Source organism: Lemur catta, chromosome 11 (assembly GCF_020740605.2).
Source record: "Lemur catta isolate mLemCat1 chromosome 11, mLemCat1.pri, whole genome shotgun sequence".
Lineage (NCBI taxonomy): Eukaryota > Metazoa > Chordata > Mammalia > Primates > Lemuridae > Lemur > Lemur catta.
The window spans coordinates 68,699,732-69,276,447 of NC_059138.1; the positions used below are offsets into that span (position 1 = coordinate 68,699,732).

At 38.6% G+C, this 576,716-nt stretch overlaps 4 protein-coding genes across 5 annotated transcripts; 2 read left to right on the forward strand and 2 right to left on the reverse strand.

The window, feature by feature from the left end:
• Positions 1 to 20,498: 20,498 nt before the first annotated feature.
• SP4 (Sp4 transcription factor) lies at positions 20,499 to 95,530 on the forward strand. The gene is made up of 6 exons (XM_045564449.1): positions 20,499 to 20,723; positions 21,143 to 21,258; positions 21,766 to 23,320; positions 65,462 to 65,690; positions 70,030 to 70,229; positions 92,083 to 95,530. Exons 1-6 carry the CDS (start codon positions 20,717 to 20,719, stop codon positions 92,328 to 92,330), a joined length of 2,355 nt encoding a protein of 784 aa, XP_045420405.1. The 5' UTR covers positions 20,499 to 20,716; the 3' UTR covers positions 92,331 to 95,530.
• Positions 95,531 to 116,590: 21,060 nt separating this feature from the next.
• DNAH11 (dynein axonemal heavy chain 11) lies at positions 116,591 to 418,495 on the forward strand. The gene is made up of 83 exons (XM_045564154.1): positions 116,591 to 117,040; positions 119,080 to 119,223; positions 123,968 to 124,164; positions 124,626 to 124,815; positions 125,579 to 125,678; positions 129,465 to 129,676; positions 134,667 to 134,900; positions 136,036 to 136,203; positions 145,976 to 146,092; positions 151,075 to 151,212; positions 151,508 to 151,632; positions 153,460 to 153,655; positions 156,983 to 157,087; positions 157,231 to 157,623; positions 165,294 to 165,626; positions 165,851 to 166,105; positions 166,188 to 166,357; positions 166,569 to 166,791; positions 170,413 to 170,529; positions 170,641 to 170,727; positions 177,196 to 177,354; positions 178,294 to 178,377; positions 179,829 to 179,987; positions 182,595 to 182,717; positions 183,438 to 183,560; positions 189,558 to 189,782; positions 190,957 to 191,048; positions 192,263 to 192,389; positions 206,718 to 206,867; positions 209,798 to 210,031; positions 224,286 to 224,424; positions 225,002 to 225,156; positions 226,250 to 226,410; positions 229,484 to 229,640; positions 229,742 to 229,887; positions 232,713 to 232,829; positions 239,113 to 239,251; positions 242,223 to 242,315; positions 244,102 to 244,296; positions 245,135 to 245,212; positions 247,382 to 247,514; positions 249,504 to 249,631; positions 250,660 to 250,808; positions 260,711 to 260,861; positions 263,692 to 263,823; positions 269,652 to 269,825; positions 279,064 to 279,268; positions 281,988 to 282,153; positions 282,842 to 282,944; positions 285,315 to 285,554; positions 287,380 to 287,541; positions 287,745 to 287,938; positions 291,196 to 291,358; positions 292,309 to 292,432; positions 292,854 to 292,996; positions 306,869 to 307,030; positions 314,065 to 314,298; positions 318,944 to 319,090; positions 324,362 to 324,475; positions 326,529 to 326,672; positions 327,300 to 327,482; positions 328,748 to 328,849; positions 331,947 to 332,081; positions 338,016 to 338,186; positions 346,266 to 346,501; positions 347,716 to 347,838; positions 366,670 to 366,874; positions 372,353 to 372,517; positions 374,166 to 374,306; positions 378,908 to 379,078; positions 381,407 to 381,529; positions 382,764 to 382,957; positions 384,139 to 384,287; positions 385,145 to 385,272; positions 388,895 to 389,122; positions 394,900 to 395,091; positions 398,320 to 398,439; positions 409,714 to 409,956; positions 412,254 to 412,436; positions 412,513 to 412,628; positions 416,469 to 416,581; positions 417,017 to 417,157; positions 418,165 to 418,495. Exons 1-83 carry the CDS (start codon positions 116,678 to 116,680, stop codon positions 418,410 to 418,412), a joined length of 13,701 nt encoding a protein of 4,566 aa, XP_045420110.1. The 5' UTR covers positions 116,591 to 116,677; the 3' UTR covers positions 418,413 to 418,495.
• LOC123647638 (ubiquitin-conjugating enzyme E2 N-like) lies at positions 152,232 to 153,248 on the reverse strand. The gene has a single exon (XM_045565252.1). It carries the CDS (start codon positions 153,217 to 153,219, stop codon positions 152,761 to 152,763), a length of 459 nt encoding a protein of 152 aa, XP_045421208.1. The 5' UTR covers positions 153,220 to 153,248; the 3' UTR covers positions 152,232 to 152,760.
• Positions 418,088 to 461,510, reverse strand: CDCA7L (cell division cycle associated 7 like). 2 transcript variants are annotated; one of them, XM_045565250.1, is made up of 10 exons: positions 461,369 to 461,510; positions 432,786 to 432,926; positions 428,448 to 428,585; positions 425,301 to 425,672; positions 423,437 to 423,508; positions 423,153 to 423,323; positions 422,290 to 422,415; positions 421,186 to 421,335; positions 419,968 to 420,104; positions 418,088 to 419,423 (listed from the first exon to the last, which is right to left on the reverse strand). In XM_045565250.1, exons 1-10 carry the CDS (start codon positions 461,390 to 461,392, stop codon positions 419,393 to 419,395), a joined length of 1,362 nt encoding a protein of 453 aa, XP_045421206.1. In that variant the 5' UTR covers positions 461,393 to 461,510; the 3' UTR covers positions 418,088 to 419,392. The 2 variants fall into 2 exon arrangements, with proteins under 2 accessions (XP_045421206.1, XP_045421207.1); XM_045565251.1 differs by having other exon boundaries at positions 428,448 to 428,582; positions 461,369 to 461,500.
• Positions 461,511 to 576,716: the final 115,206 nt, after the last annotated feature.

Sequence of the window (576,716 nt, forward strand, 5' to 3'; positions counted from 1 at the left end):
CAAGAGTTGACAAGGATGTGGAGAAATTGGAACCCACTGCTGGTGGGAACTTAAGATGGGAACTTCAGACTATTTGGAAAATAGACCGGCAGTTCGTTCTTCAAACTATTAAACATAGAGTTACCATATGACTGAGCAATCCCACTCCTAGGTCTAAACCTAAAAGAAAGAAAACATACATCCTTGTAAACACTGACACACAAATGTTCACAATACATTATTCATAATAGTCGAAAGATGGAAAAACCCAAATGTTTATAAATTGATGAATGGATAAACAAAATGTGCTATATCCATACAATGGGATGTTATTCAGATAAATTTCTTCATAAAGAGGAATGAAGTTCTGTTACACGCTTGTAAAGCAAATAACCAAACTGTTTTTTATCTCTATTCACACGCTTAACCTAGAACACTTCTGTGACCAGCTGTGAGGGTATCCCTCAATTCAAGTCAATTCAATTCTGACTACCTGGAGATAGTGTCAGATCCCACAGATTGAGGGCTTTGTCCCACAAGACTGCCCCCATTTCAGAGGCCAGTCACAAATAGTAGATCGTCACCTACGTTTCTGACTAATAGGCTATAAATCAGGGTTCTTACTGCCACTTCCTTGGGTTAGATTAATTTGCTAGTGCAGTTCACAGAACTCAGGGATACACGTTTACTGATTATAAAGGATATTATGAAGATGAATAGCCAGATGAGAGATGGACAGGGCAAGGTGTGAGGTGGCAGGCCATGGACCAAACATATTTCATATTATACTGCAATACTACAGCATGCATAAACCTTGAAAACATTACGGTAAATGAAAGAAATCAGGCACACAAGACCGCATATTTTATGATCCTCTTTACAAGAAACACCTAGAATAGACAAGTCTATAGAGATAGAAAGTAGATTACTGGTTGCCTAGGGCTAGGGTGATGCCTAAAGGGTACAGGGTTTCTTTTGGGGCTGATGAAAATGTCCTAAAATTGGCTATAGTGGTGGTTGCACAACTCTGTGAGTATACTAAGAACCACTGAATTTTAAAATTATTAAATTTTTAAATTTTTACATTCTAAAACTTTAAATGAGTAAATCATATATTAGTTATATCTCAATAAAGCTGTTACAAAAAAGATAGAGAGAGAGAGGGAGAGTAGAGAACGATTAGAATGCTTGGGAGAGTAGAGATTTAGGATAACTATCGGGGTTAATGTGATAGGAATTGGTGAAAGATAAACTAATTCTGTCCAGTGCTGTGAAACCAATTGAAATTAAATGGCATGCTCGTGCAGAGTGTTAATCCAGCGGCAGCAGCGGAGTTCTGTAGCCTTCAGCTCAGGCTCTGGAGGGCAGGGAGAGTGAACAGGCTGGAGGGCTGCGTGAGAGAGAGCTGAATTTAGGTCAGGGTGCAGCCTTGGTCACCATATGCCTTCCCTGGGTTCTTGCCCTCTTCTCTGACCATTCCTTCATGTTTTTCTTTCTCCTGTCAATCTTTCTCTGTCCATCCTCCAAATGTCTGTGTCCTTAAGGGCTCCACATGCCAGTCCTCTCCTCCTCTCCCTCTATCCTCTCCTCCCTTGGTGAGCACACACACATTCTCATGCTTCAACTACTATGTCTAAAATATGTCCCTACCTCAGACCTCTCCTGAGCATCAAATACAGTTATTGAGCTGCTCACTGGGCATGTCCACCTATTTGTCCCACACACGTTCCAAACTCAAATGCCCAACTTTGCTCCTTCTCCATCTAGCATGTCTTCCTCTACTCCCTGTCTTGGAAAATAGAAAGAAAGACTTTGAGAGTGAACACAGTTTTGCACACAGTAGAACAGGAGTTTCATAGAACCCTGCCAAATAAAAATTATAGGAGGCCATTGTTTCAGACTGTGAGACCCTGATCTCTAAATAAATAGCCCGAAGTAAGCTGATGTTAACTAATCAGTTATTTTTCTATTGTTCTAAGAGTAGCTAATGCATCTTTGTTCTTTGCTCCTGCTTTCTTCAGCCCTTCTCTATCTGTAAAGCCAAACTCTTCTGCTCAGTTCCTTGGAATACTAATTCTATTTTATGGAATGAAGTGGTGTCCTATTTTAGGATCACAGCTAAAGCCAAGGGAGATCTTTAAACTCAATTTGTTGTAATTTTGTCCTTTGACAGCCCCACAAAATGAGATGGTTTATAGAGGCAAACTGAACCAAGAAGTGATAGAGATTATTACAAAATTATCCTTTTGATCAAATCACTCCTTTGGTGGAAAACTTTCAATTATTCTTTAATGTCAGAGATGAAAACCCAAATTACATATGCTGTTACTCAGAATTCAGCTTTAGCTGTATATTCAATTTAAAGGGGCATGTATCAAACATAAATAATCTAGGCATATATTTTGATCTATTAATAGACCTTGACCCCAAGTAGCTTATGGTCTAGGAAGGGAGGTTCATGAGTAAAGAAGTGTCCATCCAATGTGATAACTGTAAATAAGGACTAAGCCCCGATGCTATGACAGCACATAGGGCATCTTACCCTGTAATTTGGAGGGTAGTATGTCTTAGAAATGGCTTCCCTGGGGCCATGAGAGTTCCTGAAACCAAAAAGATAAACAACAGTTAGTCTCCTGCAGTGGAGGGAAGAGTATCCAGGCATGAATTTGGACTATCTTGAGGCCTCTTCAGTAATGTTGAGTGCAGACCCATTGACACGTGGAAGGGGAAACTGGTGAGTGTCCAGAGTAGTTTCAGTGAATAAAATGGGAGCACAATTGAATGAGATACGAGAAAATGGACACAAAAGGAGATATAACATTTTTCCAACAACCTTGGCTGTGAAAAGGGAGCAAAAGATAAGGCAAGAGGTAGAAGGGGGTGTGGTTTGGGCTTCTTTACACATGTGCTTTTCTAAGATAAGAGAGATGTGAGCAAGTCTAAATGTTGAAAGGAAGAAGCCACAGTCACAAGACTGGGGACAGCAGTGGAGCAAAATGCCTAAAGTGGGAGAAGCTGAGCAGGGTGAAGGCGTCAGCCTCATTCTGTGGGATTAGAGAGGGGGGATGAATGTGGTGGATAGGGTGACAGGAATTTGGTGGATTTCATTTTCAAAGTCAGTGAGGGGACAAGTAGCGCAGATGGTTTGCAAAGTGCGAAGAATGTTTGAAACAGCCATAATGACTGTAGAAGAATTGGGTAGGAAGGATTGAGTTATTATAGTGAGGAAATGAACTGGTATTTTTCATGAAGTTAGGGAATAGCTAAAGGAGTAGTAAATAAGTAGAAAAATTGCAAAGATAGGAGATGGAAATTTGAAAATTGAATGTTTATTTAATGATTTCAGAGGTAGATCAAATCCCAGGCGAAGATAAAGTTTTGACCTAGCCATTGGGCTGAATGGCTAACTGTTAAAAAAGATATGAAAGTAACTGGAATAAAGAAAGTCAAGGGGCTGAGACTCCAACAAGTTGAATGGAGCATCCAAGGGTGCACTAAATTCTCCTGGCTGATGGCAAGCCCTGGAGAAGAAGGCTATGGCCTTCAGGGAATGAGGAAGAGGGAGTAAGGAGATGAAGGTGAGGGTCCAGTGGAGAGAATGCTACCACTGGATGGCATGCCCCTTCCTTGCAGATGCAGACTTTCTATAAAATAATGTAAAAATGATTCTGAAGCTTCCTCCCTACTTCCAATGTATTTCTGATCATATTACTCCCTGTAAAGGAAAAAACAAACAGTTTTTTTCTCTATACTCTCACGCTCAACACAGAACATTTCTGTGACCAGATGTGCAGGGGGTTTCCCCTAGTCACCAAGCAATTCTCCAGAGGATGCCAACTGGCTGTCCTATCATTCAATTAAATTCTAACACTATCTACCTGGAGATGGTCTCAGATCCCACAGGTTGAAGGCTCAGGCCTACAAGACTGCCCCCTACTTCAGACATCAATCCCAAGTAGTAGGTCATCACCTATACTTCTGACAGACTGGCCACAAGCTAGGGTTTCCAAGACCTTGAGTTCAATTAATTTGCTATGACAGTTCACAGCACTCCGGGAAGCACTTACTTACATTTGCAGGTTTATGATAAAGGGTATAATGAACGATGCAGATGAGCAGCCAAATGAAGAGACAGATAGGGCAAGGAATGGGGGGTGGAGCGTGGAGCTTCCACACCCTCACCGGGTACTCCACCCTCCCAGCACCTCCAGACACTTAGGAGTTTTTATAGAGCTTAATCTCCAGCACCCCACTCCCTTGTGCCTGGAGGTGGGCGTGGGGAGGGATGGTGGGTGGAAAGTTCCATCTTCTAGTCCTCTGATCACTTGGTTTGTCTGGTGACTGGCCCCACCCTGAGGTTATATGAGGGCTTCACCTTAAGTCACCTCATTAGAGTAAACTCAGGTGTTAGAGGCTCATTATGAAAAACAAAAGACATTCCTATCACTCAGGAAATTTCAAGGGTTTTAGGAGCTCTGTGACCGAAACTGGGGACAAAGATCAAATATATTTGACATTATCCCACACTGCTCTACTCAAAACTTCCCACCTCCTCCCCATGTCTTCTCCTTGCCTTCCCTGCCCAGCCGGTCCACCTTTCTGACTTCATCATTTGCCACTTTGCCACTTGCCTGTCCTCCTCCAGCCACACTGGCTCCCTTCCTATCCCCACACCCAACGAAGCTTGTCCCCACCTCAAGGCCTTTGCACTTGCTCTTCCCTCTGCCTGGGAAGCTCTTCCTCCAGCTCAGAGCTGCTCTCAGCTGTCACATGCCCAGCCTTCCCGGTCTCCTCCTGTGCCTGCCCCCAAAGTACTTCCAGCCTACATCCCTGCTTAATCTCCTCCATGGCACCCACCACCAGCAAACTGTATATGTACATTTCCTTTGTTGTTTTTCCTAGTATACTTCTCCCAAGGATATAAGCTACAGGCGGGCAGAATGTTTGATCATTCTGCTCACTGCTGTATACACAGAAGGCATAAATACATATATATTTTTTAATGATGGCAGTGGCAATAGGTGGTGACAAGGACCCTGACCCTATCTATGTGCAGTATGTGAAGGAACTTAGGGACATGTTTCTGTTGAGGGAAGACGTAGGGAGGGAAGAGCGTGAGCATGCCACCTTCCCACACACAGTGGCGTTCCAGTGGGCACCCTGGGCAGTGTTGGTGGACCCATGGGAGGTCACTGATAGGAAGCCCATTGATGGGACACAAAGGCAGGGAGGGTGCACGACCAGAGGAACTGACTTTTCAGAAAGTCTCCAAGGACAAAGACAGGGATGGGAAATGTGTTCAGATTTGCTGGCTTTCCAAAAGACGTATTCTCAATAGCCCGTCTGGATTGACTGCACTTCTGAAGGAACCCACGTGAGAAATAGCAGCAGACACCAACGCATGGGAGGAACACAAACATTTTGGAAGGATTTGCCCATCTTGTGGATGCATGCGTACCGAGGGCTCCCTGGCCTAGAAGTAGGAAGGCGGGCAGGGCGAGGGTAGGTAGAGATTGGCTAGCACCAGGGCACCTCACCAGTGTCCACAGCTGCAGCTCTGAGGAGTGAAGGGTGGCACTGGAATAACGTCAGGTCCAGTCAGGCTTCCCGTTCACTCTCCCCATCAAATGTGCATTCCCAGCATTTTCTTCCCTCCACACCTACACTCACCTACACAGTTCTCCCTGTCTGGAATGCCCTTCCCCTCTCTGCAGCTCAGCAACTGTTCACATTTTGGGCATCCTTCAAGATCCAATTCAAACTCTATCCCCCCGACAAAGTTTTCCTTCACAACCCCAGCCTGGAGGGATGGCCCTTTGCCTTGCATTCCTATTGTAGTTATTGACTGTAGAATTCATTTAGCAATGAATCACCCACTGTCTTATGACACCTCTTGAATTATTGCATTGAACTCTTATTTCTGCCTTCTGGGTTGTGTAACTTTTCTTGTGACAATGCCTTGTCACTGCAGGTTCCCTGTTGGCTTCTTGAAGAGAGGGGCAGGTTTTGTTTGTCCTGGGAGCCCCTATGTCACCCGACATAGCCCCTTACACATGGAAGGTATCCAGATCATGTAAGTTGATGTGCTGTATTAATCACTAATATTCCATGCTGACACCCAGCTGATGGTCCTGTTTAACTTCAAATGATTTTTTTTTTTTTTTTTTTGAGATAGGGTCTTGCTCTGTCACCCAGGCTAGAGTGCAGTAGCATCATCATAGCTCACTGCAGCCTTGAACTCCTGGGCTCAAGTGATCCTCCTGCCTCAGTCTCCTGGGTAGCTGGGACTACAGGTGCACGCCACCACACTGCACTAACTTTTTAAAACAAAATCTTGCAGAGACAGTGTCTGGTTATGTTGCCCAGGCTGGTCTTAAACTCCTGGCTTCCCGCCTCAGCCTCCCAAAGTATTGAGATTACAGGCATGAGCCACGGTGCCCAGCCTCAAATAATTATTTAACATGAGAGTACTGTAATAATATTTGTTCTTGCCACAAACATGTTGTGCACTCTCCCTTTTGCATCACAGATGCTTCCAAGGACTGATACTGTTAAGGTCTCTGTCAAACAATTTGATCTTAATTTTTCAGCAGAGGCAGAAGAGCTTGGTAGATACGAGGACAGCTCTGGAACCAGATGTCCTGGTTTGAGTCCAAACTCTACCACTTGCTTGGAAGGGTGAGTCTGGTCAAATTATTTAATTTTTCCCTACCTCAGTTTCTTCATCTGAAAAATGGGGATTATAACACATTTCTCATTGATTTGTTGTGAGGGTTAAATTACACAATGTGGCATTCTTAGATCAGCATCTGGTGCATGGTAAAGCCCTCGATACTTGCTAGCTGTTATTTCTGTGTGACTAGAAATTTCCAGATTTAAAGTCTGAGTTTTTTGTATGTCTTTCCACCCTACTTTTATCACTAAGGTGAAGCTAGACTGTTACGGTCTCTACCTTAGAAGACTAGGCTGCAGTTTGAACTCTGCCACTTAGTTTGTGTGTTATTTTAGGCAAGATACTCAATGTCTTTGGGGTTCTGTAAAGATCAGGGTGCAAACATCTGTGAAAGTACTTTGTAAACAGCATGCTTGCTTTACCCAAAGCAAGGAACTGTGGTTCAGAACAGGAAACAAATGTAATTGGTTCCGTTTTGAAAATCTTACCCTTAGAAAATTTGCTTCAGGAAAAGAGTAACTCTCTGTCTCGCACTGGTTGGATTACTCCGCTTATGTTATGTGGCCCTCATATTTTTGTTTTATGTATTATTGTTTTTAAAACCACTTATGCGGGGGGGGGCAGTCTTTTTGAGCCTATGATAGGCTTCCTTTTCTCGTTTGCAAATCTAGTTGGTCTACTAAACAAACAACCTCATTCACCGAAGTCATACACATCTTTCATGACTTAAAATCTGTTGCTGTGCTTTGACAAAGGAGCTCTGTGGGGAATGGTAATGCGATTACGACGGTAACTGGCTGGAGGAGCAGGAACACCCAAATCAGACAGCCTTCCTTGCAGAGTTCCTGAGAGAGAAGTGTCAGAGGCAGGTTAGGAGCAAGGTCTCTGGCACAAGGCATCTGGGTTCAAATCCCAGCTCTCCCACTTCTTTCCTGGGGGACCTTGCAAAGTACTGAAACACCTCTGTGTGTCTCTGATTTCATGTCTGTAAAATGGGAACAACTATAATACCTAGTTTACAGGGCTAATGGGGGATTATGTGAGTTAAATATGTAAAATGCTTATGTATAGCATAGTAAGTGCTAAATATGTATTTGTTCTTAATAAATATATGCACAGCAAGTGGCAGCAAAGGCATGTCCTTCTGTACTAAATGAGGCTTGACAAATGCCAATGCATCCCTGGGAAGCTGTGCTGGGACAGACAGAGGACTCATTTTGTTTAGGCTAGAGGTTTAAAAGTAATACAGGCCTAACAGGTTTCTCCTTTTGTTTTTTATTTTCCCCAAGGCCACAGCCAAGGTTAAGAAAAGCGGATCCAGAACACACCAATTAGCTAGAAAAAGATAAGAGAGTGAGTGAGCCCCAGCTCTGGTCGGGCCTGCTGCCTAGTTCTTTCTAGCGCAGTAGGAATCATTCCCAGTGAATTAGCTCCCTGACTTATTTTGCCCAGCTGATAGTAAGAGAGAGGAAGAGAAAAGGGATGGGATGGGGAGAGGAGGGAAGAGAGAGAAGAAGAGAGAGAGAAGTGGTTTAGGGAATCTGGGCCTCTCTCTGGAGTAGGAGCCAACCCTCAGCCCCATCATTCCTCTTCCACTTCTTATAAGGCAATGTGGTCTCCAGACAGAGATGGCTGGACCTTCTGCCAAGTGTAACTTGCACCTCAAGTTTAAGCTGTCCTAGCTCATGAGTTGCGTGACAGGAAGAGAACCCACAGAATGAAAGGTCAATGAAAATCAGGTGGACTGGACTTTCTCTCTAGGAACCGCAGGCCAGCCCCTGGCTCCCTGTCACCTCTGTAAGCTCCTAAAAGGAAATGCATTCCAAGAACCCCACGGAGGGTTTCTCAGAACTGCACAGCAGGAGCAGGAAGGTCATTTACATTGTCATCTAGATTGGCATGTCTCAAACTTTGCAAATTGAATCACCTGGAGATCTTGTTAAAATACATGGGTGGGCCTGAGATTGTGTATTTCTAACAAGCTCAAGTGATGCCATCCTTGCCGGACTGAGAACCTCACTTTGGGTAGCAAGAGTCTTCTAGATGAATGGTGTACAAGAGCTATGCAGTAGTGTACAGGGATTTCTGCTACTACCCCTTGATAATGTGGCCCATCAGTGTATACTTGAACTTGGCCACCTGCTTCTTGGGAATAGAATGAGTCCCAGTCTTTGATTCTGACCCTGAACTTTGGAAGAGTAAAGAGGGGACAAGGAGGACAAAGGTGCTTATCTTCACCAACCAGTTCTGTGAGTGATTTTTCCAGTCTGTTCACAAGCTAGAGGGGGATGAAGCAAGTGGAATGTGAACATTGCAGCTTGGTGGCATTTCATTAACTCTTGTTTTATGCCTTAACTTGGAAGATGTGGAACAAAGTTATTCATTATCTTCATGGTGACAGATGATGACTCTAAGAGGCACTTTTAAAAACCCTCTCCTTATGACTACCCACGTCTTATTAGTTCTTTAATTTAGCAATCCCTATATATCAGTGCTTTACCTATGAAATTTTATTTCATTTTGCCCCAAATATTAATATTTCAAGATAGAGATCATCCCTTCCATTTTACAGTTGAGGGAACTGAGGCTCAGAGAGGTTAAGCAATTTGCCCAAGGTTCCCCGGCTATGCAAAGACAGAGGCAGGAGAGGAACCCAGATGGGTTTTACTTCATTGCCTGCTTCTTTCCACTACCACCATGCTGTCTCATAGATAACAGAATACTTATTTTAAGATTAAGGAGAATTATTCATTATTTAAAAACAAATTCGAATCTCCCATTTGTTTGATATCAACTGACTTCCTTGATGTGAATTTACTGTGAAGCTAATGAAGCTTAAGTTTCAAGGATCGCTCACTTCTAAAAGTGCCTTCCAAACCTCTGTATCTAATTTTTATTCATAATCTTGTGTTCTTTGTTCTTAAAATGTTCTCCCCAAATTTAAAGACTTCGGTCTCCACAAAAATCTGGATCTGCCCCTGGGGTATCAGACACATAAACCCTCTGCTCCAGCATTCCCAAGAAGTGGCTGTTCAGCCAGTGCTTGAGCACCTCCAATTAAGAGGCATTCAACACCCTAAGGGAATTTGTTTCATTTCAGACAGTTCTAATTCTTCAGGAGTTTTTTTTTTTTATATATATTTATCATTTGACCAACATCTCCTCAGTCCAGAATTCTTTTTACGTTGTGCTGACATCTACCTCTTGACCACATTCATTTGCTGATCTTCAGTCTTCGAAACTACAATAAGTCCTCACTTAATGTTGTCAGTAGGTTCTTGGAAACTAAGAGAAGGGACGTATAATGAAACCCATTTTACCATAGGCTAACAAATATAAACAAGAGTTAAATTCCTACTATGTATCTCTAGTCACAAAAACATCACCAAATTTCTAGATAAAGACCCAAAACACTTCTAACATTAGACATTGAAATAAATGTGAGTTATATATACTTTAAGAAAGGTTAATAAAAACAAGTCAGATAATTGTTTACTGGGCTTATCCCAGTTCAAGGTCGGGGGTAGCCAGCTCAGGGTCAAGGTGGGAACCAGCTGTGGACAGGAGGCCATCCCATCGCAGGGCTCACTCACACCCACACCCACACTCACTCACTCTGGGACCATGTAGACATCCTGCTTCACCTAAACATGCACGGTTTTGGCTGTGGGAGACCAGAGTAGCTGGAGAAAACCACACAGACATGGGGGGAACAAGCAAACTCCACACAGACAGCGAGAGCCCCGGTGGAAATCCAATTTTTTTCCTCATCGACATTGAAAGGAAAGGATCTTGAACAGGCCCACATTATTCAAGGACCTGATATACCTAAAGTAAACCTAATCCCTCTTCCTAGAATTGGCCCAAAAATATTTGAAGACTGTTACCGTACCCTTTCTCAAATCAAGCTCCATGCATACAACCATTCCTCAATTCTTGACATCCTGGCTCATCTTTTCTTCCAGTTGTTGATGTTCTTAAACAGCAGTCCAGATTTGGCTTGATGGACAGCAAACAAAGCAACTCTGCTGCTATACTTATTGGTTGAAGATTTTGCATTTATTACTATGGAAATTTATCATTGCTATTACATTTGACCTCCTCTTGTAACTTGCCCCATCATGTTGTGCCCTAATTTTGTTTCCTACCCTAGACTTTATAGTACTGAGAAATGCTTCCTTATTTTCTTTTGGTGATGTTGTTTATATCCACACGATCTGTCAGGAGCTGGCCAAGGATTTGGCAGGACTTAACAAGCAGGCTTCTTGGCATATGAAGACAGCACACCTACACCTGCCCTTGCATATAATACCACTGTCTAGACCCCTTGGCAGGCATGACCCTCTTCATAAGCACACTCCTAATCCAGATTTTCTCAAACCACTTACCACATTTGGAAAAAACCTCTGTGGACAGAGCTTATGGAACAGGATACTTAGGATTTTTTTTTCTTTTTTGTCACATTTGACGTTTATATCCTTTTCTACATGGATTTCTCTCAACCCTTTTGCCTTCTAGTGGTGTTGTGTTTTTTTTTTTCTTTTCAATATCTGTCTGTCTTGTCTAGAATCTCATCACCTTCTCTGTGATACAAGGAGAGCGAAGCACCCCAAGCCCTGCATCTCATACACTGAGTGAGCACATCACACTCAGGTGACAGGCTCCTTTGGAGGGAAGCCAAACGCTATCCGCTGGAGGTTTCAGCCTTGCTACTCTCCTTACCACACTCCTCTTGTATCCCAGCCCTTTCTCTCCTCCCACTTTTCTTCTACATTGCCTTAAAGAGCCCTCCCATCTCCCTAACACCTTTTCCTTTCGTTGGACAAAGTCCTCAGTCTTTTAGAGTGCCAAGTTGGTAAACTTCTTTCTTTTCCTTCTTTTTTATGTTTTAGAGATGGGGTCTTGCTCTGCCACCCAGGCTGGAGTGCAGTGGCACAATCATAGCTCACTGTAACCTCAAATGCCTGGATTCAAGCGATCTTCCTACCTCAGCAGGGTTGAGTAGCTAGAACTACAAGCACACACCACCATACCCTGCAAATTTATTATTATTTGTAGAGATGAGGTCTCACTATGTTGCCCAGGCTAGTGTTGAATTCCTGGTCTCACTCGGGCCCCCCCACCTCAGCCTCCCAAAGTGCTGGGATTATAGGTGTGAGTCACTGCACCCAGCCTCAAATGATTATTTACCATGAGAGTACTGTAATAATATTCAGAGTTCAGATTCTTTTGAAAATAAGAGGAGACTTTTCCCCCTCTGTTAAATGTTAAATGAATTGTTTTCTGTAAGTTTTATAGTAAATTGCTTTGAAACTTTAAATGCATGTAGACTGTGAAACCCTAAAAGGCCACTGATGACCCCAGAAGCCATTGTTTGTTCATGGAAAACCTTTCACCCACTTAGATTGCTCACTACATTTGAGAACTAGGAGAATAGCAAAATTAAGGCTCAATTTTCATGAAAGATGATATAAACACTGTGAACCAGAAAAAAAGAAATCCAAACAAATTCAGTGCCCACCATAGAGGTTACCTTATTTAATCTTCCTAATAACTTTATATGGTAGAAATTATTATGAAGATTTTACATACAGATGAGGAAACTCAGAGAGGTTAAGTAACTTGTTTGCCTGCTTCCAAAGCCATCTAATGTTCACCCTTCTTGACCTCACTCACTTTGGAATGGCTATTAGCCAAGCGGCATGAACTTTATTAATGACGTTTTCAACAAATGTGCACTTTCAGGGCCCTGCAAGAATCTGAGCAGGCATGAAGAGTAGTGGTTTGACAAACCAGAAAGCAATCCTGAGCAATTAAAAATAAATGGTGGGTTTCACATCGTTCCCCTCCTCTTTATATTTTATTTTTAAATTTTAAATTCACCTGTAGTTGAACTGGATATTTGTTTCCCTGAGCCCTGTTGGGCTAATATACTTAGACTAAGGATTTGGTGTTATTAAAAAACAGAGTAGCCTCAGTAGATAACTGCTCTTGATATTAGAATGAAGAATTAAAACTAAAATCTAAAGAGTAAAGTCTCTGGCATTGGCAGAAATTCTTAGATATCTAGTTTGGAATTGATTCATTTAGTTATTTTAAAGGTGTCAGTGTGAATTTTTTATATGTCCAAGGGATCCTTTTGGGCAATTTGGAACAACAAACTTATAGATTCTTGGGTTTGAGATTAACATTCAATTTATTACAGTCACAATTTTTTTTCTCAAGCTTTTAAGCCCAATTGTCACATCTTATGGGTCAATTTTTAAGTTTGTAAGTATTTGAATAAAATAATAAAATTATTTTTATTGGTATTTGATTCATGCATCATTAATCTCAAAATAAACACAAAAGTTTTAAAAATTAATCCCACATAGGAAATTAATTAAATTTCATTAAAAATTTTAAGCCACATTCCTAAATTTAATATAATTAATTCTTCCAAGCATTTTAAATGCCTGAAATGGCAAATTCAGAGTTAGGGCCAGTGGCATTCATGAAATAGCTATCAATCTTTGGAGCTAGGAAAAGCTTTGCTTTTCTGAGAAACTGGTATTTTGTTTTTTTCTTTCTGATAATGAGACTATACAACCAATCATGTTTCTCTACTTTCTCTGGCTGCTAGGAATCTCAGAGTCAAAATTAAAGCTCAGATAAATCATATACATTGACATTATTTGTGGTCATATTTGTTTTCTATTTTTCATTGAACCTGATTTTCTATTTTAATCCACATTTTACTATTCTACTATGTACAACTCAAGTCCTTATGAGAAAAAAAAAGTTATCAATGAAAACAAATAAGGAAATAGAACCTGAATATTATTACTACTATCTGCCCTTGGAGTCCATAACCATTATTAAAAATCAATGCCCAAAATTGCCAGGGAGAATAATTGTTTATAACATTGGGGGTGCTCCTTCTGGGATACATACCTCTAGCCACCCCCACCCTCCTCAGTAAATTTCATAGTCTATGTTTCAGTTCAGGCCATTCCAAGTATCTTCCAAATTTGATAAAAATAATTTCACTCATTTTGCTGTGATGGGGTAACTTTATTTTATTTATATAGATCTACTAAAACTTTAAAATTCATCAACTCAATAAATATGTATTGAATGCTTACAATGGGCCAGGCATTCTTCCAGGCATTTAGGATTTAGTTGTATATGTCAGGGGCAGTGGAGGGGTTGTGGTGGAGGGGAGAGGGGTGGGGGAGCAGAAAATAATCCATTCCTACTATAGTGGAGAAAATAATTCTACCTAAATAATACAAAAGGTATCTTATTCCTATGTATATAAACATATTTTAATGAATTATGAAAAGCATTCATTTAGGTTAATACTATCCTTTCTAAAATAGGGTTCAAGGTATATTACATAGAAAATATGGCAAAAGATAATGGATAATAAATTAGGAAAAAATATATCAGTAATACAAATGACAAACAAAGGCTTAATATTACAAGACACATTCAGCCCCTAAAAGTTGATGAGAGAAATACAAACAATACTATAGAAAATAAAAGAGGCAAGGATATGAACAGGCAGTTTGCTGCAGTAGGAAATGCACATGGTTAGCAACCAAATGCAAAAATGTTCAACCTTTCTAGCAGTCAGGTAAATACACTCACCATTCATCAGATTTACAATAGTTTACAAGGTTGGGAATAAGCAGTACTAGTGAAATCATAGGGAAATGAGCACTCTCATACTTACTCGGTGAATATGTGAAATAAAATAACTTTTTTGTGCAGTAATCTTACTGCATATATTAAAATTATAAATATCCACTTTGTGACAGCAATCCCACTGTTGGAAATCTTTTTACTAAAATAAAAGTACCAACACGAAAGGAAATCTTTGGAAGTACCAGTATAAGTAAGTTTATTACAAATTATTTATGGTAGAATGAAAATAGTAGCTATCAGTACGGATATTTCTATTGAATGAAATATATTTATACCATGGGATAGTATGTTATGTTAAAATAGTGATTTTGCTTTATATTTTTTTGACCTGGAGAGATGGCCATAATACATTAAGATAAAAAATGCAAGTTCACATATATATGTTTGTATGTGTGTACACGTGCAATTTTATCTTAAAATCTCATACATACACATATAGAATATGTGTAAGTTAGAAAAAAGTGAGAATGGATAAACTATCAGTTAACGTTCATGAATTCAGTGTTTGGAATAGAGGTAGCTAGAATAGATAGGCTTTTTACTTACATACATCTGTGTTTGGCATGTTGCAACTAGTATATTTTAATAATAATATTAATGATGATAAAAATGATATTCAACATTTAATGAGTATTTACCAGAAACTATTTTAAGAACTTTTAATCTCATTCAATTCTAGAAACAATTCCATGAGATGGTAATATTATTTTCTTCCCTGTTTTATAGATGAAGGAATGAGGCTCAGAGGGGTTAAAGTCACTTGCCCAAGGCTACACTTTTAGTAAGAGGCAGACCAGAATATAAATGTAAGTAGTTTGATTTCAATGCTTATATTCTTTACACAAAAATAAAGGAAAGATTCCTTTATTAATAAAAAATATAATAATTGAGCATATGGAATTGGCATGCTTTGGAAAGTTACACTTGCAAACACACTGGGCAATTGTGCTCTACATTTTCAAGATGTTTAATCAACAATCTTATGTAGAGTCTTAAGAAAATTAATTTATCTATGCCTCAACTTCTACATTGACCAAATATCTTGTGTTTTATGGTAATAATAATAAGCTACATTATACTCCTTTGCACATATAAATTGACATAAAATATTGAACAGGTATTGTTTATGCTATGTTCCAATAACTGCCAATAGCTATTGTGTTCTAATATGAGTTAATAATAAATGTAACTGGGTCAAAATCATAAACTTTACACATTTAAAAATTGTAAATTAAATCTGAAGTTGTACATTAACATACCATGAAAGAGTTAAGTGCACATGAGGAACAGCAATGCCATCGACTCTTGGTGGAGAAACACAGGCAGTCTGAGGGCTTATCTTTATTTGTTATTTGACAGTGTCAGTTACATGTGATAGTGCCAGTTAAAAACATTATTCATAACTCTTAAAAGGCCTACATATATACAATCACTTCTTTTACCTACTTCCATATAAATGTTCTATATTCAGGTCCCAATTACATTACACTTAAACTTTCTAAACCTTTCCTGCTTCTTGAAAACAATTAATGTTGATTAAGGAATTTATTTTGTTAATGTAATTTTATACACTACCAGGGATTTATTATGGTAGCAACTATGCATGGTCTCTTAGATGTACTAATGAGGCTACTTGTTCTAAATGAAATAGGTTCACTGAGCCTGTGTCTAATTACTGGTTGGCTACGCTCTCAGTCAGTGCACTTTGGAGCAAAGGTGGATGTTAAACTTTGACCTTTCTCGGGTTTGTGATCTCTCCAAACCTTTTGCTATCTGCTTCCCCAAAACAAAATAAAGCAGCTTAATAGTTTTTTCAATAAGTAGCTTCCTGAAGGAGACATTCCAAAATGGTCCTTTTATCTTATTCATGTCATGTCTGGGCCTAAATTTCTTCTCACGAGATATTAAATTAAGCAACCTCTGGACCTGCTACTATCCTATTCATCCCGAAATATTAAATTAAGCAAGCTCTGGAGCTGCTACTATCATATTCATCCAGGTATCCTCAGCACTGTGGGGCATTAAAAGCCCTGGCCTTTGCTCTCTAGGAGCTTGCACTAGGGGACAAGGAGTTATGGTTTCATGCATGACTTGTTGATTGAATGAACGATCAATTGAGAAATGCTAGGTTCTGGGAAGTGGGGACTAGCAGATATTTTATATCTGAAAGAGACCTGTGAAAAATTTCAACAGCATTTTTACAAATGAGTTGATTTAGGTGCATAGAGCAATGCATAGGAGACTTGACTGGATTCTCGTTTCTGCAGTGTAATTAAAAATATGACCTTTTTGTACCACAAAGCAGGATTGGTGGGAGAGGAGAAAAAGTCCACTGGCCACTGCTTATTTAAACTCTTGGGTTGCTACTAGAAATTTTTTTTTTAAGGCAGTGGGGGATGAGGATGGAGGAGGGGAGGAAGTAGAAAGCACACCACATGTAGGAAGGCTATTTTTTCTCGAGGCTTTGGTCCGTTAATACAATTGGTTGACAATCAACTGATACACATTGATAGGACTCTAAAAGCTGTTACTCCCTGGACAAATAACTAGTCTCTAAGTCATCTCCTTGTCTCCAACGTTGTTTCCTCACTCTCTGGAGCTTTCTCTCTACCTACGACAAAAGCAATGAATGGCAGGGGGCCCCTAGGATACTACTTGCACATTATGGTAGTGTTTGACCAATGTTGTTAAATGTTTTGGATAAAAATGCCAATTTCCTCTGTGTGTATATGTACTGGGTCATGAGATAAAATATATTTATTCCTGTGGGTCATCATAAAAAGAAAGTTTGAAAGCCACTGTTCTATGGGCAATAATGAATGTAGGAAGAAACCTTTTTAGACCAAATGCTTCCGGGGGTGGGGGTGGGGATGGTGGGGAGGTGGATGGGGTGGTGGGGGGTTGGGGAGGGGGAAGACCACCCTGGTAGTCCTAAGGCTAAGAATTTTGTTGAATATATATCTATACTGTTAAAGAAAAAAAAAATCAATGATACTTGTTAAAGACAGTAAGGAAGACTTTATTCAAGGGAAGACTATGGAGATAGGTATATTGACCACTGCAATGGGGTCTTGCAGTGGGGAAGATTGGGTTCAGTCACAAATACAAGGACAAGCGGAGATCTGTAGCAAGGAGTAGGGTGGGTCAGTCGATGGAAAATTACTAAACGAAACATCCTGGATAAAGGCAGGTGGGTGGGGAGGATTCTGACTAAACCAATTTGACAGGATTATTGCTGAAGGCAGGCCAGGTTTATAAGGAATTTGATCAGATATCATGAATGGTCAGATACTAAGGGTGAGGGATTTTTGCCAAACTGACCCAACAGGAGTCTTGCTAAAACTGAATGGGCAAAGCCAATAGACAATAGACAAAGCCCAAGGTCAGGACCGAATTAGAAAGAGGACTCAAATTTGGGCAAAGAAGAGAGTCAAAAATGACCTCTATAGCAAAACTGGCAGTAGTGACATAAGCTTCTCCTCTTTAATTGTGTTAGAAGTAAAAGCAAATTGGTTTAACTAAAAACATTAAGTAAACCATAGTATAGGTAGTACACAGCTTAAACTAGGAAGAAAGTGTGGAAATATCTTATCTAGCTAAAACTTCTGTTATACAGATAACAAAATGATGGTGCCTAAGAAGTGATTAATTTGTCCCCTGCTCTAGGTCTCATGGCTCAGCCAGTGTCCGGCTGCTATAATAGAATAGCATAGACTGGGTGGGTTATAAACAGCAGAAATTTATTTCTCAAAGTTCCAGAGACTGGAGTCTGAGATCAGGGTGCCAGCACAGTCAGCTTCTGGTGAGTGCCCGCTTCTGGGTTGCAGATCGCCTATTTCTGGTTGTATCTTCAAGTGGAGGAGAGCAGAGGGAGTAGAAGCAAGCTCTCCCTTGACTCTTCCAAGGTCACTGTCCCACTCATGAGAGCTCCACATGCATGACCTCATTTAATCCTAATTATCTCCCAAAGACTCTATCTCCTTATAACTTCACCCTGAGGGTGGGAGGTAGAGTTTCAACCTGTGGATTGGAGGTGGTGGGGAGCACAAACATTCAGTCCATGATAGCCAGGGACTAGAAGCTTTTGATCCACCATGAAAAGCCGGGCTCCTAGTAATGCTAGTATTACCACTTATCTACAGGGTGCAGAATATTTAGGACTTTGTAGACCCAACTGAATGGATAAGCATTATTTTTAATCTATAGCTCAGAGTCAGTGACATTGCCTCTCTGAAACAGGTTTTCTAAGGTAAGAAAACGACAAGGAATGTCCCAATTCATAAGAATGCAAAATGTCTTCCTTCATTCATTATGGTGCCTGGGGGCGGGGAGGAGAACCTGAGGATAGACAGTATATCTGTAAACGTAAGCAGCACTTTTGAGCTTTCTATACTGTACGTGATGGGGGGAAAGCAGGTTATTTAAAGATTTTCGGCTAATTTTATAAGATGGAGTAGACAATACTATGCAATTTTTTATTCGAATTGCTTTGTCTTGCCGCACAAAGCTTTGTCATCGGCTGATGTTGCAATTACTTTAACAAGCAAAGGAAATGCCAGTCAAGTTCAGCAGCTGGGACCTCTTCACCCTTGCAACGTGTCAGGCCTCAGGCTGGAGACAAAAATGCCCAAGGCTGCGTGTGGAGCCCAGGTAAAAAGGGAGTGGATGCCTTTGAGCCTCAGTGTGTAACGGTGCCTTGTCCCTAAGACCAATATTTACATTAGTGATCACTTCTACCTTTGGTACACTTAATCAGGCGCTGATTATATTCCATGGCATTACACTGACTTCAGGACTTTGGAGGAAAGCTGGGGGTAGGAGCCTGCTCAAGTGCATTTGACAATAAAATGCTTTGTGCAGCCAGCTGTGAATTCCACCGGCCCATAAGCTTATGCTAAACCGTGAGCAGGCTGACCCACATGGACCTGGGTTTTCTTCTCCCGGGGAATCTTGTGAGACCGTTAAGAGTGAGAAGTCAGGCAGGCTATTCGGCAAAACACGATGCAAACCTAGAAGACGGGTCATTGCTCTGCACCAGCAGCCAGCCATAGAGACAACAAATAACAATGGAAGATCCTTCTCTGTGAGAAAACAGGCCTCGGACTAGAAGCAGGGGTCCCAAGCCGGGAAGGAGAGCAAAGAAAGGAAAGACGAAGGCGCTGCTCCAAGAAGCCGGGTTCATTCAAACCCCGAGGACAGCAAACCCCGCCTCCCCACGCCGCCACCCGCTCAATCGCCGAGCGCTCCGGGTGTGAGCTCGCCCCGCGGGGAGCGGCTTGCAGACGAGGAGGCGGCGGCAGAGGCGATTTGGGCAGCCCCGCGCGGCGGATAGGCCCAGGCAACCGACACCCATTCCCCCTCCCCCTCGCTCAGTTCGACTCCCACTCGGCCCCGGCCACGCCCTGCCGCCACCGCCCCCTCGGGCAGCTTTCAGCGAGGTAGTCAGGCCTCGGCCGGGGGCGGGAGGAAGGCGGCGCCTCAGAGAGGCCGCCGCGGCCGCCGGAAACTACAGGCGCCGACAGCCTTTGCGGCCGCGCCCCGCCCCCTTGCTTCCACCACTCAGCGCGCGTCACCAGGGGCTCGGCCAATGGGGGCCGAGCCAGGGAAAAAGGGCGCCCGGGTCCGGATGCGCCTCAGGAAAGCCATGCTCCCTGCGCGGGGGCAGCGGGCACTTCACCCGGCGCGGCGAGCCGTCCGTGGTCCGCGCGTCCCCACCGCCGCCCCTCTCGCTCGCCTTGAGCGATGGCCCTATTTTTTTCTTCAGTGGCAATGCGAAGGGATGCTGGAGCGGGTTTTTGAGTGGAGGGCGCTGGGAAATGAGTAGGGGGCGGGATATCCTGAGACAACAAGTTTGGCTGTATGGAGGGCCTACCGGCAGCGCGCCTAGGCTAGAACGCCGAGAGAAAGAGCTCGAGAGGAGCCAAGGGAGGCAAAGACAAGCTGCCAAAAGCATAACCCCGAGAAAGGGGGTGGAGAGGAGGCGGCCCCAGCGCCCCGGCCCCCGGCAGGTCGGCGGCCAATCCGCTGGGGGAAGGGGTGGAGAGTCGGTGGCTCCGGCGGAGAGAGGCCGAGGGGGGTGGGGAGTCGGCCGGGCTCGCGCCGCCCTGGCCCCGCCCCCGGCCCGCGCCGCCGCCCGCGCCGCGCGCCGCCGCTGTCAATCAAGGGCGAGTCAGCCGGGCTCGGGCGGAGAGAGGAGCTGCTACGCCACAGCCCAGCGGCGGCCATTCGCGGAAAAAGAGGCAGAGCCTGTGCCAGCTACAGCCTCCTCCGAGCCACCGCGGGCGGGCGGGACCGGCCTCTCCTCCTGCCTCGCCCCCACCCCCACCCACCTCTATCCCAGTGTCTCCGTCTGAGGGTTTGTCCTGTTAATGCGGGATGAGCGGTACGTATTCTCCACCCCCCTCGGTCTCCTTCACCGCCTCCCTCTCTCCCTCCCTCCCTCCCCAGACCCTGCTCGGTTCTCCCCCTCCCCCGGGGCCGCTGAGATGCTTTAAGGGGAGGAGGAGAGGGAGGGAGGGAATCGGGGAGGGAAGGAGGGTTGTGTTTTGTCTTAATGTCTGAGAGAGAACAACCTCCTTCTGGGTGTTGCTCTGAAGCCGATGGGTCGGGTTTCAAACCACGTTTTGTGGTATCCCCCTCCTCCCTTCCCTCCTTCTCCCCCACCCCCTGCCGGTGTGCGTGGATCGCGGGTTTATGGAGATTAATGTTCGGGGGGAGGGGGAAGAAGAGGAGAGGGGGAGGACGAATAATAATAATCCTAATAACCTGTTGTCGTGTGTGTATGGGGGGGGTTTGTTGCAGATCAGAAGAAGGAGGAGGAGGAGGAGGCGGCAGCGGCAGCCGCGATGGCTACAGAAGGAGGGAAAACCTCTGAGCCAGAGAATAACAATAAAAAACCCAAAACCTCAGGCTCCCAGGTAAAAGCAAACATATAAGAGAATTCATCACGACACATTAGAAGAGAGAGGGAGTTATGCCCTTTAAATGCCCAGAAGTAAAGAACAGAATAAAAATGTTTATGCACTCAAAGCATCTTTCTGAGAGTGAGGAACTTAAATTGTAAATTCATGAAGATTTCACATATTTGAGTGTATAATATTGTTTAAAATTACATCAGGAACTCAGACCATAAGAAAACGGTGTGTGTTTTCCCCAGGGCATTTTGAGTTTAGGAAAATAGCACTTTAAAAAGTTTGTAAGAAATTTCCTTTTATTTAAACTTTATATTACAGGATCTGCTTCCTTATTCATATAGCTTTTACCTGCATTTGTTCATATTTCTTTTTAATTTCTGCCGCTTCCTAAGTTCTGATATGTAGAGCTGTCAAAATAAATAAATAAATAACCCCTTCCAACTGCTGGCCTCCACTAAATCCACCCGCTTTTTTTTTCCCCCCTCTCCTTTACCATCCCATTTTGGGTAGGATTCTCAGCCCTCTCCTCTGGCTTTACTGGCAGCTACTTGCAGCAAAATAGGGACTCCTGGTGAGAATCAAGCAACTGGACAACAACAAATTATTATAGATCCAAGCCAAGGATTGGTGCAACTTCAAAATCAACCACAACAGCTAGAACTGGTAACAACGCAACTTGCTGGAAATGCTTGGCAACTTGTTGCCTCCACTCCTCCTGCTTCAAAAGAAAATAACGTTTCTCAACCAGCTTCTAGTTCGTCTAGTTCTTCCAGCAGTAATAACGGGAGTGCATCTCCTACAAAAACTAAATCAGGTAACCCTTCCACCCCTGGTCAATTTCAAGTCATACAAGTACAAAATCCAAGTGGTAGTGTACAATACCAAGTGATTCCACAACTTCAGACAGTGGAAGGTCAGCAAATTCAAATCAATCCAACTAGTAATTCATCTCTACAGGATTTGCAGGGTCAAATTCAGCTCATTTCTGCAGGTAATAACCAAGCTATACTCACAGCTGCTAACAGGACAGCTTCTGGAAATATTCTTGCTCAAAACCTGGCAAATCAGACAGTTCCAGTCCAAATTAGACCTGGTGTTTCAATACCACTGCAATTACAGACCCTTCCTGGTACTCAGGCTCAAGTTGTAACAACCCTACCAATTAATATTGGAGGAGTGACTTTAGCTTTGCCAGTGATAAACAACGTGGCTGCTGGAGGAGGGACTGGACAGGTTGGCCAGCCTGCTACTACTGCTGATAGTGGGACTTCCAATGGGAATCAGTTAGTTTCCACACCCACCACCACCACTGCTTCTGCCAGTACTATGCCGGAATCTCCCTCCTCCTCCACCACCTGCACAACCACTGCTTCAACATCTCTGACAAGCAGTGACACATTAGTGAGCTCAGCAGATACGGGCCAGTATGCAAGCACATCAGCCAGTAGTTCTGAACGCACCATTGAAGAATCTCAAACACCTGCTGCTACTGAGTCTGAAGCCCAGAGTTCCAGTCAGCTTCAGCCTAATGGAATACAGAATGCACAGGATCAATCAAATTCTCTTCAGCAGGTGCAAATTGTAGGCCAGCCTATCTTACAACAGATCCAGATCCAACAGCCTCAGCAACAGATTATTCAGGCTATTCCACCACAGTCATTTCAACTCCAGTCAGGGCAGACAATTCAGACCATCCAGCAGCAGCCTTTGCAGAATGTTCAACTTCAAGCAGTAAATCCGACTCAGGTGCTTATCAGGGCTCCAACTTTAACACCTTCAGGGCAAATCAGCTGGCAAACTGTACAGGTACAGAATATTCAGAGTCTTTCAAATTTGCAAGTTCAGAATGCTGGGTTATCCCAACAATTAACCATCACCCCAGTGTCTTCAAGTGGTGGCACAACTCTTGCTCAGATTGCTCCTGTGGCTGTTGCTGGTACCCCAATAACTTTGAATACTGCCCAGCTTGCATCAGTGCCTAACCTTCAGACAGTGAGCGTCGCCAACCTGGGTGCTGCAGGCGTTCAAGTGCAGGGAGTTCCAGTTACAATCACTAGTGTTGCAGGTAAGTTACAGCATCTTTTCTCTTTACCTCTTAAATAGTTTGTAATAACGATCAGTTATTGCTTTTCTTTGCCAATTCTTAGATTGACACAGAACTCTGAAGTAAACAAACTATCATAAGGAATCAAAAATAAACAGGAATCCTAATAACTATCACTCTAATAATCAGTGAGACATGTTCACTTTTGTAGATTTTAGTGTTAGGTTTTATGTGTCACATTTGTTAGACTATTTTTAAAATGTATGCTTTCATGGAACAAAACTTTTTGATTAGAATCATAATTGCCTTTTGTAATTTAGAGATCATATTTGAGTACACTTGAACTCTTGAGAAGGAACCCTAGTCGAAATGATATCTATCTCTTCTTTGAAGGAAAGTAGGTTTCTACTGAATTGGTATATAGTTGTGAGTCTGTTGAAGTTTTAATTCTGTTAATAAGGCTAACTTTTTTAAAATTGGAAGTTATATCTCAAGCTTCAGCATTTTGTCACCCATGCTTTTTTGTGTTTTATTACACTGGGTTTCTTTAAACTAGATACTGATGCAGCTGAGAGATAGAATTTTAAGTTGTAAAATGTTTGATTAACTTTTATGTCTACTGTTGTGTTAAAATCAAGATTTGGTCAGCATTTTGAATTTATAGTCCTTTATTTGTAAAATTATATTTAAGTAAATCTTATGGTCATGTTATTTATAGATGTTTAGTATGAGGTTCATGGAAAGCAATTAAAAATGTAGACAGTAAAATGTCAGTAATTTGAATTAATTGCTGTAATAATTTAAACCAATTGTAAAAGCAGTTGTTATGCATATAAATAGATACTTGTAAAGTACTTAGAAAACTAGTCTTACAGTTTGATCTTTTTCAGACCAGTACCTAATATCTTCATTTTCTAGTAATTAAATATTTTTCATTGATTCTGATTTGGTGAAAGCTTTGTTATGGTTTTAGCGACTTTGATACTTTTAGACCTTGTTAGTTAAATATTTCTATTTTGATTATCAAAGATAAATAAGTTTCTCACTTCTGAATGCCATTTCTTGAAATAAGTTGCAGAAAAATTATGCTAGGGTTCTTCTTTTACAGTTAATACTTAATATATGTATGTAAAATTGGAAATTGCCAGGTAGAGCCTTCTGATTCAGGAGAACCGAGATTACATTTTTTATCTAGATACTCACTACCTCTAGACCAGCGCTATCCAGCAGAACTTTCTGTGATGTTAAAAATGTTCTCTATCTGTCCTAGCGGGTATGTTAGGCACAACCTACATGTGGCTGTTGAGCAATTAAAATGTGGTTAATGTAACTGAGGAACTGAATTTTTAATATTAATTTAAGTAGCTACGTGTGGCTAGTAGCTCTCATATTGACAGCACAGTAATCTAGTCAGTATTTTGAGTGTGGCATTCTTTTTTCCCCTAAAACTATTACAACACAATTATATAAATATTTATCTGAACTAAAATCTTTAACTTGCTTTGTTTCTACTCGTTTTCTAAAAACATTGACAATGACCGGACTATTTCAGAAAAGTGTTTTTGGTGGGTTGAATAATAGTTTGCGTTGTCAAAGCGCAAGTTGTTTCACTTGCATTTCATCTTGACTATTAAGCATTAGTTAGTAAATTGTGATTAAGAGAATTGAGTAACTTAAATTTAGGTTAGAAATAGTCAATTCTGCTCTCTAATTGATATCTGTTATTAATAGAATCCAGAGAGGTTTTCCCTTACCCATTGTGAGGGTAAGGGAAATGTTCTGACCATCCAACTCAGATTCTCTTGAATGGTGCATAGTAAATGCTGGGTCCAGCTTCTGGAACTGTAAGTTTTGAGGTGTGGGGTCCAGGAATTTGCCTTTCAGACAAACTTTCCATGTGATTCTAAAACTCACTGAAGTTTGAAAAATGCGGGATCTAGTCATCAGCAATGAACCAGAAGACAGAGTATGGAAGCAGGTGGGTGTCGAGCCTTAAGTGCCTTAGAGAATGGATTTTGGTGGCAAGTGCAGCTTTTTAGTTTTTATTCCACAGATATGTATTGAGTGGCTACTATGTGCTGAGCACTCCCAAGAGGTGTGATTATTACGTCATTTTCAGGGATAATTTTTTTCACTTAAAGTGATTTTGGGAAGCTTAAGTGTACAAGGAAATTTGAACTTTACATAGTTGGATTTTTTTCCTAAAACCAAAGATTTTAAATTTTGTTGATGTTAAAGAATTAATGTTCTAATAGATGTGTTCAACCATTTTTAAAAGACTAGAAATGTACCCTGATTTCTACAAGTCAATGTAGCTATCTAATGTAGTTGGCAGATTTTACTGCTTTGCCTAGGATAGTAGCTGCTGCTTGAGAAATCCTTTTTGAATGAAGGTATAGAAGGTAATGGAGAAATAGCAGTTTGGAATTGGGACCCATGCGTTGGAGTGGTTTTTAATGAAGCTAATGAAATAGTTCTGTTTTCATTAATTTCTTTTGGCTTTGTGTTTTTAAGACCAGAGTGGGATACCAGGTACTTCACTGTCTTGAGAAGGGGGAGAATGAGCAATAAATGCCTATATATCCCCTTTTATAAACATCACTTTTATATTCCTGGAAGTTCAGATATTTTACTTTGTGTCCCCATTCACTTTTAAGTGCTTCCTTGGTTATTTCATGTTCCCACCCAGGAGAATGGTATTGTTTCATTTGTGGAAAAATTTTTGCTCTAAATATTCACCATAAGTATTACCAAGGCTTGAAAAAAATTATTAGTCTCAACAGAATGTAATGACTTACTCAAGGACAAGGGGAACTCTCTATCATCCATCCTCGTTGTACTCTTCAAGAGGTAGAGGAATCTGGATGATGTGGACAGAAAAGCAAAAAAAAAAAAATCATACCAGGCAAATCAAATGAAATCACTTCTTGAAGCTGGGGAGTTTCATACTTAGTTTCATAAAATGAGAATGTTAGTGACAACTTATGGGGAGCCTCCTTCCTTGATAATGTATTCAGCAGAATGTGTTTTTGTGCTTTGGTCTCACCTGAAAATCCTGAGTTCCAGGCTGAGCATTAGTTAGAATGTAGTAGAAACTAAATACATGTATCCTTTGCAGAAACCTTGTTTTTAAAAATTATTTAGAGACAGGGTTTCGCTATGTTGCCCAGCCTGATTTCGAACTCCTGGGCTCAAGCAATCCTCCTGCCTCAGCTTCCCGAATAGCTACAGTTACAGGCTGGGATTACAAACATGCCACTGCACCCAGTGCAAAGATAACAATTAATTGTACTTACTTCTGGCTTAAGAACTTTTCTGTTTTAACTAAGTGAGGAGAGTGGAAGGTGTTTTGCTGAAAAAGAACTACCTGTTTTCACAATGTCCTCTGGTAGCCCTAAATAAAGTGAATTTCAGGAGTTACGTTTTCTTAATTAAAGAATTTAGAGCTTGTAGGGAGCATTGGTATCTAAATCTGTAATTAACTTGCACTGGCCAGCATTTTGACTTACTTTTGGCCATAATTATTATATCACACATAGTAACAGGTCATGCTGTAGGCCTTTTGATTGATGAATGGATATTTCTTTGTCAATTTTAATAGAAATTAACATTTTTATGCTAGTTCTCCCACAAAGGAAGTTCAGACTTGGTAAGATGTTGCTGGCCCTGTAAGAACTTGACTTTCTTACCTAATTTCTTCCCTTCTCCAGGGAATTAAAGTATAAGAACTAGAGATGTAGTATGAAACCAGGAATGGGAAGGCCAGTTCTTTATTATTGATAAAAATGAGGACCAAAGAAAATAATTGAAGTTTATATTTAATTTAAAAACCTAATTTAATCCAGTAGAGTCAACCTCTTACACCTTTTTTCTAGAGCTAGTAAAGGTAGAAAATTCGTTTGAGGTGTAATACAAATATGGTTTTCCTTTGCTATATATGTTGTATTAATTTGGATTTCCCTAAGTAGGCACGTTAAAGTAACATTTCTGTGTATACACATGTGTACACACTCCTGGTTTGGTTATTTCATTTTTCAGAGAAGTCAGGTTTACTCTGTAATTTTATTTCTCTAAAATCTTATAATGCTATTTGTTATGAGGAACTTATGTCTTGTACCCTATACAAATGATTTAAGTTCTGAACTACTGAGTTGGTTTTACCCATTAGATGGTTTTTTTCATGGAAGATGAAAAGTTCTCAATGTAGAGCTACATTAATGTTTTTAAAGTGCATTTTTTTGAAAAGAATTTCAAGATAGAGAAGCAAGGGAAAAGTTTTAATCACCTGCTTTTCAAATTCTTAATCAGGGAATATATAATAAGTAATACTTCTGGAATATTGGGCCAGGTCGAAGAGAAAAGAGAAAAAGAAGCTTGATCAAGAATGGCCGGGCGCGGTGGCTCACGCCTGTAATCCTAGCCCTCTGGGAGGCCGAGGCGGGTGGATCGCTCGAGGTCAGGAGTTCGAGACCAGCCTGAGCGAGACCCCGTCTCTACTAAAAATAGAAATAAATTATCTGGACACCTAAAAATATATATAGAAAAAATTAGCCGGGCATGGTGGCACATGCCTGTAGTCCCAGCTACTCGGGAGGCTGAGGCAGTAGGATCGCTTAAGCCCAGGAGTTTGAGGTTGCTGTGAGCTAGGCTGACGCCAGGGCACTCACTCTAGCCTGGGTAACAAAGCGAGACTCTGTCTCAAAAAAAAAAAAAAAAAAAAAAAAAAAAAAAGAAGCTTGATCAAGAATGAAGATAGGGAACAGTGCTACGCATAGATCTTGTAGAAATACCGGATTTTATAAAATAATAGAATCTTAGTTGAAAGGATCTTGGAGATTATGGCTTGCCAGTTGTAACCTTTTGATATTGCTGCTAAAGTCTATTTATAAAGGCATTTTGTGTTTTTACAGTTTTAAGTGAAAACAGAAATGTGGGTTAGAGGTTCTGCATGTTATATTAAGTACTTGGGGATGACACATTAAGGATTGACAGTAAAAGGAGGAACCTAGCCTGATACCAGACCTTGCACATGTATGTGCTCTTCTTTCTGTACTCTTCTGATCTAGGTATGAGATAAGATTGTATGTTCATAATGCTTGTCATTTTGCTACCTAGCGAATGAGCAAATTGTGGCAAAGGAAACCTGTTGAACCACAATTGCTTATGTACATACACAGTGAGATGAAGACTTAATGAAATTGTAGTTACTAAGGCAACTTAAAAATAATTGAGCCTATTTCCTCCCACCTTCTGTTTAGCCCTGTTTTAGAAATGAAGAAATTGAAGCCCAGAAAGGTTGAATGGCTTTCTTATATTTTGTGTCAAAGTAAGGGCTAGAATCTTGATTTCTGCTCCAGTTGTCTTTCTACTGTATTTCTGGTTTTTTTATCCAAATCTCTTACTAGTAAATAAGTAAATGTAGCTGAAGTATGGGAATCAGGGAGGGAGAATATCCTGCTTAGTTTGTCTCCTTGCAGATAAGCTGTCCCTATCGTCACTGGATATTTAGCACTGTATATTAAATATGATATTGGTAAAAAATACAATTCTCTAGGTCTCTTTATTACTGAATTTAATGGTGGAACCTACGTGGTATTTTTTTCTTTCTTAAAAGAGCAAGTTTAGAACTAAAGAGATTAGTAAATTCCATATGTAGGTAGGGAAGTCCTCAGGCCATTGAGATATTGTAGTACCTTTCTCTTCAAATTGTATAAATATTTTACCTTTTCCCAAATTTTTGTTAGAAATGGATTTTTTTTTTCCTTAGACTTGTGTGAGAAAGAAATGGATTTTTCTAAAAATGAAACTTGTGGAGGAAGGAAACAAACATTTATGATTTACTTAATATATGTCAGGTGCTGGGCTAGGTATGTGTGTGTGTATTTATTAGAGACATGGTCTTGCTCTGTTGCTCAGGCTTGAGTGCAGGGGCATGGTCATAGCTCACTGCAGACTCGAACTCCCGGGCTCAAGCAATCCTCTTGCCTCAGCCTCCCAAGTAATTGGGACTACAGGCACACACCACCATGCCTGGCTAAAGTTTCTGTTCTTTGTAGGGATAGGATCTCATGATATAGCCAAGGGTAGTCTTGAACTGGCCTCCAGCAACGCTCTCTCTCTCTTCAATCCTGGTATTACAGGGATAAGCCACCATACCTGGTCTAGGTATTTACATTATCTCATTAAACCCCATAATATCCTTGTCAGATAGGTATTATGTCCATTTTACAGACCACCTTACTGAGCTTTAATTTCTTGAGGAAAATTGGCCCTCTAGTGAGTGGGAGAGCCATGATTCAAAGTTATCTGTTATCCCATCTCTTATGTTCATGCAACATAAGCAGCTATAAGGATATGTCTGTAGATAAAGGACTACTTTTTTTCTGAATGGCATTTTTGTTAGATAAAATGACCAAAAAAGGGGGCTGTTTTTCACCCTTTTGTGTCTGATTTGCGTACTTAAATCCTTTAAAGGGTAGACAGTTTGGAAATTGAAATATTGTTCAGTTAAGGTCTCTTCTAGCTCTAACATGTGCTAAGAGATGATTATGACCAAAAGTAATAAAAGAAGTGGTAGATAAAAACTGGTGTGGCTTCATGGAGACATCCACGTAAAGCTCAGATTTTAAAATACTGTTTTGTGGAAGATAGAAGGAGGGGCATATGATTAAGAATAAAAGCAAAAAGCAGCATGACACTTTAAGAATAATGTCAGGAAAGCAGAAACTATTATAACGTCAGGCTTTTAAAATTATTTTAAACAACTTGTATGACTTTAAATCAAAGCAAGAGAGACACATTGCTTGAGCAAAATTGTGTAATACTATATTAAAAGAGAACAGAGAAAAGACAGGGCTTCTCCACACTGCTTCTGTTAACCAGCAAGGAAAATGCAGTTGTGGCAGAAATGACTAGCAGTGTAACTCTCTGAGATATTTGTTCAAGGTAAGTGAGGAGATAGAGGACATTAGTTGCTTTTTGGAAGTCAGGATGATGCAGGTGAATGCTATCCTAGGATCAGAAGGAACTTTCAGATTTAGTTTCAGGCTAGTGTCAGTAACTTAAAAGTCAGGCAACATGGAAAAGTACCAAAACATATGGTATGAACAAACACCTCATTTTTTCAAAACATTCTAAACTTCAGACAAATGAGCTTGATAAGCATCCTTAACAGAGTCCTTGAATGAATTATTGAGTGGTTGGCCCCTGAACATTTAAGAAAGAATTCAGGAATCATTAGGAGCCACTGTAGGTTCACTAAGAAAATAGGTTTGTATCTTCTTTCTTTAGGGTTTCCAGATGCAAATACAAAAGTAATGTCAACACAGTGTATCTTGATTTTAGTATTGATAGTCCTGATTTCTTTAAAGGTTCATAGCTGGTTGCACGATTATGTGAAAAATAGTAAATGATTGTCAACCTCAGAGGTTTCTGGTATTATGGCATGGGATTCTGTCCTTGATATAGCCTTGCTTAACTTTTTTTGTTTCAAAAACCAGGCCAAAGGATGGCCTTGTTTACTGAATTTATAGATGAGACAAAGCCAAAAGGCAGTGCTAATATGATAGGATATAGAATTGATGTTCAGAGTGATCTTAATAGGCTGGAATGCTGGGCCATAGTTAGCAAGATGAATATAACAGGTAAGATCCTCTACTTAAAGTGGGGGGAATTATATCCCTACAAAATAAAAAACCTGGCCTGGCAGCAGGCCTTGTGAAAATGATTTGGGATTTATTGGCTTAATATGAACTGAGAGTAGAGTAAAGCTACTTCTGTACTTTGTGCTTATCAGTCTATTTCTGCAATATTGTGCACAGTACTGGGTGGCACATTTTAAATGGGACATTGACAAACTGGCAAACAGGATTCTCAGAATGAAGAAAGTAGAAACCCTTTCATACTAGCGATAATCAAAGAGCAGGGAGTTTTATTGTTAAAAGAAAACAAAAGAAATTTTGGCAGATGTATTTAGATATATCGAAACTGAAATAGTTTTGTTTGGCTTTGGGAAAACATAGAATATTGTGTATGTACACACGTAAGCACAGACTAGAGCTGTACGATAATGGAATGGTTTGTTCTGTTAGGTGGTGATCTTCCTATCGTTAAAGGTTGGATATCCATCTGTAGACTTTAGAAGAATTTCTTATACTGCATTAAAAGTTTAATTAGATAAACTATAAACTTAGAGTTATCTTCTAATTCTAAAATTTAAGGTTCTATAAATATTTAAGCATGTGGTCTCATTCTGGGTACTCTCAGCCAGTATATAGTCAGAGATCTCTGTAAGTCTTACTTGAGCTTGAATGATTGAATAAGTATTAATATTTAGGGATTTGGGGTGATGGTGTTGATGGTGACATTTACCATTTTTCTTATAGAGACAGTATAATTAAGGTGAATTCTATTAAGCAATAAATGTAACACTTTAATTCATAAATATATTCATTATTTTTAGACTCTGAGCTTAGGTATTGTTTTTCTATGTCATTTGATCTTTCATTTGGTAAATGACAAATCATTAGTCTTTTAAGCACACATTTCAATGCCTAACACTGAATTGGGAGTTAAGATATTTAATGTTTTATCTCAGCACAGGAGTTCCCCCTTCATGGTTTCAGTTATCTGTGGTCAACTGTGGTCTGAAAATATCAAATGGAAAATTCTAGAAAACAATTCATAAGTTTTAAATTGTGTGCCATTCTGAGTAAGGTGATGAAATCTCACTGTTCTGCCTGGGGTGGGAATTCTCCCTTTGTCCAACGTATCCACTCTGTCTCAGCTCCCCTCTCACTAGTCACTTGGCAGCCCTCTCGGTTATCAGATTGATTGTCATGGTATCGCAGTGCTTGTGTTCAAGTAACCCTTCTTTTACTTAATCATGGCTCCAAAGTATAAGAAAGGCGATGCTGACAATTCAGATATGCCAAAGAGAAAGAAAATATATGCCAAAGAGAAGTTGTTAATCTTCCACTGTGCCTAATTTATGAATTAAACTTTATCATAAGTATGTATGTATATGAAAAAACGTCATATATACAGGGTGGAGTACTATCCATGGTTTTAGGCATCCACTGGGGATCTTGGAACATATTACATATTCCCCTTGAATAAATTAGGGGACTACTTGCAGCTCTTTAACTGTAGTTGTGTTTCTGATACTGTCATTTTAATATGAACAATGTGATAACTTTTTCTTGAGTGGAATCAGAGAATGGTTGGAAAAATCTAGGAAGTACTCACAGGTTTAAATTTGTTAATTTACCTTATGGAGTTAAGCAAATCCAGTATGCCTATCTTTTTGGCTCAAAATACTTAGCAGGGATGTTTTTAAAAAATCTTTGAGACCCAAGAACCTATTGAATAGAAGTGATAATTCACATATGTGAAGGTTCTTTTTTCCTCAGAGATGGTAATAAAGTTAGGGAGGTAGGAAATATCTGTGTTTGACCAGAGGTGTGGGTCAAGTAGTAGGTTTATTATTACTGCAGACACGTGTACTGAGAAGCTTCATAGAGCATAGGACTAAGAATTAAAATTCCTATTTTTGCTTGGGTGCTGCCCCCCGTTAACTGTTTCCCCCTGGGCAAACATCATAGTTGTAACTTCATTCCTTTTTTCACTTGTTAGTGATATTAATTCCTTCCCTCTTTACCTCATAGAGTTGCAAAGTTCAAATAATATATTTAAAAAGGCTTTGAATATTGTAAAGAAAACTGTATGCAGAAGGTAGAATCTGTATATAGTGACACCCACTAGAAGAGAATGAAGTAGTAAAGTGGGAGAATGAGTTATTTTAGGTTATGGATATTAGCTTGAGTAATATGTCAGAAGTAAACGAGAGAGTTGAGTAAGAGGAATATCAGAAAGCTTTGGTGAAGTGCAACCAAGGATATGGGGAGGTGCATCTACAGGTGGGAAAGAAGCAGTGTATTTCCGTGTAGTAAGAACTAAATGTCCGCTGTGTGCTCGGCCTTTGCTGGGTTCGGAAAGTACTAACCTGTCTTAAAAGGATACTTACGTTGAGGGGATAAGGCTTACATACAGCAAACTATATGGCAGCTGCATAGGAGAATTTATATAATACTTAAGTACAGGATTTTGAGATATGGAAAACAAGAGAGCTCAACGAAGTGAGATTAATGGATTGAGTAAACAAGGAAAGCTTTCTGTTGTGGAGATAGGACTTGAAATATTCCTGAAAAATTGGTTTGGAAAGTGAACATTTGAGACTTTGCAGGTGGAGAGGTGAAGAGAGAAGATATCTTGAGTCAAGCTGCTGAACTCGGAGAAGAATTGGAAAAGTGTAGCCCTCACGTGGAAGCTTATAGCTAACACAGGGAATGGTGGTCTCTCTTCTGTGTGCTCTGTGGAGGCACAGGGTTCTCCCAGAATAGCTCAGGTTTGCCAACTGAACAGCCTGCCACCCCTGCTTCAGCCAGAGAAGTTGCTGTTTATTGAGCTATTTTCTAACATTTTGTTTGAAGAAGAGATTCTGCCAAAATCATAATAAAAATAAGTTTGAAAAACCTGAATCTAGTGGATATAAGGAATTGAGTGGAAATAGTTGCAGTGCAAATGATATTTATTGGCATGTTTCTCTGTAGATCAAAGTGTGGAAAAGTTAGAAATCAGGAGCCCAGTTAAAGGGATGTTGTTAAAGTAACTTAGTCATGAATTCACCGTGGTCTTTAGAAAGGCTATGGCAGTGAAGTAGATGGTTGCTAAATATGAAAAACAGGTTGTTGAACTTCTCTTAGCAGCCAGAATGGTAACATGAAAGAAATAGTAAGGGATTAGGTAAAAACATCAGGTTGGTTGGTTCTTTTCCCCTACTCTGTATCAAGCATGGTAATAGGCATTGAGAAACTAAAGATGAAGTGAGACATGTTCTTCACCCTCATAAGGGTATGTTATCTGTTGTGGGAGACATACGGTATTTCTTTACTTCTAGGACATACTTTTTACATTTTAACATCTTTGAAATTGAAATACACCTTAGTGTCAAAGGCATGTCGTAGTTTAATTAGCAGAATTTTTTTCTTTCTTACAGTTACTTGCATCTTAGACTCAATGGAATATGAAGTGTGTATAGTTAATTAAATTACTATGTGGTGTTCAGTTTATAAAAGCTATGAGTGAAGTGTTACAGAAGCCCAGAGGAAAGAGGAAGTAGTTCTACTTGGTGTAGGGTTCTGGGAATGTTTTTATGGAGAGAGTAGTACAGAGATGAGACTTAAAAGAATGACTAAAAGTTTGCCAGATCAGAAGGAGGAGGAGGACCATTTTAGGTTATGTTGGATTCCACATGCAGGTTGGAAATTCAATTGGTATTCTGCAAACATTACAAAATTCAGACTTACATGAAGGAATATTAGTATGTATTAAAGTTGAATTATAAACCTCATGTAGGTGGCGTCTGTGTCATATATATATATGTATATGTATATATATATTTTTTCCCTCATACCGTGATGAAGATTGCGCAGTACATGTAATCCTGATATTGAACTGGAAAACAGACACAAGCTGAAAACTTTGATTTCATAAGGAAATGTGGTGGATAGATCCTTGGAATAGACCTAAGATGCATACTTAAAGAAACGAGAGTTTATGGTCATAAAAGGAAAAGTGATTAGTAAAGTGAAATAAGGGAATTTACATCTGATTGCTTCATATGTTTTGGTAGATAGTTGCAGGTGAGAATCTTAGCAATAAGGGGATTTTTGAGGAGAAATTGAAGATATGTAAAGTTTCCAGATTGTTTCTGTCCCTCCGAAGGTATTATGCAGATACTTTATAATGTGGCCAGTCAGAAGGGGTTTAGACAGTTCTGTAAATAATGAGTCAAGTCACCATAGCTTTTTGTTCACAGAAGCGGAGCTGCTTTTGCACAGGAGTATAGGAACCAGATAGTGATCTGTGCTGTGGTAAGTGGGTACTTGTGCCTCATATTGGGTTGGGGGAGGGGGTGGAAAATCCTTGTTTGGGTGTAGTTGAGTATGTCTGCACCAGGGAGTTGAGGGAGAAGAGAGAAGAGGCAAAGACTAGATGAATTTGATGGCAAGCACTAACTGGAATTAATAGGAGAAATAAATACTTAAAGTGGTTTATAAATCCTACAGGTTTTCCTAAATGTTTAGATCTACATATAAACTAATTTGAGATATAAACATTTGACAGATATTTGCCACAAATACTATGAAGTATGGTAACATGCTAGTTTAAGCAAAATGTGATTATTTGTGATTTTATTAATATAGCTTTATACAGTTAAAGCATACTGTATTATTTTATTTATTTTTTGAGATGAGATTTTGCTGTGTTGCTCAGGCTGGTCTTGAACTCCTGGGCTCAAGTGATCCTCACAAGTAACTGGGATTATAGGTGCACCACCATGCCAGGCCATACTGTATTTTTATTTCTAGAATTTCTCTCACCTTTTGTCCTCATTGGTAGGCTGTCACTGCCTTTACTGATTTTAATGGTAGGGCAGGTAAACTATTGTAATAACCGCTTGGTAGACTTTCCTCCATTTCATGGACTCTACCTACTGGCAGACCACATCCACAAAATCAGTCAGCAAGTAGATACTCAGCATCTATATTGTGCAGCTTGCTATGTTCCTTATAAGGTGGAATAACATGGGACTGCACTCTTGCTTCCATAATGTTATAGTGGGGAAAAAAATTATACAGTTTTCTTTCCTGTATAAAACAAGTAAAAGGGAACTTCTTTGACTCTTATATTTGTTTTATATTTTGGCTGACATTTACTATATCTTTATAGTGCTCAGCACTTGATATAGTAACTCATTTAATCCTCAGAACACATTATAAGGTAAATATGGTTGTCCTCCCTCCTTTCAGATGTGGAAACTGAGGCCTACAGGAGTTCAAGGCCGTATGATAAATGATGGAGCCAGAATCTAAACACATTCTGGCTCCAGAACCAGATAGATACCTTAAACCAGCAGTCCTCAGCCTTTTTGGCACCAGGGACCAGTTCCATGGAATACAGTATTTCCACGGGTGGTGGGGGTGGTTTTAGGATGATTCAAACACATTACATTTATTGTGCAGTCAGATCTCGCTGCTAATGATAATCTGTATTTGTAGCTGTTCCCCAGAGCCAGCATCACTGCCTCAACCCTACCTCAGATCATCAGGCATTAGATTCTCATGAAGAGCGTACAACCTAGATCCCTCCCATGCTCAGTTTACTGTAGGGTTCATGCTCCTATGAGAATCTAATGCCAGCTGATCTGACAGGAGGTGGAACTTATGTGGTGATGTGAGCTTTGGGGAGTGGTTGTAAATACAGATGGAATTTTGCTAACTTGTCCACTGCTCACCTCCTGCTGTGTGGCCTGGATGGTACCAGTCTGTGGCCCAGGGGTTGGGAACCACAGCCTTAGACCATTACCACTCCCTGCCTCTCACTGTGTACTCCCTGTATATATAACAGAGTTGTTTCCTGTGATCATTTTTGGAAGCAATTCATTGTTTGTCTCTCATATGTCAGATAATGTGTTTAAGCACTTTTTATATATTGTTTATTTTTCACAATCCTATGAAGAAGGTCATGACAGTGACCTCAATTTATAGAATAGTAAACCAAGACTATCAGAAGTTGATTTACTTGCCTAAGGTCATACAGCCAGTAAGTTAGAGAGCTAGTAGGTAAAAATTCTTTATAAGACTAGTCTAGGTGAACAGAACTGTAATCTTCTTTTATATTAATAGCTAAGCACTACTAGTTTAAGTGTCTTATTGTAATTACCATATATATTCCGTAAGGCCTGGATTCCTATATCTTTAGGTGAGTGCTCTACTCCTTGTCTCCCTTTAGGGGCACAGGATACATATGCCACAAAGGAATTAGAATAAAAAATGTTTTTATTTCTTTGGTATCCTGTGTTGATTGGGAATTTGAGGCTAGTAAGAATATTTCCTTAAATATATGTGTACCACAAACTATTTCTGAATAAGTTTTTAAAAACAGGTTTCCAGTGTATATGCCATGTGAGTATTTATGTTTTTGAAGAGAGGGACCCAGAAGAAAGAATTTTATATTGCATTTTAATTAATAGTTATAAGACGCAATAAAGTATATACTTTGTAAGGGTTATATTTCATGACTTCCTTCTTGATCAGGATTTGACATGTTATTAGAAATTTATGCTTATTTTTTGGAGGAACTAGCATTAAGAAGTGACTTTAAGAAAACCCAAAGACCCTAAGAATTTGGATATGGATAGAATTTGTGTTCTTCAGCTAATCCTGCATGTCATTTTTATGTAATATTAGTTCATTTGACAGGGATGGTGCTCTGACTTCATTTTTTTCTAGTGGATAATAATAAATATTTAGTATCTGTCATTATATATAGACATTGTTCTAAGCGCTAGGGAATCAAAACAGACATGTTCTTTATTCTTAGAAACTATTCTTTTTTCTGGGTGAGTTGTGTGTTAGATTGTTTCTATTTTTACAAAATGGGGAAATTAAGACCCAGAAAGTTTAAATAATTTGCCCAGGGTTACAGAAGTAATACATTGGAACATTGGGAAAAGAACCCAGAGTCTATCTGGCTTCAAAACTTTTCCTGTTGCTTTATCATAAATTTTTGAGGCCAAGGAAGTCATACTTTTTCCATGAATTGGTTTAAAAGAGTTTTCTCTCTCTTTTTTTTTTTTTAGTAACATACTACCAAAGAGAATTGAAGGCCAATTTACATTTTAGAAGAGTACATTTATAGTATGCAAGAATGGAATAAAGTTAATTTAGTCCATATTTCCTATTTCCAAAACCATGTGATTGAGTTCATTTTGTATATTTTTACGTTTGTATGTATGTGTGTATATATGTATGTGTATTTGTATGTGTGTACACATTTACATATGTACATTTACTCATTAGAAAAATATTGAGGAAAAATTTAAGGGGATTATATTCTATACCTATTCATCACCTTCCTCATTCTCCTGCCCCTACCCTGTAATTAAGGGTACCAACCCATTTTGGGGTGTTTCTAAGAATTTGCACACCTCTTCACACTCTGTCTCCTAAAGCCACAAAGAAAACCTGACTTTTTTTTTTCTTTTTTATTTCAGCATATTATGGGGGTACAGATGTTTAGGTTACGATATATTGCCCTTGCCCCACCCAATCAGAGCTTCAAGCGTGTCCATCCTCCAGACGGTGCACACCACTCCCATTAGGTGTGTATATACCCATCCCCACCTCCCCCTAGAAAACTTGATTGTTGAAATCAAGGTATTCAGACAGCTTTCAGTTCTTTTGAAAGGTTTTCTCTTTGGCAGCTGTCTGAACTGGTAGTGGTAACTATGTATAATTTTCAGACTGGGAGGCAAACATGTTTCATTACATAAGCAGTTTGTGATGAGCAGAGGTAACTATGATATATTTAAGAAAAAAGCTCGGTGCTGGATAGCAGTTTGCCTCTGCCATTAAACAATTTTATGACCTTTAGGAATGGAGATCTTGGTTTTTTTCTTCTGTACAATGAAATATTTGTGTGTGTGTTTTGTAAAATGAAGCAGTTATTTTCATTTAGTGTTAAAATTCTATAATTTAAAATACAAGTGTGGAAACCAAATTGAGCTTAATTTTATTTCAGTGCGCCAAGTGGAAAATTCAGGAAAAATATTATTTATTAATATTGCTAGTTTTAAAATCAAATTTTTTACTTTTTAGAGTTAAACTGTGAATCAACCATGTTAGTATTTCCAAAATGCAAGGTTTTGTTTTTGTTTGGTCAAATCCTTGAAGCCAGATATAATATTGAGACTAATGCTGTTCTCCTTTAAAGAAGTTCAGTCTCTAGGTTTGAGTCATTTTTAAAGGATTCACAGAATTTTTTAGAAAATGATTTGTTTGCCTGCGTCCTTGTAACTAGGCACACGCCTTGAGCAACAGCAAAGATGGAGGCCAGGCCCCTAAACCCATGGGCATTTAGATTGCCATCTGGGACCTCATCTGACTACTCAAAGTGCCCTTGCCAGTGGATACAGACAGTGAAGATACCTAGTCAGAGACCAGCTGCCCTTTAAAGCCAGGGAGTGTGCTTGCTTAGGCCTGAGCTTCTCTAGCTTATGAGCAGCATAGCCCTGTAACAATAAATGCTGCCACAGTAACTTTGCAGAGAGCTCTCCTGCCCAATATTCTCTCCTAATCTTTCCAAAAGCCAGTACCTCATCTTCAGAACAAAGATTTTACCACAGTCCTTGTTGTCTTCTTGCTAACTTTTAGTAAACATCCTAACCTCCCTAACCATTTTACTATTTGAGCACCTTGTGACTTGTACTTCTAGTCAGCCTGCCCCAGGGGCAGACAATAGTTGTAAAATCTAGAAATTTCAAAGTAGTAGAGTTAGATGGATCTATGTATCTCAGTTCCAAAGGAGAAAACTTTTTAATTCTTATTCTGGAAGGTGAAGAATAGCACAGCTGATTTGTAGTCCAAGAGGTCACATAAAAGCAACAGCAACTTTTTATCTTCTGGACCTGTAGAATTTTCTACTGGAGGTATTAAGATCACAAGAATACCATTTTCATCCTCACAACTGCTAGCACAAATGAAGTTTAATATTGGATTCTTTAATAGCTGGTATTTTGGGAAGAAAAGTTCTTCAAATGCTGGATTGCATGAAAATTAGAGGATGCATTTACAGAGTGACCCCCTGTGAAGAATTTTTTAAATTAAATAATTATAAAATATAAAAATTTTAAATATATTTGCTTTGATTTTACTTTGTAGGTCAATCTAAATTCATAGAAACTTTAAGAAAATATTTAATTACCCATGATTACTGAGAAATGAAAGAGCTGTTTTAGAAATAATGTCTTAGAAAGTTTATGTGAGGTCTGTCTAACACACTACTAATACATAGAAGTTAAAAAAAAAATTGCCTCCAGGTACCACTTACAAGTACTCTTGGTGTAAAGAATTTATGTTTCATTAGTTACTAAGAATCCTACATACTTTTCAGTGTAACATTAGCCCTCTCTTTAGTAAAGTTTGCTGAGCAGTTAGTCCTCAGTGGTTAGGAATCGCTAGCTATTTGTTTCCATGCAATAACCTTATGGATTTAACTTCAGATGAAGGTGACATTGTAGTGTTGGTGAAAATAGCAGTGGACAAGAACCAAGACCTGGGTTCAATTCCCCCTTCCAGTTACTATCTGTGATGAGAGATGTCCTTTAGCTTTCTTGAGTCTCAGTCACAAACACCCGTAAATAAAGACAACAAACTGCCTGCCAGGAAGGGTTTTTCTGAAGATTAAATGGAATAATATGTGTGAAAATATTTGTTTTGTAAATGTCATAGCACTAAATAGTTGTAAACTGTTAATTAATCACTATAAGCTTACCCTACTGTTTTCTTCTAAATTAATATGTGTATGTGTTTACCATTTTGCAGTCTTATTTTCTATTACATGGTCATTTTATATCTGTAACACACAGTTTAGTGCTGATATATAGTGAGTGTTCAATAAATATCCAGTAGAAATGAGACTTTCCTATTACTTACCTCAATTGGGTGTATTAACCCTGACTTTTATTCTTGTATTCTGATACTTTGACATCGGGGATCTTGCTGACCCTGGAAGGACTGCCCCTTCCAGGGTTAGCCAATTCCTAGAGACAGTGAACAGTTAATTCCCCTGCAAATACCTGTTCAGATGCAAACCAACCAATCCAGAGCCTACACCCCAACCACCTTTTTTTTTTTTTTAGGGTTTTTGTACTTAGGCCGTTTGCCCTAATAACCCCAGGGCTGGGTACCAGACAACTAGGGACAGCCCCTACACCCTACAGCCCTCTAAAATGATTCAAATTAGCCCATCCTAAGCTTGTTTACCCTGCCTGCTGCCTGTGCCTGCAGAAACCACAATAAAGGCTCTTGCCCACAGTTTCTCTCCTCCTGCCTCCTGACTGACCCCCGCGCATGTCCATATGCCCCCCCCCATCCACTCTGTGGCATGCTGTGCCCTCTCCTCTTGGGAACTGTAACAAACTGTTTTTTCAATGGCAATCAATTTTCTATTAATACACTATCTTTTAAAACATCGAGCTACTGATTTTTTTAAAACAATTCTTATGCCAAAGAATCTTATCATTATGAAAGTATTAAATATTGTTAGATTTAAAGTTTTATTGGAAGTAACTTGAATAGAGATTCAGAATGGTGTTGAGATATGTGTGTGTAGGTAAGTATGTACATATGTCTATGTATTTGTGTATATATATATATACACACATACATGAACGTGTATAAAAACATTAAAAAAAATCTCATTGGAAGATGACAGAAATTCTGATCTCTAAGCTATGTTTACAGATTGCCTTTGGTTCAGCTCTTTTTGTTTATAAATAAAAAACCTAAGGCCCAGAGTGGATACGTGGTTTACCGAAATCACACCTTTAGTTGTTGGCATAGCCAGAACAACCTAAGTCTAACTTCTTCAGCCTTAAATAGACATTCAAGTGTTGTGAGCTTTCTTTGTTTTTTTTTTTTTTTTTTTTTTTTTTGAGACAGAGCCTCGCTTTGTTGCCCAGGCTAGAGTGAGTGCCGTGGCATCAGCCTAGCTCACAGCAACCTCAGACTCCTGGGCTTAAGCGATCCTCCTGCCTCAGCCTCCCGAGTAGCTGGGACTACAGGCATGCGCCACCATGCCCGGCTAATTTCTTCTATATAGATTTTTAGCTGTCCAAATCATTTCTTTCTAATTTTGGTAGAGACAGGGTCTCACTCTTGCTCAGGCTGGTCTCGAACTCCTGACCTCGAGCAATCCACCCGCCTCGGCCTCCCAGAGTGCTAGGATTACAGGCGTGAGCCACCGCGCCCAGCCTTGAGCTTTCTTATTAGGAAGAAAATTATAGGCAAGTTTTTCTTCTTCCCTTTATCAAGGGACGAAGGTATTAAAGTTAATTTTGTTTTCTCTTATCCCAAGTGGCAGTGGTTTGGTTGCTAAGTAATTGTTCCAATTAGTATAGTGTCTCCATCTAAAATTTAATATAGTTATTTACATTTTATTTCAAAACCTTTTTAAAATAGTAGAACTCAGATATTTTATGTCTGGCATACACTCATTTTGTATCTCAGCTCTTTTTATGTTTTTTTCTTACTTTGTTTTATTTTGCTTTCAGTATTAAATTCACAAACTTAGAAACTTGACAACAGCCTTTAAGCTAAATACTTTATTGTAATCATTTTCCAGTATCTGTACTTTTATAATAAATTTGACTGGATCAAATAATCATATTGTGAACAGAGGTAATAGGAGAAATTGTTGACTAGAGATATCAATGAGTTATAGTGAAACAAAAAATAATTTAGGAAACTTAATGGGTTTTTTTTTAAGTGGTTTTTTTTTTTGTTTTGAGGTTTTTTTTTTTTTGGTGAACATAATATTAAGAGGTAAACATACAAGATTTGGGGTGAAATTGCTTTCTGTTATGCTCTGTATTGCTGGGCCTTTATGTAAATAGTGGATCAAGTTTGGCTTTCCACATTTTAAGGAAGAGAGAAATGAAGCCTGAGAGGTAGCTTAAAAATGATCCTCTATACAGACACTTGTGATGGTTCTCCATTTCCTCAGAAAACTGAACAAGTTGTAATTATGATCAAAGGAGAAACTTAGGTTAAATTAAAGAAATGCATTCTTAATAATGAAAGTGCTTAAACAGGGTATAACTTAATAAGGAAGGGTATTAAGTCTTGTTCTAGAATTGGATGTCATCTGCTTCCCAGGAAGCCTATAATTTCCTAAATAAGAGAAGGTACATTTTTTGATTGTATTGACCAAAGCACGTAGCAACTTCATTTTATAGTACAACCTTAAATCATAGGAGAATGATACAGAATAATCTGGTTCATTTGGGAAGTCATGGATTTTTAAAACAATCTCCCATTCACTACCAGATTCCCATATGGCTCTTTTCTTGCCAATTCATGTACCTGGTCTGAATGAGACCCAAAGATGCTCCTTTTGCCACAGCATTCAGCTTTTGTAATGGAAAACACAAGCGGTAAATGGGAGCTAGGTAATGGTCCATTATACTACTTAAATTACTTCTATAGTGCTTGATCATCTTGGCTTCCTCCAGTGTGTATAGACTGTGTATATGGTTGGTGCTTAATAAATGTTTGATTAAGTAGATACCAGCTCCATGGAATAAATTTTCTTTGTATTTAATTCTTTGATTCGCTTTTCCATAAATATATGGGCATTTTCCAAAACTTGTCAGTTATTTCAAGGACTAATATTTATTTCAGCTATAGTAAGCATATAGAAACTTTGGATTATATCTTTTGAAATGCTTTGCTTTTTTTGTTAATTGCATAAAAGATGATCATTTTATTATTTCCTGGTAGCATGAACATTTCAATATTCTGTATTACTAAAAAATCTTCTGATTTTATTTAAACATGTATTTCTGTTTTATATTGACTTTGTTTTATAAATGCTAATAAAAGTTACATTAAACAATTGAGTTTTTCCTTGTCTTTTAGTATTACAGTTCATTTTTGTACTGACACATTAGATGATCACCTGGACAGTCATAATCTAGATATTGTAAATCTGGCCAAATTTTATTCTTTATTGTTTAGGACTTTAAAATCATTCACAATTCTTTGTTTACTAATTAAAACTGAAATTTTTATGTGAAACAAATCTAGTAACATCCTTTGGAAGTACTTTGTAACTTTTTAGGTTTCCTAAGAAACACAACTAAATGTAGTTTTGGGTTTTTAAAAATCCATTCTCTAAATTTATAATTTTTACTATATTTAGAAATAAGAACAGTTGCATATTCCTTTGCTTTTCAGAATCATCAAGGGTAAGCAAACCAGAAATATTCTTTGATAATGAATAGATCATTATCTGCCTAAGCTGATAAAGTACATTGAGCTTTCCTAAGGGACAACAAGAAATCTAAAATAATAATTAAACCTCTCAGTGTAACAAAGGGAAAAGGGATATGACCTTGATCACTGTTGTTAGTTTTTTTCATTAGTTCTTTTACATCATTGATTTCCCATACATTGCCCTCAAATATCATGTTTAAGTGCACATATGTGGAAATAATCTTGAGCTATCGTAGCTGTGAGCAATTAATGAAATAAATCAGTAATTTTTGAAATAGTAATATTAAGTATTGCAAATTCATAGTCTTTTGGAGATTTATTATGATGAAATTTAAAGGATAAAATAATCTTAAGAGTTCTTATAACGGTTTTGAAGAGGAAATGTAGACATCATTAGTTTAAAAGGATTTGGCTTTGATTATAGTTTTACAGTTAAGTTCATTCCTTGTCTGAACACCTCTTTAAATTATTTAAGTTAGTCTCTTCTATCCAGTGCACAAACGGTTCTCCTTTCTGTCAAGGTATATTTCTATGAGAGTTTCTTTTAAATTGTGAATTTATCTGGTAAGTAAATAAAACCTTTACTTTGCCTATGTTCTCATTTCTTCTCCAGCAATATGCCAAACATTATTTTTGTCCAAAAAAGTTAATATAGTAATTTTTAGAAAAATTCTCCATTCCCCTCAAATACTCATAGTGTTCTCACCTCAATTGGACATAAAAAGAGATGTCTAGAGCTGAATTCCCTGTCACTGAAGATAGATCTGGATTATATAGTGGAATATGCAAGATGGTTCTTATATAGTAAAAATGACCACCTCCCCCTACCTGACCATGTTGTTAGAGAAAATTTGTGGCCAATCCATCTACACTTGAAAGTAGAAATCTAGTATTTCCTGGTTGCTCAATTTGCTGTTTAGAGATGCAGCTTAAAATAGCCATCTATGGCATTAGTCTGATCCATGACAGCTTAACAGTGTTGGACAAGCCTCCCTTGGCCCTAAACTGTGTACCTATTTTAAGCTATGACCCCAAGAACTGACAGGGCATACTATACTCTCTTAGAACTGAGTGCCAGTTCTGTATTTCCAGGGCTGAACAGATCAGCTATACACTTCTTCCATGGAATTAAGGTTATCATTGTAATGTTTTGGTAATTCTTAAACCCACCTGCACAAGCTGCCAGCTTGCCTTGATATATCAAATTTCAGTAAAATATATACCATTACAAGGAAAAAAAGATAATTAAAAACCAAACCCTATGTTTTACCAGGGTAATGTATTTTGAGCATTGCCTGTTTGGGTAAACTGCCTATAAAACAGAAAAGTCCCAAGAGTCATTCAGTGATCACTGTGATAAGATTATGCTGTTTTTAGATGGTTAGTACAGTAATACCTGATTCTGTGATTGCTTTTGCTCATATTCTCAACTCTCACTTCAGATTGCTTTTCCCCCCTTCTTTCATATTTTACCCATTTAATTGTTGGCATGCCTGGTTGCTGATTTTATCTTTTTCTTGTTACTAACCACTTTTCAACTGTATATCTGTTTCCTTGTGATTATTCCCTAAATCCTGACTAGGTGTAGGGATAGGGCTAAGTTCTGAGAACATAAAGGTAGAAGTCTTTGCCTTCTAAAAGCTTATGCTCTAGTTGAGGAGACAGAATATTCATTAAAATAAAAGGTAGTTCATAGAAATAACACACAATGGCATACACTAAAAGTGAAATGAATATTAATACTGAAATTAAGAACAGGATGAGAGCCAGTGCAGAAATGAAAGGCTTCGTGAAGCCTAAGAGGCTTGAACTAATTCTTTAAGAAAAGGAGAGCCTTAACAAATAGGAATAAAGAAGGAAGACATTATAGGATGGGGAAACAACAGATGCAAAAGAAAAAAACCAGGATATGCTCTACATACTTGAAAGAAAGAATGGATAGATTTTGTAAGTTGTAGTAGAGACTGAAGAAAATGATAGAAGCTGAAGTTGGCAAGGTTGGTAGAAGTGTGGTTATAGAATGACAATGTCAGACCAAGGACAGGAGACAAGTCATAGAAGGGTATGTGAATGTGTTGTATTTTTGGAGGGATAGGGAAAAGGAAGTTTTATTTGTAAAGTAGAGTTTTAAGTCTTATTATCCAGCAGACATAGGAGAAACAGGGAAGCCAATTTTGGGACCATAGGGTTAGTCCAGATAATTCAGTGATGGGGAATCTCAACTTGAGTTATACTCAAGTGTGATTTTCAAGAGTCTTACAAAAAGAAAAGACAGAATTTGGTGCATGATTATAGAGAGAAAAATTATTTCAGGGTAATTATTAAGAACTTGAACCTGAGTAATCAGGAGAGTGATTGTACCATTAAAAGAAATTACATTCAGAAAAAGAAGGTGATGAACTTGAGTTTTGATATTTGTTAAGTCTGAGCTAATAGTAACACATTTCAGTGGAAGTGTCTGGTTTGTATTTGGAGATTCGGTCTGCACAGAGGGATCAGGGTTGACAATCTAGACTTGGAAATCTTCTGCATAGAAATAGTGGTTGAAATTATGGCAGTGTGTGAAATTGATGAGGGAGACAGTTCTGAGTTTGAAGCACAGAAAGTTGGGAACTGAATTTAGGATTATACCCAGTCTTTGGGGGCCAAAAGGAGAAAGCTAAGAAAAGTGAGAGCTGTCAAAGAGAGAACAGAGTGGTATGTCGACAGCTATGAGGAATCTCAGTGTTCAATGTTGTAAAGATGACTTGGAGAGTAAGTACTGAGAAAAGTTCAGTGGGTTTTGTATTTGAATCACTTGATAAGACCTAAGAACTGTGCTGTTCAGTGTGAAAGCCACTAGCCACATGTAGCTTTTAAAGGTAAAATTAATCAAAATAAAAAATTCGTTTTCTCAGTTGCATTAACCACATTTCAAATCTAATAGTCACATGTGGCTAGATGCTACCATATTGGATAGAACTGATATAAAACATATTCATTACTACAGAAAGTTCTTTTGAACAGTATTACTTCATAAAATTTAAGGAGGTGGGGAGGAAATAAAACTTAAGGAATATCTATGGCTATAACCTTAAAAGGTAGTCACGTTTAAATGGGGATGGGTGATCTTTCAGAACCACACCAAGGTTGGATTTTGTGTGTGTGTATGTGTGTGTGTGCTGCTGGGATCCAAGACATGTTACTCCAAGATATAGTACCTTGGTATTTGAGAAAATAGCAGGAGCAGGAAGGTCTGTCCTACCTCCCCCTTCCCTTTCTCCCCTGATGCAGGTCATAAGACCCTCATTTGAGAGTTGCCCTCCCTATATCCAGAAAAAGGGAACATCCTTACCTCTGAAGACAGGGACACAGAGGAGAATCTGAATGAATAGACCTTGCTAAGTTCCTCCCAGTTTATTACTATTAGATCATACTTTTTTATCCAATGATACTTCTCCACAACTATTCACTTTTCTGTCAAACCTAGCATAAAGAAATACATAGGTTTCCCTATTTCTTTGGGTTTTCATTTCTTTATGAAGGTTCCCATGTCACATAAAACTCATTAAATAAATTTGTATGCTTAAAAAAATGAACTTAAGGAATGTCAAGCAAAAACTGAAAGCATTTAAGTGGATGTATGAGTGGTGAAAATATTGGCCTAGCAAGTATAGGATACACTTTGGAAAAGTTTGATAAAAACAGGAAGAGGACAATATCTTGGAGGCTGATAAAGAAAGGTTTTTTAAGACTATGATTTTATTCATTAATTTAGTAAATATTTATTGAAAGCCTGTTGTGTGCCAAATACTGTGCTAGGTATGGACACTGCAGTGCTAAAGAAGGATATAAGTATATAATTGGATCAGAGATATTGAGAGACTAAAAATAAGATTAGTTATAGTGTGATAATGCTTTAAACAGAAGGACCCATCTTCTGTGGAAACATAAAAGTGTGGTTTGTTGTCAAATGAGGGAATTTGTGAGGAATGTTTCCTGGAAAGGTGGTACAGGATGGCTCAGGTAGGAAGACTAGAAATTAGTGAGGTTGGCAGAGAAAGAACATTCCAAGCAAAAGGTCAGAGTCTTGTAATAGCATGATGAATCAGAAAATTACAGATGGTTTCATTTGTCCTGGTCAGGAGTATGTGTGCTGTAGTCATGGTGGCAAAGACCAAGTCATGGAGATTCTTCACTTGCCATGATAAGGAACTTAAACTGTATCTTGAAAGTTACGGGGAGCCTTCAAGAGACCTTCAGTGAATATCGTGGATAAATTTATGTTTTAGGTTGTACAGTGTGGACAGTGGATGAGAGGAGAATAATCTAATTTGAAGGAGATTGGTTATATAGGAAGATGGAACTAGTGGAGAAGGAAGGACTTGGAGGAGAATAAGAGGATAACCGAATATGTTTTCTGAAGCTGTAGGTAGTGGGAGATGAAATCGAATGCACAAATGGAAGTGCTTCTAAGACGAGATAAAAAAAAAAAAGATGAGTCAACATTTGGAGAACTAGTCAGATGCTGGTAATAGAAGGGAAATGAAGAGATTTATGGGTGACTTCTCAGTAAATTAGGAGGCAAAATTATCTAGTGATTGTAAAGTAGGAAAAGGGAATGAGGTTTTGAGGACCGAGGGAAGAAATTGGGACAGCCAGTGAAGGGATATGGCATATATACATTGCCAACAGAGGATGAATGAAAGGATACCAAGCAACAGTGATGGTCCAGGAAATGTTCCATTAGAATAAAATTTTAGGGCTTTATTAGCCCGCTTGTGATCTCTTTCCTTTGGTATTTGGCAGCCTAAGAACACCAGAAAGTGGATGGTGAGAATTACTACCAGGTATTGCAGAAGTTCAAGGAGGCAAGGGGCTAGCAAGGATGCCAGGTGAAGCTAGAGGAGGGTTGCTGGATTGAGTGTGTGTGTCCAGTCAAATGACTAGAAAACAAAGTAAGGATGAAGATGAAGTTGAGAAGTGTTGGGAGTGAGAATGGCAGAGATTAAATGACAGTGGTCAGAAAAAAGATAGTGCTGAGCCTGACTTTCTGGGAGGTCGAACAGTTCTAATTGACAGCAAAGTTTGGGATAGGATTCTGTTTGTAGGAGACATCTTGAGCATAGAACTGATTTGCCTTTTCAAACCTGTTTCCCTCCTGGCTTCTTTTGTCTCAGTTAATGGAGTCATCATCCTCCTTGTCACCCAGACTAGTATCCTCATAGACTGATTTCATCATCCTAACGTAATGATTTTAACCAAAGTTTATAGTTTTATGCCTCAACCTTGGAATTAGACCTTGATTCAAGTCCTGGTTTTGCCACTTAAATCTTGATTACATGTTTCTCTGGGTCTGAGTGTCCTCATCTGTAAAATAGCAATAATCACGTTACTTTAGTGGGAGAATGTATGTAAAGTGCTTTGCATAGTGCTTAGGACACAGAAACATTTTCACTAAGTGGTAGCAACTATTTATTATATTAATTATGAATTATTCCTATGTCCGGTTCATTCTTTTTTCAGGGTTCTCTTTCAGGGCCTCATTATCTGAAAGGTAAAATAGCTTCTTTCCTACTTGGTATCTCTGCTGCTAGATTTTTCACATGTCTAGTCTATACTTGAATTTCAGAGTTTTCCTAAAACCCAGATCTGGTGCACTCCTGTTTCCTTCCTCACAACCTTCATAGGCTTCCAATTGCAGACTTTTCATGTTATAAAAACTTTAAAGAGGTGATAGAGCCTAGTGTGGGATAAAAGTTGGTGATAGAGGTTCTATAAATTCATTACTACCTACAGGGACTCATTTTACCTCAAAAGGACCAGAAGGAGCTTTAAAACTTTAAAGACTATTTAAAATCCTATGTAGAAGTAGTCCAGTATTTTTTTATTTATTTTTCACCACCATCTTAAATGACTATGATTCAATGTAGAATGAATAGAATGAGAGAAAATTAGAAATCTTGAGTTTTTGTTTTTTGTAAATACTGCCAATTCTGTTTAAGGAAAATATTCAGATCTTTCTAGGGTTTGTCTGCTGAGAAGGGTTTCTTCAACATAAACTTTTCCCTGTATAAGCAGAGAGGTGAGAATAGTTGACAGTTATCTGGGTAAAAGAGAGAATCAGTAGAAATAACTAGGAGTCAGAGTGGAGTGTATGTCTTTGTTTTGACTGAGCTTTTCTCTCCAACTCCTGCCTTATTCATCTGTGTATTCCCATCATTTTTAATGCCTAGCCCTTGGGAGGCACGCAGTAAATGCTTGTTGCAGCAAATTGGACTGGATGCATAAACAGGAGCCTCTTTTTACATTGGATTTATGTGCCAACCTCCTAATTTTGAGGAAGAAAAGTATATACTAAATGGGTTCTTTTACTTGTGTGCCACTTATTAATTTGTAACCGTGAGAATTGCCTACTAATACTCTACAACCAAATAACTTTGGAGGAAAATGTGAACTTTTATTACTAATACTAACATCAGAGATTTTTTTCATTAATGAATCATTATTCCAGTGATAGATTGTAGGAACAATACTACTGCTAAGTTAAGCATAAGAAAATAAACAAAGTTTTCTGTGGAACATGAGCTCTAGAAAATAAGTGGGGACACACTTAAATAGTTAAACGTAAGGGCCAGTATCATATTTTTTTAAACTAGGCATTTATGGAGATCTATTAATTTCCTCATGACACTAGGGTATTGCCAATCTCTAGGGCATTAATTTGGGGGTTTCTACCACTGTTTTTCCCAAAGTTCTTACTCAGGAACATTTAATCATTATGACTCGCTGTATATTTTGTATGTTTTAGCATAATCTGTAAGCTACTTATATTTGTCCATGTAATCTCTAAAAATTGTTAGCCTGTTTTTAAATTAAATTTCTTATTGCATTGTTGAAATTTGTGTATATTTGTATGATGATTTATATTTAAGATAGGTAATTTTTCTGTTTTAAAGTAGGGCTTAAGGTGTTTATTTGATAAAGTGAAAATAGATCTATGATTTAGTCTCTAGCTTTGCAATTTTAGGAACTGATTTTCTTTCAGTGATTAGATTCTAAAAAATTGGTTTATAAAATCAGGATTCACAAGAGGCTGATTTATAAGTTAGAATACTGTTTTTTTCTTTTTAATATAAGCTCAGAGACAAATCTTTCTAATTACTGAATGCTCTTAATCTTGTATTCCTGGTGCCAATGTACTGAGAAACCAGATAATAATCAAAATCAATTGATAAGCGTGGACTCAGAGCATGGGGAGGTAGGTGGTCTGTTGGAGTAACAATCTGTCAGCAGGTGATGTGTGAAGTATGTGAAAAGGTTTATCTTTGTAATAGCTAGGATATTGTCCTCCAGTTACTGTTGTGTGTGTATGTTTTTTTTTTTTTTACAGAGATGACAGTTTTAGATAAATAGTGATAAATTGTTACTATTCAGTACTTTTTCCCATGTAGGTAGATAGATTGATATGCAAATCAAATTATGACCATTTCAGACCATACCAATATAGTGGGTTTTGAGCAACCTTAGCTGTGGACTTTTAGCAGTTTCCGTGGGCAAACTTTTGCCAGTGTGTCTGGGTGGGTTTATGTTTGTTTTTAATAGTTTATTTAATCTTTATGCCTTGCTCATGATATTCTGAAAGGCAGTCCTCTCTGAATTAGAAAGCAGGCTAGAACTTATTTTTCTAATCAAATCATTTAAATCAGGGGTCCCCAACCTATGAGTTGTGTAATTATTTCATTATATATTACAATGTAATAATAATAGAAATAAAGTGCAGAATAAATGTAATGCATTTGAATTATCCCAAAACCATCTCCCAGTCTCTGTCTGTGGAAAAATTGTCTTCTATGAAAATAGTCCCTGGTGCCAAAAAGGTTGGGGACTGCTTTATGTAAGTTTTATAATGTACATATTGATATGCATTTATTATATGCATACAGGTTATAAATAAATATATCAGGTTATGATGTCAAGATATTTGTAGTGATAGGGTTAAAGAGTAAAAAGCTTTGGATACCACTGGTGTTTGTTTTCTTACAGTCAGTGTTCTTTGTGCTTCTTAATTCTGCTTAGGTGCCCCTCCTCAGTGTACTCATTCTGTAGGAATATGTGAGTTCTTCCTCACACTTTTTTGACTTTGGTAGGTATCAGATCATTAGTGAAGTTTAGGGTTCATTTTTTAAAATGTCTACATCTGCTCTTGATGGTAAGGCATGAATAATGGCAGCCTCCTGGGAATTTAAGTGGGAGGACAAAAGCCTAACTACCACCTACCATGCCCCATCAATAGCAGATTCTAAGTGACTGGAGTTGCCTTTCCTTCCTAGTGCAGGGAGTTTCAAAAGAGCAACATTTTCAGGCATCAGAATTGGTAGACAGATGTTACAATGTGTACCTCTAACTCTCAATTGCCTCAAAAGTCCAAATAATATCCCCAGTTTGCAGGGATAAAGTGTAGCCAACTGGAAAAGAGTGCTGAGCTCTGGATTCAGGCTGACCTAGGTTCACATCTTGAGTTTGCTACTTAATAGCAGCTGTGTAAGCTTGTGAAATTTACAAACCTCCCTGACTCTTAGAGCATTAGGTAACAAAGCATAAGTGTAAAGTATCATAGTTGAGTGAAATTCATGCCATTTCATAAATTTAGTAAACTCTAATGACAGCTATTCTGTGGATTGGGGCTGGGAACGATGGGCATGACACCTTAACAACGACCCCTTCCTTACTGCTGAAACTCACTTTTTTAAACCAGTTTATTAATTAAGGCCCTTCCTGATCTGTCCCTCCAACTCCATCATTAACCCCTCACTTCTTTGAACTTTAATCTCCAGCAGTGTGTTTTCTCAGAGTTAATGCCTTTAAATATGCCCTTTCTGTTGCCTTCCCATTTACCTTTATTCTTTCCATGTCGTGGTTTCTGTCTCCTCCATAAAGCCTTCATTGTTTCTCCTTGAGTAAATCACTGTACTTTGTACTACTTGAGGTTTTATCTTATTCACATTTTTGTTTTTGCACATACTATAATTATTTATTTGAGTTTGTCTCTCCTACAGGTGAAACTTTCAGGTCAGATTTTACTCATCTTTATTTCTCCAGCAGTGTTAAGCACGTAGCAGGTACTCAAGAAATGTTTGTTGAATGAATAGATTTCACTTGTGTATTAGGTTTTCCTCAACAGATCCAGGACTTAGGGAAATGTGAATGGCTGTTACTAAGTATTTGTCTTAATAAATTTTGCAATTTCACTTTTATTGGAATTAACAGTCCTCTTGAGTGTTTATCATTCCAGACATTGTGCTAAGTGTGCTATATACATTATCTGTTAATTCCCACTACCTCCAGGTCCTCAAAGGAAGAAACTGCAGAGAGAATCAGGACTCAAACATAGGTCTGCTTGATCTCAAAGCTCTGTTTAACCTGTAGGCTCTACTAAACTGTCTCTTGTGCCTCCTCAATACCTTAGTATTAATTTACAAAGTTTACATGACCCACAGTATATTAATAGTCCTGGAAGTCATTGGCTAATATGGTTTACCTTCAATTAAGAAGTACAGAGAGCACTCATTCCTTAATATTCTCAGGTTATTGTTCATCTGTAGGAAAATGGATAGTTGCAGTTTTCGCATAAGGCAAAGAAGTATTTTGTAATTAATAAGCATAATTTTCAAAACCTAGGCTATTATTATTTTTATTACCAGTATACCTTGGAATCTCTCCAGTCATATGTCTATCAAAGCTGTCATAGCTTATTCCCAAGCTTATATTACTCTCTTTGCAGAGGCTTTAGTTCAGAGTAATGTAGTTTCTGTTTTTATGGAGACTCATGTAGTTTGTAGTTTTTATAGGTATCACACAAATGTACCATATTTTAATTTTTCATGTATTTGATTTTGGTTATGGTTGTTTATAATGATATGAATGAGAGCTATAAACATTATTTGAGTTATTCTGATTCTGAATTTCAGCAGATTTCTTAACTTCAGCACTACTGACATTTTAGGCCAAGTAATTCTTCATTTTGGGAGTCTATTTTGTGTACTTTAAGATGTTTAGCAGCATCCTTGACCTCTGTTCTCACTATATACCAGTAATCTCTCAAGTTTTGGCAACCAAAAGTGTCTCCAGACATCGCCACATATCTCCTGGGAGACAAAATATACCTTCATTTGAGAACCACTGGTTTAAGGGATTTAGAACCAACAAAAATAAAATTTTTAGGAAGTTTTTGAATCCTGTTACTTTTTTTTTTTTAAAAAAAGCTTTATTGAGATACTCATATACCATATAGTACAACAATTTTAAGTGTGTATTCAGTGGCTCTTTTTACTCACAGAGTTGCACAGCCATTGCCACAATCTAATTTTAGAACCTTTTCATAATCTCATGAAGAAACAAACCCCCATTAGCAGTCACTCCCCACTTCTCCTCTCCATTCTCCCAGCCACATGTTTGGTTATCTTTTTATGTTTACAGCCTCCTCAGTTAAGTCAGATCATAAAGCAAACCAAATCCTATTCAGAGTATGTTTGTTGAATGTTATTTGCAATGTAGGGAAACATATTCTTTCAGAGTCCCTTAGACATTTGTTTGGGCAGACTACAAGTTTAATCTGTAAAGGAAATCAATCTAAATAGATTTGGCTGAGTTAAGGATCATTTTAGTAGTATTCAGAACACTAAAAATTTCCCCTGCCACCTCCGCCTACCCCTGCAAGTTTTATTTCATAGAAATCAACAATTTTTGTTTCTCCTGGTCAATTCTAATAGAAAACCTCACCCCCTAGGCTGTGGACACAAAACACAATTATGAAACACATATACCTAAAATAATATTTGAACCTGCTGTATAACTATTATTAAATAGGTCATTTTCAATGAACTAGTAGTTTGATTAACTTATTTACAGGTAGATAGATAAATAGTTGGTTTTGTTTTGTTTGTTTTTCAAATTTGTGGGTCTATCTTACCTATACAATAATGTTACTTGCTATGTATGCACTGTAAGAAAAAACCTTGCAAATTATTTTTTTCCATAAGAAGAAATAAGGCCTAGTTGAATTATCTTGGGTCTATTTTTTTATCTATAAAATAGAAATTTTAATAACTGTCCTACTTCTTTCAAAGGATTGGTATGAAATACTAAAAGAATCAAATTAGTAGGAGTTGAAGGAAATTGGCAGTAACTTATACCTTCATCTTTTATTATTTTTACTTTCCCCCATGTTCCTGTATGTTTAAATGTTATTAAGGTGTCAGAATTTTTTAAAATGTTTTTTATAGTTAACCAAGCCATGTTTCTTTTGGTTTTAATGTATATAGTTAAAATTTATGCACCATATAAAATATTTTCAACAAATTAGATTAAGGGTCTTTAATAAATAGAGCTACACAAAGAAGACCTGAGTCCTAATGGATAAATGGAAAAGGATATAAACACACAATTCAGAAAGAATATTCAAATGGCCAATAAATATTTGAAAAAGATGTTCAACTCCATTAGGAATCAAATAAATACAGATAAAAGCAGTAAAATGCCATATTGGGTCTATTAATTATTAAAGTTTTTTTTTCCTTTTAAAATTAGTCTTTGATAATGCTGTCATAGTAATACATGGAAACATTTTTCTTGTTAGGAAGAAGAATTGTAACTGTTACAAGTATGGCTAAAGCTCTCATTGACCGTACCCTAATCTCAGATGCCTTTTTAGAGAGAAACATTCTTAATCAGTTTTTTATATATCTTTTCAGACCTTTTCTCATTTATTTACCACATGTGAATGTCATTGTAGGAAATATATAGTACCTGTGAGGGTATACATCATAATGTAAACATTTATCAGCAACTTTGATTGTTTTCACATAACTATTTGTTTTAAAGGATTATCTTATGTTAATACATAATGATTTCTTTCATTCTTTTTGATGGCTACAGATTATCCCACTGCATGTCTGTTCCACAGTTATTTATCTATTCCTCAATCCGTAGTTATATTTAGGCTATTTCTGATTTTTCACTGTTGCCAACACTGTTGCAATGAATATCCTTTTGTGGTCTGTGTTAAAAGAAAAGCAGAGTATGAGTAGAATGGGATTGCTGAGGAGAGGAGGCCATTACAGTTTCAAATAGAGCAGTCAGGATGGGTAGGCCACATTGAGAAGGTGACATTAGACCAAAGACTTATAGGAAGTAAAGAAGTTGAACATACACATATACTGGGGAGAGACCATTCTGGGCAGAGATTGCAAAAGCCCAAATTTGGGACCATGCCAAGTGTGTTCAGGGAACAGAAAAGAGCCCAGCATGGCTGAAGCAGAGTGAGCCAGGGGATGAAATTGGGGAGGTAATGGGTGGCTAGTTTACATGGGACCTTGTAGGCAATTATGAGGCCTTTGGCTTTTACTCTGAGTGAAATGGGACACCATTGCAGGATTTTAACCAGAGAAGTGACATGATCTGACTTTACATTTTATGATGATTTTTCTGGCAATTATAGGACTCGTAGAAGAAAGGAGGGCAGTGGTGGCAGAGAGACCAGTTAAGAAGCAATTGTAATAATCAAGCAAAAGAAAAAAATGCTGCCTTGGACAAAGGTGCAAGCAATAGGGGTGATGCTTGGATCCTGGATGTGTTTTGAAGAAGTCAGTAGAGTTTTGATAACAGAGTGTGAAAGAAAGACAGGAATAAAGAATAAGAATGATGCCACAGACTTTGGTATAAGCAGTCGATAGGATGGAATTGTATACTTGTCTTAAGAAATTAAAATTTTTTTCCTTGGTTTTTTTTTGTTTTTTTTTGAGACAGAGTCTTACTCTGTTGCCCAGGCTAGAGGGCTAGAGTTCAATGACATGATCATAGCTCACTGTAACCTCAAAATCCTGGGCTTAAGTGATCCTCCTGCCTCAGTCTCCCGAGTAGCTGGGACTACAAGCGCATGCCACCATGTCTGGCTAATTTTTCTATTTTTTGCGGAGATAGGGTCTTGCTCTGTTGCTTAGGCTGCTCTCGAACTCCTGGGCCTCAAGTGATCCTTCCACTTCAGCTTCCCAAAGTGCTAGGACTATAGGCATGAGTAAACATGGCTGGCTCAGAAATTTAAATTTTGATATGGTTAAATTTATCAGTATTTTCCTTTGTCTTTTGTTTGTAGATCTTGTATAAGAAGACCGTGCAGTTCTTCTGTATTTTGATCTAGTATTTCTATTTTATGTTTTGTTTTGATTTTTACATTTAAGTTTTAAAAAAACTGTTTGCAATTTACTTTTGTGAATGGTAAGAGATTTAGATCTAAACCTTCTCCTCCACCCTGTGTACACCCAGATGGCTAATAGTCTCAAGCCAAAACACTTGGTTATTTCCTCCTTTCTCTCTGATTTGAGGTGTCATTTTTATTAATACTAAATTTATACACACACACACACACACACACACATACACACACAGTCTGTTTTAGTCTGTGTGTTTAGTTCTGTTATTCTAGTCCTAAGCTGTTACTATAGCTTTATAACATATCTTTATTCTACTCTTCTGCTTTTTCAAAATTGTCTTAGTTAATCTTTCACATGTTGAATCAACTAGAGTTTCATGGAAAATTTTTGAATTTGTGATTGCCATTTACTTCATAGAATAATTTTAGAAAAGTTGACACATTTATAATAATGATTTTTTCCATCCAAGGACATATATTTCTCTCCATTCAGGTCTTGGTTTCTGTCCTTTATTAAATCTTCCTCAAGATCTTGTACATTTCTAATTAGATTTTCTTAGGTATTCATTGTCACTGTTATGATTGGAATATTTTTTTCTTTTTCTTTTTGAGTTGTTTAATGCTGGTGTAGAGGAAAACTGTTGATTTTCTTATGTTGATCTCTTATCTGGCCATCTTGCTGAAATGTCATATTTTAATAATGTATCATTAGTTTGTCTAATAATTTTCCATAGTTTTCCAAATATATAATTATATCTTTTGTAAATCATAACACTTTTGTTACTTCCCTTTAATTCTTTATTTCTTGTATAGCTCTATTATCTAGTTATTTTATTGCATTGATTTAGACCTTCAGGAAATATAAAATATTAGAGGTGAGAATAGGAATTGCTTCTGTTAGAAAGCATAGTAGCTATCAATTTTTTGTTTGCTAAATGCTTTTTAAAATCCTACTGAATTTCTCTTGTGCATGAGATGCATCAGGATTCTCATATACTTCTAGTGGAAATGTAAATGATTGCAACTCTTATATATACCTCTGTAATTTTGTAATCTGTATAAAGTCTTATAAATGTTTCATACCCTTTGACCTAGTAATCTCAATTCTAGGACTCTCTCGCTTGGAAATAAGAAGAAAAAATATTTTTGTTCAAGTTGCTCATTATTTATGTTATTTATGTATTACTCATAATAAGTGGAAATAATTTAAATGTCTACTAGTAGACTAATGGTTTTGTAAATTATGGTATATGTAAATGATGAAATATTGTACCATTATGTTATTTTAAAAGAATTTGTAGTAACTTGGAAGTACATATATTATTAAATAAAAGAGCAGACTACAGAATTGTTATGTAGTAGAATTACATTAGTGTCAAAATGCACTGAGTAAAGATTAGAACAAAGATTAGATCATTACATCAAAATGATATTAGTGGTAATCTATGAGTAATTATATACATTATTTTTTCTCCTTCATATTTTTCTGTGGTGAGTATGCATTGGTCTTAAAATCAGAAGAAAAAGAAAAAGTGTATGTGTTTGTAGTACTAAACAATTTACTTTCCTCAAAATAGTTAGAAAGGGAGAAATCTTAGCGTAGCCTCTAAATGGCAAGCTTAGTTGCAACTTTTCAAAGTAAAAAATTTTTGTAATACTCTTTTCAGAAAAGAATGGGTTGCAAATGTTATGTGATAGATTTGATACCTGAGAGAGAAGTACATGGTTTTGGTGGCAAGATTGTGATTTATACTCTGGAATCTGCTCCTAAATGATCTGAATGCTATATCAGTGAATCAGGAGGGAATTGTGGTAAAATATCTACTTGTTTGGTTTCTCACTGTCTTGCCACTTGTGTTGCATGTGTATTGCAAACTAGCTGTCATCTAGTAGTCCTATGATATACTGCTGGCCTAGTTTTGTAAGAAAGCTTCTATGTTTATATGGATTTTAGGTTATCATTCACTTTATTTAGAAAACATTCATGGAATATTTCCAGTACAACAGGAACTTTCATTAGCTAAGGGACAAATGACAAAAGCTCACAGATGTCCTCTGTTGACCAGCTTTTGTTGGAAATAGTTTATGATTAAAATTATAATGGAATGAGGTATGGTATCTGATTAGCAAAACCAGGAATACTTAAATTCGAATTCTACCAATCCTTGAGGTCCCTTAGGGAGCTAGGTATACTGAAATTCAGGTCAGAATTTATTGGCTTAGGTGCAGGCTCACTGCCTCAAAATCCAGAGAACTGGGCTAATCTATGTGGAATATGCCATTTTCCTTTTCTAGTTAAACTTACTTTTCCTTCTTCCTCTAAACTGAAATTCAGGTCTCAGATCTTTACTACTATATTGAGGCAAAAGACTATTTATGCCAAAGGAAAATGTGTGAGAAACAAAGTTTTTCTCAAACACCCATTCTAGACATTGTTGAGTATCCAGCAATCTAATATCTTGCTACCTACCAACCAACTGCAGTACCCCCCCCCCCCTTCCCCTTAGCTTGGCCCAGTTTCTATATTTGAAAAAAGCAGAATGAAAAAACAAAGAGTAAGAAAGATGGCTCAGCTGCTCCAAGCAGCCTTGGAATGCTTTTACCTCTGGCAGTGTGGAAGAAAGAAAAGAAGGGCCATCCTCAATCTGTTCCACCATGATGTATAGTTACAATACCAAGAAATCCTGAGTTATTTTAAGAATTATTTTATAACACAGTTTTAGTGGTAGGAGAGAAGTTAGAAACTAAAGTTTCAGAGGAGAAATAATAAGTAACTTCTTCCCTTCAGTGATTCCAATATTGATGGTGTTTTATAGATGTAAATATATAGTTTCTATAATGACTTACCTTTTACATTCTCACCAGCACTGTCATTGGCACAGCTTCCTATATATTTTAACATTTTTATCGCCAGTTTTTTCTTGACAAATTGAATACATAGCCATTTCAACAAACCAGCTTCCCCCCATCTAACAGCTTTTCCTATGCTTGTTTTTTATTATAGTCCTAATTTTCCTGATTGACTTATAACTAGTAGTAGTCTTATTAATGCAAATTTCATTCTCTAGTTAGTAAGTCATACTGTATCCAACTCATCCTACTAAAAAAATTATACTTCAAGAGAAATTTTTGTACTCATAATTTTAACATAGTGACAGCATCCACTAGCACATGGGCTGATCATGTGTTCATAAGTCTAGCATACCCAGGCAGTACATTTTTAGGAAGGAAAAATGAAAGGAGGCTTACTTAGCTCCCGAAGACCAATAATTTACAGTCTAGTTGGAAAGACAAAATAAATAATCAGTCATTCATAATATACATTCACTATATAGCTTGTCCATTATTATAATAAAATTATGCACATGATATGGGAAAATAAGGAAGAGATATCTGAGCCAGACTCAGAGAGGAACTTAATCAGAAAGACTTCTCAAAGGGATAACATATGAACTGAATTCTGTAAGAGGAATAGGCTTTTGCTAGATGATGGGAGATGGAGATTTTGGGTGGAAGAATGTGGAATATTCCAGCTATATTACTTAAAGGCCCAGAGCCAATCAAACATGGAATGTTAAAGGAAATAGGAGTTCACTGTAGGTAGTGGTGAGAGTGGGAGTGGAGGAGGAGTGCCAAGAGATGAAGCTATAAAAGTAAGCAAGAGCTAAATTATGAAGAGCTTATCTACTATGCTAGGAAATGTTGACCTTACTGTGAGTGTGTGGAGGGCCCATTGACTTTTGAGGGAACTAAATCTGCAGTATGGAGATTGGAAGGGAGAAAACTGATATAGTGGTGATAAGGCCCTGTACTAATGTACAATCAATGGAGAAAATGGACAAATTTGGGATATTTTGAAGAGATACACTCAACAGGGATTGTTGATCAACAAAAGTAATACATACAGCATAAAAGAGATTAGCCTTTGGAGTTAGCTAGATCCGGGTTCAAATGTCAGCTCTGTCACTCACTCGTTTTGTGACCCTGGATGTTTTACTTACCCCTCAGAACCTTAGTTTCCTTATCTTAAAATTGGAACAGACTATTCAGCCTGTAGGGATGTAAGGAGTAAGTGAAATAATATAACATATGTAAAGCATGCAGTAAAGTGCCGTACCACGTAGTGGATATAAAATGATAGCTGCCCTTGTTGTGAGGGATGAAGGAGATGGAGGGGAGTCAAGAATGACTTCCACATTTTCTATTTGATTAATGAGAAAGAGCTAGATTAGGAAAGTTGGGTAACCTGTCTTGTTCTTAGATTGCTTGTGAGCAATCTGGGATGGTAATGTTCCCTGGCAGATGACAGTAAGAGTATGACACTCCTGAGTAGAAGGTACAAATTTGGGAGACATCAGCTTACACATGGTATTACAAGTTATCAAAGTGGATGAGATCATCCAAGAAGAGAGTTAGATTGAGAAGTCAGAACCCTGGAGAGTAGCCTAGGAAGAATGGAGCAAGGGGAGCCTGACGAGAACATTGAAGTGGGGGTGGTCAGAGGAGTAGGAGGAACACCGGTGTGGAGCAGTATGAGTGAAGCTCAAGGAGGAGAGCAGTTCAAGAAGAGAGTGGGATTAGCAGCTCCAGAGGCTCCAGAGAGCTGGAGTAATAGCGAGGGGAAGAATATCTTTGGGTTTACTAACAAATTATTGGTTAACTTCTGTCATGATTTTTAGCAGAGTGATGGGATATATGCTTAATTTCAGTGGTTTGAGGAGAGAATGAGAGATGCGTAAAGACAACCAGTGTAGGTAAATCTCTTAAGAATGTGACATAAATTTTGATGTAAATGCTGATTTTAAAGAGCTAACAGAGAAGAAGGGGTTTCTGAGAAGGTTGAATGTTAGCTCAGAGAGTCAAGTTTCAAGAAGGATGTAGTGGTCAGTGGTGTCAAATGCAGCAGAGCAATCTTGTCATTGCTCACTGAGAAAATGTGCATTGGATTTGGCCATTAGGAGGAAGTCTGTGAACCAGGAACTAAGATTGTGTGGGGTATACTTTGAATGTTAGGCTTTGTTCAATGGAGAATGAGTGAAAGTTAATGAGCATGGAAGTGAGATGATCAGAACACCACTTTTTGATTTTCTGGCAGAAGTCTGCAGGATGGGATAGGAGGGAAGGGTCCATTTAGGCTAGTAAAGGCACAAAGTAACAAGGGCCTGGATCAGGGTGATGATGCTGGCGAAAGAAAGATAAGTGCAAGAGCTGTTACACAGGAGCACCTTTATAACTTGACAGTGGCTGGATGTAATGGGGAAAGAAGTAGCCTACAAGTTGACATTTTAAGGTTTTGAGTGTGAGTAATGAGAACAGGAGTAGCCAAACAGGGGCATTAGTATTAATAGAAGCAAGATTGGAAGATAAATTCATTTTTCATTTTTAAACTTTCATTTTTTTAAGCATATGTTATTGTATGGCTACTATGTTTTGATCACTGTTCCAGATACTAGAGTTACAGCAGTGAACATAGCAGGCAAGATCCCTGCTTTCACAGCACTTAACATTCAGAAGTGAGATGAAGACAGAAAAAAAATAGAATAAAAAGACAAGATACTTTAAGACAAGACAAAACTAGGTAATGATATAGAGATATATTGAGGGGAACCACTTTTAGATGGTGTGGTCAGGAATGGTATTTCTAAAGAGTAGCGATTGGAACTGAGACCAGAATATTAATAAGGAATCAACTATGCAAAGATCTGGGTGCAAAGGCATCCGTACCCAGACTGGAGAATATGTGCAAAGGCCCTAAAAAGGGAATGAGCTTGATTTGTTTGAGGGCCAAAAGAAAGGTCAGTATATCAGGAGCAGAAGGAGCAAGGGAGAGACTAATACAAGATGAGGTCTGAAAGGTAGATACAATTAAACTTAAGCAGGACCTTGAAGGTCTTGCTGTGGTTTGATGGCTTATTTAGCAGTGGAAATGAAAGAAAATTAGTATGTTGAACTCGAGCTCTCTGTGAGACATCTAGGTGAAGAAGTCAGTTATCAGGCTTAAATATATATAAACTCAAATATGATTTGCCTAGCATTATTCAGTGAAAGAACTTGCCAAGTTGTTTAGGCACTGAATAAGTAAACACTGATAACATGGAGGCTTGAGGAGTGTCTCAAGGAAATGGTCAAGGGATCTGAGGGATCAGAAATCCCTAGCAGTTCTTTAACATAATGAAGGTTATCTTAAATATCATTGCAACCTGAAAGAAACGACCAACTGTTGTATGAATAGTAGCTGGAAAAATTGTGGCCAGAAATATCTTATGACTTCATGGGATGTGAAGATTACTTGCCAACTTAAACTGCCTGCATCTCCATAGGGACCATGCAGTAAAGACTTTGTGTAGTGCTCGTTCAAACAGAACTCCCATTTCCAGAAATGCATTTTTTTTTTTTTTTTTTGCAGTAAACAGGGAGTATGTGTATCACTGTGCTAATAGGCACACAAATAGTTTGAATAGTTTGCTTAGTCAAGGTCATCCTTAAGGGATCTGGTTTTACTGAATATGTGCTCAAAAGATACACTGAGACGTAATAATTTTACTTTACATTTATGTATTGCTTTGCAGTTTTTATAGCCTTTACCCTTGGAAAATCAACTTGATCTTCAGAAACAACTCTTTAAAATAGATAGGGTAGGGGACAAGAATTTAGGGAGGTCAGTGTTAATATTTTAGAGTTGAGGAAACTGAGGGTCTCCGAGTGCACAGTGATAAATTAACAATTTCTGACTTCACTTACACTGCTTTACTTATCACACCATGCAAAGTCAAAGGTGAACAAAATGTAAACTTCAGTGGAGGTTTGTATCCTTAGGAAAACAGTGACAAAATATATTTTGTAATTTGTATTTTAGTTGTAGGTGCTACCAAAAGGATTCAGAGTGCTGTGGATACACAGAGGAGGGTGAGCTTGACTTTGACTGGGAGAGTCAGAGGTTTACTAATAATCTTATATAGAAAATGTGTGCCATTTTCCCACTTGGTAATTTTTATTGGCTTTTCTTGATTGCTCCATAAGTTTAAAGTACCACATGTTTATTTCAGCTAGCATATTTTATTCTTCTATTGCCACCCAGCTCAGTGGAGAGTAATAGTAATAATAGCTAACATGTAATGAACAATTCTGTGCCAGGCACTGTGATAAAGAATTTTTAAAAAATTAACTTCATTTAATCCTTATATCAACTCTCTGAGGTGGGAGCATTCCTTTATAAATTGGTGTTTTCAGTCCATTCACGTACTTGATATTCTCACACCTGATGGAGAGTGTAGAACTCTAAGAATGAAAAGGTAATTATATGGCATTGTACTTCAGGATAAAGTCAAGCCATGCAAATAGATATTTTTTGGTCATATTATGTATTATTTATTATATTTTTCCCTAAGTGAAGAAGCCAAGCTGGTATATGTACTAACCTGACAGATGAAATCTAAGCTATATAGCGTGAGTGAATAAAGTAATAATATGTTAAATGTCTTTTTATGGTTATGGTGACAATATGTAATCATCATAGGTGGTTGTGCATTTAAAAAAACACTTTCTGTGTTACTAAAATATGGCTAATCAGTAAAGACATATATACTTACACTATGTAGAAATGAGAAATGTCCATAAAACTTAATCCTTTGTTTAGTGACTTTTCACTCCTGTATTTTCTCAGCATGAATGAGATACGTTACCTACGTAGAAATGTTAATAATGCTTTGTGTATATATAGCATCTTTCATCTGAGTGCTTTTCAAATGTCTCGTGAATCCTTACAGTACTTCAGTGTGGTAGGTAGGTGTAGGGAGTATTATTATCTTCATTTTTTAGATGGAGAGAGAAATTAAGCCATAAAGAGGGTTAAATGATTTATGTATAGTCCTATCATCTAAAGAGGCAACCTGAGCTCCTAAAGTAAGAATATTATATTAATATTTTAGGAGGATTGACACATTGACCCCTTTACTTTTGTACTTTACACAGATTATTAGAACAAATGTGTTTGCTTTAAAATGTCCACTTGGAATTTTTTATCCCTTCTTTAGAAATAGAAAACATTATAATACTTTTTTTCTTCCTTTTTAGGTCAGCAGCAAGGACAAGATGGAGTAAAAGTCCAGCAAGCTACTATAGCCCCTGTAACTGTAGCAGTTGGAGGAATTGCTAATGCAACGATAGGTGCTGTTAGTCCTGACCAACTCACACAAGTGCATTTGCAGCAAGGCCAGCAAACTTCTGATCAAGAGGTACAACCTGGCAAGAGGCTTCGAAGAGTTGCTTGTTCCTGCCCTAATTGTAGGGAAGGAGAAGGAAGGTAAGTGCTCTATCTTAAACTCTCTCTCTGTGGAAGGCATAAAATAGTAGTTAAAGCTAAGTCATTGGTTAGGTACTTTGGACACTAGAACCTCACTACCTTTGCAGTCCGGAAGTTGAGATATAATATTACGAAGGGAATTAAGTTCATCTATTTTAGGAATGGAATTTGAGTGGCCCTTTGCCTTGTACCTTACACTTTTTAAGGATAGTTTTCTTTTCTCATGTATAATGCAAAATTTTTACAGATTTATTGATATAAAACTTACACAATTCATCCGTTTAAAGTGTACAATTTGGTGGTTTTTAAATATATTCAGAGTTATGTAGCTGTAACCATAATCAATTTTAGAAACTTTTTGTCATCTCCAGAAGAAATTCTATATCCTTTAGACATCACCCTCTCATCTCCTCAGCATTTCCATTCTAGGCAACCACTAAGCTAATTTCTCTTTGTAGATTTGCCTATTCTGGACAATTCATGTAAATGGAGTCATACAATATGTGGTCTTTTGAGACTGGCTTCTTTAATTTAGTATAATGTTTTCAGGGTTCAGGCAATATTATGGTGTTATGAGTACTTCATTCCTTTTTATGGATAAATAATATTCCATTGCATGGATATACAATATTTTGTTTATATTATCACTTGATGGACATTTGAGTTTATTTTCACTCATTGATTGTTATGATCAATGATAAACATTCATGTAAGTGTTTGTGTGGACATATATTTTCATTTCACTTTCATTTATATACCTAGAAATGGTATTGCTGGGTCATACAGCAACTCTGTGTTTAACCATTTGAGGACTGTTTTCCAAAGTGGCTGAACCATTTTATATTTCCACCACCAATGTATGAGGGTTCCAGTTTCTCTACATCATTGTCAGTACTTGTCATTATCTGACTTTTTGATTATAACTATCCTACTGGGTCTGAAATGGTATCTTAACGTGGTTTTGATTTACATTTTCCTGATGACTAATGATGTTGAGCCATCTTTCCATGTGCTTTTGGCTATTTGTATATCTTTGGAGAAATGTTTATTTAGATCCTTTGCCAATTTTTAATTATATTATTTGTCTTTTTATTATTGAATTATATCTTTATATAATCTAGATACAAGACCCTTATCAGATATATGATTTACAATATTGTATCCCATTGTGTGAATTGTCTTTATACTTTCTTGATAGTGTCCTTGAAGCACGAAAGTTTTTAATTTTGAAGTCCAGTTTTTTCTACTTTTTTCTTTGTTGGTTCCACTTTTGGTGTTATATCTAAGAATCCATTGCCAATTCTGAGGTTGTGAAGATTCCTAGGTTTTGGGGGGTTTTTTTTTTTGGTGGGAGGTAGAGTTTTACGGTTTTTGCTCTTACATTTAGGTCTTTAATCAATTTGGGGTTAACTTTTGTATATGGTATTAGGTAAGGGTCCATCTAGCACCATTTGTTGAAAAAACTATCCTTTCCCGCTTTAATTGTGCCACCCATGTTGAAAATCAGTTGACCATAGACAGACACATGGGCTTATTTCTGGACTCTCAATTCTATTCTATTGATCTATATGTCTGTCTTTATGCCAGTACCATACTGATTGATTACTTTGGATTTGTAATAACTTTGAAATTAGGAAATTTGAGCCCTCCATCTTTGTTATTCTTCAAAATTGTCTTGACTATTTAGGAACACTTGCAATTGCATGTGAATTTTAGAATCAGTTTGTCAGTTTCTACAAAGAAGCCAGATGGTATTCTAATGGGAATTGCACTGAATCTGTAGGTCAATTTGGAGACTATTGCCAACTTAAACAATATTATGTGTTTTGATTCATGCACGTGGAATGTTTTCCTATTTATTCAGCTATTCTCCAACTTCTTTCATAAGTGTTTTGTAGTTTTCAGAGTATAAGATTTACACTTTTGTTAAGTTTATTCCACTTTTATTCTTTTTGATACTATTGTAAATGGAACTATTTTATTATTCATTGCAAGTGTATAGAAATACATTGATTTTTGTATATTAATTTTATATCCTGTAACTTTTGCTGAACTCTTTCATTAGTAATAATAGTTTTTAACTGGATTCCTTAGGATTTCTATATGGAAGGTGATGGCATCTGTGAATAGACATAGTTTTACTGTTTCCTTTCCACTCTGGAGGAGTTCTATTTCTTTTTCTTACCTAATTGCCCTCTCTAGAACCTTCAGTACAGTATTGAATAGAATTGGCAAAATTACACATCCTTGTTTTGTTTCTATTAATACTTAAGAGAAAAGCATAACTACGTTGTTAGTTCTGGGGCCCTTAATCAAGTTGAGGAAGCTCCCTCTATTCCTGTTTTGTTGAGTATTTTTATGAAACAATATTGGATTATGTCATGCTTTTGTGCATTTGTTGAGTTGATAATGTGGTTTTTGTTTTTTATTTTATTAATATAGTATATTAATTGATTGTCAGATATTACAGCACTTTTGCATTCCTGAGATGTATCTAACATGGTCATGGTATGTAATTTTTTCTATATGTTTCTGGATTCAGTTTGCTAGTATTTTGTTAAGGATTTTTACATCCATACTCATAAGAGTTATTGGTCTGTGGTTTTCTTTTTTTGTAATGTCTTTTTCTGGTTTTGGAAATGTTAATACTAGCCTTACAGAATGAGTATCCCCTCCAGTTATATTTTGTGGAAGAGTTTGTGAAAAATTGGTATTAGTACTTTAAGTGTTTTGTGGAATTCAACAATGAAGCTGTCTGGTCCTGGGCTTTTCTGGAGAGTAGTATTAATTACTAATTCAGTCTCTTTACTTGTAATAAGTTTATTCTGATTATCTATTTGTTCTTGAGTCAGTTTTATCTTTCTAGGAGTTTGTCCATCTCCTTTGAGTTATCTAAGTAATTGGCATAGAATTGTTCATAGGAATACCTTTGTAATCCTTTTTATTTCTGTAAGGTTAGTAGTGATGTCTCCTCTTTCATTTCTGATTTTATTAATTTGAGTCTTCTCTTTTTTTCTTGGTCAGTATAGCTTAAAGCTTTGTTAATTTTGTTGACCTTTTCTAAGAATCTCAGTGTTTGACATTTATTCTGACCCCAGGAAGGCTCCTCTCAGCTTTATTTACTCGCTTCTCTTTGACAAAATAGCCAGCCTGCAGTTTAGCCTATATCTCCAATGAGTCTATTAATCTCTTCCCATTTGCCTTTTGCTATAATCTGCAGTTTTTTTGAGAGCACCCTTAGACTTGAACTTCACACTCTGTAGCAAATGGAGTCTGTTCCTTTGGGAAGAGATTTGGAACTCTCTGTTTTTTGGTGTGCTTCTCCCTCTGGCTAAAATTTCTGAGTCATGGCTCTCCAGCTGGGGTTTGGAACAATGACACATTTCTCTCTGAGTGATAACCCTGCTTTAGGAGCTGAGCATTTGGTGGCAGGGGCAGAAGTAGCCTCAGGTCTTCTTAGCTTGCCTCTGCAGACTTAGAACCTACACGTGATGAATTATGAATGGGCCGGGTCAAGAGCAGTCTGGACCTCAGCATTTTCATCACACCACATCCAAGGTAGAGCCTCAAGGTTGAGGGCTGGATTTCACCCACACTTGCTTGGAACTGAGCCTCAGCAACAAGTACCTGGGGTTAGGATGAGAAATGCAGATGTCTCCTGGGGGAGCTAGCCCTCTGACTGGGAGGTGGGAAGAGAGGGATCCCTATTCTTGGCTACAATAGTCCATAATGTGCCTGGGTCATGGAGGTGGGAGGGAGAAGGGAAGGAGTGAGTGTTGGGTCACAGGCTCTCACTGTTCTTACCGAGTTCTGTGAGATTTTCTTGAATAAGTGTTTCTTTATTTGCTGTTATTTGCTCGTAGGACCATTTCCAGAGACTTTAAATGGTGTTTTTTATTTTTATTAATTTTCACCAGTTTCAGTGGGAAGCAGGTCCATGGAACTCTTCACACTGTCCTGCTGGAGATAAAACTGCACCTTACACTTCTGACTGAAGTTGGCTATCTTTTTAGTAGTTTAGAGGAGAATTTTGAAGTGCCTTGAAAAGCCTAAAGAGATTTTTTTCCCCAAGGGAAGAGCTGACTAGGAAAAGAACATGAAGTTCATAGTAGAGCATAAACTCTCAGATTAACTCATTTTCATAGCAGTTTTGTGTTTAGTACACAGACTTGTTTTATTTTTCCTTTAGTGGAAATTTTTAGCTACAATTATGGCATCATGGTCAAACAAACCTATTCAGAAAAGCATCATTTAATCACCTTGATTCTTTTTTTTCCATAATTATAAGCCTAGTGTTTGGTAATGTAATTAATGTTTGTTTGGCTTTTGTTTTTGCTAGAGGCAGTAATGAACCAGGAAAAAAGAAACAGCATATTTGTCACATTGAAGGATGTGGAAAAGTTTATGGCAAAACATCTCACCTACGAGCACATCTTCGCTGGCATACTGGAGAAAGACCTTTTATATGCAACTGGATGTTTTGTGGCAAAAGATTCACAAGAAGTGATGAGCTTCAAAGACATAGAAGAACCCATACAGGTTAGTTGGTTTATTTTAGGACCTGTACTTTTTACTTATTTTTTCAGTGTTTAGATAAAAGTTTTAGTGATAATTTAGCTGTCAGATTGGAAACATGCAAATGAAGAGGAAAGCATTCACTTTAGCAGTTATGTGGAAGATGTTTAAGATCGAAATTCTTTACTTCATTTCTAAGATATATTCTACTTTTTGTAAGCTCTATCAGCATATTTATATGACCTGGGATTTATTCCATTTGTTTATCTTGTATTCTTAGCATGTTGAAATCACATACTATTTTTCATAAGTGTTTAAATAGGTGAAAAGAGAGTTCAATTATGATCTTAATGGTGACCTTCATTAGTTTTGTTTTAGTTTTTTTTTTTTTAACAAATCTAGAAAATTCACCAAAGTATCAAGAATAATATAACAAACATCCACCTAATAACCCTCACTCAGAATTGGCTGTTGTTAATATTATATTTTCTGTTTTTTTAATAAAACAAATGATTTATAAAGTCAACATCATCTTTGCCCTTCCACCTCTGAAAGACAGCAGCTACCATGAATTTAACGTGTCTAAGTTTTTTAGTACATTTTTAATACTTTTACATATATTATTGATCTATATATAAAATATTGTTTTGTATATATTATGAAATGTTAAATAATATGTTTTGGAATTATAAATTTTACATATTTTATTTTGAGATCTATTGAAGTTTATATGGATGCATATTTGCATAGATGTATTTCTTTCTATCACATGACTACCACACTGTATTCATCTGCTTCCCAAACTGTTGAGGTTATTGTTAGACTTTTTTTGTTTTTTTGCTATCATAAACTTTGCTGATGTGAACATACAGTTAACATGTATGAGAAGTGGAATTATTGGATCACAGAGAATGTATATGTTTGATTTTGCTAGATAATGGCTAAAGAATCTCTGAGGTGGCTGTTACAATCTCTGCTTCAGTTTTGTCAATCTAAAATGTTTTTTCATTTTTTAAAGTTGCATTTTTTTTGATTATCAGTGAGATTAAGCATCATTTCATGTGCATTGGTCATTTATATTTTCTTCTGTTTATTCTGTTTCTCATTTTCTTTGGAGTTGTTTTCCTTCTTATTCATATGATTTTTATGTTACAGTTTATTCCTGTATTGCTAGTCTTTTATTTTTGTGCTTTTTATCATATGGAAGTTTTACATTTTTAGTTAGTCAAATATAAATCTTTTCTTTTGCTGTTGCTTTTTGTTATGAATGTTTTTTCCTATCCCAAGATCATAACATTTTTAAAAAGATTTTCTTCTATTAGCTTTCAAGTTTTGTTTTCGTAATATTGATCTTTTATCAGCTTGGAATTCTTTGTGATGATGGAATGAATGGGGATATAGTTTTAATTTTCTTCCATACGGAAAAACATTTTTGCTGTAGCCCCTTCTTTCTCTATTGGTTTGCAATGATAATTCCCTTATACAGTTTCTCCTTTAAGTGTGGCTCAGTTTCTGTGTTCTCCGTTTGGATGCTTTTATCTATTTGTCAGTTCCTATGCCAATACAATACTATTTTAACTGCTGTAGGTTTATATTAAGTCTTTTGGTGGTGTTGTTTTGAGACAGAGTCTTGCTCTGTCACCCTGGGTAGAGTGCCATGGCATCAGCCTAGCTCACGGCAACCTCAAACTCCTGGGCTCAAGCAATCCTCCCGCCTCAGCCTCACAAGTAGCTGGGACTGCAGGCACTTGCCACCAGGCCCCACTAATTTTTTCTATTTTTAGTAGAGATGGGGTCTTGTTCTTCCTCAGGCTGGTCTCAAATTCAAGTGATCCTCCCGCCTTGGCCTCCCAGAGTGCTAGGATTACAGGTATGAGCCACCACGCCGGGCCTGTATTAAGTCTTGACATTTGGTAGAGCAGTTTTCATTTTTTTGCTCAGAACACCCACCCTCTCTATTGAGAGCATGCCTGGTACATATCAGGGACTCAATATTTAATTATTAAATGAATTTGAGTAAATTACTGAATTAGACTTTAACTTGTACCAAGGTACACGTGGGACAAAAAGGGAAATAGAACTGACATTTTTGGTCAGCTACCATATCTCAGATGTTTTGAATGTATTACTTCATTTGATACTAACAGCAACACTGTGAGAAATTAGCTCCATTTTAAGATTAGAAAGTAGTGTCAGAAAAGAAAAAAATAAAATCTATTAAAGATGATAAATATAAGTTATCTGATATGTACATAAAGTAGTGACACAAATAAGTGTAGTTTGAGTATCTCTTATCTGAAATGCTTAGGACCAGAAGTGTTTGACATTTTGGATTTTGAAATATTTGCATATATATAATGCAATACCTTGGGGATGGGACACAAGTCTAAACATAAAATTCACTTATGCTTTTTTTTTTCTTTTTTTTTTCGAGACACAGTCTCACTTTGTTGCCCGGGCTAGAGTGAGTGTCATGACATCAGCCTAGCTCACAGCAACCTCAAACTCCTGGGCTTAAGCGATCCTACTGCCTCAGCCTCCTCAGTAGCTAGGACTACAGGCATGCGCCACCATGCCCGGCTGATTTTTTCTATATAGATTTTAGTTGTCCAGATAATTTCTTTCTATTCTTAGTAGAGACAGGGTCTCACTCTTGCTCAGGCTGGTCTCGAACTCCTGACCTCGAGCGATCCACCCGCCTCGGCCTCCCAGAGTACTAGGATTACAGGCGTGAGCCACCTGGCCAGGCCCACTTATGTTTTATATACACCTTATACACATAGCCTGAAGGTAATGTTATACAATACTTTTAATGATTTTATGCAGGAAACAAAATTAAATACTTATATGGAATTTTCCACTTGTGTTGACATTTGGTGCTCAAAAAGTTTTGGATTTTGAAGCATTTTGGGTTTTGGATTTCTGGATTAGGAATACTCAACCTATATAAGTATACTGGCTCAATCCTTGAAAGAGTTAGCATTGCACTAAACCTGTGCATTTTAATTCTAAAAAGAAGCTTCAAAACCTTTCTGTATGGTATTGCATTGAGGCTTGTAAGGCCACCTCACCATTGACATTGGCAAATATGATGTGATTTAAAATTAATCCCGTAACAATGTTGATGTCTGTTTTAGAAAAATGCTCTGTTATTTTTGTCTGTATGAAAGGATGCAGTATTTCCACCCCGGATTAGCAGTGGGATGGGTTAGGGAAGCCAAGAAAAATTGCCACTTTGTTTGATTTGGAACCTCACATTGCGATTGTATCATTTTGTCTGAGAAATGATGAGTTTGTGAAGTCCCCCTCTGTTACACATCCACACTCATGCCTATATACAAAGCAAATTTATTCAAGGGTTTATATTTGCATATACTTCAGAACCAAATATGAATGATTTATGGCACATCTTTTTTAAAAATGATCCACACCATTATCATCATCTACTAGCTTGATGATAGTAGAATTGAATATACTTCATTTTCACTGGTTCAAATGCCTTAAATACATCATACACAGAATTGTTTAATTAAAACATATTAACCCTAAAAATATTAAGCTTGGTATCAGTATAATTATAGTTGTTGCTTTTAAAGATTTAACATAATAACTTTTTATTTCAAAATATTAAGGGAGTACAGACGTTTTTTGTTACATGGGTAGCTTTTATAATGCTTCAGTCACGCATCACCCAAATAGTGTTCATTATACCTGATAGGTAGGTTTTTACCTCTCTCCTCTGCCCCCTTCCCTTAACATAACTTCCGTTATAAGTGTTTATTAAATTTGTTCAAAAGAATATGAAAAATATCTTTTAAAATAAGTATTGATTAAGCAATTAATATAAGTGGGAAGTCTTCATCATTCATGGCAAGAACCAAATGTTATTCAATGTCTAATCACAACTATAAGTAGAAACTCATTGACTTACTATGAATGAAGAAAGAGTTATTTGTATTTACTGCTAGAAATAGTGAAGATATTTTTGCTTTTTAAAAAACTAAATTTTAAAAAGTTTCAAAATGATACATGGATATGGTATTTAAAAATTAAATCATAGAGAAGAGCTCACTATGTTAAGGAGGCTCTGCCCCACTCCCTATTCTGCTTCCCAGAGAAAACCGTATTTACTCTTTTAACTACATTTGCTTATTTGTTCTTCCTAGGATGACTGCCATTTATCTAAACAATATACTTACACGGTTATTTATTGAACTATCAATATTAGACACTATCTGTTGACCTCTTGCATTGAGAGTTAAGGATTCACTTCACTTTGCAACATCTGAAGACAATAAGATTGTTTTTAAAACTGTATGCACCCTAGCACTCTGGGAGGCCAAGGTGGGAGGATCACTTGAGGTCAGGAGTTCGAGACTAGCCTGAGCAAGAACAAGACCCCATCTCTACTAAAAATAAAAAAAAAAATTAGCCAGGCATGGTGGTGCATACCCATAGTCTCTCCTACTCGGGAGGCTGAGCTAGGAGGATCACTTGAGCCCAGGAGTTTGAGGTTGCTGTGAGCCAGGCTGATGCCATGGCTCTCTAGCCTCCACAACAGAGTGAGATTCTTTCTCAAATAAAACAACAACAACAAAAAAAAAAAAACAAAAAAAACCCACAAACAAACAAAAGAAGCTATATGCAGGCCAGATAATATGTTTTGACTCACCACTCTATGATATGGGATAATTACCATGTCTGTTTTTCATTTCCCATCCCTTTTCCCTCTTACCTCACCTAAAAGTTTATTTTCTTCTTTTTCTCATGATTAAAATGCTTACATTCTCTTGCACTCATCTCTTTTTTATAGTTTAAAGTTGAAAATTAGTAAATAATTAAATTATGACTATATAATGTACTTTTGTTACATTTGCTTTCTTATATGGTTTTTGTTTTTTCTTGGAATTTCTAATTGCCTTTTTTTCTTGCATTGTCTAACTTTATCACCACCTTTAGTTAAATTTCAAATTTGCAAGAACAGTAGTCAACTCCTTTCAGTTTTTTCTTATTCTAGAACTTTCCATCTTTCTGATCAATACGGACTGATTTTTCTGTAGGGCACTGCTCCCCAGCTGTAATCTTGAGATTTTTCTTCCCTGCTCCACCATATGGATCTCATAATGGTTCTCAAGATCTCATATTTTTGTTTTTCTTAGTTTACTGGTTCTCAAGATTTCATATTTTTATTTTTCTTAGTCTACTCTCTCGGATGCAGGAAAACATTCTGAAATGCTTCCTAACAAAAAGGATAGGGAAGCAAATTTGTCTGAAAAATTCTTTTTTTCACTTTCCACTTAATTTGATACGTTGGCCAATATAGTATTCTAGATTGAAAACTCTCTTAAAATATAAATGGCATTACTCTATTGTTTTCTTCTATCTGTTTTACCAACAAGAAGTCCTTTCCTTTGTTATCCTTTCTTGACTCTTCCTCTGCAGCTTTATTTATTTTTAAATAATTCCCCGTATACCCTTGACCAAGCTTTCCTTAATGCTAACTTTTCATATAACCACAGTAACTTATAAAAACTAAGAAATTAGTATTATTACAATACTGTTAATTAAACTACAGACTCCCACCAGTATACCTTTTCCGTTCCAGGATTCAATCTAGAATAACACATTGTATTTATTTGTTAAAATTCCTTAGTCTCCTACGATCTGTAACATTTCCTAATTCTTTCCTTGTCTTTTATTACCTTGACACTTTTGAAAAGTACTAGGTTAGGTATTTTGTAGAATACCCCCAATTTAGGTTGGTTCTAATGTTTTCTTATGATTAGTCTGAGGTTGTGAATTCTTGCTGGGAAGACTGTCACAGACATTAGTGCCTTTCTCATCACATCATATGAAGGGGTTACATAATGTGAATATGTCTTATTATTGGTGATGTTAACTCTGATGAGTTGGTTAATGTAATGTGTGCCAGGTTTCTCCACTGTAAAGTTACTATTTTCTCTTTCTATACTCTGTTAGAAGGAAAAGAAGTCACTTAGTTCAATCCACACACAAGGGAAAGAGAGGTTCCCCCCACCAATCCCTCAACCTAGCTTTTCCCAACTCCAGGAAGAGAAGGCCTAGAGACTTTTTTTTCTTTAACTGCCTCTTGTTCTCATTGTATGGATGCAGACACTTGCTGAAAATAATAGAGTTTTTCATTTAGAATTTTGTCTTTCCTTCAGGGTAATTTTTCGTCTGTATCTTGCTTTTGGCAATGTTGTTGGCTTTCCTGACTTATCTAGCCATCCTTGGTTTTTGTTCAAGTTGATATTGCTTGATGATTATGTTCAAGTGAAAGATGTTGAAAACTTCATGAGCAGTTGGGTGGGAAACTGTGTGTTACACTAGAAGATGCCTAATTACCAAAATACAGTAATATACTATGTTTCTTTAGATACAAATTCTCAAATATTTTGCCCAAATTTTTCCATGGTAGAGTTAAGTCCATGTACAGACTTTAATTTTCTGTTTTATGCTCCATGTCTCCCTCCCACCATTTTGAGTCCCAGACTTCTACAGGTTACTACAGAAAACACATTGGCTCTCTTCCAGAATATATCCTCTTCCTTGATAATCTCTATCCTAATTTGCAGAAATTTGATACAATCATTGTTTTGCTGATGGACTTCTTTTCCTATTCTTTTTGTTACCATAGATTTAACCCATTTTTATGCCTTTACTATTATGTTAATGGGTGTCTCAGTGGGAAGAACAGATAAACAGGTGTGATTATCCTACTGTCTTAAACGTTAAAGATTTACATTTAGCCAGAGGTTAGTGGTGCACACCTGTAGTCCCAGCTACTCAGGATGCTAAGGCAGGAGAATTGCTTGAGCCTAGGAGTTCAAGGCTGTAGTATGCTAAGATCATGCCTGTGAATAGCCACATTGCACTCTAGCCTGGGTAAGACCCTGTCTCTTAAAAAAAGATGTATATTTACTTTTTCTGTTAATGCAGAAATATTATAATGATATAACTAATATAACTAAATGAATAATATTTATAATAAAGGTGTTATATAGGTGTACACATTTAATGTGTCACTTGTATTAATTTAGTTTATCTTTGTGAATATTTTATTGTAAATATTTTACCCAGTTACCAGAGTATTTTATTTTATTTTTCCGTCCATAGTCTGCTGAACAATAGGCAATCCTGGGGTGATTTTGGTAACTAGAGTTATAGGGAGATTACATCTTCAACCATACTTCTAATTGTTTTTCACCAGCTAAGACAAAGTCCACAAGAGCCCCTAAAAAGTTTTCTAAAACTGTAAGATGGGTTCTTCTTAATATGTGATGGCTTAAAGTGTTTTATCCAAGATATAATTTCATATAAAGGTACACATGTCAATAATTACACACTTAAATTGAACAGATTCTGTAAATCCATTTGGGAATGAAACTCTAAAATGAGAAATCCTTAATCAAAATAGATCAATCAGGAAACTCCAGCAATTGCATTGAAGTTTTCTCACAGAATTTTTTTATATAGATATTTCAATTAGTGTGAAATGGTCAAAACTGTTGCCTTTGAGTCTACTACTGGCCAAAATGGATTAAACTATCTACAGTTTGTCGCTTTGATTACACCAAAAACTCTGGACAGAGTTTGGTTCTTTTGTTTGTCTTAAGTATCTAAATGAGAGCAGTGAAAAGCAAACAATAGCAGGCAATTGAGAAGTGAAGCCAAAACTTGAATAACAGTGTACAATTTAGGTTAATTTTCACAGAGATTTGTTTCAGGTGTAGGTAGCACTCACTCTAGGGGAAACCTTCTGTATCTAGCCAGAGAAGGAAGAAAAGGGGCCCGTGTGCTCTAAAGCCAGTTTCATTTGCAGATTGCACTGCAGTAGGGGCAGCATAGACACCAAAAAACCCTAGGAAATACCCGTATCTCTGGCCAGAGGAACCAGGAAATGGGACTTTTGTTTTCTAACGAATCTGATAGTAATCACCATTATTTTTTCTTTCTTGCCATTTTCACTCTGAAAGTGGTCCATGGTATAGGTGCAGAACAGTACCAGAACCCTCAGAGAACCCTGGCTTTCTGGCCAGGAGAACTAGAAAAAGGGACACAGCTGGAGGTTGGAATACATGGGGAATATCTTGAAAAGAGATATAAAAGTGTTTCCTAATTCTTTGTATGGATCAAAAGAAGGCCCCGGGCTCAACCATGAGCTGCACATGCACAGGACAGACACAACAAATCATAGCAAAGACCTCATGAACTGAACTATCTTAAAAACCACCATCCATTTCCCAGTATGTGCTGGCTGGACCCAAATAGCCTAACAAAGCCTTTGAAAAATGAATTAATGTTGGAACTACTGCTCAGAGAAAGCAAGGTGGAATTTTAACCTAAATGGGTTGATTGCCTGCTAAAACAAAGACATTCTCTAGAGGATTTTGAACAGAACCCAGAATCTCTACAGTACAGTATCCAAAATGTCCAGGATACACTCCAAAATTACTCAACATTCCATGAACCAAATAATGACTATTTCTCAAGGGAAAAGATAACAGATGTCAAGATGATCCAGATATGGAATTATCATATAAAGATGTTAAAGCAGCTGTTATAACCATGGTCCATGAACTAAAGGTAACCATGATTGAAATGAATGGAAAAGTAGAAGTTTCCAGCAAAGAAATCTGCTATAAAAACTATAGAAAAGAACCAAATGGAAATTTTAGAACTGAAAAAATACAATATTAAAAGTAAAAAAAATTCATTATATGCTCAATAGCTAAATGGAAATAATAGAGGAAAGAGTCAGGGAGATTAAAGATAGATCACTAAGAAACAAAGAGGAAAAAGATTGTAGGGTCAGAAAATAAAGTGGACCTCCAGGATCTGTGGTACAGTAATAAGAGATCTAAAATTTGTGTCATCAGGCTCCTAGAAGGAGAGGTGAAAGAATGATATAGGAGAAGATTTGAAGAATTAATGGCTGAGACTTCACACATTAAGGTGTAAATTATAGATTAAAGAAGTTCATTGAATCACAAACAGGAACTGAAAGAAGACCATGCCCAGACACATCATAATCAGTCTGCTGAAAATCAAAGATAAAAAAATCTTGAAAGAAGTCAGAAGAAAATGACACATTAAATATAGGGGAACAAAATTACCAATGATGGCAGATTTCTTCTCAGAAACTCTGGAGGCCATATAAAGAAAAGAACTGTCAACATTTCTCAGAACAGTACAGTAATAAAGGCAAAATAAAGATATTTTCAGATGAAGGAAACTAAGAGAATTTGTTGTCATCAGATCTACTCTAAGATCTGCTAAGGAAGTTCCTCAGGGTAAAAATAAATGATACCAGAGAGAACCCTGAAATTGAATAATGAAAAAAGGGCAAAAAATAAAAAAATATTCTGCAAATGCTTGGGTAAATACAGCAGATTATTTTTTCTCTGCTTTAAATCTTAAAAATATTTATGACTACTTAACAGTAAAAAAATATAACATTGGTAAATTTTTATTGTATGTTGATCTAATACATATGGCAAACATAAATAAGGAAGTATAAAGAAGCCTATGTAGTTGAAAACTTTGTTTTACTGGTAAAATATAGAAGTTGGTATGTATATTTTGAAGTTATGTATATTATAAACCTTATAAACAAAACTAATGGGATTGTGGAGAAGATATTCTTCTGTATATAGGACTGAGAAATTATTATAGAATTTAATAATTTCATAAATTAAGTCAGAATATTAAGCAGTATTCAAACACAATTTCCCTAATTGGAAATTTAAAGTGCTCCGAAATCTGAAACTTTTTCAGTACCAGCATGATGCTCAAAAGAAATACTCATTGGAACATTAAGGATTTCAGATTTTTAAATTAGGGATGCTCAACCAATGTGTGTTCTGCATATATTCCAAAATCTGGAAAAAATGCAAAATCTGAATCAATTCTGGTCCTAAGCATTTTGAATAAGGGTTACTCATCCTCTAACTGGGAAAAAGGAAAAAAGAAAAAAAAAAGGAGAAAAGAGGAAACTGAAGCATGAAAAACAGAGGCAGAAACCACAGATAATGGAATCATAGATGTAAACCTAATCAAACCTTAAGTGCAAATGGTCTAAGAATACTAATTACAAAGGAAAGATTGTCAGATAGCATTTTTTAAAAAGACCTAACTGTAGGGTCTACATAAAAAACCACTTTAAGGAATATTCCAGCAGAATATATATTTTATTAAAGACCTCACAGAATATTCACAGATGTAGGACATATTCTGGGGCTATGAAATATACCTTAAATTTAAAAGAATAAAAATCATACAAAGTATGTTCTAAGATTCTAATGGAATTAACCTAGAAATCAAGTAGCAAAAATATCTAGGAAATCCCTAAATATCTGGAAATTAAACAACATGAGTCAAGAGGAAGTCTCAAGGCAAATTAGAAAATATTTTCAACTGAGTGAAGATACAACATAATAAAATTTGTTGCAGGGTACGGGTAAAGCAGTGCTTAGAGGAAATTTATAGTGTTAAATGCTTTTATTAGTAAAAAAGAAAGTTTTTTAGTCAATAAGCCAAGTGTGGGAAACCTTTTCATGTTGAAAGTCCGCATTAATTTAGCCATAATCAAATAAGGCTGCGTTCAAGAAACTTCAATTAGATATAAGATCTTAAAAATGTACATTATTTTTTTAAAAATCTACATACTTAATAATTTCAAAAAATGAAAACTATTTGTTAATTTTAAAGTTAACTAACCTTTTATGACTTTGTTTTGTCTTGCTTTTTGTTGAAAAGCATTTGAATATTTGGTTGCACCATGGAGGTCCGCAGTTTCAGTTGATCCTCTAGATGGGTATCAGTCATTTGTGACCTTAAGGGCATCCTGATTTGGGTTAGGGAGGAGAATGTAGATTTGCAGCAATAAGTGGTTGAAAAGCAAGAAAGCATTTCTCGAACATGTTGCTGAAGGCTTGAGTATGCTACTGCATTTTTCAATATTTCAATTGGATCTTTCTTAGCATCAAACAATGACTTTAAAATGTCATCTTCTGAGAGCTCAATCCAGGTGCCTTGGTGACATCAAGTAGGTGAGGCTGAAATGCTAATTTTCGTGTGATATCATGCTTCTTAAAGTCAGTGAACCTTTCATTGTATTCTGCAACTAATAATAGGTCTATAACAGCTGCGTATTCTTCAGATGATTTCCATACATCATCCTGCTCATCAAATTACTACCGTTGCTAACTGGGGAAAATGTTCATTTGAAATTTCCTTTTGAAGAAGTATTTTGAAAAAATACAGCTATTTTTGAAATGCTTGGATTTTTTGCCACATACCGCATTCAGACTTAGTTTTACCTTGCAAAGAAATATTCAAGTCATTTTGTTTTTTATACGATAACATACAAAAATTCTGCATTCCTATAGAAATCTTCCAATAATTCACATTGCTGATTCTGTTCTTTGTAAAGTTCAACTATCTGTTCTTGCAGAGATAAAATTTTGGCTAACACCCGTCCCTATGATAGCCAACGTACTTTATAATGATATGGCAAATCCACACTGAATACCTCTTCATTTAATTTTAGCATGTAATGAAACTGATGATGCCATGTTGCATTTGCATGAATATAGTGAACAATACTTATGACTTGTTGCAAGGTGTCACTAAAAATAGTAGCTTTAGCACAGAGATTTTGCTGATGCAAGATTCAATGAAAAGAAATGAGAGCATTTGGATCTGTTAATAGATTTGTTTTTAATCTGTGCAATAAACCCTTCATGTTTTCCTGTCATGGAAGGTGCACCAACTGTACATATACTCACTAAATTTACCAAATTCAGTCCAACTTCACATTTATCTTTAAAGTTGTTGAAGGTATCTATCTATTCCCCATGTTCTGTTCACTAAGAGTGCCTCAAGTGAGGAACTCTAATAATTCTTCATAGCAAAGAAAATCTTCTGTCATGACACAAATGAACTACAAAACCTGTGCCAAGTCAATAGTATTAGTTGATTCATCCAAAGTGATTGAATAATATATCTTTTCCTTTTGAAGGATTACATGAAGTTGTTCTGTTAAGTTGAAGGCAATTCCTGCTGCTGACCAGTTATGGTTCTCCTTGAAAGGGGCAGTTGTTTGTACTTAGAAACGTTATCAGAGTCAGAGCATCCTACAACTTCAATAATGCATTCTTTCACAATTTCTACATCAATGAATGGCTTCCCTTTTTTCCCGAGTATATAAGCCACTTTATAAGTTGCTTCAGTGGCATTATTTCCAGATCTTATTGCTGCTTGAAAGAATTGTCTTTGCTTTTGCTTTTGATCTTTTAATTTCTGCAGTACAACCTCTCGCACCTCTGCTTCTAATTTAAAATATTTGTGGTCTTTATGAGTGTTACAATGCTGATGAGCATTAAATTTCTTTAATGTTGATATTGTAGTATCACAAAGCAACCAAATCATCTTACCTTTAGCAGAAACAATATTGCAATTCCCAATCCTCATTAAAAAATCTATTTTCTTCCTACAGCATTCTCTTGGTCTTCTTTGACATGATGGGCTGTTAAGCAGAAAGAATTAAAAAATACTGTCAAGCTGTGCAACTATTCACAAATTCCACTTCAAATAGAAACACATGTACCGTAGTGCAAAGTTGATAACAGACTGTCGTACTCAAACCTCATAAGCTCTCACCAACTAGCCTTGTGCGGTAGTGGGTGCCACCCAGGCAGGTAAAGTTAGAACTAAATCATGAGCATCGCAGCGATCAATTTAGCCCTTGTGGCTTACTAATGTTCTAATTGTGGAGGTAAATCTGGGAGGATTATTTCGTTGAAACTTATTCTGTGGTATTTTAAATACATTCATTTTAAAAGTAAAGTAAAAATATAAAAGATAAATATATAGTAATAAAAATAAAAGGATTTGTTCCATAAAATTTGAATTCAGTCAAAAGGCCGCACTTAAGGACATAGAAGGCCACATGTGGCCTTAAGGCTGCAGGTTCCCCACCCCGATCTAAGCCTTCACCTTAGGAAACTAGAAAATAAAGAGCAAATTAAATTTAAAACAAGAAATGAGGAAATAAGAGCAGAAATAAACTGAAAATAGAAAAACAACAGAGAAAATCAATCAAACCAAAGTCTGGTTCTTTGAAAAGATAAAATTGATAAATCTCTAGTCAGACTGGCCAAGAAAATTGATAAATCAGGAGGAGTGAAAGGGGATATAACTAGACCCTTTACAGACATTAAATGGGCAAAAAGGAATACTATGCATAACTTTACACCCAAAGTTTGAGAAATTCTATGAAATGGACCAACTCTTTGAAAGATAGCAACTACCAGTACTTGCTCAAGAAGGTCGTATATGTGTTAAAGAAATTGGATTTGTAGTTTAAAACTTTTGACAAAGAAAACCCTGGACCCTGATGGTTTCATTGTCAAATTCTACCATTTAAGGAAGAAATAATACCAGTTTTACCCAGTCTCTTTCTGAAAATAAAAAAGGAAGGAAAAGTTCACAACTTATTCTATGAGGCCCACATTATCGTGATACTAAAGCCAGACAAAGATACTACTAGGGAAAAAGAAAAAACCTACAGATCAATATCATAAGTATAGATGTCAAAATTTGCAACAAAATATTAGCAAACTAAATCCGGGAATATATAAAAAGGATAATGCATCATAACTATAAGTAGGGTTTATTCCAGGAAAAAAAGCCTATTTGAACATTCAAAAATGAGTCAGTGTAACTTACCACATTAACAACATAAGGAAAAAAAAATCACATGATAACTTAAATAAGTACACAATAAATATTTGGCAAAATTTTGTATCCATTTTTATAAAAATTCTCAGCAAACTAATAGTTGAAGGGAATATCATTAACCTGGTAAAGGGCATTTACGAAAATTCTGCAGTTAACATCATACTTAAAGATGAAAGACCTACTTCTTCCCTGGAGAATCAGAAACAAGGCAGAGATGTCTGATTTTATCCTATGGTCATACCACCCTGAACATGCCTAATCTTTTCTGATTTTTTGAGGAGGGAGTGTAGGGGACAGGGTCTCACTCTGTTACCCAGGCTGGAGTGCAGTGGCACAATCATAGCTCACTGCTGCCTGAAACTTCTGGGCTCAAGTGATCTTCCTGCTTCAGCTTTCTGAGTAGCGAGGAGAATAGGCACATACCATCATGATTGGCTAATTTTTAAAAAAGTTTTTGTAGAAATGGGGTCTCACTATGTTGCCCAGGCTTTGCACTCCTGGCCTCAAGCAATCCTCCCATCTCAGCCTCCCAAAGTGCTGGGATTACAGGCCTGAGCCACCATGCCTGATTTTATCATTCTTATTCACCACAGTACTGGAATTCCTCCTACTCAATGCAATAAAGCAGTAAAAAGTCATAAAAAACATGCAGCAGAAATAAAACTATCTTTGCAGACACCAGGTTGTCTATATAGAAAATCCCATGTTGCCTACTAAAAAGCTCTTAGAACTAATAAGTGAGTTTGGCAGTGTTGCAAGATACAGGTGAGTGTACAACAATGAATTGTGTTTCTACATACCAGCAATGAACAACTGAATACAAGTAGTTTGAAAAACCAGTGCCATTTACAACATGATGAAAAGAGCCTTTGCCATAAATCTAACAAAATATATGCAAGATATGTGTGCCAGAAACTAAAACATTGATGAAAGAAATCAATGAAGTCCTACCTTAATTGAGAGATATGTTCAGTATTCATGGATTAGATGATCCAATATTTTTTAATGTCATTTATCTCCCAAATATATCTACAGATTCAATGTAATCCTTCTTAAAGTTCCAGCAGCGTTTTTGTAGATATGAATAAGCTGATTCTAAAATTTATGTGAAAGGCAATTAGAATAGCCAAAACAATTTGAAAACTAAGAACAAAGTTGGCTGATTGACACTACATGATTTCAGGTATTTTTATAAGGCTACAGTAATCAGCATTGTATGGTTTTGGTGAAAAGAAGACACATGTGACTCAATGACTGAAAAGGGGGAGATAAAAAAAGAGAAGGACTCCTGGATAAATAAGACAGAGTAGTGTCTATAAATCACCCCCCACACACAGTGCAAAAATATTCAGTAGAGAAAGAGTAGTCTTTTTGATAAATGATGTGGAAGAATTAGATAGCCATGTGCAAAAAAAGAACTTTGACCTACATACCTCATATCTTTTACAAAAATTCAAAATGATTCAGAGACTTAAATCTGTAAAGCTTTTTGAATAAAATATAGGACAAAATCTTTGTGACCTTGGGATAGGCTAAGAGTTTTTACTATAATATCAGAAGCATAATCCATAGAAGAATCAATAAATGAGATTTCTTGAAAACTAAAAACTTTTACTCTGTGAAAGATCTTATTAAGAGAATGAAAACACAAGACACAGACCAGGAGAAAGTATTCAAAATCACATACCTGACAAAATACTTTTAACCTGAAAACATAAAGAATTCTTAAATTCAACAATATATAAGCAGACAGCTCAGTTTTTAAAAATAGGCAAAGGATTTGTACAGACACTTCACCAAAGAAGATATACATCATCATCTGTTATTAGGGAAATGAAAATCAAAATTACAACAAAATACCACTGAACACCTATTAGAATGGCTAAAACTAAAAGCAAGAACCCCTAAAACCTGACAGTTGCAAGTACTGATGAGGATGCAGAGCAACTGGAACTCTCATATATTGCTGGTGGGAATGCAAAATGGCACAGCGCCTTTGGAAAACATTTTGGCATTTTCTTATAAAATTAAACATACAATTGGCCATATAATCTAGCCATATACTCCTGAGTATTTATCCAAGAGAAATAAAAACCATGTTCACACAAAAAGTTATGAATATATATGACAGATTTATTTATTATTGCTCAAAATTGGAAATAACCCAAATGTCCATTGCTGGTAAATGGATAAAATATGCATACAATGAAGTACTACTCTCCAACATAAAGGAATGAATTAATAAACACAGCCACATTGATGAAATTCAGGTGCATCATACTAAGAGAAAGATGTCAGAATCAAAAGTCTACATAATTCATGATTTCATTTATATGATATTCTGGAAAAATTAAAACAGAGAGCAGATCTGTATTTTCTAGGGCATGAGCAAGGAAGAGGGACAGTTCTGCTACAGAGAAGCACCACAAAGGAATTTTTGAAAGTGACAGCAATTCTTCTATATTTTTATTTTGGTGACAGTTATGTGAATGAATGCATTTGTCAAAGTGCATAGAACCGTATACCAAAAAAATTACATTTTGCTGTATTAAATTAAAACATGAATTTTTAAAAGTGTCAAATAAACTCGTTTTTGAGAGACTGCAGTGTAAAAAGGGAGAGTGATTTGCTAATTATTTTATAGTTTAAGAATTCAGAACAGTTTGCTGTTCAGCTTCATGCACATGCCTTGGTATCATGAAACACTTATGTTAACTCCAACAAGGATAATAGGATTTAGAGCTGAAGGGCTCCTAAAAATGATTTGTGCAACCCCATCATTTTATAGATGAGGAAACTGAAGTCTTAAGTCTTAAGAAGTCTCAATTGACTTATTTTCCAAGGACCTGAATGTAGTTAGTTTTTCTTGCTGCTTTCTAGATTCTTTGTCTTTGTCTTTGAATAGTTTGATTATAGTGTTTCTCAGTGTACGTCTCTGCATTTAACCTGCTTGGAGTTCATTGAGCTTCTTGGATATGTAGATTAATGTTTTTCATCAAATTTGTGAAGTTTTCACCTATTATTTCTCCAGATATTCTTTCTTTAAACACTTGGAACTAATAAATCTTTCAATCTGTGCTGAGGGCTCTGTGTGCACGTTGAGGCTCACCTTCAGCATTCAGCTAGTCATTTGTCAAATGACATCTCTGCTGTGGCCTACTTTCTCCTTACACAGAGCCTCAGGGTTAGTCACAGGTGAGAATTAGGGCCTTCTGGGGTCTTATAAGTGGGGTCTTTAGGGAACCTCCAGACAGATCAAATAATGATGATTCTTTGGGAATGAGGCTTTGAAAGAGCTCCACTTGTGTTCCACTCCCTCTGGTGGCTACCAACCTGTGCTGAGAATTCAGGCTGTTCTATTTCAAGGCTGCCACAAAGGTGGGGGTGGAAGATGGAACTAGTAAGTTAAAAGACCACAGAGCTTGCTGTTCTTACAGAGATTCAGCCATTTTTCTTGTATAAACACTTTGCAGGCTGCTGCCAGCCTTGATTAATTGCCAGAATCTGAAATGGTTGCTCTGAAATGGTTGCTTTGGACTGTTTTCCCCCAGGTTTTTTGGTGCCTTTATGGAGGACCAAATTTTTAGAGGTTTTTACTTCACCATCTTAACTGACATCACCTCTTTGGTTGTTTTTGCTCTCTGCCCAACCCCTTTCTGAAGTGTAAGGATTAGAAAGAACGTTGATGAGTTCTGTTTGTGACATGTTGAATGATGCTATCTGTGGCACATTTAGGAGATGTCTGAGTCACAGCCAAGTTTAGGAATCTGGATCTTATTGTAGTCATCCATTTATAGATGATAGTTGAAACTATTAGAGTAGGTAAGATTGCCTAAATAAAGCATTTATAATAAAATAATCAAAGAGGTTCTATATTTGAGTTGATAATTGCTACAAGAAAAAACGAAAAATCACTCATTATGCAGTCCCTATAAATTCATGGTCTCTAATCTCAACCATTCTCTCAGAACTGCCTGTCCTATTCTTCTTTGTCAGTTTTCTGATAACTTCAGAAATTATCTCCTTCTTAAGTCTTCATCCCTTGCCACTCCCCTTAACCCTCACCTCACTCTTAGTCTTTTACTTCCAGAAAATTAAAGCCACGTGACTTCTCTCAGATGACCATTCCTCCCACGTCTTTATAGTTGGCCCTTCATATCTTCGGGTTTCACTTCCTCAGATTCAACCAACTGCAGGTAGAAAATATTAAAAACAAAAAAACTCCTAAAAAATAATACAAATAAAAAACAATACAGTCTAACAACTATTTACATATCATTTACATTGTTTTAAATCCGTAAGTAATCTAGAGATGATTTACGGGAGGATTGTGGAAATATACCATTATTCATAAGGGACTTGAGCATCTGAGGATTTTGTTAACCTCAAGGTCCTGAAACCAATCCCCCACGGATACCAAGGGACAACTGTTTACTTTTATTCATAGGTTAATGATACTGGAGAATTGAAGGCACTCATGAAAAAACTTTAGATATTCTAGGCTGTGTAGGTAAGAAAGAGAGTCTAGAAAGGGCTGATACACTGGGAGTGGGGCAGGGATGTTGGTAGGATCTGGGAACTACATCTCTTTCAGTTTGAATAACTTGAGTTCTTAGAGTAAATCTAAAAATGATTACAGCTGACCCTGGAACAACACAGGGGTTAGGGTTGTCAGCCCCCTGAGCAGTGAAAAATCCATGTATAATGTTTGCTAAGGGTAGGAAATTTAGAAATTATCTGACATAGCAGAAAACACGTCTCTGTGTAAAAAGAGAATAAACTGAAATGAGTTATTCCCCTAATGAAAGTATAATTGTACAACATAATTTACTTCTCTGAGATTCTAGCCAGCTTGAAATTAATTGAATATCCACACCACTTATGATTAGACAGACTAGAAAGTCCACACATAAACCTGTAACTATCATTTCCCATTTATCTTAGTTTACCATTAAGTAGCTGGAGACTTGAATTTTTTATTTCTTAATTGGTACCGATAGCTCTACATGGTTGCAAATAACTATCTTAAGAGAATGGAAGCTCCTTGAAGTCAGAGACTTTCACTTATTCATTTTCATATCACCGGTGCCTGTCATATTGCAGATGTTCCACTAATATTTATCAAAAAATGACTTGAGTTCATGAATATCACAATAAATATTATTAAATATTATAAATATTTATTAAATATTTATTAAATAAATATTTATTAAACTGCCACTGTGTACAGGTTGATCAGCTGTGCACTTACTGAATGATCCCATGTCTTCAGGCCATCACCACCTGATTTCTTTCTGATAATTCACAACCCTTGTTGCCATAAAACAGCAGTGTTCTCTAGTTGCACTCTGGTAGTGTAGCATAAAGATCCCAAAGTAGAAATCAGGTGCCTTGAATCCCACTCTGACATTAATAAGCTTGATAATTATTACTCCCAAGAAAATAACTAATTTCTGAGCTTCAATTTGTTCATCTATAAAATCGAAACATAAAATAAGATCTTCAAGATTTCTTTCAGCTTTAAAATTTGTAAACTGAGAATTTTCCTTTTGAAATAAAATAGGAAAGTTGAAAACAATAAAGGAGTTCAGAATTGATCCTCAACTGCATTTAATTCTTTTGCCCATACCTGAGTGTTAGCATTCATAAAATTCAAGTCCCTTTACCTTAAAGTTTAACTGTCTTTATTTGGAATGTCTTGAATGTCTTTGAGAATTTCACTGAAAGCATTTATTTATCTTTCAGTTTTTCAAGACTGTGAAAGAGAAAGAAAAGTTCTATAAGAATACTGCAAATGCAGTTTTTTAAAAAGTAGGCCACTCCTTCCAGCTTGATACGGAGAAGTCTGTGGTTCCTCCTGTCAGAACCTAGCTGGACTCTAGAGCAAGTTGAGGCCAGAATATAGCAACTTGCCTTTCCCAGAACACTACCCTGAAAATGTTTGTCTGTCTAAAGCTAAAGGTGCCTCCAATCCACCCCAGTCCTATTAATTAAAAGCAAAATAAAAAATAAAACAAAAGTGAAAAAAAAAAAAAAAAGTTGAGGCCAGAGACCAAGACCAGGCTTGCAGAGTGTGGCATGATATGGGGTCTGTACCCAACTTGGAGTGGGGCCTTATCTCTATACACATGTGTTTCTTTTTGTATCTTCAGTTCTGTACCATGATCAACCATATTTACTTATAAGGACAAGCCCGCCGGTCTTTGAAACATTATGTCCTTCGCTTCATTCATTTTACTTAAAATATGCTTTAAATGTATTTTTTGCATTTTTGGTTAGTCATTCTTAGATGCTTTATATGTGTATATGTGTTTGTATTACATGTTGATTTATGTAATTGATGGTATTGCTTTTTGATTGATTAGGAATCTAACAACTTGACAAATTTAATAATTCTAATTGTTTTCCTTGGATTTTCTATGTAAATGGTAATGATAATTGTAAATAATCTATTTTAATACATTTTTTTCTTTTTATCCCATAATTATACTTCATTTCATTTTCTTATCTTACAGCCTTGGTCAGAGTTTCCAATATTATATTGAATAATAGTAGTGAGACATATAAAATAGCATTCTTATCTTGTTCCTGATGTTTAAGATAATAGTTCTGAAGTTTCTCCATTAATTACGATATTTGTACTAGTATGGGGGTGTCAGTGACTTTTAACAGATGAAAGAAATTAATTTTCATCTCTGGTTTGCCAAGAGCGTTTATCATCAAAATATGTTGAATTTTATCGTGTGGTTTTTGTGCTTTTGTTAAATTGATTTTTTTTCCTCCTTTAACTTTATGAGATCTTAAGCCATACAAACAAAGTATTTAATTTTTGTGTACTCAGATTTGTCTGTCTTTTCCTTTATGGTTTCTAGAGAATCTTTTGTGCTTTTAAAAGTGTCTCTAAAAATCTGGGTTATAAAAATATTTTTCTTTTAAAAGACTTAATTTTAAATCTTTATAGTTTGTGTTTTGGTATGTGGTGTGACATGGAAGATCCACTTTTTTGTCTTCCTCCAGATAGGTGGCTGATATGTCATTTTGATTTGCAGTGGCTTTGAGTTTTAATATTTGTTTAAACAATAATAGAGAAGACTAATGTTTTTGAGAATTTACTCTATTAAAAAAATAAAAGCAAACACACAAAGAAAAGGGGAAAATACCTCACGTGGAAAAACTTGAGCCTGTAGATTTTCTATTGGTAAGTCAAAAGCAGGGCCAAGAAAAGAAATCAGCCAAACTGAATTTTCTTAGTATCCAAGGTCAACTATCAGACAGAAAAGTATCATTTCATTCCCTTAAGTAGCAATTTTAGAGGGAAGGACTAAAGCTAGTTACCATTTTGAACATGAAGATATACCAGTTAACCAAATTTTCGTGTGCCTCATTCATTATATACAAAAATAAAATGGTTTTGTTTTCTTTTTAGCTAATATTTAGTTAGTTTTTATTCCAAAGCACAGAAAAAGTTCCACTAGAATTAATTGTGTTTTGAAGAGATATTTTAAGGATCGCTTTGTGTAACAGAAACTAACAGTGTTACTCTGTGAAACCTAAAAACCCTAATAAATTTGAAATTTAATAAGTGCCTGCCTCTCATTTTTGCCTTGTAAAGAACTCAGTACACAATTCAGTTTTTAACTTGTTTTATTTGAAATAGTTCTAAGATATTTCACGCCTCTGAGGATTAAAATAAAACTCAAGTAGTGGTTTTAAAGAAGAATAGACATGAGCCTTGAACATTATGTATTTGTTATAACTAGTAGAGATTTTCAAAATCGTCTTTAGAAACTCCCTTGTATTGTAGATGGGGAAACTGAGACTCAGAATGGCTATTTTACTTGCTCTTTTATTTTTATTTAGCTTTTATTTTCAGTTCATAGCAGAGCCAGGACTTTAACCTCAGGTTGTTTATTCTCAATCACGTGGTCCTTCTCCTGTACTGCACTGTTTGATAGCATTTTTAAATAAAACAAAACATATTTTGCAACTAGTCACACTATACAAAATGTCATACTCTATAAAAAGTATAGGATGACCAAAAGATAAATTATTAAAAATTATAATTTCATTTAAGTAAAATGTGTATAACTTCATTTACTATTTTTTTGTATAGGTGAAAAGAGATTTGAATGCCCAGAATGTTCTAAAAGATTTATGCGGAGTGATCATCTCTCCAAACATGTCAAAACGCACCAGAATAAGAAAGGTGGTGGGACAGCTCTTGCCATTGTTACCTCGGGAGAACTGGACTCATCTGTTACAGAGGTGCTTGGCTCCCCAAGAATTGTCACAGTTGCAGCCATTTCTCAAGATTCGAATCCAGCAACTCCCAATGTTTCAACCAACATGGAAGAATTCTGAAAAGTTATTTATAACAGAGACCTCTAGTGCTGCACTTAAGTTTACACACCTTTGAAAATCTGGAAATGGGCTGGTCAAGTGGATTACAGAGTAGAAAATCATGTTTCATTCTTGGCTTCTTTAAGTATTCCAGGGTTTTGGGTCAACACATAAAGTGTTGAATTTTAAAAGATCTAAAAAACAAACTGATGTACTGGAAACAGAAAAGTATTTCCTCCATACTCTAAGTTGTAGTTATTTGGAAATATATTATATGACCTTTAAACAGAATCTTTCCATCTCTTAATATCATGTGTTAACATGTTTAAAAAGACAGACCTCAGTAGTTTGCAGGCTGGACCTTAATTGGACTTATTTTCTTTGAAAGTACTTTGTTATAAATTCAGTCAGTAATAATTTACATGTATTTCTTTTTCTCTATAGCACAGAAAACAGGTAGTTAACTGATGATAGGGATAATACTGTATTTCCTTAGCTTGATTTTTGGAAAATCAACTGAAAATAGTTTTGGCCGTCTTTTCTAAATGTTAGAAATTCAACAGTTGAATTAGGTAAGTTCCAAAACAGTAATCTGAGATGCATCTCAGATCTTTATTACCACTACATTATAGTAGTGTGTATGCAGACAATCAGTGACGTCCAATTACTTTCTCCATTTGGAGACACAGGAGGAACCTAGAGCTAAATCTTAGGTTAAATTTTAGATTGAACCCTTAGGAAAATGCTGGGGGGAAAAATGGTTAAAACAAAACTCATAATAGCTTCAGAAAAATAAAATGAGGCAACTAACATGCAATGTTTTAAAGTTAGGATTGATTATATTCTAACCCTAGGTTGAGCCACAAAAATTCATTTTAAATGTTTATATTGGAAATATTTGCATAGGATGTAAATCATTCTGTAGTTTCATATTCTGTAAATATGAGTTATGTTGACAATGTGCAGAATTCTTTATGCTTTGACTTGGTAGCCAAAGAAAGAATTATCATGCTTTTTTTCAAGGCCAGCAGAAAATTATCTTTTTAAATACATTGTAATTCTTGTTTTCCTATTCTAAAAATTGGCCAGTCCCATTTTATTTCTAGTTCTGTATTAGAAGGTTAATTAGGAATTTATAACACAGTAATGTCTTTGTTATGTTAATAACTGAATTTTCCCTAAAAATTAGCCTAATGAATATATAATAGATATGATATTATGAAGCAAAACTTATTTTTGAAAAATCAGAATAATTTTCAGTCAAATAAGTGACTAAAGAAAAATATATTTCATTGTTTATGTAAGGGTCTTATAGAAAAGGGTCTTATTAGGAAAGATGGCCAAAAGTTTCATATGAAAAAAATTGGGATTATACCAGTAGTTTAAACATTACTAAGATATTTTATGTTTTTAAAAAGTAGTTACACAGAATTATAATCAGCAAAATTGACCATTTGAAAACTAAAGTGTTTACCTGCTCAGTTTATTAACATCATTGATTTGGGGACTGTTTGAATATAAGTACATGTTTTCTTGTGCATTCTCTATTATTTCAGGAAAAGTACTACTCATGCGAATTCTCTTCCAAAATTGTAATGTTTCTTGTATTTTTGATGAAGGAGAAATACTGTAATGATCACTGTTTACACTATGTACACTTTAGGCCAGCCCTTTGTAGCGTTATATAAAACTGAAGGTCTTTTGTGCTTTCAGTTTGTATAAAAAAGCTTTGAGATTAAAGGAAAAAAAATTTTTACACTGTGGTTATAAATTTCAAGTTTCTTAAAGCTTTTGTAGACTTGTAACAGAGTCTTTAAATTTTAGTTGGATTTTGTAAATTGTTTTGTATATTTTATTTAATGTACTCTTAACAACTGATGTATCTGGCTTTAAAACATCAGAATCATTTTGTTGTTTTGTTTGGTACAGAGGAGCATTTGGTAGTGTTAATTTTAATTTTATTATATAGGAGCTGAAACATCAAATATATATTTTATCTATCATTATGCTACACAATCAGTGCTATAAATTTTTTTATGCAAAGAAACTTTCTTAATGTTTTAATCATGTTTCTTCAGAGTGACACTTTTTGTTGTTGTTGTTAATACCAAGTATGAGCACTCTGCATCATTATTCCATGAACTAGTTTTAATGCAAACCTATGTATGTTCATTAGAAATGGGTTATTTTTAATCAACAATGAGGCCTATTATAAATTTATCAAACTAAATCTGGATAGCTTTATAGCATATAAAATATATTAATTTGTGTTAGCAGGTGCACATTTCACCACTGAAATTAGAAATATTTTGACAGTCTGTTCTGCATACCATTCTGAGTCCACTTTTCTGTCTTATAAGAATCGTAAATTTCAGTGTCCTTTATTTGACTCAGTGGGATATAGCTGTTATAAGTAATAGGGCACAGATGTGCAGTAGAGTCTTGTTTAATGGCATTTCACTGTTCATTCCCTTTGCCACCGTTATAAAACTTTTCTTTATTGTAATTATCAGTGCAAAGCTATGTATTTATCATGGTAAAACTCCAGTGTTAGAATAGTTTTTTCTTACAGTATACTTTCTTTGGTTAGGTTTGTGTATGTGTTGCTGATTACATTAGAACTTGATGTTAAGTCATTATTTATCACACTCTCATGAGAGCAGTAATAAAAAGTGTGTAATCTAGGAGAAAAAGTTAATTTGTCAAACTTAGATAAGCATGATGTTTAGGTCCTATTTTTCAATTTTATAACTGTTTTATTGCAACAATATTTGTATTTAAGTCTCCATTTTAATGCCTTGTGGTGTTTTTTTATGCATGTCACTAAGTTGTCATCCCACATAAATTGATGTGCAGCATAGGGTATTAAATCTACATAATGATTTTAAAACAGAAATAGTTGATGGTAAAATGTAAATGTTTTGCAAAAATTCCTTATAAAAAGTTTTGTAGTAACATTTCACTTGTAAATTTTTTTGTAAAAAAAAAAAAAAAGAAAGAAAATGGAAAAAAAAAGATGAATCCAGAAAAAAACCTGTTTCCCATATCCTAGAATTTAGACAATTATTCTGCCAGCAAAGCCTCTGGGGCTGTAATTGACATTTTTACAGTGCTGATTTGTATAAAATTTGTTTTTTGTGGATTTGGAAATAAAATCATGTACAAGTTGTTGCCTGCAATAACAATTGCAAGTAACCTATTAAAAATTCCCTTGAGTTTAACATGTTTCATTTAATTATGTACACTATAAAACAGCAATAAATTGTTTGAACTATCAACCTTCTTATCACGATGAACACTCGAAAGTTAAATGCTTCTCACTAGAAAACATATTGGCAACCCTTCATAATTTGTGGTGTTGAGATCTGGTCACTGCTATTTCTCTGAACATACATTTCTCTGAACATACTGCCAAAGAACACCACTTCAAATTGCATGTTAATTTGTAGCTATTGCTCTAGACATTTATTGAAATTAAAATTTGATTTAGAGACACTTTTTACTTCAATATTTTTAAGCAGAAATGTTAGGGAATCGTAGAAAGATCTAAAAACGAAAAACATAATTAAAATATTATGTAAGCTCACGGAATCACTAAGAAGCAGTGTAGGCCACATAGATGCCACAAAGACTATAACCAAAAACTGTCTTTTCTTCCTGGGAGAGCTCTGCAAATCTCATGAAGAACCTTACTGCCATAATACATTATTGTAACCACTGCAGTTAACACATTTTCAAGCCCACATTAGATTAGATATAAAAATAGCAAAGAGGAGGGGTGTGGGGAAAGGTGTAGGATGTTAAGCCGCAAGGGAAGTGACCAAAGACTCTGTCCAAAGATTCTAAATCTTAGTGTATGGGTAGATAGCCTTATGCAGCGAAGCCCTAAACGCATGCTTATATGACAACTTAGAATAATAATATATACTCATAACTGTGACCCTGAATCAAGGAACAATCAAATTTATGCTACTCTACCAAAAAAGACAGTAAGGAATAAATTTGTCAAAATATCTTTTTTTTTTTATGAAAAGTAAGGATGTATTTCAATTACCTGAAAAATGTACATTTGGAAGCATCAAGATGATGTTGTATAAAAGGGGATAATGCAATCAGAAAAAATTTTAATGTTTAAAGATTTTTAATACAGTAATGGCCTGGTTCTTGAACTTCGAGGAATTTCAGCCACATGAACAACACTGAAGCACAAAGGAAAAAGGATAAATCACTTTATCATAGATTCTTGACATAAAACTGTTGCTGTAATAAATTAGGAAAGTTGAAGCAGTACTATGAGTAACACTAATGTGTGGTTCACAATGCCATTAGTAATCACAACTTCAAGATAACGGAAGAAAATTATATTCAGTATAGCTTGTTATTTTTATTTGAAAGTTCAGGTGCTTAATTAGAGGGGTGCACAGACTTCAAGTGTCTGCAAGAAGGGTGAACTAGTTTATTCCTCCATGAATCTGAATAATGTATTGCTATATTTACTACCCAGACAACGTCTGCTTAATAGACACACAACCAATTTGTGTAGCAGGATTTTTAGGGTATATATTTCTATTATTTTTGTTTTTCCCATTTTTTTAAAGATTTTTCTGATCAGCATAAACATGGGGCTCTGTTCCTCTTAGTAGCAGGTGACAATGAAATGTTAATAATTTATTTTTGGATACCTGAGAGTAATCTCAAGCGGAAATAGTGGAGGGAAGGCAGAGAAGGAGGGAAGGAAAAGGAGCATAAAGGCCTATCGTTATGCAGAGAGTTGATCTCCCTGGTAATGTTATAGCAAAGCACCGTGACAAAAGAAATCATGGTCTAGGAGTCCCAAGAAGTTCAGGCTGGATTCCTGGTTCAGCCACTTACTAGCCACATAACTTAGGGCAAGTTACCGAACCTTTCTGTACCTGTGTTTCGCTCATTTGCAAAATGGGGATGATAATACCTCACACATCTTTTAAGAAGAGCAAATAAGAACTGTATCAAGCACCTGACACAGTAGTGCTCAATAGGTAAAGTTATTGCTATTGATGTAAGTTAACCCAAAAGGTTCGGGGTGTCTTAGTCCATTTGTGCTGCTACAACAAGATACCATAGACTGAGGTAGCTTATAAACACCAAAAACTTATTCTCACAGTTCTGGATACTAGGAAGTCCAAGGTCAAGATGTTGGCAGATTTCAGTGTTTGATGAGGGCCTGTTCTCTGGTTCATAGATGGCGACTTTTAGCTGTGTCCTTACATGGTGAATGGGAATAAGCAGCTTTCTGGGTCTATTTTGTAAGGCACTCAGCACATTCATTAAAGCTCCACTTTCATGATCTAATACACTTCTCAAAAACCACCTCCTAATATCACATTGGTAATTAGGTCTCAACATAGGAATTTTGGAGGGACAAAGCATTCAGACCATAACGGGGTTGTGAAATAGTTCCCGTGGGACCAATGCTGAAATGCTTTGAAAATGAGCAATAATACATTGAAAAATCAATTCTCAAAATCCCACAAAGAAAAAAATTTCAGTGGGAATTCTCCATTTCAAATGTATATTTTTTCTCAAACTACCTATGAGCTAGTTTGTGATACTCTACCTCAAAATTACATGATGTCAGTCTTTTCCCAATTTTAAGGAAAAGCAAAGGTTCAAATCTTAGTTATTTCCTAATTCTTAAATGTTAATTCCAACTACTGCCTGGATAGCAGTAACCAGACTGGTCAACAAGAAGCAAGCCAATTACTGAAAAACAGAAATAGTGGCTCATATGTTGTTTGATAACTTTTTGTGTAGATATATGTGTAGATGATTTTCTATATTTAAAAGCACTCCCTATATTTAGAAATATATTTGTTAAATAAATGAACCCAAGCTTAAGGGCCAAAATACTCCTCTTTTCAGCAACCTACCAAATTGCAGCTGCAAACAGAAAACTTGCAATTTGGTGTTCAAAAGTTTCTTAGACAACAAGGTTGTCAGACTTGGTTCAGAAAAGAACAACAGGATGCTCTCCTTTCACTTAGATCTTCAGATTCTTTGTGGAATGAGATAGGATATAAAATAAATACTCTAAACTGGCTTAATGCCCTGCAAGGCTGAGGCGTCTCCACTGGCCCTAACTGCTGTTTCCTTCTACAGCATCCTTGGCCATTTAACTATCTTTTGCTTCTGATCCGGTTTGTAACTCTGACTTGCCCTCTTCATTCCTGAGCTCACCATCTTTGGAGATGCTTTTTCCAATTAGTACATTTCTCAAGCACCTATTGTGTGGTGCCACATGATAGGTGCACATGGGATGCTGTTCCTCCTTTCCATACTAACTCTGCCTTCTTGCATCCCTACCTCAGCTAGATTTCTGGGGCATCTTGTGATCCACTTGCCCAGTGCCTTGGGATGGGCTGGCCAGCACTGGCGGAGATACTGGAGTGCATTAAGACCACTTCTACAAGGAGGAACCACGGCTCAGGTAATGATGAACCAAGTTAAGAGGAACAGGTTTCAAATCAGGGTCAAATGGTTAAGAAATCAGATGTGGGGGGTAAGGTCAGACAAAAGCTCATTACAAAGAAGAGGAGGAAATTAAACTTGAGCAGTTGTCTCAAACACCCGTTCATCTTTAAGTCATGCCTTCTAGGTGATTGGCTTGGTTCAAATTGTGTTATTTATTATCCTGCTACAAAATATGGTTTATTTCATTTATAATAGTATTATTTTAGAGATGTGGAAGCCATCATAAAGTTATATTTTCTGCTGGTAAAACTGTTCCTTGGTTGTATAATTTTATGCTGGAATTAAATACATCAGTAATCTATGGTGCTATGTAAAAGGCATCATGGCTTCCAAGTATTTGGTCACTGTAACAAGTTTGAAAGACACTGTTGAGGAAAATAACAATGAAAAAAGATTCCAACTCAATTCAGTAATGTAAATGGTTACAACTTTAACACAACTATTTTGTCTTTGTAGCTTTATGTTAGCTTGTTTCAAGTTCATGTATGTATATATGGAACGTATGTGTGTATGTGTTTGGCAGAGCATCATATATATTCCTAATTATAGTTTGAGTCAGAGTTACATTTATAAGTTACTGTGGTTTTGTATTGTAGTTGCTTCCTCTCACTTTCTTTAATTATGAGGAAAGATAACATTGTTAGAAAATTAAGCCCTATTCTGATGATAATATGTAAGTTTATTTAAATTTTCATTTTCATGAAGCAAATCATGACTAGAACAGAGTTTTAGGTCCTATGGAAAGAACCTCAGTTCTTTGTTTGTGTGTGTGCATTTTGCTCTGTTTTTCAAAATTTTGAGGATCCCCTTGTATTAAAAGTCTATTTAGTAGTAATATGTTCACCAACTTCATAAATAGCTGGAAGTAATTTTGCTCTTATGTCCAGTTGTAATTGTAGACTTTGACTTAAAAAAAAGGAATGAATAAAAGGGAAAACTTAGAGAATTTTTTAAAAATTGACCATTTTGCAGATCTAAGTACTATTCTATACTTTTAGGGAAAATGGTACCTTAATATTTATAAAATGTTTTTATTAATTTTAATTCAAACATTATGCTTATTTGAATCCATGATCTTGACAATTCTATAAAGAATTAATGCAATAAGAGGTGATAATCACCAGAAAATATATTCAAATAAAACATTTGTCTTCAGTTTATACATTTTGTTCTAATAGAAATATTGATCAGATTTATGTTTTAAGTAGTATGTCTCTTACTAAGAAAAATATAAGATGTCATTCAGCTCTGGCATTGTTCAAAATATTTTGAAAATAGCTACTAGCTACATTTAAAAAAAAAATAACTCCACTACTTTAATTGTTTTGTAGCTGAGCTATAACTAGGCCTAAAATACATCCAGTTTGTGAATCCAGAGGACATTGCTTTGTTCTCAACAACCAATCAAAATTTAGATATGTTTAGATATCAAAGGAATAGTTACCCTATTCCAAATTCACTTCATTCCCCTTAAACAAAAGAATACACAAGCAATTATTGGTTCTCATTATCATAGATACAAGGGTGCTATGGTCTGAATGTTTGCATCCCCCTCCCCCCAATTTATATGTTGAAGCCTGAAGCCTAATCCCAAATGTGATAGTATTCAGAGGTGGGGTCTCTGGGAGGTGATTAGGTCATTAGGGCAGAGCCCTTGTAAGTGGGATGAGTGCCCTTGTAAAAGAGGCCCCAGAGGGCTAGCTGGCCCTTTCCACCATGTGAAGAAGCAGCAGAGAAAAGTCACTATCTATGAACCAGAGAGTGAACTCTCATGAGATACTGAAATTACTGACACCTTGAGAGACTTCCCAGCCTCCAGAACTGTTAGAAATAAGTTTTTGTTGTTTATAAGGCACCCAGTTTGTGCTATTTTTGTTGCAGCCATCCAGTGAACTAAGACATCAGGTAACCATCAAAATATTTAATAAGGGGCACAGGACAGCATCCGTTGATCAGAAGGGATGCTGAGCACAGCAATGGAGGAAGGTCCCAGAGCAAACCTCCCTCGCCCTCTCCCCTTCCCTTCCCTCCCCTTAGTTGCTGGATCCCAGGGAGGTCATGGGGCAGTAGGGGATCAGGTACTAGAAATAGCTGGTACCTCCTGATATGGAATTATCTGAACATTTTAATAAACCAGTGTGGTTCTACTGATGTCACAGCTGAAACTGAACCCTGGGTAGGTGGGTATATTCTCTGCTTATACTCCAAACTTTCAATATATGGACAAAAAAAAAAAAAAAAACCCAGTCCCAGAATCATACCTTTAATTACTAGATACTTTATATAAAGGCCCATGCAGTTACATAAATTTTTTGCAGAGATGTGAAAATCAAGGGAAAATGCAAATGGAAAAGTCATTTCCCTTCAAGATACTTAGAACTGACTAAAAAAATGCCGTAAAACTTGTGTAAGATATAGCTTTGGCAGATGATGATGCCCCAATCATGAAAGGCAAATCAGAGAAAAGGTTAATGATTACAGCTGGTTTGTTATGTCAACAAATGTGATTGCTTCCTAAACTTTCTTTTCAGTGATTTTTTTAAAAAGCCTGTTAACTGTATTTATTGAATCTAAAACATGATTGATTATTCTATATACCACAAAAAATATCCCGTCAATTACACTACAATCCAAAATTTTAATATCATTTAAAATTTTTCTTTTACACTTATGAACAAGCTGTTAGACTTATTTAGATATTTTATCATATATCACTCTTGTACATACATTAAAAATATAAATGAGCTATTCTACCCAAAATAATCTATAGATTCAATTCAATCCCTATCAAAATACCAATGACATTTTCGACTGAAATAGAATAATCCTAAATTTATGTGGAACCCCAAGTAGCCAAAACAGTCTGAGCAAAAAAGAAGAAAACATCACACTACCTGACTTAAAAATATATTACAAAGCTATAGTAAACAAAATAGTATGGTACTGGCATAAAAACAGACACATAGACCAATGGAACACAATAGAGAACCCAAAAATAAATCCATGTATTTATAGCCAACTGATTTTCAACAAAGGCACCAAGAACATACATGGGGGAAAGGACAGTCTCTTCAATAAGTAGTGCTGGGAAAAGTGGGTATCCGTAAGCAGAAGAATGAAAATAGACCCCTATCTCTCACCATATGCAAAAATCAACTCAAAATAGAGACTTAAATGTAAAACCTGAAACTATGACACTACTAGGAAAAATAAAACAAAACAGAGGGGAAACACTTCAAGACATGGGTCTAGGCAAAAATTTTTGGGATAAGACCTCGAAAGTGCAGGCAACTAAAGCAAAAACAGACAAATGGAACTATATCAAACCAAAAAGCTTCTGCACAGCAAAAGAAACAATCAACAGAGTGAAGAGACAACCCACAGAATGGAAGAAAGTATTTGCATACTATCAATCTGACAAGGGATTAACATCCAGAATATATAATGAATTCAAACATCTCAAGAACAAAACAACTAATTTGATTTAAAAATGGGCAAATGATCTGAATAGACATTTCTTCTGCCTCAGCCTCCCAGAGTGCTAGGATTAAAGGTGTGAGCCACCATGCCCAGCCCCTCCTAAATTCTTTTTTTTTAAATTTCAGAATATAATAAGAATACACACATTTTGGTTACATAATTTGCTCTTGCACAGTTGGAGTCAAAGTTACAAGTGTGTCCTTCACCCAGATAGTGTGCATTGTACCCATTAAGTGTGAATTTACCCATCCCCTCCTCCCCTTTCCTACCTACTTGATTTCCATTGAGTTTTACTTCTATATGTGCACATAAGTGTTGATCAATTAGTTCCAATTTAGTATTGAGTACATGTAGTATTTGTTTTTCCATTCTTGCAATACTTCACTTACAAGAATGGTCTCCAGTTCCATCCAGATTGTTACAAAAGATGCTAGATCACCATCTTTTTTATAGCTGAGTAGTACTTCATGGTACACATATACCACATTTTGTTAGTCCAATCATATATTAATGGGTACTTGGGTTCAGATATCACCTCACTCCAGTGAGAATGGCTCTTATCAAAAAGTCCCAAAACAACAGATGCTGGCATGGATGTGGAGAGAAAGGAACACTTATACACTGTTGGTGGGACTGCAAACTAGCACAACCTCCATGGAAAGTAGTATGGAGATACCTCAAAACTAAAAGTAGACCTACCATTTGATCCAGTATTCCCACTACTACTGGGTATTTACCCAAAGGAAAAACAAGATATTTCATAAAAAAGACATTTGCCCTTGAATGTTTATAGCAGCACAATTCACAATTGCAAAGGTTTGAAAACAACCCAAGTGCCCTCCTAGATTTTTGATCAACAGAAACTGTGTGATCTAATAAATGTTTCAAGCTGCCACATTTTGGGGGTAATTTGTTACATAACAATAGATAACTAATATACCATGAGTCACCAATTTTCAACCAATATCATCTTCTGTGCTATTAAGAACATTAATGATGCAGCATTTTTTTAAAAGGATACTCTGCTATTATCTCCAGGGATTTCTTCTATGCTGATGATATACATTCTACAGGTTTTGCTGCACATGTATGGGCAATAATAATTACAACACACCTGCCTCTTGGCAGACCACAAACATGACACACATCCCAATTTCAAAGATGTTAAAATGTGAAAAAAAAAGTGCATCATAGATTCAATGAAATACATCTTATTATTTTCCCTTGTATGTCCATCAACCCCTTTTATTCTCTAAGATCTTGATTTTGTCCATTTCAGGACAAACCTGAATTTTGCAGGGGGTTGTTGTGTTTGCATTGTCTACTTTACATGGGGAGTGAAGGGCTTGGGTGTGTGGAAAAACAGCTATGGGTGTGAACTGAAAGAATGCTTTGTTAACATTTTCCAAGCACCTCTTGCTGTGAGTGTCACAGAGAGGGCTGCCCTCTTTGTAGGGCCCTGAAATTGCTGGGCAAATGGTGGTGTTGGTGGATGGGGGAGGGTCTTATTGATCCTGGTGGAATGTGGGGCATTAAAGAAGGAATAGTAATCCTCAGAGAGCTGGGAATATTCCACTGACATGTGATAGTCTATATCCTGGGACAATTCATTATCAGAATGTTAGGAATATAAATATATACTTAGGGAAAAATGCAAGAATGCAAATAATGCTTACTGGTTTATAAAGAAACCTTAGCAGTGTCACAATGAGTGCATAGCCAAAGTAAACATAAAAGAAAGAGGGAGATTAACTTGCCCTAACCACACTGATACCCTCCTTTAATCCTTCTCCACTAAACATGACATAGGAAAGGGTTTTGTAAACTGTTGTGCACTAGACTAGTGTAAGGTTTAATTACATAGGTGTGCCGCGTCCGTGCTGGGAGGGATCACAAACCCTCATTTAATTCCCACTCGTGCCTGACTTCGAGTGCTTTCTCTGCGCTTTCTCCCCATTTCTGATTTCAAGGAAAGATACAACAAACAGAAATAGAAATAATATTGTTTAATACGATCTAGGGGGTATTCGGAAATAATTGTGCTTATACCCCTCACAAATTAATTCCCTTTTATATTCTTGGGATAAATTTATTTAATGTTTAAATCTTCTTCCTTCTCTGGATATACTGCTCCTAAAATAAAGCTTCTTTCTTGTTCTGATCACCAGTAATTTAATTAATCTCTTCTTACAGATTAATCCTTCCCCTTCTCCCTTCAGAGGCTCTCTTTCCTTGACTGGAATTTCTTGGGTCACAGAAGTCCTTCCATCCTTAGCAACTTTGTAGAGCCTCTTTCAATTCAGTACGTATTGGAATGATTGTATTGCTAGAGGGTATACGCTAGATGATGCAAAGGATAAAAAAAAAAATAAAAATGGCAGAGTCCCTAACAGTGCCTGCCCCATCAAAGGGCTTAGTTACCAATAAGGAAAAGTAAGAGAGCTATGCAAATAAGGATAATGTAGGGTAGAGTGTGTTAACTGCTACGGGAAGAGATTACTTCCAGCACTAGGTGAAGATTTCCTTTCCTGAGATTCTTGTGGTGGTTGTTGCCTTTCTTGATTGCTTGTGTCAGTTAGTTCCCATACAATGCAGCTTTTTCTCTGCAGATATTCCATTATTCTTTCCTATAAACCCATCAGTTTTTTTACATTTCCTCCTTTAACTCTTAAATGCATGCTCATACTCTACAAAGATGCTTGAGGTTTTGAAAAAAAATTACTCTGTCAACACCAGCAGTGGTAAGAAAATGTAACTTTTGTTTGAATTCTGCTTTGAATGGTCTCTACCTTGTGAGCAACATTCCTGCCTGTAATCTGCACGTGTCTTCACTTGGCAAATAACCCCTCTGCCTCCGCTCTCACCCACATTACACAGCCGATGACCCAACAGCAGCTCCCCGATGTACTTACCCTTCACTCACTTCTTTCTATGTCTTGGTGTCTCTGAACCAAATAATAAAATTCCTCAAGTCACATGGTTTTCTCAGTGCTACAGGTTTTCTTCTTCTCTTTCCAAAATCTGAAGTTGTTCTCAGTCAAGGATTTTTCCAAGAATAAAGTTCCTTTAATGTTTAGCCTCACTTAAAAAAAAAAAGTTCTTAAGTCTTCATTATTTGTGGGAAATCACATCAGTGTAAAGTGATATTACCAATGATGTTATGTGTATTACGGGCATCTGAGACAAAAATACCCTCCTACTTCTCTTGGTTGACTACCAAACGGACACTTCTCCCCTTTTCATCACTGAGACAGCCTGATTTTGCTCAGGCTCCTCCTAGTGGCCATATCCTTAAGAGGTGCATGGAGATGAATCTAGATTAGTTAAGTAACCAAGGAGATCTCACTTCTCTTGAAAAATGCAAGCTTTAGACATGGGCATGAGGTGTAATTCCGGCCAACTAGAGGTAAAAGGAAGTCTTCAGGAAGACTTTGGGAAGTTTTTTTCACTAAAAATGAAGATGTTCCCTTTTCTTGCATCTGGACGTTGCCACCTTCATGGACTGCTATTAATAGTGAATATGCTTGCCACCTAGCAGCCTTGATGGGAGAATCACTGACCCACTGGCGACCTCAGAAAAGACAGATGAACAAGTCTCATCCCTGAGTCATTGAATTAACCAACCCACAACTTCACTACATCCAGACTTTCCTGTGTGAGATTGTAAATGTCCTTATTGTCTATCACTATTAGTTGGGTTTTCTGTTAACTGCAGTTGAAAGCCAAGCATCCTGTCTAACATATCCCCTATGGTGTAGATAGACACAATGTTAAATTGTTTTCCAGTTCTACTTCTGTTGCCCTTTCCTCTTCTCAGGGCACTCTCTTCCCCTTCAGTTATCTGGAACCTGGTACTCCTTTCAAAGTCACTGCTCATCAAACTTGGAAAAAAAAAAAAAAAGTTGTGAAATTGGATTATTTTCCCTTACAGAATAATTGTGTGATTGGTGTCAATGGGTTGGGAGAATTTTAGGCATTGGCAAACAGTAGAGAATAAAATTTTTAGGAGACTGGAATTAATTATATATTGTTACTTATACAGCTGGTCCTGAAGGCTAAGTCTGGCTATGTCTAAATTCATCTTCGGGGTGTTCATCAGGAATCCTACTTTCCCACAGAAGAGACTGCATATTTACCATACTTTGGGTGAGTTATGTAACCTCTCGTAGTGTCGGCTTCCTCATGTGTTAAATGGATAACAATTGTAATATCTCTAGAGGCACTATGAGAATGATGTGCGGTACCTCACATAATCACATAAACTTGTAGTCCTCTTCGGATCTCTGATGGTTCCTATACTGAGGTCTTGGTTCACCATCACTCTGTCCAACACTACTTCTGTAACAATTTTCAGTGCTTTCAGTAGCCATGTCCTTCCAAAGCCTTAGTTCTGTGACTTCTTCTCTTACAGCAATCCTGAATCCACCCTACCTCAGCTACTCACCCCCACAGTGTTACCCTAGACCTATTAATTTCCAATAACTGTAAGTAACTACTGCATTCCTTCACTCTAACCATTGTACTTCCTCACAACAACTCCTATGTTCCTTGCTCACTTACACAACTACTTGGACTTCAAACATCTTTGACCCTCCACTTGATTGAGCAATCCATTGATTCTGTCCCCTTTTCAACTGCCTCTAAATCTCTTCATATCTTCACTTTCCTTCTTACCCAAGTTAGCTATCATAGGAAGATATTAATGACTCACTTTCATATCCCCTCAACTTCCCTGCCCTAATTTCCCTTGATCAAACTGTCCTGGCAAAAACCACCCAATCACGGTTAACTCCAGCCAACACAGCTCCAACAACCAGGCAGTCAAATAAAGCTGCAGACAAACATCCACATCCATGATAATTCAAGTGGGCCTTTCATGCTACTCTGCAAATGTACTATGTTTCCATAGTTCATCCACTTTTCTAGTCTTCCAAACACTGCCTCCCTAAATTGACCTTGCTTTTACTTCATTAGAAAATAGATACAATCAGAAGAGAACCTCCACCAACTACCAACCCCACATATGTCAAGCTACCTGTATCTTACCCTGCCTTTCCTCCTGCTTCTATGAAAGAAATAAAAGGTTAATCCCTATTTAAGGCTAGATTGCATCCTCTCCTTACCTGCTTAAAGACAGCAATTCCTTCCCTTCTGTCCACAATCAGCAGCCTTTCCCTTTATTGAATCATTCTCATCAGAACAAGAGAATGCAGTGATGTATTTAAAAAGACAAGAAAACACCTATAGAAAGAAAACTTGTTTGTCCCACACCTACATTCTACTCTATTTCTCTGCTCCTTCAAGAAAGAGTTTTCCATACTCACTGTGTCCAAATTTTCTTCTTCCATTCTCTTTTAAACTCATTCCAACCAGACTTTTGACGCTACTACTCCTTTGACAAACTTCTTTTCAAGGTCGTAAGTGAACTCTCCGCATGACTAAGTGAAACAGTTGATTCTCAGTCTTCATCTCACATGAAGACTGAGCATTTGGCACAGCTGGCTACCCCTTTTTTCTGGAAGTCCTTTTTTCTCTTGACTTCTAGCACTCTGCTTTCACTTGTTTTTCTTTGTACATTATTGGCTTTTTCTATTCCACCCTACCCCAGCTACTCACTCCCATAGTCTTACCCTAAACTTCTTCATTTCCAATAAGTGTAAGAAACTACTCCATTATTTCACTTCTAACTATTCCATGCTCTCACTACTACCTCCTGTCTTTCTAATTTTTATTTTCAGTCTGCTTTACTGGTTTCTTCTCAGCCTTAATGTTTGGTCTTCATACAACCTTAGGTGATCTCTTCTAGTCTCCTAACTTCAAATATCATCTCTGTGTTGATGATTCCCAAATTTATTTCTGTAGCTTGGACCTCTCCCCTGGACCTACGCTATATATCCCATTGGCATTTCAACATCTCCACCTGAGCGTTTAATAGACATCTCACACTTAACATGTGCAAAGCCAATCTCCTGCTTTCCTTCTTCAAATCTATTTTATTCCACCAGCTCCCTTATCTCAGCATATTTCAAATCCATCCTTCACCTTGTCAGAAAAAATTCTACTAATCCATAATTATTACTTTTTTTATATATCCTACATCCAAACTGTCGGCAACTCCTGTTGGCCTCACTTTTAAAACATATTCAGAATCTAACCCCTTCTCATAACTTCTCACCATGTCTACTACTAAACCTGGTCTAAGCCACCATTATCTCTTACCTGGATTATTGCTATGACCCTTGACTATTGTCTAGTCACAGCAAACAGCTAAAATCATCTTTTTAAAATCCAAGTGAGACCATATCACTCTTTTGTTTAAAACCTCTAATTGTTCCTCATCTATATTAATTAGAATACAGGCTAAGGAGCTTTAACACAGAGACACAAAATATAGTTTAAAAGATAACAGTTATTTCTCTTTTGTGTAACAGTTCAAGAGTATATGGGAAGTACAGGAGGATGAGCATGTGTGTTCCACGAGTCTGTCTTGTGAACCAGGTTTCTGCTGTCTTGCAGTGCTGCTGCCTTCCTGTAGTGCAGGTCTTCTGACAACGAATTCTCTCAGGAGGAAGGAGAAGGAGAAGGAGAAAGCTTGTATTTCTCCTTCACTTTTTTCTTTTAGCACTTTAAAGATGACACTCCATTGTCTTTTGGCTTAAAAGGAATCTAATATCATTCTTTCCTTTATACCACTTCTCCTTTTTTCTGGTTGCTGCCAAGATTTTCTCTTTGTCTTTGTTTTAAGTAGTTTGAATTGAATATGCCTAGGTATGTATATGGGTTTTTGTTTGTTTTGTTTTGCTTTGTTTGGTGTCAGTTCTGTTTGGTGCCCTCTGAATTGCTTTTATCTGTGGCTTGGTATTAATCATTAATTTCAGGAAAAACGCCTCAGCCAATATTTTAAAAATATTTCCTCTGCCCCATTTTCTCTCTCTGTCTTCTCTTTCTGGGATTCCAAGTTTGAATTTAAGACTGTTTGATATGGCCCACAGCTTTTGGATGTTCTGTCCTTTTTATACTCCTTTTTTCTCTTTGTGTTTTGGATTTGGTAATTTCTATTGGCCTATCTTCAAGTTCAATGGTTCTTTGCTCAGATGTCTTGAGACCTTCTGATGACCCTGTCATAAGCATTTTTCATCTCTGTTACTGTGTATGTGCATTTTGTTTTGTTTTCTATTAGCATTTCCTAAGCTTTTCTCTTATAATTTCTATCATTGATAAAATTACCTATCTGATCTCGTATAATGTATTGTCCATCTCTTCTACTAGAGACTTTAACAATTACTCATAGTTATTTAAATTCCCCACCCAAGAATTCTAGTATCTATACTGTATCTGAGTCTGTTTCTGTTGGTTGTTTTGCCTCTTGGCAGTGATTGATTGATGGATTGATTGATTGATTTAGTATGCTTCATAATATTTTGAAAGCCATACATCTTGTTTAGGACAGTGGAGACTGAGATAAATAGTGTTTGCACCTGGGAATGGGAATATCTTTCCTTCTGCTATATCTCTAGTGGAGGAAGCAGGTAATTGAATCAATCTAGTCCGGACTTTACCTAGGTTTGGGATTTATTATTGCTATGGTTCCCATAGGGCACCACAAGCTTCAAATGCCTCTAAGATGAGCTGTGTTTCGGGTGGAGCTTCTCTGCCAGAGAATATTTTTCAGTGTCTGCTCGATTCTTAGCTTTGGGTTTTCCATTGTGCTGTGCCTCAGAGAGAGTGTCTCTTCATGCTCCTGTCCATCTTCCAGAAATAGACCATAGTTACTTGCTATCTGATGCTTGTTAGCCTGGTGGTGATGAGAGGCAGTCTCTGCTGTTTTAATTAAGCCTTGGCATGGTGTTCCTAGGTTCTCAGCATGGAAGCATTACAGTAAGTCTGCTACTCCCCCAGCTATAAATCTGGGCCCAGCATGTATTCTTTCTCTCCCCTGGGGATAGAGGATTTTTTTTTCTGTCCTTGTTCCCCAGTTGCAATTGATTTTCACCAATGGCATAAGGGCAATGGTATTTGTTGTCTTTCTACTGGCAGTTTAAGGCTTTTGTTCCATAGAAGAATCCTGTACATTAATGGGATTCATTCATTAAATAAAAATAGCACCTAAAAAACTCTTCTCTACCTTAGGCTTATGGTGAGGGATCTTTTAGAAATACTTTCTAGAAGGATATTGTTTGATTGAAAGCCTCTATAAGCAACATTGTTAATGTTTTAGAGGGCCTTTGATTTGACTGAGGCACCACCTTTGATCTTTCTGGGGTGTTAACATTGGGTTTCACAGGCATACCTTCAGATCATCCTTAGACATTGCTGCTGGTGCCCTGGATTTGATCCAGTATTATCTACTATCGTATTTATCTTCGGTAAGCATATTCGAATTCTTGTGACTTTCTTATCCTGTTGGCCTTCTCCTTCTGACCCCTGCCCTAACTGCCTGCAGGGTATCTAACTGTTGTCTCAGCAGGGACTGAAGTCATCTGAAGGTTTGGCTGGGGCTGCAGGATTTGCTTCCAAGATGGATCACTCACAAAGCTGTTGGAAGGAGAGCCTCTCCATAGGCTATTCGAGTGTCCTCACAATATGGCAGATACATTCGCCCAGAGTGAGTGACCCAAGAGAAAGAAAAAAAGGAAACTGTAGTACCCTTTATGACCTGGTCACTTGTTATTTCTGCCATACTCTACCTATTAGAAGAGTTGCTAAACCTAGCCTTATACTCACCAGAAAGGGAATTAGACTCCACCTTTTGGAGGGAAGGAGTGTGAATGAATTTGCAGACATTTTTCAAAACTACCACAGGAGGGATAGGGGAGAAGCATCTCCAGGCCTGAGCCCAAATGGAGGCTCTCTCAGCCTCCTAGACCCCTTGTAGCCAATTTTTTTGTGAGAACCTTGTGATGTCTGTGGAGAAGAGCCTGTGAGTGGGTACAAATTCCCTTTTATCTGTGTATTTAGAGACCAACCTCTAAGCACTAGGAATGCTCATTTCAACTGGCTTGTTTTTATTTCAAACCTTTTCAATGAGCAGAGCTAAGTATTGGATATTTTTTAAAGATAGATTACAAATTCATATTGAAACTTTAATTTCAAAAGCAGGTCTAAAGAATTTTTACTTAACCTCATATCTTATATCTGTTTATCCTTTCTACCACACCAAAACTCCTGGTTTCCAATGACAGCAGCATAATTGTTGATTTGCTTTTATAGATACTGCCCAGATCTTCCTCGTCTGGAAAAAAATATTCCCAGGTGCTGCAAATGTTGCCTTCTGATGGCTCATAGCTGAGTCCTTCCCCAGAAATTGCCCTCAGCCAAAAGGTACTGCCTTGGCCAGGATATGCCTCCTCACCAGGTGAAATTCACGTCCAAAGACTGGGTTACATGGGGCTACAAAAGTGTGGTTCCTTTGACTCAGTTTGAGACATTGTTAAAGGGCCATCAGTTTAAGAGCTTCCCCATGGGATCAACCAAGGTCTTTCTTGCCTGACAATTCAATTTCTACCTCTGCCCCACCCTACTTCCTTTAGTACATTATTGGTGTTTTCTTCCGGAGAGCACTCCCTAACAAATCACCTGTATGCAAATCTCACAAGAGTCTCAGAGTATATTTAACAGAGAATTCAACCTATGACAGTTTTATTCTCGCAATACACAGGTTGTCTTCTAATAATACTACCAACACTATCACTAACGACATAATTACTGAAAACTATTTTAAATAATATGTTTATGTTATTTTATGCAGTTCTTTTTGTCCTTAGGCTATATCTCATTAGGGATATCCTGTCTAATTACTGCTTTAAAGTCATAAAGTCACTTGAAATCATTTCTCTCTGTATGGTTATGCTATGAACTCAATATGCAGATAAGTTCATTTGTTTCATTTTGCTTTTGATTTTTAGAGAGTTTAATTATGTAGAAGTATTTACATGGTTCCTAGTTTGGATATAGAAAATGATGCATATTCTTAGAAGTACAGTTTCCATCCATGTTTTTCTTCACCCTCTCCCACGTGAAAAATACATCTTGGAAATCATTTCACTAAAGAATATAGAGCTATTCCTCACTCTTTTTTTATAGCTGCATATTACTCCACTGTTTGGATGTTATACGGTTTATTGAACTAGCTTCCTGTTGCTGTGCATTTGGGTGGTTTCCAGTCCTTTGCTCCTATAACTGGTGCTGTAACGACTGGCCTTGTGTATAGACTCCTAGAAGAAAGATTGCTGGATCAAAGGGCAATAGAATAGGAATTTTTTCTAAAGACCGACAAATTCTATGGGGTTATATCATTTTGAATTCTCAGAGATGAGTATGAGTGCCCATTTCCCCAGCCATGCCAAGAATGTGATGTCAGTCTTAAAGCTAATAAGTAAAAAAAAAAAAGTTTGAATTTGTATTTTTCTTTTGTGAAGGAGGTTGAGCATCTTTTCATATATTTAAGAGTCATTTGCATGATTGCACATGGCTCAGCATTCCACGTTCATATACTAACTAGCCAGCAAGTAGGGAAGAAAGAAGAAATGGAGAGAGGGCAAATTCCTTCTAAGCCCATGACACACACACTCTAGTCCTCATTTACTTTCACTTTCCATTAGTTACAGGGAAACTAGGAAATGAAATTTCCAGTTGGGTGACCGTGAGTCCCATTAAAACTTGAAATGGGGGTGAGTGTTCTATTACCAAAAGGAAGAAAGGATGGGTGGACAGTGGGAACAGTTAGCAGTTTCTGCTACATCATCTTGTTTTAAGAAAAGGCCGGTCTTTACCACAGCCCTATGTGATTTTTCCTCTCGTTTCCTCTTTGTGCTCATCTACTATCCTCCGTCTTCCTGGCCTTCTTGTTATTTCTCCAAAAACCAAGCATCCTCTCTTGTGGGTCTACTTGCTTTTCCCTTTGCCTGGAACATTATTCTTCCAGAATCCATGGCTCACTCTCTCATTTAGATTTTTGCTCAAAAATGAGTCCTTCCTTGAACACTGATGCTAATTAACATCCTCCCAACACCCAACCCTTTACCCCCCTTTGCTTTTCTCCTTAGAACTTATCATTATCTGACATAATTTTAGTTTCTCATGTTTCCTCCTCCCCAACTAATAGTATATCCTTTATAACTGTGGTCCCCAACCCCCGGGTCTTGGACCATTACTGGTGGACCAGCAAGCAAAGCTTCATCTGTATTTACAACCATCCTCATCACTCACATCACTGCCTGAGCTCCACGTCCTGTCAGATCAGCCGCAGCATTAGATTCTCATAGGAGCTCGAACCCTACTGTAAACTGTGCATGTGAGGGATCTAGGTTGCACGCTCCTTTTGAGAATCTAATGCCTGATGATCTGAGGTGGAGCTGAGGTGGTGATGCTAGCCCTGGGGAGCGGCTGCAAATATAGATTATCATTAGCAGAGAGGTTTGACGGCACAATAAATGTAATGCACTTGAATCATTCCAAAACCATCCTCCCCCATGCTATCCATGGAAAAATTGTCTTCCATGAAACCAGACCCTGGTGTCAAAAAGGTTGGGGACCACTGCTTTGTAACATGCCAGGCACTGGCCTAAGCATTTGTGCTTTTTATGTATTTAAGCTGGATTGGGGGGGGGTGTGGAAAAAAAAGAAAAAAATTAATTTAAACTGAATTACTTCTCACAACAACCTTATGATGTGGTATATTATCTACTATTGTCATACGATCACTGCGTAACAGACCTCACAACAACTATGTGGCTTAAAATGATAATCATTTATTTTTGTTCATGTATCTGTGGGCTGACTGAGGGGAAACTGAGCAAGACTAGGCTTAGCTGGACTTGCCTCTGAGCTACTACAAATGGGGTCTAGGTTGGTTCCTTGCACTAGCAAGCTAGCTGAGGATGTTCTTCTCATGAAAATGGCAGAGGCACAAGAGGGCAAGCCTCACCATGCAAAGACATTTCAAGCCTCTACCCATCTGCCAACATCACATTGATTAAAGCAAGTCACGTGGCCAACCATACTACAATAGGATGAAAAAGTATAAGAATACTCTTCTCATGAAGCTGGGAGGTGGGGATATTTGTTAAGCAATAATCTAATCTACCATCTTATTTTTCATTTTTCAGATGAGGAAACTAAGGCAACTAGAAAATAGAAATGGAAAAACCCAGTTGGTATAGCTTTGTCTAGCCAGTATAAGTCTAGCTTGTATTAGTAATACAAGGGCAGGAACTTTGTGTGTTTTGTTTTCTGTAGTATTCCCCAACACCAACAACAGTGTTTGGCGCTTAGGCGGGATTCAATAAATATTTGTTGATCATATAAAGGAACACAGTGCAGTACATGGCACGTAGTTTGCACTTGATAAACATTAGCTATTATTATTGAGAAAAATACTCAAAACTTGGGAATAAGGTAAGCAAAAATGGCAAGTCCTTTCATTGTCATATTGGAATAGCACTTAACTGGCCCACCAAAGGATTAATTATTTAGGAAAAAAACTACCTTTTTTGGACTCATTACCTATGATTAATTAAAGACTCAAAACTCCATGAAGTTATATTTTTATAGATTTGTGTTCATTATAGATGTAAGTTTTTTCTGAATAAATTATTCTTAAAAAAACCACAAAGGATCATATTGCACTGTCTGACATTAATGAGTATTTAGGTAGCCTAGCAATCGGATTCCCACAGTCTTTCACCAATGCCTATAAATCTTTTTCTCTGACTGACCTTGCAACTAAGATAACCATTTTATTGGTTCCCTCATTAACGAGTTAAACAAATCTTTGACATGGCTTCATTCTATATTTTGAGTTACATATTTAACTTTTTGAAAATTGTACTTTAATATTAGCACTATTTAAAATTTCTTTTTTCCTGCTGGATTTGAAAGTGGATTACTCACTTTCAATTTTATGTAACTATTATTTACAGAATTCCTGTTTTTCTGGGGTATGGGGATTCAAAGCTGGAACATAAGGGTGACAGGAGAGGATAGGCACTCCTGATCGCTGGGTTTCTACACCAACTGGGCGCCCCAAAGATTATCATGAACCATACAGAGCAGACTTGACAGCCCTGAAATTAATCATAAAGGCTTGCCCAGAGCCTGTGCTAATTCAAGATTCTGATCACGTAACTAGAAAGCTTATAGATGGTTTTCAGAGACAATTAATACCCTGAGAAGAAAAACCGTTGAAGCCTCAAGTCTTGCTGGGAACATCTATTAATATTTAACAACAATCAGGTGTTATAACGGATTCCTGAGGGCAACATTCCTTAAGTAGCCTCTATAGAAGGGGTGGGGGTTGAAGTCTTTGGTTAGAAATGAACAATTAACAAAGGAGAAGGACTAAAAAAAGTTTAGTTTATGAACTAAACTTTTTAATTCTGGCTGCTTCAGCAACCAGAATTTCCGTAATAGTCTCAACAATAGAGCCACTAATAGACCGCAGTGAAATGCCATTTCGCTATTATGAAGACTGTTTTCAATGGGAAACTTTTCTCCTTTGACCTTTTTACTCTTGAATTGAATGATAGTTCTACAGGTTTTCTGAATGCTTTGGAGTTTCCCAAGAAAGCCATGCGTTCTCTTATTGCACATACTATTTAATAAATTCCAGTGTCAGTTGAGGATGGGCATCGGGACTGCGAATTTGTACCCCTTGGATTTCTACAACTGGGAAAGTTGAACTGCAGGGCTGGCTCTTTTCGGCTAATATTTGGACACCCTCAGGCAAGGTGAACACAAGCTCTCAACTTTGGCCCTGAATCCCGGTTCCACCATTCGTTAATCACTTTGTGACTTAGTCCCTTGCCAATAAAGACTGACCTGTCAGAGCCCTGGCTTTCTAGGGATTCCATGAACTGATCAAGGTAAAGAAAGGGTTTAGCAGCGAGACAGCCAGGACTGGGCTGTTCGTTGTCCTCCCTCACTGGAAGTCCCGCGAAGAGGTCCCGCAGGGGAAGGAGCCCGAGGGCAGTGGAGTTAGCCCACCGGGGGCTTGGCCAGCCCGGGGCACGCCTCTCCCTGGCCGGGGTTGGGACCCAACGCCCAAGGGCCTGGGTGGGCCCCGGCCTCTACCGGGCGGCGGGGCGTGGTGCGCGGTGCGCTCACTCCGCCCCCAGCGGGCCGGGGCGGGGACACCGTCCCCCGGGAAACGGGACGCGCTGCTTGTCCCAGGCCGTCGCCTCGGCCGGCTGGGCTTTCGCTGCGCGCTGTTGCGCGGTCGCCGTGTAGCAGCAGGTGGGGGACTGGGGTCAGCGCTCGCAGCGATCGCGGAGGAGGGTGGGCGCCTCCGGGGGTGGCGGAGGAGTGTCCTCGCCCGCTCGGGGCTGGCGCAGAGGACGCGCGAGGAGCCGGCCGGCCCCGCGTCCCCTGGGACGTGCCCGATGGCAGCCCCGGCGGCAGCTCGAGAAGGGCGAGGCTTCCGGGAAGCCCAGACCCTTCGCCTAAGCCCGGGGGCCTGCCTGGAGGCGGCGGGCACTGTGGAGCACGAGGAGGGGGAGGAGGAGGAAGAGGAAGATGAGGAAGAGGCTGCGGCCAGGAGAGCGCGGGGTTTCGGCCGAGATGCGCGGGTGCGCTTCCTCGGCGGCCGCCTGGAGCAGATGCTGGGGTTCCCGGGGGAGAAGTGGAGCCAGTATTTGGAGAGCGAAGACAACCGGCAGGTTCTGGGGGAGTTTCTGGAAAGCACCAACCCCGCCTATCTTGTGTTCGGCGTCGCCGCCGCGGGGCAGCTCGAGGCCACCCGGGAGGTAAGAGACGACAAGCGGAGGGACCTGCCACGCCGCCCGCCCAGGCGGGGGACAGTGCAGCTTGGCCTCCTGGAGTTCCCCCGGGGACACGCACTCGGGCGCTTTCAACAACTTGCCTTGAAGTCCCTGAGTGAAGTCAGCCCCCACCCCCCGCCCCAGGTGCGCCCGCTCTGCAGCAGCTGGCGGCTGTGGGTTAGTGCCGGGGTCAGCCCCTCGGCTCTGGCCAAACACCCTCTCGGTTCGGGCTGATCCCGCCCGGGGACGCAGGCAAACCAACCATTCCTCCAGCCGCCTGCGTGTTAGGAGCACGGTGAGTTTTCTGTGCCAAGTAACTTCCGTTTCAGTCTCTCTTGGGTCACTCTGGAGTGATAGCCTTTAAAAAATGCGGTGTTTGACAGAGCCCATGTAACTTGTCGTGTATGCAGTTTGACTACCTGTGAACCCCACTTCATCCCAGGGGAAAACACTGAGTGCTTAAAAAGGGGTGCCCAGGCAGTCTGTGCACACATGTTTATCACCCATTTGGGGGAGCAGGTCTTTCATTCCTCTCTCCCTCTTTTTTTTTTTTTTTGAGACAGTCTCACTTTGTTGCCTGGGCTAGAGTGAGTGCCGTGTTGTCAGCCTAGCTCACAGCAACCTCAAACTCCTGGGCTTAAGCGATCCTCCTGCCTCAGCCTCCCGAGTAGCTGGGACTACAGGCATGAGCCACCATGCCTGGCTAATTTTTTCTATATATATTTTAGCTGTCCAGATAATTTCTTTATTTTTAGTAGAGACGGGGTCTCGCTCTTGCTCAGGCTGGTCTCGAACTCCTGAGCTCAAACAATCCGCCCGCCTCGGCCTCCCAAAGTGCTAGGATTACAGGCATGAGCCACCGCGCCCGGCCCCTTTCTCCCTCTTTTTTTTTTTTCTTTTTCCCCCTCTAATTTAGATTGCTTGTCCACGAGGATTTTTACTTAGTATTTTTCAAGTGTGAAGAGCTTGGAGAAAGATTCTTTAGGCAGTGCAGTGCCGCAGTTTGTTGTTGTAAAGTGATATCATTAGATGTGGTCATTGTAATAGCTGGGAAATAGGATCCCAGGGAAGAAACAGAATAACAGGAAGGTTACCTTAGGGTATCGTGAATTTTGAAATTTTTTGTTTTAGTACTCTCCTGATCATAATTTGTTGTTAAAAAGTTTGTTAATAGACAAGGCAATAGAACACTTACTTAAAGTATCATCTAAGTTAAATGGTCATTATAATATCTAAAGGAATGACTCAGGAGTTGCAGAAATGTTAGAATGTTTTGGTTTAACACTTTTATTCTCTGAAAGAAATACAGATTAACCTCTTATGCCTTATCTTTATCTCAGTTTGGTTTATTTCCAAATAAGAGAAGATAAGAAAGAATAACCTTTTAAGATTGAAACATTTGTCTGGGCTCAGTGGCTCAAGTCTATAATCCCAGCACTTTGAAATGCCCAGGTGAGAGCATTGTGCTTAATGTCAGGAGTTTGAGATAAGCCTGGGCACCATAGTGAGACCCCATCTCTACCAAAAAAGTAAAAATAGCCAAGTGTGGTGGTGCACACCTGTAGTCCTAGCTACTCAGGAGGCTGAAGCAGGAGAATTGCTTTGCTTGAACCCTGGCGTTCAACACTGCAGTGACCTATGATTGTGCCACTGCACTCTGGCCTGGGTGGAGTGAGACCCTGTCTCTAAAAAAAGGATTGAAGCATCCCTTTGTGCTCCTTATTTTTTAATTATGAGATTTTATGGTAGATAATGACCTGGTGTAACTGACATGCCTTTAAAAAGGTGACATTTCCTCAGCAGTAATGGTGTGAAATTAGCATTATAAAAGAACAAAGAAAATTGTATACACTCTGCATAATAGGGAAGAGCAGTAGAAAGGACCTTATTTGTAAAGGTAGGCAAGATGCCAAATTTTGTTTCTTCTGCTAGGAATCTAGCTACAAGTTGGATACAGTAAATCCTGCTTGTTAACAAAGAAACTACATAGTGAATTTGAACTAATTATCTTGCTCTCGTTTCAGATTCCAAGAAATGCAAAACATAAACTTGTTTATATTGCCAAGAAGATTACTGAAAGCACTGGAGTAAATGATTTCTCTCAAATGGTTTTATTTGGAGAGTTACCTGCATCATCTCTTGGACATGTATCTGTTTTTCTAGACGAGGTACTATTCTATATTTAATATTTGAACCTTTCATTTATCTCCATGACATTTGGAATTATTTGGGGCAACCCTGGCAATTCAAAAAAGAAAATGTAGAAGCCAGTAGTTCGTTTACCCAAGTGGATGGAGAGTGATTGTTTTTACGCCGTTCCTGAAATAAGCTGATACTGATGCTAATATTCAACAGGTGGTAATGTGGCAGGTGATACCTCCCTTCTTCCCTCCATCTCTTTTGAAATAATGGAAGTAAATTAAAAGCAGCTTGATTTGAATAGGCTTTTATACTTAGCAGTAAGTTTTAAATTTCATGTTCAGAATAGAGACAAACTTATACTTTGAAGTGAAGATTATCAGTTTTTCAGATTCCTGTTAGAAATTGACATTTACAAGCTAAGTTTCATTCATTACAGATAATGGAAAAAGGTGATGGAGACAAAGGGTTAGAGATAGTTGCCTTAAAATTCCTTTTTTGCCCCTTAAATCAGGGATGAGCATCATGTGCCTGAAATTGGGGGAAAAAAAATCGGACAATTGCTCTCTAAGCAAATGTTACTGACAGTTTAATGTGCATAAGAACCACCTGAGGGTATTTTGCTAAGACAGAATGGTTTATGAAATCAGTCTAGGGTGGAGCCCAAGATTCTGCATTTCTAATCTGCTGTTTGTTCATGGGCCAGCTTTGATAGATACCTAATAACCAGGGTCCACAGAACTACAGCAGCTGCTCTCAATCTTTGCTGACCATTAGAATCAGCTGGGGGAACTTTCTAACATATCAATGCCCAGGTTACACCTCATACCACTTAATTCGGAGCATCAGGCAGCAGTTGTTTAAGATTCCCAAGTGATTCTAATATACAGTAATCTTTGGGAACCACTGAGTTAGGTGTCTGTCTACAAGTCAGTTCCTAAATTTGCATTGCTAAATCAGATCTCTGTGATCAATGCAGCCCTGCTAAGGCCACTATTTAAGGTAGGAAAATTGCTAACATACTTATTACTAGTGATTTATACCAATCTTCCTTTATCACACCTCTTCTACTTTCTGAATCTCTTTTGCTGTCTTCTTGAAAGGAGGCATTTGCTTTTTTTTTTTATTTGAGCATATTATGGGGGTACAAATGTTTTGGTTACATATATTGCCTTTGCCCCACCAGAGACAGAGTTTCAAGCGTGTCCATCCCCCAGACAGTGTGTGCCGCGCCCATTAGATGTGAATATACCCATCCCCTCCTCCCCTCCTCACCTGCCCCCTACCCGATGAATGTTACTACCATATGTGCACATAAGTGTTGATCAGTTAATACCAACTCTGCTCAGCCACAGAAAACAATGGTGATCTAGCACCTCTTGTATTATCTTGGTTAGAGCTGGAGCCCATTCTACTAGGTGAGGTATCACAAGAGTGGAAAAACAAGGAGGTATTTTCTTGCTGTCTTTGGGCTAGCGAAAGCCTCTAACCCCCAATTTCAGTACCCTGCCTAGGTTTCCCTCCCCTCCTGTTGAATTTGCTTGGTTTTAGCTGATTTCAGGGACATGCTAAGAAGAAGGTTTTCTATTTTCAGTACCTGGAACAGTTTTTGGTTTGTAGCAGGCATGCAGGAAATTTTTATTGAACTGAATCTGAAGACTTTTGGCCATTATTCAAATCTAGACTGCCATGAGCTGGGGCTTGGAAGGGCAAGGCTACACTCTGATTGGAATTCTTGCCCTACCATTTGTATCTGGCAACAGAAGGTACAAAACTTTTTCAAATTCCTCTAAGCTTTCGATGAGTTTATCTCAGTGCCAGGATCTGTGTAATATTCTAGAAAAAGTTTGCTCGCCCCTCAACATTATCGTGTGTTTCCATACCTTATTATTTGTGACTGTATTGGGTCATGTAATTGTACTTACCAAAAGTATTTAAAATGTCATGGGGTTATTTCTTTATTTACATATTGTATTAGCCCAAATTTCAAAAGAAAGAATAATTGTGAATGGTTACCAAGGCAAAATGGAAGTATCATTTGGTTCTCAGTGTCTGGGCCCTGACCTTGGACATTTCAATTTCAAAAGTCTGGAGGGGCTCAGGCTTCTGTATTTTGAAAGTATTTGCTAGGTAATTATCTAGTGATTTAAAAACTATTGTCAAGAGAAACTGCCCAGTTTAAAAACGGATAAAAAAAAAAAGGAAGGTAAGTTAAGAGTGACACAGCAAAGGCATGATAGCTCTTTTATCTATAGTTTTGTATCAACATAGCAAACAGGTCCAAATTATTTTGGTTCACAGAAAAAGTTTGGGATTTTTCTTACAAGTCATGAAAACTAGGCAAAATTCCCAACTAAATATAAAAACCTCAAATTAATTGAATTTGCATGTAGTTTGATAAAATTTATTGTGATTAGCAAGCATATCCCAGATCTTTTTGTTTTCAATTGTATGTATAGAAATACTTCAGCTGTTTACTTGGCTAATTGCCTACCAAAGCATGCAGCTCAGAATTCCATATTAATAGCAGTTTTACCTGTAGCTCATGATGCAAGCATTAAGTTTTTTTTAACAAGTTGGCCTCATCATGGAATAGTAAATAGACTGAAAGTCTGAAAGAGTATTCTGCAAATTAGAAATGATGAATAACTGGCATTTTCTTTGTGCTCGACTTTTAGAAAAAGCTGTTGATTCTAGGGATTTTAATCTAGAAAGCATGTTCAGCCCAACAAACCTAAACTCTTCTGCCTGGTTTCCAAAGCGCTGCATGAACTGCCCAGCCTTCCTCGCAGCCCCTGGTTGCCATTCCCCTTAGGAGTGCTGGCTCTGGTTCCAGGCAGCTGGCGCTTTCCTGTATGCACTGTTACTGCCTGAGACCCCCGTGATTTCATTTATCAGTATTCCATTTTCTGGAATGCTCACCATCTTACTTTGTTTGGGCTTCTATAATCAAAAAAACATAGGCTGGGTGTCTTATAAACAGTATAAATTTATTTCCCACCGTTCTGAAGGCTGGAAGTTCAAGGCCAGGGCACTAGTAGGTTCAGGTGTCTGGTGAGGACTTCCTGGTTTATAGATAGTGTCTTCACTTGGTGTAAAGGGTGAACAAGCTCCCTTGGGCCTATTTTATAAGGACACTAATCCTATTCATGAGGGCTCTGCCCATATGACCTAATCAGCTCCCAAATACCTTACACCCTAATACCATCACCTTGGGGGTAAGGATTTCAACATATGAATTTTGAGAGGATATAAACATTTAGACCGTAGCACCTGTCTTGCCCTGTTCTTTCATCTGGAAGATTCAAAGTAAGTAACAGCTTATCTGGTAGTGCCATTCCCTCCCAGGGGCAGATATCTCTCTCATGTTTTCATATTCATCCTGAACATACCTGTAATTAGGGCAGTTCTTACATTGAGGGTCATAATTTCTGGGACCTCATCCACTAAGCTTATTGAGGGCAGGGACTATTTCTTATTATTCTCCATATTTCTAGCTTGACATATAGTGGGTGCTGAGTGGAAGATGTAATAATAATATCATTTGGATAGATTTATTACAGCACCATTCAAAAACAAAAGTAAATTTTCAGTTTGTTTTTAGTTAACTAGAAGATTATATCGTCAGAATAAACCTTAAAAAGGTGGAATGACTATTTTCTGAGCATTTTGGCTAATTCAAATTTAATAGTATAATGCTTACAAATTGGGCAGATTGTATAAAAAAATGAAAATGTTTAAAATGAATAGATTATGGAGAGGAGTGGGAAAGCAAGAAGAGACCAACTTCATTAACTCAGCATGCTCTTATTCATTACATTACATCTAGGCTCTGGGAATACAAAATATACTTTTTAAGGGTTTTCACCTAGTTTCATTGATGTTCCTCATTTAATGGTAGAAGGAGCTCTGAAAAAAAAATCCATATGGTTGAATAAACATTGTTCTGACTATCCAAACTTTATTCTACTGGGATGCCACCCAGAGCTTGAGAAGATTACTTTTAGCTTCTATATGATTCAAAAAGATTTTTTTAAATTTCAAAATATTAAGGGAGTATGAATGTTTTTGTTACATGGATATCTTTTGTAATGCTTAAATTGGGGCTTTAGTGTCCCCATTACCTGAACAGTGTTCATTGTACCCAGTAAGTAGGTTTTTACCCTTCTCCTCTTCCTCCCCTCTTCTTGATTTCCATTGACCTTCACATCTCTGTGTCCATCTATTAGCTCCTAATTATTAGAGAGTATATGTGGTGTTTAGTTTTCCATTCCTGGGATACTTCACTTGGGATAACAGTCTGTGGTTCCATCCAAGTTGCTGCAAAAGACATTATTTCATTCCTCTTTATGGCTGAGCAGCACTCCATGGTATATGTATACCGCATTTTCTTATCCACTCATGAATCGATGGGCACTTAGGATGATTCCACATCTTTGCTATTATGAATTGTCAAAAAGATTTTTTTCATTAATATACTCACTCGGTTTGCATTAAGAAATTAGTTTACTTACTTGACGTGACTTCGCTTATTTCATACAGTGTTTGATAAATGGGCAAATGAGTGCACAGGCAGTATAGTATTTCCACTTTGACAGAATTTATGTCTAATTGGGGTCACTGTGTCCTCTCTTTGTAGATTTGGTGTTACTGGAGGATATTTATGAAATCAAGTGGTTTCGTTGCCGGTTTTGTATGACAAGAGAATCTTTGAAGGAACACATTGTCTATGAATTCATTTAACTGCTTTTAAAAATGTTTCTCTTTCTCTAGATTTTAGTGCCAGTTCTTTCTAATAAGAACAACCATACATCCTGGTCCTGTTTTACTTCACAAGATATGGAATGTCATGTAGAAGTTGTGAAAAATAAGATGCATATTTTTAGGGGCAAAATGTCTAGAAGAACTCTTCTCCCAATTCCCACTATTGCAGGAAAGATTGACCTGGATCGGAATTATTCGGAGACCACGTACGTAAACAATACGATATATACGAGATATTAAAATGGAGAGCAATACCTATTTAACAGAACATCTCTAGCAAACTGTTAGCAAATAGAGAATTATAACTACATTGTATTTTAAAAATAAGTGCAGAAGCACCATGTATATTATTTCCAGCTTTTAAAAATCCAACCTCACGAAAAGCAAACTATAACAATTGCCATGATGTCAACAATAGTATTCCTTTAGCACAATGGTTTTTGAGAGGATGACAATTCTTTAACAATGCTTTTTAATGTTAGAGACATCTCAGTGACAGAATAACATAATGTCCCAGTTCAAAGACCATAAAAATAATGGATTTTGAAAAATTTATATTTAGAAAATTAGCTTATACATGCATAAAATAGCTATTAAAATCCAAATCTTTAATTGGAGAAAATGATTTACCTTTGAATTATTTGATTAATCACTTAAATGTTTGTAGGCTACAGTCAAATGAAAGGATAATACTCCATGCAATCGAATCTGTGGTTATTAAATGGTCACATCAAATCCAAGAAATTGTAGAAAAAGATTCAGTGCGGCCTTTGCTGAATGATTTTCACGTGACTCCACAAACTGAGCTAGATTTTTGGACGATGAGGAAGGAGAATCTGTCATACACTTATGATCAAGTAAGTAAATAGCTCTAGAAGCTGTTTGTATATTGAATTAGCAAAGTCAGTTGTGGAATTAGGTCTCCCCAGCAGTAATTTTCAATAATTTTAAAGGTTTTTTAACACACTGTCTTTGTATGATTTAATAGTCTGCTCTTTTTTCTCACTCCAAAGTGCTGTATATATGGTATGCACTTCTGAATTTAATGAGGATCAAAAGTAACTTTGCCTTTATGAGAATATTTTGACAGCATTTGAGATCTTTACTTCCCTCATAAAGGAGTGGTTCCCCAGGGAAACATTGAAGATTGTAAGATTTAATTAATCTAGTTGATTTAATTGGTTCAGGAAGGAATGAAGTCTTGCTTTGTGGAGAGAAACATCTTTGGAAGCGCTAACTTTTAGTTCCTCTGCTTGCCACACAAATTACTTTAATGTTCTAAAAACCAGGGTATGCATTCATGTGTCTCTCAGAGATTATCTGAAACAGACTGAGAAATTTTATATGAAAAAAATCAATATTTTACACATATAATAAAATGTAAATTGACTTTTTAAAAAATCCAAATTTAAAAACCCTAAATGCAAAATAAAATATAAGCCTAAAGGGGGAAAATGTATTTTTAAAGTTATTTTCAACTTGAAACCGGATAGACCTTTGAGTGTTAAATACTGTGGATATTGTGTGTGTGAGTGGAATATAGTTTAAATATTTTGTCACAGAATGCATGTATTTCATAATTTGTTTTATATTAAAGGACTTTTTTTTCTTTTAATTTAGCTTCAGGCTCCTATTGTCCTCAAAATGGTTAAGATCTTGAAAGCTAAAAAGAGCAGCTATTTTCCTACCTTGAAGGACATCTTCCTGGCTGTGGAACATGGTAAGACCCTTGTTTGTCCCTTCTTTCTGGAGTCAGTGTCATGATCTGCTTGTGTCCCAGCCCCTGCCTGCTCAACCTGGGCATCCACCCTTCTACCAGGAGCGTGTTCATGAAGCGATTGCTCTTGGCTCTAATGATAAATTCATCTCACCTTTTGTAATTTATTCTCCAGCTATGCTGAACTGCTTTTGGTGTGTCTGGTATATAGGAGGTGCCTGCCCAAGTGGCTCCAGTGTTAATTAGAATATGTGTGTGGAGGGGGAAGGCCTTTTGTATTGAGCAGAGAGTAAATGAAAACCCTGGGTAGAGATTTTCTAATCAACAAGTTGGGCTATGATGAGTTATTCACCAGTTCAAATCTCTCAGTGTGCTTGATATCTACCCCTTATTTAGCTAACAAGCTAAAGTCACTCAAAGTTATCACTGAAGTTTTGGCGAAGATTAAACATACAAAGCAGAGAGTTTGTTTGTTTGGATTTCGAATAGGTAATGGTATCCAGCGAAAAGTCTCTTCCTCATCCTTGTCTTCTTACTATCTAGTTTCAGTTCTGCCCCAAAATAATAACCTCCCCAGTTTCTTGATTTCTATTCATGTTTTTTTGTGCATGCTTAAGCAAATATGGATATGCTTGATACTGAAGTTTTAAATAATAAAATTAGAGGTAATACAGACAAATAGCTTTTTTCACTCATTTCTAACATTAAAAACATTTCTTTTTATTTTTTTCCTGTGTAACATTTGAAAGGTTAGGAAATACTTAAAATTAATTCACTCTGAGAATGTTTTGATATTTCTTTAGGGTTTTCTCCATGAATTATGTGTGAAAAGAGGGTGTAGGTAAGGGGAGAGTGTTTGGGTTTGTGGATCTGTCAGATCTGAATTCCTGTCCCAACTCTGCTTACTGAGCATCTTAAATTTGCTAAGCCTCTGGTTTTTCATTGGCCAAACTGGCATTTGAACACCTTCCTTGCAGAATTGCTATGTGGATTTAGTATTTCTCAACCTTGTCACTATCAAAATTTTGGACCAGATAATTCTTTGTTGTAAAGGAACCATCTTACACATTATAAGGTATTCAGTAGCATCTGTCCTCTACCTACTAGCTCCATCCAGATTGTGACCATCAAAAATGTTTCCAAACATTACCTGATGTCCCCTGGGGGCAAGATCTCCCCTAGTTGAGAACCACTGAATTAGGGGCATCATAAACACTACACAAGGTATGAGGCACCTAGTAGGTATGTCCTCAATAAGTACAAGTTGTTGGTACTTTTTTTCCTGTGTTAGTATGAGATAAATTCTTTCTTTCTTTTTTTTTTTTTTTTCAAGACAGAGTCTTGCTCTGTCACCCTGGGTAGAGTGCAGGCATCATTGTAGCTCACAGCAACCTCAAATTCCTGGGCTCAAGCAGTCCTCCTGCCATAGCCTCCTGAGTAGCTGGGACTACAGGTGTATGTCATGACACCTGGCTAATTTTTCTACTTTTAGTAGAGATGGGGGTCTCGCTTTTGCTTAGGCTGGTCTTGAACTCCTGAGCTCACGCCATCCTCCCACCTCGGCCTACCAGAGTGCTAAGATTACAGGTATGAGCCACTGCGTCCAGCCAATAAATGTTTTCTATTGACACAGCTTCTACAGGAATGAATCCCAGGGATCGTCAGAACCTTATGAGCATGCAGCCTGGAGATTCAGAAAAAAATACTTTTCAGTAGAACAAGTAGCCCAAACCCATGGTCAGTTAGAGGTAGAAAGCTCTTCCCAAAGACATCCTTGAGGCTCATGAAATCACCAGACATTCTGATTACATTTTAAGGGCACTTACCCATTAGATGCAATTATTTAATTTTGAAATTAACATTGATAAAATACATGAACTTCAAAATGTGAGTGCATCTGGAGGAGAAAATAGTTCCCGAACCCTCTCTTTCTTCTCAGGGCTTTACTGTTAGGTGGACAGATTAATTGGTTACATCTCAAATAGAGCAGCTTGAGTGGGTGCAGTCCTGATTCCTGGTGACAAATTCAGCAGGGGTTTGTTTTTGTCTCTTTTTTTGACATGAATCTTTTGGGATAACATGAAAATAAGAATTTACTTTGTTCCCTGCTTTCATAAATGCAACCTATTCACAGTTAAGGGTATTTTTAAGGCTCAGGAGTGAAGTGAAGTCTGATGGAGGTTATTTAGGGTATGTTAAAAGGACCAGTTTTAATCAGGAAAAAATTTGGATTTGATTAAGTGTTAATTATAGTTAAATATTTAAATTTTTCTTCATATCTATAGCATTTTTAAAAAGTATTCCCTTTACTATGCTTAACACTGTTTTTATTGAAGTAAAATTCATATTGAAGTAAAATTCAAAAAACAGAAAATTAACCATTTTAAAGTATTTATAGTTTCAGTGGCATTTAGAACATCACAGTGTTGTACAACCATTGCCTCTGTCTAGTTACAAAATAATTTCATTACCATACTTAGTGATTTTAAGTTATATCCTTATTAATAATAGAATTTTCCCCAATAATTGCATGAGTTACTCTCATAGGAAACTGGAATGAGGCAATAAATGATTCATTATCAGGGAAATGCAAATTAACACCACAATGAGATACCACTTCATACCAGTCAGAATGGCTATTATCAAAAAGACAAAGGATAACAAATGTTGGCAAAGATGTAGAGCAAAGGGAACCCTTGTACACTCTTGATGGAAATGTAAACAATTATAGCCATTATGGAAGACAGTATGGAGGTTCCTCAAAAAAATAAAAATAGGATTACCATATGATTCAGAACTTCTAGGATATATCCAAATGACTTGAAATCTGTTGTTCAAGAGATATCTGCACTCCTGTGTTCACTGCAGCACTGTTCCCAATAGCCAAGGTATGGAATCAACCTAAGTATCCATCAATGGATGACCAAATAAAGAAAATGTGGTGTATATACACAATGGAATACTATTCAGCCTTTAAAGAGAAGGACATTATGCTAAGCAAGATAAGCGAGGCACAGAAAGCCAAATGCGACATGATCTCATTTATTATGTGGAATCTAAAGCAATCAAACTCATAGAAGCAGAGAGTAGAATGGTGGTTCCCAGAGGCTGGGAAGTTGGGGAATGGAGAGATGTTGGTCAAAGGGTACAAAGTTTCAGTTAGGCAGTAGGAAAAAGTTTTTTGAGATCTATTGCACAGCATGGTGACTATGGTCAATAATAATATATCGTGTATTTCAAAATTGCTAACAGCAAATTTCACATGTTCTCACTACAGAAAATAAGTATTTGAGGTGATGGATATATTAGACTGATTTAATCATTCCATGTTACATACATGTAACATCTTGTACCCAATAAATATATATAATAAAAAATAAACAATTCAGATGTGCTTGTACCAAGTACCTAGGAGGAATTAACATTCTGGTGGTGAAGCTTGTAATCCCAGCCATAAAGCGATGGCATTGCAGAGATGTTTTATTCCCATAGTTTCCGTGGGGTTGAGTAAATTTCTTTAGACTCCAAGGATATTTTCCTGGTGGGTCTTCAGTCAGTTTATTTATGCTATGTGAGTAACTGGACCCGTGATCTTCTGAATGGCTGAGTTACAGACAATAAAACATTCCAAACTGCTCATGTGTAGATTGTATGATAAGTTATATAGAAGGAAATATGACAACATTTAAGTGTGGCCTTGTTGTTTTGCATAGTTCTCCCTCTTCTACTTATGAAGTGAATTTAGAAGGAGGGGCCTGCTTCGCATTAATGATGGTTCTTTCTTTTCAGCTCTCCTCGAAGCCCAAGATGTGGAACTGCACCTGAGACCTCTGAGGAGACACATTCAGCGTCTCCAGGAGACAGAATTTCCACGGACTTGTGTATTCATCGCCCCATTATTTCATACCATCTGTCTGATCTGGAGTCATTCCAAGTTTTATAACACCCCTGCTCGGGTTATAGCTTTATTGAAAGAGTTTTGCAATCTCTTCATTGACCAGGTATGAAGCATATAAAATAGGAATGATAAGAATCATTGCCGTGAGGTAGGTTTTATTAGACTAGTGAAGAATAAATAATTGTAGTATACAGTAAGAACACCATTTTCCTTCCCCCCTCCCACTCCCCGCCCCTGAAAGGACATTTATGGTAACAAAGGCCAGGTGACTTTTTAATCCTAAATGACAAGGGAGTTCAGGAAATAAGTCAGATACAATCAAAGGACAAGTTGTTGCTGGGTTTTGCTTGTTTAATATCCCACATTTCTTCAAAGACATTTACGACAGCTTCCAATAAAAGACAGATCTACAGAGTACCTTCTTTGTAGCCTTCCCTTCTGTTTTCACAGAAACACTGGGTGATAGCAGTCTTTTGGAAAGGTGAAGTAAATTAACAGAATCTGGCAAAAAAAAAAAAAAATCCTGAAAAAATAGTAGGGGAATTGTATTGAAAGAATTTTGATTCATTGTTATCTTTAAAAATCTCTTTTATAATTTTTTCTCTACATTTTGCCCAACTTGTAAAATGTTTTTTTTTTAAAAAAAACAATTAGACCACCTGCCTCTGCTTTCTTACCCTTTCTGTGTGAACTGTGATTCTTCTGTGTCCACAGTACCAGAGAATATTACATAATTTGAGAGCGAAGAAATACTTGGATGCCACATAATCTAGTGGTTCTTAGTTGGGAGTGTGTCTTAGTCTGCTCAGGCTGCCATTATAAAATACCATAGGCTGGGAAGCTTAAACAACAGATATTTATATTCTCATAATTCTAGAAGCTAGGAGTCTGAGATCAAGGTACCAGCATGGTCAGGTTCTGGTGAGGGCCCACTTCCTGGCTTGCAGGCAGCTGGCTGCCTTCTCAGTGTGTCCTCTTATAAGGCCACTGTCCTATCAAATGAAGACCTCATCTTCATAACCTCATTTAACCTTAATTATCTCCTCAAGACCCTATATATGCAGATACAGTCATATTGGGAGTTAAGCCTTCAACATGTCAATTTGGGGGGACACAATTCAGATATTTTTCAGATGAATTAAGACAGACTTGAAAGATGATGATATTTGCTCAATTTTCCCCAAGGACTTAGGAGGAAAAGCCAGACTAGAGGACAGGGCTGCAGACATCAATTTAGGGTTTCTGGAGTATGACATTGAGTTGTTACAGTTTGTTTTCTCTTTCTGTCTGCTTCCGAAGAGATGGAGTGGTGTGTGGGCAGGGCTTTGGACTCAGACCAACCTGGATTCAAATTTATTAATAATTGAACCACTTAGGGGAAGCTAAGTTACTTTTCAGAGCCTCAGTTTCTATATCTGTCAGTGGGCTTAATGCCTAGTCCATGGCTACTGGGAGGATCAAAAGAGAGAACCTAAGTGAAATGTCTAGTGTAGTGCTTGATATTTAATATAGGCTCTGTAAAAGCTAGTTCCTTTTTTGTTCCTTTGCCCAAACTATTGACTTACAAGCTAGTTGCAGCTATTGTTAGGAGATAAAAATAGGTTAGCTTCTTTTTATATTTTATCATCATCTCCTCTGATTTTGCTCTGTTTCTGTTCCTCGGTTGTGCGAACTCAGTTTTGCTCTGTTGTTCGGCAAGTGCCCTGGGCCTAATGGCTTGGATCCCCTGCAAAATACCATGATCCTTGTTGCAGGGTCAACAACTATAACTATCACTTCTCCCAAACCCTTTTTTAGGGACCCTTTTCTTGAGAATAATTAAAACTGTTTCACTGCTGAGCTCTGTTAATGGATAAACCCCAGAGGTGGCCATTCTCTGGTAGAGATGGTTTATAAGAAGCCCTGCTTGCCTTTAAGCCTGTAAACCTGGCCCCTAGCCTGTGTCAACAGCCAGAGTGTGCCAAGCTCCTGAGAAAATAATGTAGCTGCTCTCGTTGCCTACTCTGGCTTCTGTTCAAAGGTTTCATTGACCTGATTTCCTTGATTCTCCATGCGGCAGGTCCCAGACTGTAATAAATCTGCCCTAAGATGTTAGGAATAAAAAAAAATCAGCAATGAGCCAACTTGCATAGCTAGGTTCCCTGAACTTTTCCTCCTCTCCAATTGTTTGCTAATTTTATTCATTTTATATATTTATTTGGCAAACACTGTACAGTACTTATTATTTTGCCAGGAACTTTTATAAGCATGTTACAAAATTCATAAATCCTTATAGCAACACTATGACATAGGTACTATTAGTAGCTTCATTTTATGATGAAAAAAACTGAAGCCCAGAGAAGTAACTCTCCAAAGTTCACTCAGCCAATAAGTGATGGAGTTCTTATCCATTACACTGTGCTTTATATTCTAAAATAAGTTTTTATTTCTAATTACAGCATAATACATGATGTGCTAATGATAATTATGGAATATTCTTTTCATACAACATTTGTAACAATGGAAATAGTCCTGTAGTTCTAGCACCCTAAAATTCGGCATTTTGGATTTTTCCTTTCCCACAATCTTTACATGTATTTATGCATTTTATCATAGTACAGTATTTTTACTAGCTTCTTGAAAAATGATTTTGTTAATGCTAGATGTTTAGGTTCCTTCCAGCCTCCTTCATTGTGAATAATATTCAGAAAAAAACTATACAAAGATCCTTTCCTTGACTTGGATACTTGGTTTAATATAAAGTCCTAATGTTGATCAAAGAGTGCAATCTTTTCATGGCTTTGGAGCAATATTTAATATTTACAAATTATTTTCTAAAAGGTTATATCAATTACATTGCTGTTATCAATGTGTCAAATGTTTTACTATAATCTGCCAGCTTTGAGCATTATCATTTAAAAAAAAAAATGTGGGGTCACTTATTAGGTATGTAGTGGTACCAGGTTGTTTTTTAATTTGTACTTTGTGTGATATGTATGATTACACATTTTATATATTCTTTTTTAAAAAGTTTTTTTAATTTAAATAGACTTGGGGGTACAAATGTTTTTTTGCTGCATGGATAATTGCACAGTAGAGAAGTCTAGGGTTTTAATATACCCATCACCTGAATAGTGTACATTGTACCCAGTAGGTAATTTTTTATCGCACACCTTCTGAGTCTCCAGTGTCTATTGAGTCACTCTGTATGACTATGCACACCCATAGCTTAGCCCCCACTTATAAGTGAGAATATGTGGTATTTGGTTTTTTGTTCTTGGGTTATTTCACTTAGAATAGTGGCATCCAGTTCCACACAAGTTGCTGCAAAATACATTATTTCACTCCTTTTGGTGGCTGAGTAGTATATATGTTCTTCATAATTGTATTGCTTCCTGTAGCCTACATGTCCTTTGCTTTCATGAATTTATAGATCTCAATGTTTTTGTAAAAATTTGAACCCTTTGTATGTTATGTATTAATATTAGAGCTCACAAGCTGGCATTCTATCAGCTACATTTGGTCCACAGATCAATGCAATGTTTTCACTTCTTTTAACTTAAAAAATTATTGCTAATACTTAAATTGGATAGGTTTCATTTAAATTCCAGCATTCCAGCCCCCACGGAAAAGTCAGAGACCTAGTCATGCTAGCTGTGCCATAGCCACTGGCGCAATGACTAGAGCTTCAGGAGCCCCTTTAGATGGATCAGGGGCCGCCCAGGTGACCATGGCCTTCACCATTTGCTGCTGTTTCTGATCTGCTTTGCCCATTTCATTACGTCAGTGGCCCTACGACTGACATCACAGTCATACTTAGAAAACTTTGTTGCTTTAAAAGCAAATGTGTTTCTCTTCACTTGTTTTTGAATAGTGACCATTGACATCATCAATTAGGCCAGACATGTAAAAGGCATCATCTGGCCACCTCGCATGATAGCACACACAAGCTTCGGTAATGGGGTCTTGTCTTCACTCAGCCTTCATGTAGAGGTTAATTTTCTACCCAATCTGAGTGGGAAATAAGAGGATGGGCTGGGAAGCTACAGCTAGAACTTGAAGGATTCTTATCAGTAGGGGTTTCAGACACTGAATGAATGATTTTCTTATTGCTTTACAGATTCATGGCACAGAGTCTATAATTGCAGGGAGAAGTGTTGCTATTGATAGGAGATGGAGGGTCATACGTTTACATTTAGAAACACAGTCCTTCCTTCCATCTGGTGTGTTGAACTCAATGGCTTTCACTGCATTCTCCATGGAGATCTTAAACAACTTTCTAAGCCACCACAAAATTAAAAGCACACAATTTAATCATATAATTTACATGGGGTTAAGATGAATCAGGAAGAAATAGTATATAAAAGAACCTTCAGAATTTATAGGTTCTTGAGTTCCTTGAAGAGGGGAATTCTGAATGTTAATAACAAATATGTGGAGAGAAGAACTGGGAGTGCTGGATGATGGTGCCCTGAGAGTCTGTCCAGCGCCATACAGATCTGCTTGTCTTTTCTTTTTATCTTTCTCCCCTTTCCTTTCCCGCTATTTAAAACTAGTTCATGCGCCATATCTCAGCTAGATTGTGTGTTCTATAATGCTACTTAAGCCCCTAGAAGAGAAGTTTGCTAACCTGAAAGAATTTCCAATGTTATACCCATCTTAATCAGCTCATTCTCATCCTTGCAGGTGACCCTCTACTACCAGGTAAAGTGACCATATTTTAAAAATCCGTGTTCAGACAGATTTCTCCTGATGGTTTTTGTATTTCTTTATATGAAAAAATAATTGCCCAGAATATTTGCTGGTAGGAATAACCATGCAAATTCAGATTACACAATTGTCATGTCTATGAGGGTTAGCAAAAATGTAGTCATTGCTAGAATGTAAAAATCCAGAAATACTAGGATCTCCTGTATATTATTCAAACTTATACAAGTATGTCATTAAAGTCCAAGTGTCTGAATTTCTGGAATTTGTGTTTTCTGTTTCAAGGCATTGCTAGCCTTACTCTTGACATTGGCATTTAAAAATGATCCATTGAAACAGAGATGGTTACAGTAAAAAGAAAATTATTAAGCATGTTTTGACCATTGTTTCCTTTCATTAAATCCTAGGCAGTAGCTTACCTTTCACCTGAGGACCTTCTGAAGGGAGAAATTGAAGACTCGCTGGAAAAGGTGCAGGTGGCTGCTAATATCTTAAAGACTTTCAAGAATTCTTTTTTCAACTATAGAAAAAGATTGGCAAGTTATTTCGTGGGACATAAGGAGCTGAGACCATGGGATTTCCAGTCTCATCTGGTGTTTTGCAGATTTGACAAGTTTCTTGATCGTTTAATGAAAATAGAGGTATTCATTTATCGACTTTGTTTATTCATGCTATAGGTGGGTCCAAAAAGCCACTGGCTTTTCATATGATTCATGGAACAGTTTACTCTCAGTCACAGGAGAGGTCTTTTTTGTAGTGATTCTCATGAGAGCTCACCAGGTCAATGCTATAAGGACAGTTTTGAAAGCTTGAATTTGACTTTTTAAAAATTCATTTGTGATTCTGTTATTACACTGTGTATAAGAAGTAAATCTCTTTACATATCAGTGACCCTTGATTTAGAATTTACTAATCTCCTGGAAGATAGTTGTAGATTGAGAAGCTGGAAACTAATCCCACTTTTCCCTTATGTGTTGAATGCTTGAAATTGAGATCAAAGCCTGTTTGATAATTTAAAATTTCACACTATTTTTTTAGTATACAAATATATACTATGCTATAAAAATAGTAAAACCATAGGTAAAAGTAAAACATGGAAATATGTGCTCTATATAAATATTTTTTAAATACATAAAAACCAAAAATTAAATGAGTGCACACACACTCTCTCCTCTTATATGGACCCTACTGGCTAAGGTTTCTAACAACATTTGAACTGATGACACTGCCTTATTTTCTTTGTAAAGCTCTTTTTAAGAATTTTGGGTTTTGTTGTTGATATAAGACTTGCTGTATTTCATTAGAAATCAGAGCTTTATAGTTTGAAAATTCTCATGACTTCATCAGCCTGAATGCCTCTTAATGTCTCTGAATGCTAAATCCCTGATGAAGAGACTTCCTTAACAGTCTCTTGAGCTCCTTTTCAATAAAGGAGCTGACTCACTGCAAAGTGTAGGTGGCTGAGAATATGAGTTTTGGATATTACCTGGGGATCTGACTTCCAATTAGGAGTATAAAATTAGGGGAGTCATATGTCTAGCTATGGTGAATTAGGAGCTGCCTATACTACTGGATAATTTTTAGTAAATATGAAGATGTGAATGTGATTTTTAAAATTAGCAACTACTTTGTTTAATTAAATCATTAACATTTCTGTCATGTGTCCATTGAAGTCAATTTTGAATGTTTGAAAATGTTCTTGATTTAAAACTTTAAAATATTCTTTTCATACTTAAGATGGTGGAAAGGTCTTTACTGTACTGTGTTTTTACAAAGGATATATTTGTGACCACACTGGAATTCGAAAAGCTGGAAAGACTGGAATTTGGTGGTGCCAAGGGAGCAATTTTAAATGAACAAATCCATGAGATGAGTGAAGAATTTATGGAACTCTGTAAAGTTTTTAAACAGAGCACTTATGACCCATCTGATTGCCAGAACATGGTAATGGTTTACCTTTGCATTTTCATTTCATAGAATCCTATAATTTCAGGGCTGGCAAGGAAGGTAGGTTGCAGTGGAAATAAGGATCATTCAGTCCAGCCTCTGAAGGACCAACAGAGGGTAAATGACTTGCCTGAGGTCTCTTAGGCTACTTAGTGGTACATCAGGGACCAGAAAATGCCTTTGCATTTGCAGCTTAGAACTGTGTCTCTGGACCTCAGTCTGGATTTGTTTCCTGTTTGTGTATATTGAAAAGGAACTTTCCCCAGTAACTCCTTTAGATCTGATTATCTGATGTCCATGTCACTCGTGTGTTTTATTTTGGCCTTTTCCCGAATCATTGGATTATTTTTGGTTCATTTGAACATTTATTAATAGTTTCACCCCATTCATTACATCTATTATTAACATGTCTGTGGTCTCTCACGATTTTTGTTATTCTTTGCAGCTGTTTGTAATTTCATATTTTCAACCTCGGGAAATAGGGGAAAGTTTTCCAATTTGAGCTGCTTCTCTGTCACTTCCAGCAAGTTAGTAGCCAGGATGTTACCTGTGAGCATCCCTGCAGCTCTAGGGTAAAAATAGCTCATTTTAGTGATTTGCCAAGCACAGCAAAGCCCAAGTACAAAATAATGAAGATTTAGCTCATCCTCATTTTTTTATATGGAGTGTGAATTTATTCACTATCGTGTTTATGTTTGGCCAAATAATCGATTCTTTGAAATGTATAATTACAGTATGTTCGCTACATAAGGATATAGTTAGTGAACTTAATTCCTCTAAACTGTGGTTAATTTGAAGACACGGAGTTAACGGTAAGAAGGCACTGCTATGGTGAGTGACTCCCTGCTAAACCAGGGCGCTATAATTTGTGGAAAAATAAGAACAACCTTAAAACCATGGTGATAAGTACTCTGAGCTCCCCCCCCCCGGAGGCTTGTAAGATGTCTGCTCCTTGGAAGGCATTTCCATAAGTGCGTTCAGAATGGGACTCCTAGGGAAGCCAATGACAGTCCACCTGAATGAACTAGTAGAGGAAGAATGTGCGAGTGAGCCTGCTTAAGACCCTCAGGGACATTGAGTAGCCAGAGAGTCTTGATTTCCTCACAGTTATAAAACCTGCCAGGTTCTCAGGGTGTCAGGATTAGAGAACTTGGCCAGGTGTAACTGATGTCACTGCCTTGGCAATGCCAAAGGTCCTGATTTTACTCCCCATCTCTGCCTAAAGCCTGCAGGGTCATGAACACGTAATAGAAAATTCATTTGCTTTTGACATATATAACTGCCGGGTATTTGTATAATATTTTGGAGGCCCATTTCACTTTGCAAATAAGATAGGGAAGGTTTACCTCTGATCTCCCTGTCTGGCTGGAGACATCAATAACCTTCCCTTGAAGTTCTCCTTTATCCTCCTATCTGATAATCTTGCCTTCGAATAGAATCTAGAAGCTCCTTGACTTTGGTCATTCCTTAAAATTAAAACATGCATTAACTAAAAATGCACTTCATCAGTATACTTATGCTGAAGAAGACCTTTGCTTTTTAAAAAAGTGTCTTGATTATCATTGTTGCCTCAAAATATTGCAGTTATATATTTTTGGTTAATCAGCTGTTCTTTTTGGTGGTTTTCAGTTAAGTTCATTGTACTTTGATTTTATGATGAAATCAGTTGGTAATTTTTTATGAGACATTATTTTAGCAAACTACTTCCAGCACAGTACATGCATACATGTGTATGTACTTATGAATACATGCCCACCCCATGTCCTTCTCTTGCTGCTGCATAAGCCCCCAGGTGACCCCCCCACCCCGCTGACTGCACACCGGTGCTTATATAACAGGGAGTGTGCCACGATTGGCCATCCTGCACTTTGATATGGAAATGGTTTAAATATGTTCTAGTAAATTAAATGATTGCTGGTAATTTGCCTTTTGAACTGCTGTTATTTATTTCTCTTTTCATGAATTTCAAGCCTATTTATCAGCTTTTATTGGTAGGGCAAAATTTCTTCCACTGCAGTCCATTTATAGAGTGTGGGGATTTTCTCAAAACATGATTTTGGATTTCTTAATATTGAATGGAAAGGTTACTTTAGGTATTTTCATTGACATCTTCCTAAGGAACTATTTGAGATCTAGACAATTCTGGGAAGAAGACCCTTGCTTTCTTCATTGTTTATGTTAAATGGCTAGTCCAGTGATACTAGATTCACCAGCTTTGCTTTGATCACGTTCTGTGGTGTTTGTTGATGAAATACAATTCCTTAGATACCATTTTCCCCAATCAGTATGACGTTGACTATGGGTTTGTCATGTATGGCCTTTATTATTTTGAGGTATGTTCCTTCTATGCCTAGTTAGTCAAGGGTTTTTATAATCTCAAGAAGGGATACTAGATTTTATCCAATGCTTTTTCTATATCTGTTGAGATGATCATATGGTTTTTGTCCTTTATTCTATTTATGTGATGAATCACACTTATTGATTTATGTATGTTGAATCATCCTTTTACATCCCTGGAACAAAACTCTCTTGATCATGGTGTATTATCTTTTTGATGTGCTGTTGGATTCAGTTTGCTAGTATTTTCTTGAGGACTTTTGCATCTACATCTATCAGGAATATAAGCAAAGATTGCAGCTCTTTTTTTTTTTTTTTTTTTTTTTTGAGGGTAACCCCTTGATTCCATTTAGTTTCTGTTAATCAGAGCCAATTGATATTTACTGAGCAAGTGCTGCATGCCAGGCATTTTGACAGACCCTCACCAAATTCCTCCTTAAATCCTCTCTATGACCCTGAGAGTGGTCTCCCAGGCAAATGACAGATTCAGTAAATTATCTGAGATTACATTTTCCAAGTGGTGGAACCCCAGGCCCTGTATTCTTTTCACTGCCCCCCTGACTCTTTAGTATTCATCTGCTTCATTGCATCTTCATTGAAATGAAGGGAATAAGTTTATCAGGGGGAACTTCCCCTAGCCCCTGTGTCCTGAGATGGAGTGATACAGGCTGCTGTGTCTGTTTTCCTGCTAGTTTTCAGTGGGAAGTTTGATCCAGGTACCTAGCCTGACATTATACCAAAATCTAAGACATATTTTAAAAGTAATTATTTAGTTAATCTGTACTAGCTTATATTACAATTTCTAGAATGAGTCTGTTGCTCTGTTCTTGTCCACTGAACTATTCTTTTGCTATTACTTTCTGTAGTGTTTTCTGCAGTATTTTCTAATTTAACTATATAGATTTCTTCTTTATTAACCATCCAAGGATTTTCATATGTTGTGCCTGCATGTTTTTCAAGATAAAATTTGTTATTTAAAAACCTTTCTTAGTTATTCTTTTGGAAAGGCAACATTTGGAAAAATTTAGTTCCTTTCTTCTTACCCCACCGCCTTTTCCATACTCTTTCATTTTTCCTCCCTAAAGGATCTCTATTATGAGTTTCTTGTATAATCTTCCAGAAATATTTGGTGTACATACTAGCATATACATGTATTTATTCTTTTCTGCTTTTGCACAGGTAGAATCCTCTACACATCATTTATACCTTGCTCTTATCACTTAATGATATATTAATATGTTGGCAGTTATTCTGCATCACTACACTAACATTACTCTTTTTAACTGCATATTATTGAATTGAATGTATGTATTATAGTTTGCATTATTTATTTTTAAGTGTTATTTAGAGTAGTAGATATCATTGTTTAAAAATTTAATTAGAAACTTCTGCTTCTGGAAGATAGAGGTGTACTTTTCCCTCTCCCTCCCATTAAGCCCAAGTGAAACACTGACCATTATATATGAAATATAAGAAGACTCTGAAAGGTGAAAAGAAGGCAGCAGGTTGATTATGGACTTTGAGACCCAAGAAACAACATGGTGATGAGTTCCCTGTGTTATTTCAGGCAACTGGAGCTAAAGACACCGGCAACCTGGAAATGCTAGTGGGTACAGACCAAAAAAAAAAAAAAAAAAAACCCAGCAGAAACCCTCTCTCTCTTTAACCAAAGGACCAAGAAGGGGGCAGCCTAGCAAGAAAAAAATGGTAGTCTTTCCACTGTAGTCAAACATCATAGAAGAAACTGTGCCCCACCACAACCCCTGCCAGGAAAGGCTGAGTGGGGAGCCTAGACTTATGCCCAGTTTGGATCAAGGTACTCCAAGCCCCACCCCTACCAGGTGATTTCAGAGGTAGCCAAGTAGGGAGCCATGATTTTTGTCCCTCCTTGCCAGGAATGAGTCTCACTCTCTGGTGTCTGTGGAGACCATGTGGGAATGCTGGATTTCCTTCCTTACCCACCTTACTCACCTGACTTGGGTGATGTCAGCAGAACCCTGGTGTGGAGAGTCAGGACTTTCACAGTGTCCAAGTGGTAACTAGGCCACCCACACTGTGGCATCAGTAGACACCACATGGGAAACCAGAGCTCCTGCCCCAACCCAGCCATAACAAGGAATACCCTACCCTTGGGCATGAATAGACGTTGAGTGGAGAACCTGGACTACTGCCCACACTTGACAGTAATGAGGCTAGAGCAGTATCAGAGAAAGCCAGCAAAACAAAAGGTTTAAATAATATCCAGAGTCCAACAGCAATATGAAAATATCTAGATTTCAATCAAATATCACTTGTTATACTAAGAACCAGGAAGATCTCGACTGAATGAAAAAAAGATGATCGATAGATGCCAACACCAAGATAATAGAGATGTTGGAATTATCTGACAAAGATTTTAAAGCAGCCATGATAAAAATGCTTCAATAAGCAGTTATAGATTGAGTATTCCTTATCTGAAATACTTGGGACCAGAACAGTTTTGGATTTTTTTTTTATAATTTTATAATATTTGCATATACATAATGAAATATCTTAGGGATGGGATCCAAGACTAAACACAAAATTCATTTATGTTTCATATATACCTTATGTATAGAACCCAAGGTAATCCTATGCAATATTTGTAATAATTTTGTGCATGAAACAAAGTTTGTGTTAAGTATTTATGTGTGGAGTTTTCTACTTACTGACATCATGTCAATGCTCAAAGTTTTGGATTTTGAAGCATTTCAGATTTTCGGATTGTGGATGCTCAACCTGTATGAATGTGTTTGAAACAAATGAAAAAATAGAAGCCTCAGTAAAGAAGTAGAAGTTCTCAGCAAAGAAACTTAAGATACAAAAAAAGAGCCAAATGGGAATTTTAGCACTGAAAAATATAAACATTTTCAGTGATTGGGCTCAGTAGCAAAATGGAAGAATGGAGGAAAGAGTCAGTGACATGCAAGATAGAACAATAGAAACCACCCAGTGTGAGCAACAGAGAGAAAATAGACGGGAATGAGCACTGCCTCAGGGATGTGTCAGACACAGAAGATCTAATCTTGTCATTGGAGTTGCAGAAAGAGAGGAGAAAGAAGGTAGAACTTAAAAGGTCTCAAATAATGGCCCTAAACTTCCAAATTTGGAAAGAAACATAAACCTACAGATTCAAGAATAAATTAGAAATCAATAAAAGAAAGATAAACCCAAGTATAAACTCAGAGAAATTTATGCCAAGACATCATAATTAAACTTCTGAAATCTGAAAATAAATCTTGAAAGCAGTGAGAGAGAAATGACTACTTACCTATAGAGGAAAAGCAATTTGAATGACAGCAGATTTCTCACTGGGAACCATGGAAGCCAGAACAAAATGGCAAAATATTTTTCAGGTGCTAAAAAAAAAAAAAAAAAAAAAGCTGTTAACCCAGAATTCTCTACCCAATGAAAATGTTCTTCAGGAATAAAAGGGGAATGAAGGAATTTTCAAATGAACAAAAACAAAGAGAATTTACTGACAGCAGACTAATCTTTAAAAAACAGCTAAAGGAAATTTTCAATACAGAAAGGAAATGATCAAAGAAGAAACCTTGGAACACCAGGAAGAATATGATAGGAAAAAATATGTGTAATACAGTAGATTTTCCTCTGCAGCATAAGTTCTCTAAATTATGTTTGATGGCGGAAGGAGAAATTATAACACTGATTCTAAGTATTTAAGACCATTATATTATAAATGAAAGAGGGTAAGGGGACCAAATGAGGGAAGTAAGGGTTTTCTTTTTTTTTTTTTTTTGCCTTAAGAAATTGTGACAAAATATATATTATATAAAATCATTTTAAGTTAAGTGGCATTAAGTATATTTACAATATTGTGCAACCATCCCTACTATCTACTTCCAGAACTTTTTCATCATCCCAAATAGAAACTTCCTACTCATTAAACAATGACTCCTCATTTTTCCCTCCCCCCATCTCCTGACAACCTTCATTCTACCTTCTGTGTCTGTGAATTTGACTATTCTAGGTACCTTATATAAATGGAATCATATAGTATTTGTCCTTTTATGACAGGCTGATTTCACTTCACGTAATGTCTTCAGTCTTCATCTGTGTTGTAACGTGTATCTGAATTTCATTCCTTTTTTATTGTAAAATATACATAACATAAAATTTACTATTTTAAGCTTTTTAAAGTATACAGTTCAGTGGCACGAAGTACATTCACATTCTTGTGCAACCATCACCACTGTCCACCTCCAGAACTTTATCATCCTAAACCAAAATGCCTTACCCATTAAGCAATGATCCCTCATTCTCCCTTACCTCACCAGGTCCTGCTAACCACTATTCTACTTTCTGTCTCTATACATTTGACTAGGTACCTCATACAAGTGGAATTATACATATTTTTCCTTTTGAGGCTGTCCTGTTTCACTTAGCATAATGTCTTTAAGGCTTATCCATGTTTTATTTCCTTGTGTGTATATACTGTATTTTGTTTATCTGTTGATGGGTACTTGGATTGCTTCCACCTTTTGGCTATCACAGATACTGCTGCTATGATCCGTAAGTGAAGTAAGTAACTCAGGAACAGAAAAGTAAATGCTGCATTTTCTCACTTATAAATGGGCTGTTTCCATATCTGGGCTGTTGTGAATCTTGCTGCAATGAACATGGGAGTGCAGATATCTTTACGAGGTAGTGATTTCATCTCCTTTAGGGATATACCCAGCAGAGGGATTGCTGGGTCATATGGTAGTTCCATTTTTAATTTCTTTAGGAATCTCCATGTTGTTTTCCATAATGGCTATACCAATCTACATTCCCACCAATATAAAAAGAATTATACGCTACATCCAAGTGTGATTTATTCTAGTGACGCAAGTTTGGTTCAATAATTGAAATCAGTGTAATTCCCCTATTAATGGGCCAAAGAAGAAAAATTCCATGATTATGTTCATTGATACAGAAAATGAATTTGAGTACAGAGTGCTATGAGAACATTTTCACAGGGCCCCTTTTCAGAGGAGGTGAAAAGTAAACTGAGACCTGTCACATAAATAGAAAAGAAGCAGATGAGGAGTGGGTGAGAGAGAGAGAATGTGATAAGGCAGGTTGGCTGGATCCTGGAGTGGGAAACTGGGGGCAGTGGCAGAGTAGAGCCAGTAAGCAGGGTCCAGGCTATATAGGGCTTTGTGGATTATGCTAAAATCTTTGGTCTCTCTCCTAGGAAATTGAAGATTCCGAATTGAGATTATGAATTGGAGGATTATGATAAGAAAGTCACATAAGAACTATTTCAGGAAGATTATTGAGGCTGCAGTTTGGAAGATGAATCAGAGCAAGACAAGAGGCAGAGAGAGTAGTTAGAAAGTGGTTAACAGAAACCTAGATGAACAGTAATGGTGATTTCAACCAGGGTGTGCCTAGAGAAACAGAGCATGGTGGAGTATTCCAGAGATAGTTAGGCGATAAGATCGATTAGCACTTGACAGAGGAGTCAAGGAGGTTGCTGGGTTTATGTTAGGATATGTAGAAAGGGAAGCAGCTTTGTAGAGAAGATGATGACTTCACCCTTGTACAAGATAAGTGTGAATTTTCTGTGGGACATCCTAAGAGAGAGGTTCTATGTGCCGTTCTGGGTTTGGTTTCAGGAAAGAGTGCATGAGGCGGTAGGGGGTGAGGAAGAGTATCAGAACGGAGATTAGCATTTTTCCTCTCCCTGAGATATTCACTTATCTCTAAGCATTCAATGAATGTTTGAAGATCTTAAATGGTATGCTCTTTGTTACCATACAGAAAAGAGGGATAAGTTAGGCTTGTTGAAACTTGTTAAGAAGTTCTGTTTACCTTTAAAAATCAACGATCCTTGAATGAAGAGATTGCTTGGCTCTAATGCAGGAGCAGTGGAGACTTCTTGATGTTAAATATGGCATTGCAGCGTATGACACACAGTGTTCTAGAACTTTGTTGTTATACTTTGTTTTTTGGTGTGTGTTGAATTCAGCATAAGGTGCTGTCTTGGTCTGTTCAGGCTGCTATAACAAAATACCGTAAACTGGGTAGCTTATAAAACAACAGAAATTTATTTTTTTGGAGTTCTGAAGGCTGAGAAGTGCAAGATCAAGGTACCAGCAGACTCAGTGTCTGGAGAGGGCTGCTTTGTGGGACATAGATGATGCCTTGTAGCTGTCCTCACGTGATGGAAGGACGGAGCGGTTTCTCCTAGGCCTCTTTTGCAAGGGGTGCTAATCCCATTCGTGAGGGTTCTGCCCTCCTTACCTAATCGGCTCCCAAAGGCGCCACTTCCTAATACCATCACCTTGAGGATTAGGATCTCAGCATTTGAATTTTGTGAGGACAGAAACATTCAAACCCTAGCAGGCAGGTACATTCCTTCGGAGAAACACAGCGTCGTAGTTGAGAGTGTGGGCTCTCAAACCAGACTGCATGGTTTTGAATTTTCGTGCTGCCGTTTACCAATGGTGTGATCTTTGGCAAATTATTTAACTTCTCTGAGTTTGTGGTCTCCTGCAAACCTATAGCTCATGTTGTTTGAGAATTGAATTAATAATGTAAAGCATTTAGAACAGAACTAAATGTTAGCTGCCAGTATTACTGTTATTATCCTTATTGTTAATAGATGGAGGCTCAGTTTATGGTAGTGGCAAAGGCCTTCCTTATGTTAAATCTGTGGCATGCACTTCAGGGCTCTCTTGACTGCAAAGCACCAAAGTGTTTCTGAATTCCTGGGACTTCGGCACTGAAGACTGTGAACTGCAATAATATGAGAACGATAGTAACTCTTCTACCGCTTCATTCTTTCTAATTATGTGAGTGGGTGGTGATGTGTTAGGAGGAAACTGGGGGCTGTTAACTGCATTTTAATAAGAAACTGGGAAAATGGAAGAGTATTTCTGTTTCCTCTGTGTCTCTAATGATACTTTCTTATAGATCTGTGGATTTTAGTTCTCACCTAAAGAAATAGTGTTTCCATGTAGGTTTTCCACTCCATGAAAAACAAACAAACAAACAAAAACCATTTGTATTTAAAATTACAGATAGACTAAAGTTATAATAAGTTCTTTTTTTTTTTTTTTTGGAAACGATTTACTTTTTCGTTTATAATCAAAATGGATTGGGAGGAGGAGGACAGACTGATGCTTATATGTGAGCATAGGGACCAAAGTACTGACGTTGGGGTCTAGGGTGGTGAGAAGAATTGTGAAAACATGGGGTGACAGTGCTGAGCATTCAGAGTCCCTATAAGGCAGCCACTTGCACAGTCAGGTATAGATCTTTCTTGATCTTCCCTGGGATCCTGCTATGAAAAATAAATTCCTTCAAAGAGGTAGAGAAAGAAAAAGTGAGGTCACACTTACGTGATTGCTATTTTCACTGTTGGATTCTTTCCTATACATTAATATTTTACTTTGAATTTTTACAGGAATTTGAAAGTGATTATGTTGCGTTTAAGTCCAAAATTTTGGATTTTGACAGAAGGCTTGGGACAATCCTTTGTGAAGGTTTCTTTAACTGCAATGGTTTAGAAGCTGTGTTTAAGGTTAGTTCTGAAAAAGTTATCGTAAAAATGTTTTACTAATGAATAATTTAGGATGGTAGATGACAAGGGTGAATACGTTCCTTTTTGATTCAGATAGAGTATTAACTAGATTAACTAGTCACATTCCCTTCAAATTCAGCTCACTGAATAATAAACTGAATAATGCACTAATGAATAATGACATTTACTTTGGACAAGGTCATTTTCAAGACATTTAACTATTGTTCTTTTCTTGCATTCATAATGTTTTACTTATCACTAGTTTTAGAGCAAATTTTGTTCTGGCCAATGAAATATTGATTCAAAATTAAGCCACAGTGAGAAGTGAAAAAATCTGTTAATTCAGGAATTTCTTTTCTCTACCGTTGTTTATATATATTAGGTTCAACTGCCTATTTTATTATTCTGAAACAAGTAGCAATTTATATACTGTTATTAATCAGGTGTAAGATATCATTGATTGTCAGACACATCATTATTTTGTATATAAATAAAAAAATTACCAAATGATTATGATTCCATTGGTTGTAAAATGCATTCCAATTTCAGAGATATTGAAACATGAAAGTAAGTTTGTCATAGAATTAATGAAATATGATATATGTATATTAAGAACTGCATAAAAAGGCTGGGCTCAGTGGCTCACTCCTGTAATCCCAGCACTTTGGGAAGATCACTTGAGGCCAGGAGTTTGAGACAACCCTGGGCAACATAGTGAGACCCCATCTCTACAAAAAAAATAAAAAAATTAGCTGGGCATGGTTGTACACACCTGTAGTCCTAGCTACTTGGGAGTCTGAAGTGAGAGAATCACTTGAACCCAGGAGTTTAAGGTTACAATGAACTATGATGGCACCCCTGTGCTCCAACCTGGGTGACAGAGTGAGACCCTGTCTCCATTAAGGAAAAAAAAGTTGCATAAAAGAAAATCATCTTGATAGTTCCCCCAAATGGAAAGCTTATAATATGGGGAATAGGGATGCCATGTGAAACTTGTCAAAGAAGAGAATTAAGTAATTAGGTGACATCCCAAAAGAAGAATTGAGAGTTTGGTATCAGAAGAAACACAGCAAGAAATCATGGGCACAGTTCATTGAGAATGACAGTGCAAACAAAATAGCAGACACAGACTTTTAAAAGATACTGTTTGATTTTGACCTTCAAATTCAAATGAATTGGCTGGACAATGGTGAAGCCACCAGTATCCTTTGGCCCCAGTTAAGCATTTTAACCTGAAGAATTCATGAGGATGAAATAGTTCTTTGTTTTTTAAGAACTCTTTGATGAGACTGAGATGCTGTTGGTCAAAATATATAGCCTATTATTATAATTGAGCAGTAATCTCATCTCTCAGGTACAATTACTATTTAATACAGCCACTATTTTTTCTTTGACTAGATATGCACACATACTTCTCTTTGACAAAAATGACATTATATTCTGATCCTCTATGGTAACCTTTTCCACTTAGTAAAGAGCCATAAATATTTTTCTTGCCTTTATACCAGAATTCAACAATATTAATTCTTAATGTCTGTATAGCAGTCCATTATATTCTCTGTTGCTGGACTAGTTTTCTTTCATGCTTTGATAAATGACTGTAAAAAAGAATGTAGAGTGAAATCTCAATTACAAAGGCTTTTTCCATGTCAAATTCCAGTCTCTGTTCTAACAACCATTAATATGGATTCCGTTACAGTACATACCAGTTCATTTTTTTCTAAAGCATTTTATCTCTCACTCTCCTATTATGTATTTTTTTCTTTGACTTTCCACACATTTGTACCCGTATACTGAAAAAATATCAGCTGAGAGCCTGCTGTTGTAAGCTATGGGGGGGGGGCATCATCTGTGGCTTTTGTTCTGTTGAGGTCACCTTCTGTGGGGCCCTGTACAAACAGGCACTTCATAACTGCGCGAGCTGAGGTGGACTGACCAGTAGTCTGAGTATTGAAATGACACAATGATGAGGGTGAGTTGCTGGAAAAGCAATGGCAGAAGAAACAACTATGGGCTTGTGTGCTTAGGGAGAGAATGATTTCACCCGTAGGTACAGGATGATGAATATGACCATTGACTGTTGGTCTCTGGGAAGAAATATTTCTGGACTCTTCTCTGAAGATGCTGATTCCATACCTGTTATTGTCAAAGACATGGCCAGGAAGGGCGCTGGAACTAAATACTACTCTTCCATAGCATAAAACTATAGAACTTCAAAGCCTAAGGTGCTGGCACTTATTAGAAACCAAACAAAATACTAAGGAATGGCTCTCTAAAACTTATATGAAGGTAAACTGAAGTAGGTAAGAAAAAAGTGTTCTAGAAAAGACTTCAGGCAATTTAATTGAAAGCTATTAAATTGTGGAGTTGTGTATCATGTGAGTGGCTCCAGATTTTTAAAAATCTTTGAAAGAAGCAAATCTAGGAAAAATATGAATATGTACTACTTAGAGCATGACAGTAGTGTTAGGAAAAGCTGTATTACATAATGAAACTGAGAAGTAGAAGAAAATTAAGGTAAACCTCACAGATCTCAAATGGGATATTTAGAAAAGCAAGCATGTGGTAGAAATCAATCTTTAGCCTTTTGAAGCCGACGTGAAGGAAAACATCTGTACTCTTCGTAAATAACTCTTCTGTGACAAGGAACCAGGAGATTCAAATGACCATTATTCTCATCCTGGAGAGTAACTTGTAAGTATTTGTGATGATGAATAATTACGGCAATGTATACTGCCCAAAAGGTTGAGACTTTTCTTACTACTTTTTGGCTTTAAAACCTCCCCAAAGAATTTTTTTTTGTTCTTTGTTTTGGAGACAGGGTCTCTCGCTCTGTCACCCAGGCTGGAGTGCAGGGGCCCAATCATAGCTCACTGTAACCTTGAACTCCCAGGCTCAAGCAATCCTCCCACCTCAGCCTCCCAAGTAGCTGGACTATAGGTGCACACCATACTCGGATAATTTCTAAAAAAATTTTTTTGTAGAAATATGGTCTCACTATGTTGCCCAGGCTGGTCTTGAACTATTGGCCTCAAACAGTCCTCCTCCCTCAGCCTCCGAAAGTGCTGTGATTGCAGGCGTGGGCCATTGTGCCTGGACCAAAAGAATATTTTCTCTATGTCTTTCCACTTTTACACTTGGAGTTAAGGACCACTAAGCAGGGAAGGCAAGATGTGATAAATTATCTTCTGATGCTTTTTCAGTTGTGGTCAATATGATAAGTGTTTGAAAAATAATGTTGTGAAATAAATGTATTTTTCAATCATTGGAGCACACTTTTTTGTTAAATCTATGAGGCAATATTCACTTTTTAATTTTTACATGAAGCCCAACTCAACAAAACAATGGCTGTGAGAAGAAAGTTAATAATTTACATTTTGCTAAGTAGCAGCAAACCAAGTGGATTTTAAAACACTTAATGGTTTCTACTGTAGTTATAATTGATGTTACCAGAAAAAGCTGGAATGTGTTTGTCTGAATTGGCCTCTAAGGTATAGTTAGAGTTACATTGTAGTTTCTGTAATTTTTTTAATGATTTTCTTTTCAGCGAATGTAGTTTATGAAAATGTTTAAAAATTTTATTATAAAGCTGTTTTTTAAATCAAATTTTGGGGGACACATATTTCCCTGAGGAAAAGAACAAAGCTCTTTTGCTTTGCAGGCCTAATAACTTATCATTATGAAGCCAACACAAGTAATCAAATAATAAAATAACATAACTTTGCATGGCGCCTCAGCTGATAAGAGGCTACACTGAAGCACAGACCAGGTGCCAGACTGCCTGGGTTCAAATCCCAGCTCTGCTGCCATTAGCTGTGTGAATCTGAGCATGTTACTTCCTTCCCAAAACTCAGTTTTCTCACTTGTTATTACCTCAGTGTTGTAATAACAGCATTTTTTAAGGCCCTTAACATAGAGTTCCTGGCATATAGCACTATAGAAACTGGTTCTGTAAAAATATATTTTTTAATTCTATCATTTTGCTTGTGAGGAAAGCTATCTCATGTTAGCACACCAAAGAATCCACGCTGGGCAGTACGCACACGACAGGAGGCTACCAGGCAGCTGAGGGTAGACTTGCTAGACCGCTGAGCTTTGTGGCCACTGGCAGTAAAGGGTAGCTTGAAATCTAGAAAGCTCCACTCACTGAGCCAAGAGGAGTTTGTGGGCTTTCATTCTTCTGCTTCGCTGATAATGGGATCCTCTCCAGTCCATGTGCTGCTTTTTTCTGTCCTCCACTATCAAGCTTCCTCTCCTTGCCGCTGGTTTTTGCTCACTCGTAACTGTCGCCAGCATGGATTGTGCCACCAGCCATTCCCTGACGCTCTGAGAAAGAGAGAATCTGATCAGCTCAAGACACTGGTTTGAGCCAGAGCATTCCTGTCAAAGAAGTTGTCCACCTGTGGAGTGGTAGTCCTTGGGACAGTCACCACTGCTGCCCCAGGCCACTGTTGGGGGTGGCCGGGACACGTGGATGCACCTGGGGCCATGGGAAGGGTATTCACTGTCACTGGTCACCTGTTATAATTATTGATGGTGTGACTTGGAGGTCCTCAGTAGGGATAAGGATATTTATATCTAATAAATACAACTGTAGGAGGGCAAAAAAATAAGTACATGAATCTTTCTTCTATTCTTATACCAGCAAAGCAGCTTCTAAAACGTTTCCTAGCGCACAACGGGAAGTAGTAGTAGCTGGGAACAGAAATTGCTAACAGACAGTGGTTCATTTCTGACTCTTCTTGATTTCCCCTGAGGAGGGAAAATCATTTTACATCTAGATTTTGTTTTATTGGATATATAGAAATTTTAGGGAGACACAAACATATGTTTTACATTTCGAGGCATTGCAGGATACTTTTAGGGTTCTAGACTTTTCTTCTATCTAGTCATGTAAGAGGTTTAATGGGGAAAATTGTGAGCTGAGTATTTGTATTAAAAACTCATCGTTCTTAACCTTTCTTTAACTTTGATTTTTATAGCTTTTGACCATATTTGGAAATTTTCTAGAGAAACCAGTTGTCATGGAAATTTTCAGCCCACATTACAGCGCACTAGTGCATATGTTTAATACAGAGTTGGATACGTGTAAGCAATTGTATAATACACACGTGAAACAGGTAAGTGGTGGGGAAGGTTGAACACATCCACAATGTCATTTTTGCAGATAATGGCCATCAACTAGAACTATATTTGATTGTACCTAACGATTAGATATAGGTGCTAACATTTTTATGCTTTTATTTAATTGGTTTCCTCATGGAGATGGAGAACCTGCTTTAGGACTGTGACTCTTCTACTAACCAAGTTATTAAACACATATACTACTGTAAAAGTACCAGAATGAACAATTGCTTACAAGCAATCTGAATAAATGTTCCCTTTCTTCCTCTTTACCAAAATATCAACTTGCAGATTGAACATGGACATGTGGTTCTTAACAAGAATATGCCGTTTACCTCAGGAAATGTCAAATGGGCCAAAGAGGTCCTTGAACGACTTCAAACGTTTTGGTCAAACTTTGCATCTCTCCATTATCTGTAAGTAGTTAGGCTTGGTGCCTGGAAAATTATCCTAATGTTATGGGGTGATTTTATGTAGGGCAATGAGCTCTTATTATTAGCACTTAGAAAGTCATTGCCTTGTTTCACTTTTTTCACTAGTTGGGTTTGTGAAGAGGGATTTGTCACTGTGGTTTTGGAATAATTTTAATGGGACTCATAATTTCGTATGTTTACATGTTTTCAGATCCTTTTTACTCGTCACTTTTTCTTTTCACCCACATTATGTGTTTGGAGTTTTTTGTTGTTACTGTTTTTCCTTCCTTCAGTAACTAATACTTTTATTATGCTATCCTTTGTGCCTTTTTCTTTCATTTTTAGGAATTGGTAACTTGTTGCTATTGATATTTAGCAAAATCTTTGGCATTCCATTCATTTAATAACTCTACCTTTTATTTTTTTTTATTTATTTTTTTAGAATAACAAAAAATATTTTACTAAAACATAAGGTTTACAAAAGTATCCAGACAAGCCATACAAAACGGTAACAAGCTTTTTTTTTGAAGGGGGGAATCTACAGTCGACAGCAAAGTCACAATGTTATTAGTGAGGGCTGTGATGTTTGTTTAATGTTCCCATTTTGGTTCAAACAATCAAGCTTGTCCATCTACAGCGTCTAAATAAAGTTAGACTTGGCTAGAGAGCATATTCTAAAGAACTGGTTAGCTGCTTTTAACCAATGCAATTTGATCACCATAAAAAGGGGGAAAGGAGCTCATAAAATTAAAATAAAACGACCTCCCCCCTCAAAAAAAAAATAAAATAAAGAAAAACACCCACATCCCTGCAGCTAACCCTGACAACTATCTTCATTCACAGTGCTTTATACTTAAACCATGATGGAGGAAATGAATAAAAGCAGAGAGGGGCCACTGCTTTTAAACGTTTCGCAACATTCCAGATGATACTTCTAGCCTCTGCTCATGCTTTACAACAGTGAATCAGGACAAGACATAAATTTGCTAATGTGCATTTAATCACCAAAGGACTGAAGATGTCTGGGCTTTTATTCTGTAATGTTTCTAAGACTGTGTCCATTAAATGCAAACAAAAAAGGAAGAAGTCTTGGCAGAACGGGAGAAGTGATGCACACTTGATCGGATTGATTTAAATATTATTCATGGAATATAGCCTAGTCCATGCTCTAGCTGTTTCTATGGCTTGGGCTTCATTGGTCTTCCACTGCTCCGCTACATCATTTGCTAATGGATCATCTGGATTGGGAGCACTTAACAAAGCCTGGATTGATAGCAGAACTGTGCAGATCTGCAGTGCTGGGGACCATTTATCTTTCAAAATATCTAAACATATTCTTCCCAACTTGTCTACATTAGGATGATAAATTTTGGTCATGAAACGTACTTTAGGAGCTGCCATTGGGTATTCTTCTGGAAGGAATAGTTCAAGTTTAAAAGTCCCTCCCTCAAAGGGGGAATCCTGGGGGCCAGCAATGACCACATGAAAATAACGGGCGTTGCTCTCATCTGGTTCTGCTTTAATGCCAGAAACTGGTTCCGCCAGCAAATGCTGGGTTTCCTTGATGATCCTTCTGGGGAGCCCGGCCATCTTGTCAGATCCTGAGTTCAGCCTCTGGTCTTGTCCAACTCTACCTTTTAAAACAAAAACAATTTATAAGTATTCTTTATTGTTTCTCTTCCTGATTTCTTATAGTGTATTATCATCATATATTGTATGTTGTATTATGGTAAAATAAGCTAAAATCTCATTCATACACACACACACACACACACACACACACACACACACACACATATATGGACAAATAGTAAAACTTTATTCCTACAGGTTCTTGGGCTGTCATGATGATGCCATAGTTTATCAGAAGTATGTTGAAATGACCACTTTGCTAGACCAATTTGAAAATCATATCTATAATGAATGGAAAAGTAATGTGGATGAAATCTGTGAGTTCAATTTGAATCAACCATTGGTTAAATTCAGTGCCATAAATGGCCTTCTCAGAGTCAACTTTGACCCAAAGGTAGGAATTTGATTTTTAAAATTATTTTATAGATGCCCTTTTTATTATAAATATATTCCTGATCCTTCCAGTCATTTATAATTTATTTTGAGAAAATGTAAGTGCTGTGAGGAATATAACTGTAAACAATTTCTAGTAGGTTTTTGTTTTAGAGATTTGTTGCTCAAATTCTATATTAATTACCATTTATTATTTCATCTCCTAATTATTTCTAGATAATGAGCTACTGTGAATAGGGTCCATTTCATTTCATCTTTGTGTTCTGTGTTTCTGGTGTAGTGTCTGGCACTTGGTAACACTTAGTAAATGTTAGCTCAACTGAATTATTAGCCTTTACCAGATGGTTTCTGGCCTGAATATATTCATAAAACATACAAGTTATTTTACTTAGTTAAAATTTAATCATATGAGATTTGGGAAATCCACAGAATATTTACAATGAAAAATCTGTGATACTTTTGATGAAAGCTGGTAAATTTTGATTTATTGTAATTTCTTTCGAATGACAATAAGTTTATATGTGGTAATTAAATTGATGGTAATTAAAGAAACAATTTTATAAAAAGCTAAAATAACATATTAATACAAAAAGTAATATTAACAGTTAAATAATATCCAGGATGAATATTACCTTTATTGAACAGGTCTTTTGTTATCACATGATAAGTAACAAAGGGAAATTTCATATATTTTTTCAATAAATCTATTTTCTCATAATTTCATTGTGTTATTAACAATGAAATTTTATTACCATTTATGTATGTGTGTATATAAAATTATATAATACAATATACGTGTGTGTGTATATATATATTTAAATGTTCAATCTTATTGCCAAAAAAAATGTGCAAAGCCATGAAAATTACAGCAAGCTTAGCCACTATGGAATAAAAAATGTGCAAGTCTTAGGAAAAGTGCAAGTTAATAAAAACAGGAAATAATTCACCCATCAACACCTTCCTTCTGAAATGTTATCTAATTTGTGATTTTTTTTATGATCTTGATAGCAAATATAGAAATCACATTTAAGACTGAGCTTTTATCACTCTAATTGACCATAGCAGTAACAGAAAACAAATTCAACTCATTACTAACTTTAATATGACATTGTTTTAAATGCTTTTCTAATAAAAGTTAAAATGTAGAAATGGTAAAATTAAAAAATGATCATTTAAGTAGAAAACATATACATATGACACAGCCTAAAAGAACAGAGCACTTTGATCACACATGAAATCACACGTCACACATTTCTTTATAGAAATTTGTGAAACATTATGACATCATTTAACTTTAGGAAGAACAATAGAAGAAACTTTGGGAAGCTAAATAGACTATAGCTATAGTTATCATCATCATCATCATCATTGTCATTATTCCTCAGAAAGTGTTTTAATAGACAGTCTTCTGAAGTCACAGGCAGAACTGTTTTAGAATGACAGCTACCTTTCTTGTCTAGCCCCAAGGGAATTTGCTAGACAATTTGGAGTAAAGGTAATTTATTGCTTATACATCCCTAGGCCGGGGTCAGCAAACTATGGCTCATTGCCATGCTTTTGGGAATAAAGTTTTATTGAAACACAGCCATGCTAATTTGTTTACAAATTCTCTATGGCTGTGTTCACATTACAACAGCAAAGTTGAGAAGCTGCTGCAGAGATGACACAACCCACGAAGCCAAAAAATATTTATTACCCTGCCCTTTATGGAAAAGGTTGGATAGCTTTGTATACTGTATTTTTCACCCTTTATTATAGGTGATTTTATCTTATTCCTTAAAAATCATCATTTTTATGTCTACATAAAACTTCATCTAAAGGTTGTGCAATAATTTAATATTTTCCAATTGCTACTTATTTTTCAATTTGTCACTATTTAAAAAAACACTTCAAAAATACTTTTATTTGTCTCTTTTTTTAATATTTTCAATTATTTCCTTAGAATAGATTACCAGCAGTGAGATTACTTGAATCAAATAATTGGAAAAATTATATAGTTTGATAAACATTACCAATCATGTTTCAAATCATGTACCAATTTACAATGTATCATCTCTAGTTCTGATTCAGTACTCAATATTATCTTTTTCCTCTAATTTAGTAGAGGAATAAAGGCATATCTTTATGTTAACTTTCATTTCCTTGACTTTGAGAGGTCTGAACAATTTTTTTTATTTTTAATTATTATGGGTATATAATAGTTATATATCTTTATAGGACACGTGATGTTTTATACAGGCATACAATGTGAATTAATCAAATAATTCTTTGTTATTTTAAAGTATACCCTAACTTACTGTCGATTATAGTGATTTTTGTTGTGCTATCAAATATTATTCATTCTAACTATATATTTTCAATGTGTGCATATATTTAATAAATGTTAGGAATGTGTATATATGTATGTGTATATGTATTTGTTTATATTTTAAACAACCTATCTCTAAGTCTAGCTAGTAGTTTCCTAGATAAGAGGTACACAATGGGCTTTCTTTTATATTTACCTGCCACGAATATGCTTTACACTAAAGGGCAAGCTTATAAGAATATCTATTTGTAAATTTCCATGACAAAAAACAAAGTAGCTTAAATATCTGGCTGATCTTTTAGGTAGTGGAGCTTATATGTTTACTGTTAGTGACTACCCATAATCTTTCATGACAGTCCAAATGCGTGCCTAGAAAGTGGGAAAGATAGCCTCACTGACTTTGCTAGTCATAATCTATACCCTAATTCTGATCTATTTCCCTAAAATACATACAAAGAATAGCTTTGCTTTATTTTGCTAATAAAACTCAGCACACATACATAAATATAATCTAGAGAACCAAGGATTCTTTCTACCTTCTGATTTCATAAAAACAATTTATAGAAACTAATTTCCTGAGATGCTTTAGGGAGAACTCACATACCTGTATTATATCATGGAGTGTATGATTTTTGCTTTTAAAAAACATCTTTGGGGCAACTATAGTTAATAAAATTTTTTTGTATATTTCAAAATAACTAAAAGAGTTAAATTAGAATGTTCTTAACACAAAGAAATGATAAGTGCTTGAGGTGATGGGTACCCCAGTTACCCTGATTGGATCATTACAGTTGTATGCCTGCATCAGAATATCACATGTATGCCGTAAATGTGTCCAGTTATTATATTTCCACAATAATTAAAAATTAAAAAAAATTTAAAAACCATATAAAACAAAACCTATCTACCTTGATAATTTTGAAGTATAATAATCATTGGATGAAATTTTAAGTGTTTCAACTTAAACTTATATTAAAATAGAATGATATGCCTAAATAATATTTGATTTTCTTTTAATAGCTAGTGGCTGTATTGAGAGAAGTGAAATACCTTCTGATGTTGAAGAAAACAGACATACCGGATTCTGCTTTAGCCATCTTCAACAAAAGAAACACTATTTTAAAGGTTTGTTGGTTTCAGAGGTTAGAATACAATAGAAATATTTTGTATTTTAATTATTAACACATAGACCTATGGCATTTTTATACTTCTAAGAGAAAATAGCTAACATCTCTGGCCCTTTTTGTTTTGGGCTTTTCTTTGCTTAGTACATTGGAAATCTTGACCTTCTTGTGCAAGGATATAATAAGCTGAAACAGACTCTGCTGGGAGTTGAATACCCGCTGATTGAAGAAGAGCTGAGGGCCGTGGACGAGCAGCTGACAGCAGCCACCACGTGGCTGACCTGGCGGGATGACTGCTGGGGCTACATCGAGGGCGTGAGGGCAGCCACCTGGGAGCTGGAGCGCAGGGTGGAGCATGCGCAGCACAACGTGCAGGCCATCCAGCGGACCATGCGGGCCTGGGCTGGGTGTACGCTCCCTCCCAGGAGAGAGCACAGAAGAGAGGCGGCCTTGACTTTGGAGGACAAGGGCGATTTGTTCACTAAAAAGTACAAGTTAATCCAAGAAGATGGCCGCAAGATCCACAATTTGGTGGAGGTATTGGCTTTTGTTTCTAAGTTTGTAGAAGATCTTTTCATTTGGCTTAGAGAAGAGCAAAAATACTTCATAAAGTAGGGCTCTCTTACTGAGCCTGAAAGAGCTTTATGAATGGTTTCGTTAAGTGTTTAAAGTGAGAGAATTTGTGTTACTTGCCTGTAATTTTTGCAGCCCTCGCCACTCTCATTCCTGAGGGGAAGAGATTGGAACATGAGATGTGCTGATTAAATGGAAAGGCTAGAGATGAAAGCTTTATCTCTGTCATAGTTGCATCCTCTTTTGGATGCTATCAGAAGCTACAGCCGTTGATTGAATGCCTAATAGGTGCCAGATACCTCATTTATGTCATCGGAGGGAATCCTCTCAACCATCTCCTAAGGATGGAAGCAATACTTACTCTCTTTTTAACAAAGATTTGAGTTCTTAAAATTGTAGCAGGTAGGTGGGAGGGGGAGGAGGGGGGATGGGTGAAATCACACCCAATGAGTACAACGTACACCATCCGGGAGATGGGCACACTTGTAACCCCGACTCTAGCAGTGTCATTTATATGTTAAAGTTAGTTTTGCTAGGAAAAAAAAATTGTGACTGGCAGTATTCTAGGGTTATCAATTTAAGAGAAAACAGAAAACACAATACTAGAAAGCAAAAAAACAAAAGCAAGCAAATAACCCCCCCACCCCCACAAAAGCCTCTTGTTTCAAGGAGTTTACACTTTAGCCAGGAAAGATAGCAAGAAAAAAATAACAAATAGGTAGTGTATCTGTTGTAATAGAGCAGAGTGAAAAATAGAGGAGAGCGATTAGGATGTCGGCAGGAGTGGTGTTTGATACGGGTGGTTGGGAAGGCCTCATTTCTAGGGTAGCATTTCTGCAGAGAACGGAAAGGGAACGAGGCCTGTGGTGGCAGGAGAAGTGCGTTCTGGATGGTACAGAAACTTTGAGGTGGGGGCAGCCCGGCCCTGGGATCAGGCATTGAGCCAGGTCACCTGAATCAGAGTCTGCCGGTGGGGGCAGTGGTAGTCAGGGGTGACATTTGAAAGTGACTAAAGGCACATCACATGGATCACAGGCTGACATGAGGACTGTGGGTTTTACTCTAGGGGAAAGAGCATCCAAAGACTTTCTCTCCAGTGGCTTTCCCTGCACTGAAATCTTACCTTCTCACTCAGGCCCACCCTGACCATCCTATTTAAAACTGCATCCTCAATCCCACATTCCCAATTCCTGCTCTAATTTTACAGCGTGTGTGTGTGTGTGTGTGTGTTGGGTGGGGGATGGGGGGGATCTGTCTGCCTTGCCCAAACGAGGGTGTCTATGTTTGAGGGAAGCCACAGGCCAGCAAGGAAGTGCTAGGCAGGGAGGCCCTTAGGCAGGGCCTTCTGGGACAATCCAGGTGGGCAGTGATGGCGTCTGGGCTCAGGGCGGTGGTGATAAGGCACTTCATAGTCTGGACATACTCTGAACATAAAGGCAGCAGCATTTGCTGTGGAAGAAGTCAAGGGTGACTTTGAGGTTTTTGGTCTGAGCGACTGGACTGGAGTTTCCTTTTAATGATTTGGGGAAAACTGTAGCAGAGCAGATTTTGCAGGGAAAAAGCAGGATGTGGTTTTGGACACGTTAGTTAGAAATGTTTGCCCAAGGGGAGAGTTTGAGCAGGCTGGCCTTGCAAACATGTCTGGTGTTCAGGGCAAAAGTCCAGGTATCATGGAATTGAGATTCATGCACATGTATACGGTGTTTAAAGTTGTGGGATTAGATGAGAACACAGAGGAATTAATTGTAGATGGAGAAGAGGTCCAAGGACTGGCCTTGAAGTCCTCCCTGAGGTCAGGGGAGAGGAGGATCCAGCACAGGACACAGAAAAAGGGAGAGAGAGATGCCCAGGGCACCAATAAAGAAGGGATTTCAAGGAGGAGGAAGAGTTCAACTCCGTTGCATCCCAGCTTAGGAGCTGAAAGTGAGGATGGAGGTTAACTCTCGATCTGGCAAGGGGGAAGTCGTTGGTGATGACAAGAGGTGCCTTGACAGGGTGGCAGAGTGGAAGCCAGATTGGAGTGGGCTGGCGAGGGAATGGAGCCAGGAGAGTGGAGACAGCCCAGGACCTCCCGAGAAGCCCTGTTGTGGGCAGATGGAACACTGGGCAGTGCCTGGAGCATGTTGGGAGTGGGGGGAGCTTTATTTTTAATATCAGTGGATGTTTTAGGATGTTTGTATGTTAATTGGAATGATCAAGTGAAGAGAAAAAAATTGTTGGAGGAAAGCCGTTGAGGGAATGGGATTTGATGATTGCACATGTAGAAGTTGACTTTAGATAGGAGTGAGAACAGTCACCTGTAGCAACAGGAGTGGGGGAGACCACGGGTAGGAACATGGTGCTCATAGGTGGGCAGTGCTGGTATGGGAACATGGGGAAGTTGACTTCTCATCGTTCCTGTTTCTTAAGGAAAAAGGGAAGGGAATGAAAGAGTGTATTCTGTATTTCCTCTGAGCATCCTTGTTATGTGCAGTCTTCTCTATAGATACGCAATTCCTCAAAGCACGAACACACTCCTTTGGGCGAGGCAGGCAGACCGCATGTGTGCACACACACCTGCACACACGTACACACACTCTCACTGCAGCTGTCATGAAGCACCACAGCCTGGGGGAGGGAAAGTGCCCTTGGTAGAGGCTGGAAACCAATGTCCTCCAGAGCCTGGGCCTACATTTTTTCACGTGTAAAGTGAAGGTCTTTGTTTCTAGGCTAACACTCAGTGGGAGAACGAGCAATGGATTATGGTTTTCCTGCTGGGAACTGTATGTAACCCATTATGTATGGTTACCTTAGCAGCCCATCATCATTCAGTTATTCAAGACATGGTTATTGTGAGCCTCTTGTGTGCCCAGCACCATTCTGGGTTTTTGATATACATCTGGGAACAGGACAGACCAAGATCCTTGTTCCTCATGGAGTGTACAGTGCAGTGAGGGGAGAGAGAATAAGCAGTAGACGCAGTAAGTCATGGCACATTAGAATGGGTAAGCACTGCAGAAAAAAAAGATAAAAATAGAGCAGGGAAAGGGAATTCCAGAGTGGGGGATAGAGGGTGCAGTTTTAAAGGGGATGGTCAGGGTGGGCCTCAACGAGAAGGTAAGATTTGGGCAAAGACTAGACGAAGGTGGTAGAGTTAGCCAAGTGGGCAATTGGGTGAAGAGCGTTCTGGGTAGAGGACGTGGCTGTTAGGCAGAGCACCCACGCTGCATTCATGGAAGAGCAGGTATGTGAGTGTTGTGGGAGCAAAGGGAGAGCAAGCAAGGTAAGGGAAGATGCTAGGGTGTGTGGGGACTGGGTGGGAAACCCGGGTGAGACTTTGTAGGCTTTGTACACACTCTGACTTTGTTCTGAGGTACATGGGGAGGCATTGCAGGATTTTGAGGAGAAGAATAAATATGATCTGACTTTCATTTTAAAAGGATCTCTGCCTGTTGTGTTTATACATCTGTGTATTAGTATGTCCAGGTGGCTACAACAAAATACCTTAAACTGGATAGCTTGGAAACAGCAGAAATTTATTTCTCACCGTTTTGGAGATCCAGGTGCCAGCATGGTCAGGTTCTGGCGACAGCTTTTTCCAGGTTGCAAACTGCCAGCTGCTTGCTGTGCCCTCACCTGGTGGAAGGGGTGACTGAATTCCCTTGGGCCTGTTTTATAAGGGCACTCATCCCACTCATGAAGGCTCTGCTGTCATGATCTAATAATCACACCCCAAAGGCCCCACCTCCTCATGCCATCACCTTGGGGGTTAGGATTTCTTCATATGAATTTGGCAGAGACACAAACATTCAGACCATAGCACTGGGTGGGTAATAGATGGAAGCAGTGGAAGTGATTAGAAGTGGTTGGATTCTGGATGCATTTTGAATTAAGTGGAACAAACAGGATTTCCTAACAGACTGGACATGGGGCATCAAAGAAAGAGGTGTTGGGGATTATTATACAGATTTTGTTGGAATCCATTGGAAAGATGATGTTGCAGTCCATTCAGAAGAGGAAGGCTATGAGAGGAAGAAACTTAAATGTCAGTTTTAGACATTTTGAGTTTAAGGTATCAATTAGTCAAGGAGAGGAGTTGAGTTGGCAATTGGATTTATTTGTCGGGAATTCTGGAGGGGGATCCAAACTGAAAATACAAATTAAAGACAAGTGGATGGCAATGATATTTAAGCCGGGAGGCTGAATGAGAACACGAGTCTAGCTAGAGAATTTATAGGAGACAATCGAGGACTGTTGGCTTCTCCCATAGGAGATTTGGGGGAAGAAGAACCAGCCCAAGGTGCAGAAAAGGAACAACTGGCACAGTAGAAGGAAAACCAGGCCAAGGTGGTGTCCTGGAAGCTAAGTGAAAAAAGTGTTTGAGGAGTAACAGATTTTCTCACCAAAAAGTAAAGTGTGACACACTTGATATGATGTACTGAGTATATGTAGCACAAAGAAAATAAAAAGCAAAAAATTAATATGGGTTTCAAAGTATCTGTTGACTTCCAGGATATCTGAAATTGCTAAGAAAGCTTTAATTTTCCCTATTGATGGCAACAAGCTAGGACAAAGACTTTGATTACTGCCTATATTAGCATCCCAGGGCTGCCATGGCAAAGTACCACAAACGGGGTGTCATAAACAGAAATTTATTCTCTCCTAGTCTTGGAAGTCTGAAATCAAAGTGTGGGCAGGGCCAGGCCCCCTCTGAAGGCCCCGCCAACAGCATGGGTAGCCATGAGAGCACCTCAGAGGTGCTCTGACATGTAAAGAAGGTAGATATCTGGAAATTAATTTGTTTTTCAGCACTAGCTTAACTAAGTCATTCCATTGACTATCCACTGGGATGCTATGAATTATTCTGTGACTTTTAAGAAACTTCTACACCTGTTTATGTGTTAGAATCTGTTTCATGGAGGACAGATGATAGATTACAATTAGTTTTTTCTGTTATATTTTCTCGATAGTAAAAAACAACATGCTGCCCAAACTCTAAGGGTTTTAAGCCATTAAGATTTATGAATCCTGATTAAAATGCATTGAAAGTATGGTCAATACAAGACATGACTAGAAATCGTCATAAAACAAGGTTTTGCAATGTCATCTCAGAGAATGAGGTTGGAATTTTTCTAATATATGGATTCTCTTATTTTTTCCCTTAAGGCAAAAACTTAAGAAGCTTTGAAATCACTGTTCTCAATATGAGAACTGAGGATAACTTGATGGAATATAAGCCAACTTTAAAGCAGCAATTAAATGATTATTTGTTTTCATGAGCTGTATCTTTTACGTGTTTTTTTTCCCCTCTCGACTTAACCAGCACATGATTTTGAACCTAGTTCTCAGGCTTCCGGTGAGAACTGTGGTTTGGGGGAAGGTTATAAAAATACAGCAATGGGTGGAGTCTCTTCTGCCTTTTCATGCTCCATCCTTTGTGGCTTGTGGGATGTCAGTGCGTTGTCTAGAGTCAGAGTTTAAGACAGAGAGGGGAGAGGAGTAGAACCTTGGGAGACGGCGTCTAGAAGGGACCCGAGGGATCATTTAGTGACCCAGACCTCTCCTTTCTCTTCCTTTGTCTCCCTTTACTCTAATGTGTTGAAAATGCATTTTTTATAAATGCTACTGCAGTGATATAAACTGAATCTCTTGATGTGAAAAGGTACATAGAACTGTGATGTGTTGAGAAAGGCCCTACCCTGGGAAGTCAAGAAGGCTGGTTTCTAGTACTCGCTCAGCTATTAACTTCCTATCAGTGTGACGCAGAATGTGTTTTAGGTCTTTGTTTTCATATCTTTAAAATGTGGAGACTGAGACTGAGCAAGATGGTCTTTAAGGATTTTTTTTTTTGAGCTCTAAGGTCTATACTTTTACTTTCTAGTGCTTACAGAGGAGGCAGGGCTGCTGTATACAGTTTCCCAGGATGTGTACTATACAACTTTAGGGGTACAGGTCACATGACTACACAGATATGAGTGGTTCTACCTGGATAGTGGGCAAGAAACAGTATCCCTGAGAAGGAGTAGTTCTTAAATTTTTTTGATGACAAAAACCTCCTAGGATTTGCTCATCTCTTCCCTGCCTTATTAGAAACTAGACTCACCTCTATAGTTCTGATTCTTGCCTAAAGCACACACCTTTGCATCCTGGAACCATCTATTCACGGTAGAGAATAATCAAAGAAAGCAGACAGTATAGTCTGCCTTATAATCAGCTCGCACACCAGCGTCTCCTTTCCTCTGTCCTACAGTTTGGGCTTTGGGCATCTGCTGTCTGGCGGTATAGACTATGCAACCTTTGCTTCCAAGATAATCTCTTTGGAATCAACCTTGCTGCCCACTTGACCTTTTCGAATCTGTGCCATCAGGCCAAACACACAGTTTGCCCCACCTATAGCAGTCCTTAGCCCCATCTCTGTCTTCCAGCCCCATTTTGCCCCACTGACCTGTCCATTATTTCAGCCGCACTCTTGGGAGAGGCTGAGCTAGAAGAAGCTCATATTATTGAAGCACAAAAGGCGCTTAGAATTCACCAGTGCAAAGCTTCCCAAGCTGAGTTATTACTCCATAGGCTGCTCATAGATGGTTTGCAAAAAAAAAAAAAAAATCCTTATGTTTAAATAAGATTTGGAAATAATTGGACTAAACCAAATTTGATGGACTTTAATATAATAGGTACATTGTAAGTCTCCGAGAATGGCATAGAGCAGCAGTCCCCAACCTTTTTGGCACCAGGAACCAGTGTCACGGAAGACAAGTTTTCCATGGACTGGTACGCAGAGGTTAAGGGGGATGGGGAGGATGGTTTCAGGATGATTCAAGCGCATTACATTTATTGTGCAGTCAAACCTCTCTGTTAATGATAATCTGTATTTGTAGCTGCTCCCCAGCGCCAGCATCGCTGCCTCAGCTCCACCTCAGATCATTAGGCATTAGATTCTCATAAGGAGCTGCAACCTAGATCCCTCCCATGTGCTGTTTACAGTAGGGTTCGAGCTCCTATGAGAAGCTAATGCTCCTGCAGATCTGACAGGAGGTGGAGCTTATGCAGCGATGTGAGCGATGGGGAGCAGCTGTAAATACAGATGAAGCTTCACTTGCTTGCCTGCCACTCACTTCCTGCTGTGTGCCCGGGTTCCTAACAGGCCATGGACCAGTACCAGTCTGCGGCTCAGGGATTGGGGACCACAGGCAAAGAGTACATAGTACTTCCCTGACTTGATACTCTTCTGAGATCCTAGAACAGTATTCTTTGAGATTTAGTTTGATAAATCTCTTCATTTACAGCAATATCCTGGAAGGCAAAGTCCAAGGGTACATAGAGTTAGGGACAGAGCAAAAACTAGAGTGTAGGTTCGGTGCCTCTAGAATTTATTGGGAACTAGTATATTTCCTGTCTGTATATGAAGATAGCAATATTCACATTGATCTTTCCTTTAAAGAATGACTTTGGAATATATTGCATGTGTGAACTTAATGTTACAAAATCCTGCTCAGATATTTGCCATCTGGTTTAAGGTTATGCAACCTAGTGTTTCGATATTCCTGTGTTGTACATGAGAGTGCAGTCCCTTTTTAAACAAATCGTTTAAATGGAACGCTTCCATTTTTATACTCATTGCTTATATTCTTCTATTAAAACTTGTCTGTTTTTAGGAAAATAGGAAGCTCTTCAAAGCCGATCCTTCTCTGGATATCTGGAAAATTTATGTAGAATTCATTGATGACATCGTGGTGGAAGGCTTTTTTCAGGCTATAATGCATGACTTAGACTTCTTTCTGATGAATACGGAGAAGCAATTGAAACCTGCACCATTTTTTCAAGCACAGATGATCTTAATGCCGCCTGAGATTGTGTTTAAACCTTCTTTGGACAGAGAGGCTGGGGATGGCTTCTACGACCTGGTAGAAGAAATGCTATGCAATAGTTTTAGAATGTCTGCCCAGATGAAGCGCATAGCAACACATCTGGAAATAGAAAATTATCAGGTATTTTCTTTGTAAATAGGTATTCGCTTTGATATTAATGATTTGAAAATAATTAGGGGGTAAATGGACACAAGGAAAGGAGAAGTTGGAAAAAGCAACATGATTTTTTATTTTGCCAACTACTCTCCCTTTAAAGAATTGCCTTGGTAATGTTCTGTTGCACATAATTATTAGAGAAAGGTTAGTTTGGATAAGAATAAGTCCTTGGTTTTCCTCTCATTTAGAATGATATGGATAACATGTTAGGCCTGGCAGAGGTCAGGCAGGAGATAATGAAGAGAGTGGCAGACGTCATCAACAAAGTCTTGGATTTCAAAAACACCCTGGAGACCTACGCTTACCTCTGGGTGGATGACCGAGCTGAGTTTATGAAGCATTTTCTCTTGTATGGTCATACGGTGTCATCTGAGGAAATGGATGCTCATGCAAACGAAGAAATCCCTGAGCAACCACCAACTCTTAAACAATTCCAAGAACAGGCAAGAAAAACTCTTAGCATTTGATGTAGTGAATTGACTTTTGTTTAAGTTGTTATAGTTGGTTTTTTTTTTCTGATTACAGATTGACATTTATGAGGCTTTGTATGTTCAGATGAGCAAGTTTAATGATTTCAGAGTGTTTGATAGTTGGTTCAAGGTGGACATGAAACCTTTCAAAGTGACCTTGTTAAACATTATTAAGAAGTGGAGCTGGATGTTTCAGGAGCATCTTTTGAGATTTGTCATTGACAGGTAGCCTTTGTACTTTGGTATTATAACTTTTAACACTGACTGCTTTCTAAAATTGAGATACTAATATTGCCAATTTCATAATAGAGATAAGTAATGTTTAATCAGGTACATAAGGAAAATAAGATTGAATCAGAAGTCTTATACTACTAAATGTTTTAATAAACTTGTGTATGTGTATGTATACATGTGTGTGTATATATATATTTAATAGTCTGAATGAGCTACAAGAATTTATAAAGGAGACAGATGCAGGACTTCAGGGAGAATTAAGTGAAGGTGATCACGATGGTTTAGTTGACATCATGGGACATCTCCTGGCTGTAAGAAGCCGACAGAGAGCTACAGATGAACTCTTTGAACCCCTGAAAGAAACCATTACACTCTTGGAAAGCTATGGCCAGAAGATGCCTGAGAAAGTCTATATTCAGCTGGAGGTAAGTGTAGAGGTGAAATCGTCAAAATTCCCATAACGTAAACATCTCCTTTTGCCAAGTACTTTACATGCACTCTTTTAGGACATCCTTATAACAATCTGTACTGTAGACATTAATATTTTCATTTTATAGGTTAGGAAATCTGATATTCAGAGAATTAATAACTTTCTCAAGGTCACCCAAGTAGTAAGGCCAGCCAACATTCTACTCTGGGTGTGTTTCATACAAAATACTCACTCTTAACCCCGCTGGGCTCCAGCGTCTTCTTATTAGAAGGTATTTAGGTTGTAAAGAGCCTCTAAGTTGCTTTTTTGAGTTCCAGTTTTGGCATCACTTTCACGCATGACATATGTCCACACTTTTTGCATTCAAAACTGCCTGTCAGTTGAGAAGTGTTTTAGTTTTAGAAACATATCATGAACATGTTAATAAAGAATAAATAAAGCTCGATTTGGATGGAGAAATCTTTGTGTTTCCTGAACAGATTTCTATGCCACCCTCCTGTTTCTATGCTCTGGAAAGATTTGGTGGCTACTGTGTGCCAAATGACGAACAAAGTAGTTTTATTTATAATTGAAACCATGAATAAAGATCTCACAATTGAGGCTCTGTTCCCATGCCCATGTTGTTATTCTGGATATTTCATATGAATAGAATTATGGAATATGTGACCTATTATGTTTGGCTTCTTTCACTTGGCATAATGTTTTTGAGGTTCATTCACATTGTAGCACGTATCGGTACGTCATTCTTTTTTATGGCTGAATAATATTCCATTGTGTGTACAGACCATGATTTGCTTATCCATTCATCTGTCGATGGCATCTGGGTTGTTTCCATCTCTTGGCTATTGTGAATAGTGCCGCTATGGACATTGGTGTGTTAAGTATTTGTTTGAGTACCTGTTTTCAGTTCCTTTTGGTATACACTTACGAGTGGAATTGCTGGGTCATTTGCTAATTCTACATTTAACTTTTTGAGAAACTGCCAAGCTGTTTCTCACAGTGGCTGGTTTGGTTTATATTCCTTCATTTTGTTCTATGAGGATTAAATGCAGCAATGTATTTACAATTGTTTTCTGGACTATAAAGACTGTCAAGGATTACTATATATGAATCGTTAAATTGTATTTAAGTATAAAACTGTCCTTAGAGCTGACAATGCAGTGAGACATGGAGTGGGATGACAAGCTGTGGACAGATACATGAGAGATGAAATAGTTACAGTAGAACCAACTATAAATATTTTTTGTTTTCAGAAAGATTTAGATATTCTTTGAAGCGTATCTTGGACCTTAAAATCTTTCTCACAGAGAAACCAGTCACAGTACAAGTAATTAACGAGGGGATGTTAGCCATGGCTTCCAGAATTTGTACTGTGCAAATTTGGTTCCCGCCTTCAGGTTATGGTAGTATTGGAAATATCTGGCTTTTCAATATTTCAAAAGCAGGACACACTTTCAGCTATGTGTGTGTCACTATGTCAGTATTTTAGGCAGGTCGGGAGGAAAAATAAGATTCAGAGGCAGTGTATGTTGCTTGTGAAGAGTGACAGAGCCCTGATTTTATTTTAATTAAAGCACCTTGTAGTATTAATAGTTATCCTCAGTTTCTCCTTCATTATCATGAGCAGTCGTAACATCTTTCAAATACTTGTCTGTGCTTAACTCTGTGCTGAAATAACCCCTCAGATGTGGCTGTTCATACTTAGAGTTGAAGTATTATTTCCTGGAAGTCATGGGAATTTGCCCCCAGCGGAATGGTCTTTCTCCTGATGCAGAATTTTTGCAGTCTGTTGCCTCCTTCCATTTGTGTTCCACCCATTTTAATTCAGTTCTTGTCACTTCTTACCTTGGCCACAGCAACAGCTTCTTAAGTCACCTCATTTCCCCTCACACTCCATCTGCAATATACTCTGAAGTGGAATTGAAGTTCTTATCTACTGTTCATATCGGGCTCCTTCCCTGCTCAGAAACCTTCAGGGACTGCCCCGGCCTCCTGAATGCCATCCAGTTTCCATCAGAGTTCACACTCTCCCCCTGGCTGTCTTGGTCCTTGTGCCTCACAGTATCTCAAAGGACCTCACCCTGATCTCTGCCTGTTGAAACCTAATGATTCCTTTCAGCCCCAGATTCAGTGTTACCTCCTTCCATGACTGCATCCTGTCAGTTAGACTTTGGAGATCACCTGATCTTTTGGTTCTCAAGAAAATTTATTTTTATCAAGTGGAAGCTGGTTTGGAATCCCCAAACGAAAACGTGTCTGCTATGTTTGAAGAGGGTTAAGGGGCTTGAGCTAACTGATGTGACTTCTCCCTGGTTCCCCAGCCATGGCCACCAAAAGGGCTCCACATAGTATTTAGATTCCATGGAATGGGATGGAAATGCAAAGCGAGATTCTCTCTGTGCAGATGAGAATACAGAGTTCTGATGAGAGGAAGCATGAGAGGGAAGGACAAGGGGGTTCAGAGGTTGCTGCATTGGTTTGGTATTCCTGTCCTGACACTGTGTTGCCTCCTAACTGTTTTGATTCAATAGCCCTAGACCTTCCTGATGGGAGTCGATGCGTTCTGTCATGTGGAATAGGTACTGTGTGTGTGTCTCGTTCACTCTGACAGATTATAGAACAATTTAAGTTAAAGAATGTGTTTTACCTTTGTAGCATTTGTAGCACCCCCTCCACCACACAAGCAGTATTTGTACTTACCACAGTGCACTCTTCATAATTGGCGGTTACTGAATCATTTATCAAATATTTATCGAGGGTTACAAAATAGTCCTTAGAACTTTGATTTTTGCTCTTCAGCTATGCAAGTAGAGTCCCATCACTATGTGTGGTTTTGTATGACAAAACAATTTCAGTGTCCCAGGAGATGACCCAGAGAAACAAGGCTTTGTTAGTCTGGACACAAGGAATGCTTTCCAAGGGTCATTATGTACCACCAGGGCTCTTCAAAGAAAGTGACTTGTTTTTATCCTATTTGCATTGTAGGCGGAGAGAGCAGAGTTGAGTTGGTACCTGAACTATTTATTGCTTCTTTTGTCCTACATCAAGTAGGAATTAACCTTCCCTTCTCTTTGCCTCTGCTCCCTTCAAAACTCTTAGTCATCTGAAATAAACCCAACCATGGTGCTCAAACTCTTCATCAAGAAAGACAGAGCTTTGGGAGCGAGAGGAAAGGCAGAGGATGAGATTGGTTCCCATTTTCATCTTTGCCCCACCAGAGTCAAAGCATCATTTTTTACTTGCTATGTTGTTAAACATGGCTGATTTCTAGTTGTTAGAGATCAGCAAAGTCATTTCCAGAGCACTTTAATTTTATAGTCATGACAGCAAAACAATTTGGAAATCTGTGTTTATGCTGAAGAAATTTCCATTGGTTCTGAGATGAGAACAAGTCTGAACATGCTTGGAAGATCTGAACCCAGAAGTGCCAGTGGGCTGGCCTGTACTTCAGCCCTGGCTCTTAGCCTTTTAATTACTTTCATCATTTTTTTTTTTAGATAAATTCCTTTTATGAGAATGAAATGATGTCATGGGTTAGTGTGAATTATTTAATCCTATGGGGTTGATTTGTTTTAGGAATTGAAGTAATTTCTCATTTGCACCTTTGCTTTTGTAGGAATTACCTGAAAGGTGGGAAACTACCAAAAAGATTGCAGCAACTGTCAGACATGAAGTTTCACCTCTCCAAAATGCAGAAGTCACTCTTATAAGGAGAAAATGTATTTTGTTTGATGTAAGCTAGTTATTGCATTTTTGTTTGTTTGTTTCCTTCTTTTAAGACAGGTTTTGCAAGGATAACTGAAGCCGTTTGAGATTCACTTTTCTTTTCTTTTCCCCTCATCAGACAAAGCAGGCAGAGTTCAGAGAGAGATTCAGGTGCTATGCCCCTTTTGGATTTAATGCAGAAAATCCCTACACAGTGCTTGATAAGGTAATATGGATCTCAAATATCTTGTGTATGTTACAATAACTATTTTAAAAATGAGTTTAGACACTAAGATACTGCTATATTTTGCCTTCCTTTTGCCATTAATTATAGGAATAGAGAGCTATTTAAAACCCAGTTATGAAGAATTTTCTCCAAGTAAATTGTATTGTGTTTTAAATCATGTCTTCCAAAACCACCATCACCATCAAAGTAATCATGCTAGTGAAAGTAGCAACTACCACTACTATTGGTTTTTGAGCACTTATTGTATATGTCAAGAAGTTTGTTAAGCATATTACTTACATTATTTAAGTTCTCACAATGTTCCTATGGTATGGTTTCTACTCTCCCTATTTCAGATAAAGAAACAAGCTTGTGTAAATAAGTAATATGATGGAGATTACAAAGTTAGTAAGCAACAGAGGTAGGATTAAACTTCAGGCTAAATTTTAAAAAATTAGAAATTTATCTACTGCTTCCCATGTGATACTTTTGCTACTAACTTTTAACCATAGTGAGGAAAGTTCATAACTTCTTAACTTTGGACGTGAATATTATTGAAGCATTCAATCCTGAAGTGGACAGCTATATTTTATTAGAGTTGACTATAAGAATGAATATAGTGGGCAAATATCCAAAATGGTAAGTAATTCATAGAAGACTTGAAAAGATGTTTTGAACTTTTATTAGAAAAATAGTATCTTTCTCTAGGAACTTAATCTAGCAGCTAAAATAAGAAAATAATTTGGTGAAGTTTAGATTCAGGAACTGGGAATCTTTCTGAGTTGTTCATCTGGGCTGCTGTGCTGATTTTACTTCATGCTGGAGATAGTCTTTATTCCTTAGAGTGGGGTAAAACCTGCAGCTGACACACAGCTCTTATCTCTTTTTCCAAATTTTGGATTGAATTTAGGTTTAATTGCTTTAAACTTGTTCACAAAACACCCTTCTGTAGCATCAGGTTGTCTTTTTCACTTGGCGGAAGAAAATTGGTTAATATATTCATTGAAAAGGGAATAGGTTAGAATATGCTAATAGATTCTTTTTTTTTTTTTTTTTAAGATTACATCTAAATTGCAGGTGGTCTGAACAGATTGCGGATGGGGAAAAGTTTTTACTTGACTAACCAACATGCTGTGTGTAAACATTTACTACAGTTATTTATTGAATCTTTCCATTTTCATGCTATCGTGTAGCAGCATATAATCACATATTTAAAAGTCAGAGATGCTTATGCTTGTACCTATAAGGATATTTTTGAAAATGGTAGGGCTGGGTTAACTTTTTCTTGAAGTCATTTTCTTGGTGTGTTTGTTCAGCATGCATATCTAATGTTTATCTAATTAGACTCAACCAAAGACATATGTATTCTTGTTCTGGGCTGGTGTGATAGACCCTAGTACTCAAGGTACCATACTCCACAAGACAGAAACCACTGACCTTCCAGGAGTAAGGGGAGTGGTGTGGTGAATCTCTCCATTTATAATGCGATTCCCTGGTAAAGTGCCACTGTTTCTTCATAGCCAAAGATACAGTTAACGGTTGAATTAACATCACTGGGTATATTTTTTCTAGGAATAATGGAATTAGTATAAGTAATAGGAAAAATGATTAGAAAGCAAAAAAGATGTTGGCTTTGGGGAGCGTGGTGGACTAGGACATTCTGAAAAGCCCTGTTTTGTAAAACAGATGCTGAATACATATTCACAAATGTGCAATTTTAAATCTGTTACTGAGCTCCTCCCAAAATAAGAGAAATCTCTAAAGGGCAGGAAAAAATAACATATTGGAAAGCAGAGGCCAACACAGAAGCTAGAAGCCTGTGCTGTTGCAGGTATGGATAAAAATACTACAAGTCTAGAACTTTGAGATTAACTCTTTCATGGGGAAATAGGAGATGCTCGTAAGAGGTTACACCCTTGGTGAAGGGTGGGCTATGAAAGTCTGCAGCCTGAAAGGAAGTCTCAGAGATTCCCTGTTGGTGCTTCTAAAGCACAGTAGGGTAAACAAAAAGAAAAGAAAAGACTCCTCTGGGAATTTGTAAACAGAGGCCTGTTCCCACAAGGGTCTATAGTTCAATTTTATACTACCTCTATGATTAAGGAATTTCTGGGCCAGGAAATTGAAATGGTCACAAGTAGCTCTTCTTAGCACCTAGTAGAAGCAAACCTAAATCTTTCCTCAAAAAAAATGCTCTCGTTCCAGTCTCCTTAGGGGTTCCACAGATGAAATTCAGTCAACTATGAGTTCACAACAGAATAATGAGTAAACTTACCATCATATGTAAAGTAGAAAGAAACCACAGATATAGATTCATACAAAGCTTTGGATATTAGAAGGAAATAAGATAATATTGAAAAAAATGAGCAAGTTCTCAGTTTTGAGACTATCAAAAATGATAAGTTGAATTTGAAAAAGGGCCAGATACTTATGGAAGTGAAAAATGTAATTGTTTAAAAAGTACAGTTCAGCAGATGGGTTAAAGAGCTAGTTAAAATTGGAAAGGGAATTAGTGAAATGCAAATTACATTGGAATAAATCACTTAAAATGCAGCACATAGGTGTAAGGAGATGGAAAATATAAAACAGATCAAGGGACACAGAAAAATAAGTTAAAATGACATCTAACTCTTTGACTATCAATTCCTGGAAAAGAGAATAAACAGAATAATAGAGGTAATAGTCGGAGAAGTAATGCTGAGACTTTTTTAGCACTGGTTGTGATGGCTAATTTTAGGTGTCAGCTGGATTAAGGGACAGCTAGATAGCCAGTGAAGCATTTTTCTGGATGTGGCTGGGAGGGTGTTTCTGGAGGAGACTGCATGTGAGTTGGTGGGCTGAGTGGGGAAGATCGCCCTCACCCAATGTGGGCAGCACCATCCGATTGGCTGAGGGCTCAGATAGAGCAAGAAGGCAGAGCAAAGGCCAATTTGCTCACTCTTTCTCCTGAAGCTGGAACAAACAGCCTTCTTCTCCTGCTCTTGGACATCAGAACTCAAGGCTTCTTGGCGTTAGAACTCGGGGACTTGTACCACGGGCCCCCCACGGTTCTCAGGCCATCAGCTTCCCTGCTTCTTCTTGGACTGAGCACACTACTGGCATCCCAGGGTTTCCAGCATGCAGAAGGCCTATTATGGGACTTCTTAGCTTCCATAATTGCTCAAGCCAATTCCTGTAATAAATTGTTTCTCATATATCTATATTTATCTATCTATCCACCCATCCATCCATCTATGTATCCTATTGGTTCTGCCTCTGTGAAAAACCTTGATTTATACATTAGTCAAAGAATGAATCAATAGATTCAGGAAATTTACTAAGTCCCCAACCACAATAAATACAAAGTCAGCGTCTGGACACATGACAGTGAACTGCAGAATACCAAAGGCAAAGAAACAATCTTCAAAGCAACTGGACAGAAAAGACTGACCAACCATCTGTTAGAAATAATGTTTAGCCTAAGAGCAGACTTCTCATCAGCAACAACGGAAACCAGAAGGTAAACAGAGCCTGTTCTCCCAAGAGTCTATAGTTCAATTTTGTACTACCTCTATGACTAAGGAATTTCTAGGCCAGGAAGCTGAAATGGTTGCAAGTAGCTCTTCTTAGTACCTAGTAGAAGCAAACCTAAATCCTCCCTGGGAAAAAGTACTCTCATTCCAATCTCCTTGGGGGTCCCACAGATTAGGTTCAGTGCAATATGAGTTCACAATAGAATAATGAGTAAACATACCATCATGCATAAAAGTCAGTAGAAAGAAACCATAGATATAGATTCATATAAAGCTTCAGATATTAGTAGATGATGTTTTCCAAATTTCATTGGGTAAAATTATTTTCCAATAACAAGAGTGAAGTAAAGATATTTCAGATAACAAAAACACAATGTATTTACCATGAACAAATCATCACTAAAATAAGTTCAAGTGCTGTACTTTAAGAAAAAAAAGGATCAACAAAGCCAAATTTGGTTCTCAGAAAAGACTGATTATTAATATATTGACAAACCTCTGGTGGAGTGGTTAAGGGAAAAGAAGAAAGCAAAATTAACAGTTCTTAGGAATAAAATAGGGAATGATCTTACACAGAGCAGAAATTCAAAAGAACATAGAGTATAATTAACAAACTTGAAAACTTAGAAAAAATGGTTAAATTTTTAGAACAATATAATTTACCAAAACTGAAGAAAATAGTAAACCTTAATAGTAATATAAGTATTAAAAATTAACCAGTAGGAAAATAAAAAAAAAAATCTTCCAACAGAGAGACTAATAGGCCCCGAAGGCTTGCTCAATTCCAAGAAGCTTTCAAGAAACAGATCTCATTCATATGATTGCAGGAACCAGAAGAAGAATAAACATTAAAAAATTATTCTATGAATCATGTCTAATTTTTACAAAAGGACAGTAAGAGAAAGGAAAATTATAGGTTAATCTTTCTAAAGTACATGTAGATGCAAATGTACTAAACAAAACAATCAAATTATACCAGTTTATTAATAAGTTGGATTCCTTCCAGGAAAACAAGTTGACTTAACATTAGAAAAATCAGTTAATCTAATTTATCACATTAACAGATTAAGAAGAGAAAATCATACCATCTCAAGAAATGCCAGAAAATCCTCAGATATCATTCAACCTTCATTCATGATAGAAACTCTAAAAAGACATTCTTAACCCATTAAAGGATAACAAAACTCTACATAAAATGTTATATACTAGGAAACCTGGAAATTTAGGAAAAGCCTAAATGACCATCAGAAGTAGAATAAATAAATTGCAATATGTTCATATGATGTAGTACTATATGGTAGTAGAAATGAATGAACTTGACACACATCATCATGTGAATATATAGGTATACTTCAAAAATATTAACTGAAAGATCTTTATATTTAGTATAAAACTGTATACATTTTAAAACAACTTTAAAAATTTTATCACTTAGCAATACATACATAGATAGTGAACATATAAAATTCAGGAGACTATGAAATAAAAATTTAGGTTTGGTGGTTAAATTTGTAGTAGAAAATAGAGGGATAAAATTGAGAGAGGCATTAAAAGTTGTTAATATTTCCTAGGCTGCATGGAGCACACACACATATAGATATCCTTCTGTGTATAAAAATTTTCATAATAAAATTTGTAAAAGTAAGTCAAAGAATTGCAGTTCTTATTTATAAAGATATATCAATAACTTGTAAGAATGAAAGCAGGGTGCTGATATTTTTGTTTACACAGTTGGAGAGTTGGGGTCAGGGAGATGTTGGTCAAAGGATATAAAATTTCACTTAGGAAGAATAAGCTCAAAAGATCTATTGTATAATGTGACTATAGTTAATATGTTGTACAATGTATTGTATTTTGAAAATCACTGCATAGATTTTAAGTGTTCTCACAGCACACAAAAAAATGAGGTAATGAAGTATGTGAGGTGTAGTGCACGTTAATTAACTCAACTGAGCTATTCCACCACGTATACATATTTCAAAACATCATATTGTATACAATAAATGCAATTTTTACTTGTCAGTTTTAAAAAGTTGAAGATTGATGGAACACAAAAGAATTGAGGATTTAAAATTTAAAAGAAAATCAAAGAAACCAAAGTCATATAATTATTGGATTTGGGGAGGAGGATGGGAGAAGACATAAAGTGGAAAAACAAAGTCAAATCCTTCTTTTGCAAAGCCAGTGACTTAGCGTAGTGTCTAAACTTGATCAAGGAAGAGCAGCTTGAGCACAGAATTGACAGTTACAGCACCCAGAAGAACTGGAAAGCGAACCTGAGGGGGTGGCTTTCCTGCCTTACAATCTTTTCTGTATGCCTTGAACTTCTATCATGTATATTAAGTACTACTTTGTTAATAAAAAAGAAAATGACTCAGCTTATATTTGGCATAAAATGGAAGCTATTCTACATAGACAGGATGGCAGGGGAGCCTTGGTAAAGACAATCATGTGAAATTTCATACCAGGAATTGGTATTAGCTCCAGTGTTTTATTTCATGAATTCTCTTGAGTATATTTGGTACTTTTGATAATCTCTGGGGTATTTTTTAATAAAGTTTTTTTTTTAACTAAGTGATTATTAAAAGGGTAGTTTATTCTTAAGTGGAAGTTTCTAGAGCCTCACCTTTTGCTTCTCAGAGTCTCCAGTGGTACAATGAAAATCAAGAGGAAAAATTGTATTCATAGAAATCCGATGGCAAAGGAAATTTTGCTGAAATATGTGCATGGGAGAGTATTGGTACCATTATTGTAATTATTAATAGTCTATTTTCACTTTTTGTGTAGTGAGAGTTTGCTCATCTAAAGCCTTCTACATTTTCCTGTAATTATATTGCAGATTCCTTTTTATTTTCTTTTTAAAATCACAGTTTGCAATGTTGAAATAAGCAGAGCTACAAACTGTGTGGCTTCTGTTTCTCTGGCAGTTTGTATGCAGGTGTGTATGTTTTTTCCTTAGGTAAATCAAGAGCTTGAGGCATTAGAAGAAGAAATGTTGCAAATGCAAGAATCTACTCATCTTTTTGAAGTGGCTCTTCCAGAATACAAACAAATGAAGCAATGTCGCAAAGAAATAAAATTGCTCAAGGGACTCTGGGATGTCATTATTTATGTTAGAGTAAGATGTGCTTTGTGGAAGCATGCTTTTTTCCTTCTTTTAGTAGTTCTTTGGTATGAATAGGTAATTTTTAGAGTCTGTGTCATTTTATTTGTGTTTTATAATGTCTTGAAATATGTGGACGTTATATTCCTTCCCTCCTCCCAGAATTAGAGTTTGTATATATGTTAGTGGAAGATTATTCCCTGAATATCAATTGTTTTTGTTTTTAGTTCAGGATGAAACTGTGTAATGATCTAACTGCTTCAAATCTTTTTGAGGGATTGTATGAATATGAATAAAAATTAATATATAAATATATATCACATATATAGGGTCACCTGTGCATACCAACTCATGTAAACACCCATATTTATACTTACATATGTGTGCATGTGTATCCTCACTGAAAATTAATTCGTATGTGGTTAATTAAGTTAAAAAGTAGAAAAATAAGTTCTAGAGAACTAGGCATATTGCAACATGTATTATATGTAATTTTCTTAAGTTAGTTGGAAGCCATGTAGAAATATATTAACACGATATAAAATATGCTCAAGAAATGGTTAATGAGAGTTTTGTTTACACCAGATGAAGGTTGTCTTGTGAAAGCTCATTTTATGTTATGTGCAGAATTATAAAAATCTGTTTCTTAATAGTAATATACTTATCAGTTTATCCAAAGTACACAGGATTAAGTGATAATGACGGTGTGTGTATGGAATTTATCATTGCTACTAGAAATTAATGTATCACAGTGTTTTAGCCTTAAGCTTGACATGTTCTGACAACTTTTTTGTTTTGGTAATAGGGAAGTTTTGACAAGTGCAGTTAATATTTAAAAAATTGACTTTCCACAGGATGATAGAGTCACTGTGTATCATCAGTTTATATATTTTGCTGCAGAGGCTTGCTTTCACCAAATGTTGTTGACACTTTTATCTGCCTGTGCATTTGCAGAGAAGCACTGATAATTGGACTAAAACCCAGTGGAGACAGATTAATGTGGAACAGATGGATGTAGAACTCAGAAGGTTTGCCAAGGCGAGTTCCATAACTGTCTATTACAGCAATTTATCTCTCTCCGCACCACCTCCTTCCATCTTCCCTAACCTCGTGTCTGCTGTGTAGGACTGTGTGTCCTTATTTACTTCTAACAGAATGCTATCAGACGGTATTTTTTTCACTCTTAGCCAGTTGCACTTCTAATCAAGCCTGCCTTTCTGTGAATGAGTTGATAAAAGCATATTAGGGCTAATGAATTTGTGAGAAGAAACTATAATCATGAGCTTCCTATGGCTGTCTAGAATGGAAGGAAAGATTATCAGGACTTATGAAAGTTTTTTATTTCTTTCCATAGCCACCATAAGCATCTTGTATCTGAAAAGGTACTTTTTGGTTCTGAAATTTGGGACAACTAAGAAGATATGCCACTTGTGGGTTTCTATAGAATATTACCTTTGTTTGGTTATTCTAGTATCCCAAGCAGGCTCAGTATATACAGAACTGAGCTGACTTGACTTCAGTACTTTGATATCTAGTCCCCACATCCATATTTCCTCTGAGGAGTGTAGAACTTCTTTGGATAAAGCCAAGATGCGTAGCAGCGAGAGGCAGTTAAACAGTGGCAGGATCTTCGGCTTTTCTTCCCACCCCAGAAAATCCTTGCCCTGGTCTCAGTTCCCTGCTCAGCTCCTACCAACTCTTCCAAGTATTTTCTGCCATATTATTCCAGTGCCAAAGACCCTACCTAAAATGTCTCTTCATTCTTTTGGGTGTCATGAAGTCACTGAATCTCATTCTATACTCACTCGCTACTTACTTCCTCTGCAGTTCGGTTATCTCATTTCAGAGTAACAACTTAACTCCCACTCTCAACTGAAGTTCTGTTTTATTATTTTTTTTCCTTAAACAATTGGCAGTGTCCTTTACTCTGTGCTAAGATATAGTTGTTTTATTGTGGATTTTTCTCATTCACAATTGCTTATGTTGTTCCATGGGCTAAGAGGGCAGACAAGTCAAGGACCCTATTTGACATTTTAAAATCATGAAATATTTGAGTTCCAAGGCACAGACTCTCAAAGGCAGCCAGTGTTTCCAGGCTACCATGTAAATGAGTCAGAAATTCAAAAGGCATTTTAGTAACAATCTGTTTTCTCTCATTTATGTTTTTAGAGAAAACATTCTTCATTGCACGTGTCCTGTGAACTCTGTTACTTACCTACATTTAATATCCTGTTGGTTTCCTCATGGGACATCCATTTAGATCTAGTGAATAACAAACCAGCGTATCCAAGTGACTTGTACACGGTGGACTCATAGTGTACAAACAAGTGGAGCCCTTTCCATTTCTCTGGTTTTGGTCCTTAGCCTGGGATTTAAATACTTTCAATCTCTTTCTTAATCCAGGAGTGGGAAAATGTGTATTTCTTCCAAAGGAGACAAATTATATCTTATTATATCTAGGGAACTGGGTTTTTCTCACTTCTCTTTAGGAAATCTCGTCCCTAGACAAGGAAGTCCGTGTCTGGGATGCGTACGCAGGCCTGGCAGGCGCAGTGAGGGACATGACAACCTCGCTGAGAGCCGTCGCAGAGTTACAGAACCCCGCCCTCAGGGACAGGCACTGGCGCCAGCTGATGAAGACTGTTGGGGTCAGTATCATGGGTCTCTCTAACTGAATATTTTTGTGACTGTGAAGTGTCATTCATTGGTTCTAATCATCAGGGATGGGGTGGAATTTGCGAAGAGATTTGCCAAATGCGAAGAGATCAAGCTCTTTGAGATAAAACCAGTGGACTGGACACCTGCAGATCCTAGTTCTCACCCCCTTTCATCTCTTACTGCCTGTGTGACCTCAAGCAAGTCACTTAACCTCTCTCGTTTCAGTTTTGCTTTTTGTTAATATAATGAGGGGGATCTTGTAAGGAGCATATGAGATAATATGAAAGCATTTTATACAGCACCAAATGTCTGCAAAGCAGCTTATTGTGGAGAGGATCAGAAGGTATGAAAGTGAATTTGGGGGGAGTAGAATTCTGAAATTGTGATTTTTTCCCCCATAATTTATTTCATAATGGTGTCTTTTTTGATGATCTTTTGATGGTTTCAGTTTTATTGCAAGATGTAAAATGGTTTCTCATGTGTCCATGCCACCCGAGGTTCTATTTTCTTGCCTTTTTATATCTATTGAAAAGCAAATACATCAGCCTTACACTTTATTTTTCAAGGAAAGTGACCTTTATGAGTTTAAAATATGTGAAAGGAAGCTGCGTGTGTGTGTGTGTTTTCTCCTTAGGCAAATCAAGAGCTTGAGGGACACGCTGTGAAGAGAGGCTCACAGATGTGAAGGAGAGTTTGCAGGGAAGGGAGACAGGGGCAAGGGCAGCTTAGAGAAGTGGGAACAGCCTGGGCTTTGTGGTTCCAGCCCTTACAGTAACTGGGATCTTGGGCAAGTTGCCTTCTGTGAAATAAAAATAATGCTTCCCATGCAGACTCGGTGAACAAATTGGAGATTACACACACATATATAGAGTCATGCGCTGCATAATGAGATTTTGGTTGACTGGTTGTGTATATGCCGATGGTCCCATAAGATTATAATATTCATACCATTAAAATGGTAATATCTACTGTACCATTTTTACGTTTCGATATGTTTAGATACACAAATACTTATCACTGTGTTACAGTTGCCTGTGGTGTTCAGTCCAGTAACATGCTGTACAGGTGTGTAGCCTAGGAGCAATAGGCTATACCATATAGCCTAGGAGTGAGGTAGGCCATGCCATCTAGGTTTATATGAGTACATTCTACAATGTTTGAAAAATGATAAAATCCCCTAATACTGTATTTCTCAGAATGTATCTCCATCATTATGTGACATGTGACTGTATACATATAAAGGACCAAGCATGTAGTAATTGCTCGATAAAAGCTCCCTGAAGCTGTCATTATTACAATAATATTTTTCATAGGGTCTTTTAGACATTGTATGTTGAGACTTTGTAATAGATTTTTTCCTTCAGAAAATCTTCATTGAGTCTTTTAATAGGCAGTGAGTGGACTATACACCTGGCTCCCCACCCTCTCCTCATATTTCAAACAATGAGATTTTGCCACACTACAGTCTTGGCTTCCCTGTCATTATGCCTTTCTGCAAGGTGGAACAGTCATGTTCTCTGGCAGACAATGTGGAAAGAGGCACCTTCCTCCAGGCTGTCCCCAGGACAGTAGAGCAGAGGCTGGATTTAGTCTCCATTTGTCACCTAGGCTGGCATCCATGTTCAGTACTCAAATTGCACAGCTAATTAGAACAGCCCTGTTGCACAGTCCTACTGAGTGAGGTCAAAACTGATGCAAAGATAGGCTGACCAACTCAGCTGGTTTGCCCAGGACTTTCCACGTTCAGGTTTTAGCACTGAAAGTCTTATATCCTGAAACCCTCTGTCCTGGGCAAACCGCATGTGTGGTCCCCCTGTGCAGAGGAGCGGATGGTGCTGAGGAGCGTCACAGGGTAGGGAGAGCCAGGGGGCATGCAGCATCCAAGAAGCAGAGACTGGATATTCTTGGCAAAAGCAGGAAAGAAAATGGCTTTCCTGCAAGTGTGTGGCCAGGTCAGCTCTTCATTTATAAGAGCCGAGTGAGTTTGGGCACCGAGGAAGAGCTCAGAGCTTCCTGAGAACTGAATACTGGAGTGGGGTGGGATGAGTCAATAAGATGACGAGGAAATAAATGTGAATTACTTGTCACATGGTAAATATGAATAATGACACTATGAGTAAGAGTATTTTTTGCCAAGGAACTAAGATTGAATTAGTGATAAAACTAGGTTAAATCACGGAAGCAACTGGGAATTATGTTCAGTGAATAGGGTTCTTTAGGAAGAAAAGACAAATGAGCCACTACCTGATTCCTGGGATTTCAACCAAATTATAATAAACAAACAATGAGATTCTCTTTAAAAATGGGTTTTGTGGGCAAAGGAGATAAGAAATGTGCTGACAAGGGAAGGCTATGAAACGAAAGTAGTGTAGCATGAACATGGCTAAACCTTGGCGCTTGCTTACCGCGGATAATGCCTCCGTAACTGTGAGTTAGAAAAGAATGTCTTGGACCGTCCACACCTTTCAGAACTAGAGGTGTACTTGGCACCTAGCTCGAGCATATTTTAGTTATGATTCAATTCTCTGGCCATTAGGCAAAAGGAACCATGAACATATGTGGAATATAAAGTCTACGTTTTTTTTTCTCCTAAGCAGGTCAAGTTTTCAATAAGTGAAGCCACAACTTTGGCAGATTTGTTAGCACTGCAGTTGCACAGAGTGGAAGATGATGTCCGAAAGATTGTGGACAAAGCTGTGAAGGAACTGGGGACTGAGAAGGTAGTGTCCTCAGACTATGTCTTTCCACTAGGCTAATTTTGGGTATTAGTGTAGAAGCTGACTTGGAGAGGGCCTCTCAGTGCTCTGGGGCTTTGGATTCACAAGTCCTAGTTTGTTCTTTGCTGCTCGTTAGGTGTGCGAGTTGGGCAGCAAACAGAATCATTCTATTAATAAGTCACAGTAAATATGTAAAACAAGAAGTTTGGCCCTGTTGATGATGACAACAACAGAAAATGTTATGTATCCTTCACTTTATAGCAAGCACCATTCTAAGCACTTTATTTATATGAACTCATTGAATCCTCTGAGCTAAGTAATATTATTATCCCTATTTTACAGACGGGGAAACTGAGATATAGAGAGGTAATTAACTTAGATTCACACAGGGGACTGAAGTTCACATTCAGGATACTACTCTCTCATGCTAGCTAATTTGTAAATAATATCTACCAAACCTTTATGTAATTGTCCCTTCCTACTCTCAATTTCTGTTTTGGTGAAGGATGTAAAATTCAAATTCAATAGAAGTTTGATATTAGTGTGGTAAAATTCATTCCCCAAACCTCATCGCCATGTATTATTTGGAAGAAAAAAATGAGGCAAATAATACTTGATATCTGGTTTTTTGGAAATTGTAAATATTTTTTAAATTTTGTGTACTAGCCCAGATGTTGATCCTAAATTTGTGCACATAACTTAATTTATACTGTTGATTACTAGGTTATTATTGAAATCAGTCAGACCTGGGCGACCATGGAGTTTTCTTATGAAGTTCACTATCGAACAGGCATTCCATTACTGAAGTCTGATGAACAACTTTTTGAGACTCTAGAGCACAACCAAGTAAGATGGATATTTTTATTCCAGATTTTTAATTTAATTTTATTTTTTTAAATTGACTAATAATTATACATATTTATGGAGTACAATATGACATTTTGACAATATGTCTACAATGTGGAATGATTAAATCAGGCTAATTAACAAATCCATCACCTCATATACTTATTTTTTGTAGTGAAAATGTTTTAAATCTACTCTTTTAGCAATTTTGAAATACACAATGCATTATTATTATTTATTATGGTCACCATTCTGTGCAATAGATCACTAATGCTTATTCCTCCTAACTGCAACTTTGTACCCTTTGATCAACATCTCCTCTTTCCCCACCCACCACACCCTCCACCCCTCAGTCTCTGGTAATCATCATTCTACTCTCTGCTTCTGTGAGTTCAACTTTTTTAGATTTCACATGTAAGTGACATCATGTGGTATTTGTCTTTCTATGCCTGGCTTATTTCACTTAGCATAATGTCCTCCAGGTTCATGCATGTCGTCACAAATGACAAGATTTCCCGCTTTTTAAAAGGGAATAGTGTTCCATTGTGTACATACCACATTTTCTTTTTCCATTCATCTGATGGTGGACACCTAGGTTGCTTCCGTATCTTAGCTACTGTGAATAATGCTGCAATTAACATGGGAGTACAGATATCTCTTCAGCAAACTAATTTCATTTCATTTCAATATATACTTAGAAGTGGGATTGCTGGATCATGTGGTAGTTCTATTTTTAGTTTTCTGAAAAACTTCCATACTGTTTTCCATAATGGCTATATTAATTTACATTCCCACCAACAGCATACAAGGGTTCCTTTTTCTCTACACCCTCTCCAACACTTACTATCCTTTGTCTTTTTGATAATAGCCATTCTAACCAGTGTGAGGTGATAATGTATTGTGGGTTAAATTTGCATTTCCCTGACAATCAGTAATGATGAGCATTTTTTCCCAAACACTTGTTTGCCATTTGTATGTTGTCTTTTGAGAAGTATCTATCAGGTCCTTTGCCCGTTCTTTGATTGGGTGGTTTTCTTGCTATTGAGTTGTTTGAGTTCCTTATATATTTTGGATATTAGCCCCTTATCAAATGTGTGGTTTGTAAATATATTCTCCCAATCTATGCCTTGTCTCCTCACTGTGTTGTTTCCTTTGCTGTATGGAACTTTTTGGTTTGATGCAATCCCATTTATCTATTTTTGCTTTTGTTGCCATGCTTTTGGGGTCATATGCAAAAAATCTGTGCCCAGGCCAATGTCATGATGCTTTCCCCTGTTTTCTTCTAGTAGTTTTATAGTTTCAAGTCTTACATTTAACTTTTTAATCCATTTTAAGTTGATTTTTGTATATAGTGTGAGATGTGAGATAACAGTCCAATTTCATTATTCTCTTTGTGGATATCCAGTCTTGAAAGCACCATTTATTGAAGAGGCTGTCCCTTCTCCATCATGTGTTCTTGGAACCTTTTTGCAAGTCAATTGACCATAATGTATGAGTTTAATTCTGGGTTCTCCATCCTGTTCTATTGGTCAATGTGTCTGTTTTTGTGTCAGTATCATACTGTGTTGATTTCTATAACTTTGTAATAAATTTTGAAGTAAGTTTTGGTTTTTTGCTTAGGATTCCTTTGGCTATTTGACATCTTTTGTGATTACATACAAATTTTAGGATTGTTTTTTCTGTTTTTGTGGAAAATAGAATTTTGAATAGGGATTACATTGAATATGTAGATCACTTTGGGTAGTGTGTCAGTTCATTTTGTGCTACTATAGCATAATATAGCAGACTGGATAATTTATAATGAGCAAGAATTTATTTGGCTCACAGTTCTGGAGGCTGGGAAGTCCAAGATTGAAGGGCCATCTGGGGAGGGACTTTTTGTGGTGTCCTAACATGATGGAAGCCATCATATGGCAAGAGAGAGCAAGAGAGGGTTGAACTTTTGTAACACATCTACTCTTGTGATAATGTGCCTACCTTTTATAATAACAAACATTAATGAGGGCAGAGCCCAAATGACCTAATCACCTCCAAAATGTCCCACCTCAAACACTGTTGTATGAGAGATTAAGTTTCTAACACCTGAACCTTGGGGAACACATTCAAATCATAGCAGGTAGTATGGACATTTTAACAATATTAATTATTCCAGTCTATGAACATGGATATCTTTCCATTTGTGTCATTTATAATTCCTTTCATCAATGTTTCATAGTTTTCAGTATACAGAACTTTCACCTCCTTGGTTAAATTTGCTCCTAAGTTTTTGAAAAATATTTTTTAAATTGTTGCATAATAGATGTACATAGTTTTGGGATACATGTGATAATTTCATGCATTCTCATTATTTTTAAAGATCAAATCATGTACTTAAATCACCTTAAATATTTGTCTTTTCTTTATGCTAGAATTATTTGAATTATTCTCTTCTAGCTACTTTGGAACATACAATAGATTATTGTAAACTATAGTCATCCTATTGATCTAATGCTAAGTCTTATTTCTTCTGTTGAACTGTATTTTCTTACGCTATTGGGAATGGGACTGCTTTATTAATTTCTTTTTCAGATAGTTCATTGTTAGTGTAAAAGAACACTACTGATTTTTGTGTGTTGATTTTTGTCCCCTGCAACCTTACTGAATTTATCAGGTCTAACAGTTTTTGGTGGAATCTTTAGGGTTTTCAGTATATAAGATCATATCTTCAGTAAACAGAGACAATTTCACTTTTTCCGTTTCCTATTTGGATGCCTTTTATTTCTTTTTCTTGTCTAATTGCTCTGGTTAGATCTTCCAGTACTGTGTTGAATAGAAGTGGTTAGAGTGGGCATCCTTGTCTTGTTCCTAATCTTATAGGAAAATCTTTCAGCTTTTCATTGTTGAATACGATGTTAGCTGTTGGCTTTTCTTACGTGGTCTTTATTGTGTTGAAGTACATTCCTTCTGTACCTAATTTATTGACAGTTTTTATCATAAAAGGATGTTAAATTGTATCAAATGCTTTTCCTGCATGTATTCAGATGGTCATATGGTTTTTGTCTTCTATTCTGTTAATATGATGCATCACATTTATTGATTTGTGTATATTGAACCATCCTTGCATCCTAGGGGTAAATCCCACTTGATCTTAGTGAATGAGCCTTTTAATGTGCTGTTGAATTCACTTTGCTAGTATTTTGTTGAGGATTTTTACATCTGTGTTCATCAAGGATATTGGTCCATAATTGTCTTTTCTCATAGTATTGTCTGGCTTTGGTATTAGAGTAGTGCTGGCTGCATAAAATGCATTTGGAAATATTCCTCCTCCCTTAATTTTTTGAATGAGTCTGAGAAGAAGTGGTACTAGTTCTTCCTTAAATGTTTGGTAGAATTCTATGGTGAAGCTATCTGGTCCTGGGTTTTTCTTTAATGGGAGATTTTTTTTTAGTATTGATTCAATCTTGTTACTCCTTACTGGTTTGTTCATATTTTATTTCTTTTTGATTCAGTTCTTGGTAGGTTGTATGTTTTTAGGAATGCATCCATTTATGCTAGGTTAGCTGATTTGTTGGCATGTAATTGTTCATAGTAGTCTCTTATGATCCTTTGTATTTCTGTAATATGAATTGTAATATCTCCTCTTTTGTTTCTAATTTTATTTGAGTCATCTCTCTTTTTTTGGTCTGGCTAAAGGTTTGTCAATTTTGTTTATCTTTTCAAAGAACCAATTCTTAGTTTCATTGATTTTTTTTTTTTCCTATCGTCTTTCTAGACTCTACATATTTCCACTCTGATCATTATTATTTACCTCTTTCTATTGATTTGGGTTTAGTTTGTTTTTCTAGTTCCTTGAGGGATAATGTTAAGTTATTTATTTGAGACCTTCATTTTGATATAGGTATTTATTGCTATAAACTTCCCCTGTAGAGCTACTTTTGCAGCATTTCATAAGTTTTGGTATGTTCCATTTCTGTTTCCATTTGTCTCAAGATATTTTCTAATTTCTGTTTCAGTTTCTTCTTTGACCAATTGGTTGTTCAGGAGCATGTTGTTTAATTTCCATATATCTGTGATTTTCTAAAATTTCTGTTATTAATTTCTAATTTTATTTCATTATGGTCAGAAAAGATACTTGACGTGATTTTGATCTTCTCAAATTTGTTAAGACTTGTTTTGTGGCCTAACATATGATCTATCCTGGAGAATGTTTCATGTGCACTTGAGAAAATGTGTTTGCTGCTGCTGTTGGATGAAATGTTCTGTCCATGTCTGTTAGGTACCTTCGGGCTAAAGTAAACAAGTCCCCTGTTTCCCTATTGATTTTTCACCTGGATAATCTGTTGTTGAAAGTGAAGTATTGTTACATTGCAGTCTATCTTACCCTTTAGATCTATTAATATTTGCTTTACATATTTAGGTGCTCCAATGTTGGATAAATATATATTTAAAATCAGATTTTTTATTTTAAATCATATTAGACTTTTTCCAAGTTCTAATAATCAACATTTATTTATTTATTCATGGAGCATCTATTTGTACCAGGCTCCAGGAGTGATACCATTTGGGATCCAAAGGTATGAACCCTTATTCTCTAGGAACTTGCCATTATTGAGTAGGGAGACAAACAGAAGGACTTCAAGGAGCCTAAGAAGAGACAGAGAGGCTGTTTGATTGGGGAGGGCAAAGGACTCTGGGAGGGCCTTGTAAGGTGATAGTGTTTATGCTGAGACTTGAAGGATGGGCTAGTATTCAACAAAAAATTGCAGTCAGAAAATGATATTTAGGCAATGGGGACAATGTTAGTGGCACCTTGGAATGCCAGAATGAGTCTGCCATTCAGAGATAATTTTAAGAGTTCAGTTTCCTTGGAATATAGATTGTCTTTAAGGGAGTAATGAAAAGTACGGCTGGAGAGATTGGCCTGACCACAGCATATATGGTCTTGAGTTATCAAATTATAGGGGTTAGCGTCTCTTTGGACATGAGAGATAAGAAAGGTGGAAGAGACAAACTATTCAGAGGAAATAATAGCAGTAGTGTTATTAGACACAAGGCACTTAGGAGGAAAAAAACTGGTTTAGAGAGATAGCATTATTATTTTCAGTGTTAGCATGAGGAATATTTATGTAAAGGTAGAAAGTCAGACCAGAGCTTGGCACAGAGGTTCAGTCCAGAGCTGTAGGTTGGAAGGTCATTGTCGATATCTTGAGAATTGATGAGCCAGACAAAGAGAGGTAAATAACATAAGCCAGCTGAGAATACAGCCTTGGAAAAGGCTGCATTTGGTGAACAAGAAGAGAAGACAAAAGGAGGCAGGAAGAGAGTGGTCAGAGAAATAGTAGAATCAGGATACTGCAGTATCGTAGAAAACAACACATGGGTTTTTTCCCCCCAACAAAGAGTCAAGTGTGTTTAAAAGCTAGAGGTGGAGGAGAATGAGCAGAATTCTACTCAGTGACTTTCTGAGATTTCAGTGTCAGAGAATGGTCTGAAGGGCTAACCAGACTACATGGCATTAAAGCAAGCCCCCTGATAAGAGAGCTTAGTATCATAGTAACCTGAAAAGGGTGGAAAATGGAAGCTTGAGGGCCTAGCAGGCTGAAGGGAAGTTTGCTTTACTTTGGGGGGATTAAAAAATACAAACAACCTTGGAATGATTAGTAGACAGGAACCGGGGGGAGAGTGATGAAAGAATACAGCTCAATTCCTAAAACTGCACCCCTATGCACAATATTTTTTCCGGCTTGCAATGAGATGTATGGTCTTCTTGTGGAAGAAATTAAATGCAGCTGCTTATATTTATCTTTTTCCTTTGGGGAAAAATGTTGAAATGAGTATTTACTGCCATTCATTCACTCATTTACTCATTTAGCAAAAAATTTATTGAATACCTGTTCCAGGTATTACATGCTAGCCCCAAGAATCCAGCAAGAAACAGAATAGATGTGGGTCCCTCCTCATAGCACTCACAGTCTACTAAATTTAGCTGCTATTTAGAATTCTTTGCCTTTATTTTAGGTTCAATTGCAGACTCTTCTTCAAAGCAAATATGTGGAATATTTCATGGAACAAGTCTTAAGCTGGCAAAATAAATTAAACATAGCAGACTCAGTCATTTTTACTTGGCTGGAAGTCCAGCGAACTTGGTCTCACCTGGAAAGCATTTTTGTTTGTTCAGAAGATATTCAGATCCAGCTTGTGAAAGATGCTAGAAGATTCGATGGAGTGGATGCTGAATTTAAGGTTTGTCCAAGACAGCCTGTATCCTATGCTAGCAAAGTTTTGTACAGAAACATGATCTGGGGTATCATATTTCTAAAAAGGAATATATTTTTGCATTTCAGTAAGCAGGAGCAAGGGAATTTTTTCTATAAAGGGCCAGGTAGTACATATTAAATATTTTAGATGTTGCAGATTGTGCAGCCTCTGTACCACCTACTCAGTGCTGCCACTGTGGCATGAAAGAAGACACACACAACACATAAATGAATGCTCATGGCTATCCACTAATAAAACTTTATTACTAGACTCCGAAATTTGAATTTCACTTAATTTTCCAGTGTCACAAAATATGTTTCTTTTGACTTTTTTTAACCATTTAAAAATATAAAAACCATTTTTAACTTCTGGGTTTTACAAAATCAGAGAGTGGGCCATATGTGTCCCATGGGCCATAGATTGCTGACCCCTGCAGTAAGAAAAGTAAATAGATTCATCTTCCTAAGGAAAAGACAGTGAAGGAGCAACAGGTAACAAATAGTAAGACTAGTTTGGCTTTTCTTTTCCAGAAGAGCCACAGAAAACACATGGAGCTGTGCACATAGTAACAATAACTGGTAGACTTCTAGTAAAGAGTTATAGTTATACCCTTCTTATAAAAATGGGGATTAAATGTTGTCTTCTTTCTACCTAAAGCAGAACCCCCCGAGGAATTTTGATTCATATAACGTCTGAGGAGGAAAAATAGATTTTTTAGCTCTTTCTAGTTTTTATGTAGATATACTTAAGATTCTGGGGGGAGCATGTGCTCGCTAACTTTCTCTTTCTCTCCCTCCTTTCCTTCCTCCCTCCCTCCCTCCTTCCCTCTCTCCCCCTCCCAGTTCCCTTCCCCCTTCCGTTTCCTTTCTTGATTCCTTTTTTGTTTGATTTAGAAGATAGAACATCCATGTGGGCCTGGAATGGTGGTAATGCCCATCACATTTATTTTGATACAAATTATGTGATTATACATTATTTTCTTAATTTAAAGTCGCAAAGCAAAAGTAAACAGATGTGGTGTCAGGCATTCCTAGAAGTCTCCTTAACCTTGCCTCCTTATTGCTTGTTTGTTCTTCATTTTTTGATCCCCAAAATGGGGATTAGAAATTTAGAAAAGAAATTTCTAATATCAATGGCTCTATGTTGTACGTTCATACAGGAGTTAATGTTCAAGACAGCCAAAGTAAAAAATGTTTTAGAAGCAACGTGCAGACCTAATCTCTATGAAAAACTTAAAGATTTACAGTACAGGTAAGAATAAAGGTATATAAAGTGATCAGTTTGCTATAATTTTATAAAATTTCTTTCACATACCTAATAGTACTTAATACCATGTTATTATATGTGCAGCCTCTACTAAATTATTTTATAATTTTGCTTATAATTGTTTAGTTGCCTTATACACATTACGTGGTACATATATACATATGATTTAATGCAAATAACCACAAATATATTTCTGTTTTCTGAAAAGAGTATTATAATAGTAAAATTAAAATATCTTATTATCAAGAGATTTAACATGATTGATCATTTCTTTCATCAAACTGTCCTTCAAATATTGATTGAACACCCCCTGTAGGGTACGACCTGGGATTGTACTCAGTTATTTTAGTTCTTTAGTTTGTATATAGTTTCATTTTATTAGAAATTATCCTTAGAGAACATATTAGCATTTTTGAAATCCTTGCCCTAAGAGCCATTTGTAAAAATGATTTTCACATTTAATTCTACAACAGTTGGTAGTCATAAGAATATTCTGGCTTTTGATTAATAATGGGCAGATCAGCTACTAAAATGAGAGGTTTGTGTGAAATTGTGCTCACTTTTTATTGCAAGGTAGGAAAAAGAAGGTAAAATGCATATTACATACGTAAACCTGTTTAATAGTCTGGCAGTTTTTTGGTGATAAAAAGAGTGAATTGCTACAGAAGCGAATTATTTCTGTTTGGTCAATGCCCTGGGGCTCTGCCTTTGGGTGGTTTCTGCTCTACTAAGGACAAGAAGGTGGAACTAATTCTGGATCTCATGACTCCTCCGAATACCTGAGAAGGATGTAGACACTTGTGTTTTGTAGACATTCGTGGCCAAGGGAAGACCCTCAGCCAATTACTTCTTACTAATGCATTTTGTGTTCAGGTTGAGCGATAGCAAACCTAGTCTTCTCCAATGCTGATTAGGAGTGTCATTAAGAAAAGTGAGGAGAGATACAAACCTAAGTCTGATCTATATTTAGCCGCAACTAATGGGTGTGTGTGTGTGTGTGTGTATCTGTTTCCTCCTACTTGCCACGACTTGTGTATCAGTCGTAAGCAAGACGGTGGTGTCAGGGAAGGAGCCAGGCTACCTGTTACAGTGAGCTCACTGTGATGCATGGACAGGCGACAGGAGCTGGGTGTTGTTTTGCTGAAGTTTTAATGACCGAATGGACAAAATATGCTTAAAAAGATTTTTCATTCATCTAGGCTTTCTCTTTGTGAAAAAGCTCTCGCTGAATACCTGGAAACCAAGCGTGTAGCTTTTCCTCGCTTCTATTTCATCTCTTCTGCTGATTTACTTGACATTCTCTCAAAGGGAGCTCAGCCTAAGCAGGTAACATTTTTTTGAAAGTCTTACATTATACGATGTTAGCTACGGAATGTCACAGTTTCTCTATCATTGTCAAATGCCACCTGTCACATCACATGTGCCAGGAACTAGAAAATCTGCAGTTCACATTCTTAATGCGGCAACAGAGCGATGTCAGAGGCTGTGCAAATGAAGTAGGAGGAATAACTGCCTGGTGTTCAGTAAAGGGCAAGGATATTAAATGTATAAGGCTTAGGGTCCTGAAAGGACGTCAACGGGAAGAAACACTGGCTCCAGATCCACCAGAATTCTGGGACAAGGCCTGGAGCATCTCTGACCTGGTTAGCAGTTTGCCTAGGAAGGAGCGGGTCACCTGTTGGGAGGAGATCGTGGCTGGTACATTCTTACTACTCCCTTAACTCCAGAGTAACCTTTATAACTATTACATTGGACTACTCTTCAGTGCTGTCTGAGTTTGATTTTAATAATTTGAGGCTCAATCTCTGACCCTTTAACTTCCCCCACCTGTACAAAATTCATGCACTACCTGTTTACTGGTCCCCATGTCAATATTTAAAGCAAATAAAAGCAGATATTATTTTTTGTAATCTCAGAGCTAAGACCAGAGGCAAATTATGTACAATTCCAAAATTGTACTCCTTCCTATAAACTTTTAGAGGATATTGCCTTTCACTTAGACCTACTCAATTATTCACATTCACTTAGATCTTACAGTTGTTGCAGCAGACAGAGGTGGGTACTTCTAGAGTTGATTGCATATTGCAGATTACTTTGAAACTGAAGTTTGTGCTGTATCGTGGTGGAGTTTTCTCCATGGTCTTTTTCTTGGAAAAACATTTTTTCTCTAGATATTTCCATGCCATTTTCTTTATAACATGTGTCTCTTCCCATTGCGGTTCCTAAATTTTGCTGTTCTTTGGACACAGTATTTATCTTTTTCATTATTTAACTGTAAACCTAAATTTATTTCGATGGCTAGTCTTGCTGATAATACAAGTGCAGTCTTGCTATTAATAACAGAATTTTTGGTCAACTTAGGCAACATTTTCAGTGTCACCATTCAGATACTGTTTTGTACGTTCGTGCTACATTCTAGATGGCTTTGTAAATCAACTCCATCTGACTAGATTGACTAGGAACCCGTTATATCCACCTCTTACATATTTATATAATATACAATTAGATGTTTTAAAAAACCCTAAGTTCAAAGATAATGGTAATAACCACACTTAGGCTCCAGTCATCCCCTGGGGATGTCCTCCTGACCGGCACCCGGACCCCTCTGCCCAGGGTGACTATACGAGGTAGAAGGTATCATATTCTGCTGAGGTATGTTTTCCTAAAGACCTTTCCAATCCAAAATGCTTATAATGCAAAATGAATTTTCAATATGTAAATTAGAAGAGAGATGCATAAATCTGTAAGTAGGATAGCATTCTTTTTCTTTTAATCACATTCTTTAAACACAATAAAAATGTGTGTGACTGGTTTATTGAACAATAGTCATTCCATAAAATAACAGTCATTAAACAGTTTTATTTTTCTGCAATTACTAATGCCAAATGTGCTCTGCTGAATCTCTTTACACTGGTGGCAGACCCGTTTATCACATTTTGAGCAGATATAGAAGTTTCCTGGCCCCCTTTTCTTATTAAAAAAAATAAATAGATAAACCAAAACCAACTCAGCAAGGTCTAGTTAGAAATTCCCATCTCACCTCCATGTCAAGGCCAGGCTTTCATATAAGAACTTGAGGTTGGAGAGAGATTCTTTCATTCTCTGTCCTACCCATTTATCACCAGGAAGGGTTTGGGGTGTGATCTGTCCACATTGCCCTTGCTAATGATTGTTCCTGCTTCTCTGGCCAGCAGGGACTGTGGATCTTCACCCTCCACAGTGAGGATCCATGTGTTGGGTCTCTTGTGGAGCACATGTGCAAGTCCTCAGGGGACAAAAGGAATCACCCCAGGGATATGCATGGCAGAGCCAACTCCACCTTAACTCTTCCAGTTCTTGCCCTTGGCAGGGTAACCAGCCCTCTGGTGACATCATCTTCTTCCTGTTCCACCTAGACAGATGTCCAAATGAGGGACACGTCGAAGAGTCACTTCCTGTAGATACCTAGGGTTTCTATGAGCGCTTCTTCAACTCCTCTCACTTAACTTTAGAGTGGAAGCTGTGGGACACATTCCTTTACCTTACCCACAAGGAGAGAGGAAAATGCCACGGCATCCTCCGCTGGGATGATAACTCACAGCTGTGAGGCTGCCCTCCTCTTCTCCCCTCCTCCCTGCAGGACTTTCCATACAAGAGGCGTATGGAGGTAGACTAAGGTAGGGTGTTGACATATGTCTTACCAAACCCTGGAGGGACTAACCTGTCCTAACCCATGTCTGCTTTCTTCAGAATGTACACGTACCCAGTGACTTTTTGTCCTAGGCTGGTGCTGGAGGAACAGATCACTCAATGTATTCTTGTCACCAACTCTCTTCACCCTCCTTTTATTTATTTTTATTTTTCATTTATATGGATACATAATAGTTATACATGTTAATGGAGTATGTGTGATGTTTTTGTATAAGCATACAATGTGTAATGATTAAATCAGGGTAACTGGGATATCTATCACCTCAAGCATTTATCATTTCTTTCTATTAGGAACATTCCAATTCCACTCTTGTAGTCATTTTAAAATATACAATAAATTATTAACTATAATCACTGTACTTTTGTACCCATTAACCATCCCCTCTTTATCTTCCACTTCCCACTACCCTTCCCAGCCTCTGGTAACCATCATTCTAGTCTCTGTCTCCTTGAGTTCAATTTTCTTTTAGCTTCCACATAGAAGTGAAAACATGGCATGTTTGTCTTTATGTGCTTGGTTATTTCATTTAACATTATGTTCTCCACTTCCATCCATGTTATTGCAAATGGCAGGGTTTTATTAATTTTTATGGCTGAATTATATTCTATTGTGTACATGTGCCACATTTTCTTTATCCATTCATCCATTGATGGACACTTAGGTTGATTCCATATCTTGGCTGTTGTGACTAATGTTACAATAAACATGGGAGTGCAATTATCTCTTTGATATACTGATTTTCTTTCTTTTGGATATATACCCAGCATTGGAATTGTTGGATCATATGGTAGTTCTATTTTTAGATCTTTGAGGAACCTCCATACTGTTCTCCATTGTGGCTATACTAATTTACATCCCGATAAACTTTGTCTGAGAGCTCCCCTTTCTCTATGTCCTTGCCAGCATTCATTATTGCCTATCTTTTGGATAAAAGCATTTTAACTGGGATGAGATAGCATCTCATTGTAGTTTTTGATTTGCATTTCTCTAGTGATGTTGAGCATTTTTTCATAGCTTGTTGGCTATTTCTGTGATTTCTTTTGAGAAATGTCTGTTCAGATTTTCTGCCCATTTTTAAAGCAGATTATTGGTTTTTTTCTATCAACTTGTTGGAGCCCCTTATATATTCTAGTTATTAATTACTTGTCAGATGGGTAGCTTTCAAATATTTTCTCCCACTCTGTGAGTCATCTCTTAACTTTGCTAATTTTTCCTTTGCTGTGCAGGAGCTTTTTAGCTTGAAATGATCCCATTTGCTCATTTTGCTTGGGTTGCCTGTGCTTTTGAGGTCTTACTCAAGAAATCTTTGCCCAGACTAATGTCTTAGTGTGTTTCCTCAATGTTTTCTTTCTAGGAGAAGAAAACTTACAGTTTCAGGTCTTTAAGTTTTAATCCATTTTGATTTGATTTTTGTATATGGCAAGAGATAGGGGTCTAGTTTCATTCTTCTGCATATGGATATCCAATTTTCCTAGCACCTTTTATTGAAGGAACTGTCCTTACCCCAGTGTATGTTCTTGGTACCTTTGTCAAAAATCAGTTGACTATAAATGTGTGGATTTATTTCTAGGTTCTCTATTCTGTTCTGTTGCTCTATGTATCTGTTTTTATGCCAATACCATGCTGTTTTGGTTACTGTAGCTTTGTAGTATAATTTGAAGTGAGGTAATGTGATTCCTCTAGCTTTGTTCTTTTTGTGCAGGATGACTTTGGTTATTATGAGTCTTTTGTGGTTCTGTATAAATTTTAGGATTATTCTATTTCTGTGAAGAATGTCATTGATGTTTTCATAGGGATTGCATCGAATCTGTAGATTGGTTTGGGTAGTATGGACATTTGAACAATATTGATTCTTCCTAATCCATGAACATGGATCATCTTTCCATTTTTTTGTGCGGCCTCTTCAATTTCTTCCATCAGTGTTTTGTTGTTTTCATTATAGAGATCTTTTACTTCTTTGGTTAAGTTTATTCTGAGGTATTTTATATACATAATGTATTTTTAACTATTGTAAATAGGATTGTTTTCTTGGTTTCTTTTCCAGATTGTTCACTGTTGGCATATAGAAATGCTACTGGTTTTTGTACATTGATTTTGTATCCTACAACTATACTGAATTTGTTTATCAGTTCCAATAGCTTTTTGGTGGAGACTTTAGGTTTTTCTAAATGTGAGATCATATTGTCTGCAAACAAAAATAATTTGAACTCTTCCTTTCTAATTTGTATGCCTTTATTTCTATCTCTTGTCTAATTACTCTAGCTAGGACTTCTAATACTATGTTGAATGAGAGTGGTGAAAGTGGGCTTCCTTGTCTCATTCCAGATCTTAGAGGAAAGACTTTCAGTTTTTCACTCTCCTTTTAAACCATCAAAAAAATACTTCATACTTTAGCCAAGCAACATGATGATTCACAGTATTTGCATTTCTGATGCTGAGTTACTTTGCAAATGTCAATGGTGTATTTTTTAAATCCTTCTTATTATTTTTATAGCATGACTTTGATATTAATATTTTGCAGATTGCTAGCTTCTCAATTATTAGTGAGACTTATTGTGGTAGTCATCTTGCCTACCTCATTCATGGCACTTTAACCATGCGTTCTAAATCCCTGAATGTCCTGTACGTTCTCAGTACATGTATTAGTACCCTTCGATTAAAAAAGATTTTAAATTATGATGAAACTCAATGTTAAAATCACAAAATGGAACTCTTTAAAATCTCTCACAGCTGTGTTAATGAGTGCTAGCATACTAACAAAATGCCACCATCCTAGCAAAAGGAGGTGGGTATTTCTGCTTACCAGCTAAAGGGGTTGGCCATGTGGCTATAGTGTGAACATGGTTTACAGTTCTGACCCTCAGTTTTGAAATAATTAGATTTTTGATATGGTTTGAAATTTTGAGGAAATTCATATTATTTCAAATCGTGCTCAAAATGTGACTTTTATTGAGTACTTTTTGCTTATACTGTTTAAACTTTGAGCAATTCAAATTCACATAAAATGCTATCACAGTTACTAAAGGTCCATTATTAAAAAGAGCATTTGGCAGCCTTTGTGGTATGAATAACCATCCAAGAGTGACTTGTTGAAGAAGGGGATTGAGAAGGAACTAAGGGCAATCTGAGTCATCTAGAGCCATAGTCAGCTTCTTTCTCTGAAAGAAATGGTTCTGCAAATTCAACTTGCATTCTGAATTCTTGGTTGCTGACTGTCAGAATAGTTAATGCTTTTGGCACTTATGCCAGATAGCATGGCCTTGCTACACTCTCTTACCCTCTTTTCAATATCAGAATCAGTTCCAGACCACCACACAGGGCTTTTCCACCTATGTCTTTTAACATTCCTGAATGTGTTCCCTGCAGTGTGACTGAGATAACATGGCAACTGCAGCTTGTGGAGTAACAATGCAATATCCCCATGAAAGGCACTCTTTGTGAGCAGATAACTCATCTTGACATCTTGTGAATGACTTGAATTCTTCAGGTCCCTCTCCTCCACCCACCCACACTCAATTTAAGAGTGTCGGTCCAAGTGAGAGTTTCTCTAGTTAATTGTGGAATTTAATCAGCCTAAACACATCAGCCAGGGAGGTCTGATATTACTACAACCCCCATTCTGTAAGCAGAAATTCCCAATTTAAGATACTTGAGTCGGAATGTCAGAGTGATAAAACTGGTGCATATAGGATGCCTTCGGTGATTATTAGCTATTAGTAAGCTTGGTTTAAGGTCAAGTTTTAACACATTGATTGCCATGTGAGTTGTATTTAACTCAGGCTAGTTTTGAGCCTGGGGCTGCATGAAGCAAAACCCTGTGGTTGGTTCATGAAAATCTTACTTGTTGATGTTCTTATTGTTACAATTAATATTGGCAGTTCTAAAAATGTGGATTGCATTGCCCGTAACTCACGCACAGAAAACAGTAAAAAATAACAAATTGGAAAGGATCATTTTGGCCCCAAGGGGGAAAAATTTTTTTTTCTAGTGTGGCAGTCAATGTGTTAAAGATTTTCTCTCCCCCAGAATTCAGCTTGGCCTCCACTTCCAAGGGCATAGGTTATCTAAAGGACTGTGGATATAGATGCTGTTTAACTTCAGTGGTAAAACTCTCTGGTAGTTGCTGCAAAAATAACATAAAGGTGTACTTGCAGGATTCACTGTCATGGTGCAATAGTTATGTGCAACTGGTTTCAAGTTCTGACATGATTCACTTTTAACGTTCTTTGATTTTTTTTTCCTCTTAGAAAAACATCCATTTGTGTTTTTCAACTGAATTAGTATAGTTAAGATCAGTTGACCGTTTTGTGTCCTTCCAAGTTGTTAGACAGTAACTTAAAATAGTTGACAACTTTGGGGAGTCAGGATGTCTTTAGCCACTGACACCTATTCATGTGAAAGATCTTTATGTCCTAGAAGAGTTTGTACATTTCCTTTTCCCTCATCCACTATGAGATATTTAACTTCTCCATAAAGATTAGCTTATAAGAAGCTTCTCTATGATGGAGCTGTGCTAAAGAAAGACAGACTTTCAGAGTTTTGATGCAATCAGCTAATCTTATGCTTCTAATGGAGTAGCCATGAGTTTCATGTGGCTATTGAGCACTTCAAATGTGGCAACCCTGGAACTGACTTTTAAATTTCAATAAATTTTTATTGATTTAAATATAAAAACTGATATTTGTTTTAGTTGTTGGAAAATGTGTGTTTGAAACAACTCGAATGTATGAATCTACCTTTGCCTTTGCATATTTTATGAAATCTAAATATAGATCAAGTATTTCTGATGGAAAATCCAAATTAAAATGTGCTGTAAATATAAAATGCACACCTGGTTTCAAAGACTTATTACAAAGAAGAAATAAAATATATCAGTAATTTTTATATTAATCACATGTTGAAATGATAGTATCTTGGATATACTAGGTTAAATAAAATACATTAAAATTAATTTCACCTGTTTTTTTTCATGTTTTAATGTGACTGCCAGAAAGTTACAGCTGTAGAAATTGAGGTCACAATGCGGTCTCTAAAATAATAAGATCAGAAGTACATATATTCAGGAATGCTTAATAATTGCATCAAGAAATGTCCTTCAAGGGCATCCACACCAATCTACGTAACGAAAATATGGCAACTTGTCTTTGGAGAAATCCCTTAAATTTTAGCGATGAGACAGATGGCACTCAACTGACACCTCTAATAGATTGTAAATATTGGCATTCAGAAAAGGTGCTTGTGAGAAACGAGCTTAGTATTAGGTGATAAAAAACACTGCTGTATCTTAAAGGCAGATCTTGAGATCATATAGACCTGAGTTTACTGTCTCTGCTGATGACTATGTTATTGCTTTACCTTTCTGAACCTTAATTTTCTCATATAGCATGTGGGGAAAGTAGAGGGTACTGTCTTTTTGTCTTCTGAGTAACAAGAAAAGTGCATAAAGAACTGAGAAAAGTACTTAACATATAATATTGTGAAAATGGCCGCAAATTCTTTCCCTCCCTGCATCTGTACCCTTTCAATATGATGTTGCAGTTTTCATCAAGCGGGAAAGCCTATTTTGCCAGTTGGGATGCCGTGTGACTTGTTTTGACCACTGTATCATTAGTAAGACCTTGAAAAGCTTTTATGCACTGGGGCTTGTCCTCTTGCTGCTCTTCAGAAACCTGTGACCAGCCTATCATAAATGAATCAGTACTAGCTGCTGTATGATGAGAAACACATGCTCATGTCAAAGCCACCAGCTGGGCAACCGTCACACCTGTGGGAGAATCACCTGATCACTAGCAGACCACAAGTATATGAGAGAGCCCAGTTGGGTCTAGCTGAGTCAACACAAGACCAATACACAGAATTGTGAGCCATGAAATTGTTGCTATTTTAAGCCATTAAATTTTGGGATGGTTTGTTATACTGTAAAAGCTAATAGATATGTGTTAGTTATATGTTCACATATACATACATAAGTACATGAATGCGCATTCAATAATATCAAGGATTTTATGTGCTACTGATTTAAAATAAAAGGTCTTACTTGAAATTTGAAGGAAAAACAAAAAATTAATTAATAAAAAGTACTAATCCATGAAGCTAGACTTCTCCATTTTATTTTTTTTCTTTTTAATTTTTGTTTTATTTTTTCCTTCCTGAAGATACCTTGGTATCAGTGGTTGACATTGTTTTGACATCAGTGACTATGGGGGGACTGGTGAAAACATCATAAGTTGCTGTGTTTCTGACTCTTTATTAGCCTGAAATGCTCTGCCTAGTATTCATTTCCCCCTCTCTTTTTAATTTGTATAGATAATTTCTCAATTTATGATTTAGGATTTAAAAAACCCATATACTTGCTCACACAATGAGATATCAAGATCAAACCCACCAAAAGGCTAGTATTAAAACTCACAATATTAAATAATGGTAAGGATGTAGAGTAATGGGGAATGGTTATATCTAGCCATTGGGATTGTAAATTTGTACAGCCACTCAAAGCACTGTTTAATAGTAACTTCTATATATGAATATAATCATATATTATTATCCAGCAATTCATCTTCTCAGTAGAAATGCATACATATAGGAAGCAAAAAAGGTTTACAAGAATTTTCATAGGCACATTATGTATAATAGCTCCAAACTGGAAACACTCTAAATGTCCTTTAACAGAAGAATGGCTAAATACATTGTGTTATATATAATGCATACAATGTAATGCCATATAGCAATGAAAATGAAAACCAGTGCTATACCTAATAATGTGAATAAACCTCAGTAACATAATATTGAACAACAGAAGGCAGATGCATAGAGTACGTATTGTGTGAATTCACTTTTGTAAAGATAATATCCATATTTTTGACAGATAATGTCCATTTTTAGAGGAGTAGTAACTGGCATGGACCATAAGGAGTCTTCTAGGTGCTGGTATTCTTTAATCTTCTTGGGGGTAACAAGAGTCAGGTTCACTTTGTTAAAATTTATTAAGCTGTACACGCATTTTTTTTTGTATTTTCCTTAATGCGTATTTCAATTTTTGAAAGTTTATTTGGAAAAACCCAGCATTTGTGTTGTAAACACATTGATATAAAATTATACAGTATATGCATGTAAGAGACTTTAAGAAAGCAATACAGAATCAGCCCTGTATGGGCTGATAATGTATGGATATGTGTAAGTTATATTAATAAGTGAAAATTTAAATTGCAAAATATTATATACGCTATAGTTTTATTTTTGGTTAAAGCAAATCTGGATTATGTAAGTAATTGCATGTTCATTATTGAAAGTTTGAAAAATATAGAAATACATAGAAAAAAATGAGATTAACATACTCTTAGTTCCTATTTTTGAGTGATCATAGTTTTTTACGTGTCTGTATATGCTATAACATATATACTTAATCAAAATTGAAATATTTTTCTTCGGTGCAATGTTTAATAGGTTTCATTTTAAGAAAGTGCCATCACTGATTTAACAACTTCTAGAAAGTTTTTGCAGATTTAGACTTAACTATATTGCATCCCCATTTCCTAATGCTGTACCATCTCTAATATTATCAATAATAAAAAAATACAACTATTTACTATTTTGAAAGATTAGCTTAAATTTTTACACAAGTAAAAATAATGGACTCATTAGAGGATAATATCCACAAAAGACAGGACTGCCTACATTTGGTCATTACTTATATTCTCACAAGCATTACTATTATGAATACATCATCATTATGAATAAGTGAGTTAATGAATACATAGGAATGAACCCTGAGGTGCTCACCAGGTCAGGAGTGGTTCTAGCCTTTGGGTATATCATATACCACTTAGGAAGCAGCGCATCCTTAGGTAGATGAGAACAAACATGAACTTAGACATAGGCAAAAAGCAAGCAGTAAGATTTGAGAATGTAATTGTAAACTCTAGTAATTTCATCTTTCTTCCCTTTGTTTTCTCCATGAACAACAGCTATAGGTCATGAAGGGTCGATCAGCTGATCTTTGTACTGGTGTGTATTTTAAATTATAAAATTACCTAGATGAGTAAATGTTTTCAACTTTATTTACAGGTATATAAATGTAAGTTCTTACATTTAGTAAGAGGTTCTTCCTGTGCACAGTTCTGATGTGTGGATTTCAGTTACCAGGGATTGGTTAAAAAAACTAGTGCCCTGAAAACATGGTTCAAATTTCAGATACTGGGGCACATTAACTGAGTGATTGAAAAAAGCACAAACTTCATCACTAACCCCTCACTCCCTGAAAATCAAAATCACTGCCCAGATACCAGATGTGCATCATAATCGGTGGCCAATCACGTCACATCTTTCAGATTCTGATGGTGACCAGCGACTGTGCATCTGTTATTCGGTTCACACACAGGCAGCTAAGCTTGTAGTTCCACGACCTCCTTGTCCTGATGATGAACCTGTGTGACATTTTAGAACAATAGACAACAGAGTGAATTGGTAACAAAGTTGAAAAGTGTAGCAAAGAAATGGAAATTGGTAATGCTAGAAGGGAAATTTGAATCAAACACAGGAGTTACAGGAGAGAAGCTGTTTGGGAATGATGCCTCTTGCACCATTTGAGAGGGTCTAGATATGCAGCCAGGGGAACTTCATGAAAATGAACTTTGCAGCATATATGAGAATGGTGGTTGTGATAAAAAGGATGAACATGTCCCAGAGGAAGTGGTGGCAGAGCGGGGGTTGGCAGGGGGAGGAACCAAAAACAATAACAAAAAATAACTTCACATTCAAGAAACTTTCAAAGAAACTTCATGACACTGAAACCTTAAAGGATAAAACGGCGGCTGATCCAAATCGGGAGTATGAAAGTTTGCCGAGGCATAGAAAAGATGCTCTTTCTATACCTTAAGTTATAAGGTGAGAAGGTGACAACACTATTCAAACTACTCTTGATAAGTTTTCTACAAAGAAAACACTTAAATTTCAATGTGTTTGATGTTTTCAATCGCAGTGTACTAAATATTAGATAATAGTTTTTTCCTTTTCTCTATACATCTATAAGCAACAGTAAGGGATTTTAAAGTTTTGACAAAAATTTTTAAAGGTAATTCACAACCATAGGTTTCCCCACTGATTATTAAGATCTCCTGGTGTGATTTCAGCTTGCATGGTTGTTTTGATGATGCCGTACTACTGCACAAAGCCAGGATTGCCTGTATTCATTAGTGGGTGGATACACCTAATTTACTGTAAACTCACAAAATAACATTCAAATTTTCATCACTACCCTTTTAGAAATGTACTAAAATATATGATGAAGTTCTTAAGAGTTATCAAAAGAGAGGGGCCTATGAAATATTAGTTTTTCATGTATTCTTTTTATAATAGTTGTAAAATAAAGGTCTTTCCAAACAGCTGACTAGAAAGAAGGAATTTTAAATTTGTGTCAACAAATACAAAGAGATCTTGTAGAAAACAGAACAGATCTAAGGGCAGTAGAGTCCCTATTAATTAAAATTAGTCTTGTTCCCTCAGGAACTTTAAACAGAAAACAATATAAAAACATCCAACTTCAACTCTGCCAGGTGTAAGTAATGGGAGAACTCCAGGCCTTAAGGGTTGCATTTCCTGGTCACTGACTGACTACAGAGTCAGAAGTTCTTTTAAAATTATTTTCTCACCAAAGCAATAATCTGTGAGGGTGTCTGATGGCTGAGGTTCCATTTATCCTGAGGCTTTTCAATTGAATATTATCTAGGCCCATTACACAGTAGAAGCCATTCAACATCTGTGCACTTCCTGGCCACTTCAGCTGTGGGAGTGAATTGTTAGATTATTGGAGAGACTCACTGTGCAGAAATGTCCTTTGGGTAATGTACAGGGATGGAGGAGGATATGATAACCCAAGCTGTGATCAGTCAGCTACCACTCTGTCTATGTTTAAAGTGAGAGTCTCCAAAACTCATCTATTTTAAACTCAGAAGACTTCTTGCTGTGATTTTCTTTAATACTAAAACTGCCAATGCAGCACAAATGAATAGGCTAAAAGCTTCAAAAATTAAATCACTCTTAAGGAGTTCCTTACCAATATGGTTTTGGTCTTGTCATGCAGAAAATTTCAGCAGGGTACTGTTGTTTCTGGAAGCCGTTGTTACATAGGTATAAAGTCCAGCTAAACTTGATATTTCAAGAAAACTTGTTACAGAGATGGAGCCTATATGCTGGGGAATGTTATATAGCTTTAAACTAACTTCTGGTTATCAGCAGCTCTAATTTTATATACTTTTTCTGTTGAGATAAAATTTATATGACATAAAATTAACCATTTTAAAGTGTACAATTCCATAGCATTTTGTACATTCACAATGTTGTTCAACTACTACCTCTTATCTAGTTCCAAAACATTTTCATCACCCCAAAATAAACCCCTTATCCATTAAACAGTCAGTCACTTCTCATAGCCCCTTCCCCAGCTCCTAGCAACCACCAGTGTGCTGTCTGTTATCTGTGGATTTACCTATTCTGGATAGTTCATATAAATAGAATCATACAATATGTGGTCTTCTGTGACCAGCTTCTTTCATTTAGCTTCATGTTTTCAAGGTTCACTTTGTTGTAGCATGTACCGCATTCCTCCTTATGGCTGAACAATACTCCATTGTGTGGCTATACTACAATTTGTTTACCTATTCATTGGTTGATGGACATGTGGGTTGTTTCTACCTTTTGGCTGTGTAAATAATACTTCTATGAACATGGTGTACAAATATTTCTTTGAGTCCCCTGTTTTCAACTCTATCGGGTACATACCTAGGAGCAGAATTTCTGGACCATTGGTAATTCTATGTTTAAATTTCTGAGGAACCACAAACTGTTCTTCACTTAGCAGCTTTTATCCGCACCATGTATAAGCAGGGAATGTTTATTCCCACTCCTGAGACTTCCTCTGGCTTGATCTCTGCCCTTTTCTCAGTCTACTCCAAGAAAGACAATACCTGATTGCTAAAGTCTTTCTCCTCCTCCTCCTTGGGTGTGAATCTACCTGCAGAAAATGTGTTTTCCTCTCCTTTCCTCTGTGGCAAAGACATGGGGCAGTGCTCCTCGGGGGGTGCGGGGGGAGGTCTGTCCTGGTCTCTGCTGATGTGACTGGATGAATAAATGTTGCTAATTCAGGGGTTGCATTTGGAGACCAGTTAGGTTTTGTTCCTCAAACTGGCCTCTAGCAAAAAAAATGCTGATATTTTGTCTCTCAATTTGATCTTTTGTTTTTTGTTTCAATTTGATCTTTTTTTTTTTTTTTGTTATTCCAAATTGTCTGGAACCTACATAGAGTTCAATGTGCTATTTACTGGGAGTTCTTGAGTTCTTTTGAAGGATACAAAACTTAGGGTGCAAGAGGTTATGATGCCAGAAGAATTTAACCTTTATAGACATGGCCTGGAATTGTGGATTCAAAATCTAACTTCCTTACTTTTAGCGCTGTTGGCTTGGAGAATTTACCTACTATTTTAGCTTCAGTTTCCCTATCAACGAAAATGGGGAAATCCTATTTACTTTTCTTATGTACCGAAGATGCCATGGGACTCACCAAAGTATCAAGTGATAACTTGGGACCCCCCCAAAAGGAGTAAAATTTTATCTAAATTTTACAGTATAGACTAATGATATAAATTTGAATTTTAAAAACCTGACCCCAGAAGTCCCAGCAGGATGACTGTTCACAGGAATATGGCACAGATAGAGAAGTGGGTAAGTCTCCAGCCTTCAAGTAAGCGTTCATCAGCCCACATGTGATGATATGGCCGGAGTGCCTGGCTACTTCTCCATCAAGGTCATTTCAAACTCTGAAATTTTAAATGTGACTGTTATTTTGAGGAAAAACATCTTGGGACAACTCTGTAAAGGAAGTTTTGCCACTTCATATAGCATCACCTCTAGATTACCAGAGTACACCAGAGTAAGAAATGTTCTTATCTGTTCTAATATTCTTGTTTTAGGTAACACATCACCTTGCCAAGCTTTTTGACAGCATTGCAGATCTGCAGTTTGGGGACAATCAGGATGTCTCTGCACACAGAGCAGTTGGAATGTACAGCAAAGAAAAGGAGTATGTCCCATTCCAAGCCGAGTGTGAATGCAAAGGCCATGTAAGATTTGATTATGAGCTTTTCTATGCTAGGGGGGAGTATTTTCAGGATGCTCTTTAAAGGTTGAATTGAACAGGAAAAATAACAGCTGATGTCACGTCAGGCTCTGGTTAGTTTTGTGCTTAGAGAGTCCTGTTTACCTACAGGCAGTGTGACAGAGGGCCACTCTGCCACGTGTCCTGGTTTTTGCTTATTTGGCTTCAGCACCCAGCAGGATCTCAGAGATGCTAGGAGCTGAACTAGACAGAAGGGTCTGTCACAGATTGAATGAGTGGCCCCAGAATTAGAGCAAATGCAACCCCATGGCTGAGTCGCCTACGAGGTGTGTTTTGTTTTCACCACTGCTCAGAGGATACAGAGAAGGGTTGTAGTGAAGCATCACCTTGCAATAAAGCTTGTTTTAAAGAGGCTTCATGGTTCAGTATTCCATTGTGAATGTTGGAAGTGGCTGCTCATAAATAAAATGGGGTCTACCAAGCTGGTGTCATGTACTCTAATTATCACGTGCACAGAGAGTTAAGGTAGTCTGTTCTCTTCTCTCATAGCCAAATACCTCAAAAATATTCTTAGCAGTTATCCACAAGAATGGTTCATTATGATCTGAGAGTGCTTTGGGTGTGTTCAGATGATTTAGGGCTAGGGTGGGGAACCTGCAGTTCTTTATGTGCAGTGTTTTGATTGAATCCAAATTTTACACAAGGTCACACTTAAGAATCTAGAAGGCCACATGCGGCCTTAAGACCGCAGGTTCCCCACCCATGATGGGGGAATTGCATCTTTTTATGATGATGTTTGCATAGCTTGGGTTAATGCACAGGGTGACTGAGGGAATAGCCTATCAGAGAACCATTTAGGTTGGGACAAGCTTCCTTAAAGTGTTCTTTGCAGAAATATGATTGCAACCCTACTTTACAAGGGTTTTCTTTACTCTTTTCTGTTGCCTTTTAATATCGTGCCAGAAAAGCCCTGCCAAATGAAGGAGAAGCAGATGGTGGACTACTTTGATTAGAATATATTTTTTGATCTCTTGGGCTTTTTAGGGTATTATTGTAATGATTAGAAAAAGTCGCCATAAACTGTCTTGAAAAAAGTGTGTAGCTGTCTGCTCCCTCCTAGCAGACTGCTCGCTGACTGGCACGGTGCCTGGAGGGGTGGTCCAATTGATGGATGTGGTTGTCACCAGCCAGAACCCTTGATAGTGAAAGTTTTTATTGTGCTCTAATTTATTCAGTATAAGCAACTTATGCTAGAGACTTGTGAACATACACACATCACCCTTTAATTGCCTTTGCTTTATAAAAAGAAGCTTTTAAAACCTTTCCCTTTTGCTGCACTCTTATAATTAGTTCCTCCCAATTTAGTCTATTTGTATTTCATTCAGCAAGTATTTATTGAATGCCTACTATGCGTAGACGCTAAATTAGGCTTTTGGGGACTCAAACATGAGCAAGGCGTGGCCCTTGTCTTTGAGGAGCTCTTAGGCTCATTGAGAAAATGGATATACACATACTTAGTAATAATGGGAGGTGGTAATGTTATTACAGAGGGTTGCTTGTGAAATACCAAAAAAGGAAGGATCCAGTGAATACCTCATCAGAGCTTTGTTCTCAAATCATACTGAGTTAGGTCACTGTTGTTGGCATAGTCATCTAAACATAAGCTGATGTCTTGACATACACACATGTTTGGTCTTCCCAAAGAGACCAGAAAGTTCTTGAAGACAGGTGGCCATAGTGACGATATGGATCCCAGAGTATGTAGGAGATGCTTAAATAATGACTGATTCACTGAGGGAACTTGTTGCTTGGTGACATTAAGAGATAGCTCTTAGTGATTAAGGTAGAGATACAGGATCCCATTGATTAGATCAGATGAACCTGAACTCATGCATGTTGACAAAGCACAGCTATGAAGCCAGAGGCGAGGGCTCTTAATAAGAGATGTTGGGGTTATTGTCAGGCACGTGCTTCCTTTTTCTCTCAAGAGAGACGGTTGTCAGCTAATTTACCACTCCTTCCCAATTCTCAAGAGAAGAGGTTCTAGGAGTGCTGCTGCCATCTTCACAAGGGTAGGGAAAGAAATAAGTTGTAGCATCTTCAGCCTCCCATGTGGGCCTTGGAATTTATGTATTATGCTATTTATTCTAGTCATTTTAATTGCTATGGTCAACTATATCCAAATAGTATATGTATGCTTTTAGTTATAGGATATCATCCCACAGGAAAAGATACATGGATTCATATAAAAAATATTAATACATTGAACAGGATAGAAAACTGACTAAGATATATTTGTGGGAGCAAAATAAACTTGAAAGTTTTAAAAAAGATTAATTTTCACAAGTCAGCAGTTGTCCTCTCTCTTATACTCTCCTGCTGCCTAATTTCTGACAAGTGTGAAGATTAGAACCAGTAGGGAATATAATTAAGATACTTGCTGAAAACACTTTGTCTTAAGGCTAAGAACTATGAAGATTTTAGAGAAGTGTTTTCAGTAGGTTTAAAATTTACCAGAAGATATGTCGTTTAAAAAAATCACTTGCAGTATCCTCAAAGCTCTAGAGTATGACTTATACCTCTATCAGTAGCTGTGACATTTGGTTTCTCAAAACACGATGTGTCATGAGAGGGGAATCTTGGTCTGGAATCTCCTTGCCTTCAAAGCTGAGAGATGAGTGGTAGAGAACACCTTCTCTCCTTAGGCTGGGAAAGTTATTAGCCAAACTGGTAGGTAAAATAAGATGAGCAGTATCCCTGCGAGAAAGACTTCATGGATCGGTTGTTCAACTTCCACCTTGAGTTATCCCTCTTGTAGTTTTCTACCTGGATTTAAAATAAATCCACCTGAGGCTTTCTTCTCCACAGTGTGAGGGCGGAATTATCCTTTTTCCATAGTTAAGCCTGTGTTATAACATTTCAATTGCTTTCAAGGTGGAAACATGGCTTCTGCAGCTCGAACAGACCATGCAAGAAACAGTGCGTCATTCTATCACAGAAGCTATAGTGGCCTATGAGGAAAAACCTAGGGAACTGTGGATTTTTGATTTCCCGGCTCAAGTGGCACTAACCAGCTCACAAATATGGTGGACTGCGGACGTAGGAATAGCCTTCAGTAGACTGGAGGAAGGCTATGAAACAGCCCTAAAGGATTTCCATAAAAAACAGGTATTTTATAGATTTGTGATTTTTGAGACTTGAAGGAACTGGAGGAGGTAAGCTTCATTCATTAATTCATTTATTCATTCATTCATCATGTATGGAGTGTCTTCTGTGTGCAAGTCACTATGCCAGGAAGATTTTATCAATCAGTTGCTAAATTTTTCATTTTCTACCTTTGTGTTGTGCTTCTAATTTCTACATGGGTTTGGGAAGAAAAAAAAAGTCATGTCCATTATCTTCCAAGTCTCTATTATAGCACCTGTACCTAGATACTGCACCTATTTTTTTCCTTCTGTGTAAGACTTTCCAACTAGGCATGTCATATATTTATTACAAAATGTGGATATGATTTTAAAAGGTGGAGGGCTGCTCAACAAATACAAACATTTTCATGGGTTTCAGTTTTCTCTTAATTACAAATCACAGATGAGAAACTTTGGAATATAGTCTATTTTGAATTCTATTTTATTGATCGCAGTTATGCTATGAGTCTTTCTTAAGCCTCCCATCTTAAGATGTGCTCTTAACTGTATAACAATTCAGAGACATGGCCTTTTTCTCAGCTTATAGATTCAGAGGATATTAGGCTTAGAAAGGAGTTTAAATATTAGTTTATCTACTCTTGTTTTTAGTAGGTAAACTCTGAATGCAGAGATATTAAGTGATTTTCCCAACATTGTGCAGTTCATAAGAGAAACTGGCATGGCCGGCACCCTCTTCCTGGTTCTGAATCAGAACACTTCTCACTATTCCCCACTTCCTGTCTTCTCCCATGGCAATATTTCTACTTCAGCGCCTTAAGAATCAAATAGATTCAGACAGTGAACAATCCTTGTATTGTTAACGCTCACATTCAGGAGTTTCAAGTGTGGATTATTTCTTGTAATTGTGTTCTTTTAGTCTTGGACTGGGGCCACCCAACTTATGTATGTTACTAAAGAAGTTTTTGTGCTACTTACTCTTAGAGAAGAATATGTTCTTGATTTTTACATTCTTAGGAAGATGGAGTATTGGTTTCTATTTAGTAGGCTTGAAGTTATAGATTCGATTTAAAGCAGTGGCCGGTTTCTACGTGGGGTGCGATCTCTGCAGTTCTAGTGGCTACCTCTTGGGTGCCGAAGCTGAGCAGTTAGTTACATTTTCTTTCGCTGTTAACAGATCTTACCCTTTCTCATCAAGGACCTTACAGTCATTTATTTATGACTTTCACTCTCCAATTTACATGCCACTGTATAACTGTATTCTTTAAAATCTACCATTAAATGCGGTGCTGGTGATATTATTACTATTGTTATTATTTTAAATCTTATTTAGATTTACCAACATATTTAGCAATGGCTTTGCTGATTACTTATTTTTCACCTCATTTCTTATTTCTGAATTCATTTCCCTTCTTTCTGTAGTATATCTTTTAGCGGTTTGTGCAGTGGTAGATTTTAATAGGAAATTTGGGGGTCCCTTGGCTTTATTTTGACTTTCTTTTTCATAATTTAGCTAGGTAGGGAATTCCAAGTTGAGAGTTGTTTTCTTTCAGTACTTTAAAAAATATTTTTTTCTTTTGTGGCTTTTATTGTTGTGAAATCTTAACTCTGTCAAATTATTTTTCTATTATAAGAAATCTGTCTTGTTTTTCAGCTACTTTTAAGATTTTTTTCTTTTTGTAGTTCTGGTAACTTTTTTTCCTTGTAGCAAATGATTAAGAATAAAGAGGAACCCGGGGCAAAATTATGTAGGTTCAAATCTCAGCCTGTCCCATTTCTGCATTAGCTGTGTGGCCATAGGCAAGCAAGTGGACTGCTCTGTGCCTTAGTTTCACCATCTGTAAAACAAGGACAATGACGGCACCTGCATCATAGGATCATTAGAAGGATTAGTAAGTTCATATGTGGGAAACGTTATTTAAAAGTGCTTGTCAATAGTGCCCATCAATCCACGAATGGATTAGTAAACTGTGGTATATGTATACCATGGAGTATTACTCAGCTATAAGAAATAACGATGATACGACATCTCTTTGGTTCTCCTGGAGAGAGTTGGAACCCATTATATTAAGTGAAGTATCCAAAGAATGGAAAAACAAGCACCACATGTACTCACCAGAAAATTGGTTTCCCTGATCATCACCTAAATGCACATCGGGGAAGGATACCAATTGGATATCAGACTGAGATGGGGGATGGGGGGAGGGGATGGGTGTATGCCTACATGATGAGTGCATTGCACACCGTCTGGGGAATGGTCATGCTTGAAGGTGCTGACTCGGGGAGGTGGGGGGTGGGGGGAGGGGATGGAGGTATGACTACATGGTGAGTGCCAGGCACACTGTCTGGAGAATGGACACGCCTGAGGCTCTGACTCAGGGGGATGGGCGGGACATGGACAATGTATATAACCTGAGGTTTTGTACCCCCATGAAGAGCTGAAATAAAAAATAAATAAATAAATAAAAGTGCTTGTCAAAATTCAAGTACTACATTAGCCATTACTATTGTTGTTAATGCTACAATGATAATGGCAATAATGACAATGGTGTCTAATGTGATGCACAATTCATTTAATGAGTTTTTCTCCAACAATTTATCATAAAATTTTTTCAAACATACAGAAAAGTTGAAATAATTATATAGTGATGTGTATGCCAATCACCTAGATTCGACAATTAAAATCTTGTTTTATTTTCTTATCACATCTGCCCTTTATCCAACACTCTTTTCACCCATCAATTCATCTTATATCTGTGGTTCTTTTTAAAGTTAGTTGTAGATACTAGTAATCTTTATACTTAAACACTTTAATATTTTCACTTAAAAATTTTTAATTTTAATTGAAAAGTAAAAATTGTTTATATTTATGGTGTACAGCATGATGTTTTGATATATATATATATATATATATAGTAGAATGGCTAAATTGAACTATTTGATATATGCCTTACCTCACATATCTTTTTTTGTGGTAAGAATGTTTAAAATCTGCTTTCTTATCAATTTTCAAAAATAATAACTAGTCACCATGATGTACGATAGATCTCTTGAACTTAATCTACTAATTGAACTTTTGCGTCCTTTGACTAACATCTCCCCAGAACTCCTACGCCCTGGTAACTACCATTTTACTGTTTATATGAGTTCAACTTTTTTTATATTCCACATGTAACTGAGATCATGCAGTACTTGTCTTTCTGTGTCTGCCTTATTTCACTTGATATAATGTCCTCTAGGTTCATCTGTGTTGTGGCAAACGACAGAATTTTCTTCCTTTTAAAGACTGAATTATATTCCACTGCACACATGTACCACATTCTTTATCCATTCGTCCATTGAGGGACACTTAGGTTGATTCTGTAACATGGCTGTTATGAATAATGCTTCAGTGAACATGGGAGTACAGACATCTCTTTTTCATACTGGTTTCACTTCTTTTGTATATATCTGCAATAGTGAGATTGCTGGATCATGTGGTAGTTCTATTTTTAAATTCTTCAAAAATCTTCATGCTATTTTTCATAATGGCTATAATAACTTACATTCTCATCAACAGTGTAGAAGGATTTCCTTCTTAAACACTTCAATTTACATACTCATTTCATCAGTTTAATTTCAGTTATCATATCTCAATTTCCCAGAGTTCTTTTTGGCTCTTTAAAAATCAGTTTTATAATGATGTATCTTTTCATTGTGGTTTCTATATTTTATCTCATTAATTATTTCAAAGAGATAGATGTTTAATGATTTTATTTAGATAGTTCTACTAACTCTTGTTCTTTAGACGCTGAATTTTCTATTAAATTGGATTTGATTTTTGTGTGTTTATTTTCTAAGGTTATTTTTATTTAGGTTTGTTTTTTCTATAGGAATTTCGACCCCGAATTAAGCAAATGTTCCTGTAGTGTTTGTTTTCCCTTTTCTCTTTCAGGTCTCTACAAGTCTTGTAAGTTCTGGATTAACTTTGTTGTTAATTACTTAGGATTTCCTGAGCACATTGGCAGGGTCAGTTTGGATGTCCTAGTTTCATGTGGCGTAGACTTGAGATTTTTATTTGTTTTAAGGGACTTTTTCCCCTGCCTACGCGTCAAGATATTTCAAGCTTTCATGTTGATTGTTGACCTGATGGGTAGTTTTTTAGAACCTCTTATTGGACTATAACACTTTGAGGATCTCAGCTTTATGTCAGCATCTTAGTTCCAACTTCCTGCCTTCTCAAGGGAGTGCAAGAGGCACAACAGAAATGGGAACACAGTGGCTCACACCTGCAATCCTAGCACTGTGGGAGGCTGAGGTGGGAGGATTACTCGATGTCAGGAGTTCCAGACTAGCTCTGAGCAAGAGTGAGACCCTGTCTCTACTAAAAATAGAAAAATTAGCCAGGCGTAGTGGTGTGCACCTGTAGTCCCAGCTACTTGGGAGATTAAGGCACAACGATCGCTTGAGCCCAGGAGTTGAGGTTGCTATGAGCTATGATGATGCCATTGCATTCTAGCCCGGGCAACAGAATGAGACTATGTCAAAAAAAAAAAAAAAAAAAAGCTGCCATGGCATTAGCTTATTAACCTTACTCTACTGCTTTGCCTTTGAGGCATATTCCTGCCATCAGAGAAGGGATCTCCCTCTGTCTCTGTCTCTGTCTCTCTCTCCCTGCCACTCCCTCCCTCTTTTTCAGTCTCTTCCACACCATCCCCTACCCCTATCTCTCTCCTCTCCCTTTCTACCTCTCTCATGTTTGGCTATGTACTGTGCATTAGAGTATGTTTTGTTTTATTTAAAAATTTCTTTGTGTTAATAAATTGTCCATGTCAGTTTAATCCAATATGTGGCAAGACCACTTATTCTTGTAATCATCATCGTTGGTAATACTGGCTGGTTAGGTTGTTTTTTGGTTTTATTTGTTTGTTTTAGGGTTTTTTTTTTTTTTACTCTCATTAATAATGCTGCAGTAAACAGCCTTTGTATACATGTTGCACATGTTTTGTTTTTTTCATTTCTTCAGGATAAATTTTCAGATGTAGAATCGTTAGGTCAAAGCCTTTGGAAGATAGTGCCAAGTTTACCTTTCCAGTCAGCATAGTGTATAAGAAGTGTTTACTCCCTCCCCTGTCAGCAACATTGGATTGGTTCTTCTCATTCTCATAAAGTTATTCATATCCAGTAGCTTTGGCGTATTCAGCTAATTAATGGAATTTAGCTTTCTTCTCTCTTAAAATAGTTCTAAAGTTTTCCACTTTGTTCAAGCATTAGATGCTGCTTCATTTTTCAAGTCAGATAAGAAGTAGAGAAAGGGGGTCTCGGGTGAAAAAAGTATTTATCTGCATAATTATGAAACACTTCTAGCATGAATTGAAATATTTGACAAACCAGCCAAAGGGATGCCTTCAACACAGTGTCTCAATGTTTAGACTGGTCCTAACATGTATATTAGAGAAGGCAACATTTGAATTCTACTAAAGCTGTGGTTTGGGTCACCAAAAGTGTGTGCATCCAAGTTAAAACCCTTTTACTTTACTCCCTTTACAAATCGATGTAACCATCTGCTAGAACATGTTTTTAATTAAAATCACTCTGGCTAATACTGTGAGCAATTTTTTAAATGAACTTTAGTCATTTAAAATAGCTTAATTTTAAAACTAAGATTGGAGTTGGGTATAATTGATGATTCTAAGTAATTTATTTCCTTCTCACTTCTAAAAGGGTAGTGAGATAAATATACCAACATAATAATTTTAAACTCTATTTTCCCCTTAGACCTATTGTGATTGCATGTTAGATGGTGTCAGGTTAGATGGTGCATATGTTGGACATATATGCCTGCCTTCTCAGAGTCTTTGAACAAATGACAAATATTATAGATTTAATTGCTCAGATTTGCTTGGGGAAAGTATTTTGTTTTGGATGCTTGGGATCTGGTTAGAAAGTTTTTACGTTCCTCCTTGATTATTGAACTGTGTGAAAATCATCAAAAGAGAGATGGAAGCATTTTGGACTTTAAAAAATTAATAACTGTCATGTGCTGCGACATTACCGAGAGACTTTTGATATAGTACTCAAGATAAACAATATAAAACTTTCCTCATGAACCATCTTCCCCACGCCCCCAAAAAAGACCCAGAAAAACTAGTATACGTGTAAGAAAGAGACTGTCATTTTGCTGCTTAAAGTTAATTTTGATCTCACTTTTAGTCACTGAGAAATTCTTTCAAAAACAAATTGGATGCAATATTGATGGTGTTCTTATCTTTTCCCAACCCCAAGCCTGGAGCTACCCAGTATATTTTGGACACAAGTGTTTTTTGTTTTTTTGTTGGTTATGTCATTTATTTAATTTTTTTTTGCCTCTATGTAAAAATGTGATCTGATAGCCTCATGCTTTATAATCTAGAAGAAACTCACAAGACCATGAAAAGAACACATACTCTCTACCTCCCCTCTCGTCAAAAATTATACTGAATGACAGGTCAAGTATATGAAAATCATTCACATTATTCCTGGAAATACAGGACCAGATAATTTGATGAAAGCTGGGAACAGATGAAATTGAACTGATAAATAAATAAGAGCAGAGAAAATCAGTCCAAACATACAAAAAAAAAGAAAAAGGAAGCTATTTCAATGGTAAGCCTATTTTAATCCAATGAAATTCCAGAGAAATTATAAACTCAGATTTAATGAGTATAAAAAACATGTGGAGTTTAGTCAGTGATAAGGATTAAATGCAGAAGAAATGGACAACTGAAACTCCTGTCCACTTTACAACCCAAGAGGTTATCAGTGGGGATGTTTTTCCCTAGGATAAAGCCCTGAGAAATAAATACTTTGCAAGCAAAGTGAGCCATTTATAGAGGACTTCTGCCATGATTACGTCTTGATTCTGGAGCAAGGATTGGCCAACTTTTTCTATGAAGAATCAGATAGTAAATATTTCGTCTTTGTGGGCCAATAGACTCTTCTGCAACTCTACATTTCTGCTGTGGTGGTGGAAAAGAAGCCGTAGATAATTTGCAAGTGAATAGGTGTTACCTGGGTTCCAATAAAACTTTGTTTATAAAAACAGGTGATGGGCCAGATTTGGCTCATGGCCTGTAGTTTGCCATTGCTGCTTTAGAGAAAGATGCAGAACAGATCTGAAGTAACTCAAGGTCCCCACAATGACAGATGAAGGAAAGAGAAAAAGGGATTTGTTACACATTTATGCCATGTAATTCTAATCTGATCCATTCACGTGCCACATCTCCTTCCATGTCATGCCCTATCTCTGTAACCTTCATTGTAATCAAGCTTGTTGACCTGATGTCTACTAGTCCTTTCCTTTTTTTTTTCTTTTGAGACAGAGTCTTGCTCTGTCGCCTGGGCTAGAGTGCCGTGGTGTCAGCCTAGCTCACAGCATCCTTAAACTCTTGGGCTCAAGCGATCCTCTTGTCTCAGCCTCCCAGGTAGCTGCGACTACAGGAGCATGCTACCATGCCTGGCTAATTTGTTTTCTATTTTTTAGTAGAGACGGGGTCTCGCTTTTGCTCAGGCTGGTCTTGAACTCCTGACCTCAAGTAATTCTCCTGCTTCAGCCTCCCAGAGTGCTAGGATTACAGGCGTGAGCAACTGTGCCTGGCAAGCTCTTTCCTTTTTCTTATCCCCGACTCTCTCCACAACCCATTTCTACCACTTGATTGAGTCTAGTTCTATTTTCTTTATGTTAGAAGACACTGCCTCCTTCTTCCCATACTCTTTTCCCTTATGTTCATGTTTATTTGAATTCTAAGTTTCCACCTAGAAAACCTGGGCTGCTCTTCAATTTCCCTGGCTCCTTTTCCTCCTCCTGCCCCTTAAATGTTTCTGTTACTTATGACTCTATTCTGGGTTCCTTTTTCTTTTCACCATGCCATGCATCCCTGGCTAATCTCTTCCACTTTTGTGGCTGCTCAGTGTCCTTTATAACGTGCTGATGACTTTGATCTCCAGGTCAGATCTCTGTCCTGAAGCACAGCCAGCCGCGTACTGGGATTTTTCACTCACAGTCACACCCAACCCAGAACACCCAAAATACACTCATTCTTCTCAAACTTGCTTTTCAGTGTTCCCAACATTAGGAAAAAACACCAGCATTCTTCACCAGTTGCTCCCACTAGAAACCTGCTTGACTCTTCTTTCATCTGCTGGCCAGTTAACTACCAGATCTCTTTGTTTGACTCAAAGATCTCTGTTCTTACTATTTTCTCCTACTGCTTTATTAACTTCCTAGTCCAGGCCACTCTCCACTTTCACCTGGGTGACTGTAGCATCCTTCTCTCTGGTCTTTTTTCCTCCAGTCTTATTTCCCTCCAAATCATTCTTCATGCAGTGGCCAGAGAAATCTTTTAAAAACAAATCTAATTGTCACCCCACCTCCTGGAACCATCAGCAACATCTCATTGCCCTAAATGAGCCAGCCATGCCCTGCATGTGTGGACGCTCGCTTTCCTGTGCAGCGTGCTCACACGCCTGGTCCACCTCTGCCACCTGCCCTGCCGTTCTTAGTGACCTCTTCAGGTCTTCACAGAGCCACCTGCTCCATCTGGGTCCTCCCACAGGCTGCTTCCTGTGGCTCAGAGGCTGCCTCCCTGGTTGACCAATGCCCCAATTCTCCACAGCCTAAACCCTGTTCATTCTTTAGGTCTTAGCATGGATATACTTTCCTTCAAAATGCTTTTCCAAGCCCTAGGTTAGGCGAGGCCCTATTTCTGAGCTGTCACAGTACTTTGTCCTTGCCCTAGCAGAACAATTGCAATTATTTATCTGTATTCCTGATCGGCCTCTAGGCTCTGGAAACAGTAACCACATTTGTCATCTTGTATGAATGAGTGAATGAGAGAACAAAATGTTCTGGTGTGTATTGTTGCTGTCATTCATTTTTTCATTTCTTCCCTCATTAAACAGTGAGTATTGACTTCAGCACAAGTAATACTTTATGCTGGCCACTGTGCTAGGTATGGAAACATTGTACAGAATAAGACAGATATGAGCCTTGCTCCTGCAGAGCTTATATGTTAAAGCGAAAGAGACAAACAAGGAAATAAGTGAATGATAGGATACTCATAAGTACCATAAAGAAAATGAAATAGAAACGTATAGGATAATCGGGTAGGGTATAATGGTAAATAGAATGGCCAGGGAAGGCCAATTTGAGAAAGTAAATTTGAACTAAGACCTTGAATGATGAGAACATGCCAACCATATAAAGATCATAGGGAAGGTGACTCAGGCAGATGAAACAGTTGCTGGGGACTTGAAGCAGCCATACTGCGGGAACAAAGAGAAGGCTAGCATGATTAGAGTGGGTGAGACAGGAGGAGAGCGATACGAAATCATGGAAGACTTTGCGCTCCATAAGACTTTGGATTTTACTCTAATTAGACTTCTTTCTAGTTTAAGGTATGTGCTGTGCTTATACTCCAGGAAAACAGTTACTTGAGTTTCAGAGGGCTGTAGGTAATAGACTGGAGAGAAGCATCCTTGATCCAGTAGAAAATCAGGTAACACTGCTATGGTCAATGGCAAAAATAAGTACTAATTACATGACAGGATGTATTTTTTTAAAAAGCTGCCAAAGGATGTTTTCTGTGTCACAGACCATAAACTTATATGCAGTTATAGTATTGACCATAATAATTTCTACCTGATGCCATTGCCCAAATAAATGGACATTTTATAACTACATTATATAACCAGGACTACAGAATTTTATTACTTACAAAAGAGTATCATCAGGGAAGGTGTAACCTGGAAATACAATATAAGAGCCCCAACATACGATGCTTTGCAGGTAAAATATCGACAAGCTGTAGTTTTAATCATCTTCCATTTGACTGCACTTCCATGAAAATGAATCAATAATGTATAAATCACAGGTTGTTGGGAGGCTCGGATAAGACAATGCATGTGAACACACTTAAAATTATAAATGTTCTTACAAGGCATAAGATATTATTCCTGCTGTTACAATCAACCCTTTTTTTTTTTAACAAAATACTGATAATGGTGTAAGATTTGATACTGTAAAGACTGGATATCTTGACCCAAATGAGAAAATGTCCAATGCCAAAATACCTGTTTTCTAACCGACATGTATATTCATTTTGTTTAGAAAATTACATGTGCATGGATTGTTATTGTACATTCATTCATCTATTTGGCAAATACTCATTGAGCACCTACTGTTTGGGAGTCAGTTCTTCAGTGGCTCTGAGGCTAAAGCTCTGAGTAAGACACTGTCCTCACCTTCCTGGAACCTAAAACCTAGGGGGTGGTGAACATTGAACACATCATACATGGAATAATGATCACGTCTGCTTTTGTTAAAATTTAACTACATTTTTTAGAGGTCATAAAAGTACAGGTATACCTCATTTTATTGTGTTTCACTTCATTGCACTTCACAGATATTGCATTTTTTACAAATTGAAGGTCTATGGCAATCCCACACCAAGCGAGTCCATCTGCACCATTTTTCTAACAGTATATGTTCACTTTGTCTCAGTGTTACATTTTGGTGATTCTTGCAACATTTCAAACTTTTTCATTATTATTATATCTTTTATGGTGATCTGTGATCTTTGATGTTACCCTTGTAGTAGATTAATGCACATCCTTGCCAATACTTGTTATCTTTTGACCTCTCCGTTATAGCCATCCTAAGGAGTGTGAAATGGTATCTCATTGTGATTTTGATTTGCATTTCTCTAACCATTAGTGATGTTGAGCATTTCATATACCAATTGGCCATTTGTATGTCTTCTTTGGAAAAAATGTCTATTCAGGTCCTTTGTCCATTATTTAATCAGGTTATTCATTCATTCATTCACCTTGCTATTGAGTTGTACAAGTTTCTTATATATTTTGGATATTAACCCCTTATCAGATACATGGTTTGAAAATATTTTCTCCCATTCCATAGGTTGCATTTTAATTTTGTTGATTGTTTGCCATAGCAAACAGAAACTGTTTAGTTTTATATGGTCCCACTTGTTTGTTTTTGCTTTTGTTGCCTGTGTTTTTCAAATCCAAAAAATCATTGCCAAGACTAAAGTCTTGGAACTTTTCCTGTATGTTTTCTTCTCGGAGTTTTAGAGTTTCAGGTCTTTTGTTTATGTGTTGGATCCATTCTGAGTTGTTTTTTGTATATGGCATAAAGGTTCAGTTGTATTCTTTTGCATGTAATATTCAGTTTTCACAACACCATTTACTGAAGAGTCCTTTTGTCATTTTGTAGTTTTTGTGCCTGTGTTGAAAATAGTTGAAAAATTTATTTCTGGACTCTCTCTTCTATTCCATTGGTCTACGTATCTGTTTTTATACCAGTACCATACTGTTTTGATTACTATAGCTTCATAATATAATTTGAAGTAAAGAGGTGTGATGACTCCAGCTTTATTCTTCTTGCTTAAGATTGTTTTAGCTATTCAGGGTCTTTTGTGATTTAACACAAGTTTTAAGAGTTTTTTTCTATGTCTGCAAAAAAATGCCATTGGAATTTTGATACAAGTGCATCAAGTCTATAGAGAACTGGTAGTATGGACATTTTAACAATATAAATTCTTCCAATCCATAAACATGGGATATCTTTCCATTTATCTGCCTTCTTCAATTTCTTTCATCAATGTTTTATAGTTTTCAATGCACAGACCTTTCACCTTCTTGGTTATTGGTGGGAATGTAAATTAGTACAACCATTGTGAAAAACAGTATGGAGGTTTCTCAAAAAATTAAAAATAGAATTACCACATGATCCAACAATCTCACTTCTTGGTATGTAGCCAAAGGAAACAAACTCTATCTTGACATGTTCATTGCAGCAGCATTCAAAATAGCCAAGATATGGAAACAACCTAAGTGTCTGTTGATAGATGGATAAAGAAAATGTATACGCACATTTATACGTACATATGTATATACACACACAGAAATATGGAGTATATATGCACAAAAAATGAAATACTATTCAGCCTTAAAAAAGAAGGAAATCTTGACATTTGCAACAACATGGATGAATCTGAAGGACATTATTCTATGTAAAATAAGCTAGACACAGAAAGACAAATACTGTATGATCTCACTTGTAAATGGAATATTTTTAAAAAGTCATTGAACACATAGTAACAGTAGAATGGTGGTTACTAGGGACTGGGGTGGGAGAGGAAGGAAGATGTTGGTCAAAGGGTATAGACTTTCAGTTATAAGGTGAGTAAGTTCTGGAGACCTAATGCACAACATGGCAACTATAGTTAATAATAATGTGTTATATTCTTGAAATTTTCTGAGAGAGTTGATCTCAAGCGCTCTCACCAAGGAAAAAAACTATGAGAGATGATGTATATGTCAGTTAATTTGATTGTGGTAATCATTTTACCATGTATACATACATCAAAATGTGTACCTTGAATATATACAATTTTTATTTTTCAATCATACCTCAATAAAGCTGGGGTGAGAGAAAAGTAGATTAAATGCTTATAAAGCTGTTGTATATCCTGAAAGTCTAAAGTCTAAGTACGTATTTTTTTTTATTTTTTTAAGCCAGTTTTCCTTTATGTTTAATTTTAAATCTGTCCAGGATGCTCCTTGCATAGCCACAGTTTCTCAGACTCAAAGGCAGTGGGTGAGTAGGTCTTCTGAGGGCAGATCCAGGGGAGTCTATGCAATGTGACTGGCAAGACCCTGGCTCTGAATCAGACTCTCAGGGTTTGAATTCCCCCCTTCCCGGATTGGTAAATGTGGTTAATGCGTCTGTAACTCAGTTTTCTCATCTGCAAAGTTAGGATGATTGCTACAAGATGTAGTAGTTGTAGTAGATTGCTACAAGATGAAATGAAGTGATATCAACAATATGCTTAATCAGTGCCTACAACACTGTGCGTTCTCCTTTCATGTAAATCGTGCACGTGATGGTTATCATCTGCCTGCATTTCTTCTCCTTTCCTCCCACAGCTGTATGACTTTCTCCATTCTCCAGCCGTACAGCAATCTCAGGGAAGTCTGCAGGGTTCCATATTTTCTGGGACGTGATAATAGTACAATAGGGAACCTGGTTTTGACAGTAGGCTACAAAGGTTTGAGAGTCTCTGGTGATTTGTCACTCTCTCAGGTGCCAGCAGTTTGTAATTGACTGTCCTTTGCAAAGCTGAAGAGGAAAGGGGACCGTATTGTTTCACAGTATGGTACCTGGAATAAGGCAGAAATAATGTTTTTGTAAATAAGCCTTGAGTAAGGTAGGAATCTTTTTGTATAAATAACCATACTAACAAAATAACCACCTAAGACAATATCTTTCAAACCTTTCTGACCACAATTCACCATAAGAAATGCTTTATATCACATTAGGTTCACATGTGTATGTACACACTCAAAATGGAAATAAAGTTTCACAAAACAGTATATTCTCTTACCACCTGTAATGCAATATTTCTGTTCCATTCATTGCAATGAATTGTCATTTGTGTCACTCAATTTCATTCCTTTCCATTCTCTGAAAAAAGACCAGCAATTTGAAAAATACTTATCTAAGAGGTCAACACACCTAAACAAGAATAGGAATATATGAATAAGAATAAAGTAGGATATTCTTCAGCTCTACATTTTAATATTTTTTCAGTAATGATTACTATCTTATATTAAAACAACAAAAAGTACTACTTGTTAGGTGAATTCCTTTCTAAAGAAAAAAATAATGTGTTACTTAGCTCTTACTATTTAAAAAGTTAGTCTAATTTGACCTTTTTCTTTTCTTTCTTTTTTCTTTTTTTTCTTTGAGAGATAGGGTCTCACTCTGTCACCCCAGCTGGAGTACAGTGGCCCAATCATAGCTCACTGCAGCCTCCAACTCCTGGGCTCAAGTAATCCTCCTAAGCAGCTGGGACTACAGGCATGAGCCAACATACCTGTAGTTTTTAAATGTTTTGTCGGTACAGGGTCTTGCTATGTTTTCCAGGCTGATCTAATTTGACCTTTTAAGATTTGTAGTCATTTCTGTCCCAGCAAAGTTGTCAATAGAGTAGAGAGTCAGTTCAGTGCAGCCCGGAAGCTCTGGGTCTGCCCCTGCCTTTATTGTTACTCACAGATTCTCTTGTCCTTCATCTTATGAGGCGTGATAATATTTGTCCTTGACAATGAGCTGGGAAAACATATTTGAAATTGTTTTGTAAACTAAAGTGCTCCTTACAAATATGAAGAATGTTGGGCCGTTAGATTCTATATTTGTAACCCTTTCCTCTTTTTCTTTTAAAAAAAAAAACTCCTTCTAGCTTTCTCAGCTGAATACACTGATTGCACTCTTGCTGGGAGAACTTCCACCCGGAGACAGGCAGAAGATCATGACAATTTGTACCATAGATGTCCATGCTAGAGATGTGGTGGCAAAACTTATTTCTCAGAAGGCAAGTTGTTTGTAGGAATTTTATGTATTTGCTGTCATTTCGTGAAAGTAGTGTTTATTGTCAGAGTAGTTCCAAGAAAGTCGTTGTGTTTTTTTTTAAAGTTTATGTATTTTAATTAGTCCTGAAAAGTTGTAGTTATTTTGGGTATGTTTGATTTGGGTTAGCTAATATATTATCCTAATGAGAGTCACCCGAAGTAATTTCCCAAAGAATTTTGCCAGGTAGGGAGCCTCAGATAATCCAAAAATTAACCCAGGTGGAAGAGCCATGAGAAGTCACCATGTCTACCTCTTGGTGAATAATGATCTTGGGCCATTGGCCTGTGAGTCTCACCTCTGTGACATACAGCCAACAGTAATAAGATCGTGTGTGTGTGTCACTTCAGCCATCACTGTGTGCCTTTGATGCATTTCCCCTTGAAGAAAGAAGTGTTGGTCATAATTCTAGATTGTTGCTTGGGTCATCCTTTGTCTTTTCCTTTCATGGCTAAAAATTTACTTTTTAAAAGAAACCAACTTTTAATCCTTTCGGTGTATTAATAACTTTCCTTCCCTATCTTTTAAAAAAGTCTGCATGTCCCTTAGATGATGGCAATGTTTACTGTGAAAGGGAAATTTTCTTACCCTTCTTACCAAAATATATTCCTCCTGACACATGTCAGAAGTATGCGTGTCTACTGAATGACACTGATGCATCGTGCCCATCACCCCCTTCCTCCAACCTTTTAGGGAGGTTGGTGGTACCAAAGCAAGACAATTCCTTTCACAATATGAATGCATGCATGTGTTGTGAAATCGTTTCTGTTGTTTTTCTACTTCTTTCTCAATTTATTAAAGTCAAAGTGAATTTTAATTCTTTCCATGAAGTGCAAGAAAAGACTTCTTCATGTAAACCATAAATGTAAATATTCGTTGATCCAGCTTGGGGACCATTAGTGGACAGTGTTCTTTCATTGCTAGTCCAAGACTAATCCTTGCAAAACACCACTTACCATGTGTTCTCGTTTTGATAATACTACTCCTTGAATATGACCTTGTACCTTTTTATATATTCTATTCTGTTTTATCAGCCTGGTGATTTGCTTGCAGGAGGATGAATTATGATTTAAAATGTGTCTGTTATTTTGTACTAAAAAGATAATTTGTCTAATTTTCAACCATCTAAAATGCATGAATATGCAATGCTGAAACCTATGTGATCCTCAGACAAATTAGTAGGCAATAATTTTGGTAACTTCCAGTGATTCCCCAGAAACCCTAGGGTCACATGTAGCTTGAAAGAGATGGGAATTTTTTTAAAACTGGAAGAGGAATGGGTGAGATTGAATAAGATGGGAAATAATAGCAATGAAAAAATATTGTTATTTGATGTGATGAAAAATGAAGTGGAAAATCTCTATATTAAAAGCGGACTGGTTTTAGAATGAATTTGATCAAAAGTGTAGTTTATGTCTCTGATGGGCAGAAATTATGGATTATGTGTCATTTTAATATAGATGGTGTCTTTTTCTGTCTGACTTCAGTAACATGAGTAGAAAACCACAAAAATTATCTAATCTCTTGGGGTGATTCATAAGGGGGGAAAAGGCATTGCTTGAACAAATTGAATTATGTTACATAAAAGCTAGTTTAAAATGAAGGCTTTTATTACATATTTCTGATTAAGTATTCAACCATCTATATGCAGTTATAATTTGCAATTGCTTACAAGAGATTTCCTATTTGTGAGAATTTTAGAAATAAAATGTGAACCAACAGAATCGATTAGATTAATAAATGTGTTGCCTCAAAACTGTCAGTATCTTACATGAAACAATTATGCAATGATTTTAGATTGTCAGTCCCCAGGCTTTTGCTTGGCTGTCTCAACTGCGTCACCGGTGGGAAGAGACCCAGAAACACTGCTTTGTTAATATTTGTGATGCCCAGTTCCAGTACTTCTATGAATACCTCGGAAACAGTCCTCGACTAGTGATCACTCCTCTGACTGACAGGTAACAATTATAAGTTTGAGTCTGATGGAAAAAACCAAGCGAAGAAAGTAGCCCAGCGTGGGCAGCGATGTGTGAGAATGAAAATGAAGGAAAAAGAGAAAAAGATGAACAAATTGGGAAACTACCTGAAAACAGTATGTAAATTAACTAATTTTATAAGATAGCGAATGTTGACTTCTAGTTAGAGACAAGGTAAATAGAACTGAATTGGAGAAACAGAATTACAGAAGCTACACAATGTGCTGATAAAATCATGAGTGGATTAATACGGCTCATGGCAGGATTTTTGATCACCGAATCCATTCTGCCAGGTTATCTAAGGCTGGCATCCTGCTATCAGGATCTGTCACCACCACCTCCCACCCCCTGCTGCATCCCATTCTTAGAAGTGTGAAAATAACTAGGAATTGCCTGTGTTCAAATTCATTTTTGAAGAATTGCATACAGAACAAGGAAGAGAAGAGGGAGAACATACAGTCCATCAAATGATTCAACAGATACTTATAAAGTACTGTGCTAAGTAGCATTCCAGTGCTGAACAGACAGGGTTCTTGCTGACACAGAGATTGTGTTCTATTGTAGTTGAGTGTAGCACGTGAGTGGGGATGAAGAGAAACAAGCAAGTAAATTAACGAAGTTATTTTAGGTGGTATAATATATGCTATAACAAAAATAGGATGATGTGTTAAAAATCATCTAGAAGGGAGAGTCTGTTACAAATTGGATGAGAGGGCATTTGAGCCAGGACCCAGCTGTGCACATCCCGGGGCAGAAAGTTACAGGCAAAAGGAAGCACGAAATTTCCAAAGTGGACAGGATTTTGACCAGTTCAAAGGTTAGAAAGAAGGCCAGTGTGACTCAAGTATATCAAGGAGGCCAGAGGTTACTATTATGAAAAGTTCATTGCCACGTGACTCCAAGTAAACATATACATAGTCAGAATGCTGTAGAGGTAAGAATATGTCACATGGACATACATTTCTTTGTTAGGTTTCCAACCTCTGCTGACTTATTTGATGGGAGAAAGCACATGGAATCTTTGGCATTTGTGAAAGAGAAATCACACCTCAAGATCATGGCCGTCTCCCCAGTTATCCACCATCACCTAAGTATAGGCAGTTTCAAATATAAATCTATAAAGCCGGTTGCTATGGTAGTTCTGAGAGGTTGGTGGGATTCTCTCACTAGCTTTGTGATTGTTCTTGCACATATTAATCTGCTTATGATTTCATCATTTGTATATTGTACAGCTTTTGTAATTCTGTTTGTCTAATTCAGTTCTCTTTAACTTGTTTCTAAAAGTCAGTATTCACTGTCTTCATTAGTTAATTCATGTATTGCTTTCAACGTGAAGGATTAAAATTTGTAGCTTGACAAAATCACTTGAGAATAGTCAAAACTGCCAGTGTTAAGTGTCAACTGGATGCACGCCATTATGAATAGAGAAGAGGGGAGGGGAGGCCCAGGCAATAGGAAAAAAAGGGAAGAGGTGTTTTAAAGTTTATCAGTATGTGAGAACTGATGGCTTATGAATTAAAAAAATCACTATGTAGTTTATTTGGAAGTTACAAAGAAGATGCACACATTTGATAGTGTGCATAGTGTTGTATACTGTGTTTACATTGTATAGATTTCATTTCCATTTCATTCTTTGTATTATTTACTAATTGTTTATATTAACGTAATAATACCTTTCAAACACTGTTGTTGGGTCTCATTTGCTTGTTGACCATTCCTCCATGAGTTAGGCAGACTAGATAGTGTCTCCTTCCGTATAGTGGCAAGTTCAGAGACTCAGGTCAACTAGCTTGCACCTGATAGACTTGTGCTGGAACACAGGTGTATTGGTTAGGGGGATGCAGCTAAGCTGCCGGTATAGAGAGACCCCCGGAATATTATACAATGGCATCAATAACACAGAAGCAGATGTCTCACTTGGGTAACAGTCCAGAGGTGAGTGGTCCAGGAGTATAGGCTGACAGGGGGCTGACATGCTAAACATGGCTTCACATTTGTTTCAGCCAGTGGAAAGGGAAAAATGAGAGCCCTGGTCAAATATCCTCAAGGAGGTGACCTAGGAATGGCACATATCATTTCCGACATACCTCATTGATTGAAGATTGGTCACTTGGCTACTCCTGCCTGGACATGGCCTACAATTAGCCTCATTTTACGTAAGAGAAAACGGAGGCTTGTTGATATCAAAATATTGGCTTCTGATGCTTTTCAAAGTAGACATTAATCCCTGGTCTCCTGACCTCCTCACGCATGTCTTTCCATCAGATTCACTGTCTGTACTAAGATGAAAATAATTTATAAACCCAAATAAGCCCCAAATAAAGAATATAGCCATTTGAGGTCCTTGCTGTTTCTTTGTCTTTCCTTTTTTTTTTTTATAAGTATTAAATTCTGTCTTTTCATAATTTTCTAAGAACCTCTGAGTCATTCCTGAAAAAAGAAGTATTATGGTAATTTAGCTGCATGTAACAACACATTCAAAATAAATTCCTAAAATAACATTTTAACATCATAAATTGTGCTTTTTTATGTTCACTTTATTCATTGAAATGGGTATGTATTATTTGCATACTTTGGATTTATATAAATTTACATATCTCATCTTTTAATGTATTCATTAAGTAGCAGTTTAATGTAGTCAATGTTTAATTCATTCATCATCCAAGACTTCTTTTCTATTTTTCTTTTATAAAAAATAGCTTGAAATGTTGTATTCCATATTAATAGTATCTTAGAAATATCAGAAATTCAATAGCATTGCAAATTGAGTGTTATTTGTATTCAAATACACAGCTCTTAGGAAATGAGACCAATAAACAAATAAAGCAATACATTCTTTTCTATGTTTTTACACAGAACCTAAAAATAAATTTGATATAAAATATTCTGACTCATTATTGCCCTGAACAAATCAGAAGTATATCAATATTTTGTGCTAGTCCCACATTCTAGACCCTGGCTTCTTAAGCTTTCTTAAAAAAAAATTAGTTCCCTATAATGTTTTGTAGAAATTTCATATTAGACTGTAATATTTGTGTTTTCCATTTGCTTCAAGGTGTTACATTACTTTAACTCAATCCCTCCATCTAACCATGAGCGGGGCTCCTGCTGGTCCAGCGGGCACAGGGAAAACAGAAACCACCAAAGATCTTGGACGTGCCCTTGGCATGATGGTTTATGTATTCAACTGCTCAGAGCAAATGGACTACAAAGTAAGAAAATGATGTATTCTAATAGCATTATTCCTGATTGGGCATGATGCAGCGTCAAAGCCCCTTCTGTTAAATTCTGAATGCTTCCCTCCCTCATGTAGTCCATAGGAAATATCTACAAGGGCTTGGTGCAGACAGGAGCTTGGGGCTGCTTTGATGAGTTCAACCGAATCCCCGTGGAAGTCCTGTCAGTGGTGGCCGTGCAAGTGAAAATGATTCACGATGCCATCAGAAACGGAAGAAAGCGGTGAGTGGCGTGTGGCTTTTCTCTCGTTACAAGCAGAAAGAGTAACATGGAAGGATGGGGGAACCTCACCTTCACAGTCTGTTGCTGCTTCTCCCTGTCTGACGAAATGGATTAAACAAGAGTCCAGTTAATTCTGAAGAATTATTTGGAATAGCCTCCTATTTTCTATTAGTGGTTTTTAAGTGTTGAATACAGCTAAGGTATATTACATTACTTAAATTGCCTAAAAAACGATTTCTGTGATGCTAAATTCAGCAATCAGTGCTCAGTCCTCATCTTTCTTGGCTTCTGGCAGCCCCGGCACGGTTGGACACTCTGTGCTACGGGACACGCCTTCTTCACGTGGGCTGCAGCACACGCTCCACTTTTCTCTGCCCTCTAGGCTGCTTTCTTGCTGGTTTCTTCTCCTATATAAAATGGGGAAATCAAGAGTACCTACCGTATAAGTTACTGTGATGACAAGTCCCTGGCACCTAGTACCATGTCAGTGTTTGCTATTATTTATTATTATTATTATGTCCTAACCTATTAATATTAAATATCACAGGGCTCAGTTTTTAGACTCCTTTTCTCCATTTCTATTTTCACCCTTGGTGGTTTCATCCAATTCTATGGCTTTTAAAAGCCATCTTTGTGCCGCTGACTGCCAGATGTGTTCTCTCCCCTCATCTCTGGATTTACCTAAACCACTGCCTGTTGGGGTGTCTCACTCTACTCGATGCCTGAGTGGCTTCTCATACTTAGTATCTCCAAAATAAAAATTCTACTCTTTCCACCAACACCTGCTTTGTTAGTTGTCCCATCCCAGTAGATTATACCTTCATGTTCTTCCAATAACTTGGGCCAAAAACTTTCAAAATATATCTGAAAGCTAACTACCTCTCAACATGGTGCCATACTCCAAAAGGCAAAACACAGCTGGCACTTAGGGTTTGGTGGCTTGATTTGAGAAATAAATGTTGTAGGTAACTTTTGGAAGGGGTGTTTATAATACAACTTCATTTATCTGGCCTACCCACTCCCCCAACTTTTTAGGATATTATGCTCAGCTGGCTCTCTTGTGCACAGGAACATTTTCAATCTGTCAATCAGGGAAGGATTAGCTATAGCCTCTTGGAATTGTGAACCTGTTGTAGAAATTTCCAGTTTCTCAGCAGGTACACCTGGATGTTCCTGCCTAAACCTCTCGGTCCTTCCACCACGTTGGCCTGTGACACCAGTTTTTTATGGCCGGGTGTCTGTTGCCTGGCCTACTCCTCCTCTAATGCCGTGTTAGAGAAGTTCACTTCTTTCTTCTTGGATCCTCAGCCATATTTTATTTAACTTTTAGTGAAAATCTTATTATTTGATGTAACCCAGATGTCATTTGTGGCCCTCTTTTCTTATGGAGATTTATGTAACTGATCCATGCAATGATTCTAAAAATTTCCAGCCATACTTCTAGATAGCCTACTCTACACATCTGAGTCCCGTCCCTTCGTCCTTATGCTAGTCCATCTGCAGACGGCAAAATTCCTTCATGATTTTGAGAGTTCATTAAATTCCCTTTACACTTGAGGATTTAAGAGATGGGACTATGCTTCAATCCAAAGACTTCCAGCATTTCACTGGCTATACCCGCTGCAGGTCCACATCTTTGACTGTGGCTGTCCGTGCTATGGACAGCAGGAGGGTAGGCAGAAGCCACCTCTCTTTCTGGAAGCAGCCTTGCCAGGCCCGTCTGCCTTCCCTAGCTTGACATTCTGGGGAATGATTTCTCCATTTTTTCATCTTCACTACATGAAATTCACCTGCTCTTAAATACCTAGTGTCTAAGAAGCCCTTAGTCCTAAACATTGTGGTTTCTTTCTCAGTATCTTTTTCCCTCCCTGTTTTGTGATATAGACCCACATCCTTAACTACCTCTGCTCTCTCCTTTCTCGGCAAGAGGTCAGCCCTGTATCTTGTCTCATTTACCCTCATTTGAAAGTTTTCTTCTACATGTGTCTTGGTTTGGTGTCTGTAGCACCTTACCATTCTGTTGCCCTTGGCATCAGCAGCCTAATTGGGCCGTTACAAATCTTTCTGAAAATCATTCTCTTTCTCCAGTGTCTTCAAGTGATAATAACAGCAATAGTCACAGCTAACATTTAGCCGTTTATATTCATAATCTCTTAAATCTGTATATAATCCAATAAGATGTGTAATATTATTATCTTTCTTTTTTTAACTAGATGAGGGAATTGAAACACAGAGATGATAATTAACATGACAAAAGTGCTCTCGCTGGACTCTGAACACTCATAGTCTGGCTCCAGAGCTGCCTATGATCACCACAACGCTCTTCTACTTCTCAGTAATACTCTAGATATTTGTTGAATAAATGGGAGGAAGGGAGGAGAGGAGGAGAGAAAGAGAGGGCAAGTAAATAGACAAAATAAAGACTGAACGGGGAATCCCATTCTTTTTTTAGCATGGGCGTTCTTCATCTGTGCAGTGTCCCATTCAAGGAATTGCAGTCCACACTGAGGGCAAAAATGCCATCCCCTTTCATTAATGTTAAAATAGTCAAGTCCTCATTTCTACATTCCAGGATACTATGGCTATGCTAAAATAAAAAAGAATGCTTCCCATATTTGTAATTCCTCTGGGGAGAGAAGAGGGTATTTTTAACAAACACACTTCAAAGCATATTCAAAATATCTAAGTTTATGAATTTTAAAGAAAATCACACAGAATAAACAGCTTCCTAATAATAATTTGCATTTTGCAGTGGTTTGCATTTGTCAATGCGCATTCATATTCAATGAACACATTTAATTTCATCAACATTCTTTTTATGGTAGATTTGTATTTCTTGGGGAAGCTGTCACACTGAAGCCATCAGTTGGAATATTTATTACTATGAACCCAGGATATGCTGGTCGAACTGAATTACCGGAAAATCTCAAAGCTCTTTTCAGGCAAGTGTTATGCTTTGTGGCTTAGCATCTGGTACGCTCATGCCACCTAACGTTGTTGGTTTGCACTGTTATGTGATTTGCTTTTCCTCGAGAATTCCTAGGGAAAATTTTCCCTTGTTATTTCATTGGGATCTTTTTATAGACAGAACTTTCACCATGGTAAGTTAGTCCTTTTGAATTATAAAACCAAAACTCAAAATCAGTATTTAAAAGTTACATAGCACATTTGAATATTTAATATTAGCTCTTTTATTATAATATTTTATTATAAACATAATTGTCACAAATTATGAGATATTCAGAAAAGATAGAAAAGAATAAAGAAAAAATTACAGTGTCACCACCCAGAAACAATGATTACTGTATTTTTTCTGGTTTCTTTTATAATTTATATTGTATGGAGTTAAGATATTACAGTAGGCATAATTTTTATTTAGTTATCTTCATTTAATATTTTGACAGACATTTTATCATATTAAAAATTCTTTGGAAATATCTTTATTGATTTATTTATTTTTATTTCAGCATATTATAAGAGTAAAAATGTTTAGGTTACATATATTGCCTTTGCCCCACCCCAGTCAGAGCTTCAAGCATGTCCATTCCCCAGACAGTGCACGCCACACCCATTAGGTATGAATCTACCCATCCTCTCCTCCCCCTTCCCACCTGTCTGACCCCCAATGAATGTTACTACTATATGTGCACATAAGTGTTGATCACTTAACACCAATTTGATGATGAGTACATGTGGTGCTTGTTTTTCCATTTCTGTGATAATTCACCTTGTAGAATGGGCCTCCAGCTCTATCCAGGATAATACAAGAGGTGCTAGATCACCATTGTTTTTTGTGGCTGAGTAGAACTCCATGGTATACATATACCACATTTTATTAATCCACTCATGTATGGATGGGCACTTGGGTTGATTCCACATCTTTGCAATTTTTGTGAATTGTGCTGCTACAAACATTCAAATGCAAGTGTGTTTTAGATAAAGTGACTTTTTTTTTCCTTTGGGTAGATGCCCAGTAATGGGATTGCTGGATCAAATGGTAATTCAACTTGTAGCTCTTCAAGATATCTCCATATTACTTTCCACAGAAGTTGTACTAGTTTGCAGTCCCACCAGCAGTATATGACTGTTCCTATCTCTCTGCATCCATGCCAGCATCTATTGTTTTGGGACTTTTTAATAAAAGCCACTCTAACTGGGAAAAGGTGATATCTCACTGTGGTTTTAATTTGCATTTCCCTGATGATTAGTGATGTTGACATTTTTTCATGTTTGTTGGAATTAGTCTATCTTCTTCTGAAAAGTTTCTGTTCATCTCCTTTGCCCACTTTTTTAATGGGGTTGTTTGATTTTTTCTGGCTGATTTTCTTGGGTTCTATATAGATTCTAGTTATCAGCCCTGTATCAGATGTGTAAAATGGGAATATTTTCTCCCATTCTGTAGGTTGTCTGTTTGCTCTCATGATAGTTTCCTTGGCTGTGCAGAAACTTTAATTTGATCAGGTCCTATTTATTTATTTTTGTTGTTGCTGTGGTTGCTTTGGGGTCTTCTTCATAAATTCTTTGCCTAGGCAATGTCTATAAAAGTTTTTCCAACATTTTCTTCTAGAATTCTTATAGTTTCATGCCTTAGGTTTAAGTCTGTTATCTACTGTTGAATTGAGTTTTGTGAGAGGGTGCGGATCCTGTTTCAGTCTTCTGCATGTAGCTATCCAATTTTCCCAGCACCATTTATTGAATAGGGATTCTTTTCCCCAGTGTATATTGTTGTCTGCTTTGTCAAAGATCAGATGGCAATATGTGGATGGTTTTATAGCTAGGTTTTCCGTTCTGTTCCATTGGTCTATGTGTCTATTTTTGTGCCAGTACCATGCTGTTTTGATTACTATAGCCTTGTAGGATAGCTTAAAGTCTGGTGAAGTGATGCCTCCCGACTTGTTCCTTTTGCTTAAGGTTGCATTGGCTATTTGGGCTCTTTTCTGGTTCCAAATGAAGCATAGAATTATTTTTTTCTAATCTGCACAAAATGATGTTAGTATTTTGCTGGGGATTGCATTGAATCTGTAAATCACTTTGGGTATTGTGGACATTTTAACAATGTTGATTCTGCCCATCCATGAGCATGATAGTTTTTCTGTGTGTTTACATCATCTGCAGTTTCCTTCCTCAGTGATTTGTAGTTCTTTTTGTAGAAATCTTTCACCTCCTTGGTTAAATATGTTCCTAGGTATTTTATTTTCTTTGTAGCTATTGTGAAAGGTATTGAGTCTTTGATTTGATTCTCAAGTTGACTGTTGTTGGTGTTTAGAAACGCTACTGATTTGTGTACATTGATTTTGTAGCCTGAGACTTTGCTGAATTTATTTATCAATTCCAAGAGTCTCTTGGTAGAATCTTTAGGGTTTCTAGGTATAAGATTATATCATGTGAATTATCTTTTTGATGTGCTATTTGATTCAGTTTGCTTGTATTTTGTTGAGGATTTTGCATCTTTGTTCATGAAGGATATGGGCCTATAGTTTTCTTTTTTTATTGTGTCCTTTCCTGACTTTGGTAACAGGGTGAATACTGGCTTTGTAGAATGAGTTAGGGAGGATTCAGCTAATATCCAGAATCTACAAAGAACTCAAGCAAATCGGCAAGAAAAAAAAATAACCCCATCAAAAAGTAGGCAAAAGACATGAACAGATTATTTTCAAAAGAAGATAGAAAAATGGCCTACAAACATAGGAAAACCTGCTCAGTATCACAAATCATCAGGGAAATGCACATTAAAACCACAATGAGATACCATCTTACCCCTATCAGAATGGCCATTATTAAAAAGTCAAAAAGCTGTAGATGTTGGTGCAGATGCAGTGAAAAGGAAATGTTTATACTGTTGGTGGGAGTATAAACTAGTACAACCTCTATGGAAAACAGTAGGAAGATTCCTCAAAGACCTACAAGCAATCTCACTACTGGGTTATCTACCTAAAGGAAAAGAAGTCATTTTATAAAAAAGACAGCTGCATCTGTATGTTTATTGCAGCACAGCTCACAATTGAAAAGTTATGGAATCAGCCTAAGTGCCCATCAGCCCATCAACTGATAAGTGGATAAACAAAATGTGTATGTATGAGAGAGAGAGTGTCGGGTTTGTGTGTGTAATGGAGTACTACTCAGCCATAAAAAGGAATAAATACCTTTTACAGCAACTTGGATGGAACAAGAGACCATTACCTTAAGTGAAGTGTCTCATGAATAGAAAAACCAATACTATATGTTCTCCCTTTTAGTGTAAGCTAAATGAGGGGTTTATAAGCTCATAAAGTGATGTAATAGATGTTGAAAACTGGGAAGGGGGTAGGGTGGGAGGTGGGTGAGGGATAAAAGTCTATCTACTAGGTACAGTGTACACTATTCTGGTGAAAGGTATGCTAAAAAAAAACCAAAGAAATACATACAATTTATCAATTTGTTTTGTTTTGTTATTAATATATCCTATCCAAGAACGTTTGCTTAGCCCAAGCTTACAAAGTTTCAACTATGTTTTCTTGTGCAAGTTTTGTTGCTTTATAGTTTTCATATGGGTTTTCTCTTTTATTCTGTTAATGTCCTGAACTGTATTGATGTTCAAATGCTAAACAATCCTTAAATATTGTATTTCTGGAATAAACCCCATTTGGTCAGGAGGTATTATTTTTTATAGTTATTGCTGGATTCAATATGTGACTATTTTGTTAAGGATTTTTTTTTATTTGTACCAAGAGGGGTATTGGTCTATAGTGTCCTTTCTTATAAAATCTTTGTCTAATTTTGCTGTTAGAGTAATGCTGACATCATGAAAGGAGTTAGCAAGTGTTCCCTTCTCTGTGTTCTTAATAGTTTGTGTATGATTGCTATTATTTACTCCTTAAGTATTTGCTAGAATTAGTGAAGCCATCTGGACTGAGAGTTTTCTTTAGGGGAATCTTTTGAATAATGAATTCAATTTCTTTAATAGATTTGGGGTTATTCTGATTTTTTATTTCCTTTTGAATTAGTTGTGATAACATATCTTTTAAGGAATTTATTTTATCTGGATTGTTGACTCTATTGGCGTACATTTGTTCACTCCCTGATCTGCAGTGATGTCCTGAATTCCACACCCGATAGGGGTGATTTGCATCTTCTCTCTCTCTCTCTCTTTTTCCTTGATGATAAGCTAGAAGTTTTTATCAGTTTATTTTTGGGAGTTCTTTAGTGTCCACAATATGTACCTTTAACTATTCAGTGTGCTTTCAAAATATAATAATGTGCCACTTCACATATCACATAAGAGCCTCTATAGTTTTTAGAGATTTCTTTTACTTCTTTTAAGTTTAAAATTTGCTAATCCATTTATCTAGATATTTAACCATATTTCATTTGTATTGTCTTCTCATTTTTAAGTATTACTTTTTAAATATAATTCAAATTTTCTTTTGGCAGGTAATATGAAATGAGTGTTTATGCAATGCTTTTTCCTAATAGCTAATTATTCTAACATCCTGTATTGAATGTTTTCCTTTCCTCATAACAGCTTCCTCTAGCATGGTAATTTTATAATGTCTAATTTTCTTGAAAAAATTCTAGATACTGAATAACTGTTCTAGAAATAAATGTAATGATTACAGAATAGTTTTGTTTAAAGATCATATACCTTCCCAGTATTTTTGTGTTTGTGACTCAATTTATCTCAGACCTTTTCTCATTGGGGTTTTAAATTTGAAATTGTTTTGTGATGTTCTCATAAATTTTGTTTAATTATGTGTAGTATCATTTATGTTAGTTGTTACTATTAATACTTGTGTCAGCAAAGTTTGAATGAAAACTTGGGTGATGGAAGTATCATTCCTGAGTGGAGGCAGTGTGCCTGGGATTTTGGAGTATCCTAATTCCGTGGCTTGCCAACCATGTGGCCTATGGCATGTGCTTGAACATCTGGGAACATCAGTCTGCATCTCTGTAAAATGCAGATAACAGGAGTAGCTATTAATACCTGGTGGAGTTGTGAGAACTAAGTGAGAGAGTACATAAAAAGCTTTTAGCACCCTATATGACATGAAATAAGCACTCAGTGCTTATTAGTTATCTATATTAATGTAAATATAAAATAAGTAAATACACTAGCCATTTGTTTCCCCTGTTTACCTTTCATCTTTACTTCTTCTGTCATATGATTAAAGGATAGATAATAAATTTGAGAAAAATATGGGGTCAGTCTAAATAAGAGAGGTATTCAAAACCTAGAGCCAAAGATACTTTGGGGAATATTTAAGATGAAAATTAGATGTGCATGAAGCAGACTGTAATTATAATTACAAAAGCATGTGAGTATTATTGAAATGTATACTTTAAGAAGACTAACATAATGAGTTTGCTTATTTATTTACTCTTGCACCTTCTGACTTCAGTTGAGTAGAACCTTTTCAAACATTGCTGTCAGTGGCAACAGAAGTTTTTGGAAGTCTGCCTCCAAAAGAAAGGGGATCTGAAGCTATGTCTTTCTGAATTTTTATCTTAAAAGTCTATTCAAGTGGGCCCAAGGCAGTAGTGTGCTAGAGATAGCTTATACAAGCTTTCAAGAGCTGATGTTTGAATTTTCATGAATTTTGTGAGCTGGTTGTAAAGCACAGCCACTGATAAGAACTAAATTATATCACCTTTTGACTACATAAATTGCATTAAAAACAAAGATGATAAATACTCAAAACTTATCACTTCATAATTATTTTGCTAATCTTTACGCCTCAGGTTATTTATATCTGTTATGTCTGTCTGGTGGTGTACTACTGCATGTCTCTTCCCAGCTCTACATTTAGTGATGTTGTGTTCGTAGTTTAGCGGTGGTGGAAGGATTTATTCCATGGAAATCAGCAAATGCTATTTTCTAGACAGCTGGTCATTAAACATTTACCAGCATACCATTAGCCACAGGTAAGGGCTGGCCTCTAGCCCAAAACATCACCGTTCATCTTTTTGTAGTGACAACTTAAACTAGACGTTTACAGAATACATCCATGGATTTTCTTTAAACTCCTCTACCTGTGCTTCTGCCACTTCAGACTTTCCATCATTTCCTTTGTGTAATGAGAGGACATTTTTTAGTTGAAATGAACGGTCTCATTAGCTGTGATTGACAGAGATAATTGTGACCTGCTTAGGAATGGTTAAAATGTTGGCACACATTAATCACTCGATTTCAGCCATTTGTACTTACTACCTCATCACATTGTAAGACTAAATTTTATATTTACTTTTTAGACCCTGTGCCATGGTGGCCCCTGACATTGAGCTAATCTGTGAAATTATGTTAGTTGCTGAAGGTTTTGTGGACGCGCGCTCATTAGCCCGGAAGTTCATTACGTTGTACACACTCTGCAAGGAGCTCCTCTCCAAGCAGGTGAGGGCCTACTTGTTACTTTTTCCTAGTTTTTACATCCCATTAAAACAGCTTTTGAAATATGTGTGCTGGGTAATTGATTGCTCAAATGACACTTAGATATTAGGAATGTTTACCATAAATTTTGAAAATCGGTATTTTACAATTCTTAAGTTTTTCTGAAATAAAATTTGAAACGTTTTAGATCTAATGTTTTATTTGTGTTAATACAGTTTTTTATCAATGGGCTATATGATTTTCTTTAAACTTTATCAATGTCATAATTATAAATGGAATTTTACATTGCCTCCTATTCGTGGTAAGAATATCATATTCTAGTGAGAGAGGGCAAGAGTCTTCATGAGAGTGAGATAAGGCTGATTTTCTGAAGAACATCTCAAGGAACGTTAAATTAGAATTTTTCTCATTTGTTGGTAATCCTTTAGTTGAATGTAGGGTTTGCTTTTTTTTTTTTTTTTCCTTTTTAATTTCATCTCTGAAATGGGTCAAACTTACACACTTATACACTCTCTCCTCCCCAGTCGTAAGCTTCTTGCAGATTCACTGAAGTTGCTGATGTACCACAAAATTTACATATGTGTCAGCATCGGTATGTTTAAATTTAGCTTTGTGGTCACTTTTCACTTTTGGTCTTTTGATGACCTTTCATTATTTCCTGGTGACATTATTCTGCAGCTGTTCCGCAGCGAAAGTATTAACGTACCACAGTTGCAACCACAGTCACCTGCACTGCCAGACGTATGCATTTTAACTTGCCCACTGTGTGAGGGTAAGATACGGAATATGAGAGACATTTATGTTGTTCTTTTAATAACTGTGAATTTACATTTGGAGGGTAGATGGTGATTTTGAACACTTTTCTCTGGATAGTAAGATTATGGGTATTGTTATTTTATTCCTTAGTTTTATAAGATTTTTTTTAACTGAGCCCATTTTAATTTTATAATGGGAAAAGGTCAGAAGAAAAAATGTCATTGAATCCAGCAAATGTGGCATTGCAACTGTATTCATTTCCACTAGTAATATTTAAACACTTAGTGAGCATCTACTATATCCAAGTAATGTGCTTATTGCTCACCATGATGAATGGGGAAAGACCCAAAACAAATGAAGCAAACACCCAGATTTCTGACTTCAGAGAACTTAGGGGATTCAGTTTACATGAAAGAAAAATTGGAAGAAAATGGAGGATGAAAAGATTACCAGAGTTTTCAAGGAAGAAAGAAAACAGTATTTATTGAACAGGTATCATGAGTTACATTTCTAAAATCTTCACAGGTCTGTGGGTTTGCTATTATTAGCCCTATTTTACAGATGGGGAAACTGAATGAAACAACCTATCCAAAGCCCATATAGCTAAGAACTTGCGGGGGCAAGATTTGACTTTGGTTCTTTCCAATCTTTCTAGGACACCTGTAGCCAATTACAAGAGGATGGTGTTGGGAGTAAAGGCATAACAGGAAGGGAAAGAGTTCATCAACTCAGAGAAATGTCATGAATAATGAGATGATGGAAAAGAAATCTGGCCAGCACAGAAGAGCTGAGTTAGGAACACAGTTCATCGATACCTTCCTGTGCTGCAGGGATGGATTTGAGGCAGAAATCAGTACAGTTTTGACCAATGGAATGATACAATGAAAACAGTGAAGATCATTATGGCAGGTGTTTGCAACATTTAAATGCTTAGGAAGTTCACCAAATCCTCTTAAATCTGTGTCCAGAATTTCTTCTGCATCATCTCCTTGAATAGTCACTGTAATGACTTAACCTCTCTGTTCTCCTGGCCCTCCAAACTCTGGCTCTTCCCCCTCTCTTTCCCTCCTCAAGCCCCAGTCTACTTCTGCAACAGTGGCTTTCAAGTGACTTTTACCATGACCCACAGTAAAACATACTTTTTCTATTGAGACTCCATACATACACACAGGCACATACACATAGGCACAAACAAACCACTCATTTTTGCCAAACACTTCTTACCGTTATTGTTTTCATCACACTTGGTGTTTTTCATTTCATTCAGCTCTATTTTATTACCAACAAAAATGATGGTCATGACCCACCAAATTGACTTTATTATCCACTAATGGATTAAATGGCATATTTATAAACGTATGTATTGTTGCACTGTCCACAAAGCATCTGCACTCACATTAACTCATTTTACTCCTACAACCACCTATCAAGTAGTTGGACACTTTTATATGCCTTTTTATAAATGATGACTGAGGCTGTGAAGAGGGAAGTGACTGTCCCACAGACACAGCTGAGAGACATTTGAGAGAAGGGTCACTGTGGATCGTAGACGGAAAGCAAAAGAGAGGGCCAGTCACATGTGAGCAATGAGTTCATTCACATTCGACACACCTGTGCTGAGCACCTACCCCACTAGAACTGGAAGACAGAGTGAGTAAGCTGCAGGAGCTGGGAGCCGTGGGAGTAGTCTTCATTAGGGATAATGGGGGAGTCTCTAAGAGGTACTGGTTTATAATTGAATTTTAATAATACAGCTTTTATTATATTAAGTGCCAGCATCAGGGCAGGAGTGTCTGAGTGATTAAAAGGTAGAGTAATTAGGGCAATTAGAGAGCGAAGCCTGGGAAGAGGTGGAAGAATACCAGGGCCCCAGGTGTACAACTGGAGAATGTGCTTCTGCTTGGAAGCAATTGAGCTCCTGACTTAGCAGGTCTATTGAGAGAAAAGAATGGGAGGCAGATGGCGCCGTGGGCAAAGGCTGCACTATATCCTATGGATAGAAGAGACTTGCTGATGGAGGCAGAAAAACAGGCAAAAGAAGCAGGAGGACACTACAGGGACATGATTGTCACAATTTTAAAGAGGAGAAGAAAATATTATTTTGAGTCATTAAAGTGTGTATTTATCAACTCTTTTAACTTTCAGCTTTCACTTCTGGAATGAGAATCTTATTCCCTCATAAAATTCTTGAGAAAATAAACCTATGTTTTGATTTTAGGATCATTATGATTGGGGACTTCGTGCTATTAAATCTGTCTTGGTTGTAGCTGGCTCCCTGAAACGAGGAGATAAAAACAGACCCGAAGATCAGGTACTGCAGTGCTAATATGATTTTGTTGAGTGAGTAGCTAAACGGACTTCGTATAAATTAAAATACATACCTGGATAGTGGGGCACATATAGCATGACTTTTAAAAAACATAACATCTATTGTTAATGCAGAATATTTTGAGGACTGGCATTTCTTATGTTAATGGAGGTCACAAGTGTTCTTGAGTACAAAGATATGAATCTGGAAAAGAAAATGTGATTTAAGTACTTTTCAAATATCAGACACAAAAAGTATTTGGCAGTTATAATCAAATAGTTCAGTAACCATGGTTTGATTTCCTCTGAGGAACATTTAGGAAATCTGATTAATTGAGTTGGGATATTAATGCTGAAGTTGGTGAAGACATAGCTTGATGGGAGAGAGTATATCCATTTCATGGGACCTGAGACGGGCATGAAGGATGGAACAGGAGGGTTCATTGCCTGACGTGTGCGAAATGCTTGGTTGGTTGTTCAGAGCTACTAGGGAAATATTCTACTCTCTCTCCTGGAAAGCAATGATTACAGCACATCATGCATTTTTTTCCAATTAAATAAGTAGTGAGAGCAATGGATATGCATCACTATATATACATGCAATATTTTGACTTAAGAAGTAGGAAAATAAATTAGATCTATTCTGTGAGTGACTTTTTGTATTAAGGGGTATTTATTGTGTGTTTTTCCACTTTTCCAATATTTCTCTCTCTTCTTCTTAGTCACAACTTACGATTAGGTCAAGATTTTCTTTCATTTATTTGTTCTCCTATTATTTTGTTATTGTTGTTGGAATGCTTAGCTTTTTCTGTAAAAGTCATCCTGGTGTTTGAATGACTGCTTTTGCAGTTTAAAGCCCTCTTCAGTGTACAGCCGGTAGGGAACAAAAACCCCAACTCAAAATTTTAAGATTGTCATTCCGAGATTTTCAGAGTGCTTTGAACAAAAGGATCTGATAGGCTGGATTGATTTAAGTTCTGGAGTTTGAGTGTTAAGGAGAGAAGGGCCTGAGACCCTTTCTGAAAATCAAAACAGATGATCGGCAGGGAGGGAAAAGGCCTCCTTGCTGACCTCTCTCTGAGATTTGTCCATGTTTCAGTTTAGCTTTCTCATGTTCTCCTATGTTAACTGTAAACATTTAACCTCCCATTAGATAGAATGCCATCCTAATAGAGAACAGTGCCAAAGCTCATGCTTTAGATATGAAGATTAAAAATAACACCTTTAATGGCTACAGTGTACCTTACTGCAGTGACAGACACACTAAAAGCCCTGGCTTCACCACTGCGCAATATAGCCATGTAACAAAATTGCACTTGTACCCCATAAATGTATACAAATAAAAAAAGATACATAAAAAATATCATCTTTGGCTGGGGGCAGTGGCTCACGCCTGTTATCCTAGCACTCTGGGAGGCCGAGGCGGGTGGATCGCTCGAGGTCAGGAGTTGGAGACCAGCCTGAGCAAGAGCGAGACCCCGTCTCTACTAAAAATAGAAACATTATCTGGCCAACTAAAAATATATATAGAAAAAATTAGCCGGGCATGGTGGTGCATGCCTGTAGTCCCAACTACTGGGGAGCCTGAGGCAGTAGGATTGCTTAAGCCCAGGAGTGTGAGGTTGCTGTGAGCTAGGCTGATGCCACGGCACTCACTCTAGCCTGGGCAACAGAGTGATACTCTGTCTCAAAAAAAAATATATACATATATATATCATCTTTAGTTCTTTAAATGTTGGTTAGACCTTGTATTGGCTTTTTAATGAAGTGTTTTCTGTTCTCCTTTCTAGGTACTCATGAGAGCATTAAGGGATTTCAATATGCCTAAAATAGTGACTGACGACATCCCAGTGTTTCTGGGCCTGGTTGGTGACCTGTTTCCAGCCCTGGATGTGCCCCGGAGTAGGAAGCTGCACTTTGAACAGATGGTCAGGCAGTCTACCCTGGAGCTCCGCCTGCAGCCTGAAGAGAGCTTTATTCTCAAAGTAAAAGCAGCCCTTGGGATTTGCCGTGGAAATAACTGTGGTTAAGTGATACTAAACCAAGACATTAACTTATATTAGTGTTATACTGACCTTAGTAAGATCTTAATATATGCTTTCAAGCGTTTTAACATGGCTGTATTAACTAAAGTAAATGTAGGTAAATATTTTGAGTAGTCCCATTCTATAAGAAGGTGAAAACATAGATATGCATGGTTTTACGTGTAAGCATACGTTTAATTAGTTTGTAAAATGTCTTGGTTCTTTTTCGTGACATGCACCAAAAATTTATTTCGTTTTCCTGTCCTTTTTAGAGAACATTGGAAGTAAAATCATTAGTACATGTTTTTAATGGGGGAGGAATATCAGCATGTATGAGAATAATTTCGGAAGATATTATCTGGCATATCAAAGGCTGGTGCATATTAATATTCAATTTGAGTTTAGTGAATGCATTAGGCATTAAAATACAAATATAATATCCATTTTAGATATTTTATAGGGTATGAATCATTACTCATTTGTAGATAGTAATTGGCTGTATACTGCTTTTGTTCAAAACTTCGTGAAGAGTCACTGATGTTTTGTAAGTAACCCTGCCATGTACAAAGTACTATATAAATAATGGTTTTACTTTATTCTCTTCTCTGTGTCCTATGTGGGAGATCCAGGAGAAACTATCCTTTGCACTTGTGGCTATTTTAACTTTTCCTTGAACATGCTGTTGTCAGTGGGGGCTGGCTTGAATTGTAAGGAAAGAAGAATTGGGCAAAAATGGGTAGGTTGTGTTTTTGTCACCAACTCATTAACGGAAACCAGTGACCGGCTGTTTGCTCTGCAGGTTGTTCAGCTGGAGGAACTGTTGGCTGTGCGGCACTCTGTCTTTGTGGTTGGAAATGCAGGCACAGGGAAGAGTAAGGTACAGTAAATGGCTTAATAGTTTTCGACCATGGAATGAACATTTTTTTCTTTTTTGGCCTATTTTCAATGCTATTTAAAATAGTTCCCTTCAGTGAAGCCCACCATGATTTTGGATTAGAATCTGAGATGTTAATATTGCCGATTGATCAATTGACATTATTTTTCTTTATACTGGGAGGGGGGAGAATGAGAAACAAATAGAACATTGCATTCACATAGGAAAAGCAAGCCGGGGTCAAGATTGGGATTTCCACATGAGATATTTAGTATCCTAATCATGTATTTATATGTATGTTATTCTACTCTATGCACCTTGGACATATAATTATATAATTATATTTGGATTCTTTTATCAATGATAAACGTATTAAGAGACTGTGGAATAAGATATCTGTCTTGCAGGATTTGATTGGCTCTATGCACATTTATCAAAACTACTTTCTTATCTTTTCTAAGTCATCCTAGATTCCCCCTCCCGTATCATTAAGAAAAAAAAATATTTTCCTTCAGTACTCCCTCAGAAATATAGCCTCCATAGGGCCAAAACAAAATTGGCGAAGAAAAGGAGATGGCAAAACCCACACTTTTTAGGTACCTATTATGTGCTGTGCTAGGTACATTATATATGATTTACTCTGCACAACAATGATATGCTATGGGTATTATTATTCCCATTTTTAGTTCACTGCTTGATTTTGTTTGGTCTTACTGACAGTGCTGGCAACATACTTATTTTCTTGGTTGGCAGACAGTATATGCAGAACCGCATGCATTTTAATTCAGGGTGCTTGGGTATAAACATATTTGGTAGCCAACAACTAAAAATAATCAGAATGGGCATATGAGATTTTAGAGCATGGGTGTATACAGAACATGCCAGTATTTAGATCAGAACCCAAAGTGGCACAATTGTAAAGGGAGCCTCTATCTAGATATTTTTCTAGTGAAAATATAATAATTGAAATATTAAAGTAGATAACTGATAGACCTGTAATTATTTCGTTAGAGTAAGTTTCAGATGTAGGCCATGGTTCAAGGAAGGATAAAATTAAATTCTATAATTTCCAGTAGATTAATGGTTTCTAAAAATATAAGCTTAATATTCCTAAGGCATTTAATTTCTTTCATCTAGTCCTCACCCCTTCTGTTCTATTCAACATGTACCGAAGCTGATATAACTAGAGCATGGAAGCTCAGGGCTATGTTATGTAGTGTCTTGTCATTCCAAAGTATTTGACAATTGTTTATCAGTTCTTCAGATCCTCTGTGAGTAGGTCAGGATGATAAATATCTAAAACAAAAGCTATGGCTTTTCAGAGAAAGCCAAAGACAGCCTTGGGGCAGATATGTGGGTTAAAGTGTTGAGGAATTAAACAAACATGTACTGAATGCCCACTCCTGAGTTCTCATCCTCAAGGCTTCTTTTCCCCGATTATCTAGATCAGGATTTCTCAGTGTCAGCACTACTGACATTCTAGACTGGGTAAGTCTGTTGTAGGAGGCTGTCCTGTGCTCTGTAAGCTATTTAGCAGCCTCCTTGGCCTCTTCCCATCCGGTGCCCAGAAGCACATCCCATCTTCCCCAAAGTCAAGACGGTCTCCTGCTGAGAAGCGCTGCTCCCAGTCACTAGGTCTGGAAGGAAGCATGTCCGGAGCAGCATCACTGGCATCACCTGGGCCCCTGTTGGAAATGCAGATTACCAGCCACTTCCACCCCCCACCTTTCTAATTAAGATTGGGCCCAGGAATGTGTGTTTGAACACCCTCCCATCCAGACAGTTCCGGTGTAGGCTGCATTTTGAGAACAACTGATCTTAATAATTCAGGCAGAGTAGATTTTGTAAGCATGAACACCAATGCTTATTTAAATACAGTCCTTCATTTTGCACACATGGTTAAAAATTCCAAATGGTAAAGTAACTTTTTTTAGTCTAAATGGTTCAAAGAATCAGGAGAACTGATTGTGTCTCCCTAAGGCTTTGTGGGATTGAACTTTTCAAGATGGTAATGGAAGTGCACAGATGTGCATTTTCCCCCTCTCAATCTTAGTACACACAGAATATCTAGGAACATATGATGAATAAGGAAATTCCTTCAGAAATCTTTTCCTTTCCATTTAGCTTACATCAGTATTAATTTTTTTTTGGCTCTTTCTTTCTTCCTCTCAGATTTTGAGAACACTGAACCGAACATATGTTAACATGAAACAGAAACCCGTTTGGAATGACTTAAACCCTAAAGCTGTGACAACAGATGAACTCTTTGGTTTCATACATCATGCTACCCGAGAATGGAAAGATGGCAAGTAGTATTTCCCTTTTGAGGTGCTAAAAATTTCTTTTTTTCTATCCAGAAAGCTGTTTTTCAGTACAAGCCAATTTTAGTCATAGTCACAGATTTACTGTTTGTGTGTTGGCATTATTGGAAATGTAGCAGATCACAACAGCATTTATAATGTATAAATTAAAACTAGATTTGAATAAGTACTTGATTTGCATTCAGCAGATCTGTACTCAGAGCTGTGTATTTTATCCCGCGTCAATTATGTCGGGGCTCCCTGTAAATCAGGAGAGAATCAGCATGAATGCCTCAGGAGGTATTTATAAAATACCTGATGCAAGACACTGAAGTTCAAGCAGGTATTATTCTAGATGCCAGGGACAAAAGTCAATAGGGCATGTTTCCTGCCCTGGAAGTATCTGTAGACAAACAGATCCCTTTGTTACAATCTGCTAGGACTTCCTATTTCAGTAAACACGCTCACCTTGGCCTCATCCTTATCCTTGAGGCTTCTCTCCCTCTCATGCCCTACATCCAACCTCAAATCCTATAGGCTTTACCTTTAACATATATGTTGAATTCCAGTCCTTCCCTTTTCCATAGATACCACACTAGTCCAAGCCACTGTCGCCACCTTCCTGGGCTACCGTAGTCACATCTCCTCCCATTGGTTTCCCTGCAGTTCATTTTACATACGGCACTCAGAGGGATCCTTTCAAATGTTACTTCCCTGCTTTCAGTTTTCATTGGGTTCCCAGCACCCTTAGAATCCAGCCTTTTTCCATGGCCTACAAGGCTCTATGTAATTGCCGCCTCCCCACCCCCCGATCGCCACCACTACCATCTCTGACTTAGTTTCCTGCACTCTGCCCTTCACTGACTGTGATCCATCATTCTGGCCTCCTTGCTCTTCCTTGAACTTGCCAAGCATCTTCCCATCATGAGGCCTTGGCACTTGACATTCCTGCCATGGGCAACACTCTTTCTCGGGATGCCTTCGTGGCTTATGTTATTTAAGTGTCACATCAGAGAAGACTTCCCTGGTGACTGTATCTAAAGTAGGATACCCTTCATCCTTGTCCATTCTCACCCTTTCCTTTATCTGTGGGACAATTTTTGCTCTCAGCCCAGCTTCGGTCTTTTTATAAAGCACTGTGGCAGGGAGAGAATCATGTCTGTTTATGCCCCAAATCTTTGGAAGCTGTTCACATCAGTAACCATTAGAAAATGTTACTGGCTTGTTTATGAATCATGATGGCAGGTTCCACTAGATACTGTCACTTACTTTTGGCACAAAATACTTCGTAAAGGAAATATTCCACATACATGTATGAAACAGTTTTGCTCACAATGGTATTACATACCATTGAGTTTGAAAAATCAACTATTAAATACACCGTTTAACACACACATATTTAGGAATGTAGTAATAGAAAAAAGGACCATGGATTTAAAATGTTTTTGTCTATACATCTTGTTAAGTAATGATGACTTAATAGCCCCATGACCAAATCTCTGTAAGAGATGTATATAGTGCTTGAGGATGCTTTAGCTTTAGAAGTATGGCCCTTGAAAATTATTGTAGAAAAATGGAGAAAGGTGAAATAAACTAATATTTGATCTAAAATAGATACTGAACATATGTGCATGAAGAAAGAATAATGTATTCATTTTGTGTTAAGTTTTGAGTTTTATGTACATTACCTTCTGTAAATTCCCACAACTGTTCATGAAAGGTTTATCTCTGTTTGACATATGGGGGAGCTCAGTCAGGAAAGTTAAAGTTCGTTCTCAGGGAGGGGAATCTTGCTCCTTGGTAAATGATAGAGCTGGACCTGGAGCCCACGTGTAGCTCTAAAGGTGTTAGACACTACCCACAAGAAAGAGGCAGCAAAATTACTTTTATTTAGTTAATAAAAGATCTTCCAGGAAGAATAATACAAATTCATTTTAGAAATAAACAACACTCAACTCCATTATATACTAGTATTGTTTACTCTTACTTTATAGGTCTCTTCTCATTCATTCTGCGAGAACAAGCGAATCTTGCGCATGATGGACCGAAATGGATAGTCCTAGATGGAGACATTGACCCCCTGTGGATTGAATCACTGAACACTGTCATGGATGATAACAAGGTGAATAATACTTTAGGGCTAGACCGTAAACATAACGTCTTGAGTGCTTAAGAGCTTCATACTTTCGTTGATGTTAATGCTAATTTTTACTCATTAACCTGGTATTCTTTATGTAATCACTATTTTGATAAGTGCCACTTTCCTGATAATGCTCTTAATTTCCCCATTAAAAAATTTAAGGGACTATATTCTTTTCACCTGTATAAATGTGACTGTCTTTAATGAGGGCTAAATACATGTCTAAGAATTTAGTTTACACATCTTACCATTTTCTAAGAGCTGGGCTTGAATTTATTACATCTTATATCATCTTTGATTACATATGGAATACTTAGACAATAAAAGAATGAGTTTGTGCCATGTGATAATTGGTGAAATTTAGCTATGTAAATGAACCAGTTCCTATAGCTACAAATTGAGTTTAAATGTTTTCTCAAGCATTCTGTCATGGTTCATCCGGCATTCCTGGTGCATAGTACAGGTCTCTGAGATAGCATTTGCAACACAGGGTCTGTTGCTGGGGTCAGGAGAGAGAAATCAGTAATCATCGTTACTCCAGGATAGATTTAGTAATCACGTCAAATTAACAGTAATTACTACTTTCTGAACCAAGACCATTGTTCATCATAAAATACAGGTTTGAGATCTTTATACTTGCATGAGTCTCTATAGGACAATTGATAATTGTGGTATTTCAGAGTCCAAAGAGAGTTTATTTTTTGTGGTATTCAGGCCTTTTCATGTAATCAACTTTTAGAACGAATGTCTTATAGTTTGGCTTAGTAATAATTACCACCGTTATTAAAAGATTGGCATTCACGAGCCCATTTAGGCGAATGTGTTCCTCCAGGGTCAGTCAGGTTGCTTCGGGGTGAACTTTATTCAGCCTGCACTCCTCACTCAGGATGGTGAGGGCACAGCCGTTGGCACTTCTGCCAGGGGGAAGGCACTGTTTGTTGTTGCAGTAGGTATGTTAGCAGCGGCACTTTGCTCCCGGTTGACAGCTTGCCCGCTTGCTGCTGTTCCAGGTGCTGACCCTGGCCAGCAATGAGCGCGTAGCCCTCACGCCCTGCATGAGGCTTCTGTTTGAGACACATCACTTAAGGACGGCAACCCCAGCGACTGTTTCCAGAGCTGGTATTCTGTATGTGAACCCGCAAGACTTGGGCTGGAATCCGTGAGTATTGCTTTTTTTAAAAAAACTTCTTGTTGATTGTAGTAAAATATATATAACATAAAATTTACCATCGTAACCGTTTTTGCATGTACAATTGAGTGGCAATAAATGCATTCACATTGTTGTGCAACCATCACCACCATCCATCTCCAGAACTTTATCTTCCCAAACTGAAACTCTGTACCCATGAAACAATAATTCTCTGTTTCTCCCTCCAGCTCCTAGCAACCTTCATTCTACTTCCTATCTCTATGAATTTGACTACTCTAGGTACCTCGCAAATGGAATCATGCAGTATTCGTCCTTTTGGGGCAGGCTTGTTTCACTTCACATAGTGTCTTCAAAGTTCATCCATGTTACAGCATATTGCAGGATTCCCTTTCTTTTTAAGGCTGGATTGTATTCCGTTGTATGTATGTACCATGTTTTATTTATCCATTCAGCCATCAGCGAGCAGTGGGTTGCTTCCACCTCTTGGCTATCATGAATAATGCTGCTGTGAACATGGGTGTACAAATACCTCTTTGAGACCCTGCTTTCAATTCTTTTGACGTTTCTACCCAGAAGAATTGCTGGATCATATGTTAATTCTATTTTTAACTTTTTGAGAAACTGCCATACTGTTTTCCACAGCAGCTACACCATTTTACGTTCCTACCAACAGTGCACAAGGGTTCCAGTCTTTCCATATCCTCACCAACACTTGTCTTCTTGTATTTGTTTTGTTTTTGATAGTAGCTATGCTAATGTGTGTGAGATGGTATCTCATGGTAATTGTGGTTTGCATTTCTCTAATGATTAGTGATGTTGAGCATATTTTCATACGTTTATTGGCCATTTGTATATCTTCTTTGGAAAAATGTCTATATAAGTCCTTTGCTCATTTTTAATCAGATTGTTTTTTACTGTGAATAGTTCTTTTTTATCTTAGTTTTAAAAAGCTAAATATTTATATGATCATCTGAGGAAGATATTAGCAATTAATTAAATTTAAGGCTCATTAGGCTGATTTTAAAATAATTAAATTAGCACCTGGATGCCTTTGTCATTTTTACTCAGACATTACCTTGTTCATACATCTTTAACATGTTAAGAATTCAGTAAATATTTATTGGATGAGTGAATAAATAATAAAGCTTGTATAGAACACATAGCTATAAATCATTTAATAAGCATATGTATATTTATATATGTGTGTGTGTATATATATATATAAATATGCATACATAACAGTAGTAATGCTTTGATTTAGAGCAAGTTTATTTTGCCCACTTGCTTATTCTTCAAATGCTTATACTTTGTGATCACTTGTCATAGCCAGCATTTCCACTCTGAACTGCAGGAACCTCTGAACTCTGCAGGTGAACACATGCTTGTGCCTGGCTCATGTCAGAAATCTATTTACCCCTCCAGATGCAATCTCCATCCTTGTCACCCTGCTCTCTGCCCCAGGAGCTGGTCTACAAGGACTACATCAGTGGGCTCCTTGCCCTCTGGCTTCTGGTTGGCTTGACCAACGCTGAGTCCTGGCAGGAAATGGGAGGGAGAGAGCAGAGTGAGGTCAGGCTACTTATTCCCTGGCTCCCTCCCAGCAGGGCCACATCAGGATGGCTCCGTTCCTCAACTGCAGGTCACAGCTCCCCTGTAATCTCTTTCTAAGATTCTTTCCTTCCAGGTTCTAGTAGTCCTTCATTTTCTTGTCCCTGCAGGCATAGGAGCAAGAACCATTCCTTGTTATTACCCAAGGCATGGCACTTTCTCTACTCCCTGCTCACGCCTTTGTAACTAGTCCTCTTATTGATCCATCCCTGTTACCCTAATTGGAGGATGACATCCGTTTCCTGCCAGACACCTGACTGATGTACTTCTCCAGGCTGCTTCTCCTCCGTGTACTGATGTGCTCGTTACAAGGATCATCCCTTAACTCTGTAGCAAAATAGAAACGTGCCCAGGTTCTTGTCTTTAACAAAGCTGTATTGGATTTGCCTGGGGGAAGGAATGATTTTTAAAAGTCTAAAATGGAGAGTTCTTTTGGGTCTAATAGCTCCTTTCCCCAGCTAGGATTCTGACTATCTCCTATTTGCTTCTGTTGGTTGGGGGCTAGTTGAAAAAGTCTCTCTAATATCCCTGGACCCCCCCTGTCCAGAGAGCACAGGCACCCCCAGTGCAAGGGACAGCATTCATTTTCTTCAGAGGACTCCTCACCCCTCCTGGGTGTGTTCTGATTTCAGTAGCAACTTCACAGCTCCCAAGTCCTGTGTAATTCAATCTCAGTCACACCATTTGGAGGTTTGTGCTAACAAGAACTTGATCTAAATCCCTACAGAAAGACTTTTATCCAACACATCGAAGGTCACAAGTTGGCTAAGGAGACACCCAATTTATATTCCTAGGAGAGTTAAACGGCTCTGTCTTTACCCTGAGATTTTACTTTCATGAAGGTTTTTGTTTTATCTAAGCTCAGTGAGTAGGTGTTAATTCTCATGTGTGTGACTAAAGTTTTCATCCAGGTCAGTTTGCAAAACAGAATCTTCTCTAAAGGATTACTTTTATATTTTCACCTCCCATTGCCAGAAACTTTCAATAAGTCACAAATAAATTGGCTGTATCAGGTTAAGGAGTATTTTTTTTTTTACTGTGTCACTATGAGATACTTTACTACCTTTAATGTCATGATATTAAGAATGTGATAACTTTACGTGTATGGATCCATATAATACCCAACTACTTTCTGAGATCCATATAATTATTAACCTAATTTTCCAAACCAGTATCTTAGGTCTCAATTTTCTCCAACTCTTTATTTCAAAGGGTTCAACACTATGGAAAAGTAGTAAAAGTACAATGATGGCCCCTTTTTCTATGATAACAATTGTTACCATTTTATTACATTTACTTTCTGTCTGCCTTGTTGACCTAAAAGGAAGAGGCTGAAGCATAAATTATGATTTAAAGAGCTTAGTTGAGCTCAAGTGAGGACAGCTACTGGGAAGACTCAGACCCAAGTAAACTTGGATATGAGCTCCATGTGGCCTCTGTCACAAGCAGGTTTTTAAAGACCAAAAAAAAAAGGAGGGTCGGGGTACAGGGAGTGGGCTGATACAAAGTTGTCAGGAAATCTTGTTGGTTTACAGAAATAACATTGATTGGTGATTGGCTATACCTTGTTAAGCTATAGGATGTCAGTAACAGTGTCCTGCTGAGGCATTATTAGGTTAATTTATAGCTACTTATGGCAACAGCAAGCAGTTTCAAGAGATAAATGCAAAGCTCAAAGGGGGGTGTAGGATGTGAATGCTGTCTTATTCTAATGTCTCTCTGAGCCTGATAATTTAAAAGGGCTTGCATTCCTCAGATAAAAATTCTTTTCTCAGGCTATATATTTCTCTCTCTCTCTCTCACTCAAACACACACACACAACAGAGGCACATTTTCTAATTTTTGCTGCAGTTTCTGAAAGTAAGTTGGAGACTTTTTTTTCTTATTTCAGCATATTGTGGGGGTACAAAAGTTTAGGTTATGTATATTGCCCTTGCCCCCCCCACCTGTCACAGAGTACTTTAGCATTTATCTCCTAAGAACTAGAATGTTCTGCTACATGAATGCAATATAATTAACACACTTAAGAAATTTATCCTTGATACAAGATTATCTAATAAGCAGTCATTTTTCAAGTTTTGCCAGTTATCCTGGTAATTTCTTTTGTATCTTTTTAGAAAATCCAGCATCCAAACAAGATCACATGTTACATCTGTTGTCTCCTTTAATCTGTAACACTCACCCCCCCCCCACACACACACCTTATTCTTCCATGACATTTACTGTTTTAAAGAGAACAGGCCACTTATCTCAAAGAATGGCCCACTGGTAATTGCCAAGTAGTGATTTCCTAATTCAATCCTTCTATCTATGTATATTAGGTGACCTTTTTCTGTCATGAATTTTTTTCTCCTCTCTGCCTCCCCCCTCGCTGCCTCCCCCCTCTCTGCCTCCCTCCTCTCTGCCTCCCTCCTCTCTCCCTCCCAGCTCTCTCCTGCCCTTCCTGTCAGAGCATCATTTTCTTTTCTTCCAGGTCAATAGGTTATAATCGATTACCAACATTCTTTTGGATGTTCAAATTGTCCCAAATTTTCCCAGCAAGCGCCCTTTCTTCTGTATTCTTTTTTGTTTGTACCCCTAAGTCTTTGAGCACTTTGCTTTCTGGCTAAATAGGATGCTTCTGGTTCACCTCAGACTTTCCTTACCTGAGAACTAAATCAGTCATTTCTCCCAGGAGGCAGAAGAAAGAAATTTTGCTTTGAGGAATAATGATATTTAGAATTTAAGATAGGGATGTGTGCTGTGCTCATTGCTAATAGGATGTCATAGCTTCTAGGCCCCTTCAGTGAACAGAACTAGGAAATCTATTTTACAAAAAGGTGGAGAGCCAGCCTGTGCCGGTGTGCTGGTAGTGGCCTTGATGTCTGAACTATTGATCATGTTACAAACACAGCCAAGATAAGGGCCACATGTGCATTATTAACAAGGAAGAGATTTGCTGCAGCTTGAGTAGAGAGAGAGGGCTAAGTGTAGAAAAGTCTTAAACACCACAGTGCTCAGCAAAGCCCTAATGATCTTGCTGTTTGTTTCCATCCAATGTGTGCTTGTTTAGCTTTTACCCAACAGAAGGATGGACGCTTCCTGGTTCTCTCTTGCATCCTTAAAGGGCCTGACTTTCCCTATGACTGGCATCCATACTTGTGCTGTCTTATCACCCTTGCCCGCATTGATCATAGAACCAACATTATGTGAAGCGGCTTGAAACAACCAACATACACAAGTAAAAACCTACATCATAAAGTAGTCCAAAGATGGCTATTTTAAAAGAAGGCTTTTAAAAAGGAGATTTTAGAAGACATATTGAAAGAAGAGGCTTTATATGTTTATTATGCTTAAGACTTTAAAAGTGCAATTGGGATAGCTGTGAATTTTGAGAAAGTATCAATAGAAAGTTCAAAAGAACACTGGTAATTTTACTCTATGTAAATCTTTAAAGAGTGAATAATATTATTAGAATTCAGCAATACATGTACCTATTTTCAATTCCACTAAAGAAATATGTTTTATTCATTCACATTAGGTCACTCTCACAGGGCAAGAGAGTTCTTTAAAAAATTATGTTTTCCCAAGACCAATTGTTTTTGGATAATCTTCAATGACCCAAAGACATTTCTGAGAAATTATCACTTAACAAATGTAATCTATACTCATTGTTTCCACTGATTCCAGTATTAATAGTTTTAATGCTGCCCTCTAGAAAATATTTTGTTCACAAGAAATAATAAAGTATGATTTGTTCCACCAAAAACAAATAAATAAATTATTATTGGAAAACTCTTAAGATGTGGCTAAAAGAGATTATGAAATGCAGTTCATAGTGTCTCTGTGGGGTGCTGTTTAAGACTAAAGATAGTTCCATTATTACTTAAGTTGCTTAGAATGTTTTCGTTAAAATTCACCAAGCTATTTTAAAAAATAATTTTATGTCCATTCTTTATAGATATGGACCATATAAGGTTAAAGCAACATCCTTAAAATTATATTAACTTGTGACTAGCTGTAGAAATCAAATACCTTTTTATTTTAATTCTGAGTTCTAAGTAAGTTTACTGGAAGAGTCTGGTACAGATCAGGTCAGGAATTGGGGAAAAAAATCCTGAAGATTATGATCAGTAACAATTTTTTTCTAGTAGAAAGGGATGAGAATATATGGAAAGAGAAAAATATACAATAAATTTTAAAAATTTATTTGCAATTATTTAAGTTAAAATTGTTTAAAAGGGAGGATAACAGTAAACATGGCGTCTACCAAATTATATGTTATTTAGCTTGTAAGGAAAAGGCGAGAGTGTATTTGGAATTTAGTCTGATTCCAAAAGAGTAGCTAATGATAACTCTTAGCAGGTACAGTTTTAGATCATGCCCTTTCTTTGGTTACTTTTGTCGGGTTTGGCAGTCTCGTTCTGTGTTGTCAGTTCTTGGTGTGCTCTTGGCCGAAGACTGACAGACACACCAAAGAAAGGCAAGTATAAGGTGAAATTTAGAGAAAGGGAGCAAGGTAGCATTATAGAGCAAGAGCAAGATACAGGTTTACAGAGCAAAATACATAGGCCACAGATGACCACTGGACCCTTGTCATAGCAAAAGAGGGCTTGGCTATGGTCTGGGTCTTGTTTTATGGTGTCTGGATTGGACCCTCCTCATGGCTCAGACATCACCATGGAACCACTTTGATGGTCATTTGGGCGTTATATGACCTGAGTCTTACTGTGCCTGTGGATCTCCCATGAGCCTCTCTGAAAGCCTGTTGTTCTAGGTTACTTTCCAGACTCTACTGTACCTATGCTGCTTGGCCCATGGGCTAGAGTCCTCTGCATTCTTTTGCAGTTGATGCACTAAGTTCTGACTGGCAGATTCGTGGGGTGTTCCCTCCTCCCCCAGGTGTGGCAGCCACCCACCTTGTCCCCAGGAGGGGCCAGAGGTCCCTAGCTGTCTACCTAACACTAGCTTAAAATACTCTTTTGGCTTCATATCACTAATTCTCTGTTTTGCATTGGATGAACTTGTTATCTTTTACCCCTGCAATCTCATTATCTCACCCTTGGATATTACATACACTTGTAAGTATACAGATTGAGAAATAATCAGCACACATTGCTAATCAGCATGACCTGCTAACTTCTGCCATTTTTCCAGGCCACCGCGAATGACAGGGAACCTGAAGCTTGCCATGAGGGCACATTATAAGTCTGAGGAATTCCTGCTATCGTATATGACAGGATCTAACCCCAGAGGATTGTGTAATAACAAAAAGTTTTCAGATGCCTGAAAACTTTGGCTACCTAGATAGCCTGTGGGGTTGTAGACTTCATGTGATAAACCTGGAGCACTTCTGGAGGAAACAACAGCAACAGAGTTGATGATGTGGGCTCCTTTACAAATTTGTAAAAGCTAAAACTCTGTTAGTGACCTAGATATTGGCATTAAATTAAGACGATGCATTAAAGCATCACAGTGTAGCTACTTCCTGGGTCAGGGCATCGATATCGTACATAGGCAAGGAATAAATATGCCAATTTAGCACGTCATCTTCAATTGCATGCCATATGACAGCAGTGTGTTCCGTTTGGTCGTGTTCCAATATGTAGCAGCTTTTAAAAATAAGGAACTTGTTTGCGAAGGGAGGTAGAAAGAATTGCAAACAGATACAGATCTGTATCTTCAATGTTTGCCGTGGCTGAAGATTATAGTTTCTCCTTCGATGGTTGATATCTTTTAATGTCTATATTTATTCTAAGCTATGAACATTTAACAATAATTTCTACTTAAAATTTTAAACTGTCCATGTTTATCAATTTAGACATTTTTACTACCTGTGTTGTGTGGTATGGTTGCTCCCTAGTACAGGTCATTTGTTGGCCTTTGGGAAGGAAGAACGGTCTGTGGCATCAGCTCTTACCATGTTGCCTGGTTTGATTGTGCTTTTTTCTGGAGTAGCTCCTACTTGGAGGTGATTGTGCCATAGCATCGTGGCTAGTGTGCCTGCTAGATTCTCTCTGAGACTTTAGCCACTGCTGCTGTGGCTCAGTGAGGTGGCTCTTCCCTGGCCCCTAAGTGCAAAGCCCACTTCTTCTTTCTGGGGCTATTTTTGAGTGTGCTGCACCTAGTTAGTCTTGCAGTGGCCTTCTGCTCCCACAGATACCTGGAAGAGGCTTCGTAGGGAGGGAGGGTGTGGAATTTATTATACACAACAAGACAGTGGTGCCTTTAGGAGATGCACAGAGGGGCAGGGCCAGCATCGGAGCTCAGGTCTTCCTATGCCACCAACTTTGTGCTAATGAGTAACATTTATTGAGAATTTGTTCTTTGTCAGGTATTAATCTAAGCAATTTATACATGCAAACTTGTTGAATACTTATTACTGTTGCCGCCCAACCAGGTTCATTTGCCTGCTGCCCAAGAGCAAGCCAATACGTTGAGACTGCAGGGTTTGCAGCAGAGAAAGAGTTTATTCTGCATAGTGCTCAGAGGAGAGATGGGAGAAATTTCTCAAATTTCCCGAGAATTTAGGAGATGAGGTTTCTAAAGACAGCATGGCATAGGCAGTTGAGTCTGCTAATTGGCAGAGATTGGGGTGGAACCGTAGGGTTGTAGAAATTGTCCTCGTAGCTGACCAGGTTCTTAGGTGGGGGCCACAAGACCAATTGAGTCAATTCCTCATTACGGGCCACTGGTCTGGGTGGGTCAGCTGTTCCCCTGGAATGTGGGACCTGGAAGATATCTCAGAAGGTACCCCTAGGTTTCAAAAAGGTGATGTTATCTATGGAGAAAGTTAAGAATCTTTATGACCACCAGCTATGTGGCTCTAGAGTGGCAATTATAGCGAAGCAAATGGGGACAGTGGCAAATTATCATCATTATTTTTAGTGAGGCCTGTGCCTTATTTTTAGCTAGGCCCTAACCACAGTTTGCCTTACACCCCTTTATCAATTTGTAGAGGTGGTTTCACTGCAACCCTAAGAGGTCTATGGTTATCATCTTCATTTACAGATGAGAACACTGAGACACAGGGAGATTAGGTAACTCGCCCACGGTAACACAGCTAAAACATGGTGGAGCTAGGCTGCAGATCCAGGCAGTCGGAATTTAGAGTTCTGTCTCCCTGAGCAGAACTTTTTTTTTCCCTTGATAAACTCTAGACACAAAGATTCCACTTCTGGCAGCTGATATGCAATAAAATCAGTAGCTAAGGGATAGGTGTGGCCTTCGTGCCTTTGTCCCCAGTCATTAACACCTGCTTTCCATTGTCCCATGGTGCCCACTGTCACTGCCCACCCAGAGATGCTCTACCGAGTTACTCTCAGGCAATCGGATTTCCACAGAAAACCATTCCTCTTAGACCCCAAAAAGTTGTAAATCTAACCATAGTGTAACATACTTGATTATTTAATAAAACCCTATTGTGAAGCCTTGTGCAAGGCAAAAGGAGCCTCTTCTAAGATAATTATCTTGCCTTAATTTCTTGTGATATTCAAGATGTGAAATCTGATTTGCTTAAAGCAAGGTTTAGCTGTAATTGATCTGTGGTCACACTGCTTCCCCACCAGCTGCCAAATGTATTTATTACCCCTGCTTCCTACTTAATGAGAACTTTCTGAGTGATTATCTTTTGTTTAACATCACACATTTTCACCTCAGAAACTACTAAGTCATATTCTGTTTTATTGATAAGTATTATTTTAATACATTAGAGATATTTAACATATCAAATTGACATTTTATATGAGAGATTTAGGTATATCTCTCTATATATACACCCAAGCATAAGATACCATTTCAGAGCCACTTATTGGAAATACATTATCAGCTATCAGGTTGGAGTTACATTCAGTCTAGTGGAAAAGGAGGGCTTTGAAATAGCCCCTATGGAATTTTTACCTTTTTATTTGTAACTGATTTCTCATTACTAAATAATTGATGCCAAGATTAATCAAGAACAATTCCAAGCTGTTTTCATAAATAAGGCCTACACTATGGGAATAGTTTCAGCCCTTCAGGAAATGACATACTGCACTTCCTTATAAATGCTCAGTAATGGCCTTACTTATACTCCATTATGTTTGGCTTCTAAGTGCTATTAGGAGTTTCTTTTACAGTCTTTTTATTAAGGTAAAAATGGCCATTAAAACAAGTTTTTAAAGGGCCATTTTAAAATATTTGCAGTTTGGGAAATAAAACGAACTCACTAAACATGTCCCTGAAGTGTTGCACCAAGCTGTGTTGAAGGGGGAAGCTTTTGACTTGGTCAAATTCTGCTTTTCAAGCCTCGCATTCAATAAAAGCTTTTCCGTGTTCCTTTTCAGGTATGTGGCCAGTTGGATAGACAGAAGGCGGCATCAATCAGAAAAGGCCAATTTAACTATTCTTTTTGATAATTATGTTCCCGCATGCTTGGATAAGCTGAGAACAAGCTTTAAAACCATCACTTCAATTCCAGAGAGTAGCCTGGTGCAGGTTTGTCTTTGGTTATGACATCTAACATTCTAGTCCTCATGCGGTAGTGTGTGTTGATCAAGACAGCAGAGCTTTTTGCTTGCCCAAGAAGATGGGAAAATTTCCAGAATTGTTCGGTTTTGGCAATCCTCCTGCCCTGTGTTCCCTGGAGCTTTTTACAAACCCGTATCATACGCTGTCACACTCTCCTGGCATTTGGGTTTGCGGTCTGTTTCTTTTCACAGTCCTGTGAAGGAAGGCTGAAGCCATGTTTTATTCATTTTTATATCCCCAGAGACTTACGTGGTTCCTAGCACATAGTAGGTGGCCAAATATGTGTTTATTGAATCATTGTGTTCCTCCCAAGTCTATTTGCACAGAATTAGAAAAACAAACTTGCAACAGCCTTATTTATTCTTCTAGCTCCTAAGTAGCTTGCCCAGAGAAGGTGCTCAGTATGTTTTTTGAATAAAATAAATCTGTGCAATTAAAGATGCCAGCCAGTGAGTAAGAGGAAGCATCTGGATTCTACCACATAGATGCCACCACCCACAGATCGTCCCCTCCCAGAAATATTAAAGTCATGTCAATCTAGATGAAGAGTTCATAATATTCCAGGGATACATTTTTTCTGATCCTCATTGTGAGACAGCTGGTAAGAGTGAAGGGGACATATAATATGTTGTCATGGAAGCTAATGAAAATAATTTATAGCACACAGAAATGAAGGTTGTGATCTTAATCTCAGCATGAAGAAAAACTATCCCCAGCCCTTACTAGTAAAAAACTTCAAAAAGTGTTTACAATTTGAAACCTTTTCTTTTTTCCTATAGGAGCAAAATTGGTTTCTAAGTACTTTGTTATCACTAAGTTACTATGTTACCAAATTTGTAACATAGTAAGCTAAATTAGAAATAGTCACAAGCATAATAAGAAGAGAAAGTTCAGGTTTTTGGATAATTCACACACCAATTAAATAAACGATAGTCTTCAACAGTAATTATCTGAGGTATAATTTATTTCTGAAAGCAGGTCTGAATTTATTCATAATGAATTAATTATGTAGTTAGCCTAATTAGACTTCCTCTGGTGCAATACTTGCAAAAAGCATGATCGTGTTCTTTCTCAAGTTGACTTGTGTATTTGTGTGATTCTCTGTGGTGTGAACTTTTTTATTCAAGAGTAGTGTGAAAATAGGTCAGTAGGAATTAATATGACTTTTGCTTTACTTCTCCGTTTTGTAGTATTCAGAAATGGCATTTAATCCTTAGCTCCTTTTAAGCTCTTGTTTTATAGAGTAGTTTCTTTTCTGTGGTTACTTATAAGTACAGGAATTTGAGATAAAAGCAGGTATATAAAGAGAATAGCTTGAAATGGCTATCTTGATAAATGCATGCACTCTTGTTTTCCAATATATGAAACTTCTTTTAAGTTTGGTAAAGTGTATTAACTCTTTCAGAATATACATCAAAGTGTGATTTTATTAATTGCTAACACAGAGCTCAAAATGTTTTTCAAGTACTGTGTTTGAGAAAAAAGAAATAGAAAAATCATATGACTTTATTAGAATGTTCTGGAGGGATAAAGTCACATTGAGACCCTTCGGTCTTTTTTGGTTTGATTTTAACAGTCCCTTAGAACAACATGGTTTCTACTCAGAAATAGCAAAGCCACACAGTTTGACACTATTTTTTCTTAATAACAAATTGGTAAGTTTTAGTCTGTTAACATATTATTTCAAATTGCCAAATGTGGCACACTATAAAACAATAAAAATCAAGAGAGACTATTTTAAGATAGAACAGGTGCTCAACTACCTGAATGAAAAGCATTTCCCCATCTTGCATAGCTGGAAAGGAAAAGCACACACATCATACTGACTTGGTTTGTCATAGCTTGCGTTATTGTGTGTGTAATAGCGTTAAACATCTGTTGCTGCCTCCCCAAACTGGGGGAAGAGTATCTTGAGGTTTTAGGGTCTGTGACAATGCTAATTAATGACAGCCATGTATGTGCTTTGGAGAACTAGCCCCAAATCGTGTTCATTACTGGTTATCATTTCATGTGGTAAAGGCCTCTGAGCAGCCATGTTCCCCTCTTTGCCGACGTGATTGCCCTGCATGTGAGGTATGTTGGGACCAACAGCACATATTGCTGGTTTACCTGGAGTGTATAAAGAACAAGTTCCTGAACAGCATTTCTTCCAAGGCTAAATTTAGTTTGGTTTCCAAAATAATGCCGCAGGCTAAGACTGCCAGTCCACATTCTAAATTTATGACAACATGTGGGAAAAATGGCTGCCAAAGCATTAAAGGAAAGTGGGTTATCTAAATATCCAACAAGGTCAATAGTTACATAAATGCCTATCCATCCAATGGAATCTTACACATCCATTCCTATGATGTGACAGAGTAACACCTATTGATAAGGAAAGATTTCTTTAGTATGTTTTCAAGTGAGAAAGTGGGTTATAGAATACCATGTGTAGTATGATTCTCTATTTACTAAAAAAAAAAAAAAAAAGCCTATGTAGATAATATACTCACTTTTCTTCTTTTTGCTTGTATGTATTTTTGGTTTGTACAGTGATTACTAATTGAGTCATTTAAAATTTTATTTTTTAAAATAGTTTATTATTCCCTAGATCATTTTGGTTAAAAATGATAAAAGTTTTCTAACATTGGCTTAGACACCCAAGGTAGTAATTTTTGTCTCTCCCAAGGTAGCAAATCACAGAGTTGGGGAAAATGATATAATCTTTTAAGGATAAGGTAGAGTTGTAAAAACGTTCTTTGAACTTGACTATTTAAAAAATGTTGCCCTAAATAAATGGCTATTTCTTTTTCTTTAGACTATTTGTACTCTTTTGGAGTGTTTGTTAACTCCTGAAAATGTACTTTCTGACAGCCCAAAAGAAGTTTATGAAGTCTATTTTGCCTTTGCTTGTATCTGGGCATTCGGTGGCCCCCTGCTACAAGATCAGGTATATTTAGAAATGGTTTACAATGCCATTTTTTTTTTTGCAAGGTGTGGGGGATTATAATATGTTATCTATATCTTTTTGTCATATTATGATAAATCTATACTCTTTGTCCTATTCTCTCCTAAGTCTGTGCCTTCTCTGGGAAATCCTATCCAGGCTGATAGTTCTAGCCTCCACTGATAATGCCAGATGTGGGGCCTTCAGCCTGGCTCTCTCTTCTGCACCCCAGGTTCTCTGTTTCTGATTGCCTCTGGGGCCTCACCTGCAGTGTGCTGTTCTGTGCCTGAGACACACCTCTTCCTCTGCCACACTCCCAAATTTGCTTTTCCTCTCTATTATTTATTTTTCTCTCTCAGTGATAGATTCCTCCCAGTTGCTCCAGTTAAAAACCAGGAGACATCCCTCTTCCTTATTTCTACAGCCCAGGATCTCAGACCATGTCAGTTTTACTTACCAAATAGATGCTGAGTCTGTCCTCTCTTCTCCATCCCTACAGCTCTAGTTCAGGAGTGGATCATCTTTCAATTTCTCTGGGCTACCTTAGCGTCTTAGTCTGCTCAGGCTGCTGTCACAAGGTGCCATAGCCTGGGTGGCTTAAACAACAAAAGTGTACTCTTCACACTTCTGAGGGCTATCAGGGGCCAGCGTGTTCAGGGGCCAGCATGTTTGGGTTCTGGTGAAGACTCTCTGGCTTGCAGGTGGCTGTTTTCTCACTGTGTCCCCAGGGGCAGATTGAGAAAAACAGCAATATCTCTGATGTCTCTTCTTGTAAGGGCTCTAGGGTCCCCTTGTGACCTTATCTAAATTGAATTATGTCCCCAAGGCCTCATCTCCAAATACCATCACACTGGGAATTAGGGTTTCAACACGAATTTAGGGAGTTGGGGGGGGGTCACAATTCAGTTTGCAGCATAGGATAACCTTTAAATTGGTTTCTCTGTCTCCAGTCTCTTACTTCTAACCAGTCTTAACATGCATTCCCAGGGTAGTCATTTGTGAACCATAGTCAACCCTGAGCCAATTCCTTTTCATTGGTCTTTCCTTCAGCTTGAAGGGAAGTTAGCATACCTATACAGATTCCTTATATAGCCTTTTTGTGGCTTCTGATGTCCTCTAGAAATCATTTGAGATAAGAAATTACATAGGCACATGCACTGCATACACACAAACTACTTAGATATGCTAAATCTTTACACTAATTCTTTAAGCTATCCTCATTGCACAGATAAAGTAAAGCTCAGGGTGAAGAAATAACTTACCTAAAATCACACTGATAACCCAAAGCGGTCTACAGATTCAAGCAATCCCCATCAAAATTCCAAGGATATTCTTTACAAAAATAGAAAAAAAAATCCTTAAAATTTATGTGGAACCCCAAATGGCCCAGAATAGCAAAAGCCACCCTGAGTAAAAAGAACAAAACTGGAGGAATCACGTTACCTGACTTCAAATTATACTTCAGAGCTGCAGTAACCCAAACAGCATGGTATTGGCCTAAAAACAGACATACAGACCAATGAAACAGAATAGAGAATGCAGAAATAAATCCACATACTTATAGCTAACTGATTTTCAACAAAGGCACCAAAAACACACATTGTGGAAAGGACAGTTTCTTCAATAAATGGTGCTGGGGTAACTGGATGTGCATGTGCAGGAAAATGAAACTAGACCCCTTTGTCTCACCATATACAAAAATCAACTCAAAGTGGATTAAAGACTTAAATCTAAGACCTGAAACTATGAAACTACTAAGAGAAAACATTGGGGAAATGCTCCAGGACATTTGTCTGGGCAAGGACTTCTTGAGTAATATCCCCAAAGCATAGCCTGCCAGAGGCAAATTGGACAAATGGGATCACATCAAGCTAAAAAGCCTTTGTGTACAGCAAAGGAAATAGTCAACACAGTGAAAAGACAACCTGCAGAATGGGAGAAAATATTTGCAAACTACCCATCTGACAACTGGAATACATAAGAAGGTCCAACAACTCAATAGCAAAAAATCAAATAATCCAATTTTAAAATGGCAAAGGTTCTGGATAGATATTTCTCAAAAGAAGACATACAAATGGCCAACAGGTATATGAAAAAATGCTCAACATCATTAATCATCAGAGAAATGCAAATCAAAACTACAATGAGATATCATCTCACCCCAGTTTAAATGGCTTTTAACAAAATGACAGGTGATAATGAATGCTAGAGAGGATGTGGAACCCTTGCACACTCTTCGTGTGAATGTGCATTACTGCAACTGCTGTGGAGTACAGCATGGAGGTTCCTCAAAAAACTAAAAATAGAGCTACCATATGACCCAGCAATCCCACTCCTGGGTATATATCCAAAGGAGGGGATGTCAGTATATTGAAAAGATGTCTGCACTCCTGTGTTTATTGCAGCACTACTCACAATAGCCAAGATTTGGAATCAGCCTTAAGTGTCCATCAACTGATGAATAGATAAAGAAATTGTGGTATATATACAATGGAATATTATATAGCCACAGAAAGAATGAAATTCTGCCATTTGCAATAACATGGGTGGAATTGGAGAACATTGTGTTAAATGAAATAAATCAAGCACAGAAAGACAAATCTTGCATGTTCTCACTCATATGTAGGAGCTAAATATTAAAGCAGTTGATCTCATGGAGACAGAGTGTAGAATGATGGTTACCAGAGGCTGGCAAGGGTAGTGGGGAGAGGGAGATAAAGTGGAGATGGTTAATGGGTGCAAAAATATAGTTAGATAGAATGACCATTTGCTAGCACAACAAAGTGACTATTATCAGCAATAAGTTGGGGTGTACTTTAAAATAACTAGAAGAGTGGAATTGGAATGTTCTTAACACAAAAACATGTTAAATGCCTGAGGTGATGGATACCCTAATTACCCTGATTTGATTAATTCACATTGTATGCCTGTATCAAAACATCACATGTACCCTATAAAGATATACAGCTAGTATGTAGCCATAAGAATTTTTTAATATATTTTTTTTAAAAACAGAATGAATTTAAAAATCAGACTGATAGGAAATGGCAATGTCAGGATTCCTACCCAAGTTTGTCTTTCTCCAAAGGCCATGCCTTTCATGGTACCTCGGGACCTCTGTGGTCACGATGCTTCTATGAGTGCCCCTGCATCCTTACATTGAAAATAGTAGATGCACACATTCTCCAGGCTTCCTGAATCTTTCCAGGTGTAAACAGGGAATTTGCATTGCAAGGCATCACAGCCACGAGTGACCCATATTTTTGTTGGTTTACTGGCTGTTGATCCTAAAGTGAGCAGTTTATGTAACCTGTGGGCCAGTTCCACTTCTCATCACTAGGTTACCATAACTCCTACCCAAAAATAAATTTCGTGTTCACTTGGCCTCCTAGAACTTACTTCAACTATTTTCAGATGCCAAATTTCCTTCTGTAATCTCCAAGTGCTTTCTAAAGAATAGCAGCCAATACAGCTTTGAGCAAGAGAGTGCTGGCGTCAGAGACTTTGTGCAGCTTTCTCAAAGGCAGTTTGCAACACGTGTGGGCTTCTTGTTCATGGTGGCCACATGCAGGCAGAATGCAGCCCTCTCCCCCAACTGAGTTCTCCTTTCCATGTTTTCCTCAGAGTTTCTCTTTTTCCAGGACTGTAAAATCGGGTGGGATGTTGCCAGCTGGGATCTTTCCACTTCTGATCATAAAGCTTCACAATCCTCTTTTAATCTTTCCAATTACCGGACATGGTGGCCTTCCCCCAGTTCTTTAAGCCAGAAGCTGGGCATCATTTGTCACCTGCTCTTCTCCAAATAGTAGTCAACAGCATTATCGTCTTCAAATTTTCAAAAGGGCTCTAACTACAAAGCATTCAAAAGAGAGGCTATGAGATTGGGGACATGAGTGAAACAGACACAGGAAATGTTTTTAGGATAGCTGTTTGTTAGCTCAGCAAACTAAGTGCCTGTTACACGTCAAGGAATATGCATGGGGCTTTTTATAGGTCATCCCATTTAATCTTCAAAACAATAGAAACCCAAATGGATAAGTATGACTATTGTTCTTTTACAAATAAGGAACTGAAGCTTAGGGAGGTAAGTTAATCTGCGTAAGGGCACGAAGCTAAGCCATGCCTGAGCCAGGTTCAAACTACAGCAGACTGACCCAGGACTTGTGCTCTTAACTTAGTCCATTGCAAACAACCTCCAAAATGGTCTCACCCTGTTGCCAGGGCTAGAATGCAGTGGCATCATCAGAGCTCACTACAACCTCAAACTCCTGACCTCAAGCACTCCTCCCTCTTCGGCCTCCCAAAGTGTCAAGTCAGCTCTTTCTGAACTCCCATCAACCACCATCATTTCTCACTTGGCTTCTGAAGTAGCCTCCTCACTGGGCTTTCTGCTTATGCTTGACCCATAGTTCATCATCCACTCAGTAGTCAGAGTGATATTTTAAAATGTAAATTAAATAGTATGATACCCTCCAGAGTTTAAAACACTTTAATAGATTCCTATTGCCTTTAGGATAAGATTTCAAACTTTTAATTCAATTTGCAAGGCCATTAGATATAGCCCTACTTATCTCTCCCTGTTTTTTTCCTCTGCCATTTCATCCTTCCTCCCCAAACCCCAGCTGCATGGGCCAGTTTCTTGAACACACCAAGTTCTTTCATACCACAGGATCTTTGCACATGCTGGATTCTTCCTGAAATAGTCTTTCCCTTAATCTATGCCTGTTCTCAAAGATGCCTTCCCTGAACATCCAATTAAAAAGATCACTCCTGTTACTCTCATGTGTAACAAACTTTACTTTCAAGACACCTATTTATTTCTGCATTTATTGGCTTAGCCTCTGCTTCCACCATGCATCCACGTGTCTCTCCCTGTGTCTCTCCCATAAACTCTGTGAGGGCAGAGACCCTGTTTGTTTTCTTCCCTATTACAGAACAAATGCGTTTTAGTTGAGTGAATTGATAAATCAAAGACTGTCACCAAAATCATTTTGCCAATGCAGTGGTTAGGTGAAGCAAATTTTGATGTAGAAGTCATATGTAATCTGCCTACTGAGAATGGTGCCAGGTAAGTAATATCCTCTGAACTGACATGGTTTAAGACCAACTCTTGTAGGGTGATAAAATACCATATGCTGCCACTCTGAAAGTAATTTAAATGAACCTAAACCTGTTAACACATGAATGGTGGTGGGTAGAAGGTGAGCTCAGCTGGTTCCAAAAATGATGGGGGAAACTATCCCTGAAAAGACAGATCACCTCTGTTAGCCCTGTTAGTGGGCCATAGTCTAGGGACATAGGGCCATCAAAATAAGAACAGATTTTAAAATTTCTCTGGGGTAAAATGGGAGTTGAGATCTTAGATAAGGATGAGATTGCTGAAAGCAGTAAACATACACAGTGTTTTTAGAGTTCAGCAAACTCACTAGCTCGTATCATGCTATGGATATAGGAGGCTCTGGGTCAGGTCATCCTATGGATATAGAAGTCACTGGGCCAAGTCATTTTATGGTTATAAGAGCTACTGGGCCATGTCATTCTATGGATATAGGATTGGTAGAAATTAACACCAATGTTTGAAAACCACTGCCTAGCATGGTAATTTGCATGACAACTCATTGTTAATGTAGAATAACAGGAGTAATCTAATGTTCACCTAATTTTACCTTGCTTTTGAAGTTAATAATTATTTCACAGATTTTGTAACTGATGGATATACGGCAATTATAGCTCTCTACCTCTTTAGTAGTACCACTCATTATAGCTTATTCCTAGTTATTTATTTTATAACTTTTATTTAAGTCTGCAATAAGGATTTCTCTTCTCCTTAGCTTTCTGATTATCAAGCTGACTTCAGTCGGTGGTGGCAGAAAGAGATGAAAGCAGTGAAGTTTCCATCCCAGGGAACAATCTTTGATTATTATCTGGACCACAAAACTAAGAAATTCTTGCCCTGGACTGACAAAATCCCCCAATTTACTATGGATCCAGGTGTACCTCTGCAGGTAGGTGTGTAGAACAGCAATATTCAAATGACAATGTGCTGGCTTGATTCCTTTTTCAAAATGCGATTTTTCTTTCTTCCTTGCCTAATGGATACATTATTGTGTTGATTTGCTTAGCACATATCATATTGCACTGGGAGAGAAGAATCTCAGGTATAGAATAATTAGTGAGAGGACTAGTATATTTTTGCAACCTCTTTTTAAAAGAATTTAACTTAATTCTGTGATAACTAAGCTTTCTTTATATTTTCCTAGGACCTTCATGAATTTTATAAAAATTGAAGGCAGTGATTCTTATTTCTGACTTTATTGTAAATTCCTTAGACAACACTTTTCACATATAACTTTCTTTTTTTTTTTTTTTTACCCCCCAGCCAAAAAATGAATATGTTCAATCTCCTCAGCTCAGGTGTTTCAGAGTCACATGGCAGCTGATGCCAAATGAATCTTTCTCTTTTCTTCATCGTTTTTATTTTCATAGATTGCCTTTCTACATTTCCCTTAGGTTGAGTTATTCTTTGACCATTTTCCTATTCTGCCTCCATCGGTGTTCCTGTGCATTATATTTCTTTCTCAAAATCATGTCATTCTGATTCATTTTGGAGCTGATTATTTTAAGTAATGCCCTATAAGTAGAATGTAGGTGGTTTCTTCTACTGCATCAGTTAGGGGGCAGTTAGTGTCAAATAATAGAAAAGACAATGCGTTAGTCTCCTGGAGCTGCTGCAACAAAGCACCACACAGTGAGTGGCTGAAACGACAGAAATGTGTTGACTCTTAGTCCTGGAGGCCAGAGGTCTAAACTCAGGGTGTTAGCAAGGTTGGTTCCTTCTGAGGCACGTGAGGCCCTCTCTCCTAACTTCGGGTGGTCTGCTAGCAATCTTGGTGTTCCTTGGCTTGTGGCAGCATAACTCTGGTCCTCGCGTGGCATTATTTTCCCTGTGGCATTATTTTCCCTGTGTGTGTGTGTCTGTCTGTCTGTCTATAGTGAAAGCTCCCTTTTAAAAGGACACCAGTCATATTGGATCAGGGACCTCCTCTGCTTGTATTAGTTGCTAAGGCTGACACAAGAAAGTATCTCAGGCTGGGTGGCTTAGAAAATAGAAACTTATTTTCCCATAGTTCTGGAGGCTGGAAGTCTAAGATGGAGGTGTTGACAGGTTTGGTTTCTCCTGAGTCCTCTCTCCTTGGCTTGCAGTCGGCCACCTCTCCCTGAGTCCCCACGTGGCCTTTTCTCCATGTGCACATCAGACACCGTCTCCATGTGTCTGAATTTCCTCTTCTCGTGAGGATACCAGTCACATTGGATTAGGGCCCACCCTAATGGTCTCATTTTAACCTTAATCGCCTCTTTTAGAGGCCTGCTGTCCAAATTCAGTCACATTCTGAGGTACTGGGGTTTGGGCTTCAATATATGAATTTACGTGAAAACACATTTCAGCTCATGACAATCTGCTCTCTAGACTTCCAAAATTCATGTCTTTCTAACACACAAAATACATTCACTTCCATTCCAACAGCCCCAAAGTCTTAACCCATTCCAGCATCAGCTCTAAGTTCCAAATGTCATCTACATCAAGCGTGGGTGAGACCGAGGTACGATTCATCCTGAGGCAAATTCCTCTCCAGCTGTGAACCTGTGAAACCAGAGAAGTTACCTGCTTGTAAAATACAATGGCGGGACACACAAGATAGACATTTCCATTGCAAAAGGGAGGAATCAGACAGATGAAAATGGTCACAGATCCCAAGCAAGTCCCAAACCTAGCATGGCAAATTCCATCAGGTTTCTAAGGCTAGAGAATAATCCTCATTGGCTCAGTGCCCTGTCCTCTGGGCCCACTGGGGTGACAGAGGTATCCACAGCCACCTGGCCCTGAGGCACTGGGTAGTAGCATCCTGGCCCACTGGTGAAAGAGGTGACTCCACCCTCTGAAACCAAGGAGAAGGTAGCACAGTCCCCCAGGCCTGTACCTTTTGGGCCCAGGCCCATGGGGGGAGTGGGAGCTCTGCTGATCTCTGAATCGCCCTCAGGGTCATTTTTCCCTTTTCTTAAAGGATACCACATGTTTGCAGCCAGATGGCTCAAATGTCTTGTCCTATAGAATCCAAGAAGTTCCACAGGCTTTTTCATTTTGTCCTGTCTCCGTTCTCTTTAGCCCAAGCTGGAAGTTATTTCTGCTGCTATAAACCCCTCTCTAGCGCTGGCTTGTGCTGAGCTGGCCAGTGAGATCCAAGGGTCACACCCATAATTTCTTTATGGAGTAATTGGCCACACCTTTGTGTTCTTTCCAGAACACACTTTCTCATTTTTTATAATATGGATAGGCTGAGAATTTTCCAAATCTTCAAGCTCTGGTTCCTTTTTGCATAACAATTCCTTCTTCAATTTATCTCTCTCCTCTCTCATCTTACTAGCAGTAAGGAGAAACCAGGTTATACCTTCAACAGTGTTTGTTTTTTTAGAAATCTCCTCAGTTCAGTATTAGTATTTGAGTTCATCACTTACAGATTCTACCTTCCATAAAATACTAGAACATAATTCAGCCACAGGTTCCTTGCCACTTTATAACAAGAATTGCTTTTCCTCCAGTGTCTAATAACGTGTTCCTCATTTCTGTCTGAGGCTTCACCAGGAGCATCTTTAATGTCCATATTTATACCAACAATCTCTTCAAGGCAACCTGGGCTTTTTCTAACATGCACCTCAGAACTCTTCTAGCCTCTTCCCTACCCAGTTTCAAAGTCACTTCCATGTTTTTAGGTGCCTGTTAGAACAGCACCCTACTTCTCAGTACCAAAATCTGTATTAACCACAATAAGATATCACTACACACCTGTTAGAATGGCCATTATGAAAAAGATGGAAGATCACAAGTGTTGGGGAGGGTGAGGAGAAAAGCAAACCCTTGCACACTGTTGGTGAGAATGTAAGGTACAGCTGTTATAGAAAACAGTGTGGAAGCTCCTCAAAAAATTAAAAATAGAGCTATCATATGATCTCGCAATCCCACCTTGGGGTGTCTATCCAAAGGAAATGAAATCAGCATGTCAAAGAGATATCTGCATTTACATGTTCATTGCAGCATTCTTCACGGCAGCTAATATATGGAATCAGCCTAAGTGTCCATTAACAGATGAATAGACAAAGAAAATGTGGTATGTATACACAGGAATACAGGTTGAGCATCTCTAAATCCAAAAATTCAAAATCTGAAATGCTCCAAAATTCAAAACATTTTGAGTGCCAGTATGATGCTCATAGGAAATGCTTATTGGAGCATTTTGGATTTCAGATTTTTGGATTAGGGACATTCAACTAGTGAGTATAATGAAAATATTCAAAAATCCAAAAAAAAAATTGAAATCCAAACCATGTTTGGTCCCAAGCATTTCAGATAAGAGATACTTAATCTGTACTATTTGGCCTTTTATAAGGAGGAAATCCTGTCCTTTACAAGAACGTGGACGAACCTGGAGGACATTATGTTAAGTGAAATAAACCAGACCCAGAAAGACAAGTACCGCATGATCTCACTTATTTGTGGCATCTAAGAAGTTGAACTCAAATGCTCAACATCTCTAATCATCAAGGAAATGCAAATAAAAACCACAGTGAGCTATCACTTAACTCCAGTGAGAATGGCCTTTATCAAAAAGTCCCAAAACAATAAATGTTGGCGTGGATGCGGAGAGATAGGAACACTCATACACTGCTGGTGGGACTGCAAAATAGTGCAACCCCTGTGGAAAGCAATATGGAGATACCTTAAACAGATACAAATAGACCTACCATTTGATCCAGCAATCCCATTATTGGGCATCTACCCAAAAGAACAAAAGACATTCTATAAAAAAAACATCTGCACCCGAATGTTTATAGCAGCACAATTCACAATTACAATGATGTGGAAACAACCCAAGTGCCCATCAATACATGAGTGGATTAATAAAATGTGGTATATGTATACCATAAGAAATAATGGGGATATAGAATCTCTTTTGTTCTCCTGGTTAGAGTTGGAACCTATTCTACTAAGTGAAGTATCCCAAGAATGGAAAAATAAGCACCACGTGTACTCACCATCAAATTGGTTTCACTGATCATCACCTAAGAGCACATTTAGGAATAATATTAATCGGATGTAGGGCAGATGTGGGGTGGGGAGGGGATGAGTGTATACATACATAATGAGTGCGATGCCACTGTCTAGGGGATGGACACGCTTGAAGCTCTGACTCGGGGCGGGGGGAAGGGCAACATACGTAACCTAAACTTTTGTACACCCACAATATGCTGAAATAATAAAAATAATAATAATAAAAAAAATGAGAAGTTGAACTCATAGAAGCAGAGAGTAGAATGGTAGTTACCAGGTGCTGGGGTTGGGGAGGGTTGAGAAGATGTTGGTCAAAGGATACAAAATTTCAGTTACACAGGAGGAATAAGTTCAAGAGATCTATTGTACAACCTAGTTACTATAGTTAATAATAATGCATTATAGTTTTGAAAATTTCTAAGCAAATAGATTTTAAAGTGTTCTTGCCATAAAAAATGGTAAGTGTGTGAATTGTGAGCATATGTTAATTTGCTCAATTTAGCCATTCCACAGTGTATATATATTTTAAAGCATAATGTTGTACATGATGAATATATATAATTTTTGGCAATTATAATTAATTTTATAAAAGAAAAGCACATTTTAGCCCTGTAATCGAAAAATTCCAATTATAAATGTAACCTAGAGAAACCTTACTGCATGTACAAGGGAGATCATGGCCACATTGTACCTAACAGCAATTTTATTTTTTTATTTCAGCATATTATGGGGGTACAAAAGTTTAGGTTATGTATATTTCCCTGGCTAACAGCAATTTTAAAAAGAGAAATTGAAGACTAACTTGTAATATATTAGTAGAATGGAAATTTGCACAATAGTAAGAAAAATTACCTAGACCTTGATGCTTATCAATATGAACAGATCTCAAAAATACAATGTTTATTCAAAAACAAATTGCAGAATAATTTGTACATTTGGAAACTGGGTGCCTGAATTTACAAATAAAAGTTAAAAAAAAAAATCTGTGCAGTAATCCCCCCCATCCATTTTGCTTTGTGAAGTTTCAGTTACTCCTGGTCAACCATGGAGTGAAAATATTCAATGGAAAAGTCTAGAAGTTGGCAATTTATAAGTTTTAAATTGTACCCTGTTCTGAGTAGCATAATGAAATCTCACGCCATCCCACTCAATCCCACCCAGGATGTGAATCATCCCTTTGTTCAGCATATCTATGAGGGTGACGCTACCTGCCCATTAGTCACTTAGTAGCTGCCTCTGTGATCAGATCCACTGTAGCATACTGCAGTGCCTGTGTTCAAGAAATTCTTAGTTTGTTTAACAATGAACCCCAAAAAGTGCAAAAGTAGTGATGCTGGCATATTGGTATAATTGTTGTATTTTATTATTATTAATCTCTTACTGTGACTAATTTATAAATTAAACTTTATCATAGGTAAATATATATAAGAAAAAACATAGTATGTATAAGGTACAGTACTCTCTGTGGTTTCAGACATCTACTGGGGGTCTTAGAACATATCCTCTGAGAGCCTACTGTTTTAGCTTACTAGGATTACCGTAACAAAATAACTGCAGACTGGATGACTGAAATGACACAAATTTACTTTCTCACAGTTCTGGAGCCTGGAAGTTTGGTTTTCCCTGAGGCTTTTCTTTTTCCTTGCAAATAGCCACCTTCTCTCTGTGTCCTCACGTGGGTTTTTTTCTGTGCGTGTGCATCCCTGATGTCTCCCTGTGTGTACAAATTTCCTCTCTTTGGCCAGGCACAGCAGTTCACACCTGTAATCCCAGCACTTTGGGAGGCTGAGGCGGGAGAATTGCTTGAGGCCAAGAGTTCAAGACTAGCCTGGGCAACATAGGTAAACCTTGTCTCTAAAAAGATAAAAAAAATTAGTTGGACATGGTGATTCACACCTGCAATTCCAGCTCCTAGGGAGGCTGAGGCAGGAGGATCACTTAGGCCAGGAGTTCCAGTGTGAATGGCAGAGCAAGACCCTGTCTTTAGTAAAAAAAAAATAAATTCTCTTGTTATAAGGACACTGGTCAGATTGGATTAAGTTTCACTCGAACAGCCTCATTTTAACTTAATCACCTCATTAGAGGCCCTGTTTCCAAATACAATCATATTCTGAGGTTTAGGGGTTAGGACTTCAACATAAGACTGTTGCGGGGAACACAACATTTTCACCCTGTAATGTCATCAGCCTAGCCTATGACATCATTCCAGTCTGACCTCATTTTATCTGCAACAACCCCATTTCCAAATAAGATACTGAGGTACTGGGGATTAGGACTTCAATATATAAATTTTGGGAGGACACAGTACAATCCATAACACTCAACAATGAGGAAACTCATAATTTCACCAACAGGAATTCAGAGGTAGGGTAACCCCAAGACAGATTAATTCTGTGACTTGGTTAAGTCACTGAGGATTCTGATCTCCCCATCTTTCTGCTCTGCTCCTCTTAACACTGGCTGCATTTTCAGACTGCTGTTCCTTCTGGTCTCAAGAAGACTACTGGTCGCAGGAGTCACTCTCAGAGGGAACAGGGACTTTCTCATACCTTTTTTATTAAGAGTAAGGAAACCTTTCTCAGGAGCCCTGACTGCCTCCTGCATCCAATCCCAAACCACGTGGCTCGCTAATTCAGTCTCAGTTCTGGGTAGTGGGGTTGCCCTGATTGGCCTTGATGAGTGGTCACCCCCCTGCAGGAGCCAGGATGAGCTCCTAAACCACACGGCTGTGTGGAGGAGGTGTAGGACTTGGGCAGAGGCGGGGCTCTGCCGGAAAGGAAGAAGTGGAGACACAAGTGTTGGGAGGCAGCTGGCAACGTCTGCTACATCTGCTTTATCTATTTGGAAATCTCTCTTTTTGTTCAGCCGACCTAGAATTCAGCTACCTGCCAATATGATCTAGTTGTAGAAAGCTGAGAACTCATAATCTACCGAAAAATATTGAAGACCTAAAAAGTGCTATCACAAGTTGATGCACCTTTTTATGGATAATGTCTTTTATTCAATAGAAAACCTATGAGGACTTTGTAGTCTAACTTTACACACAGTTGTACCAGATGTGGTTATTTGATTACCAGCCTCTTAACATAGTAGAAAGAACAATAGTGAGTAGGTAATAATAAGAGATGGTAATATTCTATTATATGCCAGGCCCTTTTCTAAGTTCTGTCCATAGATTAACTAATTTGATCCTCATAACAACCTTCTAAGGCCTGGACAGTTACTAGCCCTTTTTTAAATACGGAGAAACAGAGACACAGAGAGATAAGAAATGTAGCCACACTCACACTGGTGGTAAGCATAGGACAACCAATGGTTCTGGTTTGCCGGAGACCGAGGGAGTTTCTGGAACACTGGACTTGGAATTTTAAAACCATGAAATCCCAGGCAAAAAGAATTGGTCACACTAAAACCAACAGAGCAGGATTCAAACCCAGGCAGCCTAGCTCGGACTCTGGACAGGCTTGGGTGTGAATCCAAGTGCCACCACTTGCTAGCTGGCTGTGACCGTGGCCAAGTTATTTATGCTCCCTAAGCTTTCGCTTCACCATCTCTGAAACAAGCAGGGTGACAAAGCTCTCCTCACAGGTTTGTTGTGTGTCTTATGACATAACGCATGGAAAGTGCTTAGCATAGTACCTGCCACATACTCCGCTCTCAGCTCTCAGTAAGTGTTAATTATTGGTGTCAATGTGGAGAAAAGAGCCAGTAGCCAAATTAAAGCTCAAATAAAGACAATTAACAGCAAGAAGAGAGAAAAAATACAAAATACAGCTCTGATTTTTTTTAAACTAGTATAGGACTGTTTAATGTAGTACAAAATAGTCTCTCTTAATAGGCCATAAGAGCATCACTGAATTACAACAAAGTTCTAGAATAAATGTTCACATCATAGCACTGATCCTGAGTGATCTATAAAATATTCAGTTGTGTTCAGCATATGCTAACCAGGTAGAGAAGAACTTTATCCATTATAGAATTTATGTGTATTTCTTATGAGCAATATGAATCCTGCAAGTAGTTTTTCCCCCCTTTTAAATTTGGGCACCAAGAAATGCAACCAGATTGTCAATTGTCTTTTTTTTTTTTGGTGCCAATACCCAGGATCAACTAGCTTGCAATCACTGTGCAGAATTCTATTTTCTGCATGTCTACATCTATTATCCCTTGTCCTGATCTTATATTTTAATCTATGTTCCCTGAGTCTGGTTTTTATTTATTTGTGTTCTTTATTGTATTTCTGTAAGCCACTTCATTCTTTGTGAAGCAATATGGTATATAAAAAAATAAATAGCAATTTTTAAAACACAAAAATTAAGCTTTACATATAGGAATAACATTCATCGGGAGGTGGAAGAGGGGATGGGTGTATACACATAATGAGTGTGACACTCACCGTCTGGGGGATGGACACACTTGAAGCTCTGACTGGGGGGAGGCAAAGGCAATATACGTAACCTAAACATTTGTACCCGCTTAATATGCTGAAATTTAAAAAAAGAAAAAAAAAGAAAAATAGTTAAAATGGCAAAAAAATTAAATAAAAATTAAGCTTTAATTTTTAACAAAGTAATGCATAATAAATTTCAAAAGTGCTTTGGATTTGTGAATATTCTACTTAAAAGCCACTGTTTCTCCTTAAACCAGTCTCTCCCTACACTGAACTCCTTTGCCACGGATTATGCTGAATCATTTTGCCATTTAATCTAACCAAGCCAAGGTATTGGTCCCAATTCTCATTTGTGTGTGGCTTGACTTTTCAAATGGTTTTGTCAACTCCTGAAGAATAATGGACTATTTCTTATATGTTTACTATATTCCCTTTCATGCCTAACACCAGGTTGGGCAGAAAGTGTAGGTATCCTTGATAAGGAACCTTGTGGGCAAGTACTTAATTTGGAAAAGATAAATCTGTTGCTTATGCTATGACACTTTGATGGCATTATCCAGTTGCTCTCCTCAAGCTACCATGTCTGAACTCTGCCAATTCAAAACTAGGTGGAATCTCTCCTACTGGGTGTTAACTTGAACTAAAAATTCTTTGGTTCTCAATTCTGAATTGACTATGTTGGGTCAGATATAAAATTTAGGAATATGCCTCTCTCTGACTTTTGTCTCATTCTACATTTTTCCCCCAGACAGTTCTGGTTCATACATCAGAGACAACTCGTCTTAGATATTTCATGGAGCTGTTGCTTGAGAAAGGACGACCAGTAATGCTTGTAGGCAGTGCGGGAGTGGGAAAAACAGTCTTTGTAGGTGACACACTGGCAAGTCTCTCTGAGGATTACGTAGTATCCCGTGTGCCTTTCAACTACTACACAACGTCCGCATCGCTGCAAAGTAAGTGCTTCTCCTGTTTGTATTCCAGTAACAAGGCTGGGCTAATACCTTTCCTTAGGATTTAGAGATTTTTGCTTAGGCCTCAGATAAATTTTTACTTATCATACTGGATAAATATGCTTGGTTTAAGTATTGTTGTGGTTGTGGCTTTTTATATCACTCATGGATTTATTTGGACTATTACTCTTTAGAACAGCAAGAATTTATATTCATGGTGTTCATCGTGTTGCCTCAAAACCATTTGGTTACCTTTAATTAATTGCATGCAGCCCTGGCAATTTAAGAGTATACTCAAGGAAGGATGCTCTGGTTACTTTTTCAAATAAGGGGTTAACTTAGGAGAAATTTATTAAAACTGTATGAGGAAGTGACGGACCATGAGCCATTAATTAAATTCTAATAGAACTATGAGAATAATTTTGAACTACTGAATAACTATATCATTGTAATCAAGAGAACCACACAGACATGGGGCATTCCTAGAGTTAGGAAGGGCAAGCAAAGTAGGCCTGGCAAGTAGAAGGGAGGTGATAACGAGCCGACATGGGAAGGCCTGTCATTGTGCAATAGGGGAATGGGGTTCCATTGTGGGGGCAGCAAAACACTCTATTGTCTAGTCGTTTATTAAAACTATTGAGTTGCCCTGAATTTGGGTTCGTGGGGTGTATATATATGTGTACTTGTGTGGTGTTGTTTTCTTAGCTCTATCACTGAAGACTTAACAATAAATTTTCTTGTCCACTGACATCAGTAACTCAACCAATAGTGATTTTTCTGTAATCTGTTTCTTAATCAGTTTGGCTTACTGGTCTTTTGAATGGAACAGTCAGAAAACCAGCTCAGCATTATTTCATTCATTTCTCCATCAAATACATATTATTTATCTACTTTTTCTTAGGCATTACATGGGGTATGTTTTTCATTCATAGTCATGAAGAAAAGACTCCCTTTATAACTTATGAATGGAAGATGAGGCTACAATTCAGTAGCTGAACAAATTGCTTGACTATCATGGGAGTGTATTTTGCTAATTCCTAAAAGGAATATAGGCATGAATAAGATTTAGTGATGGCCTGTTAGCATGGAAAGAGCTGTAGGTATCAGTGTACTTTGAAAGAAAGTTAGGATTTCAAACATTTGAGATGGGGTGATAAATGGGCCAAGAAGGAGATTGGGGTAGAAGGATTAGCTTCACCAAAGACATGGAAGAGAGAAAATTGTGGGACACATTCAGTGAGTTGCATCTCTGCAAAGACTGAAGCATAGTGATCAGGCAGAAGACAGGGAAAAGGCTGAAGTTCTGGGTTGGGGTTATACTGCAGTTGGAGTGACCAACTGTCCAGTCTGCCAAAGGTCAAGGAGTTTTCTGGAACATGGGACTTCTAGTGTTAAAACTGGGACAGCCCCAGGCAACCTGGGACAGTTGATGACCCTGTTTGTAGGGAATGCTGAGATACAAGCTGAGGGGACTGTATGGCATTTGGTAGGAAGTGGTGAGCCACCTTGCTTGATGGGGAGCAAGGAACTGGGAAGATACGAGCTGTCTTTTGGGAAGAGAGGTCTGAGAGACCAGTCCCCAAGTAGTACACTAGATGAGTATAATGTGGCTCTCGACTAAAGCTGCAGAAAGGGAGGTGGCAAGTTGGGAACATAAACAAATGACATGAGGTACCATTTACAGACTGTGGTTGGGCAGACAGGGAGCTAGAAGAGTGAGATTCCTGGGAGTCCTTGCATCTGGCTGACGGGGAGAGCATTAACTCCATAAGCAGGAGCACGGAGACAAATGGAAAGAGGTGGATTGTGAGTGGGGAAGACATGATGTTCAACAGAGTTTGGAAAGAAGTGGATTTAGTGTTGGCCAAACATCTGGGTGCCAGCGGCTAATAGAAGCTGATGTCCAGCGAGCATTTGGAAATGCGGGTCTGCTGCTTGGACAGTGTTTGTTTATTCATTGTACACTTCTTTGTTCATTCATTCATCCCTTTATTCATTGGTTCATTTAACAAATTACTTATTTGTTGTTGTCCTCATCAGAAATGTAGCAATGAATATGAGGTAGTTCCTTGGCCTCAAGGTATTTACAGACCGGAGAGTCAATAAGTAATTAGATACTATGTCTCAGATATACACTGTTCAGTGTTTTCTACACCCATGGCTCTCTCTTAAACATATCAACACAAAGTCACATAGGCACATGAAGAAATGTAACTTTATGTATACACGGATAGTGTCTACATACACTTTTCCTTGTGCTTCTGCACTCCGGTGGTCTAAGAAGAGAGGCGTGGGAGGCTTTCTTGAGTTGCTCCAAGATATTGCTGCCAGAGCAATGGAGAAGGACCAGGAGCCCAGGCCATGACTGGACTAGCAGGGGGCATAAATCAGAGCAGGTACAGAGGAGGAAAGCGCTCAGATGGGCGATGGCATTGTATGTCATGATGGGCAGTGTGATGTCATGCTACATAGATTGAGGTCTCCAGAGAAGAAGAGGTGGAGTGACCTCTGGCAACAGGAGGGAGGTTGGCAGTAGAGCATCACATAGGAGGAGGTGGCCAGAGACACATCTCTGGTGTCTTAACCTGTGAACAGGTGACATCTGAAGCCACAGTGTGGCTGTAATCAACAGAAAAGAGGAAGAATTAAGGAAAAAAGGGCTAAGGACAGAAAGTTTACATTCTATCAGTGATTGGTGGACAGAATTATATATTTATTTCAGAAATTCTTGAGAAACCTCTGGAGAAAAAAGCTGGTCGTAACTATGGTCCAGGAGGAAATAAGAAGTTGGTTTATTTTATTGATGACATGAACATGCCTGAAGTGGACGTATATGGCACTGTTCAGCCTCACACCCTGATCCGACAGCATATTGATTATGGACATTGGTAAGCAATTCCCTGTATTCTCCACCAAAATTTGATTATCATTATTACTATGGATAAACATTTTTAAATATAATTATCCCCAATTTCTTATTCTTCTGAGGAACATTTTCAGTAATACCTTTTTGGATTTACTGTGTTGCGTATCCCTTTTCTTCACGTTAAATGGAGTAGTTTCCCTTGTGAATTTGGAAGATTGGATTGAAAAGTATCCTGGGAACGTGAAGACTGTCCAGAATTCATGTCCTCTTTAAGAATCAACTCACTCTAAATTATTTAACAGAAGCTTGACCTTATTCTGGAGGATGTAAATATTTGGAAATATCTGGGCACTGCCGTCTGTAGTCCCTGGCATTAACTTCAGGGAGAGTCCCAGCCCGTCCATGGAGTCTTGCTGTGGGGAAGATAATAGGTTCTAGCCAGAAATAGAGTTCCATGAGAATCAGTTAGCAGTGATTGTTCATATTGATTCAGCTCCAGGTCTTGATTTTGGTGTCAAAGGAGCTATGTCACCTTTGGTTTTCTGAGCTTCAGCTTTGATGTCTCTCAGGTGAGGCTAACAAGACCAACCTCAGCAGAGCCATTGTAAAGATAAGGAGACAATTTGTGATGAAGTCCTTTATGAACTGCTAGATTCTGTTGTTTTGTCATTCCAGGTTTGGAATTTAAGGTTCTGTTTTCTGTCTTTCAGGTATGATAGACAGAAGGTGATGCTTAAAGAAATCCACAACTGTCAGTATGTCGCCTGCATGAACCCAATGGTGGGCAGTTTCACGGTCAATCCTAGACTACAGGTAGGGTGTTGAGTACTGCTCTCAAAAATCATAGGTCTTGACTTGTGGTGCTTGTGAGTACAAATTAAGATTCCTGTGGGACATTTGGTTAAGCATATAAGATTTTTTCTTTAATTAGTAGACTTCATTTTTTCAGTTTAGTTTTAAGTTTACAACACAATGAGCCGAAAGTACAGAGACTTCTCATATACTCTCTCACTCCTCCACCCCACTTTGTTTTATCCTGATATTAACATCTTGTATCTGTTATAATTGATGAAACCAATATTGGTTCCTTACTATTAACTAAAGTCCAGAGATTACATTAGAGTTCATTCTTTGTATTGTACATTCTATGGGTTTTGACAAATGTATCACGGTAAGTATCTGCCATTATAACATCACACAGAGTAGTTTCACTGCCGCCGCAATCCCTGTGCTCTGCCTGTTCCTCCCTCCCTCTCCTCTGAATCCCTGGCAACAACTGATCTTTTGTTTTTCAATTTTTTTTACTGTGGTAAAATACATGTTACATAAAATTTACCACCTTAACCATTTTAGGTGTACAGTTCAGAGGTATTAAATACATTCATAGCATTGTGCAACCATCACCACCATCCATCTCCATAACTCTTTTCACTTTGTGAAACTGAGACTATATAACCCATCAGCAATAGATCCCCATTCTCTCCTGCCCCCACCCCTGACAACCATCATTCTGCTTTCTTTCTCTATGATTTTGACTGCTCTAAGTACCTCACATAAGTGGAATCGTACAGTAGTATTCTTTTTGTGACTGGCTTATTTCACTGAGAATAATGTCCTTAAGTTTCATCCATGGTGTATATTTAAGAATTTATTTCCTATTTAAGGTTGAATCATATTCTGTTACATGTATGTACCACATTTTCCTTAGGCATTCACATGGGAATTCTATTTTTAATTTTTTCGGGAACCACCATACTATTTTCCATGACAGTTGTACCATATTTTATTCCCACCAACAGTGCAGAAACCATTCTAATTTCTCCACATCCTTGCAAACATTTATTTTCTGTTTTTGTTGTTGATAGTAGTCATGCTAATGGGTATGAGGTGGTATCTCATTGTAGTTTTCATTTGCATCTCCCTAATGATTAGTGATGTTGAGCATCTTTTTATGTGCTTATTGGCCATTTTTATGTCTTCTTTAGAGAAATGTCTGTTCAAGTCTTTTGCCCATTTTGTTTGTTTTTGTTGTTGTTGTTGAGACAGGGTCTTGATCTGTTGCCCAGTCTGGACTGCAGTGGTGTGATCATAGCTCACTGTAGCCTTAAACTCCTGGGCTCAAATAATCTTCCTGCCTCACCCTCCTGAGTAGCTAGGATTGCAGACGTACACCATTATTCCTGGATAATTTTTCTTATTTTTTATAGAGATGGAGTCTCACTTTGTTGCTCAGGCTTATCTCAAACTCCTGGCCTCCAACAATCCTCCTGCCTCAGCCTCCCAAAGTCCTGGGATTACAGGTGTGAGCCACCACACCCAGCCCTTTTGCCCATTTTTTAATTGGGTTTTCTTGTTGTTAAGTTGTAGGAGTTATCTATTATTCTGGATAATGTACTGATCTTTTTACTGTCTTCATAATTGCCTTTTTCAGAATGTCACAGTTGGGATCATATATGTATAACCTTTTCAGATTGGTATTTTTAACTTAGTAATATCTATTTAAGGTTCCTCCCTGTTTTTTTTTTTTTGTGGGTTAATAGCTCATTTCTTTTTATCACTAAATAATAGTCATTGTACAAATGTACCACAGTTTATTTATCCACTCACCTATTGAAGTACACCTTGGTTGCATACAAGTTTTGGCAATTAAGAGTGAAGCTGCTGTAAACATTTGTGTGTAGGGTTTTGTGTGTGCATATAAGTTTTTTAATAATAACAACAACAGATACCACCAACATACAAAAACAGCATATGGTGGTTGCTTATCTGGAGTCAGCTGGGAGTGAGCTAGGTGGCTGCTGATCTTGGCTGGGCTTGTTTGTGAATGTCTGGGGCTGGACTAACCTAGCGTGGCTTTGGCTGAGTGATAGGGACTGTGGGACTCTGTTTAATGTGTATCTTATCCTTCAGCAACTTGTAGAGTTCATGACAGAGTCAAAGGTTTAACAGAGCAAGTGCCAACACACAAGCCTCCAACCTAACTAGGACATTGTCACTTCCCCCTCACTCTGTTGGCTCAAGCAAGTCACATGGTGAAGCCCAGAATCAGGTGGAAAGCACTAACATGTTACGTGGGAGTGGGCCCAGATACAGGGAAGAGTGAAAAAATCAGGCTGTTTTTTACAATTTTATGGTACAGTTATAATCCCTATTTTATGTTCTTGTATTTGTTTTTCTTTTCAGAGACATTTCACAGTGTTTGCATTCAACTTCCCGTCCCTGGATGCACTAAACACCATCTATGGCCAAATCTTTAGTTTCCACTTCCAGCAGCAAGCATGTGGTCCATCAGTCCTCAGGAGTGGCCCCACTCTGATCCAGGCAACAATAGCATTCCACGAGATGATGACGCGTAGCTTTTTACCCACTGCTATTAAATTCCACTACGTCTTTAATCTGAGAGACCTAACCAACATCTTCCAGGTACCTTGACTGCTCTGCGTTATCCCTCTTGAGTAGAGGAATAATTATAGTACTATTAATGGTGTTCATTTATAGAACTTAACTTACATACTTTTGTATGCCTTCTTTCATTTTGTACTCATAAACTTCTCTGTGAGGTTTATTATTTCCATTTTATCAATAAGAATAGTGGTTCTCCTCAGGTCATATAGTGTCTTCCTCCATTTGTGCTGCTATAATATAACAAAATACCTAAGACTAGGTAATTCATTAATAATGGAAATTTATTTGTCACAGTTGTGGAGGCAGGTTTGGTGTCTGGTGAGGGTCTGGTCTCTGCTTCCAAGATGGCGCCTTGAGTGCTGCATCCTCCCATGGCAAAGGGACAGAAGCTAAAAGGGGCAAATGACTAGCACATCTTTTATAGGGTCACACCACCCTCATGACTTAATCACCTTCTAAAGGCCCCATCTCTTAACACTATTACACTGGTGATTTAAGTTTCAGCACTTACATTGCGGGGGCCATTCAGATCATGGCACACAGTAACCTAGCAATGGAAGCAAAGGTAGAAGTCTGGACTCTCTCAATAGATTGAGTGAGTGATTGAGTCAGTGAGTGCTTATTTTATTTGAGTGCAAAATAATAGGGATAATTGGTCATGTTCTTGCATAAAACATTTATGTGTGATTTTAATACATATTTTAATATAAATTATAATTTTTTAAATTGCTAGATCATTTTAATCTGACATTAAAAATTACCTTGCTTACCTGGTAAAAGGGTAGCATTTATATATTTGATTTAGAAAGGAAATATTAAAGAAGGAATTGAAAGTCTGGAATTTTTAAAAAATTCAACTAATACAGTCTACCCTGTCCAGTAAAAGTAGATAGAAAGTTATTTATGATTGAAAGTTCTTTTGTGAGAGAGATAGTGTATGGTTAAGTATGAAAACTTCATAGAATTTCTTTACATTTTTTGTAACCCTCTTTTCAAAATCACTCCACAACTACCCCAAAACCATAACACAGCATTAGTCGATAGCTTCTTAAGAGCATGGACCATTTCTTTTTATGCCTATATTGTACCTGCCAGAAAGACTATGCTTAATAAAGTGTTGTTTAAAAGAAAAATGGAGAGAGGCCATAGGTGAAATGGGGCACAGGAACTACCTTTTGCTCACCTTTTGTACCCAGCGTGTCAGTGGCACCTGATTCCACCAAGTAATTCTTTTTTTGCAGATTAATTCTCCACAGCTCCCTTGCTGTTCTCCTTTGATTCCAGGATAGGCTGACTCTCTCCATGAGGAGCGGTTGTGTATGAATCCAGGAAGGCAGGGTTGAGTGGGCACGGGAGTCATGGTGTTTTGACGCTAGACCAGGATCTACCCACAGACTGCAAATTTGGGCAATTTACTTTTAGTCTCATATTCTTCATCTGTGAAGTGAAGGAGTTAGACTGATGGATCTCAATGGATTTTAGAGTAAAAGGTTATGATTTTGTGGCTTTCATGTTAGCTGTTTGTACTTTAGTTTTGTTAAACTTAGTCTAGTGGAGGGACTCAGTAACTCAGGCACAAGGACTCAGTTGGGCTATTTTAGCTCCTGGGCTGGCTCTTGAAATATGGTTTTAGATGCATTCCTAAAAATGGATATAATGAAATTAAAATTTTAAGATGCTGCTTATCAGAGGGTAAACTTCTTTTTATACATGCATGCTCACACACATTACCGTTTATATTTCTTTTAGCTTAATTCGCTAAATTCAGATTATAGTTATAAAAATGTTTAAGAAAAACTTATTTGGAATGTCATCAGCTTCTGAATGAATTCTTGCCTTGTAGGGAATTTTATTTGCTTCTCCTGAATGTTTAAAAGGTCCAAATGATTTAATACGCCTGTGGCTTCATGAATCTTCCCGTGTTTACGGAGACAAACTGATAGACACAGAAGATTGTGATTTGTTTCAGAAAAAAATATTGGAAACTGCTTATAAATATTTTGAAGTAAGTGTATGAATGTCAGAGGTCGCTGGGGCCGAAGTTAGGTAAGGGAGTGAGTGAGGCGTACAAGGGCTTGGTCTGTGGTTAGGAACATTCCACCTACCTACTCACAGTTCAATCTACAAGCTTTTAATAGGCCACTCTGCCCCCGGATGAAGCTTTCTGGCTGGTTGATACACCGTGTTTTTCTCTTTCTCCTCCTGCAGGGTGTAGACAGTCACGTGCTGCTTCAACAGCCCCTGATTTACTGCCACTTTGCTAGTGGCAGGGAGGACCCATGTTACATGCCAGTGAAGGACTGGGAAGTGCTGAAGACGATTCTTACAGAAACCTTAGACAACTACAATGAACTAAATGCTACCATGCACCTGGTGTTGTTTGAAGATGCCATGCAACATGTGTGAGTTGACCAGTCGTGATGCTTTTTCACCAAACTAAGAATGACTGGTATCCACAATTATTATTTTTCAGTAGATCATACAGAGCACTCTGAACTCTCCCAGTCTTATACATTGTCATATAATATAAAAAGATAAAAGGGTTGCTATTACTTACATCACAATTTAATAATGTCTTACATAGGCATACTACTTTCCGAAGTACCATCAGATCCATTATTTCACTTAAATATTAAGAAAGAGGAATATAAATGACTTATTCTAAATCACATAGTTTGTAAGTGGCAGAGACAGGAATCAAACTGATTTTCAGTGATTAAGCTGGTTTTGTTGAGTATCTACCGAGTGCCAGATAAGAACATTGCCAGTCTTTTTGGTACCTTTGGGTAAATTAGAAGAAAGGGGGAGGAAGAAAATTAGAAAAAAGTACATTAGAAAAAAGTACCTGTCCTCGGGCAGAGCTTGGCTGACAAGCCTCTCCCCCTTGACTGGGTACCTTGTTCAGTGCACAGACCATGCAAGTATCTAGAGCCCACCTCCAGCGGGACATTGTTCTGGGTGCTGGGATATAGAAGCAAACGACATAGTCCAGTCCCTTCTCTAATCAACCTTATGTGTTAGTGATGCGGACGTTATAAGGATATGAACAGATAACCAAGCCAATAAGCAAGAAAAATGTCAGAAGGTGATGTGTCATGCTGAGGATAAAATAGGTTGATTCTGAGAAATAAATTATGTGGATTCCAAGGAGGGACTGGGCATCTGTGTGAAGAGGTGACATTTAAAGTGAGACCTAAATGATAAGCAAGAACTAGGTATGGAAAGATATGGAGAAAGCACATTCCACGCAGAGGGCAGATTTCACGTGGCAGGAATGTTTGAGAAACAGAAAGAGGATCAGGGTGGCCGTAGCACAGAGAAAAATATGACAGATATAGAGCGTCAGGAACTGACCTTCCTTAGGCAGGATGTTTCCTTGTAAGCAAAGTAAGGAGTCCTGATTTTATTCTAAGTGCAGTGAGGAGCCGTCAGATGGATTTTAGCGTGGGGATGACACGGCGTGTCGTACAGTCTAAACAGCTCGCTGTTGCCACTGCCGTGTAGAAAGTCGATCAGATCTTTGCATCCAGTACTGCTCTCCAGTCTGAGCTACCATCACCTCTCGTGGGCCTTCCCAATCAGTGAAAATGGGAAAAGGTTTCTTAAAAAGAAAGACAAAGAAATCATCATTAAAAACAAAAAGGAGGAAAAAAAAGGAATCTAAATAGAGGGAAAAAATGTGGAGAGTTCAGTTTTTAGAAGAATTACTCTTTACAATGTTTAGCCCCAGAGCCTGGGGAAATTTTGGAGTCCTCCCAGTCATCGCTTGTTACAAGCCTACTAAGTATTGATAGTTTTATTGATCCCTTTGCAGTTGTGATGCTTCCTCTGATTAATAGACAAAGGAAGTGTTAGTTGGAATCCATGACCGTGGTGTTAGAAGAATTGTTAGCGACACTGTTTCCTGGGTGGGTTAAAATACCCTGACTGTGTGTGCATTGGGGCTCGGGTGAAACACCTCCCCCCAACGGACACCGAGGGAAAGAGTTTGCCATGTGATCCCTCAGTGTGGCATTCTCCGTGGCTGAAAGGTAAGGCTGCTTCTTTGATCGGGGATTATCAGCTAGAAGCTGGTTTACTCGGCATTAGGGGTGATTTAAGAGCCTGTCCTTGAGTGATGCAGAAAGAGACTTTGCCACTTAGAGAATCTTGTGAGGCAGAAACCTCAAAGCATACATTAAAATGAAATGAAAACACTGCTTTATAGCTTGGGGTTTGTCCCATGTCGGAGTCCGTTTATAGCTTTCCCCAAGGTGGTTTTGTTGTGTGGTTATGTGAAGTAAACTTTAATGAGATGACTGAGCTTGTAAAAATAACGTGTGTTTTCACTTGTTGAAGGTTTTCAGGAAATGTCCACACAGGCTGGTCCTAGTATAAGTGACTCTAACTTTATTAGTTTTTTGAAATCTCTACTTTAAAAAAAGAAAAGAAAAGGAAAAGAAAAGAAACATCTTTGTGGTTCACTCAGGGCCTGAAGTTTAAGTTCATTTCAGAAAAGCAACCTACACCAAACACAATGGCATAGAACTTTTGGCATTTGGGTATCTATATGCTTACATTTTGCTTTGTTGTTTTCCTAATTTTTTTTTAATTTTTTAATTTTGAGACAGAGTCTTGCTCTGTTGCCCATGCTAGAGTGCCGTGGCATCAGCCTAGCTCACAGCAACCTCAAACTCCTGGGCTTAAGAGATCCTCCTGCCTTAGCCTCCCGAGTAGCTGGGACTACAGGCATGTGCCACCACGCCTAACTAATTTTTTCTATTTTTAGTTGCCTGGCAATTTCTTTCTATTTTTTGAGTAGAGATGGGGGTCTCGCTATTGCTGAGGCTGGTCTCAAACTCCTGACCTCAAGCAATCTTCCCACCTCAGCCTCTCAGAGAGCTAGGATTACAGACCTGAGCCACCACGTCCGGCCAGTTTTCTTAATATTTATAACAATTATGACCTGTTTCTTCAACTGAACCCATATTTTCTAATGTTAGAGCCAATTTATTCATAACTGTAAAATGTAGCAGTAACATCAATAGATTAAGCATTCAGAATCTCTTGGATCCTATAAAACAAGGAATTAGTTGGCCTTGCTAGAAATTTAACTTTATGGTACTGAATGGCTTCAGTAAATTATTCTAGAATGGTATAGGCACAAGGAAGGCTTTAGTGTGAAGAAAGTAAAAATCATATTAAGAGGCAAGTGTTTAATCTACAAAGTAAATCACATGGAGATATTTGTTAGTCTAAACAAATCCAATTTTTCCAAAGTGATTCTACAGCAAAGATTTCTGGCACAAGGACATTCCACCTTGGATGTCCTCATACTTGGATGCTGATGGAGAATTGGGATCTTTCCTGTTAATCAAAAAATCTGGAAGTTCAGACACAAGGCCTTGCATATATTTTCTCTTTTGAATTTTGGTGGTGAGTAATAAGCCATAAGAGAGTCCAAAGTATTATTAGCACAGGAAGGTTTGTTAGGCAAATGGTTCCAGGGCAAAGATGCAGGCAGCATCTGTTTGGGGAAACATGTGAACAAGGACTAAAGGTTTCCAATAAAAATTGGAAATTAGTCTCTAAATATTTATTTTAAAAATAAACAACATACACACAGACTCAGGGCACTTTAGATTTCATGCTGCTGTGGGCTTGCTCTTTCTTTCACCAGGTGTCGCATCAGCCGGATCTTACGAAGCCCTCGGGGCTGCGCCCTCCTGGTTGGAGTGGGGGGCAGCGGCAAGCAGAGCTTGTCTAGGCTGGCAGCTTACATCTGCGGCCTGGAGGTCTTTCAGGTCACTCTTACTGAAGGCTACGGAATCCAAGAACTTCGGGTGAGTAACCGAGCTAGGCTGTACTTCTAACCCTTTTGTCCGGTGGATAAGGTGTAAGCTGACAGTGCACCCATGTCAGCCGTGACTCCAGATTGGGCCAAGGCCTCCCCATGGCTGTTGCGGGAGAGGGAGGCTCTTTAGAGCAGTTATTTACCTTTGGCTGTTTTGTCTTTAGGATCAAATGATTAATAATAAATTCCTATAAATTTGTATAGGTTTAATAACATATAAACCTGGCTCAGAAAATACTTTATTAAATACTTGATTACACAAATATATTACTTTGCATTAACCAAACCTGATACTCACCACTATTAGCGTTCCTATATGACAGATGGGGGGGGGGGAGATGCTTTCTTTGCAAGTACAAATAGAATTTCTTCCACCTCAGATAAGAATATGAGAATAAAATCCAGTGAGAGTAGGAAATTCAAGAAACTCACATATATTTTTAAAATTTTGCTTTTTAATCACAATGGTGCTTACAAAATGGTCCTGATAGTTTGTGGCAAGTGCTATTTTAAATTAGAAAAATCACTTGCTTTTAATATTACTGACCAAATAAATAAAGGAAAATCATTTTCAGTGCAATAGACAATCGTTGGAATGAACAGAAGACTTCCCTTTGCGGAGTTGCTTGACAAAGGCATCACTGAATTCATGTTCACTCTGTTACAAGGGAGTTTTTCACCAGCAGCCTATTTTCATCCCTATGCTCCCTTAAGCCACAAACATGACACTCATCATTATATTCCAGAAAAGGAGGTGATGTCATGCTGCTTTCCCCTACCCCTGGGTCCCTGAGAGGAAAGAATATGTAAACAGAGGAAAGACACCCCACGCTGCTATAGCGTGATAGTTACTCATTTCCTCCCAGCGCTCACACACACACTCCCAACGCCACATCAGCATTTTAGCAAAGCATGAATGATGGCCTCCTTTCCTTACAGGTAGATCTTGCCAATTTGTACATCAGAACTGGAGCCAAGAACATGCCCACCGTGTTCCTGCTGACAGATGCCCAGGTTCTAGATGAGAGCTTTCTGGTGCTGATTAATGACTTGCTGGCATCAGGTGATTAAACCAACACATTCCTTGAAAGATCTTCCCCAATGACAAATTATCTGTAGTTTCAGTGAACTTTAAGGAGAGATAATTTGTCTTTGAGATGGTTGCTGGGGAGTCTTTGGGGAGAAACCTATAAACCTAACTAATTTGAGGTGTATTGCTTTCTTAGTCTGCTTACGGATGAGAAGGCCTCCACGGAAGTAAATGTTATTCCTACATGTACGGGTTTAGTAGGTGTGTTCACCGTCCCTTGTCCTTAATGTGTTGTGTGTCTTATAAATGCAAAAAAAAAATGGCATTTCTGATTTCAAACTGTCATTATTTAAGCTGAATTTTGACTTATAAAGCATTTTGAACATTAAAAAGTCATATCTAAAATTGAAATGGAAATGATCCTTCAGTAATTCTCATTCCTTTGGGGGGGCAGGAGAAATCCCAGATCTGTTCAGTGATGAAGATGTGGACAAGATAATTTCTGGAATTCATAATGAAGTTCGTGGTCTGGGCATGGTGGACTCCAGAGAAAATTGTTGGAAGTTTTTTCTGGCCAGGGTACGACTACAGCTCAAAGTAAGAAAAACTTGCTTTATTTGCATATTATTTAAAACCTGCTGTTGGAACTACGATACGTTTCTATTTCAGGTTTCATATTATGAGTTTGAATTTGAGTGATTCATTTGGAAAGGACATGGGCATTTTTACATGCTTGCGTCTGGGATGTGCCTTGCTACATTCTCCCGTGATGCTGAGCTCCTACAACGCATCGTGCTGAATGCGTGTGCAGTCCTCAATTGAGCTGCACGTGATCTCTGTCCTCGAGGAGATTACACTGTTACGGGAGGCAGGAGACATCACAAGTATAATTGTCATACAAGACAAATGTAAATAGTGCTGTGGGATTGCAGAGGAGTGAAGCATTCTTCATGATTGGAGCAGGACACCCTGGAAAAAGTGATGCGCCGCGTGTCAAGCATGGATCAGAATTCATGGGGACAGGAAATAGCACTTATGCGAGGGTGGACGGACTGTATAGTACATATTTGGAGAAACCTGAGATACCTTGAAAGACCTGGAACGTAGATCACTTGTAGGGAGCGTGAGGTCGTTAAGTCTGGAAAAGTTAATTGGGAAGAAGTTAGGAGTTTATAAATCATGAAGTGAGCAGTGGGGAGAGTTTTGAATTAAGGAAGTGACTGTGATGTCAGTACTTCAGGGAAAGTAATTTAGAATGTTCTGAAGGATTAACCTGATGTTCTTCCCCATAGGCTGCTCTGCTTTAGTGCTGTGGTCCCCAACCCCCAGGCCGTGGACTGGCATGGGTCTGTGGCCTGTTAGGAACTGGGCCACACAGCAAGAGGCAAGCAACAGGCGAGCAAAGCTTCATCTGTATTTACAGCTGCTCCCCATCGCTCACATCACCACCTGAGCTCCTCTCACCCACCCACCCTCAGTCGGTGGAAAACTTGTCTTCCATGAAACTGGTCCCTGATGGCAAAAAAGTTGGGGACCGCTGCTGTAGTGTATTAATGGGGATATAATATAACCAAATAACACCATCAGTAAAGGTCAAGTGTCATTAGAAAACAAGAAACATCTCCAAACTCATGGCAGGAAGACAATTTAAGAATGCTGGCAGGGGAAATTCAGGCTTCCTAGTATAGAAATGGTTAGTAACCTAGAAAAACCACTATTTTTGCTACATCTTCTAGTATTGCTATGCCTGTAAAGTTCGTAACAGGCTCTGTGGTGACTATAGAGCCAGGAGTGTTTAAGAAAAGGAGATGGGGGTTGGTGTTGGCCATAAATATACCTATACTTGGAGGTTAAAGAGCAGAGTAACGAAGTTTCTGTAATATTCTACTATTTCAAATTTTGCAATAATCTTCCTGAGCAATTCTGGGCTGAGGTTAAAACTTAAGGTTCAATTGCTCAAAGAGTTTTCTCCCCATCAAAAATGTGCCTAAGAATAGGTTTACCAAGTAGTATCAAGGCCAGGGATTTCTTCCTGTGCCAGTGTGGTATATTTGAATCAAATTTTCTTTATGGAATGGGAAAGCAAGTACAATATTAAAATTTGAGGTAGTAATGTTATAAATCAGTGGTTCTCCAAGTCTGTTTCTCCGAGCTACAGAATCTACATCACCTAGAAACATTTAAACTATATAAATTCTTCAGCCCTTCTCTAGACCTCCTGAATCGGGAGCTCTGTGGGTGGCACCCAGAAATCTGTTTTAACAAGCCCTCCAGGTGATTTGGAGGCATGCTAAAATTTGAGAGCCATTGTTATACAATAAACAGTGCTCAAATGAGCATCCTTTACATACATCATTTACGCTCAACTCTGCTTGCTTCTACAGGATAAATTCCTAGAAGGGGAACTGCTAGGTTCAGTAGCTACAGCTAGTGGTTTTAAAACATCCCTGCAAATTATCTGATGCTCTTCTTACTGTCAAGGAGGCATCTAGATCCCCTCTCCTTGAATCTGGGTCAGCTTATGAGTGTATGAGTGTGGTGGAGTGATGCTGAGTGATTCCTGAGGTTAAGTCATAAAGGGCCCAATTTTCTGTTGAATTCTGCATCGTTTTGTTTATAAGAGATCTATGTATTTAAGCAATTAGCCTGATAGATGTGTCTCATATTTTCCCTGTTCTTTTGTTTGTCTTTTAAATGTGCATATGATGCATGTTTGTTTGTTTATAACTTTCATTTTTTTGAGATCTATATATTAATCAGGGGTTTCTTGATAGTTTAGAAAAATATTTTACTCTCCAAGATTATCTTCACTAGAAGCAGTTGGATCTCAGTTGGGCTATAAATGAGAAAATCTAACGAACAGTTTCTTAAAGCTTCTTACATCAGTAAGTCCAGACTGGCTCTATAACATCCTCAGAGACCTCTTGGAAGAGATGCTCTTCTTTCTCGTCTTCCCTTCTGCCAGCTTTCATCCTGAGGCCTTTGCCTACTGATCACAGACAGTAGGTTTATATTCCAGGCAGGAGAAAGGATGAGGAAGAGGACCTGGAAGCTATCTGTATCGGGAAACCTAAGTTTCCCCTCGAAACCCTAAGCAGATGTCTTACTGGCCACAACTGCCTCCAGCTCCCAGACAGTCTGGGTGGGTGGGGGGTGGTAGGAATATTTGATTTTGACACATTGCCTTTATGAGTAAAATTGGAAATGGATTTTGGAATAGTTTAAAAAGCAACAATATCAGTTATTTCAGTGCCTATACGCTTTTAGGCTCTATGTTTAAAACTTTGCTACCTCTGGAATATATTTCTTATTATATACGGTAAAGAGTGAGCTGAGAGGTTGCAGGTTATTTTTCTGAAAAAGCTATCTTTTTATCTCAACATCATGGATTTCTCCTTACCAGTTTCAAGGACAACCTTTAGTACTTGCCAAAAAGCCATATTAATTGGGTCTATTTACAAATTCTCTCTTCTCTTTTCTTGCTAAATCTCTCTACTACTGATCCAAGCATTGCATTGTGTAAATTAGTAAAACTTTATTATATATTTTGATTTCCAGTTGCTCTTTCTTGTCAATTTTTTCCTAGTTATTCTCACATGTTTATATGTCTGGATAAGCATTAGAATCATTTTGTCAAATTCTAAGAACTCTCCGTTTTAATATTGATTGAAATCACACTGAACACTTATTTTATGTTACGGAGAATTTAATCTTTATGATATAAAGTCTTACCACTTTTATAGAAGGAATATTTCTTTCATAAAGATTTGTAATGGCATATTATTTGTACATAGGGATATTGATTTTTAATTTCATAACCAGCTACATTACTGCCTTTCTTGTAGTTTCTAGTAGTTGATTGATATCATATAACTTGTAGGTGAAGATATTTTGTCTTTCCTACTATTTTATGTTATCTATTCTCATCCTTCATTGTGCCAGTAGATACTGCAGAACGATGTTAAATAATGGTGATAGTAGGAGTTTTTTGTCTTAATTGTTACTTTAATGGGGATGTTTCTAATGGTTTCACTGTTATGTTTTATGTTGGCTTTTGTTCAGGATATATATCTTGTCAAAAGAAGTACCTACCTAGTAAATTCCTTTTCAGCATCTATTGAGATAATTATATGGTTTTCTTGTTGGACTTACTAATATTCATATAATATAAAATGATATACAGAGGTTTTACATTTTTATATTTTTACATCCATCAGTCTTTTCCTTCATGTGTTTTCTTTGAATCTATGTGTAGGCAGGCCTTACCGAAACTGAGATCAGTTTTATATTCATGTCTATTGTTTAATACTTTTTATAGTCTCATTTTTATTATTTAACTCAGTACAAGCTGGAATTTATTTGAGAGTGAGATATGGATCATGTTTCCCCCATTGTCACAAGACTATTAATTGAATAATCTATCTCTTCCCTACTAAAATGAGTAGGAGATTGTTTTGTCTTGTTTTGTTTTTAATGCTAAGGAGGAATAGAATATCTCCCTCAGAAGAAGGGATCCCACTTCTGACCCGTTTTGGCCTTGTCACTTAGTTTGATGCATCATGAGAAAGGTTAACGGTCAGTGCCATGACCTCTTTACCCTGAGGAAGAACTATTATGGCAAAAAATGGGTTGTGCTTTAGCCTGAAAATGGCAGCTTCTTTCTTTTTAGTTCATATATATTACCCCCAAATCCTTGAAATTTTAAAATAGAATTCCAAATTACTCTATGTTAGTTTCAGACATCATGCTATTCACCAGCGTGTGCTAAAGACTGAGGATTTCCAACGAGCCCGTATCTCCTTTGCATGTGCTCCAAGCTGGGCAACGTGGGAAAGCTAAATGTGTTAGGGGGGTTGGTGAGCACACCTGGCAGGTCAGCCTAAATGATGTGAAGTTGCCACCCCATTACCCACGCTCACCACCCAGAGTCGGTTCCCATTTGGAATGCAGGGACAGTGAGAACCTGTTGGCATGCAAAATGTGACCTCTGAATCCCACAGGGCAGTTCCCATTAACGATGATCAGATGTGTGTCCTTGGATTGCCTCAAATAAGCTGGTGAATAACAATGCCAAATGCCTTCTCTCCTTCATTTGTATACGTGCATCTTTTCCAACACAGTTCTTGTCTTACAGCTAGAGCATACAGCTCTTTCCTCTTCTCTCCTGTGCACTTTAGTTAACTGAATAACTTTTTTCTTGTTTTCCTTCCTGGCCATCTGATGCTATAGGGCAAAGGACACTTGATTTATGTAGCAGCCTCTGATTCTTTCCCAAGACTTTAGATATCTGTCTGTCTCCATATATATCTTTCTATTTACATATACACAGAGAGATCCATTTCTGATAATATAAGAAATATATGTGCATTTAGGAATTTAAAAGTACAGAACCATATGAAAAAAAATTTTAAACTGACCTTAATTATATTGTCTAGAGATAACATATTGGTATTTTTCTCCCAGCTTTCTGAGTATATATAAACACATTCAAAGTATATATTCAAAACTAAAAATTTTTTGGTCACATCTCACACTGTTTAATTACCTTCCTTGTTGCCTTTTTGATTAGAATGCTTTCACAGAAAATAAAATCAAATGATTCAAGAATTTGGTATATAGAGTGAACTTTTTAACTGAAATGTACTTTTTATTCTAAATAACTATATAAAATAGGCTTTATCCACTTATACCTTTTGCCAAATTTCCTACTGATTTATTAAAATTTTTTATTGATTTATAGGAGTTCCCTATATAGTGAATAATATATGTCCATAACATCCTTATCTATTTTACATGTTACCATTTTTATCAAAGTTTATCATAATTCTGCTAACTTTATGATGACTCTGTTTTAAATTCATATGTATTAAAAATGTCAGATTTTTCCTACTTGGCTTTCGTGTGTTAAGGCTTTTTTAAGAAACATTTTTATAGTGCATCATTATAAAAATATTATTCTGAATTTTCTTTAATTTATGATATTTGTAATGTTCAGCCCTGGATTTTTGTGTAGAATGTAAGGTAGTTTTTCTACTTTTCCACTCCTTAATAATCCCAACACCATTTATTATATAATCTCTCTTTCACCACTGATTTGAAATGCTACCTATCTCATATATTAAATGCCTAAATATGTGGGGTTCTATTTTGGGGCTTTTTATTGTGTCCCATTAATCTGTTCCCTTATGCCTGCACAAATGCCACACTGCTTTGTTTACTGTAGCTCTATCATGTATTCTGGAATCTAGTGGAGCAAAATCCCTTTCCTTTTCTACATTTACTTAACTATTTGCATCTTTAACTTTCCAGATTAACTATGAAATCAATTTGACATTTTTTAAAAAATCTAATAAATATAGACTGATTTGGGGATAATGGGTATATTTATAATATTGAATATTTCCATTCATCCACCTACACTGTTTTCTTTATTATAACTTAAGGTTTATTTCCTGATATGGTGAATTCTTTCTTAATATTCTCTTTTTCCTTTGATGTTCTTACCCATTTTTATTCTGTATGAACTTTAAAGTCACTTTGCTGAATTCTGCTAATCCTGTTGGGAATTATTAGAATTGCATAAAATTTGGGAAAGATTAGCATCTTTATCATAATTGACCTCCAGGAATGTAGAATATCTCTTCCCGTAGTCAAAATGTCTTTAACTGACCTTTGATAAAGCAATTATCTTCATATTCATTTTATACATTTCTCATTAAGTTCTTTTCTCAATATTTTATAGAAGTTTTCACTCCTACCAAGTTTCTAACTGATCACTGTGGACATGTAAGAAAGCTATTGGATGGAGGGAAGGAGGGATGGATGGATATGTATTTATGTGTTTTACCAGCCAATTCATTGAACACTCATTAATTCCAGTAGCTTTTACATTTTGTTTTTTAGAGTTTGCTGAGTAGACAGTAAGTCAATTTGAATTCTTATTCCTCCTTTTTAGTAATCACCATTTTTCTATATTTTATGATAGCCATACTTTCTGAACAACATTTAAAACTTCTAAGTGACCATAGTGGACCTCTTTATCTTATTTTTTATTTTAACTGGATGCCATTAACTTTCCTCATTAAGTATTGGATGAAGTGTTTACTTGGGATATCTTTAATTTTTAAATATTATCATTAGGAAGAAGTGTTGCAGTTTACCATTATCTGTTCTCATTTAAACCCCCTTCTTTTATCTCCTTCTTTCCTCTTGGCCTGTTTTCTTACTAAGGATTTCTACTATTTTCTTTCCTTCCAGCCACTTGAGAGGGCCATGAAAGTTTTTCTTCTTTGCTTCAGGTTCCTACAGTAAATTAACCTCAGAGGAATTATCTACCTTTCAATATGCAGGATGCTTTTTAAAATCTTCCTTGGTTTCATAGTATTTTTTCTTTAGGTCCCATTTAGGCTTCTTTCCTCTTCCTCTTCCTCTTCCTTCTTGAATGAAAGAGAGAGCAATTCATATCCAGAGTTTGGTGACAAACGGGGTGGGTGATTTGCTCTTGGCTCACACTGTGTCACATCTAGGGAACCTGAGAATCTCCACAGAAATGCTGAGCAACACTCCTATCCAAGCAGCAGATGAACATAGTCACACATGGCATAAGCCAAGAGACTTAGTTGTAACACAAGTAATTTTCATGGTACATTTTTAGTTTTATATAAAAAGCACAAACACTCACCTGTCCAGCAGAAAATCAGATATCACAGAACCTTACCTTTGCCAGATTATAAAATCAAGTCTCTCCAAATCTACCTCTGGTTGAGCAGCAGAGCATTTGACTTCTCCCCCTTGTGTGGATGGCCATCTAGGATGGCTTCATCAGTGACAGGGACATTCGTCATCCCTCCTGCCCCTCACGCTGACACCTGCTCTGATGGGGAGCAGACACACTCTCATGGCTCACTCGCCAGCGCTGGTTCCCGGGCTCTGTGACTCTCCTCGTGGCAAGTTATGTTTTGCTTTTTGGGACCACGCCTCTGAGTACAGTGCTCTAGCCTCTGCGTCCCTCTTTCTGGTATTATTTGACATAAGTAGAATTGAAAGAACTTTAAAGGGAGACAAGGGTGCAAGCTTGTACTCTGTATCTGAGGTTCACCACCTTTGAGATGGAACACAACAACAAAATCTCAAAAAATTAGGATGCAAATAGCAATATATTGCTTTGCCCAGAAGAATTTTTTTAAACTGCTATCCATTTACTCATTCATTTAGCCATTCATTGTTGAACAAGTATGTACTGAGTGCCTGTGACATGCTGGGTCCTGCGGATGTGACAGGGAGCAAGACCCAACCCAGCCCCTGCCTACCTAGAGCCTCCTCATTGTTGGGAAGACAATCATCAATCCAATAATTACACACACAAAATAAAATTACAACTATGCATGTGTGAGGTATAGGTTATATAAGATAGCAGAAGACAGGACAATAAAAAATTGCATGAGGAAAATAGTGATTAGGAAGAGTCTCAAAGAGTGAGTAGAAATCTTCTCCATCATATTATATTGTAAAAAAAAAAAAATTTTTAACACTAGACATCAAAAGCTTAATCCTAGAGTAAAGGATATCACTTTATGTTGAATTAAACATTGCGTTTTGAGAAGCATGTCCATGTCTATCTCATTTTGTTAGCATTCAGCTCTGGGATTTGCCAGCAGAGTATGAGACTTGCTCTTGTCCACGTGGGTAGAGTTACCACGGAGTGTCAGCAGAAATGCCGTCTGCTCTGCTAGCAGAGCAGCACTGATCAGAAATCAGACACTTGGAATGACACGGCTCACATACAGACCTATCCAGTAGAAAAATACGCATCTGGTTTTCTTTGGGGGAAAGAAAAAAAAAAACTGTCATATGTAGTTATGGGCTGAACACTGGCCCAGAAGCAGTATGTGAGCATCATAGGCCCTGGGGACAAGCAGTGCGGCTGAGGTGAGGGCTCTCCCCACTGCTTTCCCCCTCGGAACAGCTGTACTCTTTGCTATCTCTTGGGGGTCCACATACAGTTTTCTTTGTGACTAGAAGAGCTTTGTTGTTTAAAAAAAGAAAGGAAGAAAGATATTAAAACTCCCTGACATCAAATGTTACCTCTAGCAAAAATCTGTAACGTTGAAGGTCTTGGGAATGATTTATTTCATTGTGTGCTATCTAAAAAGGAAATAAGTATAAAAATGTATTGAATGTGTGTAGGTTGAAAATGCTGTTGGATCTTTCAAAAAGAATTGAAATTAAAAGGTTATTAGATGGGAGGAATACAGGAAAATATGAGGATGATGGTAAAGTGAGACTATAAGAATCAAACTGGGAATATTTTCTGCACTGAACTTCCATTCCTAGGAGGGTTCTCTCAGTAAGAATCAGACCTTATTATTCTTGGAAAATACTGAGGCTTTTGAGGATAAATGAAAACGTAAGTTATGGATAGAAGCTTCTAAAGTAAGTATATGGAAGGGTTACTACTGTCTGAGAATAAACTATATCAACTGGAAAAAAAATAAAAAGTGACTGTAGCAAATCCCATTTTCATTACAAGATGAAATGGACTCAGTCCTGTTAGTGACATGCAAATAGATCTGTACTTACTGTGGGATCTTATCTAAAAGAAATTGAAACATATTATGAAGCACAGTGAAAAGTGGGTTCTTGCAAATGAGTCATAACACCTGTGTGGGGAAGAAAAAATAAAAGAATAGAAAATTCTATGGTATGGATTCCAAAAGCAAGTTCCTGACATCCAAATGTTAGAGCTGCAGGAAGTATAAAGATGGTGATTTCAGGGTTTGCTTTTTACTTGTGGGAATTTGCTTTTAGAATAGAGCACAGCTGCCAGAGGCATTTTTAACTTTATTTTATTCACTGACTTTCCTTTTCCTCCCCACTGTTTGAAACTCGCTTAAGACAATTTGGTCATTTGCAATTGTCAGGGGTTTTGGAGGTTGAGAGTATAGTTTAGTGAATTTAGGTACTTCAAGGTAGGCGATACTTGTTCAGCTGAGGAAGGGGCTATTGCCCCCAAACCCCCAACTCCAGGTATGTGTCCTGGAAAGGAAGTCTCAGACTAAGGCCTGCTACCCTGAGTGTATTGATTAACAAGGAAGCTTACACATACGAGCCTTACGACCTGCTCTGAAAGCTTATTGCAGTCTCCCAGCTCTGTCTTTTTGGCGACCTGACTAGCTCTTACTTGGAAGTTTCCTTTGGGGCAGATGTGGGAATATTTCCATGGGAGAAGGCAGCTGACCTCGTTAGTATCACAAAAGACAGACTCTTTCCATAAGCTGTTTTACCGCAGGACTAGTCAAGATCCAGTCTAAAGACCACTGCCAAGAATATAATTTCTAGGATACCTAGATCTTTAAATTTTGCCCATCCAGCAGTGCAGGTATACACACATTTTTTCTCTTTTGCCTCAGATATCTTGAACACTGCTCATTTCATCAATGAAAAATCATGTCTGCCAGTCATGATGCTGCCCAATCAGCCATTTATATTGATGAGAAAAGAAGTTAGCAGAGAGTTTGTCTTAGAGTCTGCAGAATGCTGTTTCACCAGCCCGTGTGGCCCCTGGTGGTACACTGCAAATACTAACCAACAGCACCCATGCTGTAAAATAAAATGAGTATGCACCTGTATATCATGCTAGCAAGAAATGATAGACAACATAACACTCTTTTTTCAATCATTTTTTTAAATTTTCTATACATCCTTTGCTATGCTAATCTCTCATGACATTAAGGGTAATATAACAGGAAAATTATTCAGGATGATTTTTACCCCACAATAATGTTCCTTGTGACAACTGGGGTTTACTTCAGGTTATTTGTAAAGCTATGGAAACTATTTTTGAAAAGAACAGAATAACCAAGGGTTTCCAGACATTAGCGTGGGTTTCTGGAAAAATCTCACATGAGACTACTACCATGTGCTTGATTCTAGCAAAACTAGAAATTATTGAGCAGTGAATTGGGTCGATAATTGCCCTCCTCAAGGCCAGTGTGATACAATCCTTTCCCTTCTTAGGAACTACTGAGGATCGAGTGTATTCCTAAAATTTAGTTCTTAAAGTCTAGTTTACACAATAGAATTTAGATCATTTGTGATTATTTTATTTATTTAAAATTCTCTAAATTTTCCACTTCACTGTGTTTGTAGAGACCTAGATCCTGTATTTCACGAACTGCAAAAACACTGAACAAGTACATGTTTCATTTACCCATAGGAAATGTAAAACTATTAGACCATGGCGGTGGGTATCAGAATCACCTAAGAGGGCTTGTTGTAAGCACAGATTGCTGAGTCGTCTCCCCAGAGTTTCTGATTTCTTATGTTGGGAGTGGGTCCAGGGACTGCATTTCTAACCAGCTCCAGATAGTCCTTTGAGAACCACTGGTCTTCCTGCTGTCCCCTTCCATGTGAAATTTTAAATAACATTGGGAAGATCCTTATTTAAGCAATAATAAATAACATAGGAGAAAATATCTTCAATTGTAAAATTATAAAAGAGAAAAATAGTTGTTTAAATGACCATTCTTTATCATTTTTAAATAAATAATGAAGGCATATCATTAAAGTAACTCAGGGAAATCATTTTTTCCTGAAGCTAAGCAAACATGGTTCAGCTACATTATTTTCTAACACGTTCTTAAGACCTGCTATTATGCCAATTACAAGTGTAGAAATAAATTAGGTGTAGGAGTCATAGAAATATTTGGGATTTCAGATAAAGGATGCTTTTTTCCCTCTGCCTTTGCTACAATTATGTGTAAATGAAGTTTCTAAAATTGGCACAAATGAGAGATGAGTTGGGTGTGGAAAACCAAATTCTTGGAAAGAAAGGAGAAATGTTCAAGTATGGGAAAAAAAGGCTGGTAAGAGAAATCTAAGAACTGAGACATAAGTGAAAATTATGCGTCGTAACTGAGGCTTGTTAACACATGCACTATTAGAGCAATTATTTAGTTTGTAACTAGAATCTTGAATATAATGACAAAAATGATCAGTTTATGCATCATTAAAAAACATCTTACCCATGCAAAAAAGTGAAATTGGGCCTTCTCTGACAACCCATGCGAGAATCAACTCAAAATAGATTAAGGCCTTAAATGTAAGATCTAAAACTCTAACACTCCTGGAAGAAAACACAGGGGAAATCTTCATAACATTGGTCTTGGCAATGATTTCTTTGATATGACACCAAAAGTATAGGAAACAAAAGCAAAAATAGACATGTAGTACTATATCAAACTAAAAACTTCTGCACTACAAAGGAAACAATCAACAGAGTTAAAAGGCAACCTATGAAGTGGGAGAATATATTTTCAAACCATATATTTGATAAGGGATTAATATTTTAGAAACATAAGGAACTTCTGTAATTCAAGAGCAATAAAATAACCTGATTTAAACATAGGCAAAAGACTTGAGTGGACATTTCTCTAAAGAAGACATGCAAATGGCCAACAGGTATATGAAAGAATACTCAATGTCAGTAATCAGGGGAATACAGATCAAAACCACAGTGAGATATTACCTCACATCTGTTAGAATAGTCATTATTTAAAAAAAAGAAAATAACAAGTGTTGGTGAGAATGTGGAGAAATTGGAACACTTGTACACTCTTGGTAGGAACGTAAAATGCTACAGCTGCTATGGAAAACTATATAGTGGTTTCCCAAAAAATTAAAATTACCGTAAGATCCAGCAATCCCACTTCTGGGTATATATCCAAAGGAATTAAAATCAAGATCTCGAAGTGATATCTACATTCTTGTATTCACTGCAGCATTATTTACAATAGCCGAGATATGGAAGCAACCTAAATGTTCATCAGCAGACGAATGTATAAAGCAATTGCAGTATATATACAGAATAGACTATTATTCAACCATAAAAAGAGGGAAGTCCTGTCATATCCCACAGCAAGAATAAACACTGAAGACATCATGCTAAATGACATAAGCCAGTCAGAGAAGGACAATTTCTGCATAATTCCACTTCTTGGAGGTATCTAGAGTAGTCCAACTTGCAGAAACAGAAAGTAGAATGGTGATTGCCAGAGGCTGGAAGGAAGAAGAAATAGAGAGTTGCTGCTTAACGGGTAAAGAGTTTCAGCATGCAAGATGGAAAAGTTCTACGGATCTGCCGTGCAAAATTGTGTTTGTAGTTAACAATACTGTGCTTACACTTAATTTGTTAAAAGGGTAGATCTCTGGGTTGTGTTTTTGTCACAATAAAAGAAAACATTTTATTTAGATCTTAGTATTTACACAGTTTGAGTTGTTGAATACAGATGGCATATAAAATAAACATGGTAAAATGCCTGTGAAATGAGATATTATATGGGTTCACGTATGCTGGAATTTTTATGATGTGGATTTAAAAAATGCTATAGGTTCAAAAAAATCATATCCTTTGAAAAGTGATTTCATTCAGTGTTAGGGACAGAGAGAGAAAGAGCTGTAAAACTTGGTCTTATATTCTCAAGTCTGAGCTATTTCTGGAGAAGAAGAAACCAAACCTCTCCCTGTCAGATCTTACCCCAGCTGACGTTCTCCCCCAGTGTCCTCAAGTCCACAGGGATTTGGGAAGGAAAAGCAGAGGAAGAAAGGAGACGCCCTGAACCACCTCCTTTGTTTTAGCACTTTACACAGGTATCTCCTCTCATACTCAGGGAAGCACAGCAAGAACCCTCAGGAAGGGACAGAAAGGGGTCAGATCCAGCCCACCTGGCTTCAGACGCTTCTCTTGCTGATTTCCGGTGACACAGGGTCATAGCGAAACTCAGGCACTCCTGACAGGATCCTTTGTGTCCCCAAAGAAAGTATGGAAGTATATTCAGGTTTAAATTAACTTCCAAATCATTACATATCTACCCAAAACTTCAGATTTACAGCAGAAACTTAAAATTTTCTCCACAGGGGAATGTTTAAACCTCATTTTTTTATTCCTTTACAAATCTGAAGTGAGAACTCAAGCAGATACTTTATTTTAAATGGAGACATAAATAGTAAGCATTCAATATGATAAAACATTTTTTAAAGTATATCATTACACAGTTTTATAGAGCCTGATGAATTACAGAATGAAAGGAAACATGATGGAAGTATTGGTATTATTGTGTCATAGTGATTTCTTTTAATTTTTATTTTTTGTTACTGTGTTACTTGTGCAATTGAAATGAGTAAAATTTCCCACTATTTTTGATGATAATCATCAAAAATGTTTGGGAGAAGAGGGACAAATTTTAAGGGAAGCGCACAGCAGTGTTTCTGTGTGTCCGGTGGAGCAGCCGCTCTGGACAGGTTTATACTTTGATTAGCAAGGAGGTTAATGTTGCTGTCCACTCTGTAGTGCTTTAGGGTCGTTTAATGTCACGGTTGGCTGCACGCCTTTCTTTCATTGTCTAAGATTGCAATGTAATTCTCTGCTCACTCATCACCCTCCTGTTTCTGCCCTGCCCCATGTCTCCACAGATCATTTTGTGTTTCTCTCCAGTTGGTCACACGCTGAGAGTCAGAGCTCGGAAGTTCCCAGCCATAGTTAACTGCACGGCTATTGACTGGTTTCATGCATGGCCGCAGGAGGCTCTGGTCTCAGTCAGCAGGAGGTTCATTGAGGAAACCGAGGGAATTGAGGTATGCCGTGTCAGCCTGAGTCACACACACACACACACACACACACACACACACGCACGCACACTCACTCTCTCTCTCTCTCTTCAATAAAAAGTGCTTTCCAAAATACACCTCGTATTGGAAAGCTGTCCTTATTTATTTCAGGTAATGAAATCATCTGTTAGTTTACATTCCGTGGATTATGATGGCTCACAGGTTTTCCCACCAGGTTGAGATGGGTGTGCACACACACATGCACACACACATGCACACGCATACACAAAACTCTTGAGCATTTTCTCACTCATGTGCTGACTCACCAGAAGGCCAGAAACCTTATTTCCTTAAAACATAATGGGGCTTACTGAAGATAAATCCTTTAAGTCCACAACTAAAAACCTAAACAAAAATGGTAGCCATGCAATGCTTGCTTGTTTAACATAGTAAAGCAACTAATTGTGATTATCCTCATAACAGGATTGACAAGTGAAAAATCAGCCTCTGTAAATTCCACTAAGTCAAATAGTGTATCTGCTTACTTGTTTTATGGGTTTATGTTTTATGAGTTATGTTTGTCATTTCTTCAGGATGAAATTTGCACCTCCTATTACATTTTAAAACAGTAGCATGAAACGAAAAAACCCATCAAGCATTCAGATTCAGACAGTACAAGGACTTAAATATGAAGTTATCATTTAGATTTCCTGGATAGGAAGTTTTATTTGTCCCGAGTGCCTTCCTGATTATATTGTTTGGAAAGGTGGTGATGGTGAACATTTCCCAGAGAACTTTGTCTTCTCATTCCACCATAGAAGGTAAAAGGTACATAGAGTAGGTCAAACATTGAAAGTGATTCTCAGAGTCAAAAACAGAATGGGGGATAGATGAGGAATGATGTCTGTTCCTAGTTGAAAGTTTATCATGAACAGGAACAAACCACCATAGCCTACTTCACTCCAAAAGGCATAACTGCCACCTTTCCAAAGTAATCCTTTTTCATTTTGTTGAATATTATATCTTTTGGTGGCTAGATGGTGAAAAATCTGGGCATATTTGCATATTTAATTAATTTTTGGTATGCAGCTAGCTTTATTGTTCATAATACTATATTTCATTTGCTTCTATTTTTTAAAAAAGCAGCTATATAAGTAAGCACACAGTCAAGTATTTGCTTAAGCCTACAGAGTTTTATACAGGGAAATCTCTTTTCCTTTAGTCTTTTGCTAAAATGTCTATTAATCCAATTATTTATTACTGGCTTGCTAGGGAAGAACTGTCAAGCAACATCTAACTTGGAAGATATATATTGGGTAGAGGCTTTAGAATATCCAACTACTCTCTTTCCACACACGCTTAAAACATTTCCACAAATAAATGAAAATGAGAAATTATCTCTTCTAAAGGCTGCCAGAAATATTTTATACTTTAAAATCTGGACAACCGTCAAATATGACAAATAGTGGTCATACATATTAACACAAATTTCATTGCATTACTGGAATTCTGTAGGGTATTTTTCTGTCTTTTAATAGTTACTGGTTTGGTAAGGAAGAGAAAGGACTTTAATGAGAACACGTTGTTTCTGAATGTTACTTTCTAAAATGGTAGGAAATATTACAAGAGCTAGTGGCATGGTTTAATTAGTTAGCATTTGGCACGGTACTTTTTAAAGTTCTTGCCCTTTGCCGCTCTGCAGGCTTTCTCCAGTGGAGATAGCTGAAAACAGTGACACTGAAGGAGCTTTGATATGCCAGTGACCATTGACATCTGCTGGTTGAGGCAGGACTTGCATCATTGTAAGTCCAGAGGGCTTCTGTCAGGTGCTAAGCTCTATCAGATGGTATCATGATGCCTCCTATAGGATGCCGAGCGCCAAATAGGAATTTTAAAAGCACTTTACCGTTTCTGTTCAGCTGAATTATGCCTCGAAACAAATTAGCCAGATGATTTCATTTCAGTGCAAGGTGCTTATTTAACTTTCCCACCTTCCTAATTTGTTGCTCAGGAGCAATAATTATAATTCAGAGTGCAATGTGTCCATGTTCTTCTAGAAACATGTGGTCTCTTTTCTGTAGAGGTCAAAAGCAGCTTTTAAGTTTTGTGAATGAGCACTAATTTGATCACTTTCTTAGTTTTAATTTCCACTATTCAGACTGAAAGTTATCAGCATAATTTAGGCACTTCTTAATTATTGACCTCATTTGCTGAGTGTAAGGTACTTACACAAGGTGACCCCCTTTGGCCGCAGAGAAAGGATTCATTAAAGGCAAGCAGTTTTGTGTGTGTTGACATATAATTTTCCATCAGTACACACTCAGCACCCAGGGGTATGGGTTGACTACATCTAAATAAATGTTTGTGCTATTTTTCTGTTACCTGATATTGAGCTAAATGACAGCCGACAGAAAATGACCAAAATAGTTTGACATTTAAGTATCACCTGGTATTTATCTGAAGACTTCGTGTCAACACACACTGCTTCTCACAGGAGATTTCGAAATAGACATGAAAGGAGGCAGCATAAGGAGAGCAGGAAAAGTCCTCTGGGTGTCCTTGGAAATGGGGTTGGAAATGTTATGGGAAGTGCGTTGGAGAGAGAACTGGGTGAAGACCTTACTGATTTGTGCATGGGTTCCAGTTAGGAGCATTCAAGGCAAAAAGCAAGGGAAACTAAAATGGTAAAAGATAAGCAGTGTTTTTGCTGTTTAAGGAAAAAAATACATCATATACATATTTGAAAGCAGGACCAGATAAAGGGAGAAATTATTGAATGAAAATGAAACAGTGAGCTGTCTGATGAAAGGGTGAGATTTGTGTTGGCAGGTACAGAATCTGAGCAAAGTGAAGGAGGCCCTCTTTTTCAGGCATGTTTACCAACTGGCGAGTTAAAATCCTCTGTCCTCCTGATGTGATGCCACTTAAAAGCAATGACACAAGCTCCATATCATCAGGTTTTTCAGTGAAATGAGTTTATTTGTCATGCTACCAACTCTTTAACCCAGAACTTGTTGTGGAGTTTCATAGCCTATGAATGATGTATTTTACTACCTTTTTCTAAAATGGATCATGAGAAATGTCCACTAAGATAAGAAAGTTGTTTTACTGCTGTCTTTAAAGACTTGTTTCTCCAGTGGTCTGCAGATTCATTTTTAAAATACCGTGCCAAACAGGAAGCTATTTTTTTCTAAGTGACTGCACACTGATCTGGAAGATTGTTGGCTTATGCTGAACTTTGACTTGTAGTCAAGCTCCAGAATTAAAGACAAAAAATGAAAAGTATAGGCAAGCTAACAACAAAACGCATTCACCAAAGTAGCAAACCAGCATCCCATTGAGAAAACTCTGTTTGGTGCTGCATTTTTAACACTTGTTGCTGTACAGTATAGTTGTAGTAATCTCGCTGCGACTACTGCTGGTGCTACTACCACCATAGCAGAACTAATACAGGTTCAGTAGCCCTTATTCAAACTGCTTGGGATCCAGAGGTGTTTCAGATTTCAGATTCTTTTGGATTTTGGAATATTTGCATTTACATAACGAGATATCTTGGGGACAGGACCCAAGCCTAAACAGAAAATTCATTTATGTTTCACATACACATTATACATATAGCCTGAAGGTAATTTTATAAAATATTTTTAATAATTTTATAGATGAAGCATAGTTCTGACCGCATTTTGACTGCAACCCATCGCATGAGGTCAGATGTGGAATTTTCCCCTTGCATCGCCATGTTGGCACTCAAAAAGTTTCAGATTTTGGAACAGCTTAGATTTTGGATTTTCGGATTAGGGATGCTCATGGTACCTGCTGTGGATTTGCATTTCCCCACCACCATCCCCCCCCCCCCCACCCCGGCCCACCCACACGTGGAGGCCTGTGCACAAGATAATATCACTGGTCAGGGGCCCATGTGTGGTTTGACATCAGAGCCCATATTCTTAAATCCTTCTCTTGAATATTGCACAAATGTTTGACTATTTTGAAAGCAGTAAAAGAAGAAAAGAAACAGAATAAAAAAGAGTGATTTGGGGGCCAGGAGGAAAGTACAAGGGACTTCAGTACCTTAGCCAGTTTTTCAGAACTGGAAATCTGGCCCAGTCCTAGGGTTCAAACCCTATGTCCTTAGCTGTCTCCAGAATCTTCTCAGAGTGAATCAGCACTGTGAGGTGCTCAGTACTGCTGCTAACATGCAAGGCTGCTTATTTTATGCATTATTAAGTTTTCTTTATTTAATAAACCACCATCCAGCAACAAATATGTAATTAACATATTCTCTTTTACCAGTCCCTCCCCAAAACACAAATAATAGATTGTATAGCTCAGCAGTTAGGCAAATTTGAAAATTAACACAGAAATAATTTCTGAGAAAAATTTTCAAGACTGACTATAGGTGTATGATATTATATGTGACAAAATCGCCCCAAGTTAAACTTCCGAAAAAAAAAAAAAAAGGAGAAAATAGATTCTTCCATCTGTAGGTTTTCTTTTGCCTTTCCTTCTTCCCTCCCTTGAATACAATACTCTTGAGAGTCCAAAGTTAATATTATAGACCAGTACAGCCTGCTGGCCTTGGGCAGGTATGAAATCCTAAAAACAAGGTATTTGACTTAGTGGTGGCCTTTACATTCGACTCTGCTGTCTGGCATTTTCAACAAGGGGGACGTACACAGCCCTGGGCTTGACAAGCCAGGTGGCTAGAGCATTTGGGGAGTCAGAGACTGCCACTGCCGAGAACTGTCACACCAAATAGCAGAGACTTGTTTATGTTTTTGTGTTTACAGTGAACCAACGGAGAGAGTTGAAATTAAACACTTTTTCTTAATGTGAGGAAAAGCAGTTTCATCTTGGCATTTGATTATGCGTTGGAGATGGCATTGCTTTCCAAAGCATCTTAGTGGGGAAACCGTGGGTCTATAATGATTTGATACCGGCACTCTGCTTACTTTTATTTTTGCCTTCACTATGATTGGCTGCTAAATGACTACAAAATGCCTATCAACTGGTTTTTATGAAGGGGCCAAATGTAGCAGGAATGATGTTCTTCCCTCCCATCTCTCCAAGTAAGAAATACAGAGATGCGCTGTCGTCACTGCGCTAGCAGCGTCTCCCCCCACCACTAACCCCCCCACAAAAAAACTGGAGATAAATGAATGGCAGAATAAATAATTTATGCTAATGAAATTACTGCAATTAGTAGTTCTACAATGACCCTTTTAAAAGCCACAGCTGTTAATGTCAGGAAGTGCTGTCACTACTGACCTTATCATAAGAGAAAGTGACAAATTGAGAATGCAGGGAAGACCAGTCATCAAAGAGGTCTGTTCTGGAACGATTAGAGTTTTCTGAAAAACAGTGTGAATTACAACCAGCTGCTCCCTGGCTCCGCGAGTCTCCCATGCTGTGCCATTTTGTTAAGCCCGATAACAATAGTTATTTTGCCCCATTGAGACAAGTTGTCTCGGGCCACTTCCAGCTCTACCGGAAACCACTTCTTCCATTGCCCATTTACAAATGAAACTGTTGTTAAAGAGAGCTTTCAGCGCCTCCAAGGAGCCTCCCCATCAGGCTCATGGTTGGGCAGAGGCCAGGGTTTGTTGTTTTTTTTTCCCCCCTGTAAGGAAGTTATACTTGGCCAAGGAAGTATTTATCTGTATTGTAGAAAGGTATGTGTGCATTTTTAGTTTCCACGAATGCAAGACAGGACAGGAGCAAATCTCTGCACATGTTTGTGTTGAAGTCAGGCTCTTTTAAAAATAAAGTTGCCCAGGGACTATGATTTCTAGGAAGTGTATATAAACTTCCTTATAAATTTTCTTTTTCTGAGCTCACTAATCAGTAATATACGTGTGTCTTGGGTCTACTAGAAACAGACTATTCAGAACTTGTATCATTTTATGTTTACCTTTTGCTTTAAAAACACATTATTTTAGTTACTAGTGAGATGAATTTTTAATATGCAGCACAATCCAATACATCCATATGTTAAACCCACTCAGGGATTTGTCACGTATTGGAAAGCTAGGTGCTTAAAGACGTAGCACAGGAGCAGCTGTTTTTCACCAACAAGAATTGGCCTGTCTCTCCTCGCACCTCTGGTTGTTATATTAATGATGCGGGTTTGAAACGTTTAACTGCTTCACCAGCCACTTGTGCACAATTTTCCTAAAGATGTCTGAGCATTATTGACAACACTTTGGTAAATTATGTGTGACTTTCCTAAGAGTTGGTGTAGCTCATTTAATTCATATTAATTGATTTTTAGGCTTCCCTTGATTAATTGAACCTGGTTCATCTTGTACAGAGTGCAATAAATAATCATTAAAATGAGGGAGATGTGACTCCACAAATTAAAAAGTTAACTACTTCAGAAGTCACAGAGGACAAAATGGAAAGAAAGTATAGTGGGGGGGGGGGGCAGAGGGGGACACTGGTTCTCCGGTAGATCTTGAAAGAAGACTTGTTTGTTTTTGTGGATTTTTTTTTTTTTCCAAATGAGAATAGAGATGATCTTGCTATTTTTCTTCCAGAAGCAGTGGTTTTTATACCCTACCTATCCAGTTTGTTGTTATACAGGTTCTCATAAAACAGTGAATTTCTCAGTTTCAGCTTTTTTTCAATGACTTTGCAGGGTTGTTGCTTCTCTTGTTCTAAGTTTAGTTTGAAAGCAACGTCAAAAAACACCAGGATATTGTGACTCAATTTCCCTACTTTCTCTTTTGCACGCTTGGTAGACAAAAACCAAGTTGTGACGAGCAGTGCTTGTATTCTATGTTGGCTTTTGGCTTTGGTATGTAGAACACATAAAAATCCTTTGTCCTGCTTGGCAAGAAGAGGCTTAGGAAGGCTGAATGCTTTATTGTAATCACTCTCATTCTGGTGATTCTGAGGCTATCTCTTAAAGATTAAGTAAGTTTTCCTAGGTTCTACTGTAATTTGCTCTGTTTTTTAGGGAAAAAAAATATTGTATAGTTGTGTTGATTTTTCTTCTATTTTTTAAATTATATTTTTAACTTGAGAGGTTTTCTTATGGATTGCCATGTTTATGTTTTCAGCCACTGCACAAAGATTCTATCAGCCTTTTCATGGCACATGTTCACGCCAGTGTAAATGAGATGAGTGCCAGGTATTACCAGAATGAGAGAAGACACAACTATACCACCCCAAAGAGTTTTCTAGAACAAATATCACTGTTTAAGAACTTGTTGAAGAAGAAACAAAATGAGGTGTCTCAGAAGAAAGAGCACTTGATGAATGGCATTCAGAAGCTGAAGACCACGGCCTCTCAGGTATGAACAGGATGTAATTACTGAGTACAACCCATGCTCTTTACTAGAAAAATATATTTCCTTTGGAAGCACTACTGAACCCATTTATATAAGATGCTGACTGCTAAAATTGACAGTTTGGTGACACAGAGAACACATTGTTACTGTTTTCCTAAGCCTAGAAAGGGATTGGCCAGTTACTCTGTCCCAGCCGGTCTGGGGAGATGCCTCGTCATCTTGGCCCAGCCCTGTGCAAGGCCGAGTGGGGGTGTGGAAAGGAGCAGACACAGCACTTTCCCCTCTATTGTCTCTGGCTTCTTCGGTGCATGAGGCTTGTCTTGAGGAATGTTGTCAACCTAGGATGGAACAGTATCCTTCTTGGTCTCAGATTCTCAACCTCCAATGAGGGCATCATGTTTTGACTGATGACTAGGGTGAGGTCCCAAAGTAGAGCACTCCCACCTCATTGTCTGGTCTGCTCCTTTTAGTCCCCAGCTCTCTTAGATAAAGCGTCCAGTGTTGTCTTTGTCCTCAGCCATAAGGCCCCTGCTGTCTCAAAGGACTTTATCTCCAACTTGCAGGAGTGAGAGAATTAGCACAGGATGCTAATCATGTGTAGGTCTGCATACATATCCTCTCTTCCATTGTTAAAAACCAAATGAGTTTATGAAGCAGGTGTCACTACTGTATGAGGCTTGAAGTGTTTAAGGCCAGAAAGCCAGTGAGGCTGGGGTTTGAACCCACATCTCTACTGGTCTCTTTATGACCGGTAATGAGACATTCCGATGCAATACAATGGGGACTTTGGAGAGTGCCCCAGCCTTTCTCTGAGCCAGCAGGGCCCTAGAGCTGGAGTAAAAACCAAAATTCTCAGAAATGCTGGTGGCCTTCTCAGAGTATTGTCATCAGGTCACACTCTTACATGCTTTTCAAAGGATTGGGCCAGTGTTTTCCCCAAGAGTTTGGGGTAGCCCATCTGTGCCTAGGCTAGAAATAAACCAAGGCCCTGTGGGAGAGCATACAGTGGCTCCTTTTCGCTGGGAGGGGCTCTCTGGCCAAGTCCTTTGATCACTCTGTAGGCCACCACACCACTTGCCTCCTGCCCGCTTAGATTTCTGCACCAGGAATGGCTGTTTCGTGAAACATTGTGATCTGTGTTCAGTGAGTAAATGGACCACGACTAGGAAAGAGAAACCTGAGTGAGGAGATTTCCAGGAGAGTTGGGATAAAGTGATATAAAGGACAGTTGCTGGAAAGCCCCCCAAAGCACGTCCAAGTTGTACATCTTCTCCTTCCCTTTTCAAAGAATGTCGGTCTTTTCCCTTCCTTTTAATATCCACCTTATCTTACTCTCTTCTCTTTGCCCCTCTCCCTTTTCCTTTTTCTTCCCTCTACCTGTCTATCCTCTTCTATCTCAATTAAATCAACACCCTTTATGACTTTCCTAGGAGTCCTGTTGAGCTAAAAGAAGATGAGCAGGGAGCGCTGTGTCGCGGCACTTACATCCCTTTGAGTGATGTCCCGAACCGATCCCGTTGACCTTGCCCCAGGAAGCGATAGTGTTGTCACCCAAACTGAGCTGTCAATACTGCTGGAAAGCCCTTGGCAAAGAAAAAAAATATGCCTCTGCCAAACTTAAAAAGTTCTGACAAAGCTAAAAGCAAGTGCGGTGGCATCCAGGACTGTCCCAGCATCTCAGACGTAGGGAACAAGAAGGGGAGAGAGTCTGTGATCTCTTAATAATCATCTCAGCTATGTATTGATGAGTCGGGAGGTGGGGAGAGCAAAATAGGGAAAGCCAATTCACTGCATTTGGCAAGTCCAGGGCTGCTTGGGGTCTCTTTCTTCCCCCTTGGCTAAAAACTGCAGGCAGAAAGTCTGTGAAGATAGATGAAGTCTTGCTTGAAAGACTACAGGTGATTTCTTTTCTTTAGGTGTGTATGCATGGAATGCTCTTAATATCAGGAGAGTGGCTATAATGCTTAATAGCTACTTGATAGTTTTAAAAATAAATTTATTATGAAAAGGACGCATGATCTCCTAGGTGAAGAGTTGGAGAGCCTTATAGTGAAGGATCGGGTTGTATGTGGAATGTAACCCCTCCACGTTGGACCAGGTGGCCTCTCCAGGGCTGCCGTAAGCAGCGGCACAGAGCTGCATAGCCAAGCCATTTGGAAACCTTAGTAATGTTCATTCTTTACAATCAAGCTGAAATAAAGCCCTTTTTATAGCCAAATCACCCCTTCCTAGATGACATTTTAGTTCATCACAGATAGCTATAGTGACCTTTCTTCATAGCTAAAGCCTCCCTTCCAGAGCCTGAGTCACTTTGGATATTTCAGAGCTAACAGCTTCCTTAGACACTGAAATTAGAGCTTGAAATAACATAGTTTCCTCCGAGTCTCTGCGTGACTTTTGTTTGTTTGTTTTTTTGCTTTATTTTTATTTTGAAATGATTATAGATTTAGAAGAAGTTGCAAAATAGCAGAGAAATGTCCATGTCACATAGCTGCAGCGGTAGCATCTTGCATAACCATAGTACAATGTCAAAACCAGGAAGGTGGCATTGGTATAATCCACAGACTTTATTCACATTTCCAGTTTTACGTGTGTGTGTGTGTGTGTGTGTGTGTTTAGTGCTATGCAGTTTTATCACATATATAGGTCAGGTTATTCTCTGCCATAGTCAAGACACAGGACAGTTCCATCAACATGAAGATCCCTCATGTTGCCATTTTATAACCAGACACACCCTCTTTCCATCCTCCCCACTGAATCCCTAGTCCCTAGCCACCACTAATCTTATTCTCCATTTCTATAATTTTGTTATTTCGAGAATGTTGTATAAATGGAGTCACATAACGTGTAACCTTTGAGTATTGGTTTTCTTCTCTCAGCATAATTCTCTTGAATTACTGGATGTATCAATAATGTGTCCTTTTTAAATTGTTGCGTAGTATTCCACAGTATGAATGTACTATAGTTTGTTTAACCGTTCTACCACTGAAGGACATCTAGGTTATTTCTGCGTTTTGGCTATAAAGAAAACTATTATGAACATTCATGTGCAAGTTTCTGTATGAACATAAATTCATTTCCCTGGATAAATGCCCAAGAGTGAAATTATTGGTTTGTATGGTAATTGCATGTTTATATTTGTAAAAAATGGGTAAATATTTTCCAGAATGGCTATGACATGATACATTATAGACAGCAATGTATGAAAGATCCAATTTCTCAGCTTCCTTGCCAGAACTTGGTGTTATCAGTAATTTTTATTTTAACCATTCTAATAGGTGTTTGGTGATAGGGTGGTTTTATTTGCATTTTCCTAATGGATGATTCTTTTAACTATGGCCTAACATAGAGAACTACTTTCACATGGCTAAAAAGAACAGAAAAGTAAATGTCACTGTGGAAAGTTACCCTGGATTCATAGCAAGGCTAAAAAATCAGTCTTAGTTTATACCATAATAGTATAAGCAGCAGTCATAGTAGTAATCATGCTTTTTAGGTAAAGTGTAAATAAACTGTGTTGAGTGAGGATTACACGATTACTCAAATACAGTAATGGGATGTTGTTCCACAAGATAAAACCACTGAAATGTCTTTAGCAATTGAGTCAAAATAAATATGATTGTTCTTTGCTTCAGTGATTTTTAAAAAGAGTAATATTTTTACTTTTGGAAAATAAATGGAATGGAGAGTTAATTATCTGGATGTATAGAGCTGCTTCCAGATATTCTTGGGAATTGAGTCATGATTTCTCCTAGCACTTCACTTCTGCTTTTATTTACATGATCTTCACACTTGGGAATGTAGTGGTACCTTCTGAACCTAATGACATCCCAACTGAAAAACGAGCAAAATCATTCTTTTCACCAGATGGATCTGTTGATGCCTCAGAAAGACTGAGTTCCACAAGTGCCGAGTGAGGTTCCTTAGTGGTGGGTGGTGGGAGACACACACATCCACGACACTCACTGGGCTTTCGGCCGCACCAAACCGATACCCACAGAGCACATCTAGTTTGCCCTTCTTGGCAGGTATTAGCTGAATTTTGGGTTAGCTGTGTGCTCATGAATTAAATGTCCTATGAGGTGAAAAAAATCAAGAGGGCCACTTCATGTTTTATGGGAAGAGGTAAAACCTGGCAGCAGGCATTTCAGTGTGCAACCAATTTATCTGCAAACAGGCAAGGAGTATTCATGTCTTCAACCTACCTGCATCCTCCAGCAGTCTTCTGTTAGAGAGTACAAGGCGTGATTCTTCCAGCCCGTCACCAAGTGTGTTGTCCCATGGCCTCGGCTGCCTAGGACCAGAAGGCAGAGGGGTGTGGAGGGCGTGTGCTCACTTAGAGACCTCTGTTGGTGTTTCCCTGACGGCACAGATTGAGCAGCAAAGAGAAACTTCTAGTTGGTACTGGTGGTGACACAATAATTCTGTTTCCCACAAAACCGTTGGAAAATATTATTATGTTCATTCTCACGTGGAAAAAAAAAGGGGGGGGCTGCATTTTTGCAGTCGAGATTCTGGTAAAATCAGGGAGAAACAGACGCAAGATACAAATTCTTAAGGATCCCTGAATCATTCTCAACATTAAGCTGTATCTGGGATTTATTGTTACCAATGCAATTTTACGTCAGAATAATGACTTTTCCTTTAGGTGGGAGATCTAAAAGCCAGACTCGCCTCTCAGGAAGCCGAGTTGCAGCTGAGAAATCATGATGCTGAAGCTCTGATCTCAAAGATCGGGCTTCAGACGGAGAAAGTGAGCCGGGAAAAGGCCATCGCCGACACCGAGGAGCAAAAGGTCAGGCTAATTCCACCATTTAGAGTGCTGAACTATATTTAGCACAAAATAAACCTTTGTAGGTGAACAATTTTGAACAACTTCCTCTCCAGGGAGCATAAAGTCTAAAGAATTATTATAGTTACACATGTAACAGCATTTCACACCATGATTACCACTTGACCTTTCTTTGCATTATGCATTTCCCCAACCTTTTAGCTCTTTTAATGATATGAAAGAACAATAAATACTGAGCTCATTCAAGCATATAATGGATGTGGATCTTGAACATCAGGCCTATTTGTAATACAGTAAAGGTCAGGAAGTCACCTCTGAGGTTTCTAAAGGTTTCCAGTTTTTAGGCAAATTGAACAACTCAATTGTTAACAAAGCCCATTCCATCACTTTGCAAGATGGTTTTCAAATTTTGCATTTTAATAATACAACTGGAGTTTATTATTAAGTCCTAAGCGAAATTTATTCTTTTTTATTCGATTGAGGCTCTGGCATTCTGTATTATGTTTTATTGTTGGAACTAATTGCTTTTAAGATTAGCTAGATTCTGGTTTCTTTCTGCTCAGGTTTCCAATAATTCTGAAATAAATACAACTTCTTTTGCCCTCTTCTTTTACCAAAACTTCAGTTACAAACGGAAGATATTATTTTGTGATTATTTCCCAAAAGAAAGAGCACAGTAAACAGATAATTACTCATTATTTGTTTAAAAATTGAATGACATTGTGTGAAGTAAAGATTTATTTTAGACAAAAGGTTATAATCAATAAAATAAAAAATAATTAATAAAAAATTACTAACAAAAAATTGTTAACACTCTCACAGCCATTAAATCAGTAGCCTTTTTATGTCATTATTCTTGTATTTTAGTATACCAGGAGATATTTGAGTTTTTCCAGTGGTGTTGCCAGTCATGCATATACAGTTGGGTTGTTTTTCTTTTTTTCTTAACATGTATTGAGTATGTTTTCCTTTATCTTGCACAACTGAAGACTTGAAAAGGATACTAAAAATCAAAACTCTAAACAGTTTTAAGAAATAAGATACAGCATATTTGAAGATGAAGATAAGGCACATTTGGCATGGCCAGTGTGCATATAATTCCTAATTCTGGTCACAGATGTCTCCACTGAGCTTCATATAAGTGGAGAATGTCCTTAAAAGTACATTACATTGCTGACTATAATAATTTATATTAAACAATTAGGTATCACACATGGTGTGATTATCATAAGCTAATTCCACCTAGGGAATATTTTTCAGGTATTACATAAGTATGTGATGTTCTAGTAATTATTATATCATTACCTATTACCACAAATATGTTTTGGAGATCTTAAAATATAGCAAGTACTCTAAAGATATTTTTACATGTGAATTCCTAAGGCAGAATTATCACCATAGAGGGGGGAGAAATGGTTTTAGTAAATTAGAACTCATCTGACAGGTTGTTTAGCGAAGTTCATAGAACACAAAGACATATACTATTTTTATATTTAATCCATACCAAGAAATAAAATAATATTTATAAACATTTTATCCATGGAGATTACTTATGAATAATAAATATGAACACCCATTTTTTTGCCCAGCGCTGTTCTAAGCTACTGAGGATATTTGACAAAGCAAGGTGGCCTCGTGTGGCTGACATTATAAAGGAAAAGACTGCCAGGAGACAAGTAACACATTGAGGAACAAGTGCACATTGAGTTAGTAATAAGTGCTCTGATGAAAATCAAATAGATGTGACGGTGGAAGGAACTATTTGGAATTGGGTGGTCATGGAAGGAAAGTCTATTTGATATTAAACCACATCGCATCTTATAAATTAACCCATGCCCGAGTCCATGCTGTGGGCTCACAACTGTCCTATGTTCAGCAACGTGCTTGTTGACGTGCTATACTATAAAAGGGGGCGAATATGGACTCTTCCTGATCCTATGAAATTGGGGTCTCAAAGCTTAATACATGAGCGGTAATTAAAAAGTAATGCCATGTATCTCACAAAGTACATTGCTACATTTAAAATGACTAAACCTATGTTGGAGTTTAGAGACTGCCTTGCTGTGCATCTTGACAGCCTATGTAGAGAAGCAGGTTGAAATAACTGCTTCAAATTTATAAAATAATCAAGGGCCACTCAAACCACTGGCACGTTGCCAGCAGTGACTTCGAACAACACAAGCACCATTAAGCCTGAGAAATTGGTTCTTCTTCCATCTCTGTTAAACTTATTGGCCCCAAATTCTAAAATTCTAAGAATCCTACAGTCACTTTCCAATTGCTTTCTCCCTTAAGAGGAGTATAATCCTCACGAATGGAAATACCTTCTAAATTGAATTACTAATATAATCCCTTTAAAATCTGGACATCCTCCTTTATTCTGAGTGGCTGTCAGTTTTTGCGTGTGTTTCTTTTCTAAACGTGGGTGGGTTTGGATTTTGGAGGCCCATCAGGAGTTTCTTACAGTCTACAGGCAGCTGGGAGCAGAGTAGCAATTCTCTAGGGCCGCCACAACAAAATACCACAGACTGAGGGGCTTAAACAAAAACTTGTTTTCTCACAGTTCTGCAGGCTGGAAGTCCAAGATCAAGGTGTCAGCAGGTTTGGTTTCTCCTGAGGTCTGTTTCTGTGGCTTGTAAGTGGCTGCCTTCTTCCTGTGTCCTCACGTTGTCTTTCATCTATCTATAAGCATTCTTCCTTGGGGTCTCTGTGTGTGTCCAAACTTCCTCTTCTCGTGAAGACATCAGTCAGATTGGATTAGGGCCTACCTAAGACATCAATTTAACTTAGTCAACTCTCTAAAGAACCTATCCCCAAATACAGTCTGAGGTACTGGGGGTGAGGGCTTCACATATGAGCTATAATTTAGCTCATACCAAGCAGTTATTGGGACTTTATTCTCTCCCTGTGATCACCACTAGATCTTATGAACATCTGCAAGGAGCTGTTGACTAATGGAGGGCAGAGAATTTCCTTGGGTGTACCCAAGGACGGAACTGTCTCTGAATCTCTGCTTTAACATGTAATGGTAGAGGGAAAGCACGTAGCTCTTCCCCCCTCCGTAGGTTGAGCCTTGCTGACTGCCACCCACCAGCCATCAGGCAGAGGAAATTGCACACTGTGGCTTTCCACATCAATGAGATATACAGAGTTTTCACTTCCTTAGTATTGTTGCACCTTAGGGTAAGAGGTATTGGGAATGAGAAATAAACTGACCAACCCAGAGTATTTTCTTCATTTGTATCTGTGGGTTTTTATCCATCGTTCAAGATTGCTTTGTTTATAAAAATTACCCAAAGGAAAAACATTCCAATAACAGTAAAGGAGTGAGAAGGAGAAGGGTAGCAATTCTCGAGCTTATAGAAATAAAACTTAAAAGAAATACTTCCTAAGGTTTTATCTAGTCCGAAAAATCTGTGATCCTGAGTCCAATTTTAAAATGATTTAAAGATAATGCTATCATAAATGGCAACACAGCATTTGTAGATTCGCCATATCCTTATGAAAATAAAGAAACTGAGGTAATAACTGACTCACATACACTCACATACTCTCTTTCATCTGAAACGGTATTCTCTAGCACACTGAGAATGTAGGATTCTTAGAATTTTCATGGTCCATTCCTGGAAGTTTTTGAGGGTTGTGGTTTTGGAGGAGTTCTCAGTAAGCATACAGGGTTTTCTTATTTACATTAACTGCAGCTGAGTGTGCATTAGCAGGAGGCCACATATCTACCCAGAACCAATTATGTTCATAAAAGGTGCAGTACACAGCAAAATCATGGTTAATCAGGAGAAGGGTAATTAAGGCTAATAAAGCTGTAGTAGACAACATAATTTGTTGTGAGCAGTGTTTAATTTTATGGTATAGTTAAGCCTGTTCATTCCAAACACATCTGAAGAAATGCATTTTTGTTCATACTTTATATTCCACAATCACCATCACTGCAGGAACTGTCCCCCATGGTGACTAGATCCTGGTTGCCCAGCATCACAGCTTTGAAACTCAAATTTTCTTCTGAGGACTAAAAATTCAGTCTTCCTGGTCATTCAAATCCTATAGGTATCCTAAGAAGAGGCGGATAACCTCCCCCCAGCTTCTCATTTTGTTTTGTTTCGAGTTTACCAACATGGCTTCCCTCTATCAGCATTATAGGTCATATCGGGAGGCTGATACAGCACCGGACCCACAGTAGGATAATGGGCATCAGTGTCATTGTTCCATTAGCAAAGACACATCTGGGCTCTTGCATCTATGGTTTCCTGTCAGGTCCTTGGGGAAACCACTAATTAGTCTTTATAAAAATACTGTCTCTAGGTAAGCACCCAATCCATGACCATAGAATAGAATATCTTCTAACCAGTTAAACAAAAGAGCTTCAAATCTGTTTTTAAGAAATAGCCAGAAATATGAATTCATATCTTTTGCAAAAATCTGGATGGAACTGGAGACCATTCTCCTATGTAAAGTATCTCAAGAGTAGATAAACAAACACCACATGTACTCACTATTAAGTTGGAACTAACCAGTGAGCACACATGTGCACAGAGGGAAGTAAAACTCAGTGGAAATCAACACGGGGGAGGAAACGGGGGAGAAAGGGAGGGGTAAAAACCTACCTAATTGGTACAATGAACACTATTTGGGTGATGGGCATACCTATAGCTGGGACTCAAGCATTACAAAAGTGATTCATATGACCTAAAACATTCGTACCCCCTTAATATTTTGAAATTAAAAAAATCCCCTAAAATATATAAGGTATTAAGATATTATAATGATGATGATGATAATAATAATAACACTGGGTTCCTTAAGAAAAAGAAATAGCCAATATATCTTCTAAGCGAAAGTTAGAGAATTCTAGCAAGGATATTTTGTCGTCTAAGTTACTGGGCTAGCCTAGATTTTCACTTGTCCAGGACTCGCTGAAAAAGAAAATTAAAGAACAGAGAAATCACTTAATCTTGCTTTTATTATTAATTTGTATTATTAATTTATAATTAAAACAGTCAAAGCCCATCTTAGAGCATTTTGATTCATTTGAATCCATTTGTGTTGGGATTTGTTATTGTATGTTTTGAACAGTTACAAAACTTTGTGTGCATACTGTTCCTGAAGGAAAATTAGTCTCTATGAAAAATCCTCACCTGTTCAAAGTATAGAGAAATGAATTATTTAACAGTGCATCTGAGTCAAGCTCCATTTTTCAGTGGAGATACCTAAGATGATAATTTGTGTACATGGATTTGTGTGCTTTTCCTCTCCAATTAGGTGACAGCCATTCAGAGTGAAGTGTCCCAGAAGCAGAGAGAATGTGAGGCTGACTTAGTCAAGGCCGAGCCTGCACTGGTGGCTGCTGCAGCTGCGCTCGATACACTCAACAGGGTAAAGATGATTTGGTGGTTGGTTTGCAGGTTTCCTCAAAATCACATTCAAAGTTTATTAGAGTTTGAATAACTAAGCTGAGGAGTATAGCCCATGCAGCCACAAGGGGTTTTTTTTAAGGGAAGAAAGACTCATAAAATATTAAAGTTCAAACAGACCTTGAAACAGAACTCAGGTTCATGATAATTCAACTTCTTTTCCCATCCAGGACTCTGACCCACTGCACCCCAATAAACGCCATGGGATTTATATTCTTATGAAAGGCAATTGGATTGTTAGCAACTGGCTTTGGCCCAATTCCAGTTTTTCACAGTATGTGTTGCTTTAAGAACCAGGCAAGGAATTCTTTATTTCCTCTGGAACATAAAGAGTAGCATTGATGGGAGACCCTCCTGGAAAGAACAATGGTAACAAAGACACCTAGGTTTGGTCCACCCCCCCCCATTTCTTCTAGCATTATGCTATTAGTAAAACCTCATTGAGCATTCCCATTCCCATTCCTATAAGAGAAAGTAATCTGTGTTCACCATAAGCATAGTGTAAGGAAAACTGAGATTGTAGGTAATGTTTATATTAACAGCCAGCAGCTAATCTTGCCCTGGGGTTATTTCAGCCTCTAGGGGAAATCCCAGGAAGTCACCAGGCATGAGGTTCTTAAGATTCAACTTCCAAGAGTACTACTAGATTTTCACTGCTCTTCAAAGAAATGCTCAATTCCTTTTCTGAGTTTTTTTTTTTTTTTTTGAAGAAAATAATCTTGACTATGAGCAAAGAATTACCTATATGGATGTTTCTTATAGTGTTTCCATAAAACTGAAAAATTCAAAAGAATATAAATATACCATGATAGAAGACTGGTTATTATACCTTCAAATACTCTGCTACCATTAAAATGACATTGTTGAATACTACTTAGCAACATGAGAAAATGTTCGTGATATATTGAGTGGATGAAGCAGATTATAAAATAGGATATATCATATGACTAAATTTTTTTTGGTAAGAGCATTCATCTGTGTAGAAAAAGATTAGAAAAAAAATAAAAGAAAAACTGATTATCTCTGAGTAATAGAATGTTTATTTCCTTCTTTGTGTTTCTCTAAATTTGCAAATTTTCTCCAAATACTCTTTACCCAGACAAAATAAATTAATATCACTTAAAATATAAAGCTAAGTATATTTATAAATGATGAAAGAATCTTGGTTAGCCAGCTCTCAATTATCATTAGCATATTTTAAGTCTTTGTTTTTGCTCTTCCTGTCACACCCTTTCCATTCTTTGCAATCATGGAGCAAATACATAGGCGGTTTCTGGCAAGGGAGCCCAATCAGGTTTAACATTTGACAAAGTTTTATGAGCAAGAGTGTATTATGTTGCACATAAGATATCACAAGAAACAGCTGGTTGGTTGTTTTTGCTTTTTAAATCACATACCATGAACCTACACGTTCTTTTATGTTCTGAGTAATTCCTACCCCAAAGTATTTGCCTTGATACTTGTAATTTATACCATTAATTCCATCTGTTGGGTAAATCATTGATCTAACCTGAGGGGATTAAGGAGTAGGGAAGAAGGTTCAGCATATGTTGACCCCCTCCCAGTTGAGAGTCCCTGCTGTGTAATGGAAAATGTTTCTTACCGTGTATGTAAGCCAGAAAAACAAAACTAAGAGGCTGAACTAAGGAATTATGTTTCTGGGAGAGGCCTGCTTAAAATACAAATATATTGCATAGCAGGATAGAACCCATAAATATCTTACAACCTATGTGTTTATAACATTTCCTGTCCTCAGTGAGCAGGGGTCTGCAGGACTGGTATACCAGAACAGGCAAAAAAGGGGTAGTGATATTTCCAGAGTATCAGAGAAGTGCTCAGCAAGAAATGAACCTCCTGGGTCCCAAGGTAGAGTCCCTGGGCATCAAAGAACTGCCAAATGGGGACAGATGTGGTAAGGATAGATGGGTGGCCACTAACAAGACCAGCTTGGCAACTTAACTGTGCTTCTCCAGACCTCGGTGAGCCTGAGTATGTGCATGTATGTTTGTCTTCAGGTCAACCTCACTGAGCTGAAAACTTTTCCCAACCCTCCAAATGCGGTTACCAATGTTACTGCAGCCGTGATGGTCCTTCTGGCTCCTCGGGGCAGAGTGCCCAAAGACCGAAGTTGGAAAGCAGCTAAAGTCTTCATGGGAAAGGTATCAGCCTGTCTGGCAAGATGAAAATCCCAGCAATTTCCATACTGTTTTCAGTCCTGTGGTTATGCTTGATATAGCAAGAGATATTCAAGTCCACAGAAATCATCTTCATAGCTGCTGAATGTAATCTGCTATATGTTCTTAGAGTTAGTTTTTGTTTGCCAAGTTGGAGGTTAGCTTGGGATTATGGCATACCTAAATCAATGCCAGCAGCAGGTGGAAGGTTGCTAATTATTTGCAAAATTATGAAAGCAGTTAAGTGTAGGAGGGAGAAAATTACATGGATTTCTTAGGTTGGAAAAATGTTACTAATGTACAAAAAGGTGAAGCAAAGAGGCTTTTCGGTGTGTTTTGCTTTTTCTTTTATGCCTTTCTTTTCTTCAAAATGTGAATACCTCCTGTGCTGGGACTGAATATTTTACCCTGGGATAGAAGAGGTTTTAAAAGTGTCCATTGCTAATTCTAACTTCATACTATAAAGACTGAAAAAGTCAAACAGTAGGATAAATGCAGCTTGCCAATTTTGCTTTTGTAATGTGAGTCCTAAAAGCTGATTTTAACTTTTGATCTTGGAATTTTCTCTACAGCCAAAATGGGTTCATTGCAATAAGTCTTTTTGCTTTGCAGGTTGATGATTTTTTGCAAGCGTTAATTAATTATGACAAAGAGCACATTCCAGAGAACTGTCTAAAAGTGGTGAATGAACAGTATTTGAAAGACCCAGAGTTTAATCCAGACCTGATTCGGACCAAATCTTTTGCAGCAGCTGGTCTCTGTGCCTGGGTCATCAACATCATTAAATTCTATGAGGTATCAGTCCTAATCCGAGGATTTTCAGGTGTTATCCACAAAGGGCCATGAACATATCAATTTCTAGGTCAGCAGAAAAGGTGAAATAATTTGATATTTAGTTTTCTGAGTAAGGATATGTAGTTCTAAGAATAAGACATGAATGTGTCAGAGTAAACAGTTCTATACAGGATATTTGAAATGTTATCTTTTGGGGGAAGTAGAATGATTAGCTACTTTAGATAAAAGAGCAGTCATTAATTTGATTTAGTTAGATGAAAACTTGTTACATATATGAATTATATTTATTTGCATTTAAATACCCAATCCATATTGACTTGAAACAACTGCAAATTTGAATTCACATTGAATTCAATGTAATCTCTGCTCTCAAAGCAAAAATTCATACCGTGTCTATTGTAGATGCATTAATAGTTAGATGAGAAAATAACCATTTCTTTGCTTTAATATTTTAATGACAGATATGACAGATAAATGTTTTCCTGTATATGATCTAATCTAAAATTCATACTTTGGGGCAGTATAGAGGTTAGCGTTTCATTTAGTCATTTATTTAGCAAATATTTATTGCCTGGCAACTATGTCCCAAGCACTTTGCAGAGTACTAGATATAAAAAGGGAGTGATGCATGGCCCTTGACTGTGAAGAACTTTCATTTTTGTCTCGGAGGGTTGTATTTTATATTCAAGTATGGAATTACTGAAAAAAAGCTAATTATAGTCAATGCCATTCCCAAAATAATTTTCATAAAACCAGGTTATATCCTGTATACCATTCAAAGAACATGCGCTTAAGGTGGTCAGGAACTTGGAAAAGAAAGTGAAAATGTGGTTAATATTGTGTGAGGACATCTCCCACTGTCCTTTCTGCATTCAGAGGATTCCTCCACTCTTATTTTCTGCCTTAAAGTCTAGACTGATCTCGACTTTAGCCATAGTTCTTGCACACTGCAGTTTCTAGTGATATGAGGATTATCTCCATGATTTATGACAAGCCAATTTTAGTATCTTAATGGTGTTCGACCTATATAGCATTTTAAGCAAGTACTTGTTACCCTAAGGTCCAGAGTAAATAAGTAATTAATGGCAGACCAGAGAGAACGTGGAAGGCTATGTGGATTTTGCTCTGCCTTTAGGTGGGACCATGGCCAAGAAACAGACGAGTTACCAGGTGAATTAGAGATTTTCATTGTAAAGCTTCCAGGCTAGGTAGGATTGAATGATTACTTATCCTCTTTGCATCTTTATTATCTCATGAATTTTCAGGTCTACTGTGACGTGGAGCCCAAACGCCAAGCATTAGCCCAAGCAAACTTGGAGTTGGCCACAGCTACTGAAAAACTAGAGGCTATCAGGAAAAAGCTTGTGGTAAGTGCAAACTATAACCTGAAGAAGTTCCCAAGAGGTGGTCCCTGCCTCCACCTTAGGATCCCACCTGCAGACAGGATAATATCTGAGCCCTACCAAACAGAGAGGAATTCAATCTGTCATGAATGTATTTATTTATATACTCATTGAGGAGGTATTTCTTATCTGCTGTATGCTAGACTCTAAACTGGAAAAGTGCAAACGTTCGTGGCCTGCACTTAAGAAACATTCACAGTCTGATAGTAGAATGAGGAGGGCAACATGTGGTGATTATAGGCAAGGCTTCTGGGGCTAGACTGCCTGGCTTCTATCCTGGCTCCACTATTGACTGTTTCACCCTGCATAAGTTAACCTCTCTGAGCCTGTTTCCTCATCTGTGAAATAGGTATCATAATAGCACCCACTTCTTGGGTAGGATTATGAAGACTAAATAAGAGTAATTCATATTAAGAATTTAGTATGGTACTTGGCACATTGGAAGTGCTTAAAGAATATTAGCTGCAAATATTACCATCATGACTATTTTTACAAATATGTAAACCAATCATTCTAGTCCAGTGTTAGAAGCATATGTGTGACTATATACAGAATGCAATAGGAGCACCAAGAAAGTACTGAGCCTAGAGAAATTAGAGGAAGTTTCTTAGTGAAGGTGTGCTTGACATGGGCTTTGAACATTGTTTACCAGTCACCAGAATGACCAGGATGGGAAAGGTATTCCTGACAGAGAACAAGGAGAGGAGGGAAGAAGCGGTTGGGACGCTTGAAGAATCCAATAAGTCAGAGCCCTGCAGTAGATATTTTGGGGAAGGTTGGGACTAGCAGGGAGTAGTGAAAGGTACGCTTGCAAAGGTGGGCAAAGGCATTCTTTGCCTTTCATGCTACAAAATTCAAATTTTATCTAACTAGTGACATTGAGCCTTTGAAAGATTTTAATAGGTTAATGACATCTAACTAGCTTTTTGGCAACTGAATGAACACTGGAGGAAGAGAAGGGTCTAGAAGCAGACAATTTAGAAGGCTGCACAGTGGGTCCTGTTAGAGCCTCAGCTCAGGCAAGATGCAGTCAAGGCTGACTGACAGCACACGGAGAGAGGGGAGGGACACAGGTGCCTGGAAAGGCAGATGGAGCAGTGCACGTGGAGTGAAGAGGTGACGTTACAGTGGCTACCCAGATCCAGTCCACCATCTTTGAGAGATAACAGCCTGATTTTCTTTGGGGAATAATCTCTCCTTATGGGACACACTCAGGTGGGCCTTTTAGCTGGAGTGCCCATCCCTGTTCTAGCTAAGGGCTGATATATGATGCCAGCTTTGCCAATTTGATCCCCTTCAGGTCTAGAATTTGAGTCATGAGCAAAAGGAACAAAGGAGTGCAAGCAGAGCTCGCGAATTCCAGAGATAGTGTCCCAGTGCAAATTTTAAGTAGCTCCTGCCTCCAAAACCTTCTGGAGCTCCTGGGTGCCTATACGTGGTCCTCTGCCTTTCTTTCCCTCCTGAGACTTCCCTCACCCCCTTCCAGTAAATTCTCTTCAGCTTAAATTAGCTAGAGGTGGTTTCTGTCATTCCCACCTATGGATTCTGTTGTATTGGGATACTATTTAGTGTGCAGCTCATAGCAGACACTTAATAAATCTGAGTTCCTACCCTCTTTTTGTGGAAAGCCCATATGTGTGTGTGTTCAGCAGTCAGGAATGGAGTTTGGGAGAGAAAACTGGCTTAGGAACGCGAATTTGGGAGTGGCTGGCATGGAGATTACACACGTAGAGATTGTCTGGCAGGAGTGTGAAGAATGGGGCGTGGTGAGGGTTGGGGGTAGACCTCACGGAGGATGTTCCTGTCAGAGTAAATCCTGCCACTGGTCCCTGAGCTGATCTAGAATCTGGTGCCCAGAGTGTGGGTCCACTACAGAACGGAGTGTGAACTAGGCCTGCTTATGGCTGGACCACCACTTGGCAATTTGGCAAAAAAAATAAAAATAAAAAAATAAGGTAGGAGGAGGGACTTTCTAATATCACCTCTAAGATTTCAGGGCAAGTTATCGAAAGTAGAAAAGTGAGATCAACTTTCCAGAGCAGAGTCCAAGGCACTGACTCCTTGAATATACCAGAAAGGGATTAAATTGTGCTCTTATTTTATTATTCAATAATTAGAGGGCATCCTTTATGATGTTATTTTTATAAGATGATTAATAATCCCCAAAGCTTTCTCCTTACAGCATGGGTAATTTCAGCACCTCTCACAAGAATGAACCCCCTTTATCTTTCGAGGTTGCTGCTCCTAACAGATCTTTCTACCCACCACTCCCTGCCTGGGTGACCTGCCCACCCCTCCTCTCTGTCCTGTCTACTACAGCACCAAGTGAACCCTTCAATAAGTACCTGGTGACCAGTATAAGCCAGGTGAATGACAACTGCTGATTTAGACAAGTTTAGGATAAACATAATAATTTTATAAAAATTATCTTCATTTAGTGGTTAAAACTCCTGCTGTCAACTTGACTAAAACTTTTAGGAAAATGTCATCTGTTGTTAACAGCTTCGTACAAATATTAGAAGCCATTTAATGTCCATGCTAAAGACAGTGGATTACCTCTGGGTTTCAATCCCCAATTGCCAGAAGAAAAAAATGTGATTGGCCAGGGTGGACCTAAAGGGGCCCACTAGTTAATACCCCTCTTCATTGCATGAGGTGTGAACCACAAGAGAAAAGAGTCAGTAGGTGAAGAACCAAAAGATCTCCCTTATCATTAACAAAGCTGGTATTGGAGGATGAGGCTTGGGCCTGAGCAGAGGGGGACAGCGCACCCACAGTGTGTTTGAGTCTTCAGGGCACCTCATTCACCCCAGTCGCTCCCTGCACTCTGCCCAATGGAGAAAGAAGACTGCACGGTGAACTGTTAATCTGTGGTGGAACAATGCATTCATCACTATATCGTTCTCTTCTTCCCTAAAATATGTATGGTACAGTGGCAAAGGGCAAAGGAAGGAAAGAGGTTTGTTTCATTTACCTTAAGGTAACAGATGTTTTAAGATGATTGTAATATTTCTGTTTTAACTAAAAATGACTCAGAAATTAATTTCAACTCTTCATTCAGGATCTGGATCGAAATCTGAGCAGACTCACAGCTTCATTTGAAAAAGCAATAGCTGAGAAACTCCGGTGTCAAGAAGAGGTGAATCAAACCAGCAAAACCATTGAACTAGCTAACAGACTTGTCAAGGAACTTGAGGCAAGTTAAACCTTTTTTCCAAAATTCTAGCTAAAATATCTAGATCACTTTTTTTGGATTTTGTTATTATTTACCATCAATAATAACTAAACATGGAATTAACAACAAATTAGAATATTTACTCATCATTAATGATATGGGTCTAACTTACCAAAAGGAAGAAATGACCAATTACGTGTTTTTTGGTATAGCTATGAACTCACTGTGACATCAGCCTCATCTTAAACTAAAACAGAGGAAAGACATACACTTTGCCAGAATTTAGTTTTGTGTCCACTTTAAGAAAATGGAGAACACTAGCTGTGGGTGGGCTATCTACTTATTTTTTCTCCCTCCCTTCTTCCCTTCCTTCCTTTATTATCACTTTGTGAAATTCTTTAAAAGCAAAAAATAAAGCTTATTTTTCTTAAGATATATTATAAAACTTAGAACAGCTGCTAGACAACTGCTATTGAACTGTTGTCTGAACTTTTTAATACACACTTGCCGTTGAATTCTACCAGCAAACCATTCCTTTCAAGCTAAACCTGATTGGTTTATGTTTTTGTTATATCTTTTTATAGGCAAGTGACATGCTACTGTTAATAGTTATTCCATTAGATAAAGGGTTTTTATAATTCTTATTAACTTTCTCCTGCTTGAACTTGACTAGAAGAACATATTGACATCAGTATTCACCTATTTTATTTGCTCTACCATGTGGCATTAAACAGTTTTGAGCAAATCTCTGCACCTCTTCAGCTTTGTTTTCTTGTCTCTAAAATGGGGATGTGGATAATACCTACCTTAGAAGGTTGTGATAATGCTCAAAAGACATAATGTGTATTCAAGTGTTTCCTAACAAAAGTCAAAGAGATAAATAAATAACCCAGTTTAAAAATGGGCAAAGAGTTTGAACAGACATTCTCCATAGAAGATATACAAATGGCCAATAAGCACATGATAAGATACTCAACATCATTAGTCATTAGGGAAATGCAAATCAAAACCACAATGAGATACCACTTCACACCCTCCAGGATGACTATAATAAAAAATAGGGACAATAACAGTATTGGCAAGGATGTGCAGAAATTGGAATCTTCACACATTGCTGGTTGGAATGTAAAAATGGTTCCAGCTCTTTGGAAAACAGTTTGGCAGTTCCTCAAAATGTTAAACATGATGTTACCACGTGACCCAACAATTCCTCTCATGGGTCTATACCTAAGAGAAATTAAATGTCCACACAGAAGAGTGTATGCAAATGTTCATAGCAACATTATTCATAATAGGCAAAAGTAGAAACAACCCAAATTCCCATCAACTGATGCATGGATAAATAAAATGTAGTAGATCCATACAATGCACTAGTATCCAGCCATAAAAAGTAGTGAAGTACTGATGCATGCTACAACATGGATGACTCTTGAAAATATCATGCTAAACAAATGAACCCAGACACAAAAGGCCACATACTATATAATTCCAAGTATATGAAATGTCCAGAATAGGCAAATATATAGAGATACAAAGTATTTTAGTGATTGCCAGGGGTGGGGTTTGGGGAGTGATTACTAATGGGTAATTTCTCTTTGGGGTAAGGAAAATGTTCTAAAATTAGATAGTAGGGATGATTGTGCAAGTCTGTGATTATACTAAAAACCACTCAATTGTATACTTTAAAAGGTGAATTTTATGATACGTGAATTACATCTCAAGAAAGCTGTTCTTTTTTAAGTATAAAGTATATAACTGCACTATTAGAAAGTATATTTTAAAAGTATATAACTGAAAAAGTAATAACAAAGTATACAACTAGAAAGTGTATAACTTCATTAGAAATGCATTCAGCTGGTAAGTATATAACTGCACTAAAAATAGGTACCTGTGCTATTAGAAGTGCATTTAGCCAGAGGTGATATTAATAGACAACTTGATTTACAATGGTTTAAACAAATGGAAGTTTATTTTTCACATGTTACGAAGAATGCTAAAGCTAGACCATTATCAGTGTAGACTTAGGTTGACTAGTGACCAGTCCCCCAGTCTCTTTGTCCCCCGGACCACCTTTGCATATGGAGCAGGTGGACATTCACCTACATGGTCCCGAGATGGCCACTGTACCTCCAGATTTAGGCAACAGTGTATCAGCTGGGTTTTTCTCCTTTTGTAAGAAAAACTGATGTTTTCCTAGAAATTTCTCTGGCAGACTCTCACTTCAGTTTCTTTCTTTCTTTTTTTTTTTTTTTTTTTTTTTTGAGACAGAGTCTCACTCTTTTGCCCTGGCTACAGTGCTATGGCGTCAGCCTAGCTCACAGCAACCTCAAACTCCTGAGCTCAAGCAATCCTCCTGCCTCAGCCTCCCGAGTAGATGGGACTACAGGCATGTGCCACCATGCCCAGCTAATTTTTTCCATATATATTTTTAGTTGTCCAGATAATTTCTTTCTGTTTTTAGTAGAGACAGGATCTCACTCTTGCTCAGGCCGATCTCGAGCCCCTGAACTCAAACAATCCGCCTGCCTCGGCCTCCCAAGTGCTAGGATTACAGGCGTGAGCCATTGCGCCCAGCCTCACTTCAGTTTCTTTAGCCAGAACTAGACTGTTCCTAACTGCAAAAGAGGCCGGAAGAGTGGGAAACAGGGTTATCATGACTGGCTTAGCGAGCCACAGCCCATCTCATGGGGCTGGACACATTACCACCCTATGCAAAACTGGGGTTCTGTTAGCAAGAAAGGAGGGAGAAATGTGTGTTGGGATGGGTGGCCTAAGCAATAACCTCATTTCTTATAGTAGATTTTTAAAAATCTAACTTAAATTTGCCACAAAGTTCAACCCACCATTTCTCTGAAATTCATAGTTTTATTATGTATAAACTCATAATTCATCCTGCAAAATCCACTCCATTCCATCTCAGGAACTGCGATTCTCTTCTTTCAGTTTTTCTGGCCAAAAGCTTTTGAATCACCATAGACTTTTTGCTCTCTTGCTCACATCCCATAGGCAATCAATTCATCAGCATGTTCCATTGGCTCTGCCTTTAAAGCTCATTCCGCATCCCAACACTTGACATTCCTTTCGCCTCACCACATGGGTCCATGCCCCAGCCTCCACCACTACCCCCTGAAGTCCATTCCCCTCGTTGCAGCTGGGGGGTGCTTTGAAAACTTAAGTCCGTTCCCATCACCACCTTGCTCAGAACTCTCCAACAACTAATTGTCTCGCTCACAGTGCAGTCCAAAGACTTCACCTGACCCCAAGGCCCAATGTGATCTGTTTGCTGGACACCTTCTGTCCTCACCTCTGCCACCTCTCCCCTGGCCCCGTCTTCACTGGCCTTCTTGAGCCTCTTCATGCTGCCAGTTACTCACCTACCTTGTGGCCTTTGGATTCTTCCTCTGCCACACTCTCCCTTTCCCAGATGATCACATCACTGGCTCCTCACCTCATCAGGGCTCTGCTAAAAGTTGTCCTAATCATTTGGGTTTCTCTGACCTCCCTGCATAAAAGAGCCCTCACCCTGCCCCCTACACACACACACAGCTCTATAGCTCTCTTCCCACTCACTCTGCTTTCTTTTTTCATAGCATTCATCACCTCCTGACACAGTTATATATATAGTACATATATACATATGCACAAACCCTTTTTTTTAATCTTTTTCCCCCAACTAGGATATGAGCCCCTCAAGAATAGGGACTTCATCTGTTTTGTGCACTACTTGATCCCAAGCATATAGAATAGTCCCCAGCATGCCATAGGCATCAGTAGATATTTGTTGAATGAATAAATGAATGAATGGGTGAATTGGGGGAGACTCCTGTGTTTAAAAAAAATTCTAGGGTTCTTTGAAGACTCATTTTTCTTAGGTCAGTTGAGAAATTACACCACGACTAGTATTTACAACTACTTCCATTTAAACTGGTATGATTTAAACAGTCTGAAGTGTTCACCATTTGTGAGGTACCCAAGAAAAAGTGTCTTACCATTAGACTGTTTTCCTGGAGTAGTTATAGAATGTCTGAAAGTTTTATCAAGGGAAAAGCAGGCCCTACCATGTGTCTCTAACAAACAGCAATATTTCCAAAGGCTTTACTCACTCAGGATGGTTTAGGTGAGGAAAGGAAAAAAAGATTGTGTAATGTTAACTAGGAAAAATATGTATTTTTTTAAAGGATTAATTGAAGATGTCAGATCTTTTCCTTTGAGGATAAATTCTTTCTGACTAGAACAGGAGACAGTTAACTTCTGAAAAACATCAAGACTGATGATTTTGTCTATATAGCATTGACCTGGAAGCTCAACCATTCAGACTAATAAATCAGGCAATTTATATTTAATCATTAACTAACTCCTGAGCTGAACAGCTGTTCAAAATTAGAAATGGGTCACCCCGGCCAGGATGACATTACAGGCAATCTATAATGCATTAGAATAAAATTATAGTGATTTTTAACTGTCTAGAAATTTATTACAGGACATGTTCCAACTCTTAAACCCTTGTTAGCCAATGTCAGTAATGATTTATGTTACATGGCTGGTATGGTAAAAATTATTGACGATTTCAATAGCCAATAAGTCTATGTTTAGTAAATCTTCAAATTTCAAAGCTGTTTTGGAGAATGAGGTGGGTGCACTTTATTGTTTATCATTTATAAACCAAAAACAACAAAGATGGAGGGTAGGCAAATGAGAGATTTCTCTTGAAAATTAATGGATATGTTGTCTGTGGCTGAGGAAGCAGAGTAATAAATTCTATAAGGAGGGCTAGAGAGCTGAAGTTCCTTAGCATTTAATTACATAGCTAACTTGGGGTGATCTTTATCAAGCAAAGCAAGAAGACAATCTTAAAACAGCTTTGATAACCATTTTCACATGCTAATTTCATGACCTCAGTGTTGTGGGCATTAAGATGGCTTGAAGGAATCTGGCATTCCAATCTGTTCTGACACATGTCATTTTTGTTTTCTGTAGTCTTTCTTCTTTCATGAGGAAAATGCAATTCCACAGAATGCTCCTTTGGTTATACTTTCAAATTGTGTTGTTGTTTTTCTCAGGTCCCATTAATTTGCATGTTCTTAGAATGTTGTGTTAATTTTTAACATGCATTAAAACAAAGTAAATTAGTGAACTATCCTGCAATTCAGACAATCCATACATATTTATTGCAGTTTTATTCAAATCCAATATTAAGGGCTCCCCATACTTAACCTGTAAATCAGATTTTAAATGGCCATCCAAGTACATATAAGGACTTCGGAGGCATTCTTTGAGAGTATTGTCTTCAAGGCAAGTGAAGTCCTGATTGCCATCTTTTTACTTATGTCATAGTTTCCTCCACCAATTTAATGATTATATTAGAAAAATAACCTAAGTTGAGTAACTAGTGGCACTATGCTTTAATTAATAGACTTCAGGGTAGATGGCTTTATGTTTTAATTAATTAAAATGAGTGGTGTTTGTCATTTTCCTTTGTCTGTAATCAGCCCATTACCAACCTGTTAAAAACAAATAAATAAACAAAAAGTTTGCCTAGGGCAGCGTAAGGAACAGCGGGAAGAAAGGAGAATGGCCAGGCTGACATTACGTATCCTCACGTCCCTCATTCTTGGCCACAGCTCTTGGTCCTCCGCTCCAGAGGGACAGGGCAGAGATCGCCAGCCTTTCAAGAAGGACCTCAGTCATAATCAAAGAGTTAGCATATCCGGCGGGAAGGAGATGTTAAAGAACTGATGTCACACTGCAGTAAACTCCACTGAAGAGAGTCTGAGAACTCCTTCATGATGATGGGTTTCAAACACATAAAAGAGTATAATAGTCACATCAGCCAGTAACGTTCTATTCCTTCTAGAGACTGTGCAGGACACAGGCTTGCACTGTGCTAAACAGTAATACCATTTGTTGAGTTGATACTCACCCTGCAAATTACATCTGAGTAATTTTATCTTTCAGTCAGAGAAGATTCGCTGGGGTCAGTCTATTAAGTCCTTTGAAGCTCAAGAGAAGACCCTCTGCGGAGATGTTCTCCTCACCGCAGCGTTCGTGTCTTATGTTGGACCCTTCACGAGGCCGTATCGCCAGGAACTGGTGAACTGCAAGTGGGTTCCCTTTCTTCAACAGAAGGTAAGTTCAGTGTCTTGCCTTGCCAACACAAGGAACCATCCTACTGAAATTTCAGTGGTAAAAACCATGTATATTCTAGGTACCTTTGTACCTCAGTAACAATAGCTAACTGGAAATTCTGCTCTGAAGGAGATGGTTCTTGTGTGTTGCACAGTTTTTCTTATTTTAATGATGGTTTCAAACAGGGAGGTAACAATTAACCATGTAAATGATAGAGTTGTAGTTGGAAAAGTGCTTTAAACAAAACCGATAACCAAAATCAAATCTGGATCATCGTGTTATAGAAGAGCATGAAACTTTTTGTTTTCTTAATATTATGGCTTATTGGTTAAAGATGTTTTAAGACAATCTTCAGATTAAACATGTAGCATTTTGAATATAAGTATAAAAATAGTTTATCATAAATTTGAAAATTCAAACCCATATGCAAAGTGAAACAATAGATTTGGAAGATGTGAAAAATCATTTAGTGTAAGACCCTTCTTGTACAAATGAGAAAACTGAGGCAGGAAGTTTAAGTGACTCCACTCCACTAACATAGGGTATGAAATCAGACCTCCTCACGTCCAGGCCTCTGTCTGCGATGAGACACTGTCATCGCAGTTGACTGGAACAGACTCTCAGTTTATACAACCAGTCCTTCTGGTGTATATTTAAAGACACCCTAAATATCTCTGTATGTTAATGTTCTACATGGGTAATAAATGCCTCAGTTTTTACAGTGGTTGTTTTTATGACCTAAGTACATGTCAATGGAGTTTTTGCAAATTAAAGAAAATTAAATGTTTTAAGGAAAGCTCATTTTTAAAGGCATCTTATCATTAATCATTTTCAAAGAAAAATCCTTTTGTAACTAAGTTATTTGATATATTTGTAGTGTCAAGCCTTGGTTTTATATTAAACATTTCTTAAAGGAATTGTATTACTCTCTGAAAGTTCTAATATTTTATTTATTCATTTATAATGGTTAATATCTGTCCCCTAACCTGGCTAGAATGTAAAGTCCAGCAAAGATTTTATGTTTTGTTCACTGTTCTATCCTAGAATGGAGTCGAGGACATTGCGAATGTGTAGTACTTCTTTTTATGGAAATATAATTTACATACTATATAATTCACCCATTTAAAGTATGCAATTCAATGAGTTTTAGTATATTCACAAAGTTGTGCAACCATCACCACAGTCAATTCCAGAATATTTTTATCACCTCCAAAATAAATCTCATATCATTAGATATCTTACCCCTCATCACCACACCCTCCCCAGGCCTCGGCAACCACTAATCTATTATACAAAGCTATAGATTTGCCTATTCTGGACATGTTATGTAAATGAACTCATAAAATATATATGAGTTACATTATGACTAACATTTCATTTAGCCTGTTCTCAAGGTCCACCCATGTTGTAGCCTGTATCAGTATTTTATTCCTTTTTGTGCCTGAATAGTATTCCCTTATATGGACATACTGCATTTTATTTATACATCCATTGGTTGATGTGCATTTGAATTGTTACCACATCTTTGGTTAATATAAATAGTGCTACTGTGAACGTTCAACTATTCACGTGCAAGGTTTTTTTGTGTGTGTGAACCTAGGTTTCGTTTCTCTTGGGTTTATATTTAGAGTAGAATTTGCTGGGTCATATGGGATCTCTGTGTTTAATCTTTGAGGAACTGCCAGAGTGTCAAGACATACTTCTAAAATAAATGAATATATGCTAAAATATACATTGCATATCAGTGGGAGAAGTAATGGATTACTCAATCAATGGTGAGAGAATAACTGATTAACCATTTGAGGAAAGTACAATTAGGGCTCTTCTTCATAGCTTCATAGCAAATAAAAGGGTTTCAGGTGATTTAAGTATTAGAATGTTAGATGAATTAAAATGTAGATGTACCGACATGTCATTATAATGTGCTGGTTATAATACCACCCACCCTCTACTAATTCTGTAATGTTCATCTCTATTACAGAATTAGTAAGGGGGCCTTGTTATAACATCCATATTTTATACTAAGAAAAAGAGTTTGAACTTTATCCAAAGCATGGAGAATCATCAAAGGTTTTTAAGCATGCCTATAACGTGATCTGAATCACACATTTGAAAGCTCACTCTGGGCACAGAGGAAACTGACTTGGAGGGGGAAGAGGCTATTGCTTTTAAGGTCATCTGTTAGGATAACAATCCAGAAGACAATGAACTAAACAAAGCAATGACAATAGACATGGCAAGCCAGGGAGTGATTCCAGAGCAGGCACAGTGGAAGAGTTGATAAAATAATGCAATGGATTGAACATGGCAGTGAGGGGAAGAACGTAAGTACATGAGGTATCATTCTCTGAGATTAAAATTGGTTTGGGAGAAAAGAGAGTTTGGTTTTAGGAACGTTGAATTTAAGTTATTGCTAAAACATTCATGTGCCATTAACCAATACAGAGTTGGACAAGAAAGTTACTGGGTAGTTGTCAGAACTACAGGTGGGGGTGAGGTCATCTGCAAAGAGGTTTAGAAGCATAGGGAGCTAATTCCACGCTGCCATGTCAACAGGGAGTAGAGACAGAAGAAGAAGGAGCAGTGAAAGATTGGAGAACCCCCAGGCAAGGGTGGTGTCAGGGGAGACAAGAGTATAAAGATGGGAATAGTCCGAAATGTCAAAGTCATAGAGACGAGTGAGAGATGAACTCTAAGTGTCGTCCCATGCATAAATGAGAAGTTCTGTTATAACCACGGTGGTGGAGTGAGCCAGAAGCCAGCTTGCTCCATCACGCAGCAAGTGGGAAGTGAGAACAGAGAGGCGGAAGAGATAGATTCTTCTCTTAGGAACTGGCCCAGGGAAGGAGATAAAGAGAGGTGCCTACTTAGAGACAGGGGGCCAAGTGAGGGATCTGTTTTCTCATTGTGGGTGAGACTAGAGCATGCTTCTGTGCTTCAGGAGAAGAACTGAAATAGGAATTGCTGATGAAAGGGATATGATCCATGGGGAACTGGGAGGGTATGGGATCCAGAATGGGGGTACGGGAAGACTCTCAGGTAGGAGAAGCAAGAGCCCTTCAACTCAGTTGGGAGGGAAGGAGACAAAGGTGGACACAGGCACAGATATTGACAGAGAAAAGGAAAGTTGAAGCAGTCACAGCTGCTGGTCTCTCTTCCCTCGGGGAAGCAGGAAAATGCAATGGCAGTTGGCCAAAGATAAGAAAATTGGAATTAGGAAAATGGCTTCAAGGAGAGTGGTAAAAACATCAAAAATACCCATGGAGGGCAATAGGGGAATAGATGTTAAGTGTTGCCAAGCAGCTTTAAGAAACCCTAGATGTATTTGGGAAAGATGAATTTATAGTCCCAGTAATAAAGCTTTCATCAGCAATACTCAAAGTCCGGGAGTAAAAAGAAAGGACAGAGAATGTCAGACCCAGCCAGGCATGAGCTTTATAGGCAGATAAGCCAGAAGGAAAAGGAGGCAGGGAAGGTCATGGGACCAGCAAAAACAGTTAGAAAATGGGAGGTTGAGTTTAGGCTGGATAGAGATGTTGCATGTAGCCAGAAGTTAATATATAGTAGGATTCCTCAAAAAAAAAAAAAAAAAAACAATTAAACATAGAATTACCATATGATCCAGAAATTCTACTTCTGGGTATATACCCCAAAGAAGTAAAAGTAGGAACTTAAATAGATCTTTGTACACCCATGTTCACAGCAGCATTATTTACAGTAGCCAAAAGGCGGACGCAACCCAAGTGGCCACGGACAGAAGAGTGGATTTTTTTTTTAACATGCTACATACATACAATGGCATGTTATTAAATCTTAAAAATGAAGGAAATTCTGACACATGGTACAATATAGATAAGCCCTGTTGACATTGTGTTAACTGAAAAAGGCCAGTCACAAAAGGACAAATATTGCATGATTCCACTTTTATGAGGTACCTAGAGTAGTCAAACTCATAGGGACAGAAGGTGGAATGGTGGTTCCCAGCCGCAGGGGGAGGAAGGAACATGGAGAGTTCTTGTTTAATGTGTACAGAGTTTCAGTTTGGGAAGATGAAGAGATTCTGGAGATGGATAATGGTGACGGTTGTATACCAATGGGAATATACTTAATGCCACTTGAACTGTACACTTAACAGGGCTTAAAATGGCAAATTTTATGTTTATTTTACCACAATAAAAAAATACGGTAGGGTAAAGGCTTAGAGCTCTAAATATTGTTTGAATATGTAATATGTTTAAAGATGTGAGCGCTATAGATAAGCATGATCAAAAGATTGGGAATTGGAGTTTTGAATTTCAATGATGAAATCATTTCAGATTATTGCAAGGTCTGGGACAACATTTCTCTTCCAAGGAAGGAGGTACTATTAATATAATAGAGTGGAAAGGAAATGTAGCACTTTGACATGAAGGATGTCAAGGCTGGGGAGTGGGTTCATCATCCACGTTGTCAAGGATTGATAGCAAAACCTGGAAAAGCGAGAAGGACCAGTAGCTACCTCGCTCCTAAGATGAGGCGAGGCACAGAGGATTCTACAGCTGGCCTCATGCATCTCTAAGGCGGCACGTTGACATAAGGATGGAGGAACAATGGTTTGGGATGACTTGAAGGGAAGAAAGGAGAGTGACAACTCCTTCCCACATCCATTTTTCAGTAATGGAGTATTGAGAAAACAAACTGTCACCACTTAAGAAAGCCCTCTAGTGAAGTAAGACCCTGGGACAGTGGTTCGTGCACCCCAGCATCATGTTCAAATCACATGAGAGAGAACTTTTAAAATGCATTGATGCCAGTCGAAGCTGAATCGTGGGTGGGGAGAGGAGGATAAGGTACCTATTGGCAGCTTTTTCAAGTCCCATGTGATTCTAATAAGCAGCCTGGAGTTGAAAGCCACTGCCCTAGGGGGAGAGCCTGGTTTGGGTTAAGATAAGCAGGTAGAGAGTGAGGGAATTTGGTCCAACCAGGACTAGGATGCTGAAGGGTTGTCAGAAAGTGCAGCCATAGGGGCACGAATCTGGGGATTGAGACAGGGAGGAAACAGTAACACAGAGGGTGGTCACTGAAAAGGACGGGGCTGTGGCACACAAGGCCTCGCGAGTTCAGATCACTCTGTTATCCAAAGGTGTTTCCACCCAAAGTTGTTGTCTGCTGGGCAGACAGACAGAGCCTAGGCAGGCTTTGTACTCCACTCACTACTCTGGCCTAGCAGTGAACAGACAGAGCAAATACACAGTTATTAGTGCTGTTAGCCTTTCTAAACCTCAGTGACCTAAGCAATACAATAGAGAGATCTACCTTGCAGAATGCTTGTTTAAATGAGAAAATGAAAAGAGTGAGTATATATGAAAAAATTTTGTGAGCATATAAAGCCTTACATAAATATTAGCCACTAGGTTACCATAACATTAGGAGAAACTGGGAACATTACCTGCACAGAAAATTTCCTTTTTTTTAAAGAAATATGCCAATTCAGTTTTTAGAAGACTCTGATATGCATTTGATGTTAGGACCAATTTCACTTTGGCTCATGGCATGTGCCCCCAGCCTTCTCTTTTCTCTCTAGCAAATGTTTTTTTCCAAAGGAGGAGCCTCCTTTTTTTCCCCCAGCTCTACCTCTTAGTAGTATGGTGACTCACAACACATTAATGAAGTGATTAAATGGAGCGTTGCGACACATTGACTTTAGGAGCAGACTTTGGACTTAAAGGGCTCCCTCTTTGCACTTGGTTTCCAAACTCATTTTCCTTGCTGCAGACTGCTTCAAAAAATTCTGGAAAGAAACGTCAATAAGAAGATATATCATTATATGTCACATAACCATGGGGATATGTTCTGAGAAATTGTCATTAGGGATTTTGTCATTATGCAAACATCGTAGAAGATGCTTACACAAACCTAGACGGTATAGCCTACTGCACACCCAGGCTATGTGGCATAGCCTATTGCTCCTAGTCTACACACCTGCACAGCGTGTTACTGTATTGAATACTGCAGGCAATGTAACATAGTAGTATTTGTGTATCTGACCATATCTAAACATAGAAAAAGTACAGTGTACAGTTATAAAGATAAAAAAATGTCACACCTATATAGGGCACTTACCATGAATGGGGCTTGCAGGACTGGAAGTTGCTCTGGGTGAGTCAGTGAGTGTAAGTGAAGGTAGAAGGCCTAGGACATTACTGTACACTTCAGTAGACTTTGTAAACACTGTACACTTATGCTAACTAAATTTATTTTAAAAAATAATTGTGCTATAACATTATGACAGGATCACTAGGCATTAGAGATTTTTCAACTCCATTTTAATCTCATGGGACCATGGTTGTATCCAGAGTCCATTGATGACTGAAATGTTGTGCAGCGCATGACCACATATGAAATGAAGTTTGTTTTCTTCAGCTTCTCCTTAGGTTAAAATTTATTGTGAATATGATGCTTGTATCATAACTATCAAAAAATATTTTTATGAAAAAATTTCTGTATGTAGTTATACAACTAGCTATTTCATAATACTATTTTTTAAAAAATCCTAAAAGTTGTTTTCTAAAAATTTGAGTCTCAAAGTAGTCACAATATTTATGATAGTCCTTAGTGGGGGTTACCTCATTTATATTGAAATGGGCTTTTATTTCCTGTACTAGATTAAACTGACCAGGAAAAAAAAGGGGAGGTTGCTATTTTCTTTGATCCCTGGCATTCTGCTCTGCACAGAGGATGTGCTCAGACAATTCCAACTATTGAATTGGGATACAAGATCTATAGGTGCCCCTTTGGTTAGTCCTTTTTCCTTCAGAAATCAAAGTTATGTAAAGTCTCCAGTTGTTTCAAGCTGTTTGTATTAAGCAGAAGGTAGGAAATTAAAGTGGCATATCCTTTGCTAATAAAAGGATGGTTATTCTAAAAGATACCAAATTGCTTGTGTCTCTAAAGAAACTGTATATCAAGTCAGCTACCAAATCTTGTTCATATTACTAGGAAATAGGGTTTGATTCATTTTTAAAAGAACATTGCAGTCAGGGGCAATAGGAATATTGTGCCATTTATCCTGTATTGATATCAAATTGCAACCCAGCCTTCATGTGGGAATGCTCTCAGCATTCTGTTTGCTGAGGTTCTGTGACCAACCAATAAACCAAACTCTTACCGCTGATACAGTGCCCCCAACCTACTACAGGTAGGGTTCTTAACGCACTTCCTATGTGGAGGTGCGTTTCCATGTTAGCCACTCCACCAAGCCATGGAATATTCTTTCCATTTGTTGTTTCCAGACAGTATGCAGCAGGCACTCAGTAAATGTTTGAGAATCGATGACTGAAGGAGTGAACAAATGAATTCCTTAATAAATTTTTTGCTACAGTCTAGTTTATTTTTTGTTTGTCAGTCTGTTTTCATAAAGAATGATCCTTATTCTTTAAGATACGTTTCTTTCTTTCTCTATTCCCTCCTCCCCCCCCATCTTAAGAGAGACACCTCCTCACTTCACAATGCAGTCATAGCATAAGCCATTTCCTCTCAAAGTCGAGGTTGCATTTTAAGTTTCTAAGAACCACTGAGGAGCTGATGGAGTTCCAGCAGACTGAATACATTTCACTAACCCATCCCCAAAAGAGAAGTCATCTCTTTGTAGTGTTTGCATACAGAAACATATGAAGTGCCTGAGCAAGCTACTGCTTTTCAGCATTGCTTATATAAAACAATCGCTCCATGGGCAAGTTAATTTCTGATGTCCTGCCATTCTTCCTGGTGTCTAAATTACTCTCCTCTTGTTGGCATAGCTATAGATGTAAGTACAAGGCAAAGTCCCTCTCAGTTAAAGCCAGGTAGATGCAGTTAATAAGCCAGATGTTGAGTCCCAGAGTTGACAGAATTCTGGGAGGTAAATACCGGGTTTATCAGGTCAAATTGTGTTTCACAGTGAGGGGTTGTGTTTGGCTTCTGAGAGTCCACAGGAAAGTTGCATGTGTTCCCATGGAGTCACTTCTTCTTGGCTTTGTTATTTTGTTTTCTTGTCTGGCATGACAACTCTTCCTGCTCTGCCACCTTGGCAGTTCATTGCATTCTACTCTGATTTTAAAGGTTTCCGTTCCAATAACCAAAGGCCTGGACTTGATTTCCATGTTGACGGATGATGCTACGATTGCTTCCTGGAACAACGAAGGACTGCCCAGTGACAGAATGTCCACCGAGAACGCCACCATCCTGATGCACTGTGAGCGCTGGCCCTTGGTGATAGATCCCCAGCAACAGGGAATTAAGTGGATTAAGAATAAGTATGGACCTGACCTGAAAGTCACACGTTTGGGCCAGAAAGGGTATGTGAAATCTGAAGGGATCAGTTTTCTGTTTAGCTGCTATGAAGTGGGTCTGATTTTTATAAAGGCTTGGCATTTGTTAGACTTATCTACCACTTTGAAATATTACAATTTGGTGCTGTTTGTTTATCTGCTTGCTCGTGTTTCCTATGAAGTGTCTCTGTTGAAAGGGTATTTATGTTGGCCAGCATCCAATTATCTGAAGAAGAAACCAGATTGAAAGTTAGAACAAAGTTGTATCGGAGGGGAAAAATATGTAAATTCCCTAAGGCCAAGAACGGAAATAGGATATATTATATTCTTTCTCCGGAGTGTTTGGTATGTGGTGACACAATAATTGCCAACTATACCTGCAGGCTGTTTACAGTTGTATGATGTTTACAGTTGTATTCCTAAACATATACTCTGCCTATAGTAAGATCTTAACATGGCTACAAGTCCCAATATTGGATGCCTGAGGATAATATAATTTTAGTCAGATTTTACATGTTACTTTGAGAACTAAATCTACTCTGACGCTTTCTGTCACTAGGTCCTTGTAACAATACTGCCTGATAAGTAGAAAGATGTCTTGTATGTAGTTGGTGTTCAGTTAATGTTGAATAAATTATTTTAGACCTACTAGTATTTCACTTGACCCTTCCATATTCTTTTCACATATAAAGTGAAATAAGGAATTTCTGTGGCTGTATAGATAAATTTGCTCCTTGCTTATCTGAATACTTGGAGAAAATTATTTTTGGTGGGGAGAGAATTTTTTGGAGAGTGAGACTGAAATAAAATGATAGTTCATCATTTTACATGACTGAACTCAAAGATTTAAAAACTGAAAATTTGATAAAACCACCAAGCAATTAATATAATTTGAATTTTCATTTAAAAAGGGCTTATCAAATGAATTTAAATTTATGAAATTTGGGTAAGTTATACTTATTTCAACCATCTTTGTAAAAGCAACTAATTTACACATGGACCTATTAATTTAAACTATTGAATTTTATTTGGAAAATATGACTAGAATTTATCTCACAGTCTGGTCTTTAATTTCTGTGCAATCTAGTTAAAGGAGAGTACTACATTATAAAATAGTTTTCACTAAGTTATTTTGGCCCATTCAAAATATCTACCTGAAATATAACTTAATCATATAATTTTGAGCATTTTTCCCTGTGCTTATTTACATATTATTACATCAATTCTGACTGAATCTTAAGGTTTTTGAATACCATTGAAACTGCTTTGGCCTTTGGTGATGTCATCTTAATTGAAAACCTTGAGGAAACGATAGATCCAGTTCTTGATCCACTGCTTGGCAGGAACACGATTAAAAAAGGAAAGTAAGTATTCTTGAGTTTTTAATATATATTTTGTGCTAAATGGGTTTCATCAGCAACATCTATTTCTTAGCCTCATCATCAAGCACAATCTCTTGAAATCTTGCCGCTATTTCTGAGTTTCCATTTTATGCACCTACGCTCTGAGACCAAAGCAACCTCAGCATGATCCAGACTCCCAGACTACCTGTTTGCTGGATTTAGATGGATTTTACCCAATTTCTGACTTACCAAAAAAAATGCATTGTCACAGATCTCATGACAGAATAGTTGCCCCTTTAAAAATTTATACTGATATTTCTATAACTTTAGTAATTCACAAAACGCCTTGAGTATGGTTGCCTACCTCCATATCACTCGTATCCTTACGTACTTAATATTTTACTTCAAATAAATTCTAAATCCATTCACTGTTTTTTAAAAATCAGCTTCTCACTAGTAATAGCATCCACAATATCATACGTTTAATGTGCTAGCTCTGTTTTTTACTAATATACTTAAGATACATATAACCAACCATTCAAAAAAATTGAGTTCATTAGTGGATCCTTGAAATCATCCTTTATACCAACAGTGTTGGATTATCAACAACAGGGACCTCCATACCCCCCGTGAATTATATGTGACTTTCCAAGTGGCTGCCATTCCCCCAGGGACACTACACTTTCCAGAACATTCTCCAAGGGTCACTGAAGCCATTTCTAAGGAGTCATCATGTCACTTTTCTATCAATGTATGAAAGGTCAGGTACAGCAGTTGTGTCTCTAATCAAGCCTGGGTGGGCCCAGAGGAGACTGGCATTACAAAGGCTCCTCGTGCCTCTTCACTCAAGAAACAACTTTCACTAGACTTAGTTCACTGGGTTTCCTCCTCTCTTTGTTTCTTTCTTCCCAGAGGTATAAGTTCAGAACTTCCTTAACCCTGTTCTTCCTTAACACCCACTCTCTGCCTCTAAGGTATCTGTTTTCTTTTTACCACTAGCCTACTCTGTCAATTTTAAGTGGAAATACCCCTGCTTAAAGGTGACTAACTTCTTAGTCTCTAACCGATTACTATGGTATTTATTATACAACTCACCAAGTAAATCCACTTAGAGTGACTGACAACTTGTAATTGTTTAATAAACCAGAATTTACCCAGACACACATTTAGAACAATCTAATAAGCCACTTGACAAACTGCAACTCTTAACATAAATATAATTGTAGCTGTGTCTGATGTGTTAAAAATATAGTATAAAATCTTGAATGTCACTAAAGTGAAATCCTGGTTATTAAGGTTCTGACTCTATTATGAAGACCTAAAATTTTTGTCAGTGAAATGCATATTCTCTGAGCTTTAGCTTGGAATTTCAATAGCGCAATTTAGATGTAAAAAATTTGATGACTCTCATTACAAATATATTTGGATCCTCTAAAATTCCCAAAGACTAATAAATTTGAGTCATGATTTTTCCTCAGTATGGATGTAGTTGAGTATCAGTGAGGATTCCAGAGGTCTTTGATTTTAGAAACAAATTTTCCATAGAGCCTTAAGTCTTTATCCCAAAATATCAGGCCAGAACAATTTATTCCAAATTAATAATAATTACTGTGTATGTACTCTCTGTTAGGCCTTATAGAACTGATGTCATTCTAGCATTTTTTAAAGGGCCAAGGAAATTTAAAATGATCTATAAGAGTATAACAAATTGTATTGATTGCATGAAGTTATTACCTTAATAATCCTGACTCCTAAATTCTCATGTATGGGAATAACCACTGATTTGAGGGTGAATTTCAAATCTGTATCTCTGGTTTTCCCACTTCCCTCTTCCATGCAGATGTTTTTGAAGTATCTTTACCCAGAAACTATAAGTGCTAGTGGAATCCTTATATGTCATGTCAGTCATTGAATAAACCTTCTCTGAGAACTGCTATATGCCAGGTACTGAACTGGGGACTGCAGATTTAAAGTGTGATAAGGTACAGACCCTGCACTTTTTAAGGAAGCTCCATTTCCTTAGGGGAAAACAGATCTATAAAAGGCAAAGCAGAGCCATTGCTGTGATGATAGAAGCATACATGGCAGGGAGCTGTCACTTCCATACTGGAGACCTGAAAAGGCCTTATGAGAAAAATTACATTTTATTACATTTATATTTAATGTAAGGATCAAAAAATAAGTGTATATTTGTGAGGGAGAAAATTGGGAGAAGAGAATCCTAGACAGAGAGCCCTGATACTAAAACAAATAGCCCAGTGGCTTTGGGAACTGCAAATAGAACCCAAATGGGTGCAGAGTCTGTGTTGGGGAGGAAGACGGGGGACGTGGACTGGGAGAGATGAGACCGGACAAGAGAAGAGGACCCAGAGCATGGACTTCCTTGGCTGACCCATAGGTCTGCCTTTTCCTATAGGTCGGCAATTTCCCACCCTCCCAACACACTTAAGGGGCCTGCTCCTATCAGCTATACTGGTTGACGATAGCAATTGTTTTTAACTAAAACGCCATACTTCCCTGGAGTCTCCATATTGTCACTTGAGAATCATGAGCATAAGTCAGTAGGGAAGCTAGTAAGGACTCTTAAGCATACTGGAAGTAATGTGATTTATGTTTCTGAACACTCACACTGTTGGCAGTGTGACGTGTTGGCTGAGGAAGGGGTATGGACCTAGAGCCAGAGTCCAGTTAGCCAACAGTTGCAGTAGTCCCATTGAAACGTGATGGGAGCCTTCCAACTAAGGCAGTGACGGTGGAGATAGAGGAGAGGACAAATGGAAGAGATGTTAAGAAGTTAATCTCATCAGGTCATTATTATTAATTGGATATTATTGGTAGGGAATAAAGAAGGATTAAGGGTGATTTCCAGTTTTCTGCCATGTAAATGATGGTGTGATTTATGGAGCGATGAGTTAGAGGAATAGGAGTAAGTGCAGGGAAAAAAGGGAAATTTCTCTTATTAGACATTCAAAGATTGAGGTACTTCTTTAATACTTGTTCCTAAAAGAGAAGTGTAAGAAGCAGCTGGGCATGAGAGTATGGAGCTTAATATTAATAACGTGATCTTGGCAGAACATGTAGATGGAGGAACATGTGTACAGAGAAGTAGTTAAGCCATCATGGTGGATGTGATTATCTAGGGAGATGCTACATAGTCAAAGAGCAGAGGGTACTTTTTCTTCACGGATGAGAAAAGTGGGAACCAAAAAAGCTTAATGTCCTCTTGGATGCCCTATAATTGTATGAAGTTTATTACATGAAAACCTAGTTTCTCAACCAGCTTTTTCAAATAAATGGGCACTACCATCTTTCAATAGAGTTCCTGTGAGTGCCACTCTGCCAGTCTAACTCTTCCTGCTCTACCTCTTTGAATCAGTTTTTTACTAAACCTTGTTTATTTTCCCATCAATGTTTTGGAATCTATGTTTTTCATATCTACACCTTCCATTTCTTCATGCTGACTGAAGTAATCTCTTTGCACCCTTTGTCTGCTCACTCTTCTCCAACCCAGGCAGTGACTAAAATAATCTTTTTCTAACACTGCTTCTATCATCCTCCTCTGCTCCAGAACCCATTAAGAATTCTCTGTTGCCTTTTACATGAATTTAATTGAGGCTTTTCTTTCAAGCCTACAAGATGCTTTACTTGTTTGCTACTTCGAATTTCCTTTTACCAATCTCATTTTTCATTATTTCTTCACACAGGTAATCCCTGCTCCCATGATGTGCTATTTTACTTAACTTTTCTTTTTAAAAATCTCAAATTCACTTTATTCAGGATTTAACTATATAGGAATTAAATGTTAAAATCAAATGGAAATTTTATTTATCCATATTTAATGCCTCTTATGCATAGTTCATTCTACCCTGTGTCATTTTGCCATTTTTTTCTCCCCCTTTATAATATGCTTAATTTTTTTTCACTCATACATATCCTTAATTGATTATAAGTTCTTTATGGATAATAATCACATACTATATGTCTTTTAAAAGATGGTTAACCAAAATAAAAACAGAATAATAAAAACATAGACTTTTATTTCTTATACTATGGCAGATTAGATACATGAATACTGAAAACAACTAAATATTTCAGTTAAAATATTGAAAAATATCTTTTGCAATGTATCAACTGAGTTGACTGAAAAAAAATGCAACCCAAGAGCAGGAACTTGGAGAGACAAGGAATACCAAAGCTGATTTTCTTCCTGAGGGTATCTGCTAAAACCTGATGACCTTGGGTTCTATTCTGATGGATGTACAAAGTTTGGACAAGCCCAGGGCCTATTCAGGGTGTGCCATCTGCTGAGAGATTCCTATATACAGCTAGAGGACACACCTTCTGTTTAAGGGTAAATATGTTAAAAATTAATAAGCAAAAACCAATGCTGTATCAAGGAAACTTTCCTTTTTTTACCTTGGCACTGGAAAGAGGCAGAGAAATATGCTCTGAGAATTCCTAACAAGAAACCATCCCTTGTATGAGTGCAGAGGATGAATTTTTACTATTTATTTACCCTAAAAACCTTCCATCAATAACATATTTCAAAGTGGCCTTGGGTTGATCATACCCCAATGAACTTGGCAGAAGAAAATAACATACCTGTCTGGAATAATCTTAAATCCAGACTTTAGAAGGTTGCCAAACATAGAATTCCAAAGAACATAAACTCAGAGGCAAAAATCATAACACGAAGGAAACAAGGCACCAGCCATAAGCAAGAGCCAATATAATAGAATCTTTTCTCATTGCTGCTTTATTTTATATTTCTTTTTTTGTTAATAAAAATGTTTATTAGTCACTTATAGTTCCCCTTGCATGAATTGTCTGTCGTTTACCTTTGCTAACGTTTTTCTGTTTCTCATAACTTTCTTTAGTTCCTCAGTCTTTCTCTTCCACTCATTGTACTTTTGTTTTCCAGCATGATTTTGAATTCATTCTTTCTTTAAACATGTATCTTTCCACCATTTCTATAGGATTTGGCATGGGAAGAAAGGTCAATACAATGTTCAACCCACTGTCTTGAACCAGGTACATGGACATTTTCAAGAGAGGCTTCTAGGACTGTAAGGTGGGGCTTATGCAGTAGGTTCTTGTTAGAAAAGAGAATTGGAATAGAATAAGATAAAACCTGGCTCAAATTTTAGGTTGCTACATTCTAGTTTGGTGATTTGGGGTAAGTTGTTTAGCCTGTTTTTTCTGTGATTAAGCTTTTCTTTTCCTTCCTTCCTTCCTTCCTTCCTTCCTTCCTCCTTTCCTTTCCTTTCCTTTCCTTTCCTTTCCTTTCCTTTCCTTTCCTTTCCTTTCCTTTCCTTTCCTTTCCTTTCCTTTCCTTTCCTTTCCTTTCCTTTCCTTTCCTTTCCTTTCCTTTCCTTTCCTTTCCTTTCCTTTCCTTTCCTTTCCTTTCCTTTCCTTTCCTTTCCTTTCCTTTCCTTTCCTTTCCTTTCCTTTCCTTTCCTTTCCTTTCCTTTCCTTTCCTTTCTTTCCCTCCCTCCCTCCTTCCTTCCTTCCTTCCTTCCTTCCTTCCTTCCTTCCTTCCTTCCTTCCTTCCTTCCTTCCTTCCTTCTTTCTTTCCTTCTTTCTTTCTTTTTTTTTTTTTTTTTTGAGACAGGGTCTTGCTCTGTCACCTGGGCTAGAGTGTAGTGGCACTGTCATGGCTCACTGCAACCTCTCACTCCTGGGCTCAAGTGCTTCTCCTACCTCAGCCTCCCAAGTAGCTGTGACTACATGTAAGCGCCACCACACCCAGCTAACTTTTTTTATTTTTTGTAGTGACAAGGTCTCTCCATGTTGTCCAGGCAGGTCTTCAATTCCTGGCCTCAAGCCATCCTCCTGCCTCAGTCTCCCAAAGTGCTGGGATTATAGACATGAGCCACTGCACCCAGCCATGTGTTTAAATTTTCTTTTCTGGTAAAGAAAACAATGCAAATAAAGAACACAGTGGATTTTGGTATTCAATATATATTATTTCCCTTGAATAGTTAACCAATAATAGATACAAAATGTGGGTGCTTGGAAGCATGAACCAGATGCAAGCCAGAACTCCTGAAGGAAAACATTGTTTTTGGCCATGGAAGTGTGAGCAGACCAGGAAGCAAAGCACCACAAAGGGTAGGGTGGATGGGGAAACAGTCAGTCAGATCCTTTGATAGTTTAAGTTGCCTCCTAGGAAGAGTAGGGGGATTTGTTTTTGTTTTAATTTTATTTAATTCTGATACTTATATAATAAGTAAAAGTTATAAAGCATAATAATAAATTAGGCAGGTACCTGCCATTCAAATTATTACCGATATTCTTTAAGGTACCTTTGGGCTCCTCTTCCTTCCCATCTGCCTCCTCTTCCAAAGGTAATCAATATTCAGACATTGAAATGATACGGTCAGTTTCATAAGGCCTAAGAGAGAGCACATATTCAGTAAATATTAATTTAATGTATTTAATAACAAATACAATATGAATATTACTTTGATCAATAAATATGTATACAGTCAAGTTCCTACAATGTTATAGGCATATAAAGATCAAAAATCTGTCCAATAAGAAATAGGTAAAAGATCTAAATAGACATTTCTCCAAAGAAGATATATAAATGGCCAGTAAACACATGAAAAGATGTTCAACATCATTAGTTGTCAGGGAAATGCAAATTAAAGTCATAATAGGTAAAGATTCTAAATTTTGCTTATCACTTCATTACTTTATTTAAGACAGTTTTATTATCTATGCATATATTCCTAAACAGAATATTGCTTTCAGGCTTTGTAAAAATGCCATCATAGTGTACATAGTTTAAAGGAACTTAATTTTTTTCTCAATATTATGTTTCTAAGATTTATCTATATTACTGCTTTTAGTTGTAGTTCTTTCATTTTTACTACTATAATATCCAATGATGTAACTATTCCTTTATTTAATGTTCTTATTCAAGGACATTTAGGTTATTTTTAAATTTTTTTTGCCGTTATAATCCATGCTGCTATGAATATTACTGAGTATTCATATACACATCTACAGGTACACACAGCAAGAGGTTCTTCAGAGTTTGTACTCTGGAGTAGAATAGTTGGTTCATGGAGTATGTACACAATTAGGTTTGAAAGACACTGAAAATTGCTTTCCAAAGTGTTTACAAATTTACATGCTCATTAGTATATAAGAGTTGTGAAGTCTTTGAAAGAACTGAGTTAGGGACTTTCCCTCTTCTGCTGTTTTATAATCCAAAGATTCCTGTATTTAATACTATTAATATTAGCCACCTCTTCCTATGAGAAACTATTCCCATGTCCTACTTTTTTCCTCCACTTTTATTTTTGAATGAAAAAATTGAGGACACTCTAAGTTTTCAAAATAGTTTTGTTTATAAAAGCATAAAAAGTACTTTGAATAAGTTTTGATATTTCAATGATGGTATTACTTTCACCTGACAAAAAGGAATCTTTAAAACAAAGTAAATGTTTTGTTGTTCCTTCATCTAACTCTTTTTAAAAAAGAGAGAAAAAAACTAAAAAATATTCACATATATGCAAACCATTAATAGGAGATATAGAGAAATAAAAATAGCTTGGTAAAAATAGAAATTACTTTTTCTTTTTTAATGCAATAAATAAAAATTGGGTAAAATGTAAAAGAAAATCAATGGAGAAATGTTGATGTGGCTTTGTTTAACAATAGGCATACCAATTTGCAATGTTATAACAGGAACAGAAAATTTTTTATTTGACCTTGGCCACATCTCAAATTAACATGTTTATAAATTTTCCAATAGGTCTTCCTTGTCTGATCTCCAACAATGAACATTTCACTTGATTTTTCTCTCCTCTTTTATTATTTCTATGTGACACTGTCCATGTGATTACCTGTGGCATTACAAATATGTTTTCCTTTGTGTTATAAAGACAAGGTAGTACTGAAAACAAGACAGAGAGGGGAAAACAGCCCAGAGGGATTGTGGAGCTGGTGCATCTTTGTTCTACCATATCCTCACATGCAGGTGGGATAACTTTCATGCTCCTAGGAGAAAGTCTCATTCCTCAGGAAGTTTTCAGCCATTAACGGTGTTTTTGTTTATGTTAGTTCTGTTTGTTTTGGGGGCCTTTTTAAAATGAGTATTAGTTTATTCTTCCTAATAATGAATGTCTGAGAAATGCTTGTGATAGATACAGCGTAGTCCAAAAGTTGAAGTTCATTAATAATTGGAATGTTGTGGGGTATGTAGTAATGAATACTAATTACTCCTTTCATGTCTGACAGCTCCCTGTAGACCAATACATCAGCGCAGACTTTAATTTGGTTCGAGTAATGGTTTCATCAATAGTGCATTAAATCTGTGTTTGAGAAGATATACAGTTGAACCTGACCCACACGGTAGATACCGCTGTCATAAAATGGCCATAGGCTGACAACAGCTGGGTAATTACAAATAATTAAATCTACCAAACTCCAGACAATCCTAATTTTAAATAAAATATATCTTATTGTATCAATCGACAGAAAACATATCTGGAAAGATTTATCAACATGTAATTTTTCCAAATCAAATTTATGGGCTTACATATTAGAGGTTTCTGATCTGTGAGGCATCTTCATAAAATTGTATCTCTTTAATCCTTCAAATCCCTCTAAATATTATTGAAATAATTTTTGAACTTTTAATCTTAACGGGAGTAACTTTACTATAAGATGTATTTCAGCTTATTTCTGAGCATATAAATACTTTTGCAGAAGAGATTTTATATTTCATTCTCTATTTGCTTTTCATACAATTATTCTTTTAACAGTAGTCTTTAAATAGCATGTCCTAGAAAGGAAATTAAAATTGGCTAATAGAAATATTAGCTGTATGATATAAATTTTTATTTTTATAGAAATCATATAGTAGAAGGGAGGCAGTTTTGTATATATTTATTTTACAATGACTAGGTTTCTTGAAAGTTATGCTAAGATTAATTCGAATTGCTTTCAAGTAGCAAGTTTTCAGTTTATTAAACATTAGTATGTTGCTGCTCTTGGAGTTGATACCATACGATTGTATTATAGTTGATTATAGAGCTATTCGCATGTGGTCTTGGATGGAATTTAAGATAGAATCATGTTCAATTAAATCCCACACTGTAGTAGAATGTAACTCTTGAGCTAGAAGCTTAAGGATTTTAAATAAACTCTGGAATTATGTAGTTCTCTGAGTATGTCCCTTGTGGGTAAGAATAGTTTTATTTTCAGGTTCACTCATGCCTTCTTATAATAGAATTCAGCATTGTGGTCCCTCCTAATTTCTAAATTCAAAATAAAATTTAATTGCCAACAAAACCTCTGACAGTTTTTCTATTCCAAAATTCAGTCAAAGGTGGTTTTTTTTTTAATAGTGTAATTAGAGTCAGAGTCTGCAGATAGTACATCTTACACTTACAGTCATATTGGTAATAGCTGATTAACTTTATCTGAATCTAAATATCAACCAGGCCTTCAGATAAAGAATCCTCGGATTCTTTTCTTTTCTTTAAGAAAGCAATCTTCCAAAAAAAAAAGTTAATGGAACCAAAATTTCTTTATTTTTGATGTCATGTTATAAATTTAAATATGAGTTTGTGCAAGTATGTGTGTATCAAAAGGGAAATAATCTGCTATGATATTCTTTTTTAGCTTTCTTTTTTTTTTTCTATACAATGTTACCCGGATACCTGAAACATCAATTTTTGAAAAAATCCTAATTGAAGTTTGCTTTTATCCTAAAAGGACATGTTGGTTATATTAACTGTGTGAAGCAGCAAGACAATTAACTCATTTCTATTCAGGACTTCCTTTCCTTGAACGTCTTGCCAGCTGTGTGGCTTTCAGCCAAAACCTTTCTTTAGGCAACGGGTTTGACCAACTTGCACAGCCCTTCCTGCTGGGGTTGCTAAGTAACAACTTCCCTCTTGTCGTTTGCTACACCTGATCTTTTCGGCTGCACTCTCAGCTGTAACTGGAAGCTTTTAATTTTAAACAGCAGGACATGCAGTAAGGCTTTTAGATGTCCATTGAAAAGTTTATTTCTTCTCCGAAGTATTTCCCCCCAACTAGTGGAACTATATTATTTACTTATCGTAAAACCCATCTGCTATCTCTTTACCTTGGCAAAATGGCTCTGATGAGGTCTCCAGAATGGAATTCCTCCTATTCAGAGAACTTGTGAGCTATCTGAATTGTCCATCTTCTAGTGAGAACCTTCGATATAATAATATATCTTAGGAAATTTTTCTTCAAATGGCAAGTTTTGCAAATCTTTTTTAAAAAGTCCTGCTGTAGCCATTTCTAGCAAACTCTGTGATCTACTATAGTAGTCTTTGTTCTAAACTAAATATGTTGCTTTCCGTGTTTGGTTTTAGATAGCAATAAAAAATAGTGATGGTGTTTGTTCAGGTACCCAGAATATCTGTTTGCTAAAGAAATGCATTTAGGTATTTATAATGCAAGACTGATGGCATTTTCTATAGTAACTACACTATATCTTGAAAATAGTTCCAATAAAAGCAAAAGGGACTTCCTTAGTTTCCTGATGTACATTTTAGAAATAAGAATTCCAGATTATAACCTTCCAATTGAAATTCTCATCTTGGTTATATTGAAATAATGGTGCATCTCCCAGCTCACAGAGATTGTGATTTTTGAGATAATTGGGACCAGTGTTCATATTGGTCTGTCATAGAAGTACTGTGAAAATTAGCCAAAAAATCATTTCCAAATGGTTTTAATGTAATTTGCATAGCCATCCTCTGTAACAGTAATGACCTTCCATAACTTGAAGAAGTTAGATATCTTTTCATCCTAGGATACTTATTTTTTTGGCTGGATTTTGAGTGAACTTTGAAAGAATCTTGATATTACCAGTGTAACAGACTTCTATACAAACCTAACATGTGAAAGCTTAATTTATAGTTAACATATATTTGCAGATGATTTTCGTTATTAGAAAATTCTGCTAACTAGTGAGTATTTTGGCACACTTAATATATTTTCTTTCCCTGAAAGCCAGAAAATTTTTTTATATAAACTGATTTATTTTACAAATTTCATGAATTAAGTAATTCATTTTATGAACATATTGATCAGAAATTATAGATCTTAGCATTGGGCACCTTGACAATCAATGCTATTCTCTTTCATGAACAAGGACAGAATTTCTAACCAAAGATGAGCAGGGCATGTGCTCTGAGCTGTGCCTCTGTGTTTTTTTCTCTAGTGGCCACAGATTGGTACTGAGTCAGTCATATGCTCTCAGTACCCTCTTACGATCAACAGTCAGAGAGGCTGACAGGCTGACATTACAGGCTGTCACTGCCAGAGCAAATTATTGCAATGTGTTGCAGTGAAATGAACTTTATACCAGGAGTCTAGAGACACAGATTCTAGTCTCAGCTCTCCACTAAGCTGTGCGACCTTGGCCAAGTCATAAACTCTTTGGGTCCATAAAAAGGAATCAGTTGAATGATCTCTAGGGGTCCTTCTTGGTCTAAATTTTAGACTCTGCTCAATGAAACAGCATGTTTTTTACTCACCCCATGTCCTAGCCAAGTAAACCATGGTATTTGTACTGGAGAAAATCATTTTGTTTCCATTCTGAGATCACATAATCAGTCTCTCATCTCCAATCCAGCAAATCTCTGCTAGTGGGAAGAGGGGGAAGAGAAGAGGAAGGAGGAGCTTAACTCCCTTGGTGAGAAGTATAAAGACCTTCTGGAAGCAGCTCCTCATCAGATTTAGAGATCTCACTCACTTCTTACTGTGATACAGTTAGGGGGCCAATGTGTCCTTCTCGGCACCGTGAGGCTGGAAAATGGATTAAGAACCTCTGTTTTAAGAAAGTAGCCACACTTCCAGATTTTATGTTGTGCCTCACACCTACAGTTATTCCTCCTTGAAGTTTAAGTCCAAGAGCTTCAGTGGTCTAGAAGTCATAACCTCTGGATTCATGTCTTTCACAGAAACAACAAAGTGAGTCTGTTTGCTTTCCCCACCCCTCTGGTTAACTCCGTTGTTTTTTTGATCCTTCAAATCGCAAGAGAGTATTAGCAGTCTGTTTAATTTTCCCAGATAGGAGATTAACCCAAAATTAATTTAGCAGCAATGATAAAACCCACTGAGTCATTATATAACTTTTGTCTTTCATAGATCATAAACACCCCAATTGAGGATAATTTACTATCCCTGGGAAATCTAAACCCATCAAATAATGTTTCGGAGTAAGACGTAAAACCCAATTTTATAGGCAGACAACCTTCTCTTTTCCATTAGCATGGCAGAGTCCTCGTCCCCACTGTTAACTCCATCTCTTCACAGAGAAAATCAGACCTGTTCCTCAAGCAAATACATTTCTGGTTCTCAAACTGGGGTACGTGAATGCCTCAGGGTATATGCAGGTGTGCAAGGGAGGTATGGAACCAAGTCATTCATGGGACATCTTATGGAGCATTGTTAAACTCAGATATTTGGTTAAATATTTAACCAGTTAAAAGCTTCTATTACCTGCCCCCAGAAGCAAAATTGTCGGAACGTCATACTTCGTGTTGGCCAGACTCACACTTTTATTCTTGAAAGCCTACAGAGAGGAGTGTGGTTATATATATTAAAAATTAGCCACTGTCGCTTTGAGAGATTACACTAATTCCACTAGCTGATATGATCCTCTATAGCAGGAATAGGCAAACAGCTTGTCCTGGTGTGACCCATGAGCTATGCATGGCTTTTAAAGGATTGTAAACAACAAGAATATATGACAGAAATGTATGTGACCCACAAAGCTTGAAATATTTACTCTCTGGCACTTTTACACAAAGTTTCATAAACCCTTGCTCTAGTGGGTTTTCTCACTGAGACCTGAACACCTACTACTTTCAGAAATAAATTAGTCATCTTGTTAGTGATTTGTTTTGCTTTTCATGCACATGTGAGAACACACAAAACACATCATGTGCATCATATAAATTTCAAAGTTAATTTGACTTCTTACCACAGTTCCTAATCTTGCCACGGTGAGCTGCATCATTGAGTAACAGTAATGAAAATGCCAGATATGTTTGTTTCAATTTCTTAATTTTAAAAATTTTTAAGTGTAAAAATGTTTGAATTCTCAGTTTCATCTGGGAATATAGGTCAGTGATTAAAATAGGAAATCTATGAATTATGAACTTAAACCCAGTGAAAAGTCTTAAGTGAGGGAAAATTCAAACAATCTGAAGTTGTAGAAGGTTGTGATAGACTGGAATGTCTCTGAGACTCTCCACAAGGGAGGAACGAATTCAATCCAAGATCAAGCAGCAATCAAAAAATCACAGGAAGTACACAGAGATTTCTTTAAAATATGGGTTTTACCATGGAGATGCAAATGAGCATAAACATTGGTGTCTCTTATGCATGAGAACCCTAGACAGTAATTACAGGGAAACTTTAGTCTTGAAATTTCATTGAAAAGCCAGTCATACAGCAATACAATAATAGTAGGGGACCACAACACCTCATGTTTGGCAACAGACAGAACATCCAGGCAGAACATCCAGACTGAAAATCAACGAAGAAACATCAGAGTTAAAGCACACTCTAGACCAAATGGACTTAACAGACATTTACAGAACATTCCACCCAATAGCTGCAGAATACACATTCTTCTCATCAGCAAATGGAGCTTTCTCCATCACAGATCATACGTTAAGCAACAAAACAAGTCTCAACAAATTAAAAAAAAAATTGAAATTATGTCAAGTATCTATTCTGACCATAATGGGATAAAATTAGAAATCAGTAACAGGGGGAAACTATACTTTGGAACTTTGGAAACTATACAAATACATAGAAATTAAACAACATACTCCTAAACAATGAGTCAAAGAAGAAATTAAAGAGGATATTAAAATATTTCTTGAGACAAATGAGAATGGAAACACAACATATCAAAACCTATGGATATAGTAGAAGCAGTTCCAAGAGGGACGTTTACACAGTAAATGCCTACATCAAAGAATTGGAAAGAACATAAACTACCTAAGGTTAAATCTCAAGGAACTAAAAAGAACAAACTAAACCCAAAATTCTTAGGAGGAAAGAAATAATAAAGATCAGAGCAGAAGAAACCAAAAATATACAAGAGGTCAATGAAACAAAGAGTTGATTTTTTGAAAAGATAAAATTGACAAACCTATACCTAGACTAACTAAAAAGAAGTTTTCAAATAAAATCAGAGATGAAAAAGACATTATAACTGATGTCACAAAAATATGAAGGATCATAAGAGACTGTTAACTGTATGCCAACAAATTGGAAAACCTAGAAGAACTAGATAAATTCCTAGACACATGAAACCTATCAAAGTTGAATCATGAAAACAGAAAATCTGAACAGACTAATAATGAATAATGAGATTGAATCACTAATAAAAAGTGTGCCATCAAAGAAAAGCCAAGGACCTGATGACTTCACTGCTGAATTCTACCAAATATTTAAAGAAATAATACCAATCCTTTTCAAACTAGTCCATAAAATTGAAGAAGAAGGAATTCTTCCAAACTTGTTCTACACATCTAGCATCACCCTGATACAAAAACCAGATAAAGACACAACAAAACAAGAAAACTACAGGCCAATATCCCTGATCAACATAGATGCAAATATCCTCAACAAAATAAGAGCAATCAGAATTCAACAGCACATTGAAAAAGATTATTCACCATGACCAAGTGGGATTCATTCCAGGGAGGCAAGTATGGTTCAACATATGCAAATCAATAAATGTGATACAACACAGCAACAGAATCAAGGGGGAAAAAACCCTATGATTACTTCAATAGGTGCAGAAAAAGCTTTGATAAAATTCAAGATCCCTTCATGATAAAAATTCTCAACAAATTAGAGAATAAAGGCCATATATGACAAACCCACAGCTAACATGCTGAACTGGGAAAAATTGAAAGCTTTTCCTGTAAGATCTGAAACAAGACAAAGATGCCCACTTTCACTCCTTCTGTTATTCAACATAGTACTGGAAGTTCTAGAAAAGAGCAAGCAAGCAAGAGAAAGAACGAAAGAGCATCCAAACTGGAAAGGAGGAATTCAAATTATCCTTGTTTGCAGATGACATGATTGAATATGTAGAAACCACTAAAGACCCCACTAAAAACACTGTTAGAACTAATAAAAGAATTCACTAAGGTTGCAGGATACCAAATCAATGTACAAAAATCAGTAGCATTTCTATTTGCCAATAGTGAACTATATGAAAAATCAAAACAATCCCATTTACAGTAGCTACCAAAAAAATAAAATAGAATAAATTTAAGGAGGTAAAAGATCTCTGCAATGGAAACTATAAAACAGTGATAAATTGAAAAGGATACAAATAAATAGATATTTCATGTTCATGGGTCAAAATAATTAATACTGTTAAAATATCCATGCCACTCAAAGTGATCTAAAAATTCAGTGTAATCCCTATCAAAATGCCAAGGACTTTCTTCACAGAAATAGAAAACACCTAAAATTCATATGGAAACACAAAAGACCCCAAATAGCCAAAGCAATCCTGAGCAAAAAGAACATCACACTACCTAACTTTAAAATATACTACAAAGTTATAGTAACCAAAACAACATGAGATTACCATAAAAGCAGGTTCATAGACTAATGGAACAGAATAGAGAAGCCAGAAATAAATCCACACACTTATAGCAAACTGATGTTCAACAAAGGCTCCAAGAACAAACATTGTGGAAAGGACAGTGTTTTCAATAAATGGTGCTGGGATAACTGAATATGCATCTGTAGGAAAATGAAACTAGACCTTTTCTCTCACCATATACAAAAATAAAATGCATTAAAGACTTTAAGATCTGAAACTATAAAACTACTAGAAGAAAACATGGGGGAAATGCTTTATGACATTAGTCTGGTTAAGGATTTTTTGGGTAAGACCTCAGGAGCACAGACAACAAAAGCAAAAATAGATAAATTGGATTACATTAAAAATGAAAAAGCTTCTGCACAACAAAGGAAATAATAGAGTGAAGAGACAACCTACAGAATTGGAGAAAATATTTGCAAACTATGCATGTGACAGGGGTTAATATCTGGAATATATAAGGAACTCAACTCCATAGCAAAAAACCAAACAATCCGATTTTAAAATGAACAAAAGACTTGAATAGACATTTATCAGAAGACATCATGCAAATGGCCAAGTAGGTACATAAGAAAATCCTCAACATCACTAATCATCAGAGAAATGTAATTCAAAACGACAGTGAGATATCACCTCATCCCAATTAGAATGGCTATTATCAAAGAGACAAAAAAGTAGCAATTGCTGGTGTGGATATGAAAAAAAAAGAACCCTTATACACAGTTGATGGGAATGTAAATTGATAGAGCCATTATGGAAAACAGTACAGAGGTTCCTCAAAAGTTAAAAATAGAACTACCATATGATCCAGCAATTCTACTAGTGAGTATTTATCCAAAGGAGACGAAATCAGTATGTCAAAGAGATATCCATCCTTGTATGTTTACTATAGCACTATTCACAATAGACAAAAACTGGACTCAACCTAAGAGTCCATCAGTGAACAAATGAATAATGAAAATTTGGTGGCCGGGCGCGGTGGCTCACGCCTGTAATCCTAGCCCTCTGGGAGGCCGAGGCGGGTGGATCGCTCGAGGTCAGGAGTTCGAGACCAGCCTGAGCGAGACCCCGTCTCTACTAAAAAAAAAAAAAATAGAAATAAACTATCTGGACAACTAAAAATATATGTAGAAAAAAAATTAGCCGGGCATGGTGGCACATGCCTGTAGTCCCAGCTACTCGGGAGGCTGAGGCAGTAGGATTGCTTAAGCCCAGGAGTTTGAGGTTGCTGTGAGCGAGGCTGACGCCACGGCACTCACTCTAGCCTGGGCAACAAAGTGACACTCTGTCTCAAAAAAAAAAAAAAAAGAAAGAAAAGAAAATTTGGTGTATATATATACAATGGAATACTACTCGGCTATAAAAAAAGAATAAAATCCTGTTGTTTGCAGCAATATGGATAAACCTGGAGGACATCATGTTAAGTGAAGTCAGTCAGTACCTACAAGTAAAATTGCTAGGTCAAATGGTAACTGTATGTTTAACTTTTTTTTTTTTTAAGAGACCTGGTCTCACTCTGTCACTGAGGCTGAAAAACAATGATGTGATCATAGCTCACTGTAACCTCAAACTCCTGGGCTCAAGCTATCCTCTTGCCTCAGCCACCTGAGTAGCTGGGACTAAGGCACACACCACCATACCTGGCTAATTTTTTCTTTTTTTTTTTTTGCACCACCATACCTGGCTAATTTTTTCATTTTTTTGTAGAGATAAGTTCTCGTTATGTTGCTTGACTGGTCTTGAACTCCTGGCCTTAAGCGATCCTCCCACATCAACCTCCCAAACTGTTGGGATTACAGATGTGAGCTACCACGCCTGACTGCTAGGTTTAACATTTTACATAACTGACAAAATGTGTTCCAAAGTGATTGTGCCATTTTATATTCCCACAAACAGTATATATGAGGATTCCAATTTCTCCACATCCTCATCAACACTTGTTACTGTCTGTTTTTATTATAGTCATCCTAGTAGATGTGAAATGGTACCTCACTGTGGCTTTGATTTGCATTTCCCTGGTGACCAGTGATGTTCAGCATCTTTTCATATGTTTATTGGCCATTTGTGTATCTTCTTTAGAGAAATGTCTATTTAGATCTTTTATCTGTCTTTAAATTGGACAGATCTGTGATCTTTATATGCCTATTAGATTGTAGAAACTTGACTGAATAAATGATAGATCAGTATATAAAACTTTATATCCATAATTCCTATTATGAGACAGTAATAATGTTTGTGAGAGCAGAGATCATGTTTGTCTTGGTAATAGTTATATATGTCCAGTGCCCAGAAGATTCTCTGACAGCCTGGCATGGAATAGGTGTTCACCTATTGATTAAGTGAATAAATGTTTGGTTGCAATGTGTTTCATGATAACACAAATAACTAAAGAAGTTATCAGTAAGGTATGAGTATTTAATGGGCATGATATGAACTGGAAAACATGTGAATAGATGGTGTCAAATCAATAACCTATAAAACAAGAGCCCAGGCCCACCCCACCTGTTGGATATACTGGTGGCTACTGTCTGGGTCACTTATAACACTTGGCATGTGGTCCATTCACCTCTTAATGTTCTCAGTGTTTATTTTGAATGGTGATGTCAATACTCATCTTTTAAAAATTGTCTTCTTTTAAAAAGAGAAGTAGGTACTGCACAGGTATATACTGGCTTAGAAGAGGGTTGCTAGCTAAATTGCTCATTTTCCTCTTGGAAAGGACTTTAGGGTCTTTTTTTAAAATAAGTTTGGTGATGTTTCTGTGACCAGAAATATGCCATTGGAACTTAACTCTTGTATCAGTTAGTCTGTGGTAAAATGGGTTTTGTTATATGTCATTTCGCTTAAAGTCACAGTTTCCAAGAACCTACCAGTGGTGTTAAGTGAGGACTTACCGTATAATTATAAAAGCTAACATTTGTTGTTATAGGTGCTTTATATGATCATTGTATTTAATTGTTACAGTGACACTATGAGGTGAGTACCATTATTGTCACCATTTCACATATGACAAAACTTAATGATGCAGAGATTTAGTGGATGATTCCTAATACTCCTATATTTTGGGAAAACTGGAAGTAGCTGAAAAATCCTGAATTGCCTGGTCTTCTGCCCAGTGTCCATTATCAGAACACAGGAATGAAATGACACTTTAGTATCAGTTATGGCTCATGGGAATTTCCTGAAAGTCTGTGTTATGCTCCCATTAGGTATATCAGGATTGGAGATAAAGAATGTGAATTTAACAAGAACTTTCGCCTTATCCTTCACACAAAACTGGCAAATCCTCACTATAAGCCCGAGTTACAAGCTCAGACAACCCTCCTCAATTTCACAGTCACAGAAGATGGTCTAGAAGCCCAGCTGCTGGCAGAGGTTGTCAGTATTGAAAGGCCAGATTTGGAGAAGCTTAAGGTAAAAATGATTAAATCATCTACCAACATTTAAATTGCCTTTGCTCCTTGTCAAAGATCAGTTGGCCATATTACTGTGGATTTATTTCTGCATTCTCTATTCTGTTCCATTGATCTATTTGTCTCTCCCTTCATCAGTACCACACTGTTTTGACTACTGTAGTTTTATATAAGTCTTGAAGACAGGTAGTGTCAGTTCTCCAATTTTGCTGTTGTTCCATATACTGTTGGTGATTCTGGATCTTATGCCTTTTAAAGTAAACTTTAGAATTAGATTTTCAGTATCCAGAAAATAATGTGCTAGTATTTTTATTAATATTGTGTTGAATTCCAGAAAGGAATAACTGTCAATAATACTGAGTCTTCTTATCCTTGAACATAGAATATCTCTCCATTTTTTAAATCTTTGCTTTCTTTCATCAGAGTTGATTTATACATATTTCAATTTTATGGTGCTAATGTAAAAATGGTATTATGTTTTAAATTTCAGATTACAGTTGCTCAATGCTGGAACACTGAAAAGCAATTGGATTTTGTATATTAATCTGTATCTTGCAAACTTGCTATAATTGCTTATTAGTTGCAGGAGGCCTTATGTCAATTCTTTGGGATTTTCTACAAAACGATCATGTCATGTGTGAACAAAGACAATTTTCTATTTCTTTCTTCCCATCCTGTTTACATTTTATTTTATTGCCTTGTTGTACTAGTTAGGACTTCCAGTACAATGTTGACTAGGAGTGGTGAAAGGGGACCAGCCTTGCCTTTTTCCTGATGCTAGAGCAAAAGTATCTTGCTTCTCACCATTAAGTATAATGTTAGCTGTAAGTCTCTTTTGTAGATACTCTTTATCGAGTTGAGGAAATTACCCTCTATTTCTAGTTTACTGAGAATTTTTGATCATGAATAAGTGTTGGATTTTACCAAATTTTTTGTGTGTCTATTGACATGACCATATTTTTCTTCTTTAGCCTTTTATGTAGTGGATTACTTTACTTGACTTTTGAATGTTGAGCCAGACTTGCATGTCTAGAATAAATCCTACTGGGTCATGGTGTATGATTCTTTTTATACATTGCTGGATTTGATATGTTAATATCTTCTTGAAGATTTTTATATTTGTGCTCATGAGAGATACTGGTCTGTGATGGCTTTATCTGGTTTTGGTATTAGGGTAATGCTGGCCTTATGGAATGAGTTAGGAAGTGTTCCCTCTGCTTCTGTTTTCTAGAAGAAATTATAGAGTATTGATATTATTTCTTCTTTAGCTCCTTTTCAGTGAAATCATCTGGACCTGGTGCTTTCTTTTTCAGAAGATTATTAATTGTTAAGTCAATTTCTTTAATAAATATAAGCCTATTCAGATTATCTGTTTGTCCTTCTGCAAGTTTCTGTCTCCCAAGGTATTGGTGCACTTCATCTAAGTTATCAAATTTGTGGGCAGAGAATTGTTTATAATATTCTTTTATTATCCTTTAATATTCATGGAATCAGTAGTGATGTCCCTCTTTCATTCCTGATATTAGTAATTGGTGTCTTCTCTCTTTTTTTCTTGTTTAGCCTGCCTAGAGGATTATAAATTTTATTGATTCTTTCAAAGAACCAGCTTTTGGTTTTGTTCATTTTCTCTGTTGGTTTTCTGTTTAAAATTTAGTGGGTTTCTGCTCAAATTTTCATTATTTATTTTCACCTGCCTGCTTTAGCTTTATATCGCTCTTCTTTCTCTAGTTTCCTAAGGTGAAACTTAGATAAATAACTTTAGATCTTCCTCTCTACTTTTCTAATATATGTATTCAATGTTCCAAATTTTCCTCTAAGTGCTTTTGTTATATCTCACAAGTTTTTATATGTTGTATTTTTATTTTCATTTATTTCAAAATATTTTTAAGTTTCTCTTGAGACTTCTTTAATCCATGTGTTATTTAGAAGTGTGTTATTCCTCTCCAAATATTTTGAGATTTTCCAACAATCTTTCTGTTATTGATTTCTTATTTTTGTTGTGGTCTAGGACCATACTTTGATTTCTGTTCTTTTAAACTTTTTCAGGTGTGTTTTATGGCCCACTATTTGGTCCATCTTGGTGAATATTCCACATGAACTTGCAAAAAATGTATATACTGCTATACTTAGATGAAGTATTATATAAATGTCATTCAATACAGTTGATTAATGGTATTGCTTAGTTTAACTATATCCTTACTGATATTCTGCCTGATAGATCTGTCAATTATGGATACAGGTGTTTTGAATTCTTCAACTGTAATAGTGTATTTGTCTATTTCTCCTTGTAGTTCTATTAGTTTTTGCCTCATATATTTTGATACTGTCTTGTTAGGTGTGTACACATTAAAGATTGTTATGCTTTCTTGAAAAGTTGGCCACTTTATTATGTAACGCACCATTTGTTCTCAGTGATTTTCCTTGTTCTAATATCCTCTTTCTCTGAAATTAATATAGCTTCTCCAGCTTTCTTTTGATTAGTATTGGCATGGTATATCCTTCTCCATCCCTTTAACTTTAATTTTCATATTTAAAGTGGGCATTTTGGCTGGGTGCGGTGGCTCACACCTGTAATCTTAGCACTCTGGGAGGCCAAGGTGGGGGAGGATCACTTGAGATCAGGAGTTCAAGACCACCCTGAGCAAGAGCAAGACCCCATCTGTACCAAAAATAGAAAAAATTAGCCGGGCATGCTGGCAAGTGCCTAATAGTCCCAGCTACTCAGGAGGCTGAGCCAGGAGGATCACTTCATCCCAGGAGTTTGAGGTTTCAGTGAACTATGATGAAGCCACTGCACTCTACCTGGGGCGACGAAGTGAGACTGTCTCAAATAAGGAAATAAAAAAATAGATAAAGTGGGCTTTTGTAGAAAGCAGATAGTTGGGTCTTATTTTTTATCCACTCTACCAGTCTCTTTTAGTAGATTTATTTAGATAATTCACATTTAAAGAGATTATTGATATGGATTAATATCTACCACATTTTTTACTAATTTTTATTCACTATACTTGTTTCTTTGTTTATCTTTCTCCCTCTTGCTGCCTTATCTGGTTGTAATTGAGCATTTTATATGACTTCATTATTTCTTCTATCCTAGAATATAAAATTATAATTCTTTAAAAAAAATTAGTGGTTGCCTTAGCATTTGCAATATATAATTACAACTAATCTGATTCCATTTTCAGATAAAACTACCATCTCATTGTTTAGTGCAGGTACATTTTAATAGTGTATTCTCATTAACTCCTTTTTACTTTTTATCACATTGCTGTCATTCATGTTATTTATTCATAAGGTATGATAACCAAACACATTGCTGCTATAATTAAACAGCTCAATTAAGAGTAAAGTAAAATATTTTACCTTCATTTATTCCTTTCCTGGTGCTCTTTCTTTCTTACATAGATATGAGTTTCTGACCTATATCATTTTCCTTCTCCATGAAGAAATTTTTTAACATTTCTTGTAAGGCCAGGTCTACTAGCAACAAAATCCGTCAGTTTTTATTATCTAAGAAAATCTTTATTTCTCCTTCACTTTTGAAGGATAATTTTGCAGAATAAGAATCCTTAGTTATTTTTTTCCTTCAATATTTTAAATATCTTACTTTACTCTTGCTTGCATAGTTTCTCAAGAGAAGTTACATGTCATTCTTATCCTTGTTCCAACACAGGTAAAATGTTTTTTTCTATGAATTCTTTCAAGATGTTTTGCTTATCTTTGATTTTCTAAAGTTTGAATATGATGTGCCTAGAAGTTGATTTTTTGGTGTTTATCCTGCTTAATGTGCTGCCTCCTGGATCTGTGGTTTAATGTCTGTCACTAATTTTGAAAAATTCTTAGCCATTATTACTTTCACTATTTCTTCTGCTTTTTTCCCCTCTTTCTTCTCCTTGTAATTATCTCACAGTTCTTGGATATTTTTTTCTCTTTTTTTTTTTTATGCTTTTTGATTTACAGTTGGAGAAGTCTCTATTGACATATCTTCAGTGTCACTAATTCTTCCCTTGACTATGTCTGTCCTACTGATGAGCCCATCAAAAGTGGCTTCATTTCTGTCATAGTGGTTTTGGTTTCTAGCATTTCCTTTTGATTCCTTCTCAGAGTTTCTATCTTTCTGCTTACATTGCCCATGTAGTCTGGCATGTTGTCCTCTTTTTCCAGTAAAGTCCTTAGCGTATTCAGCATAGTTATTTTTAATTCCCAATCTGATAATTCCAAAAGCTTTGCCATACCTGAGTCTTGTTCAAAGGTTTACTTTGTCTCTTCTTCAGGCTGTGTTTTTTTGCCTTTTAGCGTACCTTGTACTCATTTGTCGAAAGCCAGGCATGATATATTGGATAAATGGAGCTAAGGTAAATAGTGCTACTTTAGTGTGAGATATTATGTTTATTCGGGTAGGAGTTAGGCTGTATTTAATGTTTGCTGTAGTTGTAGGTGTCATGGGCTTTAATTTAATCTCGTGTTCTTGTTTTTGTTTCCCCTGTTGTCTTTGGGTTTCCCTAAACACCGCTTCTTAAATAGAGTCTGTGTTTTATAGCTCTTTCGGGTGTAATACAGTGATATCATACTGAAGTCTGTCAATGTGTTCATAAGGTACTGGGGAGGGGAAGCATTATTTAGTCTTCTGATTAAATCTCAGGGTTTTTTAATAGGCCTGAGTCCCTGGCATGTGACCTTCAGAGGAGTTCCTGAACCTTTCTGTGTGAGACAGGAGGTGTGGAGAGGGCTGAGTTGTCTAGCTGCCCTTCCCCTAAGTCAGGTTAGGCACTGGCTCAGTAGTTTCTTTTGTGGGCAGACTTTTGTTAAGGAGAAAAGAAAGCTTTCATATTTATCAATAAAATGGTTACTTTTCCCCTGGACTTATTTCAGAATGGTTACTTTTCTCCTGTTCAGTCCAAAGCAGAAGTGGATTTTCTTTGGTCTTCACTTTGAGAACCTGGACTCCTAGAGGTAAAACTCACAAAAGTATGGAGGGCCCCCTGACAACAGCCCCCCAGGAGTTTTTAACTCTCAAGCTCTGCCTCCAGCAATTAGCCAATTACTGTTTAAGCATTCCCAGTAAGCTGTGATTCTCTGTATCTGCCTGTTCTCAGGGGGCAGTTTGCTGTGTAATGTCAGTTCTCTGATGTATGTATGAAGAATTGTTGATTAGCTTTTTTCTTGTTGTGAGGACAGAAATGAGACTTCCAAGGTCTTTACACATCTGGGCAGAAACCAGAAGTTTCTGATGTTTTCTTAAACAGATTCTTCCTGTAGGTTCAAGAGGTTAAAGGATTATGATAAGGTTCATACTCTTCACCCTGGAGTGCAACCAGATCTTAACATACCTTCTGAATTTTTTAAAATCATTTGTATGGTTTTACTGTTAAATGTGTTTCATTATATACTGATTCCAAGAAGTTTGTGATTAAGGATACTCTGCTTAAAGAATGTGTATTTAACCACCATTTCTCACACTTTTCTTGGCTTATATCAGTTGGTTTTGACAAAGCACCAAAATGATTTTAAGATTGAGCTGAAATATCTGGAGGACGATCTCCTGCTGCGTCTTTCTGCGGCAGAAGGAAGCTTTCTGGATGACACCAAACTGGTAGAGAGATTGGAGGAGACAAAGGCCACTGCAGCAGAGATAGAACGCAAGGTAGGGAAAGGCAGATGACACTTTGGGAGTTTTAATGCTCTGTTTGAATGCAATGCTTGGGGTAATGGTGTAACCAGACTTGGTAATTACTCTAAGAGAACTGACTTGTGGAATTTAGGTCATTTAATAAACTGCCCTTAACAATTGGACTATGGGATTCTGAATGGAGATGGGATAATTGAACATGTACATCTCCTAATTCCACAGAGCTCCAATCATTCAACTTAGACCCTGTCTGGCTACTATTTTTCCAGGACCCAATTTATATGGTCGAAAATCTAAAAAGGCTTAGCATCTGGCTCCGGCAGACTAACATCTGTAGTCTCTCTGCAGGTTCCCCGGTCTGTGGGACATTTTAGAGAAATGCTTAGAGGTGAAGTTTTGTTTACAGGCCTGCAGTGGCGGGAGACTGAGCAAGGGGTGGTCTCCTGCTGTACTCAAATGCATTATTCACCCTGGGAAAATGACATTTCCTAAAAGCCAGTAATAATTTTCATTGAGCAGGCTTCCTGCTAAGGTCCGATATGAGTCCCAATACGCCTTACGTGTGGTGTGCACTTTGGACTTCCACAAGTGGCCGTTAACCCTTAACATTGTCTCAAAGTCAGAATTAGACCCTTATTTGCTTTCTGAAATATCCTCATTACTAAGTAATCTATTAATTACCCAGCAGAGGCTGTGTCACCACACATCCAATATATTTGTCTTAAACTAAGCAAGGGAATGGAATCCCAAATTACTCCAGCCTTTTAAGTAAATGAATTCTAGGTGGCTCCTAAGATGGTAAAGATTAGGGCAATTAAGTAAATTAGGTCTTAGCTTTGAAGTTAACTTCTAATTGTCTCTTAAAATGTCTCTTCCTGTCTTCTTAATATATCACCGTGTAGTGACTTCCCTCTCTGCCCTACACTTTATTTCTTTTTATACACAAATATTGTGAATCAAGTCTATAGAAAACATGGGAGAAAATATTGTATCTTATAAAAGTATCAAACTAGTGGTAGTCCTATAAAAGAAATAGGTATTTGAGCCTTGAACAAAAATTAATATGTTGGTTGATGCCAGTGGTGGTTTTTTAAAAAATTATCTCTCTGAATGTACCCAGAGGCTAATACTAAGTGTAAATATATAAGCATATGAGTGACCTGGTGCAAAGTTAGAATTAGACATGAGAGTCTTCATATAAAGGCCTTTTGGTAAGCATCGCTATTGGATGTATTATCGACCTTGACCACTTTTGTATACCTTGTTGCCTAATAAAGTTATTGGCATTGAATTGACCCAGCAGACTTGTAAGAGCCATCCCTGAGAGGTGATATAGCTGGGTTATTAAGCCTTGAAAGAGAGAGGGGAGGCAGGAAGGTGACATTACTCAGAAATAAATTCTGTAGAACCAAATACAATTACGTTTGTTTAATCTGCAACCTATAAAACAGCTAGAGTTATGTCCATTCTCACTGCCACTCAGTTTACGAAAAAATTATTTAAAAATCAGAATTTAGTGATTTTGGGAAAGCTCAAGCACAAAGATGCCATGCATGTTGTCTGTTTTAATACTCACGATTTGTCATTTCAGATGTGTTCTTGCATTACGTGGATAGGTACAAAAACTGTGAAGAGTAACTTGTTTTGTTTGATCCCAACCTAGGTGATCGAAGCCAAAGAAAATGAAAGAAAAATCAACGAGGCCCGAGAATGTTACAGACCAGTGGCAGCAAGAGCATCTCTTCTTTATTTTGTTATTAATGACCTCAGAAAAATCAACCCCATCTATCAATTCTCTTTGAAGGTAATGCTGAATAAGCTAAGAAAAATTTAAAACTTCAGGAGTTCAAGTTGTTTCTGGAAATTTGGGATTTATTTTTAAGTAATCAGTGTACTTGGGTAAGGAGTCATGAGGATCTAGTTAACAACAACAAACAAAATCCTCATTCTCTCAGGAACTTTCATTTATGATTTTCAGTAAGGTAATTTTGAGGTAATTAAACTGTCACTGTGATGTCATATTGTATTTGCATATTGTTCCTAAACAGATTCTTAAGGGGGTTATTAAATATAAGGGAATTTTTCTTGGGGCTCCTATTTTGTCTTTGTGAAATGTGATTTGGAAAGTGCTTGCTCAATATTTCTTTGGTAAAGAGACAAAAAGAATGAGAATAACTATTTATTAAGCTGCTATTCCGGGCAAGGCACATTTATGCTTTGGCTCACATGTTAATCCCTGTTACATCCCTAAAAGTATATAACTTTATCCTCATTTAAAAAACCAAAACTAATATTTTTCATATTTCAAATAAATTACCCCCAAGAATTTATATTTTATAATTGGAAGAGCCAGGATTTCAACCTGTGACTGTTTGATTTCAAAGTCCATATTCTATACCTTGTTCCATTCTGCCTCAGGGTAGTGTTCATTCATTTCATTCATCAGTTTTTAGACAAATATTTATTGAGATCAATCATGCCAAATGCTTGTCACTAGGGTACAGTCTTGAACAAATACATCTATGGGTGACAATATCTATCTCTATATCCATAGATATGTATGTCAGTAGATACACGAGAGTATCTCCACTTTTATAAACATGTCCATGTTTATAAAATAAGTTATATCCATGTTTATAAAAGTGCTACATACAATGAGAGAAAGTAGGGATGGAGGAGCTGCTTTACTGGGGACTCAGGGAAGGCCTCCCAGAGGAAGCTGATTCCTTAAGGATAAGTAGGATTTGGCCATGTGAAGAGTATTTGGGAGAAAACAGGGATGTGTGAGATATGGAAGAATTTGGGATTCCAGGTAATGAATGAATCTCTGTAGCTGGAGGGTAATGAGTGAGAGGAAGGTGGCAAGAGACAAATCAAGGGAAATGGGAAGATCTTGATCACACAAAACCTCACAGGCCACATTAGGGATCTTGGATCATATCCTGTGTGCAACAAGAAGCCAGTGAAAGGTTTCAAGCAGATGACTGATGCGATGACACAAGACTCAGAGACTTCAGATACGATTTGAAGCCAGGATCATCAGTTCTTCGAGATGGGTTGGACGTGGGCGATGAGGAAGAAGAAAGGGTCAAGCATAACTAGCAGGTTTCCTAGTAGCATGTGACTAGTGTGCAAAAATTCCAACAAGCACTACTGAATCAGTAGTGTCAGCCCAGAATTACCCAAACACCAAAACTAGACTAAGGCATTACAAGGAAAGAAAACTACAGAGCAGTTCCCCTGGTGAACATTGTTGCAAAACTCCAGAAAAGACTGGCAAATTGAATCCAACCATATATGTGAATAAAAAGCACAATACATTATGACCAAGTAGAATTTATGCCAAGAGTGCAAGTTGTTTAACATTCAAAAATCACCCAACATAATTCATCATATTAACAGAATAAAAGAAGAAAATGATATGATCCTTTCAGTTAATGCAAAGAGCTTAAAAAATGTTAACACATGGTTTAAAAAAGGAAAAAAGCCTCTCAGCTAATGAGGAAGACATGGTAACTTCTCAGTCTAATAAAAGGCATCTACAAAAATCTATGCCCAACATTTTACTTAATGTTGAAAAATGGAATGATTTCCCCTAAGATTAGGAACAAGACAAGGATATCTTTCTCTCAGCACTTCTGTTCAGCATGGCACTAGAAATTATAGCCAACGCAATAAGACAATAAAAGGCACAGAGATTTAAAAAGGAAAAAAAAAACTTTTTACAGGTAACCTGATCACATATGTAGAAAATCCTAAGAAATCTACACAAAAAGGTACTTAGACTAAGAAGTGTGTTTTTAGCAATATTGCAGGCTATAAAGTCAATATACAAAATACTTTGTATTTCTGTATATAAGGAAGAAACAGTTAGAAAATAAAATTAGTAACTCAGCACTACTTACAATGGCTTCCAAAGCCATGAAACTCTTAGGGATAATCATAATAAAATACATGCAAGGTTTGTATACTAAAAACTATAAAATATTGTTGAGAAAAACTAAAAAAGGCCTAATTAAATTAAATAGGGAGATACACCAATTATCACTTGGAATACTCAATATTGTTAAGACCATGTGGAATAAAATAAATCTCATCTATTATATCACACTATATACAATTAATTCAAAATGAATTGGCTAAGCTATAAAATTTCTAAAAGAAAAAATAAGACAAAAGCTTTGGACTTTGGGTTAGGCAAATATTTCTTAGGGCACAATGGGAAGCAAAAAGTTGATAAAGTAAACTCTATCAAATTTAAAAGTTTATGGTTTTCAACAGACACTGTTATAAAAAGGTAATAGCCAAAATTTGGAAGCGACTCAAAATTTGCATAACCATTCACTGGCAGGTGAATGCCACAAGTAGAAAATTCCACACCTGACCTCATGTGTTTCATGCACAAAATTATTAAAAAGTATTGTATAAAATTATCTTCAGGCTATATGTATCAGGCATGTATGAAACATAAATGAATTTCGTGCTTAGACTGGGTCTCATCCCCAAGATATCTCATTATGTGTATTCATGTATTCCAAAACCAAAAAAAATCCAAAGCCTTTCTGGTCTCAAGCGTTTTGGATAAGGGACACTCAACCCTGTACTTTGTTAATACCTCCTTACCAATATGTGCTGAGTGTAACTGTCATTTCACGGTTTTACTTTCAGTCATATATATATACTTAAAGGTAAATCAGTCTGTGGTCTCTGGTCCCTGTCCACCAGCCAAAAATAAATAAATATTTTATATTTATAGCTATGTATGTATAGATATATTTATATATATTTAAATTCATGTCCATATATAGAAACAGATATAAAAATCCTACAGCCCTCATTACTAAGGCATGAAGTAGAATAATAAATATCAAGAGTGACTTTAAAAGGAAGAAGAGGCCAGGCCCAATGGCTCATGCCTGTAATCCTAGCACTCTGGGAGGCTGAGTCAAGAGGATTGCTTGAGGTCAGATGTTTGAGACCAGCCTAAGAAAGAACAAGACCCCATCTCTACAAAAAATAGAAATATTAGGCAGACATGCCTGCATGCATCTGTAGTCCCAGCTACTCAGGAGGCTGAGGCAGGAGGATTGGATGAGCTCAGGAATTTGAGGTTGCAGTGAGCTATGATGATGCCATTGCACTCTAGTCAGGGCAACAGAGCAAGATTCTGTTTCCAAAAAAAAAAAGAAGAAGAAGAAGAAGAGATAACCAAAGGGCATCCCAAAAGTACATGGGTAGAACAACAAAACAACAGTGAAAATAACAACCAGATTAAAAAGGAGGCTAAGGACTTAAGTAGACATCTCTCCAAAGAAGATATACAAATGATTTACAACCATATGAAGAAATGTTCAACATAACGAATTATTGGGGAGATGCAAATCAAAACCACAATGAGCTAACACCTCATACCCATTAGGATGGCTATTATGAAAAAATAAAGTAACAAGTGTTGGCGAGGACATGGAAAAATTGGAACCCTTGTGCACTGGTGGTGTGAACGTAAAATGGTGCAGCTGCTAAGGAAAACAGTATAGCAGTTTCTCGAAAAATTAAAAATAGAATTACTATATGATCCAGCAATTCTGCTTCTGGCTATATATCCCAAAGAATTGAAAGAGGGTCTCTAAGAGATGTCTGAACATCCATATTCATAGCAGCATTATTTACAATAGCCAAAATGTGGAAGCAACCCAAATGTCCATAAATGGATGAATGGATTAACCAAATGTGGTGTATACATGCAATGCAGTATTATTTAGCCTTAAGAATGAAGGAAATTCTAACACATGCTACAACACGTATGAACCTTAAGTACATTGTCCGAAGTGAAATAAGCTAGTCACAAAAAGACTGTATGATTCCACTTACATGAGGTACCTAGAGTAGTCAAACTGATGGAAACAGAAAGTAGAATGGTGGTTGCCAGAGACTGTGGGGAGAGGAGAATGGACAGTTGTTTAGTGGATACAGAGTTTCAGTTTTGCAAGGTGAAAAAGTTATGGAAATTGTTTGCACAACAATGTGAGGATACTTAAAACTACTGAACTGAATGTATGTACACTTAAAATTGTTAAGATGGTAAATTTTATGTATATTTTACCACAATTAAAAATAAAACCCATTTTTTAAAAAGTACATGAGCAGAAGGAGAGAGGATGGTGCAGTTCAGTTGCTAGGAAGGAGATGCGGGTAGATTTCATGGAATCATATTAATGACAGTAATGACAGCAAACACTTAATGAGCATGTACCATGTGCCAGAAACCGTTTCAAGAGCTTATATTGTCCTCCTAAAAATCCTCTCCGTATAAATAAACTTTAAACTGTCACCCCACGTATCTGGAGCTAGTTAGACATCCAGGCACCGATTGTCACCCTTTAATGGTCGCATTAAATTTCCCAGGCTTTTAACGTGCTGTTCCACAGAGCGATGGAGCAGGCTGACAAGGTAGAAGATGTGCAGGGGCGCATCTCCATCCTGACGGAGAGCATCACCCACGCCATCTTCCTATACACCAGCCAGGCGCTGTTTGAGAAGGACAAACTCACCTTCCTGTCCCAGATGGCTTTTCAGGTAAGGCGATCAGTCACTCAAAAGCATCCCCAGAGCCAAAGGCAGACACTTCTGTTTATTATGTATTTTACTCCTGGAGGAAAGCACAGACACCTTTTTTGGAAGCCCTTGGTGGCTTGCAAAGAGTTTGCATTTCCTACAAGGAGCTTGGGCAGGTGACAGTCTTCTCCTAGGTCCCAATGCTTTGGTTTGGGTGGGTGCCCGCATTAAGCTCCCACCACAGCCATCATCCTGAAAAACATCAATGAGACATTCTCTTCACCTTCTTGGGTCCTATAAATAACCATCCAGGTGCTACCAGGAAGATTCTTTGAGATCAGGGTTATAATGTCCAGATCCGAGTAGTCCCTAGGAGTTTCTCAGAGTCTCTTTAGAAAACAGTGAAGGGGGCTGGGCGTGGTGGCTCACACCTGTAAGCCCAGCACTTTGGGAGGCCGAAGTGAGGAGATCACTTGAGGCCAGGAGTTTGAGACCAGCCTGAGCTATATAACAAGATCCTATCAATACAAAATTTTTTTTTAAGAAATTAGCCAGATATGGTGGTGTGTGTGTAGTCCCAACTACTCGGGAGGCTGAGGCAGGAGGATCACTTGAGCTCAGGAGTTCGAGGTTGCAGTGAGCTATGTACCATTGCACTCCAGCCCTGGCAACAGAGCGAGACCTTATTCCCCCCCCCAAAAAAAGTGAATGAGTTTATCCATGCTGTAGCAAATGACAGAATTTCTTTCTTTTTTAAGGTTGAATAGTATTCCATTCTGTATAGTTAATGTATTTTTCAAAATTGCTCAAAGGGTAGATTTTAAGTGTTCTCACCATAAAAAAAAAAATGATATCTGGGGTGATGGATGTGTTAATTAGCATGACTTAACCAATCCACAATATAAACATATATCAAACCATCACATTGTGCACCATAAATTGTATAATATTATTTGTCAATTAAAAATAAAATAAAAATAACACAACAGTGAATGGGTAAGGAGAGCTCCAGGTTTCTCACCCCACCTTCTGTGAGACCTGCTTCTATTTTACTCTTTTTCACATGGACTTGTACAAAAGACTTTGTTTAAATAAAGATGTTCATGATGCGGGGAAAAAAAACTTTGAGGACCACAATTTTGGATAAAATAAAAATGTCCTTTCATTCGCTAGTTTGCTACCTGGCATTTTCCATCAGTCCAAAGCTTAAGGCGAGGTCTGTGTCTCACCTATTTTGTATTCTCCAAAGTGCCTTGCCCAAACACCTGCAGTTGATAATGATAAACTGTGACTTGTCTTTCAGTGTTGTTTGTATTGATAGATTCCTTTAGATTCTAGAAGAATATATGAGTACGAGTATTTTTAGAATGTATGTGATAAACAGGAGTAAAGCATTACAAAATGAAATACTTGTTTTTATACATATCTCTTTTTAACAGGAAAAGGCCAGGGGTGATAATACATGTCATACACATCTATTTGAAATTTCCCTTTGGAAGCCGTAGATAAATTATAATCTGTCTCAAGTTCTGACAATATAGTAAATCAAAGCTTCTATATTGATGATTACTTGTTGTTGAAATAAATTAAATTGAATTAAGAAAAATTAATTATCCAATAAAGTAAAATATTATTTTAATACACCCACAATGCATTTTGAAACATCTAGAATTTTAAAATAGAATAAACTAAAAAAAATTTACGTGTTTAACTCTGTAAGGTGTTATAGTTTCTAAATGGACATTAGGAATACTTCATTTGTACCCTCCAAAATGTACTATGGACTTTCTATCAATTCTATAATCAGAATGTCTAAAGTTGATTCCAATTCGTTATGTGTTTTAGTTGTACCTATAAAACAATTTCTCATTTTTTTCAATATAATCTCTCATATAAGAAAAATTTTTCACACATCTGATAGTTTATTGATTATAATTTCTATACCAGAATTGACTTATAATATTAATATTGGTTTTACCTTCTGTTTAGCAATTTAGTCCGTTGTCACCTGAGGCTTTCTCATTTTGTATAATGAGTTTTAAGACAGGTTTGATCTATCAGCAGAAGACTAAATAGGAAGGCATATTTCAAATATGTTGCTCATAGGGATAGGTATGAGGATTGGAATAAATCAGCCATTTTAAATTATTTTCTATTAGATTTCCAGTCATGGTTTTGAGATCATGGACATAATCTAAGATTCCCTGTTTCAACTATAGGACAGATATCTGCCAGAATCGTTAGCAGACTTGCTTCTGCCTGTTCAATCATGTCCACTAAATGGTAACTGCTTCCTGTGTCATGATTTTGATGTAAACCAAATAATCCTTTTCAATTTTGTCTATCAAGATTTTGCTGAGAAAGAAAGAGATTGACCCCCTTGAACTGGATTTCCTACTTCGATTCACAGTTGAACATACTTATCCAAGTCCTGTTGACTTCCTAACGACTCAGTCGTGGAGTGCTATCAAGGTATGTCAGGAACATGGTTTCTCAATTTCTAAATCTTATTCCTAATATTAGATCTTTCCAGTGAGAAATGTAGTTTAAAGAATACAGATGATGATACATTAGATACCATTTCAGTTGTAGAAATATATAATGTGATGTTATTTAATTAATCTTTGTATTATTAAATTGATGATTGTCTTATTTGGAAGTCAAGCAGCTTTTAACTCATGTGTGGGTGGAAATGTTAATAAATATGCACAGTCTGTCAGGACCTTTGATAAAAGTCAAGTGATATAAGTGAGAATTTTTCTTAAATCTAGTTTCTTTGTTTTTTTCTTTTTATTATATTTCTCTACTTTTTCTAGTTTTTCAAATTACATCACAGTGCAGTAGTGTATTCTCATTGTAAAATGTTCAAGCCCAACAGAATATTGTAGGGAAAAAAGTGAAAATCATTCTTCAACCCTAGTTATCAATCCTTATTCCATTTTTCTGTCAGAAGGTTCTATTGTTAAGAGTTTATGCTCCCAGAGAGTGGAGTTTCATAACGATGTTCGACGTAGGCTAAGCTTTGCTCTGCTCTTTTTTCTAAGAAAACATTTCTGTGCATTGAAAATAACTGTGTTAGTCCTTTTTATAGTATGTTTAGATTTTGTATTTTTAATAAGTATTTTTGATTAGGTTATCCACTTTAGAATTCTAAATTCAAGTTGAAATGTGTATCAGTCAGGGTCTCAGCAGAAAACTAATGGCACATTCAAAGCAGTGATGAAGAGATTTAACTAAGAGCATATTTTTGTAGTGTGAGCAATCAACCCATAAGAGTAAGGGAAGCAACCAGGAATGGGGAAGGAAAAGGGAGAGAACTGCTGAGAAATGAAGTTATGGGAAGGAACCAAACTATAGGAGCTGTGGCCTTTGGCAGAAGAACACAGTCCCTGCCAAACCACATCCCAGCAGAAAAGAGCTGGGAAGGAGATACCCCTCCCCTCTCTTCTCTAGTGCTGCAGTCTCCTGCCAGTGTCTTCCGTTGGCCAAACCCAATCGAGCCAGAGACCCGGAGAACTTAGTTCAAATTGTCCTTTGAGCTCCCCTTCTATGCAGAGCCCCAAAGAGTGCAGAGTCAATCTAAAAGGAAAATGAAAACCATCCAGTGCAATTTGTTTACATTAGATTAGATACATGCAGAAGTCTTTATCTCAAACTATCAAGTATTGCTCACACCATTCCTACCTATTTTCCTACTGTATCCCAGGCAGTTGCCCTTATCGAAGAATTTCGAGGCATAGACCGAGATGTGGAAGGATCTGCCAAGCAGTGGAGGAAGTGGGTAGAATCCGAGTGTCCAGAGAAAGAAAAGTTACCGCAAGAATGGAAGAAGAAAAGTCTAATACAGAAGTTGATTATTTTGAGAGCACTGCGCCCTGACAGAATGACATATGCTCTCAGGTGGGAGCTGCTGGCATTTTAGGAAATGCAAGTTAACATAGAGTAAAACTTAGTCTTAGGGATTAGGAGTATCTGGTGGAGATGTTTACTGTCCATATTCATGGGAAGTGATTCTGCTGAGATTTAGATATTATAATGACTGCTATTGTTAAAACTTGCTAAACACTAAACAGCATGCTAGTCTGTAGGCAGACTCAGCACATTCTTCCTGAAAAGCTTTATTCTGAAATCAGTAGGGGAGATGGGGAACTGATGGAAATATTCTTGGAAGAGAGATGGGTGTCAGCAGAGTTCAGAGGCCAGGAGCATGAATTATCCAAGTGTAATTTCCATCGACTTTATTCAGCGGTGGCATTTTGGCTCCAAAGATTTTGCATGTCAAACAAAAATGAATTCCTTTCGCGGAGATACTCGTAGTCCTACAACTTTACAACCAATGCAATTTGAAAGCAGAAACCCCTGTCTACATCTTGGTTCAAGTGTTCGTTTTCTTTGCCCTCTTAGCTTCTAAATGGTAATTTGCTGCTTAATTCACGCAAGTCTTATTCTAATTTGAATTCACCAATCAAAGAGTTCTCAACTTCCTTCCCTATTGTGCTCCTCTTTTTTCAGCAATATTCATGTGCCTCAGGGTTTTTTTTTTCCTTTGCTTTGTCTAGTTCAGCCTATTTTCCCTTTGCAGGAGCCTCTGCCGAAGCCTACTTTACAAGTTAATTCTGCTTAGTAGTACTTACTTTCTGCTAAATTTGATGCCGCTGGAAAATAATCCCTGCTTAATTGAGCTTCCCTGTGTTAGAAACACCCCCAAAAGCATTTGTATATTCATGAGAAGCCCAGCAGGCTGGAAAATTGCACTGTGGCAAATCTAATAAACTGTTAATAAGTAATGGGGGAATCTGGCAGGGGATTTGGGGGATACAAAGCCATAAGCAGGCTGATGGTACTCAGAGGGGGGTCTCAGGAGCCCCCCAAAATGGAATATAGGCTTCCGATTTTCAGAGCTTTCATTGATACGCCTACTGCATACATCTAGTTGGATTCATATTGTCATTCTAAAAAGACATCCTGTGTAATCATGAGGTTGCTTCTTTCCTATGCCTGTGCTTTAAGCTTATCTAAGTGGTGACACTTTTTAAGGTCAGAAGCACTGATTATGTTTTTTGTATTACTCTTTTTTATAGAAATTTTGTGGAGGAAAAGCTGGGTGCAAAGTATGTGGAGAGGACCAGATTGGATTTAGTTAAAGCATTTGAAGAAAGCAGCCCAGCCACCCCGATATTCTTCATCCTGTCCCCAGGGGTAGATGCCCTTAAAGACCTAGAGATTCTTGGTGAGTGGCCAGGAGGCCTGCTGGCCCGCCCTCCCTCCTCCCTCCCTTTCACCCACCACCCACCTTCCCCTCCTTTCAGTTCTCAGTTATCTTAGTTTCTTTTTTTTTTTTTTCCATATGTTGGAAATTGGGTATATGGAAAATGAAAGGCTAATAACACTGTAGTCTGAAGAAATGTTCAAATGGAACATTCCTCTGGTTGGCATAATGCAAGTTTCTTTTGTACTGTTTTCTACCTTTTGACTATATATGAGGGCCAGAGGGCAATTTTCTCCATGCTCATGTAATCTTGTGCCCCCTGTGACTAAATAATGGTCATTAGAGCAAGTCTATTTGATTGTGCAAGGCACTGTCGCTTTGTGCTCTAGATTACTATTCCCCACGGCCCACACCAAGAATACCAGGTTAATATAGCTGTGACCTGACTGTGCTCAATTTAAACGCAGCCTCACAAGGTGAGAGGCTTGTGCATTTACCCAATGAACCGATCCTTCAAAAAATGATGTGATACCTACCACATGTTGCTCCTTTTTATGAGGGAAATGCTTTGCTACTCCTGCAAGAGTTTATAAAGCCCCATAACAATGCCTGCCATCTATCAAAATGTCAAAAGCTTCATTATCATAAAACCAAAGGAACTGGTTTCCATAGGCTTTTCTAATGCTTGCAGTGAGGCAGCTGTTGAGAGCTGAAAATGCTGCCTGTGGATACCACAGAGGTTAAGTTTGGCTGCTCGAGGAAAGTAACTTAGAAGATGGCAGCAGTGACCACAGGTGTACACTGGACCACAGAACTCCAGACTCCTCTTACCCCCACTTGCCTGACACCTCCTCTGACTCTCGTGTCTTCTCCCACAGGCAAAAGACTTGGGTTTACAATTGACTCTGGAAAATTCCACAATGTGTCTTTAGGACAAGGTCAGGAGATGGTGGCAGAAATGGCACTGGAGAAAGCCTCCAAAGGAGGACACTGGGTCATACTCCAGGTGGGTATTAACTCTCAGGGAAAACACTGGCCTAACCAACAGAGCAATCCTTTAACACCACCACACATGGTGATTCGCAGCGTCCTAGCAGTTCTGTCAGCATTCATGACACCTCCAAAGTGGTGAGGGGCTCAGCATTGGGTACCGTCTTTTGAGAGGCTATCTAGCCATTGCGCTTTAACATTAAAAGTATTAGGAGAAGCCCCATTGTTCTTCTGACTTACTAATATCTGGAACACTCAGTAGTGCCTGAGGATAAAGAGGCTCGTCTAGATTGCCAACACTGTTATAGTATCTGACACTGCAGGTGGCTTTAAAGCTGACAGAGACCTTTTGGAATGTACGTTATCTCATACAACTCTCACCAGTTGTGTTACATTCCCTTTGTGAATTAAAGGGATTAGAGTAGACAAACACTTTATCCCTTCTAGGGCCAACATTATAGGGCCTGGGAATCTAGAACTAGGGTGGCCCCGTTGGCTGGGGATTCCAGGAACCAGTGGCCGACAGGCCAGCCTTGGGGGGCACCTGGAAGATATATGCTGACTTCGTCCACAGCAAGCCTCACTGGCTGTCCCAGCAGCTCTGAGGACAGCCATCTGGTTTTCAGTTTAGTCATCCCAAAGCTTCTCTTCGGTAGGCCATTCACAGGGTGCCTTACCTCTGATCATTATAACAAAGCTTTGAGGACAGGTATTGTCACTCTGCATATGAAGAGGAGAAAAGTGAGCCTTGGAGAGGGGTCTGGAGGGTCTCAAGGCCACTGAGCTGGTGGGTGGCAGAGCTGGCACTGAGTCCAGGTGTGTTTAGCAGCAGTGACGTTTGTTACACCAGCTCATGCCCCCACCCTCCCGCAGAGACACAGCATTGCCCCTTGGTGTCTCCAGTGTCCGTGTTTGAGGCTTTTTACATTTCTGCTTGGAATAAAACTGGGCTCATACAGAAGCGCTCCAGAGTTCAAGTGGACTTAGGTGTGCAGGACGTAACTCTCTGGGATAGCCATACCCACTGCTTAGATGAGGCCTTTATAGAAACCTTTGTAAGAAGGCTTGAGGTAGCTCAACCCCTTCGAAGGCTCAGAATCAGACTGGTAACAGTGGAGGGTTTATTTTTTTCAGAGACAGCAGTTGATGCTCAGATCATTTGGTAGACAGTAAGATTTTCCCACAAAGGAAAAGAGTTCTCATGTGCCCCGTGGCCCAGACTGGAGAGAATGCTTGCAGGGGTATAGTCATCCTCAAAAGAACATATTCAAAATAAAATATTTTTGCTATTTTTGTATCTGTGCCAAGCTACCAGTTGCCTCCAAAACTTCAAATTATAAGTTTTACCAGTAAAAAAAAAATCCTGAAAGACCTTATCAAGGATCTGCTTTTGGATATTTGTCTTAGACCTTTGATTTTTGTTCTTAGTGGCAAGCCAGTAACCTAGAATTTAACTGTTTATACCTCTTCACTCCCCACCCTTCTACCCACACATAGAGTAACTGGAGAGGAGAGATTATGTCAGGCTTTTGGCTATCCCAGTTTCTAGAAGTTTCTAGTTTGCCTTTGATCAGCAGTTAAAAGAGAAGCAGGGCTTTGAAGAAAGAGAAAACCAACATAATGGGAACTTGTTATGTTGTTTGTAATTTACATTAAATTATATCAACATGGGCATATGATACATATGCACATGTTAATTAGTTTCTACCCAAACCCTGGTATGGTCAATTATAATGATCTGATTGGGGTGTTTAGCTGGTATTTTATCCAAAGCTCACACTCCAGAGAAAGCTATTACAAAGGTATGGATACCAGAAGGTTTGTGCATTAATATAATAGATATTAAAATCATTTTTCATGGGCAAAATGGGTGATTTTTAAGGCATGTGGATTGCCTAAAAATGTTGCACAGGCTCTGCTGTCATTGGACAAATAGGCGTAAGAATCTAGCCAGTCCCAACACCCGTATCTTTGAGAATGGTTACCAGGCTGGATTTCGAAGTATGCTTGTGTTCCATGATGGCTCACCCGGAGGTTTTCTGTCCCATGATTCCAAACTCACTGCCTAGAATATTTTTGCTTTTACTTCCAGTAAACTTTTCTAGTAAGGTACTGTTTTAGTCCTTAAGACAAAGACTGAGGACATAATTAAGCTTACAAGAAAGGTTCTGTTACTGTTTCTGTTGTTAACTTTTATGAGAGTCACAACTGGGTGTGAGAAGTGCTCTCACGACCTAGGAACAAGCATGTAGGGCAGGAAATGTAGAGCCCTTACCTACTGTGTTACTTTGCTAGGGATGCCATATCAAAGTATCACAGACTGGGTGGCTTAAACAACAGAAATTTAATTTCTCACAGCTCTGGAGGCTGGAAATCTGACATCACACTGCCAGCACGATCAATTTCTTCTGAAGCCTCTCTCCCTGGCCTGTTAGATGGCCGACTTCTCCTTTTCTCTTCACGTAATTTTTCTTCTGTGTTTCTGTGTCCTAATCTCCTCCTATTATACGAACATAAGTTATATTGATTTAAGACCCTTCATAATGGCCACATTTAGCCTTAATTACCTCCTTAAAGACACGAACTCCAAGTATGGTCACATTATGAGGTACTGGGGGTTAGGACTTCAACATATGAATTTGGGAGGGACACAGTTCAGCCCATTACACCTGCCAGTGTTCAATATTTGCCCAGGGAATAAAAGCCTAATAATTTCAACAGCTGAATTGGCATAGTCTTTTTGCAAGAGAAATTTTAAAGAATGATACCTACATTACTACTCCCTTCCTTGTTTGCTTTCATCCTCTCTATTTTTGTAACTGTTATAATCTTAAATAGTTTTTCTTTGTTGGAAATGGTTGTATATCTCTGGGTGTGATGTTTCAATTACTATATCAAGAACTTCTCCAAAGCCAGAGAGCAAGCAAGGTATGGCCTTTACACCTCCCTTCCAGCACCAACTACCGAGCTGTACCCTGTGGGTGTTTTGCATTGGAGGAGCAAATGTGTGAATCATAAAACTGAAATGCAAAGAATGATGATGGATTGGCATTTGTTGGGGTTTTTTTTTTGTGTGATTTCTGACAGCTGTAGGATTTAAGAAAAATCATATGTTAGGCATACACAGAGCATCTTAACAATGAGTGATTACTTTCTTTTTCAGCTAACCCTTCTGCCCTTATACCCTTTTGAGTCCATACGTTAATGAGTAGGAGTTTGAGTAGAGGAGGTTTCCATCAGAAACAATGAAGTGGGTGATCAGGTACATTTCTGGCTTCTAGTTTTTGCACTTTATCAAACTAACCCAGATATGTTTCAGTCATTGTGTTTAAACTATAACAAAGAAAAGCATTAAACAACTCCATCTTAGAAGTGACTGGTGGGTGTTTGAAGTAGGTACATGTATTGGGTGGAGATTTTGGTTTACAAAGACAACCTGTGGTGATTTGGAGCAATGTGTTCAATTCTCTTTTGGATTTTTTTTTTTCCTTTTTCTGACATAATAAAGGAACATTTAAATCATGGTTCTCTGAGCTTTCAATACATTTGTATATAGGAAAATGTTGTAATCCTACAATTTAAGTAATATACTTCAATTTCACAGGAATGATAAACCATACTATCTTTCCGTTTGGTAGAATGTCCATTTGGTAGCCAAGTGGTTAGGAACCTTGGAGAAACTCCTTGAAAGATTCAGCCAAGGAAGCCACAGAGATTACAGGGTTTTCATGAGTGCTGATTCTGCACCTACACCAAGTGAGCATATGATCCCTCAAGGACTTCTGGAAAGTTCCATTAAGATCACTAATGAACCCCCCACAGGAATGCTGGCCAATTTGCATGCTGCCCTCTACAACTTTGATCAGGTAAGAAAGCAGAAGCAGTCTGGTCTGACAACAGAGTCAGAGTCTTCATCACCAACTCAGGCATGTCATTTAAAGGGATGAAGTGAAATCTCAATGTTCATGTGTGTGTGTGTGGTGTGTGTTTTAATCTCTGGAAAGAATTTTGCTTGTCATTCCCTATTCTAATGACTAGAAATACATTCAAGTTCCACCCTAAAACTAAGAAAATTACCGCTATGTGTGTAAAGAGAACAAAGTAGGTAATTTTTTGAGGAACCTGATTCTTGAAGATAAACCTGACAGATGAATATTTTTTATCACAGAAAGAGGAGAAGCCACTGTTAATCTGTTGATGTTGATGATGACAACAACAACAACACAGGAAAAGTTTTAGTATAATGTTTTATATTGGTTTTGATATTAGTAAGTTTAAAACCCTTCTTTTCAGGTTATATCTATGATAATTTCTTACTTATATGTTCATGTCTTTCCAAAATAAAACAAATACGTATAATATATAATACATATATAAATTAATGATACCTTTATTACCATAATTCTCTTTGCCCAAATTATCATATCTATCTGGATCATAATCAAGTCTTTCAGTTTCCTTTGTTGCTATGGTTCTGAGATCTCACTCCTTCCTCTGATTTCAAAAATCCTTGGTAAATAGCACTTTTATAGGAGAGTAGAATGAACCCTAAAGAGGAAATACATATGATTTGGTGACAAATATTCAGCCCACTATTAGAAATGTTATCATTTTCTATGATGCATGCCAACATGCTTTTTTCTGGTACCTTTGGGTCAATACCCAAACCAACATTAGAAGGGAATTATAATAATTATAATAAGTAGCTACCTAAGAATATAGTGTTGAAGGATATGGTTAATTACTTAACGAAATGATTAATATGTAGCCTATATACATATATATACACACACACATACACATATACTCTATGTAATAGTAGGCACTCAAAACATATTCTTGGATCTTTTAAATATTTGCCATATGCCTTTTTTATGCACTATGGCAAACATATTTGTTTTTAATCATCCCTTAATTTATAACTTCCAGCCATTTAGGACATTTTCAAGCCCTTTCTCAAAGTAAACACAAGAAGAATTTGATATATTTAAACAGGATTTATCCATCTTCTAAAACAATGGTCTTTATTGATGAAAAGTGAGCATTTCATGCACAAATATACTTCAGTCCAATTCTCCTTCAGTGTTTTTGGTAATGTGTTAGTCCATTTTGCATTGCTATGAAGTAATACCTGAGACTGGGTAATTTATAGAAAGAAGTTAGGCAATAATTTTATCTAGCCAATACTATCAAGACAGTATGATTTTGATACAAGAGACATAAAACAGGAAAATCATAGCTCAAATCACTGACCTATTGCTATAGCTTGGATATTTGACCTCTAAATGTCATGATGAAATTTGATCCCCAACAGTGGAGGTAGGGCATAATGGGAGGTGTTTGGATCACTGGGGTGGGTACCTCATGAATGGCTTAGTGCTGTCCTCACAGTAATGAGTGAGTTCTTATTCTGTTAGTTCTTACCAAAGCTATTTGTAATAAAGAGCCCGGCACCTCCTCTCTCTCTCTTGCTTCCTCTCCCTCCATGTGTTCTCTGCACACACCAGTTCCCCTTTGCCTTCCACCATGAGTGGAAGCAGCCTCAGGACCTCACCAGATGCTGGCACCATACTTCTTGTACAGCCTGCAGAACCATGAGCCAAACAAACCTCTTTTCTTTATAAATTACCCAGCCTCAGGAATTCCTTTATAGCAACACAAATGAACTAAGACACCTATGAATTTGAACTTCATAATACTAAATAAAATAGCAAATGAATAGAATTCAAATGTATAGTAAGGTAGCTATGTATCACAGTCATGTCAGATTATTTTAGTATTCATTAATATTTCAACATTAGGCATATCATTTTATAGGTACAATTACATAAATGAGATAAAGAAGAAAAATAGTATGATCTAATGCTTTTGATAAAATTCAATAGCCCTTCTTTATTTAAAAACAAAAACTTTGAGAGAGAATAATTGTTCCAGATCAATCTTACACTTAATAATATGATATTAGAAATCACCTACTAATGGAGGGAACATAGTAGTTTATAGTATCGATTAAAATTTCATTCTGGAAGTCCAAAAATGTACACATGATAAAGCAAAAACAACAGCTATCATTATTAGATATTCAGTGAATTTCAAAAACATTTACTTAATAAAATTTTAAAGAGTCTTGTAAGAATGCTGACCTGTCATTAGGTTAGAAAACAAAATGCACTTTTTATTCAAGTTATGTAATTCAAGGGCATTAGCCTGTGCTCCCTGGTTACCTGTAACTAGGTTGCCAGAACCCTTTTATCAGTTGGAAATTAGGGTTGGCTACCTTTGGAAGAAGTTCTTGTACAGTAGCAGTGGCTTAAACAAGGTGAATCTTTCTGCCACAAGACAGTTCTATACACGGGCCACTCAGAGCTCATGTGTGTTACCACAGAGTTGTCTTCAGTGCAGCTCTCACAGCTCACCACGGCGTCATTTCTAGATGGGCTCTTCATGGTCCCAGGCATCTGTCAGAGCCTCAGCCCTCGCATCCATGTTCCCAATGGTAGGATGCAAAAAGGAACAAAGAAAACGACAAAGAGAATGTGTTTGCTTTGTTTTACAGCTGCTTCCTACAAGTTAATACACAGTACTTCTTTCATCTCATGGGTCAAACTTAGTCACATTGCATTACCTACCTGCAAGAAAGTCTGGGAAAAGTAAATTTATCTTAAACAGCCATATGCCCAGCTATTTATCAGCAAGAAGATACTTTAGAGCAGGCAATTAGTGGTTTCTGTAATAGACATCCTCCTTCCCTAAGTCTCCTTGTATCATCCAGGGCATTCTGTGTCACTGCCATGGCCTGATCTTATTAAAGTCTGTGACATGGACAGAGAGTGATGAATGCTGTCTACCTTGTCACCACTTGGGTTAGGTAAATGAGTCCCAGTTACTCCTGTTGCCCGGGTGTCCCTCTCAGCTAAGGAAAGCACCCAAGGTCTAGATATATAAATCTCCTGTTTGAGTTGTTTTTGTTTTGCATGCTTTAATTTGCAGATCAAGTGAAATCTACGTTTTTATTCTTTTTCCTCAAATTAGAATTTGCCTCCAAACTTTGGCATGTGTATTGAAAATGAACAAAGTTTAATATTGGTGCTTTATTTCCCTGAGAATTCCAGAATATTTATGCAAATCTGATCATTAAGTGACTGAGATGTAAAGAACCATTTCATGTAGGCTGTCACCTGCGTATACCTCTTTCAGCTCAATAGCATCCGTCTCTTAAAGAAGATGTCATAAAGGAGTATTGTTTGGGCTCCTTTCATACCCAGATAACCATAGTTTTTAGAATAATAATGTAGATGTCTTTTTCTATAAAATTCTCGGGTAGAAACAAATATTAATAATTGATAATTGTGCAAGTAAAGTTGGTAGCTTTGTGCATATAGCCCTATTGTGTGTACGTGTGTGTGCGCGCGTGCCTGTTCTCTGTTCGCAATGCTGTTTGTATATTTTTTATGCTAATTTGCTTATCACTTGGTTTATAAAAATACAACTGGCCTGAAATGCAGAATGGTAGGTAGACTCATACTTTTTCTTAGGAAAGCCCGATTCATATTTTCTTCCTATGTTACGTTACCAGAGCATAATAAAATGGGCATTGACTTGTGTTTCTTTTTTAGCACTGAGGAAAAAGCCAAGTAAGTTATATGAAATACAGCTTGAATACTTAGTTATTATAGTACCTTGGGTTTTTTGTGGACTATCTGTAATTTAAAAAGGTGTTAAGTGACTTGTTAGATCATAATTTCAAAGTGAAATTTTGATACTTACATTGGTTCTCCTAGAAATTTCTTACATTTAGAAGTAATATATTTTTTCTATCTGTCAAGATTAATTCTAATTATATGGTTTCCCTTTTCTTCCTTGACAAGTTTGCATTTTATTTGATGTTTAGTTATGGAAAAGTTCTTTGTAATGATTTTTTTTTAACTCCAAAATCCATAAATTACCTAAAAATGGTCTAGTGACTTAGAACGAACGGCCTAGTGATTTCGCTGTGTCTGCACTACATGTAGCCTGGCTAGTTCCAGAACTGTATCAGGTGGTAGCCCGGGTGCCGCTGAAGGCACTATAGAAAGAAGCAAAAGCCCACAGGACAAATCCAGCCTCGGTTTGGTACCAGAAGTCCCCTGGAAAACCATGTCTGAACTCCTACTCCCAAAGGTCCTAAATATGCTTTGTGCATGGCCCAAGTTGTCAGATCCATTTTAAACGTGAACTGGCTGTCGTGTGACCATTTCAAAGGACTAGGCAGGAAAGTGCAAAGTTTGGCCTATTTCCCTGCTGCCCAACACCAGATGAAGTAGTGGTCCTCAACTTCTTTTCCATGCTTACCTCCCAGAACTGCCAAATCTGAGAATGTGTGAAGTATTACTTTTAAGCCATAGATTAGACAGCTGTTTTTGTCCTTTTAATTTTATGGCTATTGGGCCATAACCTTATCAATCTCGGTCAATTTTCAGCTTTCCCACTGCATTTTTTTTTTTTTTTTGTAAAGACAAGGCTCTCTTGACCAGGCTGGAGTGTGGTGGTGTGATCATAGCTCACTACAGCCTCCAGCTCCTGGGTTTAAGCAATCCTCCTGCCTCGGTCTCCAAAGTAGCTGAGATTACAGGTGCATACCCCGACGCCTGGCCAATTTTTCTTACTTTTTGTAGAGATGGGAGTGGGTCTCACTATACTGCCCAGGCTAGGCTCGAACTCCTGGCCTCAAACAATCCCACAGTGCTCCCAAAGTGCTAGGATTACAGACGTGAGCCGCTGCACCTGGCCCTCATTTTCAAATAATATCTCACAGGTCTATTCTATAGGGCACATGTTTTCCAGTCTTCCATATGTCATCCAGTCATCCAAGCAATGAATTTTATTTTTAGTTCATTGGAAGGAAACCATGTGTCATAGTAATTGTATGAGTTTAGGTACAGGCTAAGCAGCCATAAAGAAGAGAATCAAAGCTATAGTGACTCAATGAAGATAGGAATTTGTTTGTCTCACACCCAAACCGATGGACGCCTCTCGCATACCTAACTCAAGGTTCCATAGAAAAGAGTGACAACCAGAGTAAGAAATTTCCTTTTAAGCAAATGACATGGAAGTTACACACACCACTTCTGCGCAAATTCTGTTGGCAAAAACTTGGTCATGTGGCACATCTGGCATCAAGGCAGGCTGGAAAACATTCTTGCAATGGGTGACCATGTGCTCAGATGTTCTCTATTACTATGGAACCAGGGAAGAATGGGTAGCTGTGGTTAACTAGCATTCTGCCAGGTAGTGTTCTGCTACAGTGATGAAAACTAAGATGATGACCTATGTCATCCTGATTTTACAAGGAAATTCTTCTAGAAAAAAATGATGACAAGCAATATTAACATGGTTAAAATGAATTGTCTCATTTTTCTAGTGAATTTAGAAGCATTCAGAAGAATAACTGAAGCAAAATAAAAGGATTCCTCTCAAATTAACACTGGCAAATGCCACATAGATAGTCTCCTGTTATGTTCTCATAGGACAGGTAGCCATGCTTAGAACTACTTTTTACCTCTGTAGCATCTGTCTCTCAGAGTCCTTTACACGATTATTGAAAACTCAGACACTTGGAAACCGTACGGATGGATAATCAAGCATTTCTTTTCTTTTCTCCCAGGATACACTTGAAATGTGCTCCAAGGATCAGGAATTTAAAAGCATCCTCTTTTCTCTGTGCTACTTCCACGCCTGTGTCGCCGGGAGACTGAGGTTTGGCCCGCAGGGCTGGAGCCGAAGCTATCCTTTCAATCTCGGAGACCTCACCATTTGTGCCAATGTCCTCTACAACTACTTAGAAGCAAACCCTAAGGTAAGTGCTAGTGGTCAGATAACCTCGTCCAAGGAGTTTACTAAATCTATCAGTCTTCGGGTGCTATCAAAATGGACCATAATTTGTCTTTGGAAGTTATTATTGAAATAGCTGACACTGTATATGCATCTTCTGCCAAGTATGAAAATAAACCAGATCAAAGGTTTTCCGGCAGTGGATGCTCGGACTTCATAAGATAGGTCAAACCAGTTCTACATCAGTGGCTTACTGCAAAAAAAAAAAGAAAAAATGTCCTTCATTATGTTAACAAAAACAGTGGTTTACATGTGCATATATGCCAGATTCATTAGGCAGGTAATGAAGCATTTGCACAAATGTAATTACATACAGCAATTCTGACAGTTCATAACACTGCATTAATAATCACTACAATTAGTTCTGATGATGGAAGCAATTTACAGCGCGTCACATGTATAAATAATGGTGCATTTCCTGCATATGTCATTATTATGTATTAAGGATGCCACCTTGTTGTGACTTTCTCAGTAATGTTCTCCTTGATTTGAAGTTGAAAGTAGATGAATGATTGTATTTCGTAGCTAAAATGTGTTTTACAGATGGGAATGGGAAAGCCTCATCAAGAACATTTGTATAAACTCTCCTAAGCCCAATGATTGGATTTCAAAAAGGAAAAGTCACTTATTCCTAAGGATATTCTGGCTTAATCCTCTGATAGAATTTGGGTATATGTGTCAAAACCAACCAGATGTTGGTCTAGGCCACACTTTCTATAAAAGACCTTCAAAATCACCCATCTGTGTTTCTAAGTAGAAATGATTGTTTTATGTTCTTTTAGTAACCATTGTTACAATTTTTGTTATCAAAGTTTTCTCAAGCTTTGGTGGTGCTTTGACTGCTGTCAGGGTATGTCCACTTGGTACATATTGGGTGTGCTCTCCCAAAGAACAAATTTTGAATAAGTCGTACCTAAAACAAATGGCTTCAGTATGGTATGTGATGATCAATATTCCATATGTATCATTTTTTAATTTATAAAATTAAAAAGTAATTCTGTAGACTTTGGGCATATTTGACCATCCTAATAAATAATAATATTTTTGTGTTGATCTCAACACCTTTTGTTTAAACTGTTTAAAATTTACTATTATAATAGTTCTGTCAGGTTGTAGTTGTCTGTTCTTGGTTCTTGGCGTGCTCTTGGCCAAAGAATGACCAGACACACCAAAAGCAAGGCAAGTGTGAAACAAAGTTTATTGAGGAAGGACAAGATAGGTTTACAGAGCCAAAAGCAAGATACGGGTTCACAGAGCAAGAGCAAGATACATTCGCCATAGACAACAAACAGACCCTTCTGTCGTAGCAAAAGGGCTCTGATTACGGTGTGGGGTCCTGTTTTACAGTGTCTGGATTGGGCCCTCCTTGTGGTTCAGACATCACCACTGAACCACTTTGAGGGACAGTTAACGACATAGTAATTAGCCTTAGGTTATTCTAGGTCACTTTCCAAACCCTATTGTGCCAGGGCTGGGGGGCTTCCTGCATTCTTTTGCAGATTAGCAGGGGCTTCCTTCCCCCAGGTGCAACAGTTACTCCCGACAGGATTAAGGGTGGGGCAGCACCAAGATGGGGTGCCCACCCTTGTCCTTCTTCCCAGGTGGGGCAATTGCTTGGGGCAGCACCAAGGCAAGGTGCCCACCTTTGTCCCTGTGGGCCGGAATCCCTCACCGCAGAAAAAGAAAGAAACCGTTTAATACCTTAAATTCAAGTCCTTCATAATGGTCCCATGAGGCTGAGACCGGGAATATTATCCTATTTCAGCTGAATCCCATACACAATTGAGGTAAAAACGAAGGGGAGGGAGAGGGGACTTGACACTTGTGTTTGTTTCCAGCTCTCACATCTTGGGTCTTGGCAACGCCAGTCGGTCCGCTGAGTTGTGCTGTATCCTGCTGCTTCTCCTGCTGGGGTTCCAACTCCAACACAGCCTTAGGTTCTAACACCTCCTCGTGTCCCTCAGAAGTCCTGGCCTGAGCCATCTGCTGCACACCACAAAACAAGTTATCAGGACTTGGGAATTAAATTAGTATGTGCACACACTTTGATTGTACAAAATACCCTTTTCAAGAAAGTACATGTACAAAACAAAGATCAGGATTTGGGGAAAGAGACTCAATGATTAAAAGAACAAGTCCCTAGCTAAAGAAAATCTTAAGGGAGATATTAATACATATCAATTATTGAAATGTATAGCAGGCTTTTATTGAACATACTCAGAAAGAGAAATAAGATTAGGAAGTCTTTGTTTCCCATCCATTTCAGCTGCTTGGAAGGTAGGCCATGCAGTGGTAGCGAGAACATGTTTCCTTTTCATTCACATCAAACCAGCTTGAAAGAAAGCCATATTTGAGGTCCATTTATTCAAATTCGAATAAACTTGTAGCAAGTACATTGGAATAGTTGAAGCAATTTTACTTGTTCTGTTCTGTCACATCATGCAAGGAGCGAAGGCTATAATTACGTTTTTACTTGAACTGTTGGGAGGCAATATACTGCCCCCGAGGGTATAAAGGTTCCTGTCTAGAAAGGCTTCATCACACACTGGCATGTTTTGCAAACCCAGAGGAAGCTAAAGGGTAGCAAAGACAGGCTTCAAATCCTGCTAAGCCAAATAAAGAGGAGATACAGTGACTTCTTGTATAAAACAGGGTACAGCATTAGTTACGACCCCTAGAACAGTCAGTAGGGCAGTCATGCCATAAACCAGGTCCTCAAATCTGTCTGTGGCAAGGGGATTTGTTTGCCTGGACTTTTGGAAAGTGATAGAATTCTAAATACATCCCAAATCCAAATTGTGTGAATGTTTCTTTCTTTTCCTGAATTAGATCATAAAAACTGATATAAATCAGACAATAAAAACGTGACACTTCAGAAGCCCTATGAACCAACACTCTCTCATGATTTTTGGATGAGATTTTGAATGTATAAACTTTCCCTGCACAATGTGTTCTAGGAATGATTCACTTTCTTTTAAAATCGTGTGAATTTTTATTGAATGTATTAGAACACACTGAAAATAATTCTCCCAAGACAATCTACACAGAAACTTAGACAATTTCTGAACCACTTTTAATGCTCCTTTTGATGGGGGCTTGTGTTAGAGGGGCGTGCACCACTGGTTGGCCTCTCTGTGGCATATACCCTAGGCACAGAAGTGAACATTATGTGGTTTTTTTTTTTTCCCCTGAGGTCCCATGGGAAGACCTCCGTTATCTCTTTGGTGAGATCATGTATGGGGGCCACATCACAGATGACTGGGATCGCAGACTGTGTCGGGTGTATTTAGAAGAATTCATGAATCCATCTCTGGTAAGACGTTTTTAAATTAACTTTTCCTGAGGAGATAATTCTGGTAAGAACTTTTTAAAACTAATTTCACTATGTGGATAATTCTTACGTTACTGAGGATTCTTGGCCTTTTGTAAGTATGTTCTGGACTGCCTTCAGTGGGGGTTTGCAAATTTGTTAGAAATGCAGAATCTTCGGCCTCATCCCAGACCTATAGAATCAGAATCTGCAGTTTAACAAGACTTCCCCAGGTGATTTCTGAACACGTTAGAGAGTGTGCCAAGGGGAAGCCCTCTTACACGCACTGGCTCACTGGGGCTTTATAATACCCTGTGAGGTGTGAGGAGCTGACACTCTTAAATTCTGCTTTATAGACCAAGATGATGAGACATGTGATTTGCCCCAGGCCACTAAGTTGGTATGAGGAAGAGCTGGACCCAAAATATAAGTCTCTTGATTTCTGTTACAGGGATTATTTCATTATAGTGCTTTTGCCAGTCACAGAAGTTGTGGAATCATTAACACCTTACTAAATATGTGCTTAAGAAAAACATGGTGAATAAGTATGTGAGGTGATGCGTTTGTTAATTAGCTTGATTTAATCATTCCACAATGTAAACATGTATCAAAACATCACATTGTAGCCCATAAATATATACAATTACTATTTTTCAATTAAAAATAAAATTAAAGGTATGGATCCTGTTTCAGTCTTCTACATGTGGCTATCCAGTTTTCCAAGTATCATTTATTGAATAAGGATTCTTTTCTCCAGTGTATGGTTTTGTCTGCTTTGTCAAAGATTAGATGGCTATATGAGGATGGTTTTATATCTGGGTTCTCAGTTCTGTTCCATAGGTCTATGTCTCTGTTATTGTGCCAGCACTATGCTGTTTTAATTACTGTAGCCTTGTAGTATAGTTTGAAGTCTGGTAAATTGATGCTTCCCAATTTGTTCTTTTCCCTTAAGATTGCTTTTGCTATACAGGGTGTTCTCTGGTTCCATACGAAGCATAGAATTATTTTTTCTAGATCTGCGCAAAATGATGTTGGTATTTTAATAGGGATTGCATTGAATCTGTAGATCACTTTGGGTAATACAGACATTTTAACAATGTTGATTCTGCTAACCCGTGAGCATGGTATGGTTTTCTACCCATTTAGGTTCTCTGCTATTTCCTTCCTCAGTGTTTTGTAGTTCTCCCTGTAGTGGTCTTTTACCTCCTTAGTTAAATACATTCCTAGGTATTTTATTTTCTTTGTTGCTACCATGAAGGGTATTGAGTTTTTGATTTGGTTCTCAGTTTGACTGTTGTTGGCATATAGGAATGCTACTGATGTCTGTTCATTGATTTTGTAACCTGAGACTTTACTGAATTTGTTTATCAATTCCAGTAGTCTCATGGCAGAATCTTTTGGATATTCTAGATATAAGATCATATCATCCACAAAGAGCAATAATTTGACCTCTTCTGCCCCCATTTGGATGCCCTTGATTTCCTTCTCTTGTCTGGTTGCTCTGGCTAGGACTTCCAGCATTATGTTGAATAGAAGTGGTGATGGAGGGCAACTTTGTCTGGTTTCAGTTCCAAGCAGGAATGCTTTCAATTTTTCTCCATTCAGTATGATGTTGGCTGTGGGTTTGTCATATATGGCTTTTATCATTTTTAGGTAAGTCCCATTTATGCATATTTTCTTAAGTGTTCTTATCATAAAAGGGTGCTGATTTTTGTTGAATGCATTTTCTGTATCTTTTGAAAGGATCATATGGTCTTTGTTTTTGCTTCTATTTATGTGATGAATTACATTTATAGATTTGCGTATGTTGAACCATCCGTACATCTCTGGGATGAAGCCCATTTGGTCGTGATGGATTATTGTTTTGGGAAGCACCTAAATTCGGTTTGCTAGGATTTTGTTGAGAATTTTTGCATCTATATTCGTAAGGGATATTGGTCTGCCACATGTAGAAGACTGAAACAGGATCGGTACCTTTCACCTCTCACAAAAATCAACTCACGGTGGATAACAGACTTAAACCTAAGGCATGAAACTGTAAGAATTCTGTAAGAAAATGTTGGAAAAATTCTTATAGAAATTGCTCTAGGCAAAGAATTTATGAAGAAGACCCCAAAAGCAATTATAGCAACAACAAAAATAAATAAATAAATGGGACCTGATCAAATTAAAAAGCTTCTGCACAGCCAAGGAAACTATCACAAGAGCAAACAGACAACCTACAGAACGGGAGAAAATATTAGCATGTTACACATCCAATAAAGGGCTGATAACTAGAATCTGTATAGAACTCAGGAAAATCAGCAAGAAAAAAATCAAACAACCCTATCATAAAGTGGGCAAAGGACATGAAGAGAAACTTTTCAAAAGAAGATAGACTAATGGCCAACAAACATATGAAAAAATGCTCAACATCTCTAGTCATCAGGGAAATGCAAATCAAAACCACAATGAGATATCACTTATCTCCAGTGAGAATGGCCTTTATCAAAAAGTCCCAAAACAATAAATGTTGGTGTGGATGCAGGGAGATAGGAAGACTTATACACTGCTGGTGGTACTTCAAACTAGTGCAACCTTTGTGGAAAGTAATATGGAGATACCTCAGAGAGCTACAAGAGGAGCTACCATTTGATCCAGTAATCCCATTACTGGGCATCTACCCAAACGAAAAAAAGACATTCTGTAAAAAAGACATCTGCACTAGAATGTTTATAGCAGCACAATTCACAATTGCAAAGATGTGGAAACAACCCAAGTGCCCATCAATACATGAGTGGATTAATAAAATGTGGTATATGTATACCATGGAATTCTACTCAGCTATGAAAAACATTGGTGATCTAGCACCTCTTGTATTATCCTGGATAGAGCTGGAGCCCATTTTACTAAGTGAAATATCACAAGAATGGAAAAACAACCACCACATGTACTCACCATTAAATTGGTATTAACTGATCAACAGGTATGTGCACATGTGGAAGTAATATTCATCGGATGTTGGGTAGGTGGGGGGGGGAGAGGGGATGGGTATATTCACACCTAATGGGTGTGGTGTGCACTGTCTGGGGAATGGACACGCTTGAAGCTCTGACTTGGGTGGGGCAAAGGCATATATGTAACTTAGATATTTTTACTCCTGTAATATGCTAAAATAAAAATGAAATATAAGACAGTAAAAACAGATATTAACCAAGTACAAGATGAGAACATTATTCAGATCTTATTTCAAACAAACTTAAAAAAATGACATTTATGATACAATGGGAAATTAACATTAATATATCATGATAAGGAATTCCTGTTAATATTTTATGTGTAATAAGAAAATAATATGGTTATTTTTTTAAAGAAAATATGCAGCAATATGAATTAGCCTGGAGGACATACTAAGTACAATAAGCCAGACACAGAAGACAAATACTGCATGTTCTCACTCATGTGTGGAATATAAAAAGTTTGATTGCAGACGTATAGAGCAGAAAAAGTATTACTGGGGAGGCGAAGATGGGGAGAAGGTGGGCAACAGGTACAAAGTTACAATTGGAAAGGAAGATAGGCCAGGGTGCAGTGGCCCATGCCTATAATCTTAGCCTTTGGGAGGCTGAGGCAGGAGGATCACTTGAGCTCAGAAGTTCGAGACCAGCCTGAGCAAGAGCAAGACCCTGTCTCTACAAAAAATAGAAAAATTAGCCGGGCGTGGTGGCATGTTCCTGTAGTCCCAACTACTCAGGAGGCTGAGGCAGGAAGATCACTTGAGCCCAGGTGTTTGAGGTCTCTGTGAGCTATGATGATACCACTGCATTCTAGCCCAAGAGACAGAGCAAGTCCCTGTCTCGAAAAAAGAAAGAAAAACAGTTCCGGCATCCTGTTACCCAGTAGGGTGACTATAGTCAACAATAAGTTATTATATATCTAAAAGTAGCTAGGAGAGAGGATTTTGTATTTTCTCACCATGGAGAAATGATGTTTGAGGTGATGGATATGCTAATTACCCTGATTTTATCATTACACAATGTATACGTTTTGAAACATCACATTGTACCCTATCAATATGTACAATTATTATGTGTCATCTAAAGTGAAATAAAAATGTGATTTGAGAGAGTCTAGTTCTTCCTTCTCCTGTGAGGAAGGAGTAGATCACCCCTGTAGTGGAGTTTAAAGAGCCCAGGCATCCTTTTCCCAGTTTTTATCTTACTAACGTTGTGCCTGTGTAGAAATGGTTTGTCACGGGACCGTGTTTTCTAGTAAAAATACACAGTTCTTGTTACTTATACTACAGAAGCTCAGTGTGGCAGCCATACTTTTTTCACGCACTCTCTCTTGCGTGCTCTAACAGTATTCAAGTTTAGGTTCATGGCCATTTCCCGGTTATTTCTTGAAATCCAAGGCACCTTATACTGTATCATTTCTATTCCCAGTTAAGCAAGACACCACCTATGTTTAGGGCAATACCAAAGTCATCGTCTTTTTTTTTTTTTTTTTTTTTTATATTTTGAGCAACCTGTTCATAATTTTTCTGAAAACGTCATCTCGGAGAAGCATTAAATAGATTTGATCAAACCTTCCTCAAGTCCATTTTGAGAATATAATCATGTATTAGAAGACATGGTATATTAGAGTCTGATATCAAAAATTGGAGACAAATTATTTAGTTTTTAATAATGTTGACCAATTTGGGGACAATGCAGAAGAAAAATTGACTTTCCGGCTTTGTGATCATTATTTAGGTGTTTCTTTTGATTCTGAGTCTCCTGGTCTTTCCTGAGTTCTAATGAGCAGGATTTCACATGTCAGAAAGAGACTTCCAATTTAACACAATTGGAAGTCACTCCTCCGAAGAGGTCTGGGAGCAAGTTGCCATGGAGATGGGGAAGATAAACAGGCGCACGACCTTCACAGAGGCTGACTTCTCCCAGTAACAGTGGAGGGCAAGGGGCCAAGCAAAAAGCTCACAGGGACGTCCCCTCTCCTGGCTCTGGCCGGTGGCTAAGAGGAGAATTACTGTTGCCGAATGAAGCAGTCCATTAACCTTCCCAGGTCTGAGCTCCCATTCAAATAACTGGAAAAGAAATGTAGGTGATGAAACCTCAGGGCATCACTGGTGTGAGTAAGCCCTTTAGAAATGTATGTACCTGATCTGGTGAGGTTTTGGGATCACGATGCTTCATGTGCATACTTACGTCGTCAATGGGCAGTGCTACCTTCCCACCTCACCAAAGGAAATTAATTCACTTACTGACCTGGGGTTAGAGGCTGCAGAAGTCGTTATTTTGTTCCCATGTGAATGTTTCCTGCTCCTGCTGTTCGTATGATTAGCAACATGATCTAACACTTCAGCATCTGCAGGATGTCTTTTTTGCCAATTCTCACATAGGTTAACATATTTGGAAATTAGTGTCTTTGGTTGCATTGGAACATGATCAAAGAGCAGCCCATTAATAGTCTGTGGTTTAAAGTTCTGCTGTTCTTATCAAAAGAATCAGAATGCTTTCAGTGCTATCTTCCTGTTAAGAGGATGAATGAATTTTTTTGTTGGATGAATGAGTTTGTGCTCAGAGAAATTAGTCCAGTTGGCAAGGTGCCTTAGAGGGTCTCTGGCCAAAATTAAAAATGAAAACATTTTCTCATATATAAGGTGTGTACTTGGCAGTGCTAAAATAAGTAATATAGTATATTACTTTCAGAAAATAAAATATCATGTCACTTTAAAGTTATCATATAGCACAAAGTATTTTAATAATATAGAGTAACAAATAAGAACCTGGGCTTTGAAATAAAAAGCAAACCCTTGGGTTCAAATTCAAGCACTTCCTTGCATTTGCCGTGTGATATTACTGGATCTTTCTTAACCTCCGTTTTATTATTTACAAAACAAGAATGAGCAACTCACGAGTTTATTGTCAGGTTTAAACATTGGTATAATGTTAGAATAATATGCTTAATGGGAAATATTGTTATTATGAAGTATAAATTTTCATAATATATATTTCCCACTGGCTATTATTTAATCTACGATGGTAACAGTGGAAATCATTTATTAAATACCTGCTCTGTGCCAGGGGGCAGTACCACACAATTCATGTGTATTATTTCTTCTCCTTACTACAATCCTGCAAAGTAGGTATTATCTCATTTAATCAAAAAGGAAACTCAGCTCATATAGGTCAAACAGCTGGTATTTAGCAGAACCAGACTCATAATCAGACCCCAAAGGCCAGTGTTTCTCTGCACTACGCTGCATTGGTCGGAGTGCTCATCTGCTTGTGGTCGCGGGGGCACAGGTCACCAGAACACTGACCTGTGTGTGTACTTGCGCGGTGTGCTGGCACAGCTGGCACTGAGAACATCTGGACAATCCAGGAGACCAGAATCCTGGTTCTGGTCCTGCTGCTAACTTGCTGTCTAGCTTTGTGCTGGACCTTCCTGTGCCTCAGTTTATTCATTTGTAAAATGAAAGTACCGTCTAGAAAATCACCAGTGTACCTTGCAGCTCTAAAGACACCATGATAATGTAATTCAACCTTGAACAATTTCTGAAAATCCTTGGCAGCACTGTGTGGCCATGTCATTTTTGACCCAAAAGGCCAAGGGCAGATATACTTCTTTAGACTCACAATGAATCAGGAGTTTCTTGTCATTACAAAGACTACCTGGAGAGGCAGTATAGAACTGTGGTCCCCAACCCCCAGGCCACAGACCTGTACCTGCTCATGGCCCATTAGGAACCAGGCCACACAGCAGGAGGTGAGCAGCAGGCTAGCCAGCGAAGCTTCACCTGTTTTTATAGCCTCTCCCCATGGCTCACCTTAGCTCCACCTACCCTACCCCACCCCCCCCCTCCATCCTTGGAAAAATTACCTTCCATGAAACCAGTTCCTGGTGCCAAAAAGGTTGGGGACCACTGGTATGAAAGGTGAGATTTTTATTAAATGTCAGAAAGGAAAATGTAAAAACGACAATAATCCCATGGAGTTAACACAGTGGGCAGAATGCTGGTTTTCCCAGTTACTAATAATTGTGCCTGCCATTGTGCCTGCCCCTGACTTCTGCAAAGGTGACTTCAAATCCTCGGTGATGTTTCCATGATTTGGAAGTTCTTTTGGCCAGAGCATGATTTCCATTGATTCTTTTTTTTTTTTTTTAAGAACAGCTTTACTGAGATATAATTTGCACATCACATTTGCCAATTATATGATTCAAAGGTTTTTATATATTCACTGTTGTACAACCATTACCACAATTTTAGAACAGTTTAATCACCATCACCCCCCCAAAAAAAAACGCTGTACCTGTTCTCAGTCATTCACCATTTGCTTCCCCTCACGCACGCAAAATACCCCACTCCCCCGCTCATGGCAACCACTAATCTACTTTCTGTATCTATAGATTTGCCTATTGTGGACATTTTATATAAATGAATCATATAATATGTAGCCTTTTGTGTCCAACTTCTTTCACTTAGTAAATGTTTTCAAGACTCATCCATGTTGTAGCATGTATCAGTACTTCATTCCTTTTTATGGCCAAAAATACCTCCATTGTATGGATATACCACATCGTGTTTATCCTTTCATCAGCTGATGGACATTTGGGTTGTTAACACCTTTTGGCCATTAGGAATAATGCTGCTGTGGACTTCTGTGTACAAATTTTGTGTGGACATATGTTTTCAATTCTTTTGGATATGTAGTTAGGAGTGGAATTGCTGGTGACATGGTAACTCTGTTTAATATTTGGAGGAACCATGAAACTGTTTTCCAAAGTGGCTGCAGCATTGTTATATTCCCACCAGCAATGTATTAATATGAAGGTTCAATTTTCTCCAAATCCTCACCAACACTGCTAATTCTCTACATTTTTTTTTAATTTCAGAATATTATGGAGGTACAAATGTTTTGGTTACATGAATTGCTTTTGTACCATTTGAGTCAAAGTTATAAGTGTGCCCATGAACCAGTGTGCATTGTACCTGTTAGGCGTGAATTTACCCATCCCCTACTCTCCCCTCGTACCTGTTCGATTTCTGATGAATGTTATTTTTGATTAGTTCCAATTAAATGGTGAGTACATGTGGTGTTTGTTTTTCCATTCTTGTGATACTTCACTTAGAATGGGTTTCAGTTCCATCCGGGTTAAAACAAGAGGTATTAGTTTACCATTTTATGGCTGAGTAGTACTCCATATGGTATTCATATACCACATTTTACTAATTCACTCATGTTTTGATGGGCACTTGGGTTGTTTCCACATCTTTGCAATTGTGAATTGTGCTGCTATAAATATTTGAGTGCAGGTATCTTTTTTATAGAATGTCTTTTTTTCCTTTGGGTAAATACCACTCTGAATGCACCCAATCTCGTCTTTCCACATTTTTGATTCTAGCCATCCTGGAGGGGGTAAATTATCACCTTGTAGTTTTGATTTGCATGGCTCCCTACGTAGCAGCTTTTCATGTACTTATTGGCTACTTGTGTATCTTCTTTGGGGAAATGTCTAGTTAGAACTATTGATTCTTTGAGGCATTACAACAACTTTCTCAAACAATCCTCCCCCAAAGTCAGGAAAGGAGGACACTGTGCAGAGAGCTCTACAGTTAGGGCCCCATTAGCAAGAAGCAGCTTTTCATAAAAACTCCCTGGAGTGGGAAGGGAGGAGGTGGGAATTCAGAATCAGGATTCACAGAGCTCCTTGAGTAGGCTGAAATCTTTGCAGTTTTCTTAAAGTAAAAGGCAAACATAAGTCTTTGTATGAAACAAACCCTGCTTTTCAAATTTTAGTTGTTTGGCATCATAGTAGGAATTTGTAGTAGGACATTTCACAGGTTTTGTTTTTCTTTCCAGAAAATAAGATGTACCTAATAATGTCTGCAGCTAAGACACAGGGAAGACCAACACTAACACTCATGAAAGGCTGCTATGTGCCAAGCTGTTTGCATACCTTATTCTTACAGCCACAATTATTAGGTTGCTATTGTGAGCCACATTTTACTGATGAAGAGATTGAAACTTAGATATAATAAATTGTCATTTCTTAATGCCACCAAACCATTAAGGGATGGGAACTGAATCAGGTTTGTCTGGCTGCAAACCTCAAGCCCTCTCCTTTGAGTTTGCTATTTTCTTTTGCTTTGCTCCTCGCCTAAAGTATAGATGGCACTCTTCATGTGTTTCTAAACAGACTGCCTAATGGTCTTTCTAAAAAGCATGGATCATTTGCAGTCCCATCAGCACAACACGACACGACTATGCACTGAAACAAATGTCAGTCCCCACGGCATTTTAACATTTCTAAGTGTCTCGTTTTTCGTTGGTCTCTTTGCTTGAAATTCTGTTTTTAACTGTTTGTTTTTATTGAGGGACAAATTAACTGCAGCTTTTAAAATTTCTTCAACTACCTAGCGAGCACTAAGTGAGAAGACCAAACACTTGTTTATAAGGAATGAAGTTCTGTTTGGATGTGGTTGTTGATTCTAGTTTTGGATTATTCATATTTTTATCTTGGCTAATTTATCTATCATAGGCTAATTATGGTGAGTTTGTTTTGGTCATCCTGAGCCAGGTGACATTTAAATTTTGATTATTATATATAAATATGAAACGATAAAAATGTGAATAAATGAATAAAACCAAGCCAATGGAGATTGGTGGTGGGATAGTCCAACTTGCTCCTTCCCATATTTATTGGATCCAGATTTGTTTCTGGCAACATGAAGGATTAGAGAAGTTAAAAATCCTACTGGTGTAAAATATAGATAGATATACTGACTCAAATGTTAAAAATGCCCTTGAAATTCACAGGCAGAAATTGAGCATCAATATTAAGCACACAGGGTCTCTAGGCAATCCAGGATTTAGGTGTGAGAGGGAAGGAACAAACTGCCAGATGATTGTCTGTATGGAAATTCACATGTATTTTGTCCCCTTTAGACTCTGAGTTCCTTAAGAATTAGGTCATGCAGAGCCTTTAGAGTTCCAAGGCTTGTTGTGGTACACTGGGTGATCAGTATATATTACTGAATGAATAAATGAATATTCACTTTGTCTCTAGGGGGTAGTGAGGAGACGATGGCATAACAGTTATAGACAAACCCCACTTTCAGGAAATGGTTTAGAAAATCCAGGCAGAAAAGAGATACATTAGGTAATAGTTTAAAAACAACATCTCACTGTTAAGTGTATATACAGACAGAATTTATGGCATGAGAGACTGGAAAACTGAAACAGAGGTGTTAATGGCCCCTGGGAACCAGAGAGCAATCAGGTAAAAAAAAAAAAAAATCTGAGATTCTATTGCATTAACTAGAAAACTATAGTCACTCAATTAACTCTCAGTGTTTATGGTTGGTCAGACTCAGGTCCACAGATTTTTTTGTTACATTTTGAAGATCTACATTATAACGTTGAGAGGGTTGGGTATTGTCGCTCACATGGCCTTTGTTCCAAAAGTCCCTCTAAATACGTCTACCCATTCCTCCCAGCCTCAGTGAAGCGGAGAGGCATGCTAAATGCCTGATTACTCTGGCCTTTCATTCCCTTAGCAAGTATGTATTGAGCACCAACGTGGCCAGCAACTCTTCCAGGGTCAGTGGAGCTTGAGATGAGCAGCACAGACTACCCTGGGTAGCTCCAAACCCCGAGAAGGTAGCACTGATTTGACTCTTAGTAGATGGTGCTTATATACACATTATAAAATGGTGCTTATATACACATACACATTTTTCAGTAGAGGCACATATAATTATTTGTTTATAAAATTCAACTGTAACATATAGAAAATGATTTGAAGCAGTATTGTGAAAAGTATGGCACACTGGGAAAGCACGCACTGTAGTCATACTAAAATGAGTTCAGAATTAAGATTAAAATCAAACGTCTGCCTAGGCAAATTATGTCAAGAGTTTTGATTTCCTCTGTGGGAGGTCGGGATGTTTGGGACAATCAATGAGCTGAAGCGTTGTAACAGGGTGACCAATGTACAGTGATGACGCAACACCTGCACATTCCTTTGGTGTGCGTCTCAGACGTCTGAGCACATCGCAAGTGAAATCTTCCTAGAGATAGAATTCTCATGTGTTCCTTGGAATTCTCCCCAGACTTCAGCCTGGTGCCATACATAGACCAGTGTGGTTGATTATGAAACATTTTCGAGAGGCTGCTACCAATCCAGCATCATGCTGGGACCTTCTTGCCAGAATGTTCACAAAGTGTTTAGGAAGTGAAAATTGATGCCTACCTAGATTTGGAATAACAGACTTTTCCTTTATGGTTGAAGATTGAAGATGAACTTATGCTGGCACCAGGATTCGCAGCCCCACCCTACCTAGATTACTCAGGCTACCATCAGTATGTAGAAGAGATGCTTCCTCCAGAAAGCCCCACACTGTACGGCCTCCACCCAAATGCTGAAATAGAATTCCTGACGGTGACATCCAACACCCTCTTCAGAACCTTGCTGGACATGCAGCCCAGGAACGCACTAAGTGGTGATGAACTGGGGCCATCTACAGAAGAAAAGGTAGACGGTCTGTCTGGTTCATTTTTATTTAGCATTCTATATGAGTATACAATTCTTTATTCGTTCTGTGAATGGATGTTTGGGTTGTTTCTAGGTTTTTACATTTATGAATATCACAGCCATGAACATTCTTATATGGTCTTGTCAATAGACAAAGTAACTCCCAACGGTATCCACTGATAATATTCATTTTTCTATACCTAGAAGTGGGATTGCCAGATCATAGGGTATATAATGTTTACCTTTAATAGTACTCAGAGTTTTCTAAAGTGGTTGTACCAGTTACACTCTCACCAGCAGTGTTTGAGAGTTCCAGTTGCTCTATCTCCTTGTGGTTTTTGTTAAAGGTAACCATATCTCACAGTGATTTTTACTTTGCATGCTGCAGTTAAGGAATAATGTTGAGCGTCTTTTCACATGGCTTATGGCCATTGGGATATACTTTCTTGCGAAGTACCTGTTCTAGTGCTTACCCAATTTTTAATTGAGTTGTTAGTCTTTGATTTATAAGAGCTCTTTACTCTGGATGTGTGTCCTTGGTCAGATATATATATATAGATATATAGGTATGTATCTATATATATACATATTGCAAGTATCTAGTCGTTTGTCTTTTACTCTCAATGTGTTTTTGGCTCTGTCATTTTGTTATGATATCTTTTTTACATTGTCTTGGGAGATTAGCATTATTTTTTAACGCTAATTATTACCCTAGAATGATGGGGATAAAATAATTATTTGTTTAAACTTTAGATTAAAATCTTATTTGTCATTAATTAAAAACCTGAATAGTTGACTTCCCCCCCAAATAAATTAGCCCTTATTTCTGTCTCAAAATTATTAATCAAGATTTGATTGACAAGGATTTAGGTTGTTGAAACCCAATAAACATCAGATCTAATTATAATGAGGTCCCAGGAACTGTCCATATTATTACTTGAAATTTTTCAATTATTTCTTGAAATAAGGCCATTCATGGAGGCACTCATAATTTAGAAGCTTTAGAAATTTGTTAGTGTTGTTTTATCCCATATACTAACTTCTTTATAAAGACGAACAAGGAAAAAATTCATCCATTTGGGAAACTACAGAGCATGAATAGAATCAGAGGGGTAGGTGAGGTCTGCATCTGGTTTCTGTGCTTCCGTCTTTCCAACAAGGAAGTTCAGATCATTACATCAGAAAATGCAGGGCACCTGAGGCAAAGGTGCCTTGACACCCCAGAGAGGCAAACAGATTGTAACAATGACCACATATTAAGTGCTTACTGTATACTAGGCACTATAGGAAGTGCTTTGCAGATAATACCACTTAATCCACAATAGCTCTGAGTGGCATCAGGACCCCCATTTCTGACATGACCTTGTGTGACTAGCCAAGTCCAGGCAGCCAGAATGGGCCCATGAAGGAAATCAAATCCCGGCTGATTCCAAAAGCCATTCTTTTACCTAAATTCTCTATAACACAGTTTCATACTTGTCTACTGCTGTTGTAAATGCGTTTAAGATTTCAGAACCTGACAAATCACCTGCCAGAGTGCTAAAGTAACTTGCAGGCAGGAATCCAAGAAATCAAAGAAAGATGCTTGCGGCTAAAGGCAGGCAGTGTTGTTCAAGCTTATGTCCTTTCTAGATATTTACTGGTTTTTCCCAGCTCAGTGAAGCTGCATAGATGGAACAAGTATGTGTATCTGAGTACTAGGTGCATATTCACACCTTCGATATATAAATGATTTCTTCAGGGCAACAGTTATAGAAGATAGAGGCTTCCTTATTGTTAAAAAATGAAATGATCTAAATTGTTCCAGGAATTTTTGGATGCCCTGGGGGGGAGGGCAGCATCAGAGTCACCAGAATTAGCTCATACTTTAAGGGCCTCTTTGGTTCATGTGACTTTTCAAATGATTTTGTTAATTTAGCAGATTATAAAATACAGTACCCAAATGATGGGCTTCTGCTTCCTCTGATCCTATCTTTACATACAAATGATAGATAGTTGATGACAGTTGTATACTCCCTAAATGCTAATAGTGAATAAACTGCAAATAAGCAGTAGCTCCTCCCTGACTAGATTTGGGATCTAAGGAAGGGGAGGTGCTGGCGTTGGTGCAGAGGCAGCTGAAGGAGTTGGCATTGCCACTCTGCCCACCTCCTGGGAGCAGTGGGCATCTTTCACAGGCATGTTTGGAAACTGTATGATATATTCTTGGACTTCAAAATGTAGAGGATATATACAGTCACCAAGACCACAACTGAAATAGAAAGGAGCTAAATCTTTGTTTGTGCTAATGATTTAAGGTTAAGAATGTCTTGGATGACATTCTGGAGAAACTTCCAGAAGAGTTCAACATGGCAGAGATAATGCAAAAAACCTCAAATAGAAACCCCTATGTTCTTGTCTGCTTCCAAGAATGTGAGAGGATGAATATTCTCATTCGGGAAATCCGTGCATCACTTGAACAATTAGACCTTGGTTTGAAGGTAAGTTTAAGTGGGACTAGGGCAGCTTCACCACACTGGAAGATATTCAATATGTGGCCTTTTTTCTCTATGCAAGGGGGAGCTCACATTATCTCCCGACGTGGAAGCCCAGCAGTCTGCGCTGAGTTATGACACGGTGCCAGACACTTGGAGCAAACTGGCTTATCCTTCTACTTATGGCCTAGCCCAATGGTAAGCTGCCCCATCCTGCTGCCACTGGCCCTTCATCAGCCTCGGCGCTGGGTTAGTGTTCTGAATTACATCTTGTAAGAACTATGAAGATTGTGTTTTGTGACTGTACTTGGCCTGCAACTGTGCCAACACTACTACCAGTTTCATTTGAGTTTTCTTAGTATATTGCTTCAAAGGCAAAAATCAGTTAAGTCTGGGTCAGAGCAAGATTCAAATTCTGCCTCGCACTTATTAGGTATTTGATCTTGAAGAAAACGCCTAATCTTTCTCTGTATCACTTTTTTTCATCTGAAAATGTAGATCGTAGAATTCCCTCATTGAGTTGTAAGATTTAAATGGCCATGAAGGCAACTTGAGTTTGACTTCATGTCATTTCATACCCTTATTTTCCAAGCCAGTGGTTACTAATGCCTTCTCATAGACAACTTTTTAATATTTGTAATATGGTATGCCATAAATTACACTGCCATCAACATGTGGGTACGACTGCAGAGATGTGTCACAAAGCAGGCAGAAATTCACAGATCACTGAAGGCCGGTGTGATCCCCAGCTGCTCCTTGGCCTGGGTAGACAATTCAGGAAGTTTCATTAGACTCTCTTTTTGGTGCTTTTCTTTACCCTTGCTTTCCTGAATCATTCCTCCATGAACCAGAACACTACTGTGAGCCTTAAACTGGATGGTCCATTAGAATCCCAAATGACTGCCAGTTGGAATTGTCCCCCAGGCACTGAGGTGCTGCATGTGTGGGATGGTGCAAACATAAGGTGGGGAGAGGGGAGGCGACGTGTGAAGACCCCAGATGACAGCAAGTAACTGCAGCAGAGCAGGGAGCAGAACCCCTCCACCCATTTCTATTGCTATAAATATCCAAAATAGACTTTTACATCTCAGAGATGAAGGATTTATATATATAGTTATGTCTTATGATTAATGGTAACTTTGGACTTATTTCCACCATCTTATTTTGTGCTTCCTGATTTCTACATTTTTCTTACCTTTTTTCCCAACCCTTTCTGACTTCCATTGATTTAATTGTTTTGTTTTTTTTTTCATTTGGTGTCTATCACTGTACCACTTCCATTTTAGTGGAGACCCTTTACATTGTTACATACACACCTTTAATGTCTTTCTAACACAGTGTAAAGTTCCCTTAGACCCTTCGACCTCCCTCTGGTCTGCAATTATAGTTCAATCTTATTTTAAACTGTAGTATTTTTGTTCTTGTTTATAGTCAGTAATTATTTTTGCTTTAACAATGTATCAATTTCTTTGTTCACTGTTGCTTTTCGCATCTTGTTCTGGGCTCCTTTTCCTTTTTACCAAAGTATAAAATGTAGCAGGTCCTTGGGGAGGGCTGTAAATCATACCGTGTCTGAAACTGTCTTTCACTACCCTCTCTCTTGATTGATAGTTTACTTATATGTAGAATTCTAGGACACAATGATTATTTTCCCTCCACTTTTGGTGTGCTTGTTAATTCTGTTCTCTTCTAGCATTGATTGTAGAGGATCAGTCTGTTCTTAAATATACTTGTTATTCCTTCACAAGTTTTTAAGACTTTGCTCTTTACCCTTAGGGTTTTACAATTTTACTGATATATTGAGTTATGGACTTTTAAAAACATATCCTGCTTGGTACTGTGTGCAGTTAGAAATGAGTCCATCCATTAGCTTCCGTTCTGAAAAATTCTCAGCCCTTATTTCTCTGAATATTGCCTCCCCCACCCATTCTCTTCATTATCTGCACGTCTACCTGAACTCTCATATTTTCAATCTCTGAGTCTCTCCAGCTATATTCTGGTTGATTTCGTCATTCTGGGTGATCTTCATTATGTCTTTAACTCTCCTGTCTGTTTACTCCCTTGATTTAATTATTTGATTTCGCTGTCTATAACTTTCAGTCTCAAGTTGTTTACATTTTTGGAAGAGTGCCTGACCTAGTTTCATAAATTTCCTGTTTTTGTTTTTATTCTTTTTCTGAGGAGTTGAAACATACTTATAAATGAGTCTCTTTTCCAAGATTCTTCTATTTTTATTTCCTGGGTTATAAACCTTCCTATTTGTTGAACTTGCTAGTGGTTTTTCATGCCATATAGACTGCAGTCTTTATATCTGAATGACACTTTGGTTTTTTTAAAAAAAGAAAGGTAACACTCATTTGAGGGCTTTGTAGCCATCACTCTATTCTCTGGTCAAAGCTGCAGTGGAGATGTCCAAGGTTTGCATAATTTTTTTCCCCTTTATAAATGGCTTCATGTTTTTCCCTGGTCATCCAGGGGATTATCTTCGTACTCCATAATGTTATTAAGATATGCTTTAGTATTGATTATTCTGTGCCAAATTTCCTTGGAACATGATTATACAGATTCAAATTTGTAATTTAGGAAAACTAACATCTTCTAGAATTACATTATTAAATATTGTTTCGTTAACTTTCATCTTACTTTCACTGTAACCCTTTATTCCCACTTTTTATTATTCTCTTATGCTGCTTCACTTTCTGCTTTCATTTCTATAATTGTTTTTTCTATTATTTCCTGAGATCCTCCAACTTAATTTCCTCACTTTTTCTTTCCTGATCCCTTCCCTAAGTCATGACTTTGCTTATATAAGCAATCACTTCGTATCTTTTAAATTGTTGCAAGTCGTCTGGCTGCAATGTCTGTCCTCATGTGGCAACATTTAGTGGGAGGACTTTTTCTGCTGTTGCTTTCCTGATCTTTGCCCTTTTTACATCATCTTTGTGTAAAGCCCGTGCTGTTCCTTTTTATTATCTTCCAGTACATTTTTCCTAATCCAACTATTTGAAAGAATTTAATATGGGCCAGGGCACAGATCCACGTTCTAAGCCAGCAGGAATTTTCCACGTAGCAACCCAAGTTGGAGCGTGAACATTCCAAACCTTTCCTTCTTCACAGCCCGGAGTCGGCCAAGTACCAAATACCTACGAACCAGACAAGGTCCAGAAAGCTTCGGAGCGAGCCCGTGAGCCTCTTGCGCTGGAGAACTACTTTGCTGGCTTTATGTCGAGGCTCTATGTTCTATCCCTCATCCCTGCTCCATTCCACACCTCTTTTTGGCAGCCCTTAAACCTACACTTCAAAGTTTCACAATTCTCCTAATTTTATCAAAGAGAGTGGTTTGTCCTTAGCCTCCATGAGCCATCTTCCGTGTAGGTAAATTGCAGCCACTTCCTACCTTGCACCGTTGTGAGCAGATGAGAGAGTATGTGTGTAAACAGCATTTCTCAAACCACAGACATGCAATTGATGGCAGATTGTTTTCCTTAATAACCTTTTCCTAACCTCCTTTTAGATAATTATCGTATGTGGGAAGACTATTGTCACATACCCCACTGCTGCTGCACAAGCTGTTCCCACCTTTTCTGGCAACCCTGGTCTTGTGACAACCGTCACAGCCTTGCCCTCCCCTGTCCTTGGACATAGGTATTTTTTGCTCTGTTCCCACCGCACCCAACTCCATTTTGGTGCTTGTCGGTCCAACTCACACAGAGAGGACTTTTGCACAGTCACCGCATGGCACTAGGAGAATCGAAGTACAACAGTTGCCAAGTAAGTGGAGATGACTTTTCCACATTCTTCAGTGTGTCTCATCTCTAATGGTAACAGTATCTGTAAGAGCTGCAGTTGTAAAATCTCAATAGGAAAACAAGGTAGCCCTGTAAAGGGACAATGCCAGTCACCAGAAAGGACTTTACTGGCTCTTAGCGGTACCTTTCCTCCTCTACCACCCCTCCCCAACCTGCTCCCCAGAACTTACTGGAAAATGGATATTTTATTAAGCAGCAAGTTTATGTCTTCCTACCTCCCATTAACCAGGTTTAACAACCTCCTCCTGCGATGCCGAGAACTTGACACTTGGACACAAGACCTTGCCCTCCCAGCTGTAGTGTGGCTTTCTGGTTTCTTCAATCCTCAGGCCTTCTTAACTGGTAAGGGCTGCGGCAGGGCAGCTCCTGATGCACACAGGTCTTGCCTTACTTTTCCTGTGACGCACTTTCCCTGCCTGCCCACTAATCCTCAAGCAACAGCCATTACGGAAAAGGAGTCGGAGAGACTGACAACTTGAGTAAAGGCCCCAGTAGGAGGGCAGGGGGCTCCACGTGAGGTGGGGAGTGGTGTGCTCTGGAAAGGGCTGCACGGTCTCTGCCACAGTGGTGCAAAAACCACTGCAGACTGTACGTAACCACGTGGCTGCTCCAGTAAACCTGTATTTACAGGAAAGTGAGGTGGTCCTGCAGGCCTTAGTTAGCACCCCCTGTGCTAGTGCAGCCACATGCAAATATCCACGAGGCTAAAGGATGTCTCAGCCTACTGCTGGTTCCTGGGAACCTTACATGAAACTTTTTTTTTTGTGCTATTCAAAGCAATTATGCAGACCATGGCTCGAAAAAATGAGTGGCCACTGGATAAAATGTGCTTGACTGTTGACGTCACCAAAAAAACCAAGGAAGACTACGGCCATCCTCCCAGGGAAGGTGCATATCTCCATGGGCTCCTCATGGAAGGTAAGAGACCGTAAAGCATCTGTGCTTTCAGACTCAGGTTCAAGTTGGTATTTGTCCTTTGTTCATTCTGTTTCTCAGCATCTACTCACACAGTAACCTTATGCTAGTGGTTATTTATCTCATTTCCTCCTTTCTTTCTTTCAAATAAACAATTTAAATGCAAGGATGCATGTCCAGTGCTAGCCCAGCTGTGAGGCATTTGGGGTGATGGCTATCACTTAAATTTTGCGTCTTTATCTGGTGTTAATGCCCCAGGATAACTTAAGACTTAGACTGAATTTACATTATTTTGTGTTTCAGTATAATCAATTAAAAATCTTTCTTCTACTTTTTAAAAACTATTTTGTGTTTCAGTATAATCAATTAAAAATCTTTCTTCTACTTTTTAAAAACTGTCAGTAAATTTGCTCTAATATTTTACTACCAGAATTCCCCAAGCCTTTACGATGCCATTGCACAGTGTGAATCTCTGACATGGGCCTAGACTATGCAACATTTTCCAAATTCATTTGGCCATCCAGGATGTTTAGTTCCTACAACGATGTTCTGTTTTTACTGTAAAGCAAGTGCCACAAGTTCAAATCTTTTTCGGTGTAAGAAAATAAGGTGCAGTAAGGAGGGAATGTGGTGATTGGAGGTTTCTTGTACTTTTTTTTTTTTTTTTTTAAACAAAGGGCACATTTGTTTGCTTTAATGTATCTGAATTCTCAGAGAATCTGATTTCCATTAAATTAGTTTATTGCATGGAAACAATAATTCATGCAAGCACACGGTACCTCTGCTGCAGGCCAGTTAACCTCAGTCACGGACCAGCTTGGTACGAATGCCACCGATAGGCTGGGCGTGGTGGCTCACGCCTGTAAAATCCTAGCACTCTGGGAGGCAACAGAGGGAGACTCTGTTTCAAAAAAAAATGCCACTGACAAGCAAAAAATGTGACCAAACCGCAACTGTTTATTGCATCAAACAATCACATCATCAGTAACAACGTTGTGTTTTCGCCGTAGGTGCCAGATGGGACACCCAGTCAGGAACCATTGTTGAAGCCCGCCTCAAAGAACTGACATCCACCATGCCCGTCATCTTTGCAAAAGCCAGCCCCGTGGACAGACAAGAAACCAAACACACCTATGAGTGCCCTGTGTACAGAACCAAACTGAGAGGCCCCAGCTACATCTGGACCTTCCGGCTGAAGAGCAAAGAGAAGACCGCAAAGTGGGTTCTGGCGGGAGTGGCTCTGCTGCTGGAAGCATAGGCTGACCATCGGCTGGAGCACAGTGAGGACTTTCCATTGTGTCACTGCACCATTCCGTTCCCATGCGCGTTGAGTTATTTTAGTAACTTACATGTGCATTTTTAAAAACGCTATCCTTAGAAAGAAGGGGTAGAAAAAGAGCAGAGGAGGAAATACTGGAAACCTACTGAGAATCTACTGATTTTTAGCTTTCCCTGGTACACCTCTGAAACCCCATCCCACAATACAAAGAAGTACAGTATCATGTTTCCTCTGAACACAACCTCCAACACACCACAACTGAAAGGAAGGCGGATAATAGCAAAATCCTTTTAAATTAAAAATTAGCCCTTAAATTCTTTCAAAACATAAAAGCAGCGGCCCCAGGTGAGTCCTGAAGGAAGAGGCAGACGTCCCTGCCGGCTAGCAGTGCACCGGGCCCTCCAGTGTCTGGAACTTGACAGTCCACTTTTTGTTCAGTCAAGTTTTAATAAAAATAAAACTCTAGTACTCTCACGTTCTCAGGTTAATTGCACTTTGTAATTTAGGGGATCATTCTTCAATATAAATTTCCAATGACTCCGAGCAGGTTATAAACTATGTGGGTTGAACTGTCATCACTCATGAGAAGGCCAACTAGAGGCTCTACAACCCCTGTAAACACTGGGCCTAGAGTTACTGTTTGGAAAGTGAAAGAGCAAGGCACCATGGGTAATTAAACAAGGGCAAGAGCTGCTTATTCAATGTCTTCTATCTAACTTACCTGAACTTTAACTCCACCCCATTTAAATTGTGCTTTTTAATCATCGGCAGATACTTTTAACAATTAATTAGGACTTCTCTGCTTTGCTGTCTTCCTGAGAAATCTTTTTAGGCATATAAACATAGTACACTCTACGAAGAATTTCTGTGTAAAAACACAACTGTAAAAATCTTAGGCACAAATGGTACGCATGTCTCACTGGAGGTCTCTAAGGCGAGTTGGCTGGATCTTCTTTCTCTTACTTATCTTCTACCAGCTGCTTTTGTAAGCTGAGAAAAAGAGAAGTATCTGATAAGCAGTTAAAACAAATACAAAAGCAGCATTCTAGCTCGGGAGGTTCAACACCCTCCCAGAGTACAAAGCCAGAACCCAGGTCTCCTGACATTCAAAATCCTGACTCCTTATGCTTCAACAGTAGTACACCTGCAGCACAGTATGCCCCAAGTGTGACTTGCCTCACTCCCACGTTCCAAGACTCAGTTTGCTATGTAAATTAAACTTGTAATCTGCAAGTCTGTCCCCTCGTCCTAGCTGAACAACATGTGACCTGCCCTCTCTATCACAGAGGTTATGCTGCCTCCTGCTCTTCATGGGCTGTGGGGTTCTCCCTCAGCCTGCCTTGTCTACACCGTCCACTTCTATTGCACATCATAAGGGAAAATATTTTTCTAATGCAACAGACACAGAATGGATGGCCCTGGAGCTGGTTCATATAAATCAGCCATGAATTGAGGCAACAACTCCCTGCCTCGAGGGTCTCCCACACTGGACCTGGGGATTACAACCTCCATTCTTAAGCTGCTAGAGACTCACCTCTCCAGATATTCCTTAACGTTGTCATAACCGTAAAACTTGGCCAGATGAATGAGGATTCCTGTGGCACAGCGGCCATCACGCTTCCGACAGTAACTGCAGTTGCAGATCCCACGGCAGGGAGGACACACCCAATCCTGAGAGAGAAGACAGCAGAAATTTCCCCCATTATCCTCAGGCTCTGACAAGACCTGGGATTCTGATCCAGCCGGGCTCAGCTTGGCCTCTCCTCCAAGCTTTAATCACACAGTGTCTCTCAGTCTGTCACTGGGTGGGAAGGCTTATCCAGTGCACCGCCTCCTTTCTCACGTTTCAGAAAGGCTGATCACCCCACGTCACCCACAAACACTGAAAAATGTTAGGTTCAGACAAGACCAGCAGTGTAACTAATTAGCAGGGCTCCCTGTTCAGAAACTGGAGAATTTCAGGAGCATTTAGCCAAGTTGTGGGGCCATGTGACTATGCAGGTCACAAGCCCATTAAGTCAGCCCTGGTTTTAGGAGCACAGGGTTTCCAAGAGATCAAGGTATGAATTCCAACCCTTCCGATATGTGTACTTATTGTTAAATCACTTAGCCTAAGTAGCAGCTGATGCTCGTCTGTCAGCTGAGGACAGTATGTTTTCCCCATGACTGCTGTAGGAGAGATCACCATGAAGTAGGTAATAGCACACACTCTGGCCCAGGCTCAAGATCATGCCTACTGACCTCGATACTATCACCTCATTTTACGGAGAGAAGCTATATACCTACTTCATGAGGCTGAACAAATTAATAATTGAAATAACTGAAAATACATGTGTTAACAGATGTGAAACCCAGTTGGCACAGAGCTGGGCACACAGAGAGCACTCTATGCTGCCATCTACCCAGCCCCTGGCCTGCCCAAGAAAACTGGAGGGAAATCACTTTGCTGGAGGAAAGGCAGAGGGATTAACTTGTGCAAAAACAGACAACTGTAAGAAAGTTTTGCTCTGACATGGCAAAATTCAACGCAAACTCTTCTATTCTATCTGTTGGTCAGCTTGCTCTCTTTCCAGAAGGAAACTCTATTTTTCATTTCCACCAGAGTTTTAAGATGCAGAAGGAGGGGAAGGTGGAGAGAGCTCTACAGAAATCAGAGCTCTGCATCTGCTGGTCCCAGCAGGGACCCAGGGAGCCCCGTCTTGAGCTTGCTTCCTTCAACACGATTTGTGACCAATGCAAACACTGTTCCTACCGGGTCCAGCAATGCTGATCTCACATCCTCCCCGTAGCGGTTCCGCAGGCAGGGCCCACAGAACTGTCCTCGCACACCGCCACAGCTCTGGTTCCGGCACACTGTCTTGGTGTCGATGGTCTTCTGCCGACACTGATGGCACGTGTTACCCTGGAGGAGAGGAAGGCGGTGAGCAGGTGAACATAGGGATTTATACGGTGATGCCTGTGAGGCCAGATGTCGTCATGTACGTTCCTGGGTGCACAAAGAAGCACTGCCCGTCTCCTTGAATCTAGCAGGGCTATTTCCCTAGTACAAACCATGCCATCTTCCTCCAGACTGTAAGCATTTCCATTCTGGGGCCAGAAAAGCATATTAGGCCAAATGAGGCTGAGCAGAGAGCCAGGAGGAACAAAACAATCAGGCCATCGGGAAGAGAGACCAGACGAAAGCTTGAGACAAGGGGTGGCAGAGCTCCTATAAGATGACAGGTGACCAAGTGGCAATGAGCCTTGGGTGTCATCAACTCAGCTCCAGCCTAGTGTTGGAGACCTGGGTATCTACAGTGTAAAATCTCCTGGTTTTAAAACATTGGCAACCTAATTAAAAACACTTTACTACTACCTTAAGGCAGCGTCCCATTACGTATCCCCAAAAAATGATGTAGAACACCACAAAGCCTCCCTCTAAATCACAACTTGGAAGATATTTTAACACTCATTTCCTACCAACCAAAGATATTCTGTCAAACTTTATTTTCTATGGTTATATTACTCCCCTAACCCCAATACACTATCTTTTACAATATTTAAAATATAGGACTATGTAATATTTTAAATATGACAATTATATATAAAAATCCCTTTTAAACTTTGCTCCGGTCTTCCCCAGATTCTATGCATCCCCAAGAGAGCCCTCTCTCCTGACGAGAACTACCGCACTACCGCCCCTTTCCCAGTCACAGCTGACCTTGACCTCCAATTCAGAGCCTGCCTCGGATCCCCTGGGGAGGTGGCACTGTCGCCCCTGATAACAGCTTAAAACAATGTAGGATCTCACATGCCAATGCCTTAGACTCCCAGTAAGAATCACAATCATGCCAATTATTCATAATCTATACTTTACCAGCACTTTATCATAGATTTTATCTCGAACAGTTATGGCAACGTTTTCTAAGTCCTCTTCAGTGATATCCTCCACTGGCCGAAAGGAAGATACACGGTGACGTCGTCTATACTCCCGGCCTTTACCCTGCAAAACGAACAAAAGCAGAACCTGGAATAAGATTTTGAGTGGTTAAAATAAAAATTATAAAAATTCTAAACTCTCAAAGATCTAGCACCCTTCACATTAACCACACATCTCTCTTCTGTTTCCCTGGAACCAGTTCATTCATTTAGCCATTTACTGAGCTGCTGCCATCTGCCAAGCTTCCTTCTCGGCAAGGCGATGCAACAACAAATGAGAAACTCAGGTTTCTTGGTTCTTTATTATCTAAGCTCTATAGGGACAGGAAAGTAAACCAAGTAAACCACACTGAATAGCCAAACCCATGAAGGGAAGGGTCCAAGTTTCTCCCTCCAGCCTGAGAGCACCTGAAACACCCCATTCCTGAAACAGAAAGGCAAGGGGGACTCACTATACCTCTCCACATGCGAAACCACCAGGAAGCTGACAGCAGCTGTCAACAGGCCTTTACTGCCCGCACCAGAGAGCAAGCTGGGGTCCTAAGGAATGAGCTGCTTCTCAGCTCAGCTTGAATATAGGACTGTTTCTGTGACCTACAGCTTAGACCAGGGGTTCTTCTCAAAGTGGGTCCCCGAAGCATCAGCGTCTCCTAGGAACTTGAAGAAATGCAAGTTCTTAGCTGCTGCGGACCTACTGAGTCAGAACCTCTGCACTGTTCACCAGCCCCGGGGCGTCTGTGACGCCTGCTTCAGGACCAGTGGCTCAGACAAAGAATAATTTGTTTATCAGTCAGAAAATACCCCACTAATCGTCTTCCTTCTTCTGAAGCTGTAAAACTCTTCTGCAAATTTGGCGGCTGAGACAGTGAAGTTCTCCAGAGCAAACTTCTCAGGAGGCCGCGCACTCCGGGCGGGGTTCATGCGCCGCGTGATCTGTCCCTCCGAGAAGGCCCGCCGCACGGTTTTCTTCTTCTGAAACCAAGAGCACAGACATATGCAACTGGGGGCGCTTGAATACAAGCCATGTGGTGACTGGCTGCTAAGTATCGGTATTGGTATGAATAATTATAAGGAGTTCCACTTACAGAAGTTGAGGCCGGGGTTCGTGCAGGGAAGAAATCGGGCACTGAGTTCAGTTCTGCCAAGAGCTGGGCAAGCTGAAGTTCAGAACAAAAGAAAGGATCTTACATAAATAATGCTGTCAGGTCTAGGTCATCCGGCACCTACCACAAGTCTTCAATTTTGCTACCATAAGAAACCTAACTGAAGCAATTTATGAAACCCTCATTTATACTTTTAATCTCCAGAGGTAAGATTCTGATGTCATCATTCATATGGATAAACGTTACTCCTATTCCTTTTTTTTTTTTTTTGAGACAGAGTCTCACTCTGTTGCCCAGGCTAGAGTGCTATGGCGTCAGCCTAGTTCACAGCAACCTCAAACTCCTAGGCTCAAGCAATCCTCCTGCCTCAGCCTCCCAAGTAGCTGGGACTACAGGCATGCGCCACCATGCCCAGCTAATTTTTCTATATATATTTTTAACTGTCCATATAATGTCTTTCTGTTTTTAGTAGAGGCAGGGTCTTGCTCTTGCTCAGGCTGGTCTGGAACTCCTGAGCTCAATCTGGCCTCCTCGGCCTCCCAGAGTGCTAGGATTACAGGCGTGAGCCACCTCACCCGGCCTATGCCTATTCCTTATGTATAAGGACCGTGACTCTATGAACACAGTCCTGGAATGATCAAGGCCTGGAGCATGCGGTCTGAATCCTGACGTAGAGGCTAATAAGCAACGTGGCCCTGGAACAAATCATTTTGCACATCTGCACCTCAAGTCTCCAACATGTTATATAAAGTTCACCTAGATTATTCTGATGGTTAGAGCTCCAACAATCTGATTCGAAATTTAAATAGCTAGGTTAATTTCCCCTCAATAAATATAACTGATAAAAATATTCCCAAATGAACATCTAATAACACCAGTAATGGGCATTAACATTAATATCAGAGAATTTGATTAGGATTCCTTTTAGTTTATACAGTCAGGTGAATGTCACTAAAAAACCATGAAGAACATAGTTCTTATTTTAAAGACGGAAATGGATATAGTGCTGAAAATTTCCCTTTGCCAACCAAAATGGGTCTTAGGATAAAAACCATCCAAAAGTAGGCTTTCCATTTTTTTAAGTAACTTATTAGACGTGTAAGATTGCATATACAGTACCATTACATTATACTTTTTTAAAAGGAAAATATTAAAAATGCCAAAATCCACTATGAGTGGTAGAACTATAAAAAATTCTATAAATAATTATGAGGCAAACAATGATTCTCCAGAATGACTGGATTAACAGTTATTGACCACATACAGAAAAACCAAATACACATAATACAGGCTTCACCTTATTCCATTAATTGTTCTAATGAAGACATTTTAAAGTGAATTAAAACCGCTGAGGTTGTTTTAATTCCTGGACCTCTTCCACTCCTTCAGATGGTGTCTCCAAACCACGGCAGGTCACCGCGGGAGAGCGGTTTCTGGGTGGAAAGCCGCCTGCCTGCCCTGCACACTGCAACTCTTCAGTGAACCCCACAACATGCTACTTCCACTTCGCTCTTCCCTGCCGGGAACAGGGCCTCTGTGCAGCCCCTCTCATCCCCAGTACCGCTATGGATTTAGAACTTAACTTGGTAAACAGTAAGCAGCATTATTCATGGCACCATGTAGGGGGCTAAAAATGGTCCCGGGGAGTCTCTTTCTGTTCCCAAACCAGAGCTGATCATGTAATAACTGCTTTGGATTCTGGAAAAGAAAAAGGATACACAATACCCAGAGTACATTTTCCTGAGAGAAGCCAAAGCAGCAGCAGCAGCAGCTGCTGGAGCAGCGTGTTCTGTGGGCCTCAGCAACCCCCGTGCCCGCGCCCGGGGCGCCCCCACACAACCCTTACCATGGCCTTGTTCTCCTTGATGTTCATGGTCCTTCTCAGCAGGGCGTCCGAACTCTCCTGGCTCTCATCCCTGGAGTCCTCAGAATCAGAGGTAGAATCTTCCTCTTCCATCCCCTGCCGACAGCCTTTCTTTCTTCCAGGAATTGGTTTTTTATCGTTCTGTAAGCATGAGCTAGAAAACAACTGCTCGGAAGAACCGTTTTTATCTGATTTAGCCAACTTCTTGGTGGGGAACTGAAAGGCTACTCGAAGACCAATACTGCTTCTTCTAGACCTCCTCCTTCTAGGTGTAGCCTTTTCTTCTTCATCATCTTCCTCTTCCTCGCTCACCAAAGATGCCTGGCTGTTGTCACTCAAATCTGACTCTACAAGCTAACAAAATAAGAGAAAAAAAAAAAGAAACACTAACAGACCTACAAAAAAGGCATGCATTTAAAACCATTCTGACATCAGGGAAAGCAGGAGTAGTAAAGAGCTTCCCTCTTCTTATGATTAGTTCTCTCTCAATTTTCCAGTTAAATGTGCAAGAAGTCGGCTGATGAATAAAATCAAAGAGCTGGGCATCCACTGCTGACCTGCGCTCCATTCAGAGCACCAGGCCGTGAGCAGGACACTGACACAGTGGGCTCCTATGTTGGAACAACCAAGCTGGCCCACCTGGAAGCCAAGGAAGAGGAGCAACAAAGAGAGAGTACGCATGACACAAGAGTCACCGTCAGACAAACGTGGAGTGGTCAGGGGAAGAAACACTGACTAGTCTCCTCTAAACAGCAGGACTCCCGACCAAAGGGGGCAGGAGAACTGACTGCACCCTAAGTGAAGTGACCGAGGGGGAGACAGATGACCTGCCACTAGGCCTGCAGTCAAGGGATACCTCCCTCCTTTTGCTGTAACCTCCAGAGCTACAGGGTGAAACGGAGTCAGAAAGCTCTGCAGGTTGCTGCGGAGCACCCGTTCAGTCAGCTCCAGAAATCCTCATTCCGTATTTCCAAGTGAGAACACAGTAAGAACGCACTGTCAGTATGGAAGGCAGTAACAGGTGACATCACCCAGTGACAATGGCATGACATCTCAGATGTGATGGGACTCTCGGCAATGGTACAGAGATACGTTTAAATATTCAAGATCAAGGACATCTCTTGTGCCCTGAGAGCTCGCTGAGAGCACTCTTCCTCGACCACAAGCTAGAAAACTTAGTCTAGGAACCGCTGTCAGGGAATTCGGAAAATGGGGCTACTGTGAGGAGAACAGCAAGTGGCCGCAGGATGGACCCAGGACTCGGTTCCATGACTCTGCTTCCTGTGACCACCCCCCCACAGTCTAGCTGGACTCAAGTTAGAAATAAGACAGAGGGAGAAAAAAACGCAGGTAACTGCCAACCCTGGTGTATCAATCCACACCAAGCCAAGTGAGAAATATGACTATACTGCACTGATTCATCTGGGTTTTGTTTTAAATATACCCTGGACCCCACATTAGTAGCTTCAGAGTTCAAAATGGTAGGCTGCAAAGAAATCCAATCTTATAGGACGCTGTCAGGGAAGAACTTCAGATTTGCTCTACTTATTCATCATACTCCTCCATCCAGCCTGCCTCTCTCCACCAAGGTCGTGGAGCAGCTCACAGCAAAGGACTGAAGTAAGGAAAGAGCACACTGTAAACAATGGTCCAGAATCACATCTAAGGGAAAGAGCACGAGGTCGGCATCTTGGCTGTGGCTGTTCTGCATGTGGCCAGCAGACCCCTAGAAACCAAGGTTAGGGCAACATCCCACTAACAGGAAAGATGGTCTCGCCAGTTCTCACAGGAGCAGGCAGGAGGCTGAGCCGGGAAGCAACAATGCTTGTCTTCTCACTGAACCCTAAGACACAATTTGCATGCGGACCTGCGCTGAGCTATGTGTTATAGCACAGTCTACGTATCATGCCACAGTTCATACCCTAGGTGCACAGACTCTAAGGGGCTGGGGAGGAAGGACTTCTGGGGTCATTTGGTTTCTCTCACTAGAAACACAAATTCTTTGAATAACTAGCTATCACTCAGCTCAAGGAGAGAAGATAAATAAGTCACCAAGAGATGATACCCACTAGGGTTATGGAAGGATCTTAGTATCTCGCTGGCACGAAACTGGGGGCCTGCTGGCCAGAACCCATGAACTGCCACCCAGTTTCTGCAAAGAAAAGGCAAGCCTGGGCCTACAGGTTGGCGTGGCTCTATGCTGCTATTCATGGGGAAAATCACTATCAACAAGGCAGCCTACCGCGAGGGCTTTTGTGCCCTGAAAGCTCCCCTAGGAAAGGTAAGGGACAAAGCAAGCCTGGTAGTCACAGCTTATTTGTACTTCTGCACAGGCTTGGTACCAAGAGTTGTTCCTTAGGAGCGTCTGACTGTGAAGAGGCCTAACCTCTTGCTTTCATCTTGCTACCAAAGAAGGAAGGGGAGTGTTTACTTTTTGGATAAATGCATGCTATTTTTCAGTTAGCAGAAAACATTTTTGCACTTAAAAAATCCAAAGGCCATGCCTTAAAGTTACTTTAAGATTCCAACACTTGTGGGCAGTAAATTAGCCTAAACATACAGAATACAAGGAAGACATCAACCAACAAGTCTCTAATTGTGAAGTGCCAAGAGCAGATCTCCCCGAGGAGTTCCAGCAGGCCTGGGTCATCCTTAACATTAAGCAGCATGACAGCATCCAAATCCAGTAGGCGCAGGGAAACTCCAGGCTTATACCACAGCTACATTTTTGCCAAATTAACTTCAAACCTAACACTATTACTTCACAAACAAGAAAGGATTTTTAGGAACTTGTTACTCCAAGATAAACTGAAAGAATACAAGAGGTTCAAGAAAGTCTGAATAAATCCTTTGATAAGGACAGAAAAGGATGCCTGAGACACATCCCCCAAACCTCCAGGCACGAGGGGAAGACAAATGGATTTTCTCTAAGAGAATAATGGACTGGAGGACCAGGGATTAGCCTTGGAGTAGCAATTTTTTAGGTTATGTTAACTGGCTTGTAAGATAAATAAACACGAAAAAGTACAATCACTTCCTTTGTGAAGTGACCTCTCACAAGCAGAACTACAACTCAGAAATAGGACTAAAATCCTTACAACCCACATCCCTTCCTGTCGTAATTGTTACCATCACTTCCGGGTTACTCTGCACGTTCAGATCACTCTGCGTAAACCCTTCAAAATCTTCAGTCTCTGAGTCAGTGTCCTCTATAAAGATTCTTCTTAGCTCTTCTGTGAAGTATTTAGAATGGAAACGCACATCCTGCTAAATTAAAAACACACATATGTCACAGAGACAGAAAGTAGAACAGAGGCTACCGGGGGCGGGGCCCGTGGGGAATTGCTGAGTTGGGTACAGGGTTTCTGCTGGGGATGACGGAAACCTTCCGGCGACGGATGGTGGCGATGGCCGCACAGGGAGGTGAACGTGCTTAAGGCCACTGAACTGGACACTCAAAAAGCATTACATGGTAAATCCTAGGTTATGTATATTTTATCACAATAAACACGCGCACACACACACACACACACACATTTGCTAAGGCTTATGGAAATTTATGTCTACAAAGCAGACAATTTCAAGAAATCAGAATGGGTGTAGTCCCAGTTAGCTTCTGGCGTGACTGGTAAGTGCTCATGGAACTCAGCTGCTCCTGCCAAAGCTGGCAACCAGCAGCGTCTGCTTTCACACAGAACTGAAAACACGGGGAAAAAAGACATGAGCAGAAAACCTGGCTCCCTCCCACACGCTGGCTTTCCTTCATAACAGCCATCCAAGCCCGTCTCCTCCAAGTGGGTGAGCAAGCCTCCCTTCCACAAACAGCCAGTTTCTCTGCAGGGAAGGGCTTGCGACATCACACTGCTCACGGCCCACTGCCGAGAGCCTGGGCTTGCTCCATTCCCAGTTACCGTGGGGGCCGGGTTGGGGGGCGCTGGTGGAAAGCTCGCCCCTTCCTCATCCCCAGGAATTCCTCTCCCCCCGGAGGTGAGAGGTGAGGAGCCATGGGTGGGTGGCAAGTGAGCAGAAAGAAAGATGCGACGTGACTAATTCAAAAAAAGACAGACACTTTCCAATAGTGACATTTTCTCTCTTTTGAAATACCGCCGAGAAGGAAACCCAGCTGGCTTAAGAGTATGCTTGGAAGAAAGGAGAAGGAAAGAAAGAACTGCAGACCAAGGGAGACCCACAAGAGCGCCCCCCTGGCAAGCCTGCCACGCTGCATCAGGGCTCGAGTCTGCCCGGTTTCCCATCCGTCGCTCCCTCCCACCCCCGATGTAGCAGTGACCCCTCCTAACACCATCCTGGAGAATCTTTATCTCCCCCCTGCCTTTCCCTGACTTTAATTATATACTTCCTCAAGCTCAGATATCTCTGGAGAAAAATAGATATAATAGACGAGTGGAAAAACTTACATGGGCACAGAAAAAGAAATGCCTACATCTAGCATTTTGTGAGCTTAAAAATGTCTCCTATGAATTATTATGGGTAATTGGAGTGAGTTTGCTCAGAGCTAAATTACTTTGTTCCTTTGTTGATAGCTGTAGTGCAGCTGCTTGAAAAAAAAAATACACACACAAAAAGAAGTTTCTTTAAAGTGAGATTCAAATTGTGTTTAAGGGAGAACAGGCAGCATACACACACTGTGTGTGCAAGTTCTCACAGCTTCTCTTGGCTGGTTTTAAAATGGATCATGCGTGTGCAGGGTCAGGGTGGGGACTCAGTGGAGCAGGGAGTGATTATTAAGGAGGAAAGGTCCTCAGCTGCTGCTGAGGAATCCCCACGCACCTGCCAGTACAGGAAGAATATGGATCACAGAGCACTGGGCCAGCCCTGCAGGCTGTTTGAGGGCAATGGGGGTCTGTGTGTAAATTTCATCAACTATCCAAAGCCCCTGCCTAAAGCCCCCAAAAAACCAGGTCAAGCCTTGAAGCAGTAAGTTCCAATCTTCCCATCCTTCTGGATCTTTCTATCTCATGTGCTGGCCCCCAGGACAGTGGGCAGCCTGGGAGAAATCAGTATCTTCGGTGACCAGTCCTGACGGAGAAAAACAATTTAGCCTCAGTCCTAAACTGAGACTGATGCTTTTATTTTCCCTACTCCAAAGGGTATAAAAACTGTTTTTCATGTGGGTCTACATGAAGCAAAACTCCACTGCACGCTGCTTCACTGCATTCTTGGTGACAGCCCTTGCACAGCTCTTTGCGCTCTGGAACCTGGTCACTATCCTTCAAAAATCAATACTGGGCACTATGGTGTGGGCCTCAGTCACCATTTGCCTCTGTCACCATCTACAGACCATCTGTATCTGCCACCATCAAGACCATGAGCAAATAATAGACCAGAACAGGAGCTAACACAGGAGGTTAAGTTTTTTCTTTTGAAGTGCAAGTGACATGAAGAAACAGACCAGAAAGCAATGGCCTGCTAAACCAGACAGCCAGACGAGCACCCCATTCCCACTGCACCCAGCAAACGCGCACCGGTGCTCAATCTGCACAGTCAGGAGGGGGTGCTGGATGCTAACACAATAGGAAAGAGGACAAAACACAAGGACAAAAAGAGCCAGGGAAGCTAGAAAGCACAGTCAGGTATGAGGTCCCCTCCCTTCAAGGAGTTTATAATCTAGGAGGGGAGCCAGACAGATCCACAGATCACCAAGGTGAGGGTCAGTGTTATAAAGGACACACAAGCAAGATGGCGCACAGGGGGAAAGGAAACCCAGGAAGACTTCATGGAAGAAACAGAAAGAACTGGAACTGAACCAGGGTAGAGGCCAGAAAACCGGTGAGAGCACACCCAGGCAGGAAGAACAGCATGGGGCAGCGGACAGAAGGACAGAGCAGTGGATGATGAGGGAAAAGTGGCTGGGCACACTATCACAGGCCATCTACAGCGTGCCGGGGTCAAATTTGGGGGCCAGGAAGGACAGACCCGACTGCAAAAGCAGCTGCAGTGTTTCTCCAGGCCGGAGCCGTCCAGGCTTCTGTGCTGGGCACTTCCCACCAGCCCTGCACGGCTCAGAATGCCCCCAACTGGATCCCATGCCCTCCCTCACTGCCTGACTGCTCAGATGGAGACGGGCAATTTCTGAGTAAGGGAGGCACCAAGACAGAGCCCAGTCTAACAGTGGATCCTAGCAGGAACGGGTGAACATTCGGCTGACAGCTACGAGGACTGGAGGGAAGGGAAGGATGCACACAAACACAGCGGAGGCTTCATCAACTCCTGCACGGGAGTCAGGGGGATGGGAGAGGAGAGGGCAGCATCAAAAATGAGGAAAACAGTAATAAAGATGGGGAAAGGGATAAGCCAGACAGGCAACCGCGGTGTTTCAGAACTCCCTCCAGCAGCCAGGGCCAGTCCCACTGGCAGTGGTACCGCCATCTGGGGCTGCAGAGAGAAGCCATATTCCACATAAAGGACACAGAACAGCTCAGAGCAGGACAATCGACGACAAGCTCACTTTGAGTGAAAAGGTCTGAAAACAAAATCTTAGAGAGCACCCACATTTAGGAAAACGAGAGATAACAACAAAGAGCAAAAGGTGTACCAGAAAGGAAGAGGCCCAGGGAGTGGAAGGAGGTGGCTGGGGAGGGGGGGTCAAATGCTGTGGAGACGTCAGACAATGAGGACGGCAGAGACGGGGACCTCCGGCCACCTCGGAGAGCACAGCTCCCGCCCAGGCCAGGGCACCCACAGTGGTCGGAGTAATCAGGCAGGGGCTCTCTTACATATAATTAACTGCTTCCCTTCATGCACCTGCCCAGCTGGGGCAGAGTGGGTTTAATTCACAGCCCTTTAAGAGAAGCCATGGTGGAGGGACAATGAGGAATTGCAGGTACCGCAATGAACTCAGAAGAAAATGCCACTGAAGGCTAGATGTTTTGATCGGCCATTCCGCTGCTAAGGCACAATATAAACCTCCAGGAATCTACTTCTCGGAGAACTGGAACTTGTGCTTGCCAGAGATCAAAGTAATTAAAGCAAGAATAATGCTCTCCCCAGCAATTCCAAGAGGGAGGTGGCAACGGAATCACACTGCAGGACCACAGAGTGCAATTGTCCCATCAGAAGCACACGATCCGCCCGCCTGGCTGCAGCCCTCAGGGTGGACTATCGTGAAGAGGGCCAGCCCCCACTACCCTGCCGGGTCCCTGGGAGGACTCTGAACACAACCTCCCCACAGGTTACAGCCCCACGGGAGCAAAAGAAAATGGATTTGCTCATGTGAGTGCCTTTTATTTTTTTAAAAAATTTACTGTACATGGGAAAGATGAAAAGAGCAAAACTAAACTAGGTTCTCTCACTGGTTTTTTGAAACATGAAGGCATAAGGCTTCTAAAATAAAATTCTCAGCAATTAACTGATACCACTCATCTCAGACCATGTTCAAATAAAAGAACATCCAAACCAAGATTCAGGCTTCCAGATGAACACACCTGCCTCGAAAGGAAGCATCCATACCTGTTTCCCCGACTCCAGCGAGTCAAAACTATCGCAGCTCTCCTCCGATGAGAGGGTTTCCATGGGAACATCATCTTGGAAACCCACGAACTCTTCATCATCACTGGGGGCGTTAAAGATGTCAGCCACTTCTTTAGGGATCTTTTTGGATTCAAAAGAGAAGGATAAAACCAGGCGCTGCTGTAATCACTTACGGAAATTTTCTAGAGGGGAGTAGGAATCTCATAACTTCATCCATCTGCCATGGTTGCCCAGAAGACCTGAGACCTCGTGGCAAAAAAAAAGGTCGGCTGGCGGGGGATAAAACTTTTTGGAATTCCAGATATACACCCTGTTTTACAGACAATGTCAAGCCCATGCCTAGAGAGAAGATATTTTTGATCTCTTAACCAAAAAAAAAAAAAAAAAATACAGGCATCAGTTACTGAGAAACCAATGATTTCTTTTTTCTCCTACAGTGGATTCATCTTTAAATGTCATCCATATAAAAAAAGATTCCATAAAATATCATCAAGCTCTTCTTCAATAATTTCCACCTATAGTTCTTTATTTTTCTGTTCTCTGTCATGCGCTGATTCAGAGATAGGAAAGTTCATACAATGAAATAAGTCGCTTTCCCTCTTTTCTATACTCAAATCAATTTAAGTCGTGGAATTCCACGAGAATTTAAACGCTATTGGTGGCAATTAATCTCAAGGGGAATGTTGTCAGCGCACTTAATCTATAATGCAGGCAAGTATCTGCTGGGAATTCATTTTTGTATGTTGACTATTTTCTCCCAACTCTTTGTTTTTAAAAAGTTCAGAAACACAGAAAGGTGAAAAAACAGTACAAACACCTATAGGTTCTTCACCTGGAAATACTATTTGCTTTCTCTCGCTCTTTCAAACAAATATTAAGTTGAACCATAAGCATTTGCTCATATTTGACTGTTTCTGACCTAGGAAAACGGCAACTTAATATGAGCCAACCTAATCCATACGTACCTACACATTATTTAAAGTAATTTGCAGACATCACATTAATTCACCCTAAAAGATTTCAGCATACATCTCCCAAGGATAAGGACATTCGCTTAAGAGCCTCAAAACCATAATCATACCTAAAATAATTTATTCAGTAATAGCCTTTGCTGTAAGTCCGTATTTTAGCACCTGCAACTGTCTCCCCAAATGTCTTTTGTAACTTTCTTGGGACAAGGGAATCTACTGAAAGAAGGTTCACGCAACCGTATTTGTTTTTCATGACACTGTTTTTTGTTGTTTTTCACAGCGCTGTAACTTTTTTTTAGACAGTCCAGGACAACTGCCTTGTAGAATATGTCATGCATTCTGAGCTTATCTGATTGTTTCCTCATGATTAGATTCAGGTTAAGTATTTTTGGCAACAATTCTACACCGGTCATGTGTACTTCTCAATGTACTACATAAGGTGGCACAAAATGTCAGGTTATCCCACTATTAGTAAGTGATTTTTTTTTTTTTTTTTTTTTTTGAGACAGGGCCTCACTCTTTCGCCCAGGGTGGAATGCAATGATTTCATCACAGCTCACTGCAACCTCAAACACCTGCGGTCAAACAGTCCTCTCACCTCAGCCTCTCGAGTAGCTGGGACTACAGGTGTGCCCACCACCATGCCCAGCTAATTTTTATTTTATTTTTTTATTTATTTATTTTTTAAGAGACAGGGTCTCGCCATAGTGCTTGGCCTGTTCTTGAACACCTGGCCGCAAGTGATCCTCCCACCTCAGCCTCCCAAAGTGCTAGGATTACAGGCGTGAGCCAGCACACCTGGCCTATTAGTCAGCAATATTTTTTTAAAAATTTAATTATAAAAACTTTCAAGCATATTTCAAAAGAAGATGGAGCGGTATTTTAATCAACACAGATGTTGATCCCCCAGCAATTATCTGCCCATGCTTATTAATCTTGCTTCCTCTGAACCCCTACCCAACTGCTCTTCTTCCAAATTATTTTGAAGCCACGGCAGACATGGTATCATTTTACCCTGTACCATCATCAAATGTAGTCTGTATTCAGTTCTACTGCCTCATTTTTCTAAACTCACAGTTTACTTGTATCGTGATCCAAATCAAGTCCACGCACTGGTCAGTACATTTCTCATATCCCTTTTCATCACTCCTTTACCTTTTTTTTCCTGCAATTTATTCTTTAAAGAAAGTGGGTCATTTGGCTGTACAGTTTGCCAAAGTCTGGAGTTTTTTTGTTTTTGTTTTTTTATTGCAGCCCCACAGTGGTGATTAATGCATTCCTTCGGGTTTCCCACAATTTGGTAGTTAACTCTAGAGCCTCAGTCGGATTCAAGTTTGCTTCCTTTTGGCAAGACTACTTCATAGGCAGTGCTGTGTTTTTCCTTTGGAAAGCACGTGATATCTGGCTCCCTTTTTTTAGTGGTGTTGCTGTTTGAACAACAAGGTGGAATCTGCCAGATTTCTTCTTTACAAAAACATCCTTTCTCCTTAATAAGGAATATACATAGGGTGGCATTTGAGATTCTGTGAATATCCTTCTCCCCCAAAACATTTCACTCAACAGTTTCTGCATCCATTGACGATCTTGCCTGAATCAATTACTACGTTAAGGGGCTGCAAAACACTGATTATCAAATTCTCTTCCTCCTTCATGTAGTGGCTGGCATTCTTCTATAACACAGTTCTTCTCTCACTCTCCCCCTTCTCTCCTGCCATGCATATAGATTCATGGATTGTTTTTATTATTCATGTGTTATAGTCCATACTGTCATCATTCTTTCTAATGTCCCAAGGTGTCCCAAATTTGATCATTGGGAGTTCCTTCAAGCCAGCTTCCATGTCCTTCTGACGTGGCCCTAAGAGTCTGTGAGCATCTCCTTGCTTTCTAGCACAAGCACGCCAAGCTAACCTCATATTTTTCCTGCCCCAGACCTCAAATCAGCCATTTCTCCAAGGAGGCCTGGAACCTTTCATTGGGAAACAGCATTCAGAAACCAAGATCTAAGAACTCCGTGTGCTCTTTGTTCATGAAGTATCTAGGCTCTTTGGACAGAGCAAGGATATCTGAAATACTTAAATCACAAGTTTATAGGGACACATTGAGTTCAAATCCAACGTGGCAGGATTCTTCCTCACCTCCCTCAATCCCACATTAGTATGACCCGTTCACCGCAAGGAAAACCCAGATTCCCAGTATTTAGAATATACTTATCCATGTGCTCTATGTACAATACACACAAAATAGTGTCAAACTTACACCACCAATATACTACCAACAACAAATAAAGTTCAGGATTTCCTTGAGGTTCTTTCCATCCCTGAAGCACAGTCCCACTATATATTAATTCTTTTCCTTGAGATAACCAGATAATTGTTGTACTTGGGGATGCAACAGTGCCTTACATGTACTTCCTATTTCATCAAGCAGTATATTAAAAAGAGATGTCCTCCAGGGTAGAGATTTAATAAAATAATTGTTGCTGCTTCAATAGGACATTCTTATGTGAAACTGACATTTTCTTTTTAAATTGAATGCAGGGAGGTGAATAATGAATGCAATGACCATTAGTACAGTTTGTTGACCAGTTTTCACCCCCTTTACTTTTGTATAATCAGTGCAAATATCAACACAGCAAAAAAGACAAATAATGTCTTAGTATTATTATGACAATAAATTTGCCCTCAAGGACCACTGAGAGGCTCTCAGGGTCCCCCATACCACACTTTGCTGTACTAGCATATAGAGAGTCATGTATTCAAAAGTTACTTGGGTTCTCTGAATTCTGTGTGTATAATTAATTTTACATTAAGTCAGGTTCATTTAAGAAATTGCTAATCCCTAATCCACTTATTTTTATCATGCTTTAAATGCTTCTTGGTTAAAAGTGATTAGAAATTAATAGTTCAATCAAAGGAGGCTTAACATAAATCCAATGATTAAAAACAAGTTCAGTGATATTAGAAGGTTAATACAAATAGTTTCCCACAATCTAACATAATCACCTCAAGACACAAACAGGCATAACATTTACAGAGTCAGAGTTCCACTAACAATTTTTTTAAAGCCACATTTAAGCTGAGAAGTAGCTCTAAGACATGATTCTTGGGGAAAAAAATTAAAACTTCTCACAAGGAGGGTATGTTAAACAGTGCTTGTCACTCTTATCTTTTCGAAGATAACCTTTGTTATTGTTGTTCAGCCATTAGAATACTCCAAGAAAACACCCATCCTATAGAAATGGACAATACTTACGAAAGTGTATGTTACTTTTTACATAATAGCCACTGAGTTCAGTCTCTGCAGTGGCACTGAGAGAGGGACACTGTGTCAACCCCAGTCTTTTTCTTCTTGACTTCTCACCATTTTACAAATCAAAAGGCCCTGCTGGCCCAGAAGCCTGTTTTAACAGAAATGGTTAAGGACGGAGGAGCACCCCATTTATGGATTTCATGGAAGCGCGTGTTAGGAATGGAGACAGGGGTCAATTGCTTCCTGTGGCAACTGCACTGGCCCCTGTGCTACTGTAAGGACACCTGTGTGTGTCTATCTCGTTCCTCCTTCTGCATCTATAACTTCTGCACCTGCTCCAGAGGTGCCATCAGGGGGCTGTAATTACCGAACAGAAACAAAAGGAAAGAGCACACCTTCAGAACAGCACCGTGCATCCTGGGGTATGCTGGGCTCTGATTCTGGATAGTGAACTTGAAAAGCTAGTAAAAGAATTTCGGACAGTCACAAGCCTCAGGATTTAGCAAAAATCTCTGTGAAATATTCAAGTGTCCTAAATGCAACAAACTGTTTCATGTAGCAGATGCAATGAAGGCAACAAGATTTATAATCGACAAGGACCTGATAAAAAAGGATTCACAGAAACACCCTACTAACATTAGATCAGTTCCATAAGGTATCAATACATTAGGCCCATGATCCATCATGTTCCTGTTCCATTCAGGAGCCATCCACTGGGTAGCTAGGTAATCTATACAAAGTGCAACAAGACTTTTTTCTTTTCAAAGTTTATGTTCCATTTGATAACAATACCAATTGTAAAACTCACCAAAAAGAAAATTAAAGCAAATAAAAGAACAAAAATATAAAAAATTCCCAACCAGTGGGTATTACACTAGTCAAATTTCAACAAAATTGGGATAACTATGATCTAGCAAACAACTACAACAACAACAAAAAAGTCAAGAAAATCTCTTCTGAAAGTGGTAAGACTGCTTCATTATTTATAATTACTTTTTAAAAATCCACAGACAACTTTAAGCTAGTCCTAACTTTCAGGTACACTGTTTACATTGGTCTACTCTGTCTTGGTTGGAATTAACAGTGTGGATGTCAAAGGTCAAGCGGGCACCAGGATTTGACTCTCCGATAAGGACACAGGCACTAGGCTTCAATCCCCGTACACCTAACACAGGGCCAGCCTAAAGCAGGTCATCAATAAATCCCTGCTAAATGGCCAGGCCTGGTGGCTCACACCTATAATCCTAGCACTCTGGGAGGCCAACACAGGAGGATAGTTCAAGGTCAGGAGTTCGAGACCAGCCTGAGCAAGAGCGAGACCCCGTCTCTACTAAAAATAGAAAAATAAATTAGCCAGACAACTAAAAATATATAGAAAAAATTAGCCGGGCATGGTGGCGCATGCCTGTAGTCCCAGCTACTCGGGAAGCTGAAGCAGGAAAATCACTTGAGCCCAGGAGTTCAAGGTTGCTGAGAACTAGGCTGATGCCACGACACTCTAGCCTGGGCGATAGAATGAGCCTCTATCTCAAAAAATGTAAATAAATAATATTTTAAACAAATAAATCCCTGCTGAAAGCATTTACATGCATCTGACTTTGTAGTCATTTGCCCAGGACAGGTGTACTGGGTGAAAAGGTGAGCTCTGTGACATTCCTACATAAGAGGCACGAAGAATTCTCACCAATAATACTAACGCAGCTATATACAAAGTAGTCATAGTCACAGCTCCTCTTCTGGAAAGGACTATAGATTTCACTTATAAGCCATACAGATTACCTGACAGCTCATCTCTGGAATAGATACTGCAAACTCAGCAGGCTTTGGGGGCCAAGCAGGTGTGCAATGAGGATAGGAGGTGAGGTGTAAGGCAAAATGGAAGGGAGCTGACCGGTGGGCTGAAGACACACATCCAGGGAGGGAGACTACTCCTCCTCTCCAGATGCCCACTGCTGTGCAGGAATAGGGGGTCCAGTATGTCTGATGTTCAACGCTCCCGGAGAAGCTAGGAATCTCAGTCTTGGTGAAAAATCTCCCCGATCAAATGTCAGCTTCCAATGGAAGAAGGACCAGACATCTACAGACTGGATCTCAAATTTGTTCAGGGAAAGTGCACAGCAGAACTCACAGTGCTTTGTGGAACAGCAAGGAAGCTGCAACTGTGAGAAATATTACCAACAGTGTATCTGCTAGTGCCTAGCAGTAATACTAGTAGGCACCAAAGTTTTAAGAAAGTTTTTAAAAACTTTAAATTAAAAATATCCTTTCCTTTGTCTATGGCTGCATTATTCACAACAGCCAAAAGATAGAAGCAATTCAAGTATTTACCCACGGATAAGCAAATTGTGATATATACATATGATGGAATATTATTCAGCCTTTAAAAGGAAGGAAATTCTAACACACGCTACAACATGGATGAACCTTGAGGACATGCTAAGCGAAATAAGCTGGTCACAAAAAACAAATACCGTATGATTCCATTCATATGAGGTATCTAGAGTGGTCAAATTCATGGATACAGCACGTAGAACAGTGGTTTCCAGAGGCTGAGGGAGAAATGGGAGTTACTGCTTAACGGGTATAGACTTTCAGTTTTGCAAGATGAAAAGAGTTCTGGAGACTGGTCACACAACAATGTAAGTACACTTGACACTACTGAACTGTACCTTTAAAAATGGTTAAGATGGTAAATTTTACATTATATGTATTTTACTCCAAGTTTTTAAAATTCAACAATAAAAGACAAATTAAGAAAGACAGTATTAAAGTGGAGGAAATTTTTCCTTCCTTAAGCGAGTGCAATCTTTTCCAAATTGACAGAATAAGTCTAGACCTCAGCCTGGTTCCAATGCTACCAAGACTTCAGGGGCATGTGGTTTAAGAAACCAACTCTGTCACCTTAGGAAGGTTCAGATATATCACCTCACGTGCCAAGGATTCAGCTTTAGTGTCTAGCATGACCATATCTCTAACTGGGTATCTGGGCCCATAAGCCCAGAAGTTACTGACAGTCTAGAGGACAGAGCTGTTAGCAGAACCATGCTTGCTTGGGTGGAATCCAGCCTTGTTCTATCCTAACTAAGCTGTAATAATAAAAATAAATCCTGCTGAGTTGCTGCTTGTTTCTTATTTGATAGAGGTCCTTCCAGCATTCCATGAGTAACACAAAGCAATGCTTTGGAGGTCTCCATATCACCCTGACTTCTGCCTGCATGAGCCTCGATTAAAATCCAATTAAAAAAACTAGTAAGTTACAAAAAGATGCCTCAAACTGCCAGTTGTTTTTCAATCAAGTATTTACCCTTGAAAATAAATTAATGTGAAATAGTGCCAACTTAAAATTTTATATTGTAAAATTAAGTATAAATTTTAATTAAATTATTTCCATATCGCAATGATATCTAAATTCATCCTTACTAGATTAAAAAATGCCACCTCCAAGCCAGGAAAAATATATTTATTCTATTATCTGTTAGTTCATGTATGCCAACAACAGTCAAGCTGAGAACCAAATCAAAGACTGGATACCTTTCACAATAGCAACAAAGAAAATAAAATACCTAGGAATATATTTAACCAAGGAGAAGAAAGACCTCTACAGGGAGAACTACGCTGAGGAAAAAAACAGCAGGTAGAAAAACAGAGGGAAATACATACCATGCTCATGGATCAGCAGAATCAACATTGTTCAAATGTCTATACTACCCAAAGTCATCTACAGAGTCAATGCAATCCCTATCAAAATAGCAACATTATTTTTCACAGACCTAGAAAAAATAATTCTATGCTTCATATGGAACCAGAAAAGACCCTGTATAGCCAAAGCAACCTTAAGCAAAAAGAACAAATTGGGAGGTATCAATTTACCAGACTTCAAGCTATACTACAAGGCTATAGTAACCAAAACAGCATGGTACTGGCATAAGAACATAGACATAGACCAATGGAACAGAACTGAGAACCCAGATATAAAACCGTTCTCATATAGCCATCTGATCTTTGACAAAGCAGACGAAATCATACACTGGGGAAAAGAATCCTATTCAATAAAGGGTGCTGGGAAAACTGGATAGCCACATGTAGAAGACAAACAGGATCTGCACCTCTCACCACTCACAAAAATCAACTCACAATGGGTAACACCTTTAAATCTAAGGCATGAAACCCTAAGTATTCTAGAAGAAAATGCTGGAAAAACTCTTACAGACATCAGCCTAGGCAAAGAATTTATGAAGACCCCAAAAGCAATCACAGTAACAACAAAAATAAATAAATGGGACCTGATCAAATTAAAAAGCTTCTGCACAGCCAAGGAAACAATCATAGAACGAAAAGACAACCTACAGAATAGGAGAAAATATTTGCATGCTACATATCTGATAAAGGGCTGATAACTGGAACTCAAGCAAATCAATAAGAAAAAAATCAAACCACCCCATTACAAAGTGAGCAAAAGACATGAACAGAAACGTTTCAAAAGATAGACTAATGGCCAAAACACAGATGAAAAAATGCTCAACATCTCTAATCAGAAGAGAAATGCAAACCAAAACCACAATGACATATCACTTAACTCCAGTGATAATGGCTTTTATCAAAAAGTGCCAAAACAACTAATACTGGCATAGATACAGACAGATAGGAACACTCATACACTGCTTATGGGACTACAAACTAGTATACCCTCTACAGGTAGCAGTATGGAGATAACTCAGAACTAAAAGTAGAACTACCATTTAATCAGCAATCCCTCTACTAGGTATCTACCCAAAGGAAAAAAAGACATTCTATAAAACAGACATCTGCACTAGAATATTTATAGCAACACAGTTCACAATTGCAAAGATGTGGAAACAACCCAAGTGCCCATCAATACACGAGTGGATTAATAAAATGTGGCATATGTATACCCTGGAGTACTACTCAATCATAAAAAAAATGGTGAACTAATCCCTCTTGTATTAACCTAGATGGGATTGGAGACCATTCTTCTAAGTGAAGTATCACAAGAATGGAAACAAACACCATATGTACTCACCATTAAATTGGAACTAATCGAACACCACTTACGTGCACATACGGAAATAACATTCATCGGAAATCAAGCAGATGGAGGGAAGGGATGGGTAAATTTCACACTTAATGGGTACAATTCATACTGTCAGGGGGATGGGCACACTTATAACTGTGATTCAAATGGTACCAAAGCAATTTATGTAACCAAAACATTTGTACCCCCATAATATACTGAAATAAAAAAAATAAAATGAAAAATTTTTAAAAAGGAATATTCTCTTTTAAAGCCGATTGACTCAAGGGCTGATGTTGATATGTTCCAAGAATATTAAGTGTATATTTCACCTGGAAACAAGCTCCATTTTAAGCTTTAAGGAGCAATACAACAGATATGCACAATATTGCATTTTCCTTATTAAGTCTTTGAAAGCAATTCTGATAGCAATGACAGCAGAATTTACAGGATATACCATAATATCTCACATCTATGAAAGGAGATCTTTTACACAGAGGGAAGCATTCCTCCAACTTCCCCTTCAACCCACCATAAAGGGGGAGTTTTGCATCATTTCACATTACAAAAGGAGTCATTTCTTTTAATCTTTTACAGTTAAATTGCCTTGTTCATAAAAACATACACACCTGGCACTGATTATAAGAAATAACTCAAAAATGGATCACAAACCTAATTCTAAAACCTAAAACTATAAAACTTCTAGAAGAAAACAAGAAAATCTTTGTGACCTAAGGTTAGGCAAAAGAATTCTTAAGACACAACACCAGAAGCACAATATAGATATTAAAAATTTATAAATTACACAATCAAAATTAAGAATTCCTGCTCTACAGAAAACAGTTATGAAGAAAAAAAAGGCACAGACTAGAAGAAAATACCTGCATATCTATAGATCTGATAAAGGATCTTTACCCAGAAAATATAAAGAACTCTCAAAACCCAAACAAATAACCCAATTTTAAAATTAGGTACAAAGATCTAAGCAGATACTTCACCAAAGATATATGGATGGCAGATACACACAGGAAAAGATGTTCAACATCTTAAGTCATTAGGGAAATGCAAGTTAAAACTACAATGAGATAGCAACCAAATACCTACTTGAATGGCTTAAAAAAAAAAAAAGGACAATATCAAGTACTGGCAAGGATGTGGAGCAACTGGTATTCATATATTGCTGGTGGAAATGCAAAACAGTAGGCCCACAATGGAGAACAATTTGGCAGTTTCTTATAAAGTTAAACATACACTTACCACATGACCCAGGAATCTTGCTCCTAAGTGTTTACTCAAATGAAATGAAACATTCTGTTCACATAAAATTTGTATGTAGCGATTTTACTCCAAAATGTGGAAACAATGCAAATCAACTAGGGAATGGATAAATAAAATGTGGTATATGCATACAATGGAATACTACTCAGCAATTAAAAAAAGAATGAATTACTGACAGATAATAACATGGCTCGATCTCAAATGCATTTTGTCACATGAAAAAGGCTACCTATTGTGTGATTTCACTTATATGACATTTTAGAAAAAGCAAAAACTAGAGACAGAAAACAGGTCAGTGGTTGCCTGGGGCAAGAGGTGGGGCATGACTACAAAGAAGCAGGTGGAAGCATTTGAGGGTGATGCAATTGACTGTGGTGGTGAATACACAGCTGTAGGCATTTGTCAAAAGTCATAGGCCTGAATGCTAAAAAGAGTGAATTTTGCTGTATTAAACTTCAGTCAAGAAAACAAAGCATGCAGAAATAGTGGAACAACAGATTGCCCAGAAATGGATAGGACATATAACTAAAACATGATAAAGGAAACATCACGAATCAATGGAAAAGAGACGGTGTTGTCAACAGCTGATGCTGGCAAAACTGGCTGAGCATAAAAACAGTTAATTTTGTTTTTCTCCTGATAAAATAAATCAGGTGGTCAAAGAGTTAAATGGTAAACAGGCACAAAGGAGAATTAACGTGCATATGCATCTGGCCTCTAAATGGGAGGGACTTTAAACATTAATGTTAAAGAGGTCAAAATGCAAAGGAGTGTATCACTGACCATGTAACAATTTAAAAGTTTTTACTTAAAAGAAAAAAATGAAATTTAGGAAAGCAAAAGAAACAAAAAAAGCCGAGACGAGCACGGTGTCTCACACCGGTAATCCCAGCACTTTGGGAGGCTGAGGCAGGAGGATCACGTGAGACCAGGAATTCGAGATCAGCCTGAGCAAAACAGCAAGACTTTGTCTCCACAAAATGAAAAAAATTAGCCAGGAGTGGTGGCATTCGCCTGTAGTCCCAGCTACTAGAGAGGCTGCAGCAGGAGGATTGCCTGAACCCAGGAGTTTGAGGTTGCGCTGAGCTATGATGATGCCACTGCACTCTCGCCCAGGAGACAGAGCAAATCCCTGTCTCAAAAAATAAATAAAGGAGAGGTGACCACAACTGGACTTACTCAAAGGCACAGTACACTAATGCCCCTACAAAAAACATTCCTAAACATCTCAACAGGAAAACAATTTGTTTTTTCTAGAACTATATTCAATTAGTATGCAGTATTTACTTCAATCAAAAAATATAAACTCAGTATGACACCAAAAGTGCAAGCAACAGGAAATAAAAATAAATGGAACTTAATCAGAATTAAAATCTTTTATGCAAAAGACATTATCAAGAAAGCGAAAAGACAATCTTAAGAATGGGAGAAATACATGCAAATCACATCTCTGATAAGAATTTACTATTTATTAATGGAACTTACAACTCAACAACAAGAGATTGTTTCTGGGCAAGATCCATTTCTGGGGAATCTGTTCTTACAACTCAAGAACAAAAAGGCAAACAACTCAATCAAAAACTGGGTGAGGAACTTGAATGCACCTTTGTCCAAAGAAGATACACAAATGGCCACGTACAGGAAACAATGCCCAACATCACTGGACATTAGGGAAATGCAAATCAAAACATGCAATATCACTTCACACAATCTAGGATGCCTTTAATCCAAAAAGAGGGAGAAAAAAAGGAAAAAAAAAAAAAACAAGTGTTGGCGAGGACACAGAGAAACTAAAACCCTTGCACACTGCTGAGAGGAATGTAAAATGGTTTAGCCACTGTTGAACAGTTTGGTGGTTCCTCAAAAAGAAAAAACACAGAATTACTGTATTGGCCCAGCAATTCTCCTCTTAGGTATGTAATCAAACAAACTGAAAACAGGTGTTCAAGCAAATACATACATGTTCATAGCAGCACTACTCACAACAGCTAAAAGGTGGACATAACCCAGACGTCCACCATAGATGAATGGTTAAACAAATTGTATACACACACAAGCACGCACGCAGAGTGATGGAATGTTATTTGGTCATCAAAAGGAATGAAGTACTGATCCGTGCTACAGTATGGATAAACCTGGAAACCATCATGCTAAGTGTGCAAAGCCAAACACAAAAGGTCGCATAGCACAGGATTCAATTTATGTGAAATATCAAGAAAAGGTAAATCTGTGGTGACCAAAAGCAGATCAGTGCTTGCCAGGGGCTGGAGGAGGGAGGAATGGGGAGAAGTTGCTCTTATTAATAAAAATAGGTGCAGGGTTTCCTCTCAGGGTGATGAAAATGTCTTGGAACTAGGGATGGTGGATATACAACATTCTGAATGTACTAAATGCCACTGAATGTTTACTTTAAGATGGCTAATTTTACATTGTGTGGATTTAACCTCAATAAAATTGTTTAACAATCTAAACTCATGACAATAATTCAAAGTCTCATCCTTATCCCACTATTCAAACGTGCTTGTAATTATGTAAAAGCAGGCAAGTGATTTGCCAAATACTGTGAATCAGGGGGAGCACACAGCTCTTTCCCAGCACAGCGCAGGACAGGAGAGAAAACTGCTCCGCAAACCGCCTTCCAACCGGCCTCGCTAATTCCCAGAGCTCCCTCTACAGGCCAGTCTCCGCATAGCAGGTGAGGCTTCTAGATTAAATTCCCCCCACCCTCGCCCCCCTCTGGTTCCCATCACACTCAGTAAAGCCCACCATTCCCACCACGGCTCCCTCTGGGACCTCATTACTTTCCAGGCTCTGCCTGCTCAATGTCCTCCAACTACAGCAGTTCCTGGGCGGCTGCCTGAAGGGAGCGATCACATTTCTGCCTCGGGGCCCTGGCCGACCCCACAGACGGACAGAGGTGGTCTCTACTTTCAGGACCTGCGCAAATGCCTCCCTGCTCAAAATGTCTCCTCATCGCTGGGACCCCCCCTCTCCTGACCACCCTTTCTAAAACCAGTCCCCCTAGAACAGTTACCATGTCTATCCCTTTGTCCTGCTTTTTATTCAATCCATCTATTATTACCTGACATTACATAATTTTAAAACACAGTATTACACGTTTATTGTCTGCCTCTCCCATTAAAATTAAGTCATGCGGACACCATGAGGGCAGGAACTTCAGTTTGCTCATTACTGTATTTCCAGAGTAATACAGTAGCTGGATAGAATAAGAACTCAATTATTTGCTGAATGAATAAAATGAATACATTTATCAAATGGATAAAAAAAAATTACTGTCAGACGTAGGTATTCATGCAATGGGAAAAAACTGTAATGCTACACATGAGAACGTTAACGGTGATTATTTCTGGACAGTGAGATTATGAAAATAGCAGTGAGTAGCAAAGAGCATGTTAATGTCAGACTGTGTTGTTTTCAATCATGACTCCACTCAGAACCTGAGTGACCACGGCCACGTGTCCTCATTGCAAATGCAGAGAACAACTTCTCTGCAGTGATTATGAGGATTAAATAAGATAATACATGTAAAGTACTCAAAAGAATGCCTGGTATACAGTAAACACTCAAAACATGTTCTTAATAGTCACTGTTAATTTTTTTTCTTTGTATTTTTCTGTATCTTACAAATTTTTGGCTATCTATCAAAAAAAGAAAAGTAACCAGAGAGTCACATCAGCAAAACAATGAACTCAGAAGCTCCAAGGCTTCATGCCCCCCAGAGACATAAAAACAACCAGAAACTGTCTGAACTAACTTTTTAGAAGCTCTGAAAAATGGTCAAAGGTCTGCAGCAACCAAGTGAATGCCCAAGCAAGAAAAAGTCACCTTCAAATGGTAGGAATTTTTCTGGCATTTTTACTTACCCTTGTTCCACTCTCTCTACGTGGTTGCAACATTCTAACATGTCAGGGAGCTAACTGAAGCCCTGGTCCCTACCTCACCTAACTCGGATCACAGGTGGGGGAAAGCTGCAGCCACTATCTGGTGAAATCTGCAGAGGAAATACAGACCTGCAGGTGCCTGGCGAGAGATTATGGGTAGAGAAATACAGCAGGCCACATGAGGCCCAAGGAAAAGCCAAGGTGAGACTCTTCAAAAAATAAAGACATTCAAAAGTAGTCATAAATATGGGGCAATTGAAAAAGCCATGCATAGCTCCAGGCAAGACAATATGCTCAAAACAGATCTGAGATCTTACATTTTCAGGCTCAGAACATGTCCAGTTAATCATCGAAGGACATTCCTAGCAAAGAGCCAGTCTGCAAAGACTGGAAGAGGTGGCTGTTTTCTCAAATATCTAATTTTCAACAAAAGAGGAAAGGCATATAAAAAAACACAAAAACATGGCTCATTCAAAGGAACAAAATGAATTTGCAGAAACTGTCCTTGAGGAACACTGAACTTACTAGACAAAGACAACTCTCTTAAATACACTCAAAGAACAAAAGGAAAGCACAAGAACTACAGTGAATCAGGAAAATGACATATAAACAAATGAATCTACCAATGAAGAGATACAAATTATAAAAAGGAACCCAACAAATTCCAGAGCTGAAAAAATATAATCACCAAGTTGAAAATTTCACTAGAATGGTTCAAAAACATATTTGAGGCACAAAGTCAGCAAATTTGAAGGCATTTGAAAATATTGAGTGTAAGGAGAAAAATAAAAAGTGAACAAAGCCTAAGAGACTTCCTTCAAGGAGACCAATATATGAATGATGGGAATCTAAGAAGGAAGAGAGACAGAGATTATTTGATGAAATAATGGCTGAAAACTTCCCAAATTTGATGAAAGGCATGAATACACTAATCCAAGAAACTCAGTGAATTCCAGGTAGGATAAATTTGAAGAGAACCACATAGAGACACAATAAATTACACTGATGAAAGCCAAAGACAAAGAATCTTCAAAGCAGTAAGAAAAAAGCAACTTGTCACATATAACAGATGCTCAATAAGATTATCAGAAACCGTGGAGGCCAGAAGGCAGTAGGATGATACATTTATAATACAGTGCTAAAGGAAAAAAATCTGTCAAATGAGAATTCTTTATCTGGCAAACTGTCCTTCAAAATGAGTAGAAATTAAGATATTCCAAGATAAATAAAAGCTGAGCTAGTTCATTACAACTAGCATTAACAGAAAATAATAAAGAGAATCTTTCACATTGACATGAAAGGTCACTGACAGTATCTTTGTTAAAGCCACATAAAAATATAAAATTCTCAGCTCAAGGTAAATACACTGACAAATATAAAAACCAATATTATTGTAAATTTATTTTATAACTCCACTGTTTATTTTCTACAGTATAAAAAACACTTACAAATCTATGTTAGTGGGTCCATAACACATAAACATGTAATCTGTGATTCCAATAACATAAAATGGAGTAAGAGGACAGAGCCGTACAGGAACAGAGTTTCTGTATATGTCACTAATGTTACACTGGTATCATTCAAACTAGACGGTTGTAACTTTAGAATGTTACATGTAATCCCCATGGTAACAACAGAAAAATATATCTACAGAATACACAGAAAGGGAAATAAGAGAGCCAAAATGTGTCACTACAAATAAATCAAATAAACTCAAAGGAAGGCAGTACTGGAAGATATGAGGGACCAAAAAGGACATACATATTATTTTGTCTTTAAAATGGCAAAAATCAAGTCATTCTCTATCAATAATTACTTTAAATTTAAATGATTTAAACTGCACAATCAAAAGAAACCCAGATTGGCAGAATGGATTAAAAAATAAATCAAAACAGGGTATAAATATATGCTGCCTACAAGAGACACATTTTAAATCTAAAGACATAAATGGCTCAAAGTGAAAGGATGGAAAAAGATATCCAATGCAAATAGTAACCAAAAGACAGATGAAGCAGCTATATTAATATCAGACAAAATAGATATTAAGTCAAAAACTGTTTAAAGACAAAGACATTACAGATTGATAAAAAGGGTCAATTAACCAAGAAGATGGAACAACTATAAATGCACCAAACGTCAGAGCTTCCAAACATATGAAGCAAACACCAATAGAACTGAAGGGAGAAATAGACCATTATACAATTACAGATGGAGACTTCAACACCCCATCTTCAATAATGAATAGAACAACCAGACAGAAGAACAATAACAATAAGCAGAGGACTTGAACCACACTATAAACCAACTAGGACTAAAAGACATACATAGAACATTTACCCACTGACAGCAGAATATACATTTTTCTCAAGTACACATGGAAAATTACCCAGGACAGACCATTAGACACTTTAGGCCACAAGTGTGAATAAATTTGAAATTATTAAAATCATACAAACTGTCATTTCTGATCACAATGGAATGTAACTAGAGAACAATAACAGAAGGAAAACTAGAAAATTCAAATACGTGGAAATTAAACAACACTATTCACTAACCAATGGGCCAAAGAAGAAATCACAAGGGAAATCTGAAAATACCCTGAAACAAACATAAATGAAACCAAAATGTACCAAAACTTATAGGATGCAACAAAGCAATGCTAAGAGGGAAATATATACCTGAAAATACTTATAATAAAAATGATCTAAAACAAACAAATTAACTTCACATCTTAAGGAACTAGAAAAAGTACAGCAAACTAAACCCAAAGCTATCAGAAGAAAGGAAATAAAGATTAAAGCAGAAATAAATTAAAATAGAATAGAATAATAGAGAAAGATCAATAAAACCAAAAGCTGATTCTTTGAGAATACCAATAAAATTGACAGATCTTAAGCTACATTGACAAAAAAAAAAAAAAAGAGAGAGAGAGAAAACTTACTAAAATCAGAAAGTGGGGACATTACTACCCATTTTACATAAATAAAAAGATTTTTAAAAGAATACTATGAACTGTATGCCAACAAATTGGATTACCTAGATAAAATGGATAACTTCTTAGAAACATACAACCTACCAAGGCTGAATTGTGAAGAAATAGAAGATACGAATAGATGTATAACTAGTACGGATTTGAATCAGTGATCAAAAACCTCTCAGCAAAGTAAAGCTCCAGACCAGATGAATTCTACTAAATATTTAAAGAAGAATTAACACCAGTCCTTCTCAGACTCTTCCAAAAACCTGAAGAGGGAACACTTCCCAACTCATTCTATTACATGAGGCGAGAAATACTCTGACACCAAAGCCAGATAATGACCCTACAAGAAAACTATAGAGCAATAATATTCCTTATGAATACCGATGCAAAAATCCTCAACAAAATAACCAATTCAGCAGCACAGCAAAAGGATTATACATGATGACCAAGTGGAATTTATTCAAGGAATGCAAAATAGTTCAACATATGAAAATCAATTAATGTAATACACCATATAAACAGAATAAATTATTCTGTTTAAATTATTCTGAATAAAATTATTACCTCAACTGCTGCAGAAAAATATCTGACAAAATTCAACACCCCTTCATTATTAGAAGAAAAAAAAAACCTTCGACTAAGAATGGAATGAAACTTCATCAACACATGAAAAAGCCACAACTAACATCATACTCAACAGTGAAAGATTGAAAGCTTTTCCCCTAAGATCAGGAAAAAGACAAAAATGCCTGCTTTCAACACTTCTATTCAACATAGTACTGGAAGGCCCAGCCACAGCAATCAGGCAAGAAAAATAAAGAATAAAAAGCATCCAAATTGGAAAGGAAGAAGTAAAATTTATCTGTTACAAGATGACATGATTGCATATGTACAGAGCATTATAGATTACATAACAAAAGTGGTTAGAAGCTAATTAACAAATTCAACACTGCAGGACACAAAAATCAACACAAAAACCAGTTGCATTTCTACATCCCAACAATGAACAATATGAAATTGTTTAAAAAAATTCCATTCATAATGGCATCAAAAAAATACTTAGAATAAGCTTAACCAACAAACAAAGTGAATGTCTTATACACTGAAAACTATAAAACATCGCTGAAAGAAATTAAAGAAGGCAAATAAGTGGAAAGATATCCCATGTCCATACACTGAAAGGCTTACTATTGTAATATGACAATACAACCTGAAGCTATTTAACATTCAAGGCAATTGCTATCAAAATCCCAGTGATGGTTCTTGAAGAAATAGAAAAACCTATCCTAAAATTCATGTAGAATCATAAGGGACCCTAAATAGCCAAAACAATCTTAAAAAAGAACAGTATTGGAAGACTCCTATTTCCTGACTTCAATACTTACTACACTAAACTACAGTAACCAAAACAGTGTGGTCTTGGCATAAAGACAGACATATAGACCAAAGAAAGTGAACAAAGAGCCCCAAAATAAACCCTTACATATATGGTCAAATGATTTTTGACAAGCGTGAGCCAAGACCATTCAACAGCAAAGAAGTCTTTTCAACAAAAGGTGCTGGGAAAACTGGTTATATCCACATGCAAAAGAAGGAGGGTGAATGAACCCTTACCTTAAACCATCTATAAAAATTAACTCAAAATGGATCAAAGGCCTACATATTAGAGCTAAAACTATAAAACTCTTAGAAGAGAACGTAGGGGAAAAGCTTCATGACACTGGGTTTGGCAATAACTTCTTGGATATGGCAACGTAAGAAAAAATAGACTAGACTTCATCAAAATTAAAAGCTTTGGCGCCGAGGACACTACCAAGACCATGAAAAGCCAACCTACAGAATGGGAGAAAATATATGCAGATCATATATCTGATAAAAGATTAATATCCAAAATATATAACTCCCACAACTCAACAACTACAAAAAGCCAATTAAGAAATGGGCAAAAGACGTGAGTGAACATTCCTCCAAGAAAGATACACAGATGGCCAATGAGCACATGAAAAAATGGTTAACATCACTAATCATTAGGGAAACGCAAACCAAAACTACAATGAGATACCACGTCACACCGGTTAGAACAGCCATTATCACATTATCATAAAAACAGAAAAGAACTAGTGTTGGCAGGCATGTGAAAAAAACTGGAATCCTTGTGCACTGCTGGTGACAACATAAAATGGCACAGTCGCTATGCCCAACAGTATGGTAATTTCTGAAAAAATTAAATTCAGAATTACCATATGACCCATCACTTCCACTTTTAGGTATGTACCCAAAACAACTGAAAGCAGTGACTCCAACAGATATTTGTATCCCAATGTTTGTTCATTGTATACCATGCATCGCTCACAATAGCCAAAAGGTGGAGACAACCAAAATGTTCATCGATGAATGAATATGAAGGAAAAAAATGTATGTACATATAAAAGTATTATTCAGCCTTAAAAAGAAATGAAATTCTAAAACATGCTACAACATGGAGGAACCTTAAACACATTAGGTTAAGTGAAATGAGCCAGTCACAAAAGGACAAATAGTATATGATTCCACTTATATGAGATACCTAGAATAGTCAAATTCTCAGAGACAGAAACTAAAACAGAGGCAGCCAGGGGTTGGGGGAAGAGGTACTGGGGAGTTATTGTTTAGTGGGTAGAGTTTCAGCTTAGAAGGATGAAAAAGCTCAGGTGATAGCAATGATGGTTGCTTAACAATGTGACTATATGGAATTGTATACTTAAAATAGATAAAATAGTAAATTTTATTATGTACATTTTACCACAATAAAAACCTCTCCCAAAAGTAACTAATGTTATTTTTAAAAGAGAAAATATAAGTGGGGAGAAATTTCAGACATGTACTCGCATGGGGCTTAGAAGAGCTATTCAGCAGATGAGTAGCCTTTGAACTGGAATTTTGGCAGAGATCCCAGGAGCGAAGTGAACCAAACCACGTGGGAAGTGCTGCACAACTTCCTCTTCCAGCAGCTCAGCAGATAAGAAATGTGAAGCCACTGTTAAGATTTCTCTAGACTCTTAAGACTGATTATCAAATTGGACAAGTCTTGCTGTTGGCATTTTGGACAGAACAATTGCTTTGTCCTGTGGGACTCTCCTGTCTGCCACAAGATACTTATCCCTGAACTCTAAACCACTTAACAGAAGCATGCCCCTTGCCCCCATCACTGTGACAATCAAAAAGAAACCCACATACTTCTATCACCACCACTACCATGACCTCAGTTCACCCACATGACAACCACAGAGTGAATCCAAAATTGAACTACGAGAGCCTTGGTCTATCTGTCAGGGAATGTGTGACAGGTTACGAAGCAGTAGCAAACAAGCCCAAATCACAATTAATGGCTTAAAAAAAAAAAAGGCTTCTGTCTTGTTCCTATTACATGTTCATCATAGGCCAGCCAGAGTCTATTCCGCACTGTCCTCACACCAGAACCCGAGCCGACAGAGCTACTCCTGTTTGAAGTGCTGGCAGGTACAGCAGCAGAGGGAGTGAGATATGGCAAATAACATGCTGGCATATAAAGAATTCCATCTACAAGTGAAACATAATATTTCTGCTCATATTTCATTGGCCAAAGCAAGTCAAATAGCCCGGCTGGTTCCAAGGAGCCAGGAAAGTGCAACTCTCCCATTTACCTGGAAGGAAAAGAATCAGAACATTAGATCAGGGCTCTGATGACTCCCAAAATATGCCTGGAAAGTGTTCAGTAAAGTTGAAGACATTATATAAATGTTAGTTATTAAAAGAGTAGAGTAATACCAGTACTACTGTGCCCTTCCATCCATTCAAGAAATATTAATTAAGCACCTAAGATGGGTGCCATTTACTAAACATCTAATCTAATCTATGTGGGGCACCATGCTGAGATCTGATGAAAAATAAGACACAAGTGATAGAGTGGGAGAGACAAAATTTAAATGATTTCCATGTGGTGCGACTAAGTGTGAACAGGGAAGTAAGTCCACGTGCTCCAGAAGTCCCCAGGGGGGGACCTGACCCAGTTGGGAGGAGGGCCAGGAAGACTTCTAGGAGCAGTGACATCAGTCATGTCAACACAGCTGCAGGATGGAGTGAGCCTGGAGAAGGACCTGCAGTAGGTGCACAGGCAGAAGCATGAATCTGGAGGCACCTGTCCTTCGGAGGAGGTAAGTGTCCCTGTGCTCACTCCAGACAAGCACGGAACAGATCTCCACACCGATGAGGGGTGCGGGGGAAGGATCTTCTGCATCCCACAGCCCAGCCCTGAAAGCCTTTGTACAGGGACCCTCTTGACATGCCCCTGTCCCGCTAAGAGCACTGACTGCAAACCATGGAAAATGAGCCCTAACAACCTCTGGGACAACGGCCACGCAGGCTGCTGACACCACTTGGCTCTTGGCATTGTGCCACAGTGAATGACACACTCACACTCACTAAGAGTACATCCTTTTTCGGTGCTAATTACAACCACTTAGTACCACGAAGGTCATGAGGACACCCCGATGCTCTTTTCAGTGACTTTCTGAAGCTAGCTGTGTGGGAAAACAATCTTTTTTTTTTTTTTCTGAAGTCAGGTAAAGGGAGACCTAGGTAAGAGGTCACGAGCACTTGTGGGAAAGGCTGGAGGGAGCCCCACTGGCTTTAACCACCTTAATAAATGCCTGGGACCAATAGTCAAGGGGCAGGAAAAAAAAGAAAAACAGTTAAGAATAAACAATGGTGTTAATTATACTTTTTCTCAGTTTTCCTTTTTAAACCAAAGCTCATGGAAAACAAAATAAAGACGCCAGAAATTCTGCATTAAAAATGTTCTTAGGGATTTCAATATCAACTAAGGTTTGATTTTTTCCCCCCATTTAACTGCCCTTCATGGTCATGGAGCTTTAAATTAAAGATACTGTAGGGCAGGGGTGGAGGAATGGGAGGGAAATGGCCTTTCTATTTCAGGATTTGTTGTAGGTATGATTTCTAAATTTTACACCTGGCAGTTCCACACTTCTTCAACCTGAGAGCTCAGTACTGCCAGGGGGCTTTTAGGATCACAGGTGGGACAGGGAAGGGAAATCCCTGCTCCCAGAGTCGTTTTTAATTTCATTTTTGTATTAAAATAAATAAAAATGTATCATGGGATAGAGTGCGAAACAGGCATGACTTGGAAAGATAAAACTGGAGATTTATGAGAAAATCTCCTACCCCTCCGGGCCTCTCAGGGAGGCACCAACTGGCTTCCACATGTAGCTCAACAGAAAAAATTTGAGCGGCTCTGTGACAGGACATTGCCGCCCATGGTAACTCATACTTCCACTCATGACCCATGGACGGCCCTAAACCAGCATTTCGTTTTTAATTCAACAAATATTTAACATCTATATACCAGACCGTTCACATAACGCTGGATAATTATCATTCTGACCAGCCATATGGTTTGGGGTCACCAGTCACTACCCTGGGGAAAGTCCAGGGCCCTCGGAACAGAGGAGGACATCTGCCAGGAGGCGGCAGAAGGGGTGTCTCAGGGTTTATGCCAAAAGACCTAGACCTCCAGCGTTTGCTCACAAGTCTAAGGCATCCTCCAAGTATACAGGCCCCTCCTGGACCAGAGGCTTAAAGACTGGGGGGAGCTGCCCAAACAACCGTACTGCTCCTATGCAGGGTTTGGGGGAACAGCAAAGGGGTTTGTGGGAAGGGAGTCCTGGACCACGCTCAGTCCTAGGAAACTGGTACAACTGGCAGGGCACAAGACACCAGGGACTCTGCTTCCCACATACCTGGCAGCCTGGACTGGCAGGAAGCACAGGCCCCAAGACTCATGCTTAGGGATTCCACATGCTATTTTTTAAACCTTTAACTGAAGTGCAACATACAAACACAAAAGCGCATGTATCTTAGGTATCCAGTTTGGCGAAGTTTGCAAGAGTGTACCCACCCTCTATAATCAGCACCCAGATCAAGAAATACTTTTCTTTTGCTCTTAGAAACCACTTTATAATGAATGGGTGAACCTTCTGTTCAATCTTTAGACATCCACCCTCCAGTGAAAATATATTTTCAGGAATGCTGTCTAGGAGACTATTTATAGTTGAAATAAGCAAGACAAAAGAAGGCAACTCTTTTCAAAAAGGGACTCATTAATTAGCCTGAGCAAGAGTAAGACTCCATCTCTACAAAACAGAGAAAAATGAGCCAGGTGTGGTGGTGCACACCTGCAGTCCCAGATACTTGGGAGGCTGAGGCAGGAGGATCACTGGAGCCCAGGAGTTTGAGGTTGCAGTGAGCTATGACGACACCACTGCACTGTAACCCAGGCTACAGAGCAGAGCAAGACTCTGTCTCAAACAAACGAACAAAACCAACAGAAAGGGAACATTGCCACATAGGAGGGGAGCTCAGGACCTGGTGTTCCTGCTTCCAAGTCAACTTTCACAAATTCCCAACAGCCCTAATCTGCAGTCACTTTCACTATGTGTCCACTGGCACATTCATGGGTTTTCTTGGTCTTCTAGGCAGCCTGAGGGTGGTAAAGAACAGACCCCTAAGACCACTCTACACTTTCCCCCAAACTAAAACATTCTACCAGATGCTCTGAGCTCAGGGAAACAAGAGTAATTGTTTCATCCAGTTATCATGAGCCTTGACTCTAACCTCAGCAAAAACTACCTTCTCTCAGTTAATACAGCACAATAAAAGGGGAAATGTCCTAGGAAAACAACATGTCACAGGTTCCCATCTGTTGAAAATTAGGCACATTTGTAAGATAGTAAATACAACATAAACAGTAATTAAAAAGTCTGGACTCTGACACAAGTCCTAAGATACGTTGTATACCACCCTGACACATTTAGGACAAAGTTCCTTTAATAAAGAAAAAAAGATGTTTTCATGAGAAAACACATACATAAACTACACATCTACTCAGTGAAACACTACACAGTCACTAAAAAGGGAAACTGTAAACACCTCCAAGCTACTCAATAGTGACAGTGCCCATGAGCAGTCACACAAAGGTTACAAAAAAACGATGACTGTACTACAGGCAAACGCTAGACGGAAACTACCCAGAAAGGAGGTACAGACAGGAGCAGGGGAGGCAGAGCAGTGACACGACGTTGTCTGTACTACACAAAATTCACATAAAAGTCACTCCTATGAAAAAGCTTTGCGGAGCTTATTCATATTCCCAAGCTGACTTTTACACAGTGTAAAACATGATCTGGTCAATTTCTAAAAAAGAACCAGACCAGCTGCTCTTAACACTCCAAGCCCTTCTACTACACTCAGCATGTCCTTCGTCATCTCAGTAGCACAAGTTAGGCAAAGATTTCTATCCTCCATTCTTTTAGGGAAAGTTCTGTGACTTGATCAAGTCCCACGATTCCAGTGGCAAGAGCCAGGCAGTGACTCTGGGGACAGAATCCTAACTGAGCTTCTTCCCTGTAAGTTTCCCTGAGCAAATTAGTCAATGTAGCCTTTATCTTGAAAATGCAGACACCATCTACTCTCACAAAACTATAGTGAGCCTTAACTCTGACAGCTTTTAAATACTTAACACAGCAAGACTTTTCAAAGAAGTGATAGTTTACATTCCTTGGGGGAGAAAAGGAAGGCTCTTAAGGTCTCCCTCCCCCGACCCCCAAGCAGCCTAAGTCCCCACAGCACAGAGCAGGAGCCAGCTGAGCTCTGGCTAAGGCAGAAGGAGGCAAAAAGTTCAGGAGTGGCATTCTGGTGGGGAGTGTGGGGAAGAAGACTGTTTTCCCTGTCTTTGTTCTTCCACCATAACTAACAATATCTAGCACGTAGCAGGTGCTCAATGAACATCGGATAAATGGACTAACCCAGTCAGTAATCTCTCTGTCCTCAGCTGATTGCAAAAAACAAGCAGCAAGCATCAATGATTCCTCTGAACTAAAACTCTGGCCCCTTCTTCTGTGAGACTACACAACAGATTTCTGTGCCGAATTACTACTACAGAAGATACATTTTTCTGAGTGATAACTTCAGCTAAATTTACCAAATATGCCGCTGAATGGTCCACTGCTTTTCATAAACAAAAAGAAAATAAAATGGTTCCACTAATATTTTCTGATCTCTATCCCTACCTCAAGCGGCCTGTGTCAAATTCCACTTTGGTGACTAAAGCTGTAAGTCTTTTATAAAACAAAACTGTATGTTGGAGGTAAAAATTCTAAACTATAACTCAAAGAGCATGCTAATGAGTAAAGGAAAACCCTCAAAAGCAGTTTCAAATTAATATGGCTGGGCTACTCTATTCGAATGGCTTTATTGACCTTTTTCGCTAATTTACTCTAACATTCACAAATTGTTTTGAAGTCACATTATCTCATGGTTTTCTGTCCTGTGTACCTGGACCAGAATTGCTGTGATCTCTGAGGTTTTCCTCTGATCATTGAGAATTCGGCTCTGCTATGGATGGGATGGTCAGCAGTGCACAGAAAGAGCGACTGAGTGGCCTTTTAAATAAAGGACTATTAAAGTGGAAAATCATTGTCCTTCCAAGAAATCACAAACGACCCTAAGCTGTCCTTCTCTGTGACCAGCTTCTGGAGCTCTGAGCACACATCTTAAGCCACAGGATCAGATGGGAGCACTTTGCAGCTATGAGGTCAACACCAGAAAAATTCCCCTTTACCCCTTCAACAGCACGCTCGTGCATATTCATGAGAACACTTAGCATCATTTCCTTCTCAAAGAGTCTGTCCTGCACCCTGGAGCTGGAAGACAGTCCAAGGAGGACACTGACATTCAGTACCTACCAGTTTCTCTGCTAGGAAGCTATCGCAAGGTCGAGCTCCAGCTCCGGTGAGCTGCACTTGGGAGCTCTTACTAAGGGATCACACCCTTGCCTTTAGTAGGTATTATTCATCATTCAGTATAAAAACACAAAGACAGAGTGGTCAGCCCAACAAGACTACAGCCCATGGGAGGCACAATCACTGTCAAAGGACATCAAATCCGACATACTGGTGGGATCGTGCAAAAGGAGAGACTCATAGCTCAGCGTGTAAACAAGTGTGTCCTCCTTGTTCGCTTATTACTCATTAACGTTAGGCCTAAGCTGCTTTGCGGAAACACCTTTCTAGCTCTGTGTTTTCCAAGGGATGGAAATTATATTTACTGCACGTGTGAAATTAAAACCCACTGCACACTGAGTTGAACGGTATTCAGTATGTAGTAATGCCGATTCCGGTGGTTCATCACACTGATTTATTCATAAGGCTGGGGGACAGGATAGAACCACAGGAATTTAACATCTTGCTGTGCCTGAAATGTTCAGTAAGTGCTCTTGTCTGCAGTCACCTGCCCGCTCCACAGAACCCCTCTCCACTATTTAAAGACATTATAATCGGCTCACATTTAAATTATGAACAGGAACATTTTCACTGCAAAAATCATCACACATGTTAATTTGCACTGCCAATTAGGAGGTCTTTAGAAAAGGAAAAAAAAAAAAACCCCGATCATCTTACATATAGTAATTTGCCCTAATTGGTGCATAATGGGTCGGATATAATTTGTGGGTTACCCCCACATGGTAAATAGTTTATTTAACATTTAGAACTACCAAAAATTAGCTTCATTATGTCGCAGTAAAATGTTCACTTCCAACTATACATTCTGGGGGACTTTTTTAATGTCCTAAACAAGAACTACGATTATCAGTAGTTGGAAATGCAAAGACCTCTCCAACAGCACAAGTTTCAGGAGTGATACATTATCAAAGTACACTTTCTGATGAAATGCACAAGGAGCTCAAATCTCCTTCTCAAGGTTGGTTTTTTTTAAGGCCTGGATAAGCAAAAACTCCTAGAAATACAGAATGCCAATAAGTGGTAAAGGCTAATAGGAGGAAAAACAAACAAACAAACAAAACTAGCCCCGTTCCAGCCCTTAGACTTGCTTTACTATTTGTTTTCTTTGCTTTTAGTATCTCCCCTCACTGGAGGAATTTTTAAAATCCTCCTCACAAACATCCACAACAATATATTTTTCTCAAACGACCACGTTTAGGAAGGTTTTCATAAATTACTAAATGGCCAAAGCGACCATGGGTGGCTCGGTCTTTACCGCCAGACTCGGGCAGGTGACAGCGGCCAGTGCTCCGAGTCTCCCAAGGCCAGGGGCCCCGCCTCCGCTCCCGGGCCCCAGCACCTAGGTGGAGAAAAGTAAACACCAGTCGAAGGTAAGGTGGAAGCAGTGAGTCCAGAAACTCTCACAAAAGCAAGCGGAAAAAACCCCCAACCCTCTCAACAAAGCATCTCTGCGGCTCCCACAAGCAGCAGCGTGGCTGCTTCCTTCCCTTTTTAAAAGATTTATTTTTAGTTCTTTAGAAAAATGTTCTTATTGCTTATCTCTAAATAAGAATGTATGTCCATTACGAAAATTGAGAGAAAAGCTCTTTGAAAAAGAGAAAACTGAAGTCACGGTCACATTCCCAACACTCATTGAAATGTTTGGGACACTTACTCTCAAGTGTTTGTTAATGAGCTTTAAAGCCTAGTTAGGCCCATAATGCGTAACAGGGGTCGTGCTGTGTGTATGATTTGGGACCTTGCAGCTTATTTTTTAACTTGGCCTAATGACGTTGCCGCTGCCCCTCCCCCCCATTGGTTCCAAATTCCTTGAAAACACTTATAAAGAGTTCTAGAATATTTACGTTAACTGAGAAAAAGTTAAAAAAAAAAAGTTCTAGAACAAACACGAAAGCCTTAACTTTCAACTCCACTATCCAAGTTGAACTGGTCTCTCAACTATGTTTTTTAGAAAAACTACATCTTTCTTAAACTTCATTCCCAGAGAAACGAGGGGCGCACAAAAAAAAAGGCTCCCCACCCCGGGTCTCTCGGGCGCTGCAAAGGCAGGCGCTGCGCCCCCAGGCAGCCACCCGGGACGAAGCAGGGCGCCCGGCCGGCCTCAGGCGTGTGCGGGGGCGCCTGGCTCTGCTCCCGGGGTGGCACAATCGCGACCCACTGCGCACACCTGCAGGGCGCGCCCACTCCGGCGTTCGCGGGACCGGGCACGCCCGATCCACAGCGCCGCGGCCAAGGGCCACGTTTCCAGCCCAAAGCCAAGAGGAGGACCAAGGGCGCAAAAGGAAGGCAAGCCGTGGGCGCGTCCGGGACCCTCACCTGGTAGCGAGCCGCCAATTCCATTCTTCCTAACGGGGTTCCAGCCTCCTCCTAGCGTGCGGCCACGGGGACCTCGCTCGCCACCCTCTCGGCGCCCCGAGAACGCCCCGCGAACGCGCAGCCAGCGCACGGTGCCCGGGGCTGCGGCGGGCCCCAGGAGGGGCGCACTCGGCGCACGGGACAGGGGGAGCGCGTCGCGCCGCCCCCTCGGCGCCGCCTCATTGGGCCTAGTGGCTCAGATCACGGACCGAATTTCTCGACTAGTGAACTTCACTCTGCAGGGGGCGCGACAGGGGGCTGCAACTGGGCGCGGCGAGAGGCAGCTGCCAGTATGGGGGCGCTGGGCTCCCCCCTGCACTGGAAACAGGGAGTGGAGCCGTCCGGCGGGGTTTCGCGCGGGAGAAATGAGAAGGGGCAGTCCCAGAGCAGCCTCCAGCTGGCACGCCCGGTCCGCGCGCCGGATGCTCCCTGGGTTTATTCCAGGTCGTGCCCTGCAGCGCAAGCCTCGGCTGGAACGCGTGTCTGATCCAGGAAAAGATTTTAGGGCGGCTTCGGGGCTTGTTTTGTTTTGTTTTTATACAGGGGCCAGGTTTTGCCGCCTCCAACACATTTGCCACAGGGTTCACTTTGCAAAACAGGCAACCCAGCTTTCTTTACCAAGGCCGGGGGTGGGGAGCTGCAAACCCCTCTGAAACTTTAGACGGCCATTGCATATTAAGCCTCCACCCTCCTCCCCTCCCCTCCCCTCCCCAGAGGTCAGGAATGTTAATTAATTTAGCAAATATTGACTGAGCACCTACTATGTATGGGGCACCTGGTTAGGCCTGGGGAATACAAAAGTGAAGAAAAAACAGGCCCCTGCTCTGTTGGAGTTTACGGTCTGGGAGCCAGTTACCAACATAATGATGTGACTGTAATAAGGATGGAAATAATAATAACAATTATGTAATTTTTATTAATTTGATTTAACTTGATTGATAACACTAATAACGATAAACGTAATAATAATGACACAAATAAATGTAAATTTGGAGCGATGATAGATGCCATGAGGAAAAAAGATAAATAACATTATGATAGTGTAAAATAGGGAGACTTGGTATAGCTCAGGTACGAAGAGTGAATAATTAAGTGGATGGAGATTGTGGAAGGCTTGAAGTAATTATTGGAGAGGATGTAAATGAAGTCCTGGAATCAGAGCAGGTTGCTGGACAGAGTTGAAAGCCTATTTACATCTGTGGTCCTGAGTTCATAATGGAGCAGCCCCTCTCAGCTGCTGGGGATCTGACTTCCCTATTTTCTTTGTTGAAAGAGTATGTGAAATTGACCAAACATTTACTCAAGCTTGAAGAGAAAACATCTGGGAACAATCCGCCTTCCCTCCTTCATTAGTTCAGCAAACGTGTGATGTGCTGCCGGTGGTTCTACACCCTGTGGTAGTCAGACCAATAAAACATTGTCTGATTTAAGAAAATGTTTTATTTTCACTAGATAATATAAATTATTGATTATAGCCAATTTCATTTTTTTGATGCTTTAGTTTTCCTCGACATACAATATCTCCTTGAATCCTCTCAACATTATTTCAGATTCTTATTGTTCATGCTTATAAAACAAGGAAATGCAATCTAAGAAGATACATTAAGAGAAAGACCCCTGCCACCCTGTGACTAAGTGACAGCAACAGACTGCCGAACTGGAAACCATTCCTTATGCCTCCAGATACAACATTCTTTCCATTTTTCATTGCTGTTTTTCTTTGGCTGCCAGGAAGCTCAGAGTGAAAATTTAGCTAATCAGAACTCTTCTTCCTCTTCTTCTTTTTTTTTTTAAATAGACGTTTCCCCATGAATCAATGATCTTGTTTGCATTTATTTCTTTTCATTTTAGGTTCCATGAAATCCCTTTTGGAAAAGGAGTATAAATTTGAAGTAAGTTAGATTTTGCAAAGCACTTGAAGCAGCCTAGCCAAGTTATTACTGTACCTGGAAACCTGTAAGGTGTTTAGCCTTTCTGCTTTAGAAATTTGCCATAACCAGCCCTAAGTCTTCAGATGGCAACTTAAAAACTTTCTTCCTTTGCCTAGTAAAGCCTGTGTACTTGAATGGTATTTAGTCATTGATTCTATAGTGGTATGTTTTGTTGTCAGGCTTTGGTTGCATTCTGTTTAAGGAAATACCTAAGACAGCGGTCCCCAACCTTTTTGGCACCAGGGACCAGTTTCATGGAAGACAATTTTCCACGGACTGGGGGATGGGGTTGCGGGGGATGGTTTTGGGATGATCCAAGCCCATTACATTTATTTTGTAGTCAAATCTCTCTGCTAATGATAATCTGTATTTGCAGCTGCTTCCCAGCACTAGAATCACCACCTCAGCACCACCTCAGATCATCAGGCATTAGATTATCACAAGGAGCCTGCAACCGAGATCCTTCATATGTTCAGTTTACGGTAGGGTTTGCGACTCTGTGAAAATCTAATGCCACTGCTGATCTGACAGAAGGCAGAGCTCAGGTGATGATGCGAGTGATGGGGAGCAGCTGTAAATAAAGATGAAGCTTTGCTCGCTCACCTCCTGCTGTGCAGCCTCATCCCTAACAGGCCACTGACCGGTGCTGGTCTGTGGCCGGAGGGTTAGGGACCACAGCCCTAAGGAACCATACAATTTTAACACCGCACTGCGATATACTTTTTACTAATGGTTATTGATGGGGTGGATAAAGCGTGAGCACTGGGTTTCATCATGGCACTGCAAGAATGAGTGTTCCTTCCCAGAAGCAATAACACATACACTGCAACAGAGAAAAGAAAGACATAATGTTTGCAACTTCCTTTAAGAAGTCTCTGTCTAGAAATCTATGCTTGTTTGCCTTAAGTTTCTATGAGAGAATAAAAGAACTTGGTCCATAGTACCTTGAACAAGATAAGAAATTTGTGATTAGAAGCTGAAGGAGTTAAGAACATGTCACCACAAAATATGCTGCTCTGGTATATTCACTAGTTTAAGTCAAAACACTTAAAAAAAAAAAAAAAAAAAAAAAGCAAGTGCAAGAAGATAATGCTGTTTCTTAAAAGCCAGAGACCAGAGATGACATTCCCATGTGAAAGATGCCCTTCCTCCACTAGAAGGAAAGCACCATTCTTATCAAAGACAGGAAATTGAATCCCAGGGAAATCTTTACAAACAAACTTTGTTAAACTAACCCTTATCTTCTTAGTCACTTCTCCACCCAATTAAACACCCTAGCATATAATCCCTTTGCTTATCACATTTTCACAGTTTACTACTCTTTGTTCAATTCAGTATATAAAGTTCAACTCTGTGTTTTGGGATCTTCAGTTCCTTAGGAAGGCTCCCCTGCCACTTAAAACTTCTATTAAATAAATTTGTATGTTTTTCTCCTGTTAATCTATTTTATGTCGGCTTAATGCTCAGGCCCAGCCAGAACCCAAAAGGATGGAGGGGGAGTTTTGCCTTCCCTACGGAGCAATTGTTGCCCTCCCCACAGAGCTTAGTTGGTGCCCTGCACAACTCGGCAAAGGATTGATGTTTGACAGAGAACAGGAAGCAATGTGGGTAATATCTGAATACTGCCTAGCATTATATTTGGTCATGAATAGAGTGACAGTTAAACAAGATGACATCCCTGATTGTTCTCTATCTCCTGCTCTCTTGAAACTTTCATCTCTTTGTGATTAGATAAGACCTAGCCTAGAAGGGGGAGACATCCCTAAATTAAAAATTAAAAAAAAATCTATAAAATATCAATACAAAGAGTTCAGGATAAATGCATCTACACAAATAACTTTCAAATTACTTCTTAAATGACAAAAAGTAATAAAACATTTCATTAATTCAATAGGCAAATGCAGAATACTTTTTAAAGCAGAGTTTTTAATTTCTATCTTGTCAACGCTAAAATAACCAACTACCTAGTATTTCAGGAAAGAATTTCAACGTATCAATATCCATTACAATATCAAGAAAACTTTATTGATTGCTTTAGCTATGGTCAGTAATCTCAATTATTTGCTAACGCTGATTCAGTATTTGGCAGGCAATAATAGAAAATCTTGGGTCATAAAATGGAAAATTCGGGATCAGAAATATCATAATAGTTTACTTTTGAGGAAAAAAAAAAGCCCACAACTTACCAGACTTTGTGAAATTTCCAAAGTTGTTACACACTTATCCTTTGTTACTTAGGATAATCAAGTATTTTTATGCCAGTGATAAGGCTGAATCGCATTTGTGATAGCAGAAAATCTATGGACTTGAAGCAGTTATGGGTTCATTTATTCCTTTAAGCTTCCTGAGAACCCTTACTCTAGTCTAGCTCCGTGGTTTGCAAAGAGTGGTCCTAAGACCAGCAGCACCTGTATTACTTGAGCTCTGATAAGAAATTCAAATTCCAAAGCTCCCCTCCAGCCCTACTGAGTCAGAAACTTTGGGGGTGGAGCCCATCAATCTGGCTTTTAATCACCACCCAGGTGATTCAGATCCTTACTAAAGTGTAAGAACCTCTGTAGTTGTAATCCACAGTGTACTGCTTATCAGTTGGGTGCCTTGGGACTAATCATTCAGCTTCATTTTTTTTTTTTTTTTTTGAGACAGGGTGTCACTTTGTTGCCCTGGCTAGAGTGAGTGCCGTGGCATCAGCCTAGCTCACAGCAACCTCAAACTCCTGGGTTGAAGCAATCCTACTGCCTCAGCCTCCTGAGTAGCTGGGACTACAGGCATGCACCACCATGCCCGGCTAATTTTTTCTATATATATTTTAGTTGGCCAGCTAATTTGTTTCTATTTTTAGTAGAGATGGGGGTCTCGCTCTTGCTCAGGCTGGTCTCAAACTCCTGACCTCGAGCGATCCACCCGCCTCGGCCTCCCAGAGTGCTAGGATTACAGGCGTGAGCCACCGCACCCGGCCAAGCTTCATTTTTTTCTCATCTATAAAATGGGAATGCTATATACCTGCCTAACCCACTCAACAGTATTCTGTGTGTGTGTGTGAAGGTATTTATTTATTTAACAAGTAGAAATTGTGTATGTTTATGGTATACAACATGATGTTTTGTCATATGTATATATTGTGGAATGGCTAAATCAAGCTATGTAACATATTCATTACTTCACATAACATTTTTTGCGGTTAATAATACTTAAAATTGGCCCTTTTAGTAATTTTCAAATATATAATGTATTGTTATTACCTGAAGTCACCATGATGTACAGACGATCTCTTGAACTTTTTCCTTCTGTCAAATCAAAATTTTGCATCCTTGGGCTAACATCTCCCCCAATCCTCCCACACCCCAACAGTATTCTTACAGAGATTATCATCTAGTATCAGATGTGATTGTATTTTGAGAAGGCTAAAGTGAACACTTGTAAAGTTAATAGTAGTAATACTTCCATTTGTTGAACACTAACCATGGTCCCAATCTGTTTACACATCATTTCACCCAGTCATTACCACAAACATGTGTTGTACATAATACTATCCTTATTTTCAGATGAGACAATTGAGACTTTGAGGATTTAAGACACTTGCTCAAGGTGACCCAGCAGAGCCAAGTGAGAACTCAGATCTGTCCTACTACTGCCACTGAACTGAACTGGGTTCGTTTGCCCACACTCAATGGAAAGCCAAACACTAAAGCATCGGATTTTTGCAGCAAGAAAGGTTTATTGCCAGACAGTCAGGCAAGGAGACAAGAGTCGGGAGCTGAGGGCTGGGTCAGGTTTTATAAACATAAGCATGATCTGATTGAATCTTGCAATGAAGTGACATGGGGAGGCATGATCTGACTGGATTCTGCTATGGGGTGACATCAAGGCTCAATCTGATTGGATCCTAGATCCTGCCGTGAAGTAACTGCTTTTTAATTTGGTCCCGTCTTCTTGGTCTGAGCACTTAGGTTCTGCTCATGGTTGCACGCTTGGTCCATGCAGGCATGCTCAGGCTGCATGACCTTCTACCTGGGGGTTCCTGGAAACTGAAAAACAACTTACAACTTTGTTACACAAAAGTTGAACCAGGCCAGGCTTGGTGGTTCACACCTGTCATCCCACCACTTTGGGAGGCCAAGGTGAGAGGATCACTTGAGGTCAGGAGTTTGAGAACAGCCTGAGCAAGAGCGAGACCTGGTCTCTATAAAAAATTTAAAAAATTAGCTGAATGTGGTGGCTCATGCCCGTAGTCCAGCTACTTGGGAAGCTGAGGCAGGAGGATCGCTTGAGCCTAGGAGTTTGAGGTTGCAGTGAGCTATGATGAGGCCACTACACTCCAGCCTGGGTGACAGAGTCAGACCCTGTCTCAAAAAAAAAAAAAGTTGAACCAGATTGTTATGATGAGGTTACACTATTAAGCTCTACCCTCTCACCATTTTGCCCTTACTCAGGAAACTTGAGAAAGAGACAATATTCACTTTAATTTAAAATATGGGAACTAGCAATGCAATGTTTATGTAACCTAAACATTTGTACCCCCATAATATCCTGAAATTAAAAAATAAACTTAAAAGAATAAAAATAAATTTAAAAAATTAAAAAATAAAATATGGGAACTAGGAATGAATACAAAATTATAGCTAGTTAGGAAGAACAAGTTCTAGTGTTCAATAGCACTGTAGGATGAATAGAGTCAGCAATATTTTACTGTATATGTTAATAAAGCTAGAAGAAGTTTGAATGTTCCCAACACAAAAAAATAAATGTTTGAGGTGATGGATATCCTAATTACTTTGATTTGATCATTATACGTTGTATACATGTATCAAAATGTTAACTGTGTAACACATAAATAGGTACAATTATTACATGTCACCCAAAAATAAAAGAAAAACAAAGAAAAGCTAATGACAACCTAATTTGTCTATCAGGAAGGGCATGTAGATGTAAACTGTTTATATACCAGAATATTGCATAGTAGTTAAAATGAATACATTTATCAATCAATAAGAATAAATCTCAAAAAAGCATTAAAGTAAAAAATCAAGTTCATAAGCAAAAAAAAAAAAAAACCACGGGGGGGGCGGGGGCTGGGTTCTTTGTGTGCTACCATCCTGATCTCTTTATTTACTACATCTTGGATTCTGACACCTGCTCCCTATATATTTCTGAAAGCAACTATTTCTCTGTTTATAGGCCACTTATAGCAGATATTCCCGAATTCTTTTCAAGAAACTTTTCCCAACTCCACCACACATACAATTGGTTCTCTTTTCTAAAATCTACTCGTGGTCTAGACTTTGGAGAAATTTGTCCCAGAAGGCTATTTGAATCTGATAATCTGATCATCATGTCTTTAACAGCTTTCAGCTCTGACCTACATGTCATGTCTCAATTCTTTCATGGCTTTTGAGTCCAGAAAAGCTCCTGATCTTGCTAACTGTAGCCCAGCACTGGATTTCTGACAGTATTAAAACTCAAGGCCTAATCTTAAGATTATGTAATGAAACCGATAACCATAAATTCCAAGCTGGGCTCAGTACAACAGGACTTGGCATTTCTCACAGTTACTTCCAAAGCAAATCATATTTGTACCTGAAATATGAAGAAGTCAGCTACTCAGAAAGATGTTAAATGGCTTGTTACACAATGTCATTTTGCAAGCACAGCCTTGACCACTCTACTCTTATAAACAGGAGGTGGACTGTTTCAATCAGATGCTGACCAAGTAAACTTAAATGTAATGTTACATTCCAAGTCTTTTTGTTTTTTAAGAAAAAGCAACATACCAGCTCTCCTGGCTCTTTCCTGCAGTTGCTCCTTTCCATTTTCTTCCTCAACACTCTGAAACTGTCAAGCATTTTATATACCAGAGCTTGCAGTTCTCCACTGGGATCAGGAAAGGCTTAGAGGATTTTTCTATGTGAAGAAGGATAGGTTTTGCATTTCCTTAAGGAAGTTGGAACAGGTGAAGGTCCAGACAGAAATCTATCAAACTTAAAACTTGAAACAAGCTTCCCCAAAGTAGTAAGAAAAACAAAACAATCAAACAAATCAAAATGATGATAATAATAATATATGGGGTTCTATTTTTTCATAAACTGTGTTTTCTAACCTATTAGTGCATGACGATATGTATAGCTTAAAAACCACATTCCGAGAGATGGCAAAGCAGTGTCTAAGTTACAACCAAAAAGAGACTTGAGCCATAAAGTTGAAAACTGAAAGAAAAGGCAATGCAAGCAAACTATCTGCTTGGCTTCATAAATTTATCTTTTGCTTTTTACCCCTTCTCCCTTAAAAAAAAAAGGCAAACTAAACGTATTTAAATATGTTAGCAAAATTCACAGGCTAAAATCAGCAGTTTGTGAAATTGATTAACTTCTGGGCAAAACTGTAATTGCTTGAAAGTGTTTAGATTTCTTTAAGTCTCATGAAATCTTTTAAGTGAAACCTTGCAGGTGAGCAGAAACATTTGTGCTAACAGCTTCTTCTTTTGTGTCTCCATCTCAATTCCCCCCAGCAACGGGGCTATTGTGTAACCTTGTTTCATATTTCCACTCACATTTGATAGTCACTGTAGATCTCTGAGCACGCCTATAGTCCCAGCTACTCGGGAGGCTGAGGCAGAAGGATTGCTTGAGCCCAGGAGTTTGAGGTTGCTGTGAACTAGGCTGACACCTTGGTACTCTAGCCCAGGCAATAGAGTGAGACTCTGTCTCAAAAAAAAAAAAAAAATTTTTTGTCATTTAAAAAATATTACATAAATGGAATCATATTGAGATAGGGATTTGGCAGGACTAAGTTTCTCAAGAAAAAAGTTACATAGTTCCCAAAACAAACAACAGGATATGGAAGAACCAGAAGAACCATCTGAAACCAACTGAGACCAAGATGGAGAGAAAACAACCACTGCCTGACCCTGCTGGTCATTATATGCTAATTATAATTTATTATCATGCTAAAAACACTCCTACAGGTGCCATGACAGTTTACAATAACCATGGCAACACCCAGAAGTTACCTTATATGGTATGAAAAGAGGAAAACACTCCCCCCCCTCCAATTCCTGGAAATCTCCACCTTTTCCCCAGAAAGGCCATGAACAATCCACCCCTTATTTAGGATATAATCAATAGATAGCCATAAATAGAGCTTGCCAGTAGTGTACAGGGGCTACTGTCTATTGTTCTGAGAGATAGCCACTACTTAGCCTATTGGGTAGCCTGCTTGCTATTTGTTTAATAAATGTTGCTTTCATTTCCAGCTTAAGGCTCACACTTGAATTCCTTCCTGAAGAAAGCCAAGAACCCTTTTGGCCTTCAGACAAGAGCCCAGTTTTGGGGTCCACTTTCTGATGTCAGTACAGACATCAGATGTCAATACAGACATCAGAAATTGACTTTAAAAATTCAGCATTATTCTCTGGAGATTCATCCAAGTAGTTCGTGTGTATCAATAGTTGATTCCTTTATATTGTTGTGTAGTATTCCATGGTACTATGTACCACTGGTTTTTAACCCTTGTGGAAGAACATGTGGGCTGATTCTAGTTTTAGAGTCTAACAGATAAGGCTTCTATGAGCATTTGTGAGAATGTAATTTTCATTTTTGTGGGATAAATGCCCAAGAGTACAGTTCCTGGGTCATATGGTAGTTGTAAATTTAGATTCATATGAAACTACTTAACTATTTTCCAAAGTGGCAGTACCATTCTATATTCCCACTAGCACATATAAGTGATCCAGTTGCCTCTCCAGGGTTCCAATATCCTCCTCTACATGCATCCTCTCCTGCATTTAGTGTTGTCACTATTTTTTTAATTTTAACCATTCTGAAAAGTGACACCTTATGGTGGTTTTAATTTGCATTTCCCTGATGGCTAATGATGTTGAAAATCTTTACATTTGCTTATTAGCCAACTGTATATCTTCCTCAATTACTTGACTATTCAATGTCTTTTGCTCATTTCCTAATTGTTTAAAAAAGGAAGATGCTTAGACAGGAGGATTGCTTGAGCCCAGAAGTTTGAAGCTACAGTGAACTAGGATCGTGCTACTGCACTCTAGACTAGGCAACAGAGTGAGACTCTGTCTCCAAAAAAAGTGTAACATTTCTCATAGCGTTTAATGGGCAAGCACTTTATATTTTTTCATGTGACAGCATCATGTGGGGCAGCTGCACACTGGTACATCTTTGTGTCGGATGCAACGAACTGAATTGTATTCCCCACCCCATCCCCCCAAAAATCATATTTTGAAGCCCTAAATCTCAATGTGACTATATCTGGAGACAGGACTTTTAGGAGATAATTAAGGTTAAATGTGATCGTAAGGGTGGCACCCTAATCCGATAGGAATGGACTTCAACCTCCAGAACTGTGAGAGAATAAATTTCTGTTGTTCAAAGTGCCTGGTCTATGGTATTTTATTAAGGCAGCCCAAGCTGCATAATACACTGGATACATGCCAGTCACACGCCAAGGGACAAAGCCATCCAGTATACTAGACCAGCCCACACTATTGAGGGAGTTAAGAACATGCCATTCCAAAATATACTTCTCCGGCATATTCACTATTTTAAGTTAAGAGCACTTAAAAAAAAAAAAAACAGCAGGTGCAAGAAGATTACTCTGACCTTCATGCTGTTTCTTAAAAGCAGGATATGACATTCCCATGTGAAAGATGCCCTCCTTCCACTAGAAGGAAAGCAATATTCTTACCAAGGACGGGAAATTGAAGTCGAGAGAAATCCGTACAAACCTTGTTAAACTAACCCTTATCTTCCTAGTCACTTCTCCCCCTAATTCACTACCATAGCACAATCCCCTCTGCCTTATCACATTTCACAACTTACTGTTCTGTGTCCAATTCAGTGTGTAAGTGACTGACTCCACCTGCTTCTTTGGGTCTTCATTTCCTTATGAGGGCTCCCATGCCACGTAAAACTTGTGTTACATATATGTGTATGCTTTTATCCTGTTAATCTATTTTGTGTCAATTTAATCTTCAGGCCCAGGTGGGACCCTGAGAGGATGGAGGTGCAGTTTGCTTCCTTATGCTACCATGAAACAGCATTGGTGGTCATCTTGTTCTAAGGACCAAGGGAGCAGAAAGAAGTGTGACTCACTCTTTGTCCTCAAGATCTCATTAGCAGCAGAAGAGATTGCTAGGATTTCCACAGTGTTCCCATGACAAGCAAGTGGGACACTCCCTGGCTAGGGAATGCCTCCCACTTTGGAGTTAGCATGAATCCTGGAAGACAGCCACACAGACCGTAAAGTCCAGGAACATCTAAAGTAGTGGTTCTCAAATTTTTTATGGTTAAAAATCACCTGATGTGCTTGTTTAAAATACAGATATCTACCCTACCTTTTTGATAAGGAAAACCCTCATCTATTACCTGGCACAGCAGCCACCTGAGACCCCCCCACCCCTCATGGAAGACCCGCATCAGCATAATAATAACCTATCACCTGGCCCATCAACTAATCTATTACCTGGCATATCAGCATAACACTAAACCTATTACCTGGTGCATCAACTACCTGGTGCATCAACATAATACTAACCTATTACCTGAAACATCAACTAACCTATTACCTGGCAAGCATTAGTCACCTGAGACCCCACACCTTGGACCACCCCAACTTAATGAAAGTGGGAAAAATTGGGTAGACAGGGCTCAGAATTTGGTGGCGAGACCCCTCTGAGCCTACTGGCAAATAAACCTTGATTCTCCGACTCTCCGTGTGCCACTTGGTTTGTCCTCGGGACCACCCGCTGTAACACTTGCTGTAACATTTTGGTTCCCTGACCAGGAAAACGAACCGCGCTGGCCCCTTGAAGCCACCGGTTCGGGGACAGGCGCAGCGACCCATGGGACCTCAGTCACAGAAGCGAACTGGTGCCAACTGCCATTTTGCGGAATATCTTCACTCCTCAGGAGCTTCCACCAGCTGCGGGGTCCCAAACTCGCCTGGACACACCAGAGGGAAGGACAGGTCACATCAGGTCTGGAGGCATCGGACCAGGTAAGGTCCCGGGCCCCGTCCAAGTCAGGCCCATGAGACGACGGAAGAGGAGCTTGATCACCTCCTGAGTGCAGGGAATTCCCCGGGCAGGAACGTGTAACCTCTGCCTATCTGAGTGAGTGAGTACAGAATGGGTGAAGAGTGACTGTGGTTCCACAGCTACAGCTACAGAACTTGAGTGGGTCCTCACCTGTGATTCTGTGGTGGCGTCCGATGGCATAACGGTGATGCACTCCCCGAAAGGGAGCAACCAGGCCCGGGGTTTGTACGGGCACACGTTCGCCTAGACACGCCTAAGTTCCCACGAGGTATGCAGCCAGACAGACACCTGAGAGAAAACACCCCCCACTTTGTTAAGCTGTGACACCGTTCAAGGGTCTAGGATGGGTAGCGTAGAATCTAAGCCTATAGTCCTTAAATGCATGTTAAAGAACTTTAAGAAGGGTTTCATGGGAGATTACGGCATCACATTGAGTCCCAGTAGACTTAGGGCCCTCTGTGAACACGAATCACCCACATTCAGGGTCGACTGGCCCACAACAGGAACCTTAGACCTCCTCACCATGCGAGCAGTTTGGAAAGTTGTGACCGGGACTCCTGGCCACCCTGACCAATTCCCTTACATAGATTCATGGCTAGAGATTGCTCAGACCATGCCCCCTCGGGTCCAGTTCTGTGGTAATAACAGACAGAGCAGGATTTTTGTAGCCCAAAGGATCAGAGACTCCAAACTGTCCAAACCCATCTATCAGAAAGCTTCTGAAGAGGCTCCACTACCACTGCCCTACAACCCTACTGTGACACCTCCTGAAGTACCCCCGAATCCACCAGACACCCCGCCACCATCAGTCTCCCTGCCGCCAGTTCCAGACCAACCAGGTGCCAACGTTCCCATCACCCGCCGGCTACGATCAGCTCAGGCCCCAACTTCAGCCCTCCAGATGCCCCTGTGTGAGGTGCGAGGTCCGATGCAGGTTACAGACGATGGGTCCATTCAGCCAGGTCAGCCAGTCCTGTACTACCAGCCCTTCTCCACCACTGACCTTCTGAACTGGAAGCACCACACCCTGCCTTACTCCGAAAAACCTCAGGCCCTGTTGACCTCCTAGAATCCATCTTTCAGACCCACTGTCCCACTTGGGAAGACTGCCACCAGCTCCTTCTGACCCTTTTTAACACAGAAGAATGATGCCGGATTGTAGCTGGGACCCGGAGGTGGTTCCAGGACCAGGCTCCAGCAGGGACCTTGGATGTGGAGCAGTGGGCACTGAGAGCAGCACCCGAGACCAACCCAGATTGGGATTTCAACTCCCCGAGTGGACAAGAGGCACTCGGAAGATATCAGGAAGCTCTCCTCCACAGGGTCTGGGAGGGAGCCAGAAAACCAACCAACGTGAACAAAGTCACTCTGATTACCCAGAAGCCAGAGAGAGGAATCACTGAGAGAATTCTATGAGCGCCTTTGTGAGGCCTACCAAGTCTACATACCCTTCGACCCAGAGGTGGCCGAAAATCCACAGATGGTGAATGCCACATTTGTTGGGCAGTCCTATACTGACATCCAACGGAAACTCCAGAAACTTGACAGGTTTGCAGGAATGAACATCACGCAGCTGATGGAAGTGACCCAGAAGGTGTATGTTAATTGAGACCGGATCTCCCAGAGGGAGAAGGACAAGAAAATGAAACACAAAGCCACTCTCCTGGCCACTGCCCTTGGAAGACCTCACCCAGCCAAGAGACCTGGCCCACCATGAGAAGGAGGACCCAGGAGAGGAGGGACCCTGAAGCCAGACCAGTGCGCCTATTGTAAGGAGTTTGGTCACTGGAAGCATGAATGACCCAACAAAAGAGTCACCCACCGCCAAACTGGAACCTGCCTAGGGGCTTCCAGGAGGAGCCAGAGACCCAGGACCTCATCGGTCTCACTGGGGTCGACTCGGAATAGGACCAACTGGGTTCCCTGACTCTTGGCCCCTGGGAACCTATGGTCATAATGGAAGTGGGGGGCTGACCAATAACATTCATGGTGGACACTGGGGCAGAACACTCGGTGGTAACAACCCAGTGGCTCCACTTACAAAGCAGAAAACCACCATTGTGGGAGCCACTGGAACTCAAGTAGCTCGACCCTTCTGCCAATCCCAAATATGCCAGATGGGGGCCACCAGATAAGACATGAATTCCTATACATACTGGACTGCCCTGTGCCCCTCCTAGGTTGAGATCTCCTGAGCAAACTAGAAGCCTATATCACCTTCTGCCCAGAAGCGCCCTCAGGCCTCACGCTTGGTGCTCCAGAGACTCTCATAATGGCAGTCACCCTGCCTCGAGAATCGAAGTGGAAGCTATACGATGAGGCCAAAGAAGAACAGAACCCACCTGACTTCCAGCAAGATTTTCCGTTGGTATGGGTAGAGGACAACCCCCACCCCCGGTCTTGCACACCAACATGCATCCCTGGTGATCGAGATGAACTGAGTGCCCAACCAACCAGGAGACGACGACAGTACCCCATCCCCAAGGAGGCTCAAGAGGGAATTCAGGAACACATAGATAGGCTTAAGCAGGAGGGGATTTTGTTGGAGTGCCAATCCCCATGGAACACTCCCCTCCTGCCAGTCAAAAAGCCCAATGGAGGTGGATACTGGCCTGTCCAAGACCTGTGACTGATTAATGAGGCCACAGTGGCTCTCCACTCAGTGGTACCAAACCCATACACCCTCCTGGGCCTCATTCCTCCTGATGCTGCCTGGTTCTCCTGCCTGGACTTAAAGGATGCTTTCTTCTGCATGCAGCTTGCTCCGAGGAGCCAGCCCCTGTTCGCCTTTGAGTGGGAGGATCCTCAGACTAGAACGAAAACCCAGCTGACCTGGACACGACTACCATAGGGTTTTAAAAATTCACCAACTCCAGGCCGGGCGCGGTGGCTCACGCCTGTAATCCTAGCTCTGGGAGGCCGAGGCGGGTGGATCGCTCGAGGTCAGGAGTTCGAGACCAGCCTGAGCAAGAGTGAGACCCCGTCTCTACTAAAAATAGAAAGAAATTATCTGGCCAACTAAAAATATATATACAAAAAAATTAGCCGGGCATGGTGGCTCATGCCTGTAGTCCCAGCTACTCGGGAGGCTGAGGCAGTAGGATTGCTTAAGCCCAGGAGTCTGAGGTTGCTGTGAGCTAGGCTGATGCCACGGCACTCACTCTAGCCCGGGCAACAAAGTGAGACTCTGTCTCAAAAAAAAAAAAAAAAAAAAAAAAATTCACCAACTCTGTTCGGGGAGGCTCTAGCCACTGACCTCATCTCCTTTCCGCGAGAAGAAACCTGCTACACACTTCTACAGTACGCTGATGACCTCCTTCTAGCGAGCCCAACCAGAGAAGACTGCCACTGGGGAACCAGTGCCTGCTTCAACTGCTCACTGACAAAGGATACAAGGTCTCCTGGAAAAAGGCACAGATTTGCAAGCAATAGGTGAAGTACCTCGGTTTCCACATCACTCAGGGGTGCCGGACACTGGGACATGAGCGGAAACACACCATCTGTACGATTCCCAGGCTGACCAGCCGGAGACAACTCAGGGAATTCCTTGGCAAGGCTGGATTCTGCCGCATCCGGATCCCAGGTTTCTCCCTAAAGGCTAAGCCTCTGTACGAGGCCCTACGCGGGCCTGAAAACAAAGAATTGGAATGGGCCGAGAGTCAGGAAGGGGCTTTCCAGGAAATAAAAGGCTTACTACAAAGAGCCCCCGCACTAGGGCTACTGGACCTCATCAAAGACTTGAACCTGTTTGTACACGAGAAGAAACAAGTGGCTCTGGGGGTTTTGACTCCAACTGTGGGCCTGTGGCAGAGACCAGTGGCTTACTTTTCAAAACAATTGGATCCAGTAGTGGCAGGATGGCCACCTTGCCTCTGTGCACTGGCAGCTACCGTCCTGCTAGTCAAGGAGGCAGACAAACTCACACTGGGACAAAACCTCTGTGTGTGAGTCCCTCATACAGTGATATCTCTACTGAACACCTCAGGGCACTGGTGGCTCTGAGACAACCGATTAGTGCAGTATCAAGGACTGCTGTGCAAAAATCCGCGGGTCACCCTGGAGACTGTGCAGACCCTGAATCCCACCACCCTCCTAACCACTGAGCCAGGGCCCCCAGACCAACACTGCACCAAGGCAGTAGAGGAGGTCTATGCCAGCCAGCCAGATCTGAAAGATAGTCTTCTACTGGCACTGAACTTAGAACTCTACACAGATGGCAGTAGTTTTATCGAGAATGGGAAAACGACTGGCGGGCTTCGCAGTCACCACAGTCAATGAGGTCATCATGTCAGCTCCTTTGCCCTAAGGGTGGTCGGCACAAAGGGTGGAGCTATGTGCCCTCGTCCAAGCCCTTAGGCATGCCCAGGATAAGAAGGCAAACATATACACAGACTCTAAATATGCCTTTGCCACAATACATATCCATGGGGCAATACACAGGGAGGGGGGACTGCTGACTGCAGGTGGAAAGGAGATCAAAAATAGGGATGAAATCCGCCAACTGCTGGAGGCAGTTTGGGAACCAAAAGAAATTGCAGTCATTCACTCTCGAGGGCACCAAAAGGGCAGAGATCCAATTGTCACTAGCAATTGCCTGGCAGACCAAGCAGCCAAAAATGCAGCCACCAGAGTATGTTCAGAAGACAACACTGCAACCCAATGCCAAATCTTGTTGGCACCCGAGTGACCCGAAGAACCAAAATATACTCCAGAAGAGAACCAGTGGGCAGAGCAGGAGAAGGCTAAGAAGGACGCAGAGGGGTGGTGGCATCTATGGAACCATAACATCTTTATCCCCAATAAATTAGCACACTCTATTGGTCTCCCGACATCACAGCCTGACTCACCTAGGGAAAATAGCCCTCACGCAGCTACTCGCCCGGTACTACTACATCGCCAAACTTCCATCGTTGTAGCAGTCAGCACCCGCTGCCAGACCTGTGCTAAAAACAATGCAGCAGTCAGGCCGAGACCCGCCCCAGGAATTCAGTACACTGGAACCTCTCCGTTTGACGATGTGGAAGTTGATTTCACAGAATAAAACCATGTCAGGGCTATAACTACCTGCTGGTAGTGATATGCACCTTCTCAGGCTGGCTCGAGGCAGTCCCTACACGGACCGAAAAGGCTAGGGAAGTGGCAAAGTTTCTGTTGAGAGAAATCATCCCCAGGTACAGTCTGCTACTCTACTTTGGCAGTGACAACAGACCAAGCTTCACTGCAGAGGTCATGCAAACCCTCACCAAGGCGCTAGGAATCAAATGGAAACTATGTATAGCCTAGAGGCCACAGAGCTCAGGGAAAGTAGAGCACATGAACTGGACCCTCAAGACCACTCTAGTAAAGCTATGTCAGGAAACACAATTACCCTGGATAGACATGCTAAGCCTAGCCCTGTTCAGAGTCAGGTACACACCGGGGCCCACAGGATATTCACCCTTTGAATTCCTATTTGGTAGACCTCCCCCACTCATCAAGTGATTAAGGGGAGACATCAGACAACTAGGGGAATTGAATATAAACACACACCTCCAAGCCTTAGCCAAAACTATGTGCCATATCCACCACACCATCCTAGAAAAAACACCCTATCGCCCTGGGTCTCCCTGTCCACCCCCACCAACCTGGGGATCTAGTCTGGGTAAAGGACTGGAAAAGAACACCCCTAGAGCCCACCTGGAAGGGTCCCCACACTGTGATACTAGTTACTCCCACTGCTGTTAAAGTTGCAGGTATCACTCCGTGGATCCACCACTCCCAGGTGAAAAACGCCAAACCAGACAATGAAACTGATCTCTGGACTGCACATCACGACCAGCAGAACCTGCTAAAGATCCAGCTTAACCATCTGCCAACGAACACAGCCACACCCAGAACTGAACAGGAGTAAATGGGCCCACTGGCTCTGGCCCTCATAGGGGTTGTAGTGACCTTACTGGGGACTGGACTCCTCTCGGTAGCTCCGGGAGATTGGACTGGACTGCAGAGGGTGTCTCTAACTGTGGTATTTTGGCTCATTATAGGATGTCTACTCCTGCCTCAGTCCCTACCCTCCTCCTGGTTGGGGCACTTGGTGCCCTAACAACTATGGCAGAGAAACCCTGCCCTGAGGCTTGTTATGCCAGGACTTGGATCCCCTCCACTAACGGGATTACTCGAGGCTTCTGGACCACGGGAGGTTTCACAGTCCGCACCTACATGCCAAAGGCATGTTATAGTCAGGCTCAGGTGTGCCACAGTGGGGGAAAGAAATACTGGACTGGCACCATTGCAGGCCCCTGCAAACTGAGCGCAGTTATAGAATTCATAGAGACAAATGTAACCCAGAGGGCAAAAGCTCACATAATGGCCTTATGAGGCTATCACCCACTGGGAAATGATGCCCTATAGTAGACATATAAGGGGATCAAAGGGGGGAATGATAAGGAAAACCCCCATCTATTACTTGGCACAGCAGCCACCTGAGACCCCCACCCCTCACAGAAGACCCGCATCAGCATAATACTAACCTATCACCTGGCCCATCAACTAATCTATTACCTGGCACATCAGCATAACACTAAACCCCTTACCGGACATATCAACTAATCTATTACCTGGCAGGCATTAGTCACCTGAGACCCCACCCCTCAGACCACCCCAACTTAATAAAAGTGGGAAAAATGGGTACACGGGGCTCAGAATTTGGTGGCGAGACCCCCTCTGAGCCTACTGGTGAATAAACCTTGATTCTCTGACTCTCCGTGTGCCGCCTGGTTTGTCCTCAGGACAACTCGCTGTAACATTTGCTGTAACAGTAAAGCTAATTGAGTTTTAAAAACAAAATTCAGAGGACAGGGTCTTGGAAGCACTTCCAAATAAATAATATTATTTCAAATCATGAAAATAATAATGTTTTTAAAAGGCAAAGTGTAGTTCCACAGCTTTTCCCTGGCTCTGTAATTCTGGAAATGTACGTTGTATTAGTTCATGTGCATTGAGGCTGGGTAATTTATAAAGAAAAGAGGTTTGTTTGGCTCATGGTTCTGTAGGCTGTACAAGAAGCATGGTGCCAGCATCTGCTTCTGGGGAGACCTTCAGGGAGCTTTTACTTTTGGCAGAAGGGGAAGGGGAGGTGGCACCACATGGTGACAGGAAGAGAGAGATAGCGAGAGAGAGAGAGAGAGAGAGAGAGAGAGAGAGAGAGAGAGAGAGAGAGACAGAGAGAGAGAGACAGAGAGAGAGGGAGGGGAGGAGGTGCCAGGCTCTTTTTAACAATCAGATCTAATAGAGCCTGAACTCACTCATTACCTTGGAGAGAGCACCAAATCAGTCATGAGGGATCCACCTCCGTGACCCAAACACCTCCCACCAGGCCCCACTTCCAACATTGGGGATCACATTTCAACATGAGATTTGAAGAGGACAAACATCCAAACTCTATCATATTTAAGATGGAACTTCCATCAGTCTGGGTCTCTGGGTAACTGTTATGAGCAGAACTTCCTTGCCTCCCCACAAAAGGTATGCAGCACACGTGAAAAACAAGCCTTGCTGTGTTAAGCAACAACAACAACAAACGAACAAACAGACTGTGGCTTTTGTCATGGTTCCTGTCTCTCTCTTGGATCGCTCACTCTGGGGAAAGCCAGCTGCAGCTTGGGGAGGACGCTTAGGCAGCTCACAAAGAGGCACAGTGTGGGGAGATGAAGTATTTGGCCAATAGCCAGGGAAAAATCGAGAGTGGGCTGAGAGGCAGAGCCTCAGATGCCTGCAGCCTTACCTCTCCAGAAACTTGAGTCAGAACCACCCAGCTGAGCTATGCCCAGATTCCTGGCCCTCAGAAACTGTGTGAAATAATAAACGTTTGTTGCTTAAAGCTGTTAAACTTTAGGATAACTTTAGGCAGCAAAAAATAACTAATATTCGCTGGCAGGGCTGCATTGTGGCTTTTGCAGACCCTAGACCCTTGTGCCTTTGAAGGTGCCTCCCTCCATAAATATATTAAAAATTATATTTTATGACTATATTGGGATAAAGACAAATATAATCCAGGCTGGGTTCATTATTCTTACATTCATTTTCTTCTTCTGATTTGAGAAGAAGTTAAAACATTTTTCTAGGCCCTGAAGTTATCATGGGCCCCAGCCTGCTGGATGTGAGCCCTGTACCTGGGAATAGCCCGGGAGGGTCAAGAACAAGTTATTAGCCCTGACCCTGCCCGAATCCAAGCAAGAAGCCTATCACTTGGTAAGACTATTAGAATTTTGGCAAAATCATATCCCGTGATCGTGAATGGTTTTTGATCCTACCCCCCAGGTTAGAAAGAAGATCACCTGATTGTGTGGCGAATGGAGTCCAAGCTGGCCTAGGGTGTTACTAAAAGGCAATGGCATGACCTGCACTGTGGAGGCCACACCACACAATCCCATGGCACTTGGTGCATTGGCTAAGACTGTGGAGGCTGACGGGGACAGTGCAACCGCAGCTTCTGGACTCAGTGTCTCCCTGAAACTGATGTCTGATATTGACAATCCGAATTACATCTGGAGGCAGTAAAGACGCAAGAGCTAACTGGCTTGGATTTAAATTCTACCTTTGGTATTGCCTGGCCGTGTTACCTTTGGAAAGTTTCTTAAGCTCTCTCTGCCTTAATTTTATTATCTGGAAAGTGAGAATAACGATGGAACCTACCTCATAAGGTAGTTGTGGGGATGATGTGAGTTAACGTACATAAAACACTTTGAACAGCACCTGGCATAGAGTGAGTCTTCAGTATCATCATCATCATTATTATTGTTATTACTGAGCTTCATTTGAGCTCCAACTATTGATGGGCCTTTTATTATTCTCCTCAGAGTTTACTATCATGTTTTGGATATATCAGAGCAACTTTCACATAAGGAGGAGCTGCCCAGAAGTCAGGACATGCCAATGGGAGGCCCAGGTTTCTGAACAAGGCCCAGCAGAGCTCAGAGATGAGCTAGTGCCCCATGATGAACTCCACTGTGAAGGCCTCCATTTGTAGATCAATGGGCTCTACTTTTGAGGTTATTTCTAAATAGTTACAAACCACAGCTTGATTTATCAATGGCATTAGACCATGGCTGTTGGTGGTAAGCCGCCTTCCTGTGGCCCAGGTTTGGAGTACCTGAGTGGAAAGAACAGAGAACAATCAGTCTGCTAGGCCAACATTTGGCCAGCCATGATTGCTGAGTATCTGGCATGTGTTCCTACCAACTCCTGGATAATTTCCAAAAGTCCAATAAGGCCAAGTGGACAAGGACAATTGAGTAGTGTAAGACAGCCCATGTTTGAGCTCAACAGTTATTGAAAAAAAATGGGCCTATCAAGGTTTTATTAATCAACCAGTAGAATGGCAGGTAGGTTCATAGGAGGTCAGGGCATGGTGGCTGCAGGTCATGCTGAGATAGGTCTGTCTATATCCCTGAAGACCCAAATGGTGGTACAGAATGGGGACAAAGTGGATGCAACCAGATGCAATCTCAGAGGTGTGTACACTACCCACTGCTGGCAGAGGGACTATATCAAGCCCCTGTCCACAGGGCATGAGGGGTCCACTGTGCACTGAAGGAAACTGATACCTCTTTGAATTTGGAATTTTTGTTCATTATTTCAGAGGCTTTGGCAGTTAGCACTATAGGAGGGCAAATCTTTGTCAGTTAGGACCTCGAACCTAGTTTCTCCATTCAGGATATACATTTTACCAGTCAACACAATATGCAAGCAACATGGCTGGAAAAAATGACAAATGGTTGTATCACCTAGCCTATCTTCAAAGCCAAAAGAGCTGTTGGAAAATTGAAATAGGTGATTAAATGGCTTTACCCAATGAAACCATTATAGATATATAAAGTCTATGGAGAAAACATATTATTGAAGTATGTATTAATAAAAGATGTTCTGAATAAAGGGACAGATATACTGTGTTGATAAATGAGAAAACTTCATTCATAATCCCCTAATCTAATAGGTAAAATAAAATAACCATAATCAAAAGACCAACAAAACATTTAGTGCAATTTGACAAATTTTAACATCCAAAATTTATATGTGAGAAGAGGCTTCAAGAATTGTCAAGATAACTGCAAAAGAACAAAGAGGAAACATGCTCTACTATATCAGAACACATTATGGAAAATAATTATTGTTGTTACTACAGGAAAATAATAGAAAAGAAAATTGAGGAAGAGGTCTATACACATATAGGATTTTACTATATGACAAAATCAATATTTAAAATTAATAGGAAAAGGAAAGACTATCAATAAATATTGTTGGGATAATTGGTGGGCCATTTGACAGAATTTACTTTAATTTTTACACTAAATGGATAAGATTACATCAAAAATTTAAAAAATTGTATATAATAAATCACCATAGCAAAGTTAAAAGATAAGCAATCTTTTAGCTAAAGACACTTAATTGACCATTTTCATCTTTCCTCCTTCTCAAGGCTCTGCTAAAATGACTGTGAAGTTATAAACAAATGTATAAACCCACAAAAACAAGAGGAAGAGAAGATATCAGGATGAGAGATTTCCATTCGTTTTTGGAAGAAGCACTGCAAATGGATAGCTGGTAACTGATTTAGAAGAGTGGAATAATTTGCAGCCAAAATCCAGAGGCGGATGGAAGAGAAGGAATGGAATTTATTTCAAAAACCTGGAGCGGGTGTGACTAAGTATTACCAAGGGCAGGGTGAGGTGAGGCTCTGAAAACAAGGAAATTGATTCAAAGTCTGCACAGATTGTGATTGGACCCCAGTCTTCTTCCTTTACTCCTCATACAGCATGTCAGTAGCCTTGAATTCAACCTGCAGACAGAATATTAGCAGTTTCCTCTTTCAAGAGACTGGGTAACCTAGGAGGAAACCCCCGTACCGACATCGGAATATGCCCAAGTAAAGTGTTCGGTATTCTCTCCTATTGTCCTAAAGTGAAACCCACTAGCCAGGAAGTCAGCTCCATGCCACCAGAGCTTCTAACCAACATGTTATGGGCTCCTGTTGAATATAAACAATAATACAAGGAACACCAGACATTTTAGGAAATGCTCCAACATGAAAGAAATTCAAACAAGCCAATAGAAAAAAAAACTCACCAAAAAAGCTAATTCATACACCAAAAGGAACATTTGTAAAATATTTTTTCTGTACCCTCAGAGAGATTAGAAGATATTATACTCATGTATGAGAACAAGCTGTGTGTGGTGGTGTGCACCTGTAGTCCCAGTTACAGCTACTTGGGAGGGTTAGATGGGAGAATAGCTTGAGCCTAGGAGTTTGAGTTCAGCTTGAGCAACTAGGCAACATACCAAGACCTTGTCTCAAAAACAAAACAAAACAAAACAAAAAAACAGGATACCGTGAAAAATAGTCAAAATAAAACATTCAATGAAACATTTTAAAGATAAGGTCCAGGAAATGTCCCAAAAAGTAAAGCAAAAAGAAAAAGATGGAAAGTATTAAATAAAAGCTAAGAGACATATAGAATTAATGGGAAAGTTCCAATATTTGACTAAGGAAGTTTTAGAATGAGTGAAAATAAAAAGAGAGGGAAAAGTAGGTAAGTAAACAGGGCGACAGACAGGTAGATGGATAAATAGATGGATAGATAGACAAATAGGCAAATAAATCAATCCAGAAATGAAAGGCATAAATATCCAGACTGAAAGAATCTATTATGAGTAGCTAACAAGTGAAAAGACATCCTTACCTTCCTGCAATTCCAAACCATCATGAGATTTTAGAACACAAGACATAAGAAGAAGATCCTAAACGTTTATGGAAAGAACAGATCACAAGTATCAGAATAACATATGACTTCTCAGCACGTAGTCTAGATCTAGAAGAAAATGGAGAAATATTTCCAAAGTACACAGAGAAAATGATTCTTAACTACAATTAAATACCTAGCAAAACTAGCAATTCAGTGTCAGTGTACAATAAAGCCATTATTTTATATGTGCAAAGTTTACTTCCCTCAAAGGAAACAGAGGAGTAAAATTAGAGAGGGATCTGGTGGCACTGGATCCAGTGAGGACAATGTCAAAGGAAAGTCCTGAACAAAACAGCAGCTTTCAAGGAGGCTGAGGAAGTAGCAGCTCAGATTGGAGTAGGGCAGAGGGCTTTAAAGGTAAAGGCATTAGAAAAGAGGGGAAATTTAAAACCATACATGGTTTTATAGTTTTATATAAATGGATAGAGTATGGGAGGAGATAGAGGATATTATATCATACAAAGGAAGGGATTAGACAATTTGAAACTTCAACAAAAACGTAAAGCTGTGTTACAGAGAAGCTGTAATTATAAGTCTTGGCTCTGCAATGTATGATGTTTGCAGAGTTATGACAGAAATATGGATTATTTATTTGACTAAAAATAATTTTAGGAGTATATAGAGAGGTGAAAGAGAAGTAGTAAGAGGATCAAATTTGGATCTGTCAAGGAAAAAGCCACTAGATGATGTCTAAAAGCGAATAAATCAAGAAATAGCAGTATAAGCATATTACTCTGGAATATGAAATTACTAATAGAATCATAGCTAAAAACAAACAGAAACAAAATATGGATGACTCTGGGGATTCAGAAGAATGGAAAAGTAGTAGAGGGAACTTATTGTTTTTATTATAAGCTTTTGCAAATAAAACCAGGGCACATCTAAGTTGTGTGGTACTAGAAATTCATACAATATGGGGGGAGGGGAGTCCTGTTTAAACAAATGAATACATACTTAAAAATAGTTACAAAAGTGAATATTTACTTAGGATTTAAAAAAAACACAAAAATCGAAAATTTAAGAAGAATACAAATACCACAGACATCACAAAATATAGAAAAAACATAATATTAATTAACAACCTGATACATCCCTATAATACATTTTCTGGTATTTTTTTAGGATATACTTTTTGACTGCCTCTTTGTTTGTAATACAAAATAACGTGAGGCCATTTCCTTTAGAGGGGACAAAAGATAATTCAGTCTTTCTTTAGCACAGGTGACTGAGGTTGTTCTTTATTATTGACAGTTTAGAAAAATTTCTGTAAGCTTCACAACTTGACCTTGATAATGCCATTTAAATTACTAGGATTTAGGACAAATTTGGGAAAAGCTCCTTCACTTTCCTTAATAGATGAGCAGTAAAATTTTAGGGCATTTAAAGATCTCTTGGGCAGTGACTAATCTCAAATGCTCTTTGAATTGAAGGCACCTATAAACCAATTTGTCACCATGTTCTCGTTGTGGTGGTGTATTATGTATTGATGCAGTGATTCATTATGGCAGATGAGGACTTCTGTTTTCACCAGGCACAGATAAGAGACTTGTCCTCTGTTTATAATTTACATAGCTAGTCATGGGGAGAATTTTCCATAGACTAGTGTCTGGCTCTGTAAGTGTTAAACCTTGTTTCTCCTCTCTTACTCACATACTTCCAGTGTTGGGGGAATAGAACACATTTATGTTGCAATATGACCCTGGCCCCAAACCTTTGTGTCACTATGCTAGGTGAGTTGGCACAGTGAACAGAAGTATTCCTGAAAGCCACTCCTACGTCAACTTGGCCAACAATAACTTTACTGTATGTGGAAGTGACTGTGAACCGCATAAATATACTCCACTAAACCCAAACAAAATATGTCCCCAATACAACCCCTTAGCCAGACCCCAATAATTCTAACAGTGATCTAGCACCACCAAACATGAAGGAAAGTGGTAATGGAAAGAGGCAGCAGTCCCAACAGATTGTCATTAACTTATCTTGCTTTTTAAATTTTGCAAAAACATGTGACCATATAAGTACTCAGCTAGGGCCTCTCCCAGGGCCCTGGGAAAAACCCATGCAAGTGAAAACTCTGAAATTTAAGCTTATTAGCATCAAGGGAAATCCACTTCTAGATAGATTTATTGGTTTGTTTTTTTTTTAACTATGTGCACTTAGTACCTTTAGGAACATAATGGGAAGAAAACAAGTATGTTAATAAAGAGCAACTGGGAAAATAATTTGGATCATATGTAACAGATAAAAGATGAACTTCCAGAATAGATTTTTTTTATAACTCATACACATTAGAAAAAGACAAGCAAATAGAAAAATGAGCAAAAGTTAGGCTATCCATGTCACAACAAAAGAGATACACAAATGTCTAGAAAACAAAAGAAAGAATTACTTTAGTAACCAGGGAAATATAAATTTATAGCAAGAAATGGTTACCTGGGATATGTTATTACTAAACATCACCTCTTTATGGGATCTTGTATAATATAAATAACAGGACTATGAGGACAAAGAGGTTACAGATAATAATACTACAGACTGTAAAGTCTCAAGAGTAATACACTAAAAAAAATAGAAATTAAAATAAAACAAACTAGCCCAATAAAAATGTGACCCTAGGCTGGGTGCAATGACTCACACCTATAATCTTAGCACTTTGGGAGGCCAAGGTGGGAGGATTGCTTAAGGCCATGTGTTCAAAACCAGCCTGGGCAATATAGTCGATTCCACCTCTATAAAAAATAAAACAAATTAGCTGGGCATGGTGGCACACACCTGTAGGCCCAGCTACTTGGGAGGCTGAGCTGGGAGGATCGCTTGAGCCTAGGAGTTTGAGGTTGAAGTGAGCTATAATGATGCCACTGCAGTCTAGCCTGGGTGACAGAATGAGACCTTGTCTCAAAAATATATATATATTTTTTGATCCCAGCTTTGAACATCTTGAAATCCTAATAAAATAAATGCAGGATGTGTCTTGGCTAAAAGACATGAAGTTTCCTTGGTGAAAATGGACATGGTGAGCTATTGTAGCTTTCAAAAGATGGAAAACATGGTATGGGGAATAGGGTCATCATATTGGGAGACAGATGTGTGCCATGAGAGGTAGATGGCTCATTGTCCTGATGTTCTTTCTGCTGGGTCTAGAGTCAAAGAGAAATCCCACTTTTGCTGTTATTTTCAGTTTCCTTCTTCCATAAAAAGTAGACTGTATGGCTCCAAGCAGGACCAGAAATGCTAACCTGCTGCATGTGACATTATGGTCATTATTTTAGATCTGTTCAGCCTCACTTACAGCTGGGAGAACTGTAACGTGTTGAGCTCTCCTTTCTGCTAAGTTTGCAGCCTTGTCTCTGAAGGCACAAAGCCTGTTCCTTTAGGCCTGTTGCTCTGTGGCATCGTGTTCATTTTTTATCACTTCTTTCAAAACCCTTTTTTTATTTCAAGATCCTTTTCCATAATGAAGGCTCTCCTTTTTTAAAATTTTTGTTTTTATTTGAGTTCTTAAAACCAATAGGCTTACTCATATTTGGAATTCTGTGTTAAACATTTTTTTAAACTTTTTATTTTGCAATAATTATAGACTAATAAGAAGTCACAAAAATAATACAGAGAGATCAGCTGTACTTTCACTCAGCTTCCTCCCAATGACCACATCTCGCGGACCACGAGTACATTATCCAAACCAGGAAACTGATATTGGCACCTTTACTTAACATTATCATCAAAAAAATTACAGAAACGTGGGACAACAGTGTGAGATAATTACAGAGAAGGTGAACTGGGATAAGAGAAAAAGGATGAGGATGTGTGTGTTTGTGTGTATGTTTCTGCGCGTTACGTTCTGCCCCCCTCCATGGGTCACTATCTTCAACAAGGTGGTGGTATTTTGGTTCTTCTGGTGACACTAGCAAAGAGCATAGTCTCCTCCTTATCTCTCTTTCTAGTGACAAGGATAACCAGGCAGGCTCATTCCTAGGAGACACGGGAATCCTCTATCAGGTGACTGGCCAGGGGACTGCCTGGTGCTGTTGTCAACCTGCCTTGGAATTGCACTGCAATCTAAGACACTTCCAGCCACACCCCCCTCCTTCTTTCCTTCTCTCCCGCATTCGTGTCTGATGATTCTCTTAACCTCTCCTGAGTCCTCCCCATTTTCTGTCACAGATGTTTGTCCTGATAAATTTCCTGCATGTTTAATCTTGTCTTGGTGTCTCCTTCTTGGGTGGACCCAGACTAACGAACACATTTTGGTGATTTATTTCCCTGCTTGTCTACTGTGGATGAACAAATTCAAACATGGCAGTCATGTGTGAGAACAGAAGAAACTGTATCTTTTCCATCCTTCTCATAATTTTTGCCAGCCCCAGACCTTATTTCCTCCTAATCTCCTCTAGCTCACAAATTAAGTCTTCATGGACCATCTTGGTTTGACCTTGAGCTGACATGAACACTCACTGCCAGCTTCTACAGGAAAACCAGTTACACTAAGCTTAGCATGAGTCTTGGTGTCTCACTGAATATTTGTGGATCACAGGGCATGATGTCACCTCTTAGCCAGCATGTCTCAGCCATTTCACTGGTTTCAACCCTGTGGCTTTTTCCCCAATACAGATATCCTCCTCTTTACTGGAGACCATACACAGACTGCTGGGAAGTCCAGTGTAGTCCTGTCCTTTTACTCTCACTCTGTCTCAGTCTGGTGGCCTTCCCTAAAAGTGGCAAAAGCAAACACACACACAAATGAAGCAATAAATGGATGTTGCCCATGAGTAGCCTGTCCAGATAAAAATGCCCAGAGGTAGCAATAGTAGGGGTCTAGTCACCACACCAGCAAGCAGCACTCTGTCCCTCCTCTCCCCTGTCCTACTCTCTCTACATCAAGGCTCTTCCCTCATGTCACAGAAGTCATCTTCCAGAGCTTAGAGGGAGGAGAAGAGAGCCAGCATTGCTAGATTTCTTATATATGCCGTCTCTTTCAAGCCACCCACGGAGTTTTTAGTGTTAGCTATTTTTAATCCTATTTTATGGATGAAGAAGCTGGGGTTTAGAGAGGGTAAGTAACTAGCCCAAGGTCACACAGCTAGTAACAAGAAGAGGCATGATTAGAACCCAGGTTTATGGATTCCAAGGCCTTTATTATTTCCACTGCATCACTATACTCCTCCCACCATCAGCTGCTGACAGAGGGGAGGAAAGGAGGTGCTAGAAATAGAAGAGTGAAGGGGAGGATGTGGTTGAATCATGGCAGACACTGTCAATGCCCAGCCCGTCTCTGCTCAGTTCAACCTCAAGGTCATGGGTGGAGAGTTGTCTTACAAGCCCACAGCTTCCTGCTGTCAGACTGACTGCATTTTCAGGCAACTGGGAGCACTCAGCCAGCGTGTGCAAAAGCTGAAAGCACTGGGGAGTCAATGCCCTGGGAACAGACTTATTTCCTCCTGGATAAACACCTCCATCCCTTTCTCCCCCTTCAGGCAGGACACTTCTGAGTCATGTTCTATGTGGTTCCTCCAAGGTCCAGTGAGCACCCAGCACCTGAGCCGAGTTGCTCACAGGAGTAACCTGCTCATCAATGTTCCCTTTATTGGTTCTCTTTCCTTTCACATATCACTTCCCCATTCCCTCCCTGTGCGTCTTGGGATCGGTCCTCAGATAAACAACTTGCAACTAAGTCATTGCTCAGAGCCTACTTTGGGGGGGAATCCAAACTAAAACAATTCCAAATTATAGCTCTGAACATCTTTTTCTAGGAAACATTAGCATAGTTGTCTTTCGCTTAGTAGTTCACTTTTGTTTACCGGATAACCTCCACATTCCTTAGTCCACCATTCAGGGCCTTCTGTAGTGTGACCCCAACCTCCCCTCCCACCTTAGTCATTCCCTAAGCCACACCAGGTACTCTGTTTTCAAACACACCCTGGCCATTCATTTGCTCAGGCAGTTCCATCTCACAGTAGCTCCCTTATCTGGTGAGTCTAAATACCTCAACACGCACCAGATAGTGTGCTAATTGTTCAACATGTTCTATTAGTTAGGATACTACTAACTAAGTGCTATAAACTGAAAACCCCAAATCTCAGTGGCTTAACACAATTTGAGTTTCTTTCTTTCTCACGTGAAGTCAGATGGGTGTCCGGAAAAGTTCCTTTCATCTTGTGGCTCCATCATCTCCTAGAACCTTGGAATCCCCTGCCTATTCTTCTGCAAGGGGAGCGAGAGCCATAGAAAATCACAGGAGCCATCTTCATGGGCCAGGTTGAAAAACAGCACACTGTACTTTTTTCCTAGCCACTGTGATTGGCCAGAACCCCGTCACATGGTCTATAAAAGCTGCAAGGGATGTTGGGAAACATAGTCTAGCTGTGATGCCCAGGAAAAAAAGAGTCTACTTTTAAACCTTTTCTCTTCCCATTGTTTGCCATTTTAAAAAATTGTGGGTAGCAAATACATTTCACCTGCAGAAGTGCTTTGGAAATAGATATTCTTTCTCAATATCAACATTTCAGCTCCCTAGTCTTCTTTTCTCACTAGTTCATATTTTCTAAGATCTAAGACAGGATTAAAGGGATCTTGAAGAAATTTAGAATTTAAGGCATGGCTTTCCTTGCAATTTTATTTAACAAAACTTAAAATGAAACATCTTCTCTAATCTCACTATTTTAATAATAACCTTGGATATACTGAATGATCAAATATTATCACGTTTTCTTGCTCTTGGTCTTGGTAGAAATCTGTAGCAGAAGCTGTCACTGCCCTCCCCATAGCCCTTGGACCTTGTGATGTGCCCTGGCTGACTTTCAATTGCTGGGACTTGCACCTCTGTGTCTGAGGACTATTTTTCCAGAACCGCAAAAGACACTCTGCCCACTGCCATGGCCAGCCAGCAATGCCAAGGAACTCCTCTGGGAGCAGTTCTCAACCAGTGATGCTTGGACAATTGATTTAAATACCCTGGTTCTCTTGCCTCTTGGGTAGGATAATTCTGTCTGTGTTTTGTGCCATTTCCTAGCAGTCTTCACAGTGGAGACTTCGTTGCTCACCCTCCCATCTCTGCATCACTTCTCTATTTCTCTATGACTGTTCCCTACACTTTCTCAAATAAACTCTTTGCATTCAATTCTTTGTCTCAGGGTCTGCTTCTGGGAAAACTGCGAGATTGAGACATAAGAGGGCAAACTAAGCAGTTTCAGGCAATCATGTGCAGAATCGTAATTCTTTGATGTCTTAATATACTTAATCCAAAACAGAACTGAATTTACTGTTGCTTTCACATCTGGCAGGACCATCATTCACTCATTTCCCTCTTAGGTGCTGGAGTGCAGTGGTGCAATCACAGCTCACTGCAACCTCAAACTCCTGGGCTCAAGTGGTCCTCATGCCTTAGTTTCCCAAGTAGCTAAGACTGCAGGCATGCACCACCACGTCCAAAGCTAGTTTGGGATTTTTTTGTTTTTTTTTTAATTATTTTTTGCAGAGACTGGGTCTCTCTGTGCTGCCCAGGCTGGTCTCAAACTCCTGGCCTTAAGTGATCCTTCCACCTCTGTCTCTCAAAGTGCTGGAATTACAGGCATGAGCCACCACACCCAGCCAGGAAGGAAATTCTGATACATGCCACATGCTGAATGAACCTTGAGCACTGTATTAGTCTGCTAGGTTTGCCATAGCAAAATGCCACAGACTAGGTGGCTTTAACAATAGAAATGTATTTTCTCCTAGTTCTGGAGGCTGAAAGTCCAAGATGAAGGTGCCAGCAAGTTCTGTGTTTCCTGAGGCTACTCTCTGTGGCCTGTCAGCGGCTGCCCTTCTCCCTGTGTCCTCACGTGATCTTTTTTCTGGGCACACGCATCCCTGATGTCTCTCCCTGTGTCCAAATTTCCTCTTTTTATAAGAACACCAGTTAGATTGAATGTGGGATTACCCTAGTGGCCTCATTTTAACTTAACCACCTCTTTAAATACCCTATGTCTAAATGTACCTTCTACGGTATGGGGAGTTAGGGGTTCTGCATGTGAATTTTGGGGGTACACAATGCAGCCCATAACAAGGACATTATGTTAAGTTGAATAAGCCAGTCACAAAAAGACAAATACTGTGTGATTCCACTTATATGAGGTAGAGTTGTCACAGTCACAGAAACAGAAAATAGAATGTTTGTCACCAGGGCTGGGGGCAGGGAGAATAGGTAGTTGTTTAATGGGCATAGTGTTTCAGTTTTGCAAGATGAAAAAGTTCTGGAGATTGTACAACTGTGTGAATATACTGAACACTACCGAACTGTACACTTGGAAATGGTTAAGATGATAAATTTTATGTTATGTGTTTTTTACTACAATTAAAAATAATAATTAAAAAAATAGTATATAGTGATTGTCCCACCTCTTTGTCCCCCTTCAAGATGGCATCCTCACCACTGCATTAGCATCAGACAGGAGGTCCGGGTACCTCTAGGACGCCGCCTTTGAAAGTGTCATAGATGTTTCCACCCAACATGATAATACTTACCCGATTTTCCCAAACCTACTCTTCTTTCTACTCACCTTGTCTTGGTGAAGTTTATTACTCTCTTCCCAAGGGATCAAGCAAGAAAACTTAGAGTCATCCTAATCTCTGTTCTATCCAAACACCCCCGTCCTCCAAACTCACCTCATTCAACAAGTCTGCCTCTTAAATGTCTCTGATGCTGTCTCCACCACCCCTGTCTTGCTCACACTCTCTTTCTGCCTGGCCTGCTTAGCAATTGCCTCTCTGTCGCCAGTTTTCTGCCCTGGGCCCCCACTATCCTAACCCACCTTCTGAACTGCGGACAGCTGGAAATCACAAATCTGGGGGGCAGGCATCTTGTTATTGGCCTTTCCTATCAGACTCTGAGCCCTGTGATGAACAAACCAAGCCTGTGCCCTTCGTTCCTGCTATGCACATTTATTGAGCTGCTACCGGTGTAAGTCGCTGTGCTAGATTTATCTGCCCTCGTCACCAGTGTTTAGAAAAGTATTTGGCATGTAGTAGAACACTTGATGTTTATCGAATTAAATTTTAAATCTTTTTGGTTTAATTAGCATTATCTTCGCAGCACCTGCAGAATATGAGGTGCCACCACCCATAAGACTTTGAAATCAGGTGAGGAAAGGAGAGAAAGCAAACCGTTAAAGATTCCCAGTAATGCCCCAAGGGGAAGAGACCAGCAGAGCAGGGGCCTTGGGAAAATGGAAACAGGGATCCCAGAGCTTGGCTGGCAATTAATAGGAATTCAAACAGCAAATCTGTGGTTTGTGTTTACAAAAGTCTCCCTTATGTTACCATGAGACAAATCTATAACATAATAATAAATGAGAATCTACATTGAAAATAAGGGCCCATCGCAGGTCCCCAACTTGACCTGGGGGACCATTTTCTGCTTCCTCCAAATTCTGCTCTGGCTATACGGCACGGAAATTTCAGGGAATAGAAAGAAGGATCATTTGATCTGATTTTAGAATTGCCTGACTATTGACCAATATCCATTAAATCTCTATGTCCTGACATCATCAACATTATCTCCCCATTTATAATGTATCCCCATGCATTCTTGGGCCACTGATACCACCTGCTCATAGAACCACAGCCTTAGGAGCACCAAGGGGGGGGTCCCTCACCCCTGGATAAGTAAATATCATGGTCCAGGCTCTATTAAGAGACAAGACTCTGAAAAAAAAGATCTCCGACCTGTGACTAATAATACTTAGGTGGTGGTTACTAGCATCGGCTTTAGAGCAAATTGGCTCTTCTGCTTACTGGCTGCATAACCTGGGAGAGTCACATAAACTTTCCATGCTTTAGTTTCCTCATTTTTAATTCAGGCTAAAAATAATATTGGAGTTCCTTGAGGATTAAATGAACTACATATGTCAAGCCCTTAGCATTGCACAGGCTCATAGCAAGTGCTATGCAAAAATTAGCTAGTACTAGTGTTTGTCAAGAGTGCAACATGATTCAGGCATTATGCTGAGCCCTTTGCATGGATAATTCCATTTATCACACATATCTGTGTGTGTGACAACACCCCCTGCATAGGTATCAGGCTCCTCTAGTATACATAAGGCACTGGAGGCACCAGTATGCTTTCACAGATAACATTGATTAAATGAATGAAACATCAAAAAAATCAAACTCAGGACTCTAATGCTTCAGACTCTCACAATATCACTCAGCATTCTGGATTATAGCTATTCAAGTGCATACTTTATCTCCCCTTAAGCCTGGAACCTTTCAAAGTCAAGGTCCACATTTGACTCATCTCTATATTCTGGCCTAATAGTAAGAATGACCTAGGTTAGGCTGCAGCAGTAACTCCAAAATCACAGCAAATTAACACAAAACAACTTGCTTATTCTTGTTACATATCTGCCTGGTACAGGTCAGCAGGGAGCCTCTACTCACAGTAGCCGTCACTGAGGGACCCAGGATGACAGCGGACCATCTCAACACTTACTTTCTCAATCACAGAAGTGGGAAAGAGGCACTATTATAAATTGTGTACTGGCTCTTAAAGGTTCATCTTGGAGCATCACACGTAATTACTGTGCAAATTTCATGGGCTAAAGCATGTCACTTGTCCACACCTAACTTACAGGGACAGAGAAATACAATCCTATCACGTGCCTGAAGGAAAACTGAAATGTTTGTGAAGCCTCATTTACAACCACATTCACAGAGTAGTCATCGCTATGCACATAGGAGGCATCCAATATATACTCATGAAGTGAATAATAAGGTGTAGCAAGCATTTAGAACGCAGGTTCTCAACCTTGGCTAAATATTAGAATCACCTGAGAAGCTTTTTAAACATGGGGAAAGTCAGGCAGCACTTCAGACTACTTAAATTGCAATCTCTGGAGGGCATCAGTAGTTTTTAAAGTTCCCCAGGTGATTTCAAGATTGAGAACCATTGGGTTAGATCTGACCCCAAGCATCACTCCACGCAGGGCATTCTGGTTTGGGCACTGCACAGGAGTGCTTAGGCCTGGTTACTTCATTTTAATTAGGCGATATGATTTTGATTTCTGAGTGGTATTTTTTTTGGATATGTATATGAGTGTTTATTTTTTCATGGTGTACTTAGTCATGGGATGACTCTATAAATTACTCTTCTATTATTTTTAGCCCATGTGGTCTTCCTTTTATACAGTAAAATACATAATCCTGGGCTCTAGAGCAAATAGGCTATTTTGATGCATCTAATGATGAGAGCATAAATTGTTTGGACTTTTTGAACAATTTTTAGAATATTGCACTTAGCATATAGAATTCTAGTTTAATTCACAGTATTTAAGTTTTATATTTCAAAACCTTTCTGGGAAATACAAGGTTAGTTCAATATTAGAAAATTCATCAATAGCATACACCAAATTCATACACCTAAAGACAAAAATTATATGATTATCTCCATACATGCTGAAAAACCCTTTGACAAAATTCAACATCCATTCACAATTTTAAAAAACACTCGAGAATAAAAAACAAGAAATACTTTCTTTATATGTGTGTGTATGTGCATATGCCTCTCTGTGTGTGTATATATATCTGTGTCCTAAAGCTGATATCTTATTTAATGAGAAAATGTTAAAAGTGTTTTCACTAAGATCACTAATAAGTGAAGCATGCCTGCTATGTTCCCCATTACTAAAAATTGCACTGGAGTATTAACCAATGCAATTAGACAAGATAAATCTATTAGAGGCATAAGGGTGGGTAAAAAAGAAATAATTTTTTTTCTGTTTGCAGATGATATGACAACACAACTAGAAAATCCTACAGAATCAACAAACACAAAGAATAATTTAATAAGACGGTAGGATATAAAATTTAAAAAAATCAGTAGATTTAATATACACAAATAATAACTATTTGAGGACATTATGGTAGAGAATACCCGCTAAGAGAACCAACAAAAAGATACAATACTAAGGAATAAATGTAACAAACAATTTGCAAACCTAATCATAAAAAAATTTAAGACACTTCTGAAAGACACAAAAGTAGACTTGAACAAATGAAAAGGCCACTTCCCCCCCATTCTTGGATAGATTGAATGAACATCATTAAAATGTCAGTTCTTATGATCCAGCAATCCCACTGCTGGCTCTATAGCCAATGGAAAAGAAACCAGTATATTAAACAGATATCTGCACTCCAATGTTCATTGCAGCATTATTCACAATAGCCAAGATATAAAATCAACCTAAGTGTTCATTAATGAATCAATGGACAAAGTGAATGTGGTGTATATACATAATAGAAGACTACTTAGCCACAAAACAGAGAAATCCTGTCATTCCCGACAACATGGATGAGCCTGGAGGTCGATATGTTAAGTGAAATAAGATAGGAGGATACAGATAAATACTGCACGTTCTCACTCATATGCAGAAGCTAAAAAATTTGATGTCATAGAAGTATAAAGTAGAATAGTGGTTATTAGAGGTGGGGAAAGGTAGGAGGGAGAGGAGGGAAGGGACAGGTTGGTTAAAAGATAAAAAATTATAGCTAGCTAGGAGGAATATGTTCTAGTATTCCATAGCACTGGGGGGTGACTGTAGTTAATAAAACATTATTATAGATTTTTAAATAGCTAGAAGGGGGATTTTGAATGTTCCCAACACAAAGGAATGAGAAAGGTTTAAGCTGATACATATGCTAATTACCCTGATTTGATCCTTACACATTGTATACATGTATTGAAACACCACTCTGTACTCCATAAATATGTACAACTATTATATGTCAACTAAAAATTAAAAAAATTGAAAACCAAAGTACCAGCGTTTTTTGATAAATACACAATCACTCTGAGACAGCAGAACACAAGGACTCAGACACCATGGAAAAGTTGCGTGCTCATAAGAACTCTTCTAGATACATTTTGGAGAATTCCTCTTTTGCCTTTGATCTCAGTTGCTTTCCCTCGATCTCTGTTATTCTTTTTTTAGTCTCTTTTTAAAATTAAGCCTTGAAATGACCAGGGTTTATTTAGAGGAGAGCATAATTTAACAAGAATAGCAGTATAAAACGAAGTTTATTGGACACATATCCTATTAAGAGTAGAATTTACAGTTGAATTCATCGTTGTTTCTCCCTACTGTTCTTTGAACAGAGTTTTACTCACAGCAAATACTCAATAAATGTTGAAGAAATTAATGAAAGAATGCATAATGTATGACTTGAAGCTTCTGATATTCTCCAGCCAATTAGGTTTTTAATTACTCTTTCAAATATCAAGATCTAGCAGCATTATTCACAATAGCCAAAAGGTGGAAGCAACCCAAGTGTCCATCAATGGATGAATGGATAAACAGAATGTTATATACACATAATGGAATATTATTCAGCTTTAAAAACGAAGGAAATTCTGAGACAAGCTACAACATGGATGAACCTGGAGGACACTATGCTAAGTGAAATAAGCTAGTCACGAAAATACAAATACTGTATGATTCCACTTACATGAGGTATCTGGAGTAGTCAAATTAATAGCAAGTAGAATGGCTGTTGCTAGGAGCTGGGGTAGGGGGTAGGGGGAGTTGTTTATTGGGTACAGAGTTTCAGCTTCGCAAAATAAAAAGTTCTGGAGTTTGCACAACACTGGGAATATTCTTAACACTATGGAACTGTACCCTTAAAATAGTTAAGATGGTACATTTTATGTTATGCGTGTTTTACAATTACAAAATAAAATTAACAAAATTTTAAAAAATCAAAATCAACCTAATTCCAATTTGCAAGTTATTTGGTATTTGCCAAAACAAACATAAAACCAAAAAAAAAAAATTCAGTTTCTACTTTGTAGAGCACTGTACGGAGCACGTAGCATGGCACAGGCCACACTTATAGGATTTATAGTATTCAGCTTCGGCAACACAGCAAACACCCTATCTCCAAACAACAAGCAAAGAGAGCATACAGCATAGACAAAATAGACTGAGCAAGTTTGACCAAGTGAAAATCGTGGTGTGGAGGAATAGAGAGAGGAAGTGGAGATGTCTGGCCTACAGAGAGAAGATTGGGTTTGAGGGTTACTGATTTTCTCAAATGTCTGAAGGGCTGTTGTGTGGAGAGGAGGTTACATCTGGCCCTGTTGCCTCCCCAAATGGCAACAGAGCTGGGTGGAAGCGCCAGAGATACAGATTTCAACTCAGACAGGAAGGAAAAAGCTTTCTAAGAGAATGCTGTTTAAATGCGGAGTGAGCAGTCTCTAGGGGGAGTTCCTCATCAAAAGAGATCTTCAAGAATAGTCTGCGCAGTTGTTTTCCTGGAGGTGACAGGGAATTCTTCAGAAAGAACTTGCTTCTGTAAAATCCCAGGCTCCCTTCCTGTTCTTTGAGATGTCCTGCATTAGTAAAGGTTATTCCTAATGCTGTCGTCTAAATAATCTCTTTAGTTTTAGGGTGCATTTTGTCTTGCACAGTTTTAGTTCTGTGACTTGGACAGGATTGCCCCTTAACTCCACCAAAGTAACAAGCCCCTTGGAGCTCTTTGTGACTCTACTCCTGACTGGCAATCAGGGACCCAACTCCTGGTCTTTTACCCCAGATTCTTGTCCATTAGGAGCAGAACAAAGATTTGACTTGGATTCTTTTTGAGTGCTTGCTTCATTTCCTGTGCCTGCTTCTTTTTGTCGTCTATTTGGTGATCTCTGTAACTGGATCAATGGTTTACAGAGATCTTGTCTCTGTTAGGTGAAAGATGAGAGAACCTGGTTGGTTAGCCTCTCCTGTTGTGTATTTGTCTGCTCAAATCAATTAAAAATTCATACCTACTGGGAAGAGAACAGTTCTTTGATATGCACCAGCGAGTTTGTAATTCTTTATCTATGCTTTATCCAAGGCTGAAATGTTAGAATTGAAGTTAGAAGCTGTTTTTGTATGTATGTTTATATAATTCAGAAAGGCCTTTACCTCTCATTGTATAAGACTTTTCATAACACTTTTATAATCCACCAAATTAGATTATAAAATCCAAAGGATTTCTGTTCTGATAGGCTTAGACAAATAAGCATTTACGTACATTAACTATTCTTTAACCCCCCCAAAATTTTGGAAATTGAACCTCAAATACTTTCAATGTGAAAAAAATGGTATTTTTAAAGCATTAACTCAAAAATGTATTAAGAATTAAAGTTCAGATAATTTAGGCAAATCTTGGGCAAAAACATTAGTTTAATAATTTTTCTTTAATAAAAACAGCCATGTTTTCTCTGCATTATCAGCATCAAGCATAATATAAGAATATACTTTTATTCTATTTAGGTATATCTTCCTAAACTTATAAAATAAGCTAGCTAGCATTATTTCTACTTGATGTTTAAAATTATGAAAAATGTAAATTTGTGTTTAACCAAATTGAAAAACTTTATTTCCACAGTAATGATGTTTTGTAATATGTCAGTTTGGTCTTTAACATCTTTAGGTAATATAAAACTTTAAACTTATATGCAATTGAGTTAATGAATATTCATTGTACACCTAGGTTATTTCTAAGTAAGACAGAGTACTAAAACCCTAATTATCAAGCCTAATAACTATAGATACTTTCTGTCTCATATGTATGTATGTATTAATGCATGCTACAGAGAGGCTATATTTGTATGTGATAATGAACATGTTTATTTTTGCCACTTTGAGAATGCATATGGCTATAGAAAGTTGTGAGCTCTGCTAGTCTGTTGCAAAATACCAAACAATTTGCAATTATTTACCTCCTTTTCGCTGTGAAATGGAAGTTACTGTGGTTAGAAGTCATAATCAATACGAATGAGACTACTAGGAGCGACAGTGGCAGCTTTGTATGCCAAATATGCAGGATGTGTTTATGCTCGTGAAAAAAGAAAGTAGTTTTTCCCTGAAGTAAAATAACTGGTTGTTCCAGAATGAGAACAAGGAAAGTACAGGACAAAACCTGAATCAATGCAGAAAGTTGGAGAAGGTTCTTGGAAAAGAAATTTTATTCGTTGTGATCAAAACTGGCTAAGGTTTGATGGGTTTATTTATAAGATTTTCAGAAAGAGCTCTAGTATCAAATATTATTCTGATAAAACCTAGAATTTGGTTTTGTCTGGGTTAAAATGACACAATTTTCTTGGATTGTTGGTCTGCTCTTAAGGGGCTGAAAATGTTATTCTTTGCCTTTGTGTCTTAGCAAAGTATTGGCTACAGTTTGTGGTGACTTTACTGTGTCCTTCAGTACTTAAGAAAACAAAAGTTTCTCATTTAGGAAAGAGCTAAGGTTCTTTACAAACATGTTAGCTTATGTTTATTTTTAGCATTTTATTGTCACTTTGAAATGAACAGCAACATATTTCTCTCAGGCAGCCATGACTCTTCTCTTTTTTCGCCCCAGTTTTGTTGTGGTATAATTGCCAAATAAAAATCATACATATTTAAGTTGTACAAGGTGATGTTACCATGATTCCCATTTTAAGTATTCAAATTCTGACAGCTTTTGATTTTAGCCTTCCTAAAATCTCAGCCTAAATGATGTGCTTTGTGCCTAAAATCGGCTTTAAGATTTCCCAAAGGGCTCCTGAAAAATCACAAAGAAGTTGTTCTATCACCTTGTAAAAAATTAGGTGCTGGACATCCACATGCACAAAAATTAACTAAAAATAGATCATAGACCTGAATACAAAATCCAAAAGCTCCTAGAAGACAGAAGATTACATAGGAGAAAATCTAGATGACCTTGGGTATGGTGATGACTTTTTAGATATAACACCAAAAGGCATGGTCCATGAAAGAAATAATTGATAAGCTGGACTCCACTAAAATTAAAAACTTCCGCTCCATGAAAGACACCATCATGAGAATGAGAAAACAAGCCACAGACTGGGGGGAAATATTTGCAAAAGACATAACTGATAAAGGACTGCTATCCAAAATATACAAAGACCCTTAAAACTCAAAAATAAAAATATACCTTACCAAAGAAGATATACAGATGACAAGCATTTGAAAAGATATCCCACATCACATGTCATCAGGGAATGCAAATTAAAACAACGAGGTACCACTATACACCTATTAGAATGGCCCAAATCCACAACACTGACAACACCAAATGGCAGTGAGAACATGGAGCAACAGGAACTCTCATTCATTTCTAGTGGGAATAGAATGGTACATCCACTTTGGAAGACAGTTTGGCAGTTTGTTATAAAACTAAACATACTCTTCCCATACAATCCAGCAGTCATACTCCTTGGTCCACACAAAAACTTGCACATGGGTGTTTATAGCAGTTTTCTGAATAATTGCCCATGCTTTGAAGCAACTAAGATGCCCTTCAATAGGTGAATGGATAAATAAAGCGTGGTACTTTCAGATAAGAAATATTATTCAGTGCTAAGAAGAGATGAGCTATCAAGTCATGAAAAGACATGGAGAAACCTTAAATACATATTACTAAGTGAAAGAAGCCAATCTGAAAAGGCTACTTACTGCATGATTCCAACTATATGGCATTCTGGAAAAGGCAAAACAATAAAGTAAAAAGATCAGTGGTTTCTAAGGGTTAGGGAGGCAGAAAGGAGGAATAGGCAGAGCACAGAGGATGTTTAGAGCAGTGAAACTACCCTGTATTATACTATAATGGCGGAAACATTTCATTATACATTTGGCAAAACCCATAGAATGTACAATATCAAGAGTGAACCCAGGAAATGATCCTAACCCTGAGCTGTCACCCTTAGATTTTATAGATCATGGGGTTTCCCTGTCTTTACCTGTTCCTGGAACTAAAAAACTAGCTTCTATAAAAATGTAAGCCTTTGGACCAATCTTATTAAAACAAACAAATGAGCATGGTGGTCTGCATATGGATTATCTGGGGCTCGAAACTCCCTAATACTTAAAGTCTAATCACTGTTCTATTCTGTTTCTTGTTTCTTCAGCCTGATAGGAAGATAGGGATTTCCTGAGTCACAGATGATGTATAATAAAACATATTTTGAATGAAAGCTGTAATAAAGCCACAAACTATGAAAAAAAAGGAGGTGGCAGGAATAATTAAGCTGATTTAATAAATAAACTATTGATGAGCTGCATGGGAAGCAGTGTCAAATCAGAAGAGATGCTTAGCTTTCCTTTGGTTAAATTTGTATGGATAAATATTTCAGAAAACATATGCTGTATGGGAAGACACTAGAGAATTGCTGTTTTGTCTCATGTTCTACAATAACTGTATAGTGCTAGAAGTAATTTCAGTTATTTTTTAAAATGTTGAATCTGTTGCAACTTTGGTCTTTTAATTTGAATCTAGCATCTATAGGCCAGTGGTTTTCAACTGGGTATGCACATCACTTGCCTATGGGGTTTTATTGATATACAGGTGGTTAGGACTTATGCCAAATTTACCGAACCTCTTTTCTTAGTGTTCTTGTATGTTCTTGGTATATTCTAACTACATGTTTGGTATATTCATGGTATATCATATCAGGATTATTATGTTATAACTGACTTTTTTTTCTCTGTAAAGATATGTTATCATATCTTTGTAACATACATAAATTAAATGTAACATATGCTCTTCTTTGAAAATATGGTTAGTCATTATGTTTATAGATATTTTGTCTAAAATGTTTTAGATTGACTTTTATCTTGTTTTGCATGCCACAGAAACAACCAATTTCCTTATCAGTTATATTATTCTTGTAATGAACTCTCATCAGATTTCTAGCTTTTGAGAACGATCAGGAATAAATTAAACACAACCATTTTAAGTCTTTTGTCCTCTACAGAGAGTTTTTTGTTTTACCCTGATATTTTCCTAAAGGCTCTCGTAATCAGTGACAAGCCCAAGTGCTTTGTCTCCAAACACGGACTGTCTCAGAGCCTTGTGGAAAAGGATTATGCCAGGTGTTGTTAGGTACAGATTTTTGAGGGCATTGTTTAAACAACTTTGAGACCATGTCAGTGTACTGAGTCAGGATTTCTAGAATCGAAACACAAAGCAGGTGGATTCATGTGACTGCTTACTCAAGATGCAGCAGAATAAGAATCAATTGCATAGCACGGAATAACTGACAAGGCATGACTGTTGGGTTTATTTCAAATATCGTTGATGTTTTATTTTCTGTATATATAAGGAAATTCTTTCTCTTTTATCTTATCTATAAGCCATAACATTTTCGTAGACTATGCTCCTGTCGACAGAAATAAAACTCTTTTTCTCCCCTGCCTGGTCCCTCCAGAATTCTAAAACTCTTGTAGAATATTCTTATTCTCATGGCAATATAATTACTTGCATAGGTTCAATGTGTCCTCCTTTTTACCAAGACATCACTGGGAACATTAGTTATGCAGCCAAGGCTCTGCCTGGGACATCATATTTGATGATGATACTCTTTTAGTCAGATATGACCAGACACTTGAAAAGAACTACAGTTGACTTTACCGAGGCAATGTTTACAAAGCCCTCCTGGGAAAACTGACCTGGCACCCGGCTTCCAGGGTTCCCAGGCTTACAGGTGTATAAGGAGGTTAACTTTCTGGCAGTTTCAGGAACTTTAAGGAAACACTGGGGACCCGGGGAAGAGAAGAGTTCATGCATATTTATAAGCGCTTTGGGTGAAATCTGACGGCAAGTTCTTGGCTTGGCTTCCTGGCCTCAAGATACTTTGAAAAGTCCAATCAGAGATTCCTTATGAAAATATTAGCAAAGTAAACTTAAGAAAGTCCATAGGATAAATTATCATTCTCGCTGCACCTGTGTTAATAACCAGCCAAATCTAATGAGACCAGTCTTACACTGTGATGAAGAATACTCTTCCCTTGAGAATTCTTTTGATCAAAATGGGGGTAACTGTAGAAAGTAACTCAGTGTTTCAATGGATAACTGTACAACTTTCCGAGTTGTCAGACTGTAATCTTGTTCACTGTCTTTGTACATTGTTAGTAGCAGATATGTAAACCCTGTCTTTTCTGGTAGAAATTTCAGCCAGGTACAGTGGCTCATGCCTGTAATCCTAGCACTTTGGGAGGCCAAAGAGGGAGGATTGCTTGAGGCCAGGAGTTTGAGACCAGCCTGAGCAAGAGCAACAGCAAGATCCATCTGTACAAAAAAATTAGCTGGGCATGGTGGCACATGCCTGTAGTCCCAGCTACTCAGGAGGCTGAGGCAGGAGGATTATTTGAGCCCAGGAGTCTGAGGTTGCAGTGAGCTATGGTGATGCCACTGCACTGTTGTCTAGGTGACAGAGCGAGGCTCTGTCTCAAAAAAAAAAAAAAAAAAAAAAATATATATATATATATATATAAATAAAAATAAATAATTGACTTTCTCTCTGTGGAAAAACCAATTTTGGTACCAACTTATTAATTGGACTAGATCCTATTACTATGCCCCCAAATGTCAATCCTTACTAAATTTTAAATTCTTCCACTGTTTTTCATTATCTGGCTACAATCATTCAATAACTTTTCAATTTTTCCCCTTTCTACCTAACTCAGCATCACTGAGAACTACAGCCTGATCTCCCAGGACTCTAGATTGACTTGCAGCTGGCCCGTCCCTCCAGAATCTGAAGCCCTGCACACTGAAGCCTGAGGATTTGGTATTAACCTCAAAGGCCTCACTACCACCCGCAGCAGACACATGGGCTGGAATTCTTCCCAGGCAAGCCACTGTCTGGACCACCAAGGAGTCCCGAGAAATGCTTGGGTCCCACTTGCCCCTTATACCAGAGGTAACCTACACTGTGGACAACATCATCAAGAGCATCAACATCCTAGCTTGAGAGCTTTAAGAAACTTAATGCTTGGCCCTCTATATCCAAATGATTTTCCTCCACTGACCTCTTGCAATTCACTGGCCTTGGTTATCCTCAAGGTTCAACTTCTGGCTCTATAATACAATCATTTATGTTAATATTTCTCTCTTTCATTTGAGGCAACCCTGTTGTAAGATGCCTGATTTCCAAGACCCTTAAACAACTTACTTTTGCTACCCTATCTCAAAAGATGGTTCAACTCCTTTTGCAGGAATGATACCAACAAGAGTACTTGAGAAACTATTTCTTAGATCCTGTTTTGCCACCTCATTCAGGAGGTTTGTGATCACCTCTGAGTTGTTCAGGGACAAATGGTATTTCTTTTGGACAAAAGCAGGAACTGACAAAATTGAAGTATATCCGAGCCCTGTGCTCCCAGAAAACAGCAGTGGTTAAGGACCTCTCCCATTGCCCTCCTGTTGTTTTCTGTGAGACAGCGAACTGCAACAGAACTCCCGAGGAATATGTCCTCACATATTCTGAGATAGGACCCACCCTCCACCCTTCCTCACCACTCTCACAAAGCTTGTGGACAACACCCTTGTTTACCTGCCTCTGTAAAGTTCCAGGCCATCCTCCCTTTTCTTTGAGACATTCCTCATTAATCAACATTATCCCTATTGCAATAGCCTGAATAAAATCATCTTAATTGTCAGGTACATTCTGTCTTTCACAGTTGAGATGATCTTTAACTAGGATAACCATATATTTTATCATCCATGACACTTTTGCACATGAAAGAGGATACTAACAAAGTGAACATATATTTCAAAGAACATTTATTTATTGGCCAAGAAACTGTTTTTATTAAATTGGTAGTCATAATAGTTCTATTCAAATTTTAGTTAAAAACAAAATTCTTTATAAAAATAAAAATAACACATATCTGTGTATGTTGAAATGAAAAATCATTTTATATTATCAGAACAATCCTCCAGATTGTACTCAGAACAATATTTTTAGAAATAACAGATCCATTTAAAATGATTTTTGTGTACACATTCATTTATTTGAATCTATTTCTTAGCTGTATCAATCTCTACATAGTCACTAGTATCTTTCCAAAGTGTATATATGGTTCTATACTTTTTCATAAGATTGCTGTCTTTATATTTACATTTTATGGTTGATGCATATTCAACTGACCTTTCTCTGTAGGCCATTATATTTTATTTTTCATGAGAAAATAGTCTCTCTGTAAGTGCTGACATACCTTGTAAGCTCAGAGCAAATGCTGCTAAATACAGGTTATTCAAGATTATACTTTTTTCATATTGAATTGTGAAAATATTTCAGCCCAAAGAGACTATGGGTCCTGTTTCATCTCCATTTGGAACGTCTTTCTTTCTTTCTTTCTTTCTTTTTTTTTTTTGAGACAGAGTCTCACTCTGTTACCCAGGCTAGAGTGAGGTGGCATCAGCCTAGCTCACAGCAACCTCAAATTCCTGGGGTCAAGCAATCCTCCTGCCTCAGCCTCCTGAGTAGCTGGGACTACAGGCATGCGCCACCATGCCCGGATAATTTTTTCTATATATATTTTCAGTTATCCATGTAATTTCTTTCTATTTTTAGTAGAGATGGGGTCTCGCTCTTGCTCAGGCTGGTTTCAATCTCCTGAGCTCAAACAATCTACCCGCCTTGGCCTCCCACAGTGCTAGGATGACAGGCGTGAGCTACTGCGCCTGGCCCGGAATGTCTTTCTTAAGCAAATACTTTTGCAAGGTAACACTTATCAAATAAGTTTACTATTTATGATTCTATTGAATATTCAACCAAATTAAGATGCTACTAAATGTTCTATTCTGGCAGAGAATATAAATATATCTAATTAAAATTAGGAGCATCATCAAAAGATTTTTCCTACATGTGGAGATATTTCAAAAAATAATTGAAGAATTAAAAATTGCATATTAGAGAATATTTGAGTATTAATTTATTAGTACAGGCCTTCTTTTGCTTTTGTAGGAACACATTTCAATGTCTTCCTGTTTGTAAACCTTGTTTTTAATAATTGCAGTTTGCTGAAAACTTCAAAAGCTGATGATTCTTATGCTTTATTTCCTATGTATTAAAGACTGAATATCAAAGAATTCAACTGATTTTGAAAAAAGGCAACTAAAATTTAGAGTATTAATTTATAAAAAAGTTCTGTACTATCATAGAACTCATAAATTCTTTTATAAAGCAGTTCTTCAACAACTAAATGTTTCTCCAAGCCAATCAATGGCAGGCAGAAGAGGAGAGAGTGATTACTGCCATACAGCACTTTTAAAAAATTCAATAGCTTCCTCACAAAAACTGTGAGCTTCAGTTATTCTGTGTACATATTAAAAAATCTATATATTTGATAACTACTTCTTCCATTTTGGCTAGTATACTATTGCAACTTATTTGAATGCATTTGAATTATAAATTATGTATGTAATATAACCAATCCCAAGTGCATTTCTGCTCCTTTAATTTAAATAAGAACATTGTTTTTGCCATGATATTGTGATACTATGCTCTATCAACTTTTGTATTAATGTTATCAACTCAAAAACCCCACAACCTAAGGTTTTATCTTCTATGTTAACCTTTATAATGGAACTTGAAGCATTTATGAAAACATCAGATAGTCTTTGACAGAATGAACTTCTAAAAGCTTTAGTCTGAGTCAATGAATTAAGTGAAAAAAATGAAAAATTATTGGAATGAACCTTTTTTTGAGATGGGGTCTTGCTATGTTGCCCAGGCTGGTCTTGAACTCCTGGCCTTAAGCAATCCTCCCACTCAGCCTCCCAAGTAGCTGAGATTACAGGCACAACTCAACTTTTTATTATACACACACACACACACACACACACACACACACACACACACCACTGCTATAAAATGGCATCATTTAATTATTTGTGAAGTTCTTCTTTTGGTAATGGAGTCAACACATTAAGAGCTATAGATTTATTTTTGAACATGCATAAGAAAATTTGGACTTGAAAAAATGAATGTAGTTAATTTAGAACAGAAGTGGACAAACCACGGCTGCAAACTAAGAAATGGTCTTTTACATTCTTAAAGGGTTGAAAACCAAATCAAAACCAAAGCAGGCTACGTGACAGAGAAAATATGGGGCCTTCAAAGCTTAAAAGGTTTACAATTTGGACTTTTACAGAAAAAGTCTAATTTAGAACAATACTCTTAGACCAGTCTCAGTGGTTCACTTCTGTAATCCTAGCACTTTGGGAGGTGGAGGCAGGAAGATCACTTAAGGTCAGAAGTTTGAGACCAGCCTAAGCACAGCAAGACCCTGTCTCCACAAAAAATAGAAAAATTAGCTGGGTGTGGTGGTGTATGCCTGTAGTCCCAGCTACTTGGGAGGCTGAGGCAGGAGGATGGCTTGACCCCAGGAGTTTGAGGTTGCAGTGAGCTATGATGATACCGCTGCACTGTAGCCTGGGCAACAGAATGAGACTCTGTCAACAAAACAAGGCAAAACAAAAACATACAAAAAACTCAACAGTCCTTTGATCTAAATGAAAAGTCTTCCTCCACAGAGTGAAATGTATATGCACCTCTGAAGCTGCATATTACATCTTCATTTTCAGACAAAGTCTGTCTATAATATAGTAACTTTCAATAATACAATGACTCTTTTTAAGTAGATTTGTCTCTTCTGGTATTCATGTGGTCAGTGATACCACTAGGACACCAATAGTAGAAGGTAAGTATCAACAATCCGTTCAAGGTACAAGTTCTTCATTAACTTCCTTGAGAAATAAACGTTTTTATTTAATTATTTATTAAACATGCACTTAGCTTTTTTTGAGCTCATTGTAACTAAAAGGTTTACTTGTGAAAAAATTTAAAAAGTACGACAAAAAAGTATTATCAAACAATAAAATAAATAGCTATAAATTTATACCAAATAATGCATGACAAAACCACTGTAGCAAGAACATTCAAACTACACTCCATTCTCTGTGGGATTGCTGAGTCTCATCTCCCTCGAATATTTCATGTGAACTTAAGCTGAACTAATTTCTTTATATATTCACTGGATTATTAACTAGTAGATGCAAAATAATTTTTCTTTCTTAGTGGTACATAAAACAATGCTAAGTCTTCCATATATGTTGCCTTTAATTTGACAAAATACAGTATTCATTTCTTAACTGCAATATGCATTTGCATGCAATATAATATCCTCCCTGATATCAGTTGTTCCTCCAGGAATAAAAATGAATAATTACTAGAATGTTGATGATTCAAATGATAATTATTAAATACAGGTATTCATCAGGTAAAAAGAGCCTGCTATATGCACACATTATACAATCCCCTAAATTTTTAGATAAAGAATGAGAGTCCCCTTTTTCCCTAGTAGACCACTGAGATGAATTGAACTCAAGAGGCCATTTCTCACAGGTGCCTTCACTCTTTTATTGGAAAATGTGGTTTTTAGCTGATCATTTAGCTCAGCGCTCTCAGGGTATGGGATTGACTTTTGTCATAGCTGAATGCCTTTTCTTTTCATTGCTTTCAAGGCCAAGGTTAGGAATGAGAACCTGACTGTGACCTCATACTAAATATATTTGTATGGATGTGTGTGCAAGTGTGTGTGTGCATTAAAATAGAAAAAGAGAAGGTACCTCATATATTCACTTGCAAATATCAAAGTGAGAGATTTTTTTTAAAATAGCAGATTTTTTTAAAAAAATCTAGAGATTAAAAAATTAACTAGAGGCTACATACTATCGATATCTTACATTTACGTAGCACATTACTATTTCCAAAGAAAAAGTGTGAAATTCTATGTGATGAGCTGCAAGGTGATAACTAGCCTTTTAAATCTTATGTGAATATACCTGTGTATCTGTATGCCATATTTTTATATGTTTGTGTTTGTTTTTTCATGGTGAACTTAGTCATAGGATAACTCTATAAATTACTTCTTATATTCGATGATTTTTAGCCCATGTAGTCTTCCTTTTACACAGCAACATACATAATCCTGGAAATATTTTTGATGCATCTAATGATGAGAGATACATTTTTAGACTTTTAAAGAAATTTTTAGGATATGATATTTCACTTAGTACATAAAATTTTAATTTAATTCACAGTATTGAAGTTTTATACTTCAAAACCTTTCTGGGGAATACAAGGTAAGATCAATATTAGGAAATCTGTTAATAGACTATGCCAAACTTATAAACCTAAGGACAAAAATCATATGATTAACTCTATACATGCTGAAAAAGCCTTTGACAAAATTCAACACCAATTCATGATTTTAAAAAAACATCCAAAAGAACAGAAAATGAGAAATACTTTCTTTATATGTGTGTGTATGTTTATGCCTATGTATGTGTGTGCATGTGTGTGTGCACATTTAAGTCCTAAAGCTGATATCTTATTTAATGGGAAAATGTTAAAAGTGTTTTCACTAAGATCACTAATAAGTCACGCATGCCTACTATTTTCCTTATTACTAAAAATTGTATTAGAGTATTAGCCAATGCAATTAGACAAGATAAATCAATTAGAGGCATAAGATGGGTAAAAAAGAAATAAAATTTAGCCTATTTGCAGAGGAAATGATGGCATAACTAGAAAATTCTTCAGCGGCAACAAACAAAAATAATTTAATAAGGTGATAAGGATATAAAATTAAGAAACAAAAATCAACAGCCTTAAGATATATAAACAATAACCAGTTAGAGGACATTATGGTAGAGAAAGCCCATTAAGAGAACCGACAAAAAGATAAAATACTTAGGAATAAATGTAACAAATAATATACAAACCTAATCATAAAAAAATTTAAAATACTTCTGAAAGAGACAAAAGTAGACTTGAAAAGGCATTCCCCATTCTTGTATAAAATGACTGAACATTATAAAGGTACCAGTTCTTATGATCCAGTAATCCCACTACTGCGTATATAGCCAATGGAAAGGAAACCAGGATGTTGAACAGATATCTGCACTCCCGTGTTCATTGCAACACTATTCACAATAGCCAAGATATGGAATCATCCTAAGTGTCCATCAATGCATGAGTGGATAAAGAAAATGTGGTATGTACACAAATGAAATACTATTTAGTCTTAGAAGAAAAGAAAATCATGTCATTTGTGACAGCATGGATAAGCCTGGAGGATATTATATTAAGTGAAGTAAGCCAGGCACAGAAAGATAAATACAGCATGATCTCACTTATAGGTGGAATCTTAAAAAGCTGAACCCAACCATGGAAGTAGAGAGTAAAATGGTGATTACCTGCAGAAGGGGTGATGGGGGTCATGGAGATGTTGATAAAAGGATACAAAATTTAAGTTACGTAGGAGGAATAAATTCAAGAGATCTATTGTGCAGCATGGTGACTATAGTTAATAACAATGTATTGCATTCTTGAAAACTGCTAAGAGAGTAGATTTTAAATGTTCTCACCTCAAAAAATGATAAGTATGTGAGGTAATGCATATACTAATTAGTCTGGTTTAGCTATTTCACAATTTCATATTTCAAAACATGTTGTATATAATAAACATCTAAAATTTTTGTTAATTAAAAAATAAATTTCAAAAATTTAAAAATACATGTTAGTAAGTGAAAAAAGATACTCGTTTTCCCTAAGTTAATATATAAATTTAATACATTCCCAATAAAAATATCAATGAACATTTTTATGGAGTTAGGCAAGTTGATACTAAAGTTCATATAGAAAAACAAAGATGCAAGAATAACCAGGAAAGCACCAAAAAAGAAAAACTATGAGGAAGACTAATCCCACCAACACTAAAAAATGAAATCTCTATAATTTGATGCAAGTGGTAATGGCACACGCATAGACAGACCAGAGGGATGGAATGAAGCCCAGAAAAAGACCTAAGTATGGATGGTAATTTAGTATACGATAACAGCGACATCGCAAATGAAAAGACATTGTAATAAATGGTGCAGTGAAAACTGGGTAGCCATTTGGGATGAAAGATTAAATTAGATTCATACCTCACAAAATACAAGTAATAAACTCCAAGTACATTAGGGAATCTAAGTATAAAAAAGGAAACCACACATGTACTAGAAGAATGGATAGTGGATTCTCCTTCAACCTCAATGTATGGAAATTTTTAAAACTATGACTCAAAATAGAGAGGCATTATAAGATAAAATATCAATAGATTTGATTACATAAAAATTTTAAAATTTGTATGGCAAAAGCACTATAATCAAAATTATAAGCAAAATACAACTAGCAAACTGTAAGAAATATTTGCAGTACATACTATGACCAAAGGGCTAATATCCTTAATGCATATTTAAGAAAAAAAAATTTCTAAAAATTGAGAGGCAAAATATAAAAAACCCACTAAAAAATGGGGGAAACATAGGAACAGACAACTCACAAAAAAGGTTATAAAAATAGCCCTCGACTACATGAAAACATACTCAAATTCACTCCTAATTAGAGAAATGCACATAAAACAACACTAAGATACCATTTCTCACTTACCAGACTCCCAGTGATTAACAAGTACAGTAATACATGCTGTTGGTGAGGCTGCAGGCAAATGGGCACTCCTATATAACTGGTGGCACTGAAGACTCAGAAAACCCTGCTGGGAGCAGATTTTGGCAATCCTAACAAAAATATATATGCATTTATTTTTTTACAGGTTTTTTTTTTTTTTTTTTTGAGACAGTTTCTCTCTGTTGTATGCACTAGAGTGCTATGGGATTAGCCTAGCTCACAGTAACCTCAAATTCCTGGGCTCAAGCCATCCTCCTGCCTCAGCCTCCTAAGTAGTTGGGACTATAGGCACATGCCACCATGCTCGGCTGATTTTTCTATTTTTTGTAGAGACGGGGTCTTGCTCTTGTTCAAGCTTGTCTCGAACACCTGGCCTCAAGCAATCCTTCCACTGCAGTCTCCCAAAGTGCTAGGAATTACAGGCGTGAGCCACCACACCTGGCCCTTCCAGGATATATTGTTAAGTATAAAAAGCAAAGTTTAAAAGCCTATTTGGCATATGCTACCTTTTGTGTAAGAAAGGAGATATAAGAAAATATAAATGTATCTGCTTATTTGTGCAAAAGAAATTTATATTCTTTTGCACAAATATGATAACCATAAATTGATAATGGTTTGATAATAATAAAACCATAAATTGATAATGAATGCTAAACCATAAATTAAAGAGACTGGTTCCCTACAGAGGATGGATGGCAACCCTGTGGAAAGAATGGGAGAATGGGATAGCAAGAACCACTGCTAGGACTGTTTCTCTAAGTAAACGTTTTTTTTTTTGTTGTTTGTTTTTTTGAGACAGAGTGTCACTCTGTTGCCCTGGCTAGAGTGAGTGCCGTGGCGTCAGCCTAGCTCACAGCAACCTCAGACTCCTGGGCTTAAGCAATCCTACTGCGCAGCCTCCCGGGTAGCTGGGACTACAGGCATGCGCCACCATGCCCGGCTAATTTTTTCTATATATATTTTAGTTGGCCAGATAATTTCTTTCTATTTTTTAGTAGAGATGGGGTCTCGCTTTTGCTCAGACTGGTCTCAAACTCCTGACCTCGAGCGATCCACCCACCTCGGCCTCCCAGAGTGCTAGGATTACAGGCGTGAGCCACCGCACTAAGTAAACGTTTTTTATAGCTGACACATAGAACCCTAGTAATATTTCCCATACCTCCAAAAAAAGAAACCTAATTTGGAAAACATGATTTTGACTTGATAGTGTAAGCCTGAAGGAACAGTGTACGAGTATTGTAATCTAGTTAGCAAGTTTGATTCTAACAAAGGATACTAGAATTATATACTAGAATTGAACAAATGAGCAAATATAGATAAAAAAGAGTCAAGTTTCTCACTGTCGGAGAAAGATGTTACAAATAAGGAAAGGGGAGGGCAAAAATGAACCCTGTGGAATTGGAGTGAGGGGTATCAGTATAAACCCATGTTTACACAGACATGTAGGGGGATGTAGTTAGATGATAGACAGAATGACAGACACATACAGATATGTATATCAGCACAGGCTGATATACATACACATAGTTCCTCTTCTCCTGGAAGGGTCTCGAAGCAGTAACACCCTAGTAGCACTGAGCGCTTAATGCTTAGATCTTGGTTTCTAAACACCATTCTCAAATCAAGAGAACTATGCTTCTTGGAGAAGTTGTTGATTCCAGGCCTGGGGCAGGCAAAGTGTAAAATGAGCCTGGAACATCTCATCCCAGAATAGAAGGAAGTGCTGCTCACAAAGGATGAAGCCATGTCAAAAGAACATGGAATCCACCAGAAAGAGGTCCTCAATGGCCAAAGCTGGAATAATTTTGAGGAAGCAAGAAAGAATGATAGCATTGGATTATACTTCATAGACTAAAATAAATATCTGTGAGTCTACAGTAATATAAATGAATAATTTAGTCAATAAATTAACGGGGGATAAGAGACAAACCTTCCTTACAGAAAAAAATCCGATTAATAAATGCAGAAGGAATAGAGGAAATAGGGGGGAAAGCTCCACAGTAATAATTGTTGTAGGTATCAATGGGTGAAATTTTAAGGAAACACAGATATTTACATAGTCTTAAAATATCTCCAGTATAGAATTCCTATATACACTTCACTAACCTCCCCTAATGTTAGCGTCTTACATAACCATAGCAAACTATGTAAAGAAATTAAACACGGGTACAATATTATTAACTAAATCTAGTAACCTCATTTGAATTCCTACTAACATTATCTTTTTTCTGATACAGGACTCAATCTGGGATATATTTATTACTAATGAGATAATAGTAATTTTACTGTGGAGAAGGTGGCTAGTATCATTTTAACCAGTAATCAAGGTTCATATCTCAAGCCATAGACATAACAACACATCATGTACAAAGAAGGGCACACTGTCTCTTCTATGGTATTCCTGCTAAAAATGTTTAACCTCCTCTAACCATGAGAAAACATCAGACAAACCCAAACTGAGGCACATTCTAGAAAATAACTGATTAGTAGTCATCAAAAGGGACAAGATCAGGAACAGCAAAGAAAGATTGAGAAACTGTCACAGACTAGAGGAGACTAAGGAGACACAACAATTAATTGCAATGTGGGATCCCAGATTGAGTCCTGGAACAGGAAAACGATGTTATTAATAGTATAAATTCAAATAAGGTTCGATTTATTGATTTTAATAGCATTATACCCATGTTTAATTTCTTTACATAATTTATGATGGTTATGTAAGATGTTAATAATAAAAGAAGTTAGTGAAGGGTATATAGGAATTCTCTGTATAAGTTTGCAACTTTTCTACAAGTTTAAAATTATTTCAAAAAAAAGGTTGTTTTTTTTTTTGTTTTTTTTAGAAAATGCTTGCTGGACCTGAGTTTTCTTATCTGTACAATAACTACGTTGAATCAACTCAATGACAATATCGACTTTAATACCATTAATCGCCATTGATTGAGGCTCTATTCTGTGTGGGGCAGGCCAGCAAGCTGTGTCTGTGGAGACCTGTAATCCCTGGAAGCCACGTTTAGAACTCACTGCTGACTCCATTTCTCTCAGACAAGGAACCTTGGGGCTCTGAGTGATCAAGCAATCAGCCCAGGTGGTGAGTAGAAAAACCAAGGTGAGAACTCTTTTAGGTACAAGGCATACAATCTTTCCACCACACACCTGTAGCTTTTCAGATATAAATAACCCGAGGAAAAAATTTTTTAAGAATGGTACCAATCCTTCACTTCATACCTTACAGTAGCAATACTAGGGAGAGAAATAATAGAAAATACAGCTCAGGTCTCTCAGATCTTCTTTTATTAAACCAAGAGTTTGTTAAACTTGGCGGGTGAGTGGGGAGAGAGAGAGTTAACCTTGCGAGCTCAGTTCATAGTTAATGTCATGGATAAAAGCATCAACATGGGAATTACCAAATATGTAAGTATTTAAATAAATGAAAAGAACTTTCCCATTAATGCCATCCGCATTGTACCACAGAAGGAAATATCCTTTCATTATTCACCTTGTTCCTATGATTTGTCCATTGGGGAAGGAGGGTTCTAGAAAGACAGCAAAAATCTCTCTCTAGTCCTTTAGCCCCAGGTGATGGGGCTGTTTTTATACAACAGTGCCATCTACTGGGGTAACTCAGAATTACAGGACACTCTAACACTCTTCAGTCCTAGTTTTCTGCTTCTCTTTTAAAATGAGCTAAAACCGGTTAATCTCTCCATTCTCAGTTACTATCATTACCAGCCCCATTTTATTAATTAATATGGTTTTATAGGGCAAAGACCTGGTCAACTCTTGGGTATGCACTAAAGCCACACCCTGGCCTACAAATGTTGCTGAAGGGTTTCACGTGGGACCACATAGAAACAGATGAGCATCTGGGAGTTTGAGTTTCTTTTTCTCCTGACATTTAAAAAAATATTGCAAAGAATTTTTGTTCTTTGTAGATAGATAAAAACATATAGAGAAGCAGCCAGAGGAAAATATAATCACTATAATAGCTGTCCTTGGAGATTTGTGTTTTTATTATTTATAATTATGGGATCGTATCATATCTATTGTCCTGTAAATGGTTCCTTCCATTTAGTAATAGATATAATCATCATTGTTTCAACAGCTTTAATCCTCCCGGTTTAGGTCAATGCACGTCACTATTTCGTTTCAGTTTCATGTGGATGACAGGGTCTCAGGACAACACTAACAGGGACTTGGGGCTCTTGTGGGTGTTCACCCATTCAGTCAGCCCTGAAATACCTTCTATTAATAAGAAGGCAAAAGAACAAAGAGCTAAATATTTCCCAACCCTCTAGGCCACCCCCCACTTTCCAACAGTCCTTCCCATGGAAGGGGGGACGTGAGCTAGAGGTGAAGTTGAATCACAGAACAGAAAATAAAAAGACCAGTTTCAAGAGGCTTTTCTTCGCTGAACCACCAGTCCTGAGTGGTGCCTTAAATATTTAGATTCTGTAGTGACTAAATTGGGAAAGACTAATCCCAATTTTAGGAGGAACGTGGAGGTCACTGGAGTTGTTTCCAGTGCCTCTGCTTTGCAAAGAAACATTTGTAAGCTGTGAGCCATCAAATGCTTTCCTCCAAAACGATTCTAAACTCTATAAAGAGCAATACTATTACCGATTAAAGGTCATTAGCAACAAGGATACGCAACTGGAATGGGTTCAGTTTGGTAGCAGTGCCTTTCCTCCTCACGCTCTTGCTTAATCTGGGTATGGCGCATATGTGCCTACCTTGTACAACCTGCAAGATGATTTTATTTTTAAAAGCATGCTAAAAGTTTATAGCTGTTTTATAGCTACTCCTTTGACACATTTGTGTCGTATTAGTGATTTACTTGATTCTGAGCCCTTGTTCCAGAAACCAGGCCCCCATGAGAACATCATTCCCACGGGAGAATATGCAACCCTTGGCAATGATTTACCCTGCAACGTGGTTTCCAGGAGACCATTGTGAAAATAAGTAGTAGTATGTCTGTACTTGACTTTGGAGTCCTGTGAGGACAAGCATTATTCCTCATATTACAGAGGGGAAATAAAGTCTCAGAGCTGGAGGGACTTAGTCTCATCAGAAGCTGAGCAGAGGCTGGCAGCTCAGTCTTCCTTCCACAGTGCATTGTCCTTACATTATATTCTTGGCCTGTCCTTGACCAGGGTAATGGTCAGGAGTATGGGCCTGGATGCCTGGGTTGGAGCCTAGGCTCCGTACTTTATTAAGTGTATATTGGGAACGTTGCTTATCCTTCTTTACTTAATATATTCACATGTAAAATGGGATGATGATAATAACGGTATATTATCTCATAGAACTGTTATCATGCTAAACAAAGTAAAGCATTTGGAACAGTGCTTGGCAGGAAAAGAAAACCCTCAATAAATATTAGCCACCATTATCTACACGGCCAATTAAATCATATATTCATATTTATTCTAAGTACCCAAAAACATCAGCAGAGGTATTAACACAATTTAGATGGCTTTAACAAAATCAGCAATTTCCATTTGATGGGTGCCTACCATATGCTGGACACATTACATACTTTATCTTATTTGTTCTTTTATCCCCACTTTGGAGATGGCAAACTGGAATCTCAGAGAATCTCAGAGAAGTTAAGTAATTTTCCACCCAATGGCAAAGCCTAGATTAACATCCAGGCTTCTCCACTGCTAAAGCCGGCGGACATTTCACCCACTAAGCTATATGACAATACGCTAAACTAAGTTAACCTTTTGCATTGTTTATCCGCTGTGACCTATCAAAATTTTCTTTTTAAACTATAGCTTATTTTAAAATATATTGCACTCTGAGTTTTTGCATGGACCGAGTGCCAGGCATTGTGCACGCCTGGAGAGTCAATGGTGAATAAGACACAGTCCTGTGCTTCAGTTGCCCACAGGCTGGTGGGAGGAGTCAGACCATTAATGGTAAATTGTAGTGCAGAATGGCAAGGGTTGCCAAGTAGGGGTAGAATACAATGTTACGGGAATGTAATCTTTAGGAACAGCATCAGCCCAGTCTTGCAGGGTGGATGGGGGATGCATGACATCAAAAATATTTCCCACTGATGGATGACCTAAGACCTTACTGATCCTCTGGGGTTTTAAATAACCCCAGGTAGCACATGCTCATTACTTAGGCAGGCACTTAAGACATGTTATCTCATTTAATCCTCACTACAATTCTTTAGGAGTGGTGCCATGATTCCCTTTTTGCGGATGAGAAAACTGAAGCTTTGAGAGACCTAGTAAGTTGTCTAATATCACCCAGCTAGTAGATGATGTCCCCTGGATTTAAACCTGATTTGTCTGACCAAGACACCCAGACCATTAACCACTACACTAAATCATACTGCTCTCAATTTTTTTTTTTTTTTTTTTGAGATAGGGTCTCCCTCTGTCACCCAGGCTGAAGTGCAGTGGCATGATCATAGCTCACTGCAACCTCAAACTCCTGGGCTCAAACAGTCCTCCTGCCTCAGCCTCCCGAAAAGCTGAGACTATGGGTGCATGCCACCATGCCCCACTAATTTTTAAAATTTTTTATAGAGACAGGATCTCGCTGTGTTGCCCAGGCTGGTCTCAAACTCCTGGCCTCAAGTGATCCTTGCACCATGGCTCCCAAAATGCTGGGATTACGGGTATGAGATGCCTCACCTGGACTTGCCTTCAATCTTACATTGTTTTATCGTGTTTGGTGCAGGTTAACTTGAATTATAATTTTGCCTTTTTACCTATCTGTATTTTGTTGTTTCACTTGTTTCAACAAGTACTATTTCATAAACAATTTTTAATAAAAAAGAAAACTTGTTATTCTGAACTATTATGTTAATAGGCTGAACCTATTAGGTCATCTTTTCCTAATCCTTGCAATGGTACATGCATCTCCTGCAGTTTCACACCTATGGCACAATAGATTGGTAAAGTTGAGGAATTACCATTCAGTTTTGAATTGATCTGGGGGAATCCAGACCCCCAATTTTCTATTCCAGGCCCTGTTGGATGGATTTGAAACTTTTTGGTTGAAGGTTTGTATGAAGCAACCCCAGGGTAGGAGAAAACAGACTTAATCTTGGTCTGATTCCTGGAGAAGTCTACAAAAGGAGGCAAATTACTTAACACCCTCATGACATTCTCATATATCAAATGAATCAAGACCAATGAGATGAAGAGCTATGCAAGAGAGAGAACGCTGGAATATTTAGCAAGATCTAATTAGCTGGAAGGTAGACTATGAACAAAGCAAAATTAGTGCAAGAAACACCACACTCGGCGCCCAGGAAACTCTGCTGGGGCTAAATCCTTTTACGGGTGTAACAGTGGGCATGATCTGGCCTCCGGCTTGCTTTCTTCTGTCATCTCCTGCCACTTCCCCCCATTCCACCCCCTCCCCTTCCAACCTCAAAAACCCCAACAAACACTTGAGACCCAGTCATGACAAACTCCTTGCAGCTCCCTAAACCAACCTCGCTCTTTCTTGCCACCCAGCTCTTGAATGTGCCTTTTCTTCCCACTTGTTCTCTGTCATGTCTCTTCCCTGAATATCCTTGACCTTTGGCTTCTCATTCTTTCTTCAAGGACAATTCACATTTAGATCATACATAGAGACTTCTTGGAGCCCTCATTAAAAGAATCAGGTGTTTTTTCTTGGTGCTTCCTGTAAAGCTCTCTGAAAGCCCTTATTCTTAAACCGTTGCTTTCATTACTTGTTGCATGCGTGTTTTCCAGGTAAACCATAAAGCCTGGAGGATGAGAATCATATTTGACTCATCTTTGTATTCATTTCATCTTGAATGGTGCCTGCTATGTGTTAGGTACTTAATAATTGAGTGGCTTGATGGACGGAAGGTGTTAGAACCAAAGCCTCATTGCACACTCTCAAATCAAGTCAGAAAGGAAGTTCTTCAGTAATAATGCCATCTGTTACTCAAAAGGTAAGGACAAAGGAATTTCAGAATTCATGAAGAAAACTTTTAAGAATAAGCCTAAAACGACAGGAACCTCAGGCCCAGGGATCTCCCCTGGCTTAGGCCAGTTGTTATATTTCATTCACTTCCGCTAAAAATGGAAAAAAACTATGGGGAACCTTTTAATAAATAGCATTCCCAGATTTCCTGGAAGTAACAAAGCCACCCCCAAATAGGCAAGAAAAACTTAACAAGAAAATGTCAGACGTTCAAGATAAAATATGGTGGCAGACTCTGGACAAGGAGGAAACAAAAACAGATCACTCTCCTGTCAGCTTCTGAATTCTAGTCCTTCCTCTGATGCACAAGAGCTGGGAGGGAAAAGGGGTTTAATGCCCTACGCTTGCATTGCTGGTGAAACTGTCCGTTCAGAAAAACAAGAGGCATTTCTCTCCTTTCTCAAAGGAATGGAGTCCCTTGAAAGACACACCAAATACCGCAGAGGAGTGAAGTTGTCTCCTCTCGCTATTTCCTTCCCGTTGCAACACTGTTTGTGAAACAGTACTGAGGCCACAGGAAAAACAGACCAGGAAGGTTGCAGTAGGCAGGCTGTGGTTATAAGCCTTCCCCCACCCCTTCCCAGCAACTCTGGTTAGCATGCAGTGGGCTTCGTGTCTCTTTAAATTCTGCCAGATGCCACTGGGGGTGCCTTTGCTGCTCGCCTCTGGGGAAGTGATTATTGCAAATGTGCATGATTTTATCCACAATATACAGTATCGTGTGAAGCTGGCTTTTTATTGCCTTCAGCCTTTTCTTTCTTACAATTTAATTTAATACGTTTGGAATTATTATCCCAAACATTAGCCAGCTGGCCCGCTGGGGTTTCCTTTGCTGGATTCCGGGTCTCTCTTTTTCTAATCCTCTCTTCGTGGATAATCCACTCTAATGCTTCTTGGCTGCGCAAGGGGTTTTGCTATTACTACCTGTTGATTAGAAATGCACTTTGTCCTGTGTAGGTGGTTCTAATCGTTTGGTAATGAACACCTTATTTGAGACAGCTGAGGTCAGAGTTATAGTCACGAGATTTTTCTTTCTTCTTTCTAGGTTTCTGGATGCTTGCTTGTCTTTTCAATTTTTTTTTCTCCTGAGCTACAATTCAGCTGGTCTTTGAGAGCAGCCTCTAAGACCAAAAAAAGGGGAAAAAAAAGAAAAAAGAAAAAAGAAAAAAAAAAAGGAATACGAAGAAAAAAAGAAAGAAAGAAAGCTGTACAGCAAGGCCCAAGAAAGAGGCTTTTATTTTCTCCTGCAGCTTTGAGACCCCAGGTATAGAACACTTCCGTCTTTGCCAACCAGGAGGCCTGCAGGGTCCTTGCTGAGGGCTCCCAGGAGAGCCCGAGACTTTGTCCCTGGGTGGGATGGAGGGAGCCCAGGAGCAGAAGAGGCAGGCAGGCGGCGTCTTCAATGTCTGAGACCCAAAGGGACAAGAGAACCAGGCCAGCTCGGTGGCTTTGCTGACTCCCTCTCCAATCCAATGTCTCCCCCTCTCGGTAGGAAGCCGGAAGTGGGATGTGGGACAGTGCGGCAGGAGCACCTGTCACACTGGGAGCGGCCTGTCCCTGTGGAGCTGTCACAGCAACGGACTTTCTCCAGGATGCCCTGGGGAGGATCCAAAATGAACTGGACTTCGTAATATCCATGACAAGAATGGGCGCCAAAGTCGCTATTCAGTGCGTTTCTGTACTGAAGGGAATATTTGTCCAAAGGCGTCCACAATTTGCAATAAGGACAACCACTGGTTACATTTTACTTGAAAGTTCCAAAGAGATGATGATGATGATGATGATGACAATGATGAGTTTCAGAACAACACCCTCTGTCCCACTGATGGATTGAAAAAGAAATCCTTTAGGGTGTCTATAGCTGCACTTTGGAAATTTAGTGTGAATACTTCCTCAGAGGACTCTGTTATTTACATCTGTTTATTCTCAGAATCGGACATATTGTCTGGTACTTGGTAGGTAATCAATGAAAACAGGGAAGGGGAGAAGGGAAGGGGAGAGGAGAGAAAGAGAAAGGAGGAGGAGGAAGAGGAGAGGTGGAAGGAGGAAGGGAGGGAGGGAGAGAATAATATGTGCCTATTATAGGGATTTGGAAAACATAGAAAGGTATAAAAAAGACAATAAGAATTACTCAAAAATCCCACTAAAAAATAACCTTTGTGAATGGTTTGTTCCCTTTATTCTTCTAGGCATTTTTAAGCTGATTGTTTCATTGTTTACAAAGTTCAGATCACACCACACATTGAACTCTGCATCCTGCCTTTTTAATTCACCTCTACTGCCAGTATTTTCACAAGTTCAAACTACTGAAAATCACGTTTTTAGTGGCCAGATAATATGTTACTCTTTCAACATATCTTTGCTTCTGTAATATTTTCCTACTGTTAAGTTCCTGGCTCTTTTCATATATCTGTTTAAATTATTCTCCTCCTCTGAGAATAATTCGTGATTTTTTTTTAAAAAAAATAACATGTACAGAAGTAATTTTTATTAGCACATGAAATTAGATTAAGTGTTTCATAGAAAATGCTACATTACTCACAAACCAGAATTGTTTCATTATTTAAATATACCCATACAAATGAAGCTAATACCTTCCCTGGTAATAAAAAACAGAAGTTGAATACAAACTTTTGAAAATGAGTTTTTTTTTTAAACATATGGTATTCTATTGGGTATTGGTCATTTTGAGCCAAATCTTCCACTATGTGATATTCCCAGAACTTGTCAAAACAGGTGTACTTCATATCATCTGTCAATAATGATGATGTCAAAAATCAATTCATAATGCTACGGCTTTCCAAATACAGATTGCTGAATACTCCGTATGCAGTCCTTTTTGGTAGCTTGGAAGCCACCTGTCCAACTTTTTTTGGAAATTTTTTACAGTTGAAAAGTTACAATTAAAATAATTTTGAAGACATTTTATTTAGTGTTGAGTCTACTGAGCTGCTTTCTTTTTCCTAATGAGTTTTTTTTTTTAAAGAATCACTAACAAAATATCATGTAGATGTATTTAATAAAGGTAAACAGCATGAGACACAAAGGTATTCCAAAAATTAATCAAACATATTACATTTTCTAAAAACTGCCCAGGTAATTTAGCTTCCTAGATTTTCCCTAGGAAGCGGAGTAACTTGACCTGTCCTGCAACAATGGTGGGCAACAGTTCAAAAGAAAGAGCTGTTGACTAGTTCATCTATATTTTAGTTTTAAACTTCTTGGCACAAATAGGACACTTTATAGTACGTCTGAGAAGGAACTATCAACGTGTCGTGCAGTCATCCTCTCTCCAAAGGTGTTCTCTCCTGGAGACACAGGGTACAGAAGTAGAAGAATGGGTCATAAGAAAGGGGGAGAAGATGGGGCAGCGGTGAAAACCTCACTCCTTCTAGAAGGGGCCAAGAACCACTCCCATATCATCATTCTCTTTCTTCCGTGCTCCAAGGCTCTCCACCCCCGGGATTCCATCTGTCCAGTTTGACTGTGATCCTTGACTGATAGGAACGAGTGTTTCCCACTCTGACAGATCACTCTGGGGCTAAGACTATTCTGGCTTCTTCCGTGTGTCCGTGGATGCCAGCAGGATGTCTGGCATGATGGGCACTCAGTTTTAATATTTATTCTAAGAATCAACAGGAGAACAAATAGGATTCTAATTTAACAGCTTTAAACAAAGTTATTTTTTAAAAAATTAAAGCGTTTTAAAGATGGGAGGCATTTCCAGATCATCACTAACGGTAATAATTTGGTTAAAAACATGTACAATCTCTTTTGTTAAAAAGATTAGAGCTGATCAGTGTCGTGGTGACAGTGAGATTTAAGGAGATTTAATGATATAATTGAAAAAGGGCTTCAATCATAGGTCACCCAAATTCCTGAGTGATTCCACAGAAAGTTCTAAATTGAAATAGGTGGCTATTTATGCTATGAGTTAATGATCTGATGAATTTTTTATATTTGCTGTCCTGAATAATTCCTCCTCTTTCTGTACATAAGTATTTAGGGATTGAATAAGTCTATTTTAAAATCGTTCTGAAGTATATAATCTTGATTTTTTTCTCAGTCTGGTCCTCCTCCAGCCAGGATGCAGATGTCTGAGGTGTGAGAATTCCTATTTTGTCAATTTGAGTCATTCATGGGGCTTGACTTGGCCAGTTGAATGTGTTGGATTCAAACAGAATTGGGTTCAAATAGGCTAATCCTTTAATGTGCCTGACATATAACATGTGTTTGATAATGTGGGCTGCTGCTGTTTTTCCTCTTAAGTTGTGTCTGTGCATATTTCCTCTTTGCACTTTGGTATTCCATTTTCATCATTTTATTTTCTGCTTGTTTGACTATCGTATTGGGTAGACATTTCTGGTAGAAAGGCCCCCGGTGAAATGAATGGAAGGGTGTGGCCTGGCAAAGGTTTAATGGCTGTCTTCTAAGAGATGAACTGATATGGTACACTATTGGTTGATACAGTTTCTGTTGCTGTAACAATTACTTAACAAAATAATAATAGCTTAAACAGCATAGAAGTTAATTATTTCTCAGGTAATCATTGAGAGTAGGAAGTTCTGGGATGAGTTGGAGACCCTATGGTGTTGGGGACCTGGGTTCTTGCATTCACCATTGTTTGGCCTATTTTCATCTCACCTGAGTCTACCTGTCCACATTTCAGCAAGTAGGAAAGAGATAAAGGACAAGGAGGGGGTGCATGGGCACATGCTTTCCTTTTAAGGACACGACCTAACTGTTGTACACATCACTTGTACTTGTATTTCTTCTGCCAAAACTTAGTCGAGGCTACAAGGTCTGGTGAAACTGGGAAATATGATTTTTATTCTCTGAGACCATGTATCCAGCTAAAATTCAGTTCTGTTAGTAACAGAAGAAGGGAAAATAGAGTTTTAGGTAACAAATAGCAACCTCTGCCCTAGATATAGAATTTGGCCATCAGCTGTGTAAATTCAGAAGAATCTGACCTTTCCAAAGTCTCAGAGTTGATCACTGTCAGGGAGGCCGACTCACACTGAAAAGCTCACAAGAGATTGATGCATAAAAACAGAATGCAATAAAATATTACTTCCAAAAAGGATGGATGGGTTGTCATAAACACAATTGCTCCATGTATATAAGCTGCATGGGGAGCCAAATTACCAAAGGGTTTGTTGGTGAACAGAGATTCAGAACCTCTGAGCGTACAATGGCATCTGGCTCTGGTGGCTCACTGCTTCCACCCTCACACTAGACAGGTTACTCACGCTGGTTTCTCTCCTAGGCAGTGCTCCAGTAGACCCTGCCAGCCATTGTCTCTGGGACTATCCACGGCCATGTCCTCTTTGTTGACCTCCCTCCTTTTTGACCAACAATATATTTCTTTAGATGTGTTAATAACCCACCAGGCTTAGTCCTTTCACCCTCAACCCTGAAGCCCTTTCTGCCTCTCCATCTTTCTGCTCTGATCAGAAGTATTGGTTTATGGTTTTGGTCCCACTTGCCACCCCACTTCTACAATACTTTGAGCTTTTTGTTGCTATATCATGTATTTATAACCCCTTTAGGGCAAGACCCTCACCTCATACCCCTTACTACACAAGCTTTTCGATTGCATGCCACCATGGCACTCTCAAATGATGATGATGACCACAAGATGACAAGTGTCCCAGTGCAGCTATCACCTGAGCATGAGGTGGTCACAAGTACACTAACAAAAGTAAGATTGGTGAAGGCAATTGAAAGTTAATGGAGATTTAATGACCCAGTGTAGGCAGTAAATTCAAATACAAAACTGTGGCTTTTGCACTTTGCAGTTATAGTAGGAAAAATGAAAACACATCCTGTGTTTTTTAAAACCTTAATGTGACCTTGCTGCCTTTCCTCCATATTGCAATAAGACTGCCAAACTGAGAGGGTTAGTTTCCTGCAGTCGTGCATGTGTGTGTGTGTGTGTGTGTGTGTGGTACATGCATGCACACTGTAACATACCATTCTCCTGCTCCACTTTTGGCTTTAGTGAATGATGTGGGGACGCATGACTGGCTTGGTGAAATTGGGTACTTAGCAATACTAAGACCAGATGCCCACTGAACACAATGCCAAAGAAATATGTTGGCACTTGTTCTTTTGGAGAAGTGACTGAATCTGATGATTCCCTGACAAGCTGGTTTGAGTCTGGGTGAAGTCACAGTCCATAAGCACTCTGAACCTAGCAGACCAGGCAGAAGCCATTAAGTATGAATAGTTCAAATTTGCAGCTCAGCCATTTCTGTGACGCGGAGCACACAAAACCCCTCTTTTTAGTTAAAGATCTAGTTAAGATCAGCCTTTCCAAGGAAATGGAAATGGAAGTTTTTATGGGGAGAAGAAAGGGGAAGTTTTTAAGTCATAGGCACTGGGAATATTTATGGGGTGAGGAAGAAGGGGTGAAGGGGTGACTGAGAGCCCAAGAGCAGATTTGGAAGAGATGCCTTGGGGATCAGACAGAGGGGGGCCAAGGACACTGCACACTCAGAAGGGCCCTAGAGAGTGGCCCCCAAAAACGAAGACGGCAAAGGGTAGTTTTTGCCAGAATCAGTCATGAATAACACAGAAATGGGTGCTGCAGTTGAAGCCATTTCAAAACTTTATCAGGAAATAAAGAGCCACAGAAAGGTGGATGGAAGAAGCAGTTGGGTCAGGTGAACCCCTTTCCCACTATCCCCCCTTAGCATCCAGCTTTGTGGGGTAGGGCTTTGGCAATATCACACATCAAAACTACGTGATGACAGGCGATGCGTATTAGCAAAGGAGAGGGCTGTTGGTATTGAAGGTGTTCCAACTGGAGAATAGGAGGATTCAGGATGAATGGAAATTGTTGCATGGATCCAAGAAGCATAAGGAAGGGGATATTTACTCACCCAAAAGTGTAATAAAGGGATGATGGAGAAATACTTGGGGAGAAGGATTCTTGGACCACCTGGAAAATGGCCTCTTCTGGGCTGAACAGTTCGGTCAAGAAAGGTGTACACCGTCCCCTGCACCACTCATGTGACAGGCTTATTTTGTGATAGAATAGTTCTACCTAGATTTTCAGTGGTTCAGAGTTCTAAGGACAAAATTACAATGTTTTCTGGTTTATTTAGTAGGTTGGTTGGCTAGCTTTTGTGGTTGTTCTGTTTAAAAAAACATTTTTTGCAACATGTTTGGTGGCTGAAAGGTAGCAGTTAGGAAAGAGAGAGCAGTTTCAGAGAGGCTTTGAAAGATGCAAATCTGTGAGAGGAAAGTTACTCAGAAACCAGGGAGGAATAGGATTGAGTATTAATGGAAGATGATGTGCTGACAGATATCTATCAGGGTGGTCTGCCACTCCACAAATATCTATTAAGTGCCTAATAGTTGCTGGGTCTGTGCTTACCACTGGTCTTAAGCTTGATAAAGTAGGTGTTTAGAGGCCAGCTTGGGTTGGGGGCTTGCAGAAAAGTAAAATATTTACAATAGCTTTTGGGGTCAGCTTTGTCTTTCAACAAATAGTGAACCAGAAGGTAGATCAGTGAATCTACTATTATAGAAATGAACCAGCAGGAATTCATAATGGGACTTGAATGTCTGCAGAGTTACTTAGTCCATATTAAGGAATTAAGAGAAATGCAAACCAAACCAAACCCAGAAATGCTTTACAAAAATAGTAGGGTCTAGGAAAAAAGGACAAAGCTCACAGCGAGACACTACATGCTTCCAGAATCCTCTCTGCTGTGGTATTTCCTTGTTGTTTCCATGTTGTTAGTAAGAACACAGTTTCTGAATTCCCAGGAGACGTGGAAAAGAAAAGCCAAATTTGCAGTTGAGTGGAACCACAGTGTACCAGTACAATACAGGGGCCTATTTCTAGCAACAAAGGCTGAAGCATATTAATTCATTCAGCCGGCTCCATTGTTTATAATTCTTGCTTACATTTGCTGTCATGCATTGGAGTTAAAATTTACACCCTTTTTGGGATGCAAGAAGTTATTTTTATTTATCCTTCTTTGTTAGCTGTTTCACTTCACAATAATTAATCAAATCACCAAAGCAGCATCAAACTGGCGAGTGAGGATTTATTTGCATTATTTGGCTTTCCAAACAGGGTATCTAAGACAGTGAGAACTCTGCCATAATCTGGGGCCCTCTTATTTCATGACAGGCGCAATTTTCTTGTAGCGTGTGATATGGTTCATCTTGATAATTACGCGAAATTAAGTAGTCCTAAACCTTATAGAAATATATGTTAAGATACATTAACTGACATTAAGAATTTTAATTAGGTTCCATATATCACAGAAATATATATTAACCAGGAATTCATCTGAAACTCAGAATTTGAATGTAATTTTACACAACTCAAACACATTACTAATGGAGAGGTTGGGGGTATCCCAAATCTTCCAGCCTTTTCCACGACATGAAATTTTATAATGGGTATTAAGACCACTTATATGGAAAAGCGGTCTAGTTTGGAATTCATCTCAGATTTTCTCTTTTTTCTCTCCTGTCCTGTTCCATGCCTTTCTGTTCTTGCTGCTCAAGTATCTATCTGTAGCAGGGAAACTGGGCAGAAAAGCAACTTGACAGTTTCTGGGAATCTCAGTGGAAAACATTAAAGAAGGAAAAGAAACAAGCAGAGACCCTGCCCCCCTGCTGAGGGCTAGATCTGTTCTGCCTTCCTGCACTGGGCTTTGTATCAATGTCAGCGGCACCGGGGGTCCCAGTGGCGATAGAAGAGGGAGACCTAGAATTCTGCAGCCCACACCTCACCTGGGGGTCCTGGTCCACCACACACTGGGCTGTGCTTGTTAAGGTGCAAGGGCTGCCCTGGGGGAGCTATTGCCACATAGGCACTGTCCCCTCCCAGCAGGACAAGCCCTATCAAGAAATACGCCCCTGAATGCAGAGGGGACCACCATTTCAAACAGTTACAGCATTTGCAACATGTTGCTCCTCTGTACTAGCTAAATGTTTTTGTTTTTGCAAAGCAGCTACAAACAACTCTGCTCCTCCCACTTCCGCTCAAAGGTGGAAGTGAATTGGAAGGCTGTTGGAGAAGCTCACAACATCTATGCAAGAGCACAGCACCTTCTCCCAGCACCCTCCAGGATGGGGCACGTGGACCAGCTCTGCGGAGCCCTTGCATGGATGAGATTTGGCTCCAACCACTCTAACATGCAAGTGTCTTAGAGGATGCCCAGCTGCAGTCAGGTGTCCACCCCTCCATGGGTCAGTGATAGCCAGGGGGCATGGCACAGGGGACCCTCTTCCACATGTCAGAGCTTTCCAGACGAGGCACACTCACTGCAGCCGGAGGTCACCTCCTGGCTGTCTTCCCTGGCATTCCCCTGCTGTACACTCAACTCTTCCTACAAACTCTCCCCTGACCCCAGGACTGTCCTGTTGGCAGCTAAAGACCCAAGATTAAGAGCTGAGAGATGCTCGGCCTTGGATGCTTCTCCTCCCTTCTTCTTCCTGACATGGACTCTTATTGATTCAAAGATACGCTTAGTGCTATTCGTCCTGGGTCTAAAATTACTATAATGACGTTCTTGTCATTTTCATAGAAATGAAAGGTCTCACTGTCTCTGAGAGCTACACTTGACCATGGATTCTTTGCTGCCTCATCTTCTAAAATCAATACGAGTGTTTTATTACTTTTCTCCTCTCCTTTAGTGGCTTCCCACTGCCTTCACAATACAATCCATACTTCTTCACATGGCTTATAAACTCTTGATTATTTGCCTCTTTCCCGTGTGTGGTCTTGCCTTGCCAGAGCCCCACACAACACCGAGCTTCTCATCACTGTTTCCTGAGCATGTCTGCTGTTTCATGACTCTCTCTTTTTGCATGCATTATTTCTTGTGCTTGATATTTTCCCTTTCCCTTCACCATTTCACCTAGACGAGCACAAATGCATCTTGCTAGACTTAATATAAAAGTCATATCTTGTGCAAAACATCCTGGACCTCTCCCTGGTCATTGTCAACAATTTATTACTTCTCTATGCAACCACTGAATATTTATTTTTAAAATCCATCTCCCCTTTGAGATTCTGAGATTCCCAAGGGCAGGGGTTGTATGTTAGTCATCTCTGACTGTAATGCCTGGAATAGAATCTCAAACCTTGTAGTTGCTTTTGTATCCATGTTGCTGGTTGGGTGCTGAAGATGAAATAGGCTACATGAAGCAGCTCATGTCTACTTTCCACACTTGTTAGGGCTGGTCTCTCCTGGAACATCTTATCTCTGCAACCCCTCAGCAATCCTTTGTCACTGCACCATTGCATATTCTGTAGGTGAGAAGCTCCCAAACTGACAAATGCCAACACTCTGGTTTTGTTACATCTTGTAGCATAAATATATATACCGAGCATGAATCTCAGTCCACAGCTTCACATGTACAATATCACATGCTGTATTTTTTTGAAGTTGATTGAATTTCTGAATCTGATCAATCCTGCCAGCTAGGAAATTCAACCTCCTCCTTTTGTTTTTTTTTTAGGCCATTCATTAAGCACCTACTATGTGCAATGTATGTGGAAGATACACATTTTAAAAGTGTCTGTCTGGATAGAAATAAAATTGGACATTTCTTTTTATAACATCACATTCCAGAAGGTTTGAGGCAACACAAAATTGAATCAAAAGAAGATGTCTCTGTCATACACACACAGTCCCTGACTTACAATGGTTTGGCAGGATTTTTTAACTTTACGATAGGTTTACAGGGATAGAACCCCACTGTAAGATGAGGAATATCTGTACACACACACACACACACACACACACACACACACACACACACACACATTTTTTAACTGCAAAAAATATGCCCTCTATCATTTGTGATAAAGCATGATAATTTAGTGTGAAATTTTGTTTTAAGCAACTTCCAAGAGAGCAAAGCTATAGACTTTTTGTTAACTGTTATTTTTAAAGGAAATTTTGGTTAAAAATACCATTTCTTCTTTCCATGCGTAACAAGAGCTGATCCTTTTTAACTCACTTGGTTCCCCCTGACCTAGAGAAGCTCAAAATATGGATCTGGAAATTATGCTACTTTCAGTGCAGCCCTTTTTAACTGACTTTCTGTTGTATTAGATAAATTTTAGAACCCATAACATAAGAAACTTAAGAAACCGTTGACTTGATTTTGTTTTCCTCCATGAGATTCACTTGGGCTTAAGAATGCTTGTGGGGGAGACAGAGCCCAGATGGCTGACTAGAGACATTGCTTGTCTGATCGTCGGGGCTGGAAGGTAGAACACTGGACTGAGGAGAGTGGAGACCAGTTGCAGCTCAGGTGTGGACCACAGGGAGAGACAACAGAAATGTCTGGGGACCCCACTGAGAAAAACTGCAAAAGTGAGAAAGAAGACAGAGAGGAGAAGACCAAACCCAGAGAGGCTCAGAGCCCAGTGAAAAGGTAAAGGAGATTTCCCCTCCCCCACCTAGGTGCCTTCAGTGAACAGTGAGACACAAAATATATTGGAGATGCTTCCACCCTTCATGAGCCCAGCACGGTGGCTTCATAGGAATAGTGGGGTAGACCAGCGAGCCCCAGGAGTCCGGGTGTTCAAAAGGGACACCCCACGGGAGAGTGCCATGAGAGACTGGAGTGCCAGCTTTCTTACACCTGGACGATTCCTCCTCTGCACCTCCTCCACTCATGACATCAGAGAAAGTGATTTCAGCTTGGTGGGCTGGTACCCACGGCCCCTCCCCGACACCGCAGCTGCAAGAGTACCCTGAACTGAGAAGAGCCCAAGGGGCAGCTTCCCTGTGGTGGGTGTGCCTTCCCGGCCAAGGGCAATTCCCGAGCTTCCTGCCCACGGGCGTGTCCCAGGGTCCTGCCCTGGCAGCTTAGACAGGCGGGCTGGGTCTCCCCTGGGGAATGACAGTGGTGCAAGTCGACCCAAGGGAGAGGTTTTGGTCCCGGACTTGGGTGGCGAGGAAGCCCTCTTAGGCATATCCAGTTGGAGAGTATGGAGGGGTGCTCGGGAATGGGGATGTGTGAGTGCGTGTGCCCACTCCCCACCCCCGCTGGAGAATCGCCATATTGGATGGGGGGGCAGCACTCGGAGTAAATTGGCATAGCCCCTGGTTCCCATGACAACCGAGCGCCTCCAGTGCACCAGCTGAATGGAGCAGTGGCGCCTCCCCTCGCTCCTTACAATAGGCAGTGCAGCTTGAGTCCAGAAATTTGCGAGTGGACGCTACTCCCCGGCAGAAGGGTGCCCCTGGCTGAGGCCCAGTGGATAGAGAGGCCTACCTCTTTCCCCCTGGGATCTTGTGGGGTGACAGGGGTGTGTGACTGGTGACCTGCCTACCCGCCAGCATTCCACGGAGATGCGTGCTAGTGGGTCAGACACACGGACTGAGGGGTTGTTTGAGAGCTGGTCTTAGGCGGTGAGGGAACTCACATGACTAATCTGATGGGAAAGTGCTGTGAGACTACAGGGAGTGGCAAAGAGGGAGGGTGCACACCCCACCCCGCAGAGAAACTGTGCTAGTGGACAAGGGCGGAAAGAGCCTGGCCCAAGGCCTTAGCGCTCAAGTTTTTAGGCCCTCCCTCAGGAACTCATGTCCCAGCTTGGAGATAGTGCCCTGAACTTCCTACCACTGGCTCCTCCTAGTGGCCAGAAAAGCAACCCCTAAGCCTCACTGAGACTGCAAAGTCTCTCAGGCTCTTACAATCCAGCCATGGTGTGTCTTGCTCCTTCCCTCACCTCAGGGGGGAGTAGAGATCAAGCAACCCCCTGGGAGCTACAAAGTCCCTCCTAAAGCTTGGGGCATTTGTGTGCCCCACCTGGAGGGCCATAGCTTACCAGGGGCACAAAAGAAAACCTCAGCAGCTTGCTCTTCCTCGCAAATGTCAATAAAAGATGGGGGAACAACCCCATAGTTAAGCATAATGCTTTCCACCCCAAGCAAACAGGGAGTGGGAGTGGCTGATTCATACTTACAAGTACCACCCACCATCTCAGAGATTAAGCTGAGGGACATAACTCGCTAAACACTGTTGGAAAGAGGTAAAGACAGCAGTTCAGAGGTAACCCATGAGGTTCATCAAACCTACTAGAACACCCCATAAGCAACTCAGGACAAGCACTCCTCTCCCTGACACAGATGGGGATCAATCTTTGGGGAGCTGGAGACAGGCCCATAAGCCATGCCTGGCACCCCCAGGTCTCAATTGAAAGGCCAGGTGAGAAGGAATCAGCAAAAGAACTCCAGAAACATGAAAAATCAGAGTGAAAGGACATCCACCCCCAAAGAAAACAATAACTCCTTACCAATGGATACCAACCAAAACAAAAAGATTGAAACGACAGATGAAGAATTCTGAATATGGATTGCAAGGAAGCTTAATGCAATACAAAAGTAAATAGAAATCCAACACAAAGAAACCGCAAAAACAATGCAGGAAATGAATGAAAACATCACTAAAGAAATTATTTAAGAAATATTAAGAAATTATTTAAAAATATCAAATTCTGGAAATGAAAAATTCATCCAAGGAAATACAAAACACAGTGGAAAGCCTTAATAATAGGCTAGCTCAGGCAGAAGAAAGAATCTCAGACCTTGAAGATAATACCTTTGAATTAAACAAGTCAGTCAAAGATAAAGAACTGAGAAGGGTGGATTTCTGTTCACCCTGTTGAGTAGAACTTTATTGCTTTGTCTTACCTTTTGAACCATTATAGTATCTGGGCTCTGATCTCCAGCTTTTCAGTTATTTTACAATGGTGGGTGTCTGTTTTGCTGATCAGTGTATAACGCAGAACTGAGTACTTCCTGCAGGGCAGGTTTGGTATTGACAAATTCCCTCAGCATTTTCTTTTCTTTATTTCTCCCTCATACAAGAAACTTACTTTTGCAGAATACAAAATTCTAGGCTGGCCATTATTTCCTTTGAGAAGACTGAGAATGGCACCCCAATCCCTTCTGGCTTGTAAAGTCTCAGTTGAGAAGTCTGCTGTTCCACTGGGCCTTCTCTTCAGACAGTCCTCTGGTCCTCATTTTGCCTCTACTTCTGATTGATGTCTCCGGGTCTGCCCTTTGATCTGCCCCCCTGTGGTGGTTACCTCTATAGCCCCAGGCTTCTCAGCTCAGGCACAAAGATCCTAGCCCCCAGCAGAGCCCTGGGTGTCTAGCCCCAAAAATGGGAGAGACAGAAAAGTCCACCCATCTGTCCATCCATTCATCTACCCATCTACTCATCCATCCACTCATCTGTCCTTCTACCCATGCACCCTTTCATTCTTTTATCCACTCATCTTCTGGATTCCATCCACCCATGCATATATCCATGGATGAGACACCTGTACCTACTAAGTTAGGTGTCCCTTTCCTCTCCTCAAACCCAACGCACATCAGTAAGGACAGCTACTGAACATTACACATGGGGTGGCCATTGCAAAAGGAGGGTGGAGGGAGCAGGCTGCTGTGGTAGCATGAAAAAGGGGAAGCTGGATTCCCTCTGTGAGAGTGATGGAGACTTCCAAAGGAGGTGAGTTTTCTGCTGAAACACAAAAAACAATTGGAAGTTGCTCATCAGCTGGTGTGACAAGGATGAAGGGATAACAGGAAAGAAAAGGCCTAGCATCAGGAAAGAGCACGATATTTTTTAACAAATGGAAAATCAGGTCTTTAAGACTAGAGCATAGAGTTGGGGGCAGGGAGCAGTAAGAGGGGTGCTGGGGATGCTGGCAGAGGCCAAGAGGCACATTCAGCACTTGGGGCTTCATCCCTAGTATCCACGACTGTGACTCTAGTTCCTTGACACCTGAAATTCTTGAGGATTTTACTTTCCTTTGCTATATCTAATTTGCAGATATTGGATATATTGGATATATATTTGAGGCTATATTCTGAGCACCTGTGCTATGCTGTGCTCATGGCTGCACTCTAGTGGGATGGGGGAAGTGGTGCAAAACAAAGAAAAGGCCTGGGTTCTGCTTTTGAAGATTTTATAGTTGCACGGAGACAACAGTGTCCACCACAGGGTGATGGAACAAAGTCAGTGCCACAGATGTGAAGCATTACAGGGGTGCAGAAAAGATGGACTTCAACAGAAATAAATATTCACCCATTTAGCCATATAATCTATTTATATCATATTTACATAATAAATGTAAATGTGGAGCACTTAGCTGTAAAAAGCATTCTCAAATTGAACCTGAGCATTTTGCTGAATGTGGGGCTTTGGGTTTGGAATGTGCGTGGGTTCTTCCTTGAGTGGAACGGGGTATCCTTGAGGCCTTTTGCTCCTGGTTCATACAGCCCTTTGCCTCAAACCACGTAGGACAGAAGAGGCAAACCATGCTTCAGCCTCAAGTACAGAGGTGTTCTATGCCATGTACCTGGTGGGCACCATCCCCACCCCCGGCTGCTTTCTCTGTGCCCTGGACCCTCCTCCACATCAGGGGGTGCTGACCTACCAGGAAAACACCAACTGGCCCCCCCCAGAGCCCACCAGCTCATCATCGCTCCTTCCCAATTGGCCATCTTGCTTGGAAACACTTTATCTCTTGAACAATCGGTTTTACCAGGGTGCAAATGGATAATAGCTTCTGTAGCAAACTAAATAATGGTAGTAAATGAAGATTTAACATCCGGGACCTTCAGTCCAAGATGAAGAAACCATTAGGACTAAATTATAGTGGAGGCCTACAGTTTGCTTTTATTTATTCTTTTCCTGTCGGGGCCCTATACAGTAAAGAAATGATTTTGTTTTTCTTCCATAACATTTTAGCATGCAAATTTTGACAGCTCAACAGGGGCATAGTTACAGCATTGAAAGGGGTTAACGCCGCACAATCTGTCTAAGTAGCAAGAACCGAGAGGCCGATTATTTAACTGCATTTCCTGTAAGGCTTTTTTTTGTTAGTGGGATGACTCAGTCCCACATAAACCCACAGTAGGGGGACCTAACTTGGGACAATTATATTGAATCATGTGCCTTCCCCAGACAATTTACTCTGTGGGGAAGTCCCCAACTTGTGCCTGCCATTCTTACACAAAAGGCTTATTTTATTTTCTTTGCCTCAGTGGGAGAGGAAACGGATGTTATTATTGTTGTGCCCAGAAAGAGCAATGTATGCTAGAGACGTGCATTTTATAAACATCATTTGAAACAGGCTAGGGGATGCTTTTTTTCTTTTGAAATTCAGAAGACTACTTGGAGTGTGTACATTGATATATAGTTGTTATAAAGCAAATACACTGGGATGAAGTAACTGAAGGAAAATTAAGCAGGGGCACAGGCTTCCACTGGGGGTGGGAGTCAGAGGGAAGGCAGGGTGGGAAGGGCTGCTGTCAAGATGAAGCCTTCCTTGTACGACACAGGTAGTACCAATTGCTGTACATCTGGTAAACAGAAATTAATTGACGTACATGGGAAACTCATTTCATTTGCCTAATTACAATTTGTTCACACCAGCACCATAGGACTTTTTTTACAAATGATTCCCCAGCTTGTCCACTGGGTGGAGGGTGGAAGCTCACCCTGAAGTGATTTGTGGGGGAAATTTGCATATAACATTTCCCCCACCCAATTATTAATTGGCTCCTGGGGAGGGCCCGGGTTCTGAGGTTCTGCTTAATTACTGTTCATGTCAAGGTTAAACATCTGCCCCTGGGAAGCAGCGGTACCTGCTAACTTGTCTGCCTCACTGCTGTCGGCATCGCCTTTACGTTCACAGCTAGGTAGCTCATGTCAACACAGCCTTTCCATGAAAACACAAGGAAAGTTGTGATGACACTGTTTATGCTGATTGCTGAAGTTTGTGTGGTAGAATGTAAACAAGGAGAGGAGGTGGCTGGGGGTGTCGCCTGTTCTGTGTGGTGCCTTACTCAGTGTCAGGCGGTAGGGCCATTTGTTGAAAGGGAAACTGAGCTTCTAGCCATGGAATGAAATGGATCCCTGTCCTTCCTTCCCTGCCAAGGGTGCAACATTGCTGCCCAGGTTAAAATACATTCTCAACTCATCCACCAAGCAGCTCCCGAAATTTGTGATGCCCTCTGGGTTTTTTGGAAATGAAATACTTCCTTCTCCAACACTCCGATCCTACCAGATTGAAAGATCCTGTTTGGGAACATTATGCTAAAATTTGTTTTTGTTACTTTGTACAGCTACTTAGTAGGCCAGTTTTCATTTTAAATGTACCAACATCATTGATTTAAAGACCAAGCTTTTAGGTCAGGAACAACCTCTGCTAAACTGACTGCAGCCATGACCAGCAGTGCTGTAGGCACCTGGCTGCCCACGATTTAGATGTGACCTTCAGGTTCATTTTAGAGATTCCCCAGGTCCTTTAGCACCTCATATGCCATGTACCTGAGGGGGACAGTTAGGTCAGTTAGGTTAATGAGTAAGTCCACACTTTGGCCTTTCCCACCCCTCTCCAAGGAGTGGAAGAGTCTGCACACAGAGGCTGCTGAGCTCTCTTTGCAATTGAAAAACATCTCTTTTTCCATAGCTTATGTCCCATTTAGCCTACTAGGAAGAGACCAATTTCAAGAGATGGAAAGAAAGAAATTAATCTAAAAACAGACTTTCAAACTTAATCAAGAAATAATCTAGAACAGGAGATGGCAAAATGCATCACACAGTGCTGCTGCCTGTTTTGGGAAATAAAGTCTTATTGGAATATTGTTAGGCTCATTCACTCACAGATTATTGACTATGAACTGAAGTATATCTCCCCTGACCCTAAATGCATATGTTGAAGCCCTAACGCCCAATGTGAATGTATTTGGAGACAGGGCTTTTGGGGAAGCAATCAAGGTTAGATGAGGTCCTAAGGGTGGGGCCTTAATCTGATAGGAGTGATGGCCTTAAAAGAAGAGGAAGAGATAGAGATCTCTTTCTCCCTGCACAGAGAAAGGGCCATGAGAGCACTGACCTGTCTGCAAGGAAAGAAGAGGGCCTTCACCAGAACCCAATCCTACTGGCACTTTGATCTGGGACTTCCAGCCTCCAGAACTATGAGAAATAAATTTCTGTTGTTTAAACCACCCAATCTGGATGTGTGTGGTGGCTCACGCCTATAATCCCAACATTTTGGGAGGCTGAGGTGGGAGGATCTCTTGAGGCCAGCCCGGGCAACATAGTGAGACCCCGTCTTTACAAAATATAAATTTAAAAACCCCGGCCGGGCGTGGTGGCTCACGCCTGTAATCCTAGCACTCTGGGAGGCTGAGGCGGGTGGATCGTTTGAGGTCAGGAGTTTGAGACCAGCCTGAGCAAGAGCGAGATCCCATCTCTACTAAAAATAGAAGTAAATTATATGGACAGCTAAAATACATATAGAAAAATTAGCCGGGCATGGTGGTGCATGTCTGTAGTCCCAGCTACTCGGGAGGCTGAGGCACGAGGATTGCCTGAGCCCAGGAGTCTGAGGTTGCTGTGAGCAAGGCTGACGCCACGGCACTCTAGCCCAGGCAACAGAGTAAGACTGTGTCTCAAAAAACAAACAAACAAAAAAAAAAAAAACCCCACCCAACATATGATATTTTGCTATGGCAGCCTAAGCTGACATTGGCTGCTTTTGTGCTGTGGCTGATTTGAGTAGTTGGATAGAAACTATGACATGCAAAATTAAAAATATTTACTCTCTGGCCCTTTACAGAAAAAGAGTGCTGACCCTTGATATAGAATTCCATTCTCCAAAACCATATAGAGACTATGATATTAATAAACAGAGGGGAAAACCCTCAAGACATGTTAGAGGCAGGTAGCAAAGGAGCAGCTAAATAGATGAACGTAGATAGCGATTAATACATAAACACAGGTTAGAAAAGACAGAGGTTGATATATGGCTAAATATAGGTAGAGATCAATTATTCATAGACGTGAATTGAAAGGAGTGAAGGCACATAACTGAGTAAATGTGAAGTTTGGGCCAGAATTTTGTTATCAATGGATAATTTAATACTGCTCCTTTCTAAAATCTGGGAGTTACAAACTTGAATGTTTATAGCAAACAGGAAAATGTGGGAGGCTGACTGGGGAAGACCATGGAATCAGCCGCGTGGCTGAATCTAGCTGTTCCTTGTCACCCTTTCTGATTTCATGAAAAAGCCCCAAACCTGGATTCTTGTATGAAATCTCTCAGTTTTTAAACCTAAAAACAGTCAATCCTACAGAGCAATGTGAGTAAAATATTTGACCTCTGAGCCACCAGTTTGTGCCCCAGATCTTTTTGTGTCTCTCATCTATATATATAATATTTTTAAACAAAAGAAAAAGGAGAGAAAAAAAAATTTCCTTTGCTGACTTCCTTAATAATCATTGAGGACACTGCTTCTAGAGATGCTTGCACGTCAGGTAGGTTCAGCTGCAGTATTTTTCCCACGCTTTTCCAAATTTAGCCAAGGGATTAGCCATTGGGATGTCACTTCAGCTCCATTAGTCCCTCACTGCAGGCAGGTGTAATGTGGTGTGATGCATGAAACTCAGTAGATGTTGACTGACGGGCTTTAATTGCACTTAATTGCTTTCACTTGAATGAATAGTTATATATTTGCTTATATATGTATATGTGTATATAGGTACACACACACATGCATTTTTTAAAAAGCCAAAGTAAATTAGGCAGCAAGACCATGTTTTAGGAAATTCCTAGACTTCCAACATGAACATGGCATCAGAAAATCCTAATGATACTGAATAAAGACATTTCTTTCAGTTGGTTTGGAGCAAGAGATTGTAAAATCTGTTGCCATGTTTTGTTAAAGCAAAATTTTCACTCTGTCTGGCATGCCAATTTTTTTTTAATGTAGTTGAGTTGCCTTAAAATTTTCCAAGAGAAATAACTGATGTAGAGAGGAGAAAAAAGTTGTTTGAGACCAAGCTGATAATGAAAGTCAGAGCTACAACCGGAGGATCCCATCTCCTCTGCTTTTTGGGGACTTCAGGGTTAGAATCTTCATGGTCACTTTGTTTCTCTAATAGCATGAGCTTTAGATGGCATTTGACACATATTTCATATATGGTAGGAACTCTCTTATCAGAGAGATCAGAACCAATATCAAAAAAGTCAGTTAAAAGGGAGAAAAACATTTTTAAAAGATTCATACATAGCTTAAACATTTTATTTCAATATAAAATTATAAATGGACATTAGCTTGCCAATTTAAGTTTATTATGGCAAACCAAGACTTTTCTTTGAAAATGGGTCCTCTGGTTAGAATTCCTCATGTCTTTCTTGCATTAACTATAACCATAATGCACAGTTTGCAGCTTACTTTACTCAAAGTGGAGTGAGAAATTACTATGTGGGCAATGCAATCTGAATACTTGAGTTCTTCCAGACTGTGATTATTTCCCCTATCTGTCATACTTGTCTCATCTACTAATTTGACAGCATTTTTCATAGTGAACTTAAGTGTTCTCAAAGATTTGCCCTTCATTTTCACAGAGACCACAACTTTATTTTCACATTCATATTTCATTACTCTATATAATATTTAATTAAACTATATAATTACAATAGTGACTACAACTGGTATAAAATAGGTCTGGGAACAAATACAGCTAATTCCTGTTAAGTATTTATCTCAACTGGTGTGAGAGGATGTGTGAGGTTATATTTGAGGAAAACCTACTACCTGGGAGTGTTCAATGAGGTCAGTATTTTTAATTTACAAGAGGGAACAGAGAGAGAGTTTTGCTTAATTCTGTATATTGTTTAAATGAATGTTAAACCAAGAGAACTTCTGTTGTAGAACATTGCTTAATGAAGAAAAATGTCATGCAAAGGGAAGAAGATCCATTCTCAGCATGTGACACCTAAAATGGTTACATGTGAGAATCATAATGATTCAGGGTCAGTCACTCCATAATGGTCCATTATGATAGACACTCCATGAATAACTTGGGGCATCTCCCTGGGGCCTTAGACTGCCTGTGCACTACACACTTCCAATGGATAACGCCCAGGCTACTCAAACTTGACCTGCTCCAAATGGCATGTCTTATTTTCTTGCTCCAAACCTGCTCCTCCTATGGTGTTCCCCACATTGACACCATCATCCACCTAGAATCCATGCCATAAAGCTGAGTCATCCTGCAGCCTGCTCTCTTCCGCATCCCTTATATTCAAGTGGACATCCAGCCATGACCATTTTGAATTTACACTTCTCTCTAATATGTCTTCTCTCCTCTATGCCCACTGCTTTGGCTCACACACTTATGATTCAATGCTGTCCCCACTGTCTCAATTCTATCCTCCACGTGTCTGCCAGGGTGATCTTTCCAAACTGCACTTCTGCTGATCTTACCCCCCGACTCAATCCTTTAATGGCTCCCCATTGCCATCAGCATAATGTTGAAACTCCTTAGTTTGGTGCCCTCCATATAGCCTCTGCCAACATTTTCAACCACATGTCTAAACACAAGCACATACTTCACTTCAACCGTAGTGAACTAGGACATTCCCCAGACACATCAGGCTATTTCACACCTTTGCTTGTTTTGCTTCCACTGACTGTAGCACCACCTTTCCTCATGGAGTCCCCTCATCCATTAGAACCTAGCTCGTGGGTCACTTCATTCTGTGTGTTTCCCCCTGAGCCTCTCTTCTGCACCCCTTAAAATGCTATGAAACTATTTATTGAATCTAATTATGATTGCTGATTTTCTCATCTGTCTTTTCTATTAGATTGATGTTTCTCAAAGAAATAGATTGCATTTTGTTCTCCTCTGTATCACACTTGCATGAGTATAAAGCCTGAAACATGTTGAGCTCATTAATGATGTTAGAGATGACTGAATGAATGAATGGGGAAAAGTCATAAAAAGAGACTGCACTATGCCTTGCCCACTAGAATACTCTATTTAATAATAAAACGATTACAATGGAGCAATATAATTAAAGAGGAATTGGTTTAAAGTGCAAAGTTTTTAAAGTTTCTTAAAAGGTAGGAGAAGGTAAAAAAGAATGGCTATAAGAGGTTTTACTTGTACTTTAAGCAAAAGCACCAAAATTACTATCATATAATGATAAAATAATGTTGTGGTATTTTGAAGTCTTTGTTTCAAGACTTACTACCTTGAGACATAAACACCAGCTATGAGAAAAAGGAACAGTTGGTTTATCCCCTTGCAGACTGTTTGTTGCAATGGTGGAGCTTATGTGAAATAATACAACTAGTAATCCCATACTTAGTAATTAAAACACCAACTTTGTAATGTTTGAAAATGATTTGGAAAATGAAACAATGCCACTGAGACCAAAAGTTGTGTAGTTATATGCAAACTTTAATGTAGATAGAAATCATATGAAGATCTTATTAAAATGCAGTTGTGATTTAGAAGGTCTGGGATGGGGCCTGAGAGTTTACATTTTAATAAGCACCACGTGATGCTGATGCTGCTGTCCTACAGACCGTGTTTAAGTGGGAGCAGCATATCCCAAGCCTGATTTAACAAGCATACCAAGGGATTCTTAGGGTTAAACCATGGATTCCTGGACTTTCCCCAAGTGTACACACACACACACACACACACACACACACACACACACGTTCATGGAGCAGAGCTTTGGGGACCTGGAGAGTTACTAATATGTACAGGCTGAGTATCCCTTATTAAAAATGCTTGGGACCAGAATTGTTTCAGATTTTGGATTTTTTTTTTAAGATTTTGGAATATTTGCATTATACTTACTGGCTGAGCATACCAAATCCACAAACTCAAAATTTGAAATGCTCCAATAAGCATTTCCTTTGAGAGTCATGTTGGCACTCAAAAAGTTTTGGATTCTGGAGCATTTCAGATTTGGGGGTTTGGGATACTCAACCTGCAAATATGTATTAGACACATTTCCTGTGGAAGCTCATTGATATCCACCATGAAATCCTCGATTGCTAAGAGATGACTCAGAGGCTTCTTATGAAATTCAGATATTTTAATAAAATACCCAAAGTCCTTAGACAATTCCTGCTTTTCATCTTTTGGCTTTATGCTTGTTAGCAGCGTGCCATTCCTAATTATATAAGGAAGTGACCTAGTTCTCCAAATTTTGAAGATTTCTGGATAAATGCTTGGCTAAAATTCTATCTCAGAAATGTTCAAAGTTATCCTCTTTTAAATTTTTCTTCTACCTGTCCCAAACATTTAGCTTGGGTTTGAAGATGGGATCTGATGTGATATGATTTATTGTTTTGGTCATCAGGATTACTCCATTTAGAAGAACTCTCTCTCCCCTTTTCAACAGTGTACCCAATTCAATGAATTTCCCATTTCACCATTCATGATGATGACAGTGATGACGATGAAAACAGTGAATACTTATGCAGCACTTACTAGATGCCAGCCACTTTCTAGGTGCTTTACATCACTCAATCCTTACCACAAGTTGATGTCAGAAGTATCATTATTATCCCCATTTTACAGATGAGGAGACTGAGGCACGGAGAAGCACTTTGCCTAAGACCACACAGCTCATGAATGATAAAGCCAGGATTTCATTTCAGGCAGTCTAACTCTGCACTCTGAGCTCTGGTCCACCACTGCAACCTGTTATCATTTAAACACTTGAGCCTAAGATTTCTGGTTTCTAACCCCTCTTTGTTTTATTTTCATCTCCAAATGCCTATGGATATTCTAATTTTTATTACCCTTAATACAGTGACCACCAATATGAAATTGAGGACAACTATTTACAGATATGTATGTGTGTGCTTTGCACAATTGCAGGACATATCATTCTTACTAGCAGTCCTCATAGATCTGTGTAGTTATTAAAATTTTCTAGAAGATGGTAGTAAAATGTCTTGAAAAAGTGCCTTTTTTCCTAATCTCCTTAGCTATTAGAGAGGCCTGAATTTTGTTATCTCAAATTATATAGCCATGGTAGATTGGAAAACATGGCCAGAATATTTTGCAGCTACTGCAATCAAGAGATAGAGTCCATTTCGCTACCTCTTGAATCTGGGTTGGCTTGTGACTTGGTTTGACTGAGAATGTAGTAGAAGTGACATTGTCCAAGTGCAGGAGTATAGGTTTCAAGTGGCCTTGAGGCTTCTGCCTTTGCCCTTTTAGAATACTTCTACAAGAGAAGTTGAGAGGCCATGTGAAGGACAATTAAGGTGTCCCAGTTGACATCCCCAGGTGATTGTCAGACATGGAGAGGATGGCCCCCTCATCACGTCATAGCTGAGGTTAGCCCAAGCTGGCCCACCAGCTGAACGCAGCCAAACGAGTGAGCTCAAATGAGCCCTGCAGAATAACCTCCTAGCCAATCTACAGAATCATGAGAATTAATAAATTACCCATGAAATCAAGGAAATTTTAAGCTACTGAGTTTGGGGGTTTGTTGTTAGGCAGCAATACATATGTGATGCCATGGTTTAAAAGATAAAATTGAAGGTAATAGAACTGTATTCCTAACTAATGATATTTGGAGAATAGTTTAATGTAATGTTTTTTGGTTCAATAAAATAATTTTGTATGAAAGCCTGTGACCAAATTGGAGATTGAAGGGGACACATTTACTCTCAGTGATTTCCACAATCGCATACTTTCATAACTAGGGATAACAAAGAAGGTCGTTAACCAAATGGATTGCTACAAATTCTGTGCTGTTATCATTGATTTTATAATCTGAGATTAGCAGCCAGTGGATAGAAAAATTTTAAGTGTCTACATGTTTTATAGTAAATTTGATAGCGTGTTAGAAATAATGTAAATCCCTTCTTTTAGAAAGTATAATATGATATCAGAAATATGAATCTCCATTTAAGAAGGGATTCAACTTCTAATTAAAGGGAAATTATGAAGCAATCTTCATGGATCTAACATCATTTTGTTGGTTTTTTTTTTTTTTTTCCAGTTACTGTGTTATAAACCCCTTCTCTGTGTTGGCAAGGAAACTTGTCAAATTGTTTTACTACAGAGCTCGCTCATCTTTATCCACTTAAATTGTAGACCTTTATTTTTTACTGCTGTCAAAAGTTTGTAAAATATGTTTCAGATAATTATGGAAAATCATAAAACCTGCCTGTGGTAGGATATAGTAACAGTTCACAAATTATACTTACTGTTAATCAGTTCAGACATAACTGAACTGCAAATGAACTTACTTTTATTTTTTCCTGCTTCAAGCTAGCCCCATGTCCTCCAATACATTGTGATTTTGTGATTTCTTTTAATGGAAACAACAGGACTTCTTTTGTCTTTTCTCTGCAGTGGTAACAAATATAAGATCTTCTGAAGGCTTCAAAATTCTACACATAGCACAGAGCATTGTATATTACTCTGAGAGTAGCGGTAACATAACACCATCTGCAAATAGACTAATACCTGCATAAAATACCAAAAATGATGTCTTACATTGAATTATAATGTTCTAACAGTTATAACAACTGTTAATAGTTCCACAGAAGAACAAAGGAGACTATTGAAAAGATCACAAGTCTCCTGTCCCCTTGATGAAAATTCCAAAAGCATATGGCTATTAATTATTTTGTGTGCTTCAGGTCCCATTGCAAAGTGTTAGCTACCTGGAATAAGTTTTCTTGAAATCAAAAAAATTTTTTAAAGTAAGCATTCCTATAAGCAATTGATTATTTTTTCTGGCTTCTATTACTAGTGCTTACTATGAACAATTAGTAATCTATCAAAAATTAATGGTAGTGTGTTACATTTCTTTTGTTATCCTCTAAGAGAGTCTTCATGATAAATCTTTGGTTTGGACATATATATGAAGTTTTTTTAAAAAAACAATTAACAGATACAAATATTTTAGGAGTCAAATGGGTACATAAGATTTTGTAACACTTCTGTCAGAGTTGTGCTTTAATATGATCCATATATCCATCCATGGAATGAACAGATAATAAAAGCATTGAAGACATCCGTCTGCTAATAAAAGCATTGAAGACATCCAGTGAGTAAATTAGTTTTAAACAATACCTGCAATTTTAAAAGAACTTTCCAACCCAGCTTAATCTATTATTTTATTTTCCTTAAGACTGATAATTAACAGTCACTGGTGGTTACTTTTCTATGGTCAGTTTTCATTGAGAAACTATCAATGAAGGTGTCAACAGTTTTCATACTGACATGTGGCCCTCCATGTCAGATGGAGTCACACTTCTCCTTAATATCTAGATTAAACTGAGCTCAGCCACCCTTCCATCTATTGATAATTTTCCACACCCTGTGTGAATTCTGATGTCCTCCCCACAGTATCGGTAATTCGAGGGGACTTACATTGTTATGCTTTCCCCTGGCTTTCTGAGCTCCTCCTTCTGAAGTTTTAGTTGATTTTCAGGATATTTTTATTCTCTTAAAACTGCTGTCCATTTCCTAATTGGCTTCACCCCAATGTGAAATTCAAGTGCTTTCTTTGATTGCCAAAAAAAGAAAATAAAAAAACAAGGAAACTATTCCCAGAAGACCCTGGTATAAAGCCTTGACTTGAATGTTTAGGAGAGACTGAAAGTTTGAAAAAGATTGTTGCCGTTTTTAAATGACTGCAACACATAGCAAACAACTTATTACTTAACTTAAACTCATATGCTAGATATGCTTGTTCTTTTATTAAAATTAAAACATTAGGCTGGGCGTGGTGGCTCATGTCTATAATCCCAGCACTGTGGGAGGCCAAGGCTGGAGGATTGGTTGAGACCAAGGGTTTGAGACCAGCCTGGGCAATACAGCAAGACCCCTGCCTCTACAGAAAATAAAAAAGTTAGCCAGGTATGATGGTGGGTGCATGTAGTCCCAGCTACTTAGAGGCTGAGGCAGGAGGATTGCTTGGGCCCAGGAGTTCGAGGCTACAGCAAGCTGTGATTGGGCCACTGCACTCTAGCCTGGGTGACAGAGTGAGACCCAGAGAAATAAATAGATAGTTAAAAATTAAAGACATTAAAATATTAATTTATTTTTAAAAAGGCAATGCATGCCCTTAGTAATATATTCAAAACATACGAGAGCTGACACAAGTGAAAATGCTTCCTCCCATCCCTGATCCTCCAACCCACCCCCAGAGGCAACTACTGTTAATTAGTTTTTGTGCATCTTTCCGGCTCTATCCTGGGAGTATAAAAAATTGTGTGAATATAATCTTATTTTTTAAAAAAAATAAAAAATACTATACTGCAACTTGCTATTTTCAATAAATATTGAATCTTCAAGATCACATATAATTACACAGAACCACCTCAATGCGTGTTCTTCATTGTCCTGATGTGTTGCAATTTACTTAACCAGCCCCCTTTTGTGAATATTTAAGTTGTTGCCAATCTTCTGCTATCACAATACTGGAATATATATCCTTGTACATATGCATTTGACATTTAAGTGAGTATATCTATAGGATGAATTGATCTATGAATAGGAAATAATTAATCTAGGGACATATACATTTAAATTTTTTTGCTAGATATTATGCAGTTGTGCTATATGATTTTTAACATAGATGAGATGATGCTATAAAAGCTTTGGTTACTGATTTATTTCACTTAACTGATTTTATGTTACCCTTTCCCCATATTATTCAAAACTCTTTATACACATTTTCAATGATTATGGAATGGTTATTTACTGGAGACGCCATAAATTAGTTGTTTTCTGGTGGCTAATGTAGTTGTTTCCATCTTTTGCTGCCTTAAGTCATCCTGTGATAAACATTTTTGAACAAAAATATTTGTCTACTTTTTAGTGTCAACTTTTAGAATAGGCTTTTAAAGAGGAATTATTGAGCCAAAGGCTAGGAACATATTTAAAACTCTTGATTCTTATTGTCAGATTTCTTTCTGGGGAAGTAGTAACAATTGACATTATTGTCAGTTGTGCAGCAGAATACCAGCTAATGATGTACTTTAATACTGCCCCCCAACATCTCTTAGTTATTTAGAAGAAAAGTAATATCTATTTGTTTAATTTTAATTTAGTTATTTTACAAAAGTTGACTTGTAAATTTTTAGGCTTACTAGTTTTATGAATGTGTTCTTTTGTAAATAGGAGACACATGGATATAGATAGATATATGTATGTTTCAGTTTGCCTTTCCTATATTCAAATTGTCATTTGTTTGTATATTAAAATAGAATGTATATATAGTCTGCTTCTGGGCTATGTACAGTCTTATTACAATTCAGTGTTTTTCACGTCCTAGCATAGGCTTAGGATAAGCAGAATTAGCTTTTTGTAACAGAAGAACTATTAGCATATTCCTCATATGCACACAACTTTTTCTCTTCTTCCAATTTTTAGACTGGCTTAAATGTATTACAGTAGGACCCAGGATTCTGACTGTTGGAGTAAGAATTTACAGAGAAGCAAGAGGAAGAAATTAGAATGACCCATGTAGTAATGGATTCGAGTTGAAGATACCACTATGAACACTTATTTGGCTTAATATAGACACAGATGGTTATACATAGAAGTATTCACAGACAAGTGTATGTGCATGAGTTAGTATGTCTATATTTCCTTGCTTTGTCTACAGAAACAGCCTAGAAGAAATATCATCCCAGTAGCAATGAGCACATCTAACACCCAGATCTTGGTGTCTAACACCCAGGGTCATTGGTGAAATAGCTGATTCTAGGACCTAGGTAAGAAGTATGCCAAGTGAGCCTGGAGCATCTGATAGTGCCAGAAAATAAGAAAGTGATAACAGTATCCCCTCCCCACCCTTATCTGCAGTTTTACTTTCTGAGGTATCAGCTACCCACGGTCAGCTGTGGTCTGAAAATATTAAATGGAAAATTCCAGATGTAAAAAACTCATTAGTTTTAAGTTGCACACTGTTCTGAAATCTCATGTCTTCCCTCTCTGTTTGGGACATGAATCATCCCTTTGTCCAAAGTATCCACGCTGCATATGCTACTCACCTGTTAGTCACTTGGTAGCTGTCTCGGTTTTCAGATTGACTGTTGTGGTATCGCAGTGCTTATGTTTCAGTAACCCTTATTTTACTTAACCATGGCCCCAATGCACAAGAATGGTGATGCTAGCAACTAGACTATGCCCAAGAGAAGCCATAAAGTACTTCCTTTAATTGAAAAGGTGAAAGTTCTCATCTTAATAAGGAAAGAAAAAAATGGTGAGATTGCTAAATTCTACAGTGAGAATAAATCTTCTATCCATGAAATTGTGAAGAAGGAAAAAGAAATTCATGCTAGTTTTGCTGTCGCATCTCAAACTATAAAAAGTTAGGGCCGCAGTGTGTGTTAAGTGCTTAGTTACAATGGAAGGAAAAGGCATCAAATTTGTGCGTGGAAGGCATGGACAGAAATGTGTTCTGACCGATGGCCATTGGGCTCGGTGCTATACTCAGCTTCCCACCGGGGGTCTTGGAATGTATCTGCTGTGGATAAGGAGGGGCCACTGTAAAACGGAATAAAACAAAACAAAACAACCACAGCCATGGGACATAGGCGGCAATTGGAGAAAACAAGAGCCAAAGTTGGAAAGATTTTAGTAATGAAATAAAGTTATATCGGATTATAACTGAAAGTATAGAGTAAATATCCATGCACTCATGCTGATATAAATAAATGATTGGCCAAATAAGTGGGGGAGGAGAAATATATCTCTTCTAAATGATTTATGTAGATACTCTGCCCGCAAGAGATAGAACATAACACACTACTCTTTAAGTGTGAACTATACATAGTGATTTCCTTCCAAATAGTGCGGTATAGAAATGGGGAAATAAAGAGTAACCTTATAGGGGAAAAACTTGGCAAACACTGTCTCAGCCAGGTGATCAAGGTCAACATCAATGGTGATAAGTTATTAATATATTGATAGTATGTACCTCTGATGTGATGACAATGGCACTTTACCTCCGTGGTCTTCATGCTAGAACACATAACCTCAGCCCAATCATGAAACAAATATCAGACAAATCCTAATAGAGTTACACTCCACAAAATACCTGACCAATACTCTCAGAACTATCAAGGTCATCAAAAACAAGGAAAGCCTAAGAAACTGTCACAACCAGGAGGAGCCTAAGGAGACACAATGACTAAATGTAATATGACATCCTAGGTGGGATCCTGGAACAGATAAAGGACACTATGTAAATGCTAAGGAAATCTGAATAAAATGTGGACTTCTTTATAATGTATCAATATTGGTTCATTTATAACAAATGTGCCATATTAATGTAAGCTATTAATAATAGAGAAAACTGGATGCCTTTGTGATATATAGGAACTCTCTATGCTATCTTTGTAATTTTTGTCTAAATCTGAAATTGCTAAAAATAAAATTTTTTCTAAAAAGTGTATTATGAGGTATTTACGAGATATAAAAACAAGGTTAAAAAATAAAATGGACACGTGAGCCCAATCCCCAGCTTAAAAATGATGCTTACCAATAGAGTTGAAGTCCCCTGAATACCACTCCCCTCAGTTACACTCTCAACTCCTTTCTTCCAGAGGTAACTACTATCCTGAATTTGGTATTTATTATTCCCATACATTTACTGATACTTTTATGACATATTATTTTGATGTTTTAAAATTTCATATCAATTGCACCATATTGTATCTGCTTTTGCAAAAGTTTACTCGATGATACGCTTATAAGATTCATGTTGATTTATGTAGCTCTAGTTCATTTATTTTCTCTGCTATCAAGTCTTGCATTATATGAATACACCCAAATCTATGGATCCCTCAGAGGGACCTGTAGGGTGTTCTACCATTCCCAGTTCCCATAGTTGAAAGTCCTTCCATTTGCCTTAGTTTGCCCAGACACTGGGGATTTCTCACTGGCTGATCTGTTCCAAACAACACTCTACATCTCAATCTGGCTGCCCAACTCCTGTTTCCCCCTCCACTTCCGTCCTCTTCCCCTTCCTCTCAGATTGGCCTCTGGAGCTTCAACATCTTCTCTCCTTATTATGCATAGCCAATTCAGCTCTCTTGTCCCTTCTGGTGGCAAATATAAGTCCTGACGTGCCTTGCATAGCTACAAACCATCCAAAATCTCAGCAGAAGAAAAGAGTCCTCTACTTCTTCTTCCCTAGCACCCCCCATCCGAAGCAAAATCGTGAAAACATAATAGTTTGAAAAGTTTTCTGTCCTAATGTGCTTTGAAATAATCAGAAAGGGAAATATCCACAGTCCTTTTATAACAAAATATTCAGTGCCTGTGTTTATCTCAACCTAGAAGTGAGAACAGTTCAAATATGATCTTAAATATAATCTGAAGTAGTCTGATGTAGTCTATGCAAAACAAATTTTCAATAAATGAGGTTTCTACAAGGTCCATGTCAGGGTAAGCCTGTCCTAAGTGAAAAGAAATACATACCAGTTTTTATGTGACTATTAGCTTTTTGGCATAAATCTATGTGTTCCCCTTTTTCCATTTAAAACTATTTTCAAGGATAAAAGAAAAGCTTTTATTTTAAAGGAGAAATATCAAAGATACAGAAGGAGCTAAGTGTGGACAAAGGCATCTTTTAGGTAAGTAGAGTCAGAGGGTGGAAACCGTTGAAACTAAAGAAAGGAGAGATTTTTTAATAGGTAGTCGTCTTGGGGTATTTTGGTTGCATTCCAAACTATGAAAAGGAATATTCCTGGTATTAAAGTACAAAGAATTGTTACATTTAGATTTATATTAAGAGATAACATTTAATAAAATTACATAAAATCTATGCTGTTCCTCCAAGGAGGAGACTATTTTTAGTTCTTAAGAAGGCGATAAGAATAAGTCCAGGAGATCTATTGTACATGATGACTGTTATGAATAACAATGCACTGTATACTTGAAAATTGCTAAGAGATTTTAAATGTTCTCACTACAAAAAAAGAAGTATATGAAGTAATAGATATATGTTGAATAGCTTAAGCCATTCCACAATTGATAAATATATCAAAATATGTTTTATGCCATAAATATATGCAATTTTTATGAATTAAAAAATAAAATCAAAAAGGTTATTTGCAAAAAGGAGATAAGCCTAATGGAAGTGGTGTTTTTGCAGTATTGACCTGGCCTACGGCATGTTGGATGCATGAGAAGGTGAAGGTGGGGGTGTGTGTTGGGGCAGGGGTGTTAAGAGTAAAATCCAAACTAATACAATAATTTAAGTACAAAGCTATGATGGCCTAGATTGGGGTAGTGACAGTGAAAATGGGGAAAAACGAAAAAAGACTTTTACAATGAACTGTTGACATCACTTGGCGGGACTTACCAGGTAACAGGCAACAACGGTGCGAGGAGTGAGAGTGGCATCCTAAGCACAGCGTGGGGCTGGGATAAGGGTGGTGCCACTGACAAAAATGGGAAAGCACAGAAGGGCATCCCCTAGAGCAGGACAGTGACATCCAAAGGAAGCCAGCCTGGGGAGGACCTGAGACAGCACCAGATCTCTGGATGGGAGGTGGGTGCCAATTTCCGTAGTCATGAGAGAGCCCCTCAAAGGAGACGGAAGAAGAAAATGAAACCAGTGAAGACAATGGGACAACAATGGACAAACAGAGAGTGCCATCCTAGGGATTCTGGGGAAAAAGAATATTCTGGCGTCAAACACAGCCAATACCAGAGTAAGAGGAGGCACTTGGTTATGTTCAGACAGAACAGTTCTGTGTTTCTATAGCCCCAGAGCCTTTCCCATTTACACAGTTTAATTTCTACAGGGGATCATGACAGGACTTCTTTCTGTTGTCCTGTCTTAGTAAGAATTGGTGAAGCACACTGCGGTTCCCTCTGTGACAGCAGAATGTAGCAGACTGAGGGCACGGTTTACCTAAGAGTGAGGACAAGAAAAAGAAAATGGAGAGACAGAAAACTTCCCCTGACTCCCAAGTGTGGTGAGACTTGCTCATGAAATGTCTCACTTGCAGGTCCACCATAAGTTCCTCTCTCTCACCTCTGGAGAGGGTGGGCGTTGGGCTCAGCTGGTAGCATAACAGCCCTTGTTTCCTTCTTCCAACTCCATATCTATCATTTTTGTCATCCATGCCATGAGATTACATTTGAGCACTCTCTTCAATGTCTTCATTTAAAAATCTCCTTTAACTCCTCATTTTCAGTCTTCCTCAACAAAAGTTTTCTCTCCACCAAAAATATCCCGTCCTTTTATACATTTGTGAGTGTACTGATCTTTGAATGAACTGATCTGAGTTGAAATTACTGGGAATGAACAAGAAATAAATGTCCACAAAACCACGCACCTCATCCATTTATTTAGACACCCATTGACAGAGTACCTAATATGTACCAGCCACCGATACAGGTGTGTGAGATAAAAATCCAGCAAGACACAGTCATGGTTGCCAAGGAATCTACAGAGAGAGACGATAGGTGAGTTGCCCTTTTCTAGGTCAGCCCTGGAGGAAGCATCTTCAAAAGATGCAACTGCCCCTCTCACAGGTGGTTTTAGTTTATTGCTAGTCCTAGAGGGTGTTCTCTTTGAAGGATCTAGATCAAATAAGGGTACGAGGGATTATTTGGTTGGCTGACGATTTCACAAAAGTACAGTCATATTCGGAGTCTGTTATAAATATCATCTCCAATTTGGTTTGTAGGAGTTGGTTTATGTCTGGGATGGGTATAAAAATAACTATGGGATTCAGTAACTGATAAAATAATCTTTCATGTGATATTTAGGATGCTGTAACTGGACTTAACAAATATGGATATTCTACCCTTGGCCTGGGTCTTTGCATCTTCTGTTTAGAACCTACAATTCCTCAGGACTTAATACAAGTTAGGTAGCAACTAGAGTTTAATTCTTTTCAAATGTTCGTCTGCATTGGAGTTTTTGCCCTCTAGGAAAATTAGGCAGATGGGGCCAAGAACCCCTAGAGTAAGTAAGGAGATGCCCTGCTCCACGACTTGGTTTCACAGTGCAGAACAGCAGGGGAGTCAGCCTGGTACCTTCCTGTCCGCACCACTGAGGCGTCACCTCCCTCTCTCCCACCACCACTTTGTGATTCAAATAAGCCTTTCTTAAAAAAAAACAAGTGAAACAGCCTTAAATCCCCTAAGGCAGTTAAGCAAATTTTGCATTTTATGAGCGAGGATAATCCTTTCACATTTTCAGAAATAAGTTTGCAAGCCCTCGTGCTTGGTGAGCAACGGAAGCCGTGTGACAAATGGGGACACACAGCGTCCTCCAGGCAATCTGTGTGACACGCAGTAAATCCTCTCGAGTTGGCAGCTCCGCAAGTGCGGGGAGAGGACAAGATCAATGCTCCCCCGGACTCACAAAGGATCCTTCATTGCTGATTGCTGTTAAACCAGGGGAGAAGCCTAATGAAGTAGATGCTGAAGGCTGACAGGAGTATTGGAAATGAATATGGAGAAAATGAAAATATTATGCACCAAATTGGCAGAGCAGAAGACGGAGTGACTATTAGTGGACACAAAAATAGAGTGTGGCTGAGTGTTTTCTCAGGCCAGCTGGTGACAACAGAGTATCTGTGCAAGGAAGTAGTAAAATGAAAACCACACATGGGATGGGGAGGACTTGGAAACCTAAGTTATACCACAAACAACAGCACATAAATGGGAAATTGAGACCTGCCAACATTTGGAAAAATAAACACAGCTATGGTGAAAGGGAATTTGAGTATTTGAGTTGGGGAGTAATTGTGAAAGTAGAAAGACGGAGCAATGAAAGATAAACACAACACACAAAATAGGATCTGAGGGTGGAAAACCTTTCATCCCCTCTGCTCGCTTTTCTCCTTAGTCTACTAATTTGTTGCTTGTTTTATCCATGATTGGTCACCATATTTGTGCTTTTTATTATTTTTCTTTTGTATTTTCTGTGAATTTACACAAGTATACGTGAAAATGGCATTACAATTCAAGTGGAAAATTATTGCAAAGTGGGGAAACATAATGTTTTACAGTTTTAACTGACGTGCTTAGCAGGTGTGTCCATAGCAATATCAGAGTGACGGAATGAAAAAATGAATGTGTTGTGATCAATAAGTAGAAGAAAAGTGAACAAGGACAACCCTGTTTTCATGAAAAAACCGGGTCTGGCCATTTGAAAAAATAAAAAATATTATTAAAAAGTACACCTTCCTAATGACAGAAAATTTCTGCCTGTTCTATTTAGCTTAGGCAGCAGGATTATTGTTGACAGCTCCTTGGTCTGCTTAACATATTGTTGTTATCACCCGTACGAGTTCCACTGAGAAACTGGACACAGCATACAACCATTATCCTGCATCCAGGGTAGGCTAGAATAACAGGAACATGCCACTTCATCTCTAAAGAAATCTGAAGGTGAGCCAAGCAAGTTGGCTCACGCCTGTAATCCCAGCACTTTGAGAGGCCTCAGTGGGAGGATCACTTGAGCTCAGGAGTTTGAGGCCAGTCTGGGCAACATAGCAAGACCCCCATCTCCACAAAAAATTAAAAAATTAGCCAAGTGTGGTGCCTGTAGTCCCAGCTACTTGGGAGGCTGAGGCAGGAGAATTGTTTGAGCCCAGGAGTTTGAGGCTGCAGTGAGCTATGATGATGCCACTGCACTCCAGCCTGAGTGACAGAGTGAGACCCTATCTCAGAAAAAAAAAAAAAAAAGAATAACTTGAATAAGTTCACTGAAATGAGTGAACTTTGATGACATTGCTATGTCAGGAAAACAAAAGAATGAAGCAAGAGGAGATTATGCTATTAGGAGTAAACAGTCTAGACTTGTTTAAAATACAAAATGGTATCAGTGGACATGGATTTGGGCTTCTTTACTTATCATCACCTTGATTTACACAGCACGGAGTAACAGGAATCTAATATGCTATGTTACATCTGGACCACCACCAAATGGGAAACTGTCAGTTGGTTTATAGAATGTCAGGGTTTTTTTTTTTTTTTTTTTGCCTGCCTCCAACCAAAACCTCAAATTAAGTAAAAATCTTTTTTTATCCTACCAACATGACTTTGAGTGTTGATTCCAAATGGAATTAAATCTTTCCATGGGAATTTTCTTTTTTTTTTTTGGTTTTGTGACTGCTTTCCCAGAGGCATATAGGTTCACATCACAGAACTTTGCCCTTTGATTTCCCCAGAGATAAGTATCAGGAGTTTGGGGTCTTGACTGAAGGAATCTGTGTGCCTTCACCTTCCCTCTGTGACCAGTTTTGCAGATAATGCCAAAGAACGGGGTAGGAAAGCTAGCAGAAGGGACATGGAGGGAGGGGAGGCGAGTGAAACAAAATGGATTATGAATTTGAAAATTGCCAATTATCTTGTATCATACAGCTCAGAGCCCTGGCACAATGCTCAGCCACAATCCAGACTTTTCAGCTTAAATGGCTTTACATTCAAGCAAGCAAATTAACCATAAAATGGGGAGGGGGGAAAAAAAACAAAATATCCCAAGAAAGAATAAACTGCAGATAATAAGCACCAATCTGGTGTTGAATGCAGCCCAAGACACCAATTGTTTTAAGTCACGACAAAGACAGCTGAATGCTCATCTTGCGGATGCAGAGCGAGGATGATTGCCTGCCATGAGTGTCTTCTCTCACAAATAACAGTTTTTTCGCTCTTAATTTTCTGCTAAATTGGAAGCTAACTGCTTCCCACATTGTCATCGGAACACCTGCAGCTGTGCTGGATTTCTGCGCACCATTTCTTTTAGGTAAAACAGCACTCTGCTTCCTTCAGCTCCCCATTATGCCGAGGTCTTCCTTTCACTGCGCTGCAGCACTAATGATTCAGGCAGGCTGGTCAGTCATTAAGTGACAAGCAAATGATACCGTGTGCATCGTGTGAGTAATCGGTCTGAACAAATGAAATCACAGACTTGCCTTTCCCATCATTCATTTCACAAACAGTAGCAATGTGGCGCACAGCAGGTAGTTCAGTTAAAACCAGCCTTGTAAAACAAATTTCCTGCAGCCGTTTAAGTGAACTGCCACGGGCGGGATGCTGCAGCTAGAGTGTGCCCAGAGGGGTTAAGGAAGCGGGTGGGGGGAGGGAGAAGGGGGGGCAGGAGCTGGGAGGAGAGCCCTGGTACATACATTAGAGTAATTAAGGGTTTCGTGTCTTATTGGTATGTTTTGCATTTGTATGGATCTCAGAAATGACTGTTGGATTAGCAAGACCCCAAACATACAGCATCCATTTCCCCGTGCCTTGTCAGGAGGTAGCGGTAAAGAGACTGCAGCAAAGTTCCCAAGTCAACGCTCCCAATTTGGAGTCGTGAATATGTCATTGTAAATCAGATGGATGGCTAGGAGGTTAGGGGTGCAAATCACAGGGATAAAAGGCTTCATGGTTTCTGTTTTCACAGTAGACGCCCTTTTGATTCATTCATTATTTTTTTGAACAGTTCAGACTGGCTGTGGATAGAAACCCTACTCGCCCTACTCTCGTGCTAAAGCTTCAAATGCATCAGATTTTAACCCGCTCCCCCTGCCCACCCTGTTCCCCGCAAAGAGGCAAAATGAGAGATGATGACATGAAAATCACTGTTGTCTCAAACTTTTTCCCTCTGGCCTTTGGCTAGTCACTCTCAAGCCTTGCTGCCCGGGACAGAGAGAGGGGCTGCTTTCTTCATGGGACTTGGGTTTCCAGCAGGTTTCACTCACAGCAACCCCACTGTTTCTCTTCGGCCTGAGGCCCTGGCTGATGGGGAAACCAGCAGCCTTTTGGTTTACAGTGTGTTCTGAGTCTTTTGTGGGGAAGATGTGGGGTTGTGGGAGGACAGCCTGGAACTAGGAGGGGCCGCATCAGCTCTTTTCTTCCCACACCATCAGGAACAAAACTGAACCTATGTTTCCTCTCTCTGGTCATCCTGATTTTGGCTTCAAATTTACACATTGTGTCTTAGGCGGCTGGGAAAAGCTGCTGGAAGAGGACCTGAACAGTCCGGCTTGACTGGAACCCGCACGTTATGTATGAACTGCACAGCTACAAAAGGCAATAACGTAGGATGTCCCAGGGCATCACTCAGGACTGGACTTGCATTCTGACCTTCCTGGGTACTTGCAGACTCCTTAGTGTCCATAGCCTCCTTGTGGTCCCTGACACACTGGCCAGTATTCGATATGTTATGAGGCATAAAAGGAAGAATGCTCTTTAGTCTAGAAAATTGGAACACCATGAAGTTCCTTTTGAGTGGGGCCAGTATCCCCAGTGTGGGACCCCTTTGGGGACTGGCTCAAAGTAGGCATCCATTGCAAACAAGGCCTCTTGCATAAGGTTAAAATACTATCCCTTCAAACCCACCTCCATCTATGCCCAGCCAGAAGTCTACCAAAAGATGACTGACTCAAAACTGTCCTTGACTTGCAAGAAGGGTGCATAGATTTTAAGTGTTCAAAAGTATATTACTGAATACATGATTATAAATAAATCAAACAGTATGTAAAATTGCCTAAAGCACTCCCTCCCTCTGTGTTTGCCTTTGCCAGGGGTAACCACTGTTACCAGTGTGGTGTGTGGCACCGCAGACACACTTATTCTATGCTTATGTCAACATACACATAGGAGTAATCACACTCCACGTCCTGTTCTGCAACTGGTTTTTTAATGATCAAGGCACGGTGGATACCTTCTCACATCAGCACCTGTAGATTCATCTCATTTCCTTTAACATCTGTAGAATATTTTGTTCTGTAGCTGCATTTTATTTAACCAATCTTCCACTGAAGCACAATTATTAATACATTGTTTCCAATTCTTAATCTATTGAAAAATAACACTGCAGTAAAAATTTTTGCATGTTACATCTTCGTTCAATTGTGTGAGCATAATTGTAGGGTAAATTTCTAAAAACAGAGTTACCAAATGGTTTAATCCTTAGCAAATTTGACAGTTGATTGTTTTTCACATTTAATCTTACTAAACTAAAAATGAGGCTCTTTTCATGTTTCAAAGAAATTTCCAAGTCTTTTTGTCTGTGGTTCGCTTATTTGACCATTTTTTGGTTAGGCGGATGGTCTTTTCCTCATTGATTTACAAAAGTACTTTTTAATGCATGTTTATCCAGCATGTCTTGCAAATATTTATTACCACTTTTGGCTCTTTTATAGTATTTTTTTTTACCCTAAAGAAGTTTTTGATATTTATATCATTTAACAAGTCTTATCTCTGTGACTTTTGAAGGTTTTCATTATGTTTGAAAAGTCTTCCTCACTGTAATATTATAAAAATATATGCTTCTGTATTTTTGTTTAGAATGTCCGTGACTGATCCATCTGGAATGTATTACAGTTAAGAAGAGGGCAAAAGATCAACTTCACTTATTTCCATGTGGTTAACCACTGTCCCAACACCATTTGTTTAGCAATCCCTCACAGGGAGCAATGTGCATCATCCCATAGGAAATCATTTTTTAAGGCTGGCTGCTTTAATCATAGGTTCCAGGCACTAAATACTCAAAGCTATGTATTCATAAGTTCTTCCCTTTAAATATCAACAATCTAAAGTTAATATGATCATGATGTTTTAAGCTTGTTTCAGGATTCTCTGACTTTTCAATACTGCCTGTGCTGGTTTGCCCCTGAGTCCAAAGATACAACACTGCCCACAATCCCACATTCAGAATGCTGAAAAGCAAAAAGCTCTGAGAGGCTCCAATTTTCTTCTTAAATCACTTGATGGCAAAACCTAACTTTACCCATCATAAGGCTATTTATATAGTCTCTATTCCCCTTCATCTGAATACCTCTACTTTTCCCTTCAGCCCTCTATATGCAGTATGCACAAGGTGTTAGTCTTTTGAAATTGAAAGGAGTATGAATTTCAAAAACATATCTGAGCCCAGGGGTTTTGGAAAGAGGATTTTGGCTCTAGTAAGAGTAATTTCTTATCTTACGCAGGAGCGGGAAGTTTGCTAATATAGAGAGAAGAATGGAGTATGGTGAGAGTCAATGGAAATGCGTGAGGAGGAGGAGGGAGAGGAGGAAAATTATAAGAAACCAGAGTTGAGAGGAGGAAGTGGTTTCATGGACAACTCTTCCCATTTAAAGCTGTAAGGTTTTGTATCAATCAAACTTCAAGTTCAATGATAACAGGCCTGAGATTTTATTACGTGAATAGCAATCAGGAAGTCACTTAGATCCCTTGAAAACAAAACAAACCAAAAAGGTCTTGTGATTTTGAACATTATCAATATAAAAAAAAAAAAAAAGACATGACTGGTATTATAGTGACCAATAAAATAATGTGTTTCTCCATTTCATCAAGGATCTTGCAGTATTTCTTATCTCTCTGGGATGAGATTTCATTTCTGTCAAAGGGCAGGTCCTGGAGAGAGCCTCCCAGACACATTTTAGGCTGAGATTTGGGGGACCATAGTTTAGGAAGGCAGAACTCTCTCAGCTATAGCTGTTTGAACAAAGGAACCAGAAATGAAATAGGCAGTTGGTCTTTTCTTCACTGAAACCAAACAGGAGTAAATATATAGGAAGAGAAGGAAAGACCTCGATGTTCTCAATTCTGGTTGCACATCAGAGTCATCTAGTGAACGTACAGAAGGATCAACGTCAGGGGCATTGCCTCCCAAACTCGAACGTGATGAGAATCCCCTGGAGGGCTTGTTAAAACACAGATTACTGGTCCTACCGCATGAGCTTCTGATTCAGCAGGTCTGGGGTGGGGCCTGAGAATGTGCATTTCTACCAAGTTCCCAAGCCATGCTAATGCTGCTGGTCTGGGGATGTCACTTTGAGATCTTGACTTAATTAGTGTAGGATGGGGCTTGAGTGTTTCTCATCTTTCCCAGGTGACTTTAACATGCAGCCAGGCCACTGAGAAAGGCCGAGAGACTTTTCCTATGCACCTCTGCATACCCGACCGATATCCCTCCTTGTCCTCCCACACAGTAATGGATGCTCCTCTTCCACCTTCTCACAGTCAGTACTTTTTTCCAAAGGGGATAAGGTTGCTTGTAGGGCTCTGAAGAAAGTGGTAAAATCACTTTTCTGAGGAGACACATTTTCCAAATCCACAGATCACTAGCAATCGGGATATGATTGGGAACAAGATTAAGGAAATTTAGGTCAGATCTAATTTTAAAACACATCTTTTGATTTTATTTTGGGGGGTTGGCTCATGTACTTGCTTTATTTGATGCTTGCTGACAAACATGAAGAAGACATGAGAAAACAGAGGACAAAATCAGAACTCAAAAGCTCTTAAAACCCCAGTTCAAACCCATTATGTTCTATTAATATATGCCTACCTTGAGGTCCCTGCACAATGTGCTCCATGACCAGTGCTCTATTAGGGCACTAAAAAATTAATATAATTTTAAAAATTGACAGATAATTATACATATTTATAGGGCACATAGCGATGTTTTGATGTATATAATGCATACTGATCAGATCAGGGTCATTATCATATCCATCATCTCAGACAGTTATCATTTATTTGTATTGGGAACATTCAGTATCCTTCTAGCTATTTGAAACTATATAACATGTTATTGTTAACTCTAGTCATCCTACAGTGGTATGGAACAGAACTTATTTCTCCTATCTAGTGGTAACTTTGTGTCCTTTAACAAATCTCTCCCCATCCCTCCCTTCCCCCTACCCTTCCCAGCCTCTAGTATCCTCTGTTCTCCTTTTGACTTCTATGAGATGAACTTTTTTGTTTTTAGCTTTCACAGGGGTGTTTAACTTTCTGTTACTGGCTTATTTCACTTAGCATAATGGCCTCTAGGTTCATCCATTTTTGCCATGAATGACAGGATTTTCTTTTTTATGGCTGAATAGTATTCCACTGTGCATATGTACCACATTCTTTTTTACCCATTTCTTTGTTGTTGGACACCTAGACTAACTATTGTGAATAGCGCTGCATTAAGCTTGGGGATGCAGATGTCTTTTTGATATATGCATTTCCTTTCCTTTGGATAAATGCCCAGTAGTGGGATTGCTGGATCACAGTCCTATTTGTTTTTGCAGAATCTCCATACTGTTCTCCATAGTGGCTGTACCAGGTTACATTCCCACCAAGAGTGTATAAGATTTTCTTTTTCTCCACATCCTTGCCAGCATTTGTTATTTATTTTTTTTTCTTTTTGATGATGGCTATCCTAACTGGGGTGAGATGATGCCTCACTGTGGTTTTAATTTGCATTTCCCTGATGAATAATGAGGTTAAACATTTTTTTCATATGTTTCTATGAAACATTTCTATGTTTTTGTGAAATATCTGTTCAGATCATTTGCCCATTTTTTAATCAGATTATTTATTTTTCTGCTGTTGAAAGGGTTGAGTTTCTTGTATACTCTGGATTATTAATTCCGTAATCCCCTGTTGAATGACTAGTTTGCAGATATTTTCTCCCAGACTGTGGGTTGTCTTTTCACTGTTTGTTTCCTTTGCTATAAAACACACCTTTTTAATTTTTTTTTTTTTTTTTTTTTTGCTTAGAAGCACAAATTAGAAACATAAGAGAAAGCTGGGTTCCTTATAATGTAGGTACAGAGAATGTACAATGGGCTATAGCCTAATTTGGAGCATAGCCCTGTGCAAAAGTAAATTTTGCTTAAAGTTGCAATGATGGAGAAATTTCAGAGACTGCACAACCAAATGATACCCTTAGAAAAGATATTTATGTACTGATGATTGTCAGTTCATTTCTGGAAACCCAATAATCTACTCTTTCAAAAAAAACCTTTTAATCGAATTGTAAAGATGAATGTCAAGGGTGAGCTAGTCATTTGCTTTGTTTGAAATTTCATGTTAACCCAAGATTTTGTTTGTCTGTTATTCCTAAATGCTGGAAGAGGCAGGGGACATCCTCTAACAGGCTAATTCACTCCCTGGTAGTCTGTGACACTAGGCTGATTTGATTCTTCCTCTTTCTTTTCTTTCTTTCTTTTTTTTTTTTAAGTCTCTGACAACATTGCATGGCCCTGGGATAATAGCCACTTGATACAGCCAAAAAGAAATCTAGGAATTACCTGATATGCCTTTGTTTGTTTGCCAATCTGTTTTGAGGACATGTAGAATTGGTTCTAATGGATCATGAAGGTAGAAATTAGAGGATATAGACTTTGCTGAATGAAACATAACAAAAAAAAATTAAGTCTTCAGAATTAATACTGCAGGACTAGTTTATTTATTTATTAGCACACTTATTTATATGCTTACGGCAAGCCTTAGCATGTCTGCTATGCATTATATTTCACTACTGTGCAGTCTACATTCAGGTGAGAACACCAGCTCTCACATGTACTAGCAGGAAGACAACAGCAGCAACTAAGATTGATGTCTGCCTTCAGAGGGAAAGGCTGCGCTTAGCTCACGCAGTAGGGTACAAGTGCTTCTTAATTTCTTCTCTAATGTAGCTAATTGTGCCCAAGACAATAGGGTTGATTCAGTTCCCTCACTTGTTGATTTATGAGATAGTGTTTCACCACCCAAGTAAAACAAGCTTATCAAGAAATTTTATTTATTCAGAACTGAAATATTAATAGCTAGAAACCAAAGAGATGTTTGATTTGGGGGGGGGGGGTTAAGTTTAGTTGCTTTTCAGCCTTCACTTATCTTCTTGGATGATAACACACAGGTCACTGTACTCCAAAGCAGGAGTCAGGACCAGTTTGGCTAATATGCTACCATCAGTCCTTCTCTTCAGTGTCCAGCCATCTACGTGGAGATGCGAGGAGGGTCATATTGCCACTCACACACCCTCTACTCAGCAGATAGGAAGGGAAAGCAAAGGGAGTGAAAGGCAAACCATCCTGTTTTACTATTTGCTAGCTCTAGGTTGGAGTCAGCACAGAATAAAGCGTGACTGTCTGAAGTCAAATGACAATTTGGTGACAGCTCTAAGTTTGGTGCCTACCCCATCATGGTCATCACACCTCAGTGGATGGTGGATGGCTGAGGTTTGGCCATCCTCACTGGACAACCCCTGACTGATCACTACAAAGTCATGGCGGCTCTAACACTGGGGGAGATCGGCTGACTGCCAGGTTCTCCCTCCCAAATCCCTTTTGCTCTCTTCTCCCCGCTGCCCGCCCACCCCAGCACACTGTGTCAGCCCCACTGGGCTGACAGTTGGGAAATAGAACGCCTCTTTCTCCAGGATACAAAAGCCATTAGAGGTCATCCTACTAGGGGGTCATCCTATCCACCACAGAGCCCACACCACTACCCACCATTTAGCATATTTTCTTGGAAACCCTTCGCTTCTGTCCATCTGTAAACTTCCAGGCTGCCTCCTGTCATGTGAACTTTGACTATTCTCCAACAGAATCCTAATTCCCCACTTTTGGTGGGTCCCCAGGATCTTTCTCCTGAATAACTCAGGCCCTAAATCCACAAAGGACTGTCACTTGCTCTACTATCATGTTCACCTCAGAATGTACATCATAACAGGCTTGCTTCTTCCTTTTGACAAAGCCCAGAGTCAACCTTGGAATCATGTCAATTGTAACAGGCAATTATTTATATCTGACAAAGGATGAGAATCCAGCCTGGAGAAGCCGTACAAGTCAGGTATGAAAGACAAACAATCCAGAAGAAAAAGGGGCAATACACTCCATCAAAGGAGTATTGAAGCAGAGAAAACTTGAGCAGCCAATAAACATTTGAGAAGAAATTCGACCTCACTAGTAATCAGGGAAATGCAAATATTAATAAAACCACCATTAGATTAGCAAAATCTTAAAGTTTGATCATATAAAATATTGACAAGGATTTGGGGGGAATTGGATATCTTCAGGTCCTGCTGGTAAGAATGTCAATTGTTCAGCCACTCTGGAGATGATGTGACAATGGGCAGGGAAGGTAACAGTGGATATGACATACAGCCCAACATTTTTTTCCAAAGTGTAAATCCTAGAGACTCTCTCGCAGATGTACACAAGAAGATGTTTACAAGGATGCTCATCAAAACATTGTTTGTAATGGCAGAAACAAATGGAAGCATTCTAAGTATTTATCAATAGGAAATGGAGAAATAAGTCACAGTGTATACTCATGTAACTGAATAGTGCCCAGCATTTGATCTGAGAGGTGCAATGAATGTATCAACATGGGCAATTCTTGAAAACACAATGCAGTATAATAACATTTATCTACAGATTAAAAGTTCAAAAAAGTACCACTATTATGCATACTATTTTAAATATATACCTATGTAAGTCAAAGCATTAAAACATAGAAAAGGTACACATCAACTTCAATACTGTGGATACCTCTGGAGAGAGTACAAGGAATGTGAAGAGTAACGCCTATTATGGGGGCTTCAACTATATCCAAAATATTTTTTTTATAGCAAAATGTTTACACATATCAAATATGGGTGGGCATATTAGTGCTTTTCATTATACTTGAAATATTCCTTTTTTTCATTATTATTATTGCAATAACTTTCATTTTAATCAAGAGTGGATTTTTTTAACCCCTTGATATGATGGATAAGTGTAGCAACTAAATTCAAAGGTCCTTCGGTCTTTCTGGATCTTGGACCTCTTCTTTGGGGCTTTGTGTGGAGCACAATGAAGGAGCCACAGCAGCCAAACAGATGTGCTGGCCACACAGGCTACTTTGGACCCATAAACCTTCCTCAGGCTGGGGCTGTAAGTCAGTGCTCACACACTTCCAGAATGCTCTTTTTGTTTCATTCTCCTTTAAATGCTACAGAAGGAGAAACAAAGGGAGATGCCCCCCATGGCTTTAAGTCAAACCCTTAATTTTATTTGAATATAGTTTTTTTGTCATTTGATTACTGCCATTTTTTTCCTTTCTTTCATTCCTTCTTTTTTTTTTAAGCTTCCAGCTTGCAGTGTAATTTCTGTATCTATGCAGATTAGACCAAGAGTCTATGAAGACCCAGCCACATAATTAAAGACAGAACAGAATCTTCCACTTTACAGCCATCTTCCACAATTTAAAAAAATGACACTTTCTATTTGTGAATCACGCATTGCTAGCTTCCAGGTTTTTACTTTAGACAGATATTTTCTGTCCAAAACCTGCCGCAGTGAATTTGCAGCTTCTCAAGTAAACATGGGTTTGAGTCAACAAATTGTCTCCAGAATTCGCTAGCATTTTTTTGCTGTGAATCCAATTCTAAGAAGAAACAGTGGTCTACAGAGGAGTGGTCTCATATGAAGACCATATGAGAAATTCCTCCCTCATTCAGGGCCTTCCCTAGAGAGCTTTGGTAGGAGCTCAAATTAGAACTTATTTTAGATTTGGAAAGACCTCCTGGCTGCACACCTAGGAGGCTTTCTATTCCATGCCTGACCTTGGATGCTAAATTATTTTAAGAGATATAGACACAACAATGGCAGGTTCTCAAGCAGTATCTAGGAAGCAAACAGCAGACCCAAATTTGGAAATCTTGAGGAAAGTTTGATTCAAGGACTGTTTAGAAAGACATCATCAGGGTAAAGCAGACCATAGAGCAGTGACCCTGGGGCTGTAGCCACCCTTAGGCTTCAACAGGCAAGGGGAGGGAGCTGTGTGGGAAAGGTAGCCCTGGCAGGGAGGGGGTCATGAAATAAATACCCCAATTACTCTCCTCTCTCCCTCCATTCTTTTATTGGTGTTCCCCATTGGCCAAACCCAACTAGAAGCTCCTTGATTTCCAGTTAGCACACAGCAGGGCTAAGGAGAATGGATACAATACACTAGTCTATCCAAACAAGTTCTATAAATGCACTTACACATCTACATGGTTAACACTCCACTAGACTAATGCACATTAACAGTTATTCCAATGATAATATATTCTCCATTTTGGCAGGTAGGGGAGTCAAATTCCTCAGGTAATTTACATATTCCCAAATCAGTCCACTAGTGGGGTTTAACAACTAACCAGCTCAACATTATGCTTTCAGTGTATAAATACAGATGATTCATTAGAGGAAAAGGCAGCACATTTTGGGCTGACCAGGAATAAATTCAAATGAGAACAAATGCAAATAGATGTAATAATAGCCGATTCCTCACATCAAGAAGAGACCTTTCTTTGTACTTTTATATCTTTTAGAGCATTGATAGTGGATCTTCCTATTGACAGAGGAAACATCAGGATCAAAGAAAAAGGGTACTGTGTTCTCTCTGAAGTTAAGATCAAATGAAATTTGTATTAACTAGAATACATTAAATTTGAAAATTATAAAATGTATCACTTCTACACTAGGGGTGTTACTAAGATGAATAAAGCACAATATCTGTTCTCCAAGACAAAAACAAATGGTCCTTTCTGCAAAGCAATATCCTGGTTACTTTCTATAAAAACGGATAAAGCCAAGTTCAGCCACAGCCACACTTAACCACTGACCTGGATCACCTTTTTGACCCTGTCTGAATCCTTTCACACTTAAACCTCCTTCCTCTAGGTAAATGATACAAAATGTGTATTTCGCACTTATCAGGGTCCTGGCACACAGTACATGTTTGATAAATAGTGGTAAAAAATAATAATAAACACAATGAAAGTTCATTAGGCATTCAGAATAAGAAAGTTTATACATAGTTAGAAAATTTAGAAAGCTGTTTTATTAAGAAATTTACATCTAAGATGTGCCTTAAAGGTTGAGTGGATTTCAACAAGTGAAAAAGTGATTGGGATTGGCAAGGAATAGCATTTGTGAAGGTAGTAAATGTTGGTGATAAATGAGAAGCAGGTACATTAGTCATATTCCTGGGCTACAGATTTTACTCTTAATTAGGTTAACATTGAAGAGCCGTTGAAGGGATTGGGTAGGGAAGTAGCAATAATAATAAGAGTAGTAGTAGTGTTTATTGAGCACATACTATGTGGTGCATCAGGCACTGTTCTAAGCCCTTTACGTGTGTAAATTCCTTCATCCTCACAACCATCCCATGAAAGAGTTGATCTTAACCACTACACTGGGTTAGGTGCTGCAGGTGATTTCAAGGTTACCATAGTCCATAAATTCACGGTACAGTTGCTGCAGATGGGGAGGGAGAAACTATTTTCACCGAATTTTCAAATCTCAGGGTTAGAAACTGCTTTAAAGTTATTAGCTCATTTACTCATGAGGTAGGTCCTATTATTATATCAATTTATAGATAAGAAATAAGGAAACTGTAACAGAGAGAGTTCAAGTAACATGCCAGGATTTATGCAACTGGCAGGAAGTAGTGCTGAAGCAGTTGATTTCAGGTAGTTTAACTCCAGAGCCCTTGCTTTTTGCCACCAGGACACTATCCTGCCACTTAACAAGCATCATAAGCCTATTAGCTGGCATTAACTGGGTGAAAGACTGAGGCTATAGGGATAGAAGGAAAGTGGCTTTTGTCTTCAAGAAATCCAGGGTCTCATGGAGAAGAGAGAGTCACAGTCCCAGACAATTACAGTAAATATGATGAAAGCTACACGGGGGCACCCACCTGGGGCTGCGGGGACTCAGAACTGAGAGTCCACTGTCTGGAGGGTTCACAGATTTCCTGTGGAAGGGCCATTAACTACATCAGGACTATGCACGGGTCTGACAAGAGTTGGAAGAACTCATCAAGGAAGAAGGTAACATTTGCAAAGACAAAGAAGCTCGAGAGAACATGGTAGGTCCGGGAAATGGGTGGTATTACTTGTGAAGAGGAGGAAACGGCTCAGAGGAATGTTTAGAGGGTGGAATCAGCAGGTGTTGGGACTGGATTGGTTGGAGGGGTGAGGGAAGCGGGCAGGAACAGGATGCCTCCCAGGACTCTGGTCTGGAGTAGTGGGATGGGAAGTAGAGGGAATCACTGGGAATGGAAAGGCAGGAGAGGAAGATTTAGAAGCAGGAGGTCTGCAGGGAACGCTGATGGGGTAAGCGTCAGACACGTTCATTTGAGGTAGGGGTGGGGCCTCCGGGTGGCGGTGAATGCAGTGGGCAACTAGACACAGGATCCAAAGGAAGGAAAACTGACATCTGTTGTGACATCCAGGGTCTGTGATAGCTGTGAGAAATAAATTACATCACCTCATCATCATGAGAGTAAAATAATTCTACATGATGAAGATAGTTTTGGGATGACAATGTATAACACATGGCATAAAAACTGTTGGAATTCCACAATGGCATTTTCTCAGAACCAGAACAAGAGTTGTGGGATTTGGTCTTTTGAGGAGGAATTTACATTTGGAAAAAGTGAAACAAATTACTCAGGACAAAGTGGTTTGGTAAAAGAAACAACCATACCACTAAAAGGAAGAAAATAATGTTTTAAATAATGGCTTTGGGCTGACATGGTGGCTCATGCCTGTAATCCTCCCACTTTGGGAGGCCGAGGCAGGAGGACTGCTTGAGGCCAGGAATTTGAGACCAGCCAGCGTAGGTGATGTAGTGAGACCCTGTCTCAAAAAAAAAAAAAAAAAAAAAAAAATTATGGTTTGGTGCTGGGTCTAAAGACAATCAAAAAAAATGTCCAAGTGCAAGTTTCTGGGAAGGTCAGTTGATTTGCAGGCCAGGACTAGGGTGAGGTGAGAGAGGTGCCTAGAGATCTTAAGAGCGTTTCCTTAAATATTGTGTCCTGGGTGCCTCACTGATCGGTCTCCCTGGCCCTGGCCATCAAGAATCACATAAGGAGGCCACAGCCAGTGGTCCTCGGCCCCCGCAGAATATCGAGAATCTTCTGGAGAACTTTTAAAGAAACCCGTGCCTGGAAGGGATGTTCCCACTTGCCCCTCCAGGTCCTGATTTCACTGTTCTGGAATGACACTCAAATCCCAGTATTTTTTAACTTTCCCAGATGATTTAATATTGAAATATAGTTGTGAAAGGCTGAGTTGGAAAAGATGATAACTATGGGCAGGGTAAAAAAAAAAAAGGGGCAACATCAGATCCAGAAAAAAATGCCAAATGTATGGCTGGAACCAGAGAGCTCTCTTGACTTTCTGGAAGTCATTGTAATTTATTAATAATATTAATAATAATGTCCTTATAACAGGCGATATCTACTTTGTCCATCAACATAATCATACAGGTAAGGACACTTGGACCACTTAAATAGAAAGGTGTGTCTATGAAAGACACAAAGCTGCAAATGGTCCCTAGGAAGACAGAGTGCTGGACTATATAAATGTCACAAAACTGAGAAATCTTCATGAAGCCTCTTGAATAAGCACTCTGTCCGCATTGGCCGGGGTAGAGTGGAGGGTGTCAGCATGATTTAAGTATAGATAAAAGCAGGTTGAGAATGTTTATTATAACGATAGCCTACATTTAAAAGATAATCCAGCTATTTCCACAAATCCAGCTCTTTGCTGTAAACTATAAAACAAGAAAGTACTATTTTGAAGTACAGTCCAAAAGCAGAGAATTCCCACCAAAAATAAAAAAGAGAAACCCACCCCCTTTACTTTCCATCTTCATGGAAAGTTTTATGAGTTTTTTTTTTTTTTTTTTGCCCCTTCCTTCTCTCCTTGTCTCTTGACACCCTCTAATTAGTGCTCTCATTGCTGCCTCTGGCACTGTGCATGCTGTAGGTGGCTGGCGTGACATGGATGCCTGCCCCTGCAGTGCTATTAGGCACCCTGTGGCGCACAAACAAAAAGCCCAGAGAGCCTGACCCAACTATTTTCCTATGAATAGAACAGGCTTTCTTTATCGAGATAAAAGGTGTTTATGTGCATCTATTTGTATAGAGATGAGATACACATATAGGCATAAGTACAGGGGACCTTGTGTACGTGGATTGCATGTGAGTTTCTTAGTCTAAAAAGGTTCAGGGTCTTAAATATTTTGGTGTGTCCTCAAACAGATTGGAAGCTCCTAAAAGACGACTTAAAACATTTGTCCTCCACGTTTGAAAGACTTAGAGAATCAAACTTTCTTAGAAGGAAGCTGGAATCGAGTGAAACTTTCTTGATCCTGAGATTTAAGAAGTTCCCAAGAAATAGGTAACCCTCCCTTTCTTCAAGTTTCTTTAATGACATCTTCAGGTGGAACTGCTTTGCCTTGGAAACAGAAATCACAGAATATCTGTAGTTCCGGTCTCCTTCTGTCTCCAGTGTGGGATGGAAAGAAGTTTTTTTTTTTTTTTCCACAGTCAGATATCCAATTAGTATTTATCAAGAGCTATAACAGCACCCCACGGTGAGTACTGAGCTGTTGAAAGATGACAAGGGGGGATGGGAATGATCAGGACCACAAAGGAGGATTTGCAAGAGGGTCAGCCTCTCACTGGAGTGGTGACACATTTTGGAATGTCCTAACACTAACTCAAAGGAAAAGGGTCACAGAGCACATGATGACTAGTCACACCTATCAAAGCCCATTCAACTCTGAAATTTAATGATAGCAACATTTTGCTACAGTCCTTGCTAATGACCCTAGCCTTGAGGCAGTTTGTCCCCTTTGTCCTATATTGTCAGAGTGAGCTGATATCTTTCTCAAACAGCTGGTAGTAAAAGATGCTCCTTACTACTGCAGACACTAGGATGCACAGATCCCAGTTTGCCTGTGACAGTCCCAGTTCGCTCCTATTGTCTTGGTGTGCATGTCCTTCTACTCCACACGTGTCCAGGTTTGGAAGTTAAATTATACTGTTACCCTAGTAAAAACGTAGCACTCAACAAAGACTTGATGCTATGTCTCTACGTCAGGCCTGTAATATAGGAATTGGAATTGAAAATTTGGTTAATCTGAAGCTAGGAAGATTCATGCCATTATTAATGATAATTGAGGACTTTCTATGTTTTAAACAAAAGTGAATTATTTATCAAGATTTTATGAGGTGTATGCTCTTTGCTGGGGCACTGTTTGATGCATGGTGGGCTCTCCAATATGACCGTTCAGGTGTTCCAGGGCATAGAGAGGGTGCACAGGCGAGGACTCAAGCAGGGGCTAGGTGGTCCCTCTCCAAGCCACACACCCGGAGAAGTCTCCTTTGCTGACTCGCACAGAGCACAGGGTGGCTAACGGTGGCCTCAGACGTGGTCCCTCACATTAGAAGATGCACATTTTGTTGAAGAGACAAGATGAACATATCACAACTATCATTAAACTGTACCAGACAGTAGATAATTAAACGCTAAATTTGGAGTGCCTGGGGCAGAGGTGGGTAGCCAATCAATAAATGTTCAATAAATAAATGAGTAAATGACATTAAATGTGCAGTGGAGTCAGAGAAGGAGAAATCAACAAGAGTAGAATGAGTTGTTACCATAGATGAGGTGGGAACCCTGGTGGGAAGATGAGTTGGATTGAGTAGATAGAGGATTTATGGGGGTGGACAGGGGTAGGAGAAGCCGTTTCCATTTCAGAAGGTAACATGAGTGCAGGAGTTCACACAGTGCAATAGGCTAATGTTTGAGAGGAATGAAAGACAAAATTTTCACTATCTTCCTAAAAAGTTAATGCAACAGCTCTTTCCTCCCTGTAACCACCACATACAATTCTGCTAACAGGGAAAAAAAATCAACTAGATTCTCCAGTGCAAGGGAAAGAAGTGATACAATTTTGAATCATCTCAGTGATTACTAACCAGGGCAGTCACTGGCCTCTTTGACCTCAGAGTTATATGTGAGTACCCTTATCAGTTGACGCCCCATGAATCCAGCAATTTACATATAGCTCTGAGTACATTCAGGGCGTGGGAATTCTTTGAGGTGAGGGAAGAGAGTTTACACTAACAATTTCAGATAAACATGAGGAATCAATGCCAAGCATAGACACATTCAACCCCAGAGGTCAGGCAGGCAAGTGTGTGAGTGAAACTTAGGAGGTGTAAAACAATTAGAAATGGTGTGGGCTGTGTCTTCTGGATAGCGTGTGGCTCCTTTAAAGCACTCAAACTAAATTTTAAAGCCCACTTGGCTAACCAAGGGAATCATCTGTGAGCCGAATCGAGCCTCTGGTTACCAATTTGTAACTCATAGACCAATGGAATATCTATATTCTGTTGATACTTCCAAATAGCCTAGAATGGTTGAAAGTTTAACAAATAAAAGCTTTTAGAATAAAAGCTCTACAAGACAAGAGATCTTGATGCCTTGATGTGTCCCAGGTGCTGACACATGGTAGACACACAGTAATGTCTGCTGAGTGAATGACTAGCCACCGTCCAAGAGACATTTCTTCTTGATCATCAGAAGAGAACTTTGGGACCATTAGGTTAGCTGTCCGGACAGATAAGAGAAAGACAGTTCTGTTTTCCTCATGCTTAAAATTTAGCTATCATTATATTGGCTGAGAACCTCTGAAACTCTGATTATTAAACACATCCCAGTTCTCTATTTCATTGAGGAGAAATTTCCCAGGACCCGTAACTTTTGAGTCTCCCTTTGAGCTACATTCATAGGAAATGTCCTTAAAACAGCTCAGACCATACAGGGAGCCGAAAAGAGCCTTTAAACCATGCAGACTGAAAAATTCATGCTTTTACCACCCAAAGGTGCTAAGATTATATACATTCTTAAAACCAAAGCTTGCTAAGCTATTTAAAAATAAATATTGTCTACACCGGATTATTGGGGTTCAAAGGGCACACTGAGTATGGCAATTCTATCTATTCTCAAATGCTTTGACATCACAGTAAGAACAGAGGGCAGCCACATGTCCTAGACCTAAAAATCACATTGTTTCTAACAAGGTGAGTGACAGACTAAAAGGATGGTCTTGAAAATTCTAGTCCTACTTCTACTACCAACTACTGGGACCCCTGACAACCTAGGTTATCTTAAAAATGATAAAGACTATACTCTGAAATTGGTCTTTGGAATATAGCTTATCAGAATAAACAAATGTGCAAATCACTGTACCTTAGATATAAAAATAACGAGTCTAACAACTGAAATCAGCACAGTTGCATAGTTACGTTAATAAATTGAACAAGCAAATATATATATAAATATAGATTGATATAGAGACAGATATGAGGCTTGGTCTGTCTATATCTCTATATCTAGCTACCGAGGCATTTACTGTATATGTTCTCATCATCACCAAAGGAACCTACAATACTGCTAAAGATAGACTATCTGCTCACCTATCAAAACTGCACTCCCCTCTTTTGTGTTTTAACAATGCACTTTGTGTCATTTTCAGTGTTATTCCTTGGCTATCCGAGAGTTTTTTAGTCTGTCTCGACTTTCCTTTGTGCACTTCACCAAAGAAAACCAAAGTAAAGAAAGTGAGGTATACTTTAATAGACTGTTCACATAATATCTAGCTTAAAAACATTCTCCTAAAGAAACACTCTTGATTTGGGTTAGATAACCTCAAAGTCAAAGCAATAAATTCTCAATAAATGTGTGTTTAATTCAAGGTAATACCTAGCATGGGGCCTGAAACACAATGGCAACTCAGTGATAGCCATTATCACTATTATTTTAGGAAACTAAAGCATAGCATATGGTTTTGCTTTTTTTCAGGACTGGGTAAATATACTGTCTCGTGATCTAGTGAAGTATATTTCTCCCTCTCCCTTTCTCAAATCTAGCTGGGCATGAGAATGAGCTAATGAATATGTTTAAAATACAGATTCCCAGGCCCCACTAAGTCAGATTCTCTGGAGATCTAAAATCCCTAAATCTACCTTAAAAAAAAAGTTCCCCATAATATTCTGATGCAGTTGGTCCATGGACCTGCACATGGGAACATTCCACTGTCTTAGGAGACTTTCATTAAGGACTTGAAATTTCAAGAATCTCTTATATTTTATCAAAAAGAAAAAAATACATGATCATATAATATATAGATAATATCTGTACATATATGAAAAAAGTATATGCATATGCATATATATGTCTCCATATAGCCACACTATTAATTTCTAATGACTGTTTCTCAAGGAGTAAGATTTTTTTCTTACAAGCACTTTAAAATTATCATCCTAAACTAAATGAATGACAAAAGTCAATAAAACTCTCAAAAACTTTAGCAAGGAATCATGAAGACATTTGGTATTTTAATCTCAATACATGTGTTCATTGACTTGTGTAATATGAAAAATAGTGGGTATAACTTATTTTTGAAAAACTGATCTGAAAACTTACCATTGTGCTAAAAAAGAAAGAGACTTAGAAAATATTACCAGAAAAGTGGGAAACTTTCTGAAATTTCCAAGGATGGATCCCCGGCATTAAGATGGAAGTGGTCGTCTGCCTCTCCTGTGTTCAGCCTTCCCTACTGTGAATATGTCCTCAGTGCTTGATTGTGTACAAATGTTTGGACCATGTTATTAAAGGGCTGGAGGGGAGATCTAGGTACAAAGGAAAACAAGGGAAACCCCTTTCTGTGACAGGGAGGCCACTTAAGTCAGTGGGAATTTAATTGACATTTGATTAGGGGTGGGAGTGTTTGCTGCATCCTAGGGGATACATAGTCAACGGTGCTGCAGTCAGATCTGTACCTGTATTCTTATAAGATGTGAGTAACTTGGAGAGAAAATACTT

Bases quoted from the DNA above. Each gene is read 5' to 3' on its own strand.
- SP4 (XM_045564449.1), top strand. The intron at 21,259-21,765 runs GTAAAAGCAAAC...CATTTTGGGTAG, and splicing joins CCAAAACCTCAGGCTCCCAG to GATTCTCAGCCCTCTCCTCT. The intron at 65,691-70,029 runs GTAAGTGCTCTA...TGTTTTTGCTAG, and splicing joins TGTAGGGAAGGAGAAGGAAG to AGGCAGTAATGAACCAGGAA.
- LOC123647638 (XM_045565252.1), bottom strand. From the start codon at position 153,219: ATGGCCGGGCTCCCCAGAAGGATCATCAAGGAAACCCAGCATTTGCTG.
- DNAH11 (XM_045564154.1), top strand. From the start codon at position 116,678: ATGGCAGCCCCGGCGGCAGCTCGAGAAGGGCGAGGCTTCCGGGAAGCC. The intron at 157,624-165,293 runs GTATTGGCTTTT...GTCTGTTTTTAG, and splicing joins AGATCCACAATTTGGTGGAG to GAAAATAGGAAGCTCTTCAA. The intron at 165,627-165,850 runs GTATTTTCTTTG...CCTCTCATTTAG, and splicing joins TGGAAATAGAAAATTATCAG to AATGATATGGATAACATGTT.
- CDCA7L (XM_045565250.1), bottom strand. From the start codon at position 461,392: ATGGAATTGGCGGCTCGCTACCAG. The intron at 428,586-432,785 runs GTATGGATGCTT...TTTTTAATTTAG, and splicing joins CGCTGGAGTCGGGGAAACAG to CAGGATGTGCGTTTCCATTC. The intron at 423,509-425,300 runs GTAAGGGTTGTG...TCTGAACTTCAG, and splicing joins TCAAGGAGAACAAGGCCATG to CTTGCCCAGCTCTTGGCAGA.